Below are 555,106 nucleotides of genomic sequence, written 5' to 3' on the forward strand. Positions count from 1 at the left end.
GGCAACTGTTCAGAAAGATTGAATCTTTGTAAAATGCTTTGAGGTCTTTGGGGGTTAAAACACTTTAGAAGTGCACAGTAATATCATTAATAAGAAAAACTCCTGGTGGTCCTCTCAGTATCATGAACAGTTTGCAAATATACAAACACTGTTCCTACCCCTGCTCCTGTGAGTTACATCTCAGATCAAAGTGAAGGGCTGAGAGGCTGGGACAGCATGAACGCAGAAGATTAGAAAAAAGAAAAGGAGGACTTGCGGCACCTTAGAGACTAACAAATTTATTTGAGCATAAGCTTTCGTGAGCTACAGCATCCGATGAATGCATCCGATGAAGTGAGCTGTAGCTCACGAAAGCTTATGCTCAAATAAATTTGTTAGTCTAATCTTCTGCCAGGTTTCAGAGTAGCAGCCGTGTTAGTCTGTATTCGCAAAAAGGAAAGGAGGACTTGTGGCACCTTAGAGACTATTTCATTGACATAAATCCCCTCTCCCGTTAGAGGGCCTGCCCGAGAGAGTCCCAACTTCCTCCTGCTGGGGAGAGCAGGGCAAGCAGGGCTGCCCAAAAGAGTTTTATCCCCTAAGCAGGGCGAGACCCGGGGCAGTCTCCCTGAAGGAATCTCTTGCTGTAGCCAGGGTGAAACTCTGCGGGGAGCAGCTCGGTGCTAGGGGGCAGAGCAGCCTGAGGGAGTCTCTCCCCCAGTGACGGGCAGCGCTGCCTAAGGCAGCCTCGCTCGCTGGCCGCCCGGAGGGGGGCGGTGCTGCCGCTCCCTTTGCTGAAGTAGCTCCCAGGTGGCAGCGCCCCGCTCTCCCCAGCCCTTTCCCCTCCCTCCGCACCTGTAGCGCGCAGCGGAGCCACGGGGCGGGCCGGAGGCAGGTCCCTGCTGAGCCTCCGTAGTGCCGCGGCTCTGCCTGCCCGCTCCCTCCCTCCGCCTTTCTGCCGGGTTGGGGTATCGCGCCGCCGCTTCCTCCTCTGCAACCCTTCGGCCGCGGCCCTGACGTCGTTTCCTTCCAACATGGCGAGCGCAGGTTGTTGCCGCCGCTAATGGAGGCTGGTGCGGGCGGGCGACTCCGGGGCTGAGAGCGCCACGGTCGGAGCTACCTGCCGAGCGGGGCTGCAGCGCCCAGGCTGGGCCAGTCCCCGGGGGCCTCGCTCACGGCGCTGTGACCTGCCCCGCTCCCCCACCTTGCCCCCCCCCCTCCCGCGGCCGGGCGGCCACAGTCCCGGACCTGCAGCCGCCCGAGTTCCCCCTCCCCACCTTGCCCGGTCCCCGCTGCCTTTCCCCGGCGGGAGCGGCCGGTCCCCCCGGATCGCGCCCATGTATGAAGGCAAGAAGACGAAGAACATGTTCCTGACCCGGGCCCTGGAGAAGATCCTGGCCGACAAGGAGGTGAAGAAGGCGCATCACTCCCAGCTGCGCAAAGCCTGTGAGGTGGCCCTAGGTGAGAGCCGGGGGGGGGGGGGGGAGCCGGGGGCTGGGGCAGGCGGTGCCCCTGGGCTGACCCCCTTCCTCTCAGGTCCCCCTTTCCCGCAGCCAGCCGGGTGATGGGGGAGACAAGGCGGCGGTGGGGCCCGTTGGTTGATCTGGGGGTGCACAGGCGTTGGGGAGCGGAGGGGGGGCTGATGGAGGGATTGGAGGGGGGAGAAGGAGGGTTAGCTGGGGGCTGGTGATCGAAAGGCGGCGTTAGATAGGCCTTTGTGATCAAGCCGAAGATGTGGCTGTGCTGGTGTTTGGGTAGCTGGGAATGGGAAGAAGAGACCGGGGGGACCATAGTCTTTTGGTTATTACACTGCAAGCAACTACTGGTGTGTTTGGATCCCGGAGAGAGAGAGGTTGCCGAGCTGCTCCTTGTTGACAGCGAGGGGAAGGGATTCAGTTAGTTGCCTGGCGGGGTTTCACCGCCCCACACGCCCAGGATGAATAGGCAGAGAAGAAGGGGTGTGTGTGTGTGTGCTGAGCTGACCTGGAAGAGCAAGGCCGCCGGGGAGGGAGCAGGTGACAGGCAGCGATAAAGGGGGAGGGAAGAGAAAGAAAGGGGGATGATGGAAAACAAGAGACAATGACTCTCAGGCCACGTCTAAAATTGATGTCTGTTCTCTGAATTAAGAAGCTATCCTATAGGGAGGAAGAATGAGGGTGGAGGAGATTCAGTCCATAGATGTCTGAAAGGATCCTCTGTAGTGTGTGTGTATGGAGAGAAAAATAGCTGCTAGGAAAGGGGGTTTCTTTCGTGTATTGCAGAGTTAATGTATCGACAGTGAAGGGAGATACATTGTGGGGACGGTCATTTTGCTCTAGGTGAGCGAAGTATTAAGGTTGTGCAATAGCTGACTGTATAAGGTTTAGGTGAGGAGACACTGAGAAGAAAAAAGGGTTGGCTGTATGAAATGTGCATTTTGGCTTAAACATCATGGTGTAATGAGCACAGGCCAAGGTACTGATCTCTGGACTGAGAAATGACTGCACCTTCATGAAGATGATTGTATCATTTAATTGGAAGAAAATCTACCTTTGATTTGTTTGGATGTATTCTTTTTATCCTTAAATTGGCAACGCTGTTGGTGTTGTTGAAGTGATTTTATCTTATGAATTTTTGGTAATATGTTCATTTTAAGTAGATTTATTTAAAAGGACATAATTAACCTGACATTTACTTTAAAAAATCAATTATAAATAGTTTCATGTACTATACCAGCTCATGAGTCTTTCTGCTACTTTTGTCACTTTAAAATCATTTTTTCCTTTTTAAAAATAAAATAGTTGTCTCCTTTGTTTGTGATATACCCTGACCAACAGAGGAAATTGGATATAATGAAACTGAGACTATTCACAAAGTGCTGTCAAACACACAAAGTAAGCAAATTGAAGAAAGTATTTCATCTCTAATCTTCGTTATAGTTTTTTTTTTTAAAGACAGAAGTGGGATAATGTCCGTTTGATTTACAACATAGATTACGCATTTACCCTTTATTTACAACTTAAATAAAATCAATTAAATATAAAACATGCAGTTTTAAAAACTGAGTTTATATCCAGATAATTTTATGTGGAATTAATTAGACAGTAGGAAACCTCATGTGATTATACTTTATTTCAGGTTTCAGAGTAGCAGCCGTGTTAGTCTGTATTCGCAAAAAGAAAAGGAGTACCCGTGGCACCTTAGAGACTAACAAATTTATTAGAGCATAAGCTTTCGTGAGCTACAGCTCACTTCATCGGATGCATTTGAGCTGTAGCTCACGAAAGCTTATGCTCTAATAAATTTGTTAGTCTCTAAGGTGCCACGGGTACTCCTTTTCTTTTTACTTTATTTCAGAAATTCAATTATTTATTTGTATCCCTGGAGCATCCAGATTCTACTACTAGGATGTTGGTCCCATTGTGTTAGTTGCTATAAAAATATAAACAGCTCTTGCCGTTTAATATCCTGATCATGCAAACTGATCTTTGCTGGCAGACCCATATTCACAATGAGCCCCATTGATTACTGTGTCAGTGTTGAGTTTTACTGAAATCTTCAACTGTGGTTCTAATTCCAAGATTGGCATCTAAATAGGGACAAGACATGACACATGGGTGTGAATACGGCAGAGGACAGGAGAGTGAGATAGATAAGGGCAGTACAAGATTGTATATATTAGCTAATATATAAAACATGAAGACTTCATGGATCTTTTGAATAGGATAATTGAACAAATTATAGTGTTTTTATTGTAAAAATATTTAGATTGATGCAATAAAAACCTTAATGGGTGATTGTTTGGGGACTCAACATTTTCATAGCCCCATCTTCTACTTATAACAGTGATATTTAGCTCTTGAAGAACAGTTTCCATCCATTGATATCTAAATGCTTTACAAAGGAAGGGAAATATCATTTTCCCCATTTCACATATGGGGAAACTGAGCATGAAGTGAGATGTCTCACCCACACCACGTCGTGGCAGAGCTAGGAATGTGGATGATTCCTAGAAATGTTCTGGTTCCTAATCTATTCCCTATCAGCTCGGACTGCCTCTCCACATTATTATAGAAGTCTTTTAATTGTAGTTACGTAAATCTCAGTTTTCACTTCTTGCTTATAAAACCAAAGACATTACCATCTTGCATTTTTGGATGTTGAGTGCTAAAACCAATTGTTAATGAAACTTTAGTGAGGCCTTACATAATGATCTAAAGCTACTGCAGGTGATCTGCTGAGGAGTTAATTTTGTTCTTGTTTTTCTTAGTTAAATGGGATTTAGCTTTTACCTATTGTTAAAATGCATTGTATATATTTAAATCAGCTAAAATATTGTTGTCAGTCTGAATAGTTAATCCACAAAGATCTGGTTAAATTGTTTCATGAATTTTTTTAAAAAGCTTTTTCATTACTATTTTGGGATCTTCTCAAGCATAGCAGTGCCAATGATATAATAATAGGATAGTACCCACTGACAGTAGATTAGAAGAATACTGTAATTAAAATCAGTTGTGACTCTGATCCAAATATTAGTTCTGCCTGGGTCCTTGTTTTGCAGGATATGTTTTAGTTAATACAGATCTGCATATTAAACAGAAGCTAAAAAAATATTTTAGCCAAGGAGTTTTTGGACCCACCTTTTGGAGAGAGCCTTTAGTAATAATAACAACAAGAAATACATGTGTGCCATGGAACCAAAGGAAGGTGGACAGAGAATATGTTTTGGTCTCTTTATGCTTTCTATTTAATTGTGTTCATTGCTAAAAATCTCAAATGCTTAGATGCCTTAGAAATATGTAAGATATACAATACTGATATAATATGAAGGTCCCTACTCAACTGTTTATATTTACTGCTCAATCATAGTGAACAACTAAAGGCATGGGGGTGGGGTGCGATCCTGAATCTTAACAGTAAGATTATAATGGACTCTATCTGTAAAGAATTTGAAATGCACAAAATAGCCAGCTGCCGTTTACACTGTTTTCTTCATACAGATATATGTGGCCATCATTAGACAAGCCTCTCTGCTTTTTTTTTGTTTTTGTTTTCCTTTTTCAGAGTAGCAGCCGTGTTAGTTTGTATCCATAAAAAGCAAAGGAGTACTTGTGGCACCTTAGAGACTAACAAATTTATTAGAGCATAAGCCCATTATTCTTAGTGGGGAACAGGCAAATGATGCTACCGTTTTGTGGTTGTAATTTTAAGTTTTTCAACCATATTGCCAGATTATTACATTTTCAAGGTAAATTGAAATGTGTGCCTAATCTACTTGGGTATCCTTAAATTATTTTTCAGTTGGATGGTAACAGGATTTTAATTTATTAATTGAAATAAAATGTTTAATACTAAACATTTTTGTGTCAGTTGGTGTGTGAACCTGAATGGCTGGAGAGAGAATTCACAGAAAATAAGATTCACTTCTGGAATTTGTGGTTTATATACACAGTACTTGTATAACCACAAGTTAGAATTATCTCTGGCCATATTCCCTTCAATCATCTTAAATCTGTAAACTCCAAACACAATATAGAATTGTAAACAAAACAAGAATAATGGAACTACTCATCTGCTTGAAGTTCTATGCTCTGATGACACTGAAAACCCTGCCTGGAATTTAATCCACAAAAATCCATGCTGTTGTCTGGGTTGGCAAGGCCTACATTTATGACCCCACTGGGTGACGTGTGACATGGCTGTGGAACCTCCTGCAGGGAGATCTATTCAACCTTTGTACCGTGTCACATGCACACTCTGTGTGACCATTTAGTATAGATACCACGTCATGCAATTGTTGCAGTGATAAATATCAGCATAGAATTACAATTTGTCATTCTCTGAAAATGACAAAAAGCTAGAGTAAACCTACCTCTCAGTAGACTTGACTCACCTTACCCTTAATCTGTGAATGTAGAGATGAGCTGGGTGGGTCTTCTCTGCTCTCCTTTCTCTACTCTTCACTGTAGAACTCTTCCACATGGTCACCTTCTAGAGTGGGAGGGAGTGTTTGATAGGTGTAATGGTCAAAAAAACCAAAGGCCATGTCATGAATATGTAGAACGTTTAATAAGTCCCCTTAAAAGTTAGTGCAGTTAAATTAAATCACTAAATTTATATCATGCGCCTTTTCTGGAATAAATTCTCTTGCAAAGTTGTTAGTTATTTTTCTTGTGTACGCTGGCAGGCTTCTTATCTTAAATGACACCTTGTACCTTGTTACTAAACTTAGTGGTTAATTTTTCGATACTGAGGCCAAGTTTTTAGAGTGCCTATATGCTTGATCGAAAAGATACAATACTTGGAAGAATTACTATCTTTTCTCTTGTACTCTTGGGTTGCTATGAAAAGAATAATAAACCTTGCAGTTACATTGTCCCAATAGCTTCTTCTGATTCAAACAGAGTTCTTTTAAAAATCTATTAATGTTAGATTATTAAAATGGGTTAGACTCTTCTGTTTTTTATATTGTTTCTTATGTCTCAGATAGCTTGAAGCAACAAAATCTCATTGGTTAATATTGTCACTGTCTTCCCCCTCAACACTTATTGTTATAATATTTTTCCAGTTGAGATGTCAGGTAAGGAGCTGGCTGTATTTATGCCGACTGTGTAATTAAGACTTCTCTTCCCCTTTTGCTAAGATCGAAGACTCTCTCTTATCAGTAACGCTATCTTCCAGGTTTGCTAGCACATCTGAGAATTGACGTAGTGTTACCAGTTAGCCAGATTTACAGGAATGAGGAAAACACGTGTAGTTAGAAAACAAGGCTCCATAATCTTGAACGCTTTGTACAGTAATTTCTTGACTGTTTGGAATGATAACACTGACCAATGCTAATCCTTGGAAGGAAAAAAGAGATACTAATTCCTTTTGCTCTAGAGTTACTTAATAAGGACTGAAAGAATGAGGAGTACTTGTGGCATCTTAGAGACTAACCAGTTTATTTCGGCATAAGCTTTTGTGGGCTAAAGCCCACTTCATCAGATGCATGCAGTGGAAAATACAGTAGGAAGATTTTATACGTAGAGAGAGAGAGAACATGGAAAAAATGGGGGTTGCCATACCAACTTTTAATGAGTCTAATGGATTAAGGTGGGCTATTATCAGCAGGAGGAAAAAAAAACACTTTTGTAGTGATAATCAGGATGGCCCATTTCAAACAGTTGACAAAAAGGTGTGAGTAACAGTAGGGGGAAAATTAGCATGGGGAAATAGTTTTTAGTTAGTGTAGTGACTCATCCACTCCCAATCTTTATTCAAGCCTAATTTAATGGTATCCAGTTTTCAAATTAATTCCAGTTCTGCTGTTTCTTGTTGGAGTCTGTTTCTTAAATAAGGGCTGTGAATCTCTGATAGGCCAGTGTCATGTATTAGGTTTATTTTTTATAATAAGTTAGTGTGGAACAAATGTGGGTAGGGAAGAATTTAATAAATAAGACATGCCAAGCCTTTTGCTGTCCTGGTAAAATGAAAAGCCAATTGGTTTTTCAACTGGAACTCTGTATTTACAATAAAATACATCATATTTACAATCTCTGTCACCAACAGAAGTTGGTACAATAAAAAATATTGCCCCACCCACCTTGTTTAATATCCTGTGACTGACATGGCTATAACAACACACAGCATATAATAAAATATTTCCTCAATTTAAAATATAAAAATGTGTCTAAGCTTTCTTTACCTTGACTTTCAATACACTCTGAATCTAATTTTAAATTTTTGTCTTAAAACATCTTTGTAAAACAAAGTTCAACTTTTGAAGCTAGTGCTGTATAATAAACTGCAGTAGGGCTAATTGGAATGTTTAAACTTAAATGATAAAGTTGTCTTGTGACCACACTGCATCTGTTTCTACAATGAATCATCTTTGACTAGGAAAAAGAAAATGTGAAATCTTCTTTTCTGTGTTCTCTACCAGCACATTTTTCCTCATCTTACTACCTCATTCCCTTCTCTTCTGTCTTTGTCCCCCTTTTTGCTCCTATCTTTCCTCCTTTTGTTCTTCACTCTCACCATCTACTTCTTCGACCTACTCTGCTTTTTCGTTTTTTAGAATTATAGTGGCACTGATTCTGGGTATATTGTTGATGTATGGGGGTATTCCAAATTGCAATATTTTAAGAACTCTGCTCTCTGTAATGACTGGTGAAATCAGATGTATGATGAGTCAGGTTTTCCTGGAGTCCTTCAGAAAAAAAAATAGATCATGATTTTAAAAATGGCTGGCTTACGGCTCTGTGGCCAATGAAAATAAATAGACAAATAGGAGTGGTAAATCGTAATTTCAGATAGCATAGCTGCGGTATTTGTGTTTAGAGGTAGAAGATTCTTGTCTTTTTTTTATGTTGTTCATGAGGGCTGTATAGGTTGGCTGTAGGACCTTGAACAGGTCAGGGAGAGACTGGTCTGTTTATTTATGCATCAGTTTGGGCCATTTGGCTGGGACCCTTTGGTCTTTGATCAGCTTCAGCATTTGAAGTCTTTGAATAATTAATCGCTCCTTGTTAATGGGAGTGTGGAGATGAGCAGCAAGGTTCAGTATATACCAGTTGCCAGGCAAAATCCTGAAGAGGCAAATGGGGAATTTCAGAAGGAGTTTACAAGAGGGCATGTGAGAAGCTCTTTTTCTAGGTGGTGGTCTATATTTGATACCGTGGTGGCTAGCTGTGAATTGGTATCTGAGATCTGTAGTGGATGTTCCCTGTTTACTTTCCTGCCTGAAGGCAGAATGGACTTCCAGTATATGAAGTGAAAGTTGGTGACTTGGAAGAAAAGATTCTTGGATTGGAAGGATAAGTACAGATACTATGGAACCTCAGGGAGGCTGAGGAGTTCTTGGACAGCCAGATTCAGGAAACATCATTATCCCAGATTCAAGGACAAAAGTAACTGGCCACCAAGAAACCAGAAAAGAGGCATTTGGAGAAGCTTGACAGTTTGTAGCCACCAGAGGCAAGAGGATGAGGTGGCATTCTACACAGTTGGAGGCAGATGAGAGTTGGCAGCCTCTGACTACCCAAGAGGAGAGGACCAGGAGGAATTATACATGGCTAAAATTTTCCTTTTGTTACCATGTCTTCAACATGCAAACTACGGAATATATCTCTGAATATCTAGCTGCTCGAATGCAACAGAAAGATGTATAGGACACATTTGTGGAAGGCTGCCCAGCCCAAACCATAAGAAAATGAAGCATGCCCACAAAAAGATCCAGCCATCTGGGTAAGACATATGATTCTTGTTGGAGAATTTTATACTAATAATGGAAATAATATTCTGCAAAGGACAGGTGGACAACAGAATGGTGTGCTTTCTTCCTCGGGCCAAGCCGTGATACTTGATACTCTAAAGGATATGTCTTCATTACCCGCCAGATCAGCGGGCAGCAATCGATCCAGCGGGGATCGATTTATTGCGTCTAGTGTAGATGCGATAGATCGATCCCCGAGTGCTATCCCATCAACTCCTGTACTCCAGTGCCACAAGAGGCACAAGCGGAGTCGACGGGGGAACGGCAGCAGTCGACTCACCATGGTGGAGACACCATGATAAGTCAATCTAAGTACATTGACTTCAGCTACGTTATTCACGTAGCTGAAGTTGCATAACTTTGATTTTTTTTTCCCCCTCCACCCCCAGTGTAGACCAGGGTTAAGACTGGATGGCTTCTTAAATCAGTAGGCAAGGAGCCACTGGTGATGATGCATGTCAGTGGTAATAATGCTGCTTCATGGGATGTCTTGCAGATTATATATAGGTTGTGGAATCTCCGTCATTGGAGATTTTTAAGAGCAGGTTAGATAAATACATGTCAGGTACATTCAAGATAATATTTAGTCCTACCTTGAGTGCATGGGGCTGAACTAGAAGACTTCTCAAGGTCCCTTCCAGTCCTATGATTCTGTGACTTCAGAGAACTCAAAAGGGTGCTGTTGTAGAAAATCAGTTGGATATTCTTCTCTGAAATCCTGTTCTGTCCTGTGAGTGAAGAAGGAAGAAGATTCTAGAAGTGAACTGTGGTGTAATGTGGTGGGTTTTGTGAAATGTTGGTCCACCTTCTATGGGGAAGTGGATGGCCTCCATCTTGGTAGAAGAAGAATGGATCCCTTAGGGGGCAGGCTAGACTTCAACTAATAAGAAAAGGAGAGGGTGAAAAGAGGAAACAAGTGAGCACTTGTTTAGCCCATCTAAGATGTTGGAAAAAAAAAGTTAATCAAGACATCAAAGGACACAAAGAAAATAAATGATTGAATTGTCTATACACCAATGCCAGGAGCCTGACTAATAAAGATTAGGCTCATAAATGAGCCAGTTAAAGTCAAGCTAGTTGCTGGGGGAAAGATTCACATGATTGAAATGTTAAATAGGTTATAAGCATTGATTTTTAGGAAGGATCAAGTGGGCGAAAGGGAAGGGGTAGATGCTTACGTACTATAGTGAACAGCATGGTATAAGAACCAATATAGAATGGGAATGGAAGCTCTCTGTCAAAAATGGCATTACTAGTTTTAGTCACTGACTGCTTAGAACATCAATCCACAAGCATTTAAGATAATTTGTTTCCAACAGATAAAGCACGAGGTTGTGTACAAGGTGATGTCTGCTAGACACCAAATCGCATTAGAGAACAGGATGACCATCTCCTTAAGCACCTAGCTATAATGTGTAAGGGAAAAAAGCTGTGTTACCATGGGGACTTCAGTCTGAGTGATGTATACTGGAAGTCTCATGCTGTCAGTACTAAATTGTCATTGCAATTTCTAAAAATTATAGAAGATGATTTCTTAACTCAAAAAGTGTTGCATCCAATATGGGGTAATTCTATATTAGAAATCATCTAGATGGATGATGAGGAGTTGATCACGTACTAAAAATTAGTGATAGATTAGATACAAGTGATCATGACGTGGTTCTTTTTGAACATAATAAATTTTGATCAAGTTCAAAACAGTGATTTTTATCCATCTGCTTGAAAGGGGCAAGTTTTACAGTGCTGAAAACAATTATGAGCCAAATCAGTTGTGAGAGAATTAAACAGAAAAATGTGAATAACTGGGAATAATTGTTTAAGAGCATTTTACTAGATTATAAAACAAACAAAAAACATACTTAACAAATAGAAGGGAAGTTCATAGTAATGAATATAAATTGGAAGCTAGGAATTGTAGAAAATTGATGAAGGAAGCAAAAGGACATAAGGAGAAATCTATGGATAGCAGAGATAAGAATAAAGAGTTTTTAAATTATATTAGTAACAGAAGGAAACCTAACTGGTATTGGTCCATTACTAGAGGGAAATGGTAGCTATCAGTAATAATGCAGAAGAGACAAAGTGCTCAATAAGTGTTCTGTATTTGGGACAAAGCCAGATGATGTAGTCATAGCATGTGGTGATGGAATACTTTCCGTTCCAACAGTAACTAAGGAGGATGTTACATTACAGCTACTAAAGCTAGACATTTTAAAATCAGTGGGTCCAGGTGGCTTGTATCCAGTAATTTTTAAAAGTGCTGGCCAAGGAGTATTCTGCACTATTAATGTTAGGGGTTTTTTTATTTTTTTTTAAATAACTCTAGTAACGCTGGGGAAGTTCCAGAGGACTGGAAGAAAGCTAATGTTTTACCAGCATTTAAAAAGAGTAACGCGTAATTATAGGCCTGTCAGCCTCACTCATTCCTGAGCAAAATAATGGAATAACTGGAATGGAACTCACTAAAGGAAAGTAATATAATTGATGCCAGTCAGCATGGGTTTATGAAAAATAAATTTTGTCAAACTAACTTGATTTTTTTTTAAGATTATAAATTTGGTTGATAAAAATAAGTGGTGATGTAATAGACTTCTGGAGGTTTTTGACTCAGTACCACTAGACATTTTAATTAAGAAACTAGAACGATACAAAAACAACATGCCACTTAATAAGTGGATGAAAAACTGGCTAACTGATAGATCTCAAAATGTAGTTAGTGGGAAATCATCAAGTGGGTATGTTTCTAGTGGGGTCCTTCAGGCATCAGTGCTTGGCTCTGCACTATTTAATGTGTATATATGTGACGTGGAAGAAAACAAAAATATCTACTGATAAATTTAGTAGATGACATGCAAACAGAGCTGATGTGTTTTGCTGCCCATGGCTGAAAATATTTTTGGCACTCCCCAATCAGCTGAGCACAAAAAAAGAAGAAAAAAGGCCAAGCATAGTGGCTTCGGGACGCCAAGGGTGAGAAGGGGAAGAGAAGCCAAGCACCTGCCAGCCCACTCCAGATGTTGATTCTGAGGGCAACAGCCAAAAAACATCCAAATGTCTGCCCATTCCTTCCCCTGAAAGTTGATACCCAGGGTGACGTCCCAGGTTTCTGGCCCTGCACACAGATTGTGGGAGGGGTAAATAATGAAGAGGACACTCATTGATACAGTACGATCATTTGGTAACTTAGCGCATAGCTACGTTTGCAGATGTAGAGTGCTGTGAGTTAAACCCACCTTCGTACAGCGCAGTAGGGAAAGCGCTGCAGTTTGTCCACACTGACAGCTGCAAGCACACTGGCGTGGCCACATTTGCAGCACTTGCAGCAGCATTGGGAGCGGTGCATTGTGAGCAGCTATCCCACAGAGCACCTCTTCCCATTCTGGCGCTGTGGCTTGTGGGAAGGGGGCTGGGAGTGTGGGACATTCTGGGTCCTGTTCCAATGCCCCGTGATGCATCGGTTCGCATCCCAGCATTCCCGTTGCTTCCGTCCACATTTGGCGCCATCTTTCAACGGTTTTTGTACTGCGTGCTCTGTCTTCCCTTTCGATCTGCGGGAACTGCTGAGGAATATGCTGACATTTGGCAGTTGAGTTATTCCTTAAGATCCAAAGTGACAGTGGGGACTCCAACGATGATATTGATTCGAATAACGCAAATGACACGAGTTTGTTTGTGGCATTCAAGGACATGCTCACCACTGTGGAACGCCACTTTTGGGCTCGGGAAACGAGCACTGAGTGGTGGGATCACATCGTCATGCAAGTCTGGAATGACTAGCAGTGGCTGTATAACTTTCAGATGAGAAAAGCCATTTTCATGGGACTGTGGGAGGAGCTCGCCCCCACCCTGCGGCACAAGGACACGAGATTGAGAGGTGCCCTGATAGTAAAGAAGTGGATGGCTATTGCAATCTGGAAGCTGGCAACTCCAGACAGCTACCGATTGGTCGCTAACTGGTTTGGAATAGGGAAGTCGACTGTTGGCATCGTGTTGATGCAAGTTTGCAAGGTTAATCGCATCCTGCTCAGAAGAACTGTGACTCCGGGTAACGTGCATGACATTGTGGCTGGCTTTGGACAAATGAGTTTCCCTAACTGCAGAAGGGCGATAGATGGGACGCATATTCCAATTCTGGCACCAGCCCACCTAGCCTCAGAGTACATTAATTGGAAGGGTTATTAGTCTATGGTTCTCCAAGCGCTTGTGGATCACCATGGGGTTTCGTTGACATTAACGCATGCTGGCCTGGAAAGGTGCATGACGCACGCATCTTTCGTAACGCTGGCCTGTTCAGGAAGCTGCAAGCCGGGACTTTTTTCCCAGACCAGAAGATCACCATAGGGGAAATCAAAATGCCCATTATGAGCCTGGAGAACCCGCTTACCCTTTGATGCCATGTCTCATGAAACCCTACACAGGGAGCCTTGACAGCAGAAAGGAGCAGTTCAACAACAGGCTGAGCCAGTGCAGAATGACTGTGGGGTGTGTGTTTGGCCGTTTAAAGGGACGCTGACGCTCTTTATATGGGAAGCTGGACCTGGTCAATAACCGCATCCCTGCGGTTATATCTGCGTGCTGTACCCTCCATAACATTTGTGAAGGGAAGGGTGAAAGATTCACTCATGCATGGAACTTGAAGGTTCAACACCTGGAGGCTGAATTTGAACAGCCAGAGAGAAGGGCTATTAGAGGGGCCCAGTGCAGGGCTGTAAGGATTAGGGATGCCTTGATGGAGCAATTTGAGGCTGAAAGCCAACAGTAATGTCTGGTGTGGTGCCCTGCACGGGAGTGAAGTGCGGTAGGAATCTGTGTTTGCTACGTTTGATATACTGACTTGCAGTGTCTGTTGCTTTCGTGGGCTAAGGTTTCTTTACGTTATGCAATAATAAAGAATATTTTCAAAGCCAAAAAATCAATTTATTGAAAAGAAACGCAACACAACTGCTTGGGAAACGCAAAGGGCAAGGGGGTGGGGTGGGATGGGGAACAGTACAATCACAGATTTGCATCTGTCCTGTCTGGAGTACTGTGCAATGTGTGCTGCACTTCAGGATGGCTATACTGCATGGTGATGGGGGTTGAGTGCAGTGGGTAAGGTTCGTAGTTTTCAGGGCTGGGTGGTGAAGCTACAGTTGTTGGAGGCAGCTGGTGGCAGTAAGAACCCGGATGTTGGGGAAAGTGGTTTGGAGGTGACATGGTGGCATAAGGGAAAGAGTTTTGGGACAAGGGCTGCAGGGTGTGGGGGCAGGCGCTGTAGTGCTCCGCCTGCATAGCTACGAGCGCCTGGATCAAGTCTGCTTGGCACTCTATGGTGCTTTGGTGCTGGCAATCCGCATTGAGCAGCGGACCCTCCTTTCACTCTCTTACTACTCCTGCACTTTTTTATTTTCATTAGTTGAATGTTGTGTGACTTCATGCAGCTTGTCCTCTTGGCTTCTACGTGGCCTCTTCCTGATTCTTTGCAGCCTCTCGGCCATTAGTAACACGGACGGCTGAGATCTCAAGGTTGCATCTGTAAAGGCAAAATGCAACACTTAACAGAGTAAGCATTGTTCACACCAGACAAAGCAATGATTCCTCCGTACTCAAGGGCAAGCTAGTCCTATAGGAAAAGGGGAAGAGTCAATGGAGACTATGCCAAATATGAGCCCCAGGAGGATATGGATGGGTTGAAGAGGATTACAAGGGAGAATAGGAATGGAAAGAACTTGTAGCCAGAGGGAACAGGGGATAGACTGGAGAATACCATCGTCACCAGGAAAAGGCAGGTCTATGTGATTGGGGACTCTTTACTGAGAAGAACAGACAGGCCTGTAACCAGAGCTGATCCAGAGAATAGAAGGGTGTGCTGTCTGCTGGGTGCTAAGGTACACGATGTAGACCTGAGGTTGAAAATGATCCTAAAGGGAGCAGGAAAGAATCCCCCAATTATCCTTCAATGGGAGCAAATGATATAGCTAGATTCTCGCTGGAAAGTATTAAGGGAGACTGTGGTAGGCTGGGGAAGACACTTAAGGAAATCGAGGCTCAGGTAATCTTTAGTGGGATTCTGCTTGTTCCTAGAGAAGGGCAACAAAGGTGTGACGAGATTATGACTGTCAACAGATGGCTTAGGCAGTGGTGCTATAAGGAGGGCTTTGGGATTTATGGCCACTGGGAGGCATTCATGGACAGAGGACAGTTCTCTTGGGATGGACTTCATCTGAGTAGGGAAGGAAATAGACTTCCAGGATGGAGGCTGGCACAACTGATCAAGAGAGCTTTAAACTAGGAATCTGGGAGAGATGTCCAGGTAATCTCCATGCTGGATTTTAGCATTGAGACGGAAGAAAACGAAGTAAGAAAGGATACAGCTGTGGGTAGGAGAATGTATGTAAGGAGGAAGGGCAGTGTGGATACCAGTCTAATAGGTTATACTGGCTGTAGAATGACCGTGCCTAATATGGTACAGAATGTGAGCGAGGCCAAACAGCAAAAAATAAGATGTTTGTACATCTTATGCGAGAAGCCTAGGTAATAAAATGGAGGAACTAGAACTACTGATGCAGGAAACATGGTGGCATTGTAGTCATGACTGGACTACAGGTATTGAAGGATATGTGCTGTTTAGGAAAGCAGAAATAAAAGTAAAGGGGTGGAGTAGCATTGTATATCAATGATGAGGTAGAAAGTAAAAAAAATAAGAAGCAATGGAATGGATAAGACAGAGTCGGTCTGGGCAAAAATTACATTAGGGAAGAAAACTATTAGAGCCTCCCCTGGGATAGTGCTTAGGGTGTGCTATAGACTGCAGGGATCTAATTTGGATATGGATAGAGCCCTTTTTAATGTTTTTAATAAAGTAAATACTAATGGAAACAGCATGATCATGAGAAACTTTAACCTCCCAGATATAGACTGGAGGACGAGTGCTAGTAATAATAATAGGTCTCAGATTTTCCTAGATGCGATAGCTGTTGGATTCCTTCATCAAGTAGTTGCTGAACCGACTAGAGGGGATGCCATTTTAGATTTGGTTTTGGTGAGTAGCGAGGACCTCATAGAAGAAATGGTTGTAGGGGACAATCTTGGTTCAAGTGATCATGAGCTAATTCAGTTCAAACTGAACGGAAGGATTAACAAAAATAAATCTGCAATTAGGGTTTTTGATTTCAAAAGGGCTGACTTTCAAAAATTAAGGAAATTAGTTAGGGAAGTGGATTGGACTGAAGAGTTTGTGGATCTAAAGGCAGAGGAGGCCTGGGATTACTTTAAAGCAAAGCTGCAGAAGCTATCGGAAGCCTGCATCCCAAGAAAGGGGAAAAAATTCGTAGGCAAGAGTTGTAGACCAAGCTGGATGAGCAAGCACCTCAGAGAAATAATTAAGAAAAAGCAGAAAGCACACAAGGAGTGGAAGATGGGAGGGATCAGCAAGAAAAGCTACCTTATTGAGGTCAGAACATGTAGGGTTAAAGTGAGACAGGCTAAAAGTCGAGTAGAGTTGGACCTTGCAAAGGGAATTAAAACCAATAGTAAAAGGTTCTATAGCCATATAAATAAGAAGAAAACAAAGAAAGAAGAAGTGGGACCGCTTAACACTGAGGATGGAATGGAGGTAAAGGATAATCTAGGCATGGCGCAATATCTAAACAAATACTTTGCCTCAGTCTTTAATAAGGCTAAAGAGGATCTTGGGAGTAATGGTAACATGACAAATGGGAATGAGGATATGAAGGTAGATATTACCATATCTGAGGTAGAAGCGAAACTCAAGCAGCTTAATGGGACTAAATCAGGGGGCCCAGATAATATTCATCCAAGAATATTAAAAGAATTGGCACCCAAAATTACAAGCCCATTAGCAAGAATTTTTAATGAATCTGTAAACTCAGTGGTTATACCGTATGACTGGAGAATTGCTAACATAGTTCCTATTTTTAAGAAAGGGGAAAAAAAGTGATCCGGGTAACTACAGGCCTGTTAGTTTGACATCTGTAGTATGCAAGGTCTTGGAAAAAATTTTGAAGGAGAAAGTAGTTAAGGTCATAGAAGTTAATGATAAATGGGACAAAATACAACATGGTTTTACAAAAGGTAGATCATGCCAACCAACCTGATCTCCTTCTTCTTTGAGAAAGTAACAGATTTTTTAGACAAAGGAAAAGTAGTGGATCTAATTTTACCTAGATTTCAGTAAGGCGTTTGATATTGTGCTACATGGGGAATTATTAGTTAAATTGGAAAAGATGGGGATCAATATAAAAATTGAAAGGTGGATAAGGAATTGGTTAAAGGGGAGACTACAATGGGTCCTACTGAAAGACGAACTGTCAGGCTGGAGGGAGGTTACTAGTGGAGTTCCTCAAGGATCAGTTTTGGGACCTATCTTATTTAATCTTTTTATTACTGACTTTGGCACAAAAAGTGGGAGTGTGCTAATAAAGTTTGCAGATGACACAAAGCTGGGAGGTATTGCCAATTTAGAGAAGGACCGGGATATTATACAGGAGGATCTGGATGACCTTGTAAATTGGAGTAATAGTAATAGGATGAAATTTAATGGTGAGAAGTGTAAGATTATGCATTTAGGGATGAATAACAAGAATTTTAGTTATAAGCTGGGGACGCATCAATTAGAAGTAAGGGAAGAGGAGAAGTACCTTGGAGTATTTGGTTGATCATAGGATGACTATGAGCCGCCAATGTGTTATGGCCGTGAAAAAAGCTAATGTGGTCTTGGGATGCATCAGGCAAGGTATTTCCAGTAGAGATAAGGAGGTTTTAGTACCGTTATACAAGACACTAGTGGGACCTCACCTGGAATACCGTGTGCAGTTCTGGTCTCCCATGTTTAAGAAGGATGAATTCAAACTGGAACAGGTACAGAGAAGGGCTACTAGGATGATCCAAGGAATGGAAAACCTGTCGTATGAAAGGAGGCTTAAGAAGCTTGGCTTATTTAGCCTAACTAAAAGAAGGTTGAGGGGAGATATGATTGCTCTCTATAAATGTATCAGAGGGATAAATACAGGAGAGGGAGAGGAATTATTTAAGCTTAGTACCAATGTGGACACAAGAACTAATGGATATAAACTGGCCATCAGGAAGTTTAGACTTGAAATTAGACAAAGGTTTCTAACCATCAGAGGAGTGAAGTTTTGGAATAGCCTTCCAAGGGAAGCAGTGGGGGCAAAAGACCTATCTGGCTTTAAGATTAAACTCGATAAGTTTATGGAAGAGATGGTATGATGGGATAATATGTTTTTGGCAATTAATTGATCTTTAATTATTCATGGTAAATAGGCCCAATGGCCTGTTATGGGATGTTAGATGGGGTGGGATCTGAGTTATTACAGAGAATTCTTTCCTGGGTATCTGGCTGGTAAATCTTGCCCATATGCTCAGGGTTTAGCTGATCGCCATGTTTGGGATTGGAAAGGAATTTTCCTCCAGGGCAGATTGGAAGAGGCCCTGGAGGTTTTTTCGCCTTCTTCTGTAACATGGGGCATGGGTCACTTGCTGGAGGATTCTCTGCTCCTTGAAGTCTTTAAACCATGATTTGAGGACTTCAATAGCTCAGACATAGGTGGGAGATTTTTCGCAGGAGTGGGTGGGTGAGATTCTGTGGCCTGTGTTGTGTAGGAGGTCAGACTAGATGATCATAATTGTCCCTTCTGACCTTAGTATCTATGAATCTACACAATTGTGTAATTCGCCTGTTCCAAAGTGAGCGCACATAACCCATGGGAGCCCCAAAATGGTGAGTAAGCACAGGGTCAAGCATGACTGTTTCATGTTTGTACTGTCCTCTGGATTTCTATGCCTTGGGGAGAGCCAGCAGCATCAGGGGGCCTGCCCTGTACTGAACACTGTCCCCACATTTTCCACAGGCGTTTGTCCTGGAAGATATCTCGCTGCTGAGGGTGACCAGGGAAGCAAGGGAGGGTCTTCTACTGCAATGTGACTTCCTCCCTGGCCTGTGTGCAGCAATAGTCCCCCCGCCCCTCACGGCACAGTGGCGTGGAGAAGTTAACCTTACTGGGATGAGGACAACAGTGGCTCTCCCAAAAAACCTGCTCAAGTGCATTGCCCAAGTTCTGGCTGAGACCTTTGAAGAGATCACTGAGGCCAATTACCGTGATGTGAGAGAGCCCATCAACACCCTATTCCGCATCTAGGCATGCATGCAGCCCTAACCCTCCTCACCCCAAGAGCCTGCACCAAATAACTTCCTTCCCAAAATAAAAGTCGCTTACTAGGAACCTCCTCTGGTGTTTGTCCTTCCCCAGGCACCGGCCGCCGAGACTGGCTACCTTCCTCCTGGCTTGAGAACAGCTCCTTGCTGCATGCATCTAGGGATTCCGGGGTGTCTTCCTCCACTGGAGAGCCCTTGCTCCCGCTTTGCTGCTCCTCCTCCTCCTCCTGCCTTGATGCACTGGCCTCTGAGATGTCCACGATGGTACTCGGCATGGAGGTGGGATTACCCCCAAGAATTGCATCCAGCTCTTTGTAAAAATGGCAGGTCGCAGGGGCAGCACTGGAGCATCTGTTTGCCTCTTGGGCTTTGCGGTAGGCATTCCACAGCTCCTTCACTTTAACCCTGCACTGCAGTGCATCCCGGTCATGGCCCCTTTCCAGCATGGCCCTTGATATCTGCCCGAAGATACCGTAATTCCTGCGGCTGGAGCGCAGCTGGAACTGGACAGCTTCCTCACCATTGCTCCATATTGGGGCTCGTCTAGCGTGTGGAGGTATGGTCACCTGGAAAGATTTGCTGAGAGCACTCCATGCCCGGCTGACTCCAAACAGGAAGGGGATTTTCAAAATTCCCAGAGAATCTAAAGGGCGGGTCTGATGGTTGGTCACCTGAGGGCAAAGCAGTAGAGTTCAAAGTGATGATCAGAGTGGCTAGAACAGGCATTGTGGGATACTTCTGGAGGCCGATCACAGCGCAATAACAGACCAGGGCATCCATACTGGCACCGCGGTGCTCCAGCGGAGGCGCAGCAAACCTTATCCCACTCGCTGAGGTTGAGTACTAGCAGCGCTGTAGCCGCAGAGACAGAGTTCTCTACATGCCTTGCCAATGTGGACGAGGAGTGAGCTAGGGCGCCCAGGTCTCCTTTATTGCGCTGTAACTCGCAAATGTAGCCAAGCCCTTACGCTCAGATAATCAGTGTGTGTTTTAGTATGACTATATATAAAGTTATGCATCCATAACAAAGGCTATAATGTACATGATGGAGGATTCAATCCTGGGAAGCAGTGATTCTGAAAAGGAGTTGATCATGGTGTGTGTGTATATAATCAACTCGACATTTTGAAGATTCTGGCCAAAGGAGTTCAGGCAATCCTTTGATGCATAACTCGGGAAATACTGAGTAGGAAAAAAAAATGTTCTACGGTATATGTATTTGGTATTGGTGTGACCGATAATGGGATACTATGTCCACAGCTGAAGAAAAATGTTGATTAATTGGAGGGGGTTCAGAGAAGAGCCATGCAAATGATAAAAGGATTGGACAACATGTCCTATAGCGAAAGACCCAATGAACTTGATCTGTTTAGTTTATCAAAAAGAAGGTGAAGGGTTGATTTAATCACAGTGTATAAGTACAGTACTCTACATGGAAAATAGAAATTTAATAATAGAGAACTCTTCATTCTATTAGACAAAGGGATAACAGAATCCAAAGGCTGGAAGTTGAAGCTAGACAAATTCAAACTAGAACTATGCATAATTTTTTTAGTGAGGATAATTAGCCATTGAAACAATTTACTCAGAATTGTGGTGGTTTTTACATTGGTGTAAATTTTTAAATCAGGATTGGATGTTTTCTAAAAGACAAGCTCTAGTTAAAACAAGAATTAATTCAGGGAAGTGCTATGGCCTGTATTGTGCAAGAGGTCAGATTAGATAATCAGAATGGTCCCTTCTGCCTTTATAACCTATTAATCTGTGAAAAATATTCCCTGCTGTTGTGGGGAGAATATTTTTTTTTCCCTTGAGAGAGGAAACAATCTATCTTTATGGCAGCTTCAGTATGTGTAGTGGTGGGGGGAGTTCTGGGTTAGTTTTACTATATTAAAAATACAAATAAAGTTTTACTGTACTGCATAAAGCGTGTGGCTTCATTGCACAAGTGAATAGAATACTCCTAAAATACTCAAGGAGCTGACTGAGGAGATACCTGAGCCATTAGCAATTATCTTTGAAAAATTATGCAAGACGGGAGAGATTCCAGACGACTGGAAAAGGGCAAATATAGTGCCCATCTATAAAAAGGAAAATAAGGACAACCCAGGGAATTACAGATAGTCAGCTTAACTTCTGTACCCAGAAAGACAATGGATCAAATAATTAAGCAATCAATTTGCAAACATCTAGAAGATAAGGTGATAAGTAACAGTCAGTGTGGATATGTCAAAAACAAATTGTGTGAAACCACCCTGATAGCTTCCTTTGACAGTTTAACAAGCCTTGTGGATAGGGAGGAAGTGGTAGACGTGGTATATCTTGATGTTAGTAAAGCTTTTGATACTGTCTCGCATGACCTTCTCATAAACAAACTAGGGAAATGTAACTTAGATGGAGCTACTATAAGGTGGGTGCAAAACTGGTTGGGAAACTGTTCCCAGAGAGTAGTTATCAGTGGTTCACAGTCTGGTCACTGATGCTGCAGGGATCAGTTCTGCGTCCGGTTCTGTTCAATATCTTCATCAGTGATTTAGAGAATAGTATAGAAAATACACTTTGCAGATGATACCAAGCTGTGAGGGGTTACAAGTGTTCTGGAGGATAGGATTAAAATTCAAAATGATCTAGACAAACTGGAGAAATGGTCTGAAGTAAATAGGATGAAATTCAATAAGGACAAATGCAAAGTACTCCATTTAGGAAGGAACAATCAGTTGCACACACAAAAAATGGGAAATGACTGCCTAGGAAGGAGTAGTGCAGAAAGGGATCTGGGGGTCATAGTGGACCAGAAGCTAAATATGAGTCAACAATGTAACACTGTTGCAAAAAAAAAAAAAAAAAAAAAAAGCAAACATTATTCTGGTATTAGCAGGAGAGTTGTAAGTAAGACACGAGAAGTAATTCTTCTGCTCTACTCGGCGCTAATTAGCCTCAACTGGAGGAGTATTGTGTCCAGTTCTGGGTGCCACATTTTAGGAAGAATGTGAACAAATTGGAGAGAGTCCAGAGAAGAGTGACAAAAATGATTAAAGGTCTAGAAAACATGAATTATGAGGGAAGATTGGAAAAAATTGGGTTTGTTTAGTCTGGAAAAGAGAAGACAGAGAGGGCACACAACAGTTTTCAAGTATGTAAAAGGTTGTTACAAGGAGGAGGAAGAAAATTTTGTTCTTAACCTCTGAGGATAGGACAGGACAAGAAGCAGTGGGTTTAAATTGCAGCAAGGGAGGTTTAGGTTGGACATTAGGAAAAACTTCCTAACTGTCAGGGTGGTTAAGCACTGGAATAAATTTCCTAGGGAGGTTGTAGAGTCTCCATCATTGCAGATTTTTAAGAGCATGTTAGACAAACACCTGTCAGGAATGGTCTACAGAATACTTAGCCCTGCCATGAGTGCAGGGGACTGGACTAGATGACCTTTCTGCTCCCTTCCAGTTCTATGATTCTGTGAAGATGCCAGTGTTGTTTTAAGTGAAATAAAGAAATAATCAGAAGTAACTTTTTTTTTTTTTTAAATCACATGCAAGTTAGCTGCTTTTTCCTTGTAGGTCACTCTGGTATGAGGTAGATCTTCAGATCTGTCTCCACCCATCAGTCCCTTCCCCTCCAGGAATGAGAAATACAAAAATAAAATTGAAATTGATTAAAAAAATAACCTTTATGGAGTTATGGACTTTGAATAAAACCACTATTTATCAAATATTGATTTTTGAGGGGTGGGAGCATGGGAAGAATCCTCATACCACAGCAGTAGCACTGATCAAACTTCCATAATATTCTTCTTAACTCCCATTTCTTTTCATTCTTCTTTTCTCTGTTTACTTAGTTCCTTCTTATATTTTACTTTAGCTAGAACAACGCACACAGTTTTGCAATACCATCTCTTTTGTGTGGAGAAGTGGTATGGTTGCAAAATAGGGTCACGCTCTACCCATAGCAAGTTTCATGTAGCTAGCACTGAAATTACTTGCAGTGCAACAGCACATAGTTTTTTGCTGTATTCTTATTTTTTTATTATTGAATTTTGCTGCTAAATGGATATCATTGTTCTAACAGTATTGACTATAATGTCTATCTTACTTTTTGTAATATTTATAACTTTTTTTGGACCAAAAAAGTTTTTTCTATTTCAGCTTTTTAATTTGAGGGACTTGTGAAAACATTTTTGCAGTTTTGGGTCAAATGTAGTATTATTAAATACACTTCCAAAGCTTAACCCGTATTGTATTGTATTGTATACTTTTAAAACTTTATTACTGTTTACAACTGTCTTCAAATAAAAATGGTTTTCTTTTTTGGATTTCTTCTCCCAATTGTATAGCATGTACATACTGATATGATAAAAGGTTTCTTATGAGTACTCTGTTACTGGCATTCATGTACTTTAAATAATAATCATTTGAGTTGAAAAAGCTTAAGAGTCACTGGTTTAGATAACTTTTCATCTTGTGGCTTACTTAAAGATCCTTTCTGATCTCACTCTTTCCCTGTGTCAGCTATTGCACTTGGTTATAGGAAAAGATATTAAGATAATGTTACAGTGAGAGAATGAAAATAACCTTACAATACTGAGATGAATATGCTGCTTGGTCACATCCACCATCTTTTTATCTGTGCTTATTTCCTCTTGGTATAGAAATCTTCCATTTATTATTTGTTTATTATTATTCATAATAATAAATCATTGTTTCAGTCTTCACTGTTCTAATCTCTTTGCAGTTTGTTTCTGTAACATTTGTTACTTCTCCAGCTTTGGTATCATTCTCAGATTTGGTCATGTGTTTATCTAGAAACAGAAGAAGCATCTGACATGAAATAGTCATGCAGGATGCAGAAGGATTTTGCTACGGCTTGGAGCGTGCTGTTTGGTGCTGGGTTTTTTTTAGTTGATCTAAACAGCCTCTGGGAACTATGAGTGTTGGTTTTGCCTGCAACTAACAGAAGTACCGTTTTGAAGACTGACAGATGCTTCATCGCTGTGACAGAAGCAGCTCTGCAGAAAGTTTGAGAATCACTTATGTAAACAGTTTCATAGGCTTTCCAGACACATTTAAGAAAAGATAATTAGTTATTATTGAAATAATGGTTTTTGTTACTATAGCTGTTTAATATGGTCATGTAACACCTTGGCAGATAAAAAAAAAAACATGACAAAGTCAGTCAGTGGTGCTTGACGGTAGTATGGGAGAAAAGCCCAATGCGTGAGCGGCAGTCTTTCCCACAGTGGCTACAGGTCCACTTGCCAGATGGAGCTTGGAGCACACTCTGCTTCCTGGCTCACCTGTGGGCTTCAGCCTGGGTTCCCTGATAGCTCTCCCGATGACTGCACTAGCCTTAACTTAGCTTCTCCATTCTGAGCGATTGTGGGCACAGTTCTCCCAGTTGTCAGTGGGAGCGCTGAATTTCTTGAGACCTTGCTTGACCTTCCCGCTGTATCGAAATTTGACAGCTCCTCTATGTCACAGGCAGTTCTTGAAGTTGGTCATAGAGCACAGTCTTCATTAGACTATCTTGAGGCATATGCTTCAGCTGCCACAGCTAATGAAACCTGTGAGCCTTCAGCAGTCTGCATAGACTGTAGGTCAGTTCTCTCAAGGATCTCATTATTAATGATCTGCTGGTCCTAAGTGACTCCAAGGATTTCTTCCCAGCAGGTGCAGAGAAGTGAGTGGATATCACTTGCAAGCTTTCTCCCCCTGCTTTTTGGAGCTCCAGAGGTATCTGATTGTTGCCTGCTGCTTTCCCAGGTGCAATCTCTTTGATAGCTTTCTCTATGTCTTCAAGAGCTGGTGTTTGGTACAGCTTCTACATCGTTAGAAGCTGGGGGATGGCAGCTAAGGTAATATCACAGATAATGGCATCCTTTGAGTAGAGTTCTTTATAATGCTCGGTCCATTGGTCAAGTTGTTGTTCTTTGTCATGCAGGATGGCACCCTCTTTTGCTTTCAGGTTTGCTTTCTTTTTACAAATTGGACGAAGTGACTTTTTGATTCCATCGTAGGTACCATGAAGTTCCCCTCTTTTCAAAGCAGGTCTGAATCTTTTTGCACAGGTCTTGCCAATACCTTTGGGCACATTCTCTGGTGGTTTTCTGGACTGCAGTTTTAGCCTCTTTGAACTTAAGAGTTCTCTACTTAGTTGGTGGTTGAAGTAAAGTTAGGTGAGCTTGCTTTTTCTTTTCTATGAATGGGAGCAGCAGATTTTCAGACACCGCAAACCAGTCAGGTTGTTTTTGTTGTTGTTGTTGTTGTTGTTCCAAAGGCATCTTTGGCAGTATTATTCTTATTATGTCTTATTCTTGAAATTTTTCCACAAAGTGTCAGAATCAGGGGAAACAAGTTGATCATTTTCAGAAACACGCTCAAGCACAAATTGAAAATTTGCACGAGTGTAGGAGTCCTTCATGTTAGTAATGTGGAGGCAAGGTTTGCCATTTGGCTTTCCATGATGGATCTATTAAAGACAAAATTGGTGCTTGGCACTGAGAAGGGCATGGTCAGTGTCACAATCAGCGCTATGCATTGATCGAGCATGCAGTACATTGTGAATGTTTCTTTGATGGATCAGGATGAGATCAAGCTGATGCCAGTGTCCTGAGCGGACGTGCCTCCATGTGACCTTGCTGCTGCTGCCAGCAAAATAAATATTTGAAACTATAGCTCACAAGAGTGCAAAGCTCAAGGATGTTTTTTTGGCCATTTTTGTTGAGGCTACCTGTGCCATGTTTGCCAATAATGTGTTCCATTGCTCTTACCCATATGAGTACTGAGATCACTGACAACAGTGAGTCTCCTTCCTTTTGGGGACATTCTTTATGATTTGTTCCAGTTGAGAATAGAACTCAGCTTTTTGGAATAGTCAAGTGTTGGTCCGTAGATGGACAGAAGAGTCAGGGTTCCCGAGTTCGTATACACATCCAGCCGAATGAGCCTCTCATTGATAAATACCGGAGGAGTACATGCACTGAGGACAGACTTGGCAGCTAATCCAACACTGTGTATCCTTGGTTCATTTTCAGGTTTCTAATACCTGCAAAAGTGGTATTTACTGCATCTAATGATCCAGTGTCTGAAAGTCTTTTCTCACTGAGGGGTGCAATATCGATGCCCAGATGATCTAGTTCTCTGGAAAACAACCATAACTGACAAAGTTCATGGTCTTTTAGTTCAAGTCCAGTTAACTTAGTGTGAATATTCCAACAAGCAATGATTAGTTTAGAGCCAGGAAAGAAGTTGGAAGGGAGCTTTTATTAGCCCACCTTTTCTAGGGTCTTTGCTGAGTTGGGGCATGCAGGCCATCCCTAAATAGGGCTGCTTGAACTGAGCTGCTGCTGAAAGCATGGGTTCTACCCCACCAGGACAAGTGACCTTTGAGCGCAGACCTAAGCCGTGTCCGCCTAGGTAAAACAAGGAAGGGGTTGCCATAGGCCCTGCACCTTCTCTCTCGGCAATGACTATAGAACTCCAATGGCAAGACAAAGGTCAAGATGATTGGTATAGGCCTGCTGCAGCTTCTAGCTGGAAGCCCACTCTGAGTTGAGGGAAGCACTCCTTTATTGCATTGGCAGTTGTGCCTTTTCTAAATGGCTGTGGTCCCATTTACTATAACTGTTTAATAGGTTCTATAGTATAATGTCCTCGGCAAGTTGTGCAACTATTTTTAATACTAGTGTTTTTAAATTTAAGTTTGTACACTGAATTTAATCACAAGTAAAACATATAAATCAATGGGGCTGCCTGCATGAGCAAGGTGATAAAGTTTTGATCCTTATTTTGTATTTTTAGTTTAGAGAGGTAGATGGAAACCACTTCTACAGTTTGAGCATGACTATTCTATTTTTGCTAAGATGCAGTATTTACTGCATGTAATTAAAAGACACTGCAGATAGTGCATTTACAACAATGGTGACTTAATTCTTTGTTTTTATGCCTCTCAAAGATGTGGTAGTTCTGTTGCAAGGTTTGTAAAATTAATTCAATTATTACTGCACATTTTGTAGGACACTCCTGGGTATCAGAGTAGCAGCCGTGTTAGTCTGTATTTGCAAAAAGAAAAGGAGTACTTGTGGCACCTTAGAGACTAACAAATTTATTAGAGCATAAGCTTTCGTGAGCTACAGCTCACTTCATCGATGGCTCTGTACATTCAGATCACCATAGAAGGTGAAGTGGTAGAAATAAAATTACAACTTATTCACAAAAGCAAGAAAATTGTTATAATTTTTCTCAGCTTTCCTCATTTGGTTAATAAGTCAAGGTTTTGAAAGGAATGCTATATTGCATCCTGTGCACACTGGGAAAGTGGTGGATAGCAGTAAACTAAACTTTCTATGGCTGAACTGCAGACTGGTGAAAATGAAGCTTTATAACAGACAGTAGCAAGCACTTAAGGTTATGTCTTCACTGCAGAGTTAACCCAGACTAGGCTAGTCTTGGGGTGCATCCTCACTGCAGAGCCCTACCTGTGCCAGACTGACACGGCTGCATCCTCGATGGTGCAATAATAGCCTGTGTGCTGGGCTGGATTTCTAATAGGATATCTCATGATTCTTTCTAGTATACTAAACTGGATGATTCTATGAATATATTTGCAGTGTATTGTTGAACTTGTCCTTCTTGGGCTTCTGTGTGGAAATGCTCTTATAGATGTTACTGACATCACATCACAACTTTACTAGGAGGCTGGTGTCAGCTTCTGGCCAGCTGGAAGCACAGGAGAGGCATTTCTCTGTCCAGTTGCTGTGGAAGTACGGCAAAAATGGGGTTAAAACCAGGTCTGAAAGAAAGGAGAACTTATGCAAAAAGTATAGCCCAGGTGTTATTATGCAATAGGACTGGAGGACTAAGAGCACCCAGGCATGATTAGCATGTGTTCTTCTGCAAAGTAGTCAGGTTGCCAGCCTGGGCTGAAGGAAAATCTCAAGCTAGTATTTTCAGCTTCAGTTTTTCTGTGTGGGTGGAAGGAGAGTTAGGGGCAACACCAGGGCCACAGCCTGGGCTAACTGTGCAGTGGAGATGTACCCTCAGAGTAGAACACTGGAGAGGTATAAGTTTGAAAGATTGGCAGATTTTCATGTTAGGGCAGAGAGGACTTACCTGTAACTTTATAATATTAAGGATAATTTTAGTTGAACTTCTGAGACACTTGACTGTATTTAATTGTTTTCCTCTTTTCATTTAAGATGTGATACTTGAGTGTCCTTATAAGTAGATATCTAAAAACATATTTAGATGTATGCTAGTAAGATTATCCCAGCAATAGGAATTGAAAGCTTTTATTTTGTTGATATCAGGCTTTTTACCATAACAATGGGAAAATGGATTTAGAGACACATGAGCCCGTATAAAGAAAAGGAGTACTTGTGGCACCTTAGAGACTAACAAATTTATTAGAGCATAAGCTTTCGTGAGCTACAGCTCAAAAGCTTATGCTCTAATAAATTTGTTAGTCTCTAAGGTGCCACAAGTACTCCTTTTCTTTTTGCGAATACAGACTAACACACACGGCTGCTACTCTGAAATGAGCCCGTATAGAGAGTCAGCAATCAGATGGATCTGGGGAAGCTTTGTCTTCCAGTCTGTTGGATATATTAGAGCAGGAGGCACCAAGATTGTACTGGATCTCCTGAGTTTTATGTTGCTTTCTTACATTCAAATCAAGAATTCTGCATTCAGCTACTCAACTTCTCTGTTCCTCCTTTTATACTCAATCCTTTAACTTAAAGAAAAAGTGGCATCTGTGCCATTCTGTTTCCTATTCCTTTTGTTAAAGAGCAGAGGCTTTTTGACACTCTGCTTGTGTACCTCCGTACTCCCTTCCTGGAAAAAGTGTATTTCCTGCCTTTTCTGTCCCTTTCCAAGTGCCACTGTTCCTTTGACCACCCTGTAATCTTTCATTTTCAGTGGTTTTCCAGCCTGGTTCAACTCCCTTGTCTGGTTGAGAGGGTCTTTCAAGTCCTGATTGGAGAAATAATTGTCATATAAGAAATGTGGTAAGGTTGCCTTTGAAATGCAAAATCAGGGCCACTTTTGTGATTCACGACCAATTTCTTTAAACACTTGGAAATTTACACATTATAGCAACTTATGTATCAGAACTGATTTTGTACAGAAAGTTGGCCACTTGCTTTTTTGCTGCATAAACTGATCATTCTAGTAGTAACGCATGTGACAGGTTTTTGCTTCTCAGTAATCTGCAAATCTACTCTTACTAGTGCTGTCATTTTTTTTTTATTTTTAGTTCTGGAGCTAGAATTAGGCCAAAATGATCATACATAACCATGACTAAAGAAAAACTTGACTGCATAGATCTAGAGCATGATTTAAGGAATGTTTCTAGTTTGAATACCACTTCAAATTGTAGTGTTGTTCTGTTTCTCTTTCATATAGTTTAGCAGAAGTTGTTTGCTCTTTTTTTTTTTTAATTTCTGAGGCATAATATTCTGAACAGTTTCCAACAAGTTGGATAAAAATCGATTTTTTTTAAATCAGGTTTTTATTGTTTAAATTGGGTGTCGGCAACCTTTCAGAAGTGGTGTGCTGAGTCTTCATTTATTCACTCTAATTTAAGGTTTTGCGTACCAGTAATGCATTTTAACATTTTTAGAAGTCTCTTTCTATAAGTCTATAATATATAACTAAATTATTGTTGTATGTAAAGTAAATAAGGTTTTAAAATGTTTAAGAAGCTTCATTTAAAATTAAAATGCAGAGCCTCCCGGTCCGGTGGCCAGGACCTGGGCAGCGTGAGTGTCACTGAAAATCAGCTCACGTGCCACCTTTGGCACGTGTGTGCCGCAGGTTGCCTACCCCTGGTTTAAATTAACATTTTTTCTTTTTAAAAAATGCCTGTTTAAAATGAAATCTGAATTTAATACAAAATGTTTGTGTAAACTTATTATAATCTCTTAAAACACTTTAAATATGCTGAATCCAGGAGCCTCTATTAAAAAAAAAAATCTTTGAGTTAAAGGCTGCTTTTCTATTTTAAAAAAAGATTCTTCTCTTCCCCCCCCCCCCTATTCTTCTAACTTTTGAGGTCAGGCCTTATAAATATGGCACAATAGGTCAGTCTATGTTACTGAGAAGACCATCTCATTTTCAAGAGACTTAGACAAGACTAGGAGTTTAAATTCCAGTCACTTTCACTTAGATATTTGAAACTTTTCCCAGGCTGACTACAGTTTAATTCACTGACTACATTTAATCCTCTGTTTAATAAATCATTTAGTTGTTAATATCAAAAATGTTTTTTGTTAAAAGAGGTTTGTTTCCAAAACATTTAAGGCTGTTTTAGTTAATAATTATATGCTGTTTTCGATGTTTCAATTTCAATGTTTTAATTAAATTCCAGTTACCATCCTAATACAACTTGACATAAATCATGGGCTAACAATTAATTATCTAGTAAATAAGCAATATATCAGTCACCATTTTCTAACATACAAAAAAGTAAATTTAATAAGAATATGAAAATATTAAGCTATATAATTGCTTAAATAAGAGTGGGTGGTTTTAGTGTAACTTCTTAGGTAGCAAAAAGATTTACAAAATCTAGTGCAAAGATTCTACAGTCTGCAGGGTGATCCCCTTACCTTCTGGGCAGCCAGTGGCCTGCACTCCACAGGAAGGCAGCCCCAGTGTGTACACTCTGCCCCCATTGCTGGGCCTGCCCTGCAGAGGCATGGGGCTGACACAAGTAGCTGTGGGGAAGCTGCGGGGAGCCTTGTCCAGGGGCACCATTTAGGAAGAGCAGGGGGGGCACCTGCCCTGGATCCCCACGAGTTTCACACTGGAGGTCTGCTAGCTGGGCATACTCCAGCCCCAGGTAGAGCTCTTACCTGCAGCACTGCACAGGTAGACCCCCTCCGGCAGCAATTATTTCCTAACTTTTATATTTTTGCTTGGCAATGTTTGTGTGAATCTGTTCTTGAACACACAAACCGTGAAACTTTCTAAAGCTCTTCTGGTTATTTTCAGTGTGGTATTGTTGCAGAGCTGCAAGAGGTACTTTCACGTGTATGTATAAATTAAATTCATTTAAGTAATAAACTACAATGTGTGTTTGTTTTTCATGTTTATGTTCAGTGTATTGTGAAGTATGAGTGCCATGAATCACTTGAGAAGTATACCAGTGTTAGTTATCCTGCTGTAGGTTATTTCTGTTAGAGTATAGTTTAAATGGAAAAGGGAGTTTGGAGAACATTTGTCTTAGTGGAGAATAGTCTTTTGTCTTACTAGACCTGAAAAATAATTCCTGGAGAAATTAAATTGGAAATATTTGAGAAATCATTTGCAGTACATTAGGTGAGATCCAGGTATTAACGAAGTGGTTGGCTAGATTCAGGTGGACTGTTGTCTTCCTATTGCAAAATGATCCTGAGATGGCTCTGAGACATAGCATGGACTCGCTCTGCTACTGCAGACCTCTGTCCTTGCTGGAATTAATACAGGAGCATAGCAAAATTGTTTGCTTACTGATCTTTCATGTTTAATGTACTAGTTGTGGACTATCTGGAGCTGGTTTAGGGGTATGACTTTGGGGGTTAGACTAGATGAGACTAGAGTAGATGACTCTTGCAGTCCCTTTTAACCCTATGGTTTTATGGTTCTATGATTCTGTGACCACTATATGGCCAGTTAGAACATAGCTTTGGGTAACCCTGTGCCCACTTTTTGAAGTCTTTGAAGTTGCACATGAGCGTTAGGTTTTTGTGCATGGACTTTGTCATGTGGAATTCTGAAAATTTGGGCCTTGTGTCCAAAGTGATGTTCCGATACTTATTTTTATTTGCAGGTTTGACATCAACAGCTTAAATTTGTCTTTAAACTTAAATTTATCTAGGGGGAGAAAACAAAGCAACAGAAGCCAGTGCCATCAACTTGCAGAACATATTAAAAATTGCTTTTGAAGCTTGAAGATGTTAAAATGGACACTCATGCTGTAAAGAGGCAGTGGATGAGTGCAATGAGATTTTTTTTTTTAAATTAAAATTAGGGCTGTCAAGCAATTTAAAAAAAAAAAGTAATCCTGATTAAAAAAATTAATCGATTAAACGCAATTAATTAGACAATAATAGAATACCATTTAAATATTTTGGATGTTTTCTACATTTTGAAATATATTGATTTCAGTTACAGAATACAAAGTGTACAGTGCTCACTTTATATGTATTTTTGATTATAAGTATTTGCGCTGTAAAAAAAAAAATTGTATTTTTCAATTCACCTAATAAGGAGATTGCACTAAAGTACTTGTATCGTGAAAGTTGAACTTAAAAATGTAGAATTATGTAAAACAAAAAACCTGCACTCAAAAATCGCTCAGACAGACACGTTTGTTTACACTTGCAGGAGATGGTGCTGCCCACTTCTTGTTTACACTGTCACCTGAAAGTGAGAACGGGCGTTCTCATCATGCTGTTCTAGCCGGTGTCACAAGATATTTATGTGCCAAATGCGCTAAAGATTCATATGTCCCTTCATGTTTCAACCACCGTTCCAGGGGACATGCGTCCATGCTGATAACGGGTTCTACTCAATAACAATCAAGATGCTACTAGCAGAAGGCTGATTTTTGGTAGTTTGGGTTCTGTAGTTTCCACATTGGAATGTTGCTCTTTTAAGGCTTCTGAAAGCATGCTCCACACCGCATCCCGCTCAGATTTTGGAAGGCACTTCAGATTCTTAAACCTTGAGTCAAGTGCTGTAGCTATCTTTAGAAATTTCATATTGATACTTTCTTTGTGTTTTGTCAAATCTGCAGTGAAAGGGTCTTAAAATGAACAATATGTGCTTGATCATAATCCAAGACTGCTGTAACATGAAATATATGGCAGAATGTGGGTAAAACAGAGCAGGAGATATACAGTTCTCCCCCAAAGAGTTCAATCACAAATTTAATTAACGCAATTTTTTTAACAAGCGTTATCTGCATAGTAACGTCCTCTGGAATGGTGACCGAAGAATGAAGGGGCATACGAATGTTTAGCATATCTGCCATGTAAATACCTTGTAATGCCGGCTACAAAAGTGCCATGCAAATGCCTGGTCACTTTCAGGTGACATTGTAAATAAGAAGAGGGCAGCATTATCTCCTATAAATGTAAACAAGCTTGTTTGTCTTAGTGATTGGCTGAACAAGAAGAAGCAGGACAGAGTGGACTTGTAGCCTCTGAAGTTTTACATTCTTTTGTTTTTGAGTGCTGTTATGTAACAAAATAAATTTACATTTGTAAGTTGCACTTTCATGATAGAGATTGCACTACTGTACTTGTATGAGGTCAACTGAAAAATACTATTTCTTTTGCTTATCATTTTCAGTGCAAATATTTGTAATAAAAAAATAATATACACTTTGATTTCAGTTACAACACAGAATAAAATATATATGAAAATGTAGAAAAACATCCAAAATATTTAATAAAATTTCAATTGCTATTCTATTGTTTAACAGTGCGATTAAAACTGCGATTAATTACGATTAGGTTTTTTAATCGTGATTAATTTTTTGGAGTTAATCTCGTGAGTTAACCATCATTAATTGACATTCCTAATTAAAATGGAACTATTGTGGCTGGGGGGAGGAGTGTGGCAGTGGCGATTTTGGAAAAGTCAAAGGGTAAGTATAGCAGCAAGCATCTTGAGAGGTGTAACAAGCAAAGAGGAAAGCAAGAAGATCTAGATGTCTGGGAAGGGGAAAAAAATGCTCCAGTACAAAGATCTGTTCAGCCAAAAACACAGATATAGCTACAAAAGAGAGTAGCTCCTCCTTCCAGCAAACAAACTATAAAGGTGGGTGGACAAGCACCAGTTATTAGGGCTGATCTGAAAGATCTGCTGTGAGAAATTGAAAAGATGAATAAGAAAATGAGGAAAGAGTTCCAAGCTTAAATTAACAATATGAAAAATGAAATTCTTGAGATTAATGGGAAAGTATCAGATGTGGAAACAGGATTAAACTAGCAATTAGATTGGGTTACTAATCTAGATGAAATACAGTAGTCCAAATAATTGAAAAAAGAGAAAAAGAAATAGAATTTAAGCTGCAGGGCACAGAAAATAGAGAATGCAGGAATAATGTATCAATTAAAGGTATTCCAGAGGAGACTGAAGGGAGAAATCTGCTGGACACGTTGTCTGGTATTTTCCATGTCATATTAAAATCGGTCAGTAAAGCTCACATTCAGAAGGCTCACAAATTCCTTTTCACCAGAGCCTTGGCAGGCTTCAGAGCAAGAGATGGTGGTTGTCTGACTACACTGTTGTCAAGACAAGGATAAAATACTGATGGCAATAGGCAAGAGAGCTGAACCACTCAAGATTCTTTAACCAGCCCATACAAATTTTCCCAGATCTGGCAACCTTAATCCTTAAAAAGTGAAGAGAATTGTACCAGGTTACCACAATTTTTAAAAAGACTAATGTAAAATACAAATGGCTTTCCCATTTAGACATACCTCTATGTCTTCCATTTAAAGTACAGGATTATTAGTTAAATTGGAAAAGATGGAGATCAATATGAAAATTGAAAGGTGAAGAAGGAATTGGTTAAAGGGGAGACTACAGGGGGTCCTACTGAAAGGTGAACTGTCAGGCTGGAGGGAGGTTACCAGTAGAGTTCCTCAGGGATCGGTTTTGGGACCAATCTTATTTAATCTTTTTATTATTGCTCTCGGCACAAAAAGTGGGAGTCTGCTAATAAAGTTTGTGGATGACACAAAACTGGGAGGTATTGCCAATTCAGAGGAGGACTGGGATATCATACAGGAGGATCTGGATGACCTTGTAAACTGGAGTAATAGTAATAGGCTGAAATTTAATAGTGAGAAGTGTAAGGTCATGCATTTAGGGATTAATAACAAGAATTTTTGTTATAAGCTGAGGACACATCAATTAGAAGTAATGGAGGAGGAGAAGGACCTTGGAGTATTGGTTGATCATAGGATCACTGAGCCACCAATGTGATATGGCCGTGAAAAAAGCTAATGCGTTCTTGGGATGCATCAGGCGAGGTTATTTCCAGTAGAGATAAGGAGGTTTTAGTACCGTTATACAAGACACTGGTGACACCTCATCTGGAATACTGTGTGCAGTTCTGGTCTCCCATGTTTAAGAAGGATGAATTCAAACTGGAACAGGTACAGAGAAGGGCTACTAGGATGATTCAAGGAATGGAAAACCTGTCTTATGAAAGGAGACTCAAGGAGCTTGGCTTGTTTAACCTAACCAAAGGAAGATTATGGGGAGATATGATTGCTCTCTATAAATATATCAGAGGGATAAATGCCAGAGAAGGAGAGGAATTATTTAAGCTTAGTACCAATGTGGACACAAGAACTAATGGATATAAACTGGCCATCGGGAAGTTTAGACTTGAAATTAGACAAAGGTTTCTAACCATCAGAGGAGTGAAGTTTTGGAATAGCCTTCCAAGGGAAGCAGTGGCGGCAAAAGACCTATCTGGCTTTAAGATTAAACTCGATAAGTTTATGGAAGAGATGGTATGATGGGATAATATGATTTTGGCAATTAATTGATCTTTAACTATTCATGGTAAATAGGCCCAATGGCCTGTGATGGGATGTTAGATGGGGTGGGATCTGAGTTACTACAGAGAATTCTTTCCTGGGTATCTGACTGGTGAATCTTGCCCACATGCTCAGGGTTCAGCTGATCACCATATTTGGGGTTGGGAAGGAATTTTCCTCTAGGGCAGATTGGAAGAGGCCCTGGTGGTTTTTCACCTTCCTCTGCAGCATGGGGCACGGGTCACTTGCTGGAGGATTCTCTGTTCCTTGAAGTCTTTAAACCATGATTTGAGGACTTCAATAGCTCAGACATAGGTGAGAGGTTTATCACAGGAGCGGGTGGGTGAGATTCTGTGGCCTGCGTTGTGCAGGAGGTCAGACTAGATGATCATAATGGTCCCTTCTGACCTTAATATCTGTGAGTCTATCTCGGATCCAAAAGAAGGAAAACGGGTACTTAATGGACTTTGTTCTTGGGCTGATACACTTATTCCTATGTGAACGTGATCAAAGGCATCAGTCCCACCAAGAAATCAGTGGGAATCCATGAGATAAGAGAACCAGAATATCTCCAAAAGATCATTAAGACAACAGAACAGAAGAAACAGTCAAGAACAAGATTGGTATATAGCTACGACATTACAATACATTACGGCTATTATACCCATGTGGTTATAATGAAAAGGGATGTAGTTAAATGGAAGCTGGACTGTATAGCATCCAGGATATTTTACTCAGTGTGGATACAGTATATCTAATGTATAAAAATATAGTTAATGTTGTGATTTATGTTAATTCTAGAGTCAAACTTACTTCATTATAATCATAAACATTCCAGAATTTATATTAATTGGACAAGGGGCACATTTGGTAGAAAAATTTAAGAATAAGTGAACTCAGAGATGTTATAATAATATCACAATGTCTGACTTAACAAAAATGTTTGATAAGATGAGATAAAGCTTGGTTCTATATCTGTATCTCTGAATAATTTAAAAAAACAAAACAAAAAATAAACAAACAGTTCCTCCAGCAGGGAGCCAGTGTGTCCATGGAAGGAGTTAGGAGAGTGCTGGCTCTCACATCTAGAGGAGATCAGGTACCTACAGTGGAATGCATAGGGAAGTGGGAGAAAGGGAAGTGAAACAGATGTTGAGTATTTTTGTGTGTTGTTTAGAAAAAAAAGTAAGTAAAAATGTTAAGACTCATTTTAAAAATTACAGTAAATTAGAATCCAGATCAGGGTACAACAATATAGATGTTTAAAAAAGGAAAAGCAATATAGGTAGGAGTTTTAAAATTACTGTGTGTATGAGGGAAACTCTACCTAGCATGTCTTACTTAAAGAAGAGGTGCAAATGGAATGAGAGATCTGGCTTGAGAGGAGTGTCTCTGCTTTTAGAAAGGGGTAATATGCTGGGCAAGAGCAGACTTGGTACTCGTCTGTGAATTTATTAATCTCATGACTGTTAAAATTAAAGGACTTTGAACAATCCAACAAAAGGAAAAGGTTACTCTGCTCATGGGAAAAGGATGAAATACACTTTAAGAAACATGATAAATACCTGAATGCTACTTGGACAAAGCTACTACATGTCTCTGCAGGGCAATCTAGTAGAAGAGGGGTGGCAATACCATTGCTAAAGCTTCCCATCTATTGTTTCAGCACAACTCAGTTTCAGAGGGCAGAAATATTTTTAAGGGGTCCTTAAAAGGTAAACTTTTCACCTTAGCCAATGTATATTCTCCCAGTCAAGGGGAAACATCTTTTTTTTTTAATAGTGGTTTTTTTTTTCTTTTAGGGGATTTTAGGAAGTTTTAGGGAAGGGGTATTATTCTAGCTGGGGATTTTAATGAGCTAGTTAATCCAACTTTAGATCAATTGTACACAGGGCATTCGGGAGGAGCAAGTGCATATTTGTTGCATATATTAATAGAGTTTGGTTGTATGACCTGCTTGGAGTTCAAGAGGTGGAAGACAATTTCCAGAAATATATAGGAGAAAAAATGAGATAAGGGAGGGATCAATACAAGTGTTTCTCTCTGGAAAGGCAGTAATAAGGGGGATACTTTATAAATAAAGTATCATACTTCAAAAAGATGAGAGCTCTTGAAAAAAGTGTGGTTAAATAACTTTGTTTTGGGGAGTGACACAAATCTACAGGGTCTAAAGGAATATATAGGAAAATAAATGAGATAAGAGGGAATATTAACCTATTAGAAACAGGTAACAATAAACAAACACTTTTATTTAATATATTTAAGAGGGCAATAAAGGTGATAGGCTTTATTAAGTTAAAAAAGAAACAGGATACATCAGCCATCATTCTGATCAGAATTAAAAAGGCAGACTTAGTAACTGGCATCAAACAGATCTTTGAAACGTTTGCTAACTTTTTCCATACTCTCTATGCTTCACAACACCCAAATCGTGAAATTGCAAATAGATATTTGAGACGTATGAAACTACCTCAGTTCTCAGAAGATGATATGCCTGGTCTTGTGTCATCTTGCCCATCCCAAATTCAGGACAAACTGCTGAGAAATAGGGCAGACTCACCCCAAACTGATGGTTACTTTATCATTAGATTAGACCAAGCCAGTAACAAAAGGGAACTTTTGTCTTACCACACTTGTTAATAAGAAGCCAAAAAATACATACTCCTTAGGCATTCCAGCCTTTGGCACACCACCACACACTGGACTTTCTAATGAATGGTTACTGAAAATAAATTTAATCAAATGTAGGATCCTCCTAATCCCAAGAGATCAGCCACTTAGCCAGGTCAATATATAACTCGGATCTTACCCAATAATCACGCTGATGTCAATCCTTTAGTAACTAAAACTAAAAATTTAATAATAAAAGACAAGAGTTGTTAATGGTTAATAGATCATATACATACACATAATTGCAAAGTTTTTATGTCAGGTTTGTAGCAGTGATGGAATAGGCTGCTGGTTTGTAAAGTCTTTCTGCTAACTTCCAAAAGATTGGATGATCCTCAGTCCATAGTTCAAAATGCCCTGTTTAATTATAAGTCCATAATCCAAAGAATTAGGGCAGAAAAGAGGCAAAATGGAGATATCTCAGGGTCTTTTATATCCTTTGCCATGAATCTGGAAATTTGTTGCAATTGTATAACAGTGGCAATATCAATTTATATAAATGTTCATATTCAAACATATAGCATCACATCTTGATAGCCAAATTGCTGCAGAGGATGTTGAAGTTTTAATTAAGAATTTAAAATCCAGTAAAGCTTCAATGGGTTTTCTGGGAAGCATTACAGAGCTCTAAAGCAAGTATTGGTCCCTATTTTAACTGAGTCGTTTATTGTGTAGTGCAGGGAAACAAGATTCCTTCTTTAGGGATGATCACAATTTTGGCCTCTTTCCAGGAATCTGGAAAGAGCTTACCAATTGTGCATCATATAGATTTATTTATTTCTTTAATGTGAATACTAAAATTTATACCAACGCGTTTGCAGACAGATTGAGTGTCATCTTGCTCAAATCAGGTAGATTTTGATAGTTTAGTTTTGGAAATCAGTTTTATAGGGACATATTGTCCCTTTATATCATTCTCAAGTATCTGCTCTGGTTAATGATCATAAATCCCCTCCTTTTAGTATGTTGAGTGGTACAAAACAGGGTTGACCATTATTCCCCTCCCCCCCATTGTTTGCTTTGGAATGGAACCATTTGCAATAAATGTGAGAAACGCTCCCTTATATAGTGCATCATAAGCTCTTTTGGTTTTGAACACAAAATAGCTTTGTATGTTGGCAACATCTTGTTATATTTGCAGGATCCAGAAGCCTTGTTAAAAATTATAGAACAGTTGAGTTGAAGCAGTCTTCAAAATAAACTACAATAAATCTGAAATTTTAGGAATTTAATATTCCCAAAAGGGTCACAACAACTTGTTGTCAGATTCACAAATTGAAATGGGAAAAGGAATTTTTAAAAAATATAGGAATAAATATTGTAGAGAAACAAATATTTTAAGACAAATTATTCTCCAGTGTGGAATAAAATAATAAGATTTGAAGGAATGGAACAAATCATGAAATTTCTTGGCTAGCCTCAGTAAAGATGACTGTCTAGACCTGAAGAAGAGCTCTGTGTAAGCTCGAAAGCATAACACTCTCACCAATGGAAGTTGATCCAGTAAAAGAAATTACCTCACCCACCATGTCTCTAATGTCCTGGGACTAAGAAGACTACAACACCACTGCATACTCCCAAAATTGTTACTTTGGTTTCAGTGTATCCCAGTTGGTATCCCTGACATGACATTAAAAACATGGCAGGATGTGCTATTAAAATTCATATGGAAACATAAAAGACAAAGGGTTTTTTCAAAAGTACTTTGTAAACCTACAGAGTGGGGTGGAATACTTTTCCCTAATTTGGTTTACTATGCATCACAATTAAAAGATGTAATTAGTTAGGTTAACAATAGATAATCCCACAAAACTCAAAGAAGACTTTTAACCACTCTTTGAGGAATTGACCTAGGAGCAATCTGGAACAAAAGGTTTAATTTCTAAGATGTATACAATTTTGATTGAAAAAGATCTTGATTAAAAAGACGACCCCGATGAAAAGATGGGAGAGGTGTTTGGACAAAGACATTGATATATGGGAAAGGGGATATACAGCTTTAATTTGTGTAGCTCATAAAGAAAAAAAAATATAAATTACAGTATAAATGGTATTTGACTCCAGGTAAGAGCCATCGTATTTTTGCTGGTAGGGTGACATTCTGAGGAAGGGGTTGTGGGGAAAAGGGAACAAACTTGCATATGTGGTGGTGGTGTCCAGCAATTAGACGCGTTCAGGAGGAAATTATTAAAGAGATTAACTTTATGACAAAATGCTTGCTTTGTGGAGCTCCCCTGACCTACTTGCATATTGCTCCAGTAAAGGGGATTTACCGTATATACTCGTTCATAAGCTGAATATTTTTTTTTTTTTTTTAGTAAAAAAGGAAAGCATCAGAGAAGGGGGTCAGTTTATGAACGGGTATAGAGAGGGGAGAAGTGCGACACAACCCCTCCCCCCAACAGAGGGGGCAAGGAGAGGCAGCAGAGCCAGAAGGGACGAAGCGGGGCCAGAGTCTCTCCACTTCTTGGTACACTGATTTCCCCCAAACCCCTGAAGCAGCTGCATCTCCAGGGTTGGCAGGCTGCTGCCGCATCACCTGGCCCCGCCCACTGGAGCAGGCTGTGGCCATGTCACCTGGCCTGGCCCACCGGAGAGGCTGCGGCTCTGCCACCTCTCTGGCCAGGCCAGAGACATCCTCCACTGGCCCACCCCAGTTAAGGTGAGATGGGATGGGGAGAGTGTGGGGGTCCCAGGCTAGGGGTGGGGTCACTTGGGGGATGGTCACAGGGGTTACTCCCCTGACCCCCAGTTTCTCCCCCCACAAAATTTCCCCACCAGTCGCTGTCCTGGCCCATCAGGGTAAGCAGCTGGTGGGCTGGGACACGGTGTTTACTTAGGTTTACCTCCGTGCCTGCAGACGCTCGAAGTAAACAAACCGTCTCGGCCCACCAGTGGCTTATCTTGATGGCCTGGGAGACAGTTTGCCGACCCCTGAATTATAGGGTCATCTTATGAATGGGTCATAAACATTTTCCATTTTTTTTATCAATCTTGGGGTGGGGTCGTCTTATAAACGAACTGGCTTATGATAGAGTATATAGGGTACCTTTTAAACAGAACAGCAAATTAATTTCTTGTTGGTATCCACACTTTGTATTGCACATTGTTGGAAAATTTTGACTCCTCCTTCTATGGAATTGTTGTATAGAAAATATGGGGTGTCCTTGTAAAGGAAGGGCTTTCACAGCAAGTATGTACACAAGAGAAGTGCCAGAAAGAGGATGAATATTTAGACATTTGGTCACTCTTTTTAGTGTACTCAGGGGAGGAGGGTTCCCAAGCCAGGAAGGCAAAATCTGCAGCCAGATTCTTTGAAATATTAACCTGATCCTTAATAAGTAAGGTACAATGTAATATGTTAATATTTTATTTTAACTTTGCTTTAATACAATTTCTTATGTTAGCTTTTTAGTAAAAAGTATTTTTATATTGGCTTCAGGCTACTGCTTGCTGAAACCCCTTAACCCATTATTTTAACATCTCTGTAGCAATGAAAATGATGTTTTATGGGTGTTATGAATTTGAAATGTACTAATTTTGAATTCAAAATCCCTCGCATGTAAAGGTGTTGCTATGTGTGACGTATAAAGAACAGAAGTTATACACTACATGAGGAGAATTTGAATTCTTATCTGATGCAAAACAGATAATACAATTAAAATAGGTAATTCAATTTTATTTTTGATTATAAATAGGCATTAAAATATGTAGAAAGTAAATATTAAATGTAAATAGGTAAATAGTTGGTCATGACAAATACAGATATTTAAATGATACATACTTCAATAGTAATGTGTATTTACAGCATGTAGCTGGCCAAGAAACTGGTGCATTGGCTTAACTTTTTAATATGTTGTCTTTCTGTTGTCCGTCATCTGCTGTGGGATTTTGGCTCTTTGAGGGCATAAACTGATGTGATTCTTGTATGTGTCTGGGTATTGATTGTGCTGATTGTTTGGGTTACTCTGTACCAACAGTTTTTTCTATACAAAGAAGGAAAAAGTGGTAGATGTTCATGCATTGCTAGCCCTACAGGCATTGTTCATAGATGTTTAAGAAGAATAGCCCCGACAGATGATTTGTTCCATTCCATTCTTTATAGAAGGCAAGTAATTATTGGTTAGGCACTATACTGTAAGGGAGTCTTTACAGGATAACAAACAGGTAAGAATAAACACCAAGAAGTAAAAAGAACTAGTAGGGTCTCCCATATCATTGTGAGGGGCACGGTATAAGAACCTATCTGTCAGGAATCGGCCGGCAGCAGAGCTAGTCTCCAGAGAACCCATGAGCACAGCTGGCCTTCATCAGACTGCATATATTGGCTATGCCACCCGATTGGCTGGAGGGTCCAGCACACCAGCTCTTAAGGCAAGAGCAGCTCACTGGCTGCTCAGTACTGATGCCCACCATTGTGACTACTCCTGTGTTGCTTTGTTCTTGATTTCCCTGCCTTGCACCCAGCCTTGTCTCTGCCCTGTCCCTACCTGAGACCCCACCTTGCCTAGTACCTTGCTTGCTCAAAATGATTCCAGCTTGACCCTTGTCTTTGGCTTTCACCTCTGGCTCTGATTGTGCCCCTGGCTTCCAATACTTGATTCACAGCACCTGCTGTCATGACCTCTCCAAGACTGCCTATGTCCCAGTTGCAATCTAGAATTTTGCGAAAAGATAACTAGTATAATTTCTCATAATTTTTGTGCCACTGTTTGAACTGTACATCTTGTGCCTTCTCCAGACTGCTGCAGTTCTGAATTAGAAGTAACCTATCTGCACAAGAGCATTTGATTTGTGCCCCTCACTTGCCTCCCCTTTTTTCTGCTTCATGATGTATAAACAAAGGATGGTAAGGTTTGAAAGTAAATAAACTAAGAAATATGAGACATATGAAGTGTGGTCTATCCTGTTGTTGAAGGAAGCTTCTGTGGAGGATGTATTGAGAACTGGAGTTGTTGCTTTGTCAGCCCTGATTGAAGAGGCCAGGCTTGCTGAATCATTTAAAAAAAAAAAAAAATACAGTGGAACCTCAGAGTGGCGAACACCTCAGAAATGGAGGCTGTGTGTAACTCTGAACAAAAAGTTATGATTGTTCTTTCAAAAGTTTACAGCTGAACATTGACTTACTACAGCTCTGAAACTTCACTCTGCAGAAGGTTAAAGTAGCATTTTCACATTAATTTAAATGAAACAAGCACAGAAATAGTTTCCTTACCTTGTCAAATCTTTTTTTTTAAACTTTCCTTTTATTTGTTTAGTAGTTTACATTTAATTCAATACTGTACTGTGTCTGACTCTCTTTTTTTTTTTTTTTTTTTGGTTTCTGCTGCTGCCTGGTTATGTACTTCCGGTTTCAAAAGAGGTGTGTGGTTGACCGGTCTGTTCATAACTGTGATGTTCGTAACTCTGAGGTTCTGCTGTATTTCCTTCAGGTTTTTCAGACAAACAGGATTTTACATAGGTTGATGAAAAATCCCTTTCTACTCGGTCACTCAGGTTTCACTTTTTAAGTACCTCTGTTTGGTCTCCAGAAATCCATGCCCTTGTGTATCACAAAGAAACAAAACAAACACTGGCACAACTTCCTACTTCCCTTCTTTGTAGGGCAGGTTGAATAAGCCAAGACACAGTTGCCACCAGAAGTACAGTATGTAACTTTGTGTTGATTCAGCTGTGATTATAAGTTCAAATTGTAAATCTGTCATGTATTCTAAGATAAGAACCCTTTTGGTTCTCCCTGCATACCTGACACAAGGTTTATTGTAATATCTGATATGAAAAGACCTCTGTAAAGATGCACTTTTGCTGACCAAACCTTAAATTTTTTTGTACTTGACCAAGAACCTGTTTCTGCCCATTCAATAGTATTCCTAGTTGCAATTACATGTTCAAGGAGCGCATCATAACTAGGAGAGTTACCACGCCGAACAAAGCTACACATGTTGTACAAAATTATTTAAAATGTTGTTTGTTTATATCAGAAACTGATTCCTTTTTCTGGTGTTAGCAAGAAATAATCCAGTGTTCAAAAATCCATCACAAAAGAAAAAATGTCATCACTCACATGTGAGAAGATCTTTCAGTAAAAAATAATAAAAGTAAAAATTTAAGGCATTTTCTACAAACATTACTTTTGTAAACAATAGAGGACAAAAAGTATCCAACTGCTTTCTGACAGCTTAAAGGTATTGTTGATGCAAATCTTAAGAACGAGGTAAACGTGTTTCTGAGAAACTTAAAACTCCTGCTATGAGGACAGTTCCTGTTTGTAGCTTGAAAGGGACTCAAACTCAGGACTTCAGAAGCAGATGTCTGATCTTATGATGCATTTTAACATTCAATAGAAGCTAAAATTTAGTAGTGTTGGGGGAGAGATTCTCCAAAGGGTTGTCAGCATGTCATAAATTCTGGGTGGAGAGTAATTATTCAGATTCCTTTCTCTCTTGGTTTATTCCTTTCTTGTATATAATGGGAAGGAACAAAGCATACCCCACAACAATCAAATGAAATAGATGGGCACATGAGGTTTTCTATCAGTCCCATATTTTCTCTGATTTGTGTATCCATCCTTACAGAGCTAGCTTTACAATTTTTTTTAAATGCTTTTTATAATGAGTATTTGGGACAAAGCATTTTAGTGATGGAAAAGAGGTTATTTAATTCTAGTGGTTCAGGTTTATTCCCCACACTTTTTTTTTTCTAGTGTTGCATTCAGTTTTAAATTTTCCAAGTTACAGGACTTCTTTCATGTCCTTTGGGAAACTCTTTTTCATAGCCTTGTGGATATCACTGTTTCAGATTTTTCTAAAGGCTGGTCTATGCTGCAAAGTTAGGTCAACGCAAGTCAGTTTATGTCAACCTAGTAGTGTGTCTACACTTAAGTTTGTCTCCTACTGATGTAAGCATCCCGTTATCCTGACATACTAACATCAATTCTGCGAGTGGCATAGAGCCATGATCAATATACTGCGGGGTAAAAGCTGCATTAGCTTCTTTTACTGCCACATCCCTTTACAAATTCAAATCTAACTTGCTGTCTGATGTCACTCCTGTTACTTTGTCTCTCTGGCATGACTGTGTTCCAGAATTGAGTATCAGCTGCTTTGGATTGCTTATCCCATGTTTATTTTCATTTGCTTTCATTTTTCTCAAGTTCAGTTTCATTTTGTGTTCTACCCTTGTTTCCAGTCTAAGACCTCTTAATGGTTTTTCTTTGCCCTATCTAGTATTCACCTCCTTCATTATTATCTGTGAGTTTCATTAACTTGCTGTGTATTCCTTTTAGGTGTACTAATGAAATATTTAATAAGACTGGGACTAAGATCACTAATGTACCACATTAGATATTCTCTCCTCACCTCAAATTCAGTACTTTTCCATGCATCGTTCTTTGTTAATTGTCAAGCCATATGAGTGTTCTTGTTGCAAACTTTGTCAGGTTTTTTTCAATCCTTGTGATCGATAGAATAGATGGTATTTGTGACTATGATTCTATCTTAGTTCCTTATCGTTCCCTTTATCGTAGTACCTAAGAGCCTCACAATCTCAAATTTGTCCCATCAAAACTTCTGAGAGGTTGGGAGATGATATTCTTATTTTATAGATGGAGAGCTGACGTACAGAAAGACTAAATGACTTGTTCATGGCCCAGATAGGATGTCGATGGCAAAGAAAGGAATTGAACTTGCGTCTCCAGAGTGCCAGATTAGTACCGTAACAATGGGACGGCTTTTTATCTGTTGATTGGAAATGGTTCAGTGACTTATTTTTCTATTTTGAGTTGGCTAATTATGTAATGGTCATAGATTCATTATACTGATTTTTGAAGCACTCATTCATGTGGGAATGAGAACATTCCGCCTCCTACATTTCAAAGTCTAAGACTGAGAGTTCTTAATTGACCCCATGGAGAGGATGAAAGCTCAACAGCGTACCACTGTTGGTCATGCTGATAAAAGAATTTTAATAGGTACAGTTTTTATTATCTCTTTATCTATAGATAGTCTGCGCTTTACCGGATATCTGTATTCAAAAAGTAATTTTTGTCTTTTCGTTTTTGTTTTTTCCCAAAACGGGGATTGTCTAGATAATACTTAGTCCTGCCATGAGTGCAGAGGACTGGACTAGATGATCTCTCAAGGTCCTGTCCAGTCCTATGATTCTCGGATTAATCAGTCTTACGTTCCACTCCCTCTCACTCAGCAATAATGTTGTCATCAGTGCCCTATTTGTTTTCTTCTCCCACCATATCTCTGTCCATGCTGCCCTCTAGGCATGGAATGTCTTTACTAAATTGTACAAAATTCAACTACAAAGCCCAACCCTCTCCTAATTTAAATCCTTAGTGAAATCTTGTGCTTTTTCAGGGAGTTTCTTGAGCAAATGGAGTAGTTTTCTTTTAGTAACCCTCAGTGGGATCAGAGGGTAATGGCTTGTAGAAAGAGGTATTGGAGAGCTGCCTAGCAGCTTCTTGTTCATATTCCGACGTATTCATGATGACGACAAGACCTCCTTTGTCAGCCTTTTTGATTATGATGTCAGAGTTGTTTCTGAGGCTGTGGATGGCATTGTGTTCTGCACAGCTGAGGTTATGGGGCAAGTGATGCTGCTTTTCCACAATTTCAGCCCGTGCATGTTGGTGGAAGCACTCTATGTAGAAGTCCAAAAGAAACTACACCATTTGCTCAAGAAACTCCCTGAAAAAGCACAAGAACAAATCCGCACAGACACACCCCGGAACCCCGACCTGGGGTATTCAGTCTGCTACCCAAGATCCATAAACCTGGAAATCCTGGACACCCCAACATCTCGTGCATTGGCACCCTGACAGCAGGATGGTCTGGCTATGTAGACTCCCTCCTCAGGCCCTAGGCTACCAGCACTCCCAGCTATCTTCGAGACACCACTGACTTCCTGAGGAAGCTACAATCCATCAGTGATCTTCCTGAAAACACCATCCTAGCCACTATGGATGTAGAAGCCCTCTACACCAACATTCCCCACAAAGATGGACTACAGGCCGTCAGGAACAGTATCCCCAATTAATGTCACGGCAAACCTGGTGGCTGAACTTTGTGACTCTGTCCTCACCCACAACTATTTCACATTTGGGGACAATATACACCTTCAAATCAGCGGCACTGCTATGGGTACCCGCATGGCCCCAAAGTATGCCAACATTTTTATGGCTGACTTAGAACAACGCTTCCTCAGCTCTCGTCCCCTAATGCCCCTACTCTACTTGCGCTACATTGATGACATCTTCATCATCTGGACCCATGGAAAAGAAGCCCTTGAGGAATTCCACCACGATTTCAACAATTTCCATCCCACCATCAACCTCAGCCAGGACCAGTCCACACAAGAGAGCCACTTCCTGGACACTACGGTGCTAACAAGCGATGGTCACATAAACACCACCCTATACCGGAAACCTACTGACCGCTATTCCTACCTACATTCCTCCGGCTTTCATCCAGACCACACCACACAATCCTTTGTCTACAGCCAAGCTCTACGATACAACCACATTTGCTCCAACCCCTCAGACAGAGACAAACACCTACAAGATCTCTATCAAGCATTCTTACAACTACAATACCCACCTGCTAAAGTGAAGAAACAGATTGACAGAGCCAGAAGAGTACCCAGAAGTCACCTACTACAGGACAGGCCCAACAAAGAAAATAACAGAACGCCACTAGCCATCACCTTCAGCCCCCAACTAAAACCTCTCCAACGCATCATCAAGGATCTACAACCTATCCTGAAGGACGACCCATCATTCTCACAGATCTTGGGAGACAGGCCAGTCCTTGCTTACAGACCACCCCCCAACCTGAAGCAAATACTCACCAGCAACCACACAACAGAACCACTAACCCAAGAACCTATCCTTGCAACAAAGCCCATTGCCAACTGTGTCCAGATATCTATTCAGGGGACACTATCATAGGGCCTAATCACATCAGCCACACTATCAGAGGCTTGTTCACTGGCACATCTACCAATGTGATATATGCCATCATGTGCCAGCAATGCCCCTCTGCCATGTACATTGGTCAAACTGGACAGTCTCTACGTAAAAGAATAAATGAACACAAATCAGACGTCAAGAATTATAACATTCAAAAACTAGTTGGAGAACACTTCAGTCTCTCTGGTCACTCGATTACAGACCTAAAAGTTGCAATTCTTTAACAAAAAGTTCAAAAACAGACTCCAAGGAGAGACTGCTGAATTGGAATTAATTTGCAAACTGGATACAATTAACTTAGGCTTGAATAGAGACTGGGAGTGGATGTGTCATTACACAAAGTAAAACTCTTTCCCCATGTTTATTCCCCCCCTCCACCTCCCACTGTTCCTCAGATGTTCTTGTCAACTGCTGGAAATGGCCCACCTTGATTATCACTACAAAAAGTTTTTTTCTTTTTTCCCCTGCTCTCCTGCTGGTAATAGCTCACCTTAAGTGATTGCTCTCATTACATTTGTGGTAACACCCATTGTTTCATGTTCTCTATGTGTACAAATCTCCCCACTGTATTTTCCACTGCATGCATCTGATGAAGTGAGCTGTAGCTCACGAAAGTTTATGCTGAAATAAATTTCAGTCTCTAAGGTGCCACAAGTACTCCTTTTCTTTTTGTGAATACAGACTAACACAGCTGCTACTCTGAAATCTTCCTTGTGGCTTTTCTAAGCAGTGTCATTGATTCATTTGCCCTAAGATTATTTTAGTAAATTAATTTAAATGTATTATAATATATATCACCCTTGGTGTGTGTTCTTTGTTTTCATATGGTTGAAATTGCTCAGTGAAAGAAAACACGCACGCATAAAAATAAATGTTTGTACATATAACTGAATTATGATTAGACATGCATGTGCAGGTTATAGCTTATGGTAGCTAGAGGTTCTATTAAAAATTTCAAGATATAAGAATATCCTTATTTTTGTATTTCTTGTGCTTTTTGCATACTTGGATCATGAAAAACACCCAACCTCTTACAACGTTTTATGCTAACCTTTAACTTTTTTTATAGAGTTGTTCATATTTTTACGAAACAGTTTTTTCAACTATTGCACTGGTATACTGCTACTGGAGAAGCAAGTCTTTTAATTTTTATTGTCCTGTTTGACATCAAGACAAGTGTAGGGCTATAGCTAGATCTCTGTTGTTCAAAGACATTATAATTGTTTTTCGTTGCATATATTACCTCTTTATGCATATTACCTAGATGTTACAGTGATAGGCACTTAATATGTTTAAATTGAACAGACTATTTTTCTCTCCATTTGCACACTATTTTTAGTATTGATGTTTTCTTTAGAGTAATACATTTATGGATATGTATCTGTAAAACATTACAGATGTAGCTGACAGAGGCTCCTATAGTTAAGGTTGATTAACACTTTCAGCTCTAAGCCCCTGTTTTCAGTTGCTTATAAGTCTTTGTCAAACTTTTTCAAGTCTCAGTTTACATATTAGATCTTTGCCTGAGGCTGAATTTTTTTTAACGGTACAGCCATTTCTCAGAATGAATTTACTGGAGAAATTCATTGTTTTACCAATGTTAAATTCTTATAGGAATGTCTTTCTGAGAAGTGCTAGTGTCTCCAGGCTTTGGAGCAAGGGCTTGAAATTTAGTAGGCCTGTAGCTCTTGGCTCAGGGAAGTGTCTTTTGTTTTTCCTATGAAAATCCATCACTGTTTGGATGCGGGCTTGTCTACATTAAACATGTTGCTGCCTTAACTATACTGGTAAAATTGTAGTGGCAAAACATCCCTAGAGTGGTCATAGTCATACTGGAATACCTTATTCTGGTTTTGGAACTAAAATAAGCTGTACCAGCATAAGGTACCTTTATTTGGGTATAATACTGTCTACAATAATAGTGTCACTCCTTGCATCTGAAAAATATTTTTTTTTTTTACCCACGAAAGCTTATGCCCAAATAAATTTGGTAGCCTTTAAGGTACCACTAGACTCCTCATAGTTTTCATGTCTACACTAGAGTTTTTACCAGTATAAATGTGTTTGCAAAAAATCACATCCCTAACTGACAGAGTTATGGTCATAAAACTTTTAAATGTAAACCAAGCCTGGATGTTAAGCCTCTGATCACTATTTGCAGTGATTTTTTTAAAGGTGTTTTTTTTTTTTTTAGAGGTTGGGTTGGGTGCTGGAATTGCTAGACATTCCTTTTGCACCGAGCATTCTCTATCCTCATTGAGTTTGGTGGCAACTGCATTGAGCATGCTCTATTCTCACAGATCACACTGAGCATGATATAGCCTCACTGACTTTTATCTGTACTAAATATGGTCCAAATTGCACATGACTGTCTACATGGTAGGCACAGAGCTAGAGTTCCAGACTGGGGGTGAGGTGGGAATGGGCAACAGCAGTAGCAGCTGCCCTTCCCAGAGTTGCCAAATCACATGACTTTAAAACAAGTCTTGTAATACTTGGGAGATTTTAAGGCTTCTCATTACTTCCTGAAACTTGACTTCCAATTCATATTTTCCCTTTACTTGCCTCAGTGGGACTGAAGCCTCAAGCAAGATGGCTACCATTTTCCCTATGACATTTAGCAGGTGAAAGTGAGGCTGTCCCTAGTGAAGATGGGTACCACCTCACATTGTTTATAATGAGGCTGAAGCTAGCTGGTCTTTATGGAGGGTCTTAGCCCTATATTCACCTTGTGTGGGTTCAGGCAGACTACAAGAGGAATGTGGAGAAGCAGAAAATGAGACTGAAGTGGGGACCAGTGAAACAGAAGGTTGGATAAATGTGATTGGGCAGGCAGAAAAATAAAACCTTGTTTAAAATAAGTTTTTTAAATCTAGTTTTTGAAATGATGCTGCATTTACAGTTACATCTTGTTTTGCATTGTTTAGTTGCACCCATTGTCAGCAAAAGTAACTTTCATCTAGGTGGAGAAAAATTTTCACAAAAATAATAAATTGATATTTTGTGTTTTCTTAAATTATTTTTACTTGTTGCTAGTTCTTTACATCTTATTTTATAGTCTCTAAACTGCTAACATGGATGTTGTGTACTTTTTTCTTTAATTTCATAATTGTCAGTAGAATTTCAGATTACATACTTTTTTCTACTTACAAGTTTCATTTGTAAAATTCGTATCTGTGCTGAAAAAGGGATGTCCAGAAATCCATTAACTTCACTGTGAGAACATCAAGTCAAACAAAACTGATGAGCTAATAGCCTGTACCATATTACCATGTACCATGTAACAATCATCATCTGTCACATTGAACTTCCAGAAGTCAAAAAGTAGAAATATTTTGACCAAGCTATCCTCCCTCAGAGTTTGAACTCAATAGAACTTGTGCTTTGAAGTCACTTAAGTACACAGATGGGGATGTAAAAAAAAAATTGACCCAGCTACCTCATTCCTTGAACAATGTGTCCTCCTTGTGCATTGAATGAGGAGAGGATCCTTTGGAAAAATAGTATCTGATCATATAATTAAAGATTATATCATAATGCATACACACAAGAGGGATGATAGCATTCCCTATATTTTTGAGTGCTTGATTTTGCAACCTTAATCTTTTTTAAGATAGATGGGGGTTTCGTATGCAAATAGGTAATAAGTTCCATAACTGTACATATCTTGTTTCCTACTGTAATTCTCTCATCACTGATTTCCTTGGGGTCCACATCACACCGTTCTAGACCATATAAAACACAGTTGGTTAGTTCATCTTCCCTTGCCTTCGTTCTTACTATGTCATCCCATGCTCTCTCCCACTCTGAATTCTTCCACTGGCCTCTCTTGGTCCAGAGGGACCTTTAGATTGCCTTTAGGGACCTATATAACTCAAGGCCGGTGTAAAATAGGGAAAGAACAAGTTAAAATTACTTAGACAGGTTAGCTGTCTTCAAGTCACCAGGGCCTGATGAAATGCATCCTAGAATACTCAAGGAGCTGACTGAAGAAATACCTGAGGGAGGAAACAATCTAGCATTATGGCAGCTTAGATATGTGCAGTGGTGGTGGGAGATTGGAGGAGGTTTTATATATTAAAAATACAAATAAAGTTTTACTGTACTGCATCAAGCGTGTGGCTTCATTGCACAAGAGAATAGAATACTCCTAGAATACTCAAGGACCTGACTGAGGGGATATCTGAGCCATTAGCAATTATCTTTGAAAAGTCATGGAAGAAGACGGGAGAGATTCCAGAGGACTGGAAAAGGGCAAATGTGGTTCCAATCTATAAAAAGGGGAATAAAGACAACCTGGGATATTACAGACCAATCAGCTTAACTTCAGTCCCTGGAAAGATAATGGAGCAAATAATTAAACAGTCACTTTGCAGATATCTACAAGATAATAAGGTCAGTCAGCATGGATTTGACAAGAACAAATCATGTCAAAACAACCTAGTAGCTTTCTTTGACAGGGTAATGAGCCTGGGTAAGGGGGAAGTGGTAATTGTGGTATAACTTGACTTTAGTTTTCAGAGTAGCAGCCATGTTAGTCTGTATCCGCAAAAAGAACAGGAGTACTTGTGGCACCTTAGAGACTAACAAATTTATTAGAGCATAAGCTTTTATGAGCTACAGCCCACTTGATCGGATGCATAGAATGGAACATATAGCCGATGAAGTAGGCTGTAGCCCACGAAAGCTTATGCTCTAATAAATTTGTTAGTCTCGCAGGTGCCACAAGTACTCCTGTTCCTCTTGACTTTAGTAAGCCTTTTGATACTGTCTTGCATGACTTCCTCATAAAGAAACTAGGGAAATACAATCTAGATGTACTAGATTGTACTAGGGAAATACAATCTGTTACGTAGGTCCATAACTGGTTGGACAGCCATTCCCAGAAAGTAGTTATCAGTAGTTCACCAACAAGCAGGAAGGGCATATTCAGTAGGGTCAGGCAGGGATCAGTTCTGATTCCCATTCTGTTAAATATCTTCATCAATTGATTTAGATAATGGCATACACAGTACACTTATAAAGTTTGTGGATGATACCAAGATAGGAGGGGTTGCAAGAGCTTTGGAGGATAGGATTAAAATTCAAAATGATCTAGACAAACTAGAGAAATGATCTGAAGTAAACAGGATGAAATTCAATATGGACAAATGCAAAGTACTCCACTTAGAAAGGAACAATCAGTTGCACACATAAAAAATGGAAAATGACTGACTGCTTAGGAAGGATTATTGTAGAAAGGGATCCGGGGGTCATAGTGGATCACAAGCTAAATATGAGTCAACGGTCATAACACTATTGCAAAAAAAGCAAACATCATTCTGGGATATATTAGCAGGGATGTTGTAAGCATGACACGAGAAGTAATTCTACCGCTCTACTCCACGCTCATTAGGCCTCAACTGGAATATTGTGTCCAGTTCTGGGTGCCACATTTCAGGAAAGATGTAGACAAATTGGAGAAAGTCCAGAGAAGAACAACAAAAATGATTGATTTTAGGTTTCAGAGTAGCAGCCGGGTTAGTCTGCATTCGCAAAAAGAAAAGGAGTACTTGTGGCACCTTAGAGACTAACAAATTTATTTGAGCATAAGCTTTCGTGAGCTACAGCTCACTTCATCGGATGCTCATGAAAGCTTATGCTCAAATTAAAAATGATTAAAGATCTAGAAAACATGACCTATAAGGGAAGACTGGAAAAAAATTGATTTGTTTAGTCAGGAGAAGAGAAGACTGAGAGGAGACCTAACAGTTTTCAAGTACATAGAAAGTTCTTACGAGGAGGAGGGAGAAAAATTGTTCTCCTAACCTCTGAGGATAGGGCAAGAAGCAATGGGTTTAAATTGCAGCAAGTGTAGTTTAGGTTCGACATTAGGAAAAACTTCCTGTCAGGGTGGTTAAGCATTGGAATAAAGTGCCTAGGGAGATTGTGCAATCTCCATCATTGGAGATTTTTAACAACAGGTTAGACAAACACCTGTCAGGGATTGTCTAGATAATATTTAGTCCTGCCATGAATGGAGAGGATTGGATTAGATGATCTCTCAAGGTCCTGTCCAGTCCTATGATTCTCAGATTAATCAGTCTTATGTTCCACTCCCTCTCACTCAGCAATAATGTTATCATCAGTGCCCTATTTGTTTTCTTCTCCCACCATATCTCTGTCCATGCTGCCCTCTAGGCATGGAATGTCTTTACTAATTGGACAAAATTCAGCTACAAAGCCACAACCCTCTCCTAATTTAAATCCTTAGTGAAATCTCATTTCTTCAGCATTGCCTACAACAAATTTTGCTGTTAGACTTCCACTTCCTTTATTCATTTATCCTATTTTTTTTAAAAAAGTAGTCTTCATGAAGCTGTGCACTAACCCTAACTGAGTTAACAGTGTAATCTTATTGAGGTTGCTTCTCTCCTTCCTATCTACTGTCATGGTAATCCCCACTCTCCTGTACCCTCTCTTACTGCATTTTTCATTGTATTTTTCATTATTTTGTATACTATAAATATACTCTTCTCCTATCCAAGTTAAATAATCCCTGTTTTTGCAATCATTCTTCATACATAATAAATACTTGGAAATCTCTAACCAGTTCTCTTACCCTTGACTTTTTCCAGTCTGTTCTTGCTCGTGTGCGCTTGCGCGTTCTCTCTCTTTCTCGCTCGCTTGCTCTCAGGGGAATGGAGAGGTGAGGCAGTCAAACCCAAATAGTTCTCAAGATGAATGCCTATCATTTTGTACAATGTAACTAATTTTTAAAGTTTTTGTTTGAGCATTTTTGCTTGGGGTTATATTAAATAAAAAATCTTTGCTTAGATAATCTTATTAAATAAGTTCCATAACTATACAATCTTATTATCTAAAGTAGACAGTTAAGTGTAAATAAGTCATTTTGCTTAGATGCCACCAAAATTAACATGGAATTTGGGTAGGTGTAGGACCTGAAATAACTTTAAACCTTTAAAATTTTCTCTTCAGAGAATGGATGTGTATAATACAAACTGCTACCTGAAGACCTGATGAGTATATGATTACATGGAGAACTGGGAAATATCTGTATTTTGTATTTGTTAAACTGAGGGGGCATGCAATATTTATTATCTGGGTGATATAAACCTGCATAAATGCCAGGGGTTAAATCCAAGGAATCAGTAAAGGAGGAAACCCCACAGGAAATGAAAGAATGGCAAAGAGAAGGCTCCTGGGGGAAACAATGGCTGAGCCATCAATGGGGAAGAAACCACCTGGGGTCTGGTTCTATTCCAGCTGGAGTGCTTTGCTCTTCTCAAGACTAAATCCTGGGATCAGAGGGGATGCTAACCCTCCAAAACTGTAGAAAGGGGAGGGGATTTGTGTCAACTGGGAGAGGAGGCTATCCAGGGCGTGAGTGAAAAGCTGACAGCCTGGCAAACATGCGCAGAGGGAGAGAAGTAGAAATTGCAATTGGGGCTGTCAGTTTATGCCTGCCAGAGTTGGGGTTAGCTGGGCTGAGGGGAATTTACAAAATAATACCAATGTATGTAGGTCTTTTTGTTTTTACCTTTTGCTCTCTGCTTTGTACCTTTTGAGGAAAGAAACTCTTAGGGGTGCCCAAACCGAGTTAGATTATGTTAACGCTATTAGAAACCAGACGCCTGCAGCCAAGAGATCCAATCTAAGAGTAGTTGTATCATGTGTTTCCACCTAGAGTGAGGTTCAGAGAGCCAGGCCTATCACATGTAGGGTGCACTCAAGAGGGACTAACAGAGATGTAAGGGGCAATTTGCTCTGTAATCGTGACCGTAACATAGAACTGAATTATTTGCATCTACTTGATTATCATGTTTGCCGTTTAATATATAATGAAGCATTCATATTTCATTAGTACCCTGTACAAATCAACTATTCTATAGGAATTCGTCCTTTAAGAAATAGGAGTATACAGAAGGCAGAAGATATTTTGTTTAATTACTGGCTTTTCATATCCTATATGTAACACAGTAAAACTAAAATAAAATAGGACCATGTGTCTGTAAACCATCTCAAATGAAATGTGTTGGTTCTGTTCCATAATATTTTTAGAATAGTTTTGTAGTGTATCACTTCCTCCTTATTTGTGCTTTTTGTTGTAAAGATTATTCAGATTTTTTCATTTCTCTAGAAGATGCCTAAATCTTTTGTGGTTTATGGAACAATGGAGAGAGATTTATAAGAAATCTAGTATGGTTTTTGCATGATATGGTTAAAAAAACAGCTGTCAAGGTTATTTAAAATAAATGTTGGTGTTTCTAATTTTAAACTAAGATTATAAATTTGTAGTATTCTAGTATAGAATTCAGAAGCAAGTAAAATTATTTTTTTGAGAAAGACACATTTTCTGTGATGTGAGCACAACATTTATTACTAAAACAAAGTAAGTATTACCTGTTGTTGAAGGAATGATGTAACCCAAACAGGTGTTACACTCCTGTGCATAATTGTGAAATGTGTTGTTTCTTTGCATTTTAAGTGGGGTTACACAAGTGATGAAATATATTTTAATGGATTTGCTTCTTCCCTGTAACAAATCAGAAAATGAGGGAAAAAATAATCAGATGGGGTTCTCTTTTATCTTATATTTTCTTTTTTGCAGAGATTAGGATGCTCTATTCCCCTGTTTCTAGAATGGACTATGTGCTCCATCATTATCATCATTCTTTACTTATGTTGCCATCCTCAAAGGATCTTTGTTGCTTCCTCTAGCCAACAAATGCTGGATACAGCTCTCCTGCATCCTGTCGGTGCCACTTCCGTTAACTTGAATAAGTTATTTGAAACTGTTTGTAAGATGCCTCTGCTTCCTGCAGAAGTTGGATTTTAGATTTACGGTTTTGAAATATTTATGTATCTCTTCAAAGGTATGTTTTCAACTGCCTCACTTTTTTTTTTATTTTTTCTAAATATCAAGCCATGATTTAGAACTTAAATTGATTAGCATTTTTAAAGCAAAAGACCTATAGCAACTTGCTGTGCTCATTGGGGGGAATCAGGCCATGAAATGTAATTAATGTTCGTGCTGAACGCTTATCATTAAGAATCTCAGGTTTTGACATTTAATTGCAGAACAAATCTGGGCACCTATCTCGGTATGGTGTTCTCCATCTGTGTTCCCTTGGCATTTAGTCCTGTAATGCCTCCAAGCATGAAATTGACAAGGAGCAGCATATATCTAATGCTTCAGATTTGAAGCTTGAGTAGCATGCAGTAAATTTTTAAAAAAATTCTTTTAACTATGTTTTTAATTTTAAATATCTTGTATCCTAATATAAAATTAGGAATTTAAATCATTCGGAATATATATATGTAAATTTGTATGTGCATACAAAACTATACGTTGCTTATATTAATATTTCTTAAACTCATCACAATCGCTTGTTTGGTTTTTTGAATGCTGTGTAGTGGTCATGATCAGTGGTGTCTTTAGGTCTGTGCATTTGCATAGGACCTCACTTTGCTGTGTTTGCCATTCAACCAAAATACAATGACTGAAATGTGTCTTCCCGTCTTCCCCTTCTGTGATCCTGTTGGGCTTCAATGCTGGTGAGCCACAGTAGAGTGAATTCTCTGTTCCCAACCCTACCTTGAGTATGTGAACATTGAGTTAGAAAAATGAGCCCCCATTCAAGTAGTGTGGCCAACTGCAGACTTGGGAAATGAAAACACATGAGGGGGGACCATTTTACCTGAGCCTGAGGTAGGATGCAGGCTGACAGGATGTGTTCAAGAAGGGCATGTTAGTGCATATATTGTAATATTATAAACCACGGAGATGAAAGGCAACAGAAAGTAAAGAGTAGGGAGAAGAATTGTGGAAAGAAAATGGGGTGGGAATATAGATCAGAGAGCAGATTTAGAATTTTGTTTTCATTTGAATAGAAATTTTTTTTGCATGTGTGTGAATCATCTCTGAAAGTGTTGATAGAAGTGGGTGGCTGTTTAAGGAGGAATTGAAGAGAAGATTGGTGAATGGCTCAGAAAAAGTGAAAGGTTGTTCCAAGGATAATGGGCATGGAAGAAGGCACAATGAGGACTTAGCAGGGGAAGTCGACAGACAGGAGAGCAGATACAAAGTGAACTAGAGCTGTATGGAGGCTTTGGCAAAACTAGGGGATTTTGCAAAAGAATACTGTTGCTGACACTATAGGGAGGAGACCTAGGGTAGATAAGGCTAAAGTTTCAATACAACTCTAGTTAACTTATGCATTTGCTGCCATATCTGCCTTCTCCTGTGGCGGGATCTATTGTTACTCAGTTAAACCTGCTGAAAAGCAGAGCTAACAAACACTGCCAGTAACTACTGTCTGGGCTTCCTCCAATAGGATTTATTTTGGTAACATTTCCTCGTGTTGATATGGCTTTAATATGTTTAGGTAAGGGTTAGAAATGAATGAATCAGTTTCTGTGGATCTTGCAAGGTGAGAAGTTGTCATAAATGTAAAGTGAAGGGTAAACACCTTTAAATCCCTCTTGGCCAGAGGAAAAACCCTTTCACCTGTAAAGGGTTAAGAAGCTAGGATAACCTTGCTGGCACCTTACCAAAATGACCAATGAGGAGACAAGCTACTTTCAAAGCTGGAGGGGAGGAGAAACAAAGGTTCTCTCGGACTGTGTGTGGCTTTTGCCGGGACCAGAGCAGGAATGCAGGTCAGAACTCCTGTGAAGGGCTAATAAGCAAACTAGTTAGATATGCGTTAGATTCTGTTTTGTTTAAATGGCTGATAAAATAAGTTGTGCTGAATGGAATGTATATTCCTGTTTTTGTGTCTTTTTTGTAACTTAAGGTTTTGCCTTGAGGGATTCTCTTTTTTGAATGTAAGGTATTTACCATCCTGATTTTACAAAGGTGATTCTTTTACTTCAATTAAAATTCTTCTTTTAAGAACCTGATTGCTTTTTCATTGTTTTTAAGATCCAAGGGTTTGGGTCTGTGTTCACCTATGCAAATTGGTGAGGATTTTTATCAAGCCTTCCCCAGGAAAGGGGGTGTAGGGTTTGGGAGGATTTTGGGAGGAAAGACCTTTCCAAGTGGGCTCTTTCCCTGTTATATATTTGTTAGATGCTTGGTGGTGGCAGCAATAAAGTCGAGGGACAAAAGGTAAAATAGTAAGTACATTGTGGAAGTTTTAACCTAAGCTGGTAAAAATAATCTTAGGGGGTTTTTCATGCAGGTCCCCACATCTGTACCTTAGAGTTCAGAGTGTTTAAGTAAGGGTTAGAAATGAATGAATCACAGTTTCTGTGGAACTTGTAATGAGAAGTGTATTGTGGAAGAATGCTTTGTTTTTGTTTTTTACAGGAAGAGACCTTGCCCAGTTGCGTCTTGGAAGGTGCAAACATTCTAACTTTCACAAAAAATGGTCTCTCTTCCACAGACTACCTAAGGTGCTTGCTCAGGTCATTCCAGTGCTGTCTATCTTAGTAGTTCCTAATGACAGGATATGCATGTAATATTGCCAATTTAAAATAAAAACAAAAAATACCCTGGGAAATTCCATAAACACAATAAAAGAATTCTAAGGATTCACAGTTTAGAACTCGAGCCACAAAATGCCACATTAAGGTTCCATATGCAACCTGAACTCTTTTTGCATGTATGTATTTTGATAGTTTCTTAATTATACAAATACTGTTTTTCAAATGTAATACAATTGCGTCTTGTTTTTTCACAACTTTAGACTTGTCTGTCCTCTTGTAATGCCATGTTTTGCTCTCTGTATGATAGTCTGTGGAAGTCATTTACATATGAAGTGCACAATAAACTATATTTAATCAACATACTAGACATTAAGTATTCAACAGAGTAATAAGTTAATGGAACTTCTAGACCATCTAAATTATCAGTTGTTAGCTTTGTAATTAAATGTCTTATCCTGAATTTCCCAAAGGAAGTTACTGCTGCTTCGTAGAAGACTGCTGGTTTAGGTTTTTGAAGTTTGAGAAATCTAGTCTAGAAGCAGTAACAATTGCCATCTGTGTTTGAATAGTTTTGCATTGGTGAAATACAAGTTTTTTTTAATGTGTACTATCAAATTTTAGTAATAGTTACTTAGTAAAATCTAACATTGCCCCTTACATTTTTTTTTAAACTGCTGAGCTAGAAACTGTCTTACCATGATATAATCCTTGTCTGTACCAGTAAATCAACTGTAGCAGATTCCATAGGTTATGTTATGGGTTATATTTCATGGGTTATGACATCCTCACCGTAATCCTACATTGCCGGTTACACCAGTTGACTTGGAAAACTTCTAGGACAATAAGTAACTGAAATGGTTTATGATGAGTGTTTCATTTTTTCAATTGGTGTTTACACCTGCTAAATTTGATTTTAGAAATAAACACACTTTTCCATTTGTTGAAATCTGTTGCTGCAAAAGCTCTCCTATCTTGATTCAGTTAATATAGACTCATAGATTTTTTTTTTTTTTTTAAGGTCAAAAAGGACCATCGTGATTATCTAGTCCAACCTCGTACATATTGCAGGCTACAGAACATCACCCCCTCCCTCATGTGATAGACCCATAATCTCTCACTGAGTTACTGAAGTCCTCAAATCATGATTTAAAGTAGGGCTGTCAAGCAATTAAAAAAAATTAATGGTGATTAATCATGCCATTAAACAAATTAATAGCGCGATTAATTGCGCTGTTAAAAATAATAGAATACCATTTATTTTAAATATTTTTGGATGTTTACTACATTTTCAAATATATTAATTACAACACAGAATACTAAGTGTACTGTACTCGCTTTATATTTTTTATTACAAATATTTGCAGTGTAAACAAAATTGTATTTTTCAGTTCACCTCATACAAGTACTGTAGTGCAATCTCTCCATCATGAAAGTTGAACTTACAAATGTAGAATTATGTAAAAAAAAATTATTTTTGAATGCAATGTTAAACTTTAGAGCCTACAAGTCCATTCAGTCCTACTTCTTGGTTAGCCAATCACTCAGACAAACAAGGTTGGTTACAATTTGCAGGAGATAATGCTGCCTGCTTCTTGTTTACAGTGTCACCTGAAAGTGAGAACAGGCCTTCACATGGCACTGTTGTAGCTGGTGTTGCAAGCTATTTATGTGCCAGATGCACTAAAGATTCATTTCAGGTTTCAGAGTAGCAGCCGTGTTAGTCTGTATTCGCAAAAAGAAAAGGAGTACTTGTGGCACCTTAGAGACTAACAAATTTATTAGAGTATAAGCTTTCGTGAGCTACAGCTCAATGCATCCGATGAAGTGAGCTGTAGCTCACGAAAGCTTATGCTCTAATAAATTTGTTAGTCTCTAAGGTGCCACAAGTACTCCTTTTCTTTCTAAAGATTCATGTGTCCCTTCATGCTTCAACCACCATTCCAGAGGACTTGCTTCCATGCTGATGATGGGTTCTGTTTGGTAACAATCCAAAGCAGTGCGAACTGACGGATGTTCATTTTCATCATCTGAGTCAGGTGCCACCAGCAGAAGGTTGATTTTCTGTTTTGGTTATGTAGTTTCCGCATCAGTGTGTTACTCTTTTAAGACTTCTAAAAGCACGCTCCACACCTCAATCCGTTTCAGATTTTGGATGGCACTTCAGATTCTTAAAGCTTGGGTTGAGTGTTTTAGTTATTTTTAGAAATCTCACATCAGTACCTTTGCGTTTTGTCAAATCTGCTGTGAAAATGTTCTTAAAACAAAAATGTCCTGGGTCATTATCCTAGACTGCTATAACATAAAATATATGCAGAATGCGGGTACAACAGAGCAGGAGACGTACAAGTCTCCCTCCGAAGGAATACAGTCACAAATTTAATTGACGCATTATCATCAGCATGGAAGTATGTCCTCTGGAATGGTGGCCGAAGGATGAAGGGGCATATGAATGTTTAGCATATCTGGCATGTAAATACCTTGCAGCGTTGCTACAAAACTGCCATGCAAATGCCTATTCTCACTTACCAGTGACATTGTAAATAAGAAGCGGGCAGCAGTATCTCCTGTCAATTTAAACAAACTTGTTTGGCAGAATAAGAAGTAGGACTGAGTGGACTTGTAGGCTCTAAAATTTTACATCTTTTTGTTTTTTAGTGCAGTTATTTAGCCAAAAAATAAATAAATCTCCATTTGTAAGTTACACCTTCACGATAAAGAGATTGCACTACTGTACTTGTATGAGGTGAATTGAAAAATACCATCTCTTTTGTTTATCATTGTTACAATGCATATATTTGTAATCAAAAATAATAATCTAAAGTGAGCACTGTATTCTGTGTTGTAATTGAAATCAATATTGAAAATGTAGAAAAACATCCAAAATATTTAATAAATTTCAGTTGGTATTCTAAAAGTGCGATTAATCGCTATTAATTCTTTTGAGTTAATCACGTGAGTTAACTGCGATTAATTGACAACCTTAATTTAAAGACTTCACGTCCCAGAGAATCCACCATTTATTCCTCGAGCCTCCTCTTATAAGGTAGGTTTTCCATTTCTCGGATCATCCTAGTAGCCCTTCACCTTTCCATTTTGAATTAATCTTTTTTAAACATGGGAGACCAGAATTGTATGTACTATTCCAGATGAGATCTCACCAGTGCCTTGTATAATGGCAATAACATGTCCTTCTCTCTACTGGAAATACCTCTCCCGATGCATCATGGGATTGCATTCGCCTTTTTCGTGTCTGCATCACATTGGTCACTCATAGTCATCTTGTGATCAACCAATACACTTGGGTCTTTCTCCTCTGTTGCTTCCAACCAATACATCCCTAGTTTGTAGCGAAAATTCTTCGTTGTTAGTCCCTAAGTATTATTTTGCACTATTAAATGTAATCACATTTCTATTAGTCCAACTTTCAAGGTTGTCCAGATCTTCGTGTATGCTATTTCAGTCTTCCTCCATATTTCCAATACCTCCCAACTTTGCATCATCTGCAGATTTTATTAGCATGCTCCCATTTTTGTGCCAAGGTCATGAATGAAAACCTTAATCATTTTTGTGGCCTGTTTCTGTACCTTTTCCATTTCTAATATATTTCTTTTGAGATGGGTGAACAGAACTGCGTGCGGTATTCAAGGTGTGGGCATACCATTGATTTATATAGTGGTATTATGATATTTACAGTCTTTTTGTCTATCCTTTTCCTAATGGTTCCTAACATTCCGTTAGTATTTTTGACTGCTGCTGCACACTGAGCAAATATTTTCAGAGAACTATCCACAGTAACGCCAAGATCTTTTCTTGAGTAGTAACAGGTAATTTATACCCCATCATTTTGTATGTATAGTTGGGATTATGTTTTTCAATATGTTATCTTGCATTAATCAACATTGAATTTCATCTGCTACTTTGTTGCCCAGTTTTGTGAGATGCCTTTTTTTAACTCTTCACAGTCTGCTTTGAATTTAACTATCTTGAGTAATTTTGTATCCTCTACAAACTTTACCACTTCACTGTTCACCTCTTTTTCCAGATAATTTATGAATATGTTGAACTTTGTTCTTTCCCCTGTGATGCATGGAGGTGGAGTGCAATGGCTATGTCATAAATGTAAAGGGAAGAGTAACCACCTTTCTGTATACAGAACTATAAAATCCCTCCTGGCCAGAGGCAAAACCCCTTCACCTATAAAGGATTAAGAAGCTAAGATAACCTTGCTGGTACCTGACCAAAATGACCAATGAGGAGACAAGATACTTCCAAAGCTGGAGATGGGGGGAGGAACAAAGGGTCTGTCTGTCTGTGTGATGCTTTTGCCGGGACCAGGTTAGGAATGCTCTTCAGAACTTCTGTTAAGTTAGTAAATAATCTAGCTAGAACTACATTAGATTTCCTTTTGTTAAATGGCTGGTAAAATAGGTTGTGCTGAATGGAATGTATATTCCTGTTTTTGTGTCTTTGTAATTTTAAGGTTTTGCCTAGAGGAATTCTCTGTGTTTTGAATCTGATTACCCTGTAAGGTATTTACCATCCTGATTTTACAAAGGTGATTCTTTTACTTTTTCTTTAATTAAAATTCTTCTTTTAAGATCCTAATAGCTTTTTCATTGTTCTTAAGATCCAAGGGTTTGGGTCTGTGTTCACCTATGCAAATTGGTGAAGATTTTTATCAAGCCTTCCCCAGGAAAGGGGGTGTAGGGTTTGAGAGGATTTTGGGAGGAAAGACCTTTCCAAGTGGGCTCTTTCCCTGTTCTTTGTTTAACACGCTTGGTGGTGGTACCATAGGGTTCAAGGACAAGGCAAAGTTTGTACCTTGAGGAAGTTTTTAACCTAAGCTGGTAAGAATAAGCTTAGGGGGTCTTTCATGCAGGTCCCCACATCTGTACCCTAGAGTTCAGAGTGGGGAAGGAACTTTGACAGGGTACATCTGTCCATGTACATGACCATCCATGAACTGTATTGATTTGGTTAATTCCCCATCCTGTATGTTGGATGTGAGCCAATGGAGGAGAGGCCACTGGAGCAGGCTGGGCTGGGAGCAGTGCAGGGGCTCACGTTCTCTTGTGGCCATTGTGCCAGGTAGTCAGTGCATCAGCTCTAGCTGTTGCTCTTCCTACCTTGTGGCATGCTCATGGGCATTGTAGTCCCTTGCCATTTTCTCCTCCCTTTCCAGCATCCTCGCAGCTGCAGCCTGGCTCTTCTTGTCCCGCTGAAGGAGCAGTCTGACCTATTGGCAGAATATAGCAGCTCATATCTGGCCTCTTTTCTTTTTGCCCCTTAAGTTCTTGCTACTCTCACTGACAGTCAGTGGCATCATGTGTGAGCACCTTATCTGGACTAGAATTGATATCTTTGAAAAGTAATGAAGCTGCATATTATTTTTCTGTCCAGTGGCAAGAAAATATGGCCCAGGTGGAATTGTAGGAAGCGATTGGAGGACTATTGGCACCTGGGCTACAGTAGCCTGTGTTCTCGCTGTGAAGTAGGCAGGTTGCCAGTCTGGGCTGAGTCCTAGGTTTAAAGCACCTTCGCTCCTGGATGAGAGGTTTTTCTATGTGGAAAGCAGGTGGGTTCAGGCAACACCTAGGTTAGAGCATGGGCTATCTCTGCAGTGATGTATATGTCCTCTGTACCTTGGTTATCTTACAATGAGATACTTGCATAGAATATCAGGGTTGGAAGGGACCTCAGGAGATCATCTAGTCCAACCCCCTGGTCAAAGCAGGACCAGTCCCCCAATTTTTGCCACAGAACCCTAAATGGCCCCCTCAAGGATTGAACTCACAACCCTGGGTTTAGCAGACCAATGTTCAAACCACTGAGCTATCCCTCTTAAAGAACTGTACAATGGGAATGGTAAATCTTTTTGGATTACCGCACTTGCAGTTTAAATGCAGGCAATGCTTTCAGCTCAGATTTCCCTTGCTGCTTCTCTTTTGTTTGGTCTATTTAAATATGATTATTTTAGTTCTTCCAGGAAGTCTCTGAATTGCCTTCAAAGCATTAACATGTCTTCTGTTGCTGCTGGTTAGTCAGGGAGAGAGAAGCTTTTGATATTGGCATCCTTCTCTGCTAGTGCTAAGCTTTAGTACCAGCAAGGAGCGATGAGATAAAATGGGCAATTTTGGTATCTGTTTAGATTCCTTTTCACTTCCATTCTAAATAAACTAAAAATGTATTTAGCATAATCTGTTTAGTTTGTTAGTTGTGGAGGGCAGAGACTGTAACGTATTTGTACAGTGCCTAGCACAAAGGACTCAAGCAGGTTGGGCTCCATTAGAAACTACCACAGTAGAAATGTTTAATAATAGCATAATTTGTTTGTCTCTAAATACATAATGAAAATTTCAAGGTTTTTGAGTTGCTTAATGCTGATGACCTATGTGAATTTCAAAGGGTTCTTAAACAAGTGCAGCAGTAATAGCTGCAATACAGCGCTTAGCACCTAGTATTTAGACCTTTGAAATCAGAGGGATTTACAGAGACTAAGTCAAGAGAGCCCAAGTATACATAACCATGAAAAGAACAACATAGAAATTGCCCCCCATGTTGAAAATCCTATGGTGACTTTTGAAAGATTTCTCCTTCCCACAGTTGTTGCATACCAACTTGAGCAATATTGGCAGTGTCAGATATTGGAGAGACTAACCAGAGAAAATATAGACAAGCCAACTAAATCAAGCAAATGCTTTAAAATATACACTTCAGAATGTACACGATTTAATTACTAATATTGTATAAAATTCTTCTTCATTGCATGTTGCCTGGAAACCAGTTCACTTGCAGTGACTCAAAAGAACTGACTCAGAATTGCTTTGTCCTTTCAAACTCTCCTCTCTTATCCTGGATTGTAGCTCACTTGTTTGCTTATTAGATTTTCTAGGTGTCTTGCCCAGTTCTCCCTTCTGAATATTTAGGAAGGTTGCATTTTTAAAACTGTTACTTCTCACTTTCATTCCTTCCTTGCCTAGATATTGAGTTATCTGGGTAACATTACACAGAGACCTTGCACCTACATGCAACTTCTTGCCGGATCAAGGACTTAGCTCACACTTTCCTTTTAAACCAAGTAGGAGCTTTCTGTCCTAGAATACCATGGCTACAGTGAGACACCTCTATCAACTGCTGAAATGTAATGGGGAAGAAATGAAGCATGTGCATTTTTAGAAGGAAATGTTATAAATGAAATGTTTGCCAAAATTATCATTTTTCCAGTATCTATGATGATCTTATTAACCTGTTGTTTTCCATGTTATAGTATATAAATCATTCTGTATCTTTACCAGTAAAAATATATTTTCATATTGACTTGTTCAATCACTAAAATATATATAGTAGATAATATGTATACCCATTTTTGTTCTGTTTAGTATATGTGACTTTTCATTGTGATATTAACTGTAGTATTAGCTACCTTTTTGTTTTAATGAAGACAGGAAATCCAGCGCGAGCTGAAAGAGATGCCCCCAGCTCCAACTGTAGACATAGCCTTAGAGCTGTCTTTAGGGGAGAGGATTTATGTGTGGGTATTATGGGGCTCATGGGGAGTGGGATGTATGTTTCTGCCTCTCTGCCATCCTTCCCATCCCAGCAGAGTGTGTAGCTCAGTTAATACAAGCTGAGGATATATATTGGCTTTTCTGCAGAACACCTTTATGTAATATAACCCTCTGAGAGGTTTTTCCAAAATAATTCAGTAGTAATTCATTTGAACAGTGCTGGCAGGGAATCCTAGAGTTGATGCAGAAGCTCTGGGCCTCTACGCTGATACCACAGGCCTCCAGCACATCTGTGGCTTCTAGAAGCTGAATCCCTGCCCATTCCACCCCAGTTTTTTTCTCTTCTCCTTCCCTTCCACTCCCAAATCTATAATTATGTTGGGGGTAATTTAGCAGAATTTTCCAGTCCCTGGGCTCTGTGTGTGTGTGTGTGTGTGTGTGTGTGTGTGTGTGTGTGTGTGTGTGTTTGTTTTCCCTCATGAGAGGGGGTGATCAGCTTAACTGTGTTTTCCCTTACTGTGGAAATCTCACTCAGATTCATGGGGAAGGCTTTATTTCACTAGCTTGTATCTTGCCATGTCTGTCATGTATCTCTTGGTCACCATTGGGTTCATCTACCATCATGGTTTGAGAGTGGAATGACAGCCATGAAATAGTAACTTTTCTAGTTTCTCTGAAGATTTTAGGAAAGTGTCAATAAATGTCAGAAAACAAATAGCATATAGAAAGACCTACGGGCTGTATGGTCTCTCAATTTTACTGTAATTTTCCTTCTATCTACAAGATCTATTTTAGGTTAAATAGGGGAGAAAATGTTGTTACTGGTTATCTACAGCAGTACAAAAATACACAGTTCTAACAGCTCACTTCTTTACATTACGCTGTTCTCAGTGAAGAATAAAATGTTAGGCAACGCAGGGTGAGACCACTAGTATTTGATCTTTCTCTTCCTCACTATAATTCTTTTTGTTTCTTTCCCCATCTGCCTGTGTCCTTTTTATCTTTTTACATAGTGCTGTGCAGTTGGAGAAGTTTGCTAAAGAAGAATTTCTTCCCCAAAGGTCTCATAGTCTAACAAAACAGAGGCTACATAATGGAAAGAACAAACTGAATGGCTCTCAGAGTTGGAACATAAAGTGGAGATATTCATGTGTGGTTTTTTTAGGGAGGAATGGAAGAGAGACTGACTAACCATGATTAGAAAGCTGTTTCACGTACACAGACCAGCTTCCACAATCAACACTTTTGGTCATCTCCTCTTACATTGTCTATCTCCTGGGGTTTTTTTTGTTTGTTTTGTTTTTTGGGTCCCTCTGCATCCTCTTTCCTTTTGGTCTCTTCCTCCAGTTTTCTGTTCTGTTTTTTTGTTTTCTCCTACCCCTTTTTTCTCTGCCTTTGTACTTTTATTGTCAAGCTTCTCCCTATTTTTGTGTAATACAGATTATGTATTTTTGTGTCTACTAAAGCAGAAGCCCAGAATGAGCGCTTGACACATGAGCAGTCTTGGTAGGAAAAATAACAGGCTATGTCATTTTCTCTCTGCAGCCCTTCCATATGTAAAACTAGATGCAGAGGTGAAACTAACTGCACTCATCTGGATCAAGTTGTGCTGTGTATAAAGTGAGGGTTTAATAATTTGCTTTTTATGTGCTGCTTTAGACCGTTTTCAGCTATCCAAAGTATGTTTTGGTTGTGGGAGAATAACTGACTGGGAAGCGTGGTGGGTATTTACTCATACATAACCGACAAAGTGTGTTTGACCCACTGTGCCTAAATACTATAGAGTAAAGGCTGCTGAGTTTATGAAAGTTTCTGTTGAGTTCAGTTACACAATTTACTTTTTCTTCCCATTTTCTCAGGATACTGTGGCACAAGAAGTTAACAGTCTCCTGTTTTAATGGGAGGGGCCTAGAGGCATAGTGTATTCAGTGATAAGTTGTTTAGATTTTTGACACAATGCCTCTACCACCCACCTGTCCTCGTAGTCTGCTGGTTTGGGTCACTTCACTTTGGAGGACTTTTTGGTACCTTTGTTGAATTCTTTTGTTCAAAAAAAAAAAGTACTTGTGGCACCTTAGAGACTAACAAATTTATTTGAGCATAAGCTTTCATGAGCTACAGCTCAATTCATTGTATGCATTCAGTGGAAAATACAGTGGGGAGATTTATATACACACACAGAAAACATGAAACAGTGGGTTTTATCATACACACTGTAAGGAGAGTGATCACTTAAGATGAGCTATTACCAGCAGGAAGGAGAGGGGGGAAGGAGGAAAACCTTTTGTGGTGATAATCAAGGTGGGCCATTTCCAGCAGTTAACAAGAAAGTCTGAGGAACAGTAGGGGGTGAGGTGGGGGGGGAAATAGTTTTAGTTTATGTAATGATTCATCCACTCCCAGTCTCTATTCAAGCCTAAGTTAATTGTATCCAGTTTGCAAATTAATTCCAATTCCGCAGTCTCTGCTTGGAGTCTGTTTTTGAAGTTTTTTTTGTTGAAGGATAGCCACTCTCAGGTCTGTAATCGTGTGACCGGAGAGATTGAAGTGTTCTCCGACTGGTTTTTGAATGTTATAATTCTTGACATCTGATTTGTGTCCATTTATTCTTTTACGTAGAGACTGTCCAGTTTGACCAATGTACATGGCAGAGGGGCATTGCTAGCACATGATGGCATATATCACATTGGTAGATGCGTAGGTGAACGAGCCTCTGATAGTGTGGCTGATGTGATTAGACCTTATGATGGTGTCCCCTGAATAGATATGTGGACAGAGTTGGCAACGGGCTTTGTTGCAAAGATAGGTTCCTGGGTTAGTGGTTCTGTTGTGCGGTGTGTGGTTGCTGGTGAGTATTTGCTTCAGGTTGGGGGGCTGTCTGTAAGCAAGGACTGGCCTGTCTCCCAAGATCTGTGAGAGTGATGGGTCGTCCTTTGGGATAGGTTGTAGATCCTTGATGATGCGTTGGAGAGGTTCAATTTCCATCCCACCATCAACCTCAGCCTGGACCAGTCTACACAAGATGTACACTTCCTGGACACTATGGTGCTAATAAGCGATGGTCACATAAACACCACCCTATATCGGAAACCTACTGACCGCTATTCCTACCTACATGCCTCTAGCTTTCATCCAGATCATACCACTCGATCCATTGTCTACAGCCAAGCTCTACGATATAACCGCATTTGCTCCAACCCCTCAGACAGAGACAAACGCCTACAAGATCTCTATCATGCATTCTTACAACTACAATACCCACGTGCTGAAGTGAAGAAACAGATTGACAGATCCAGAAGAGTATCCAGAAGTCACCTACTACAGGACAGGCCCAACAAAGCAAATAACAGAACACCGCTAGCCATCACCTTCAGCCCCTAACTAAAACCTCTCCAATGCATCATCAAAGATCTACAACCTAAACTGGATACAATTAACTTAGGCTTGAATAGAGACTGGGAGTGATTACATAAAGTAAAACTATTTCCCCATGTTATTTCTCCCCCCACCCCCTACTGTTCCTCAGACGTTCTTGTTAACTGCTGGAAATGGCCCACCTTGATTATCACCACAAAAGGTTTTCCTCCTTCCCCCCTCTCCTTTCTGCTGGTAATAGCTCATCTTAAGTGATCACTCTTCTTACAGTGTGTATGATAAAACCCATTGTTTCATGTTCTCTGTGTGTGTATATAAATCTCCCCACTGTATTTTCTACCGAATAGTGCATCCGATGAAGTGAGCTGTAGCTGTAGCTCATGAAAGCTTATGCTCAAATAAATTTGTTAGTTTCTAAGGTGCCACAAGTACTCCTTTTTCTTTTTTGCGAATACAGACTAACACGGCTGCTACTCTGAAACCTGTTCTTTTGTTCTGTAGCAGGAAGGGAGGAGAGATGACAACTTACTGAGAGAGATCAGGGCTCATTCCATATCTTGATTCCCTGCAGTATAGAAAATGGTTCTTTCTCCTTGGATAGGTGTCCTTGTTTGGATATAAGCGTGTTTTAATGAAAATATCCGAGGAGTTAGATATCACTGGTTATGACAAACTGTTCATTATAGTTGATGTATTGTTATTGTATTGATGAATAATATGCTTTGATGGCTTTCTGAAATGAGCTTCTGGAGGATAAATAAAGCATTAAAATAAATTGCTGTTAGATTTTTTTAAAATTCAAAGTGGCAGAACTGCACAAATCATGTAGCTTGTTTTCTGTAAATAAATGGATTTTTGTAGAGCTGGACTAGGTCTGTTTTTAAGCCATTTGGTCCAAAACTGAAATGCCTCCTGCTGGCTATTAAAATGTAATTTATAAAATGGGTTTAAAAATTCTGGATTGCAATTCTGAAACCAATAACATGACAGTGTGATTAATTAGCATAATTTCACCAGTCAAAACTTCTTTTCATAACTTAGACATAATCTTAAAAACAAATATAAATTTAGAAACTGAACACATTCATTGTGAAGAGAGAGAACTTTTTAAAGGCCTTTATAAACTATTTTATCTTGTCTCTGCTTCCACCAAGTTGAACAGGATGCCACCTCTCTGTATCCTGTCATTTCACTGCACAGGATAAAAACCACACTTTCTCCCCCCCCCCCGCCCCCCCGGTGTTACTCAGATGCCCACCTAGACAAGGCTATTTGGCTTTTTTTGAGTTCCCCTGCCCTAATAGGTTAGTTACCCTAATTTTTAATACAAAGTGAATCTGACAAAATTGGCTGATTTCTCTGCTGCAGTTGGAAACTGAGCAGATGGAAGTGAAACTAACAGTTATATTAGTTTTCAGTTTCTTGGTGAAGTTATCAATAGCAGAAAGGAATGCTCTAGAATTATTTATTCATCGAGATAAGGACCCAGAAAAGGGGGTGGAAGTAAAGTAATGGAATGCTCCAAAGATGACTGAGGGAAAAAAGAGCTGTTTCTCCTTCCACCAACAAAAGAAAAATTTCAAATGATCGGATGTCTCGTAGGTTGAGACTGGTATGAAGATGGTGCTGACTTTACGCAAAGCACCTTGGTAGAAATCCCCTTTTTCCAATAATTAATGCATCTTCCTAGGTGTTACCCCTAATTCTGCTCCCATATCTTTTATGTTTTTGGCCTCTGGCTAGTAGGTTTAGACCTTTGCCAGTATGTATTTCATACATTTCTTTTCAAGTCCTGAGAATGGAAGAGTTAAATCAGTTTCTGGTGGGATTTTCACTAATGAAACTAGCCACCCGGTTGTGCTTTGTAACTGGGAAGAGAAGGAATGCGAGCCACTCCAGAAGTAGCACTATTAGATTTCAAACTGGTATTCACTGTTTATTGGAAGCATTACCTTAAGTTTTCCTCAACATTGGGCAGGCTTCCCTTTGTTCCCTAAACATATACAACTCAGTTTAATTTTATCCTAAAAATTAACAAAGAGTGGCTTAATGTTACTGTGATTGTATCTATTACAAAATGAAATGGAATCCTTGGGAAAACAAAATTTTATCTAGCTCGGGAAGGATTCTCTTGACTAAAAATAGTTTTTGTAAGTGAATTTAATATTTGTTTAAACTAGAGAGGGAACACTGAGATATGAAATAGCTTTGCTATAAGTGAGTTTAATGAGAAATATTAACTTCCTAATCAGTAAGAATCTGCAAATACCATTTCCCTGTTTGGCTCATCTGACATGGATATTTTTTTTCCTGGACTATTGAATTAGTCTCCTTTGGACTGTTAATTTAAAAGTGAAAAATGCCATGAAATCCATAGGCATAATGGAGATACCCAGTTATTGACTTCAATTTGTATTTCAGTGAATGCTAATATATATTGTCTTTTTAGGTGCTTATCAACCTCTAATTTACCTTGGTCAATAATTAAGCATTGGTCCATAAATCTTAATGTTCACTTTGACAGAAGTACATATCTTTCTATTATTGAAAAGGTCAAACCTATAGCTCTGTCTTGTGGCTAATCAGAATTTCCGTTTTGAAATTAAAAAGAAAAAAACTAGAAGGTCATACAATTTGTACATACTCAGAACTGTTCAACTATAAAGATAGCAACTTCGGTTTGTTGTATTTTGGGCAGTTTCAGCGCATTAAATTTTGTTTTGTAAAGAAGTGATCATTTGAAATTTTGCTTTGAACTGGATATATTTAGTGTGTGCACAATTGAGAAATGCAACTTCTGAATAATAAATCTCATTTATGGAGAAAGGGGGTGGCTGCTTAATTCAAATAATTCAGTGCATGTGAGGCTAAAGTACTCCATCATTTCTTGGTTAATCATGTTCAAAGGTAAATTGTAATGCAGTCTTATTTTTCTATCATTTCTAACTGAAGAAAAATGTCATGAGTGAATGAAGGGTGCCCCCCCAAATACTCTATGCATGTTTGATCGATGCTTATGATTAGAATGGGAAACTTTGCTCTCATGATACATCAGTATTGTTTTCTTTTTCTGTGATGAATATTAATAAGAATTCATGTAGTGATCCTATATAATTTTATTATTTAACTGTCCATGTCTTTCCCTCCTGTAACCAGAGCAAAATCTGTGGAAATCAGATTCCTTAATGCCCAGTAAACAACATCTTTCCTATGAAAGATGTTACAGTTTACTTTGTTGTGAATAGAGAGTCATCTGGTAGCTGAAGATTTTATATATATATTTATTTATTTATTTCTTAAAATTAGGTACAAAATTGTTTAATATTTTGTCACAATGTCTAGAGTCTAGACATTTAAAATACTGGGCAAAATTAAGCATTTTTTATATATCATTGACCTGATTATATGAAGGATGGGGAAAGGATTAAAGTCTCATATTATTTCTTCCATTATTTCTAAATTGCAATAATTTAAAAATGATTTATTTTAATATCATGTCTGAAGTGAAAATGCTACAGGAGTGTGTTTTTTGCCCCAGGTCATTGCTTCAATGCGAGCTGGTGTTTGCAGCCAGTTGTATATTCAGAAAGGAAAAATTGTCTGTATAACTGGTTTCTTAAGAGCACAAGTGAGAGAGTGTTTTTATAGGTAAAACTGATAGAAGTTATGAATGTAGTTTTCCTGTTCATTCATAAAACAGACTTGCAAAGTTTGCAAAGATAGGATACAATGCATAGATTGATAAAACAGCCTAATGTTAGAGTTGTTTGTCTTCAAAGGATTAAAAACCATTTTATGTATACTTGTTTTGACTGCAGTCTTCTCCACCACTCTTTTATATCTTTGTGTAAGCTGTTTGGGACAAAGGCTATGTATTGAAACAGTGCCTAACACAAGGTGGCCCTGATTTTGTTTTGGGCAACTGGGCACTATTTTAAATAATAAATCACTTGGAAAATAGAGATCTAGCTCATCTTGGTTTTGATACTGAATTAATAATATATTAGTTGCAAATTACATAAGAAACGAGTTATAGAAACACTTGAACTGCTCATGATGGTGCTTGCTGTTTTAAACTGAAATTTGGTTCAAAAACTTGGCTTTAGTCCAAATAAGTTTGACTTTCCACCTGTTAACAAATATAAAATTAGTATGACTGCATATTAATATTTCCATAACTGTTTTTATGATCAGAATTCTAATTCACTGTTTCCTTTTACAGAGGAAATAAAAGCTGAAACAGAAAAACAAAGGTATGTAATAGTTCTCTTCCTCTTATTGAGCAAAAATAATTTCTTGTGAAAATAGGAAGAGTATTCATATAGACACTTGTATAGTATTTATTATGAATTTAAGCATATAACATCCTGAAAGGTGCAGAACATCTCTTGTGCGATGCATAATACTCAGGAGCTTGCCTGCAACTGCCATTCTGTCTGTGACAGCTGTTGCATAACTTAGAGTGAGAGCAGAAAGATTTGAAGGGTTGTGGGGGGAGGATGGAATAGATTGGGGTAGGGACCATGTGGGAGATAGACTTGGATTGGCTGTTGTGGGCAGTTAACTGGGATGGGACCCTGGGGTGAGATATTGAGGTTAGATGGGTAACCAAGGAAGGGAGAGACTGGGATTGGCTGGGCAAGGAGCTCCAGGGAGACTGAGATGGGGAGCCCAAAGATGAAGATTAGTGCTGGCTGAGCAAGGAGACTGGGATGTAGAGACTGGGTAGGCTAAAGAAAGAGACTGGCACTGGGTTGAGGAGTCAGGGGTAGGGAGACAGATCTAGGACAGGCTGAATGGGACACATGCAGAATGTATAGAAGCAGAAAGATCTGTGACCATTAGAGAACACTCCCTCCAGAAGTTGGAATAGAATTCAAGCTTCTAGAGTATGTGTTGCTCTGCTGTCAGCAAATCTGTGAACACCCTGGCAAACTGGGCATGTTATGATAGTCTTTAATTACATGATACATAGGACTCCTGCCTCATTTAGTGCACAGGATGAGCTGTGTTCTAGGGATGAATCATAGCTGAGTAGTGAAGGAGGCTATTGTCTGTAGGCTTCCCACCTCATTTGCTGCAGAAACTGGATGGTATTTTGTGAATGAAGCAGGGGAAGAGTGATGATGCTCTCATGGTTAAAGCAGGGGATAAAGCAGCTACCCAGGGGATTTGGATCCTATCCCGGCCTCTGCCACAGAGTTCCCATGCGATGTTAGGCAAGTCACTTAAACCAAACTTTTCATAGGCCAGTCATTGTGCATTCCTCATTTTCTGAATGTCCATCTTGAGACCCCAGGGTCTGATTTGTAGCAATGTTGAATAGTCATAGCTGCAACTGAAGGCAAGGGGAACTGTGCTTTGGAAGATATGAATTATCGCATATTACTTTGTACTCTGAAAAATTAGACCCTATGCTCCTCAAACAGGGCATCTAAAATGTGTAGAAACAACGAGGAGCCCTTGTGGCACCTTAGAGACTAACCAATTTATTTGGGCATAAGCTTAGCCCACAAAAGCTTATGCCCAAATAAATTGGTTAGTCTCTAAGGTGCCACAAGGACTCCTTGTTGTTTTTGCTGATACAGACTAACACGGCTACCACTCTGTAAAATGTGTAGACACTTCTTACCTTAATCTCTTTGAGTCCCCTCTCGCACCTCACAGAAATGCTATAAAATAAATTAATGTTTTTGAAGTACTCAGAGAGCACCATAGAAAAGTCCATGAGGAAATTAATAATTCTCTTCTCATAGCATATTTGAATAGTGTGCAGTAAATAAGATATGCAACCACACACTGAACAATGAGGATAGAACAAAATATTAAATAGCTTTTTATATAGTGAGCATCATCCATCTTGTGCACTGAATGTGGCAGAAATCCTGTGGAAAAATAGTATGTGATCATGTAATTAAAGACTGTATCACAATGCATATGCACAAAGGGGCCTCATCCAGGTTGCATGTGCAACCTCAATTCTGACATTTTATAGTTTTTGAGTGTTAGGCTTTGCAGCCTTAATGTTTTTAATACAGTTGTTTTGTGAGTATATAGTTTTGTTTGTGCGTGTAGTGTACATATAATCCTTACCTATGATGAAATATTTTGTAAATAGATTTTTATTTTGTTTATATATTTTTTAGGCATGTCTAAAGATTCTAATAGTGGCTCTTCAGTTTCCTTTATTGCCTTGGAGGCATATAGACTTGTTAGCTATGGATGTAGGATGTACCCCTCCTACCAAAGAGTTATCAGTTGTCTTTGGCTGCAGAGGTAGAAGATCTCCTTTGCAGAGCATTAGGACAGAGGAACTTCCTATTTTTCTCCAAAATTCATTTTAAACTCCTTTTCTTATCTCACATTGGATATCTAGGTAGTTAATAATTAACTCCACAGTCTGATTAATCTTTTGAAAAAATTTCTTAGAGATGTTGTATGGCTCTGATCTGCTGTTGGGGCAGAACCCCAATCCATTCAGGGAAATCAGGGGCAAGAAATGCCTGTCATGCTTCTTATTTAAGATTGGTACTAGTCAGGGTGGATCGATTTAAAGCCACAATGTAAACTATGATTTAAATCACCAAGTGGAAAGCCTCAATTGAAGGTATCGATTTTAATCAACTTTTCCATTTGTATTTCAGTTTTCTAAAGAAAGGTGAATTCTCATTGATTGATGTAACCATTAAAACCATGTTGATTTACAGCTAAATAAAGACTTTATGGTAGATTTGGTATAGCTTTTTGCTTTCTAGGAGGGTATATTATAGCTATACATTTATTTAATCAATTAAAGAATCTGAAAATATTAATCTATTGTACATTTTAGTATATTAGAAAATTATGGTGAATTATATTGCTTGTTTACTAGATAATTAACTTTTTGCTCATGATTTGTGTCAAGCTGCTTTATGAGGAAATTAACTGGACTTTAATTAAACACCCAACTGTAAATAAAATTTGTAATGTTTGGATATATGAACTTCTCTTATCAAAGCATGTTCACTTTCATATGATTTATTAAAGGAACAGAAGGATTAATTGTAGAATTGTAGTCTGTGAATTAAACTTAATATTTCAGGTAAGTCTGGGAAAATTTTCAAATATGCCTAAGTGAAAGGGACTGGAGCTTAAGTTCCTAGTCATCTAAGTCTCTTGAAAATGAGACACAGTCTTCTAAGTTACTTAGGCTGTCCTTCAAACTTTTAAAAATAGTAGATATCCTCTTCCTCCTTGTTTTTATTCATAGACTGGAAGAGAGAGAGATGTTTTCCTACTTTTCACCTCCCAGTTGATTTCTCAACCTTGAATGAATCAGTCCAAATGAAGAAAATATTCTAAGAGGCTACTGCTGTAAAAAGCTGGTTTAATACTTCAACAAACTCTGGTTCCAGGTGCTTAGCTAGTGACTTCAGTGGTGTGACTCTCTTTAAAACATCATGGTCAAATGTACCGCTTGAATGGTTCACCTCCAGCCCTGAAATTTAGTATGGTTGGCAGGACTGATAGGTGATTATTAGATGCCCAAGTCATAGCAGAAGCATCTTTTTCATCCATTAAGCATGAACCCTCACACTTTGGGTTGATAATATTGGCAAGAAAATGCGGTGGAGTAAGCGCTTGATCCACCCACTTCTTTACTGCCTGCAATTTAACTTTGTAGTTGGGTATTTATTTCTTCAGTGTCTCTGGAAGTTCTTTATAAATTTCAGCAGCATCAGCAGTATTGCAGCAATTTTTCTGCAGTTTATTCAAGGTTATGGAAATAGGTTTCCTATATTCAGCATATTTTCTGTTTTTCTCTTTAGTCCGATGTTGACTACTTTATATAATTTGCTAGCATAGTAAGACATGCTCACGGATTTAGCATATTTATTTTTTATTTAAATATTTAAAGAGTTTGTAGTAAGTTTAATTGAAAATGTTCTAAGGCATACAATCAGATTTAATTTTAAACAGGTTTATTTAAAAAAAAATTAAATAGCAAAATAAAAGACAATGTTTTCAAAAACATTCATTGCTTTTATCCACCCTGCTAATGGAGGAAGAATACCAAATACTACCCAGTATCAGTGGTGCAAGCCAGGACAAGATGCATTGTGTGTAACAAAAGTTTCCTAGGCACCTTTTTAAACTGGCTGCCAGGTCTGTTTCAGCTCTTTTTGTGTGTAACCACAACCCTCAGGGTGGACTCCCAAGCAGGAGCAAGGCTTTCTTGTTGCTTCAGACAACTTCATCTGCTCATGAAGCTAACTGTGAACTCAGCAGAGGTCTCCTCCTTCGTTTGTGAAACCCTTCTGACTGCTGGGTCTGACTCGTATGTTCATCTGAGTAAACAACATCACCTTGCAGGGAATCTGCCTGCTCTTTCCAAGCATCAGCAGTAGTTGAGCCTACCTGAAGATTCTGACTTCAGAGACAAGTGGAGCATTATGGTTATGCAGCTTGTTTTCAAGGGGCTTCCTAAGCATCAAGCAACAGCAGTGACCTCTTTCATCAGGCTATGCTGGGGCAGAGCCTTAATGTTTCTTTGAGACACCATCCATGTGGCTTACATATTGAACTCCCACTGAACAGGATTTCCCTGTACTGTTTCTCCCTCTCTCTTCCCTCCCCCCCCCCCCCCCAGGCTACCCAATCTAATTTTTCAGAACCTGATCTTAAAGTGGCATGATAGTGAATCCTTGAGATCTCCTGGGCTAGATCCACAGAGTGTGCTAACACCCTACAGCAGGAATAGTGTGTACCTCCCTCAGAGCCCTACCAGAGGTGGATAAAGGAGATCTGACCTCTTCCTCTTAAGAGGAAATGGCCTGCATGGGAATTTCAACTGAGCTCAGAATGTGGAGGAATCTCTGAGGAGGTAGCCTCTAAGAAAACAATATCAGGAAAAACTGCATGTCATGCAGATTTTATAAAAATCCAAAAGTTGAATTGAAAAAGATTGAATCTTGCTTCCCCCTCCCCTCCTTTTTTTTGTTTTGAATGGTGGAGACTAAGAACTAAGGGAAACTTGGGGTGGTATGAACCATGCTTTGTTCAAGAAGGATATCCACTAATCCAGCTCACTTCTGAAACTGGTGAAGATTCAAATACGGTATTTTGTATTAAGGGCTGTGGAGGCTTCCCCAGGGAATTTTTTTCTTTTAAGTTTAGATGCATTTGTGTTTCCTTTAACTGCGTCAGTGCAGTGAGATATGACTCAGAGGTGCAGCTACAGAATATAGATAAATACAGATTGCAAGAATGTTTTCTACAAAATGTTTAATCTCCTCCAACAAGTGACTGGGTTACATCACAAAGCAGGCATCACTGCACATCTTAGAAAGCAGTTCTATTTGTCAAACAATATGGGGGAAAAAGAGTTTATCTCTAATTCAATGTATTGTACCATGTCTTTAATTATATGGAGTTTTACAGGCAACTCAAATTCCATGAAGCAGACCCTGATCTTGATTATATCTGTATAAATCCACAGTAAATGATTTTTCAGAAGTGCAGAGCATATATATGTCTCCATGAATGCAGTTGGAGTTGTGGGTGCTCAGCACGTCTAAAATAAATAAATCAAGCCCTAACTTTTGAAATCAATGGAGTTACTCTAGGATTGTACAGCTGTGGTTTAGAGAACATTGTGACCTGAAAGTATCTGTGGATACTTTCACAGTACTTTCACGGTGCACAGTAGACTATCTTTATTATCTTATCTACACATTATGTATAGCATATAGATAAGTCAAAATTCTTAACTGATGTTTTTTAATCCTTGTATCACACAAAACTTCGGAAGAGAAGTTTTGCCAATGACTTCAATAGGAGCAAGACAGGTGTCTTTATATTTTGTAATGAATTTGAAAGAAAGCTATTACAATTTTTCAGGTATAGAATTAGGTCTCCCATTAAAAGTAAGTACCGCAGATTAGCATATTGTATTGATCTTTCCTTACACCAATTAGTCCACGGACTTCAGAGGTAACCTGTATAACTGGAGCCCCTGGTGGGTTTTAAAATAAGATATCAAAGTATTGGCTCTGTTCTCTATCCTGGAAACATGAGGTAAAAAGAAAATATATTCTCACCTGAATATTAACGAATTCCTTAAAGCAGCTGCTTGAACAACTCCACAACAAATGTGTACTGCCCTGCTCTGGTACCTTAATTTAGTTTTGGAAGTGCTTCCTAAATATTAATTTGAACCATTTCAAGAAATGTATCTGTTTCCTTGTAGTTCTGCACTTTTCTCCAGGCAAAGATAGCTTTGAGGACAAATTCACCTTTCATCCGCAAAAATGAATAGTCTTTCACAGAACTTGAGATATTGTGATCACTTCCTTTTTGCCCCTCACCAGGTGACCTTAAGGAGAAGATGTAACCCAGATACATTCACACACCAAAAGGTTTAGAAAATCCTCCTTACTCTGTATGAAGAGAGATGGAGCAGAACTGGCTGGTCTTAATGTTACACTTTCACTAAATACTAGATAGATATAAAAATTAGTGGACATCTCTTTCAAAAGAAGGTGCTACATGAAATAATAGTTCAAAAATTGCAGTTTTTATAAGAAATTGTATATAATTATTGTAATCGGTTCAGAGGACCTTCAAGTGGATACTACTGTAAGAATCCCACTCGTATAGTCTGTTTCAGAGTAGTAGCCATGTTAGTCTGAATCCGCAAAAAAAAAAAAAAGGAGTACTTGTGGCACCTTAGAGACTATTTGCTTCGGTTGGGGGGCTCTCTGTAAGCAACGACTGGCCTGTCTCCCAAGATCTGTGAGAGTGATGGGTCATCCTTCAGGATAGGTTGTAGATCCTTGATGATGCGTTGGAGAGGTTTTAGTTGGGGGCTGAAGGTGATCGCTAATTGTGTTCTGTTATTTTCTTTGTTGGGCCTGTCCTGTAGTAGGTAACTTTTCTGGCTCTGTCAATTTGTTTCTTCACTTCAGCAGGTGGGTATTATAGTTGTAAGAACGCTTGATAGAGATCTTGTACAATACCCACCAGCAACCACACAACAAAACCACTAATCCAGGAACCTATCCTTGCAACAAAGCCCTTTGCCAACTCTGTCCACATATCTATTCAGGGGACACCATTGTAGGGCCTAATCACATCGGCCACGCTATCAGAGGCTCATTCACCTGCACATCTACCAATGTGATATGTGCCAGCAATGCCCCTCTGTCATGTACATTGGCCAAACTGGACAGTCTCTACGTAAAAGAATAAATGGACACAAATCAGACGTCAAGAATTATAACGTTCAAAAACCAGTCGGAGAACACTTCAATCTTTTTGGTCATTCGATTACAGACCTAAAAGTGGCTATCCTTCAACAAAAAAGCTTCAAAAACAGACTCCAACGAGAGACTGCTGAATTGGAATTAATTTGCAAACTGGATACAATTAACTTAGGCTTGAATAAAGACTGGGAGTGGATGTGTCATTACACAAAGTAAAACTATTTCCCCATGTTTATTCCACCCCCGTACCCCCCACTGTTCCTCAGATGTTCTTGTCAACTGCTGGAAATGGCCCATCTTGATTATCACTACAAAAGGTTTTTTCGCCCCCACTCTCCTGCTGGTAATAGCTCACCTTAAGTGATCATTCTCCTTACAGTGTGTATGGTAACACCCATTGTTTCATGTTCTCTGTGTCTGTAAATCTCCTCACTGTATTTTCTACTGAATGCATGCGAAGAAGTGAGCTGTAGTTCACGAAAGCTTATGCTCAAATAAATTTGTTAGTCTATAAGGTGCCACAAGTACTCCTACTCTTATAGTCTGTGGACCTGCCTGAGGAAGAGAATAGAATCATTTTTGTTCTCATCTGCATATTTTGTTAGGTCAGGGAAGTCCACAGATTTGGTTCACCTTTCAAATGCTTACATTGCCAAAAGGATATGAGGGATCTTATAGCATGATGATCTAGTCATTAGTCTCCATGCTTTACAATAAGCCGTGTTGTCCGAGTTACGATTTACTTTACAGTAGCAAAGTTGTGATCTAGATAATTCTATTTCACAGCTCTGAAAGTTCTGTTGTGCAGACTTTTTCAGTGGGAAGGGCTGTGCCTGTGTAACACCGACAGACCCCAGTGGTCTTTGGGCAGGATCGAACCTGGGACTTCTGGAGCTAAATGCGTGAGCCTCTACAGCATGAGCTAAAATCCATATGGCCCTTAGCTAAGGGTGTAGAGCAGACTCATTAATCTCTAAGTGGTCTCATTGCCACTAGAGGGGAGTGAACACCACACCCAGGAGGTGTGTGTGTTACACCTGTGTTCAAAGAAAACAAGTTTGCCTGCCTCCTAATCAGCAAGAGCAACTGAAGATCCACTGTTAGAATCAATGGGACCTGTCTGACCTAAGTAAAGGAATCTTTCAGGTAGAACCAAAGTTTATATTCATACTGAGAATCTGTTTTTACAGATTTTTGTCTTTACTTATTGCAAGTTACCATCCTCTTGCATTTTGTTCTGATAGTTTGAGTTAATAAAAATCAGTTTTCAATACATCATTTCCCTTCTTTAGGTTAAGAACAAGTGGAAAAAAATGAGGGGAAAAATCTAGTATTGTGGTGAAGGATTTCTTAAGTGTAGATACCTGTAATATTGTAATGATCAGACTATTCTGTTTAGTCCCCCTCATGGAGAAGCAAAGCCTGGTTCAAGCACACTTCCACCAGTGAAATCAAAGACAAGCTTTATTGAAGCCGACAAGTACTTCTTACCATTCGAATTGGCATGCCAGTCTAAGTGCCCCAGGATTGTTAGTACATCTCTAGATTGTTTACAGGTCTGTATACAATTGAGCTTTATTCACTGTCTGAAAGAAAATCTTATTTGCTTTGGAGGGAAGGGGATGGGTAAATGTAACTAAGGAAAAATGTCTGTTTTTTTTTTTTTTTTTTTCTCAGCTACTGTATGGGACATACTAAGCAAAATGTATGATTTTTTTCAGACAAATGTAGACTAGTTTTGAAGAACAAAGGAAGAAAATATATCTAGCAATATATATACTTTATTAACTACAACTAGTTAATTGTATAGTATGTTAATTGTAACTTGTCCCAAACCTCAATCTTTTGTATTAATGTGCATGTATAGAAAACAACTTTCTAAACATCTGCTACCAGAACAGGTATATTACTGTGAAACTTATTTTATATTCTTCATAACTGCAGTAAAATAGTCAAAGTTTGAGGTTCATAAACACTCTAGTTTGAGCCCATGATATGGGTTTCCCATGCAAAAAAGATTAATCTTTCCATCTTGGTCCTGTAATGTTGTTCTGAAAAAAAGCTTAAGACGTCTACCAAAAATTCTGTCCGTCTTCCCCTATGTGGCCTGAGAACAATGAACCCAGTGCATATATTTGTATTCATAGGCACATGCATACCTGGCATACAGTCTCACTATGCTGCCTGTCTACTCTCTCTATTGTGAGTAGGGAGGTTATTGAGACTTACAAGTATTCTCATGGCTGGAATGCTCAGAACAGAATTCTGTTATTTTAGAATACTCTTCCTTTTCACAAGATTTGAAGCAGGCATGCAAAGACCAGTGAATACTTGCGAACCAAAACACAACTAGTGGTTCCAATTTTATGTTTGCCAGCCTTGAAAGGCATCCTGTAAACTTGCTTTCTGTTAAGTGTATTACAACATTGTATAGTACAGATGTAATAGATAAAAAATGTAATGTGAATATCTGTAGAATTTTTGAGTCAGTCTCAGAATCCAGTTAAAATTGTTGACAGTTTTTATTTTGAGTAAATGTTTATAGACTCTAAATTGTAATGTTTTAGGTAAGCTAAATTGATAACCTTCATACTGAGTGGTGTAGCAGTGGCTGGATAAGAACATGAACGCTTTTGAAGGATTTTCTGCAAATGCTTGAAATTTACTGTGATTTGGGATACACTGCACTGTTGTAATTATCCTGATTTCATTTGTGTTATAAATGTGAATCTACATATTGAATTGCAAGGTTGGTTTTAAAATTCATTTATTTAGCATTTCCCTTTCTTTTTTCCTCCAGAAACTAATAGCATATGGGCACTTGACTGGAAATGCTCCAGACAGTACAGCTCCAGGCAAAAAATTAATCGATAGAATTATTGAGACAATATGTGGCTGTTTTCAAGGTCCTCAAACAGACGAAGGGGTTCAGCTACAAATAATAAAGGTAATTGCTGACCAAATGCGGTTTCAAATGGTTATAGTAATGACAGCAAGAAAATATGCATGTCGTTGAGAATTCAAAGCATAGCGTTTATTTGGAAACACAATTTCAGTTTTTATTTTAGTGCTTTCTTCATCTCCCACACCAGTCCTGTTTCATAAGGTGTTCTTTTCCATTCTTAGCATACTGATAGTACATGTCTGTTATCCTTTTTCTCTCTCACTGCCTATGGAGTCATGATTGACATGAAGCCTTGTCTACAGGCGACTGGATGGAATTTAATTCACAGCCCATCAACAGAGCTCTAGTTGGATGAAGGAATTGCTGTAGGTGGGACTTTAAGCAGCTGATGAGGTTGATCGGGGGCCACATGACAGAGGGGACATCAACTTCCTAAAAGTTGAAAACTAGCCATTTTAGAGAAGAAGAGACCAGAAGCCAAAAAGAAGGGTATGCAGGAGGAGAAGATTGGAGGGTCTTGGACACCCCAGAGAACTCTGACCTAAGCCCAAAGAACCGCTCCAGAGGGGTGAGGAAATTGAGACAGGGAAGGGCATATAGGTGTTTCATTGTTTTGTTCGGAACTGTATTTTTCATGTGCTGTCAAAAGCAGAGGTTCCCAAACTTTGGGATGTGTTCCCCAACAGGATTATCAGAGGGTCCAAAGACAGAGACACATTGAAGGGCTGGGGTCAGAAGGGGTCTGTGTGGGTTGTCCAGAGGTGAAAGTAAGCCGGTACAGCATACCGGCTTTCTCCGACTGCAATTTAAAGCCCTGGGGTAACAGCGGCGGGGCTGTGGCAGGGATTTAAAGGGCCCCGGAGCTCCAGCCACTGCTACCGCCCCGGCCCTTTAAATCCCCGCCACCGCTACCCTAGGGCTCGCGCAGCAGGGCTCAGATGAGGATTTAAAGGGCCCCGGAGCTCCAGCTGCTGCTACCCCCCCTCGGGGCTCTTTAAATCCCCGCTTACCCCCTGCTGCCTGAGCCCTGGGGCAGGAGTGGGGGTGCTCTGGCGGGGATTTAAAGGGCCCTGGAGCTCCAGCTGCCGCTACCGCCACCGCCCCGAGCCTTTAAATCCCCACCAGAGCCCTGCTGCTGAAGCCCTGGGGTAGTGGCGGCGGGGCTCCGGAGTGGGTTTAAAGGGCCAGGGAGGTAGTGGCGGCTGGAGCCCCTGGGCCCTTTAAATACCCGACAGAGCCTGGCCGCTGCTGCACCAGGGTTTTAAATTGCTACCCCAGGGCTTTAAAAGCCACCAACTGGCAGTTATCTTCCTCTAGCGGGAGGCTTGTGGGAATTCTGTGAGCAAGGAGTGTAAGGCTGTACCTCCGAATGCTCATCCCCCTGCTGGACAGAGCTCTCTCCTCAATATAGCCTTGGGGCTCAGAGCCCTGTCTGCTTCTGCTGCCGAACAGAGCCTGTGCAGGGGAAGCAGTTGGGGTTGTGCTGAAGGGACATGTCTGTGCAATTAATTAATTTTTCAGTAATTGGAACCTGTTGACCTTCCTTTTATGGTAGTGTGAAGGTCCTCTGCTCTGAATCTCTTTGCCTTCTGGCTCCCTCAGCATGTGTGCATCGGTTGCCTTGTCTTCAGCCTCGCTGTACTAGGGCTAAGGTTGCATTCATGGCTTGCCCTCTGTAATGTTTTCATCTTTGAAATCTGAAGTTCTATTCACACATGTAATTTTCCATATATAATATCTATAATCCATAACAACAAAAAAGTTGAACTGTATCAATTTCTGTGGAAGAAAATTGGAGGGGTAAGAAAGATGGCCCCATAAGCAGATGTCCTTGCTTTTTCTCTTTTTTCTTTTTTGGGTGGGTCTGATATTTGTGTGCTGAGTGCATTTGGCTCTTCCATAGCCACAAATTCCCATAGCCTTATCTGTTAGCGCATGGCTAGGAGAATTTACTTTTACTTTTCAAGAGCCCTTTCTGTTATCAGTGATTAAACTGAAAGGTTAAAATGAAACAACTTCCTAGTTTGAATGAATTAAGCATCTAAGCAATCTATTGGGTGATAAGACTGCTGCAAAGGAAATCTGCTACGTATGCAATGACTTCTGTGCAAGCCTGTGGTCTTCATGGTTGGTGTCTGTAGGAGGAGGAAGGCAGAAGCAAATATTTACTGTCAGTGTATGTTAAATTTTGAGACTATTCAAAGTAAAATACTCTTCATGATTTCATTCATAATAGAGTGAAAATAAAACAGAGTGGTTCATATTTGTTTTCAATTGAAAAGCAATTTTGAGAGCTAGAAAAAAGATGGAATGATTGGGGAAAACTGAAGGGACAGCAATAAAACTTTAGCACAACGCTTTCCACTGTCATTCTGTGACATTGTATTCAGTGCTAGGAGAGGGTGGAGTGCCACCTACTCAGTTGCTCATTTGCCACATCACTTAAGGACTTATCTGTATGAACATAGTTTGTGGCAAGTGGAGTGTAAATGTACCTCTCGCTAGTCTACTGCATACTACATGTCTGTGTGGACCCTGCTGCTGTACACTAAACGTTCCATAATGCACTTTGATCTACCCCATTTCAAAGAGGGATAGATCAAAGTGCTACATGGAAGTTTTAGTGCGTGGCAGCAGAATGCACAGATACATTTAATGTACAGCAGACTAGTGCAGGGTACTTTTCCACTCTAGCTTGCTGCAAGCTAAGTGTTTGTTTGGGTAGATAAGCCATTAATGGCCTGATTTTCAAAAATATTGAGCACCCAGCAGCTCCCGTTGACTTGAAAAGAAACTGCTGAGTACTCAGTACTTTTGAATATTACAGTACTTAATTGGATGTCTAAACATTGCCTCTGGAACTTAGCATTAGATGCTTTTCTGAAAACCTTGAATATGGTTTTCTTTGGAGGTTTTCCTTCCAAGTTAGTGACTGGCTGACACTGCTTAGTTTGTGATATCTGATGTCACAGTTTAGGGGGAGATGACTTTTCATAGTGGGTATAGTTTTGAGAGTTGGGGATGTGGAAGGCCCCCAGTTAAAACTAAGTTGATGTATTTTGTGTATGTTATATTGGGGGGCTTTAATACAATACATGTAATTTAATTTCACAACTGAAAATTAGATATCGGAATCAAACTAGGATTTTATACGGTTGTTAAATCCATTTTACAAGAGAAACTGGTACATACCAAGAGGCATGACAGCCAGTTATCTGAAAAGAACAATCCTTCACATCTATGAGGGGAGACTGAGGCTAGGAAATCTGATGAACTGGTTAGGTTCACTTGTGAAGACAATAGGACATCTTGCTGATTATTGAAAAGTTACTCAGATTAGAAAAAAAATAACATTCAGAATTGAATCAAGAAAGAAGTCTGCTCTGTAGATGACTAATTATGTTTCGTCCCGAATTCTGGTGACAGAACCCAGGATATGGTGTCCATGATTAAATCCTTTTTTCCTGAATAGAAAGAACACTGAGGATAAAAGCTTTGTTTCATTATTGCAGTGTGCTTTTACATTTAAATAAGTGTAGCTCTTAACTGAGTATCTAGCTTCAGTTAGCCTCCTTTTTATCATTTCTAGATTTTTCTGTTTTCTCATTTGCCCTAAGGATAACATGGCTTGGAAGACATGATTGTAAGCATAAAATGCAATAATAAAGTAAAATATTCCATCAATCTGATGATCAACTAAATGTTATCAATATACTTGTTTATGTATGGGTTAAATTTTTGTTCTTGTGACCTTACGTTTCTTCCAGAAATTGGTCTGTGGCTAGCTAATTGTCTTCTCGAAAGATAAATGTTCCAATTAGCTAACAGAATCTTGAGTAAATATTCTTTCTATGCTTTCTACGTTGTGCTGTAAACAGATAACCTCTTAGTTGTTCTCACAGTAAACCAGATTGTGCTCCCAAGACCAGTGTGCCAGAAATACGGATTGGGACTACTTATGTTGTATGTCTTGCCTTCCTGTGGCAGAAAATACCCAAGACAATTAAACAATGGAAATATAACACTTCTCATAGAGGAAAAGACCTCTTCTATTGGTCAAATGAAGACTACAAAATCTGGCATTAACCCACCAATGTTGGGGTGTTTTGTGCAGTCAGGCTTCACTGAGAAGAAAGTATGACTTGTCCTGTAAAGGTTCAGTCCAAGATTTTGAATCATCCTCAACTGTGGTTTCTTCTTCTTTTTTTTTTTTTTTTTTTTTTTTTAAGACCATTATGCCAAATCTGCTAAGCACAAACAGATCTTTTTATGCTTTTAAACTAAAGGTTGGAAATTGTCATTGTAAAACAGTACATACTTATGTAACACTTCTTGCATTTTTGTAACTTGTTTCTCCTGTCCCTGTTTGTTTCATTGTAACCTAAGCATTATGTCCTTTTGTGGATCATTCAGTTTAAAAAGAGAATGCAAGTTCTACAACGTGGAACAGAACATTTAGTTATAGAATGTTAATTTTTAATTTGGATTAAAACTGGTTCAGTGGTAAACATGCAATTTTCTTGCTAAATTTTAAATTGCTCCAAGTAAAGGAAAACTGTATGGAGTTCATAACTGAATATGAGAATCTGAAACGTAAGAATTGATACCTGAAGATTCCCCTACTTGTCTCCAACATATCTCAGAAAATCTGAAGAAGTTTCTGTAAGAGATGCTCTCCTGCTGATCCCAGCGGAGTTGAGTTGCTGTCAATCAATCAGACTGTTTTACTGCCTCTCCTCTGGCCTGTTACTCACATGATTTTCACATCTGAAGCTAAGGAGCAGAGTGGTCTATCCACCTAATGATTTGAAGCAAGGCAAAGAAGCTGTGTGTATCCTGAGGCGATGGCCCCGTTGAAGAAAATTTTGAAATTCCGGATGTGATCCTGGTTAAAACCTATATAGCTTACTGGGAGCTGTTTGATCATCCCTCTCACAGGCTGTTGTGTGTTCTGCATCTGAAACCAGAAGGTTATAAAGAAAAATTGCCGTATAGGTCTAACTTAAAAATCAGGCTTAAATAAGAAATTCAGTAGTTCACTTATCTGACTACAAACTAGAAATGGAAATTGACACACACAGGGACAGTTGTATGACCAGTGTTGTAGAGAATAGATCGAGACAGACACTGAACTTGAGTGCCCAAAATATAAGGGAGTGCAGGATAGAATTCCTCATTTGATCAAGAATAGTACAAGTCCTTCTCATCAAAAAGTAATGATGAAAAATGGCACCTCCAGGAATGGAGACAAAATCAAAACCAGATACATTGTGAAGCCTTACCTTGTACAGATTGTACCTCTCTTTGACAGATGTCCGAAGAGGGTTTTTTCCCACTTCGGTGGCACTTCTATATCTTTTCAGTCTAGAAAATTTTTCAATTTTTGAACCATTCATCTTAGCCTAAGTTGTTGATCTCTAATAACTGAGTTCATAACTGCTTCTCAGGCTTCACCTTTTAAAGACTAGATAAATACCTTCAGGGAGAGGACTGAAATTACCTTAAAACCAATTTGACCTCTAAGTGGGGGAGAAAACCTTCCTTAGCTAGGGGACAGGCCTTTATGGAACCATTTGAGCAGATCCTCAAATCAGGCACCCCTTCCCCAGGTTTTGTTTTTAGATGACTACTTGAATTCAGTCTCCTTCTAGTATCCTGATTCTAATGGGAAAGGAGAGAGAGTCAAGAGTGCAACTGTTTTTATCTAGTTTAAAGAAGTTTTAATTGATTCAAACAACATTAGGCCACTACATAGTTTTGTTTTATTGTTTATTTCTTTAGATATAAAACTAAACAGCAAAGAATGCCTATTCAAAGCTCTGAATTCCTTCGCATTTAAAGGCACCTTTAAAAAAAAAAAAAAAGTTGCACAATTATAAGGCTTAACCATTTGTGTGCATCATGTCTTACAGCATCCCAAATTACCTTTATTGAAAGCTTTTACACTTCTTTAGTATAATAAAAATGTACTGTAAGTTAATATAAGGTTTCTTTTATCATTGTATATTAAGAAATTAGCTTTACGATATCGTACACCTCTTACTGCTTTTGGACCTCAGTTACTTTTTATGGTCACCTTAAAAACACTTGCTGTCTGATGATCACTGTTGTATATTTTCCAAAGACACATTTTTGCTTTAATTTTTTTCTTCTCTTAAAAGATTGTCTTGGGCAAAAGAATCCTGATGGAATAAAAAGTTGGTTATTATAGTTTTAATGTGTATTGTTAGTTCTAGAATAACTTCCTCTTTAAAATCTTTTTTTTCTTTGAATATTTGAATTGTTCCTTTTTATGTAGGTTATATAGAAGAACATAAGAACGGCCATATGGGTCAGACCAAAGGTCCATCTAGCCTAGTATCCTGTCTTCCAACAGTGGCCAATGCCAGATGCCCCAGAGAACAGGACAAGTAATCATCAAGTGATCTACTCCTTGTTGTTCATTCCTAGCTTCTGGCAAACAGAGGCTAGGGACACCTTTCCCTGCCCATCCTGGCTAACAGGACCTATCCCCCATGAATGTATCTAGTTCTTTTTTGAACTCTGTTATAGTCTTGGCCTTCACAACGTTCTCTGGCAGATTTCCACAGGTTGACTGTGTGTTGTGTGAAGAAATACTTCCTTTTGTTTGTTTTAAACCTGTTGCCTATTAATTTCATTTGGTAACCCCTAATTCTTGTGTTATGAGAGAGTAAATAACACTTCCTTACTTACTTTCTCTATACCAGTTATGATTTTATAGACCTCTATCTTGTCGTCTTATCTATCCCTTTCTTAATGATTCCCAACATTCTATTAGCGTTTTTGACTGACACTGCACATTGAGTGGATGTGTTCAGAGAACTATCCACAATGACTCCAAGATCTCGCTCGAGTGGTAACAGCTAATTTAGCCCCCATCACTTTATATGTATAGTTGGGATTATGTTTTCCAATGTGCATTACTTTGCATTTATCAACATTGAATTTCATCTACCGTATTGTTACCCAGTTTTGTGAGATATTACCTATGAAGTTTTTTTATCAAATAAAGATTAAGTTGAGAGAGACGGTTTCCTGTTGTAATTTAATGAAAGGAACCCTGCTTTGAAAAAGGATCCCGTGCAAAACCCAAATAAAATAATTTATAACATCTAACATACAAACTTTATAAATTTAATATTTTTTATTTTATATCGTCTCAATTTGCTGGCTTCCCCATCAGTGGAATAATCCTTCAAAAGAATTCTACTTCTTGCTCACACTATGGTGGAGAAAGGCTATGCACATATAAAACACTATTCTTTAATATTTTCTCTTAAGTTGCCACTAAGTATATTTTTTTTTATTTTCACTGTTTTTCTATTGTAAGTCTTAATGTATTTTCTAGGTATTTGTAAATTGCAAAAATTTTAACTTGTATAATAACTGTATGTGATTTAGTATACTTAAGAAAAGATGCCATCAAATGTAAATTTGCCTGTCCTGAAGCTGAATGATAGAAAAGAATTTTATGTATGCAGAACTCTCCTTACAATTTCTACCTGAGACTCTTAGATAAGGGTACTATTGTACAAGCATCTGGGGAAAGTCTAGTGTAACTGCTTGGTGAGCATTGTCAATGGCGCAAAGAAGACAAGAGAATATTTGTAATATATTTAGAGATAATTATATTGTAATAAATTTGAGTTTTTGTGTGAAGGCCCCACCCTCAAGTTACTTTGCTTTTATTTGGTGGACATTATTTTGTAGATATACACTGTTAAACGCATAACATTAGAGCTGCCATGGATCAGACCATGATCCATCTTGCCCGGTATTCTGTTTCTGGCAGAGGCCCATAACAGAGCTTCAGGGGGAGTATACAAAACAGGGCAGTTAAGGAGGGATCCATCCTCTTTCTTCCACTCCCACCTTCTGCTAGTCAGAGGTGTAGGGTTGCCCCAAACTATGAGGTTGCATCCCTGACCTCTTGACTAATAGCCATTGATGAACGTATCCTCCTTGGACTTATCTACTTCTTTTTTGAACCCAGTTATACTTTTGGCCATCACAACATCCCATGGCAATGAATTCCACAGGTTAGTTGTGTGAAAAAGTTCTTCCTCCTGTTTGTATTAAACCTGCTGCCTATTAATTTCATTGAGTGATCTCTGGTTTTTGTATTGTGGGAAAGGGTAAATATTCACTTCTATTCACTTTAGCGCAACATTTATGATTTTATAGACATCTATCATATCCTTCCCCCCCTTAATCATCTCTTTCCTAGGTTGAACAGCCTAGATATTTTTAGTGTCTCCTCACATGGAAGCTGTTCCATACCCTTGTTTATCTTTGTTGCCCTTCTCTGAATCTTTTCTAGTTCTGATGTATCCTTTTTTGAGCTGGGTTGACCAGAACGGAACACAGTATTCAAGGTGTGGGCGCACCATGGTTTTATATAGTGGCATTATATTTTCTATACCTCTCCTAATGGTTATTAACATACTGTTAGCCTTTTTGACTGTTGTTGCACACTGAGTGAAAGTTTCCAGGGAACTATCCAGGGTGGCTCTAAGATCTTTTTCTTTGGTGGTAACAGCAAATTTAGAACCCATTATCATATATGTTTAGTTAAGACTATTTTTCTGATATGTGTTACTTTTGGCACTACTCTACATTTGTTGCCCAGTCACCCAGTTTTGTGAGATCCCTCTGTAACTTCTCACAGTTTGTTCTGGACTTACCTATTTTGAATAATTTTGTATTCTCTGCAAATTTTACCATTTCATTGTCCACCCCGTTTTCCAGATCATTAATGAATATGTTGAACAGCACAGGGCCCAGTAGAGATCCTGGAGGGGCCCTGTTGCTCACTTTCCTCCAGTGTGAAAACTGACCAGTTATATGTCCCCTTTGTTTCCTATCTTTCAACCAGTTACTGATCCATAAGAGGGCTATGGCTACTTAGTTTTCTTAAGAGGCTTTGTTGAGAAACCTTGTTGAATTCATCACCAAAGGCTCTTACCCTTGTTGAGTAAAGGTCTCATATGTTTTGCAGAGCTATAAGGTGGCTGTGGAGTGAAATGATAGTTGTAGTTTGGTGCAGTGGGCTTGGACTCTCAAACTAGGATTTTTATTCCCAGTTCTGCCACAGACTTTCTTTTTGACGTAGGGCAAATCTGTGTCCCTCAGTTTTTCATTTGTAGAATGGTTATAAGAATACTTCCTTATATCACGGGTATTTATGAAGATAATTTGATTAATGTGTGTGAGGTACTTGGATATGACTTGATGAGTACCACAGAAAAACTTATCAGTAAACCAGAAATGTAGTTGAAGCTGTGTACCGGTTGCGCTGTATATAGAAATGTGCATATGAAATATTTTAAACTAGTTCAATGCTTCATTTCAGAAGGAAAAGAGTTCTAATTTAATATGTTCTTTTTTTAGGCTTTACTCACTGCAGTAACATCTCAACACATAGAAATTCATGAAGGAACCGTGCTGCAGGCTGTAAGAACATGTTACAATATCTATCTCGCAAGCAAAAATCTCATAAATCAGACCACAGCCAAGGCCACTCTAACACAAATGCTGAATGTTATATTTGCACGAATGGAAAACCAAGCAGTGAGTATCTTAATATTCTGTATGTAGAAAATAGTTTCTAAAAGATCATTTTAGTTATAGACTTTAGTTATTCATACTACAAGATTGCATGGCATTTGTAACTTTTCATTCAATAAATAACTATTTAAATTTTTTTTATTGTATTGATCATTCAGACTGTTCTTTTGATATTTTGGTATATGAACTAGCTGATAAATTAAAAAAATGAAGCAGAAACTTCGCTCATCTCTTTGGTAAACTGGAAAAGGATTTTGGGCTTTGCAATGTAGTGACGCACAGGCCATGAAATACGTACCACAGCACATTGTCCTCCAAAAGTTGGAATGGAATCAAAGACTCCTTGAATCACAACATTCCTCTGGTGTCAGCAAATAGCTGTGAAACCCACTGGCAAAGTGGGTCACGTCCTCCTCTAACTGTCAGCCTACCCAGAGGATGACAACTTTCTACTGCTATCAGTTACTCCATTAGCTCAAGTGGCAGCGGTCTATGTGGATGAAAGGGTTCAACTCTGCTTATGAACCATGTGGGTGTCCATGTGATTCCACATGATAGGATTTGTGTGTTCAGTTTGTTTTTTTTAAAAGGCTAGGTAATTACACACACAGAAACCTATGTAAAAGAATGTTACTCTTGCAAAGTCCAGCTTTCAGAGATTATGAAATGACAGTCTAACCCTTCTCCTGCCTTGTGCACATGTCCTATGATGGTCCTTAATAACATGGTCACATAGCATTTTTTCCACAGAAAGCCTCCCTCATTCAGTGCACAAAATAGTGTGTGCTCTGAGTGTATGAATCAAGATTATGTAGTGAAGTAGACTATTGTAGGAACCCTAACTCTGTTGTATAATTTGGAAAATGTGTAGGAAATGAGGCAGGGGTTGCGGAAATAAAAGATGGCTGGTTTAGGTAGTCGAATGCCACCCTGAGGAATTGGATTCTGTCCTGCCTCTGCCACAGAATTCCTATGTGATGTTATGGAAGATGATTTGCCTAGGTTTTCACTAACTGTGACCTTTTGAATGCCTAATTTGAAATCCTGGGGTCTGATTTGAAAAAGTGCAGTGGACTCACATCTGCAGTTGAAGTCAGTGGGCGTTGTGCTTTGAACATATAAAATGCTGTATAATGCAAAGTACTCTGAACAATCAGCTCTAGCCTTCTCATGTTGAGCACCTACAAGTAGTGGACACATTTATCTTTATTTTTTCTGTGCTTTAGCTCCTCATCTGTAAAATGGGGGTAATAATACCAACTTACCTTATAGGGATGTTGTTAAAGCAAATTCATTAATATTTCAGAAGCTTTCATACTATAGTGAGGAGTGCTGTAGAAAAGCCCACAAAGAAACTAGTTTTGTCTTCTTAGCAGAGTTTGAGTAATGTGCAATAAATAAGGCATGGGGACCGTGCACTGAACATGCATTAAGGAGAAAACAAAATATTGAATAGCTGCTCTTTAATTGAGCACCATCCAACATGTGCACTGACTAGGCAGGAGTTTTGTGGGGAAAAAAAGGTGTGATCACATATTTAATAACTGTATCATAATGCATAAGTGCAAAGAGGCCAAATTAAGGTTGCACAAGCAACCATCAGATCCTAGAAGTGCTTGACTTTATTGCTCTTTCCTGAAGAGACCAGTATTTTTTCTGTTAGTTTGTGAATATTAGTAAGCAATTTCCTTTCAGATTGAACAGTGTTTGAGTCATTCAGTGATCTAAATTCATTAGTTTGCTCATTTAGTTTCTGAAAAGAAACTGCTTATCAATACGTGGTATGATTGCTGTCAGATATTGTTCAAAAAATAGCTGAGCTGTTGAGCACTTGCGTGAACGGGCTCTTAGATGTCAGTTGTGTAGTTATAGTTATAGGCAGAGAATGACGTTTCAGGCATGTGATACTCAGAGGCTAAAACTGAAGACTGAGGCCTCCTCATTGGGATTTAAGGGCAGTACCAGTACTGGGTTTAGAATTGTGAAGGTCTGGGTTTTGAATCGGGTTGGGAGAAATGCGGCCTTATTTCTTGCATCAACATTTGCCAGTAGATGAGCTTTGTTCCCTCTCTTTACCTTGCTGGGAGAGTGGGGAGGGGACATCACTCCTTTTCCAGGCTGACGATAGGGAGGAACTCTTCCTATTCTCATCTTCCATTTTTGCTAGTAGGTGAGGTGTTTGTATTGTCTTACTCCTGCGCTCTCATTTCAGAGAATGGAGGACCAATGCCTATACTTCCTTGCTTGTTAAATTCACTCGCCAGCGGTAATCTTCCAACTATGGCTGTCGCTTTATAGGGAAAATGTTCCTTCCCTGCTCTTTCGCATATATTAAGTTTCTCAAAAGGATGCTACATAGGCCAGGAAAGGATTACATTAACATCCCATAAATGAGGGGTCTCTCTAAATTCTCCAAACTATTCCTGTGTGCAGTTCTGGTCTCCCATGTTTAAGAAGGATGAATTCAAATTGGAACAGGTACAGAGAAGGGCTACTAGGATGATTCAAGGAATGGAAACCCTGTCTTATGAAAGGAGACTCAAGGAGCTTGGCTCGTTTATTCTAACCAAAGGAAGGTTATGGGGAGATATGATTGCTCTCTCTAAATATATCGGAGCGATAAATGCCAGAGAGGGAGAGGAATTATTTAAGCTTAGTACCAATGTGGACACAAGAACTAATGGATATAAACTGGTCATCGGGAAGTTTAGACTTGAAATTAGACAAAGGTTTCTAACCATCAGAGGAGTGAAGTTTTGGAATAGCCTTCCAAGGGAAGCAGTGGGGGCAAAAGACCTATCTGGCTTTAAGATTAAACTCGATAAGTTTATGGAAGAGATGGTATGATGGGATAATATGATTTTGGCAATTAATTGATCTTTAACTATTCATGGTAAATAGGCCCAATGGCCTGTGATGGGATGTTAGATGGGATGGGATCTGAGTTACTACAGAGAATTCTTTCCTGGGTATCTGACTGGTGAATCTTGCCCACATGCTCAGGGTTCAGCTGATCACCATATTTGGGGTCGGGAAGGAATTTTCCTCTAGGGCAGATTGGAAGAGGCCCTGGGGGTTTTTCGCCTTCCTCTGCAGCATGGGGAACGGGTCACTTGCTGGAGGATTCTCTGTTCCTTGAAGTCTTTAAACCATGATTTGAGGACTTCAATAGCTCAGACATAGGTGAGAGGTTTATCACAGGAGCGGGTGGGTGAGATTCTGTGGCCTGCGTTGTGCAGGAGGTCAGACTAGATGATCATAATGTCCCTTCTGACCTTCATATCTATGAATCTTCATTTGAATTAAACTGATCTTCCACTTCACATCTGACTCTTGAGACACATCTCAAACCCATTTTTAAAGTGATTGCTTATAAGGGTAGAGGCAATTATTTAATCAGTAAGTTAAAAAAGGGATATAATTACTTAACACACATTCTGCCATAGAGAGGGTCTAACAACTGAAGACTTTTTGCTTGTAACCAGAAGAGTCTGGGATAGAGATCACTTACTGAAGAATGTCATGCTCATGTGTATTATATGGTTGTTTGTAAACAGTATTTGTAAGTTAGTTAAAGATCTGTAGTATTAAAAATCTTGGTTAATGGTTATAATGTTAAGATTCAGAGGTTAGTACCAGTGCTAGAATTTCCTTGATGATTTCTGTCCCCATATCAACAATACAGCTATTTTAGTTGGGGACGCATCAATTAGAAGTAACAGAAGAGGAGAAGGACCTTGGAGTATTGGTTGATCATAGGATGACTATGAGCTGCCAATGTGATATGGCTATGAAAAAAGCTAATGCGGTTTTGGGATGCATCAGGAGAGGCATTTCCAGGAGGGATAAGGAGGTTTTAGTACCATTATACAAGGCACTGGTGAGACCTCACCTAGAATACTGTGTGCAGTTCTGGTCTCCCATGTTTAAAAAGGATGAATTCAAACTGGAGCAGGTACAGAGAAGGGCTACTAGGATGATCCGAGGAATGGAAAACTTGTTTTATGAAAGGAGAGGGAGAGGAATTATTTAAGCTCGGCACCAATGTGGACACAAGAACAAATGGGTATAAATTGGCCACCAGGAAGTTTAGACTTGAAATTAGACGAAGGTTTCTAACCATCAGAGGAGTGAAGTTTTGGAATAGCCTTCCAAGGGAAGCAATGGGGGCAAAAGATCTATGTGGTTTTAAGATTCTACTCGATAAATTTATGGAGGAGATGGTATGATGGGATAATGGGATTTTGGTAAGTAATTGATCTTTAAATATTCAGGGTAAAGAGGACTAATCCCCTGAGATGGGATATTAGATGGATGGGATCTGAGTTACCCAGGAAAGAATTTTCTGTAGTATCTGGCTGGTGAATCTTGCCCATATGCTCAGGGGTTAGCTGATCGCCATATTTGGGGTCGGGAAGGAATTTTCATCCAGGGCAGATTGGCGAGGCCCTGGAGGTTTTTCGCCTTCTTCTGTAGCATGGGGCATGGTTGACTTAGGGAGGCTTCTCTGCTCCTTGAAATCTTTAAACCATGATTTAAGGACTTGAATAGCTCAGACATAGGTGAGGTTTTTCGTAGGAGTGGGTGGGTGAGATTCTGTGGCCTGCGCTGTGCAGGAGGTCGGACTAGATGATCAGAATGGTCCCTTCTGACCTTAGTATCTATGAATCTATTAACAAATATTTTTAGTACTACACCTCTTCCTATATTTTCAGCCCTTCGGCTCTTTTGTAGAGTACTGACTCCCATGGCTGCTCTCCTTGGATGTCCCTCTTTGTTCGGTCCTACCCCACAGTTTTGCTCCAAGATTTCCCACAAGCTGTTCTTATCCCTCCAGCAGGCATGGTTTAGTCACCTGATCTACATGTCATATAGCTTCAGCATTCCTCTCCACCATCTGGGGAGGCAAGCTCAGTGTGGCACAGGTGGTGTAGCTTAACCTTAACCCTCTTAAAGGGCAAGCTCACCCTGTCACAGCAGGGATACAAATACAACATAAGCAAATGTACTATCAATAAAAGTAGATTCATTCACTAATGTAGCATGGCAGGATGTAAATAGATACAATAAGAAAATATTTGAACATTGTTGACTATTTTACTAAAGATAAAATTTTATTATCCAGCACAAATTAAGGTATACTGCTCATATTACATTTTTTTGTTTGTTTTTCAATTCATAAACAGCATCTTAATTTTAACAAAGTGTGTATTGGTGAATACTTAATCTATTTCTAGCTCCAGGAAGCCAAACAGATGGAAAAGGAAAGACACCGACAACAGCACCATCTACAGCAGTCACCCTTAAGCCATCATGAACCTGAATCACCTCAGCTGAGACATCTTCTGTCACAGACAGTCGATCAGCTCCCCCAAGAACATGAAGGAGAACTTGACCATAGCACAAATGATGTGAACAAGAGCCTTCAAGAAGATCCAGAAGCAGAAAATGGATCTGATATTTACAGTGCAGAAAATGAACAGACAGAAGCTGACCAGGCTGCAGCAGCAGAAAGTAATCACTGTGTGGTTGGTCTTAGTGAGGAGGAAGAGGGTGTAGAGTTTTATGGTACTTAAGGGCTGAGCAATTTAATGGAAGATTATTCTGTTTCCAGTTAGTAAAATACAGTTAAGAATAGTGTTCAAATATCAGTTGCCCTTGCTACCAGTGTTAACATTTTATCTTTACAACATATTTCAGACACAAATAAATTACATTTGTTCTAGTCACTGCAGTCTAGATGCATGCTTGCACCCAGGCAATCACAAATGTGCAGCCACATATTGCAAAATATAAAAATGTCAACCTTGTTTTTTTTACCCTAAGCCCATTGAAATGTTAACATATATTCTTTAAGTATTTTTCACAAATTTACACAATTACTACTTAAATTATCTCTAAGGATAACTAATGTACTCCCCTCTCCTTCCCTGACCAAAACATATTTGGATCTGCTTACGTGTGAAAAGAAAAGTACATTTGACCATTCAATACTGCTGTCTTGTTCTGGGTTTTTTAATATATAATATTGTGTTTAAAACTTCTTGATTGACTTTAGTGCTTGTCAATAATATCTTTCCTGCCTCTTTTGTTTTGGAAGCTCTGTCTAAAAGAGATGTGGGAACATATGATAGAGAAAACAATGAGTGTGAAGAAAAGGCACAAGATATTGTACAGAGTATTGTGCAGGAAATGGTGAACATAATAGTTGGAGGTATCATACTCACTTTTAAAATTTATATACTGCCAGCTTCATTCTGCAATCACTTTTGCCTAAGCACTCATTAAGGATTCCTTTAACCATTTGTGTATGTTTAAAATTTACCTTAACTGAGGGGGAATATTTTAGGTGTGATGATTTGCTTAATTTGTGATAATTTGCTTAATAATCAGTTTTTCAGATTTCTGACTGCATTTATATCTCCACTTCCATTTTGTTTCTACCCTTGTGAGTTCTTTACAATTCTTCTTCAAATCATTAATGAAATACTAAATATTCAAAATGTCCATTTATAGCTCAGTTAAAAATGTTTTGTTTCTGCTGAAACTGATTTTTTTTTTCTTGCAGAAACAAAAAAATTCTTTTGGGTCAGAATGAAACCATTTCAAATTTTGAGTGACATTTTCATAATGAAATGTTTATTTGACTTTTGACACTTCCAAATTTTGTTTTTTTTTGTTGTTTTTTTTGTTGTGTGAAGTTTTGTTTAATTCTATTCAGATTCATTGAATGGTTTTGATGCCCTGAAAAATGCAATTTTTGGTGAATTTGGTGAACTTTTACTATTTACCAAAAAGATTTCACAGTAATATAAATTCAGTACCTTGTAGGATTGGGCCCTATGCCGCTTTTAATCTTAGCGCACTGAACTTCTAATTGACTTAATAAAAGAAATTCTTTCTAATTTTAAATTTAAATATTGTATATTTTTGCATGATATTTTGCTTTTAACCTTTTTCCCCCCATTAGATGTAGAAGGGACTGCTGAAAGTGGAAGTGCTAATGGCACAATTGGAACGTTAGAAGATGGCAGTGACAGTGAAAATACTCAGGCAAATGGAATTCCAGGGACTCCAATCTCTGTTACATATACACCATCTTTACCTGATGACAGGTTATCTGTCTCTTCCAATGATACTCAGGTACTAAAGGAAATAAATGTTGAGGCATGCGAAGAAAATAATAATCTGTTTCTTTTTAATAATAATAATCTGTTTCTCTTACATTTGTGCAGACAACACGTCTTAATATAATTGTATAAAATAAATCGCTATTAAAGGAATCTCAGGCATTTTTTTTAAATTTACTGTATTCTTCTTTGACTGCTGTTTAAGACTTTTGCAAGCAAGTTACATGCAGAGCAGCAAACATTTTCACTGCAGAAGGAAGATGCTCAAATTATAACACAGAATCTAACTTTCTTTGGATTTATATAAATGCCTAAAAGGACACTTATCTTTATGTTCTAGGTGCTTCTTCCATAACATAAAAATAACTTCAGAAATGTTGGAGAGTTATCAGTACCAATGTATAAAACCCATTACCAGCTCTCCCTGTACAATTCTCCCTTGTTTTCAAATGTCCGTTTTTTAAAATATAACCAAAACAAAACAAAAAAAACCCTGCACCTTACAGTGTGCCCTAATGGTAGTGATTTGAGCTATGCCATACCTTATATCTATGATTGGGAAGATTTGATTTTGAATTTTCATTGAAAATAATTATTTTAATGCACACCTCATTTTTCAATTTTAAGCTTTTGTAATAGCAAGAAATAAAATAACTCTCCCTATCTTGCATTGAGATCTGGCAGCATGAATCCCTGCACATGTGTAGAATCCCGTTGGCTTAAAAAAACATGCTGCATAGGCACAGAGATCTGTACCAGCAGTTTATTACCAATGTGTACCAGTTTAAAATATATTATTTCCAACCTTAAGTATGCTTTAATGTTTAAAGAGATGCTGTTATCTTTTAGTTGCACAGCATATGTCTCTGATAAGACCTACCGTATCCTCTTGTGATAATGGCATTTATAACATCACCAGAAATTGGTAAAAGAAAAGTGAATATTTTATTCTAAAAGTTTTTGCTATCCACCATATATATATATATAAAGACTATAACAAGACATTATAAATTATGCCAAGGCTTTATGACTATGTAAATATTCTCATGTAACCCACTAGTATAATTATAGTTGATGTTATCATTTCTTTTCTTAAAGTTTTTTTATTTTCTAGGAGCCCTGAGTGAGGGTAGTATGGTCTCAGTTGTCTTCTATAAATTTGACCTGTCCACACTTTACTTTACATCTTCATGGATGACACTTAACTTTACTGGGTGGCAGTTTTATTAATGTTTTCTTCAGGTCTGTTTTAACTAAATTGTCAAACTATGTTTTTTTAAAACTTAGTCTGGATACCTTAAATTACATTTAACATTTTGTCATATTTGTACAATATCATAACTTCTTGTTGCTAGGCGGTGGGGATTTCCCTACATGCTGCTAATGCAAAATGGAATTCTGAAATATGTTAACTTCTTTAGGAATCTGGAAATTCTTCAGGACCTACGCCTGGTGCTAAGTTTTCCCACATTTTACAAAAGGATGCCTTCCTAGTATTCAGGTCACTGTGTAAACTCTCTATGAAGCCACTGTCAGATGGGCCACCAGATCCAAAGTAAGTCAGCATGATTTTCTTTTATGAAAATACTTTGATGCTAAATAAAAAAGAACACAAATGATAAGGGTCTTCTGCTGTTGAGAAACAAATAGTTAGCAATTTTGACAGAAAAGCCATGTTGTGCACAAACCCATTCTTGGGTTGGAGATTTTCATCAGCAGTGTCTGTAGGGCTGCACCTGTGCCCTAGACATCTTCATGCTGTGGTACAAAGGTGTGTAGGAAGGGGATGAATCCATTGTCATTCCATTTTTTTAACTCTGACCTTGGTCCAGGGCCTCAAGTACAGATTGTCCAAGACCCTGGGCATCACACCCTGCTAGACCAGCTATAGGTCTTCCCTTCACAGCGACAGTCATTCAAGTGGCCTTTGCTGCCTGGGGGAGACTTACGTCTCCTCTATTAATTCCTTCCCTGTGCTATCCCCAAAGGACCGTGATAATCTAACAGGAATAAAAAGAAAGGAAATCTCCTCACTAATATATATGCAGCTTACAGTTTATTAGATACCCTGCCCTAGCCAAAATCAAAAAGGAGAGAAGATTATTCTTTGAGTGGAACCAGATTGAATTCAATCATCTCTGCTTTGGCTGGTTAGAAATTTGTTTCCAATCAGGAGTCATTATACCAGGTGGTACTGGAGACAGCACCGAAGTGCGATTGGTGTGCTTTTCATATCTTGCTACAGAAGATGGTGTTGATGACTATTCCAGCTACCAAAGGCTACTTCAGACAAAACTAACCAATCCATAAGTTAATGTCTGGAGCATATACACAAGGATACCTGCGTTCAAGCCTTTACCTATCAAGTTTCTACAGGTCTAGTAGAGGGAACCCTCAATTTCAGAGAAATTTAGTTTTGTTAGAGCAGACTTCTTAACTATATTGGGAGATTAGGGTCTTCACCCATAGGAAAATGCAAAAAATGAGGGGGAAAATATATTAATCTGGACCACCCAATCTCTTTTATCTCTCATGCTTTCCAAAACCTGAAACCCATGCCTCGTGCTTGGGTAGTCATTAATATTCTCCTGGCTCCCATTTGACCCTACATCATCAATTGCCCTAAGATCATTTCAGTTTTATTTTGCAAATAGCTACAAAAGTTGTGGAGGGTACCATTCTGAGCTGCAGAGGAGATAAAACTGGAAGGGAGTGGACAGTGCACCTGGATGAGCCCAGAAACCCTCTTTCAAAATTTTAGGGATTTCTGTGTATCCAGACCTTGCTTTCTCATAGTTCTAACTATAATGGCCAACCCATAAATCTTTGAAAATGGGACACCATACTGAGTGCTTAGAAAAGTGTGTGACTACTCCACTATGTATACATGCAAGATTCTTTGAAAGTAATAGTTTCTAATATATTGAGAGAGAGGATTTTGAAGTTTTGAATAAAGATAAGACAACTACTGACTCCTTTAAATGTCTCTTTAAGTGTGAATAAGTATTGACCACCCAATTCAGTTTAAAGGGAAGTTGTACCAAAGAAATGGATTGCCTGTGATGATGAACTCTAAATGTAGCTCTTTAGGAAGAGAAAATGCCCTTGAACACAGTCAGGAAATGCTGCTACCACTGATGTCATAACTTTGGAATAGTCCAGGATATAAGTGATTTCATTTCAACAAGTAGAATAGTTCCTAGGATCAGAAAAAAACAGAAAAAAGGTTGTAATATTCTCATTCAAAGTTCTACAATAAGATTCTGATTATCCATTCCCCAGACTGCATGGTCACTATTTCTGCTGTAAAACTTGACACTGGATTATTAGCGCCCTAGGGATGTATTCAGTCTCCCGTCTAAACTAAAGGAAAGAATAATATCAGTTGAGAACAGTGTTTGGTTTTCGCTCTCCTTGGAAATTCGTCTGCATACATGCCAGAAAGAAAACTTAAATTCTGTTGTATGTTTTTTTGTTAAACTGTCTGTCTGAGATTAAGAAACGAAGGAATCAGTTTACCAAAGGCAGTAATGGGTTAACCTACTCCTGAAGGGCAGCAGTAGCTGCTGAGGCACTTGGAATCCATCCTTTTAATCCCTAGAGTCCTTGACATGCAAATTAGGACCAATTAAGCTTTCTGCATAGGGTAAATTGAAGGAAATGACATTTGGGACAAAAAGAAACAGCTGCCAAGACATTCAAAGATGTCCTACATTTGGAGTAATGCCTGGAATTGATCTCCAGTTCAAAGCGTTGAAGGCTTGTCAGCCATTTCAAACATGTTTTTAGTGGGGGGGAGTGGTGGATAAGATAATTGCAACATTTTAAAAATAAATGATTAGTAATTTACCTAAGATTGCTTTAGAGAATTCTAAAGTAAAAAAAAATGTTTTTGGAAAATCTGGTAGTGAAAAAGCAAGACTGAGAACAGACACACAAATATCTCAAGAGAAAATTCCAGTAATGTTTAAAACAAAGAGAAACAACAGAGGAAAAAAATAACTAAAATAAACAGAAAACATGTTTACTGAAAAATAAGTCTTCATGAATATCAACAGAGCTATTGGAGAGGAAGTCTTGTTGTTAAAAGCTCAAATACTGGGAGTCGAGAGCTGGATTCTATACCTAGCTCTGCCACAGATTTCCTGTATGACCTTAGACAAGTCATTTGACACTTCTAACTTATCCGTCTTTGTAGAATGAAATGGAGATACCTCCTTTTGTCATAGGGATGTTCTAAAGTTTTTAATTATTTGGCCTTGATCCTTAAGCTTGTTATACAGATCATTACATTATATATATCATTATATACGCAGATCATTACAACCTTTGGAGTCCCACTGAGGTCAACAAGCTGCAGGACTGGGGTTGTAGTTATAAAGTGACTTGATATCTTCTGATGAAAGATAATATAAAAATCAAAAGAGACTCTTTTGCAAGAGTTGCAAAAGACTCTCTTCTAATTAAACTCCTTTTACATGTAGGTCTACAGTACCTTGAAAATGAGCATGAAACTCCTAAAGACTAGAGTATCTTTCTCAATTCCCAGAAAAAACAAGAATGAATTTTTAATCATGAGCTCAGTGGCCTAAATTTGTTTATATATGTTTTTATATAATATGATCTTTCACTGTGATTTGCATCCAAGAATTGCTTTTTGGCTGTATATGTCTTCTATGAGTCCTCTGTAAAATCTACTGGATGCCCCATAGGAGTGGTTAAGTTTTCTGAAATGATAGTATTGTAAGATGATAAAATAGGAAGTCATGACTGTTATTCCTTTACTTTGAAGAAGGGTCAGTAGAAATTCAGAGAAAATCCCTGTAACAGTCAGCAAAAACTAAAATCAAACCTGTTGGTTTTTGATAGACAGAGAGATGGTACTGGTACTTCATCGTTTCTAGAGAGGCAGAATACTTATTGCAAAAAAGATTTACAAATTAGCTAACTAAACTCAAGAGGCTGAGTTGAAATTCGGTATTCAACACCTCATTAATATGATTGGAAAAGTACATAATGTGAACATATTATTTGATTCAGCAGACCATTCTGGAAGTAGTTTGTTTTCATAAAGACACTTGCTTCTTTCTCTGTGTTGTCAAACAAAATACATAATTGCAATTGGTCATATGCTCAAATTTAAACAAATAGCATGGTTACAAAAATGAATCTTGGAGAGAAAAAAGTTAGGTGAACATTGTTGTGTATTTTCACAGTAAGTTTAAATTTCTATTAAGAGCAGGGAAAGGATCTTTTTAGCTTTTCCTCAACTTTAAGAATAAAAAATAATTCATGCAGACTTGTTCAAAATATTTGTGTATTTCTGTGTACATGTGACATCTGGTACAGAATCTGCTTTTTTTATGATGCAGACAAATGAGGGGGTTTACTTTTAGCAAAGGTTGATGTGTGACTTTATAGAAAAGGTGGTGATCCACAGTGGTTTTGAAATTATCCTAGCTTATTTTATAACCATGCTGGTGGGGCAAACATGACAAAGGGGAAGGAGCTAGAGCTTCCAAGGAATGGAAAGGGTCAGACTCTATGTTGGGAGGGTGCTACTCTGTGCAGGGGGCTTTCCTGACACATTTGTCTCCAAGGGAGTTGAATTAGAAGCCCAGAGTGACCACGGCCAAGTGGAGCTGTGGAGGAGCATAGGTAAGCAACTGGGGAGTTGGGAAGTCTGACTGATTTTTGGAGACTAGCATGACTGGACAGCAGCAACCCATATCCCAAGGAAAAGATGTCAGACAAGGTATCGGAGCCTGGGAGTATGCCCTTGGGTGCCAGAGCTAGAAACAGCAACTAGACTTTACTCAGCTCCAGTTGGCTTGGAAGCACATGGGAACCAGTGATTGGATCCATTTGCAACAGACTGGTGACAGTAGAGTGGTACCAGGTCAGGTTGTAACATTCTCAAAGTGAGTATAACAAAATTGGCTATTTATTTACAGAATAAAACAGAATTAGAGATGTTATGGATCTCAGATGTTTGACTGATAGAAACCTGTACCATATCTTGTTACCTCCTAGATCAGTACTATCTGGGGATCTCTTTCCAGTATTCTTCATATCTGACAAATGGAAACTAGCAACAAATATTTCTTCAATATAAGCCATACTTTCACAAGTCCATGGTCTTGCTCTCCATAAAAGCCACGTGCTCATTTTTTCTCTCTGATATCCAGAAATAAGGATAAATCTGATAAACCTAAGGGAAAGGCATGCTACAATCCAGGACACTTCATGGATCCCATCACCCTTAAGGGTGCAAATATTCTCTCATTTCCCTCCCCCCCCCCAAAACACACACACACTCTTTCGTTAATCAAACTTTTCTGACATTCATACCTCTAGTTTTAAGACAGCATTCTTCCTCTGTGTATAGCATTAGTTACCAAGACAATTACCAGAATGTAATTATCACAGCAGTCAGGACTTTGAATGACCTATTGGAGGAAGTCGCATTTATTTGGCTAGCACAAAATCCAAATGGGAGTGGTTTTGACTTATTCACACTTGTTGCAATTTGTCCCTTAATTCCCTAAACTGCAGCTTCATCTCCATTTATTATATACTGTTGGTCAGGGCCCAAATTTTGTCTTTTTAGTAGTCAAATATGTTTACCTAAGAAGTGAGAATGAGCTGTTCTTCACTCCTAAGAAAATACTACTTTAAAAACAGGTAAATGTCATTGGGTATACTGGAATTAGAGGCTTCCCTGCAGTGATTCTTGCTAAGGTGCAGAGGTTTAAACTGACGGACAAACTTGTGATCATGGAAGTTTTTTTCTCAGATTATTATGGCAGTGATGGTATGTTATCTCTTTTCTCTTTAGCAGTGAACAAAGGTTGTTTTGTTAGCCCTATCTGAGGATATCATTCTCAAATTTTCCTGTGATGCATCATTGGTCCATGATGGACCCCATTACTTTCCATGCTCTCTGGATCCATGCTATGCACCTGATAGAAATGGTCCTAAGAAACTATGCCAGATAATGCACACAGTATTTCAACAACTACATTTGTTTTTCTCTTATTCCTCTAATCTCTACTTTCCAGAAGATTGTATATAATAACTTTTTCAATTTGCTTTGAAAGGGTGGATAACTTTCATGGAGAACTTATGGTTGCTGCTTGATTTTTCCATTGTTAGTTTTGGGGTTTTTTTGTTTGTTTTTTTGGAGGTGGGTCGGTGTTGTTTTACTTGGGTCTCCAAAATTGTTCTTCAGTTTTAGTCTGTAATGAAAGTATAATATTCACACACCCCACTTTGATCTCTGACTATACATGTATAAAGAAAAGTGAGGTGTCAAGTACTAAATGGTGAGAGAAAAAAGCTTAAATAGATCAAGCAGTATATTAGTTGCCCAGGGTCCCTTATTCAGTTTTCCATGCTGGAGAAGCATATGGAGAAAAGAAGAATTTGTGGAATTCTGTAACTGTCACTCTTTTTCCCTATGTCCCCATTTCTGGAAGAAAAAGCCTATCCGCCCAAGCCACTCAGAAGAGACATATTCTTTCTCTTTCTCTCATGATTAGGAAGTGGGGAGAACCATCTCATGTCCAGCCCCAAACAGCTGTTCAAGAGAAGAGGGGATTGTGTAGGTGGCAGAGGGAGGGATGGGTCTACAAAAGGCTACTGCGGGCTTAAACACACTTTTGCCTGCTTGAAATGTGCCAAATCGTTGTTGTTTGTAACTAAGGCCTCCTTTTTTGCCACTTTCTTTAACAAAGTGTTTTTAAACAGTAGCATGTTGTTTCAAGTACTTGAAACATAAAATAATTGTGTGGCTCATGAAAACTTTCCAGAAGCATGTTTTACACTGTGATTACAAACTTGTTCTTACCTGGTATGTATTATTTCATTCTAGGTCTCATGAGCTGCGATCAAAGGTTCTTTCATTGCAGTTGCTTCTGTCCATTCTGCAGAATGCAGGACCTGTCTTCAGGACAAATGAGATGTTTATAAATGCTATTAAGCAGTATCTTTGTGTTGCATTGTCCAAGAATGGAGTTTCATCTGTTCCAGAAGTTTTTGAGCTTTCACTTTCAATATTCCTTACACTTCTCTCAAACTTCAAGACCCACCTAAAAATGCAGATCGAGGTATGTTATACAATTTTCAGTGACTTAAGTCTTTGCTTTTTAACTGTACTGCTATCTACAGTCATGTAGCTCAATGTTTTTTCTACTTGTGGAAACACTGAATTTTTGTAAAGATATTGTTCACTAAGTTTCTCTGTCTATTGAGTCTCTGCTCCCTAATATGAGAAGGTCTGAACCTTCCCCCCCCTGCACTCTTCCCCCATCCTTCAAAAGGCCTTCTCCCCCAACGACAGAGAGCTGTCATTGATAGTGCCCTTGAAACATCATTCAGGTAGAGCAGGGCGGCCAACATTCTATATGGAAACTCTTCTGGAATATTTGTAAAATACAGGTTCAATTTGCAGTTCTAATGTATGCGTTTTAAATAATTTAATGTTCAAATCTTAGTACTATGACTAGTTAACTTACCAAATAGAAATTAAGAAATCCTTTTGGTAGTGGCATGATTAATTTGGAATCAAAAATGCATTTGTCACTGATAAGATTTGTTCTTCGGTGGCACTTAGAGACTATGAAGAAGTTGATTGGTGAAACAGCCATATAGTCATTATGAGTTTTACTAACATCACGATCAATTTAAGCAAAATCATAGATCTAGATAACAAAATTAAGAATAAAATCGGAATCCATGTCAAATATACTCATCAATCTATGGGGGTGTTGGTTCCCCTTAACAAGAGATTTAGTGTTACAGTTTGTCACCATCCTGCTATCCGGAGGTCCTACTGAGGGTCAAATTTGATTCCCTTTTTATGCACCTATTTCTTGTACCCACTTATTTTCAAGACCGTATTTGATTAAATCTTGGACTCTTGTCCATATTTGTCAAACCTGCTACACGTTTTGGGGGTTTGGACAATTATCATAAGCATTTGTGCACATGGAAGATTCTCAGTACAATGCAGTTAAGGATGGCTGGCTAAATAAAGCCTTTTCAGTCTAGCCAGTTTATCACAAGATATATATTGCTAATCTTCTGACTCAAGGCTGCGTACTAATGCTATCTCTTATTAGGCCTAACCTGGCTCTCTGCTAACTATTACTACCAATAGGCCTCAATCTAAGTACTAGGCTTCAGACTCACTTTATAAAATAACCTTTAAGTTTCTTTGCTTACTCTTACTTGCATTTTAGCTTCAGTTTCATTTGCACTAATTTAGTAATCATCTCAATTATTTCTAAGATACAAATGATTATTTTTCTGATCACCTGAGCTCAGGTTATTGGTCAAAGGTCAAATTTTGCTTAAAAAAACAACTCCATCATATTTGACTGTGAATGTATATTAATTATCTGGGAAGGCATACTTTGAGCTCTTTTATAATATTAACAGATTTTAATGAAAGATAGGAAATCCATACACCCACAGTATAATACACATGGTATTTTTTTGACCAAAGTGGATATTTACAGAATTGTAGAATCTTAGATTTCAAGACGAGGAAAGCCATTTATAATCTTGCAATTATGCATTATATATTAAATGTAAATAATGTATATGTTATACATTATACCAAATTGTATACAAAATGTATATAATCTGGGAATAATCTCTAAACTGGGAATTAAATCTTCTAATTGGCTGCATACAGTATTGATGGAAGATAATGAGATTCAGAAGTAGCAAAATCTGCAAATAAACTCTGCTGTCAAAAGTTCAGTGATGCAAACTGAAGTTTTAGTTCTAGAGTATATGGCATAAAACAAGAATATAATTTAAAAACTATGCATAATATAGTATAATTGTATTTTATGCAAGAAATTTTAGAATAAAAAATGTGGCTTAAATGGTACTTAGGTTTATATGATTGTATCTGAAAACATATTGGCTGTTTTCCTTTTCTAGAAAAAGCCAAAACATTTGACTGCTGTGGCTACTCTCCTCAAGCATCAAGGCACAAATCTGCTTGTATTTTGGTGATTGAATAAGATCCCATTTCATCCGTGTCCTCAGTTCTCAAAGGGTGTGCATGCTGTTTCACTCCCTGGGGCATAGATTCAGAAATCCATCTTCATCTCAGCAGCAAGGGTAGAATTTATCAAAGTCCATACAGACACCACAGCTATTAAAGCTTTCTTACCAAAGAGCAGATTCTAAAACAAACAGGAAGCAGTAATCTCTGTAAGGCCTTAGTCTCAGTGAAAGTATATGATGGTTCTGGTGACTTTTAGACTTTATGGCATTGGGTAACTATTCCATGCCATTCATAATACTGTCTGAAGCCTCTGCAGTGCTAGTTATGGAAGTGCTCTGTACATTTAACCACCATGGATATGCTGCTGTTTGTTCTCCAAGACATTCAGGATTCTCTGCTGTGGTGGACAAAGGAGGAACATCATGTTGGAGTCCCCTCCCTATCTCCCTTATCATCTGTACTGTTAATCAGATACTTCAGGAGTCAGTTCAGGTGCTAAATCCTTCAGGGCTACCTCTCAGGGTTGTTGTGAGTATAAAGATATTAACAACAATAATGGGGACCCCATAAGTGCAGATTATAGATAAATTCTTCCCTGTAATCAAATCTAAAACTGTTCAAATGTGAGGGACAATACCATGGTGTTGTGCCATAGCAGCTGTGAGGAAAGAGGCCAGTCTTGCCAGTTCCATTTCAGAAAGCTGTCATGCTCTGAGAGTGGTTAATCCATCATCAGATCACTTCAGTGGCTTTGTGTTTACCTGAAAAAGACATCATTATTTTAGAAGATTCCTCAAGCAAGTACAACCATGTATATCTCAAGGAGTCGAGCCTGTATTACCTTTTCCACAAATAAGGCAGATCGTTGCTGCATTCTTTTCACACCAAGAAAAATGAGAGATGTTTCTGATTCTGTTTCCTTGAAACAGGAGCCAGCATTTTTGACAGATGTATTTTTTTTTTCCTGGACTTCAGCTAGGATTTACTTTGTGTGTATTCTTGATTCTACAGGTTGTCCAAAAAGCATGGACAGATTGTAATTGTTAGCCCCAGACTGGGCGTGGCAGTTGTGGTGAGCTCCTGGAGCTAAGAAGACCCACAAGCTGTGCTTTCTATTACACCGAATCTCTTGTCTCAGGATCAGGGGCAGGATTCTCCACTTAGATATGAAATTCCTCAGACTCACTGCTTGATTTTGAGATTGAGCACTATATTCTGTTGGAAGGCTTGGAAAGCTGCTTGTTTAAGAGGAAGATCCTCTCCACTTGGGCTATTTAAAAAGAAGACCACTGATGGTCATCCATCCTTTATCATTTTGAACTATTTTATTGCACTTAAACAGCCAGAATGGCCTCTGGGGCTCAATTAGGCTCAGTCCATCTGGTTGCCATCTCTACTTTATTCCCAGCCACGTATGGGAGCTCTCTCTGTCTTCACTCATCTTACAGTAACAATCGTTCTAAAAGGGTCCATATATTCTATGTATTAGTCGTGCAGGAATCATCGTTGTAATGGTAATTTGATCATGGTAATTTTACCATGACTAAAAAAGGTCATTGCGGGCGGGAGAAGAACATCTGAATCTTTGTCAGTCTGTGCAAATAGCACGGTTATAATATCTTGACGACTTAGTGGGGGTTAGGCCCTGATGATTTATTACCTCTGTTCCCCTATCTGTGAATAACCATCAAGTTTTCCCTGTGATGAACAAAGATAAGTAATTAAACTTTCCTGTCATTAGGTCTTCTCAGCTATCCACCATATGAGAGGGTATTGTTGTTTTTTGTTTGTTTGTTTAAAACCAAGTAATAGACATCAAAATCAGCCTGAGGGTTGCTTAAAGAAACAAATAGTCACCACAATATTCAGAAAATTAATTTCTCTCCAGACATATTTGTCCAAAGACAGTCCAGAAGTCTGTTCTGTTCATGGATGCACAGAGATCTGGGCATTATAGATTTATTTCTTATTGACTGAATTTAGTGTGTATCTTTTCTTCTGAGAGTCGTCTGGAAGGCAGAAAAGGACAGCGTTCATGTTATCCTCATAGCTCAGGCCTGGGCCCATAATTCTGATACTTAGGACTCCTACATTTAGTACTGGAACCTTCATTGATTCTATCTCAGGAACTGGTCATTTATCTGTTTCCGGACTGCCTTTGTCTAGCAGCGTGGGTTACTCCAGCGGGCATTCTGCACCAAAAAAATAAAAATTCTGTGCACAACATTTTAAAATTCTGCAAATTTTATTTGTCAAATAAATGTGGAGACTCCAGCATGGCACTGGGAAGTGCAGGCCACTGGCTGCACAAAGGTTGGAGATCTCTGTGCAGCTCTCCCCCAGGGACATGGACTCACTGGTGAGGCTGCAACCAACCCTGACACAACACCAGGACTGGACCTGCCCCAGAAACACTCCAGGGCTCTGTCTTTCTGTGCCAGGTGCACCAGGTGTGGGCAGGAAGACTCAGCAAGGCAGGATCCAAGTGTGGAGGGGCTTAGTGTGAGGGATCCAGGTGTGGGTTGAGATGGTTCTGTGTGGAGCAATCTGGGTGCTGGTGGCTCAGTGCAGGATCCAGGTGCATAGGGGATCTAGATGCACAAAGGATTGTTGGGGGGGTTGTGGGTGCAATGGGAGTCTGCGGAGGGGGTCCAGGTGGAGGCTCAGTGGGGCTCAGCAGGAGCGGTGTCTGGGTATGGGGAAGACAGAGCTCGGCAGGGGAGTCTGGGTGTGGGTGGGGGCTCAGTGGTGGGGTCCAGGTGCTGGGGGAGTGGAGCTCAGTAGGGCGGGTATCGAAGTGCAGCTGGTTGGGGCTTGGTACAGTGGGGATCTGGGTGTGGGTAGCTCATCAGGGTGGTCCAGATGCAGGAGGAGTGAGGCTCATCACAGGGTTCTGGAGAGGAGGTGATACTCAGCAGGAGGGTCTGGATATGAGGGGGTTGGGATTGGGCAGATGGGGGAGCAGCTCCCTGTATAGTGATCCCTCTCCATGCAGCTGAGGAGCAATGGTTGCAGGAAGTGGGGTGGCAGGGGCGGGGAGGGAGAGAGTTTGAAGAGTTTCATACAGCCGAAAAAGACATTTGGGGGTGGGATGCCATGCAGGGGAAGAGGAAGTCTCGTCCTCCGCAGCCCAGCTTGGACTAGCAGCAGAGCCTGACGTAGGGTAGAAGTCATCAGCTGGGTCTTCCCTAGTCCTGCCCTCTGCTCCACAGTGATTTACTTCTCTGCCGGCTGCCCTGGACACCCGAAACATACTGCAGGCGAGGATTGCATGACTGCTCTTGTGGCTTCCTTTTGCTACCCCATGAGAGTCATTTTCTACAGGAAAGCAAAGAAATCTGCGGGGGACATAAATTCTGCATATGTGCAGTGGCACAGAATTCCCCCAGGGGTAATGGATATGTGCTAATACATAACAAATAAGGATAGCCTGAGAAAAATTTAATCTTGTACATTCTGCTCTGTTTAGATTCTGCAAAATATGGAAACACTGTGGGTACTGCATTTGAAAGATTCTATAAATGTTAAAACAGATTATCTTAGTAGGAAGGATTATGTTCAGTGTGGTAGTGATTATTTATTTTATTTTAAACTCTTGGTATTGTGGCCCTGAATAATGCTTTTATCAAATAAAATCAACTTCAAAAAGATGTAGTCCTTGATCTGCTTCTTACTGTTTGTTGATCTCTCCATACTTCCCAGTGGCCTTTCTTTACTGTGAGTAATAACTAGAGAGCTCTGCTGATCTGGGTTTTTTATATATATAATCTAAAGAGCTCTGTGCGGTGGTGAACTGTGCTACACATCTGGTCAAGTCTCATTTTTAAAAAATGCTTACTGTCAAAGTTATTTAGAGAACACTGTTGCTGTTTTTCCCAAAATAATTGGACAGTTCTACCCTAAAGCAAAAAATAGCCTGATCCTAATAGCTACCAGTGGATAGAGAGATGAAATTTCAGAAGTGGACAGTTGCAAGCTAGTTTGATGCAGTAATTTGTATTTTATGAAATGGCGCAAACTAACAGTTCTGTCCACACCCAAGTAACTTGAGCAGCTGCTTGTGCTCATATTCTGAGAGTCTTCGTACTGTTTCTTATTCTGTGGGCATACTTCACCATCAGTATGTCCTTCATACGGCAGCTCAGGGCTGTCCTCTCTCTCGTACTCTGCCCAATCTAGTTGGCAAGCATGCTCGGTGCCACAACCCCACTATTCTAGTTGATTACTCCATTATGGATCTCTGAGAAAGGAGCTCTGAAGACAAGGTCTCCCTCCTCAACAGTTTGGATGAAGGAAAGCTGAAAGTGTGGTTCTGAGGAAAAAGTAAGAGCCAGATTCATGCAATAGAGATGCGACAGTCCATTCCGTCATCCCCAGAAGTCAGAGGCAAAGAGTTCTCTCTGGCCAATGTCCAACATCTGTAATCTGGGATTGTAGAATACACCTCTCTCCCATATGCCTACAACCCCCTTCAACTGAAGATTGTCAGAGTTATGTTACTTTTAAACCATCATGTGGACTCATCCTTCTCCTATGCCTTGTGCCATCTCTCCCATAAGAATTGGGGACCTTTTTTATGAATTAATATCCCCACTTCCGCTCAAGCTCAAACAGATCTGCAGATCTATTATGGAAAATTGATATTTTTAAAAACATGAAGCTGTTATGCGGTGCAAGAGTATTGTCTCTTGGCTTAAGTTGTCCCACAATACAGCCAGTATCTGGCCTTCTGGAATTTGAATAGATGTTTTTATAAAAGATATGATCTAAGAATTTTTGGGGAAGTTATATGGTGTGTGCTTTATAGAAGGTCAGACTAGATGATCACAGTGGTCCCTTCTGGCATTAGACTTGATGAATCTATAACTACATCTGGAAAGAGCCCTACATTTATATGTGTAGTGATTTTTTTTTAAGGTCCTGCAGTCTGTAAAACCTACTAATCATGAATGAAAACATTTTCCACCCCAAGAGTCTGCCTCATATTATCTATATGCATTCAGTATTGCATGGATCAATCAGAATGTTAGCCTTCATAGTCAAAATGTATAATTGGAAAAAATATCTTTATAAGAACTATATGTGGTTGAAATTTAATAGATTTTTTTTTCTCTTCCTGAAATAATTCCTAGGTTTTCTTCAAAGAAATTTTCCTATATATCTTGGAAACATCTACTAGCTCATTTGATCATAAATGGATGGTTATACAAACACTGACAAGGATATGTGCAGGTACTAACAATCCCTTGGTTCTGATTTTTTTTCTGTGTGCGCTAGATTAGTTGCAGGTGCAAATATCTTTTAAATTTTTGATTTTTTTATTCCTATTTCTATTGCTACCTAAGTTTATCAACATTTAATTTCATTATTACAGATGCCCAGAGTGTAGTGGATATTTATGTAAACTATGACTGTGACTTAAATGCAGCAAACATATTTGAAAGACTGGTTAATGACCTATCAAAAATTGCTCAAGGAAGGGGTAGCCAAGAACTTGGCATGACTAATGTTCAGGTAGGTATTCTGGCAAGTTTTATTAAATTACAAGTTTGTAGGAATGATGCCTATAATATATTTTAAATCTTTTCATTATATTAAAATGTTCTCCAACTTTTGAAATCTCTTCCAGGAGTTAAGCTTAAGAAAAAAAGGATTGGAATGTTTAGTATCAATCTTGAAGTGCATGGTAGAATGGAGTAAGGATCAATATGTTAATCCCAATTCTCAGACAACCCTTGGTAAGATAATTTGGAATATTTATGCTTTAGCACTTACTGAGTGGAGATGTGCTGCTCAAGAGCAACGCCATAGTTGCTCAAGTAACTAGGTAACTTGATCCATCAGGTTATTTGAATGGTGCTGTTCAGGTGTTTGGCAGTCATACGTAATATTCACAAAAATGCACAAGCTCTTGAGTTTCTCATACAGGCTTTTTGAAAATGTTTCCAGTTGTATAAGCACTTAAGAAAGCTAAATGTAACACGTCCTATTTAGCCACAATGATCTAGTAAGCTTGCATCACTTAAACACTATTTGTTGTATTAATACAAGAAGCTGCACAAACAAGTGAGCAATATGTCCCATTTGCTAAATTCCTTATGGAACTTTCAGTGCAAAAATTTGTTTAACAAATTAGCTGATCTTGAGTTATTTCAATTTCTAGATTAGTAAAACATTGGAAGCTACTTAATTCTATTATATTACACACTTCTAATTAGAAAAACAGTTCTGTGTGGCTGTTTTATATAAAACTTACTCTGAGCTGAGACTTTCAATGTCTCCATATTTTTAAATACTGAACTTCATGTTATTTTGATTAATATTAAATTAGGATAATGACTGCTTTTTGTTTTCTAACGTAAAGCCCAGTACTAACTGCCAGAGCCACAGATGATGAAATAATAATAGCCATAAACAATGCTCATTATTTTTATTACTATTTCTTATTTCTATGTGATATATGGGATAACAGAGGCTCTGAGAGGTGAAGGCCAGAATATTCAAACTGAGTATCTAAAGACTGGCACCTAAAGTGATCTGATTATCAGAGATGCTGAGCATCCAGGGCTCTATTGAAGTCAGTGAGAATACCAGCTCCTTGGCACTTCTGAAAACCAGGCAGTCTAAGCACAAAGTTTTGAAAATTTTGCCCAGTGTGGCTTGTTCCAGCCCAAAAAGGGGAATCAAACCTGGAAATCAGAGGGGAAATATTTACGATTAGAGTTCAGGAGTTCTTGCAAAAAGACCATTATCCCACATCCATGTCACTGCTTTTGGCAAGATAACTGATTCAGTATTATATTAAGAAACACCACTTCTAATGTAAGACTTCATTTTCAAATACATTTTATACTGTGAGAAAGTCCTTTGATATACCCTAGGCACAGGTTTCTATTAAGTAACAGAAAAAGGGATAATTGAGGAAATGTATATCTGTAGTAACTTTATAAACCTTAATTTATTTTTCAGATTTTTTCTGAACTGTGATTTTGTAAACTTTTACAGTATGTTTAACTTTTGAAAACAAGGTTTGGTTTCCTTTGTTTTCACTTTATAGGGCAAGAAAAACCCACAGAGCAGGACAGCAATGAAACCAAACACCCAGAGACAATTAACAGATATGGAAGCTTAAATTCCCTGGACTCTACAGCCTCATCAGGAATTGGCAGTTACAGCACACAGATGTCTGGCACTGACAACCCAGAGCAGTTTGAGGTCCTAAAGCAACAGAAGGAAATAATAGAACAAGGAATAGATTTGTAAGTGTACTTTGTCACCCGTGGAATGATGGATTCTCAGGCTCTCTTGGAACTCTGAGGACTCCTTTCTTCCTCCCCCCCTTCTCTCAATTACTCCTTCCATCATCCAAAAACCTCTGGATGTAGCAGATGTTCCTCTGATGGTAGAGCTCTAGATGCTGCTCCATTTGGAGACTGCCAACAATGCTCTCTGTGTTAGCCTGTTTCCTCACAGCTAGAGAGAATGAGCATTCTGCCTCTGCCGCAATCCTGACATAAAAGAAGGGGATCCAGACTTGGATAAAAAAGTATATTAGATTCATACAATAAATAGACCAGTCAAAAGAATTGACTGACTTTTCATAATGCCTTATTTGACAAAAGTCTACATATTGGTTCCTTTAAAGGAAGTTCTCTGCATGTTATTTCATGTGTTCTAATCTGAACTGGAGAATAGTTAATTCATTAGAAATGGTTAGGAATTTTACGGTAGAATGGTTTTCTGACAGAAAAATTATTTTTGGTAAAGTTAAAATTTTCTACTGGAAAATATTTCAATTTTCACAAGAAATTTTTTCCAAGTTCTGAGGCTCTACCACCCCATGACAGCCTACCTGACAGGCAACTCAAGGAGCTTCAAGCATTTAGAAAAGATCAAAATGAAGTATTTTGATCTTTTTAACTAATTTTTGAAATTTCCATTCTGTGGGAAATTTCATTATTTCATTTCATTTCAGAAGTTTTCAGAAATCCAGCCAGTTCGAACCTCTGGACTTGTGTAGACAATATTGTACCACATTAATATTCCATTAGTTGAAGAGAAGGCAAAATATTTGTATTGCTCAGTGATTTGAGGACTTGCATATATTGAGACCATCTTTAGAGGGAGCTGCTCAGTTCAGTACCTTAGTACTGGCAATCATTAGCAAGAGAAAATTGTTGTGAAAAACTAAAAGGCATCCCATGATGAATGGTTCAAGGCAGATATTAAATCCTTACTGAAGCTTAACCCCTCCAATCTTTGCAGAAGAGACAAGGGAGTGGCCTCTCCCTACTTTGTGTACATTTTGGACAATTTAGCAGAGGAAGAAAACTAAAATAACTTTGATTAGCAAATTAAAAAAAAAGTATTTTGATGTTACCTATGATATCAGTAAGTTGACTGTGTTATTTATCTGGGTAAGACTGTGTGTGTGTGTGTGTGTGTGTGTGTGTGTGTGTGTGTGTGTGTGTGAGAGAGAGAGAAATGTTTCTTATAATTAATACCATATTGACATTGCTTATGCAGATTTAATAAGAAACCAAAGAGAGGAATACAGTACCTGCAAGAGCAAGGAATGCTTGGCACTACTCCAGAAGATATTGCCCAGTTCTTGCATCAAGAGGAAAGATTAGACTCGGTAAGGAAACTGCTCTGGTAACTTTAGTGTTTGATATTTGTGCTTATGTTGCTACCTGTTTACACCAATTATAAATCTCATAGGGCTAGAATGCTCTAGAGTGTACTATGCCTATACAAAGGAGTAAGGGGAAGAAGGAATCTTCACTTTATTTTGTGTGGCCTACTGGACCTTGGACCCAGGAATGTAGGGATAAGCGGGCATTGCATGCCCACTTACTACACCCTCCCCTAAAGAGACTGGGTGGGAAACAGAAAATGGTCAGTGCAGCTGTGACAAGGGCCTTTTTGATAAGCTACTGCTATCTTTTGCATGTATGCATGCATGCAACACATGGAGTGGAGCAAAAGGGTGAATAAACAGAAGGGAGAGGAGAAAAACGGTAAATAGAAGAGAGCACACCAAGGGGGCACTGTTCTGGTGTGTGTGGCTAAAATAAAAATATGCTATTTACAGAGCAGTAGAGAAACATCACAAATATTTTTTAAAGAACTGCTTTTGTTTGCATGTGAACAAAATATTTACTGTGAGGGAATGTAGTGCAGTGTGCCACTCTTTCCAGTTCTCATCTGCTGCTAGCCTACCTTTTCCTTCCCTGTCTTCGGAAGCTCAGCAGCATTAAATATGAAGGACTTTCATTAGATATCATCTAATTAGTATCTGTGCAGATCATTGTGCTGGGCTGACTTAGTCAATCAAGCTAGGAAAAATAGAAGTATTTTAAACATAGATATTACCTGTTAGGTGCAAGAAAAGATTCCTAATGCTATAAATAGATTTTAAATATGCTGTGGCAGTGTTTGCATACTGTACATAAATGCAGCATGTTGTTTTGGTATTCTACCTTCCTCTTCATTCTTATTTTAGACTCAGGTTGGAGAGTTCCTGGGAGACAATGATAAAATTAACAAAGAAGTCATGTATGCATATGTGGACCAACATGATTTTTCAGGAAAGGATTTTGTATCAGCTCTGCGCCTGTTTTTAGAGGGATTCCGTCTTCCAGGAGAGGCTCAGAAAATCGATCGGCTAATGGAGAAATTTGCTGCTAGATATTTAGAATGCAACCAAGGGTAAGCAATACTTTCTTATTTTAATGCTTTTGTGAAACTGAATAATGAGTAAGAATTAGTAATATGTGGCTTCATTGTTTTTTCAGGCAAACCCTTTTTGCTAGTGCAGACACTGCATATGTCTTAGCCTACTCAATTATCATGTTAACGACAGATCTTCATAGCCCACAGGTATGTTGCTATAAAGAACTTCCTCATATGTCAGGTTTCTTGTAAACAACATTTCTTGTACTTTAAATGACTAGGTGCATGTCACAGAATTTCTAACATGAGAATATTCAACTTTTACGGCAATGTATTTGTAATATTTTTGTGCTCTACTCTATACTAATGTACTACCTGAAGTCTAAGGAGTGCAGCTCCTTCTAAATAACACACACAATCTTTGTTTCTTTTGCTTTGAAGTTTTCAGTTCAAGTTAGTTAGGCTATTCTTGCAGTGTTGCAAGAGTTGTCACTTTCTTAGCTTTAATTGAATTGAATTATATCCGCTGGTTTTTATATTATTATACTACTGTCCTTAGTGACTGGCTTTACAATCAAAGGCAGAATTTTTGCAGATACTAACTACTCTTTTATCAAAAAGAAGAGGAGTACTTTTGGCACCTTAGAGACTAACAAATTTATTTGAGCATAAGCTTTTGTGAGCTACAGCTCACTTCATCGGATGCATTCAGTGGAAACCTGTCATTACGCAAGGCACTGAATTTAGCCGTATGGAGTGGAAATCTCTGAAACCTGTCATTATGCAAGGCATTGAATTTAGCCGTATGGAGTGGAAATCTCTGAAACTACTCTTTTATCATAAATCTGCCCTGGTTCCATCCAGTTTGAAAACCGAAAGAGATTCGTGTAGCTTCACCATTTGGGAAAATTATGCTTAAAGACCCCAGTCAGTGCAGCTCCTTTATAAATGCAATACTCACCACATTTGAAATTATTAGAGTATTTGGTACCACCTCTGATTTAACCTTGAAAAAATAATAAACTCTTAGATTAGATAGTTTAGCCTGTGTGCCAAAATAGTTGTGTTTTTATGCTTATTGACTAATTTGGATCTTGGCTTAATCCCTAGCGTATGTTCATCAGTATCATGTAGTGCCCACATAATTTCACTATTTCATATAACTGAGAGGGGAGTCTTGTTTATGCTGGGGAAATGTTTATTTAAAAAAAAAAAAGCCTTTTGGTTCAGCTGAAATAATGTTTAGCCCCTGTTGGAGTCGTAGTGTAGACTCCTGCTGCAGGACCCATTTGACCATGGTTTCAGTTATGCTTGCTTTAAACATGCTTACTAAATTGGTGTAAAACAGGGCCAGCTGTGGGGGTCTTATCTGCTGTAGGGCTCCTGGTAACACTGGTTCATCTGAACTGGTGGGATTCTTCTGTAAATTTTCTCTAGTTTCAACACATGCTGTATATCTAAGAGATGACTAAGAATAGAATTATTACCACCAGGATGTTTCAGAATAAAACAGGATTATGGTACATTAACAGAGCATGAATAGGAAATAGTCTGCACTTGCCTGTGTATCAGTTTTGAGAATTGCTTTTTTGAGAGGACAAACTTTTTTTCAATTCACCAACAAATGGGAAAAGTTATCAGTTTGTTGGAAAAATGGATATATTTCATTAGAGTTCATGAATCCTAGCATGATTTGTATGAACTTTAGGCCAGATTCTTAAACAGATTTAGGCTTCGCTCAGATGAGCAAAGCAATGGCTTGCCCGAGGGCAACCTACTATGTGATGGAATTTTCAGCTTTGAGTTAGGTGACTCCATGTTGAATAGGTTCCCTATAAACTGCCTGGGGATAGTTAAGTGCTTAAGAAAGGGATTTTCATAAGACAGCCAGCTGTGTGGGGAGCTGCCTAAGCTATCCAGGAATGAAATGCAGGGAAAGGGGTGGGGAAAAGAAAGGGTCCTAAGGTGCCTAAAGCAGTGATTTTCGGCCTGTGGCCCACAGACTCTTGGGATCTGTAGACTGTCTAAAATTTCCAAAGGGGTCCGCACCTCCATTTGTAATTTTTTAGGAGTCTGACAGTGAAAAAAAGTTTAAAACCACTGGCCTAAAGGATATATCTATCTATGCTGCAGTTGGACCCCGGCAGCTGATCCGGGCCAGCTGACTTGGGCTGTGGGACTGTTTAACTGAGTGTACACATTTGGGCTAAGGCTGGAGCCTGGGCTCTAAGACCCTGCAAGGTGGGATGGTTCCAGAGCCCAAGCTCCATCTTGAGCCCAGCATCTACACTTCAGTTAAACAGTTAAACAGTTAAACGCGTGAGACCTGCGAGTCAGGGTTAGCTGTGTGTTTTAATTGCAGCGTAGACATACCCTCATTGGCTAACCTGCTGTATCTGCCTGATGGCCCAGAGATAAGCACCTCCCTCTGCTTGGCATCCACCAGGGTGAACCCTCTTCTGGAATTAAGTGCTGTGACAAAGTTCCTCCTCTTCTACCTTGGTGGGTCCTGTGCTTTTTGGCATATTTGCTCACTTCAGAGGTTCACGGCAGCCCTCAGTTTGGCTGCTTCTGCTAGAGGCTCAAACCTGCCGTACACTCAGCTAACCTCATCACTGGCCAGCATGGGGGAAATGGAGAACAATCTCCACAGTCTGTTGTCACATGTAGTGGGTCGGGGACAGGCCAGATCCCTTTCCAAATTAGACTTTCCCTTCTGGTGTTGGTCACAGACTAGGTCAACTCCATCTGTGTCCAATCAGGAGTTGTGGGGGATGCAGGGAACCCGGGCCAACCCTCTACACCAGGTTCCAGCCCAGGGTCCTGTGGATAGCAGCTGTCTACGTCTCCTGTAACAGCTGTGTGACAGCTACAACTCCCTGGACTACTTCCCCATGTCTTCTCCCTAGCACCTTCTTTATCCTCACTGCAGGATCTTCCTCCTGAAGCCTGATCACGCTTGTACTCCTCAGTCCTCCAGCAGCACACCACCTCGCTCCTTGCATGCCCCCACTAACTGATGGGAGGTCCTTTTTAAACCAGATGTCCTGATTAGTCTGCCTGCCACAATTGATTCTAGTACGTTTTTAATTGGCTCCAGGTGTCTTAATTAGCTTGCCTGTCTTAATTGGTTCTAGCAGGTTCCTGATGGCTCTAGGGCAGCCCCTGCTCTGGTCACTCAGGGAACAGAAAACTATTCATCCAGTGGCCAGTATATTTGCCTTCTACAAGACTCCTGTACCCCACTGGTCTGGGTCTGTCACAGCACCTATTGCAAGTCAGCTGCTTAGGTAGTCCACCAGCAGCTGAAAGTCTCTCTCTCTCTCTCTCTCTATCCAGCTTATGCTCATCCTATGTTTTCCTGTCTTTTGTGCATGTGCTGTGTATCCTCTGCCTGCCGGTAGCCTGCATCTGGCTCTCTTGCTGTGGGGTCTGACGGGTATCACGTCTTAGACATGCTCAAATACACCTACAGGATCAAGCCTAGAGTGACCATAGTTCCCTATGCTGAATATGGGACACCTGGTAAAATTACTCGTATTCAAGCAAGTTCAATGGCAGTCAGAACTGTGCAGTACCAGTGTTCAAATTTCAGAGTAGCAGCCGTGTTAGTCTGTATTCGCAAAAAGAAAAGGAGTACTTGTGGCACCTTAGAGACTAACAAATTTATTAGAGCATAAGCTTTCGTGAGCTACAGCTCACTTCATCGGATGCATTTGGTGGAAAAAACAGAGGAGAGATTTATATACACACACACACAGAGAACATGAAACAATGGGTTTATCATACACACTGTAAGGAGAGTGATCACTTAAGATAAGCCATCACCAACAGCAGGGGGGGGAAAGGAGGAAAACCTTCCATGGTGACAAGCAGGTAGGCTAATTCCAGCAGTTAACAAGAATGTTTTCCTCCTTTCCCCCCCCTGCTGTTGGTGATGGCTTATCTTAAGTGATCACTCTCCTTACAGTGTGTATGATAAACCCATTGTTTCATGTTCTCTGTGTGTGTGTATATAAATCTCTCCTCTGTTTTTTCCACCAAATGCATCCGATGAAGTGAGCTGTAGCTCACGAAAGCTTATGCTCTAATAAATTTGTTAGTCTCTAAGGTGCCACAAGTACTTCTTTTCTTTTAGTGTTCAAATTAACATCAAATTGTGAGCCACGGTTAAAAAGAAGTACTGCATAGCTGGATTCTTCTTATTTTTTATTTACTTTCTTATCTTTAATGCTTTAGGGCTCACATGGGGAGAGGTGACACACACACCCCTGGCTGGGCCTCCAGGACAGACCTGCCTCTCCTGTATCTGGTGCCATGCGTTCCTGAGACTACTCAGGGTTGCATGTCCCTCCCTCCCTAGATTTCTGCAAGAGGTCAAACCAGAATATGGTCAGCAGCAGCCTTTCAGCACTGTGCCGGAGGGAAGGGACCAGACAGGAGCTGCTTCCAATCACAGAGGAGGAGGGGCAGGGGGGAGGGATGACCTGGCCAGTGTCTTTGCAGAGCTTATCTTTTCTGCACCCTCCCCCCCCCCCCCCACTTCCCTGTGACTGGAAGCAGCTTGTTTCTGCCCACACAGTGTTGAAAGGCAGCTAACTCCTCCAGGCTGGCCACCGACGTAACCCTGAGCAATCCAACCAGGGACTGGTTCTCCGCACAATACTGGGAGTGGGACACATCCTGACGGGGAGGATATGAAGGAGCAGTAGGGTGGGGTGTGTGAAGGGGCAAAGCAGGGAGAGGACAGTGAGAGGGGGAGCACATAGAGGGCTGATGGGTGGGCAACAGAGGAGACACGTAACTGGCTGCCACCTAGCGCCTGCCTGCACTCACCAGCCACCGCAGTGCACAGCCAGTGCTGGCCAGAAACGGGACGGGGGCGGGGCCATGCTGGCCGAGAGCCAGCACACAGCGAGGGCTGCACTGACGGACCAGTGCAGGGAGCTGCCGGCCCTGCCACCAGCCTTGCACACCCACTCCCATCATTGGCCTTTTTACCCCCCACTCACCACTAGTGGGCAAGTGGCTAGCAATCAGGGATCGGGCCAGCAGCAGGACTCACAAGTACTGATGGGGAGGAGAGACAGAAAATACAGTACAATTTGCCCGTTTTTAAAAAAGAAAGCTGGGACGCTTGCAGAAGAGCTTAAATATGGGACTGTCCCTTTAAAAACGAGACATCTGGTCACCCTAATCAGGCCCCGTTGGCAAGATGACCATTCCCTTACCTAGTTTAAAAATTCTGTTTTGGCGCCTCCAAGGCTTTGGCTTGAGCTAACTGTCCTAGCACCTCGTTACCCCCTGCAGAGTGGCAGCAGCATTTAGACCATTTTGAAAATGCTGACTGGTGGAAATTTAGCCACTTTGGGGGATTAGGTAACTCCTAAGATGTGGCTTTGAAAATGTCAGTGGTGATTATCTGGTGGGCTTAGGCACCTATCTGCCTGTTTAGGTGCCTAAATCCATTTTAAAATCTTCCCCTTTGCCTCTGTCATTCATACTATTTGCTTCTTTTTGATTTCCAGGTAAAGAACAAAATGACCAAGGAGCAGTATATTAAGATGAACAGAGGTATCAATGACAGTAAGGATCTTCCTGAGGAGTATTTGTCAGCTATCTATAATGAAATAGCAGGGAAGAAGATATCTATGAAGGAAACAAAAGAACTAGTAATACCCACAAAATCCAGTAAACAAAGTAAGTACCAGCAGTGTGTCAGTCCTCACAGAATAAATGTTGACTCTTTTATTTCATAATGTGGTCTCCTGGTGTTAGGAATGTGGTGTACTGAATGTGACGGGGCAAGGCCAGATGGCTATGGAAGAGTAGTGGGAGATAGATATATTAGCTCCAGGCTAAACAAATTCCTGGTACCAGGATAAGTGAAATGGCAGCTGCTCCAGGTCAATTAAGACACCTGGGGCCAATTAAGAATTTTCCAGAAGGCAGGCAGAAGGCTAGGTTGATTGGGACACCTGAAGCCAATCAGGGACTGGCTGAAACTAGTTAAAAGCCTCCCAGTTAGTCAGGTGGGTGTGCATGTCAGGAGCTGTGGGAAGTTGCGCGGTTGGAGAGGCTGAGTAGTACACATCGTATGAGGCATAAGGAAGGAGGCCCTAAGGTAAGGGTGAAGTGGAGCTTGAGGAAGTGACGGCTGCTGTGGGGGAAGTAGCCTAGGGAATTGTACATGTCATGTTTCTAAAAGGTCCGCTACCATAGCTGATACTATTAGGGTCCCTGGGCTGGAGCCCAGAGTAGAGGATGGCCCTGGGCTCCCCCCCCCTTTGCCCCCTGATTAATCACTGAGACTGGGAGACAACAGAGACTGTGCAAGGAAGGATAACTTCTCCTCACCTCCCTCGCTGGCTTATGATGAAAATGGCTCAGTAGACTGTGACCCTTGTCTCTAGAGAAAGAATGGTTACGTGGAGGGTCACAGTGAGCCTCTGAGGCTAGCGAAATCCGCCAGGAAACGCGGGACCCATGGAGGCAAGGACAGAGCTTTGTCACATGAACTAACAATCTCTTGTTTGTTGTTGCTATGAATAGCTATTTGTTTAGCACCAGTAGTAATCTCAGTGCCATGCTATACACAAGTTTCCTATCCTGAAGAACATACATATTAAGAGAAACATGCAGGAAAGGGTGCACTATGAAATCTGAAATGGGATTAAATTTGCGCTCTCTCTCTTTCTCTTTTTTTTCTTCTTTCCTATCTTATGAAAAGTGAACTATGATGATTAATTTTACAGCTTCTTACGTATAGTACTAAATCATTCTTTCTATGAACTTAATATTTAAGAACTCTGGGCCCCAAAATTCCTACCCTCTTTAAATTTAATCTTATTCTCACTTTCTTACTCTCTGCCCAAACCCATCAATTCCTTTCACGTTGTCGAGACAACGTGTGTGAGCTAATATCTTTTATTGGACCAATTTCTATTGGTGAGAGAGACAAGCTTTAGAACTACACAGAGCTCTTCTTCAGGTCATCTTCTTTTTGGCTTCAGTTATGTCATCTTCTTCAGTAATGACAAGTTTCAGGGTAGCAGCCGTGTTAGTCTGTATTTGCAAAAAAGAAAAGGAGTTGTGGCATCAATGCATCTGATGAAGTGAGCTGTAGCTCACGAAAGCTTATGCTCAAATAAATTTGTTAGTTAGTCTCTAAGGTGCCACAAGTACTCCTTTTCTTTTTGCAGTAATTGAGTGACTATATTTATTACTTTCCGTCAGTCCCTTTAATTTTGAAAGTCTGTTGTGCTCCCTTGAAGTCTTATCTATTAAATTAAACTGGGTTTATTCTGACTTTATCTTGCCTCAGAATTGATATTGTTTAGTCCAGGTGTCATCTTTGTTGCTGTACACAGTACTTTCTTGGCAGCATAGTTTTTGCTGTTGTACAGTGATGAATACTGTATACAGTTGTCCACGTGAGACCTATATAATAAAGTATCACTTTTTGTTTTGTATCCTGTCCATCACCTATTGCAATATCTTGTTTTAATGCAGTAATAGGGTTTTCCCCACAATAATGCCTCAAAATTTTATTTTCATTATGGTTTATGATTGCTCATTTAGCACACGTTCCCTAAATTGGTTCCTTCTTTAAATAATTTTAAAAAGCATTTAACTGTCGTTAGTCATCTGGACCATCATTTTAATGATCCAAATGTTCTCAAATCTGATGGTTCCTCATTGTGTGCACTCAGTTTTCATATTTTCTGCAAATGTGAAGATCCTGTTTTTATAATGTTGTTCAAATTTTTTCTGTAAATGGTTTAATGAATGGTTCTAAAACTAGCCCCCCAAGAACTCTGCTCATAACTCCTTTCCAGCATCACAAGTCTCCATCTGTAGCTACCTCTTTTTTTTTCCCTGCTCTTCAGCTTGTTTCTGTCTAGCAGCTTATTTTACCATTTTATAAAGCCATTAAACTCTGATGAATTAAATGTTCCCTGAAAATGTTTTTCTTTTTATTGTACTCTCTCTCTGGGTTGTCCCTCACTTTGAGATAGAGGCTTCAATACAGCATGAAAAGGTGTTAAGGCACTTTACCACATACGTTTGAGAGAGAGAAAAATATTTATCTTTCCGCTCTTAACCCTTCCTCATTGTGGTAGTTTCATATAAAATCTCTGTCCACTTTGTGAAATTAATCCAACCCATATACCTTGCTTGGTATTTCTTCTTAAAATAGATTGCTTCAATTCAGTCACAGTCTTTCTTTGATATAGATTATTTCCATATAGACTAAAATTAAGGTAAACTATCATTTAAAAAACAAACATTTCACTACTCACATACTTTCGTTATTAGTGTATTGATGTAATTTGACTTTATACTACAATGTAAACAAACAAGATAAATTTGCATCAACTTTTAGATTTCATTCGTTTCTAAATGCATCAGCATACAGCATTTAAATGATTAATGTAACAAAATTACTATTTTACTTTCTGTGAGAGAGCCTTGACTGAAACACAAATGTAAAAGGAAAAAATGTGTTCATAGATGTTGCTAGTGAAAAACAGAGAAGACTTCTATATAACTTGGAAATGGAACAGATGGCTAAAACAGCAAAAGCCCTCATGGAAGCAGTGAGCCATGTTCAGGCACCTTTTACTAGTGCAACCCATTTGGAGCACGTGAGACCAATGTTCAAGGTGAGATTCTCATGTTCTGTATTGAAATTCTAGATGGGTATATAATGTTAACTTGGAACACTGTGATTGCAAGACATTGTTAGAAATACTGTGGGATTCCATATTATTTCAGTGGTAATGTTTTGAAAGACTGAACTTCCAGAAGAGTAATCTAAAGCTTATTGGACATTGTTTCACCTTGTAAAAGAATTAATCAGAATTGTTTTAAAAAAAAAATTCACATTGCTTAATCTATCCTGTAAATGTAGAAGTGTTTTAAATAACTTGAGGGGGTGCTACCTACATGAGTTTATAACCTTATCTTGGGCTAAACACACAGTTTTAGAAATAGAGCCCAGGTTGAAATTACCAGACCAATAAGAAGCACGATTTATTTATTTTACTGAAAGACTCTGCCTGTCAACCTCGCTGCTTAGGAACAGTTAGTCTTCATTTGCATAAGTAACTTTTTAATATCTATTTTAAAAGCTTCCTACCTGTCCTCTCCTTTTCTCCTCCTTTCTCTCTGCTCCCCCTCCTTTTCCATTCTTGTGTGTTCTGTTATATTAATTTTGATGGAATAAATGGGCCCTGAGAATCAAAGATATTAACATGGCTCTGTTACTGTACAACAGTAATTTTAAACAAGGTTCAGGATTCTGAATACAGAGCCTTCAGTCTGCTTAGTACCATGGCGCACACTATTAAAAATCCTTTCAGCCTTTTCGTAAAGATATGAAAACTAAAGGAAAGGCAGTTAAAGGATTAGAAATGTAAAGTATTAAATAGGACTTTTGTTTTAACAGCATCCCTTGTCTCCTTTCCCTTTCACTGGATAAAGGCTTTAGGAGGGGAGAAAAAACAACTCTGTTTGACAGTCTCTTAGATGGTTTTAAATATGGTAATAATTGTCCTTTCTGGGAAAAAGAGAAGAAGTTAGTTGAGATGGACCAGAACTCTTGTTGCTGCTCTTAAAATTTGATTCCGTTTCCTAGAAGACAAATCAAGACACAGACACAACTAGGGAGAAAAGAATAGCAGAGATGGAAAATGCAGCTTCTGTCTTTGATGCTAATTTGTTTTTCAGCCTTGCTGCTAGAAAAACACAGGCATGGCACACAGTAGCCACTCTGAGAGCTGGTAAACTTATGCTAGCATTGCACTGTGTAGGGCATTGTTTTCAGCTGCCTTTTTGGTCTTATTGGAGTATCGCAAAATATACAGTCATGGCTGGCTAAGTTAGACCCAGAAGGCAAAAGGAGAGGTGTAGGAAAGAGAAGGAAAAGGGTACATGGGTGGAGAGGGGTGACAGCAGAAACAAAAATTTCATATCCCAGGTGGTGGTTGGGATTTAGCCAAAGCCAGGGGAGGTGGTAGTGTCAACTGGTCTTTGGCCTGGTTTAGTCAGAACATCTTTCAAGATCAGGACAACAAAGGCCCAGTGGTCTTGCATTGAATCCTGTGGTCCGAGGAGACTCCGGGGGTGGCAGCCATGACAATGAAGTGTACTTTCTCCAGTCCACCTGTTTCCCGGCCATCAAATGTCAGACAGCCTCTGCAGACAGTTTCCCCCTTAATGTTTCTTTTCTTTTAAGGACCCCCAAAAGGGAGTGATGGGTGAAATAATTCATCCTCTCATTATTTTGCCCACCAGTAAGGCCTATATTCAAAGGAGGAATTGAAGCCCTTTATCTACTCCAGCTAAAGCTGAAGAAAAGGGGTGTATTTTTAAAGTAAGTGTTTTTTAATTTAAAAAGGAATTGCTCAAAAAGGTGGCAGGGGGGACATCCTCAAACAAGGAACAAAAAAGATAGAAAAGGAATTGAGGAGAGTGTGCGGGGTAAAGGATAAAGAATGGATGAGAAACTGTAAATATTTGAGAGAATATGGAAGGCAATAGAGTGCAGGGATTTTCATAGGAGGGAAATGACAATGCAATAATAGGTCAGTAACTATTACAACCGAGCTCTCTGGTTAAGAATTCCTTTTCATTCTGAGGGAGATTTAATTTGTTGTATGTAGTATGTTGGCCAAAGGAAGTTCATTCTGACAAAACAGTCTGTTGCTTTTAGTGGAATTATGAATTTGTGGGCTCTTGAGTATAGTGAAGAGGTGTGCCATAATTTAAAATATTTCCTTGTTTTTTGGGTATGCAATGGGGGAATAGATTAGTGTTTTAAGATGCATCTTTGCTAATGTGTGTAGTTCTGAATTGCTTGTCCTTACCTTGGTGTAGATCTAAGTAATCGTCTCTTTGCCCCACTTAAAAACTGGTTTTAGATTAACAGCTCCCAGATTAAGAATATATATTCAAATGTTCAAATATTCAAATATCATGGTAACATTGTCAAATGCAGAGCAGACCCCCAGATTTATTTGGTAACTGAGAAGAGTACTCCCTGAGAAGGTGGCTTACTCCTGAACCAACCTGGGCTGGGATTATCAGTTCAAACTCCTGCTGAAGTAGGAAGCACTTAGAGTTAATACTATAGGTTTCATTACACCTGGAATAAATGCTAATTATTCAACCACTTCCATGCTATTAGTAATAAAGCCTTTGCCCTTGATGCAACACTATATACCTCTGTGATCGTTGCTTCTGCCTGCACTTCAACAAACAGTGTCGGAACAAGGAGAAAGGAAGAAAGAGTATGTGAAGTTACTCAGAGCAGGGAGGGGTTGTTTTCCTCATCCCCAAGCACTGGAGCAGCATTCAGAACAAGCTGTGTTGTCAGGGCTGCACTGTAGAATAGAAAGAGGAGAGAGCTGAGGCTCTTCGTAGGGCTGTGAGAGCAGGAAAAGCCCCAGCCCAAAGAGGAGAGAGACAAAAAGACAGGACAGAAAAATATGAACTCAATGAAGAGGAGACTGCAGAGGAACTGCACTGCAGGCCACGAGAGCTACAGCAAAAAGGCCCAGCTCCCATTGGAAGAGGAAGGAAGCCACAGGAACGGAGAGAGAAAAATAAGGTAGCTTAAGGGCACAGAAACAGCAGAAAAACAGGATTAAAACAAGGAATTTGCAAAGAAAAGTTCATTTTTGAGGGAAATGGAGTCAGTATTTCCACTAACCCCTCTAGAAAGTCTTAATTTTGCTGAGAAGACATGGCTAAAATGAACAGCTCATTTGGAGTAGTTTCATGTTGCATCAGGGTTGTCAGTAACAGTGATGAGTACCAAGTAAATGTCCTCATATGCCATGGAAGATGAGGCACACAACATACTGATCAGAAGACTGCATGTAAAAACACTGATAAAAGAGAGGATGTTTCACTGGAAAGGCTGCGCATCTCCCACAGAATATAAATGGGATCAGAGGAATGCTTGTGATAATGCAAAAATTTCAACCTAAAAAGCTCAAGAAGAAACACGAAATGAAAACCTGAGGAAACTCTGAGAGAAGACAGACAGGAAAAAGAAAACGGAAACATATGGAAAATGTGGTAGAACATCACAACATTCGTGCAAAGTGTGTCCAGCCTGAGAAGCAAAATACCATAAATTTTAGCAAAAGGGAAACTGTGAAGTATTAAGCAGGTCTTAAAAGCAGATGCTTAGTAGACAATACAAAAGAACCAACGTAAGAGGTCCACAACAGAAATTGTTATGGAGCTGCCATTGTCTGATTGTATGAATGCACAGAATGGTGAATGGGCTTGGTACTTCGGTGAAAATGAAGACTTAACACATTCTGCTAGCACAAATTCATATTTAAAACCATACACGGTAGCTGGCACAATGGATTAGTGTGTTTGGCTTTTCACATCTGGAGACATGGGTTCAAATGTCACTCTTGGTCACACCAACAAAAGAAACATTGGTGGTTTCATTCCAGCCTTCAGTAAGCAGTTATCCACATCTCTTCACCACCACACATAATCTGATGCTTTGATAGGGTGTGAAAATTATTAGTTTAGCTCAAAGAATTGTATTATTAGATTAAAACCTGAAACATCTGGGAACTGGCTACCTTCCTGTCAATTTTGTGTTGCTATTGGGTGGTGTATTGAAGAGGTTTCTAGCCACTAAAGACAGGGCAGGGTGAGATATTTGTGAGGAGAAAGTCCCTCTTCACTGCAATTCAGCCTGAATGCTTCATACATCCCAGCTCCCCCAGTGTCAGTTCCTGATCCCTCCACTGGGCCAGGTAACATCAGGAAGTCAAACCTGGGAAAGAAGAAAAAGATATGGAGCCATCAGTCATGTGCAGGCTCAGCAGTGCTATGACATGAGTCAGGACAGAGACAGTGAGACTTCAGAATGGGTAAGGAGTTGCACACTTTGGCTTCGTCTACACTACACCCCGCTGGTGGCAGTGTGTAATGTACATTTAGCTATGTGCTGCAGTGGAAAGCTCACTATGTCCACATTGTGGTGTGTAGCTACAAGTGTCAGTGAAAGGCTCCGGAAGCAGGGAGGCTGTGAGGAAAGAGTTCAGCATCTCCTCACTGCCAGGATCTTTTGTAGTGGTGAGGAAGGGCTCCAGGAGTGGGGAGCTTAACAAGTAAAGGTGCTTTCACAGGTCTCCAGGAATGAAGGACAGTTAGTGTCATTAAGCAAATTCACTCAGATTTTAATACATCCAGAGAGGTACCATCATCTGGACAGGCTTGCATAAATTGGTTCAAATTGGATTCTTTGAAGGTAACACATAAAGAAAGCTTTTTGATAAATACTCTGAATGAGGGCCTTTTTTGCACAAATGGGCTGAATCTTCTGTCCAGGTTGTGGGGAGCAATCCTTAAGGAAAGGTTGGAACACACCTGTCCTCAAAATAGACACCTGGAAGACCTTAGAGTTGAGGTGACCTCTGATAAGCTTTTCATGATGCATATAGGTTCTTTTGTTGTTTTTAATAGGTTGTCTCTGTAATGCTTTCATCTTGTGTATAAATAGGCTTGCTTAGAAAGATCTGTGTGGCAACTCACAACTGAGGGCAATTATACTGTTTATATTGTTTGCGGCAAAAGCGAAGCACAGACGCTTGTTTGTCTAGGGAGTCTGACTTACTGGGAATAACACAGTGTAGGCAGGGAACAGTGCAGCCTGGATAAATGCCTGGCAGGAGGGAGATGTGGGTCTCCGCCCAAGAGTGGTGTTGGCTGAGGAGCCTTGAGTTGGTGCCCTTGCTGGACCACAGAGTAGGAATACAGGTGCAGTAGCCTTGAACTGTGACAGACATTATTTATGGCTATGTGAAATTCGTAAGGATTTTTTAAAAACTTAACTTGATCCATCTAAGTTAAGGAATGTGAAGTCAGTCACATAGCGTATGTAAAATTACAAACTTCCCATTTTTATCTATTCATTTTTTTCAATTAAGATATCAACCCATTTTAATATAAAATTTCCTCTCTTTACTTTGCAGAGAGGAATATCTGCCAAACCCATCTCTTTTTAAAGGGAGAAAAACCCAAAGTTGTAATGTGAGCTTCCAGTGAATATATCTCTTCCTCTTTGAGTTTCAAGACATTCATCCTTTTATCATTCCCAGTCATTAACTAATCGTAAGAACCAGTAATACAGCTTAATGTTTAGAGCCAGCGATCGGGTTCTTAATTATCCTCTCAAAGTAGTGATTACAACATAGTAAAGAATAAATATTTGCTCACTCCATCCTGGCTTTCCTCATATCTAGGCTCTGTAAACATTCTCAAATCTGTATGCATATCTTTTCCTGTTAATGAAGTAGTGAAACTTATAACCTAGTGATGTTATATATCATGGTAAAAATAAGTACAGATGAAATTCACCTTGTGTGCCACCACAAGGCCTGTGCACCACTTAAATCCTCAAAATAGGACTTGTGCTTCATATGGGATGATTTTCATCCTAAATGAGCAAATGGTACATTTTAAAGAAATTATAGAAATTTACCATGATGTGGATCCAACTGTATATGTAACACACCAAATAGCAAAATTGTAGTATGCAAACAGTATCCCATTAAAAACACTCTTAACGACTTATAGTACTGCTGTCCACGTAAACATTATGGAAAATCCCCGTGTGAAAGGAAAAAGATGTGTGCTAAAGTAATAGAAATCTAATCTCCCCTTCTATCTGTTCAAAATTCAAACTGAAGTACTGAAAGTAATGTCACTGAAGGACTGTTGGGATCCCCTTCTCTGGAGAGGGGAAAAACTGTCTTTCCTTCTATCTCCACCACTTGCACCTTGGTAGGGATGATTGTTGTATAGTTAGATTTTTTTCATCATATGAAAAAGGCCAAATAGTAGTTAGCCATGCTGTTTAACTAATATAAAATCATTAATTTTATAATAATATGCTATGGATAGCTGAGTGGAGCAGCCTATCTTACTTCCCCTAACAAGTAAGGTACACACTAGGATAAATATTTTCATGAGTAGCTTTTCAAGAAATCTATAATTACCTTTTTTCAATCTGACTCTTATTATAGGAGCAACTCTCTGAAATTGTGTGTGTAAGGATGGCACCTTTCAGCAAATTTGAGTTGCTCCTTTCACTGTGCAATTAAGTTTTGGGGCTATTTTCAGAACTTGTATACAAATATATATATATATATATTTGTTTCTGATTATGTAAAGAATTTTATGTATGCATATGGAGAACTGTTATATAGATAATATAAAAACAATATCCACTATATATAGCTGACACACAGCTTCTCTCTTTTAGAACCCATAGCACATTTACAATTAAAAAAAAATGCTCTGGACAATACTGCATTGTCACTAGAAAGTGTGTCTGTATTACACTGCAGTTGGTCCAAAATAATCTTCTCCTTACCTTATAACTGTACTATTACTCCTTTTTCCCTATTTCCACTTCCCATTTCTTTTTAGTAGAAAGTCCACTCCAAAGTTGTTGCGGATTAAGCATTTTAGTTTTTCATTTTTCAGCGAGATGCAATGATGTTTATACCTCTTTTTCTGTTGGAAAAGTTTTCTCTTATTGAGATTGAATATTAAAAATTAATGTAATATGTGTGGTTTTACTGTGTTCCAGTTGGCATGGACACCATTCCTAGCTGCATTCAGTGTGGGTCTACAAGACTGTGATGATACAGAAGTTGCTTCTCTTTGCTTGGAAGGCATACGATGTGCAATCAGAATTGCATGCATTTTCAGCATTCAGGTAGTGTTAAATGTTAAAATTATATGAGAGTATTTTGCTTTAGGTGCTGTTAATGAAATCGTAGTACATTCACTAAATTCTTTACATTATTACCTGAAGATGTAAGTACTGCAATACTCAGTGACTTCCTTGTTCTGAAGTTGTTGTTGTACCTGGTTTTAATTGAGTGCATTGAGTTTATTTTAAATTCTAAATTGCTTCATCTGTTATTTGTGAAACTTTACATGTTTCCATATCTATATATAGGACTACAAAGAAGTGTTTTCAGATGAACAAACTTTTTATATTTTCATCTTAAGCCTTGCCACAAAAGGTTCTGTTTCTTAACATGAATCTTTTTCAGATATATCGTGTAGTTGAAAAGTAGTAGATCACTGAACCTTGGTGGAAACATTATGCTCAATTTTAGAGAGAGACCATAGATATTCTGAGACTTGTGCAATTGGATATCATTTTAACTCTATGGCACTGGGAATGTCTTTCCAAATATTATACACAAATGCATCTTGCATTAAATGGGATGTCAAGAATTCCAGACTCACTGGCTCTAGTGGCTAATGCTAATTAGACTTGGGCTAAGTTTCTTTTCTTTAAACTCACAGCTGTTGAACATAATATTCTGCCAGTATAGGGAAATGGCCAAGAAATGTACTGATCTGCCATAATCTGTGAATATATGTTGGTGGTTGGGATGAAGGCTGAATTCTTTTATGTTTGACACCACAATTTTAAATGAGTCCACTGAAAATAGAAAATAAACTTTTAATTATTAAAAAAGTGATCCCTAAGCTAAACACATTTACACTATCATGCTGAAAATAGTAATCTCTCCCTTATAACTTTTTTGCCACCTAGTAATTGCCTTCTCAAACCAGTAATAGGTGTGTAGGAGTCTCTCTTAGCAGAAACCGAAGTCTTTCACTTACAAAAGTATTATGGACAGCAGTGAACTATCTTGCCATCAGAGAATAACACAGTGCAGCTGCTTTATGGTGTGATATATTTTCTTTTGAGCAAGTGTATTGGCAACATGAAAGGCAACCTGGTTACCATAAATGTCCTTAAATTGTCAAAAGCAACAAATAGCCCATGAATAATTTACTGAAAGCAGCACCTCAGAATTTTCAGTATAGACTGAGGAACAGCTCCTTGGAATCGGCCACTGTCAAAAGATAGGGATTTGTCTTATTCACTTAGTAGGTTGCTCCTTGTCATTCAGGGCTTTTCTGCTTATTTTTCTGGATGATTGATCCTTAATCTCAAAGGAAAAATTTGTTGCTTTTTGCTGCTTTTCCCTCTTAAGTGAGGACCATGATATTACCTTCAGGTTCTTGAGAGTTCTGTATCTCGGTTGCCATTAAAATAATTATGGTCTCTAAGCCCTGGTCTACACTGGGCGGGGGGATCAATCTAAGTTAAGCAATTTCAGCTACGTGAATAATGTAGCTGAAGTCGACGTACTTAGATCGATTTACCATGGTGTCTTCACCATGGTGAGTTGACTGCTGCTGCTCCCCCGTCAACTCCGCCTGCACCTCTCACGGTGCTGAAATATAGGAGTCAACGGGAGAGCACTCGGGGGTTGATTTATCGCGTCTAGACTGGACGTGATAAATAGATCCCTGCTGGATCGATCGCTGCACGCCAATCCAATGGGTAGTGAAGACATACCCTAAGATACTGTGGTTATTTCTCTTGTTTAAACTAGGAAGTTCCTATTGTGCAAGATTCTGAATAGATCAAGTATTGTCCATTTTGGACACAAGACTATTTGGGGATGTAGGGATGATTGGTAAATATCCCTTATAAGAATTTTTGAGAACAAATATGTTGTCTGTTCCATGCTAAATTTTTCTCCCACCTTTCTGCTGTGCTCTCATGTTGTGTGTCAATCTTGTTGAAGAAATATAGATGAATAATTACCCAAGATCACTTTCTAAGAACAGTCAATATTTTATGCATCATGATAAAATCATAACATTGATAGCTGAAAGGGTCTCTCGGATTTTATGGATTTTTCCTGAACAGCACAGTACAGTTTTGTAAGCCATGCATCCTCATCTATGAGCATAATAAAATCTCATTTTTAAAATCTATTTTTTCATTATTATGGTTTTAAAGTGAATCTGATGCTGTAACACAAGTCTGTCTTGGGGCTTTCACTCCATATCTTATACCAGATCATAGAATCATAGAACATCAGGGTTGGAAGAGACCTCAGGAGGCCATCCAGTTCAACCCCCTGCTCAAAGCAGGACCATCCCCAACTAAATCATCCCAGCCAAAGCTTTGTCAAGGCAGGCCTTAAAACCTGTAAGGATGGAGATTCTACCATCTCCCTTGGTAACCCATTCCAGTGCTTCATCACCCTCCTAGTGAAATAGTTTTTCCTAATATCCAACCTAGACCTCCCACACTGCAACTTGAGACCATTGTTCCTTGTTCTGTCATCTGCCACTACTCCCTAGCTCCCTCCTCTTTGGAACCCCCCTTCAGGTAGTTGAAGGCTGCTATCAAATCCCTTCTCACTCTTCTTTTCTGCAGACTAAAAAACCCAGTTCCCTCAGCCTCTCCTCATGAATAATGTGCCCCAACCCCCTAATAATTTTCGTTGCCCTCCGCTGGACTCTCTCCAATTTGTCCATATTCTTTCTGTAGTGGGGGATGCAGTATTCAAAATGTGGCCTCACCAGTGTTGAATAGAAGGGAATAAGCACTTCTTTCAATCTGCTGGCAGTGCCCCTATTCATGCAGCCCAATATATCGTTAGCCTTCTTGGCAACAAGGGCACACTGCTGACTCATATTGAGCTTCTCGTCTATTGTAATCTCCCCGTCTTTTTCTGCAGAACTGCAGCTTAGCCAGTTGGTCTCCAGCCTGTAGCAGTGCATGGGGTTCTTCCGTCCTAAGTGCAGGACTCTGCATTTGTCCTTCTTGAACCTCATCAGATTTCTTTTAACCCAATCCTCCAATTTGTCTAGGTCACTCTGTACCCTATCCCTACCCTCCAGCGTAACTACCTCTCCCTCCATCTTAGTATCATCCGCGAACAATCCATCCCATCATCCAGATCATTAATGAAGATGGTGAACAAAACTGGCCCCAGGACCGACCCCTGGGGCACTCCTCCTGATACCGGCTGCCAAATAGATATCAAGCCATTGATTGCTACCCGTTGAGCCCGATGAGTTAGCCAGCTTTCTATCCACCTTATAGTCCATTCATCCAATCCATACTCTTTAAATTGCTGGCAAGAATACTGTAGGAGACCCTATCAAAAGCTTTGCTAAAGTAAAGGTATATCACATTCACCGCTTTCCCCATATCCACAGAGCCAGTTATCTCATCATAGAAGGCAATCAGGTTAGTCAGGAATGACTTGCCCTTGGTGAATCCATATTGACTATTCCTGATCACTTTGCTCTCCTCCAAGTGCTTCAAAATTAATTCCTTGAGGACCTGCTCCATGATTTTTCTGGACTGGGGTCCTCAAGGGCTGTGCTTAATTTGCATATTTCAGCTCACCTATCCTTTTTGGTTGATCTCATTTGTTGTTTTTCTCCCCTTCTACAGTAGTGGTGGTTAGGAAGAAGACGGCGTCACTCTTTTTCTCTCCCATTCCATGAGGGAAAAGAGAACATCTGCCATGAGAAGAGTGCCTTAATTTCCTCTGTTGTTGCTTTTCTCTTCAAGGGAGATCTGACTCTGACTGCTGAGTCTTTTTTTGTTCAGCAATCCCTCTTCACCGAATGGTATCATGGGAGAGTGTTCCTCTGATTGAACTGTGCTCACTATGCCTAAGCCCAGAGTAAAGTGGAATGCCAGTCAGTATTGAATATGGCCCATTGAATTATGTAATCCCACAGGTCTATTGGACATCTAGCTATAAAAGAGTCTAATACTGCTGCCAGTATTTTCTACTTGAAATAAATGAGCAGTAAGTCCTTAGACTTCATATACACTGGAATTTTTATAAACCTTGCAGACCACACAGAATTTCTGTTTGCTACCAGTTATCCATTGCTGACTTCTTATCTGAGGGTTTTCACCCTATAGAAAAGAGGTTAGATTATGCCCAACAAAATGGGTGTCTGTTCTGGTTGTATCTCATTTTATTCCAGCTCTTTAACTTTTATCTAAAAACCTGCCTTATAAATTCCCAAACAGCTCATTGCATTTTGTAATTAATATCTTAGGTCAACATGATAATTGGGGTTGTAATGAGCTTCCTTTTCCAAAAAATGTAGTTTCTGGCCTTTGGCCTCTACATGGATAAGCCATCCACACAAATCAGTTATACACATGTAGAAACCCCTTCTCTTGTACTTTGTAGCTCTACTCTGTTCACATGGAAGGTAGGTCAGTCACTCACCTACCCAGGAAGAGTTGGTCCTACACTCAGATGTTCTAGAGCTCAGGAATTGGGTTATAACAAATTCATTTTATAGTCGTTCTCTTCCTGAACACACAGATACATAAAGTAAGTCTCTGCCTTCAATTAATAAATCTCTTAGATCCTCTCTCTGAGGACTTGTTCTGGTAAAAGTCTGTCAGCAGATCATGGCAAGGCAGCACTTGGGCATGGGCAGTAATATCTCTCAGCTGGAGAGAGGCTGCTGGGGAGTTGTACAGGTTTTTTGTTTGTTTGTTTGTTTTTTGTTTTTTTTTAACAGAGTGCATGTCTCTCATCTGGTGGGGTGTCTTGAATATTTGTTTACATTTTGTATTTCAAGTTAAGATAGTGTCTGGTTTCAGAATAAATTACTAAAAATCACATGCTGTAGACTGCTACATGTGACACCTTACCTTCCCAGGTTTACAGTTCTACAAGGAGAGCCTTATGCCATAGCTCATTAGAGAAAGAGAGAGGGATGCTTTAAGTTAATATAATGCTTTTGAAATTCAACTGTATGAAACCTACCTTATTTTCTTCAGTACCATATTGGTCCTCATTGAAAACTCCACTGTCTTTCTGTCAGTATTACTTAGCTAAGAGATTTTGTAGATGAGTGTAGCAGCAATCAGTAAATTTCATGACTGTAATGTCTCCCTACTTTTCAGTATAGTTGCCATTGAGGTATTGCAACCAGATATTTGAGGTTGAAATCTGTCAATATAGGGTAAGCTAGGGATATGGGCTGTATAAACCAAATCATATTGCTGCATAGATGGGTGGTGCATACAGTTATTCAAAGAGTGGGCATACAGAACTATATTCCTAATACATCTTCCAAATGTATTACTATATTTGGTTCATTCCGATGTGGACATAGGGTTATTATAAGAGATATGGTTTCAAAATAAAAATTAATGTCTGAAAGCCTCCATAATACATAAAGGAACCAGAAGATATTTAGACATTGACAAGTTATGGAAACTAACAGAAACAACTCATTTTTTTGTTTCCCTATGTAGCTTGAAAGAGATGCTTATGTCCAAGCACTAGCAAGATTTACCTTGCTTACAGTGAGTTCTGGTATAACTGAAATGAAACAGAAGAACATTGACACAATAAAAACACTTATAACAGTGGCTCATACAGATGGAAACTATTTAGGAAATTCCTGGCATGAGGTACAAGAATAGTTCATTCTTAATTATAAGAAAGTATGTACATGAAAATACATTGAATTTGTATACAGTATTACTACTGGGGGAATTCTGCGCCACTGCACACATGCAGAATTCGTGTCCTCCACAGATTTCTTTGCTTCCCTGCAGAAAAATAACTTTCTGATGGGCTACAAAGGGAGCTGCAAGAGCAGCCACATGCCCCTCCCTAGCAGCAGCACACGTACTTTGTTTAGGTTGCCTGGAGCAGCTGGTGGAGAGGTAAATCACTGCGATATAGAAGTGGGAGGGGGCTTGGTCACACACCCCCATCTGCCCAACCTCTGTGCATCCATACCCAGACCCCCCCACCAAGCCTCCCTCCCCTACACCTGAAGTTCCACTGTGCCGAGCTTCACCTGCTGCATCTGCAACCCCCTACACATACCCACCCACCCCCAAGTCCCACCTCCCTGTACCCAGCAGCTGGTAATCCTGGCTGGGGTGGGGGAGGAGCACACTTCCCATATCCGAATCCCCATCACTGGACCCAGACCACCCCCTGCTGAGCCACCCACACTGGATCCCCCCTCCCAACGAGCCCCATCCTCTATGCACAGGGACCACCCCTAGAAGCCCCCCACACCTGGAGCCCCACCCCACAAAGCCCCACTTCCTCAGCACCCGGACCCCTTGCTGAGCCCCCAACACCCATCCCCCCCTGCCAAGCCCCATCCCCCAACACCCAGACCCGCTGAGCCCCCAACACCCATCCCCCTTGCCAAGCCCCATCCCCCAACACCCAGACCCGCTGAGCCCCCAAGCCCCATCCCCCAACACCCAGACCCGCTGAGCCCTAACCACCTTCACTTGGACCCCCTCTGAAGAGTCCCTTTGCCCCTGCAAGCAGTCCCCCTCTGCTCAACCCCCCCAGCCCCTGTGCATCCAGATTCCCCCCACCCCGGACCCACACGCTCCCTGACTGACCCACACAGAATCCTCTCACCCCACATCTGAATCCCACCACACTAAGCTCCTCCACACTTCGATCCTGCTGGGCTGAGTCTGTCTTCCCACACCTGGTGTACCAGGGCTCCAGGGTGTTTCTGGGGAAGGTCCAGCTCTTGTGCTGTGTCAGGGGTGGGTGCAGCCTCACCGCCGTGTCCATGTCTTGGGGAGATGCTGCACCGTGATCTCCCACATCCATGCAGCCAGTGGCCTGTGCTCCCCACTGCCATGTTCGAGCCTCCACATTTATTTATGGACAAATAAAATTCAAAGAATTTTGCAGAATTTTAAAATATTGTGTGACAGAATTTTTATTTTTTTGGCGCACAATTCCCTCAGAAGTACAGTGGGTTTTGAGTATGTATGTATGTATATAGAGTGGGTGTTTATATGTAAACATTCATTTTTGCTTATAATTTTATTTTGTATCTGTACAGACTTGCATATTTTGGACCCAGTTCTACAGCCCTTACATGAATAAAGTTGCAGGATTGGGTTCATAAAGCAAAGTGATAGTGACTGTATTTTTAAAAGATTACTGTTCATTTTTGCCATATTCTGTGTACACATATAGTCTGGGTGTGTAGTATGTATGTGTGTAAATGAGAATTTTATTTTTGAAAACACTGAGATCTGCCCGTTTATAAAAGTGAACAGGGATAGTAAATATTTTTAAAATCCACTTCTTGCTGTGTTTTGTGTTAATTTAGATTCTGAAATGTATTAGTCAACTTGAGCTGGCACAATTAATAGGAACTGGAGTAAAACCACGTTACATCTCTGGAACAGTGAGAGGCAAGGAAGGTTCTTTTACTGGAACAAAGGATCAGGCACCTGATGAATTTGTGGGCCTCGGATTAGGTGAGTAATGTGAATGCTCTAAGTATTTTAGTTATCCAGCTTCGTATGGACGTATAATATTTGAATAAAGTTTGTTCTCAGCTTGTGGTTGCCAGTGACTTTTTTATTGAAGTGAGGCATAATTATAAAAAAAAAAGTCATTTTAATACATTATTTATTAAAAACATTTCTGCTGTTGCTAATACAAATGCAGGACTGAGATTGAGATATTTACTCCCAAATTAAATATTTTTAAGACTACTTATGATTGATTTAATGTCACTTTTTGGGGGATACAGGGTGGGAAATGGCATAAAAATACTTGAATGCAATATCTATTAACAATATAGTAATTTCTAAGAGGAAATTGAAATGTAACTGATCACAAAAGAACTTCATACTAAAGGTATTGTGTTGCTAGATTGAGCAATATTGCTAATTCACTGTACCAAATATATGTCTGTTTTGCCAAACTTGCATACAAATAAAACTGGGGTGTAGATTTATGAATGTAGATTGATTGGTGCCCCTTGTGGACTTTTTGTGAGAAATATGTAGGGTGGATTGGTTTAAATTACAGTGATTTAAATTATCATTTAAATCAAGTTTTAAACTAATTTATCTTAATCTGTTACCGACTTAAGTGGTTACTTTGTTATAGGAAAGGTAAAGTTTCGAGAGCCAAGCTTCATTCCATCAGTGAGATTCTTTTTTTATATTATGATAAAAAAGTGGATGTTATATTTCTGATTAATTAGACAGAAACTTGTAATTGTTTAAAAGATGTGCAATCTTCAATGTTAGATAAATTATGCCATTAAAACCAACGTTAGAACATTTTTATATAATTGAAAATAAAACTTTCTTGAATTCGCTCCCATTCCATAACAAAAAAAAAAGCCAAACAAATTACCAAAAAAATCTAAATTAAAATTATGATTGCAGTTCAAGAAATCTGTTTGAGAGTAGGGAGTAATGCAACAGTAAATCCACAGAAACATATGAAGTTTGTAGATACAATTCAGGCACTCATTACAATGCCCAGTTCTCTTTCTCATGCACCCAGGCAGACCATTAAGCAGAAATGTTCAATTTATCTAAATCTGATTTTAATATGATGCCAGACTCTCTCTTGCTTCATGAGAACAGTTTTCCACAGTCTGGTGAACACTTGAGTCTTGGCTAAAGGTTTCTCTGTCTTGCAACACTTTTCCTGGAGCAGTTAGGATTCTGTTACTAGCTCCCTGGTATTGCTCCCCAGCCAGAGGTCTGAGGGCTGTCATCCCAGTCTATTCCATAGCCCAATATCAGCCCTGACTCCTGAGCCAATCCTTTTCCCTAGCTCCCTTTGTGACCTTCCTCCATCCATTCTCCCCACAATGCTAAGGGTTTTGCTATTGTTGAGGGTACACAGTATTCTAGTCCCTGTAAAAGAAAGTTTACAGCTTCACTGCCCAGGATAGTCCTCTCTTGAAGCATGCAAGTCTAAATCAATTTACCTTTGTTTTGGTTTTATTCTCTTACACTGCAGACTTGCATTTTAATTTGCTTCCCACAGTCACTCAAGGTCTCTTCTGGCATTACTGCTTTCCAGCAGTATTCTTCCTGTTAAATATACTAGTATGTATGCCCATCAATACAGACATAGTTGTTTTTCAAGGAAGAATACTCATGTCTAAGGCTACGATTTAATCATGGGTATTTTTAGTGAAAGTCATGAACAGGTCATTGGCAAGAAACAAACTTATGGCCGATGACCTGTCCATGACTTATACCATAAATCACTGATTGAATCTTACGGGTGGGAGAGAGCCAGGGGCTGACCTCCATCAGCCTCCCCAGTGGAGTAAGTGATAAAAGATTTAGGTTTAGGAAAAGAAGTTTAAAAGTAAACAGAAACCTAAAATACTCTGCCATATCCTTGGAGAAAAGTTGGGAGTTCTGAGTCTTCTTAATCCCATGCAGGAGAACTCAGAAATAAGATACTGTAGAGACTCTCTCAATCTTTATCTGTGGTTGAGTGCAGAATGAATTCCCAAGTTGGAGTAATGTGTTTCTCCTCTAAGAAAAGTTTCTCCCTTCTTGGTGAGAACTGTGATAACCCACAAAAAAGGCTAAAATTAAAAATTGCACCACGGTATCCTTGTATGGACATGTGTGGGGTTTTTTTATTAATAAATCCTAGAAGTTTAACAGTTCAGTTTCTCCTTCCCTCCCTCCCCCCTCCCCAACACTTCCTTTATGAAAGGAGAACATTCCCAAGGCAGGTGGTTCTGAAAAGAATCAACTAGAAGAATTTTTCTGTAGACTGACCTCTTCCCTCCAGCCCAACACATTTTGAGCTGAACCTCGTTCTTGCAAATACCAGAGGCAAACACCATTGGCAAATATCCCTTTTGTTCTTGTGACACAATCTCTGCATCTTGCTGTGCAAACAGAGTGGCAGTTAAGCGTTCCTGCCCTATCCATTAGTGTCCTGATTTGTAACAGCTTATTCTGGGGCAACAGTAGGCAAAACTTTTCTCTCTCTCTTTTCCCCCCTGTCCTCTGGGGGGCAGGGGGGCAAATTTTTGGTGCTTTGTTTGTCAAATGGGACCATCCACTGAGCTTTCTCTTCATGTTGTTCTTCTCCCATCATGGCCGTCCAGGTCAAATGGAGTAAACAGATTACCTCCTGGGTTTTCTGTCTGTGAAAAGGCCTCCTGGATAAGGAGAGTTCTTCTTTGACTGAATTTTCATTCTGCATGGACCTGTTCAGCCTCTTGAGGTCTAGAACAGCCCAGGCTCTTCCTGATCATTTCCTTACTATGAAAAATATACAGTAGAGCCATAATCACTTTTTTCTTCTGAGGGGTAGGTTTTCACTGTCCCAGTTCTGCAGGAATACAGACAGGTTCATTATAGGCCACAGAAGATCAGTTCAAAAGCTACAATTTTATATTAGATTTAAAGGGCCAACTTTTCATTAATCCTTTTCTTACTACAACTCCAAAGATCATGGTCTCTTGTATTGGGATCATACTCTGATCATAGTGGCACATGCAGTGATTCCATATGCAGACATGGAGAATTGTGTTTCCACAATCGGTACTATCATCTCTCCATTAGTGGAATCAAAGGGCAAAGGTTATGTATGATAGGGAATCCTCATCTGCATCCTACCAGTCAGTAAAGTGATCAATACAGGCATTATATTTGTGTCATTTAATGTGTTGCATGGATTTGAAAAGGACGAAGTGCCAGAACGAAGTGCTACCAGATTAGCCCAGGGGTAGCCTTTCCAAGAAAGCCTCCCTTAAATCCATGTCCAGATTATGTCAGACAGTGCAACAGTAACATACTATACATTAATAAACAGGAACGGGAAGTTTGTCCCTTCACAGGGAGGCAGTGCATATCCTTCACCTGGATCAAACATCCTCTGTCCTTTATAATTTGTATTCACAAAGATGTATACAATTGGAAGGTGACTGGCTCAGCAGGTAAGCAATAAATTAAGTGAAGTGGTTGTGCAAACAAAGTTCTATTACAGATAATGGGCACATTGAGACTCCCAGAAGGTAAACTCTTTTCATCAAGTTTTACTGCAAAGATGAGACTGTACTTCTGTTGTAAAAGAGACCTTATAACTTTTGGAATTGATGCTGTTCCTCATTCATGGAACTACATTCCATACTGTTTTCCGCCACCAATTTATGCCACAAGTTCCATATTAAAAAGGAGAAATCCAGCAACAAAGTGTCAGAGGAAGCCAGGGTTCAGTGACCTGACAGATGTCCCTGCTACCTCATCCAGAGCTTCTTAACAGGCTGTATCTACTCACTAAGAGACTTTTATAACACCCGAATCCAAGCTAATCAAAACTGACAGCCTGCATGTTGAAACAGAAAGTTCTGACCAAATCAAGTTCTCAAAGTGACTGAAACACTTGCAACATCCAGAGAACTGACTACCCTGAAAGGTTACTCTGTAATTTGGAGAAAATACTTCAGTTGGTTTAGGGATATGGCCACTGACCTGATTCAAAGATCTTTTTAGAATTCCAGTCCTGTAGTTCTTTTGTATCTCCAAGTATATGCTCTTTAGAGATTCACATCCTTAACATAGAAGGTTCCAAATTTATTATAGAGATTTTCCCTGGTATTCCTCCTCCACATTTTAAGACTCCTGGAGGCAGCAAAACAAGTCAAGCCACCGTCCAAAGCTTTCTCCACAATAGAATGTAAACTTGTTTCTTTTAAAGCCTTCTCTACTCCCTTTTGAATCACTGAGTTGGGTAGTCCCCATTGTCACTTTAATTAAGCTTTTCATCCAAAATTATTAGAAGCCAAAACTTCTAAATTCTGCATCTCTAACTGGATAAAATATTGCATTGTAGAAGCTTGTGTACTTGCTGTCAAACCATTGTTGAAAAGCATACTATATGTACAACTAGAGCCTCAGCTGAAGGAATTTTGTAAAGCATTCACCTGGTCTTGAATATCCACCTTGTCACAATTATTATAATCTTGGATTTCCATGCCACTGCTGACACATCCTTTCAGAGAAAAATAAACCTTAAAGAAATTAAGTGGTCTCAAAATAAACTCTGTTTTTTCCAAAGTGAAACTTGCAATCCTTACTTTCCGTATTATTTTCTCATGACTTTTTTGTTTTTCCCCATCACTTCTATTATTTTACTCCTTCCTCTGTGACAGATTGAGGGAGACAGTTTTGAAAAGAATAGAAAATATTGCCTGATCATTTTCTTTCTTTCATTATGGTATCTCTTAATCTGTACCTACATCCATTTCACTAATATAAGTAAATCACTTAGTTTCTGCAAGCTAGTGAGGGTGATGTACATATTTTTTTAAAAAATAGAAAATTAACAATTAATATTCACATAAGAAATTGCTACAGCTTCTTAAAAAGAAAAGTAGTACTTGTGGCACCTTAGAATCTAACAAATGTATTTGAGCATAAGCTTTTGTGAGCTACAGCTCACTTCATCGGATGCATTCGGTGGAAAAAGCTGTAGCTTACGAAAGCTTATGCTCAAATAAATTTGTTAGTCTCTAAAGTGCCACAAGTACTCCTTTTCTTTTTGCGAAGATAGACTAACATGGCTGCTACTCTGCAGCTTCTTGTTCAGTTTTGGAAGAGTGAGGAGCCAAATGGGTAAGAATTAAGTTATAATGGTTGAATTGCCTCTACTTTCTTGGCATAGAGGGGAAGCCCCCCAGTGACAATTTTTTGGGAGACTTGAGAAAAAAACGTATCTGGTAAACTTTCTGTTTGCTAAATTCTAAAACTGGAAAAATTTGGCTTTCATTGAATACGATACTGTGGGTACTGGTGCACGTCAGTCACTCCTGTTCTCCATGTGTGGCCCATAATAGTTTCGTCTGCTGTAGGCTGTAATATTTTGTCCAATTGCAGTTGTTGGGTTTAGTGTGTGGGGTGCTGGGTGGTCTGTGATATACTGGAGGTCAGACTATATATGATCTGGTGATCCCTTCTGTCCTTGGAACTCTGACTCTACTCTGCTCCATTTTTAGAGTATTTTAGAACAATTCAACACACTCTGTGTTTCAGTGCCTAAGAGTAGTGTCCTTAATAAGACCCCATGGCAGTATTAATTCAATGTTTCTAGTTTTTATTGATTTTGAACAGGATTTTCAGAAACTTTGCTAAATGTGGATTTAGGAACCTAATTTAGGGGCTGATTTTTTAAAAAATCTTGGCCACGGTTTCTAGTTCTCAAAATAAGTATTTTCATTTATTTGTAGCTATTTTTCTCTGTATTTTATAGTGGTAGATATGGTGTACTTGTTAGGGACATTGCCTTCAGGGATTAGTTTTTCATCATCATAGTTTTTCATCATTCATACACATGGAGTAGCCCTTCACCAATCCTGATAGCTCTGTTCACTTACTCCTGGTAGAATATGCAGATTCTCTCTCCAGACACCAGATGTTATTACTAATTATCCAGTTTCAGCACCAAAACTTCCAGAGAATACTTCCAAAGGTGCAAAAACCGGAAAGGTAACTTTAAAATCCCAACAGACTCTTCATGTGTTTTGCATCTTTGGAAGTATTTTCTGGGAGTTTTGGTTCCAACAGAAGTGAAATCTGGAGAGAGAATTTTCTTGAAGCAAGTTTGGGGGAGCAACCCAGCAAAGTTCTACTCAATGAGATGACCAATTTAACAGGTGAGGAAAAAAATTGGTGTACTTGCTCTTCATCGTAAATACAAATATATTCAATTCTTTTGAGACTGACATAAATACTTTCCTCTCTGTCCTCCTCTCACCTCCCTCTTCTTTTTTTTTAATTTTTCCTCACAGTTGGAGGAAATGTGGACTGGAAGCAGATAGCGAGTATTCAGGAATCCATTGGAGAAACTAGTTCCCAAAGTGTTGTTGTTGCTGTAGACAGGTACAGTATTTAACTCCCTTCCAGTTGGATACTTCATGAACTTTTTTCACAGTATGTGAATACAATAAATTCAATTAGTGATAGAAAAAATAAGTAGGTTATTTGGTTTCCCAGGCGTTACAAAAATGCTATATCCGCATCACCATATTTCAGTGTCACAAGGTGCTGCTTTTTGTGCTATTGCACAGCAGGAGTTGCTCATCATAGCAGAAGCTAGAAGGAAGGTAGGGAAAAGAGAAGCAGAAACAGTTTACAAATATTTAGTAATAACTAAATTATTAGGGGAAAAACTGAGGGTTGTAAAAGAAGCTGCTGTTGCTGTACAAAACGTGATCCATCTTGATTCTCTACATAAATTTAAGAATAAATGCTTCAGTTAAAATGTATAGATTTTTGTCTCATTTATGGAGAGAGAGAACTACTGACACTAAACACTTTTGCTTCTCTACCCAATTACTACATCCTTCCATTCCCCCGACTAGTACTCATCTATAAGAATGCTGTCTTTGATATTTACTAGCGTTCTAGTTTTTCCCTAAACGTAAAGTGGAAGTGATCATGCATTATGGATATTATAGGAGTATTCTGGTTTTTATTTTCAAAACTGGATCAGACAGGAACGTTTCATAAATCTTGCTGTTTTATATGGAGAAGTCTGAGGCCCCCAGTGTCTAAATGGTTGTCAAAATTGATAGCTGTATTTCAAAGTTGTATTCCTTTGAAGGAATGCAAGAGTCCCTAGGGTTTAGGCATAATACACAAGACTGATGTCAATTGTGGGTATTTGCTCTGACCAGATACTTTGGTCAACGTTATATCTTATGGTGTCATTTGTAAATGTTGAATATTGACCCAAATCTTTCTGGCATAATGAAAAGTACTTTCTGATTTATATATTTAAAATGCTGTTTTTCTTGGTATACTTTACCTTCTCATGAAACTCTTTGAGGGACAGCATTTCTAAAATCTTACTAAGTGTAGTAAATCATGATTCACTTTTTGGTAGTGTTCCAGATTTTGAGAATTTACCTGTCAAGTCTTAAATGCTGTATTTAAGGCAGTTAGATTTTGTCATGGCCAGAAATCTGCTTTGGACAATAACACAGTAGCAAAGTAGTTGTAGTATAAATTATTTTTTTGTAAAAGAAGCCACTTTTTTAAAAAAATAGTCTCATAAATTGTGAATTTTTCAGAATATTTACAGGATCTACAAGGCTGGATGGAAATGCTATTGGTAAGTTTTATCACTTTTTATCTTAATCTACAAAGTAGCTTTCAGATAAAGCTTGGAAATTATACTGAATGAATTCTGTGATTGTTTAACAGTGGATTTTGTCCGTTGGCTTTGTGCCGTATCTATGGATGAACTGCTGTCTGCTACCCATCCTCGAATGTTTAGTCTGCAGAAGATAGTAGAGATTTCTTACTACAACATGGGTCGGATAAGACTACAGTGGTCTAGAATCTGGGAAGTTATTGGAGATCATTTTAATAAGGTATGTTTGCTAATCATTACACCATTTGAATTGCTCCCACAATCAGAAAATTGATTCCTATCTATTTTTAAAATCCTTTCAAAACTAAATTTGAAAAATTTTACACCTAAATTCAGTTCTGACTGTCCTTTTAATGTTTATCCTTTAATGTAATCCTTTAGTATAAATAGAAATAAAGCACTAAAGAAGAAAAGGAAAAAATACAAAATCTACGATAGAAGGGCTAAAGCCATCTATATTGCTCTGTTGGACTGGCTGGTTATTCTCTGTTCACAAGGCTGATATATTCTGTACTAAATGCAAAGGCAGTGGTATAAATTGGCCAACTTGTTAATCATGGTTAGGGCCCTACCAAATTCACAGCCATGAAAAATGCGTCACAGACTGTGAAATCCGGTGTCCCCCTGTGAAATCCGGTCTTGTGTGTGCTTTTATCCTCTACTATATAGATTTCATGAGGGAGTCCAGCGTTTCTCAAATTGGAGGTCCTGACCCAAAAGGGAGTTACAGGGGGGCCATAGGCGGTTACAGGGTTATTTTTATGGGGGTATGATATTGCCACCCTTACTTCTGCGCTGCCTTCAGAGCTGGGCAGCTGGAGAGTGGCAGCTATTGGCCGGGCACCCAGCTCTGAAGGCAGCGCCCCGCCAGCAGCAGCACAGAAGTACGGGTGGTATATACCATACCAGCTCTGAAGACAGAGCCACCGTCTGCAGCAGTGCAGAAGGATGGCCTGGCATGGTATTGCCACCCTTACTTCTGAGCTGTTGCCTTCAGAGCTGAGCAGCCTGAGAGAGGTGGCTGCTGACTGAGAACCCAGCTCTGCATGCAGCAGTCTAGAAATAAGGGTGGCAATACCATACCATGCCATGCTTACTTTTGCACTGCTGCTGGCAGCGGCTCTGCCTTCAGAACTGGGCTCCTGGCCAGCAGCTGCTGCTCTCCAGCTGCCCACTCTGAAGGCAGCGCCACCGCCACCGCCAGCAGCAGCACAGAAGTAAGGGTAGGAGTATTGCAACCCCCCTACAATATCCTTGCGATCCCCCCACAAGTTCTTTTTGGGTCAGGACCCCTACAATTACAACACTGTGAAATTTCAGATTTAAATAGCTGAAATCATGAAATTTATGATTTTTAAAATCCTGTGACCGTGAAATTGACCGAAATGGACAGTGACTTTGGTAGGGCCCTAATCCATGTTATAGCTCTAAAAATGGCTGCAGTAAGGGGTAATATGCTGTCATTGGGTGTTGTAAAAAGTGTTTTGTGTTTCTTAACTCAGCTTTGGCTGTTTGCAATGTTGAGTTAATCTGTTGTTCTAAATTAAATGTCTTGTCTTTTTTTTTAATATTTTGACTGGTGAAGTAGCTCTAAAAGTTGGGATGTGTTCTTCAAAATACAAGTTGGATAGGTTAGGAAGTGGAGTACTTGTGGCACCTTAGAGACTAACATTTATTTAAGCATAAGCTTTCGTGAGCTACAGCTCACTTCATCGGATGCATTCGGTGGAAAATACAGGTTAGGAAGTGAGAAACTTATTTGGTAAAGTACTGAGCCATGCTGCTGGTAGGAATTAATTAAATAAATACTGTATTTTTAACTTTGTATCTTAAGTTTCACTTCTAAATTTGTGATTTCTACTCTTCTGTTTCCACCTTCAACTGTAAAGACAATTCAGACTCATTTCTTAAAATGCAGTTTTAATGCCAACATGTGTTTCTACTTCTACGGTATTAGGTTGGCTGCAATCTGAATGAAGATGTAGCTATTTTTGCAGTAGATTCCTTAAGGCAGTTATCAATGAAATTCTTAGAAAAAGGAGAACTTGCTAATTTCCGATTCCAGAAGGATTTCTTAAGGCCGTTTGAACACATAATGAAGAGAAACAGGTAATTATGCAGTTAACTGAATCACTTGGGAACATAACAACCAGTTTTTGGAATCAGATATGTTGTTTGAATTGCTTCTGTAAAATGAAATTGGTCCTTAGAAAAGTCCTGTTTTTTAATCAGTACAGTAGCTTCAGTTACTATTTATTAACATTTTGTTTATAATTTAGGTCTCCTACCATTCGAGACATGGTTGTACGGTGCATAGCACAGATGGTAAACTCTCAAGCTGCCAACATTCGCTCAGGTTGGAAGAATATATTTTCAGTGTTTCATTTGGCCGCATCAGATCAGGATGAAAGTATAGTGGAACTTGCATTTCAAACTACAGGGCACATTGTCAGTAAGTATTGATGCATAATTTACAGATATCACTATGGAGTACGTGGAAGCAAATGAACAGCTCATTGTTCTTTTCAGTTTGCTCTAATTTTATTATTTATTATTATTGATTTATTTATTATTTTATTAGCAGAACTTGCTTAATACATGTTAAATCAATGTTTCTCTGCTTTTACTGGGTTTTTTTAATATGCAGTTCACTGAGAATATACTTCAAAAAGTAATAAAGTAATGTTTGTCATTTGTCTTTGTACTCCACACATAAGTTTTTTATAATAGAGCTGTAAACATTTATTTCTGGACTGAAAAGTTAACTGTTGAGAGATGATGAATTTTTAAACAAGCTATACTTTTTCATTTTTGATTATGAATTTATAATTTGCGGATGTATTTCTTCTTTATCTATGTAGCATAATCACATTACCTGCACACCTTCCCTTTGTTCTCTGAGTTCTTGCTGAGAGCTCTGTTTTAAAAGAAGGAAGTGAGGCAGTTGGGACTGTATGATCTTTTATTGTCTTGGCTCCAAGCTTTCAGTGCCAAAAGGGATCACTTGTGCAGTTGCAACAGGCTGTGCTTTCAAGAAGGTTCTCAAAGCTCTGTGATTCACAACTCATGTGAATATGTAACACCAATACAATTGAACCACAAATATGGGGTCGGGGAAAGGCCTACAACTGATCTCTGATGCTGTAGCCTGTCCTGGGGGATGCTGTTCAACTCTTAGTAAAAATGTGTTTAAATATAGATAGTACTAAATATCAAGCCTCGTGCCATAGTCGTAATTTCTTAACTTATTTAATTGTGGGCTTTCATTGCTTTAGAAGACTACATCCATGAATGGGTGTGAAATTAAAATATATTATAAAAATACAGTGCCCTCTGTATGAATTCTTAATGGAATATTTTTGTTTTTTGTAATAATTACACGTTTAACAGAATCAAACAGTGACACACATCTGTTCAGCCATTTCTCTCACTTTTATACTATGCTAGATTCACATCTTGGCCTTTTAAAAATTATTTTAGGAACAATTGGCATTTTGTTTGAAAATGTTTGAAGGACCCATGTGTTAATTTTTATATATATTTTTTTTCCAGCAATTGTATTTGAAAAACACTTCCCAGCCACCATAGATTCTTTCCAGGATGCAGTAAAATGTTTGTCTGAATTTGCATGCAATGCAGCTTTTCCAGACACAAGCATGGAAGCAATCCGCCTCATTCGCCATTGCGCAAAATATGTATCAGACAGACCTCAGGTATAAATCATACTTGTTAAATCATAAGTGTTTAAATTAATAATACTTTCATAACATAAAAATGTGCAGTTGTACCAGCTTTACAAGTTTGGCTTTAAATTCTACGAGGGACTTTAAAGTTCAGGAGACGGCATGGGCTGTATGTGTTTTTTTTGTTTTGTTTTGTTTTGTTTTTTTGAACAAGTTGCACTTTGTTGGTTAACTTTCTTGGGATCTTCAATGAGAGCTGTTGGAGGTTGGAACCTTTCCGTATCTGTTCCTATGCAGGGAGCTAACATACAGCGCAGGGGTCAGCAATCTTCGGCACACAGCCCATCAGGGTAATCCGCTGGCAGGCTGTGAGAGATGTTGCTGACATTGACCGTCCGCAGGCATAGCCCCCCCACAGCTCTCAGTGGCCACGGTTTGCTGTTTCCAGCCAATGGGAGCTGCGGGAAGCAGTGGGCCACAGGGATGTGCTTGTCGCCATTTCTCGCAGCTCCCATCAGCTGGGAACAGTGAACTGCAGCTACTGGAAGCTGTGGGGGGCCGTGCCTGCAGATGGTCATAATAAACAAAATGTTTTGCAGCCCGCCAGCGGATTACCCTCATGGGCTGCGTGCCAAAGGTTGCCGACCCCTGCTATAGTGGCATAGGTATAGGTGTCAATTTAAAAAAAAAAAAAATTATGGTGTAGGTTCTTATCCTTAAGGGTGTCTTTATAGGACAGAATAGAAGACTGAGAGATTAAATTAAAAATTTAAAATGGTGGCTGAGTAGATCATCCAGTTTCTTGCAAAATCTGTTTTTCATGCTTTTATAAGGATAATTTTAAAAAAACATTTAGTTTACCTTGACCATAGTATAGCTCCTAAAGTAAATTTGATTACTATATTTTTGTGGTATCATTTATAAACCTTAACACCAGATTGTAAAATATTGAATATAATTTTTCTAATAGAATATCCATAATAGTACTTAAATTGTGGTTTATTGAATACATTTACTCTAATATTATCCTACTACTTATAAACTTACTATTTTGGTGGAAGGTAGAACTTGTAAATGATACGTTGTTTCTGCTACATTAATCCTGCGTTTGCTTCTCAAGGCTTTCAAGGAATATACAAGTGATGATATGAATGTAGCTCCTGAAGACAGGGTGTGGGTGAGAGGATGGTTCCCAATTCTCTTTGAGTTATCCTGTATCATCAATAGATGCAAATTAGATGTAAGAACCAGGTAACAATCAGTATTTGTAATTTAAATTTTCAAGTGGTTTGTTTTTCTTGTTCATGAGCCTTTAAATTTTATTTAAAGCAGATGGAGGTAATTTTCTGGTTGGCAAACATAACTGATCTGACTAAAATCAGTAACTTGCATATTTGATTTAATTGTTATCACTTTGGAAGGATAGGCAAGTGCTATAAATACATTTTAAACAGATGCTGAAACATTAATTAATTTTTTTTTCTCCGAAGAAACTTTTTACTTAAGTTAGCTTTGTTACTTAAGTTGATGAAGGTCCATTGAACGTGGATACATGCTTTTAGAATTATAGGTGAAATACAATAGGTAAAATACTTGACATCATGATATGGGCTTCTATTGTATGTCTATTTTTCTCTCAAAGTCTGTGATAGTCAAATCCAATGCTGTTTTTAGTGCCTGTTAGTAAAAGTAAAACTGTAACTTTACCTCCATATGTTAGGGGTTGTAAATTAGTCCGAATCATTCCATTTATTTTTGATACAGTAGGTCAACTGTGTAAACAATCAGTATGCCCTAAACTCTTGTTAGGTTAGTATGTCTTCCAAATATGTGTTTTCCCCTGGCAGTTCTACCCATTATTTTGTTGTTGATAACAAATGTGAACAAATAGTGTAATAACCAGATTTAATATTAATAGAAAATTATGACAAAATCCTACAGGAATCTTTTCTGGTTTCTGTTGAATACTTGAATTTGCACATTTTGTTTGAGTATCTGCAAACTGTTTTCAAGCCAGGGCAGATATTGTAATGGAGTCTGCAAATTGATAATTGATTGCTGAAAGAGATTGAAAGGGAGAAAAGTTGTACAGTACTTTCCCACACAAATCTAGTTGTTTTTCATTGAATGCTATTCTGCCCTTGTAATGTGTTTTTTATATTTATTGACATTTTTAATGATATATATAAAATGTTTGAATTTCCTTTTTCATAAAGGCAGTGTGTTTACAGTGTGTCAAATAATGAGAGAAAAGTAAACTATATTTTAAATTTTTGAGGTTAATTCTCCACTGTCACTAACAGGAAATCACTCTGATTCAAAAGTAACAAAAAGTATGTTTAGAAAATCCCAGTAAATGTAACAAATAACTTATAAAAATATATTTGACATTTATAATTCTATATACCTGTGATAAATACTGGGAAAGAAAACTGTAAAGCTAAATTCAGGCACAGCCCTAAAAATCAAGAAATGTTGAAAGAGATGCTTGTATGTTTACTTAAAGGGCTCATTATTGGGATGTACTTAATTTTAATGTTCAGAATGTAAATAGATGAAAGGAAGAGCATTTGTAAATGAGCTGCTGCTGCTTGTAGCTAAAAGATTACCTGAACAAGAAGATGGAACTTTATGCTCTGTATTGCTTCCTTCTAATGTATAAACACCTGGTATTAAAATAAAATGCACTTGTTTTTACACTTTAAAGTATCAGAAAAGTGAAGGCTTCTTTTCCTTATTTGTGCTGTATGACTTGTTGGAGGTCAAAGATTTTGACTGGAAATATTCCCAGCCTTTAATTAAAAGGCTGAGAGGTGGTGAATCTTTACTAGATACTTTCTTCTTAACTGTTTCTTGAATATTTTTACATTAAATGTGTTACTAGAAAAGTTTTTAAAAATCTTAATAAAAATAACTTCCTCTCTCAATTAGATTTCATATATGATTTCAATTAGATTTCATATGTTGTCTCGTGTCACAATATTCCCAGTTCTCTAGGCATCCTTAGTCTTCCGGGGGAGGGGGGGAAAGAGGCCTGAATTTCTCAATTAAAAAAAATAAGCAGAATCTTTTAAAAACTCTTGTCTGTTCTTCACAGAGAATCAAAAAGGGCACAACCCCATTTTTTTCCTTTTACAAATCACTTTGAATATTTCCTGGCTTCAGGTGGCATTTGGAAAAGCTCACTTTTTAAAACAAATTATACACTGATTTACCTTATGGGTACCTCCAGTCATCATATTTTACTGTAAATTCTGACAAGTTAAAGAAAATTATAAAGAGTTTATTTAGGTGAAATTTGTGCCCTCAGTTTTCTGTCCCTTGAAATTAAACTTAAAAATCCTGTTCAGTTTGAAGTGCTCACGAATGCTTGCTTTGTTTTCCACTTCAATTTCTAAAAATATATTTTTTAAACTAGTTGACTTTACCACTCATTTTTAGTATACTGTATGAGAACAATACAACTATAGCATGTTTTAAAATATAAACAATGTATAGAATGTGTTTCATGCAGGATTTAATATTATTATTAGTGTAGCAGTGTGACATCTGTGGCATATAGTGTTTCTTTTTATGGTTCCTCATATTTGTGTGGTTTTTTTTTAATTGCAGGGGCTTAACAGTAATGTTTGAAATAATGAAAACATATGGCCATACCTATGAAAAACACTGGTGGCAGGATTTGTTTAGGATTGTCTTCAGGATATTTGACAACATGAAACTGCCAGAACAGCAGACAGAGGTAAAAAAGAGGGGAGGGGCAGGGGTTGAGGGGGAGAGATTTTCATACGATTCACAGCTAGGAAAAAGAAATGTTCCTCATACATAAAGCCACACCCACATGTCTTGTGAATCAGAATGTTTCACTTGTTGCTAGAACTACCTTAATTAATTGTATTACTGTTCTGTTGAACATACTCAGGATCTCTCTTCTTATTTGTATTGTAAACCCTATCTGTATAGTGAGGGATGATACTTCCATGTACTAGGTTATAATAGTTCCTTATTTTGCATGTTGGAAGAATGGTTTAGGAATTGGTAATTGCAGGAAGAAAGATAAGAGACGGGATATGGTTGAACTAGGCTGCAAATTTATTAACTGATGTCATCTGGGAACTATCCGGCAGTAACTCTTTCAGTGCAAGTCATCTTTCCTTTCATAATCTGCTCACCTGATGGAGAGTACCTGTCACATGTTTCTAGCCCATTTCTGGGATCTCACTGCACGGCATGCATATGAAGGTTATAAGGGGCTGGGGAAAAAGAGGTTGACACCTCTCCATACTAGACTTCAGGCGCTCCTATCCCATTCCCAGTTTCATTAGGAGAAACCTTTCTCTAGCTCCCTATTCCTGTTATTAGGGAATCAGACTCCCTATCAAATGAGTATCTGCACTGGACACCTGCCAAATTGCAAATTCTAACCTACCCACTAGGTCCCCGAGCTGCTGTAAGGAAGGCAAAAAAAACACTTCCTATGCTGGCCACTCTGACAGTGAGAATAAAATTTCTTCCCCAGTTTAAAAAGGCAACTAGTGCAACATCCACAGCAATTTCAAAACATGTCCCCCTCAAACCCCAGGTGTGGGAACTACTGTGCTTGTATTGGGGTGCCCTCTCCTTTGGTACATGGGAACCAATGGGCTTCCACTGCAACCCTCAAAGCAGCCAGTCAGTTAGGATGCTGCCCCCAGCAGTAATCTCACCTTCCTAATCCATGAGAAAGTTGAGCTCCCATGAGCAGGATAAGATGGAAAAATCCTGAAAGAAACCACAGAGCCCACTTCTCCCTGAAGGCCCAGACAATACCCCTCCCCCACAACGCAGAGGTTGTGGCAGGTACCACTTGCTTTTAAAAGCATTAAAGAAAGATCATCTAGGTTCTGGTAATTTAGAGGTTGCTTATTTCATACATTTTAGCTGTGCCATATACCTTTTATCCTAAGGTGGCAGATATAATAGATTATAAATATGGTCCAGATAGCAACTATTTTTGGAAAATACATACAGTTGATTTGTGAAAGGCCAGATTTCCTTTTTTCTTTTGTCAAATATTAAGCTACAGAAAAGTGAGCTAATTGTGAGGTGAGACTAAATTTATATTAGCATTCATTAATGATTTACATAGTCTTTACATTGCTCTCAAATAGTAGTAAAAAGAAAGGGGTTACTGTATGCTATATTTCTTATATCAGGTACTCTTCACATTTCCATTACTTAATTTCTCCTTGGGATCAGATTTTCATGCTTTCTTCCTTTATGCTTTTTAATGATATCAATGGATTAGTGAAGTTGATGCGCTTAACCTCACAGTAAGCAGGGTAAAAGTGGAGAGACTGATTTTAGATCACCGTATCAGCCAAATCCATGCAGCACTACATGTCGTTGTGGATAGTAGTTGCAATTTAGTTTAGGGATAGGAGTAGGGATTAAAAATAGAAATTAGGAAAGAGGTGCAGATGGAACAAGTACCCAGTAGCACCCTCAGAAAATGAACAGGAATTGCCTACAAGTTAAAATAAGAATTTTGCACATTCTTAATAAGATACATTAGAAATTTTATAGTAGCACACACCTCGCTATTATTTTTTCTCCTAGAAAGCTGAATGGATGACAACTACTTGCAATCATGCACTTTATGCAATATGTGATGTATTCACCCAGTATTTAGAAGTACTTAGTGATGTCCTTTTGGATGATATATTTGCGCAGTTGTACTGGTGTGTGCAGCAAGGTAAGACTGTACCAAGTTGTATTAGACAATGCTAACATTTTACACTGTTGGGTACAAACAAACAAATGCACTATTTTCCATTCCAGACAATGAACAGCTAGCACGATCTGGTACCAACTGTTTGGAGAATGTGGTCATTCTAAATGGTGAAAAGTTTACCCTAGAAATCTGGGATAAAACATGCAACTGCATGCTGGATATCTTCAAAACCACAATCCCCCATGCGTAAGAAAATTCCTTTTTTTTATTGTAAAATTTGTATTAGCTATTCTTTTTAGAAGATAATTTGGATAAGGGCTCCATGATTTGAAATCAGTTTCATTTTACATGGCTGACCAGAAAGTTGTGATATTATATTGAATGGTTTTTTTGTTGGTTTATCAACAGAAGACTAAAAATAAATGGTCTTTTTAGAACAGCAAATTGATTCAGAATAACAAGGGTATTCAGTGTACTTTTTCTATATATTGTAAATTTTAAACAACTGTGGGGGTTTTTTTTTAAAAAAAAAAAAACAACAAAACCTTTGAAATATAACATAGGAGGTTTTTTAACAGGAATTACTGAGGTCTAATCAAATTTTTAAAATTACAGCTTCACTGAGGAAGAATTGTATCTCCTGGTTTTATTCGCTTCTTCTCTTACTCTTATTTATTGGACAGTAGGCCTTTCAATTTTTTAAATATGCATGAAATAATCTAACAGGACTTTTACCATAAAATATAAGTGAAGCGTATTAGAGTAAGCTTCTTAATTTGTCAGGGAAGCCATATAATTGGTTCATCATCTTCACACTTGCCCAATTTTAATCTGCTTACTTAAAAAGCAAAAAAAAAAAAAAAAAAAAAAAAAAAGGGCAGGGGGAGGGTTAAAAGGAATTTAACAAAATGTTTTTAGTGTGATACATTAATCTCTGGGTCATTAATCTCTTGGTCACTTTTGTGGCCTTTAAAAACCTTCATACATTTAATTATCTTTCCTGGCTGCCTGTAAGTACCTTGGGGAAGGGTCTTGCCACTTCAGCTTCAATACACCATGCATACTTATGGGGGTGTGAAAAAATAAAATATCACCAACACTAAAATCCTCCAACTCCCTCACAGAAGGTGCATCTGTACGGTAGGCTTTTTTCGGCAGTGTGTAGTGTCCATATCTGTGTAACCCCTCAGTGGAGGTATAAATAGCAGTGTAGATAGTGAGGCACTGTTTAGGCGAGTAAAGTAAAGAAATGCCTGAAGGGTGTGGGAGTGTACTTGAGTACATTCCCTGCACGACTCCCTACTTGCTCAAGCCATGCCTCCACCTTTTAGCAGTGTAGTATCCCACTGCTGGAGCCTTCCCTACCTTAGTGAAAGACACCAACAGTGGGGAAAGGCTCTGCCAGCTCCTCTCTGCTGGAGCCCTTCCTCACCACAACAAAACGTCTCGGCAATGAGGAGATGCTGAACCCTTTCCCCACAGCCTCCCTGCTTCCGGAGCCTTTCACTGACACTTGTAGCTACACACCACAATGTGGACGTACTGAGCTTTCCACTGCAGCACATAGCTAAACATACATTACACACCGCCACCATACGAAGCCAGAACACTCTACCCATTCTGAAGTCTCGCTGTCTCTGTCCTGACTCATGTCACAGCACTGCTGGGCCTGCTCATGACTGCTGGCTTCATAGCATTTTCTCCTTTTCCAGGTTTGACTTCCTGATGTTACCTGGCCCAGTGGAGGGATCAGGAACTGACAGTGGGGGAGCTGAGATGCATGAGGCATTCAGTCTGAATTGCAGTGAAGAGGGACTTTCTCCTCACAAATATCTCACCCTGCCCTGTCTTTAGTGGCTAGAAACCTCTTCAATACACCACCCAATAGCCAGTTCCCAGATGTTTCAGGTTTTAATTTAATAATACAACTCTTTGAGCTAAACTAATAATAATTTTCACACCCTATCAAAGCATCAGATTATGTGTGGTGGTGAAATGATGTGGATAACTGCTTACTGAAGGCTGGAATGAAACCACCAATGTTTCTTTTGTTGGTGTGACCAAGAGTGACATTTGAACCCACGTCTCCCATTGTGAAAAGCCAAACACACTAATACATTGCACCAGCTACCGTGTACAGTTTAAATATGAACTTGTGCTAGCAGAATGTGTTAAGTCTTCATTTTCACCAAAGTATTGAGCTCCTTCACTGTTCGGTGCATTCATACAATCAGACAATGGCAGCTCCATAACGATTTCTGTTGTAGACCTCTTAAGCTGGTTCTTTTGTATTGTCTATTAAGCATCTGCTTCTAAGACCTGCTTAATACTTCATAGTTTCCCTTTTGCTGACATTTATGGTATTTTGCTTCTCAGGCTGGACACATTTTGCACGAATGTTGTGATGTTCTACCACATTTTCCATATGTTTCCGTTTTCTTTTTCCTGTCTGTCTTCTCTGAGTTTCCTCAGGTTTTCATTTCGTGTTTCTTCTTGAGCTTTTTAGGTTGAAATTTTTGCATTAGCACAAGCATTCCTCTGATCCCATTTATATTCTGTGGGAGATGCGCAGCCTTTCCAGTGAAACATCCTCTGTTTTATCAGTGTTTTTACATGCAGTCTTCTGATCAGTATGTTGTGTGCCTCATCTTCCATGGCATATGAGGACATTTACTTGGTACTTATCACTGTTACTGACAACCCTGATGCAACATGAAACTACTCCAAATGAGCTGTTCATTTTAGCCATGTCTTCTCAGCAAAATTAAGACTTTCTAGAGGGGTTAGTGGAAATACTGACTCCATTTCCCTCAAAAATGAACTTTTCTTTGCAAATTCCTTGTTTTAATCCTGTTTTTCTCCTGTTTCTGTGCCCTTAAGCTACCTTATTTTTCTCCCTCCGTTCCTGTGGCTTCCTTCCTCTTCCAATGGGAGCTGGGTCTTTTTGCTGTAGCTCTCTTGTGGCCTGCAGTGCAATTCCTCTGCAGAGTCTCCTCTTCATTGAGTTCATATTTTTCTGTCCTGTCTTTTTGTCTCTCTCCTCTTTGGGCTGGGGCTTTTCCTGCTCTCACAGCCCTACGAAGAGCCTCAGCTCTCTCCTCTTTCTATTCTACAGTGCAGCCCTGACAACACAGCTTGTTCTGAATGCTGCTCCAGTGCTTGGGGATGAGGAAAACAACCCCTCCCTGCTCTGAGTAACTTCACATACTCTTTCTTCCTTTCTCCTTGTTCCGACACTGTTTGTTGAAGTGCAGGCAGAAGCAAAGATCACAGAGGTATATAGTGTTGCATCAAGGGCAAGGGCTTTATTACTAATAGCGTGGAAGTGGTTGAATAATTAGCATTTATTCCCGGTGTAATGACTTCAGTATTAACTCTAGGTGCCTTCCAGCATATGAACTGGCTGCATTTGACCCAATGGCTTAAAAATAAGGGTATGACTAAAATGCAAGTGGAGGTGTGATTGCAACTCAGGTAGGTATCTTTAATCTTGCTAGCTCAGCTAAAACTAGCAGTGAAGAAGCCCACCCAGGTCCTCTGGGTTCGTAGTCATTTTGCTAGTTGGCACTAAAGCTGTGCTGCTGTAACTTCACTACTCGTTTTAGCCACGTTAGCTGGATTAGAGCTAATGAAGGTATGCCTACCCAAGCTGCAGTTGTGCCTTGGATTCACTTGACGTGTACCCTAAGACACTGTATCCTGTTAGTAAGCTTTGAACCAGCCAGCACTTTACCTCACACTATTTTTAATATTGGCAACTCAGTAAACCTATTTTTATGTATTGTATTTTATATCCCTCTCAGTGTGAGAAACATTGTGATTGCCTCCGATGTTATTTAATAGGATAGTCTTCATACATTGTACTGGAATCTGCCAGTGCTTGACAGGCTCTCTTTGTCTATGTTTGTATTTGGACCTGGGCGTGATATTCCCAGGTAGGCTAGACATGCTCTCGCTAGCTCTCATCAAGCGACTATGCTAAAAATAGTAGTGTAGCCAATGTAACATGGGCAGTTGCAAGCAGTGGCACAGGCTAGCCAATCTGTGCACAAGCTCGCCCAGACTCTGTGGACATAGATGTTGCCACTTGCTGGTGCCAACGCTACTGTGACTACAATACATTACTCTTTTTAGTATGCTAACTCAATGAAAGCTAGTGAGAGACTGTCTACTCAAATGGGAATCCCACCCCAACTCCAAGTGTAGATGGAATCGTTGTTTTCAAAAGTGATTAAAACAATCCTGAAATACTACTTGCCTTTCTTTGAGAAACTCTTTGCTGAGATAACTAAAAGAATTACTTGTCACTTTTGTGAAGAATCATGTGGGTAGCCAGGTAAAATTGTTGTCCTGGCATGCTTGCAAAGTCATTGGGTTATTAATTCTTCAATATCTCAATTGCTTTTGCAGAAATCATTGCCTATCTTTGCTCCTGTATTTATGCAATATGGTAACAGTAGAAAAATCCTGCAATGAGCCCCACCATGCATGTGCACACACTTTTGAGTATGTCACAGGCATCTGATTCTAGAGCCCTGGATAGAAGTCCTCTTTGTTACAAATCAGAAGAAATAATACAATCTGTACAATTTATAATTTTATTTTAGCTGAAGCCATACCCTCAGGTGTGCCAGAGCAGAGTTTGGCATAGCTGAGATTGATAGAGGCAAAATTGACCCTTCCTCTTATCCTGGTACTGGCCAGGAGCTGGGAACTGGCTCCTGGCAAAAATTAGAACAGTCTGACTTCTGCAGGCATTTAATAGCTCCCTAAGGCCATTATGCCAGTGAAAATTATTAGAGTGCAGCATACTCTGGGCCCACTCTTTCCCATTTCCTCTCACAGGTAGTGGTGGTGACTGAGTAGCATAACACCAACTATATTGGCTATAGCCACCTCTATTTCTGAGGAGATCCAGGCTACCTCTCTGTGACAACTTTCTCCCTGCTTTGTGTTGCCTGACGCCTTTTGTGACTGGGACTTCTGAGATCTGGGTTCAATTCCAAGCTCTTCCGTAGACTTCTTGTCCGTTCTTATCTTGTCAAGTCATTTAATCTCTCAGGACCTCAGTTCCCATTCTATTAAATAAGAAATGTTAGTGTCCCCTTCTCCCACCCTTTATCTGTCTTGTCTATTTTGGTAGTAATGCTCTCTGAAGACCTTATAATGTGCATGTACAACACCTGGCACAATAGGGCCCTGATCTCAGTTAGGAAATCCAGGCACTGCTGTAATACAAATAACTCACAAGGAGGTTCAGGCTTTATTCTTTAGTGTTTGCTAAGTGATTTGACATCTTAAGGTGGAAGTTAAGGAAGTACAAAGTATTACTATTACTGTCGCTTCTGCTATGTGTAAGTTATAAAGTTTACAAATAACACCAGAGGTTTTTTTTAAAAAGCTAAGAACTAAAGTAGTTATAGCTGGAAAAGCGTGAAGTAAACATTTTTAATTTTATTTTTTGCTTATAACTGAAACAAATTGTATTTCAAAAACAGTATTTAAATTATAGATTTCTGGAAGTATCTATTTACAGAGTATATTTTTGCCTCCATTTTTCGTGCCTTTTATCAATTTTATTTCTAACAATGCTAGACACAGGACAGCCATTGCATATGAATGTGTATGTTGTATGTAAGTGTTTCAAACTGCTGAGTGTGTGCTCTTTGTGTTTTCAAGGCTGTTGACTTGGCGACCGACAGGTGGAGAGACTGGCCCTGTATCTCCATCTGCTGTGAGAGAGAAACAGCTGGTATGTTTTGCAAAATGAGTTTAATATTTTTTTTTAAAGCTGTCACAGGTTTTCCTTGAATATACATTGTTGTATGGAACAAAATAAAATGTGCTTAGTTTAGACCCAAATTTTGGTGTGGTTTGGTTGGAAATGCTTTTCTAGATAATTTACTTTAAAAAAAGGCATTCAGTTGCCAAGAAGTAGGGATTTTTCAGTCTGTTTATGCAGTGCTCATACATTGTGTTGTGCAGAAGTAGATAAGCTATATTCCTGTACATATGCACATTTCTGATAACCCCCATATATAGTGATGGTAGGGCTCCTTGGACGATAACATTGTTTAGATTTGATTTAATTAAGAGTACATTTATCTTTCTAGCTAGGCTAGCACAATAAAATCCATAGTGTATAATCACAGAAAATCATTGTACTTCAGTGATTTTTGGGGGGGAGGGGGGGTTCACACAAATTTTGTTTCCTAATAAGAATATAAACTTTTATTTAAAAATAAATAAAGTTTGTAGCCCATCTAGTCTCAAAGCCTTGATGGTGTAAACTGAATGCTGTTGTTTCTTTGGATTTGAATACTTAAGTGACTAAGGGCCTGAGTCCCATTGATTTCAATGGAACAGCTCATGCTTTTCAAATTAAGCCCTTGGGTAAATCTTCATAGACCATAGGGAGCCTAAGGCCTGGTCTACACTGGGGGGGGAGGGGGATTGATTTAAGATACGCAACTTCAGCTACGAGAATAGCATAGCTGAAGTCGACATATGTTAGATCAACTTAGAATCACTTACTTCGCGTCCTCGCAGCGCGGGATCGACGGCCGCCACTCCCCTGTCAACTCCGCTTCCGCCTCTCGCCCTGGTGGAGTTCCAGAGTCAACGGCAGAGCGATCGGGGATCAATTATCATGTCTACACTAGATGCGATAAATCGATCCCCGATAGATCAATCACTACCCACCGATCCAATGGGTAGTGTAGACATGGCCTTAGTCTCTGCCTGGGTGAAAAGGTCCATCTATCTGGATGCCATTGCAGGATCAAGGCCCAGAACAGTAACTCTAAGATGTGAACTTCCTCCATTTCTCTTCATGGGGTCTAATTATGGCAAAACATAAATGTGAACTGTTTCATTTCTGGTAGTATTAGACCTCTCACCAATACTCTCATTCAGTGTTATTAGGTATACTTGCCACATTCTGACTGGCTGATGTGCATGAAGTGCTTTCTATATAAAATGGTAATGATGGCATTATTTTTGAACTTCCAGTCATTTGAAGTTATTAGAAATAAAGCTGAAAGTTGTACAGTATGTAAATAATTGAATATTGCACTGGATACTCCTTGATCATTTGAATAAATTAAAAAGCTGCTGTTGTCTTTTTAAAATTAAAGTAGCCTCACAGTGATGTTTTATAAAAAGCCCAGAGTCTCGGGCTTTGTCTTCATTGCAAAAAAAAAAGTGTGTGTTTATGTCAAATTAGCTATCTCAATGTAAAAAATGTACCTTTTTCAGTGAGGAGATAGCCTTAGATCCTGTGGTATGGTTTGCTGGGGTTTGTGGATTTTCATGATCAATCAGCAGTTAAGTTTACTCAACTTTTTAAAATAAAGCTGTTGCACAGTTTTCCTGTGAGGTAGGTAGGAAGTCTTATACCCACGTTTTCAGATGCATAATCTGAGAGACAGTAGTTGTTACGTGCAGTGAGAGAGGCATCAGCAAAAACTGGAAATGAAATCCAGAAGTCCTGACTCCCATTCATCCATAACCAATAAAGGAACTTTGCCTCCCTTTATTTTGTATCTGAATGGCCCTCTTGTCTTAGATTGTTCCTTAAAAGTTTTTTGCATGCAACAGTGCTGGGTATTATACACAATAGTATAAAATCAAAAGTGCATTCATATAAAATGAGGAGAGGAGTTGTCCACTGTTTGATGAAAACCCAATCCTGGTTACTATTATTGGTATGATGTAAGTGCTTATAAGTGTCGTATGCTTAGTTTGAAATCATCAGATTCTCAAATTGCATTTACTGGACAATAGACACTGGAAATATTTGGTTATTGCTTAAAGGAAGAATAATCACACATCTATATAATCTACTTCAGCAGTTAATGATAGAATGTTCTTATTTCTGTATTAAATTACATAATTTAATACTTCTACCTCTTCCCATTAGTACTTAAAAATGAAAGGCAGGGAGTAGTCTTAGAATCATAGAATCATAGAATATCAGGGTTGGAAGGGACCCCAGAAGGTCATCTAGTCCAACCCCCTGCTCAAAGCAGGACCAAGTCCCAGTTAAATCATCCTAGCCAGGGCTTTGTCAAGCCTGACCTTAAAAACCTCTAAGGAAGGAGATTCTACCACCTCCCTAGGTAACGCATTCCAGTGTTTCACCACCCTCTTAGTGAAAAAGTTTTTCCTAATATCCAATCTAAACCTGCCCCATTGCAACTTGAGACCATTACTCCTCGTTCTGTCATCTGCTACCATTGAGAACAGTCTAGAGCCATCCTCTTTGAAACCCCCTTTCAGGTAGTTGAAAGCAGCTATCAAATCCCCCCTCATTCTTCTCTTCTGCAGACTAAACAATCCCAGCTCCCTCAGCCTCTCCTCGTAAGTCATGTGCTCTAGACCCCTAATCATTTTTGTTGCCCTTCGCTGTACTCTTTCCAATTTATCCACATCCTTCTTGTAGTGTGGGGCCCAAAACTGGACACAGTACTCCAGATGAGGCCTCACCAGTGTCGAATAGAGGGGAACGATCACGTCCCTCGATCTGCTCGCTATGCCCCTACTTATACATCCCAAAATGCCATTGGCCTTCTTGGCAACAAGGGCACACTGCTGACTCATATCCAGCTTCTCGTCCACTGTCACCCCTAGGTCCTTTTCCGCAGAACTGCTGCCGAGCCATTCGGTCCCTAGTCTGTAGCGGTGCATTGGATTCTTCCATCCTAAGTGCAGGACCCTGCACTTATCCTTATTGAACCTCATTAGATTTCTTTTGGCCCAATCTTCCAATTTGTCTAGGTCCTTCTGTATCCTATCCCTCCCCTCCAGCGTATCTACCACTCCTCCCAGTTTAGTATCATCCGCAAATTTGCTGAGAGTGCAATCCACACCATCCTCCAGATCATTTATGAAGATATTGAACAAAACGGGCCCCAGGACCGACCCCTGGGGCACTCCACTTGACACCGGCTGCCAACTAGACATGGAGCCATTGATCACTACCCGTTGAGCCCGACAATCTAGCCAGCTTTCTACCCACCTTATAGTGCATTCATCCAGCCCATACTTCCTTAACTTGCTGACAAGAATGCTGTGGGAGACCGTGTCAAAAGCTTTGCTAAAGTCAAGAAACAATACATCCACTGCTTTCCCTTCATCCACAGAACCAGTAATCTCATCATAAAAGGCGATTAGATTAGTCAGGCATGACCTTCCCTTGGTGAATCCATGCTGACTGTTCCTGATCACTTTCCTCTCCTCTAAGTGCTTCAGGATTGATTCTTTGAGGACCTGCTCCATGATTTTTCCAGGGACTGAGGTGAGGCTGACCGGCCTGTAGTTCCCAGGATCCTCCTTCTTCCCTTTTTTAAAGATGGGCACTACATTAGCCTTTTTCCAGTCATCCGGGACTTCCCCCGTTCGCCACGAGTTTTCAAAGATAATGGCCAAGGGCTCTGCAATCACAGCCGCCAATTCCCTCAGCACTCTCGGATGCAATTCGTCCGGCCCCATGGACTTGTGCACGTCCAGCTTTTCTAAATAGTCCCTAACCACCTCTATCTCTACAGAGGGCTGGCCATCTCTTCCCCGTTTTGTGATGCCCAGCACAGCAGTCTGGGAGCTGACCTTGTTAGTGAAAACAGAGGCAAAAAAAGCATTGAGTACATTAGCTTTTTCCACATCCTCTGTCACTAGCTTGCCTCCCTCATTCAGTAAGGGGCCCACACTTTCCTTGGCTTTCTTCTTGTTGCCAACATACCTGAAGAAACCCTTCTTGTTACTCTTGACATCTCTTGCTAGCTGCAGCTCCAGGTGCGATTTGGCCCTCCTGATATCTTTCCTACATGCCCGAGCAATATTTTTATACTCTTCCCTGGTCATATGTCCAACCTTCCACTTCTTGTAAGCTTCTTTTTTATGTTTAAGATCCGCTAAGATTTCACCATTAAGCCAAGCTGGTCGCCTGCCATATTTACTATTCTTTTGACTCATCGGGATGGTTTGTCCCTGTAACCTCAACAGGGATTCCTTGAAATACAGCCAGCTCTCCTGGACTCCCTTCCCTTTCATGTTAGTCCCCCAGGGGATCCTGGCCATCTGTTCCCTGAGGGAGTCAAAGTCTGCTTTCCTGAAGTCCAGGGTCCGTATCCTGCTGCTTACCTTTCTTCCCTGCGTCAGGATCCTGAACTCAACCAACTCATGGTCACTGCCTCCCAGATTCCCATCCACTTTTGCTTCCCCCACTAATTCTACCCGGTTTGTGAGCAGCAGGTCAAGAAAAGCGCTCCCCCTAGTTGGCTCCCCTAGCACTTGCACCAGGAAATTGTCCCCTACGCTTTCCAAAAACTTCCTGGATTGTCTATGCACCGCTGTATTGCTCTCCCAGCAGATATCAGGAAAATTAAAGTCACCCATGAGAATCAGGGCATGCGATCTAGTAGCTTCCGTGAGTTGCCGGAAGAAAGCCTCATCCACCTCATCCCCCTGGTCCGGTGGTCTATAGCAGACTCCCACCATGACATCACTCTTGTTGCACACACTTCTAAACTTAATGGTGATCAACAAATAGTGAAAAAATAAAATAAAATTGTTCAATTTAGTATGCAGAATACTCAACCCAGCAAGAATAAGGAAGCTATTCATATAATGCAGTTGCTTTTCTCTTTCAGGTCATCCCAAGTCATGGATCTTGTCTTGTCAGCTCTTGTATTGTGACTCCCCCGTTTTTTCATATTCCTGATATATATATCACAGAAATCTACTGAAGCAGCTAGCTATCAAATACCAATAATAATAATATTAAATAGGGCATTTACCTAATACTTCCATCCGCCAAGCCAACATCTTGCTGCAGTAGACTTCTGTGTTGGGTATAAATCATAGATCAAGAGGTGATCATTCATGACTTCAGGGGACTTGAAGCAAATAAAGATTAAAGTTCAGTTATACTGCCCACTTACTCTTGCTATTTGAAGCATTCCAAGATCTGCCACTTACATCCCTATGCCTTATTTTCACCCATTTATATATTGGAGAATGATACGTCGCAGGGTGGGTCTAAGAATTTGTAAATAAAGCACTTGGAAGGAAGGTATAGAGCAACGCCAGTTTCAGAATTATACTACAGTTAATGTATTTTAGTTAGTCCATTGAAACTTGAATTAAGTTTTTACTTGACATGCTAGTATATGGTCCACTAAGGTATTTGAAAATGGTAAAAAAAATTATTACAAGTGCAAAGTATTCTCTTGATTTAATGTATTACATATTTTATCTTAATTATTTGATTATATTACTTTACTCTACATGAACATATTCGAGAAGTTATCAATCCTTGTCTTGATGAACCTTATTATTTGAATTGGTCTTCTCCCAATTCTAATATTAAAAACTGCTATAGTGCATATTTTTTAAAATAATCACAATAATGAAATAGAAAACTCCTCAAAAATTGTCATCAGTAAATTACAGTTACATTTTATTGAAAGTTGACCCATTGGTGAGCTTCTGTTCAGTTTATTTGATGTACCAACTATTGGGTTTATTTTATTTTCAGGATACAATATCACAGAAATCTGTAGATATTCATGATACTGTCCAGCCAAGATCTTCAGATAAACACCAGATTCAGCCAATTGTGGGGTCCACAGCAAGTGAAGAGATCAGCAAAATTAGACCTACAGCAAGTAAGTCTTTCTTTAAATAAAGAGAGGAATGCTTGATAGAGGATTTTGTATCTGTTAAAGTAAAGTTTCTCAACCTCGGGGGCGGGGGGTGTCCTCAGGATGGGTTTAGGAGGGTCGCAAGTAAAGGTACGAAAAAACGTTTCTGTGCCAGATCAAAGTATATTTTTACACAGAAACAAACTATAAGTTCACTTTTATAAATTAAGAGTCCTTCAATGAGCCACTTGTTCTTGTTTTGTACCCGCTAACTTTTTTATGTTGGGTTAAATTGAAGAAACCATTGATGAGAATCCCAATGCACATAAGTATGTTGTTGCATATGGGATTAAAACTTTCTAAACTTCACTTACAAGTTCGGGATTCTCATGCTTCTAAGCCATTCAAAACATGCAAACATCTTCTGAAAGAAATGAACACTGAAGCTTTTTGTCAGATGAAAACTTGATCAGTTTATCTTGCAGACTTCCTGCAAGTTCAGCAGAGTCGACTTCTCTTTTGTTGAACAGATTAATTATCCACTTCTTGCCAAGTTCGTCGTTGTCAGGTGGGAAATAATCCTGGAGCTGCTTTTTAAGTTCAAGTATATGTTCGATTGTAATGTTTTAAATTGTTTCATGTCCACACTCTGGTCGTCGGCAATTGATTTAATGAATTTGCAACTCAGAGGAAATGACTCAAAGTTTCCACTCTGAAGCCGAGCAGGCTAGGCTCCAAGTTTCTTTCCAAAGGCTCTCGCTTTTGTCTCCAACACAATTATGTTTTTGTGCTGTTAAAAACTCATGTTTAACTCATTGAGATCATTGAAGATGTCTGATTAAGCCAATTGAAGAAGCCTTAAAGGATCCCTGAACGATTTAGCAAAAGGAGACCCTTGATCCTATGGTATCATAAGTACTTCAGCTAGCAATTCAGAAAGCCTGCTTACTGCTTTTCCCCCTGAGAGCCACCTCACTTCAGTGTGCAAGAGAAGACTTTTTTATGAAGTGCACCCATTTCATCACAAACAGGCAAGCTGATAGAAATCGGCTTTTTATGAAAAGCACCTCTTTTACAGACTCATCAAGCATCTAATGCAACTCAGAAGGCATTCCTTTTGCAGCAAGTGCTTGCCGATGTAAGAAGCAATGGGTCTAAATTGTATGCACCATAATTGTTTTTACTATTGCAACAAGCCCGCTGTTCTTGCTAGTCATTGTTTTGGTACCATAACTGCATATAACAATACATTTTTTTCCAATCGATTTAAAAATAATTTGGTAGCTTCAGCAAAAATGTTAAATAGACATTTACCAGTCATGTGAGTAGGCAGCACTTTACAGAAGAGCATGTTTTTCTCAACAGTATCATCTGAATTGTATCGAAGGAAAGCTAATAACTGTGCTGATCCTGGAACATCTGTTGATTCATGAAACTGAACAGCTAGGAATTCAGTCCATTTTAACTTTTCTTTCAACTGCTCATGAATGTCATCAGCCATTTCATTAATATACCTCAAAACTGTATCATTCCTTAAAGGAATAGCTTTGTTTATTTGCCTCTCCGTGGCTGAGCATGCTTGTAACCATGTCTAAAGCCACAGGAAGTATGAGATTCTCAGGTTTTGTATGTACCTTACATGTTTGGGCAATACAAATTAACATGAGAGATGAAGCTTCAGGAGCATTCTTACTGACCATTCCTTGTATTTGGCATCAGTGTTTGCTGGCTATTCAAACTGTTCCGTTTTCTCTTTAAAGAACTCAAGAGGCTTGTTCTTTAACTGTAGATGTTTACTCTCCAAATGCCGAATTAATTTCAAAGGTTTCCTGCTTTCAGCACTTAGCACTTCACTGCACATAACACAATGAAGTTTATTTTCGATTGCTGTAAAACTGTACATTAAATAGCTGCAATCGTATTTTCTTCACTTTACCTTCTTCACTCATTCAGTCTGCGAAGTACTTGCTTGAGCTCTCTTTAAACATTTATCCATTGCACAAGACCACCTCACTAAAAAGTGCACATACACGTGTGCTAGCTGCGAAAAACAACAACAGATTACTCTATATATTTTCATAGGTCTGAAATATTTATTAACGCTGGTGGACTGGTATTACCTTAAATATCATTAAGTAAATTAAGAATAAGGGGATCACAGTTTTTTTGAAGTTTTAGCGTGGGAGGGGGGTCACAGTTTCTTTTAAGTCCAAAGGGGGTTTCCAGCACAAAAAGATTGAGATATGCTGTGTTGAAGATATTATTTAATGGATATATGATTTTTAGTTCTCTGTGATGAGGGCAAGAATTAAACATTTTATAAGGAGAAAAACACCTTGAATGAAATGTTGGCCCCATGGAAGTCAATGGCAAAACTCCTATTGGCTTCCATGGGGCCAGGATTTCATCCTGTATTTAAAAATCTTGCTTTAGGTTGCTAGTAAATTTGTAACTTAAAGCAAGATTTCTTAAACACATTATTTGACACCTTATAAAATTATTATAAATTAGTAACTTAGTCTTTCTTTCCTTGAATTTAATTTTTTTTGTGGGGGAGGTAACATTATAACCTAACACTAGCTGAGAACAAAAAAATGTCTTTCCTACCCATAGGATTAGGAGAACTAACAAATATTACAAAGCATGCCTCTAGAACCTTATTTGCAAATTTATGTGTAGTTACTTGAAGTACTAGTGGATAATTGCCCCATTTAACTTGCAAGTATTTTCCAGTATAGAGAAGGCAAATATAAAAATGTACCCTTTCAAACAAGTGTGAAGATATAAGTGACAATCATTTTTCCTGTTGAGTTCTTGCTATTCTGCCATACTGCCAAGAAGAGTCCCAACTGAACTAAAACCCTTCAACAATTTTAGAGGTTTGAAAAGATGGGGGGGAAAAATCCCTTCCCCATTATAAAAATATATTGACAGACTATTTTTTGTGTGGTGATAATTCAGTGGATGAATTTTTACGTTTCAGGCTTGGTTTCTAAATGTCCATGCAATTACATTCTTTTAAATGTAGGTCTGTCCTGAAAGTCTTCACTAAAATAAATTACTTACAGATTTAAATTGTACTGTACTTTTTTTGCTTGAATAACTGTTAAAGTTGCTAGAATAAGTAATTTTGGTGATTTTTTTTTAAAGAATTTCCAGAACAGAAGTTGTTTGCTGCTCTGTTAATCAAATGTGTTGTACAACTGGAGCTTATTCAGACTATCGACAACATTGTGTTCTTCCCAGCAACCAGCAAAAAAGAAGATGCAGAGAATCTAGCAGCAGCACAAGTAAGTTTGAGTGGTTGGTGTTAGTCTTTTGGGAAGATTTTCATTGGTAGATTAAGTTCCATAAGCTCTTGTGACTTCGGTCAACTAACAGTTTCTTAGAATAGTTACATAATTTCCAACAAAGCAATCTAAGTGTCTGTCAAACCTTACATTAATTCAGCCTTCCCACACAGAGGCAGACTACTTTGTGGAGGCTTAAATTTAGATATTACTAGTGTGTGATGAAATTTCCTTACCTGGTATGTGTTGCTACTTGTTTGTTTTTTCTATCCAGATCTAAGTTAAAGTATGTATATGGCTAGAAATAAGGTAAGGGGCATATTCATAGAGTCTGTCTTTAAAAGAGAAATTATAGAATAATAAAATTTCAACCGCCTTTTACCCTTGAGTTAGCATAATCGGTTGTTAATGACTGATATCGCAAAGCTTGACTGCCATGACCAACAATCAATAGTCAGTATGGTTCTGAGTCTGACTGTTCTAAGTCTGTTTTTTAAAGAGAGATGCAGTAGACTTCGATGTTCATGTGGACACACAAGATCAAGGAATGTATCGTTTTCTAACATCGCAACAGCTTTTCAAACTGCTGGACTGTTTGCTGGAATCTCACAGATTTGCTAAAGCTTTTAATTCAAACAATGAACAAAGAACTGCTCTCTGGAAAGCAGGTGGGTCACCTCCATTTCGAAAAATAGTTGAGAAAACGTTACTGTGTCTTGAACTGAATCAGTTGGGTGTTTTGAGCCGATTGCCTTACTATATCACCGTAGGGAGCACCAGCATGGTCCATTAGCCTTAACTATAGGTATATTAGTCATAGAGCTCAATGGAGATTCTTTTCCGGTTGGTTACTTAAATACCTGGCATTTCTTTTCCTTTAAAAGAAATTTTCCTTTCAGAAAAGGAAAGAGATAAAATAAAAATGTGTGATAGTTTAGTTTTGGTTTATAACATTAAACCAAACTCGGTGAGGATGTACTTAGCTGTCCTAAAGTAAATGCATAGCTTAGTGGTAGGTTACACTTAAGACATATATCCTTTTTGGTAGGGAATTTAAGTACAGAGTTCAGTCCTTAGGTCGTACAGCTAAAATTAATTCATTAACTGAAAGTATTTGAGAGAGTTAGCAACATAGGCACTGACTCCATGGGTGTTCTGGGGTTGGAGCACCCATGGGGAAAAAATGGTGGGTGCTGAGCACCCACCGGCAGCCCCCCTATCAGCTCCCTCCTACTCCCCAGTGCCTCCCACCTGCCAGTGGGCCCTGCAAATCAACACCTCCCTCTCCCTCCCCATGCCTCCTGACTGCCGCAAACAGCTGTTTCGCGGCAGGCAGGAGGCTGGGAGGGAGTGGGGGAGGAGCGAGGATGTGGCATGCTCAGGGAAGGGGGCAGAACTGGGCAGGATCAGCCGGGGTGTCGAGCACCCCCTGGCACTTAGGAAACTTGGTGCCTGTGGTTAGCAATGTCTAGTGCAGTGGTGGGCAACCTACAGCCCATCAGGGTAATCTGATTGCGGGCTGCGAGACATTTTGCTGATTGTTGACCATCCGCAGGCATGGCCTCCCGCAGCTCCCCGTGGCCGCAGTTTGCTGTTCTCAGCCAATGGGAGCTCCGGGAAGCGGTGGGCCACAGGGATGTACTGGCTGCAACTTCCTGCAGCTCCATTGGCTGGAAACGTAAATCGCGGCCACTGGGAGCTGTTCGGGGCTGTGCCTGTGGATGGCCAACGTCAGCAAAATGTCTCACAGCCCGCAATCAGATTACCCTGATGGGCTGCATGCTGGCCGCAGGTTGCCCACCACTGGTCTAGTGTCTTAAACCTGAAACTTAAGAGTTAAAAGCTTCTGGGTTCTATGCCTGTTTTTTTTCAATAACTTCTTGCTTGGTCTTCATCAATTTAACTTTCTTGTGATTAAATTTCCTGTGCAATAAAAGGGGCTGATAATACCTTACAGTGATTTGAAGGATAGATTAATGTTTGTAAAACACTTTGAAGAGTCGGTGCTGGGTAGTTTGGTGGCTTCTGATATACAGGAGGTCAGACTAGGTGATCCAGTGGTCCTTTCTGGCCTTAAACTCTGATTCTAAATGTTAATTTTTTTGGTTTGGATTTTTAAAGGAGCCTAAAGGAGTTAGGCACCCAACTCCCATAGGCTTCTTTGAAAAATCCCAGCCTTTGTTTTTTTATATATATAATATATATATAAAAAAATACTTAAGTGCTTGAAATAAATGCCATTATCAAAGACTTAAGTGCTTGAAATAAATGCCATTATCGAAGACTTTGTTGATGGAAAGTAGAAATTTCCTGGAGTATTAAGTATTCATATATTCCTTGGGACCCAATCCAGGTATATTAATACTTTCAGCAATAGTGCACCCACCGTACTGTGAATGCATAATTAGTTATTTGGTATCTGTTACCAGCATGCACTCACGTAGCCATCTCAGTTGGATCCTGTGTATGGTGTGAATGTATAAGAATATGCATTTATATAGAATAGATCTTTAATAGCAGTTGAGTTGTATCGAACCTTATGAGAGCAGTTAATATGCACACATGGTAATACCTTGCCAAACCTTGGTGTTTTCGCAAATTATTTTTTATTTAAAATTTAGTATTTTAAACTATCACTGTGTGATTGAGACAGTGTAGTCCAGTGACTAGGGCACTAGATGGGAACATGAGTTCTATTCCTGGATCTACCATTAACCTCCTGTATGACCTTAGGCAAGTCATTCCACTTTTCTCTGCCTCTGTTTCCTATTTGTCTTTTCTGATTAGTGTTGGGGTTCCCATGAGACCTCTTATATTCAGCTCCCCAAAGGTTTGGTTTGATGCCAGTCTCATCACTCAGGTTCCTTTATTTGTTCCACAGCAAAGCAATGTTGAGTTGATCAGAGTTAAGTGTAGGAAGGGGCTTATTGCAGGGAGTTGGGGTGCAGGGTGCAGCAGGGGGCTCAGGGCAGGGGGTTGGGGTGCAGGAGGCGTGAGGGGTGCAGGCTCCAGCCCAGCACCGCTTACCTAGAGCGACTCGGGGTGGTAGCAGCATGCACTGGAGCCAGGGCAGGCTCCCTCCTTGCCTGTCCTGGCCCCAACCCTGTGCCATTCTGCTCTACTCTGGGAAGAAGCCAGAACTACGTCCCTGTTGCTGCTGGGGGAGGCGGAGCACAGGGCTCCGTGCACTGCTTTTGCCACTCCTCCAGGTAGCTCCCCCGAAGTTCCCATTGGCTGTGGTTCCCCGTTCCTGGCAGTGGGAGCTGCCGGGCGGGGGGGTGCTTGGAAGAAATGCACAGAGCCCTCTGTGCCCCTCCCCACCGAGCAGCTCGAGGCTCGTGGTGCTGGGGGGGCAATCTCAGCCCACAGGCTGTAGTTTGCCCACCCCGGCCTGGAGGTAGGCAAGGGGGGGTGGGGAGCTTGGCAGAGTGCAGGAAATAGCCCCGCGGGCCGTGGGTTTGAGATCCCTTGTCTAGGGCATATCACTCATCCAAAGTTGCACAGCAAAATTCTTCCTTAATATACATTTACACATGACATTGCATTTAGTATACTGTGCATCACACATTTTGGGATTGGCTTGATCACTTTGTAAGAACAAATCCCTGTACAGCGTGCACTGTCCATGCACAACTTATTCTTTACCTCATCTTACATTCCTGGCTTCTTTTATCCATTGTTATCTTGTCTGTTGTAAATGGTTCTCTGGGCATCCCCATGATGTTGCTAGTACAGACATTCTGTTTTCAGCCAGCTAATCCATTTACCTCCCTAATCTTGTCTCCCAAGAAACGAAGCCTCACCCATGTCCAATTACTCATGTCAAGCTAGGCCTACAGTTAGGATTCCCAACTAGTTAAAATCTCTTGGAAGGATTTTAGCCTCAGGTATCTTTAGCTGTGTGCCCTTAATATTTGGTAAAGGTAGGCTCTTATTTTCCAGTTCTGCTGGAGATGTTTTCCAGGATGTTTTTCTAGTTATACTTCTAAAAAGTCACTAGATTTCAGAGAGACAGACTTAGAGCATCTTCACCGGAAGCCCTACAGCGGTGCCACTGTAAGTGCTGTAGTATAGATGTAGCCTCAGTATCTTTCCCAGACTGGAAGAAAAGCTCTCTGTAAGCTTAAAGGCTTGTCTCTCTCACAAACAGAAGTTGGTCCATTAAAAGATATTACCTCACCCTTCTTGTCTCTCATATATATCCAGATATTTTCAGCCAAACATTGTTCCTTATTCCATATTATATTCAGTGCTTTTAATTATAAAAATGGAATCCGTAAAAAATTTCAGCCTTGTCATTTTTGTTCCCAGCATGCAGTGATGTCACTTTTTGTTGCCTGATAGACTTTGATCGTTGTTGTTGTTAATTATTAATTATTGTTGTAGTGCCTGGCAGCCTCTGTCATAGACCAGGATCTCAGTATGCTAGGCTCTATTCAAACACTGAACAAAAAGATAGTCCTTCTTCTCAGAGTTTACAGTCTGAGTATAAGGCAAGAGTCGGGATGTATACAGCCAGAGTGATGGGTGTACATGAAAACAATGAGATAGTACTGGTCAGCATGATACACACTGGTTCTTGGCACTCCAGCAGCCAAAGTGTTGTTTTTTTGTAGGGGTCACATCAAAGGAGTTTGAAGGAGGAGAATGAGTTAGTTTTGCAGTTTCTGGGGAGCTCTTCCCAACTGTGAGGGTCATCATGAGAGAAAGCGTGAAGATCTTTGTTTGAAAATTTAATGAATGGGCCATTGAGGCTGGCATCATGGGCTGATCAGAGAAGGATGATGACCTTTCAGGACTGAATAGGATATGATCGGTAGGGAGGGAATAGGTCATTACAGGCCTTGAAGGAGAAGACCAGGAGTTTGTTGCAATTGAGAAGGGGGAAGCCATTGGAGGGCTGCAAATTGAGGAGTAACATGGTCAAGACTGTTGGGTGAGAAAGGTACATACTTGGGTTTATTAACTCCGGTTTATTAATTTGGACCAAAAGCATTCCTTGGGATTACCATTACTGTTAAAATAAGAAACAATAGACATACAGAAAAAGGCTTGGACAGTTATCTTCTCCCAGGGCATAGGCAGTTCATGATGGATTTCTCCTACAATGCTGCAACTGCCCTTACAATCTTTCACATATTTATACACATCCAAATTAAATATTCATTATTTTGACTTTCTCCAATCACCAGTATCATGAATATTAAGTAACTTATACAATATGCATGCATGACCTTTATACTTTTGCTGTCTAAGCTAATTTCATGTTCTCTTTTGTTGTTGGTTTATTGCCACTGATTATGTATATTTGTGAAAGTTTGGCCAGGTCATTTTGATCTGTTTCTTTGCATAGGGTTTTGGGGTACTTTCCAGTCCTCTTCCTCCTTGCCTTTTCCATCAGTTGCTTTTGACAGCACATTTTATAGATATGTTAAGTACATTCTGTTTTAAAAACATCACCTGTATAGCAACTTATAAACACACCACCACTCAGGCCAAACAACGGCTAGGCCAAAAGTCAGCCTGCAGGCATATGTCCAAACTTATGCATTAGAAATGACCCATAAAATAATTTTCAATAAAGCGATGGGCTAGGAAAATGATCTTTGCAGCAGTATTCTGAATGGATAGGTACAGAGCAAGATTGCATTTGTCAGGGCCAGAAAAAAGGATGATGCTGTAATCAAGATGCAAGCTGATGAGAGACTGGACAAAAAGTGTTAGCTGAGTGAATGGATAAGAGAGGCTGTTTCTTAAGAGATGTTATGTAGAAAGTATTGGCAAGATTTAGACATAGCCAGGATGTGTGATGTGTTAGTCACTCATAACCAGCCTGAGTGACTGACTGGCAGGATAGTGGTGTTGTCTACAGTGATGAAGAAAGGAAGTAGCAGGGATGACTTGGATTGGAGGGGAGGAGATTAAGAACTCTGTTTTAGCCACGTTGAGCTTGTGTTGATGGTTAGACATTCACAAGATGTCAGAGAGAGAGGCTGAGATTTTAGTTTGGACAGGAGACCGGTTTGGAGTGGAGAGGTAGTACCAACATCCCTGTGAAGTACATTTTGCAGATGAGGAAACGGAGGCATAAAGACTGGGTCTGTCAAGGACCAATAGTCTGTATGAACGCTGAGGACGTTGGAGTTTGTGGCTCTGCGTCCTATGTTCAGACCTCCAGGCCCCACCTTTTTATCATAGTCACAGACTTCAAACACATCCAGGATCATGCAGGAAAATGATGCCAGGCAAATGATTATGGTAGTACACAGAAACCCCAAACAATAGTACTGCCCTATGTCTGCTGCAAGATCTAAATAAATGGGTAATTTGTAGTGGCCACTTACTGGCAAACGAGCATTTTAAAAAGATAAAAGTACAAAGGGAAACTTCAAGATGAAAGTAACAAATTTAATGTATTCCTTGCATTTCTCCAGGTTTTAAAGGCAAATCAAAGCCCAATCTTTTGAAACAGGAGACTAGTAGCCTGGCCTGTGGGTTGCGCATCCTTTTCCGCATGTACATGGATGAAAGCCGCACCAGTGCATGGGATGAAGTCCAGCAAAGACTACTCTAGTAAGATCATTGTAATAGCTGTAACATTAAAATACATATTTTTAAGCACAGAGCACATTAATGTGCTCTATCTGACTTGCTATATGTACAGTTGCTAACGTTTATACAGTGTTGAAAAGGAAATGAAACTTTACAATGAAAGTTACAGCTGAAATGCCTGATATGGTGTAGAAGAGTGCACTTCTTCTGATCTTCTCCGCTCTGTCCCTGCCCTATCCATAAAACCTTGCAAAAGTGGCAGAACGTAGGATGGTGTCAGCCTTAACCCTGGTTTGTGTTCCATGCGGGGGTGGGGATTTCCTTTGCTCCTAAAGTTTTTGCTGCTGCTGTTCGTTAAAGGGGAGCAGGAGGTCAATTTTCACATGAATCTGAGAATAGACACCATTTTTCTTTGAAAATTCACTACATACTCTCACTTGTAGGAAATGGCCCAGGTGCCACTGAGCTTCCGGAACCTACTGACACACACTGCCTCTTGGGGGCATTGGTTATTAATTATTCTGAACTCTCATATTTGTTGGAAGAAAATGTTTAGTCTACAAAACCCTTTGAAGTGATTGAACAATACTGGACTTAAATACAGTGGTGATAGCACTGAGATTTACAGACTATCCAGTGACTCTGAAAGACTAATAAATCTGTGTGAGGTCAGTTATCACATCCAGAAATTATATGAAATATAGAAGTACTTTAAGTATCTTTCTGCTTCCATCATTTTCTAACGCCTCTGAGAGCCTGCTACTACCGTTTTGTGTAGTATATTGGAAGAAAATATGATCGGCCTGAGCATGATAGCACTGGCTGGGGCAGGCACCACGCTTTGCCAGTCCAGCTCAATCCTGATAGGCAGCGACCCTGATATTAATCCTAGGACTGTTTAAAAGTACCAGTTGTGCAAAACTACAACAGGGATGGGGTTTGAGATTCTCTCCCCTTCTTACATTTCTAGGGCACTTCTCATTTATTTTGGCAATGAGGCTTACGCTCCCTTTCCCAAAATGGTTCTATTCTTCCCAAGGGCTCGTTCAGTATTTATTATGGTTACAATAGTATTTGCAAACACTTTACCGTCTGTAACTTTATGTTCTCTGTAGTGTCTGCAGTGAAGCTCTAAGTTACTTCCTTACTCTTGCATCAGAAAGTCATCGGGAAGCCTGGACTAATCTGCTACTCTTATTCTTGACTAAGGTCCTCAAGATAAGTGATGAAAGGGTAAGTATTTGCATAAAAGCTATTTTAAAATAGTACTGCAAATAAGAACTGGTTCCAAGTTTTATTATCTGAACACTGATGTGCTCAAAAAACTTTGAAAACATGAAGCCAAAAAAGTACTAAGATATTATATGGCTTTGTAGTTAGTTATAGACCTTTAAACGTTTGTGCTGTTTTACGGACAATTGAGAAAATGTCCTGCCCTAAGGAACTTGCTGTCTAATTTGAGACAGTACATGAGGGATGATGACAGACACTAGAGAGGAGGAGGAGCAGGGATGACAAGCATACTGTAATAAAAAAAACATGAAGACATGATACGTCTGCCTTGAGGGCTGTCTTTAAAAGTTGCTTCCCACACAAAGCTACTATGAGGGAAGGAGTAGTGGTTAATATGTTCTTTTCCTAATTCTTCCCATAACACCCAGTTCCTGTATACTCCTATGCTATGTGTAATAATGAATTTTGTAATGAATCTTGTGGACAAATTAGAATGTTTCAGCAATTGTACAGCAAGTAATTATTGTACTTTCATCTGAGACCTCCTCCGCGGCTCCCACACCCCACTAAACTTTCTTGGGCTTAGTAAAATTTGATGCCATGCTGCAAATGTAAGCTGACACGGTGCACAAGTCTTAAGTGGAAAAGGAAAAACCCCTTCTTTCTCAGAATGAGCAATAGTTTAAAAAAAATGTGTAGATACAGTATATAGCCACTGCAGGATGCCTATAAAATTGTTTGTCCGTGAGCTCCGTTAACATTTGTCATCATTTTGTGTCTGTGTCTGTCTCACCTTGATGCATAGTATTTGAAATCCTTCACTCTAAAGCACAGGCTTGTGGAGGTGTGGGGGAAGATTGATGTATAAAAGAATAATTTTGTTTTTTCCCCCCCTCAGTTCAAAGCTCATGCCTCATTCTACTACCCTCTCTTGTGTGAAATTATGCAGTTTGACCTAATTCCTGAACTTCGAGCTGTTCTGCGAAGGTTTTTCCTGCGGATTGGTGTAGTTTTTCAGATATCCCAACCACCAGAGCAGGAGCCTGGAACAAACAAGCAGTAGCAAGCTGAATATCGTTCTGTTACGAGATTACATCCCTCAGCTATTTAAAAGGACCAGGTAGCTGAGGCTTTCTGTCTGGATAGCCATAAAACGGTTTATTTGTATGGCAACGTGTATCTAAGGGTTAATGGTACAGATACTTACAACTGTAATTCAGGCTCACAACACTCCAGTCCCTTTCAGTTTTCTGATGGATTATCTCTATTGGTTCTCTTTACTGGCTCATGTTGAGCATAGAGCCAGTTTTTAGCACAGTCCTGTTGTCAGCATGGGCTACGATATCCTTTACTGTCCTAGACAGCAGTATAGCAACAGATGTTTATGGCGGGTGTGAAATTAAAATGTACCCAAAGCATTATATATGTAAAGGTTTGAACTTCTGCCAGAAGTACAACTCAGGAGAGCTGTATTTTGAAGGATAAAATGTTTATAGTGAAAAAAGAATGGAAAATTATTGTTCATGGTAAAAGGTATTTAGCAACTGTCTGATATTCTTACTCTTAAAATTTTTTGCACACTCAGGCAGTCTGAGATATTGGTAATCATCCTTCTGTGAAAAATGTACAGAGATGCAGGTCTGTAATATAAATTATTAAACACTATACAGTTCTTCCTGCATTGTTTTGTTTCTGTATTTTCTTATTGATTTGCTAAAAACCCATAACATTTTATGGTTTACCAGATGCACTAGAAGTTTGGGTTTATTTTTTGAGTTATGAGTTTTGTTTTGGTGTAGCTCAAAAGTTAATGTTGCTGAATTTTGTCAAGAACAGAGGAAGAAAATCTCACGACTGACATAACTACCTGTAATATACTTGTTTTAGGGCTTTTAAATATAAAGAGCCATTGAAATATGATGATCCTTCAAGGACTGGAACTTGAATCACTGCAAACAGTCTAGGTTGTGTCTGCTGTCATCTTTTCTTTTGTTTGTTTGATGTAGATTTCACTCTATGTACAGAATTTAATGTTGAATATATTAAAGTAACAAATCTGGCATGGTTTGGGGATGGTTAAATTTATTGGAAATGTATTCATACTGTGAATTGTGCCCTGATGGTTAAAGACAAGCATTCTGTATTACAGTGGATGTAGAAAATTTTTTCAGATGGACAAAATAAAATGTATATGGTACAGATATGTAAAGTTTTCTATGTAAAAATTCTGTACAACTTTCTGTACAATATTGGTTCTCATCTGGCATATTCGAATCAGGTTATAGGTCAATAAAGTTTTTGAATTCTTTCATTAGTGCAATCAAACCAGTGTAATCTGCACCTGCTTGTTTCACTGTTTCCTTGACCTTCCATGCTCTTCATTCTGTTTTTAACAAATGAAGCTAAATATACTGAACTAATATGCTCACTCGGAGTGGGAGCGGGGATGCAGCCAGGAGCATAGCTTCAGACTTTGGGGGGTTTTAATGGCTTGCTTCCCTCTGGCATAAGGCTGGGTTTTTTTTCCTGTGGGAATGAGTTAGAGTAAAAGGAGGCACTCAAAATGAACAAGGGCACGTGTTTGATGTGTATACATAATGTGTATTTCTCTTCATTCAACTATCTGTCTTGCCTCTGAGGATATATCCATAGTACAGTATGTACCTGTGTTCTGACTCGTGTGCAAGCAGACAAGTACTAGCTAAGCTCTCCTCCCAGCATCCATGACCCATACCTAATTGTACATGTATCCATACTGGTGAAACAGTTACACAGAGTAGGCTCTAGGTTTTGGGGTATATCCCAGATTATCTCATTAACTGAAGCTGCTCTAGGCCCTGGTTTATTATGGAAGTGGTTTTAGCCACTAACACATCTAACAAAGGAACTTTCTGCTCTACATGCTTCTCAGCTGTTCATCCTATCTGGAGCCAAGTCATGGATAAGCTGTTGCTGCTTGTGCAGCAGGATTGATGTTCTGCAAGATGGTGGATGACATTTCAGGGGCGGGACTCAGAGTCTCCTCAATTGCTGCAGCTTATGTGGATTCTCCCCATGGAGAGCAACACTTCTGGTGCAGGACAACTCGCTCATACACTGTGATGGAATGACCAGCAGTGAGGCCAGGAGCTCCACAGGAGGAAATAGACTTTCATGGAGCAGTGTGAGGAGCTTGCCCTGCCTGTGAAATGAAGGAGGCAGTGCTGTTCCAGAAGCTATTGCCATCTAAAAACTCCCCACACCAGCCTTACATGGCACTACTAGGGTGGGGTCCAAGAGAAAGGAGGGATGCCTCATGTGCCTGCATACTTGCTTCACAGGGTGAGGGGAATGAGGTGATGAATGTGTATATAGCAGTCCACATATTGATTTGGTTACCACTGCTATTGGTTTTATACGATTACAAGAATGTGACACTTTTAATCTTTGGGAATGAATGAAGAGTCAGACAGGTGCTAAGCACTTACCCACAAAGGTACTGTACAGTCAAATTAACATAACCACTGGAGCTATAGCAGGTGTCTGTCCATCAATAACTGCATAAAAGTGTGCAAAAGGTAAATAACTGAAGGCCAAGCTCCAGTCACACTGGTTGTTGTGGGGGGGAGGGGTGTAGTGCACAGGATACATCTATCCCTTCTAGTTCATGGACTTGGTCCCAGCCCACCTAGCACCTGAACTTTCCAGTAGCTACATGGGTGATGGTACTGAAGGCTGCAGCCTAGGGGTGATCTGGGCCTGAGGCAGAATCCTCTGATCAGTTTGAGGAAAACCACTATCATTATTGTCCTTCACTTTTGGCCACTCCAGGTCATCTATGACCCTCTTCCTTTTCCCATGCTGGTTGAGGATCCTGTGTGATTGTGCTGGTTAATTTTTTTGGCCAGGCACTTCCACAATTTTTCATTGGGTAAGGGGGTAAAAATGGAAAGATTTGTACAGCACCTAGCACAATAGGTTTCTGGTCTATGACTGTGGCTCCTAGACACTGATAACTCCCCTCCCCCTTTTGCATTCTGTAACCAGGCAGAGCCACAGTTTGATACTGTTTGCCATCTGTATACACTGCCTATTCACAAGCTCCTTCTTGCAACATAGCCTCACCAAAGATACCGTTATGGTAAGAATTTCAGATTTAATTAATTTTTAAAATTTTGCCCTACGCCCCAATCAGATCAGGGGCTTCATACTGGTGTCAACATTAATTCAGGCTGGAGAAGGCTGGGGGATATTACTGGTCTGGAAATCACAGGCTGCAAGTACTAAATTTTCAAGGCTACTGTTAGAATCCCATCTATGCAAAGGAGCTTTTCATCAAGTGAGAACTAAACACAGTCTTAAGGAATGAAGAGGACTCACAAGCTACCACTGAGGTAGTTGGAAGTCTGCCTTTCCTAGGAACTATCTGTCTTGAGTTTCTTCTGCATGAAAATTCTCAAGCAGCACCTGCTAGGAGTGGGGGAAGATTCAGGCAAACACTAACAGGATGCTGAACGATAATGCAGAAGGTTGCAAACAAGCACACCTGACTTCCTCCCCTTCCCTGTGTGCCAATCTGGACAGCATGCCACTGACAGTCTACAAGGGACTTTTCTACTTAATTCAGCCACTGGGTCTTAAATCTTGCAATCTGAGATATTTAATGCTAGTAAAGATCTACCTACCATTCCTCTGCTATGCTAGTTGCAAAGAGAGCAGTATATGTGTGGGTCCAGTCTGTAACCCTGCCTCTTTTTTAAAAAATGCCAAGATCGTAACAATCAGTTCCGTGTTTACATTTTTCTTCCCTGGCTAGCTTTCATTCAGGGTCACACAGGGAGGTACAGCAGTAGCACCAGGAAAATGTTGTAGCTTCCACCCTCAACTGAAGCAAAACCCATCACACTGCATGTAATCTCCATAACAAGTCATAAAGCAGAAATCCTTCGCCCCATCTGCTACAATTTCCCCTATGGTAATAAAGAAGATAGCAGCCACCACTTAGCCTAACCGTAGATGTAGTTCCTGCTGCTGCTCCCCTCTTTCTTGCTCCAGGTTGTTTTCTGAGCCCATCCCTGAACAAGTCCTAGGAAAACTGACCGATGCTCCACGCTAGCCCATTTGGCCACAGGGGCTGCTCCTGAGCTACCAGCAGTGTGGTCTGTTTCTCAGAATCCACATTCTCTTCTGGGGCGATCCCTCCCTCTGGTCTAATCATCACATCATCCACGTTCAGAAATATGTCATGCAGGCCTCTGGGCTCAGGGCAGGCATCAGCAACAGCTCAAATGCCTCGTAATAAGGCCAGATAGCAGGTGAGTTTCTGGAACTGCTGATGCCATCCCTTTAGCTTTGCAGTAGAGGGTCTTTAAGTGTTTGAGGTGCTCTCTGCACTGCACAGCACAGCAGTTCAGTTTATCCCCACCTGCACATTTTGGACATGTTTCCCAAAATCATGCTGCTTGCTGTACTTACATCACAAGTTAGCAAGAACCTTGGCATGCGCCTCCAACCAGCTAGCAGCACACCAAGTGCTGGACACCTTCTAATGGTGTTTTGCGAAGCTGTGTGGAACTGAAGTGTTAACACTAACCAAGTAGCTTCCAGTAGAGATGAGATGAGAAGGAAGTGAGTAGGCAGAAGGGCTGGAACAAAGAGGCACCAGGAATTGTTGGATGACTATCAAAACAAGCTCAGCAACACAAGCTTTAGCAGTCTCCATGCTGCAAAGTTGTGGGGTAGAACAATTCAAAATGAAACAGGCTGTTTCTCCATAGCACAGACCTACCTAGGGCTACTTCTGTGCTATGAGCTAGGGGTGATTCCCAGCTCACACACACACATACTCATGGTAGCTTGATGAGAGCTAGCACGAGTATAAATAGTAGTGTAGCCGCAGTGCCATGGCTTAGCCATGCTGAGTTCAAACCTGCCTGAAACCAGTGGGTACGTACTCAGCCTTGCTGCCGCTATCCATGTTTGCATGGCTACACTATTCTTTATACTCGCACTTGCTCTCATTCAGCTAATAGGTGTATGGGAGCTGGGGATTCACATTCTAGCTCATAGTGTAGACATAGCCTTAGACTGGAAGCTCTTCAGAGTAGAAATTTTGTAAATTACCTAAGACTGGTTGGGGACTTAAGGCACTCCTAGAACACCAATAATCACCACCACCACCATTGGGCTTGGAAATTGGTGTCAAGTATGTAGCTGGCTTTGAACTGGCAGCTAAGCCCTGTCCCCTCCCAGTGCTCTGACAGGGAGCATGGGGGTGCACAGCAAGAGAAGATGCGCTGTACACAGCTGAAACTGGTGCTAGCACTGAAGGAACTCCAGTGCCAGTGAAGAAGCAGCTGTTAGGGACTAGCAAAGGGAGATCATTGTGAGCAAAAGTAAAGTTTCCCCTCACAGCAAGACAGAAGAGATATGATGACAGAGGAAGCATATTCTGTATTCTTCCTTCATTTTGGAGAGCTTCCCCATCTTGAGTGAAGCAAGGAATGCCGAGAAGCCCAACACCCACAAGAAAAACCTCTGAATCTATTGTGCAACTGAAGTGCTTTCCGTGTGCTTCAGCACACAGGAAGGCTGGTGACGTGAAGATGCCAAGAGGCAGAAAACAAGTTTTGCAGAATCAGGAGTTAAACCTTCTTACTGTGCCACAGGCTTGACCCTGCTGAACAGAGAAACCCATTTTCAGAAAGCAAGCCTATACATGAAAAAGTTCATTAAGAGTCGTAATCACTGCCACAGAACTTAGGCTATTGAGATTTCCAAAATGATGTTTCTAAAAACATTTACATTTGATTAGTTATACTACATTGTTCACTTAATGCTTGCAAGGAGGAGCTGTGGCCATTGATCTGGTATCTGCTGCAGACAGGTACAGAGCCAACCCCTAGGCTTGGACTCCGCCCATTTTGCCATGTAAGTTTTGAGGAACTTGCCTATTTCCCACTGTTTAGCTGTACCTCCACTCCCAGCTTTGACTGCCCTGTGAGAGGGAATACATAAATAGGAATAAGACTTTCTCTAAGATGCAAACTCTCCCTTAACTCTTTTCCCCTCCACTGCTTCTACCCTTTCTCTACACATTCTTTTCTTACTCTTGCTCTTGCTGATTTCTTCAAAGGCAAAACTAACACCATCTGAAACATCCTACCTCAATCCATGCCACCTTACCTGACCATAGCTCTCTCTACCATTCTCTCCGATTGTGCTTAGCATGTGCCGGTTCGAGTGCTTGCTCATGTCCATGCCATGTCAGGTGTGCACACGCTGCATGCACAGTCACTGCAGATTTTTCGCTCTGTGGTATCCGTCAGGCCGACTCTAGCACCTCTGGTGCCACATACTCATGCGCCAGTAATATGGTGGCAGGCCAGCTTCACCTCCCTCTCAGTTCCTTCTTACCACCCACGACAGTCGTTGGAACAGCTCCCCTTGCTTCGGCCGGCAATTCTCAGTGGTTCTTGCTGTATCTTCAGTTTGTCTTCTTAGTAGTCAGTGTAAATAGTTAGTTGGACTCTCGCATCTGTCTAGTGGAGCATCCTCCACTCCTGGAGCTGGGTATGCCTCAGTCTCTAGGCGTCAAACCCTGTGCTGCCTGCAGCAAGCCCATGCCGGTGAGTGACCTGCACTCCAGCTACTGAAGTGTCAAGAGCATTGTCAAATCTTCCACCAGTTCAAGCCTCGTACAAAGGAAGAGGACAAGGAGGCTAGGTTAAAGTCCATCCTAATGGAAGCTGCACCTAGACCAGTGTTGGAGACAAGCTGGTTGGACGTGGCACCGAGTACCTCCGTGTCAATATGGAGTGCTCCTCCTGTGGCATGGGACTCCTGGCACACAAAGCAGCAGTCCATGAAGACATTCCCCGATTTGAGGAAAAAGCATGGGGAGCCCAGCAGGGGGCGACCTGCATTGGGCCATTCCCCATCCTTAAACTGCACAGTCAACTCCGCCCTGCTCACAGGCACCATTGAGTCTCTGGTGCAGGATCAGCCACTGGGGGGACATTGTGGTGCCAGCAGGATCACGATGCCATCCATCCTGGAGGTGTTCATTGTGGACAGGGACTTACTGGTGCTCTCGGTAGCACCATCTCCAGCAGAACAAGAGCTGGCACCGGTGGTGAAGACGAGCAGAAGGGAGCATGTTGCCACAAGTTCCTATTCAATACTGGGTCCTCCAGTACTGTCCAGAGGGAAAGCGACCTTACTGATGTTAGCTAAGACTTAACCACTCCAGCACTGTTCCCCAGACCCCCAGTACGGGCCAGTGCAATTGACGGGTACAGCTCTTCCATGGTCCCCGCAGGTTGACTCATCAGTCTGAGGTGGAGTCATGCACCCAGCCAGCCAGCCCTATGTTCCCATGGCTCCTGGTGCCCAAGGGCATTATATTCTTTTACTGGATCCTGTCCCTGTTTTGTTTTCAGACTTTTCTCCTACTTCAGCCCAGCGTGGTTCCTTATCATCTCGGACGGTTAGGTGATGACTATGGTGGAGGAAGGTTACACTCTACAGTTTATTTCCACCCTTCCCTCTCATTCCCCATTCCCATCAGGGGACCGTTCTCACAAGCAACTTTTAGCCTAGGAGGTACAAGCCGTCCTCCAGGCAGGGGTCATGGAGGAGGTACCTCAGAGTTTGAGAGGGAAAGGGTTTTACTCCCATTATTTCCTAATCCTGAAGGCCAAAAAGGATCTCAGACCCACCCTAGACCTGTGTTTCCTCAACAGTTATCTCAAGGAACTGAAGTTCCACGTGGTCTCCCTGGCCTCCATTATTCCCTCCCTGGATCCAGGGGACTGGGGCCACAGGTTTTTCAGGTTCATGGTGAACCAGACCCACTACCAGTCCACTGTCCTCCCCTTTGGCCTGTGAGCAGTCCCTCAGTTTTCATGAAATGCATGGCGGTAATGCCGGCCTTCCTCAGAAGGTGAGGGGTGCAAGTCTACCCTTACCTTGACCGACTGGTTGATCAAGGGCTGGTCCGAGGCCCAGGTGAGAGCCAGCATTCACCTGGTTCAAGCTACCTTCTGAGCACTGGGCCTGCTGATAAATGAGCAGAAGTCAACGCTCGTCCCCATTCAGATAGAGTTTATTGGTGCAGTGATCCGTTCTACCTGGGCCAGAGCCTTCCTCCCAGAGGCCCACTTCCAGACAATGTCATCCCTGATATTACAGGTCAAGGCCTGCCCCATCACACCAGCCCGTTTCTGCCTCAGACTATTGGCTCATAGGGCCAAGTGCACATAAGTGCTACAGCACACAGACTATGCCTCAACGGCCTTCAAGCATGACTGGCCTCAACATACCATCAATAGATCATCATTTGGACTCTGGGCTTACACTTCCCACCCAGGTTCTCACCTCTCTAGATTGGTAGAGGGACTCCCAGTTGGTAGGCTTTGGCATTCCCTTCTTCAGTCTCCAACCCTCAGTATCCCTAATCTGAGATGCATTGAAGCTAGGTTGTGGGGCTCACCTCGAGCACCTCAGGACTCAAGGTCTGTGGTCCCAAGAGGAACTCTCCTTACACACAAATTCAGAGAGCTCAGAGTGGTGTGCCCAGCATACAAGGTGTTTTTACCCCAGATTGCAGGCAAGGTTATGAGAGTCCTTACAACAACACGGGAGCCGTGTTTTACATCAACAGGCAGGAAGGGGCATACTCTTCCCACGCATCAAGAGGCCATTTGCTTGTGGGAATTCTGCATGAAGCACTTGATCCACCTTGAAACTTCTCACCTTCTGGGAGTCCAGAACAATCTCAGCAGATCACCTGAGCAGATCTTTCTCCTCTCACCACGAGTGGTTCCTTCACCCCGATATGGCCAAGGCCATCTTCCAGTGGTGAGGGACTCCCCTCGTAGACCTTGTTTGCAACCAAGGAAAATAGAAAGCATAAGCAGTTTTGCTCTCTATCCGGGCACATCTCAGGCTCGCTCACACATGCCGTCCTCCTCCCTAGGACAAAGCACCCATTCTATGCATTTTCCTCCATTCCTCTCATGCACAAAGTCTTACTCAAGTCAAACGGGACAGAGTAAAGGTTATTCTTATAGACCCAACATGGCCATGTCAGCGCTGGTTCGGCACATTATGGGGACCTGTCACAATGGCCCCAATGCCACTCCCAGACCTGATCTCACAAGATCACGGCCAACTGCTTCACCCAAACCTCAAGGCCCTCCACCTGACCACATGGAAGCTTCCTGGTTAAACCCAGCAGAGCTGGCCTATACGGAGCAAACCCACCAGGTATTACTAGGTAGTAGGAAACCATCTCTTAGAGTGACTATCTTGTAAAATGGAAGTGTTTCTCCATGTGGTCATCCCAACGAGGTCTCTCACCCACTAGGTCACCTCTCCAGTCTGTGCTGGAGTATCTGCTTCATCTGAAACATCAGGGCATACCCAATTTGTCTATTAAGGTACACCTAGCAGCCATCTCAGCCTTCCACCCTCCAGTGGATGGTAGGTAGTTTTTTTTCCTCACGCAATATCCATTCGCTTTCTCAGGGGCTTAGAGAGACTAAGATTTGTGAACCAATTCCCCAGTAAAATCTAAACCTGGTCCTTTCAAGACTCACAGGCCCTCCCTTTGAGCCGCTGGTGTTGTGCCCCTTGTCGTACTTATCCTGGAAGGTTGCTTTCCTGGTAGCGATTACCTCAGCCAGGAGGGTCTCAGAGATCAAGGCCCTTACATCAGAAATCCAGTATACCATGGTCTTTAAGGATAAGGTTCAACTTCGCCTCCAGCTCATGATCCTCCCGAAGGTGATTTTACAGTTTCATAGTAATCAGGCTATCTTCCTGCTAATATTCTTTCCAAAACAACACAAGAATACGGAGGAGCAGCTCCACATGTTGGCCGTTAGGAATGCGCTGGCCTATATAGAAAGGACCAAACTGTTCCGTAAATCCATGCAGCTCTTTGTGGCAATAGCAGACAGAATGAAAGGCCTGCCAGTTTCAGCCCAAAGGATTTCATCCTGAATCAATTCCTACGTTCGCATGTGCTATGAGCAGGCAGCTGCCCACCTTCCACCCTCGACAGCCCACTTGACAGCAGCTCTAACTTCCTCGGCAGCGTTTCTGGCCCAAGTCCCAATCCAGGATATTTGCAGAGCGGCGACCTGGTTGTCAGTGCATACTTTTTCATCCCACTACACCATCACTCTGTAGGCTAGAGATGATGAGGGGTTTGGCAGAGCAGTGTTGCAATCCGCACGTCCATGAACTGACTCCACCTCCTAAGGTACTGCTTGGGAGTCACCTAATGTGGAATGGACAAGCACTCAAAGAAAAAGCAGTTACTAATCTTTCTGTAACTGATGTTCTTCAAGATGTGCTGCTCATGTCCATTCCATGACCCATCCTTCTGCCCCTCTGTTGGAGTAAGCCAGCAAGAAGGAACTGAGAGGGTATGGAACTGGCTGGGCTCCTAACACTCATAAGTGCGTGTCACCAAAGGGTGCTAGAGCCAGCCCAATGGATATTGCTCAGATTTTTATCTGTGGCGAATGTGTATGCAGTACACACACACACTTAATGTGGAATGGACATGAGCAACACATCTTGAAGAACAACAATTACAGAAAGGCTGCTAACCTTTTTTCTAGTCGTTGGACCCCCTTTATGCCATAGGCAGAAACTAGTGTACCTATAGAAGCTAAGTCTCTTTCAGACTTCTCACCCACATTTCCACAAAAGGTGGAGAAAGCTTTAAATTTTGGTAATAAAATATAATTTATTTTCATCAATTGTTTTAAATCATGACCATAAATTAAATATTAACAATACTCACTCAACAGTATCTGCATTATCAACACAAACAGTAAGAAGCAGAAATGTATAACTAAAATTTTAGTACACAATTGATTGGGAAAAGAAAGCAAAATGGTAGTAAGTGGAACAGCAATGACCAATTGTTTACATAAATTTTTTATCCAGTAACTCTTGAATACTGGACAAATACAGGCTATAACAACCCCTTATCACTGTTTTTAAATAGCTACTGCTGCACTGAGGTAAAAATCACATGAAGTACTTGAGTAAAAGGAATATAAGATTTGTTGTTTATGCTATGATGATGGCAGAATCATTCTAGATTCTGAGTTTTTATGTTAAAAGTTCTCTTTTATCTAATACTACATTCACACAAGCTTCAAATCTAAAACTGGAAATATCAGTAACATACTGACCAGTGTAACTTATAGAAAGAGTGCAAAAAACCTCCACTTCCCTATCTTGGTATAATAAGCATCCTGTACACAGTCTGTTTTCCCTTTTAAAGAAATCAGTTACATTACAACTTCTGCTTTTTTAACATTTCATAAAAAAAACCTATATATATAGCTCACAATATTTACATATAAGACTATTCTTACAAGAGAACATAAAATGAACATGTTAAAAGTGCAGTAGTGATTAACATTCCTTCTATGATTAAAGGCACAGCTGGTTTCAATATAGATTTATTTAACCATGTGCAGTTGACAGTCCCTGCCAACCAAAGGGTAATGTGTTTTCAGAAGAAAGTTTAGCCTGGTTTGACTGCCCAGCCATAAATCTTTTCACAGTCTCTGATGTTCCAGGTCGCAGCCAGGGGTCTGTTGCTACTGTATCAACAGAGGTGGGCCTTCTGCCACCTTTAGATAGAAACTGCTTCAAAATGTCATCAGCATCTCCCAGGGAAGTATCATCACCTGTGGAGAAGTAGAAACAGGCTTATAGTTTCCTCTTTAGCATAATCCCATCACCACAATACCACCTTGTTTTTACATTTAATGTTTATTCCTTCTACATATTTAATGATATAAAGGATGAGAGACCTGTTATCACCCAAATACAGTATTTATCAATTACATGCCTCAAATGCAGCAAGTCTGTATAGGAACAGGCCACATCTGTATTAAATTAAAGATTCAGTAGATATGAAGATACTGAAAGTCCTTTTTTAGGTCATGATGCTCTCCAACGTCCCATGGATTTTTTGAGCAATTGCTGCCTCATAAAATGCTCACTCTCACTGGATGGAACTGGGTTGCAAATACACAAGCCCTTCTCCATACCGATGGTTGACCTTGAGGACTGTTCTTGTTCTCTGAGAGTGAGCCTGCTTTTGTGGACTGGGGTCAAACACCCCATTGAAAAGTCAGTCAATGAGTCTGATACAAAAAAGGAGCATTCCAAGGTTATAAAAAAACCAAACGTGTTGACAAACACTATCTTCTTTTGCCTATATACACATACCTCTCTTCAGCCTGAGGGTGAATAAAATACTTCAGGCCTGATGCAGAATGGGTTTAACTTCCCTGCATGCAGAAGATATGTCTATATATCACCTCCCTAACTGGCTACCCGAATGTTTTATATATTTTAAGCTGGCCTTGCAACACTTTATTAGTTTAAATCACATGCTCCCTTTTCCCACAGAGATTTGCTCTTACAATCTGGTACAAGGAGTTCATTGCTATTGGTACATGGAGGGAAAAAAAGCATACTTCATGTAAGTATAAGGAATTACAACAGGTGATATTAATGTGAAAAAGCTTTATTTTAAAATGTGTGTACACATACACCAAACTGAAAATCCAGAATGTTCTAAAACAATCTACAGAGATGCTTTCTATATGGTCAGTCTTAACAGTTTATTATAACTGCTAAGTTAATTTATGGAAAATCCAGGATTCTAAAGGACACTGGCTAAAAATAATTCAAATATTAAATAAGGTTAAAAACATGCATCTATTACAGAACTTTAATTGGAAAATGTCCATGCTAATTACACATTTATTACTGTACCTGTATTTAGTATAGATGCGTATAACATACAAGATCAAGGATAGCATTACAACACTTGGAATGCAACTAACACACTCCCATCTGCCTTGATAAAGGCTATATATAATAGCCAAGGTCAGAATCTGCTCTTTCACATTTCCTCACCACTCCTGATGAGCAGCATTTTCACTTTTTAAAAAAATTGCCACGTTTTTCTTCTTGAACTAATCCCGGGGCTTTTTCCAAAATGCAGATTTTGTTTCTGTTCTGACGCACCTCCCTTCAGACAGAATGCAATCAATGGAAGAATTAAACACTAGTTTACATGAATGTGTGTTTTATTCAGTATCATTAGAAAAGTAAGTAGCAGCAGCAGAACAGGTTATTTTGAGAATTTTAGATATTAAGGAGAATGTTCAAACTCAGATCTGGTTTCTGGTATCAAGGATTTAGAGGATGTGAAGTTTCTTACTCCTTTACTACAGAAAACTGGATACTAATTAAATTGAAGTTATTTAGAGAGTGTCTCAGTTTGGTGCTTCCTTTGATTAAATATATGGAATTGGACTGGGGAGGTACTTCTATTTTGTTTTTAAACAAAGCCTCTGGTTTGACAAACATGAAAGTTAAAATTTTATTTAAGTCAGGATTTAACATATTGGAAGATATTTAACATCAAGCACAGATTCTGAGACAAAGCTAGATCATTTTAAAGATCTGATTTCGAATTAATTTTTTTTTTTTTATTTTTTAACAGCAGGAATTCCCAGAGAGTGGAAATTCCAATTTCCAAACACCTTTTTTTTTTTTTTAAATGTATGGATTCTAACTTAAAAATAACAAAAGATTCTGAACTTCCAACTTCTGTGCCCTCAGACAAGGTGATAAAAGATTCTTATTTACCTAATTTTAAAAAAGTCATTCTGAAATAATATAACTTTCAAAAACAATTTATTGAAGCAAAACCCAAACACTGTCTTACTTTCACTCACTTTTTCTTCATCTTTCTATTCCCTATTTTAATTAGGTCTAGATATTATGAGTAGGAATAATGTGAATGGTTTATTCTCCAGGTCTTAATTTCAGTTTGTATATGGCTCTTTGAAGAAGTTTATTCAGACAAGAACCAACATGTTACAGACCCTGCAATCTACAAAAACCTTCTAAGTTTTGTTTTGTCTTTTTTTTTTTAGCCAACTGAGGAATTTTAAATGGAAAATCATTTATAGTTACTTTGAGATTTCTTAACATACTAGCATTTTATCTTTAGGTGTAACTTTCTTGTAAAAAACTGTAATTAAAGATCTATGGAAATATTTTTTTTAATTAACTGTTTACCAAATGGAAGAATGGCATCTATAATGAAATATTCAAGTTTTCTACACATATAGTAGATGTAAAAGGAGGTTACTTACCTGTAACTGGAGATTCTTCAAGATGTGTGGTCCCTATCTGTATTCCACTGAGGGTTATACACACGTGCCATAAATCCAGAGCTGGAGCTTCTGACAGCAGTAGTGTCCACTGGTCCGTGCATGCACCCTCATGGTTTTGTCTGAGGTGATAAAGGGTGGAGTGAACCAACTGCACCATCAGTTCCTGCTCCACCACAAACCAGAGATCTGCAGCAGAGGGGAAGGAGGGCAGATTTGGAATACAGATAGGGACCATACATCTCGAAGAACTTGCAGTTACAGGTAAGTAACTCCCCTGTTTCTTCGAGTGATGTCCCTACTGTATTCCACTGAGGGTGATTAACAAGCAGTACCTAGGTAGGAGCAGGGGGCAAGGAAGATGATGGAACCATGGAACAGAGAACAGCCACTCTGAACAAGGCATCCATAGCAGTCTTGCACCAAGGCGTAATGGGAAAAGAAGATATGTACTGAGCTCCATGTTACTCCCTTACATATGTCTGTAAGAGCACGTCGTGAAGCACAGCTGTTGTTGATGCTTGTGCTCTCGTGGAGCAGGCCCATATCCCACAGAGCAGAGCAGAAGGCACCCTGCCCACTTCGAAATCCTCTGAATGGAAATCACTTGCCCCTTAATGTGTCCAGCTATAGTGACAGTTGAGGGGACTTCCTGAAGGGTTTCATCCTCTGCAGGTAGAAGGCCAGGGCCCTGCGGATGTCAAGGGAGTAAAGGCACCTTTCCTCCACCGAGGTGTGAGGCTTTGGAAAGAAAGAAGTTAAGTGTATAGGCTGGTTGAGATGAAAACTAGAGATAACTTTAGGGAGGAACTTGGGGTGCAAATGTAGCGAAACTCTGTCTTTATGAAATGTAGTAAACAGGCGGAGTGTCCGCCATCATGGCCCCCAGTTCGCTAACCCATCAGGCGAATGTGACAGCAACCAGGAAGGCGACCTTCAAGGAGAGGACAGAGAGAAAGAGAGAGAGAACACAAGGCCACAGGTTCAAAGGGTGACTTCGTCAGTGTCTTGAGGACAAGGCTGAGGTCCTATTGGGGAGCGATGGGCTGAAGAGGAGGGAAGGTTCGCAGGAGGCCCTTCCAAAACCTGGAAGTCAATGGGTGAGTAAAGAAAGAATGCCCCTCCAGCAGAGGATGGAAGGCACTGAGAGCAGCCACGTGGACCTTGATGGAGTTGAGAGTGAGGCCAGACATCTTTAGGGAGAGGAGGTAGTCTAGAAGAGGAATGGTCACATCCTCAGGGACAAGACCCTTCTTTCTGCTGGACCCAAGAGATGAAATGCTTCCATTTAGTCTCACAAGATCACCTTGTAGACTCCTTTCTGCTACTTGAGAAGATGTTCTTCACTGCTAACAAAAACATTCCCACTCTAATGAAGATGCCCATCCAAAACCGAAGCCCGGAGGTGAAGAGTCTGGGGATCAGGATGCTCTGGGAGAGGTGGCAGTGGAAGTAGGGGGTGCACTGACATGCAGAGAAGAAGGGGAAATCAGAACTGGGGAGGCTAGAAAGGGGCTATCAGAAATGACCGTCACTCTCTCCCACTTGACCTTGTGCAGGACTCATAGCAGAAGCGTCAGAGGAGGAAAGGCATAACTGAACTGATCCAATCAGCGGAGAACTAGGGCATCACCCTGGAAAAGGGCACCAAGCCCTCCCCTGAAGCAGTACTGGGCGCATTTGTTATTGGTTTGGGAGGTGAAGAGGTCCCTGGTAGGAGTCCCCCAGCAGTTGAAAATGCTGGTGACCATAGCACCGGGAAGCTCCCACCCATGGTCAGTCATGAACTTCCTGCTGAGAGAGTCTGTAATCATGTTTTGAGTCCCAGGAAGGTATGCTGCCGACAACAGGATCTTGTGGGCAATGCACCAATCCCAATGGTGAATTGCTTCTGTGCAGAGTGCAGGAGACCTCATGCCTCCTTGCTTGTTGATGTAGCAGATGGTGGTGTTGTCTAATATGTTGAGGATGTGACAGGAATGGACAGGAGAAACGCTCTCTTTCTCTGCACAGCCGGAAGCTCCAGGATGTTGATGTGCATCCAGGACTCTCAAGCAGTCCATGTCTCTTGAGTCATATGCTCATCCATCTGGGCCACTCCGAACAAGGCATTCATAGCAGACAATGCATCTGTGATAATTGTGTTGGAGGGGAAAGACAAAAGGAATGGTATCCCAGTACAAACCTGACTCGGATCCATCTGCCACTGGAGGGAGGAGAGGAAAGAACCTCATGGGGAACAGTGAGTAGAAAGTCCATAGAGAGTTGCATGGAAGAGTAGACTCTCTGGAGCCACAGTTGTAGGCAGCAAAAGTGAAGGCAGTCATGTAAATGCAAGCAGCCACGTGGTCAAGAAGAGAAAGGCAGGTCCTGACTGAGACAGAAGAACTGGATAGCACTCTGGAAATTAGCTCCTGCAGGGTCTGGAACCTGTCGCCTGGAGGTGAGATCGCGTTGATGCATGCCCCAATGAATTCTAGGGATTTAGTAGGATCCAAAGTTGGTTTTTCAACATTTATGCTGACCCACAGGGAGGAGAGGAGTGTGAGCAGCACAGAGGTTGAGGCTCGAGCTTCCTTTCTTGATCAGGCCATTAGCAGCCAGTCGTCGATATAAGGGAATATAAGGACACCTTGATACTAGAGATGGGCTGCCACTACCGAGACAACTTTAGGGAAGGCTCATGGAGCGTGGTGATTCTGTACTAGAAGTGACGATGACCTGCCATGAATCTCAGGAAGTATCTGTGGGTAGGATGGATATCCACATGAAAGTAAGCATCCTGCATATCGAGAGCTGTAAATCACATGCCTCTTTCTAAGGAAGGAATGACAGCTGCCAGGGTGACCATACAAAAAACTTTGGCTTTCGTATAAAGCAGTTGAGACAGCAGAGGTCTAGGATCTATTGCCACCTACCCTTCTCCTTGGGGACTAGGAAGTAGGTGAAATAGAACCTGGTCCCTGACAGGTTGAGGGAAAAGTTTCTATCACCCCCCCTTTGCACCAAGGAATCCAATTCTAGGGCAAGGATACTGTCGTGAGAGCAATCCCCGAAATGGGATCGGGGCAGGGATGTGGATGAGGTAGTGTTTTGAACTCGATCATGTAGCCATTTTGAATAACATCCAGGACCCACTTGTCTGTTGTTATCGCTCTCCAAGCTGGTAAGAAGCATGCTAGGCTCCCTCCAAAGGGGGCTGGTCGAGTGCATGGTATAAAGCATGATGGTCGGCGGCTTTCAAAGTGTACTCAGAAATAATGATTCCGTGAGAATTGGTCATGAGATGCAGAAGGTTGTGACTATGATGAACCTGAGGGACGGGGTCATTGGGTCCTCTACCATTCGCAAGGAGGCTCACAGGACTGGTGTTGGAAGAACTGGAGAGTTCTGAATCGCCAAGTCGGCAGTAGAACTTGCACTTGGGCACCAGTGTGTCGATTCCCAGCGAGTGGCTCTAGAGTCTTTGAGGGAGTGAAGGGAGTCAACAGGCTTCTGACTGAAGAGATGAGACTCATCAAAAGGAAGACCCTCAATGGTGATCTGGAACTCCCTCAGGAAACCGGACGAATGTTTCCAGGACTCTCTTCACATGACAATCCCCATAGCCATCATGCACAAAGAAGTTTCTGCTGCATCCACTGTGGCCTACAGCAATGTCCTCGCAACCAGCTTCCCTTCATCTAGAGTAGTCTGGAATCAGGCTTGATCCTGCTGGGCCAGTTTGTCTGTGAAATCCATTAGCTTGCTGTAGGCAAGGAAGTCATATTTCACGAACAGAGCCAAGTATTTTGAAATACGAAACTGGAGACTGGCAGACGAAAAGACACTGCGGTCCAGAAGGTCCAGGCATTTGCCCTCTTGATCAGCTAGGATGGAACGCAGGTGCTGCTGATGGGCCTATTCTGTCCCTGCCTGAATGATGAGAGAGTTGGGTGGTGGGTAGAGAAATTCAGGCACCTTTGGAGGCATGTAGTACCTCTTCTCTGCCTCTTTGGGGGTGGGTGTGCAAGTATATGGCGTATGCTTGACAGTCCGGGCCAGTTGAAGAATAGTCTCACTGAGTGGTAGGGTGACCTCGACCAGTACCAAGGCATGCAAGGTATCTACTAGTTGGTGTTGCTTATCTTGCACTTCCTCCAGTGGGATGTTGAGGGCACTAGCCCCCCTACGGAGCAGATCCTGGAATTGTTGGTAGTCATTCAGGGTGAGGAGGGAGTCAAGGACACCGCAGTATCCAGGGAAGACGAAGGGAAGCACTCAGGTTCCGGCAGTGCCGTCGGAGTCAGACTAAAGCGGCGCATCTTCTAACGGCAGTTTGGAATGCCTGCTCGATGATGGCTGAAGGGGGAGATGGGAGACTCTTCAAAAGCAGAGCAGAAAGGTTCCAATGGTGGATACTGCGGCCACGATCCCCAGTACGGCCATCCCAGCAGTTCCGATGGATGCTGACAAGGACCCCACAAGCAGAGTACCAATGACCCTAGTGCTATGTAAAGAGAAGATATTGCCATTGAGCTGGCGGGGCCTTGGAGTAGTCACACCAGCAGTACAGAAAGGGTGGATCCTGAGCGCCGTCCAAGTTCACCGACCCTGAGAAATCAGAGGCTGGTTCAATTAGCAATGCTGTCGGAATGTTGGAACAACAGGAGCCTCTTGGGAGTGGGCGGGAACACACCCAAAGCAGGTAAGTCTAGGGGGGGAAATGCACCCACCAAGGAGATGACATCATACAAGGGCATGGAGACCTCCCCTTAGAAGAGGCTCCGACTTGGACAATGCTGTGATGAGAAGAAACAGATGGCGCGGTCAGTCCACCCCGCCCTTTATCACCTCGGATGTAACCATGAGGCAGATCAAGGGTGCACGCGTGGACCAATAGGCACTTCTACTTTCAAGAGCTCAAGCTCCAGACGTATGGCACACGCCTATAACTCTCAGTGGAATACAATAGGGACTATCACTCAAAGAAGAAGAGGCGGTTATAGGAAGAGAGTTTCAACTGATTACTAGCTCCTTATTCAAATTGTCTTCTCTTCTCTATTCCCACTCCAATTCTTCCATTTCTCCTTGTTCCTCCCAATTCACTTGTGAGGATACTACATCTAAGTTCTAGGAAGTTCTTACAACCCTTCAGGTGTTATAGAAATAACTAAATAGCTTTTCTTGTAAAGTGGGTAATGAATGACAAAAGGGAGAGGGAAAGAAGGTGGGTAAGGTAATATGTTTTAATGGACTGACTTCCATTGGTGAAAGACAAGCTTTCCAGCTTACACAGAGCTCTTTTTCAGGTCTTGGAAACTTAGTCAGAATGTCACACCTAAATACAAGATAGAACAGATTGTTTGGCATAACTAGTTAAGACTAAGGCTGCATGTCTGTCATGGAGGACCTCATAAAAGAGCTGGTTGTAAAGAGCTATCTTGGTTTGAGTGATCATGAGCTAATTCAATTTAAACTAAATCAAAGGATAAACAAAAACAGATCTGCAACAAGGATCCCTGATTTCAAAAGAGCTAACTTTAAAAAATTAAGAGAATTATTCAGGGAAGTGGACTGGACTGAAGAATTCAAGTATCAGCTTCTGCAACTTTGACTGAAAGTAATTTCAACCTTTTTCCACATTCTATCTGAAGCCTGCATCCCAAGCAAGGAGAAAAAAATCATAAGGAAGGGTTGCAGCCCAAGCTGGATAAGCAAGCATCTCAAACAGGTGATTAAGAGAAAGCCTACGAGTAATGGAAGATGGGAGGGATTAGCAAGGAAAACAAAGCAAAGTTTAGGGATAAAGTGAGAACTACCAAAAGCCAAGCAGAGTTGCACCTTGCAAAGGGAATTAAAACCAATATTAAAGGTTCTATAGCTATACAAGTAAGAAGAAAACAAGGAAAGAAGTGGGACCGGATGAGGATGGGGTGGAGATTAAAGTTTATCTAGGCATAGCCCAACACCTAAACACATACTTTGCCTTAGTTTTTAATGACGTTAATGAAGAGTTTAGGGGTAGTGGCAGGGTGGCTAATGGCAACAAGGATATGGAGGTAGAAATTTCCACATCTGAGGTGGAAGTCATACTCAAACAGCTTCTTGAGACTAATTTGGGGGGGGCCAGATAATCTCCATTCAAGAATATTAAAGGAACTGGCACATGAAATTGCAAGTCCAATAGCAAGAATATTTAATGAATCTGTAAACTCGGGGGTGGTACCCTATGACTGGAGAACAGCTAATACAGTTCCTATTTTTAAGAAAGGGGAAAAAAGTGAAACTACAGGCCTCTTACTTTGACCTTACTTATATGCAAGGTCTTGGAACAAATTTTGAAAGAGAAAGCAGATAAGGACATAGAGGTGAACCGTAATTGGGATAAAATACAATATGGTTTTAAAGAAGGTAGATTGTACCAGACTAACCTGATCTCCCTTTTTGATCAAATAACTGATTTTTTAAGACAAAAGAAATGCAGTTAATCTAATTTACCTGGATTTCAGTTAGACATTTGATACAGTTACACATGGGAAATAATTAGTTAAATTGGAGAAAATGGGGATTAATATGAGAACTGAAAGGTGGATAAGGAACTGGTTAAAGGGGAGATTACAACAGGTCATACTGAAAGGTGAATTGTCAGGCTGGAGGGAAGTTATTAGTGTAGTTCCTCAGGAATCAGTCTTGGGACCAATTTTATTTAACATATTTATTACTAATCTTGGCACAAAAAGTGGGAGCATCCTAATAATATTTGTGGATTACACACAATTGGGAGGTATTGCTAATACCGAGGGGGATTGGAATATCATACAAGAAGATCTGGATGATCTTGTAAACTGAAGTAACAGAAATGGGATGAAATTTAACAGTGCAAAGTCATGCATTTAGGGACTAACAAGTACTTTTGCTATAATCTGGGGATTTATCAGTTGGAAGTGACAGAGGAGAAAGAGACCTGGGTGTATTGGTTGATCACAGGATATGTATGAGCCATTAATATGATATGGCCATGAAAAAAAACTAATGCAGTCCTAGGATGCATCAGACAAAGTATTTCCAGTAGAGACAGGGAAACGTTATTATCACTAAACAAGGCACGTGAGACCAGAATTGAACATGGTGTTCCAAATGAAGTCTTCCATGTTTAAAAAAGATGAATCAAACTGGAACAGGTGCAGAGAAGGGCTACTAGGTGATCTGATGAATGGAAAACCTACCTTCTGAGAGGAGACTCAAAGATCTTGGCTTGTTTAGTCTAACCAAAAGAAGACACAGAAGGGAGACATGACTGCTCTCTATAAATACAGCAGAAGGATAAATACCAGGGAGAGAGAGCACTTATTTAAGTTAAGCGCCAATGTGGACACAAGACAAATGGATAAAACTGGCCATCAACAAGTTTAGGCTTGAAATTAGGCGAAGGTTTCTAACCATAAAAGGAATGAAGTTCTGGAACTCACACAGGAAAATAATAAAAGATGAAAAACACCACAAAGCGATCATTCTATATCTGGCTTATCAGTTCTCTTCTTCAAAGGAAACCGGCACAACACTTTCAAAAGACGAGCCTGGGAGCTTAAATTCATAACTTTGCTAGACAGTAAAAATCATGGACTGAATAGACACTGGATTTATGGCTTATTACAATAATCTGTAGCACACTAACAATCCCTCTTCCACCCCCCCATCCCCAGCTGCTCTTATTCCCTACCTCCCCTTCCCTTCCTGTCCTCCCTATGACTGGAGGGGCCACTTCACCTTCAATGGTCCCTGAAAAATGTCTTAACTACTAATGCCAAACAATCTGTTCCATCTTGTATTTAGCTTTAACACTCTGCATAAGTTTCCCAGACCTGAAAAAAATCTTTGTGAAGCTTGAAAGCTTGTCTCACTTACCAACAGAAGGTGGTCCAATAAAAGATATTACCTCACCTTGACTCTCTAATATCCTGGGACCAACATGGCTACAACAATACTGCATAAAACAAAGGGGCAAGGGAAGCAGGAAAAACACACCATACAATCTAACATTTATACAGCATTAGGGTTCATTGCTCACTAAAATCCCTGAGGCAATACAAGGTCTCAACCAAAGATTGTGTTCAATTCTTGTCATGTTTAACAAGAATCTATTAAGTCACTCACATCTTTTAGCCCCTATCCCTGCTTCAAGTTCACCCAGCAAGAGTAGGAAATAGGACCAGAATAAATACGGGACAGCTCCAAAGAATCATGTAGGGAAAAACAGATTTCCCCATGCCCCCAAATGACAGTGAACAGTGTTGGGGTTTCCCCAAGACCTTTTCCACTCGGTTCCCCAAGAACTCATTTTGACTCCAGTCTTATCACTCGGGTCCCTTTATTTGGTATAGAGCAAAGCTACACTGAGTTGATCAGACTCAAGTGTACAGGGTGGGTATAAAGCATACCACACTATAAAGTTACACAGAAGCACTTTTCCTTTTAACACATCTTTACCAAGACCAACAACATATACATCTTTAACTATACATTGAATCACATGCTTCTGGATTGGCTTAGTTACTTTGCAGGTACTAATCCCTGTGCAGCATTCTCTGGCCACACATTGCGCAGGCACACGTACTCTTTACCTCATCTTACATTCCAGGCATATCTTGTCCATTCTAAATGGTACCAGTGTTCCCCTATATCTTAGCCAGTAAAGACATCCTGTCTCTAGCCTACTGATCCATTTGTCTTCTCAGTCATGCCACTAAGAAATAAGGCAAGTTACTTATGGCAAGTTACTTATATCCAGGCCTACAAAAAGAGAGACAGGGGTTGTGTGCTGCAGGGCACCTCAGTAATCTGGCTACATTCAAGCCTTCCACCTTTGATCTTGAAACTCCCTCCTACTTCTGAAAGGAGGGGAGAGCACAGACCTCTGACTCTCCAGGCCTAGACTTCTCCTTTGCTTGAGGTTGGGACTTCTCAGAAAGGACCCTATTGATACATCTCACAGGCTCCAACCAATCCAAAGCCAGAGGAAGTGGTGATGGAATGGAGTGGGAGAGGCAGCACAGGTGTTGCACCTCTCTTTCGCACTGGCCATCTTGTACTGAGTATCTAAGAAAATCTCAGGAGGGGAAACAAAGTTTCTCATTTAAAAAAATCAGGGCCCCCTGGAGGCTCCAAAGATATCTGTTTCTATAGATAAATATATTTTGAAAAAAAGACCAAGTCTGGTCACTTACTCACTCTGACCATCACTTTATAAAAGTGATGGTCAAAATAATTGAGTCCAGAAACTGGTGATGAAAAAACTAACCTATTAAGAAAAAATACAGAAGTTTGGAAAAAGGATTTCAATATCTGATTACTCTATATTAAATTCCCAGGAAAAACACTCTGGCAGTAAAGCTTATACAGTTACTCATTTTTGTTAATTAATAACAAATAGCAATTGATAGCCCTTCTTTAGCAAATTTTCTTCTTGTTCTGTTATTTCTAACTATTACATGGAATCAAAAAGTTTTACTTTGAAGAAAACATTGTTACTACCTACTCTAGACTTAGCTGCATCTCCAGGGAAATGAAGCGATCCATTATATCTCCCTAACAAGGGAAGAACTGATGTGCTAACAGCAAAAGGAATGACAACTTACCTTACTGTAACCATGGTTACCTGTTTCCTTGGAAGTGGGTAGTAGGAGTCCTACTTAAACAATGACTGCAGGACATCTCTACCAAAGTGGGCATCCAAGCTGGAAGCCTCTACCAAAAAGTTGTATTTTGAAAAGGTGTGGACCAAGCTCCACACAGCTGCCCTACAGATTTCAGAAATAGAGACATTCTTCAAAACAGGTGGCAGAAGCTGTCTTAGCTCTAGTGGTATGAGCTCTAAAGTGGGCAGGTAGTTCTAACATAAATCACTCACATCCTGCTCTTACACAGTTGGAAATTCATTTTCATAATCTCTCTGAGGAAAATGCCTCACCCGTAATCCTTTCAGCAAAGGCAATAAACAGTTTCAGTGTGTTCCTGAACAATTTAATCCGGTTAAGATAGTATGTCAATGCCCTTATTACCTCAAGTATGAAGTTTTCCTTCCCCCAGGGTTGAGAGAGAATTGAGGAAGAAAACCAGGAGATGAATAAATTGATTAATTTGGAACTCAGAAAACTCTGGTCAGGAACTTGGGATGAGAGATGAGAGTAACCCTATCCTTATGAAACATTGTATAAAGGGTACCCATCGTGAATGTGCGAATATCTTCTACCTCCTCTGAGCTGATGTAACAGCTAATAAAACAGCAATCTTCATGGAAAGGTGATATAGGGAACAGGATACTAATGGCTCAAAATAGGGAGGAGGCCAATCGATGCTGTTAATATTATATTGAGGTCTCAAAAGGAAAGGGGCTCCTAAACAGAGGGAAAAATTTATTATGGACCATAGGGAACCCTGTCACTATAGGATTGGAAAATATGGAATGACCTTATATAGGAGGGTAATATGCATATATTGCTGCTAGATGAACCCTTATGGAGCTGACAGAAATTCCAGATTGCTTAAGGGCTAGTAGATGCTGAAATAGGTGATGTCAAAGGAGAGAGCTGATGCTGAGATGCCTAAACAAAAAACTTCTCCTTGGCTTTTTTTAAGTCTATTTGAGGCTTTCTTGCTTTGGAGTAGAATTTTGGCTGGACTGCTTTTGGTAGATGTCACCCACCTGGCATCCAGGCTGCCGGATGTAACAGATTGGGGTCCAGGTGCAGGATGTGACCATTGTTGACTGGGGAAGGCTGTCGGGCAGAGCAGGCAAAGCGTTTGGGGCTTACGTTGAGAGGCTCACCAGATCTGAATTCCAAACTGTCTGGCCAATGCTGCAGCTCTTTCAGTTTCCTCAGGACCCTCAGCAGCATGGGAATCAGGGGGAAGGCATGCATCAGTCCTGGTATCCAGGGGATGAGAAAGGCATCTGACAGGGAGCCAGGACTGGAGCCCCCTCTGGCGCAGAACACTTGACATTTCTTGTTCTGGTCTGTGGCAAATAGCTCTACTGATAGATAACCCCACCTGAGAAAAATATGCAGCAACACTGCATCCTTGATCAACTCCTCCTGGCTATCTGAACTGTCTACTGAAGCAAATGGCTACAGAGTTCTGAATGACTGGCAGATGAAGGGCCAGTGGTATGATCTGGAGATGAATATACCAATTCCGAAGTCAAACAGCTCGTGACAGAGCAGAGATGACCTGGCTCCTCTCTGTCTACTGATAAAATGCATAAAACTGTGCTGTGTCTGTCTGTCTGCACCTGGACTGTGGATCCTGGAGTAAAAGCAGAAATGTTTTATACCTCAGGTGGATGGCTCTCCACTCTAGGCATTTATGTATAGGTGAGATTCCTGAAGGAAACACATACCCTGAATTTAAAGATTGTCAGTGAGCTCTCCCAACCGGTTTGGAGACATCTGTCACCAGAGTTTTGGTAGGTCGAGATGCAGAAAAGGGTACTCTCTTGCACACTTGATGAGGGTCTTTCCATCAGTTTCACAAGGAGAGGCTGCTTTAAGGGACCATGACCACCATGTTCATTTGGTGCCTCGTGGGTAGATACGCTAATTTCAACCACCCTGGAATGGAAGATTGGTGAAGTCTGGCATGTGTCCCAGAAATCCGAGGCATGCTCTTACTGATATCTTTGGCTGAGCTTGAAGTTGGTTGAAACCACTCTGGGTATCCCAAATGCTCATGGTCAGGACTATCTTCTCATCACCACAGATGTGTGCCACTGTACTAGATGCATCTAGAGCTGAATGTAGGGAAATGCAGGCCATCAGCTGCTTTTGTTCATTATAGATTCTAACTCTTCCTCATATTCCAAAGGAAACCTCTTTGTAAATTGAGGCAGCTTGTCCCAGTGGAAGTAACTGTACTTTGTGAGAAGTACTTCATTATTAGCTACTCTCATTTGGAGGCTGGGAGATAAGTAGATTTTACAGCCAAATCAGACCAACCTTTCAGTATCCTTCTCACTAGTTGTTGGCTTGAGAGACCCTTGTTGTTTGGACTTCTCCTGGACAGCATCTACAACCAGAGATCCTGGCACTGGGTGAGGCAGAAATACTCAAATCCATTAGAAGGGACTTGGTACCTTCAGTCTGCATACTTGGATGAGGATGCTGGAGTCTGCCATAGATCTTTTGCAGGTTGTAACACTATCAGCCCCTCACTTATACTGTAAACTGGAGCAGACATCAAAGAGTTTATTGCTTAATTGAGAAAAGGTGAGGAAATTGCAGCCAGGATTAGTTTTTCTCCCTCCACTGCTTAATCTGTGTCACTCTCCATTCCTACCTCTCTAATATCTGAGATTGCAATACTTGACTGACTAGCAAAGTCTATACTGGGCTTTTGGGAGAAGGGGATGTAGCCCTGGAAGTGGGGGGGGCAGTAGCCGCAGGCTTATGTGAATGAGGTTGCACCCCAGGACCCCCAATAGGCCCAGGCTGATAGACATATGGGTAATGGAATGCTGGACACAGAGGAAGATACCAAGAGGCCTGTCTACTATGAAATCCATGTCTTTTCCGACTCAGAGAGCAATCCCTAGAGTCCTTCCCAGATTCCCATTGGGATCCCCATGGAGAGGAAGGAGGGTGAGTAGGAGAGAAGTCCCTATTGTGCACCAACAGGGAGGATTAGAGGTGAGGCAATCCCTTCAGGTGTATGAGCATGCTAATATCCCCTCTACTTGAGTAGGGGATGGCACTGGTAGGAGTTCCTAGCATATTAACTGATAAAAAGGCTTTCTTTTAAATGCCAATGGACAAAATAAAAGTAATTATTTATACCAGAGGTTCAAAAACATTTCTTATTGTGTATCCCCTTCCATATCTACCAGCTGCCCACACACCCCTGCCCTTCTCATTGCTGATAATTTGTGTGTTATTCTTAACACTACCTGTTATTAGCCATCTGTCTGTATTACACTGTCACATACAGATATAGTTGTAGTGCAACATATACAACCAAAAAAAACCCCTTAATTCTGAGCTCAGCTAGACTGGACAGTTGCTGGGCAACTGAACCCACGTTGTACAGTGATTGGAGGTGAGAGCTCTGTATGTTAGTCTCTAGGTATCTGTTCCCACTGGTACATCTTGAAGTAAATTAACTTCTGTATTTCATATAACTAATTCCCACAGAGTTTTAAAGCTTTGTTTGAATAGCCTATTATGAAAATGCAATCAAAATAATTAATAAATAAAAACGCCAATACACAATTTCTTCCCCATATTCCCCAGAGATGTCTCACATATCCCCAAGGGTATTCATATCACAGTTTGGGAATCCCTGATCTACATTATCAACTAACACCAGTTTATTCGTAACTAATAATTCAGTATAGGACAGTGTTTATTGCTAGGAAAAAGGCGGACCCTGCAAAGGTTCCATCTTGCTGCTTTAGGGGGAAAGAAGGAGCCAAGGGACGGCTAGACCTCCTCCACCCTTTATGACCTGGGTTGGGGAGGGGGTCACAAAGACAGTGCTGGCCAAAAGAATCCGATCTCGCATGCGTAAGTCTCATGGGCACCAAGAGTGGAATCCACGCAGACAATCATTAAAAGACGGACAGGCGGTGTTTAGATTACACTAAATGCTATTGTAAAATCCAACTTCTTAATCTAGTAAAATACTACTAGTTAACATAAATGGAGAATAAGAAAGAAGACCCTCATTCAGAGACCAGGGAGTCAAAGTAGCAAAGGAAGAAAAGGAGACTGTGGCTCAAAAAAGGAAGACCAACCAAGTTATATATAATTAATAGCAACTTCGTTCACACAATTCTAAGTGAAACCATGAGGTGTGTGATTGAACAAGAAAAGAAGTTGGGTAGATAGACAGGAGAGGACTGAATATGGTGAAGATGTATTTGAATTGTATGGAGTAATGAGGGTTTGGAAAGAGAGCGTTTAGCTGTAAAGAAGACAAATGAATAGAAGGCAGAGTAAAAGTACAATGGAAGTCAAGCATGCTGCGTTTTTCACCACTGTTGCACTATTGCATGAAAATTACTGTGAGCCAGTGATGACAAGAACAACTCTCGTTATAAGAGTACCATTTGCTACAAAATCAAGGGAAGATTTTTTAGTTTACAGTTTGTAAAGCATTTTCTGATGCCTTCTGAATAATGCCTTCAAATAAAAAAAATAATGCTGGTTTTAAAACTGCTTAGGCAGGATGTTGATTAGTTATACTCAAAGATGGGATTTAAGACTTATGCCAAAGAGTATTTTCAGCGCAACTGAGTAATGTGTCCCAACATACTGACTGGGGGACAAATCAGTACATGTAATTAAAACAAGACATTTTCAGAACAAAAAGGAAATGCTTCTCCATAAAGTCAGCCTGTAGAATTCTTTGTGACAGCAGCTCAGAGTTCAGTAAAACAATTTGAGAATTTTATCACCAACATAATCTGTAGTTACGTGTGCCAAGACTGGAGTAATGAAACATTATGCTTCACAGCATGTGCTGATCTCCACAGGGTGTAAAAAAGAATATAGCTTCCATATTCATGGCTCAATTGGCCAGCTGCATTATGGGTTTTATTGGAGGGTATTACTTCTTTTCACAGACACATCAGATATTAGGTTGTATTACATCTAGGATAATGGTATACAAGTCTTGAGTTGGTATATCATATCCTTTCGTTTTCCTTATTGTATCACTGACCTCTCAAAACTTGCAACAAACTTCAATTCAAACCTTTATCAACTGATTTTCCAGCAAACCAGTGATGTAGAGTATTAAATTATGTCAAAATAATCTAATTTGACTGTCTCAGCCAATTTCTTTTTGTTTAGTCTACAAGCAGTTTGTCTGTTAAAATCTGTTTATCTTTAACATAGAACAAAGTCATACCTAGGTTAACAGATTTCTTCTGCAACTCATTCAATCTTCGCAATCGTTCTTCATTCCTGGCTTTCAGCTGATCAACATTGAGACTGGAGCTTGAGTGCAAAGAGCAGCTGTCAGGCTGTGGCAGCGGAGACTTGCTAAAAGGGACATCATCCTGCAGATTTAGAAAACATGGGAAGATTTCAATAAATATAACACTCCTGCCGAAGGGCCACTACGGATATAACCCATTTATATTGTGTATATATATACACATCATCTACAGCCATTTACTGTGATTCCTATTGAAATGGGAATCACAGTAATTGTCATCTAGTCTACTGTATTCTCTCTGACTGTGGCCAATACCACATGTTTCAGAGGAAGAAGCTCCAAAATAGGAATTGGAAGGCTATTTGCCTAATAGTTAGAAATTAATTTGCCCTGCGAAATGAGGTTTAATATCTCTTCCAAAATTGATGCTAGCATTAGCTACTGTAACTGTAGATATAAAAGTCTACTTCCTTTTTGAATCTTGCTAAGTTTTTGGTCTCAATGACATCCTGTGAGTTGAGTTCCACAGTTTAACTACATATCATGTAAAAAAAAAAAGATTTCCATTCATCAGTTTTCAGTTTGTCACCTTTTGATTTCATTGATTGTTCCTTTGTTCTTGTGTTATAAAAGAGAGAACAGAAGCTCCCAATCTATCTTCTCTATACCAATCATTATTTTACATACTTCTATCATGTCCCCTCTTATTAGTCTCCTTTGTAAAGTAAACTACACAAATCTTCTCAGTCTCGTTATACAACAGTTTTTCCATACCCCTACTCATATTAGTCACTCTTCTCAGAAACCCCTGAGGTTTCTCCATCAAATGCAAAAGAGAGGTGTAGGAGTGGGGAGAGAAGCATTTCATACGTACAATAAATTCCATTGCTTTCTTCTTTATTCGTCTCCTCTCCCTTGCAGATGGCGGTGGCTGTGAAGATAAATTAACTTCTTCAAAAGCTGGAAAGGTTTCCCCATTAGTGCCTGGAAAAGGGAAAGTGAACAAATCTCTCAAGAAAATCAAATTACCACAGTGATGAGTCTGATTACATTTAGTTGTTAAACAAGCAGTGCTAATATAGCACACACAACTTGACACAGATACACTAAACAAATAAATACCTTTCATTGGGATATCCCATGGGGAACCACTAAGCTTAGTGATACTGCATAACAATGACTTGTATGTAAGGGGCATGTGTGATGCTTCTTGGAGTACCCAGTGAGGCTCCTCGCTACCAGCTGCCCTTGGCATAAGGAAGCCTTGTTGTACTTGTCAGAGGTCAGCTCCCCAACTCCGCTGACCACAGGCAACACAAGCACTCCCCCTCCAGACTTAAGCAGGCCCTCCTCTCTCTCTACAGGTCAGTGATAGGCACACTCCAACCCTTGAGCTCTCCAGGTATCCTCCTGGAGCAATGTGTTGCTTCCAAAGGAATAATACACACCAGCTTACCAGCTTCCCTTCAATTCACTGCTCCATTTAACCTACAACACTTACATTTACATTGAAATCAAGCAAACGTTTATTTAACAAAGACTAGACATTAAAATAATAGCAAGTGGAAATACTGGAAACAAATGGTTACACGTAAAATAAAACCATAACATGCCATCTAGGGCCTAGACTTAATTAACAACATGCTTGTGTAATGAAGTTTAGCTCACCTAAAGTCTTAGCAGTTTTTTCCAGCCAGGTTGGCTATGACCCTCCTTTTGCAAGACAGAACACACCGGCAGTTCCTTTCCTCAGTGAAGGATTCCGGGTATACCTGAATACCCACAAGTTATACCCCAAAAATCCATTGTCTTTAATCAAACATGAAGCCACCTGCTGTGTTTGTTTTTTCCTGCAGATCTTCTCTTATGTGAATTCACAATCTCTTCATTAGCATCAGGCTCAGTAATGTAAAAAGTCTTAAACTGTAAGCCAGGGGTCGGCAATCTTTCAGAAGTGGTGTGCCAAGTCTTCATTTATTCACTCTAATTTAAGGTTTCGCGTGCCAGTAATACATTTTAACATTTTTAAAAGGTCTCTTTCTATAAGTCTTTAATATATAACTACACTATTATTGTTTCTAAAGTAAATAAGGTTTTTACAACGATTAAGAAGCTTCATTTAAAATTGAATTTAAAAAACACAGAGCCCCCCCCCGACCGGTGGCCAGGACCCAGGCAGTGTGAGTGCCACTGAAAATCGGCACACGTGCCATAGGTTGCCTACAAAAATAAAATAAAATACACTTTGACTAGCCAGAAAGATAAGCATCTACTACCCCCTGCCTAAACTGAACCTGTTTAAATCACCTTCCAGTGATGTCTTCTCACATACCTGAAGAACTAGTTTTCAATATAGACAGATAACTACTTAAATATCATCTATCCATATATCTTGCAATAATTAGGATGACCAACGTGTTACTGGCTGTTGGTAGAGACTTCACATGACATCCTCGGGCTCACTATTATGCAGACATCAGACCCAGGGGATCCCTGAAAAACACTTGTATACCTTACACGCCCTCTGCCAGTTGGCGGCTTTTGGTATTTCTGCTTATAAGGGAGATCTATGGGTGACTGTGTTCCTTAACAACATTCTGTAATCAGGCTTCTTGATCATATCTGAGTTGTTAGCCTGATTACATAATAATATGTTATGTTCCACTTACGTTAATAAGCCCCCAAAAGTATTCTAACTGCATCAGGTTACAAATGTGTATCCTGTGACTACTGTAGATGTACTCTCTGGTGGTGTTTATGTCCTTTGTGTCTTTCTCATTATGATCCGGTCTTCCTTTAACAACAGTTTTCAAACCCTCCTTTGCTGTGAATCACACAAAATGTGACACTTGTCTCCACTGCCTATTTCAGCCTCCAGGTTTGCGCCTTTCATGCCCAACAACATACATTTGGGATCTGGTGTTGGCCTTGCTAGAGCGCTAAGCATGGCTAACAGTATGAATCAAAGGCAGTGAACTAAAACAGGCCTTGTCAGAATTGTAACATCTAGGTATCACCTAAACAACTAAGCACATTTCTGACCAGAAAGGATGGATTAACACACAGACCCCTCATAAAGATAAGGATGAGGATGTTTTGTTCAAACGATAGGGTACAAGGTGGTAACAACATCTGGAATGTAATACGTAACTGGTTTGTAACAATGTATAAAAGGAGAAGTCATAGGAGGGGCATCTTTGTCCTGGCCTAGGGGACAACACTATGTCAAGGGAGACACTACCTTGTCGCAGGTATACCTGTGTTAGCGTATCTGTAACTGTTGAGCCAGGGCACTAGTGCTGAGCCTGCTCAACAATAAACCTAGCCAAGTGGCTTCACCACCAAACCGAGCCTTCTTTTTTTATGAACAACATCAAGTCTGCTCAATCAGCACGCCACTCTCTGCTGATGCGGCTAGCACCAGAGCTCCACAAACTGCACAGGAGTACAGATAACATCAGCGGCACTAATGAGATCTGATGGATGCCCCTTCCACTGGCTTTGGGCAGACTGCAGGCTTAGTCCCTATTCTAGTGCAATTAGTATCTCAAACATGCTGAGGCTTTCCAGTAACACAAAAGAACTCTGCAGCTCCCCAAAAAGCTGATTTACTATTAAAAAGGCAAGATCCATTAATTATGAATCACACTTCATGAAGATCATTTTCACTGAGCGTATTCTGCTGTAGCACACTTGATTAAAAAAAATAAGAACATAAGAATGGCCATACGAGGTCAGACCAAAGGTCCATCCAGGCCAGTATGCTGTCTACCAACAGTGGCCAATGCCAGGTGCCCCAGAGGGAGTGAACCTAAAAGGTAATGATCTAGTCATCTCTCTCCTGCCATCCATCTCCACCCTCTGACAAACAGAGGCTAGGGACACCATTCCTTACCCATCCTGGCTAATAACCATTAATGGACTTAACCTCCATGAATGTATCCAGTTCTCTTTTAAACCCTGTTATAGTCCTAGCCTTCACAACCTCCTCAGGTAAGGAGTTCCACAGGTTGACTGTGCGCTGAGTGAACTACAATGAACTACAATCATAATTAATTCCATGTTTCTCTCTCGTGTGAGTTTATGTGGTTTTGCTGCCTTTCTTGGGGACATCCCAAGGTTTTAAAAACACAACAAAAGTTCTCACAACCTTTTTAGCATTTTGTAACATACTTTGAAACAACATGGAAAGAAGAATTGGAACAAATAAATTGTCAATGTTCTGCATTATTTTTTGATTTCATAATAGTTAGCCAACTAACTTAAGTCTTAAATAAAAGCTACAAGTTCTGTGTAAGCTTGATGTTTGTCTCTTTCACCAACAAAAGTTAATTTAAATAGAAGATATTATCTTATATACTTTATCATAGAATCATAGAATTCTCTCTATCTAAAAATATCATTTAAAAGACAACCTTAAAAATATCAGTATTCTTACTGACTATACATAACAATGCCATTGCTCTTAATTTCTCAAATATTTCTACAGGATATTGTGATAAAATCACATGCTTAACAGAAGAACCGAGAATAGAAGCATTTACTTTCACCTCTGCAATTTTCCATCATTATAAGCTACTTATCACAACCTGTTACTTTAAACATCTTTGGCTCTGAAAGAGGAGGTTACTAACCTACTGGAGGTTCTTTGAGATGTATGGTCCCTATCTGTATTCCACAGTGGGGTTAAGCATGCACACCATATACCTGGAGCCAGAGAAATGGAAAGTAGTGTCCATTGGTCCTGGCTAATCTTGTGCCTCCAAGCAAGGTGATAAAGGGTGGGACAGATCGACTGCCTCTCCAATTCCTTGTCCACCGTGAATCAGAGAAGATCCGAAGCAGAGGGGAAGGAGGGCAGGTAGTGGAATACAGATAGGGACCACACATCTCAAATAATCTTCAGTTACAGGTAAGCAACCTCCTTTTCTTCTTTGAGTGATGGTCCCTATTGTATTGCACTATGGGTGATCGACAAACAGTACCTAAGAAGGAGGAGGGTGCGAGGACATGGATGGTAGGGTTGAACAGAGAACCACTGTCCTGAAGGAGGCATCAGCAGCGGAGTCATGTCTCAGGGCATAATGACTTGCAAACATGTGAATAGAACTCCACATGGCCACTATGCAGATGTCCAGGAGGGGTACATCCTGAAGAGAAGCTTTTGGTTGGGGGAGGTTTGAGAGCTGATAGAAGAGTAGAATGTATCCAGATACCCATTTGGAGATTCTCTTGGTGGCGATGGCATACCTTCTGATGCTCTCTGCTATGGCGACAATCAGTTTCAGAGATTTCCTGATTGGTTTTGTTCTGTGCAGGTAAAAAGCCAAGGCTTGTTAAACACCAAGGGAATGGAGTCTTCATTTCAGGAAGAATACAGGTAAGTGAATATATTGGTTAAGATGAAATTCCAAAACTACTTTGGAGATAAATTTGAGGTATAATGCAAAGAAATTATCTTTACAGAATACAGTTTGTGGAGAATCTGCCATCATTGCTCCAAGTTCACCAACCCTTCTTGCTGACGTAATAAGTATGAGAAAGGTGACCTCATGGACAGGAGGGACATGGAGAAAGTAGCTAAAGGCTCAAAGTAGACAGGAAAGTCTTTCCAGAATTCATAGTTTAGTAGATATGTGAAAATTGAGTAGCCTCGAGTAGTTGAATGGTATGCACTAATCGCTGCTAAGTGGACTGATAGGGAACTGATGTAGACCCGAGGTCTTCGAAGACAGGATATAGTCTAAAATGAGAGGAATATCTGTAATCTCTGGTTAGACACCTCTTTGTTGTGTCCAAGATGAGAAGCATTTCCATTTAGGTAGGTAACATTTCCTAGCAGAGTCTTTTCTGCTATTAGAGATGTCTCGTGCAGATGAACATGAATGTTCTAGGGATCACGCCCATCCAAATATCACGCCCTGAGGTGGAGTGGTCATGGATTGGGGTGTTTGATCTTGCCATTGCATTGGATCAGGAACCCAGGGAATATTGGGAAGATAACTGATGGGCAAAATGACATATGCAGGAGTCTGGGGAACCAGAACTGTCTGGGACAGAAGGGGCCTTGCTATATCCTGTCAGATCTTGTGTAGAACTTGTGGCAGGAACAGCATCGGAGAAAGGGCACAGTTGAATTGGTCTAACCAGGTAAAAAGCAAAGCATCGCTCTGGCAGCGGTGACCTAGGGCTCCCCTGGAGCAACACGTGGTGCATTTTCTGTTTGTTTGAGTAGTGAATAAAATCTCTGGTTGGGGTGTGCAGCACCATGTTGTGAAATTTCCATTCATGGGTGAGTGCAAGTGTCTGCTGAAGTAGTCTGTGAGCATATTCTGCTTCCCCAGAAGGCAGGCTGCTGATAGGATGATGTGATTGCTGATACACCTCATCCTCAGGCTTACCACTTCTGAACACAGGGAGGCAGATCTTCCTCTCTCTTGCTTGTTGATGTAGAAGACAAGTGTTTGTTCTCCAACATTATAAAGACATGGTGAGAGCAGATGAATGGAAAAAAAGACTTGCATGCCCACCATACTAGTTCTTACCTTTGCTTGTTGTATGGTGGTTTTGGGATCTGCACAAATGAGGATTATAAAAAAAAAAAAAAAAAAAAAAAAAAAAAAAAACACAAAATTCACTCTCACTGGTCATCTGCCTTGATATCACATATTGATTAATATTTGAAACTACATTACCACAAGTAAAAATCTAGTGTACTGTTCCTGTTAAACACAATCCTTGCTCTTTAGCTGGACTTTTAGATTGATTGCAAGTTCTTCTTGAGAACATACTCTGTTTTTTGTCTCTAGATGGAGTATCTCCATATCAGCATTATTAGATTTTAAAAAGCTACCTAATGTGACCACCTCTGAGTTTCCCAGGACATCCTCATAGACTTTAAGGTCAGAAGGGACCATCATGATCATCTAGTCTGACCACCTTCGCACTGCAGGCCACAAAACATCATCCACCCAGTTTTGTAATAGATCCCTAACTGCTGGCTGTGTTATTGAAGTCCTCAAACATGGTTTTAAGACTTCAACTTATACAGAATTCACCAGTGACACCAGTTTAAACCTGCAAGTGATCCGTACCCCATGGTGCAGAGGAAGGCAAAAAAACCCCCATGGTCTCTGCCAATCTGACTCGGAGGGGAAATTCCTTCCTGACCCCAACTATGGTAATCAGTTAGACCATGAGCATGTGGGCAAGACCCACCAGCCAGACACTGGGGAAACAATTTTCTGTAGTAACTCAGAGCCCTCTCCATCAGGTGTCCCATCACTAGCTATTGGAGATATTTGCTGCTAGCAGTTGCAGATAGGTTACATGCTATCATACGCAATCTCATCATACCATCCCCTCCGTAAACTTACCAAGCTCAGTCTTGAGGCCAGCTAGGTGTTTTGCCACCATTTCTTCCCTTGGATGGCTGTTCCAGAATTTTCTGGGTTCTCTGTCTTTTATACAGGTACTCTCAATATTTACATTTGGTACAGCACTGAGCATGCTTTCATCACTTAATTAGTAAATAATAAATAACATCTCCTAGAGTGAGGATAGATTGGGTGCAGGCTACTCATAGAATCAAAGAGATGGAAAAGACTAATTAGATCCTGTGCATGCCCCTGCTCATGTCAAATTATATCATATTCTCCATTATTTATATATTAACACAATGAGTTTGAATGTTTCCTAATGTGAAATTCAGATTTGACAAAAAAAAACCTTGACACCTTTCTTCCCCCTTACCTGGAGCCAAAGGCAGTGATTACCTATAGGTTGGGTGTACAGGAAAATACAGAATAAACAGGGTTTCTTCGCTTCATAAAACAATCTACAGACATAAAACTTTTATATGTCCTCTATGTCATAAAGAATAAATATTGCAAGCTTTTTGACCTTTTGGTGACAGGAAAGGGTAATCTGTGGCACCCTTATGCCCAAGTAGCTGAAAAGTATTCCTGCTGACATCTATACTGGCCAGCACTCAAAGGCCCAAACAGGTCACGGGCTCTATTATAGTGGGTTCTGTACACAAATTCCAAGAAAACATGGCCCCTGTCCTAAGCATTTACAGTCTAATTTGAAACAAGATGTGATAAATTAACATGACAAATAGAGAGGGAAAATGTAATTTCACTTTTACACATAGATATCAAGGGTTTAAAGCAACACATACTCAATTGTAACCCTAATGTGCCTCACAAATATTCTTCTATATAGAATCCTCTAAGATATCAAGTGGAGGCATATCATTTTAAAGAACAATGCTGATAGTCATCTGCAGTAATAAGTGATGCATGAAGAGTAGAAACATGTTGTATCTAATCTAGGCAGCTTAAAATTGTGATTGCATGCACATCATTATTTAACCCTTTTGAGCCAGAAATCAAAAATCCCCAAGTTTCGCATTCATGCAAAATACATTAACACTGATGGAAGGAGCTCTTGACCTGCTGATTTCAAGACTGAGACTTTTTAGTACTACATCAGTTCAGAATGGATGACCTGTAGTTCTAAACTGAAGCTGCTGAATGAATTGTTCTGTTTCTTGCATAATGGGTGGAGACCTCTATCTATCTATGATTATAAAGCATTTGCTTAAGAATTGTCATCTTGCCCTCCCCTTGCCAAAGAACTGTGCTACAGAATCTAAGCCAGGGGATCTCAAACTCAATTTACCTTAGGACCAGTGCCAATAATGTCACTGAAGATGGTGTTCAGAAAAGAAAATGTTTATATTTTATTATTTATAAGAAATTCGAAATAAAAATACAACTGTCATACAACTTTATACAATTCTTCGCCTGCCAGAGAGTTTTTAGTGTTTGTCAGACACCTGGCAATGCTTCAGTTCTGTCAGTTTGTTGATGTTTGGCCTCAGTGACTGAGCAGTTGAAATCTTCAGGATTGCAGCAAGGTGTGCATCAGATAGTTGTGTTCATAATGAATACAAAGAAGTCAAAATACTGGAAAAAAGTTTCTCACAAATGTAAGTACTGCCAAAAAAGGACATGATTTTTCTGAAGGTTTTGCAAAGATTTGGGAAAGATGGCGGTAGCTGTCTGAAGAACTCTGACATCCTCAGTTTCTCTGAATTTAGTATTTAAAGATATGTTGCACTGTATATCCATGAGTTCCATTTGTAAATCACGTGGTGCTGTTTCCACATCAACAGAAAATGGATTAGCAAACATATCCAAGCTCCTTTGTGCTTTCTGAAATCTGCAAACTACTGATCAAATCCTTGCAAAAGCAGGTCAAGCTTAGTAGTGTATTCAGAACCACGGAACTGTATTTCAGAGTCGAGCTCTTCCACAAGTGACTTGCATGCTGGGAAATGAGTGACATTTCCCTGAGAAATCTGATTTTTCTACAAATTTAGTTTAGTTGTGAATACTCTCACATTATCATACACTGCTGTCACCAGCTTGCCTGGATCTCACAGCTTCAGGTTTAGGATATTCAGATCTCGTGTTATGTCAACAAGGAAAGCAAGATCTGTCATCCATTTACGATCTTCAAATTGTGATACAGGCATTTTAATTTCTTCCATGAATGTTTTCACCTCTGTTTTCAATTCAAAGAATCTCTTTAAAGTAGAACCCCTGTTTAGTCAGTGCACCTCAGTGAACTATGTACCAAAGACATAGGGAAGGGTAGGAGAAATGCCTTTGAGGCCAAATTTAGGCTGTTAGGAAAGAGACTGAAATCCAGGACCTCTATGGTGGCCTCTCAGAAATGCTTCCAGTTCAATGTAGGCAGGCAGAGCTTCAGAGTCTCAATGCGTGAATGAGACGATGGTGTAGAGAGGGGGGATTTAGATTTATTAGGAACTGGGGAAACTTTGGGGATGGAAGAGCCAAACAGGAAGGATGGGCTCCACCTAAACAAAAGTGGATCCAGACTGCTGGCACTTAACATTAAAAAGGTTGCAGAGTAGTTTTTAAACTAAGAGATGGGGGAAAGCCAATTGCTGCTGAGGTGCACGTGGATCTGACAGACTTCTCTTAGAGGAGAGTGTATTGATAGAGATTCTCTAGGTTTTATAGTCAGAAAGAGAGGATGGAAGAGGATAAAGTATGGGTCAGATCAGACAAGAAACATTCACATAAAGGATCTGACACATCAGATATTGATGCAATAGGCATCACAGAAACCTGGTGGAGTGAGGACAATCCATGGGACACAATCATTCTGGGGTATAAAATATATCAGAAGGACAGAACAGGTTGTGCCGGGCGGGGGCACTATATGTGAAAGAAAATGTAGAATCAAATGAAATAAAAATCTTAAATGAATTTATATGTTCCATATAATCTCTATGGATAGTAATTCCATGCTCTAATAAGAATATAACAGTAGGGATCTATTATCGACCACCTGACCAGGACAGTGCTTAGATGAAATGCTAAGGGAGCTTAGAGAGGCTATCAAAATAAAAAACTCAGTAATAGTGGGGGATTTTAATTATCCCAATATTGACTGGGCACATGTCACCTCAGGATGAAATGTAGAGACAAAATTTCTCGATACTTTAAATGACTGCTTCTTGGAGCAGATGGTACAGGAACCCACAAGGGGAGAGGCAACTCTCAATACTAGTCTTCAGTGGAGCACAGGATCTGGTTCAAGAGGTAACTATAACAGGACCGCTTGGAAATAGTGACCGTAATATAACAACATTTAACATTCCTGTCGTGGGAAGAACACCTCAACAGCCCAACACTGTGGCATTTAATTTCAGAAAGGGGAACTATGCAAAAATGAGGAGGCTAGTTAAACAGAAATGAAAAGATACAGTGATTAGAGTGAAATCCCCGCAAGCTGCATGGACACTTTTCAAAGACACCATAATAGAGGCTCAACTTAAATGTATACCCCAAATTAAAAAACACAGAAAAAGAACTAAAAAAGAGCCACCGTGGCTTAACAACCATGATAAAGAAGCAGGAGAGATAAAAAGGCATCTTTTAAAAAGTGGAAATCAAATCCTAGTAAGGTAAATAGAAAGGAGCATAAACACTGCCAAATTAAATGTAAAAATGTAATAAGAAAAGCCAAAAACGAGTTTGAAGAACAGCTAGCCAAAAACTCAAAAGGTAATAAAATCTTTTTTAAGTACATAAGAAGCAGGAAGCCTGCTAAACAACCAGTGGGGCCCCTGGACGATCAAGATACTAAAGGAGCACTTAAAGACGATAAAGTCATTGCAGAGAAACTAAATGAATTCTTTGCTTCAGCCTCATGGCTGAGGATGTTAGGGAGATTCCCAAACCTGAGCCAAATGTTGTAGGTGACAAATAGGAGGAATTGTCACAGACTGAAGTGTCACTAGAGGAGGTTTTGGAATTAATTGAGAAACTTACCAATAACAAGTCACCAGGACCAGATGGCATTCACCCAAGAGTTCTGAAAGAACTCAAATGTGAAACTGCAGGACTATTAACTATGGTTTGTAACCTGTCCTTTAAATCAGCTACTGTACCCAATGACTGGAAGATAGCTAATGTAATGTCAATATTTAAGAAGGACTCTAGAGGTGATCCTGGGAATTACAGACTGGTAAGTCTAACGTCAATACCGTGCAAATTAGTTGAAACAATAGTAAAGAATAAAATTGTCAGACACATAGAAGAATATACATTGTTGCACAAAAGTCAACGTGGTTTCTGTAAAGGGAGATCATGTCTTACTAATTTAGAGTTCTTTGAAGGGGTCAACAAACATGTGGACAAGAGGGATCCAGTGGACATAGTGTACTTAGATTTCCAAAAAGCCTTTGACAAGGTCCCTCACCAAAGGCGCTTAAGTAAATTAAGTTATCATAGGATAAGAGGGAAGATACTTTCATGGATTGAGAACTGGTTAAAAGACAGGGAACAAAGGGTAGGAATAAAAGGTAAATTTTCAGAATGGAGAGGGGTAACTAGTGGTGTTCCCCAAGGGTCAGTCCTAGGACCAATCCTATTCAACTTATTCATAAATGATCGGAAGAAAGGGGTAAACAGTGAGGTGGCAAAGTTTGCAGATGATACTAAATTGCTCAAGATAGTTAAGACCAAAGCAGACTGAGAAGAACTTCAAAAAGATCTCACAAAACTAAGTGATTGGGCAACAAAATGGCAAATGAAATTTAATGTGGATAAATGTAAAGTAATGTACATTGGAAAAAATAACCCCAACTATACATACAATATGATGGGAGCTAATTTAGCTACCATTAATCAAGAGAAAGATCTTGGAGTCATCGTGGATAGTTCTCTGAAGATGTCCACGCAGTGTGCAGCGACAGTCAAAAAAGCAAACGGGATGTTAGGAATCATTAAAAAAGGGATAGAGAATAAGACTGAGAATATCTTATTGCCCTTATATAAATCTATGGTACGCCACATCTCGAATACTGCGTACAGATGTGGTCTCCTCATCTCAAAAAAGATATACTAGCATTAGAAAAGGTTCAGAAAAGGACAACCAAAATTATTAGGGGGTTGGAACGGGTCCCATACGAGGAGAGATTAAAGAAGCTAGGACTTTTCAGCTTGGAAAAGAGGAGACTAAGGGGGGATATGATAGAGGTATATAAAATCATGAGTGGTGTGGAGAAAGAAAATAAGGAGAAGTTATTTACTTGTTCCTATAATACAAGAACCAGGGGCCACCAAATGAAATTAATGGGTAGCAGGTTTAAAACAAATAAAAGGAAGTTCTTCTTCACTCAGTGCACAGTCAACCTGTGGAACTCCTTGCCTGAGGAGGTTGTGAAGGCTAGGACTATAACAGGATTTAAAAGAGAACTGGATAAATTCATGGAGATTAAGTCCATTAATGTCTATTAGCCAGGATGGGTAAGGAATGGTGTCCCTAGCCTCTGTCTGTCAGACAGTGGAGATGGATGGCAGGAGAGAGATCACTAGATGATTACTTGTTAGTTTCACACCCTCTGGGGCACCTGGCATTGGTCACTGTTGGTAGACATGATACTGGGCTGGATGGACCCTTGGTCTGACCCAGTATGACCTTTCTTATATTCTTAAGTTACTGTATTTAGATTCAATTCCCTCCAAGAAAGCACGAAACTGTCTGTGCTGCAAGCCCCTTGAACGAATGTAATTCACACATTTCACAACAACTGACATGACAGCGTCAGATTTCAAAGATTTACTACACAGTGCTTGTTGGTGAATGATGCAGTAGAATGCTATTGGTTGCTCAGCGTTTTGCTCGGCCAACTTTCTTTGTACTAGTGCTACCAACCCGTTTTTCTGACCAATCATTGCTTGGGCCCTGTCAGTGGGTAAGCCTGCTAACATATGCCATGGTAGACTGCGTTGTTCCAGTGCTTCTGTGAGGCGGTGAAAAATTTCACTGGCTGTTGTTGACAAGCTGAGCAGTTCTTCAGTTACTGCAAAGTTTTCACCAACGCCTCTCACAAATATGGCAAGCTGCGTACTGTCAACCAAATCGGTACTCTCATCAATTGCAACTGAATATGCACGGAAAGCTGTGCTTTTCTTGATGAGCTGCCCATCAATATCTTTAGAGAGCTCAAGAATATGCTCTGCTACTGTATTTGGAGATAGGCTGTTATTGCTGAAAACATCTCTCTTATCAGGACATACGATGTCACTGACTTTAATAAAGCATTGTTTAATAAATTCACCATCAGTAAATGGCTTCTCACACTTGGCAATCATTTCACTCATGACATAACTTGCCAAAACTGCTGACTCTGACTCTTTTCTCGCTTTCTGAAAAAGCTGCTGCTTCGCTAATTCTTTTTTCAATTGTAAGACCATCTTCTCTCCCTCTCTCCTCCCTGATATTTATCATATTGCTGTGCATGTTTTGTTGTGCAATGTCGTTTGATATTGTAGTCTTTTAAAACAGCAACTTTGTCTTTGCAGCGCAAGCATGAGGCAGTCTGTTTGTAGTCAGTGACAAAATAATCAACAGTCCACTTATCTTGGAATTGGCGGTGTTCGTCATCAATTTAAATCTTCAGGATTCCAGCAAGGTGTGCATCAGATAGTTGTGTTCGGTATTTTGACTTGTTACATTGTAGAAAAAAGTGACGATGCCTCCATGGCTGACTCTGCCTGGCAACTAGTGATGGTATATCTGTCCTTCTCCCCCAGCCAATGGGAGCTGCAGGGGGCAGCATCTGCAGCAGACAGAGCCAGTAGCATGGCTGCATAGATCTTGGCTCTGCCAGCAACAGCAAGGCTTGAACCACATGCAGGGAGCGAGCTGCCTGAGGTGAATGTTCCCCAGGCCACAGACCTCGAAAGTTTTATCAATGACACGTTGCTGAGTGCAACCCCTGGGAGGGTCCGAACAGCAGCAGGATGGAGCAACGCTGTGGGGACGGGCAAGTGAATCTCTCCTGCCTGTTCCCCTCCCCACCTCGGCTGGCAGCCACGAGGGCCGGATGAAAGAACTTTCTAAAAAGTTTCCGTGAGCCGCAGTGGGGAGTTCTGTGGGCCACATAAACATACACATGTATACATATTTTAATCATCCTAGTTTTGAAGATCTATCTTACAAATATAAATCGAGCACAAGCCATCAGAGATGCATGAAAGAATAGCTCAGAACAACCTCATTCACCTCAAGAGGTTACAACGGTCTGGTCTACCAAAAAAATTAGGTCACTATAATTACATTGCTCAGGAGTGTGAAAAATCCACCCCACTAAGTGATGCAGTTAAACCAACCTAACCCTCAGTAGATGACGCTAACTTGACAGGGAGGCAGATTACTTTCAAGCGTCCCTCCTATCAGCATAGGTATCATCCTTAAGCACTACAGCGGTGCACAGCTGCAGTGGCTGATTTTTTTTTTACTACGAAATCTCACAAAAGAATATTTATCTATCAATATCATGTATTTCACCAGCACCATTCCTAGCTATTTTGGAGCCCTAGGGGCCCCAGGCCTCCATGGGGGAAGCAGGGGGGCTGTTCCCAGGCCTTACCGGGAGGGAACGGGGGGACTGGACCCAGGCCTCCATGTGCGGGAGCAGGGGGCGGGGAGGAATGGGCTGGCCCCAGGCCTTCGCAGGGGCGAGGAGGGGGCTGGCCACTTCCTGCGGGAAGTGGAATGACCCGGCCCCAGCCTGCTCCTCTCCCCTGGCTCCCAGCCGCGCCGCCGGCGAGTGCTGGGTGACGGTTTTCCCCTGCCCCCAAGCCTGGGAGCCAGGGGAGCGGAGCAAGCTGGGGCTGGGTCATTCCACTTCCCACAGGAAGTGGCCAGCCCTCCTCTTCCCCCGTCCCCCGTGGAGGCCTGGGGCCAGCCCCCCTCGCTCCCGCCTGCGAGACCTAGGGCCCCAGGCTGCTCCGCTCCCCTGGCTCCTAGGCTTGGGGAGAGGAGGGAACCACCCACCAGTACTAGCCAGCAGCGCGGCTGGGAGCCAGGAGGGCGGAGCAAGCTGGGGCCAGGTCACTCCACTTACCATGTGGTGAGTGCAGGGTCGGGCCTGGCTGCAATCTTAAGGGGAGTGGGGCTGGGGAAGGGGCAGGGGCCTGGGGAAGAGCCAGAGCAGCAGCTAGAGCAGCACGCAGCTTTGCAGGGCACCAGGAAATTTGGTGCCCCAAATTTCCTGGTGCCCTATGCAGCTGCGTGCTTTGCGTATGGGTAAGGACAGCCCTGTATTTCACTACTGATCATTTTAGAAGAAACATCCAGATAACGTGCTTATCCCACAATCTCCAATTGCATCCCATCCCTCCCCAGGTGCCAAAAGTCCCATTGTCCACTACCAACTTGCCAAAACATCCAAGTTCACCTGGACAATTTCAATACAAATATCTGATGTACTGAAAGTTTAAAATGTGGGAAGAGCATAAAATAAATGGAATTTGATAACAAAATTGGCAGTAATATTTAACTCATTTTAAAACTTCAATTCTTAATAAAAATAAAGCTTGTGGAGAATTGTCATTCAGTGGCATCACAATGCTGCAGAATCTAGAGACAATGTAATGCAATTTAGGTCCAGCTAGAGGTGTGGTTTGTATAAAAGACAATGCTAAACATTCAGTCAGGGGAATCATTTTAGACTGAATGCCTTGTTAATCTTAATTAGTACAGTAATACATATAACAGAGAATGGATTCAGGCTATTCTGCTTCCATTTCATTTCCATTTCCAACTTCAACAATCTAAGTATTGTTTGATTGAAGGACAAGTAAGAATTCTTACACTATGTCTAAAATAAAACTACAAGCTATTATGGCACATTAAGATCTGACAACGATTACAATAACAATAGCACTATGTAGTACAGCATTGATGAAAAGCAAACCACAGAAAGGAGGACAAAAAGGAGTAAGCGATTACATTAACATCCGCTTTTTAAGTTAGAGAGGACTTTCCCAACACACATAATTAGGCCTGACAATTACCAACTCCACCGGAAAAGTCTACTGGTTTGAGACTTTTAAAATAGCAGCATAATCACTTTGTCTGAGAACAATACCACCATATCAAATGTCATGTTGAACATAAACAAATACTGCTAAAAATAGAGGCATAAACTCACCAATGAAAGCACTCTCAGACTCCAATAGTGAATTTTTCAAGAATTCACTGGATTCATTTCTGAACTAAAAAAGTAAAACAGAAGACACTCAGTTCAGCTGTACTAGTGTCTGGATGGTATTTTTGGCGGGTTTTTTTTGTTTTGTTTTGTTTTGCGGTTTTTTTTTTGCTTTTTGCTTGCTGGTTTGTTTATTAGTATTCTAGTGGTTCTGAAAAGTGCCAGATTGACAGAAATTAGAGAAACAAGATGGGTGAAGTAATATCTTTTATTGGAGCAACTTTTGTTGGTAAGAGATACAAGCTTTTGAGCTACACAGAGCGGCTAACGGGAGTTTTGTGACAGACTTCTTCAGGTGAAGGGAGAAATTACGTGACCGACGGGGTAAGTTTGTTATCTGTTGTATGTGTGTTTGTCTGTTGTGGTGTGCTTGCTGCTGGACTGAAATATAAATTGTGGTCTGTTTGTTTGGGGACGGTGTGCTGACCATGTGGGTGCTGAGCCTAGCGGCCTGCTAGACAAGGCTGAGAGCATCTTAATGATGCTTTGATCTCTAAGCCCTTTAGCACCCATCAGCCCTTAACCAGGGGGGCGGGGCTACTCAGGAAGACCAGGACTTTAAAAAGCCTGCTCCTAAGCAACCAAAGGAGCTAGCAAACAGGAGCGGCTAACAGGTGAGTTTTGCAAAGGAGTTGAGAGCAGGAGTGGGAGGCTAGATACATGTAACATTCCTTAAACTTCTTTAAACGTAAGCCACACAAAAAAACTGATAAAAACAAAACCTCAACAAAGGAACTAACTTCAAGAGTAAAAAGATAATGTAGGCAGAAATCCAGCAACAGAATGGGGGCTACCCAGTTTATTACACCCAATGCAACATGTATGATTACCTACCCTATGGGCAGGTGGCATATGTGTGCATTTGGTACAAGGAGCTGCTGGTCCTCAAATACTGTGTATGGGCTTTGGAGGCCAGGGTGTCTGAGCTGAAGGAGCTAAGGGAGACAGAGACGTACATAGATGAGACTTTCGGAGACACAGTAGAACGGTCCCACCCTCTGACAGCCTCTGTGCTGTTGAGGAGGATGAAAGCCTCAGGGAAGGAGAACATCCAACTGGAGCAGAGGGAAACGATCCCATAATTGGGACCCTCCTTCCAGATGATGTTGTGATATCCTCTTGCACTGAGGATACCTCTCCGGGGGAGGGAACTCCGGTTATTAGGAAAAGAGAGGTATTGGTAAAGGGCAATTCAATCATTAGAAACATAGATAGCTGGGTTTGCGATGACCGGGAGAACTGCATGGTGACTTGGCTGCCTGGTGTGAAGATTGTGGATCTCTCAAGACAACTTGACAGACTTGTGTGTAGTGCTGGAGAGGAACCGGTGGTCATGGTACATGTAGGTACCAGTGACATACGGAGGGATAGGAGAGAGGTCCTGGAGGCCAAATTTAGGCTGCTAGGTAAGAGATTGAAGTCCAGGATCACCACGGTACCATTCTCTGAAATGCTTCCAGTTCCACGTGCAGGGCCAGTTAGACAGGCAGAACTGCAGAGTCTCAATGCGTGGATGAGACAATGGTGTAGGGAGGAGAGGTTTCCATTTATTGGGAACTGGGGAAAAATTTTGGGAAAGAGGGAGCCTATACAGGAAGGATGGGCTTCACCTAAAACAAAACGGAACCAGATTGCTGGTGCTTAAAATTAAAAAGGTTGTAGAGGAGTTTTTAAACTAAGGGCTGGGAGAAAGCCAACAGGTGAGGAGGAGCATGTGGTTCAGACAGAGACATCCCTTAGGAGAGGATCTACTAATGAAGATTGTCTATGTCCTAGTAAGGAGGAGAGGATGGAAGATGATAAAATACAGGTGGGATCTGATGAGAAACTGTCAAATGAAAAAAAGTCTCATTCAATGACATCATGTAATGGGAGACAGCTAAAAAGTGACATGCTTTTAAAGTGCTTCTATACCAATGCTAGAAGTCTAAATAATAAGATGGGTGAACTAGAGGGCCTCATATTAAATGAGGATATTGATATCATAGGCATCACAGAATCTTGGTGGAATAAGGATAATCAATGGGACACAGTAATATCAGGGTACAAAATATATGGGAAGGACAAAACAGGGCAGGTTGGTTGGGGAGTGGCACTATATGTGAAAAGAAAGCATAGAATCAAATGAAGTAAAAATCTTAAATGAACCAAACAGTACCACAGAATAGTAATTCCATGCTCGAATAATAATGTAGCAGTAGGGATATATTACCGATAATATATCCCTACTGCATATATCCCTACCTGCTACATTATTATTCGAGGATGACCAGGATGGTGATAGTGACTGTGAAATGCTCATAGAGATTAGACAGGCTACTAAAATAATAAACTCAATAATAATGGGGGATTTCAACTATCCCCATATTGACTGGATACATATCACCTCAGGACAGGATGGAGATATAATATGTTGACACCTTAAATAACTGCTTCTTGAAGCAGCTAGTCCTTGAACCCACAAGAGGAGAGGCAATTTTCGATTTAGTCCTAAGTGGAGCATAGGATCAGGTCCAAGTGGTGAATATAGCTGGACCGCTTGGTAATAGTGACCACAATATAATTAAATTTAACATCCCTGTGACGGGGAAAACACCACAGCAGCCCAACACTGTAGTATTTAATTTCAGAAAGAGGAACTACACAAAAATGAGGAGGTTAATTAAACAGAAATTAAAAGGTACAGCACCAAAAGTAAAATCCTTGAAAACTGCATGAAAACTTTTAAAAGACACCATAATAGAGGCTCAACTTAAATATATATCCCAAATTAAAAAACATAGTAAGAGAACGAAAAAAGAGTCACTGTGGCAAAACAACAAAGTAAAAGAAGTAGTGAGAGGCAAAAAGGCATCCTTTAAAAAGTAAAAGTTAAATCCTAATGAGGAAAATAGAAAGGAGCATAAACTCTGGCAAATGAAGTGTAAAAATATAATTAGGAAGTCCAAAAAAAGAATTTGAAGAACAGCTAGCCAAAGACTCAAAAAGTAATAGCAAAATTGTGTTTAAGTACAACAGAAGCAGAAAGCCTGCTAAACAATCAGAGGGACCACTGGACGATCAAGATGCTAAAGGAGCACTGAAGGAAGATAAGGCCATTGCAGAGAAACTAAAGGAATTCTTTGCATCAGTCTTCACGGTTGAGGATGTGAGGGAGATTCCGAAACCTGAGCCATTCTTTTTAGATGACAAATCTGAGGAACTGTACCAGATTGAAGTGTCATTAGAAGAGGTTCTGGAACAAATTGATAAACTAAACAGTAACAAGTCAACAAGACCAGATGGTATTCACCCAAGAGTTCTGAAGGAACTGATATGTGAAATTGCAGGACTACTAGCTGTCATCTGTAACCTATCATTTAAATCAGCTTCTGTACCAAATGACTGGAGGATAGCTAATGTAACGCCAATTTTTAAAAAGAGCTCCAGAGGTGATCCTGGCAATTACAGGCCAGTAAGCCTGATTTCAGTACCAGGCAAACTGGTTGAAATTATAGTAAAGAACAAAATTTTCAGACACATAGATGAACATAATTTGTTGGAGAATAGTCAACACGGTTTTTATAAAGGGAAATCATACCTCACCAATCTTCTAGAATTTTTTGAGGGGGTCAACAAGCATATGGACAAGGGGGATCCAGTGGATGTAGTGTACTTAGATTTTCAGAAAGCCTTCAACAAGGTCCCTCACCTAAGGTTCTTAAGCAAAATCAGCAGTCATGGGATAAGAGGGAAGATTCTCTCATGGATTAGTAACTGGTTAAAAGATAGGAAACGAAGGGTAGGAATAAATAGTCAGTTTTCAGAAGGGAGAGAGGTAAATAGTGGGGTCCCCCAGGGTTCTGTACTGGGACCAATACTGTTCAACATATTCATAAATGATCTGGAAAAAGAGGTAACAATGAGGTGGCAAAATTTGCAAATGATACAAAACTACTCAAGATAGTTAAGTCCCAGGCAGACTGGAAAGAGCTACAAAAGGATCTCTCAAAATGGGGTGACTGGGCAAAAAAATGGCAGATGAAATTCAATGTTGATAAATGCAAAGTAATGTACATTGGAAAACATAATCCCAACTATAGATATAAAATGATAGCGTCTAAATTAGCTGTTACCACTCAAGAAAGAGACCTTGGAATCATTGTGGATAGTTCTCTGAAAACTCAATGTTCCACTCAATTTGCAGCAGCAGTCAAAAAAGCGAACAGAATGTTGGGAATCATTAAAAAAAGAGATAGATAATAAGACAGAAAATATCATATTATCTCTATATAAATCCATTCTATGCCTACATCTTGAATACTGTGTGCAGACGTGGTCGCCCCATCTCAAAAAAGACTGGACTTGGAAAAGGTTCAGAAAAGGGCAACAAAAATTATTAGGGGTACGGAACAGCTGCCATATGAGGAGAGATTAATAAGACTGGGACTTTTCAGCTTGGAAAAAAGATGACTAAGTGGGGATATGATAGCGTTCTATAAAATCATGACTAGTGTGGAGAAAGTAAATAAGGAAGTATTATTTACTCCTTCTCATAACACAGGAACTAGGGGTCACCAAATGAAATTAATAGGCAGCAGGTTTAAAACAAACAAAAGGAAGTATTTTTTCATACAACATTCAGTCAACCTGTTGAACTCTTTGCCACAGGATGTTGTGAAGGCTAAGACTATAACAGGGTTCAAAAAAGAACTAGATAAATTCATGGAGGATAGGTCCATCAATGGCTATTCGCCAGGATTGGGAGGGATGGTGTCCCTAGCCCCTCTGTTTGCCAGAAGCTGGGAATGGGCAACAGGGGATGGATCACTTGATGATTACCTGTTCTGTTCATTCCCTCAGGGACACCTGGCATTGGCCACTGTTGGAAGACAGGATACTGGGCTAGATGGGCCTTTGGACTGCCCAGTATGGCTGTTCTTACAGTTCTTCTTCTGGTCTGGGAAAGGTACTGAGTGTCACAGCTAAATAGAAGATAGAACAAATAACTTGGTTCTCAAACTTTTATATTGGTGACCCCTTTCACAAAGCAAGCCTTTGAGTGTGACCCCCCCTTATAAATTAAAAACAAACACTATTATAAATGCTGGAGGCAAAGCGGGGCTTGAGGGTGGAGGCTGAGAGCTCACAACCCCAGTAATAACCTCGAGATCCCCGAGGGGTCATGACCCTCAGTTTGAGAATCCTTATATAGTTAACACATACTCTAAGAGAGCACTCAAGGTGAAGTGGCTCCTTAACATAACTTTAGTCGTGGGACAAAAAGGGGGAGTTTCATGAGTTACAGATTGTTGTAATAAGCAATAAATCCAGTGTTTTTATTAAGGGCAGGTCTACGCTTAAAACACTGCATCAGTGCAGCTGTGCCATTATAGCGCTTAAGTGAAGACGTTCCTACACCAATGGGACAGCTTCTCCTGTTGGCATAGTTAATGCACCTCCCTGAGAGACAGTAGCTATGTTGACAGCAGAAGCTATCTACAACAGGGTTTAGGTCGGTATAACTATATCACTCAGGGGTGTGGATTTATCACCCCCCTGAGCGAAGTAATTATACCAATATAAGCATGTAGTGTAGACCGGGTCTAAAACCAAGATTTGTAGCATCTAGCAAAGTTATGAAATTAAGCTCCCAGGCTCGTCTTTTGAAAGCATTGTCCAGGTTTGTTTTGAGGATGAGAACTCACTAGTCAGATATAAAGTGATCACTTTGTGAAATGTGTTCACCCACAGGTGTTTTTTGTCTTTTGTCATTTTCCTGTGCGAGTTCATTCAAGAGAGCAGTGATTTCTTGGTTTCACCTTGTAGTTCTTACTGCACTGGAAACCTGCACAACACTTTCAAAAGATGAGCCTGGGAGCTTAAATTCTTAACTTTGTTAGACAATACAAATCATTGTCTTAATAAAGACATTGGATTTACAGCTTATTACAACAATCTGTACCCTACTAACACCCCCTTTTGTCCTATGAGTACAGGATTGTTAATGGGCCACTTCACCTTGAATGGCCCCTTAGAATATATGCTAACTACTTATGCTAAACCATCTATTTGATCTTGTATTTAGCGGTGATACTCTCTCAGTACCTTTTCCAGATGTGAAGAAGAGCTCTGTGTAGCTTGAAAGCTTATCTCTCTCACCAACAAAAGTTGGTCCAATAAAAAATTACCTCACTCACCTTGTCTCTCTAATATCCTCGGACTGACACGGCTAGAACAACGCTGCACACTACTGGAAATTTACAGTCTTCTTTATACCTACAAAACAGTGCAGTGCCCCCAAATGTGCTTCAGTCCTGTTCTATTAACAAAAATACTAAGATTAAAGATATTTGAGACTTTCCCTAACAATTCATACTTGGGCCGCTTTCCACAACAAACCTCTCTACTGAAACTGTCTACATGGGTGTCAATTGTGACTGTGCTTTGTGTAACATCGACCCATGTCCATTAGGAACTAAACCCAGACTGACAATTTACTTCACATAAGAGACTGCATATCCTTGTGACTTTTGGACTGTATTCAAAGTAGTGATCTAAACAGGAAAGATTCAAACCTTTACTAATCCCCTGTGACATCAAGTGCTTGATATTACAGATTTCAAAAAGTGTACTTCTATGCAACTGAAACATAGCTTAGTATGTTATTATGCTATCCTTACTACATTATTACAAGTTCAACCTTTAAAGTAACAACATGGCCTCAACAATTTATTACAGAATTGGTTTTGTAAAAGGATTTCTCCGTGTTGAGAATCACTATAACGTCTGTCAATTTTGAGTTCATCAAAGAGGAAAGAGACAATGGGAAACTGAAAATTTAGTGCCAATCAACCCTCCAAAGGAGAATTTCAAGTAGCTATTTACAACCAAAGTTCACTAACATTATGCTGAACATATAACTGTTCTGTTAGCTGTGCATCATGAGGCAATGCAAGGATCTCAGAGTAATAGTTTAAGTGACATTCTAAGTGTCTGATTCTTCATTGCACCTGTTGTGGCCAGTGTGAATTAGTGGAGAATTATAATTTGATAGCACTTTATTCAGTTCTTTTCACTGAGCCAGGAAATAAGCTCTATAGCTCCTGTATATCTTGTTGGAAACAATGCTTGATTTTTTTACTGCCTTGCATCTTGTTTAATCATATATAATTGTGTAAAGTTCTACCAAATTAGCATTCTCCACTAACTCACACTAGGTATAGCATTCTACTCCTAACTTTGCACAGATGTACGTGACAATACAGGGTGCAAGGCAGTGAAGAATCCAGCAATGTCTATATCAAGATATATAGCCATGGAGCTTATTTCCTGCCTCAGCAAAGAGGCCTGAATAAAGTATCCCATTTGTTATTCCTCTAGCTTGCCAGTTAACCAGACAGATGGCAAGCTTAGTTAAATTTAGTTTTCTATTTCAATAGTACTCTAATGTACACTCAGTCCAAAATTAACGTAAGTACAAGCCACAACACTCTGCACATTTGAACAAAATAAAAACAGCATATTGGGGAGAGGAGAGAAGGGGAGCTCAGTTTCCTCTTACCAGTCCCATGTTTCGTGGGTTAAAGTCAGGACCAGAATCATCATAGTCTATAGTAGCCATCACAGCCCAGGGAGGAAAAAAAAGTAATGGACATAAACACTGATTATACAAGAACATATTTAAACATTTTAGCAGAATATTGTTACACAAATATGGACATCACAATGAATCACTCCTTATTAAAGTTTTATCTTTGCAGTCATATTCACTGTATTAATAACTAAACTGGGAATATTTTGATGCAAAATTTGCTTTAGCTGTCTTAATATTAATTTAAATGTAACTAGATGGATCTAATGTAAATACTCAAGCTGTTGTTGAAGGAAATCTAATAGTGTTACAAATACTCAACATTCCCCCAAGTTTGTATTCACAAGTCTCTCCAAATGAAGAACAAAATGTAATATATTTGCATATCAGAACTATATTTCTAAGTGGCAAAACAAATTAATACCAGCTTTGTTATTTCTTGGCTTTGTTCAAGACATCTATTGAATTTAAATACACTATATGGATTGTTATAGGAATGTCCAGACTAACCATTTTTTTTTTTTTTTTTTTTTTTTACTAACAAGATCTTTGAATGTATTCAAGGTTAATCTGATGATATTGACACTAAAAGTTATATTAAATCAACTTCTGGAAACACACCTACTTTCTGCTGCAGAAATCTTTATTTGGTAACTAAAGAGCAAATTTACACTGGGTTCCTCAAAGCAGATTCTGACAACCCTGGTAGTAACAATCAATGTGTCCTTCCTATTATAGAGCATCAAAATGGACAATGCGGAAAGTAACTAACCTTTGGGGAGGCAGCTTGGTTTAGAGGATAGAGAAACTGAACCAGAACCAAGAAACCTGCTCTCTGGTCTTAGGCAAGTCACTTCACCTCTCTATGTCTCTGTTATCTCTCCCAACCTTTGCCTGACTTGTCTATTTAAACAGTAAGTTCTTTAGAGTAGGGAATTTCTTTCACCACGTTTGTCCATCGCCTGACAGAGGGGCAGTGATCTTGGTTGGGACCTCTTGGTATTACTGTAATACATATAATAAACAACAACTAATCACGTAGCTGGTAAGAAGTATTGTTTCTTACTACAAAAACTGCATACTGTCTTCATTGAATGCAGTTACAGTAGTATTGAGAGAATACATCATTTAAAATAATTTTCATAAAATAATAAATTCACTTTTTACTTGGCCAGCTTGTTTTAGATAATATGGTATATTTTTGTTTATAAGCTCAAAAATTTGGAATTTTGTACAGGCCCATAGGTACAGAACCTGCTGCAGAACATTATTTAAAACTGTATTATTTGCTGTATGGGTGTCATGGAGTAACTCATCTCCATGGCAAAGTTCTTCTCTATAAAGTTATGTTTGGTGGCTTTAAATTTCATATGAAAACTTGTGACAATATCAGGTGTTCAAAAGTAATTCAATTAACTTATTAACTATTTTCAAATTACAATACATGGCACACCATCCCTGAACTTATCTGTAAAGCTGCTCATCTCTCCCGCCTACAAATCTCTTCTTAAAAATCACTTGTAGCCATGATGCCTACAATTATTCAGGAAACATGATGGCTAAGCTGAGGACAGTTGGACAAGTTGATATTTATAAAATTAAAAAACAAAAACCCAAAACATTCAAATAACAGGAAGTTACTTAACTGTAACTGAAGGCTCTTTCAGATGTGTGGTCCCTATCTGTATTCCACACATGGGAATGCATGCACACCAAGGTTGGAAATTCTTCAAAGCAGTGTCTGTTGGCCCACATATGTGCAGTAGTTCTTCTCGTGGTCCCAACTGAGGGTAAAAGAGGCAGTGTGGGTGGATGCCTCTCCAGTTCCCCTTCTTACTGCAAATCCATTAGGAGCCGAAGCAGAAAGGACAGAGAGTGAGTAATGGAATACAGATAGGGACCACACATCTTGAAGAATCTCCAGTTACCGTAAGTAACGTCCACTTCTTCTTCGAGTGCTGGCTGCTATGTGTATTCCTCACCTGGGTGATTGGAAAGCAGTGTTCTGACTTGAGGTGGATGTGAGGAACCCGGTAGCAAAGATGTCTGCAATACTGCTGATCCCACTGATACATCCGCAGCCAAGGCATGAATTTGAGTGTAGTATGTTGTGACCATGCAGACAGAACTCCAAGTGGCCACCCTGCAGATGACCTGCAGTGGGACATCAGTGATGCCATGAAGGCAGCTTGTGCTCTCATGGAGTGAACTCCAATACCCCCAGGGGGAGGAAGTTTTGCTATCTTGTAGCACTTTAAGACGCATCCGGAAACCCACTCAGAAATCCTCTGGGAGGATATGGCTTGCCCACAACCTCTCTCTGCTATGGCGATAAGAAGTCTTGGTGATTTCCTAATGGATTTGGTTCTTTGCAGGTAGAATGCCAGGGCATGCTGAACATTGATGGAGTGAATCTCTTGTCTTCAGAGCGAGAGTGGGGTTTCAGAAAAAATTCAGGTAAGTATTTTGTTTGATTGATATGGAACTCAGAAACAATCTCACTGCCTCTTACACTCTTGACTGGGAGCACGAGGAGAGCTACAGAACTACATGTGCAGGCCAAAAGACATCGCTTTGAAGAATTTCCAGACTCAGGAGTATGTTGCGCATGAGTACCCACGTGTGGAATACACATAGGAAATGGCACTCAAAGAAGAACAGTATATTTAGGTATACAGAAATTGTAAATATTTAGTATTCTTCCTCTACCCTGCTCTTGCTGTATTGTTCGTCTTCTCACAGACAAGTTTCTGGGACAGAAATCTTTTCTACCTCTGGGTCTGTATACCACCTAGCACAAAGAGGCTCTGATCTTGATCCGGGCTCCTCTGGGCACTACTATAATATACATAATAATAAGGATGATGTTTAAAGCCCTAAACCTAGCTCTTACACAAATCTTTTCATTAAAATCATTGTCTGCAGCATTCCCATTAACAAGTGCAAATAAAATATAAAAATTAAATTAAAATATGCTAATCATATATCTCAAGCAAGGAGTGCATCTCTAAGTTAATTCTACACCCTGAATCAGCATTCAAATAGAAAGTTAGCCTTCCAAGATGGCCAGAGGACTCAGATGAGTGTATCATTCTGTTATGATAAAGATGACTTCTACTTCTACATTAGTAGTACTTCTGTTTTCTTGCCCCATTCTTCATAAATGAAATAAATACGTTTTACTTATCTTAAATAAATTGGTGAATTAAAAAAAAGATGTAGGATCTTAAGGGATAGCCATATTCAATATTCTATTAGTCATTAAGATTAAACTTAAACTTCAGGACTTTAAATTCTATCTGATCTGAATAGCTATTATATAAAATAGCCAAATGGAATTTAGGAGTTACAAAGGAATTCATAGACAAAACACTTGGGTAACTTGGAGTTAATGTTCACAAAACACTGGTAAATGAATGGGAAAAAAAAAGTTGTACTATTAACATCTCAAATATTAGAAAGCCAGGAAATTGTAACTTGAAGTTAAACTTTAAAAAGAATGAGACTTTAAGAATAAAAAGTCACAAACAACCTTGTCGATTGCCCCCACTTCTCCCCCAAAATGAGCATCTTCTATTAAAAGTATTTACTATATTACATCTGGTTCATTATCTTAAAAAAAACAAAAAGTACCTTGAAGTTTGAAATAGGCCAACTATTTCAAATCAAACTAAAGCCATGAGAAACCTTGTATAAATCTATTAGTTAATTAAGACAAGGCAGTTTATCTGATAAAAGGGATAATTATTATGTATTTTTTCCCAAATGAATAGTACCTGTAAAAGGAGCACTGAAAAGTAATGTCCTCTATGCAGCCACATAACAGAATAGCACGGCATGTAACAATACTAACTTTCCCATACTGCATTACTAATGTCTCAACCTGGACTTCCACTGAAGATGCTGCCTAATCCTATTTTTGATTTAGAGACATGGCCATGTTATACTGGATGAATACCATCAACACATTTCACACAAGTCACCAAATAGCACTACTACGCTAGTCTAGGATAGCTTGAAGTGAAAAGTTCTGTATTCTGTTTTGCAATCCCCAAGATTTAGTCCCCATACATTTTTCTTTAAATAATTTTTTTCTTTTTGCAGAGTTTGTGCTTTCCAGATTTTAAACAAAAGCCTGCATAACAAAGACCTCTCCTCCTAGTGAGCCAGCTTGCTTCCTTAAATATACACTTGTAATGTGCTCTACACCTAACAAGCTGGACACAAAACTCAACTCCCAGTCCCATGCTCTAATCATTAGACAATAATGCCTTCATTCTGTATGTATTAATACAAGAGGGAAAATGTCTCTTTAGGGACACCTACTTTGATATCAATTTTAAAAAAAAATCTCTCTGAATAAATTCTATCTAGGGTTAAAAATATTGTGTAGACAAGGCCTATATTTAAAAGATCTTAGAGAAAATATTTTCTCTCTATTCTTCAACTTATTTATTTCTTACATTTCCAAGCACCTTGGGTATACTCCGTTTCACTGTTGCCCTAGAAAGTCTCTCTCTCCCACTAGAGCCAGACAATTTTTTTTAACAAATAGCTTTCCATCAAAAAATGCATTTTTCAGGCCCCAAAACTGTTAGCTAAATTCATGCTGAATTTGACAATTTAGTTTCAGGTTGCAAAAAAATATTCAGAAAGAGTTGAAACATTTCATCTGTTATGTTTCGGCTTTGATTGGAAACAGCATTTTGCTTTCAAATTTGGTCAATCTAAACACCCAAAACAGCCCAACTGAAAAAAAAAAATTCTTTCAAATTGACCAAAACGTGTGTGTGATTTTTTTCAATTTGTGCCTTGAAACTGAAAATCCACGATTCACTCAGCTCTCCTGTTTGTACAACTCTCTCACACAGCAAGAAGGGAAAGGAAAACAATTAAAAATAGGAAAGATTACAAAATGACAAAAAATTGGCAGGAGTCAGAGGCAAGTGTAGTATTTGAAACTACTTTTGTCATATGTTTAAAAACTTGTTAGTTTCTAAAGTTTTGATGCCGCTAACATTTAAAATGTTTCTCTTATTTAAAAACCTGGGGAAAATACAGTAATAAATGTATATGTAAAGAAGAGCTGCATCATAGTCCACACAATTTTTTTTTTCTGTTGCTCCCCCAACAACGTTAGCAGAATCTCTATAATTACTGTGCAAATAGGTTGGTCTTTGCCTCTAGAGCCAACAGCAGTGTAATTTTCATACTCTACAAAAAAAAAAAAAACAAAAAACATATCACTCATTTCTTTTTCCCTTGAATCAGACAACAAGAAAAGTGTCTGATCCATTTTCATTGGAGAAAAAGGTGTTAAATTTGACTCTGAGGAAAGTTAATTGGAAAATTAACAGAGAAAAGGCAAACAACGCATATTTCTCTTGCCCAGAACTACAGAGTAGGAAGTGACAGTAACAGACTATAAGTTTCAGAGTAGCAGCCGTGTTAGTCTGTATTTGCAAAAAGAAAAGGAGTACTTGTGGCACCTTAGAGACTAACAAATTTATTAGAGCATAAGCTTTCGTGAGCTACAGCTCACTTCATCGGATGCATTAACAGACTATAAGTAAGTGTAAAACAGGAGGATGGACAATGAAAGTCAAAAGACAAAGGAGGACAAAGAATTGGTGGGCTGGGGAGAGTGTCCTCTACAAGGACCATTATGCAGCTTAACAATAAAAAGATTTCCCACAATTGTGCTCAGGGTTCAGCTACTTGTCTGCCAATCTAAACTGCCCTGGAAAAAGGAACATCTGGCTTTGTTCAGATTAACGTTATCTAAAACTACATCATCCACTCAGAATTGGCAAGAGATGAAATTAGCAATATGTACTCAAATTAATGGAATGAGTCAAAATTGACTTTCATAGCAAGCAAAGCACACTCCTCCAGATAAATCAAACCCTTCTCAAAAGCATTGTGGCCTATCAATCAGAAACTTAATCTGATTGGGAAAATATTACCGTTCAAAAGGTCCCTGGCCCAAGAAGGTCACAATTTAAGACAATAAGTGTATTTTATATGTATTTGTTTTTTTATATACTGTATATAACAGTTATAGTATACATGAACCTTCTGTCACAGAAAGAACAAAGCCAAGAAATATTCTTCTTAATTTTCCTGCTTAATGCATAACATATTTTAGCTCATCATGCAATAAACACACAACTTTTGTCCTTTGGGATCAATTTTGTCACCCTTAGTCATATTGGGATGACTTGAAGAGTAAGATACTATCCAGTTCTCCCATGACAGTTGCAAAAGTACTATTTTTCCCCACAAAAGCTACAAGTGGCAGGAATACTAAAGCCTTTACTAGCATTTATTCCAAACTCTCAGCAACTGGAGCTCTAGTTCAGCAAGAAACTGCAAATTGCAATTTTTATGAGAAGGGCTTCTGCCCAGGAGCTGAGCTGGACAAGTCTGGGCAGATAGGCAAGCTGTTACTTATCTGTGATAGGTTTCAGAGTAGCAGTTGTGTTAGTCTGAATCCGCAAAAAGAAAAGGAGTACTTGTTGCACCTTAGAGACTAACAAATTTATTTGAGCATAAGTTTTCTTGAGCTACAGCTCACTTCATCGGATGCATTCAGTGGAAAATACAGTGGGGAGATTTATATACACAGAGAATATGAAACAATTGGTGTTACCATACACACTGTAACCAGAGTGATCAGGTAAGGTGAGCTATTACCAGCAGGAGATCGGGGCGGGGAGGTGCTGGGGGAGGGAACCTTTTGTAGTGATAATCAAGGTGGGCCATTTCCAGCAGTTGACAAGAACATCTGAGGAACAGTGGGGGGGGGGGGGGGGGAGAAGGGAGTGGAATAAACATAGGGAAATAGCTTTACTTTGTGTAATGACACATCCACTCCCAGTCTTTATTCAAGCCTAAGTTAATTGTATCCAGTTTTCAAATTAATTCCAATTCAGCAGTCTCTCATTGGAGTCTGTTTTTGAAGTTTTCTTGTTGAAGAATTGCCACTTTTAGGTCTGTAATCGAGTGACCAAAGAGATTGAAGTGTTCTCCGACTGGTTTTTGAATATTATTAATTCCTGACGTCTGATTTGTGTCCATTTATTCTTTTACATAGAGACTGTCCAGTTTGGCCAATGTACATGGCAGAAGATCATTGCTGGCACACATCACATTGATAGATGTGCAGGTGAACGAGCCTCTGATAGCATGGCTGATGTGATCAGGCCCTATGATGGTGTCCCCTGAATAGATATGTGAATAGAGTTGGCAACAGGCTTTGTTGCAAGGATAGGTTCCCTAACCTTTGCCAACTGTGTCCACATATCTATTCAGGGGACACCATCATAGGGCCTTATCACATCAGCCATGCTATCAGAGGCTCGTTCACCTGCACATCTGCCAATGTGATGTGTGCCAGCAATGACCTTCTGCCATGTACATTGGTCAAACTGGACAGTTTATTTATGCTCAAATAAATTTGTTAGTCTCTAAGGTGCCACAAGTACTCCTTTTCTTTTATCTGTGATAATGCATCTTGCACTCCAGAATCTGAGCATTCTTTACAATAAAAAGTCTCTAGCTTTTATGGTGGCAAAAATAACCTCCAAAATTGTGAAGCAAATGCCATTATGTCCACCTAAGTCTTCAGAGATCCTGAAACAGCAGCTCTGGCAGAGGTGAGAACTGCTCCATTCATCTGAATGGACATTTTCTCTTATCATTACTGATATTTAACATTATTGACATTCATTTCTAATTAAAATATGTAAGAGAGAGAGGACATTCAGATGATGTCACTGAATCCAAGTATGCAACAAAGAGTGATTATTATATTATGATGACTTGTATCCAATCTACTGCAGGCAGCATTCATTCTGGCATTTCAAGTGAGTGGAGATTTGGTGTAGATCCAGAATTGGTGAGATTACTACTTGTTTTCCAGGTAGGGTCTTCTTCCCTCTTTCATGAAGGCTGTAGCCTCAAAACTACCACCATGCAGGAAATAAAGCCTATACTAATTTAGTCTTTCTAGCTTTATGTATCTAGGAATCTTAGGGCATTCTATAGTGCCCTTCAGTGTAGTATTTAAGTGTTTCCCAAGTCAATTAGATCTATATAGTAAAGTTTCTAGTGACTTCATAGATCTTTTGCTCTTCTCCCTGCTCTGTTAGAGGAAGGTCTAATCAGGATCTCTTTTGTTTTTGTCTGTATCTCTCTTCTTTCTTTTTCCCAATTAACCAAGTTATGCTGAGAAGGATTTTGCAACATTGCCTGAAAGTATCAGACCCTGAAAGCTCATTCCACAGCTAAAATTTCTCAGAGTACAATTTGACTTCAGTTCTCATGTGCTGTGTCAAGTGTATTTTTACAGAGAAGGTCGTTTTAGGGCATCATGGAATAGAGAAGTGGTCACTTATGAAGCTGCATCCTAACCCACTGATGGCTTTGAAGATAAGACCCGAAGTAGTGAAATGGCAGAGGACTGGTTCAAAGACGTTTTTTATTATCGCATACTGAAAATGAAGATGAAAAAGTTAATTTTCCTAACAAGAAACGGAGACATCCTCCACTGAATTTCAATGGAGTTATGACAATTAACACTAGCTGAGGATCTGCCCCACTGTCCCCACTGTCCAAAAGGGGACCTGCAGTATAAGGCTATGTAAGTTGCTATATCAGACATGGGGCTTCTATGACAATGGCTGGTTTTGAGACTGAAAATAGCAGAACTTTGTCTTTACTAATCCTCAGCATATTTTTTGTTCAAAGTAAGAGACACATTAATAGCTATGCTAACTTCAGTCTAAATAATTCTTGGTTTCCAAAATTATCTGTGATGAGTGTGGAAGTACTGCTGCCTTGCAGAACTAATCTGCTAATGATTGAAGACCATCTTCAACCACTTCTGTCAGGCTCATCTTCCAGAAAGGGAAACTATTTACGACTCTTTAGATTTTTCTTTAAGAAACCGGACGTTCCCTAAACTTCTGTTATATTGTTTAAAATAAGCATGAAATCGCAATAAAATTACTCCCAAAGAATCAAGGGGAAGCATCTACTCTAACAAAGTGCAGACAGATATACTGGCTTCTTCTTTATTATGTAGTATTAAGATATATAGAACTTTGACAGGTTTCAGAGTAGCAGCCGTGTTAGTCTGTATTCGCAAAAAGAAAAGGAGTACTTGTGGCACCTTAGAGACTAACAAATTTATTAGAGCATAAGCTTTCGTGAGCTACAGCTCACTTCATCGGATGCATTTGGTGGAAAAAACAGAGGAGAGATTTATATACACACACACACACAGAGAACATGAAACAATGGGTTTATCATACACACTGTAAGGAGAGTGATCACTTAAGATAAGCCATCACCAGCAGCAGGGGGGGGAAAAGGAGGAAAACCTTTCATGGTGACAAGCAAGGTAGGCTATTTCCAGCAGTTAACAAGAATATCTGAGGAACAGTGGGGGGTGGGGTGGGGGGGAGAAATACCATGGGGAAATAGTTTTACTTTGTGTAATGACTCATCCATTCCCAGTCTCTATTCAAGCCTAAGTTAATTGTATCCAGAACTTTGACAGTAGCTTTACCTTTCTATTTTTCAAAAATTATTGTGAACCTGCATGTATTCTTCAGAGCAAGCCAATGAGTTAAAGGAAATTTTAAAATAAGTTTCATTCGCTCAAGTTAATCTTTTCGTACCTTCTGCATCCCTCCTCATTTTCATTCTGTTAAGTTTCTTCCTCTGCTCTCTTAGCAATGCCTGCTGTTGAATCTCTAATGTTTGATCATCTTCTGGAGGATCGGGGTACATATATCTCAAGTCTGCTCGTGTTTCTGAATCTGTTGTATAGATTGTGAATTTTAAATTTCATCACATAACACTATTTCAGAAACACTTACTTTAAAAATGTGAACTACATGCATTTAAAAGCATTAGGACCATCAATACTAATAATGGCAAAAAAGTGGACGGTTTGTAATAATATATTAAAATACCACTTCATTAAAAAAAATTCATACATGGCGGTAAAGTGTATCAAATGAAAAAAATAACTGTAAGCCACTTCAATTTGCCAGAAAACAAAAACCCAAAGACCGTAACAACGTATCAATACCTGGGATCATTAGTAGTGGCTGGATTAGGAGTTTCAATGATTCTATGGTAATGACAACAACTAAATTAAAGGGTTGAAACAGTGAATTTTGATTGTGGTGATACTTCTTTTAGTTAATAAGAAAGCATAGATATGTCAGGTGTAAACTGCTGTCAGACACTGAGCGTGGGATTTCAAAAGTGCCTAAATTATTTAAGAGCATAAATCCTGTAGACTTTCACTGGGACTTGTGCTCCAAAGCCGTATTGGGATTTTCAATAACACCTCTCAGCGCCTTTACGTGAATGAATCATTGCACACACAAGTGCATTAAAAAGCTGCTGATATATTCCTATGCTTTCCTATTTAATGGAAGTTAAGTATATCATCATTTTGGGGAACTGAAATATTTTGCACTACAAATTGACAGACATGCTCCAAAAAAAACAACACAAAATGTGTTACACAATGCCACTAAAAATATTCGAAGGGGCTGTTTTAGCAGCCAGCCATCAGCTGGATATAGTGGTTCCCTGGCTATACTACCTATGCCGTGGTGTAGCAAGCAGTGGAATCCTCAGGTCACTAGTTAAACCAGAATGCCAATAGAAAAGAAGATACAATGAGGGCCAGTGTTTGTGTTACGGGCAACTGTGAGAAGGATTACTGACTTTTCTTTTAAATGCTAGGAAATGATTAAAAGATGCAAAGAAACCCCCAAACAGAAAGAATAAAATCCACTTGCCTTTGTATTTAAGTTCATTGAACTCCCTGATATTCTGAACATTGACAGGGTCAGCTGCACCCTTTGATGAAGGTCGCCTGACTGGAGCTTGCATCCGAAGCCTGGCCATCTCAAATATATCCATTACATTTTTCTCTCTTTTCCTGCTTGAAAAGTTTGTAAACCAACCATTCAGTGTGACTAACAGTTCCTCATTCACAACTTATTTGAACATGTCACTCAGTATTACTCCAAGTGAAGACTATTACTTGGATATTATATCCTGCCACTCAAAGAATAAAATTATTTGAAATTTGAACACAGTTTTAAAAATAATTAAATTTCCTTGTGTGTTACAAATGGAGGCGACGTGGTATCTAAATCCAGTAATGACAGGTTTCAGAGTAGCAGCCATGTTAGTCTGTATTCGCAAAAAGAAAAGGAGTACTTGTGGCACCTTAGAAACTAACAAATTTATTAGAGCATAAGCTTTCCTGAGCTACAGCTCACTTCAGCCAATGCATCCGATGAAGTGAGCTGTAGCTCACGAAAGCTTATGCTCTAATAAATTTGTTAGTCTCTAAGGTGCCACAAGTACTCCTTTAAATCCAGTAAGTTCACATTGACGACATGGAGATGAGCTAGATGTTTCTATGATTACTATGTGATGATTTGCAAATAATCAAAACATAAAAGAAGGATAATGCAAAATTCATTTACTTACCAGTGCAGTTCTAATAATTTATGTTAGTATAGTTATATAGTACACTAGTAAATGTTCTGTGGTATATTTTTGTAAAAGTAATGAAGTATTCATAACAACATACCTCTCTATTTGAACATTTCCAGTGAAGGAGAATCCACAACCACTTTAGGTGAACTGTTCCAATGATTAATTACCCTTATGGTTAAAAATTTGCTCCTTATTTCTAATCTGAATTTGTCTTGTTTCACCTTCCAGCCATGGGATCTTATTATACTTTTGCCTACTAGACTGAAAAGCCCTTTATCATCAAACTTCCTTTTCCCCACATAAGTATTTAGAGAGACTGTGATCATGTCAATCCTTAATCTTCTCTTTGACAAGCTCAACTGATGATGATGATACATCTGAGGGAAGGGAACAGAAGGAGACTCTGCCGATTGGAAGGCATGAGATGCACTGTCCTAGGGATGGGGGTTCCACGACCACCGCTCCCAAGAGGAGGAGGCGGGTGGTGGTGGTCAGGGACTCTCTCCTCAGGGAGACTGAGTCATCTATCTGCCATCCCGACCGGGAAAATCGAGAAGTCTGCTGCTTGCCAGGAGCTAGGATTCACGATGTGACGGAGAGACTGCCGAGACTCATCAAGCCCTCGGATCTCTACCCCTTCCTGCTTCTCCACGTGGGGACCAATCATACTGCCAAGAATGACCTCGAGTGGATCACTGTGGACTATGTGGCTCTGGGAAGAAGGATAAAGGAGTTTGAGATGTAAGTGGTGTTTTTGTCCATCCTCCCCATAGAAGGAAAAGGCCTGGGAAGAGACCATCAAATCGTGGAAGTCAACGAATGGCTACGCAGGTTGTGTCGGAGAGAAGGCTTTGGATTTTTTGACCATGCAATGCTGTTCTAAGAAGGAGGAGTGCTAGGCAGAAATGGGCTCCACCTAACGAAGAGAGGGAACACCATCTTTGCAAGCAGGTTGGCTAACCTAGTGAGGAGGGCTTTAAACTAGGTTCAGCGGGGGAAGGAGACCAAAACCCTGAGGTAAGTGGGGACGAGGGATACCGGGAGGAAGCATGAGCAGGAGAACGTGAAAGGGGAGGGTTCCTGCCTCATACTAAGAAAGCAGGACAAACAGCAAGTTATCTCAAGTGCCTATATACAAATGCAAGAAGCCTGGGAAAAAAACAGGGAGAACTGGAAGTCCTGGCACAGTCAAGGAATTTTGATGTGATTGGAATAACAGAGACTTGGTGAGATAACTCACATGACTGGAGTACTGTCACGGATGGATATAAACTGTTCAGAAAGGACAGGCAGGGCAGAAAAGGTGGGGGAGTTGCATTGTATGTAAGAGAGCAGTATGACTGCTCAGAGCTCCGGTATGAAACTGCAGAAAAACCTGAGCGTCTCTGGATTAAGTTTAGAAGCGTGGGCAACAAGGGTGATGTCGCGATGGGAGTCTGCTATAGACCACCAGACCAGGGGGATGAAGTGGACGAGGCTTTCTTCCGGCAACTAACGGAAGTTACTAGATCGCAGGCCCTGGTTCTCATGGGAGACTTCAAATCACACTGATATCTGCTGGGAGAGCAATACAGCGGTGCACAGACAATCCAGGAAGTTTTTGGAAAGTGTAGGGGACAATTTCCTGGTGCAAGTGCTAGAGGAACCAACTAGGGGCAGAGCTCTTCTTGACCTGCTGCTCACAAACCAGGAAGAATTAGTAGGGGAAGCAAAAGTGGATGGGAACCTGGGAGGCAGTGACCATAAGATGGTCAAGTACAGGATCCTGACACAAGGAAGAATGGAGAGTAGCAGAATACGGACCCTGGACTTCAGAAAAGCAGACTTTGACAACCTCAGGGAACTGATGGGCAGGATCCCCTGGGAGAATAACATGAAGGGGAAAGGAATCCAGGAGAGCTGGCTGTATTTTAAAGAATCCTTATTGAGGTTACAGGGACAAACCATCCCAATGTGTAGAAAGAATAGTAAATACGGCAGGCGCCCAGCTTGGCTTAACAGTGAAATCCTTGCTGATCTTTAACACAAAAAAAGAAGCTTACAAGAAGTGCAAGATTGGACAAAATGACCAGGGAAGAGTATAAAAAATATTGCTCGGGCATGCAGGAGTGAAATCAGGAAGGCCAAGTCACACCTGGAAGTGCAGTTAGCAAGAGATGTTAAGAGTAACAAGAAGGGTTTCTTCAGGTATGTTAGCAACAAGAAGAAAGTCAAGGAAAGTGTGGGCCCCTTACTGAATGAGGGAGGCAACCTAGTGACAGAGGATATGGAAAAAGCTAATGTACTCAATGCTTTTTTTGTCTCTGTCTTCACGAACAAGGTCAGCTTCCACACTGCTGCACTGGGCAGCACAGCATGGGGAGGAGGTGACCAGCTCTCTGTGAAGAAAGAAGTGGTTCGGGACTATTTAGAAAAGCTGGACGAGCACAAATCCATGGGGCCGGATGCACTGCATCCAAGAGTGCTAAAGGAGTTGGTGGATGTGATTGCAGAGCCATTGGCCATTATCTTTGAAAACTCATGGCGATCGGGGGAGGTCCCGGACGACTCGAAAAAGGCTAACGTAGTGCCCATCTTTTAAAAAGGGAAGGAGGATGATTCTGGGAACTACAGGCCAGTCAGCCTCACTTCAGTCCCTGGAAAAATCAGGGAGCAGGTCCTCAAGGAATCCATTCTGAAGCACTTAGAGGAGAGGAAAGTGATCAGGAACAGTCAGCATGGATTCACCAAGGGCAAGTCATGCCTGACTAATCTAATTGCGTTCTATGACGAGATAACTGGCTCTGGGGATGAGGGGAAAGCAGTGGACGTGTTGTTCCTTGACTTTAGCAAAGCTTTTGACATGTCTCCCACAGTAGTCTTGCCAGTAAGTTAAAGAAGTATGGGCTGGATGAATGGAAGGTAAGATGGATAGAAAGCTGGCTAGATTGTCGGGCTCAACGGGTAGTGATCAATGGCTCCATGTCTACTTGGCAGCCGGTATCATGCGGAGTGCCCCAAGGGTCATACCTCGGGCCAGTTTTGTTCAATATCTTCATTAATGATCGGAGGATGGTGTGGATTGCACTCTCAGCAAGTTTGCAGATGACACTGAACTGGGAGGAGAGGTAGATATGCTGGAGGGTAGGGATGGGATACAAAGGGCCCTAGACAAATTAGAGGATTGGGCCAAAAGAAATCTGATGAGGTTCAACAAGGACAAGTGCAGAGTCCTGCACTTAGGATGGAAGAATCCCATGCACTGCTACAGACTAGGGACCGAATGGCTAGGCAGCAGTTCTGCAGAAAAGGACCTAGGGGTTACAGTGGATGAGAAGCTGGATATGAGTTAACAGTGTGCCGTTGTTGCCAAGAAGGCCAATGGCATTTTGGGATGTATAAGTAGGGGCATTGCCAGCAGATCGAGGGACGTGATCGTTCCCCTCTATTCGCCATTGATGAGGCCTCATCTGGAGTACTGTCCAGTTTTGGGCCCCACACTACAAGAAGGATGTGGAAAAATTGAAAAACGTTCAGCGGAGGGCAACAAAAATGATTAGGGGACTGGAACATATGATTTATGAGGAGAGGCTGAGGGAACTGGGATTGTTTAGTCTGCGGAAGAGAAGAATGAGGGGGGATTTGATAAATGCTTTCAACTACCTGAAAGGGGGTTCCAAAGAGGATGGATCTAGACTGTTCTCAGTGGTAGCAGATGACAGAACGAGGAGTAATGGTCTCAAGCTGCAGTGGGGGAGGTTTAGGTTGGATATTAGGAAAAAGTTTTTCACTAGGAGGGTGGTGAAACACTGGAATGTGTTACCTAGGGAGGTGGTAGAATCTCCTTCCTTAGAAGTTTTTAAGGTCAAGCTTGACAAAGCCCTGGCTGGGATGATTTAGTTTGGGATTGGTCCTGCTTTGAGCAGGGGATTGGACTAGATGACCTCCTGAGGTCCCTTCCAACCCTGATATTCTATGATTCTATGATTAAGCTCCTTGAGTCTTTCACTATAGCTCATGTTTTCCAACTGTTTAATTGTTGTGGCACTTCTCTGAACCTGCTGAAATTTACATCTTTCTTGAATTTTGGATACCAGAACTGGACACAGTATTCCCAAGTGGTCACACCAGTGCCAAATACAGGGGTAATAGAACCTCTTGTTATCCTACCAGATATTGCCATTTATACATCCAAGGATTGCATTAGCCTTTTTGGCCACATCACCACACTGGAAGCTCATGTTCAGCTGATTATTCATTCTCACCCACAAGCCTTTTATATATTCACTGCTTCCCAGGATAGAGTTCCCTATCCTGTAAGCATGGGCCACAGAACACAGAACTGCCTAAATTATGCATTTTGCAGGGTGCCATGCTCAACAACGTAATGCTGTATTATAAAAGAGTTTGAACATTTTGTATGCAAGTTTAATCCTGTAAGTGTTTTCATATTTTTGCTTTTGCTCAAGTGTGTTCTGCCAGGCTAATATAGCTTTAGGCATAGTGTGAGAACTGGCTTTAGAAGTGTGTATTTAAAAAAAAAATCTCACCTTGTAGTAGCTACATCATCATCACTGGCTACACTGAGCAATTGTTCCTGAAGTCGCCGTTCTTCACTTCGGAGCTGTTTCCTCATCTCTGACAGCTCATTTATCACATTTTTTCTTTCCTCTGGAATTTAACATTGATAATTTAAAAAAAGAAAAAAGTGATAGAGGAACACTGTTTGTTTTGGCCACTTCAGAAATCTGAAGTGTAAAAATATGTTGATGGTTGTTAAAACTAAGAAAATACATATAATACAAATGCAGAAATGCTACTTTGTATGTCACTCTGAAACCTAAAATGTCTGTAGAGTCAGTGCAAAGCTATGGGAATAGCTACAAGCATGGTCAAGAGCCCTTCTTGTTCAGAATACTACCAGGTTCAATCATTACTGGGTTTTGAAGTCTGTTACTGTCCAATTTTTAAGTACCCAGTCATTCTGACTGTATAAATTACACAATGCCACAGCAAGGCATCTATCTATGCCATCCCAAGAATCCTAGACCATTGTGATACCAGAAGTAATTCAACCAACCACCCTTATTCTATAGCTAATTTGCATGCAATTATTTCATTGGTTATATGATGGAGGCTGCACAGATGGTGGATTGCCTGGCCCTATTGTCACAGTTCTTCAAAACCGCCAACACAACACAACCAGCACACCCAATAATCCAAAAAAAGTCCCTCAAGCAGCAAACACCCCTTATTTGTCACGCACACAAGCCAACACAGAAGTCCCAGAGCAATCCCCTCGAAACATAAATCAACACAACCACCCTCACAACATAACCAGCACATACAATAACCCCAAACATCGCTCTGAAGACTAGAATGTCTGTTGAGCCCATGTGAAGAGATGGAAACAGCTACAAGCATTGTTGAGAGCTCTTTTTATTTAGAATATCACCAGATTCAATCATCACTGGGCTTCACAGTCTATCCAATTTTTAAGTTCTCAGACATTATTGGCTTTTTTACAAATATGACTTTATGATTACCCCCATGCAACAGCAGAGGCTTTCATCTACAGTACTAGTGATTATATCACCACGATCAAGATGCAGCCTTTGATACATTTTAAATTAGTATAGATCTTCTATTTAGAAATATCCCAAGGACCAGATTACAGAGTTGTAAGAGATATCCAAGGTTAACAATCAGAAATGTCCCATCTTGTATAAGCAAGGGGGTGGTGGATGGAGACAATGTGATCAGACCAGCAATAGCAAGCAATAGTTCCCCCGCAGCATCCTGATTGACTTTGGGGTTAGGAGAAAGGACAGCTACTATTTTCTTAACCATGACATGCCCTCCCTGCTCCATGTGGAGTCTGGTTAGTGAAAGGTAGGGCATGGAAGCTGTGCCAGGAAGGCTGGGACCATGTCTTCATCTTTTGGACTGCCACTGGACAGGTAACAGGCAAAATTAGCTTTTTTTGTTCATTCTGCCATCCCCTGAGGTTTATGAGACTCCTTCAAAGCTAAGATTACTGTCTTGGTCACCCAGTTTGTAGAATTCCTCTCCCCCCCCCCCAAAAAAAATCTGTGATTGCTCTGGTCTGCTGTGGATCTGGCCAAACTCTTTTTTTCTGGTCAGGAAGGAATTTTGCCATATGTAGAGGTGTTCAATTCATGGCATGCTAAGGCCCAACTCTTGGGACAGATCTGAGAATGGAGCCCAGAAGGCTGCAATACTAGACCATACACTGTTTGCAGCTAAGGTGCATTGTCATTAAGTCTCAAGCATTAGCATGAGGTCTCAAGCACAAGCATTAGTTCCTATGTATCCTCATTTCTCACATGAGGGCTGGGCTGAACCTTCTGGTCAGGGCTAGGATAAGGATAGCATTCGCTCTCATTTGGTGTTCCTCAACACTGGACCCAATCAAACCCGTTACTATGGTTAGCTACTAAAAGTTGCAAACCAGCACTTAAAGCCTTCCTCTTTATGTTGTGTCTTATTTGCCTACCTGATCTGATCTGATCAAAGTAAAAATTTCAGCAGGCTGTAAAAGACTATGGACCAAATTTTTAAAGGCATTCAGGCACCTAGAGATACAGAGAGGCACCAAGGCACCTAATCCCCATTTCACCTCCATGTGTCTGAAAATATCACTAAGCACCTATCTGCATCTCTAGGCACCTACATCTCTTTTAAAATTTTAAAATGCGGCCCTGTGCTCTTAATATTAAGTAAAAAAAAGTGTCCTTGCAGTGAGTGGCTTGTAACAGAATGTATATACATAACATGAGTAAAGACAGCTAATTGTAAAGGAGAACGGTGGAGTGACAAAACAAAGGGAGAGAGAACAGAGCTTTTCAGAGCTAGCTCTTGAATGAGGCCTGGTCTAGCTATATTGCTCAATGCTATGAAAAATTTCATTCCCTGTGTGATATAGTTATGTCGACCAAACTCCCACTACAGATGCAACAAGGTCAATAGTAGAATTCTTCTGTCAACCTAGCTACTGTCTCTCAAGGGGTTGGATTTACTACAGTAACAGAAAAAAACAAACATACATTCTGTCAATGTACTAAGTCTCTACACTACAGCAATGTAGCCGCAGCTGTGCCACTGTAGCACTTGCAGTGTAGACATTCCCCCAGTACATATGTACAAAGAATGATGTGGTTATAAAATGATTATTGGCTTGAGTTTGGCACAGCCACATTACTCAAGTGGTGAAACTACAGTGAGTTACACAGCTTATCTCAAACAAGAACCTTATCAGACCACCTTGTACTCTACATATGCCTCCGATTTTACAGAAAAACAGATTTTAGAGAGATTTTAGACATGTCTTTAAACTATTTTTAATCCTTCCACCTGCAAAGTTATGTGATCTTACATATAATGAGCCAAATTCTCTACTGGACTACACTTGCGTAAGTCATTTACACCATGGCAAATTAGTCGTAAAATGGTATCAAATGATATAGTATCAATTCATACCCACTTTTGCTGTTGTAAATGATTGCACAAGGCGCAGGGCAAGAGAATCTGTCCCAGGGACTCCAAATTCTATAGAACTCAGAAGAAGAGAAAATATAGAGTTTATAAATGGAGAAATGTATTGGTAACAAGAATGACAGAAATCATAAATGAAAAGCCCTACTCACTATTAGATATTCTAGTCTACTACTGCCAGTGGAGGACTGTTCCCTACAGTAATACAGGGTGCTTTGCTCACTGTAGTTGCAACTGTCCCAAATAAGGATTCTAGTACTTCTACTGGAAGACAATCCCACTGTTTAACCCAGTGGTTCTCAACCCGGGATACGTGTACCACTGGGGTACTCAAAGGTTTTCCAGGGGGTACTCAACTCATCAAGATCAGTGTTTCTCGACTTGGGGCTTGCAGCCCCGAGAGTGGTCATGGGATGGGTTTAGGGGGGTTGCAAATGCAGGGCCAACATCAGGAAGTGGCAAGCAGGGCAATTGCCCGGAGCCCCACGCCATAGGGGCTTCCCAACAAAGCTAAGTTACATGCTCCAGTCCCAGGTGGCAGGACTTGTGAGACAAGGCTCACAAGTAAAAACAGGCTCACACTGAAATGTAAGTACAATGTTCATATTCCAATTGATATATTTTATAATTATATGGTAAAAATGAGAAAATAAGCATTTTTTCAGTAATAGTGTGCTGACATACTTTTGTATTTTTATGTCTGATTTTGTAAGCAAGTTTTTAAGTGAGGTGAAACTGGGGGTACTCAAGACAAATCAGACTCCTGAAAGGGTCACAGTAGTCTGGAAAGGTTGAGAAAACACTGGTCTAACTGATCTCACTACCAAGAAAATTTCCTTATAACCAGCACAAATTTATTTTCTTTATTTCATAGCAGTAGCCCTAAAGCAGAAGCATGATTAATATTAATGTGCTAATGCCATGCAAACAAATGCATTTTCTTACTTGAGACTTCTGTTGAAAACAGAACACTCTTATTGATGCACAATTTAAACTTCTTTAAATTAAGGGTGATTTTCAAATATAATATCTGAAAACAAAAGATCAACAATTTTTCCACTAGGGTATGTGAAAAAAATGTTTGTTAGAAAAAAATTCAAATAAAAGTATTTGCTGACATCTTTGGCACCTAAAAGTGTCTGGAGTTTTTCTCTCCACAAGATAATTACAGTCAATATCAGAAAAGAAGACAAAGGAGGAAGAGGAGATTAACATATATAAAGGCGTGTATTAGTTATGCTATCATGGAATAAAGAGAATACCAACCATATGCACGCAACTGGTTTCTTCTAGCAGGGACTGGAGGAGACAGAGCCCTGGATTGTGGAATCTCCTAGCAAATATAACAAATATGTCATTTTTATACTTAACAGTAAGCAAGCACTTCAGACAGATGAGAAAATAAAATCTACTGAACCTAAAAATATCTGGTGCCTGATCATACTGAAACTCCTGGCAGAGTGAGGGAGAGAGAATGAGAATCTGACAGTCTCTAGTCATCTCTATTTCTTAAAAAATCTGTTGTTTAAACACATACTAAAATCATCAACATCATTTATTTGTATGTGGTAATATCTAGAAGTCCCAATCAAGGATCAGCACCCAACTGTTCTAGATGCTGCACAAACCTATAAATAAAAGACAGACCCTGTCCCAGAGAATTGTTAGAGAAGCTTCTGGATTGGGACTCAAGAGGCGCTGAGGCACTGGAACTGACCCACGTGGACTATGCTGTAACTTTCTATTCTCCATGTTAACTAAGGATTTTCTACGCTATGTTCCAGACATATAATAAAACCTCCTGCTTTTACAACACTGTCTGAGAGTCACTCTGGAGTAAAGTTGGGGGTGCATTGCTCCCATTGGGTGTGTAAGTCTCCCTCAGGTGTCCCACTCAGGTAGACTCACTGAAAGGAGCTCACAGCATGAAGTAGTGATGCTGAAGGCTCCGAGGTTTGGTGCCGGGAGGTGGTGAAGCCAAGAGGATTGCCCTAGTGAGAGTGTGTCTGTAACGGGGTTGACATATTGAAAGAGTCCTCCCAGCAACTGTTCCAGGTCTGTGCAAGAGCATCAGACCTATGGATCCGTGACAGATGTGAAGGAGGAAACTGATATTTTCTGTTAAGAAATAACTTATCTGTACAGGAAAATATGCATCCAAGCTCTTGATGAAAAATATATTCTATTGAACACTGAATTAGTTTAAGACTTTCAAATCTCTTTATACCTTGAGACACATGGGTACAAAAGCAACCATCGCTCCATGCATAAGTGTTACCTCAACCATGAAAATTAATGTCAAGTTCTTCTTTGAGTGAGCAGACAATATGGCTCCATCAGGAGCTCTTTAATGACCTGAAAATCAAAAAAGAATTCTACAAAAAGAGGACACATGGACTAATTGCTAAGGATGAGTACAAAAGAACAGCATGAGCAAACACAAACAAAATCAGAATGCCTAACCTAAAATGAAAAGGAGTGCTTGTGGCACCTTAGAGACTTACAAATTTATTTGAGCATAAGCTTTCTTGAGCTACAGCTCACTTCATCGGATGCATTCAGTCCACTGAATGCATCCGATGAAGTGAGCTGTAGCTCAAGAAAGCTTATGCTCAAATAAATTTGTTAGTCTCTAAGGTGCCACAAGTACTCCTTTTCTTTTTGCGAATACAGACTAACATGGCTGCTACTCTGAAACTTAACCTAAAATGAGTTATACCTAGCAATGATTATAAAAAGCAAAATGAAGAAGTTCTAGAAATAAAAGCAAGAGAAAGATGAAGAAAAGTGTAGGCCCTCGATTTAGCAGGAAAGGAGAGAAAACAACAGACAACATCAAGAAGGGTGAGGAGTTTCATGCCTATGATGCTTCAATATTGACTAAAAAGATAAATTAATATTGACAACAAGGGATAATGAACACAAGCCAAAATATGGAAATTATGGGTTGAAGAATATTTAGATAAAATAAATGTCTTGAAGTCAGCATAACCTGATGAAATTTCACTCTAAGGTACTTAAGGAACTAGCTGAAGCAATCTCAGAACAATTAGTGATTATCTTTGAGAACTCATGGAGGATGGGTGAGATCCCAGAAGACTGGAGAAGGGCGAACACAGAACTTATCTTTAAGAAGAGGAGCAAAGAGGACCCAAGGGATTATGCACCAGTTACCCTAACTTCGAAACCTGCAAAGATACTGGAACAAATTATTAAACAATTGATTTGTAAGCACCTAGAGGATTGTGGGATGACAAGAAATAATCAACATGGGTTTGTCAGGACAAAGCAACCTAAGTCAACCTAAACTTCCTTTTTTGACACAGTTATTGGTCTTGGATAGGGGAAGAGAAAACTGCAGATGTGATACATTTTTATTTTAGTAAGACTTTTTATACAGCTCCACATGACAGTCTCATAAGCACACTAGAGAAATGTCGTCTAGATGAAATTACTCTAAGGTTACTGCAAAACTGATTGAAAGACCATACTTAAAAAGAGTAGCTATCAATGGTTTGCTGTAAAACGGAGGGGCGGGGGGGGACACAGACGTATCAGGTGAGCTCTTGAAGTGATCTGTCCTGGGTCCAGTACTATTCAATATTTTCATTAATAATTTGGATAATGAAGTGGAGAGTATGCTTATAAAATCTGCAGATGACACCAATCTGGGAAGGATTGCTAGAATTTTGGAGGACAGGATTAGAATTCAAAAGGACTAAAACAAATTAGAGGATTGGTCTAAATTCAGCAAGATTAAATTCAATAAATACAAGTGCAAAGTACTACACTTAGGAAAGAAATGTACAACTACAAAAAGGGGAATAACTAGCTAGGAAGTAGTATAGCTGAAAAGTATAGGGGGTTAAAAGTGGATAAACTGATGCAATTGCAAAAAGAGCTAATCTCATTCTGGAATGTATTAAAAGGAATGTTGTATGTAAAACATGGGAGGTAACGGTCCTGTTCTACTCAACACTGGTGAGGCCTCATCTGGAGCATTGAGTGCAGTTCTGGGCACAGGCTTTAAGAAAGATGTGGACAAATTGGAGAGAGTCCAGAGGGAAGCAGCAAAAATGATAAAAGGTTAAAAAAATGGGCATATTTAGTCTTGAGAAAAGAAGACCGAGGGACAGAGGTTGTGAAATCCTCAGCACTGGAGGTTTTTAAGAACAGGTTAGACAAACACTTGTCATGGATGATCTAGGATTATTTGGCCCTGCCTCAGTGCAGGGACTAGATGACTTCTAAAGGTCCTTTCCAGCCCTATATTTCTGTGATTCTATAATGCAAGGGAGAACTTGAGAATTTACAAATATCAGTTCAGAAGTAAGCTGCACTATCTTAGCAATAAAGCCATTCCATCATCTCAGTTATTGCCTATATATCTTATATAAAATTGAAAGGGGGTATTGACCCCTTCAGAAAGAATATATCCAGAATACACTTACGAATTTAGACAGAGCAGATAATTTAAAAAAAAAAAAAAAAAACTTTGGAATTCAAAAAGTTTGCACACCAAATGTCACAGGTATAGGACTGGCTATGGCAAGTGCATCACAAATTATTTGCACTGTTCTGTCAAAACTGTAACTGATCACTGATATTTTCACACACTACCACTTGTACACTAATTATTAAGTTTGAAATTAAAGAATCATACTTGCGTGTAATAAGACATACGGCTTTCAACAGAAGGAGGCCTCTCTTCCTTCTCTAAGGACTTGTTCTGAAGAGCAGGAATGACAGGAGAAGGTTGCCTTGAAAACTAAAAATCAGGAAAATGTACAAGATTGTAACAAGTTTCCCATTAATTCTTAATAAATTATTATTTTAAAAGGAGGAGCTGGCTAAAATAAAAGTTTATTGAAGCTTTTAATTCTACATAAAATGCTTTAAATATATTCATCAACTGTATTTTAATATCCTTTCATTTGCTTTCTTTTATTTTATTTGTAGCATTTACATATTTTGCTTTCAACGTTTGACTATTTGTTTTAACAAAACTATTATACAGATTATATGTAAACTAAAAGTACAACTATCATGATAAAGATTTCAGCCTTTGTAATTAGTTCTTAGATGTATTTTGTGTTCTACTTATAGAAATTATCTTTATAAAATTTATGCAAGTTCTAATTATTTAGTCATCATTTTTAAACCTTATAATTAGCTAAGTCACATATTCTCTTTTTTCCTCTATTCAATTACCACATTTTTGTACAATATTTCTCCAATACACACATATACAGTGAAATTAATCTATGACAAAATGAGAATCTGTCTGTAATCTATGAATTCTGTGTGAGATCATGAACTCTCTATGTATCTTTATCAAGATGCAAACTCAATTTTGCCTCCTCTGTCTCCACGTTGAGATGAAATTTCAAAGGCTGGTGGCAAACAAACAACAAAAGAGGGTCACTGACTTAAAATGTTGAACAACCGAAATGTAATTGTTTTAGGCAATAAGATAGCTCCTACCCAGGAGACCTGATTTGTCACAGGAGAGGATGCCTTGGAGTCACCTGAGGAAGTTGGCAATACTGGCAAGGGAGTTACCTGACAAAGAAGACTGGAAGCTTTTAAAAAGGGAGGAGCTAATTTATTTGGGGTCTTTGGCCAATTTTTCCAGTTCAAGGTAAGGGAGAACCAACCCAGTACATAGTGCCTACATGATACCCTCCTGAACACAGATGGCTAGAAAGGGATATCAGGTTTAGGATGTTTGTCGTGTTATATATGATCTGTACTCTCTTGTTCTTTGTCTTTAATTAAAAGAGCAATAAGGTGCTAAATTTGGGGCAAAGCGTCTGTTGTGAAGCAGATCACATACACAATCACATGCTTCCAGAGAGAATTAAGCTATGAACCAGAATGCTCACACTTCGGAGAGGGATTCTGGGGTAGGGTGTGAGTCAAGGAAGTCTGAAAGGTCAGCAATATACACAAAAGGGGTTAGGCAACTAGACAGCAGGTTCTGCCTCTCAGGAGACAGTGCTAGATAGTAGGCTTGTGTCCTGAAAGCATGCCTATGGACTCTAAGACTGGGGAAGCAGCTGGATTTCCATTCAAACTCCAAAAGGCTTAAAGTCTCGGGATCCAGAAGCTTGGATTCTCATCACAGCATATGGTGGGAGGCTGGCAGGAGGCACCCGACTGGATCTGTGACATAAGCCAACAGTCTTTCACTTAGATAATGTCCATTACTATTAAATGTGGACGATTGCTTACATCATTCAGGGAAGAGGAAAGGAACTGGGTAGAATTTTAGACAATAATCAATCAAATCTCAAATTTAAAAGGATATTGTTCTTAGGCTCATAATTTATCCTACTTCGTTTTTACTTGCATCTGTATCTCAGCAAATGGGTAGATCAGGTACACCATGAAAGACTTTAGACCAATCAGGGAGCTAAGCCTACACAGTAGAATGGAGACATAAGACATCCAATCTACAACTGCCATGAGGTACCATGGAGGCATTTCCGAATCGAACTATTCTGGTTTTCAATTTTTTTGTTAAACAAAAATCAAAATTTTCCATAATGGAAGTCATTTTCTGATCAGCTATACTAATTGTATATTAGTCCGTTACCATGATGACTATATCAACAAGGCCAACTGACAACTCTCAGACTCAACCTTCTAAAAAGAACTCAAGGAAGAACCCATACCACAATTCATCCAGGAATTTAAGAATAGTATCAAATCCTTCCCCAAAAATCTCTAAGAGAGACTCTACAACTTCATCCCCCACAAACCCACCTGAGGGACCTTCTACATGCTTCCCAAGATACACAAACAAGGAAATCCAAGAAGACCCATCATCTGTGGCCATGGCACTCTTGCTGAAGGAATACTGGGACTCAGAGAAACCATCCTCTAACCACTCATCACACAAACCGCTGGTTTCTTCAAAGACACAATCAACTTCCTCCAGAAATTCCACAATAGCAATAGCCTCCCTCAGAACAGCATCCTTGTCACCATGGATGTCACTCCCCATATGTCAACATCTCTCACAATGATGGCATTGCTGCCTGCCTCGTATCTACAAGAGAATAGATAACACTCAGATATCCACCCCAAACATATCACCAAATTTATCCATTTCATCTTCACCCATAACAATTTTATATTCAACAAACATTTTGTCCAAACTACAGAAACAACAATAGGTATTTGGACAGCTCCCAAATATGCCAACCTCTTCAAGGGCCACATTGAGGAAAAAATTTTGGACATATGCACCACAAAACAAATGATATACCTGGGATAGATTGATGAACTTGAACATCCCTTGAACAAGAAACCTAAACTCACTCATAGATTTCCACCACTTCAGCAACCACCAACCATCCATCAAACACTCTCTAGTTTCCACACTAGCATCAAAATCCTGGAAACCATGATCAGCTTCAACAATGAAATCCTACAGACAACTATATACAAGAAACCCACAGATCACTACATCTACCTTCACAGATCCAGTAACAATCTCAAACACACCAAGAAATCTTATCTACAGCCACGGACTATGTTCTGAGGAGAAAGCCTGTGATATACACCTTAAAACCACCTTCACTAAACAAGGACACTCCACCAGAGACATAGATTGCATTATAGAATGGGCCACCAAAATTCCCTAAAAGAACCTACCTCCATATAAAAAAAAAAAAAAAAAAAAATCACCCCGCAACAACCCCACCAGCTTCTGACCGCACACCATTAGTTGTCACCTACCACTCCACCATGGAATCCATACAGGGTATAAACAAACAATTACAACCCGTACTCAATGGGGACCACATCCTGAAAGAAATGTTTCTCAAACCCCCCTCTTCTGCTCTTCAAACAATCCCACCCCAACATCTCCAAACTCATCCTCAGAAGCAAGCTCCCCACAGACCAGGATACACAAACTCAAAAGCAGTAGCAGTCCCTGCCAGAACAGCAGATGAAAAATCTACAGATGTATCTTCTCTGCCACGAAGATCAACAACCTCCACAACACACCTTTCAATATCGATGGGTCCTACACATGTGGTGTATCTCATCCAGTGCACTAAATGCCCCAACAACCACCATGTGGGTGAAACAAGACAATCACTGTGCTCTCAAATGAACTTATGCTGAAAAATGACAAAAGACAAAAACACCGTATTACCTGTGGGCAAACACTTTTCACAAAATGATCATTCTATATCTAACCTGTCAGCTCTCAAACTCAAAGGAAACCTGCACAATGCTTTCAAAAGATGAGCCTAAGAGCTTAAATTCATAACTTTGCTAGACACTAAAAATCATGGACTCAATAAAGACACTGGATTTATGGCTCATTACAATAATCTGTAACCCACTAACCCTCCTTTGTCCTATGACTGCAGAGGTGTTAACTACCCACTTTCACCTTGAATAGTCTCTTGTAACGTATGTTAATTTCTTATGCTAAGAAATGTTACATCTTGTATTTAGCTACGAGACTCTACGCACCTTTCCCAGATGTGAAGAACTCTGTGTAAGCTTGAAAGCTTGTCTCTTTCATCAAGAGAAGCTGATCTAATAAAAGACATTACCTCACCCATTGTGTGTCTCTGTGCACATACTAGGTTTTTTGTCAAAATTTCCCACCATTGCTAGTGTTGGTAGATATAATGGGAGCACTAGTGAAGACAGGGCCTTCAACAGCTGCTAAAAAACAGTTGCAGTTTATTATCATGATTCAATTTTTCTAGAAATTGTCTTACTAAAAATAAAATAGGACAATATGTTTAGACTTTACAAAGTCCTTAAAGTGTACCACCTTTTTTTCCTCTTCCATCTTTGCTATTTTTTCTCGCTCATAATATTGTCTAAGTTGTTCGTTCTGTTTTTCTTCCTCCTCTTTCCTCTTTTTTTCAGCCTCTTTTCGTCGGTCTTCAGTTAAGCGAATTAGCTCTTCATTTTTTAATCTTTGCTGTAAAGAGAATATTGTTGGTGAATAAAAACAAAAAATAATCAATATTTTTAGTTTTTTATTTTGCTTGAGAAATTAAAATTATATCTGAGAGGTAAATATGAATGGAAAAACAACATGCAGTTGATGTAATGAACATAGTTTTCAAATTAGAACTTTTGCCATACACCTCTTAAACATCTGAGGTGAAATCCTGGCTCCCATGAAGTCAATGGCAGAACTGACTTCAGAAAGGCCAGGATTTCACCTCTGATGCACTGGTCTCATTCAGAGTTAGACAAGGCTCAGAGGCTTTTAAGACTCCGCCCTGAGTAAACAATGGTACAAAGCTGTGTCACCCGCACAGAAGCCTCAAAAATAAATTGTTGCTCAGTCAAAATTCTTCCCCTGTTCCTGAAGGAAAGTTGCAACAATACTTTACAAGGTGCAGCTTATTTCCCTCATTATACCAGCCCACCTCTGTTAATCAGTCCCATACCCATCCCACCAAATTGTTCATAAATGGGAGCAAGGGAGCAGAATCTGGAATGCTGGGATTGTGGTCCATGCCACGCTCTAACTTATGATCTATGTAGGTTTTATACAGCCCTGCAGAGGATTAGAGGAGGTATTACTTCGCTGCATGCAACACAAGGGCACAAGCTATCTATCCCAAGTTAACTATGGGAAGAAATACAATCAAATTAATTCAGTTTTTTAAAAATACAGTTAAGCTTTTTATTTAGCATTACATTAAAATTGCACACCTTGATAACAATTTTCATTACCACTTGGTTCAGGGCAAACGTCAAGAAATTACTGCTTTTTTTCAAAAGTAAGTATTCCGGCCCTGTCCAAAGGAACACTGCCAACTTTTTTTTTAAAAATCATGCTTCCTCTGCAATATTTTCCTCCTACAACATTTACAAGTATTTACAAAGTCTTCTACAACTAAAAGATTAGAGAAAAAATACCTCCCTATTTTCCAGTTTGTTTACTTGGTCAATTTGACAGTACTCTGCATTCCCCTGTATGACCAATCTCCTCTGTGCTAACACAGCAGCAGGTGAAAAAATAATCTTTTCTTAAAATAAGAAAACATAACTGTAACACCGCAAACTGACATTAGGCCCAGAGATAGATTTAATACTTGACTATATTTCAACTATTTAAAAAAAAATCTGACTAGATTTCAAATTGATGGTGTTCTTCTAAGATTAAGGGAAGTGGAAGGATTTTGCAGACTAGCTGTAGGCCCCACCTACTTTCTAGTTTTCCAGTGAGGTTCCACAAGCCTTTTTCTGACACAGAGTTATTTTATGAGCTTCCTTAGAGTTTGTAAAATGCAAATGCTTCAGTGTGCTGGTTAGGGGTAAGGGGAAAAATAATCATTACAATTAGATAGCATACCTCCTCCTCTTTCCTTCTTTTCTTTTCCTGTTCCTCTTCATATTCTTTTTGCATTCTGCTTCTCTGTTCAGCTAGTCGCTTTTCTTCTTTTTCTTCTTCAATTCTAAGTTTTTCACGCTCTGCCTCTTCCCTGAGTCTCTTTTCCTCAATCTAGAGAACAAAGCTAACATTCATCTGTGGATAACAGCTTAGTGATCCAATGAACAACGTTTACATGTTTGGCACTCTGTAGATGCTTGAACCCTGCATTTGTAGCATTAAGGAGCATACAAGGCAACTGCAAGGGAATTCCAGGATCTTCCTGCGCTACAGCTCATTTAACTGTTAATTTGTTTAGACCAGCTGTTTGAATATTCTTTAAACCTTTTTGGTGTATATAAAACACCTGAAAGCTCGCGCTCTCTCTCTCTCTCTCTCTCTTTTTTTTCTTCCCCCAAATACAAAAAAATTAATCACTTCTCCCACAGAGAGCCATGCCAAACTGTGATACAATTTTAAAATTGATCAAACATTAATTTCATACACGATAATATACAACATACTTCCCCACATTTTTCCTCCTCAATTCTTTTTAACTATTGTGGCACTGGTTTGTTACGCTATAAAACATGGTACACAACAAAAAAAATAGTTAGCAGAACTACTGTGCACAAACATTACTAAAAATAACTAGGGTTCTTATTGTCACTTTTGTCCCTCCTCTTTCTCTACTTATTATGCTCACTTGTGTCATATTAAATTTAGACTGTTCGTTCTTAAGGGCAAGGCCTATGCCTTCACGTTTTTATGAGGCTCCTAGCACCCTTTGGGGACTCAAAAAAAAATGTTTAAAAGCCCAACAGAATTTAAGTCAATCACTAATGGCATCAATTTTCTGATTCCACATGGTTTATAGCACTTCAGGCACAATCCTACAAACACTTAAGCATGTGAGTACTCCCATGAAATTCAATGGGACAACTCATCTGCATTAAGTTACTTATATGCATGAGTCTGTACAGGACTGGGGCCTTCGAGAGCATGTATTGGATAAAATCCTTGATAAGTTGTATTTAAGCAATTGAGCTTTTTTACTTAACAGGGTAATACTGGTACAAGCATTCACCTGCAAACGAAGAAAATTCTTGTATGCCTCTTGCTGCATAAGTTGTTGTTCAGATGGTGGCTCACTAAATATGTTACCTCGAACATAGGGAGAGGTTTGTGCAAATGTAAAACCTAGAAGAAGATAGTTTTCCAAATATAATCAAAACTAGTTTTGAGACAGAAAACCAGATGAAAGAAACACAAACATTTATCTCCCATGGTAGTTTACAATACACATTATCCAAAGATATTATAGAAATAGTTTTCAAACATAGGTTTTATATTTTATGTGCAGAATTTAGTATGAGTTTCACTGTTCCATTAATATTAGTTAGTTATTTGGGTTTGTACAAAAATAGTCAAATAACTTAAGGATTTTAGGATATCAAGCAACAAATAAATTAGTATATTGGTCATGTTAGTATTCTGATGTTTATGATGAAAAACACAGTCCGTCACAACCAAATCTATACAGCTGCTTTCATATGTATGCCAGGGTTTACAGTTCTATTTTTTTTAAATTAGGCAAAAAAGTTTCTAAAGTTCAGCACTTCATTGCTTGTGATTACCATTCAGCAGATTTATCAGATATAACTCAATAGCTGTTCTTAAAGCATACTAAATTTTTAAAAACCAGAATATAATTTAAAAAACAACACAACGCACATCTTCATTAGACTAATGTTCAGATAACAGGATGACAGGCACTACAGAAAATCTATAATTAGAATCAAATATACAGATTTCAGTAGGTCAAATTCCTCTGCTGTAATGAGCATACTGTACTATGAATTTTTAACTTAACACCTTTTTCCAGCACAGCCACTCTGGTTAGTCTGTTGAAAACGATATCATTAAGGGTTAGACTGACAGTTTACTCTCAGTCCTAAATAAAGCTTAGCTCAGAGCTGTGGTGCTCCAGGAGCAGCTCTGGAAAGGAAGATTGACTCAGACATACCCCTCAGAGTTGCAGTTTCTCCAAAAGCAGGTGGAGAAGAAGAGAGGATTAGGAAGGCCAAAAAAGAATTTGAAGAACAGCTAGTCAAAGACTCAAAAAATAACAGCAAAAAAAAATTCAAAATACATCAGAAGCAGGAAACCTACTAAACAACCAGTGGGGGCCACTGGACGATCAAGATGCTAAAAAGAAAAGGAGTACTTGTGGCACCTTAGAGACTAGAGATGCATCCGATGAAGTGAGCTGTAGCTCACAAAAGCTTATGCTCAAATAGGCCTAATGGCCTGTGATGGGATGTTAGATGGGGTGGAATCTAAGTTACTACAGCGAATTCTTTCCTGAGTATCTGGCTGGTGAATCTTGCCCATATGCTCAGGGTTTAGCTGATCACCATATTTAGGATCGGAAAGGAATTTTCCTTCAGGGCAGATTGGAAGAAGCCCTGGAAGTTTTTCGCCTTCCTCTGTAGCATGGGGCACGGGTCACTTGCTGGAGGATTCTCTGCTCCTTGAAGTCCTTAAAACACGATTTGAGGACTTCAATAGTTCAGACATAGGTGAGAGGTTTTTCACACGAGTGGGTGGGTGAGATGCTGTGGCCTGTGTTGTGCAGGAGGTCAGACTAGATGATCATAATGGTCCCTTCTGACCTTAATATCTATGAATCTGTAAATAAATTTGTTAGTCTCTAAGGTGCCACAAGTACTCCTTTTCTCTTTGCGGATACAGACTAAATCGGCTGCTACTCTGAAACAAGATGCTAAAGGAGCCCTCAAGGAAGATAAGGCCATTGCGGAGAAACTACATGAATTCTTTGAATCTGATTTCACAGCTGAGGATATGAGAGAGTATTCCCAAACCCGAGCCATACTTTTTAGGTGACAAATCTGAGGAACTGTCCCAGATTGAGATGTCATTAGAGGAGGTTTTCGAACAAACTGATAAATTAAACAGAATACACCACCAGGACAAGATGGTATTCACTCAAGAGTTCTGAAAGAACTCAAATATGAAATCACACCATTAACTGTGGTATGTAACCTATCATTTAAATCAGCTTCTGTACCAGATGACTGGAGGATAGCTAATGTGACACCAATTTTAAACAAGGCTCCAGAGGTGATCCCAGCAATTACCAGCCAGTAAACCTAACTTCAGTACCGGACAAATTAGTTGAAATTATAGTAAAGAACAGAATTATTGGACACACATATGAACATGACTTGTTGGGGAAGAGTCAACATGGTTTTTGTAAAGGGAAATCATGCCTCACCAACCTACTAGAATTCTTTGAGAGGGTCAACAAGAATGTGGACAAGAGTGATCCAGTGGATATAGTGTACTTAGATATTCAGAAAGCCTTTGACAAGGTCCCTCACCATAGGCTCTTAAGCAAAAGTAAGATGTCATGGGATAAGAGAGAAGGCCCTCTCATAGATCAGTAACTGATTAAAAGATAGGAAACAAAGGATGGGAATAAATGGTCAGTTTTTAGAAGGGAGAGAGGTAAATAGTGGGGTCCCCCAGGGGTCTGTATTGGGAGCAGTACTGTTCAACTTATTCATAAATGATCTGAAAAACGACGTAACAATGAGGTGGAAAAATTTGCAAATGATACAAAACTACTCAGGATAGTTAAGTCCAAGCAGACTGCAAGGAGTTACAAAGGTATCTCAAAACTGGGCGACTGAGCAACAAAATGGCAAACGAAATTCAATGTTGATAAATGCAAAGTAATGCACATTGGAAAACATAATCCCAACTATACATATAAAACGATGGGGTCTAAATTCACTGTTCCACTCAAGAAAGAGATCTTGGAGTCATTGTGAATAGTTCTCTGAAAACATCCACTCAACATGCAGCAGCAGTCAAAAAATCTAACAATGTTGGAAATCCTTCAGAAAGGGATAGGCAAGACAGAAAATATCATATTGCCTTTATATAAATTCATGGTATGCCCACATCTTGAATACTGAGTGCAGATCTAGTCACCCCATCTCAAAAAAAGATATATTAGAATTGGGAGAGGTACAGAGAAGGGAAACAAAAATGATCAGGGTGTCTGGAACAGCTTCCATATGAGGAGAGATTAATAAAATTGGGAAAGAGATGACTAAGGGGAGATATGATAGAGGTCTATAATATCCATGACTTCTGTGGAGTAAGTAAATAAGGACGTGTTATTTACTTCTTTTCACAACACAAGAACTAGGGGTCACCAAATGAAATTAACAGGCAGCAGGTTTAAAACAAACAAAAGGAAATATTTCTTCACACCGTTCACAGTCAATCTGTAGAATTCTTTGCAAGAGGATTTTGTGAAGGCCAAGACTATAACAGGTTGAAAAAAACTAAATAAGTTCATGGAGGATAGGTCCATCAATGCCTATTAGCCAGGATGGGCAGGGATGGTGTCCGTAGCCTCTGTTTGCCAGAAGCTGGGAATGAGTGACAGGAGATGGATCACTTGATGATTACCTGTTCTGTTCATTCCCTCTGAAGCACTTGACATTAGCCACTGTTAGAAGACAGGATACTGGGCTAGATGAACTGACCCAGTATAGCCATTCTTTTGTAGGATATGATGCCTTAGCCCTTCATCAGATCCTGCATTCTCCTCTACTCAGATCCAGCCTGCTCAGTTGAATGGTGCACTGAAGGTATGTGGAACAGTCATGGCTCTATCTGTTCTCTCCACCCACTCATTCAGAGGGGTTGAGGGACATTTTAGGCACAAAGCCGCCACTTTAATTGTGTGCTCTCTCTGCACACACCCCTCCCACATCCAGATCCAAGATCTGGGTAGCTCCTGTGCAGTCAAGTCCCATGTGTTCCCTTTTGACTGCATATATAGGCTGCAGTTACAATCTAACCTTAAACTTGTATACAATCTATGCCTGTCTAATTTCTAACATCAAAAACATTATAATGTTAAATTCATATTTAGTTTTCCTCTTGTGGAATCATAAATACAGTGATGATGAAGAAACAGTGATGAGCACCATATAAGAACCTATATGCAATAGAAAACTTTTCACAATTTAACTGACTATACATGTTTCTCTATGACATTCAATGGGAAATTCACCTAAGCCTGAGAAGGAGCCAGAATTTACCAATGTACATTGCCAAAGAGCCACAGTAATACATCAGCAGCCCCCCATCAGCTCCTGCCTCCCCCCAGCTCCCAGTGCCTCCCACCCACTGGCTGCCCCACCAATCAGCACCTCCTCCTCCCTCCCCGCACCTCCTGATCAGCTGTTTCGTGGCATGCAGGAGGCTCTGGGGTGGGAGGGGGAGGAGTGAGGGCACGGAAGGCTCGGGAGGGGGCAGAAAGGGGTGGAGTGGGGGCAGGGCCTGTGGCAGAGCCAGGGGTTGAGCAGAGAGCACCCCCCCCAGCACATTGGAAGCGCCTATAGCTCCAGCCCCAAGGTCAGTGCCTATACAGGGAGCCGCACATTAACTTCTGAAGAGCCGCATGTGGCTCCGGAGCCACAGGTTGGCCACCCCTGATTTAAGTCCCACAAAAACGGTACATTAGCACTATTCAGGCTCTCTGCCAGGGCCGGCTCCAGGCACCACCACCACCTACTTTCCAAGCAGGTGCTTGGGGCAGCATTTAGAATGGGGCAGCAGTCCGTGTCCTGTGGCGGCAATTCGGTGGTGACTGCTTGGGGCGGCAAAATTGGTAGAGCCGCCCCTGCTCTCTGCACAGGGGGCAATTTCACTCTAGGGCTCTATTGCCTGGCTCGACGTTAAGTACCATCAGGAAGTGTTGTCACAAGTGAGAGTCTGCCATTATTATTTACCATTTTACATAATCATAAAAACATTGCCAAATTTTTACCCCAAAGTAAACAAACTAAATGCTCAGTTTTTCAAATCTCATACATAGCGAACAAAATTAGCTGAGTTAAAATGTTTTTAAGTTACTGGTTCCAGGAAAAAAGAGTTTTCTGAAGAATTTGCACAATAGGAGATTTTTTAAAAATAACCAATCTAATTTTTTTTCCCTCAAATAAATACCCATACCACATGCTTTTAAAAATTAACACGACAGTAATTTAACTGAAATTGACAGTGAAATTATTGGCCTGTAACTTTGTGTTTTCATCATCTCCTTTTCCCAATTCTGTGACATTATTCCTTAATCGGAACAGTTATGATTTATTCTACCAGAAAGTGGAAGGCAAAAAAATGGAAATCATCCCCATAATATAAGACTCTGCTTCATGGCTTTTCTATTGGTCTAGTGATTTCCCAAACAACTCTCGAAGAAACCAAACAAATATTAATACAAAAGGGAATACAAGAGAGCAGCAAATGGTGGGGTGAGGTGGGACAAACGACATGACTATGACAATTACTTTTAAATAAACTTCCCTTTGTCATAATGTCTCTCTTTACCCCATAACCTATGAAAATGGCTTCCGACTTGCCTTGATCATCAAAACTTCAGCCCCCATCTCTTTGACTAAAAAAACAACTACAGAGAAATCCCACCTAACAAGAAGCAACTGAATACAAAGGGCCAACATTGTGGTCTCAAACATCTAATTTGCTCAGTGTCTTTAAGGGTATGTCTACACAGCAACTAGACACCCCTGGCTGGTCCAGGCCAGCTGACTCAGGCTCACGGGGTTCCGGCTGCAGGGCTGTTTCATTGCTGTGTAGAATTCCGGGCTTGGGCTGGTGCCAGAGCTCTTGGACCCCTAACCTCACAGATTCTTAGAGCCTCCAGGAAAGGTTTTGTCTTAGAGCCCCCCTAGACAGTGTCTGGGCGCTCTAAGCCTGCCTGAGCCCCCCTTGACAGTGTCTGGGCGCTCTAAGCCTGCCTGAGCCCCCCTTGACAGTGTCTGGGCGCTCTAAGCCTGCCTGAGCCCCCCTTGACAGTGTTTAGGCACTCTAACCCTGCCTGAGCCCCTGAAGACTGTGTTGGGTGCTCTAACCCTGCCTGAGCTCCTAAAGACTGTGCTTGGCTGCACTACTCCAGCCTGAGCCCAGAGGACTTGTTGGCTGGGCCTCTGAACTGTTGGTTTGCTTGTCGGCCCTGAGCATAGGTCCGAGCCACCACCCTTCACTGCCCTGATTGTGGACTAGGGACCCTGACTGCCTATTGCTCTACCCGAACTGCTGACCAGAGCTACAAGCCAAGAGTGACTCAGCTGATTCCCCAACTGTGAGCAATGCTCTGTGACGTAGTGAGGCGGAGTGGCCACTGCTAACCCACTATAGCTTCCAACAACAATAAGGCAAGAGGACTGTTGGGAAAGAGTGGGAGTGTGCCTCACACAGTAGGCATGATTGACAGTTTTATGAGGTGACAGAAAAAGAAAGATGTACAAGAGCTTGAGAATTTTGACCAACAAAACCTAATAATGTTTATAACTGATAACATAATATTCTTAAAAACCTGCTATTTTATTTGTAGATGCTTCTGTGTTCTCAGGTCTTGGGGAGGCCAAACTTTGGTCAACCGATACAATAGCCCTTTTATCTTGATAGTGTCTTGCCTCTGGGTTATGATACGCATCTTCATTTTGCTTGTGCATCATGTTCAAGTCAGCTAAAGGAGAGGGGAAACAGCTATTTATAAATATTTTATTCCCACAAGTGGCATGTGTATTCTCAAAAACAAGAAATCTCACTGGGTCTACTTTCAGGGCACACCAACTATGGGAACAAAAGAGTAAATAAAAAAAAACAATGATGTGAGCTAGAAATGAGAAAAGTGGTCACCTGGAACTTATTGAACAAGGAAATAAAATTTCCAACAACTTTTTACTCAGAAAGCTTTTGTCAGCAATGACCCTTCACAGCAAAATGCAGAAAACACCACAAAAAGCAAGGGTAAAAAGCTTGAAGCATGACGCAGTTGACACAATGTGTCATGACTGTGTTTGTTTCCAAAATCCTCCTCTGTTAAAAAGGCTGTAAAATACTTTGATTTAATATTACTGAGTATCTATACGGCTTATTTCATTTCTCCTAAGAATGTTGAATGTTGTACATCATTACATGTGAATTGGTTCTTCTCACATTCTTTAATAATCCAGCTACTATTTTGTGATATGTAAACATACATTCACAGTATGTGGTATGCTCAAAGTTATACCAGGACTATTATTGTGATTACAGTGATTATTTTTACAGATTTTTCAACATAATTTGCAGGCACTATATTCATTACTACAAAGACAATGGATAATTTTTCATAAGTGACGATTATGGGGTGCCCAATATGACACTTTAAAGAGTCCTTATTTTCATAAAGTGCTATGCCGCTACCCTCTGAAAACTGGCCCCTGTAAGGTATCACAAAAACTAGGCACCCAAAAATATTCATCACTTTTACAAATCTGGACTACTGTTAATATTTTTGGCTCAAATCTTGCCAATATGAAGAATTAGTAGCAAAAGGTTCTACTAATCTTAGTATAGTAGCTCAACAACAGAGCTCAACAACTCAATCAGTTTGAGTCCCCTTGCTGCAAATCAGAGCAGAAAATCTCAAAGTGAGAGATTATCGTGCTATAGTTCAAAGAGCGAAGTTCTAGTAGAACTAGTTAATAACATTTGCCAGTTTTATCTAACAGTGCATTATTTAATTCAGGTTTTTCTTTGCCAGCTAACAGATTATTTCCATACCGAACCAGATTAAGATCAATTTTTTAGCAATTCTGTAAGGAATACGCTTAAAATTAATTTGAGATATTAAAAAGATAATATAATCTGTAGGTATAGAAGGATCCCGCAAAGCAGCCTACCAACCTATGAATTCATGATTCTCTCCAATAATGTTTTTAAAAATTAATAGGTTTTCAAAATATTTACAAGGCAAAAAGGAGAAATTGCCAAGATAATTGGAAACCTATCACGTGCTATGAGAATGCCACAAATGAGCAATTGTTATCATATCATATACCTGGAAAAGAGCAATAGCTAAACTAAAATCAATTTTACGGGCATCTGCATATGTTGTTACTGACCATTTTTAATCTGTCTGGATATTTAAGGCTGGATATTCCCAGAACTTTAAATGATATTCCTCTCTTAGAAGCAGCTACTTAGAAATTACAATAAACACAGTACACAAACCCAGTGAAGAGACATTTCACTGGGATGAAAAAGGAACACTATGCACAATAGAAAATAATTCATATATATGGGAGTAATAACTCATACTTCCATATAACATGGCATGTCATGTCACTTCACACAAAGCTGTGGATATGGCCAAAAATTTTGAAACTGGGAACCTAAAGCTTAGGTTACTAACTCTATATTTTTAGGCACACAGTGTTGAAAATGGTTTCAGAGTAGCAGCCGTGTTAGTCTGTATTCGCAAAAAAGAAAAGGAGTACTTGTGGCACCTTAGAGACTAACAAATTTATTTGAGTATAAGCTTTCGTGAGCTACAGATCAAATGCATCCGATGAAGCGAGCTATAGCTCATGAAAGCTTATGCTCAAATAAATTTGTTAGTCTCTAAGGTGCCACAAGTACTCCTTTTCTTTTTTAGTGTTGAAAATGTTGGCTAGCCATAATTTCAAAACAAACTGCTTTGGTCCTGAATTCAGCAGTATTCTATATTGATGTCATTAAGTACTCTAACTCAGTGGTTTTCAAACTATGGTCTGTGGATTCTTGGTGGTCTGCAGACTACGTCTAAAATTTCCAAAGGGGTCCACACCTCTGTTCAAAATTTGTTAGGGGTCTGCAAATGAAAACAGGCGCTCTAACTCAATGTTATGGTCCTGAATTTAGCAGTATTCTATATTGATGTCATCAAGTACTTTAACTCAATGTTATATTGAAGTTTTGATGTAATAATGAAATGCACATAGACTTCAGAAATTCTCCTATCTTTTTTTGTTGGGCATTCACTTCAAATGCAAGAAGAATTAGAGTCAAACAGAATATGATTCAACCTAAACCAAACAGCTAGGTCAATATCCTTTTGCACGGAGAAACAAGAATTGCAAGTTGAAATTTCGAGCACAATATAAGTACTAATTCAGATTAAGCATGATAACATGCTCTGAGCCGCGACTATAAATTTTTCCTTTACCATATTGTGCTTTGCATTGGGCATTTCTCAATACTATATATTGAATAGTCCCAAACCCTTGAAATAACAGAGGGAATTGACTTGTATATGAGTGTGAATAGGAGGTTTCCTTATATTAGAAGAACCCACTTTCCCTTCCTGAGGATAATCATTAGACAGTCACTTATTCTGAAGACTCATGAGTGGCATTCAGTGCATCAAGAAGAAAAAACTACAAAACTCCTACCTTTGAGTTTTTACACATTACCAGAACACTAGACATGATGCTAACAGTGCTACTGAGGTTCTTATCTTGGTTAAATGACCAAGCAGTGAAGAAGCATGAAAATACATTGTTGAAATTAGGCTTCTTTGAGGAAAAAGTGCTCGTTACAGTAAAATTTACCCAGAGAAGGCCCACATAAAGCCTTATGGATCACTTAAGTCTGTACAGACAAATGCATCCCTCTTCTCCATGACTGCAGAACCAGCTAGGTAAGAGATTCCTGCACAATAATGCACTGAGGGTAGGAAGGAATGGTGTGTAGGTAGGTCAATAAGAGGGGTGAAAACATCTTCTATGCAGATCTTCCAATCTCTCCTCACAGAGAGGACCATATAAGAGCCCACAAACGCTACTTCATCCATTGAGATAAAGCAACCTCCACGAAGGGGCTCCACAACTGCTCTGCAGTCTTGTGAGAGGAAGACAGGATATTTGGTGCAAATAGTATAGGAGACCTTCTGTATTGGAATGAATTTGACCTTACTGCATTTATTTTGAGGTGGACAGATCTGACTGAGCCTGCTGAAAGACAAACTGTTATTGTTTTTCCTAATGTTTTTTTGTTTTGTTCTGTTTTTTTTTTTGTTTTTTTTTTAATTCAGAAACTACTGTTCAAGAGCTCATGGTAGCTCATGATAGGGAGCCAGGAACTTGAAATTTAATCCCAGACCTACCACTGACTTGTTTTGTGGCCTTGGACAAATTATTTCCCTGTGTTGCAGTTTCCCCGTTTGTCTACCTCCATCTCTTTCTTACAAAGTTACTGTGATGATTAAATAATTGATGAGTACTCAGTACTTTGCAAAACACAAAGAATAAATAAATGCTGAGTATTAGTAGTATCTGACTGTCTTTATATGACAATTTACAAGGCTGTCATAGTGGGCAAGCTCAAATAATATTCCACTTCCCTTTATGGACTCATTCAGATTTGTTCTTAGTCTATTTGTCCTAAGTAGAGAGTCCATGATTAGAAGTTATACTGTTGTAATGTACTGCTCCTATGGAAACGTTTAAAATGAAAGTACATCACACCAATCACACATAAATACTGGGCCTAACATATTGGAAATCTTTTCATCTAGCAATCCTTTCCACTTTATTTTCTGTTGTCTTTTCTTGCCCCTGTAGCCTATACTTATAGGTATTTGCTAGGTAAGCCATGGGTATAAGTTAAGGCAGTAATATAATGAACTTACAAGACCTGTAAGACAATAGTTTAACTAAATAAGACATAAGGCCCAAAAACCTTAGATTAAGCAGCTAACAAGGATACAAGATATCACAAGACAGAACACTGTAATGATTAAACTGCCAACAGGTAATCAGAAGATGCTAGCTTATACCAGCTTGGGCTATTTGAAGTTAGGAACACCAGCAGATGTCTGACCACAAAGTTTATAAATAATGCTAATAAATGCTAATAAAATAATATAATGCCAATAAATGATAATATAAATGCTAATAAATTTGAGGTAAACAGATTACTAATCTGTGGGAGAAGGGCACCCCAACGTTAGTAGGGTGAGGAAATACAAATAAGGAAAAGGGGAGAAACCCCTATGGAATATGCATTAGGTATAGTGGTGTCAGCATAACACATTATAACAAGTCATATCCCAGCCTGTGTGCCTCGTGAAATGTAACTCTTGGGAGATGCCAGGATGGCGACCACTGGTGGTGGTGATTGTGGTGAGGATAACTAACTCTTTTAGTCCTTTTGCAAAGGATAGCGAGAGCATATAGATGCTCAGATGCACATTCTATAGTATCTCTACCTACCTTGCTGGGTTGGAACGTTTGTAACTTTGCTAATTCGGTTAATAAAACTATCGCAAATTCAAAAACTGTGCGTGTTGCAACAGTGCACATCAGGGTTCCCAACTAAACTTTAATTTTAACAACAGTGGGTCTGATCTTGGGACAAGAACTTAGCAAACCTCAGTATTAACGGGGAATTCTTAGGTAATCCGCGTAATTAATACACAAGCAATACCCGCCTTATCTGCTGTCATTTCTTGTTAATCCCAAACAGATGGATAACTTTAGTTCTGCTCTTCTTACTCGGGAAAATAGTTCCATTGAAGCCAATGAAACCATTCCCTTAAATAAAGCGAATGAGATTGGATTCCTAGGATCGCATGCTTCTAAGGGCACTGGCCAAGTGTTCTTCCTTGCCTGTAAAGTGCCATATACACCAATGATGTGATACAAAGAATAACAATGTTTGTCGAAATAAAGTTAATAACTTAAAGAGAACAAAACAACAGATGTCTTAAAGAGAAGACCCACATTTTCAAACATACTTATCAGATTTCCTTTTGTGTCTCTGAGAGGAGCACCACCACCACCTTTTCCCCAAGGATTGTAATTTCTCATTTCAGCTTCTAACTTGGCTTCATATTGTTCCTTTTCCTCCTTCTCTCGTCTGCGTCGTTCTTCTCTTTCTCTTATCTAAAGATAGGATAACACTCAGTCACACAAACTTCTAATACAATAAATATATTTGGAAGTAAAGAACTCATAGAGCAAGCTGAATGCTATTGTTTTCCTTTGTATTCTTGGGTATCCACATCAAATTAGTCATAAAACTTCATAGCCAACTTCTCCAAACCACATACTGGGTACAGCTTTACCAAATACCTTTGCCATAAGGTACACTCACACATATAGATGACAAATAGATCACAGGGACACACCCACTACAAAACTTCCAAATCTAGGACAGCCATTACTCCTGTCTCGTACCAATCACAGATTAAAGGCTCACTATTTTGTGATCCTAAAGGAATAGAAATGGAAACGATGCCATTGAAAATAAGAGATCCCCAATATTCCACTAGGACACAAGCACTTGCTTCTAACCCCTGGAAAGACTTAGTTTATCAGACCTTATAACAGATTCTTTTGGAAACCTAAAAATTATTTTAGATGTTTGAAAAGTTTTCTGGGTACCTCAGAACTTTGTATGAGTGGACTGATGACTATTTAGCAATCTGGTTTTACTAGTGGATAGAAATAAAAATCCCAGTAAAAAGTTACACAACTCTACCATTTGTAAAATAGTGCAGGCATGGGGTAATACGTTTGCTGATGCCTCACTTCTATATCATCTTTGCTTCAGTTCTCTTTCCCTCTACAGACGGCAAGATGAACTTATTAAAATAACCTCCACAAAATTTGTGTAATGTAGATTTTTGAAAGATCAAAAAGACAACTTAAAAACCACAGTTCTGTCCAAACATTTTTACCCATTATGTTTACATATTATATCTAATACTGCTGTAGTTGAAAAATTCAAGAAAAAATATTTTCTCTATTTTTAGTCTTCATTTGACAGTACCAGTCTCACTGTTTCTCCTTTAAATCAGATAAGGGGGTCAGTTTCATTTCTTTGCATGGGTCATTCATACAGCAATGAGGGAGAAAACATTTTTAAATAATATGATCATGTAATTGTGAAACAATAAATATTGCCAAAGAACCCAAGGACAAGTGCAGTATCTGAAACTACTTCAGACCCTTAAAAAACTGATTAGATTCCAGATTGACAGCATCCATTTAATAAGAAAAATCTATTAAGAACACATTTAACAAAGCCAAAATTCCTGCTCCCTTCTGAAAGCAGTTTAATAAAAGGACCTTGTCCCTGACAAGCACAAGCTAGGCATGAGAAGAGCCTTCATAGTCTCGGCTTCCTGACAATACCACAAATAGACTTTTCTGTAGTTCTCTGAACCTTTTTGTCTCTGTTACACTATACAACTCCTCTTTATTTTCCCCTCTTTACCCTTCTCTGCCTTCCACCCTCTCGCTCTCTCCTTCATCCTTTCACAACTCTGCTTCCTTCTCTGCTCCTTTCTTTTCTCCTTTGACCTTTATTTTGCTTATATATTCACATTCATTCCATGTCTCCCCTACTTCCTTCTTTCATGTGCCTCCCCTACCAATCAAGAAAATACTACTACTACTCTAGTTCTTTAAATCCATAACTACTGATGATAATTTTTTTTAACCACCAAGATATGTACAACAAACCCAAGTTACCACAGGCTCTCATTGCTGTAACTGTTATACTCTTTTCCCTCCCCTTGACAGTCATATTCTTACTTAGATTGCAAGCTCTTCAAGATAGTGACAGTATCTTTTTCATTTGTCTTTATCGTACCGGGTTCTTGCAGTAACTGAATAAGAATAATAATACTGTGCATCTTTTGGCCACAATCTGTCACCTCAGAGATGGCTGCATTTCAGTGCTGCAGTTGGTACACAATCTGTGAAAGACTTTGGGATTTGGGATGAAAGGACCTAAACAATTGTTGTGTCTGTTTGCTTCCATACCTTTTTCACACAGACCATCAAAAAGGGAGATTTTTCCTTCCTCCCCCATTTCCTCTTTAATTTCTTCGTTACTTAAAAGTGAAACTGTTGTATTTTTTTCAATTAGAAGAACTTATACTACAATCCCTCTCCACAAGTTTTTGACCGTTAGAAGTATGTCATAAACTAGAGATGGTAGAAGCAGCAAACTTCTTTAGTGAAAAGAAAAGGAGTACTTGTGGCACCTTAGAGACTAACAAATTTATTTGAGCATAAGCTTTCGTGAGTTACAGCTCACTTCAAGCTCACGAAAGCTTATGCTCAAATAAATTTGTTAGTCTCTAAGGTGCCACAAGTACTCCTTTTCTTTTTGCAAATACAGACTAACACGGCTGCTACTGTGAAATCTGTTCTTTGGTGAAGTCTGACTGATCTAGAATACCCATTAGACTTAGTGGAGAAAGAAAATAAGAACATAACTTTTTGTTGTAGTGTTGGTATGAAGACATATTTGACTACACTGCTGTTACACTGGCTTTTTAATAGTATACCAACAGTATAACCACCACATTTCTGGGCACATTTATATTTGGTCTCCTCTTTGCCATTGTACCTGAAAGTTTGCAATGAAGTATTTAAGCATGGTTATGGTCAGGAAAATTATTATATGGAAGTGGAAAAAGCTACCTGTTCCAGCTTGTATTCAGAGTCATATCTGTTCAATTTTACTAGCATAGTTTTACCAAGCCCACAGAACCCACATATCCAAGGAAGAGTAGGCTGAATTCTATTTCACAAAATACATTATCAACTGAACTATAAGCTAAGCTACAATTGCAAAACATTAATTATCAATGACAATGGATGAACAAGAATGAACACAGTTTTACTTTTAGATTTCAATTTGCATAGCTAGCAGGTAAGAAAACAAACTTTTTAATACCTGCTGTTGCAATTCTTCTTGATAAGATAAAATTGACTCTTTAAAGGGCTTTGGTTTTTCTTCAGGAAATATTCCCAGACCTCTGGGTCTACCTGTGTTTCTCTGTCCAATGTTACTTCTGAATTTAAAAAAAAAACAAAAACAAACAGATACAAAGAAAATTAATAATTTAATGCAAAAAAAAAGTTCCTGCTTGAAACACAAAAGCGAAACTTGAGAATTTTTTCTTTTTTCACAGTCTATCAATCTGTTATTTTCAGTATCCATTTATGAATTCATATACTAAATTACAGTTCAGAAACTCATGACCAGAAGTTTGAAGAATTTATTTTAATACTCTTGCTTCAAAGATGTATCCCTGTTAGCAAATACACCAAAAGGCTAAAACAATACTAAAAGAACACAGCTAATACTTACACAGCCTGATCTGCTGGTACTTTCCCTGGAAGATCCTCAATATTAGGTGCAGGATGCATTCCCATCATTCCTGCGCCATCTAAACAGTAAAAGACAGTCATTTCAATCTAGCATGGACATGGACACATTTCCGTTATCTAGATGAAAATTTAATTTACTGCCCAAAAACTAAATGCACAATTAAGGTTGAGCACCCTTTCCAGAAAGTCAAATCTTTAGAACCTAATACTTAAACTTCTGAAAACCATGAAATCCAGAGTTCCCATCCTGTCCTGACCTGTAATTTTAACTGTGTTCCCTAGAGCTGGCAAAAGTCACTGGGGATGTACTGTAAGTATGTTTCAGCCAGGTCAGCCCTATAAGCAGCAAATATGAGGAATAAGTAAATGTGCCATTTTATATTGTGTGTTGTCCCACAACACTGAATTCCCTCATTTGTCTGCACGCACTCCAACTGTCCCTCATGATGTTGGAGACAGCTGTGTTGACTGGTGCAACGATTACCTGCAGCAATTTGCCAGAGCCCATACTGCGATACAAGAGGTGCATCTGTACTGAAAGGGACCACGGACCCCTTGTTTCTGTGCTGTTACAGAGCTGGACAAGAAGAGGAGCATAATAGTCTATTTTGGGAGGGGATCTGTAGCAGCCTAGAAGCATATGCTTCAGGGAAGAGATAAGTCTAGGCAACATTCCAGAGGGAGTCCTCAGGACAAGGAAACTAGGGTGGTTTGTGCAAAGCAGAATTGGTCAAGTATAGGCCAGATATAGCCAATTGTTGTTCATTAAGCCTGCCCTAAATACAAGGTTTGCCTTAGTAAGGATATGGTCTGACAGTTTCTCCTACTATCCTCCAGTGCTGTCTCTCTTCAGCAGTTCATATCACCTGCAAGGATAGAGAACTGTGATGTCTGTAGGAGGAGGTTGAAAGAAGGTATAGGAAAGGCTGTGGTGTAGGGCTAATGTGCATCTTAACCCTTTGTTAAGAGATTTAAGCATACAGTATATGCATTCAGCATTCTAGAAGGGTACCAGGCACTGCACTAAAATTTATGGAAAGTGAATTTCCATTGTTTTTTTGAAGAAAAATGGTTACTCACCTTCTTGTAACTGTTGTTCTTCGAGATGTGCTGTTCATGTCCATTCCAATTAGGCGCACACACGCCGCGTGCAGGACAGCCAGAAGATTTTTCCACCAGCGGTATCCGTAGGGTCGGCCTGGGCGCACCCTGGAGTCACGCCCTCATGGCACTCAATATAGTGCCCTGCCGACCCAACCCACCTTCATTTCCTTCTTGACAGCTACTCTGACAGCAGGTCAGGAGGGCGAGTATTGGAATGGGCATGAACACCACACGTTGAAGAACAGTTGTAAGATGGTGAGTAACTGTTTTTTCTTCTTCGAGTGCTTGTTCATGTCAATTCCAATCAGGTGACTCAAAAGCCTAAGTTATGGAGGTGGGGTCAGAGCTGTCCACTGACTGGAGTACTACTCTACCAGAGGCCGCATCGTCTCTGGCGTGCTAGGTAATCGCATAATGCACAGTGAAAGTATGTATGGAGGACCACGTTGCCGCTCTGCATATTTCCTGGGTTGGAACCTGCACCAGGAACGCTGATGAAGAAGCCTGTGCCCTGGTGGAGTACGCAGCGAGCTGAGGGGCAGGCACCTCTGCCAGTTTGTAACACTCTCGGATGCAGGACATGATCCACGACAAAATTCGTTGAGAAGAGACTGGAAGACCCTTCATCCTGTCTGCCACAGCCATGAAAAGTTGCAGAGACTTTCGGAATGGCCTTGTTCTCTCAATGTAAGAGGCAACTGCTCTGCAGACATCCAACAAGTGAAGCCTCTGCTCCCTGCCCTTGAATGGGGCTTAGGATAGAACACTGGGAGGAAGATGTCCTGGTTCATGTGGAAACGGGAGACAAACTTTGGGAGGAAAGCCAGGTGGGGCCTGAGCTAAACCTTTTCCTTATGGAACACAATGTAAGGAGGCTCTGATGTTAGGGCCTTGAGCCCAGACACCCTCCTGGCTGAGGTTATCGCTACCAGAAACGTCACCTTGTACGAGAGCTAGAGCAGGGAGCATGTAGCTAGCGGTTCAAAAGCTGGTCCCACGAGTCTGGAAAGGACCAGGTTGAAGGACCGGCTGTCGAACTTGCGGCAATAGCCTGTCGAGACCTTTGCGGAAACAGCTGACCATAGGGTTGGCAAAGACCGACCGGCCCTCTGCACCTGGATGGAAGGCAGAGATGGCAGCCAAGTGAACCCTTATTGATGACACGGACAGTCCCTGCTGCTTGAGATGGAGAAGGTAGTCCAATATGAGTGGAACAGAAGCGAGCATCAGGGACAAATGATGCTGTGCCGACCAGATTGAGAATCTCTTCCACTTGGCAAGGTAGGTAGCCCTGGTGGAGGGTTTCCTACTGCCAAGAAGGACTTGTCTAACCTGGTCTGAGTAGGAACACTCCACTGCATACAGCCACAGAGCTTCCGTGCCAAGAGGTCCAAAGACTCGAGGTTCGGGTGCTGGAGACAGCTGTGATCCTGAGTTATCAAGTCTGGGAAGAACAGCAAAGTTACTGGGGCTTCCAAGGACATGTCCAGGAGCAATATGCACCAGTGTTGGTGGGACCAGGCTGGGGCTATCAATATTACCACCGCCCGATCCCCCTGTATCTTGAGGAGCACCTTGTGAACGAGAGGGGTAGGCAGGAACACGTATAGGAGACGGCCTCCCCAGGGAACGAGGAACGCATCTGTTATGGAGCCCAGGCTGTGATTCAGGAAGGAGCAGAACTGCTGACACTTCCTGTTGTGCCATGTGGCAAAGAGGTCTACCTGGGGAAAGCCCCGCTGCCGGAAAATGGAGTTCACAACGTCCAGGTGTAGGGACCACTTGTGGCCGTGGAGCGACCTGCTGAGATAGTCTGCTAACTCGTTCCGAACCCAGGGGAGGTACGATGCTTGCAGGTGTATTGACTGCTCCACACAAAAGTCCCACAGCACAAGGGCTTTCTGGCACAGGGGAGAGGAGCGTGCACTCCCGTTTGTTGATACAGAACATCGCCGTGATGTTGTCTGTCATCACTGATACACATCTCCCACTTAGGTGGGGTGGAAAAGTCTGACACGCCAGGCATACCGCTCTCAGCTCTCTGACATTGATGTGGAGAGCGAGCTCCGCCTGAGTCCAGATGCCTTGTGTCCTGAGGTCTCCAAGGTGCGCCCTCCCAGTCCAAGTCCGATGCATCCATAACCAACAAAAGAGTTGGTTGGGGGCTGAAGAAAGGGACCTCTGTTCACACTAGCTGTGGATCGAGCCACCACAGAAGGGAGTCGAGGACAGGGCAAAGCAAAGTCACAACCCTGTCCAAACTGTCCCTGACCAACCGACACTCTGAGGCAAGCCATGACTGGAGTGGCCGGAGTCTGAGCCTGGCATATTGCACCACATAGATACAAGTGGCCATGTGTCCCAGGAGCTTGAGGAAATTCCTTGCTGTGGTGGTGGGGAAATGCCTGAGACTCCGAATGATGTCATCTAGAGCCCAGAACCTCGATTCCGATAGGTATGCCCGGGCCTGCGTCAAGTCCAGCACTGCCCCTATGAACTCTATCCTCTGAACGGGGGACAGAGCTGACTTTCCCACGTTCAGAAGGCCCAGTTTGTCGACCATTGCTATGATGAATTTGACTTGCGCCTCCACTTGAGCCCTGGAGTGGCTAGTTGAGGTACGAGAACACCCATACCTGGCACCTGCGCAGAAACGCAGCCACAACTGCCATGCATTTGATAAATACTCAAGGCGCCACTGACAGGCCAAACGGAAGGACTGTGAACTGGAAGTGGTTGTTGTGCACCACAAACTGAGGTATCAGTGCCGAGATTGTCGACATCAGTGCAGCTGCCGGATGGGTCCCCTGCGGCAGTGCAGAGGACGTGTGTGGCGGCCCAAAGGATGCAGAGGCCACTGATGCTGGTCTGGGACCCTAGCTCTGGTGATAGGCCCAGGATGTCCAGAAGGGCCACTGAGGAGCCTGCCACTGTCCCGGCCACTGTACTGGGTAGGGCTGTCAGTCACGGTGGGAGCGAGATCTTCTGCTCCTACTGGAGTGCGATGACTCCGCTTCAGACTCCGAGGTCTCCGACTGTGAAGACCACAGAGGAGCGGAGCCACTCGGTACCAGCAAGTGATGCCAACTGGGCGATGGGAGCAGCTCCCCTACACAGACCACCAGTGCCGGGGATCGGCGCACAGGGGATGATACCCTCATCGCTGCCATCATCGCCAGCTTGCACACAGAGTGGATTGGGCCAGGAACCAGTGCAGCAACCTCTCCCGCCTTGGAGGGGAGGGTGGCGCTGTCAGTGCCAGAAGGTCCGATGCTGCCTCGAACGCTTCTGGTATTGAGGGAAGCTGTAGGTCCTTGTAGCAGCGGTCTGGCAAGCGTGCAGGTCCGGACTCAACTGGACCCCTCCTGAGGCAGGAGTGACGAAGGCCCCACCATTTGAACACTTGATGGGGGGGTTGCTGGCCACCTGGTCTTTAGACCTGGTTGGGGAGTGCCCTCTATCGGTCTCTCTTTTATGAGGCACCGGGGAGTGAGACTGATGCCTGGGACCTGTGCGTGGAGCTGTGGCGGCGTTGAGGGTCCTTAGAGGAGTCCGTTCTCGGCACTGGCTCACGAGTCAACAGTGCTGGAGCGCTGTGCACCAAGGAGGCGGTGCTTGGGGTCTGACTGAGGCTGAAGTGCTGCCTCCATAAGCAGAACTCAGAGGTGCTGTTCTCTGTCCTTGAGGGTCCGGGGGCGAAATCCCCTACACATTTTACAACAGTCCCTAAGGTGACCCTCCCCCAGACACTTCAAGCACGAAGTGTGCAAGTCACTTCTCGTCATAAACCTGCTGCAGTCGGAGCACGGCTTAAAGCCTGGGTCCGAGGCATACCCCAGAGCTGGGGAAATGTGGGATGAGGGGAATCCTCAAAGGAAACTTATGAGAGAAAACTATCTATACTAACTAAACTACTACTGAATCGAACTATATAAACACAATACTGCAAAGCATGCGCTTGCCAAGGCAAGAGCAACAGGGAGTTCCAGCTAGCCGTCACAGGCAATAAGAAGGAACTGAAGGGGATTTGGGTTGGCAGGGCACTATATTGAGCACCATGAGGGCATGACTCCAGGGGGTGCCCAAGCTTACCCTACAGATACAGCTAGGGGAAAAATCTTCCAGCTGTTATGGCGTGTGCACAGCTAATTGGAATGGACATGAACAAGCACTCGAAGAAGTGGTGGTATTAGTGAGCAGGAAGTGAATGGAGAACAGCTGGGGTTGTGGGAGTGCACAAGGTTTTCTTGAAAAACCCTCACCAACACTCAGGTATCAGCTCTGCCCTCCTTCTGGCCCCTCCATGCTCCTACTATGGCTGAAGGGCCCATGAAGAGGAAGGGATGTGAGAAGCACATCTACCATCTGGAGGCAACAAGGGGGAGTGGTGCCAAACCCCAGTTTCCATAGTCCACTTTGGGGGTTAGTGAAGGAGAAAAGGGCTCTGTACAAATCTCTGCAGCCTAGGAGAATTGCAGAGGTGTGAAGTGGGTTCATTCATCTCAATGGGGTGTTCTCAGGTGAATCAGTACTCCCCATGGATGAATACAAACTGACATAATAGGTCTGAGAGTTATGAATTGACACAATTCATCTCAATAAAGCGTTCTCCTCTCCTGTTTCCCAAAGTCTATACATATCCCTGTTGTGTTATACAAGTATTTGAGATAATTTCACTGTGGACTTTAGAGAATTTGAAAATTAAGAGTATATAATCTAGGGGATCTATATAGGGAACCCATTGATCAAATAACCCAAACTTTGCAACACAAATTGTACCCCAGCCCATATGATGGCATATCAGTTTTCAAGACCATCTCCCTATAGATTTTAAAGCATTCTGATTATGAAAATCAGTAATTTAGTGAGGCCGGATCTGTATTTGAGGAATCCTCTGACCAAATGACCCCAACTTGCACCATTAATTCTACCCTGGCCTTAATGTGGCCCAGCAATATTGTGGTGGGACAATAGCAACAGGATTTCCATTTTAATAGGAATGAAAAGGGTATACAGAAATTCTGCCTTTTGGATTAGTGGTCATTTTTAAATGTCTACTGTCATTTGGGAACTGCTTGATTTTACGATGGCAATTTATGGGGCAAAATATCATTTCACATTTGATATGACTATTGTTTATGTGACTAAGGTTTTCCAGTGTCTGATATTGCCTTTGAACCCCAATTTCACAGAAACTTCAGCACTCTGAGGTAGATTGGATTCATTATTATAGAAAATTTTTTTCTTTTTTTTTTCCATGATAGTTATGGTTTAGTAACTTATTTCATAAGTTACTGTTTTGATTCACAAAAATATCCTGGTGCCACATTAGTCAATGCTAACCTTATGACAGTCCTTAGAATAGGCTCTCTATTATTGCTGCCTGTCCTGATGCTTAAAAACCCCTTTGATCATGCTGATTCTGATGAGAATCCCAGCTATTTGCTTTTCTTTGTTCACATCTGTCCCATTGTTCAAGAAATGGGTGAGGAGGCATGCAGCATGATTACGTTACTCTAATGCTGCTGCTTACTAGATTCTTCCATCTTCCCTCTACTTAAGTAATGTTTACACTAGAGACTTTACAGCGGCACAACTGTACCAATACAACTGCGCTGCTATAAGTTGTCCCGTGTTGCTGCTCTATGCCAACTGGAGAGTGCTCTCCCATCGTCAAAATTAAACCACTCCCAACAAGTGGCAGTAGCTATGTCGGTGGCTGATGCTCTCCTGATGATCTAGCGCTGTCTACCCCAGTGCTTCTGTTGGTGTAACTTATGTTGGTTGGGGTGTATTTTTGCACACCCATGACCGACAAAAGTTTTACCGCTAAAAGTGCTAGTGTAGACATAGCTTAAATTAAAGCTATTATCCCTGGCAATAGTTCTAAAATAAAATCTGAGTATTTAGACTTTGAAATACTGGCTCTTAAACCAAAAGCTTTGCTCTCAAGAACATTTTCCAGAAGGAGCACTTGCAGAAAGTAGTCAGAGAGCAATTAATGTGCATAACACACATTTTCAGAAAGCTGCCACATTCAGGACTTGAACTCGCAGTACATGGGTACTGCTGAAGTTCTATGGGCACACAATGTCAGCTTGAGTCACCCACTTACTCTGACCTCAGGTTGCCTGCAAACGCTCTGGTATGCAACAAACCCCATCCTGCTGCATTTGCACCAATGACTTCCTTTGGCTTATTAACTTCACTCAAACTTCCTCAAAGGTGTCGGGCAATTTTGTACAATAGCTAAAATCAATCCCAAGCAGGTGATGATAGATTGAGAAGGATCAGAGCCAGAGTTTGTAACCCAGGTGTGTAACAGTTATAAGAACTATAAAATTATGAATTTTTTTTTAAGGGGGCAGTATCTTGGAAGCCTCTTGCTCACACAACTCAAATTTGGGCCACTAACACCACTTCCATCTCCATGAGGCACAGCTGTTTTTAAGCCAATCCAATTATCCATGTGAATTTTAGAGCACTTAGATAAATGGCTGTCAAACAGAAAGCTAGTCTTAAACTTAACTATAGCTATTGGCCCACTTTAATGTCAACATAATGTAAAGAAACTGTGCTTACAATTTTTTAAAATAAAAAGAATCTGTGGCCTCAAACATAACTGGATTTCTTGCGGAAAAGTTTTCATAAAGAAAATTCTACCATAAAGCAATGGCTCAGTATTTATCACTATCTTAAAAATACTTCAAAACCATGAGCAGTTATATTTCACAGTGAGAAGAGATTTTCAGCGAAAGTCAATGGACGTGTGCTCCTAAATCCCTCCAGCACTTCTGAAAGTCAACCCCCACAGTTGATACAAATTGATTTTTAAATCCACTAGTAAATATATTTGTGTTATAGGATATTTTCCTTCATTTTATCTATTTTATTTAGCTACCACGACAATTTGTTCTACTTCAAACTGGTATTTCTGCCTTTGTTTCTTCTTCCATTCAGGAAATAACTTTTTGCTTCTATTTTGGTTCATTGGTTAGATGTTTGCCAAGCAGTCAACTTACAGTATGCAAGATTAGGATCCAAAGGATTTCTAGCCCCATAGAAATAGTATGCATCATCATAGGGAGTTCTGTAGTTGTCTGTCAAAGTTGGGGGTGGAGGTGGAGGCAGAGGTGCAATCCTATATCAAAAGAAAGGAACAAGGCCTTTTTTTATATTTTATTCGGCTACTAAACCAGAAAGCAGGACAAAAACAAAATCAGATAAGTCCTGTATGGGAAAGTTCTAGAATTAACTCAGTTAAGACTTCTCACTGAAGACTTGGTTGTGCCTTGTAAGCACACCCTGAAGAGCACTAATCAAGCAGAACCTGCACAAGACACATCCACATGCACAAGGGCTGCAATCCTACTTGGCACTTACACAGGCCAGGTGTGGGTAGTCGGAAGGTTCTTTGTACCCTCCCTATATTGCTCAACCATTTAAGGTCCATGCATCATCTGGTCCTCAATTAGGACAGTTTATTCCACAATCTCCAAATGAAACATAAGACTGAGTCCTCGTTTCTTAAATTTGAGATTTAAATCCTTTATGTCTCGTGTTCTAACAGGGAAACAGTAATATATACTTTTCACATTTAAAACATAGAGCCTCAATTGTGAAACTGTACTGCCTTGATTTTTATATCACACACTCATCTCACTTAAATGCCCCACAACATGCAAATGCCTAGATAGATGTAATAAATCTACAATTCATGACTGAGTAACTCCATAAAAACATTCACTAAGAAAGTGTTATGATTTTCACCAATACAGCCTCCCAAAATTTCTCAATCAATAAGCATGTCCAAAAGAAAACAAAAATGTACACCTGAAAAAGATTAAGGCCATGTCTATACTACAAAATTATGTTGGCCTACCTTATGTCAGCTTACAACCAGAGATATTAAATTGCTTGTGCACACACACTTGGCTCCTTGTATCGGTGGAATGCATCCTTACCAGGAGTGCTTGTACTGATTGTATTGAAAGTGTGGGGCACAGTGGGACAGCTCCTGAAGGCCACTAAGCATCAACTAAGCAATGCAGTGTCTACACTGACACAGCATTGACCTAATTACATCGACAATGACTCTACGTCGTTCAGGGAGATGGCATTACTATATCGGTGTAGAGATGGACTTATGTCAGCAAGAGCCAAATTTAAGTGAAGAAACTTCCACAGCTAGGTTGACGGAAGGCAGCTTACGTCGATCTAATCGTGCAGTGCAGACGAGCCCTCAGTCAGAGAGACAGACATAGAAAGAGAGCGCGCGCACAAACAAGCACGTGTGTGTGTGTATATATATATATATATTAATAAAATGAGGTCTAGAGAAATAAACACATTCATTAAAAGTTTATTATTTTATCTAGATAATTTTTTTCACTAACTTAAAAAATAAAAATTTGAAAATATTTGCTTTCACTCTTAGCTAGTTATTAGAAGTGAAAGGAAAAGCACCACAATGGTCTGGTTTGCAGTCGTTCTGAAAGGTAATAATCCGTGTAACCGCAGAATTCCTATCTAACCAACTTATCAAACATATAGTCACAAAATAAACATTATAGACAAACACCTGGGAGCCACTATTTCACCAAGGGTGTTGGATAATCCTCTGTGAAAGTCTTCATTCACTGGTGAAATAGTAGGTGCAGGTACAGGAGTTTGGAAAGCTACTCTGGGCCTTTCAGGTGGTGCCTTCTCTTCAGAAGCTCTCTCTGTCAAACCAAACTGCTTCAGTCTGTTAGGCTAAAGATAAAAAATATGGTTAATTTATTATGTCCATAGCCATAGATATTTTGAACCTCAATTGTGTACAGTGCCAAACCCTCCTGTACCCCTCAACTGTCACATTTCTAATAGTTATAAGCAAATGTACATATCTTTTTAAATGATTTTTAAGTAAACGAATGAAAATTTTCAAGATAGATAAAAATACACGTAAATCTACATTTACACGCTTTCGTAGTGTCTCTAAAACCAAGCTTTTGTGGATTTTCTAGGAAATAAATGATTGCAATGTCCAGAATACAAATATTTTCAGTGGTCTATACTAGTATCTAAAACTGCCAGATTTCTACATTGACGGCATTTTCATTCCTGTTATGGTTAGGTAAATTCTTGAAAGAATGCTTCGAAGAAAAATATTAGCTCTGTAACAGTTCAATTTGCAAAAGAAATAAATATTGAGACTTAACAATAAACATTTCAGAACACTAGCAATTAAAGAGAAAGGAACAGGAGATATTCTTTGTTATATTTTTATTAGATTTTCAAATCAACAAAGTAGTTACAGCAATTTTTTTTTCAAAATATAGGGTGTCTGTTATATATCTAATTTAAAAAAAAATGTTTGATAATTGGTAGCCTCAGAAGAAAAATGAAGGTAACATGCAAATGCAAAAAGCATGCAAGCTAGTTTCAAAACTATCCTAATACACTCAAATGACATTTCCCTACCAGCTGCTATGCACTTTAGAAATATTTTCATATTTTTTTAAATGACCTAATTAGTAGAAAGTAAAGATTATTCAATATTTCAAAAGAAAAATTGAATTTATTTAACAATTTTGCTGGTCATTAACACCAAGGTGCTTCACTAAATGTGCATTTATGGATCAACCTGTTCCAGCAGCTGTTGAATACTACATAACCAACTGTATATTATATAACCAACTTGGTATACAAGTATTTGAGATAGCAGCCATAGATTAGATGTTTACCTCCTCATAACTTAGCTGCAAGACGGTATATACAATGACATTAGTATTCTCATCTATTTATGAACAGAACTGGAGAATTCAGATGTAAAAAAATGTATTAAATTTTTAAAACCTGTTAGAATTTAACATTTAAGCTCATCATATTTAACTTTAAAATTACAAGAGGTTTTTATCAAACAGATTATTTCATTTATATATCTTTTAGTTTTAAATTAATTACAAAGCATTCTACACTCTTTTCTTCAACAGTTTTTTTACCTTTTGGTATCCTCATCAGTGGCATATCTGAACAGCCATTCACACAAACATGTTTGTTGAGAGTTGTTCCCTATGTGTTCCCAGAGCCCCATACCAAAGTTATCAGGTCCAGATTTTAACACAGCAGCATCTTTTATTTTACTCAAGACATGTCTATGACACAGTATGTCTGTTAGCCATTCTATCCCTACAGACAATTTATAAATTTACTTTTTAAACCAACAGTGCATTGGGCCACGTCTACACTACAGATGCTACAGCAACACATAGTGTAGACACTTCCTATATCAACAGAAAAGGTTTTCCATCAACAAAGGTAAGCTGCCACCCTAGTAGTTAGGTCAGCTTAACTACAGTGCTCAGGAGTGTGAATTTTTCATGCCCTTGAGCAAGGTGGCAAGGTCAATCTAAATTCTAAGTGTAGGCCAGGGCCTGCTATTATAGGCATATTACACACACACACTCTACTTAACTAGCAAACATTGAACTTCTCTCTGAGAGCCAATTTAAACCTAGTAATATTCAATGGCATGGATTGCTACTTAATGAGATAATAATTCTACTTAATTGGAATGCCCTCAGTTGAATTAGTGATGTTCAGGTCACTGTGTGTGTCTCAGACTCATGCTGGTTGTGTCAGTTTGCTCTTACAACAAATGTTGTTCAGTCCCTCTTTAATTGTGAAACATGCAAAGAGTATGAAGTGCTTCACTACTGCAAGACTCCTGGCTGCGAGCTTCCTGTTTCCACACCAACTATATTCAAAGTCAAAAAACTACATTAGCATAGAGTTAAGGTTGCTTGATAGTATGTTGTCCCCTTGCAACACACTGAGCTGAGCAAAACTCAAACTTCTGAAAACCAGGAAATGCAGAGTTAAGTTTGCGCATGCAACCTTTGTCGTCTTTCATCAATGCCCCAATTAACATACATACATTTACTCTAAAAGAAAAGGAGTACTTGTGGCACCTTAGAGACTAACAAATTTATTAGAGCATAAGCTTTCGTGAGCTACAGCTCACTTCATCGGATGCATCCAATGAATGCATCCGATGAAGTGAGCTGTAGCTCACGAAAGCTTATGCTCTAATAAATTTGTTAGTCTCTAAGGTGCCACAAGTACTCCTTTTCTTTTTGCGAATACAGACTAACACGGCTGCTACTCTGAAACCTGTGATACATTTACTCTGCAATCCTACAGTTGCAGAAATGTACAAGCGCTTCACCTCCTTTTACAATCCATTCACTCTCACCCACAGGATTCCACCAAACACTGTTAAAGGACAAAAAGAAAAAAAAAAAAAAAAAAAAAAGAGTTGCCCATCCACCATCCCTCTGGTCCCCTGGAGCCAGCAGTAGCAAACGGGAATTATTTGCAAACACTCCAGTTGCAGTCAACAGTAAGTATAAGGGAATTGTAAAAGGCTGCAAACAGATTAAGTTGTCCACATGGTATTCTTTCTGGGGAGTAGGTTAAGTGTGAGAGTGTATGCCAGGATTTGGAACCTCCATGAATCTTATTAATGCCAAGGTCCAGTGTGAGTATCTGCTACGTGCATATCAAAGCATCGATCAGAGAGGGTACAGCCAAGAGCAACCTTCCTTCCCCCCCCTCTCTGCTGGCACAGAGGTGATTCTTTTACCTTTTCTTTAATTAAAATTCTTCTTCTAAGAACTTGATTCATTTGTCATTGTTCTTAAGATCCAAGGGTTTGGGTCTGTGTTCACCGATGCAAATTGCAGGACATCATGCAGATGGAATCCTGTGCGTGAGAGTGAATGGGTTGTCAAGAGAGGTGAAGAGCTTGTACTTTTCAGCAACTTTGGGGTTGGCAGCATAAACGTGTGTATTAACAGGGGGTACTGTGGCATTGCTGAGAGAGGACCAAGTTAAGGTTGCATGGACAACTTTAACTCTGCGTTTCCTGGTTTTCAGAAGTTTGAGTTTTGCCAACTAAGTGTTCTGCAAGGGGACAACATGCCACCAAGCAACCTTAATTTTACATTAACACATTTTTTTGCCATTGAATTTCTTAGTAGTTGTTTTTTTAAATAGGAAAAGGTATGTTGTTAGTAAGTTAGTCATCATTTAGGCAGTTGTATGCATGATGTCCTGCATTTGCATCCCAAGCCAAATCAGTGTGTGGTCAGCAACCCCCACATCATGCTGTACTCCTCTGTCAAGGTTCCTTCCCCACTCTGAACTCTAGGGTACAAATGTGGGGACCTGCATGAAAGACCCCCTAAGCTTATTCTTACCATCTTAGATTAAAAACTTCCCCAAGGTACAAACTTTGCCTTGTCCTTGAACCCTATGCTGCCACTATCAAGCGTGTTAAACAAAGAACAGAGAAAGAGCCCACTTGGAGACGTCTTCCCCCAAAATATTCCCTCAAGCCCTACACCCACTTTCCAGAGGAAGGCTTGATAAAAATCCTCACCAATTTGTACCGGTGAACACAGACCCCAAACCCTTGAATCTTAAGAACAACGACAAATGAATCAGGTTTTTAAAAGAAGAATTTTAATTAAAGAAAAGTTAAAAGAATCACCTCTGTAAAATCAGAATGGTAAATACCTTACAGGGTAATCAGATTCAAAAGAGAGAATTCCTCTAGGCAAAACTTTAAATTACAAAAAGACACAAAAACAGGAATATACATTCCATTCAGCACAGGTTATTTTACACACCATTAAACAAAAGGAAATCTAACGCATTTCTAGCTAGATTACTTACTAACTAACAGAAGTTCTGCGACTGCATTCCTGATCTGTTCCTGGCAAAAGCATCACACAGACAGACAGATCTTTTGTTTCCCCCACTCCAGCTTTGAAAGTATCTTGTCTCCTCATTGGTCATTTTGGTCAGGAGCCAGCGAGATTATCTTAGCTTCTTAACCTTTACAGGTGAAAGGGTTTTGCCTCTGGTCAGGAGGGATTTTATAGCACTGTATACAGAAAAGTGGTTACCCTTCCCTTTATTTTTGACATCATCGCTCTCCCGCAATCTTCTTCAATCTTGTGATTCAGGAAGCATCCAGAATGCCAGTGCTGACAACCCCATCAGTGCACATATTTCTTTTCCCTCAGTGGTCATAGTACGTGCACTGTCAGTTCCCAAGCTCCACACTTTATATCTTTGGAAAACACCACATTAATCTGCGTTAAGATCAAGTAGCCACCACTTGCTGCCCCGCTACTCCCACCCCCCAGAGTCTAGGAAGAGAAAGTTACTTACCTTATAGTAACCAGAGATTCTTTAAAGATGTGTGGTCCCCATCTGTCTTCCACTGTGGGTACGCTCACACTCCATGTGCTCAGAGCCAGAAAATTTTGAAAACTGTGTCAACTGGTCCATGCATACATCCTGGGCTCAACTTGTGCCTCCAACCAAGGAGATAAAGGATAGGGCCAATCGACCACCTCCCCAATTCCTTCTCTAGCATGAATTAGAGATGATCCAAAGTGGAGGGAAAGGAGGGTGGGTAATGGACTACAGACCGGTACCACATGTCTCAAAGAACCTCCCAGTTACTAAAAGATAGATAACTTTCACTACTTCTTTGAGTGCTGGTCCCTATGTGTATTTCACTATGAGTGACTGACAAGCAGTATTCAAATAGGAGAAAGGATGTGAGGTTGTAGATGGCAGAGCCAAACAAAGGACTGACATTCCAAAAGATACATCAGCAGAGGAGTCTTGCACCAAAGCACAGTGTCTCACAAACATGGATGGAACTTCATGTTGCTGCCTTGCAGATATCAAGTAGAGGCACCTCTTGAAGCAATGCCATAGATGTTGCATGACCTCCTGTAGAATGAGCTCTGACCCCAAAAGGAGGGGAAAGATTAGACAACTGATAGCAGAACAAAATACAGCCAGAGATCCATTTTGAGATTCTTTATCAGGATATAGCCTGACCCCCGACCCATTCTGCTATGATGACAAATAGTCTAGGAGACTTCCTGATAGGTTTTATTCTCTGCAGGTTCTCTGTAAAGGTTCAGGCTAATGTGAAATTCTGAGACTACTTTGGGGTTGAATTTAGGGTGTAAACATAATTAAACTTTGTCCTTATGGAATATAGTGTAAGGAGGATCCATCATCAGTGCTCCAAGCTCACCAACCCTCCTGGCTGAGGTGATGGCTACCAGGAATGTGACCTTCCTGGATAGGAGAGACATGGAGCAAGAAGCTAATGGTTCAAAAGGAAGACTTAGTGAGTACTGAAAGAATCAGGTTCAGATCCCATTGAGGAGTAGGCTTCTTTATAGGTGGAAAGGTTCTTATTAAGCCTTTCCAAAATCTGCAACTCAGTGGGTGTGCAAACATCAAGTATCCCTGTGAAGGTGGATGGTATGCATGGTCTGCTTCCAAGTGGACCCGTAAGGAGCTGACGGACAAACCTGATGTCTTTAAGGAAAGACTACAGTCCAGAATGAGAGGAATATCTCAGCTTCTGGGATTATACATCTTTAATACCTACAAACAGAAAAATGCTTCCACTTGGCTAGGTAACATGTTCGAATGGAATCCTTTCTACTATTAGAAAGGATGTTCTGTGCAGCTTCAGAACATGATCTCTCTAGAATCTATGAGCATCATCTAGAGTCTAGATGATGCTCATACACAATACAGGCTCTGAGATGAAGTGGCCATGGGTTAGGATGCTTGATTTTGCCATTCTCCTGGATCATGAGATTGAGAAATGTTGGAATAATGATTGGTGTCAGAGATGACATGTGTAAGAATTCTGGGAACCAAAACTGTTTGGACCAGTTGGGGGCAATGAGAATGACTTGTGCCCTGACCTGCTGAATCAGGCACAAAATTTGAGGCCGGAAAGGTAGTGGAGGGAAAGCACAGTTCAGATGATCTGACCATGGAAGGAGCAGAGCATCGCCCTTTGAGTGGCAACCTAGGACTCCTTTGGAACAGTATGGATTACATTTCCTGTTTGTTTGGGAGGCAAACAAGTCCCTGGCAAGAGTCCCCAATCTACCATAAATATTGTTCACCACAGAGCTGTTCATCACATGTAGCTCCCACTCACGATCAACACCAAAGTTTCTCCTGAGAGAGTCTGCTAGCACATTCTTGTTTCCTGGGAGGTAGACTGCCAGTAGGGTAATCTGATTGTTGATGCACCAATTCCACAACTGTCCGCTTCTGTGCAGAAGGGGAAGAATCTCCCTCCCTCCGGTTTGTTGATGTAAAAGACAGTCTTGAATTAGTTTGACATTCAGATGACATGGTGACCTTGGATGAGTGGGAGAAAGGGTTCGCAAAATCTTCAAACTGCTCACAGCTCCAGAACATAGATGTGTATCCTGGATGGACTCTCAAGATGTTCCAACGGGATACATGGTAATGACTGTCCTGTCTGGTGCGGAGGCAAGAAAGGGAACACTGATGCATACCTAACATGGATTCTTCCACAACAACAGGGACAATATCACTTTGGTGGGAACAGTCACTATGGTGCTCATGGACAATCAGTTTGGAGCCACACTTGTAGCTAACAAAAGATGGAATCATGCAAATGGCATGACATAAGTTCATGAGGCCACATGGCCTAGGAGAGAGAGGTGTCAGTCATGATAGGCACTTGGGGGTTACTTATGACCTCATTTATGATATCATTCATAGCCTGAAACCTGTCCATCAGCAGGCAGGCCCTTGCCATGACTGCATTTAAGGAAAGCCCAATGAAACTGAAGATCTCTGTAGAGGTGAGGATGGATTTTTCAGTATTTTCACTGACCCCCAAAGAGGAGAGGAGTTGTTGCATTGTCAAAATCAATGCATGGGCCTCTTGGTGTCAAGGACCATGGTTCTTGAACCTTGGTCCACAGGGCTCTTAGGAGCTAGGCAGTCCTGACCTGCTACCTAGTAATCTGCTATCAGCTGCCAGAATAGTAGCTGAACTTTGACAGAGAACTCCCGTCCCGGGATCTGATTGATGAAACACGGAGGACCCTGGTCGATCCCCAGCTTCTATTTAAACCAAGCACAGGAACAGGAAGTTGTGCATGGAACTGGGTTCTCCCTGCTTAGGACTACTTCCCCTGCAATATTTGGTCCTACTGCCACCTACTGATCTCCTGGTAACCTGACACTGCCTGCCTCCTGACACATGACTCTTGGTTTTGCCTTCTGGCTTGCCTTGGCTTCTGACCTCTTGGTATCTGGCCCAGCCTGAGTCCCTACTCCTGCTTCAACCCCTAGGTCAGACCACCCATGCCCTGGCTGTGACACTCGGCATGACTTCGTGACAAGGAGCCAGTCACTGAAGTAAGGGAAAACGGTGAAACCACAGCATCTGATGCAGGCTGCTACTAGGGAGAACACTTTGGTAAAGACCCTGGAGGTGGTACCAATGCCAAAAGAGAGTAGTCTGTATTGAAAGTGGTCTGACCCTGTGTCAAAGGGTCCCTCCACTGCTACCCAGTTTACTTCACTGCCTAGCCATTTCGGATGGTCTCATGGTCACAAAAGGTTGCCCTTTCACCAAGGTGTGAATTTATTCTTTTCTTACAAATTATCACAGTGTAATATAGGCTTACAGCAAAGGAAGTCTTCCCCACAGTCTTCATCCTCAGCCCAGGCTCATCCTCTGAACTTCCTTCTGACCTCTCCTTGCTTTCTGTTCCTTCCACTTATATCCTCCCAATTACACTGTTAGCCCAGTGATAACCACGCAGGTGCTAACAATCCCCCAACAGAATGTGTTTAATTGCTATCTTCATGCTGCAGCAACATCAGATACCCAGATGTTAACAACAGTGTCCTGTCACAGCCTACCATAAATCTGAGGAAGTGTCTGTGAGCAGGGTGGATGTCTGCATTAAAGCAGGTGTCCTTCATGTAGAGAGTTGTAAACCACATGTCCTTTTCCAAGAATGGAATTTAAATTCCCATGGGACCATGCAAAACTTGTGATTGTGAATAAAGTGTTTGAGATGATGGAGGTCACCAACCATCCTTTTTGGGTACTAGCAAGTATGCTGAATAAAAACTACTCTCTTGGTACTGAAGAGGAATGCGCTCTATCACTCCTCACTGTAAAAGATATTCCACTTCTTGTTTAAGAATGTTCTTGTGAAAGTGAACTCCAAAAGGGATGGGGTAGGGATTTTAAAGGGGAAGAGACAAACTATCATAAAGCCAGAATTCATAACCTTCAGCACTCATATTCCACTCCAGGTGTTGAAAAAGAGTGCTAGCTGATCCCCAAAGGGTGCATGGGAGTCGGGAGGTGTTGTACTTAGTGGTTTGCAGCTCTCAAGCTCCTTCAAAAATAACATTTAGCCAAAAATTGAGATGATGAATCTGTTGTGAAAGGTGTGGCAAAGCAGATCTTTTGAACCCTCTACTCTTCTAGGGTGGCTCACAAGATCTCTGGTGTAAGAACTGCTGACCCATCAGTGTAAGCTTGTATGATTACCCTGGACATTTTTTCTTTGGGGGCAGGTGTATATATGCTCAGGAAGTGGAGGGTGGCCCTGGAAAAGTGTGTAAGGACTCCTCTGTCTTCTAATTAAATAAATGAGTCTTTTCGAAAGTTAGGTCCTTCCTGGGAAACCTCAAAGCCTGGAGCCACGTCTCCCTGTGCATTATGGTGGCAGTAGCCATTGTCTTGGAAGATGTATCTGCTGCATCTACTGCTGACTGGAGAGTGGTTCTGGCAACCATTTTGCTTTCCTCTATTAGAGCCTGGATAAAAGCTCTGTCCTCCTGTAAGAAACTGTCAGTAAACTCTGCAAATTTTGAATAATTCAGGAATTCATACTTAGCCATTACCAAACCATCTGCTTGGTAGTTGGCTATCCTGAACTAGAGGCTAGAATAAGAAAAGACGTACCTTCCCAATAAGTCGAGATGCTTCCCCTCCTTATTAGTCAGGGTAGATCGGGAGTGTTATTGCTCAAATCTCTCCACAGTGGCCTGGATCAGTAAAGAGCTAGGAGCAAGGTGAGGAAACAGAAATTCTGCCCCTTTGACTGGGACATAGTACAATTTCTCTGCCTTCTTGGCAGTAGAGGCATGGGTAGCTAGGGTATGCCAGCCCACTCTAGCAGGCTCTTGGATGGATGGCTACATTACCAGGGAATGGTATTTGACTGGAGCCGGAGGACTGAAGGAATATCCAGGAGCCTGTATTGAGGATTCTGAACTCCTCCCACAAGGAATGGCAAATTTCAAGAAAAATCCATGAAAGCATGTGGATTTTAGAGCATTTAGAATATCATCAGGAAAGACAGACTGATGGCGGGAAAGGGCCCTCTACACAACAATCTGCAGCACAATAAGTTCTGAAGTAGCCCATTTACTTCTGTGTGAGGTTCTCAGCTGAATTAGGAGGAGTCCGGTGGCACCTTAAAAACTTAAGATTATTTGAGCATAAGATTTTGTGGGTAAAACCCCCTCTTCTTCAGATGCATGGAGTGAAAATTACAGATGCAGACATAAATATACTGACACATGAAGAGAATGGAATTACCTCACAATTCGAGAGCCAGTTCTGACAGGGCCAATTCGATCAGGATGGATGTAGTCCACTCCCAATAGATGAGGAGGTGTCAATTCCAGGAGAGATGAAGCTCCTTTTGGAATGAGCCAGCCACTCCCAGTCCCTATTCAAGCCCAAATTAATGGTGTTAAATTTGCAAATGAATTTTAGTTCTCCTGTTTCTCTTTGAAGTCTGTTTCTCAAGTATTTTTGTTCAAATATAGCTACTTTCAAATCTGTTATAGAATGTCCAGGAAGACTGAAGTGTTCTCCTACTGGCTTTTGTATGTTACCATTCCTGATGTCCGATTTGTGTCCATTTATTCTTTTACGTAGGGACTGTCCAGTTTGGCCAATGTACATGGCAGAGGGGCACTGCTGGCACATGATGGCATATATAACATTAGTAGACATGCAGGTGAATGAGCCTCTGATGGTGTGGCTGATATGGTTGGGTCCTCTGATGGGGTCACTAGAGTAGATATGGGGACAGAGTAGGCAACAAGGTTTGCTACAGGGATTCGTTCCTGGGGTACTGTTTCTGTGGTATGGTGTGTAGTTGCTGGTTACCACCCTTCTCTTCATGTGTCTGTATATTTATGTCTGCATCTGTAATTTTCACTCCATGCATCTGAAGAAGTGGGGTTTTTACCCCCGAAAGCTTATGCTCAAATAAATCTCTTAGTCTTTAAGGTGCAACCGGACTCCTTGTTGTTTTTGTGGATACAGACTAACACAGCTACCCCCGATACTTGTCAGCTGAATTAGAACACCCCATGGAGATGAAAAGAACCTAATACAATAGCTCCAAGACCAGTGAACTGTTCCATTCATCTCAGTGGGCATGTTCCCATCCCCTCCTGAGTGCTTTAGAGCCTGAGATATGCATGAAATATACCCATTCTCAGCTCCCCACCAAAAAAGGCAGGGTTTCCCCACATTCTGGCTCACATGGGAGGCCTCAGACCCCCAAAAGGGTAAGCCCCTCCACCCAAAACTCAGCTCACATGAAGAGAGTAGGGAGGGGATGGTCCAAATTCTATTAGATGGGCATGGCCCCCCCAGATCCTGTTACATATATGGGAGGCAGCAAGAGGGGTTGAGACCTCCCCATAGAGGGGCAAGAGCCCCATAGATCTGGGCACACACACAAGAGGAGAGAATGTGGAGATAACAGATGCCCTTGTCCCATTCTCCCCCAGTCCCTCTGCCCCTCCCACTTCCCACTGTCCCACCCCTCCACTCCCCCAAGCCTCACACCTGAGCCCCCAACTCTCTCCCCTCCCATCCATCCCCATTTATCCCCCTCCCCTCACTGCAACCCCAAACCTCTCCTTCCCATTCCACTACTCTCTAATTACCCCACCAACCCCTCCCAAGAAACATTTACGTCTATATTCCCCCCATTATGACTTTGGGGGATGCAGGAAGGTTGGGGAACACTGGCACAGCTATGGAGTGCAGGGGGTTGGTGAGCACTGACAGAGCTGGGGGTACAGGGTCCTTGGCTGCACTGAAGAAAATAAGCAAGTGTTAAATAAGTTTAAATAAGGAAGTGTTATTTACTCCTTCTCATAACACAAGAACTAGGGGTCACCAAATGAAATTAATAGGCAGCAGGTTTAAAACAAACAAAAGGAAGTATTTCTTCACACAACGCACAATCAACGTGTGGAACTCTTTGCCAGAGGATGTTTTGAAGGCCAAAGACTATAACGGTGTTCAAAAAAAGAACTAGATAAATTCATGGAGGATAGGTCCAACAATGGCTATTAGCCAGGATGGACAAGGATGGTGTCCCTAGCCTCTGTTTGCCAGAAGCTGGGAATGGGCAACAGGGGATGGATCACTTGATGATTACCTGTTCTGTTCATTCCCTCTGGGGCACCTGGCATTGGCCACTGTCGGAAAACAGGATACTGGGCTAGATGGACCTTTGGTCTGAAACAGTATGGCCGTTTTTATGTTCTTATGGTAGAGCTGGGAGTGCATGGGGGTTGGAAGGCACTGGCAAAGCAGGGGGCGCCATGCCTCCGTCACCTGTGCCCTTAAACTCTCTCGCCTCCCCCATCATCCATCTCCATTTATCCTCTTCCTCATAAACCCCTTCTCCTTGCAGCAGCTCCGAACCCCTGCCCTTAATGCCCCCAACACCTCCACCTCTAGTATTCATCCCCTCTCGGAAACATTTACATATCTACTCTTTCCCCAAACACTTTGTTACGGTTCCCTCCCCAAAAAAGATTTAGTAGTGCCATGCACTACCTTGGGTAAAACTCAGACAGACAGACTATTTTGACCTACTATCAATACTTTGATCTCTAGCTTTGTGCAAAAAAACCAAAAACAAATAAAAAACAAACCTAGAAAGTTTTTTTTTAAGTGCTATTTTGAAGGGGCTTGTAACTCAGGAACCCTTGGCTCAAATTATTCCAAATGTGGTTTCCTTCTGAGGGTAGCCAGCACCCTCCCAAGGCACACCAAATTTCAAAGAAATCCAACTATGCATGTCGTATAAGAGGACTTAGAAAAGTCAACCTTTACACAGATCTCACAATATGCTGCACTACAACACATGTTATCTTATGGGCTATCCCTTCCTCTAATTTTGAGCGAGTAACAGACTCTGTCCCACTGCAGATAGCTCTTCCTCCTCCATCTATTGAGCTTTCCAGTAATGGGATGGGTTGGTGCAGTTCTGCAGCTGCGCAGAAAACAGCACTATCATTATTGAAAAAGTGTCTTGTGTTAATCACATTTACTTAACCAGAAAAAAAAAGAGCCATCCATCATGACATCCCCAGTAAAAGGATTCTACTACACTCAGTAAACATTTTCTTTGAGTGGTAGCAAAGATATCTTAGCAAAGCACAATAACTTTTGTAATAATCAAGCTCATTGTATCTTGCTTATGAAGCAGAAAATAATGGAGATGGCACTAATTCCATATTACCCAGGTCAAAGTTAAAGCAAAATCATCAATATTTTATGTAGAGCTATATAAAAATTTTCATACGTTGTCATAATATGAAAAATGTTAAATTTACTAGTAAAAATATTTACAACTGCAACTTGAAATAATGAATTGGCACTACAAAGCTGACTTAGCTGAATAACAGATGGATTTTTTCCATTAAAAAGTGAAGTAGGTGAGTGGCAAATATTGTCAGCAGCATTCCTCACACTCCCACAAGACAGACGCTTGTCTATACAAGCTACCATCAGGCATTAAACATGTCTCTTCCATGACATACACTGCCTGCAGCATGTTATTCCATGTAGTTAATTGCACCACAATGCAAATGTCTTAAAATTCCAATTCCAACTTTTCCCTTTAAGCAGAGTACTTGTTTACCAAATTTAACAGCTCTCTTATGTAGCTTTGACTTAGGTTTATTTTTATTGTCACTAATGCCCAATTAGGAAAGAGACATCATTTTTCTTCTTATCATAGTCTTAGAGACTAAGGCCAGAAGAGACCACTAGATCATCTACTCTGACCTAGTGTATACATCAGGCCACCAACACTATCTAGCACCAGCACACTAAAGCCATCAACCAAACTGAGACCAAAGTATTACAACCCACAGGAGATGAGGTTATTCTGTGTCACAGACAGAGAACAGGAGGGTACACTAGTATTCAAGGCCCCCCCACAACGGCAGGGAAATGATTAAGTGAGATACTCCCAAATAATCCTAGCAAGTGACCTTGACCCATACATTACAGAGGAAGGTGAAAAAAAAAAAACGCGAAGTCATTGCTAATCCAAGGTAGGGGGAAATTCCTTCCCGACCCCACAAATGACTACAGTATCAGTTAGACCCTGAGCATGTGAGCAAGAACCAGCCAGCCAATGTCCCATCTCCAGGCGTGGCTGTTGTTGATCCCTCAGAGAAAGGGGATTAAAAAAAAAAAAACCCCTTCCAGAATACACTGGGGAGGGGGGAAATCCTTTTCTGGTCCTTCTTTTGCACACAATAAAATCCTGCTTTCAGCATAATGATTCACTGTTCACGCATATTATTTAATAAAAGGTCTGTTTGAATGAAAAGCGGAACAGTAAAATTTCTTACCTCCTTCCCTGGGTCCAGAGCTCCAGAAGCAGCAACTGAGAGCTCAAGTTCCTTTTCACTATTAAAAAAAATTAACAGGATGAAGTCAGAAAATGAGCTGTTAAATCACTAAACTTGTTCTTTTAAAAATAAACTTAGAAATCAGACCATTTATCTCACTTAACTATAAAACTGGAGTTTCTTATTGTGGATAAGGTAACATGAGAGAACACCTCATCTGACTCAAAAACAAAATGACTAAGTCCAACAGAATTTAGAAGAATATACTGGTGTTTTATTACTTTTAGACAATGCCATAATCATAACAGTATCCCAGGGTAAATGAACAATTAAATATTTTGTTTCATTGTTTTTTCACTATAATCTTTCCCAATGCTTTTTGTGAGCAAACATTTTTTCCATAGTACAGTTAGAAGTTTGATATGAAAGATAATTATAAACATATTCAAATCCAAACAGGCATTCAAAAGAATGTCAACCACTGCTCTGTGGACTCAGATCCCAGGCTTAGTTTGCCTCTTCAATTTTTAATTTGATAAGGAGTGTCCTCGTAGTTCCGATAACAGCAACTTTTTTCCCCACCCTTTCACCACGATTTTTGTTTCCTTTTGACACATCCATACTGTCAGTCAGCAAAGCAAGAACAAGTAAACAAGACAGTATGTTTAATTGTGCTACATATGCAAGAAATTCACAAAGTTTTTGAAGTCAAAGACTTCTTTTCCAATTTGGGGAACAGGAAAGAATATCACAGATCCCTTATCAAATGTGTACCATATGTGAGGCCAAAAAAAAAAAAAAAAAAAAAAAAAAAAAGACTTTTTGTGGTCTTTCCACTCAGCTACAACCCCATTTACTTGGATTTTTGTCCTGAGAAACAAAGGAAAAACAAATAGCAGTGAAGCCAACAGAGAAATAAGTGTTATCATTAAGCCTCTAGAAGTACACCAGACCTTCGCTAGAACGCGGGATTTGGGATCCATGCACGGTACCACTTTAACGCGGGGACTGTGTTATAGAGGGGACTGCATTAAAATGAAATGCAATTTAAGTAATTAAATTTGGTATACATGGCCGTGACCGCGTTATATGCGAATTCGCACTATATAGACACGCGTTCTAGTGAGGGTCCAGTGTACACTACAATGAAAAGGGAATCAAAGCTATAAAAAGTATTTAAAATGGTCCCTCTGAGGTTTATAGGTTATATACACTGTATGATAGTCATAAAAATAGGACAGTGAGAGAAGTCTAGTATTAGTACCAACAACCTCAAGGTTCAAAATGGGGAAAAGAGAAAATTTCCAAACAGTAAAAACCTTTTTTAAAATATATAAATCTCTGAAGGGTAAAGAAGCTTCCAACTAATTTAGTTTTAAATGAAAAATGTTCACTTTATTAAGTCTTTGTCCAAATTACAATGGCTTTCCATTACCGTCTCTTATTTCTCTGTTGCTCAGCAATCTGTTCCATTAGCTCTTGTCTGTATTTCTCTTTTTTCTTCTGAATAAGTTCTCGGTCTTGACCGCCTAATTGAAAAGGAAGGAAGCATGAACAGTCCATGAAACACATACATATCTCTGTCTTCTAACACCTTCTAATTTCAAATGAATAAAAACCAAGAATAAAGGCAAAGTACAGAGACAAATACAATTTGTGCATGTCACAGGATGACATTGGCCATTTAAGAGGGAGCAGGACCAACGTACCTCACCTGCATCCTAACTGGGTTTAAGGGAAGCCACCTGAACCACATAAATGGAACAAGCGGAGGGGGTCAGTCAGGAAAAGACAGACAATATAGGTACGGTAATATCTTTTATTGGACCACCTTCTGTTGGTAAAAGAGAAAAGCTTTCTAGCTACACAGAGCTCTTCTTCAGGTCTGGGACTAACATGGGTACACTACCTCTGCAAAATTAAAAAAAGTCAGGGAAAGAGCAGTTGAAAACTGCCTGGGAGTCATGAGACTAAAGGAGGTCTCTGGTGAAAGCTGCAGAGGAGTTCTCCGCAGGCCCTCCCTGGAAAGAGGGGAGAATTGTCAAGAAGCCAGTCGAGAGCCAAGTCCAGAGAAGGCTGAGAGCAGCAGAGGGAGATGCCTGCTAGCACTCTAAGCCAGAGAGCTGAAGCCAGAGGCCTGAAGGCTGGGAGTGAGGCATGGTGAGAGATGCCACAGCTGTACTAGAGAGCCTGAGTGTGATCAGAGATGCCAGGGCTATACTTTGTGTCTTGCATGTACTGTTTGAATTATGGTGGGGAATTCAGGACTATAGCCATGATTTATGGGCACAGGATTTTTGTAAGAAACTAACCCACAAGGATTATATATACTTGGAAATCCTTTAGGGGCTATTTCTGGGGATTCTACAAGGGGAAACTGAGGCTTAAGTAGGCTTAAGTGTCAAGCCACAGTGTGCTACAGGATTGTACTTCAGACAGGCCCACCTTATGACAGGGAACATATTAAGAACTTCATAAGAACTGACAAAAATCTGGATACTACGCTTAACATTAGCTTTATTTGAGATACAATCTTCTGACCTAACATAATTGGTCACTGTTAGCTTGTCTGTTCTTAAATAATCATTGAGCTGAGACAAAGCTAGGAGCTTCAAAACAAGGTGACAATGATACTACAGCACAAAAAGAGACAGTATTTGAGTTATTTAAATTAATTCTGCACTTAATGCAGCATTTGGAAAAAATAAGTAAAAATGGTGTGAAAATGAAAGTAAAGTATACTTTAACACATCCAAGAGCACCCAGAGGTGCTCTTACATGCAATTCCACTCTGAATAAACATTTAATTTGAAAGTGAATGCAAGAGTCAAACTGTAGGAATACAGTTTTGCAGTTTTCCCATTTATGAGTTAGTTGTAATGGAAATTAAGGATTAAAAATGTACTGACAGATGATGCATGCACATTGAGTGCACCTATCAATATCTCACAGGGTTTAAAAAAAAAAAAAAAAAAAAAAAAAAAAAAAAAACCTTAAAACTTAGGCAGTGCCCAATCAACCTTGTGCTGGAAGTTGAGTCCCAGAAGTGAGTATCCAGTTCACAAGATATCTTAAAAAAGTGGAGTTTCTAAGTGAATGTTTCTGTACACTACGATGATTAGACACATTAGCCCATAAACACCCTTCCCTCACCATCCATAAGTCACCACAGTTCTCCTATGAAGTAAAATCAACTGAAAGAGGGGAGGAGGCTGGAACACCGAAAAACCATATAGAAGACAACTGTGGCATAAAAAAAAAAAATCATACAATATTATGCTGCAACCACAACACACACCACCCCAGGGAAGACGGTCTTGTGGTTAAGGCACTGGACCAGGATTCTGACCTGAATTCAGCTCTCAACTCGAACAAACACTTTCTATGTGGTCTTGGGCAATTTACTTACTTTCTCTGTCCCTCAGGTCCCCACCTGTAAAGTGAGGCTACCAAAATTCCCATATGTCAAAGGGGTGTTGTGAAGACAAATTTATTGTTATTCATGAGGTGCTCAGATACTATTGCAATTGGGTCATAGATTAGTCAGTCTGTGTACAGAGGTAGCAGCTGCAGAACAATTACATTAGCATTGTTGATCAGGAAATGTAAGCAAATGAATGACAGCCACAGGGATCAATTTAAGCAGCAGGCCACAACTTTATTAATTTAATGCTGAGGAGGAGCTCTATCAACCTATTCCCTACTCTCACGCAGTAGGTATTTAACTGGGTCCAGTGCAGGGTTACAGAGTAGACCCCTTCTCAGCCTACTCCTAGGACTCCCTCCTCAGTGTGGGGAAGTGGAGATTACCAAGGAGGGGACCTCATTCAGTGAAGACTTCAGGTCTCCCCACTATACACATGGTCCACCAGTGAAATCTAGGGTCTAATATACCTCTGGGAGCTGGCCCATTTAGACTTTATGTGCACTAGATACCAGCCAGAAGCTGCAACAAGCTAAAAAGTCATACCTTTGCTGATATTAAACTGTCAACTCCAATTGCTAAAACCCAAATGTGTCTGCATAACATTGCATGGGGGGGGGGAGGACTGGATCTCTGCCAATTTGGCCCAGTGGAAAAAATTCCTTTCTGATTTTATCCTCAAACAGGTCAGTCATAGCAACTTGAAAAACATAGCTCCTATGCTACAACTAAGGCGGGAGGGCAGAGAAGCTAACAAGGAGCTTTAGACAGTTTAAATAGGCAGTAGAGCAAAGGATGCACAAGAATCAGCCAGCCCAGTCCTCCCAACCCAAGCCAATGAGGAGGCAGAGGACCTGAGGAGGGGGATGGCCCAGCTGAAACTTGACAAGCATGTGTTCTCACATTATTACCCCTCGTCTTTTTTCCAGGCACTGTGGCATCCCTTCCCCACTCCCCATTGATTGGGCAGAAAGCATTATAATACCGTACATAAGCATTTCATCAGAGCGTGTACCTGTAAAATGAAATGGAGTAAGAACATGCAATTCCTTAGCAGTTTCACTCTAATCTGTGCCTCATAAAATGCACTTTTGCACTAACACAAAAAAACCTCAACCCCCACCCCCGACATTAGCCAAGGTTCAGGACTTACATATCAAGTCCCAAAAGACTTCTACTCTTTCTGATGGGCCAGTAATAGCTTTAATTGGTGACCTGCTTGTTTCAGCTCTCCAGCAGTATACACCCATCTTCCACTTTTTCACCACTCAATCCTATTTAACTTTAACTCTCTAAAATTTCTAACAGATTTACAAAACTTAGAAATAAACATATCTCCATTGTGGTTCACTGACCTAGAGAAATCTGAGAATCCGTTTGATCCCCCTTCTACTACCTGCAACACAAGCAGTTACTGTTTGCATGTTCAAGAGGAGGTGCTACAAAGGTCCAGTGAAGTAAAGTTGTTGTTTTTTTCATTTAACTTAATGCTTTTTTTTTTTAAACCAGGACCAGGGGTATATTGCAAGAATAAATTAACTTAATCATTTCAAAGAAAAAAAAATATGATATATTAATGTTTTAAATATAGTTATATAAAATATCACAATATACCCATCATTAGTTGGGCTTTTATACATACCAAGAATGAGGCCTATTGCATATGGAACATCATCTTTACTAGTGGTGGACTTTGCCTGTTCATTAGTTGGAAAATTGTTTTGTGCCCGATTTCTGTAAAAGAAAAAATGTTCAAAACTTAAAAGATTGGCCAAAAGTCAGTGTGAAGCATAAAACATACACTTAAATTACTATAAAAGAAAAGGAGTACTTGTGGCACCTTAGAGACTAACAAATTTATTTGAGCATAAGCATGCATCCAATGAAGTGAGCTGTAGCTCACGAAAGCTTATGCTCAAATAAATTTGTTAGTCTCCAAGGTGCCACAAGTACTCCTTTCCTTTTTGCGAATACAGACCAACACGGTTGCTACTCTGAAACCTTAAATTACTATGTGAACCATTTATGAGAGAAAGCTCTTGTGAAATTGTAGATAACATCACAGGTGGTAGATACTACAAAAAGGAAGGGCACAACTATCAAAAGTGGATTTCTTCTATTCTTCTGTTCCTGAAACATCTGTAGATATCAGAGGCACTAACTGAAAGCACACAAGCAATCCCACTGAAGTTGCACTAGTCACATACTTATGTATGGGCTTAAATGTTTAGCTGGATCAGGGCTTTAGCTGCATACACCTACATCTGGTCTGAATGTCATCTAGAGCTCAGAAAAAATGGGAAAAAATATTCTTTAAAAAAATCATATCAAAAAGGATTTCCTTCTCCTGCCCCTCATGACAAAATTAAACCTCAACCCAGCTGAACAGCAGATGATCTCTCTATGCCAAAGTGGAGAAAGAAAGCTACTGCAACCACCTCTACAAAAGAATGACATTTTTTCTGGTTTTATCATCTTCTGGCAAGAGGACAGAACATCGAATTTCTGAAGTAGCATATTAGGGCTGTTGGAAGAGTTTTTAAAATCATTCATTTTCAGTTCTGTGATTTTTGTGGTTTAGTTATTTGGAAACAAATGTGCTGAGTAATACACATAGTATTTCCTCCAGTTGTTGAGATTTGTTGTATGTTGGATCTCTCACATACTTCATCTTTGTAAAACATAGATGCGTCTCTTACTCTATCTTGGTAAGGCCTTAAAGAAATAGAAAAAAAATTACCCCTGCTTAGCTGAAAATGTCTTCTATCCTAGTACAGGGGTGGCCAACCTGCGCCTGAGAAGGAGCCAGAATTTACCAATGTGCATTGCCAAAATGGCCACAGTAATACATCAGCAGCCCTCATCAGCTCTCCCCCGTGCCTGCCAGCAGCCCCACTGATCAGCACCTCCCCCTCCCTCCCAGAGTGTGCAGGAGGCTCTGAGTGGGAGTGGGGGGAGCAAGGGCGTGGCAGGCTCAGGGGAGGGGGCAGGAAGGGACAGGGCCTTGGAAGAAGGGGTGAAGTGGGGGCAGGGCCTGTGGCAGAACCAGTGGTTGAGCAGTGAGCTGGAAATTTGGTGCCTATAGCTCCAGCGTTGGAGTCAGTGCCTATACAAGGAACCACATATTAACCTCTGAAGAGCTACATACGGCTCTGGAGCCACAGGTTCGCCACCCCTGTCCTAGTAAAAAGGTCCTTTACAGTGAGTCTTTAGCCTATTTGTAACTCAGAAGACAGAACCAAATCTGTCAGTTACATGCAAACAAAAAGTGGCCCACTCACTGAAGATGGTACCCAGAACAAAGTTATTTAAATCTCCCTATACAGTTGTCATATAATATAGCACATAATAGTTACTGGAAGAGGTCCCCTCCCCAGCAATGTCAAGCTGATTCTCTGCCTGGGATTTGGGGGTGGAATCTCAGATGCCGTGTCTGCCATGGGGCCTGCTCTGGGTATCGCTAGCCGAAGAAATCTTGGCCATCCAGAATAATCTTCTCCTGGTCAGTGTTCACTGGGGTAACTTCAGTGATTTCCAGAACACGCCAGGGTTTGGTGGCAGTCCCTTCATAGCAAAATCCAGTTCAGTTTCTCACGGTAGACATAGGTCTTGCAATTTCAGCCAGAAGTCTTTATTAATCCTGTTGTGTTTTTATTACTCTGTCACAGCCCCTTTCTTTCAGTGAGGCACTGGACTGGATCCCGGAAGTGCCCCTTCTCCTTCATTTGGTTTGATACTCTCTCATATATCTTGGCATTCCAGTGACTGCTGTTAAAATGAGACTGGATACAATCTTCTCCCCACAAGCCAATGAAGTCCAGGATGGACCTTAGCACAGAAACACACAGCAGCAGAAGGCATGGCTGCTATAATCTGAATGTGACTCCAGGTGTGTGAACTTGTCACAAGCTGGAATTACAATGGGACACACCTGGCTCTGATCCAGTTTTTCAATTGGGAGATAACTCTAGAGCAGTAAAGTGCATAGAGGTCAAAAGTGGGGTTGATGCAGGTGTGCAGGAACACTGAGTGGGAAAGCAGAGGGAAGACTGTCAGAAGCAGAATAGTTAATTTGAAATGGAGATACAGCCGCACCTACCTTATTGTGGAATAATTCATTCCAAATTGAAGTTAATCTGCTTCCCAAGTGGATTAATTAAAAAGGAATGAGACACCAACCAGTGTGTGGAACTACAACAATTTATCTGAGAAAAACCCTCAAATTTAATCCAAAATAACTTGCAAGCATAGACAAACCCTGAAACTACTGACCAGTGAGCACTTCAGATCTTCTTAATACAGTAAGAGTATCTATTTTACTCTACCAGAAAAGACATTTACCAAGATATATCCCCAATGTTGCATATTTTCTGAGCTGGGCAGATCTGTGGATACTCCTACTAGAGGAAACAAAATTTTCAGATAAAATGTCTTATTTTTCCATGCAAAAGGGTCAGCAAATTCTTTACCATGGGATTTAAATTGAAGCATACAGCCAGGGAAGACTAACAGAAAAATAATTATGTATCTTAAATGTAACTCTGGGAAATTCAGCAGTCCTTTCACATAGCCCTTGCGGACTATGTCCTGTACTCATTTGTATATTGTGATCAAGATCCAATTTTTTTTGCAAACCACCACAATCTGCTACCTATGAGGCAGTCCATTTTATGGGAATGGGTTCCCTCAATAGTCTCCTCTACCGTGACTTCCTCTCAATCTCATCCATTTTCCTCTGTCAGCTTGGCTCTCTCTCCTACTGTATCTTGAGGGATAGGATAAGAAGTTTAGGCTTATGTACTGTTAATGCTCTATTCTATGGGCTCTAGCAATGACCAAAGCCTTCATTTCTCTGAGGACTCTGCAACAATCTTACCCACCAGCAAAATGTTTTTCTCCTGAATAATTTACTTGGGAGTCAGATGGCAGGATACCTCATTATATCCCATTAATATGGCTGAAAAGCAGAAAGCCTTTCAGATTAATGCTGCTACAGGGAAATAGCTTTAGTTGAAGCTCTCAGGCCATATGATCTTGAGGGAAATGAACCCTACCAAGGATTTTTTTCCAGACCTTAATAGTCCTGGAGAAGCAAATTATGCTAAGGTAAGTAAGGCCACTGAAATAGCCTCCGAGTTTCTTCCCGTTGAAGAGTTCGCCTTCCTGTCTCTTGGATTCTTGAGCAAGAAAAAAAACCTTTTTCAGGGACGATGGTGTTCTTAGATAGCAACAAGGCTCCATTGACCTTACAGAGGCTTACTAAACTGGACTCTGACACATTATAAATGTTTTTAGTCTGCTTTCCTGGTGATTAGTTTTGTCCAGGTTTTCCTAGGCTGCTCCAATGACTTACTGTAGGATTGCACAGAAGGGAGAAGTAAATCTTGAGACAAGGCCCCTTACCACCTGTTTGCTTCTCTCTTAAGGGCTGCTCTCCCTCTTACCCCTTCATGGACAGATGTTGGGGTGAAGTGAAGGAGACAGGCAATGGAGGTTGACAACTGTCAGCAACAGGTGAAGATATTAGTTGCAAGCTTTTTTGTGCCCTTATTACCAGCGGGAGGGGTTTCTCTTTACAGGGTTTTTTGTGCCCATGGCCATCTATCTAGTGCTTTTATCAGAGTCCTGTCCAGACACGCTGGATTTTGGCTTGGTCAAAGGTAGCAAGTCTTCTTCTGTGCCAGTGTGACCCAGGGATCTCTTGGTGCCAACTGGCAGAGGAAACAGGAGGTACATAGGGTTTTACAGGGAACCCGTGTTGGATATATGATATTTCACTGAAAGGTGGCACGTGAGGGCTCTACCAAGAGCTAGCAGCTTGCTGTTCATCATAATCTTTGCAGAGTATATGACGCATAATATTTAATGAGTTATGTATCTGTACTAACAGTTATGTTCTTAAGGTCTTGGAGTTAAAGCAGGTCACCAGCGAGTCACTTATCTCTGAAATGTTCCTTTCTAACAGGATGTAGCAGACACCTGTCTAGTCTAGTCATTTGTGTATTGTATACTTTACACCTCACAATGTAGATCTGTCTGTTTACCTAGCTACAGCAAAAGAAGAGTGTGTGAAAGCTACAAAAAAAAAAAAAGAAAAGAAAATTCACACAACAAATAGCAGGGGGGTTCCTATTTATGAATCAAGAAAAGGATGAGACTGGTCTATCTTGAAGGAGAGGGTGGGGGCAGAGGGAAGAAACAAACTGAATCCTTCACCTAGAAGGCAAACTGACACCGTGCATGTCTCATGAAAGGAAGGTCACAGCCAACCTAGCTATACAATGCTACATGGATTTTGGGTGAGCAATATTCTACAAGACATGAGAGTATTCTGTTAATTCATCCAGGCTCTAGAATGCATGTTATGGTTTTATTTTATACATAACTACTTGTTTCCAATACTTCTATTTGCTATTATTTGAATCTCTATGCTTTGTTAAATAAATTTGCATCTGATTTCACTATAATCATATCTAAGTACTGTGTGTTAAGATGAGCAGTGATCTGAAGGGAAATTAGTAAGCTAGAGAGTGTACTATTTCTTTGAAAGAAGCAAATCTGTGAATTCTGTAAGTGTCCAGTGAACCAGGGCTTGGATGCTCTAGAGAGATGCTTGAGGGTTGGAGCGTGCCTATTGCTAACCTGTAAAGAGACAGTGAGGCCAGAGAGGCCTAGAGGACAGTGCTTGTATTGCCCATGGCCAGTGGAGTCGGGGAGCTGACCCCAGCAGGCACACACAAGGCTTCCTTATGCTAAGGGAAGCTGATAGCGAGGTGCTTCACAACCCTGGGTGCCCCCAGGAAGCATCAAATCCAGCTATTATTTTGAAAGACTAGACTGGCTGCTTGGGACAGAACACAGAACAAATAGCAATCCCCATCTAAACACTCCACAATAGGCGCTGAACAAGAGAGGCAGGTCTTGCATTTTGTTTTCTGCTACTGCAGCGTCTATGTGATCAGAATTGCTACAATCATTGTGCCTCTCTTGTAGACGAAGATTTTCCAGAAATGTTTCTGCAGAGCACACAGACACACCAAGAGCAACACAACCAATAAAAGATTAGATTCCAATAAGACAACTATTTGAATAAAAATATCCCCTTTTCCCCCCCCTCTCTCTCTCTATTTCCGGCTTTGCTCTGCAGCCAGATGGTCTGGAAAAGTCTGCCTGCAGTTGAGGAAAGAGAATGCAAAATGAACAGTCTGAAGACTCACTGTATAGGATCTGTGGACGTTGTTCTTCAGAAGAAAATAATACTGGATAACAGGGTACATTTCATAAAGGCAAAATCTAAGGAGATTTACACAAGATTTACTCAATGCAAAAGTGAGTCATGGCCAAATAGTTAACATTTAAATTTATATATGAATGAGGCTCGTGGCAATATTATGGAATTATTCCTATTAATTAATTCCAGATTCAGGCTGCACAAAATCTTTAAAAAGTACATGTTTGGAGTAGCCATTAGACCAACCAAGTTAAATGATCTCACATAACTAGAACCAGAGCACTGATATCTCAAAATATGCATACCATAGTGTACAATATCTTCTACGGTAGAACCTCAGAGTTTCAAACACCTTGGAAATGAAGGCTGTTTGTAACTATGAACAAAACATTATGGTTGTTCTTTCAAAAGTTTACATGGAGTTAATACAGCTTTGAAACTTCAGTATGCAGAAGAAAAATGCTGCTTTCCCTTTATTTTTTTTAGTAGTTTACACTATACAGGAGTCCTCAGACTTTCGACACAATTCGTTCCCCAGAATTGCGTTGTAAGTCAAAACGTTGCAAGTCAAAACTGCTTTTTCCCCATAGGAATCAATGTTATGAAGGGAGGATTGGTTCCTGAACCAAGGCTTGATATGCTATTTTCACCACAATAACCCAGATTTTTGTACTAAATTAAATTAATTATAGATGACTAATGTTGCAAATCAATGTATTTACTGTACACTGTATTTTGTAAACAGCATTCAAACATATAAACTCACATATGCTGCTCAGAATGCTGTCAACACAAGCTCAAAAAGCCAGAGAGAAAGGCACACGTGCTGAGCCTCAGCCAATCACTGTTCAAGCTTTCTGACTGGCTGAGCCCGGGGCTGGTAGCCAATCAAAAACAAACAGCAACCCTACCCGGCAACAAGATACCTTGCTGCCTCAAAGCCAATCAGAAGCAATCCCTTTCAGCTCCATACCAAAACAACACAACCAGGAAGTGATTTCTAGCGAACTTTATGCAAATCAAGCATTGTAAAGGTGAAACAGGCAGTCAATTGAAAAGTGTTGTAGGTGGCGTCTGACATAAGTCGGATGCCGTAAGTCCAAGGACTCCCTGTATTTGCTTTTTTTTTTGTGGTCTCTGCTGCTGCCTGATTGCATACCTCCCTTTCCAAATAAGGTGCGTGGTTGACTGGTCAATTCATAACTCTGGTGTTTGTAACTCTGAGGTTCTACCATAAATAAACAGTTCTCATGATCCACAGTATTGTGATATCCAATATGTACTAAAAAGAAAAAGGAGTACTTGTGGCACCATAGAGACTAAAATTTGAGCATAAGCTTATTTGAGTTGTAGCTCATGAAAGCTTATGCTCAAATAAATTTGTTAGTCTCTAAGGTGCCACAAGTACTCCTTTTCTTTTTTGCGAATACAGACTAACACAGCTTCTACTCTGAAACCAGTATGTGCTGCTGCACTTTCTCCCAGAAAACTTGTAGGTGAAGACAGTCTTAGAGGTTTCAGTCTCAGCCTTTCCAGAACAACAATGGATTGTCTACAGATACAGTGCAGATGTCCTCAAGAACACAGGTATCTTTAGTATGAACTGGATTTCTGCTTCTACAGATATACCAGGATAAAAATATTTATGCATATATTTCTGCCTCCTCAATGTCATGTTGTCTGTTAATGCTGTCCCTGATACTAATATTCTGAATCTGAACCTTTATTTGTGTAACTCAGTATAGCCTCAATATTCACCATTTGGACAGACTGCCTGAAAATCATACCCTAAACCTCCACGGACTACAAAAATGCATTTCCTAGCTTGGTATTGAGCACATAGTATCAGACCTGTAGACACTTGAAGAAAGGGGAAGTATTCCCCCTATTAGCAGCTTGGATTCCTATTCTTATTCAAATGTTTAATCAAGCCTCTAGCTCAGTTTTCTTTCTGGAGTTCTGAAAATTCAAGACAATACCCTCCTCAGAAACCCTGGCCTTCTTCCAATTTCCTGATCCTCCAATCTTCCCAGTCTTTCCAATTTGTATTACAGTACTGGCTAAAGGGCACTTTTTGAGCTTTTCATTCTCTTTTCTGAAACTTATCCACCAAAAGTGTGACATTCTGGTTCGCCTGGTCTGTTCCACTCCTACTTACATTTGGTGAGCTTCTTCAGAAACAAAGTACCAATAGGACAGCACTCAAAGTATATCCAATACTACAATTTGAAACTGGGAAATAAATCCCTTATACTATTCTAGTCAGTATTTTCCTAAAGACTCTTGACATTTCCTTGTCCCGTACATAGTCTTTCAATTTATTAGAACTTATTTAAAATTAGAGACTGATAAGGAGTATCCAAAGCTGTCTTCCACAGAAGTATTGCAGATATTATGCACTGTTACTGTCTGGAGTTTGAAAGAGCTACGGCTTCATACCTTTTAGTCATTTATTTCTAGTGAAGGAGCTTTTTCAATCTGCTTTCCGCCTTCCCGCAATTATTATTTTGCGATACTCTACTTCACAGCAAACTACCTACACAAGCATATGATATGACCCAAACAGAAAGGGTATTTAGAACTACCACTAGCAAATTAATAATAGACAGTGAAATCTGAACATGCTATTACAATTGCCGAGATGAGATATCTAGACCTTGTTTTGTGTTTTCCAGGGAGATTAAGTAATATTTTCCCTCACTGCAAGAGCTGCAAAGGAACCTTTTCATCGTGAAATTAGTCCAGGCATATCTTTATCTAGAAGCACTATTAAAAAAAAAAAAGGGAGATTTCTCTGTTTCTCTGGAAATTAAGAGAACAGACTCTCCCCAAGGCAGGAGCACATTTAAGAGACTGTTTCCAGGAAGCTTTGCTTTCTTAATTTTCTTGAAATTTGGTTGTGGGATGCTATAAACTCCAAGTTTTTGTTTGTTTAACAACAAATTTGTCTTGCTTGCAGCAGCTGGCTACATGGCCCAACCAATTCCTTTAAGTGAATGACTGAAGGATAACCAAAACTTTCCAAACCCTATCAAGACTTGAGATTACAACAGGTTCCTGCAAGCGGATTGATCTAAAGAAACAAAACTTATATTTTTTCCCAATTTTTGCCTCCCAACCAGCCTACTCCGAAGACTCACTAACAAGGTCAGCTCCCAGACTGCTGTGCTGGGCATCACAAAATGGGGAAGAGATGGCCAGCCCTCTGTAGAGATAGAGGTGGTTAGGGACTATTTAGAAAAGCTGGACGTGCACAAGTCCATGGGGCCGGACGAATTGCATCCGAGAGTGCTGAGGGAATTGGCGGCTGTGATTGCAGAGCCCTTGGCCATTATCTTTGAAAACTCGTGGCGAACGGGGGAAGTCCCGGATGACTGGAAAAAGGCTAATGTAGTGCCCATCTTTAAAAAAGGGAAGAAGGAGGATCCTGGGAACTACAGGCCGGTCAGCCTCACCTCAGTCCCTGGAAAAATCATGGAGCAGGTCCTCAAAGAATCAATCCTGAAGCACTTAGAGGAGAGGAAAGTGATCAGGAACAGTCAGCATGGATTCACCAAGGGAAGGTCATGCCTGACTAATCTAATCGCCTTTTATGATGAGATTACTGGTTCTGTGGATGAAGGGAAAGCAGTGGATGTATTGTTTCTTGACTTTAGCAAAGCTTTTGACACGGTCTCCCACAGCATTCTTGTCAGCAAGTTAAGGAAGTATGGGCTGGATGAATGCACTATAAGGTGGGTAGAAAGCTGGCTAGATTGTCGGGCTCAACGGGTAGTGATCAATGGCTCCATGTCTAGTTGGCAGCCGGTGTCAAGTGGAGTGCCCCAGGGGTCGGTCCTGGGGCCCGTTTTGTTCAATATCTTCATAAATGATCTGGAGGATGGTGTGGATTGCACTCTCAGCAAATTTGCAGATGATACTAAACTGGGAGGAGTGGTAGATACGCTGGAGGGGAGGGATAGGATACAGAAGGACCTAGACAAATTGGAAGATTGGGCCAAAAGAAATCTAATGAGGTTCAATAAGGATAAGTGCAGGGTCCTGCACTTAGGATGGAAGAATCCAATGCACCGCTACAGACTAGGGACCGAATGGCTCGGCAGCAGTTCTGCGGAAAAGGACCTAGGGGTGACAGTGGACGAGAAGCTGGATATGAGTCAGCAGTGTGCCCTTGTTGCCAAGAAGGCCAATGGCATTTTGGGATGTATAAGTAGGGGCATAGCGAGCAGATCGAGGGACGTGATCGTTCCCCTCTATTCGACACTGGTGAGGCCTCATCTGGAGTACTGTGTCCAGTTTTGGGCCCCACACTACAAGAAGGATGTGGATAAATTGGAAAGAGTACAGCGAAGGGCAACAAAAATGATTAGGGGTCTAGAGCACATGACTTACGAGGAGAGGCTGAGGGAGCTGGGATTGTTTAGTCTGCAGAAGAGAAGAATGAGGGGGGATTTGATAGCTGCTTTCAACTACCTGAAAGGGGGTTTCAAAGAGGATGGCTCTAGACTGTTCTCAATGGTAGCAGATGACAGAACGAGGAGTAATGGTCTCAAGTTGCAATGGGGGAGGTTTAGATTGGATATTAGGAAAAACTTTTTCACTAAGAGGGTGGTGAAACACTGGAATGCGTTACCTAGGGAGGTGGTAGAATCTCCTTCCTTAGAGGTTTTTAAGGTCAGGCTTGACAAAGCCCTGGCTAGGATGATTTAACTGGGACTTGGTCCTGCTTTGAGCAGGGGGTTGGACTAGATGACCTTCTGGGGTCCCTTCCAACCCTGATATTCTATGATTCTATGACTCTGGGAAAAAAAAAATATTCTGGTCAAGGGATCAAATGAACAGTCCAATTTCCAACTAAAATTAAGGACATAAGAACGGCCATACTGGATCAGACCAAAGGTCCATCTAACCCAGTATCCCATCGTCCGACAGTGGCCCATGCCAGGTGCCCCAGAGGAAATGAACAGAACAGGTAATCATCAAATAATCCATCCCATCACCCATTCCCAGCTTTTGGCAAACAGAGACTAGGGACACCATCCCTCCAAATCCTGGCTCATAGCCATTGAAGGACCTATCCTCCATGAATTTATCTAGTTCTTTTTTGAACCTTGTTATAGTCTTGGCCTTCACAACATCCTCTGGTAAGGATTTCCACAGGTTGACTGTGCGTTGTGTGAAAAAATACTTCCTTCTGTTTGTTTTAAACCTGCTACCTATTAATTTCATTTGGTGACCCCTAGTTCCTGTGTTATGAGAAGGAGTAAATAACACTTCCTTATTTACTTTCTCCACACCAGTCATTTTATAGACCTCTATTATATGCCCTTTAGTCATCTCTTTTCCAAGCTGAAAAGTCCCAGTCGTATTAATCTCTCCTCACATGGCAGCCGTTCCATACCCCTAATCATTTCTGTTGCCATTTTCTGAACCTTTTCCAAGTCCAATATATCTTTTTTTGAGATGGGGAGACCACATCTGCACACTGCATTCAAGATGTAGACGTACCATGGATTTATATAGAGGCAATATGATATTTTCTGTCTTATTATCTATCCCTTTCTTAATGATTCCCAGCATTCTGTTTGCTTTTTTGACTGCCGCTGCACATTGAGTGGATGTTTTCAGAGAACTATCTACAATGACTCTAAGATCTCTTTTTTGAGTGGTAACAGCTAATTTAGACCCCATCATTTTATATGTATAGTTGGGATTGTGTTTTCCAATGTGCATTACTTTTCATTTATCAACACTGAATTTCATCTGACATTAGGGTGACCAGACAGCAAACGTGAAAAATCGGGATGGCAGGGTAATAGGAACCTATATAAGAAAAAGACCCAAAAATCGAGACTCTCCCTATAAAATCAGGACATCTGGTTACCTTATCTGCCATTTTGTTGCCCAGTCACCCAGTTTTGAGAGATCCTTTTGTAGCTCTTCGCAGTCTTCCTGGGACTTAACTATCTTGAGTAGTTTTGTATCATCTGCAAATTTTGCCATCTCACTGTTTACCCCTTTTTCCAAATCATCTATGAATATGTGAAATAGGACTGGGCCCAGTACAGACCCCTGGGGGATACCACTATTTACCTCTCTCTATTCTGAAAACTGACCATTTATTCCTATACTTTGTTTCCTATCTTTTAACCAGTTACCAATCCATGAGAGAACCTTCCCTCTTATCCTAAGACTGCTTAGTTTGCTTAATAGTCTTTGGTGAGGGACCTTGCCAAAGGCTTTCTGAAAATCTAAATGCACTATATCCACTGGATCCCCCTCGTCCACATGCTTGTTGACCCCCTCAAAGAATTCTAGTAGATTGGTGAGGCATAATTTCCCTTTACAAAAAAAAAAAAAAAAAAAATGTTGACTGTTCCTCAACAAATTATGTTCATCTACGTGTCTGAAAATTTTGTTCTTTACTACAGTTTCAACCAATTTGCCAAGTACTGAAGTCACGCTTACTGGCCTGTAATTGCCCGGGTCTCCTCTGGAGCCTTTTTTAAAAATTAGCATCAAATTTTCTATCCTCCAGTAATTTGGTACAGAAGCTGATTTGAATGATAGGTTACAGATGACAGCTAGCAGTCCTGCAATTTCACATTTCAGTTCCTTCAGAACTCTTGGGTGAATACCATCTGGTCCTGGTGACTTATTACTGTTTAGTTTATTAATTTGTTCCAAAACCTCCTCTAATGACACCTCAATCTGGGACAATTCCTCAGATCTGTCACCTAAAAATAATGGTTCAGGTTTCGGAATCTCTCTCGCATCCTCAACCGTGAAGATCGACGCAAAGAATTCCTTTAGTTTCTCTGCAATGGCCTTATCCTCCTTGAGTGCTCCTTTATCATCTCGATTGTCCAATGGCCCCAGTGGTTGTTTAGCATGCTTCCTGCTTCTGATGTACTTCAAAAAAAAAAAAAATTTGCTATTACTTTTTGAGTCTTTGGCTAGCTGTTCTTCAAATTCTTTTTTGGCCTTCCTAATTATATTTTTACATTTCATTTGCCAGAATTTATGCTCCTTTCTGTTTTCCTCATTAGGATTTAACTTCCACTTTTTCAAGGATGCCTTTTTGCCTGTCACTGCATCTTTCACTTTGTTGTTTAGCCACGGTGGCTCTTTTTTGGTTCTCTTACTATGTTTTTTTAATTTGGGGTATACATTAAGTACATGGTGTCTTTAAAAGGTTTCCATGCAGCTTGCAGGGATTTTACTTTTTGTGCTGTATCTTTTAATTTCTGTTTAACTAATCTCCTCATTTTTGTGTAGTTCCCCTTTCTGAAATTAAATGCTATAGTGTTGGGCCGCTGTGGTGTTTTCCCCGCCAGAGGGATGTCAAATTTAATTATATTATGGTCACTATTATCAAGCAGTCCAGCTATATTCACCTCTTGACCTGACCCTGTGCTCTACTTAGGACTAAATCAAGAATTGCCTCTCCTCTTGTGGGTTCCAGAACCAGCTGCTCCGAACAGCAGTCATTTAAGATGTCAAACTTTATTTCTGCATCCCTTCCTGAGGTGATATGTACCCAATATGGGGATAATTGAAATCCCCCATTATTATTGATTTTTTTTATTTTAATAGCCTCTCTAATCTCCCTGAGAATTTCATAGTCACTATCACCATTCTGGTCAGGTGGTCCGTAATATATCCCTACTGCTATATTCTTATTATTCAAGCATGGAATTACTATCCATAGAGATTCTGTGGTACTGTTTGGTTCATTTAAGATTTTTACTTCATTGGATTCTATGCTTTCTTTCACATACAGTACCATTCCCCATCCAGCACGACTTGTTCTGTCCTTCCCATATATTTTGTACCCTGGTATTACTGTGTCCCATTGATTATCCCCATTCCACCAAGTTTCTGTGATGCCTATTATATCAATATCCTCATTTAATATTCTAGTTACCCAACTTACTATTTAGACTTCTAGTATTAGTTTAAGCACTTTAAAAACTTGTCACTTTTTAGCTGCCTGCCATTACATGATGTAATTAAATGGGACTTTTTTTCATTTGACTGTTTCTCATCAGATCCTACCTGTATTTTATCATCTTTCATCCTCTTCTCTTTCTTAGGACATAGGGAATCTCCATTAATAGATCCTCCCCTAAGAGATGTCCGAACCACATGCTCCTCTGTACCTATCAGCTTTCCCCCAGCCCTTAGTTTAAAATCTGCTCTACAACCTTTTTAATTTTAAGCACCAGCAATCTGGTTCCATTTTGGTTTAGATGGAGCCCATCCTTCCTGTATAGGCTCCCCCTTTCCCAAAAGTTTCTCCAGTTCCTAATAAAACTAAACCCCTCCTCCCTACACCATCGTCTCATCCATGCATTGAGTCCCTGCAGTTCTGCCTGTATAACTGGCCCTGCGCATGGAACTGGAAGCATTTCAGAGAATGCTACCATGGAGGTCCTGGACTTCAATAATTTACCTAGCAGCCTAAATTTGGACTACAGGACCTCTCTCCTAACCTTCCCTATGTCATTGATACATACAGGTATCACGACCACTGGCTCCTCCCCAGCACTACACATAAGCCTATCTAGATGTCTCAAGAGATCCGCAACCTTCGCACCAGGCGGGCAAGTCACTAAGCGGTTCTCCCGGTCATCGCAAACCCAGCTATGTTTCTAATAATCAAAACGCCCATTACTAATACCTGTCTCTTCCTAATAACTGGAGTTCCCTCCACAAGGAAGGTATCCTCAGTGCAAGAGGATACAACATCATCATCTAGAAGGAGGGTCCCAACTATGGGATCGTTTCCCTCTGCTCCAGTTGGATATTCTCCTTCCCTGAGGCTTTCATTCTCCTGATAGAGGCTGTCAGACCATGGGTGGGACCATTCTACTGTGTCCTGGAAAGTCTCATCTATGTATCTCTCTGTCTCTCTTAGCTCCTCCAGCTCAGACACCCTGGCCTCCAAAGCCCATACAGGGTCTCTGAGGGCCAGGAGCTCCTTGCACCCAATGCATGCTTACGCCACCTGTCCATAAGCAGGTAATCATACATGCTGCATTGGGTGCAATAAACTGAGTAGCCCTCACTCCATTGCTGGACTTCTGACTTCATTCTCTTTTGACTCCTGCAGCTGGTTCCTTCGTTGTTTTCACAGAGTAAATCAGTGGAAATGGATTGTAACAAAAACTATTGAAAGCAAACTTCCACTGAGTAAGAACTACAGAATCTGGCACATCATTTACACATTTTGAAACTAGGTCAATTAGCAAGGCCTATCACTAAAATAAGGATATTTTAGTACTTTAACTTCCCCAAAAGTTCATAGCAAACAAATTAAGCTCAGAGCAATGATATTATACATTCTTATTATATCATCTGAATGGGTAAAGGATTAGCTGCACTAGATACAACTAGATATACATGGTCTCTTACTAATACTGGTCCTTAGACACACTGGTACCTCAAAATAATAATATTTTGATGAGCATATTTATAATCTAAATTATAACAGTTGTGAATGCTTGTTTCCTGGGGTAATTTCTGTTGTCTCTCTTTTGGAACTGTATAAAACATTACGTATATCCAATATATATTATGTAATTTTTATATTTATAGTTTTCTAAAAATTAACTTTATACATTTTTTTAAATCAAAAATAAAACTGTTTCCATGTGTGGATCTTGTATAACATGCACATGAAAGCAAACCTTCAGAGGTAACATACTCTTGAAAAAAAGAGTTTATAATGATTATGCTAAGAAAAAATTAACTTTCCCCACATAGTTAGTCCATACAGCATTCTAGTATTCTAATTCAAAGCATACTGAGCTAAATTCATCTGTGGTATAACTTCACTGGCATCAAAAATGAATCTAGCCCATAGACTAGGCCACCACCACTATCCTGCCAGGTTACCAATTAAGTTTGATCAAGAGAATTGCAAATCCCAACCCAAATCAAACATCTGTGCAGGAGACTGAGCTTTTTGGAGGGCTAGTCTGAGACAACAGAACAAACTCCCACAGGAGCTAAGGATGAAACCGCACCACCTTACACTCCAATTGCAAAGTGCACCTCTTCAATCTTACTTTTTCTAAACACACACATAGAAGTTTGTATATTTAAAAAAACAAAATCCTACCAAAACAGAACATTACACTGCACACACAATTCCCCCCAGGTGAGAGGATGAGAGAAAGCATCAATCACACATGACAGTTGTTAGTCATTTTACTTAATGGGCTTCTGGAAGGTGCTCAGATACTATTGTGATGATGCCAGTATAAGAACCTATATAGAATAAAACAGAAAGCAAATTCAAGAACAACAAAGCACAGCTAAGTGAATATTATTCACGAATAAATTCAATTAGTACTTAACATTTTTATGCACATATTAGTGATGGTTGCAATTATTGCCTAAATTAGTTATATGACTAAAATATAAGATTTCATTTAAATGCCCTCTTTTTCATTGGAGTATTTTAGTTCCTCATTAATTCTGAAAGTTTAATCTGAAGAATTTTCATATCTATTTTTCACTGAACAGTACATAATCCTTTTTAATTATACAAATGTTGCCCCCCGAAAGTGACACCTGAATACAATTATCACCTCATAAGATGTCAAGGGCATGCATTCAGTGTACCAATTATTAATTGTGGTATTCTATGCTTATAAAGCATGCTTTATGCTGAAAGATTTCAAAGCAATTTATAAACTACGTACATACAGCATGATTGAAATGCATACTCCTGGGTCAGATCCTCAGCTGATGTAAGTTGTCATAGTACATTCTGGCCTATGACAATTTACACCAGTTTAGGATCTGTCCCCTAGTGCAGAAGCAGCAATCAGGCAGACAGTCACTACAGAACACACAACACAATAGTAGGGAAATGGAAATTTTTGGTCAAGTTTGCCTTAATCTTAGGGAAAAAAAACCCTGGGGTCTAACATCCACCCCCCCCAAAAAAGGGGGGTAGGGGTGACGTGACGTCTGTTTTTCAGTCTTACCTGAAAGCACACATACACCGCACAGAATTCAAAGCATCAGACTCAGAAGGAGCCACAACAGAATCAAACCTCCTAGAGTTTGAACCTGTGATTTAAGGGAGTCTAAATATTTCAAATCTGATACTCAGTACCACTAAACCATAACCCCCTATGGCTTGAATAACTTATTGTTTTTAGTGCCACAACCCCATCACTAATAGCATTAAGGAAGTAAAGAAAAGAAGTGGAAAACTGAGATAAAAATACCTTTCAGCATGGAACACCCTCAGAGGCTTTTTGTCATAGTCACTTTCATATCTAAATCTAGGGTCCATTTCCTCATTTATTTCAGGATCATAGTCTAATTTGTAATGTCCTCTATCAAAATGACAATCCTCATCAAATCTGTGATGTCTTCTAGGAGAAATATCAGGTTTGCTATCAAACCTGTTATGCTTTCTATTGGAAATGTTCAGTTCTTCATCAAGTTTTTTGTGCAATATTCTATCTCTTAGTTCAGCCTCATCATCTAGTCTGCGATATGGATCCTCCTCCAGTCGTCTCCTATTTAGTAGCTCTTCATAAGCTTCCGTGGAAGTAAAAGCATCTTTCTTGGGAGGTTCTGAATCTGCACAAGAGGACTGTATTTGTGAACGTAGTCCTGGTTGGACTCTAGTAATAGCAGTAGTTTTTTTACTTCTTTCTGTCTCATGCTGTTTAATAGAAAAAAATATATTAAAAGATACAACTACAAAGAAAATAATAACCTTCATTCATCATCTCAATACAATTCACATTTTCCATCAGTGCTTCAGCAATAGTTTGATTCTGTATTTATGATAGTCTTCTAATTTTAAACTCTTCCCAAATGAAGATTTAAAAAAAGTTCTCTTAAATGGGGACTTAAATGCTGGGGAAAATTTTCCTGAAAAAGCAATAATCTTTATTTTACCGGATCACTTATTTTCACTGTCAGTGGGATGGCCAGCAATCCTCAATAACAGGCTTCCCATGAACTCAGTTTAGATAATGAAAGGACCTTTAGATTTGAAGGCACAGGGACTCCATAGTGTTGTTTAACCCTTATATCTGGTCACATGCACAGATGTCCTGATTGCACTGAGGTTCAGGAAGTCTGTGATACTCCTTCATCTAACCAGAACATGTTTTTTGGGTTCAAAAACCATTTTTATTTTTTCCCTGCAAAAACTGTGACTAAATAAAAGGATGGTATTAGAGAGCTAACCTGTGACTCATTAGCTCAATTCCTTGCTCCACCACTGACCTTGGGCAAGTCACTAAGGCTATGTTTACACTACAGATTACTTTGATGCAATTTAGGATGTTCAGGGGTTTGTGGAGTTCAGCTCTGTTGCTGTAAATGATATAGTGTAGACATAGCCTTAGTTTCTCTGTACCTCAGTTCCCCATCCATGAAATGCAGATAATAGTACTTCTCTACCTTAGAGGAGTGTTGTGATGATAAACACATTAAAGATTATGAGCTGCTAATGGGGTCCATAAAAATACAACAGATAAATAAATAAATAAATAAATCTCTCACAGAGTTTCAGTCACTTTGAGAAAAAAGAGCTAACCTGATCTCCAAGCTCTGCTGCGGTACATGAGGCCTTCCCTTACCAGCAGCAAACAAAATGGTGGACAAGCCTCAAAAGTAAATACAAGACTACCTGCAGCCGATCAAAGCTCCTAACCTGCAAGAGATGCTACTGAGGACAGAGCTGGCAAGGATTGCAGCAGCAATACTCAATTGGTCCATATATCAGACAAACTCAGTCCTTGATCTCCCACAGCACAGTACAGTATACCATTCTGTTGAAGCAGTACAAGATGCACTGTCAAAGCCTGTCCCCACCAAGAGACTCCAAAACTCCAGGAAGTGCCTGCCCATTGGGGCTGTCAAATCAGTGCAAGCTTTCCTCTTCTCCAGTATTGGCTTTGGAGGGATTATGGAGGGCTCCATCAGTTCTGAAGCAGATGCCCTTAATTGGGTCAAAGAAGCAGCAATTTATCAAGGACTATTCACAGCTTTCTCCCACCTCCTTTTAACCTCAGGGGTGCAAGATGCCCCTTCAAACTATTTCTCTGAAGCCTTTCTTCATGTCCCCATGTATGTGCTTACACTTCAGAGACCCAAGAAAATACACCTCCCAGAAGAAAAACGGTAAGAAGTACCTTGAAGAAATTTTCTCCCCACCCCAAAAATTTTCTTAGAGATCGCTTTGATTCTTTCTAGATCTTCCAAGTCTACTGAACAGGGTGGAATGTTTTTCCAGCATTTCCTTCCCTTTTCCCAGATAAATAAAAAGAACTACAGGAATAGCAAATAAGAAAAAAAAAAAACTTAAAAGCAAATTAAAGAGAATCATATTCCTCTAATTCTTCTGGCTCAGACATGGAGGAATCAGACCTAGAAACCCTGTCTAGTTATTTCTGCCTGATTCTTTGTGCCAACTATAAAAAGATTTCCAGTGTGGAAACAAAGCAGCGTTCTCAAGACCCAAGAGAAAGTTCACAAAAAAATCCTCAGATCCCCTCAATAGATTTGATTGAAATTATCAGTCTGGAAAGATGGGAACACCTTAACAGGAGATAGCCTCTTAACAGACTGTACACAAGGTTCTACAATAGCCTAAAAGACAAAATGCCTTCTTTTTAGATACCCAAAGTATACAACAAAGCAGTGTCATCACTGGATGAGGCTGCTGTAAATTCTGTTGCAGGGTCTTTCAAAGGATCCAGGAGACAGGCAGCTAGAGAACCATGGGTTGGAATTCTGAAGCCTAAGCAGCATCAATGCAAGTTTCAGTTCTGTCCACTATCCTATAGCATGTATAATTCTCAGAATCCAGCAAGGACTAGATAATGAATTCTGACATAAAAAAAGATGTCCGGTTGCTGCCTTTGTGGCCATATCTCTTTAGATGAAGTAAAATTCTTAACTAAACTCTCATCCTAGAATCTCATCCAATGCACTGGCAGATAAGTACATAAATATGGCCATGGTGAAAAGATACCCACACAGAGACCCTCCAAAAAGCTCTCAGAAGGAAATCTCTTAAGAAGAGAAAAATCTTTCTTTCAGAATCCACATATACCTGGGAACTTCAACACCAAACAAGTTCCTTTCAAAACACTGCATTACAGCTATCATGGCACATACCACAAAACTTAAGTTGCACAGGAAAGGACACACCTAGCACCAGAAGCACTATCCAAACAAGAACTGCGGATAACTGCCAACAACCAGTATTTCTCACATCAAACATAAGGTACAGGGGATAACCTGTCAATTTCTTCTTAACGGCAACAGACGAAGACTCTTTGATGGATACTGGAAATGGTCTCCCAGAGTTATCCATTGATATGACTTGTGCTGACTTTTATCCCATTACTAAAGCAAGACATTATAAAAAGAGACAATACACCCAAGCTATTCAACACTTGCTAGTTAAAGGTGCCATACTGCCCATTTCAGATTATCTGCTTTTTTCCAAATCTACTAGAAAAAGCTCACACATCATTAGTGCTTGGAGAACAAACTAGCCTTTTACTCTCAAACTGACTAAAACTATCAGAAAAAAATCCTGCCCGGTTAGTTACAAAGTGTTTGTGTGTGGAAGGGTGGGCAATATTTTTACTTATTGCCGAGAAAAAAGAAAAGGAGGGAAAACTCAAAAAGATGTTCCTGCTCAGCAAGGAAATCTTACAGACCGCCTGCACCTTATTGGAGGAAGGACTTTTGTAGTGTGAGAATGGGCTGAATTCCCCAGGCACCAGGCTTCAACTTTATAGGCTTTTCCCTATATTTACCAAGTTCATGGCATCACCCTGTATGTATATACATTAGTTCACTTACACACACACACACACACACACACACACACACACACACACATTCTCTCTCTCTAATCAGTGTAAGGTACCCAAGGGCCACTAAATGATTCCAATGCAGAAGGCTCTTCTCCCAGGAGGGAGGTCGTTCAAAATTTTACCCTTTGAAGACTTAAGCATCCCACAAAAACATAAAACTTGTTCTTGGAAATCTTATTTAGCCAAAATGCCTATCAACTTCAGTGAGAGCACTGAAGTTAAACCATCCCCAATGAGTGGTGGTAGCTATGTCAGCTGGAGAGCATCTCCCACTGACATAGCGCTGTCCACACCAGTGCTTCTGTCGGTGTAACTCATATCGCTCAGTGAGGTGTTTTTTTCTCACCCCTTAGCGACATAAGTTTTACCAACAAAAGTGCTAGTGTAGACATAACCTGAGTAAGGACAGTAAGACTACGTTTTAGAGCCAAACTTATAGGCTGCTTTACAGGGCAACATACAGATTATCTATGACCAAGTACTTAGTTGGAAGGGATGGTTAAGAGTGTGGGTATATCTTATAAAAAACATACAGCTTTATATTTATTTTTGCATTCATTTAACTAGTTAAACTGACTACACAAATATTTAACTGTGTCCTTAACACTGGAAGCACGCTAGTTAAGAAGTCATACTTTATGCCACATTTTCCATTTCCACCAGTAATAAGGCAAACTTGAAAGAAAAAAAATCAAAATTGGGGTCAATCTACCCAGCGTGGCTATGTTATGTTAAAAACATTAAATTGTTTACACTTGCTTAAAATATATTTTATTATTGTGCTGTGCTACACAGTAAATTGTCTACAATAACTACAGATATAAAAAAAGAGAGCCTAAAAATATTAAGAAATACCCTTCCTCATCTCTCTATTATTGTTTTATAGTGACAGGTGCTACGCAAAAAATACTTGAAAGAGATACCTGAGATTACAGTCTAAACAAGGGATACCACATGCATCAAGGGGAAGGGTGAGGAAAGACCGTTAATATACACATACCTTGATGCAGTTTGTTTTAAAATAAGTTCCCCTCTTCTCCCAATTAAAAAAAAAGAAACTACTAAGAAGGGTACTAGGGGGACAGAGACTAATCAGAGAAGCAAAAATGGTTCCAGAGTAGTGATAACTGCTAAAATTATCTTCTTATGAAAAAAAGGGGCGAGTGCTAAGAAGGAATATCATCAACAAACGCATTTTCTTTATCACTCTTCTTCTGAAGAGACTTAGAGTGTATCACACGTAAAATCTCCAGAACAATTACACAACTGACATGGAGAAAAATTCTTAACAACCTCTTTAAGTTCTCTCGGAGTGAACTGATTTCAGCAAAATCTGTATTACCTCTGTAGTTTTCTTTCCTATTTTCCTTAACCTTTCATTCCACTCTTCCTTGTCCCTGAGATACTGATTGTATTCCCTGTTTCTTTCAAGACGAAGTTTCTCCTGAAACAAACATTAAAGCACAAAGTTATGAAGCACTTTCTAGAGAGAGAGGGCTTTTAACTCTGCAGGAGATTTTAAAAGAATAATGTATTACTTTTTTGCTTCTTTTTGATGTACAAATAGGGCCTAAAGGTATTTAGTTTTTATTGGTTTGTCATTAGGTCATGCTTGTACCTCTTTAACTATGCTGCTATAGTTAAAGAGGTACAATAATTTGTATAAAGAAAAGGAGTACTTGTGGCACCTTAGAGACTAACAAATTTATTAGAGCATAAGCTTTCGTGAGCTACAGCTCACTTCATCGGAGCTGTAGCTCACGAAAGCTTATGCTCAAATAAATTTGTTAGTCTAAGGTGCCACAAGTACTCCTTTTCTTTTTGCGAATACAGACTAACACGGCTGCTACTCTGAAACCAATAATTTGTATGTAGTCAGGACCTCAGTCAGTTACAGCGTAGGCCATAACTCAACAAGCTACATTTGAATTAAACATATTAAAAATTATCTACATTAGAGTCACATGGAGAGTTCAGTTGTGTTAACCCAGCTCAATTTAGCTAACTTGATTAAAAAGAGCCTCAGTAGTCACATGGTTATTGAAACTATCCTGGTAATAGTACAACATACAGCTACCTGTAAACTCCCTGAACAAACATCAAATTACAGGGAGAACAATGTCATACATCATATGAATAGTTTGCTAAAAACTTCTGAATCATAAAAAATTCAATATTGTATGTTCCCTCAGGTTAAGGCAGTTTATTTACTCTTTAAAAAATAATAAATATGCAAGATATTGTAGTAAAATATTAAAGGTTATCTGAAAAGGAAAAAAAATGGACTTGAACCCAGACCCTTCTTTGCGATGTACATAGGAGGCCTGGAAAAGTGGTCTTTTCCCACTCCAAGGAAAGGGGAATTTATTTTGTTTTTTACTTTGAAATTTAGATTTTGTCTAACCTGAAAGACTCTGGTCACTACAGAACATTGCAAGAGTTGAGAGACTGAAAGCTGAGCCACAGAGTGAGAAAGATTTTTAGTTAGCCTACCTAAAACCATTCATCTTAACACATATTAAATGCCAATATCTAGTAAACATTTTGGAGAAAAAAATGCCTTATGAGTTAAAAGGTATGAGAGCTCATACTGTGCATGTTCTGAGAAAACACGAGATATTCTAGCAAACCAGGGAAGAGTAAAATTGGCATTCCTGATATTTTTAAAGTAAAAAAGGCAGGGAAAAGGAACTTTGTTTATAAAAATATTCCAGGCCTTCTTTGTACACAATAAAGAAGCACAAACCTATATTGTGTATAATCCTTTACTGGTCACTTTGAAGGTCTGCTGGTGACCCAAGATTAGTTAAATGTTAATGGACGTCTAATCATGAGCCCCACTGGTGGACGTAGTTCATCTGGTGCACGTGTCCAGGGCCCCAGAGTATTACTTTTTGTATATCTGTTCTCAGTTCCTACAGGCATGCATTTAGTAACTGTTTAAGGAATACATTTTATATACTCTATATTACACACACAAACTACGTTAAAAGATTATTAAGGTTGCAAAGTCATGCATTCAAGCGTTAGGAAATGCCAGAATTAAGGTTGTCTGCAAAGATCAGTATAGCTTACCCTACAATAACTGTGATTCTTTGCAATGTGCCTTCCACACCGATCCCACTCTAGGTATACATGCACCTCATTCATGCATGCGAGATCAGATTCTTTAAGGCTAGAATTGTCCACTCAGGCCACTCTTACACCAATGTGCCCTTGTGCCACGCCATATAAAGACAAAGGTCAGAGTAGGTACAACTGCCCCTCATTTTTTTTTTCTAATACTGAACACCATATAAGTAGTTGCAGGGAAATAGGGTGGATCATGGAATCTGTGTGGACAACATCTCTCAAAGAACCACAGCTCCTGTGGAGTAAGTAACCCCATGATAACCTTATCCTAGAAGTCTGAAACGCAATCTCACTGGTGTTCTTGAGAGGGGCTAAAGTTGATTAATGAGGTTTGTTACTGTTTAAAATCTCTGCTGTGGAAAGTAAGCCAATGCTGAACTAGAGTAACACTGCTCCTATAAATTCTGCGCTTCGAGTCAGAGTGAGCATGGATTTCTCTCTGTTGCCTTTGAAACTTGGTGGGGCAAAGAACTTCAGGATTGCTTGAAAGGAGCTGATCACCAGTTGTGGTGATCTTCCTTCAATTAGCTAGTTGGTTAGGTAAGAATACTCTTGGCTCCCTTGTCATCTTAGGTGAGCTGCAACTACCATCAGACATTTGGTGACAACACTTGAGTATGGAAGAGAGGCTGGTGGGCAGGACTCTGCATTGGTAGTGAGATGTTCCTAGTAGGAACCTCAGGTATCTACTGTGAGCCACTTTTTTTTTCCATAGTATCATAGGACTGGAAGGGACCTCGAGAATTCTTCTAGTCCAGTCCCCTGCACTCAAGACAGGACTAAGTATTCTCTACCATCCCTGACAGGTGTTTGTCATTGGAGATTTTTAAGAGCAGGTTAGACAGAGATTCCACGAACTCCCTAGGCAAGTTTTTCCTAACGTCCAACCTAAACTGCCCTTGCTGCAATTTAAGCCCAATGCTTCTTGTTCTATCCTCAAAGGTTAAAGAAAATAATTCTCCTTTCTCCTTGTAACCTTTTTTTATGTACTTGAAAACTGTTATTATGTCCTCCTTCAGTCTTTTCTTCTCCAAACTAAACAAACCCATTTTTTTCCAATCTTCCCTCATAGGTCATGTTTTCTAGACCTTTAATCATGTTTGTTGCTCTTCTCTGGACTTTCTCCAACTTGGCCACATCTTTCCTGAAATATGGCACCCAGAACAATACTCCAGTTGAGGCCTACTCAGCGCACATTAGAGTGGAAGAATGACTTCTCGTGTCTTGCTTACAATACATCTGCAAATACATCCCAGAATGATGTTTGCTTTTTTTCGAACAGTGTTACATTATTGATTCCTATTTAGCTTGTGATCCACTATGACCCCCAGATCCCTTTCTGCAATACTCCTTCCTAGGCAGTCATTTCCCATTTTATAAGTGTTCAATTGATTGTTCCTTCCTAAGTAGAGTACTTTGCATTTGTCCTTATTGAATTTCATCCTATTTACTTCAGACCATTTCTCCAGTTTGTCCAGATCATTCTGAATTTTAATCCTATCCTCCAAAGCACTTGCAACCCCTCCAGCTTGGTATCATCTGCAAACTTTGTAAGTGTACTCTCTATACCATTATCTAAATCACTGATGAAGATACTGAACAGAACCAGACCCAGAACTGATCCTTACGGGACCCCACTTGATATGCCCTTCCAGCTTGACTGTGAAGAAATGAGACATGACAGGGGGCATCTTGCAGATCAAGAACTGCAAATCAGGCCTGAGGATCAAATAAAGGGATTACAGAAGTTAGGGTCATCATTCAGAATCTGGAGAATTAGATGCAGATTTTGAGACAAACATCAAGGATTGGCTTTCAATCCCCATTTTTTTTTTTTAGATTCAAAAGTAGTGTGAATAAAAGCCCTGCCTTTTAACCAGAGGACCCTTTTTGTTTTAAACCATTCCCCCTCCTTTGGGAACCATGATCTTCATACCTTGTGTGTCCACCATGGAGACTTCAAATAGGCAGGCTTACTACCTTTGTCAAGGACCTGACTATCTGAAGTCCCAGACAGCAGGGCAGCTAAGAAGGCAGCAAAAAGTCACCTCCTGTAGAATCTCTGCTTCTTCCTCGGTGGCTCCGAAGATCCCAGTGGCTAATCATAGAATTGTATCAAAGAACGCTGTCTGAAATATGATTGTCTCAACTGTTTCCTCTTAAGACTCAGAAACCTCAAGCACTAAGAAGACCGGAGTGGCCCATGAATCTCTTGAAGTACAGAGGGCTTTGTCAGTGCCACAGCTAAAGTGTTCATTACTTACCACTGGGAGGTCCTCAATTGTTGCCTGGACCTCTCTAGGGGATGACTGAAGCCATGATGACCCTATTGCTGTAGCCATTGTACACGTTGCTGAGGCATCCAGCAAAGCCTGCAGAGTTCTGTGTGTAGTCGGCTGACCTTCAGCCATTAGGGACTTTAGATATTAGGGACTTCCTGGTGTTTCTTGGGCAATTTATCAGTGCAATTAGACAGTTTACTCCCCATCTAAAAAGTCATATTTAGAGAACAGCCCTTGATAATTTGTTACTATCATTTGAAGGTTTGCAGACTAGTATACATTCTGACCAAAAAGAACCAGTTTGGGGGGAATTTTTTTCCCCCTGCAGGGACCATTAAATTGGATCCATTTTAGTGGTCCCTGCCATGTCCTTCTTTCTTGTACTGCTTGCACAAGAAAGATGGCTATAGGTTGAGTAAGATATTCAGATCCCTTCTTGAACACTCAATATCTCCTATCTGCTTTTTTGCATGTGACAGAAACAGAATCCAGAGTACACCGGATGGATTTAGCAGGTTCCAGCAGACTATCATTTACTGGCATGGCTAACCTCCCTGGAGTTGACAAGTGCAGTATGTCCAAGAGATTGTGTTTTTACTCATGAACAGCTTTCAGAAGAATATTTAAGACTTCTACCATCCGCTTTATTAAGTGCTGGAAAACCTTAAATTTGCTCACAGATGCCAATGTACATGAGCTCTCTGGCTTGTGAGAAGATGAGGATATTGCAGCCAGAACTAGAAGTTCTTTCCCTAGAAATTGTTATTCCTCTTGCCTCTCAAGTAGCTGAAGATTCAAGCAGCTGAGATGACTGAGGAGGCTTAATCTGCCTCTTAGGTGAGGGAGACCTAGACCTATACACAATAGGTGAGCTGGCTGGAGTAGGGCTGAACACCCCCAGGCGTCCAGCATGGCCACAGCTATTACTGGTAAGAACAGTGTGCTGGAGCACATCTCAGGGGATACAAAATATGGTGGGGTCCCTATAAGGCTCCAACTTCTTTCTACCAACTCTCAATCTTCCCTGGAATCATTCCTTGGCTCCCACTGAGCTGCCCATGGGGGTAGATTGAGAACGTACAGGGAATAATTCTCTGATGCACTCAGCAGAAGAGGAAAAAGAGTATACTTCTTCTAAAGGAAGGGCAATACTGTCCAGAGTACCTTGTCTGTGAAAAGGGGAAGCTGGTATAGGAGACAGGTTTCCTGGCAGGCTCTGTGACTCTATGGCTGGGAGCATTGCAACAACCTCCCTGAGCCTTTCCAGCACCGATTACTTCAGTTCCAGACCCATTGACAAGTCGCTCAGTACAATATACTGTTTTGGTGCAGAGATAGCAACAAGTATCAGAGTTAGTCTGTACAGAGGTGGAGGGTACCCTCCACATATGCAGTCAGTGTGGGAGAAGCACTGAGTGCAGAGTAGCACTCTGTGCTAGGGTTGATACCAGGGCAGCATGGTTCTTGGGATTAGATGGTATCACCCATGTCCCCTTAGATTTTGGTATCAAGATACTAGAAGGAGAGATTTGTCAATTTACAGTAATTGTGGGTTCTTTGGGATATGTCATCCATATATGCTTCATTACTGGTGCACATAAACCCAATAGCTTGAGTTCAGATTCTTTTGGCCAGCAGTATCCATTGGAAGCCGTGTCTGCACCCTCAGTGTCCTTATGCCTCTAAATGAAGGTATTAACCACCCCACAATTCCTTCTCCAGTATCCTTCACCAGAATCCAGGTGTTATCAGACTCCACAGTAACATCGAATAAATAGAGACAACACATTTTGAAGAACCAGTTACTGTAAGAGAAGTAATAGTTTATTCTTTGAGTGCTTGTCAATGTATTATTTTTATATATTACACACACGCGCACGCACACACACACACACTCTACTAATGGTGACTCACAAGCAGTGACCTAGATTATAGGAGGTGGGTACTAGAATTCTACCTAAACAATGACTGTAGGACAGCCCACCAAAATTAACATTGACATTACCATTATGGTGTAATGCTGGATGAACATTTGCACTGAACACAGATAGGTGCCCTACATATTTTTAGTATTAGAACATTTCTCAAAGAAGTAACAGAAGCTGCTTGCACTCTCACAGAGTAGGCTATCACTCCCACTGGTGTGTCTATGATAGCTAATTCATAGCACAGACCCATACAAGTAAAAATCCAGTTAAAAAGTCTTTATGTTGAAATGGTGTGATCTCTCACCCTAAGTCTCCATAAGCTATGAACAGTCTGGAGCAGTGGTTCTGAACCTTTCCAGATGATTGTACCTCCTTTCAGGAGTCTGATTTGTCTTGAGTACCCCCAGTTTCACCTCACTTCAAAATTACTTGCTTACAAAATCAGACATAAAAATACAAAAGTATCACAGCACACTATTACTGAAAAATGCTTGCTTTCTCATGTTTACCATATAATTATAAAATAAATCCATTGGAATATAACTATTGTACTTACATTTCAGTGCGATACTGAGCCTTTTACACTTGTCAGCCTTGTCTGAAGCCAAAGCCCTGCCACCTGGGGCTCAAGCACGAAACTTAGCTTCCCTGGGGGGCCCCATGGCATGATGCAACCAGGCAATTGCCCTGCTTGTCACCTCCCAATGCCAACCCTGCATTTGTGACCCCCTAAACCCATTCCATGACCATCCTTGGGGCTGCAAGCCCCATGACAAGAAACATTGATTTAGAGGAGTACCCCCTGGAAGACCTCTGAGTACCCTCAAGGGTACATGTACTCCTAGTTGAGATCCACTGGTCTGGAGTATACCCTAAATGTCTTAGTTCTATCAATGTAGAAAGATAGTGCCCTAAGAATGTCCAGGGTGTGACACTTAGCCCCACTTTTGTTTTAATGTGGTTTTGGGAAAGATACAGGTAAGCATATAATCTGGTTATGATGGAAGTTAGGAATGTAAATACCATGTAAAAATAGTAACCGTGTAACCTATTCAAATTCTATCAGTTAAATGTTTAAATCGGGGAACTAGATGTGTGGGGAGTGACAGAGGTGTTGCAGCACCCCCACATTTTATATGGGGCTCCACTGCCACCACCATGCCCAGGGATCCCCGCTGCTGTCGGCACCACCGCACCCAGGGATCCCCACTGCTGCTGCCACCGCCGCGCCTGGGGATCCCCGCTGCTGCTGCCACCACCACGCCTGGGGATCCTGGCACACCCAGCAGCCAGGCAGCAGTGGGGGTCCACGAATGCAGGCAGCGGCACCCAGGATGCCCAACGGCAGTAGCAGAGTTTAATCATTAACTGAAACTGATTAAAAACCGATAAGCATCAAACTTATTGGTTAACCAATTAAACTTTTACATCCCTAATGGAAGTCAGAGTCTATCTTCTGTATAAATTCTGGTGAGGTCTCAATGACACACCGTCTTTATGAAAAGCTGTATCTGGGTGCTCTGCATTAGTGCTTGTATCTCACCTACCCTTCTGGTCAATGTTATTGCTACCAAAAAGGCTGTTTTGATGGAAAGATTAAACAGGGAACGTGTCGACAGTGGATCAAAGGGTGGACACAAAACACACATCAGTGCAATATTTAGATCCCAAGGAGAGGGAAGTTCTCTGACTGGGGGAGTATACCCTCAGGCGGCCTTTTAGGAACCAAACCACTATAGGGTATAAAAATGTGGAATACCCCTAAATTGGAGGGTGGGAGGCTGAGATGGCTCCCGGATGAATCCTCAGAGAGCTCACTGAAAATCTGGAGTTCTTTAATAATAGAAGGTACCCCCGTATGTCTAGTATCTAAGTGAGAAATGGAGGTAACTGGAAAAGATTCATTGTCTGGGCACAACATCGCCAATTGCCAGATTAAACGTGCCCTTGAGAGTCCTTTCTACTGTGGATACTTTGCATTTCAGTTAAGATACTCTCTATTGATGTTACCCAGCCAGTGTCCATGCCATGAGGCACAGAGTGTGGATGCATATGGAGGATATGACTGACTCTTTGAGATATTATGTATTGCTGGAGAGGCAGTTGTACTGGAGGTTGGATGGAGAGATTCTTTAACACTAATAACTACCTAACTACTTACATATCAAAGAATAGCCACGCAGAGAGCAAACAAGTTTGGACACTCCAAGTTCCAACTCGTAGTCATGGGTGGTGAGAAGGAACTCAGACGTGACTGGGATCGCCTTATCCTGTATACTCTCAGTCAGAAACACAAGAACATTTGGGATGCAGGCATAGTCCCTAGAAGACAATGCTGGCCAAAACAAATTGAACTCAAGTACACTGGGTGCATGAACATAAACAATGGGATATGTATGGACAAGCACTCAAAGAAAACTAAGTCTTTACAACCTTACGACCTTTCAAGGAAAGAGCCCAGGGCAAGTTATGGTGAGTCTTTTAATCTCTTACTAAATGCTAGGTAAAGTGACCTGCAGTTTTTGTCCCCTCTACATTCAAATTAGACAGCTTCCTCCTCCATGCTACCTGGACCCATCAGGGGAGTCAATGAGAGCATAGGAGAAATAGGCTCAGTCCCAATCCAGAGCATGCCCAGTGTGGGCAGAATCTTCCTGTGTATTTAACTGCTAAAAAAAAATCTAAGAAGTTTCTACTGAATTGTTCTTCAGAGGGAGACAGATTCTGCAGTCATCGTCCCCACCACACCCACCCACACAAAAGGAAGGATTGTCCAGTGGTTAGAGTGCAAGCAAAGGATGTGGGAAAGCTGGATTCAGGTCCCTGCTGCTCCACAGACTTCCTCTGTGACCTTGTGTGACACTTAGCAGGAAAGGATTAAGCAACTAACAGCCTACATGACCCAAATTCAACCTTTAGAGACATATTAGAGAAGTACTGTTTGTATATGGTAATTAAGGCTATTTCTTATAAATAGCTAACAAAACCATGTTAGATAGACTAGAGCTTTGAATGCAAACCTGTATTGTCAGAGAATTATAGGTACATACTAATTGGATTTGTTTTCTTATATCTTGTTAGATGTTAACCATGTAGATGGTTCTTGTCTGTTACTATATTCTATTGATTCAGAGATCAAAAGGGAATTGTAACATTTAGATGGAACTTGGGAGTAACAATATCATTGTCTATATTTCTCTTTGAAGTCTGTAGTAAACTGTCTATGAACTGCTTACTGGATAATTACCTTATGCTGATGAATGCAAGTAATTACCTGTGTATGCATAGGAAATAAGAAGTTTTACTTCGAAGCCATAATACTTCACCCAAGAATACCTGCTGTCAATAGGTTATCAATAACCTGTCAGAGTTCTATAAAAGAACTCTGATCCTGTATCTCAGGTGTCCTTAAGCTTCGTCAAGGGAAATTTAAGTCACAAGACTGAGATCTCCAGCTCGTCTGGATCACCCTGATATTGAAAATTAGACTATAACCTATGGAACTAATTCTGAAAGAAACTTTTGCAATACAGCTCAACAGGGACCGCAACACACAGAGAATATTAAAACCCAGCAGGTTTTACACTTGGCAGAGGTTACAGAAATTCAAGTGTTGATGTAAAATCATTAGCTATGGCACATTCATAATATTTCAGTGCTACAAAGCCTGCCATATTTTAGCAGTCTTTAGATTCTTCACCATTAAAAAAACGATATAAAGATGTGCTAATACACAAAACCTTAAGTATTATGTCCTTATATATTTATAATAACTGAACCGCTACATCTGTATGTCTTGCTTTTCATACATAAACATGTATATGGAAAAAAGTGTGCAACTGGCAGAGTACTTGAAAAATGACTGACTAAGCTCTTTTGGGCAGGGGCTATCTTTTTGTTCTGTTTGTACAGTGCCTAGCACAATGTGGTCTGAACCATTACTAAGGCTCTTAGGCACTATGATAATACAAATAATATCACCCCCACACACATGCTGGTACAACCCAGAATTACACATCTTAAAAGTAGGACTGTCAAGCAATCGCTCAATTAAAAAAATTAATTGCAATTAATCATGCTGCTAAACAATAATGGAATACCATTTATTTAAATATTTGTGGATGTTTTCTACATTTTCAAATGTATTGATTTCAATTACAACACAAAATACAAAGTGTACAGTGCTCACTTTACAGTGGAAATATATGTAATCAAAAATATAAAAAACAAAAGAAATAGTATTTTTCAATTCACCCAATACAGGTACTGTAGGTCAATCTCTATCATGAAAGTTGTAGAATTATGTACAAAGAAATAACCGCATTCAAAAATAAAACAATGTAAAACTTTAGAGCCCATAAGTCCACTCAGTCCTACTTCAGCCAATCGCTCAGACAAACAAGTTTGGTTACAATTTGCAGGCAATAATGTTGCCTGCTTTTTGTTTAAAATGTCACCTGAAAGTGAGAACAGGCGTTCCCATGGCACTGTTGTAGCCAGCATCGCAAGCTATTTCCGTGCCAGATGCGCTAAAAATTCATATGTCCCTTCATGCTTCAAACACCATTCCAGAGGACATGCATCCATGCTGATGATGGGTTCTGCTCAATAAATGACCCAAAGCAGAGTGGACCAACATGTTCATTTTCATCATCTGCGTCAGATGCCACCAGCAGAAAGGTGATTTTCCTTTTTGGTGGTTCAGGTTCTGTAGTTTCCACATCTGAGTATTGCTCTTTTAAGACTTCTCAAAGCATGCTCCAAATCTCATCCCTCTCAGATTTGGATGGCACTTCAGATTCTTAAACCTAGGGTCGAATGCTGTAGCTGTTTTTAGAAACTCAGACTGGTGCCTTCTTTGTGTTTTGTCAAATCTGCTGTGAAAGTTTTCTTAAAATGAATATGTGCTGGGTCATCATCCAAGACTGCTATAACATGAAATACATGGCAGAATGCCAGTAAAACAGAACAGGAGACATACAATTCTCCCCCAACGAGTTCAGTCACAAATGTAATTTACGTATTTTTTTTTTTAAATGAGCATCATCAGCATGGAAGCATGTCCTCTGGAATGATGGCTGAAGCTTGAAGGCACATACAAATGTTTAGCATATCTGGCACGTAAATACCTGGTAACACTGGCTACAAAAGTGCCATGCACACGCCTGTTCTCACTTACAGGTGACATTGTAAATTAGAAGCAGGCAGCAGTATCTCCCACAAATGTAAACAAACTTGTTTGATTTATGACTAGCTGAACAAGAAGTAGGACTGAGTTCACTTGTAGGTGCTCAAGTTTTACATTATTTTGTTTTTGAGTACAGTTATGTAACAAAAAAATCTATATTTGTAAGTTACACTTTCACAATAAAGAGATTGCACTACAGTACTTGTATGAGGTGAACTGAAAAATACTATTTATTTTGTTTATCATGTTTACAGTGCAAGTATTTGTAATAAAAATATAAAGTGAGCTGTGTACACTTTGTACTCTGGGTTATAATAAGAAAAGGAGTACTTGTGGCACCTTAGAGTAACAAATTTATTTGAGCATAAAGCTTTCGTGAGCTACAGCTCACTTCATCGGATACATTCAGTGGAAAATATAGTGGGGAGATTTATATACACAGAGAACATGAAACTATGGGTGTTACCATACACACTGCAACAAGAGTGATCAGGTAAGGTGACCTATTACCAGCAGGAGAGCGGGGAGGTGAGGATGGGGGGGGGGAAACCTTTTGCAGTTGGCCCACCTTGATCATCACTACAAAAGGTCCCGTCCCCCCCGCTGGTAATAGCTCACCTTACCTGATCCCTCTTGTTGCAGTGTGTATGGTAATACCCATTGCTTCATGTACTTTGTGTATATAAATCTCCCGACTATATTTTCCACTGAATGTATCCGATGAAGTGAGCTGTAGCTCACGAAAGCTTATGCTCAAATAAATTTGTTAGTCTCTAAGGGGCCACAAGTACCCCTTTTCTTTTTGCGTATACAGACTAACACGGCTGCTACTCTGAAACCTGTGTTATAATAGAAATCAGTATATTTGAAATGTAGAAAAACATCCAAAAATTTAATAACTTTCAGTTGGTGTTCTATTGTTTAATAGTGTGATTAACCATGATTAGTTTTTTTAATTGCAATTAATTTTTGAGTTAATCATGTGAGTTAACTGCGATTAATCAACATCCCTTCTTAAAAGGAAAATTTGCCTATTTCATTACCTACAAATCAATGTACTGGGATTACCCAGGGGAAAAGAATCTTGATAATTAAAATCAATCAAAAAACGTCTATTATAGAATTAGAAGGCTTCACCTTATTTAAAATTGACCTAATGATAAAGGAATATGTTCATTTATGAAGTGAATAAAAAGTTTGGCAGGTTTTTTGTTGTCAACTGGAAAGTCTATTTTTGCACAACACTGAAAACTTTAGAGTTTTTTTAATTAATTAGTTATATAAAGTATTTACTGAATTTACACCTGCACACCTACCTTGGCTGACCTCCTCTCGCCTATAGGAAGAGATAGTCCCTGAGTATATGGATCTACTTCATTCGTTGTCAGATAATTTTTCTGTATAAAACAAAATAAATAATTCAATAAGTTTTGAACTGTCTAATTGTACTTGCTAAATACAGTACAGGATTTAGGAATTACACCTTCTGGAATATGACAAGGCAATTTGCTCCACTTTAATAAAAGAGAAATGAAAGGATATCTTCACTTTTTAGAAATGCAGGATATTTTTGGAATACAAACCAACAAAAGCCAAGAAAACTGCAGGTAAAAGGCTCTGTTATCTCTATATTATATATTAATGATGGCCTGTTAGCCTTAATTTGAATGATCCAATTTGAATGTTTGCTATAGCTTTTCTGTATGCTTTTGTTTTATAGTTATTTAGGGTTGCTATATGCCTCTCTCATTTAAAAATAGATTTTGATTACATACAACCATTATTAAATCCTTCTATTAAAATACAAGTGGATGAAAGAATTCTTCAAGAAGTTACCTTGGTGATGAGTGAAAAGGTGAAAAGAATTTCACTATCAACAACTAAAGAAAATATGCCCGCTTCCTATTCCAGCAACGAGTATCTGCTTTATTCCAAATATCGGCGTATAGTTACTAATCTGTATATCAATATTACTAATATTGATACTCTCCAGCAAAGGTGGGCAAATTACGGCCCATGGGACTGTCCTGCCCGGCCCTGGAGCTCCTGGCCAGGGAGGCTAGCCCCCAGCCCCTCCCTTGCTGTCCCCCCTCCCCTGCAGTCATGCTGCCACACAGGTAGAGCGGCTGGCTCCAGCCAGGCTGCAAGCTCCTGCTGCTCTGAGCGGGATGGTAAGGGGGAAGGGAGTGGGAGGTTGGATAAGGGGCAGTGGGTCCCACGGGGCAGTCAGAGGACAGGATGGGGTTGGATGGAGCAGAGGTTCTGGGGAGGGCGGGGGGCTGTCAGGGGATGGGGAAGAGGGACGGTTGGATAGATGTGGGAGTCCTGGGGGGCCTGTCAGGAGGCAGGGGTGTGGATGGGGGCGGATTCTGGGAGGGGGCAGTCGGGACAGGGGAGGTTGGATGGATCAGGGGTTTTGAGGGGGGCAGGGATGGGGCAGGAAGTGGGAGGGGGCAGAGGCCAGGCTGTTTGGGGGGGCACAGCCTTCCCTACCTGGCCCTCCGTACAGTTTTGCACCCCGATGTGGCCCTCAGGCCAACAGGTTTGCCCACCCCACTCTACAGCATACCAAAATGTCAGTGTCAGCCCTTCCAATTTAACGACTCTATAGCAAACATACATCTTCAAAAGTAAAGGAATACTTGTGGCACCTTAGTTGTGGCCTCCCTAAGTTGTATGCAAAATAACTGTAGTCGTGTCAGTCCCAGGATATTAGAGAGACATGGTGGATGAGGCAATATCTGTAATTGGATCAACTTCTGCTGGTGAGAGAGACAAGCTTTCGAGCAACATAGAGCTCTTCAGAAGAAGTTGGATCAATAAAAGATATTATCTCACCCACCTTATCTGGCCTCCTTTAGCACAGTTACAACAAATTCTCCTAAAATCATCTCCAGTGTATCCTCAACCATTTGTTTGACAGTAATTGTTTTACAAAAAACTCACTTAAATTAAGGATTAAAAAGCCAATCATTACAGTTGCTACTGCTATACGATAATTCTATTGTGTGCCAGTGTTGTTATTAATACTGAACATATTAAACGGTAAGAGTTAGTATTTCACACAAAAATATTCTGTAATTTGAAGCCCAACACAGAACATATTGCATTAGTCTTTTAATGTTGCTCTTTCTACCATGCCACCCATCACTCCTTTATTTAAGAAGGTTTAATTTAAAATTGGTTAAAAGGGACACCACTACTTTTTAAAAAAAAAAAAATCAATCACAATTCTTTCCGCACCTACTATAGTTATAAGTAATGCTTAAATTCTTTTAGTTATGTGTAATCTTGTCAAAAAACTATTTTCCTCTCCCCCCCCCCACCCCACTTTGGTTTGTTTAATTTGCGCATTGGCACCAATGTTTGATGCATAGTCAGTTCCACTGTTCCCCTATGTAGTCTGTCAGTTTCACCTCACTGAAGAGACATCTATAGTAGCAAAGGAGCAGGAAGCCCCTGAAAAGTAGTTTTTATTTTTTCCTTCATACACTGTACTAGTTGAGGGCTCTTTCAAAAACTTGACTAATTTCAGAAAGTTCATTAAAAAAGTTCTTTATGTACAATGCCTGCCTAATGTAATTGATGAAGACTGGGGGGCACACTTTCTAGCAAGTCTTCTACCATAAGAAACAAATGGTTGAAGAGTCAGCATGAAATAGCAATGATAGCAAATGCAAAGAAGATATCAACGAATGTTGTATAATTATATTAACAGGAAATAAGCATAGTATATCTTGCAATAAGAAAGCATACAGGTACTGTTAATCACAACAGCAGCAGCACACACACAAAAATCATGATTTTTTAATCCATTTCATTTGCACAAACCTAATTATAACAAAGCAAAAAGTTAATTTGGGTAGGGCAGAACATACATATTGCCAACACCCTACCTTTCTTTTTGCCTGTGAAATACCCTAAAAGTCAGGGAAAACAGACTATTCATAAAGTGTCTTCCATTAATACCATTTGATTGTACCAATAATAAAACAACAATTTAAAAAAAAAAAAAGATTTATTCATCATCTATTTTAAACCAACAGGCAGGCAATGACATTAGGCACACACAGCAAAAATTACATTAAACTTAATTTTCTTCATTTAACATTTAAAATCTGATAAATTAAAATCGGATTTAAACTATTCCCTCCCCCGCACCCTCACAAAGATGAAAATTGTGTCAAGCTTCTTCCATACAAGTTTAAGTTTTAAATCATCACAGTGGCATCTCATACACCGTACTAAGTGGAACAGCAGCCTTCTTTATAATCAAACAGACAGAATTGTAAAAATGTGCAGAAGAACTGAAGCACCATATTGGCTAAATGAATATTCTTACCTGAGTTATAAGATCATAATATGGGTAATAACTTATTAAGCAAATACCTGTTTGGCATGTTAAATACCCAAGAAGAGTAAAAAAGATGAGAGCAAACAAAAAAAAATTAAAAATATTTTTAATCAAGTTGTATTATAGTAATTTGAAATGTCAAAACAGTAGGATCTGTGAATGTCTAGAACATATAGCCCCTCAGGGTGTTAGCATTTTAAACCACCTTTATTCTGGAAACAGGTCTTTGAAATTGTCACAGCTCAGAATGAATTCTGTCTTCTCAAAAGACTTTTCATGGTGGTTTTGTTTTTTGTTAAAAATCAGCGACTAATTTCAAAGAGGTTTTACCTGAGAAAGATATCGTCTATAATCTTGTCGAAGTTCCTCCTTTAGCTTATGTTTCTTCCTTTCATATTCATCTCCAAGAGGCAAACTCAAGCCATATTCATCTGTAAAGTTTAATACAATGCTTATTCACCTTCTATTAATACAAAACAGTACAAATAAGAGTTGTGTTACTTGATGGAAAAGATATTTTGGGCTTTTTACCAGGTAACACAAAGGAAAAAAAATCAATTATTCAAACAGTAATCATGTTAAATTATGAAAGATAAACTGCAAATTATCTTATCTTTAAAAACAATCACGCAGAAAGCATTATGAAAACGTAGTGCCTGTTTTTTTCTAATTATAAAAAGAGTTTTCCCCCTTTTGGTCCTTATATTTCATTGCCTTAGAAGCAAATTTACCACAATCTGAACTCAAAAGTATAGGTTTACAAACATTTCTAAACAGCAATATTTTAGATTACTGCATGCAATCTCTATAATCAATATTTAATCTTGAAGCAAATCACTTCTCTTTAGGACAAATGTTAGGTGTAGAAACAAATGAATTTATTACCTGATATTTCACACTGTGCTTGTTAAGCAATATCAAATGCTTCAGAGAATGTATTTTATAACATTCTACTTGTTTAGTATGAAACTCGTATACATGATATATACCTGCACCAATACAATTTTGAAGAGACTCATGGCCACAAGAAACAATGCTGTTTCTTCATTCAACCTTTCTACTCTAAAGTTCCGAATTCTCTCTCACATCATTTAGACTATCAAATATGCTGTGACTGAGATTCATATTTAGCCCTGCTTCAAGACTGTTTTAGGATTTTGAAATTGTTACACTCTAAAAATATATTTGCTACACAGATTACTGTCCTCTGAAATCAAAACTGATTTTGAGAAATTAGAAAGAAATATCTTTTTGCCTCAAAAGACTAATAATTATTTCATTTGGCATCTGAAAAAAATGGAGAGACTAGCACAAAGTTAAAGCAACAGGACAAGAAACACACCAAAACCTAGAGCCAAATTTTGAAGGCTTAACATTTTTATCCTCTCAGTCCATATATTTATTTACTGAGCTGAATATAATCATTCTCCTGTAAACAAAGCTTTTTATTTTCTTCCCCAGCACTGTATCATTTATCATCCTTTAGTTACAATGGGAGGGGATGGAAGATTGTTGTAAAGTATTGTTGCCTTTGATAACATTGAAAGTATTTCGAGTTCAGCATGGTCTAATTGGAGTGAGCCAGCGGACTAGAAGCAAGAAATTTTAAAATTTTATTCCCAGGTCTGTTCCTGATTTACTGTGTGGGTTTAGGCAAATCTGTTTGCCCGATTTCCATCACTTCAGTTACACATAGTGAGGATTAGTTAACGTCTGTATAGTGTGTTGATACATGAAGCACTATGTAAATGTTAAGAATCGCTAATCCTGGAGTACTTTACATGGCTGATAACTCATTTTTTCATTACTGTCTTTATAAAGAAAGAGCAAAAAAAAAAATGGTATAATGAAAGGATGCACATGATTGGCTTATGACACTTCCAGCTGAGCCAGGTTAGGGCATAACCAATCCAGTCATAACAGATGGCAGATTGGCTCACAAATTAAGTATGGACTCAGAAAGAGAAGAATATCAGAACACATTTTTGTGTTTGTTATTTTCTTACTGGCATTTATAGATTTCAGTTGATGGCTGACAGAGAAGAGCTGCATACGTGAGCTTCCACCCATAGCTGCTGGCTATTAGGAGCCATTCTGGTTCAGTTTTTATAAAAAGGTGGGACAGATTGGAGAGAATAAGGTAAGAGTAAGTGTTTTTTATTTAAGAAATTTTACCTCTACTCTTTTTTTTTTTTTTTTTTTTTTTTTTGAAGATACACTCTTTTTAAAGCTATTCTAACCATAGTTTCCATAGAAACAACAGCCAACCAGAGAGGAATTTCAGCTGCCTGCTGTTGATTTTAGATCTCTAGGGAATTTAACGTTGGATGAGTTTCTTAAAAAAAAAAAAAAAACACCACAGAAATGCCACAAGTAACTATAAAACCGAGACCTGGAAATGCCAATTTAAGAAAAAAAAGTCTATGGAATCTGGGCCTAATTCTGTTTTCACTTACAACAGTAAATTCTCTGAAGCCAATGAAATGTCATTAGTATAAAACCAGTGAGAAATCATAATCTGGTCTTTTGTCACTACATCTAAGGTACTGGGGCAGGAAGGTATTTAAAGTTTCATTTTATTTGTTAAAATGATCTTTTGGATTATCCATCCAGAAAGACTCTGAAGATAACAATCACAACTGGATAGTTGTTAGTTGATAGTTATTAACAGTTGTAGTGAGGGCCTATGAAGGGCAGGGTGGACAGATACTCTGAAAAGAATGGTTTTGGATAGGTTTAGAACTCTTTCTTTTTACAGCAACTTGGCTCTGAGAGGGGCTAGGGGAACAAAAATACTAAAACTAGGTTTCTACTAATTTTGTGGATAGTCCTACTTTAAGTCATAGCCTTGCTCTTTCATTTTTGTTGGTATTATGTATACAGTTACTCAATATATTGTTAAAAGTCTTCTTTGTATGCAGTGGACAAACTTTGAACTAATAAAGGCAGTAATTTAAAAAAAAAAGTTTAAAATGTCACATCTTCAAGTGTATTTATTTAAATAAACTTTTACAAATATATTTTACTACTTTATATGTTATTTTTGAAATTATTAAAGCATGATTGTACTGAATAACTTCACTTTCCAAGTGACTGACAACACACTGCTAAATGCTCAAAAAAGCAAAAAAAGGAAACCCCCGCATCTGACCTCTATTGCAATTTAAAGAAGCCTCAGGGTTGTTCTAAATCACATCAACTTATAATGGCCCCGCAGGCCATGTATCACCCTCACGGACGGGGATGCATAGCATAGAGCTGATTATGTCAGCTATATGCTAGCCGGCATTTAAGGCAGCTTTCAGGCCACTAATCTATATTATTTAATTTTGTTTAAACAAAGTCAATACATTTTGTTACCAATCTGAGGGACTGTTTACAGAAATAAGGCACTTCAGGTCATGTAGTGTTACAGAGCTCACTACTTCTGTGCCTCATAATCTGCATGAAGCATGACAATAGCAATGACACACACACTGTTATAACTTATTCCTTTATGACATCATCATGGAAATATTTCTGATAAGAAGTTACATATGAGGTGGTCAATTCCTCTAAGTTCTGGCATTATTTCACTTTCATTCTTTGGACCGGAAGCATTTCTGGTCCCCACAAAGGCTCCCCACTTCTTTTTAGTCTCCTTGCTTTTATGATCACCCCTAGAATTATAACCTCCACAGAGAGTGTCCTCATGCTAGGTCTTCCCTCTATTCCATCACAGACCACATACAGAGACCCAGAGTCCCTGTCATGGCAGAGAAGATTCTCATCACCTCTTTGGATTACTTCTGCTAAAGGATGGACTTTGCCTTAACAATGAATCAGGAGGCTGAGTTTCCTTTTAATTGAATTAATGTATGTAACCGTCCACTTTAACAAGAGTATGATTATACTATCCATTTCAGTATCTAGAATGTGAGTATTTTTTAAAATATTTTATTAAAATTTAGTTAATTTTTAATTATCTGTTGGGAGGAGGGGACAAAACGTCACCAAGCCACAAAAATTAGTTCCCAATATCACAGTATATGGCCCAGCTGTTGAACACAAAAAGATAAATTTTGATCTACACTTAAGTCCAGATCAACTTTATTGTTCTCCATTTTTTAAAACCAGAAGTATGCATGATTCTCAGTGGAGTTGTTCCAAATTTACTTGGGTAAAAGAAAGATCAGACTCTGGCCCAAACAATCCGTTATGCCACATACAGAGGCGACAATAATATCATATGCAGAGCTTATTTTTAGTCCACTGTCTTTGTGGGCATTTTTCTCTAACATATCATGCATAAATATAACTTCTGATCATGCTGAAACATGTAATTATTAAACAAACAATTACTGAGTTGTACCTTTTTACCCCACTATTTACTTGGACTGCATTCTTTTTCAGACATAAGAAATAGTTAGTGTGTCACTGGTTACAGTAACAATATGAAAATAATGCCAATCTATAGACATTTAGGAATTTCACTGTTATCACTATACTGTACATCATTGTCATTAGCAGCTTCATGGCAACAGAGGAAACATACTTCAGATGCACCTTTACCAAACACTCAAGACCCTAATACTTAAACTAAATAAAATCTTTACTAGCTCTTATCAGTACAATGCCCTCTGACAGTTGAACAGTTCTTAATCTATCCAGTGGATGGAACGGATACATGTATTAGTCAGTTCATTACAGCACATTAACAACTGATATATCTAGTGAAACTGAAGGGGCCTTGTCACAGGCATTGGAGGGAGAGGAGAAGAGTAAAATAATGAGTCCACCAATACTCTATATTTTATATTTCTACAGTTAAATCAATAAAACATTAATGACTATTGTAAACTAACTTATTGATCAACAACAAAAGTGGCAAAAAAATCTGAGGCACATACTTATTCATGTGTTGTCTTCTACCCAAGTTTACCCTTGATGACTTCTGGTAGCAAGCAACACTTAATTGTCATTTTAGGTCATTCCTAGTGATGTCATTTCATATAAGGTAACATTAATGACAATAATATATAGTCCTCTGTTTTAAAATGTAGGCAAGATATTATATTTTTGGTTTTTTAACCTCTCTTTTAACACTATAATTAATGCAAAGTCAACACATGATTAAACAGACCATACTTTTATGTACAACTCCTCCTGCATGAAATTCTGGCCCTACTGAAATCAAAGGGAGTTTTGCCATTGACTTCAATGGGGCCAGGATTCCACATTTTATTTTTCGAAATCATCATTCAATCAAGCACACTTCTGGAATCACCACAATTTGCTTGATAGTTATTTTTTTCAGCGCTGAAATTGTCACAGTACCTATAAGTAATTAAATTTAAATATTTTATTCACTAGTTAACGTTACAATCAAGAGCTGAGGAGACACTTGTACACTGAACACAGTCCTTCCTTGTCTCTATTTTTTCTGTATGTGTTATCTCACACTTGTCTGTCACGTCTATTATTTAGATTATAAAATCCTCAGAGCAAGGGCCTGTCTTAAATGTTTTCTTTTAAGCTTCTAGTACACCTGTGGGCATTACAAAAGCACTTATACTCTGAACACAGGAGTGAAATGAGAGTAATGTTCTTGCATCTACAATACACTTTAAAAACATCAATCCTCACAACACCTTTGAGATGAAGGTAAGTATCACTAACCTCATTTTATAGATTAGAAAACTGAGGGAGAGAGAGGTTAAGTGATTTCCAAAGCCACAAGGAAATACCATGTATTATATAAATGTGTATTTGAAATATACACCATTACTTTTCAATACTAAATATAGGTTTCATTTAGGAAACTTAACCTACCTTTAGAAATTAACAAGACCAGTTTATCTGGCTACATCTGGCACCACCTCCTTTAGCATCATCTTGACAGATACCTATGCCCTGATGCCTCCACTACGGTGACCCTAAAGGGTAGAACTCATTCCACATGGATCTCCTCCCAAGTTCATAACCCCACACTTCTAAAAATCCCTTTATCTAGGTGGTTTTGGTACTATATGCCATAAAGTTTTAATTGTTTACGAATTTAAATCATTGCCATTATTAATTATTTCTGCAACACCATGACAAGGGGCACTTTAGAAATATTATTTATTTCATCTTGAAACTAAAAATATCCTTGTGGCTTTTTGATCTTATCAAGTCCTTACATTCTTTAAAAAACACACACCGACAAAATTTCCACTGACAGCAGTGCCATCTGCTGTTTCAGCTGACATTATTAACATGCATCACTGAATAAGAACTTTTCTCTCTCTATGTTAAAGAAGCAATTTTACATCTGATTTTACTCAAACACAAAAATTAGAAAATGCTAATGGCAGCATTATTGTTTCCATGAAAGGAGGTGAAGAAAGGACATCTCCATATTCTTGACAAGGGTTTAAGGGTGTCCTCCAACTTTCCATGCTTATTCACAGTCTAAATCTCTCAGCCCATCTGATGTTGTATTTACAGGAGAGTGCACAGCACAAACCATCAGTGCCACTCGTCCCAGTTCACAATTCAGTTACAACCATGTTTTTGTAACCAATCTGTAACACTTCCTTGACCACAATTTACAACAAACATGGTTTGAGTTTTGGCCATTCTTCAGCTTTTTTCTTTCAAAGCAGTGGGTGAACAATTATAATTGTAATTGTAATGTAGTACCCAACATACTGCCTAACCTTGTTTGTTACATTCTGGGGTAACCAGAGCAGCTGCTGTGTAGCACTTCAGCAAGGCTATGACTGTCCAAAAGAAAAACAAAAAGAGCATCAGCAGCAGCAGCACAGGTGACAATGTATTTTGAGATATCTTACCACAGGCAAGGTTAGGGGGTCCATATACAATGCAAAAAGAAAGTGTTCCAAATCAGTCTCAGAAATACAATCACATGCAAAATAAGGCGTCTGGCAACTGTTAGCTGCAATGTTTAGTAACTTAGTGTTAATCAGATGGTGTGCACACACAAACCATAGCCAAAATTTTCACTCAACTGCCCAAATGTAAGCTTTTACACAAATAGCCTGATTTTCAAAGATGATGAGCATCCTCAGCTGTCATTATCTTCAATTAAAGTTGTAGGCACCTGACACCTTTTAGAATCAAGCCATTTATTCAAGAGCCTACATATTGATTTAAGAGCAGTTATGCCCCCATATTTGAAAGTCTTGTCCCATTTTTAAAAAGTTAACCATGTTACTAACTGGTTACAAAGTTAAAATTGTAATGTGGAAAGGGCATAATTGATTGTGGTAGGCTAGGGGGCAGTTATTTAAACAACATGAGGTATTGCTTGCTCCCAGAAATTCAACGTTTCCTTTGTTAGCAGCCCTTGCCAAAGAGTGAGACACTGTAGTTCCAAGTCTGACATACGTCTAGATGACCTTTGCCTTGTTAGGCTTCTCAGGAGATTTAGTCTATTTGTTTGAGTTCCTATCAGCCATGCCATGGTGACAGTGCAGGACCTTATTCCAAGAGGCTGACAGAAAAAGCATCTTGTTTCTCTAGCTCCAAGCACAGATGCAGAACTTCTGGCAGGAAGCTGAAGGGGCGATGCACCTGAAATGCTATCCCAAATATACAGTTTTCTTTCAGCAACCCAGAAAACAATAAAGACAAACACAAACCCTCTCTCAAAGGCTGGCAAATGGACATTAGCTCAAGACACAAAAAGAGCTCTGTGTAAGCTCAAAAGTTTGTCACTCTCACCAACAGAAGTTGGCCCAATAAAAGATATTACCTCACTCACCTTGTTTCTATAAAAAAAACTGAGTTAACCTTAACTTTGAGGACAAATGCAACCTCAAAAAACTCAAGATGTTTAAAAGGATATAAACGCTAAGTCCCTGAATTATTGTGATGCTCCTATAATTAAGAATCCAAAGAATTCATTTTTTCTAAGTTGTGTAAAGATTTCTAAGATAGCACTTCACTATCTACACCTGAAAAATTATATGTATTAAAGACATATCATACCTAGAAGATAGTTCTGTTGACTGTTTGGTGGTATATTTTCTTTAGCCATAGACATTAACACTTTGCTGGTCTCAGAAAGCTTCTCTGCACCTTTGCTCTGAAAAGAAAAAAAATGTATATCTTTGCAAGAATAGATAAGCGAAATAGCCATAACATACTTGAAACAACATTATTTAACTTTTGACTGCAAAACAGAGGGTTTTGGTTATTTTTTAATACACGTAATAGATAGTGTATTTCACGGATATTAAAAAGTAGCTCCTGTATTAATGCAATAATTACTCTGCTACATTTGATCTCCAACAGCACTTCAAATTGATTATGTACTCACAGGGATTTCATAGCCTATCCATGCTCTGTATTTTTCCCCAAGAGATCTGATCCACCTTACTTGGCACCACGACTAGTCATCTGCTAAATTAGTGGTTTTCAACTGCTTTTCCTTTTCAGACCCCTAAAAAAAATGTGAATGGAGGTGTGGACTCCTTTGGAAATCTTAGTCTGTGGACCCCCAGAGGTCCACAGACCACGGATTGAAAACTACTGTGCTAAATGAATATCTGGGCATGGTGGGTCAAGTCCAGACTAGTGTCTCTATTGTACGCCCACACCCACCCAAACAGTTCAACAGGAATGACTCGTTCATCTCACCCCACTCCTTGGAGCTGCTCTGAACAGCGGTTAGGCAGTAAGTTTAGGGGAGGCAAGGATGAAAGCCTGCCTCCTCTCAGCACCCTGAAAATGAAGCTATTATAGAGAATCATGGGTACACAATCACGCAAGAAAACACAAGGACCATGCAAGAGACACCAGGAAGAGGGAATAAGATTATAATGGGTGAAACAAGAAATAGGAAACACAGCAAAAGACAAATAGAGTAGCACAGGACAGCAGGCAGAGGAAGGGGAAGAATAAATGCAGGATTGGTGAACTGCAAAAAAAACATATTCTAAAAGCAGGAACTCTGACTAACCTTCCCCCACCATCCCAGAAAGAGAATCCCAGGATAGGCGAACAGGAATCTAAAAATCAACTGAGGCAGGATAATGGGACGCATGAGATGGAAAGGAAAGTTTAATTAGAAGTAATCTACTTAACTTCAAAGTAGGGCTTGTGTTTGAGGTTCATTGACTACCAATTCAATAAGCACCAAAATTAGACTCGGTAAATGAAAGACAGTCAACAGCCCCACCCCAAACTAATTTTTGCATCCCCCTTCGAAAGTGAAAAGCAATGCATTCCCTCCATTTGAAATATTGCTCGAGAGAAGTGAGAGACAATCCCCTCCCACAAAGATTAAATTAAATCCTTGTCTCAGAACATGATTTGAGACGCATATAGCCAATATTGGTTCAAGACTGCAGTCAATTAGTATTGAAATTTATCATGCTGATGTGTGGATTATTTCTGAGTGTTCTGCAGACAGTAGCTGTAACCTGTCTATTTGTAATTAAATACTACTAGTTAACAAAATGGAAGACTCTCTCTGATCACACGTGTCATTTTGAACTTATAAACATTTTATTTCAATTTCAACATTGCAATACTGCAATACTTGGGTTGGCAACATCCATAATGGAATGTTTATTTGTGAACAAAAACAATCTACAAACACACCCAAGCCACAACTCACCCCCAAACATCTGACCAGATATGTTTTGCAGTGTGCCCTAGATGTCAATATGCAGACTAGGTAGGATAGCAAGTTCCAAAGTCTCAACCTGACTCAGAGAAAGTCTTACCAGCAACTCTCTCTCTTACATACCGAAGAAAGTAGGCAAGTCCCCAAGCCAGTTAGGGCTTTATAGATCAGAACCAACAGGTGCACACATACAATGCTGACTAACCAAAACCTTCTCTTCATCAAGGGCATGATTCAGGATAGCTAGGACAGAGTCATAGAAATCATAGGAAAGCATAAAACTTTCTCCATGTAAGTACTCCCATTAATGAGCAAATTAAAGTGATCTGCAAGATTATCAGATCTTTATAGCTTTAGAATTAGGTGCATAGCACTCAAACAGGGCCAGGGGTATGCTAGCCCAAGTTTTTAAAGAGAACCTTCTTCCATATGTAGCCCCAGTCTCAAATCACATTATAAGCACCAATGAAAAGCTAGCAAGGTTGTCAACAGTGGTGAGGCAGGTCTTTAGTTTTCTGACCCTTCTCAAAATATTAACATCATAAGAACGGCCATACAAAGGTACATCAAACCCAGCATCCCGGTTTTTTCAGCATTGACAGTAGCCAATGGCAGGTGCCCTGAGGGAATGAACCGACAGGTTATCATCAAGTCATCCATGCCCTGTCACGCAATCTCAGCTTCTGGCAAACAGAGGCTAGGGACACCATTCCTGCTCATCCTGGCTAATAGCCATTGATGGACCGATCTTCCATGAATCTATCTAGTTCCCTTTTGAACCCAGCTATAGTATTGACCTTCACAACACCCTCTGGCAAGAAGTTCCAAAGGTTGACAGTGCCTTGCGTGAAAAAATACTTTCTTGTGTTTGTTTTAAACCTGCTACCTATTAATTTCATTTGGTGGCCCCTTGTTCTTGTATTATGAGAAGAAGTAAACAACATATCCTTATTTACTTTCTCTATACCAGTCATGATTTTAATAGACCTCTATCATATCCCCCCTTAGTCGCCTCTTTTCTAAGCTGAAAAGTCCCAGTCTTATTAATCTCTCCTCATACGGAAGCCGTTCTATACCCCTGATCATTTTTGTAGCCCTTTTCTGAACCTTTTCCAATTCATGGGGCAACCACATCTGCACACAGTATTCAAGATGTGGCGATACCATAGATTCATATAGAAGCAATATGATATTTTCTGTTTTATTATCTATCCCTTTCTTGATGATTCCCAAATCTCTTTCTTGATGAGTGTGTGTGTTTGGAAACTTTTGAGCAATATTGGTGGAAAAACATATTTATTGGACATCCTCCCATAGGTACCTGCATGTTCCAGCTCATATCATCATTCAGATACAATTTCTAACAATGAATTCAGCCCTACTCTTGCAAACATATGCATGTGCATAATTTTACTCATGTGAGAAGGCCCACTGATGTCAATGAGACTACTCCTGTCAGAAAAGTTATGCACATGTTTAAATATATGCGAGACTGGGGACTTTATTAGTACTTTTTACAGGAAAAAACACTTTTGATACCTCATGGAGTCTCGATGCTGCAATGCAACTTCTTGACAACACAAGGGGGGGTTTCTCTATTTTGAAATAATTCTGAAGTATTGTTTAAGTGAAAAGTTTTTGAATAAATAGTGACAATCCCTGATTATGATAATCTGTACAAAAATAAAACCGCAAATAAATTTCACATGGCAAAAACACTAACAAAATTTACCTATGACTATATTTTTCAAATAAAGCAAAAAAAATTTGACATTGTTTAGTGTGCTCCTAAATAAACAGCAAATACCTGAGACACAAAATACTCAAAAATATATCATAGTAATAAATGAAGTTAAACATTTAATATTTTTAGCGTTATTACCTGTGGTCTGAATAGTACCTTACTGAACTGACCATTAAAAAAAAAAATTAATTATTTACTTATTTGTTAATTCTATTTGTACTGTTTATTTTTTAAGCTTGGATAATGAAAGCAGACTAATTCATTTCAAGGCGATTTTATTTTGAGGTTCTGATGTACGAGAGCAATATTTGGGTTGGTTTCCATTCAAATTTAGAAAACTTTTATACTGGTCTTCACATTTGTGAATGTTTATTTAAAAGTTAAATGTGGTGGCAAATTTGATTTGACAGTGTCCCTATAAGCACAGATGTAAAATAATTTCTAATGGGTCTTTCTCCAACAGGTAACTCAGTAATAGAATACCTTTATAAAGTAGAAACTCTTATCAGTACAATAGAAGCAGACTTAAACCAAGATTCCAACAATAAAACTGTTTGAAATAGGTAAACAATGTAGTAGTCTTACCCTTATCTCCATATAAGGAGGATCATTTTCAAGTTCTGCTTTGTCTTGTGCCAACTTGGCCTTTTGATCTTCAATAAACTGGTCTAAATCATTTGCCATCATTTCTTCAGTTCTAGGAAAGATACATATCATTGTACTAATATGATTCCTCTTCAGTATCAGCAGAAATTTACGATCAGTTAAACTATTAATAGCCTTAATCAATCAACTCAAGTTTAGTCATCAAAATTACTGCATCCATCTGCCTAAGAAGTGCAAACGTTAAACAATTGTAAAAGACAACCTCCGCCCTAGAGATATCTGATCTAAAATGTTGCAGTCTTTGAAATTTCTCTTCAGAGAGAAATTAAGATTCCAAAAGACAGTCTCAATAATTTTTCAAATATAGATTATTCTATTCTCTTTTAAAAGATTTTTCTTTAACAAAATAATTTAATCCAGTAACAGAACAATACTGAGCAGCTCCTAAATATGACAGATTTTCAACTGCTAAAATCGCTGAAAAGAATATTTAGCACTGATTAGTTTAGCAGTTTAAATTGGGAATGAGATCAGAAGAATGCCATGTCCTCCCACATTTTCCACCTATAGGAGGAGGGGAGAAAAACCATCAAGATTACTAGTCAACATGATGCAAAGGAGTAAGGAAAGAGACCCATTATATAGCCTATAGTTGATATGATGCATTATAATTGTATTGTGTTCCAATAACTGATTTTATGAGTAATGAAACTCCAGTTAACTGTTGTTGCTTTAAACCTCAATCCTGCAATCACTTACACACACTTAACTTCAAGCACATGCATAAACGTTTTGAAGTCTGGGACCTTAATATGTTCAATAAGCAAAGTTCCCAACTTTTTAAAATGTTGTTACTAGTTTTGCAGAAATAGCTTCATAACTTAAATACCCTATAAACCCTGATTCCCAACAAAGTCAGTGGAACTACTTGCATGAGTAAAGGTTAGCAGGAATTTCACCTCAAGTGTAGTTTATTAATTGGCTCACTTTTCATACTTTGCTTTTATTTAGATATCATAAATTATAAGTTTTGTAGATCAAGAGAAGGTTGCCAATTATTCCCCCCCCCCACACACACACACACACACAGTGTCTGTCTTGTCAATTTAGTTGTAAACACCTCAGAGCAGGGACCTTCTTTGACTTCATGTTAGTACAATGTCTATTTAGTACATAGCAGCCCTGATCTTAGTTGGGGCCTCTAAGCAGGGGTGCTGGAACATGTTTTATAGTGGGTGTGCTGAGAGCCATTGAACCAAACTGTAAACCCTGTATATAATGGAAATCATTTCAAGCCAGCGGGTGTGGCAGCACCCCCCACTTCTAGTTCCAGCATCTATGCCTCTAAGTAGTATCATAATACAAATTCAAATAGGTCAAATTCATGGACAATGAAGTTACAGGTGAGATGAATTTGGTCCAATAGTTAGAGGTTAGTAAATTCTTCAATATGATGTTTAAATGACATTCTAACTAAACATATGCCATCTAAATAAAAGCAGAGTATGAAAAGAATGACAATGAACTGCATACAAGGCCAAATCCTGCTAATCTTTACTCATGCAAGTACTTCCACTGATTGTGTTGGGAGTAAGGGTTTATAAGGTTAAGTCTATAAAGAGTACACATAAATGTAATATGTAAAATGTAATAAATATCAAACTAAGGTGATAATTACAATCCCAAATCCTTCAAACATTATTCATGTGTTTAATTTTAATCACTTTAGTAGCCCCTTTGAAGTCATAGGAGCTACTTAAGTGAGTAAAATTAAGCACATGGGTAAGTGTTTGCAGTATCTGGGCCTAAGCATAAATTGCACAGAATTCACTTTGTAAGCTTCCTGTTGAAACTATACTAGTAGAGACATAAAATGAACATACCCCCTTTCCCACAGTCAACAGGGGGATGAAATTCAGTGCTCTGAAGGAAGGATGGGGGATGTGAGAGCGCATGCGCTCCAAGAAAGCGATTGCCCCCTCAGGTCCGCCATCCACCATCTTCCCACTGGCTGGGGATAGGAGACCAGGGTAGCTGCTTTGCTCTCTCAGCCTATCCGTCCCCGTCCCTAGAATAAAAAGTCAGCTGAAACCTAGGGGTGGGCTTAAGAAGGTCCACCCCAAAGTACTTGTGACAAAGTGGGAGCTCTTTAACCCCACACTGCAGCCAATTAAATGCCTGGATGTCAGAACGGGTAGAGGAGATACAGCACCCCTTCCCAGTGTTAAATTAATAAAGTTGTGACCTTCCACTTAAATCCATCCCACGTGCAGAGCACTACAAATCTGCAGATATCTGCTTTATATCCATGGATACAGATGCAGATATCCGCAGACCATGTTTGCGGATTGTGAATCAGATGCAGATACAAATTTTGTATCTGAGCAGGGCTCTACGATGTGTCTATCATTTATTTGCCTGCACATCCTGATCAAAGGGCCAACAGAGTTTAAAAAATGGGCAAAGCCTAAAGGGGTGAGATGCAATGTGGTTAAACAAAAAACACATTTGGAGAGAAAAATATGAAATGAGAAGAGATAGCTGGAAAGTGACAATGCAGAAAGAAATCATTGCAATAAAAATGAAGTGTATATGCAGTGTAATGTGATAGCAAATAAATATTGACTCCTGAGTTACAGTAAAATCTTAGGATAAAGCAATTGCATTAAATATATAATGTTATTCTTTAATTAGCATTGTAAAAATATTAGGTGGTTCTCATAAATGAGGCAGTCCTGGGACAGCCCAGTTGTCTTTCTAGTGATATAGGTCAATCAATTCTGAAAATAAATTCCCCATCTGACTGTCCTAAATCCTTAATCTCATTAGTTTTGCATACTGATAAAGTCAAAGGATAAAAGTAACACGAAGAGAACATGTTCCCAGCTACATACTTATATTATACTCAGCCTTGCAACACTACAGAAGATCACTGAATCACAAAAGTTATTTTGAATGGAAAAAGTAGCCTTTCATAGTAAGCTCCCTAGTTTTCTATGTTTGCTCACGCCAACTATCCATTGCAGCATACTCGCCTGCAAGAATACCAATGCAGTGCCGTCATGCACTGAAAAAAGTCTCATTCGACTGTGGCAATTGAATTTCTGACCTTCACTTAGACTAGCATATATAAACACTGGGATTGTTTCCTAAGAGTTCTGTTTCAAGTAACAGCACAATAGTATGATGATGCCAAACCTGGTTCAAGAGATTTTAAAAATTGGTAAGTGGATGTTGGTAAGCTCTAAAACAGATAATATGAACACCCTAATTTTTTTTAACTTTTTAGCAAAGATTGCTGAAAATCGTCATGAAGAATAACAAAAAGACAAGGTATCTATCCAGATATTTTTTAACTGCACAAGTACTCAACCGAATGCGAAGAAAGCTCAAACTCCACCCTGAGTAAAACAAATTAATCAAACATACTAGCATTGTTGATTCAGGATGCCATCTTTCACTTGGCTAAAAGGCAAGGAAGGCTGGGAAAATAATTAAATGTTTTAGCTCACTCCTTTTTCCTTGGTAGACCTTTTTAAAAGTGTGCATGAATTCATAAGCCCTGTGAAAGAAGCCTGAGAGCCAACTGCCAAACAAATTATTAGAAAGGATTTGTTATACAGAAAAAAAAAAAAAAAAAGTGGGAGGAGAGAGAAAAGGGGAAAAGGAGGAGAAAACATGAAGTTTACTTGTACTTCAAAAGCACACTATTAACATTTTGAGGGTTGTTGTATACACTGGTTCAGAAAATATTTTTGCTTAATAAAAATGTGAATGATTTATTTCTATTCAATTTTGTGATCTATAGTAGCAGTTTAAGAGATCATCTCATTTTTAATAGTTTCTGGTTTTAGTTCAAAAGCACAGAAAAAGCACGCAATTTCATTTTTTCAGCATTCAATTTTTTTTCCCCAAGAAAAATTTAGAAACTAGCCAAAAGATATCAAAGGAAATTACTTTCTGAACAGGGATGCTGTGAGGATTAAAGGGACATTCTCAACATGCAAATCATACTTTCATCTGAAAATGTTTCTTCTAGAATTATAAGTAACCCCTTAGGCCCCAATCCTGTAAAGAATTTTGTGGGTGCTAAACCCCTAAAATCACACGAAGCTCCATTAACCTCAGTGGGGCTCCATGTGGTTTACAGAGATCCCCAAGTAGAGCTTGTTCTGGTATTAGGACCACAAATTACTGTAATTCACATATACTAGAGAAAATTTTTTTTTTCCATTTCAGTTGGGCATTTGACAGCACTTTGCGTATCACCATTTTCACTGTTTTGTTGACCATACACACATTTTTCTAGACCCTTCAGGAAGGTTATTACTAGTAAAAGCAACAGAGCCAAAAATGAAGCAGCAGCAATCACCAGGCAGCTGTGTGCAGAGCGAAAGGCAGAGTCAGGTGATTGGGATCTGAGCATACTTGGTGGTGTTGCTCTCAGGCCCAACCAAAAACCCTTCTAAACATAAAACAGGGAAGGAGAAAGACCTGTAACAATTTTTAAAACTATCTTCTGAAATATATTTAAAGAATACTCTTATAAAAATTTTCAGATAGCGTACATCTATGCATCATATAGATCAGCTAGAGTGTTTCCCTTCTTGATTATTTTCTTGTTCTCTACTCTGTCATGCTTTTTATATCTCTAAATTGCACTCCACTAGTTGACTCTTTAATAATCATTAGGTATCACTTATGCAAATTTCCTTTTTTAGATGGGCACACATCTATGCAGGACTGGTGCCTAAACAAGATTCACTATACTAACGGCTTGGCTACACTTTCGAGTTATAGAGCAATAAAGGAGCCCTGGGCACCCTAGCTCACTACGCATCCATGGCAAGGCACGTAGAGCACTCTGGCTCTGCGGCTACAGTGCTGCTGGTACTCCACCTCAGTGAATGGAATAACGTCTGCTGCACCACCGCTGGAGCACCGCAGCACCAGTGTGGATGCCCTGGTCTGTTATTGAGCTGTGACTGGCCTCCAGAAGTATCCCACAATGCCTGTTGTAGCCACTCTAGTCATCACTTTGACCTCTACTGCCCTGCCCTCAGGTGACCAACTGTCAGACCCACCCTTTAAATTCTCTGGGAATTTTGAAAATCCCTTTCCTGTTTGATCAGCCAGGCATGGAGTGCTCTCAGCAAATCTTTCCAGGTGACCATGCCTCCACACACCAGGCGAGCCCCAGTATGGAGCAATGGCGAGGTGCTTGACCTCATCAGTGTTTGGGGGGAGGAAGCTGTCCAGTCCCAGCTGCGGCTCCAGCTGCAGGAATTACAATATCTTGGGGCAGATCTCAAGGGCCATGCTGGAAAGGGGCCATGACCAGGACGCACTGCAGTGCAGGGTTAAAGTGAAGGAGCTGCAGAATGCTTACCACAAAGCCAGAGAAGCAAACAGCCACTCCGGTGATGCCCCCGCGACCTTACAAAGAGCTGGACGCAATACCTGAGGGCGACCCCACCTCCACGCCAAGTACCACCATGGACACCTCAGAGGCCAGTACAACAAGGCAAGAGGAGGAGGAGCAGCAGCAAAGCGGGAGCGAGGGTGCTCTTGTGGAGGAAGATACCCCAGAATCCCGAGACGCATGCAGCCAGGAGCTGTTTTCAAGCCAGAAGGAAGGTAGCCAGTCATGGTGGCCGGCGCTTGAGGAAGACAAAGACCAGAGAAGGTTCCCGGTAGCGGCTTTTATTTTGGGAAGGAAATTATTCCGTGTGGGCTCTTGGGGCGAGGAGGGTTAGGGCTGCATGCATGCCTAGATGTGGCATAGGGCATTGATAAGCTCTCTCACATCACGGTAATTGGCCTCGGTGATCTCTTCAAAGGTCTCAGCCAGAACTTGGGCAATGCGCTTACGCAGGTTTTTTGGGAGAGCCACTGTTGTCCTCATCCCAGTAAGGCTAACTTCTCCATGCCATTGTACCGTGAGGAGTGGGGGGGACCATTGCTCCACACAGGCAAGCTGCATATGGGCCAGGGCGGAAGCCGCATTGCAGTAGAAAACCCTCCCTTGTTTCCCTGGTCACCCTCAGCAGCGAAAATGTGGAAAATGTGGGGACAGTGTTCAGTACAAGGGCCCCCTGCCAAAGTTGGCTCTCTGCAAGGCACAGAAATCCAGAGGACAGTACAGCCATGAAACAATCAGTCACACTTGACCCTGTGTTTACTCACCATTTTGGGGCTCTCGTGGGTTATGCATGCACGCTTTGGGACAGGCAAATTATGCTATTGTGCTTGCTCTTAAATACGGGGAAATCATTGCTCTGTCTGGTGTGAACAATGCTGCCTCTGTTAAGTGTTGTATTTTGCCTTTACAGATGCAACCTTGAGATCTCAGCCATCCGTGTTATCAACGGCCAAGAGGCTGCATGGAATCAAGAAGAGGCCACGTAAAAGCAAAGAGGACATGCTGCATGAAGTCATGCAGCATTCAACTAGTGAAAATAAAAAAAGTGCAGGAGTAACGGGAGAGTGAAAGAAGGGTCCGCCAGCTCAATGCGGATTGCTGTCACCAAAGCAGAGTGGCTGATAAGCATTATGGAGCGCCAAGCAGACTCGATCCAGGCACTCGTAGCCATGCAGGCAGAGAACTACTGTGCCTGCCCCCACCCCCCACCGCAGCCTTTGTCCCAAAACTCCTTCCCTTGTGCCGCCATGTCACCTCCAAACCACTTTCCCCAACAACATCTGGGCTCTTACCACCACTAGCTGCCTCCAACACCTGTAGCTTCACCACCCACCCCTGAAAACAACGAACCTTACCCCCTGCAGTCAACCTCCATCACCATGCAGTATAGCCATCCTGAAGTGCAGCATGCATTGCACAGCACTCCAGACAGGACATACGCAAAACTGTGATTGTAGCATTCCATTCCCCACCCCATCCTACCTCCTTGCCCTTTGTGTTTCCCAAGCAGTTGTGTTGTGTTTCTTTTCAATAAATTGATTTTTTGGCTTTGAAAACGTTCTTTATTATTGCATAACATAAAAGAAACCTTAGCCCACGAAAGCAAGCACTGCAAATCAGCGTATCATACGTAGCAAACACAGATTCTTCCGGCACTTCACTCCCATGCAGGGAACCACACCAGATATTACTGTTGGCTTTCAGCCTCAAATTGCTCCCTCAAAGCATCCCTAATCCTTGCAGCCCCATGCTGGGCCCCTCTAATAGCCCTGCTCTCTGGCTGTTCAAATTCAACCTCCAGGTGTTGAACCTCAGATTCACTCATGCATGGAATTTGTTCACCCTTCCCTTCACAAATGTTATGGAGGGTACAGCACGCTGATATAACCATGGAGATGCGGTCATTGGCCAGGTCCAGCTTCCCACACAGAGAGCTCCAGCGACCCTTTAAATGGCCAAAAGCACACTCCACAGTCATTCTGCACTGGCTCAGCCTGTTGTTGAGCTGCTCCTTGCTGCTGTCAAGTCTCCCTATGTAGGGTTTCATGAGCCACGGCATCAAAGGGTAAGCAGCGTCTCCAAGGATCATAATGGGCATTTCGACTTCCCCTACGGTGATCTTCTGGTCTGAAAAAAAAAGTTCTGGCTTGCAGCTTCCTGAACAGGCCAGTGTTATGAAAGATGCGTGCATCATGCACCTTTCCGGGCCAGCCTGCGTTAATGTCAATGAAATCCCCACAGTGATCCACAAGCGCCTGGAGAACCACAGAGAAATAGCCCTTTCGATTAACGTACTCAGAAGCTAGGTGGGCTGGTGCCAGAATTGGAATGTGCTCCCCATCTATCGCCCCTCTGCAGTTAGGAAAACCCATTTGTGCAAAGCCAGCCACAATGTCATGCACGTTACCCGGAGTCACGGTTCTTCTGAGCAGGATGAGATTAATGGCCCTGCAAACTTGCATCAACACAATTCCAACAGTCGACTTCCCCACTCCAAACTGGTTAGCGACCAATCGGTAGCTGCCTGGAGTTGCCAGCTTCCAAATTGCAATAGCCACCCACTTCTCCAGCATCAGGGCACCTCTCAATCTCGTGTCCTCGTGCCGCATGGTGGGGGCGAGCTCCTCACACAGTCCCATGAAAGTGGCTTTTCTCATCTGAAAGTTCTGCAGCCACTGCTCGTCATCCCAGACTTGCACGACGATGTGATCCCACCACTCAGTGCTTGTTTCCCAAGCCCAAAAGTGGCATTCCACGGTGGTGAGCATGTCGGAATGCCACAAGCAAACTTGTGTCGTTTGCATTACTTGAGTCAATATCGTCGTTAGAGTCCTCACTGTCACTTTGGATCTTAAGGAATAACTCGACTGCCAAACATGAGGTGCTGGTGAGACTAGTCAGCATATTCCTCAGCAGTTTGGGCTCCATTCCCACAGACCGAAAAGGAAGAGAGTGCGCAGTACAAAAGCTGTTGAAAGATGGGACCAAATGCGGACAGAAGCAAAGGGAATGCTGGGATGCGAACCGACGCATCACGGGGCTTTGAGACAGGACTCAGAATGCCTCGCATTCCCCTCCTCCTTCCCACAAGCCACAGAACCAGAATGGGAAGAGGCGCTCTGTGGGATAGCTGCCCACAATGCACCGCTCCTAATGCCGCTGTAAATGCCACAAATGTGGCCACGCCAATGCGCTTGCAGCTGTCAGTGTGACAGACTGCAGCGCTTTCCCTACTGCGCTGTACGAAGGCAGCGTTAACTCACAGCGCTCTACATCTGCAAGTGTAGCCATTCCTAAGATGTTGTGAAGGTACCTACATGTACACTGTTTCTATTTTATTTTTTATGTGAAGAAGAGTCTCTCCAACATGTTCCCTCTCTTTCTCCCCCCACATCACCCTTTTCCAATTCTATGACAGACTTAAAAGAAAACTGATCAGCAAAATCCAAGCTGATCTCCTGCATTTCTATTTATGTATATAATTCTGCCATTAGTACAGTACTGCAAGAAGAGTGCTACTATAAGAAAAGAACAGACAGAATCACAATTCCCATCAACTCTATGCAAATCCCCAAGAGGATGGGGGGGGGGGGGTAGAACAGATACATTTTAAAAAAAGACCACCATGTTTACCACAATTTGATGCCACGTTTAGTCACTGCACTTACAGATTATACCACCACAGAGCTATTATATTATAAAGTTATGTTTCAGCAATACTTCCTGTTTTTTTCCAAAACGATAAGCACTTGCCTCCCCACTATCCCTTTGAACAGTAATAAGAATAGCCTCTTCTTTCTGCAGCTCTTCCCATCAGTAAGGTGCTTCCTCCTGGACCTTTTCCCTCCAATTCTCCACTTCTTTTCAAATCTCATCGGAAAAAATCACCGTTTCCTCCTTTGTCCATACCTTTTAATTTCCCTCTCGCACTGCTACTATATAACTATGTAAAGCAGTTCAAGATGGGTTTGTATGAAAGATGCTACCAAAATAAATGTGTATTATACAGCTTTAGATTGGGTTCGTTTGCAATACGACAATCAACGCTAAATAAATACTTTTAAACAGATGCATGACAAAATGTCCTGCGGGAGATACGAAAAATCAAAATGCCTGGTTATTAAACCACAGAGATACAAATTGCGAAAAACCGACACAATGCATCAGAGCGATAAGGGGAGAAGGCGCAGGCGGGCACCGGAGCGAGGCCTGAGGGCAGATAAAGCTCAGCCCCGCGCAGAGCGGCCCCGAGCCAGGACACGCTCCTCGGCCGCAGAGCGGCGGCGCCGGCGGCCTCGGCCTCGGCCTCTTTACGACGCTACTCAGCGTTGTCAGGCAACCAGGTTACAACAAAAACTGCTGCGGCTTCAGCCTGGGCCTAGCGAGGCCTCTCTCACACACACCCCAGCACCGTCCCCCCGCCGGAGGGGCACAGACACCACCCCAAGCCCCGCCGGAGGGGCGCAGACTGCCCCGTGCCGCCCGCCCCACAGCGGGGCGCAGACCCCCCGTGGAGCTCGCTTCTCCCGTCCAGTTCACGGCGGGGGGCCGGAGCCCCCGCCCCAGACACCGGCCGCCCCAGGAGGCAGGTGACGGGCCAGAATTGCAGTCCTGGGAGCCGGGGGTCCCTGCGCCCCGCCCTTCGCCTCAGGAGCCGCCGTCGGGGCCCCAGGACCGGGACCGCTGTCACGCCTGCAGCCAGCCCGCGGCGTCACTCACCGGCTCGCTCCCGGACCCGCTGCGTTTGCAAACGGCCGCTCACCAACTCCCGCCCCGCCTCTCTCACTTTACCGCCTCCCGCGGTGCCCTGCCGCGGCCAGGCCGCGCCTGCGCCACTACGAACAGCGCCCCCTGCTGCGTGGGAGTCGGGGCCAGACTCCCTGAGCGGCTGTGCGGAGCAGCGTCTCTTTGCTCCGAGCCAGAGAGCCAGTCCCTACTCCTCGGGAGAGCCCCCTACACAGGATCCTCCCTCCCCTCCCCGACGCCGAGGACCCCTTCCCTCTCGACCCACATAAATCCCACAGCGAGCCAGACAAGGCTACTGCACACAAATACTCCATATAGCGGACCCCTTTCTCCCTCTCCCACCCAGTGACCCTGTACCCAGACATCCCATACAGAGGACCCCTTCCTCCTCCCCCCACTTAAATCCCACTCACAGGCATCCCCTACACAGAGGGCCCCCTCCCCACATACTCTACCGACATCCTATACACAGAGGAGCCCCTCCTGCCAACATACACAAGGATCCCACACCCATATATTTCATACATACTCCTGGCCTCTTCCCACCATATGCATACAGTGATTCCTCCCACAGACACCCCATACAGAGGACCCCCCCTCCCCCCCATCATCCCACACACACAACCCTCCTTTCCCTCACAAATGTACAGGGCCACACACACAAGTCCATACCTACTTGGATTCCCCATAGGCACAGAATCTCCCCTCCTCACACAGACTTCATAGGACAGGACTCTTAACCATCAGTAAAATTACTTTAATTTAAAATGAAAGGTATCCCCACAGTGTAAGAGTTGGGAGGAAAATGGTCAGGGGGAAAAAAAACAAAACAAAAACCATAGCCAGATAGTTTGATGGAATATTTAATAATCTCTGTTCTAGAACGATCACAGGTATGTGACTGCAGAAGGAGAGGCATAGTAATCACAGACCTCTCTGACAATGAACAGAAAAATTATGCCAATCACAAAACATTTGTAAAACAACTCTCATTGCAGTGTCTTCACAAGTGTGATTTATGGGGGAGGGAATTTGTGGGTGCAGTTTATCATAAAAAAAGAAAGTGGGAGTAAAAAAAAATCAAGAGTGAGAACTTCATCAACATTTTTTTTTTTGGTCCGATTGGCCTCTCTGCTTCCACTCTTTACACTGAAAGAACTTCCCCTGCAAATACTGTTTCCATATGACATGGAGACTCTCCCATCCCTTTCCTTCATATATTTCATCTCAAGGGCCCAAAAAATTCATAAAATGAGAGACAGAAATAAGTAACATGAATCATAACATGAAATAAATTTAATTTTGTTGGCAAACATTATTTTACAGCCTTAAACCCCAATCCAGTAACTGAATTAATACAGAATGACCCTATAGAAATCAGTGGCGCTCTGCCTGGGCACAGGAGTCCTCCCACGTAGATGCAGAAGCAGGACTAGAGCCTTATACGGATGCACTGTAGGACCCCGATTCTGTAATCAAATGCTCACAACCAGACATTTGCATTTTCATCATGTCCCATTTTACTAACTCAGGCTTTCAATGAGTGGGAAGTCTCATGTGCAGAGATCCCACTGCATGATTAAGATCTAGCTGGGCATGACATTTTACAAATAGACATAATCCTTACCCACAGGATTTTGTCCAGCATGGAATATGCTGTCACATGCCTTCTTCTCCCACTTCCAAGGGCTCCAATACAAGAGGCAGCTCTTATTTGCACCCAAAGGGTGGCCCCAAAGCCCTCTCTGAGCTGACATTCTTTTACCAGAACCTCCTCAGGATCTGGAAGCTGGTCTCAGAAATCAGGTCTGTAGCAGACGCTGAGAGGGAAAAGACCTTCTAACAGAACCCTTACTTCACAATCCATAGTTTCGTGTGCAGGTGGTGGAGTCCCCTTTGGTGCACTGGCTGGCAGACAGACCTGACTTGTGTCACCAGACTCCAAGACCTTTTGGAATAGTCAGCTAGTGCACAAAGTTGCTCATCCTGCATATTCCCCACCATGTGCTCCAAGTAAGGTGACTGCTCAGGTGTTCCAAGAATACCAGTCGTTCCAGTACTTCTGTAATGACATAGGCCCACCATGCCAGTGAGCACCACACAGGGGTGCCCTCTTTAAGAGTGCACCACCCCACCCTTGCCCACATGACCTTGTACACATGGTGCTTGTTATGTTCCATCCGGTTTTGTCCCAATACTGGATAGGGACAAACTTCTCAGAAAGATAATAGTCTGGTTTAATACCAGACTGTAACAGGGTTGGCACCCACCTCTCACAAATACCCCCTTCTGGTTGGGCATGTCTGTATTCTTTAGTTCCAATGACCCCTTTTGGTGATTTTCAGGTGGATTTTCAGTGACTCAGTGCTCTGGCCGAGTCAGACGCTGTCTGCATGTTAACCAGCACAAACCTCTTCTGGGATATACAGTCCACTGGGGCCTCTCTCTAACCCTCTCTGGGCTTTAGGTAGTCCAGCCCTGGTATGGGTCTGTATCCCCAGGGCTTCCTACCTGGAGACACTATCTTCTTGCAGCCCTCCCCAGGCTCAGTCCCTACTCAAGCCTAGCAGCCAGCCTGGAGCATCTCACTCCCCTGATCCCTGCCAGCAGACTGTCTTTGGCTCAGTTCTAGCAACCGGCCAGGAGTTCCCTCAATGCTTCCCCCAGTCCCTGGACTTACTGCTCTTCCATGCAGCTAAGCCTATGCTCTTTTCTTCTCCAGCTCTAAGCAGCAACTTACTATTGGGCTGCTCTGCAGCTCATTTTACATGGCCCTCCTGGGCCCTGATTGGCTGCTTCCCCTGCAGCCACTCCAGCCTGCTTGGAGGACCTCTCCACTGCTCTTTCCTGGGATGGGTGTGGCAGAACCCGGAGGCCTCTAGGGGGCCTTTGGGCCTAGTCTACCCCATCCCACAGATGAATGGCCTCCCTAGCTCCAGGAGGTGAGGGCAGTTTTGATTTCCACTTCTCTCATTTCTCTCAAGCAGATTCTGCAGAAGGGTGCTCCCCACCCACCCCTCACCCCAGGCTCTCTGGAGCTTCCCATTGGACCCATGCCCTGCAAGCCACCCAGCACCTAGACACATAACACAAAAAGGCTGATAATCTGCCTCCGACCTATGCCCAGAGAACATCTGCACACTTTTGCTTCATACCATCTGTTTTCTTGCCCTGGTATCCCACCCTGACACCAAGTGGCAGGACCTGCTGCCACCTGCAGGGGGGGAAGCCCTGGTGGGCCAGTGGGTACTCCACTCTGGTTCCACAGTCCACCAGGGATATTAACTGATGGTTCTGCCATGGAGCTGTGAACACAGGAGTATTTGGCATGGTTCATGGAATGCCCTGATAACCATCCCTTCTGCGGTGAGAGGGAAACCCTGGCACATATCTATGTAGAGTATATCAGGCTACAACCCCTCTTCTGGCTCCTCCAGAACCTCTTGCTGAGATTCTGGCTGTACTTCTTCCTTCACCTTTTTATCTCTGCACACCCTATCTATGGCCCCACAAGTTGCAAGACCTTCTTATCAACCTCCTCCTGGAGTTGGCCAATATGGTTATCCCAGGGGGAGGATGCTCAACCAGAGGGTGCTCTGTGATTGTGGGAACTAATTCCAGTCCCTTGTCAAATCCTTTGAGAGATATCCACTGACTCTGTCAGGGATTCTCTGTTTAATGTACCCTTCTGAATCTCTGATTTTTAACCTTTGACCTTTACCACTGTTCCTGTTTTCTCATTTGTTGTCCCAAGTAATCAATTGTGGCCTGGGCTCAGTGGTTCCTCCCCCACAGTTGAGGGGGCAGGCCTTTAGTTTTGTGTGGGCCTGGGCCAATCATTTCTTGACAACCACAATAGGATTTGTCAGGAAACCCAGAGGATTTTAATTTGAAAGGATACAATATAATCCTGAAGGTTTGCTGCATGACAGCAGAGTAATAGGAGATCAACAATGGAAGTCTCCTATTAAAAATGTAGTTTAAGGAGAGATTTAAATGAGTAAGTAAAAGCGATTGTTAGGAAATAGTTAACATTGAAAATGTGTCCGTGGAGTCTACCTACCATACGGAGCCCATGATCCTACAATTGGGTTCACGTTGGTATCCCCTTGTGCTTGTGGAGAGTTCCGTTAAAGTCAGCAAAGCTCTTCAGGCATATAGGAGCCTGGCCACAATGCTCAGAATGCAGGAGTGGGGCCACAAAATGATTTATAATTTCCATAAAATAACTCTTCTACCTAAAAAGAAAAAAAATGCCTCAGAAATATGAAAGTCTGTAAATAAACAGTTTAGGGATGGAGCTACTTCATTCATGGTATATATTCCTCCTTCAAAAAGAAAAGGAGGACTTGTAGCACCTTAGAGACTAACAAATTTATTTGAGCATAAGCTTTCGTGAACTACAGCTCACTTCATCGGATGCATTCAGTAGAAAATACAGTGGAGAGATTTATGTACACAGAGAACATGAAACAATGGGTGTTAGCATACACACTGGAACGAGAGTGATCGGGTAAGGTGAGCTATTACCAGCAGGAGAGCGGGTAATAACCCATCCCGCTCTCCTGCTGGTAATAGCTCACCTTACCTGATCACTCTTGTTACAGTCTGTATGGTTACCTCCATTGTTTCATATTCTCTGTGTATATAAAATCTCCCCACTGTATTTTCCACTGAATGTATCCGATGAATTGAGCTGTAGCTCACGAAAGCTTATGCTCAAATAAATTTGTTAGTCTCTAAGGTGCTACAAGTCCTCCTTTTCTTTTTGTGGATACAGACTAACACGGCTGCTACTCTGATTCCTCCTTCAGTTACTTTCACCCCATGCAAGCAACTTAAATTCATGGGATAAGTGAAGTAGCTGCATCCCTCAATACTGCCAACTGCACAAGCATTCAAAACTCATGACTTGCTCCCTACAAATCATGAGACTGGCTTAAAAATCATATTTCAAAAAAATTGCGAGGGATTCTCTTACCTTCTGGATTTTGATCCTTTAGGATCTACGTGGGTCATCTTTTCAACCTTTTCTTCACAACCAGGAGGGCAAGAACGTACTTTTTAAAAACGAAAGCTGAACTTCTCACACAATCCCATTTCAGAAGCTTTCATTACCTAAAGGCATGTCTACACTACTAGCCAGATCAATGGGCAGCAATCAATCCACCGGGGGTCAATTTATCGTGTCTAGTATAGACGTGATAAATCGACTGCCGATCACTCTAGTGTCGACTCTGGTACTCCACCTCAACAAGAAGCACAAGGGGACTTGAGGGGAGAGCGTCCCCCCTCGACACGCCACAGCGAAGACACTGGGGTAAGTAGATCTAAGTACGTCGACATGAGCTACGTTATTCCTGTAGCAGAAGTTGTGTAATTTAGCTGGCTCTCCTCTCCCCTCCCCGCGTAGTGTAGACCAGCCCCTAAGACACCAAGTACCAAGAGACTCACAATAAAATTGTGAGATTTAGCAACTCTTGACCCGGGGCCCTGTCTCTTACTTTCCAGACTTCAACATCCCTGTGTTGCACACGCGTGCGCGAACACCAGTATGGGTGTGAATACGCGAGCGCACCTGCGTGTCCCTGTGGTGCATCCGATGAAGTGAGCTGTAGCTCACGAAAGCTTATGCTCTAATAAATTTGTTAGTCTCTAAGGTGCCACAAGTCCTCCTGTTCTTTTTGTGTTGCCTTGGTGACGCATCACCTCGCTGGCCGCCGTGCCTGGTTCTCTGAGCAGGGCTCGGACGTGGCTTCCAAGGCTGGTCGCTAGAGGGCGCGCTAACCAGGCTGTCTCAGGCCCTGCGGAATGTACCATTCCCGATCCTCCCCCCAGCGGCTCTGGGACATTCCAGGGTTGGGCTCCCCCCCCCTCCCCGCGTGGCAGTTGGTTTGCGCGGCGGCCCGGTCGGGCGGTGGGGGGATGGCGGCGGCGGCGGCGGCCGGCGCCTCTGGGAGCGGGATGGCGCAGAAGAGCTGGGAACTGGCCAACAACATGCAGGAGGCGCAGAGCATCGACGAGATTTACAAATACGACCGCAAGCAGCAGCAGGAGATCCTGGCGGCCAAGCCCTGGACCAAGGAGTGAGAGCCGGGCCCAGGGGGCGGGGGCCGGGGCCGGGGCCGGGGCCGGGATACCCGGGCAAGGAGCGGGGCGGGCCTGGGGCGCGAGGCCGGGGGAGGGAGTTCAGGGTAATGGGAGCGAGGTGGCGGTGGCCCGGAGAGGCAACGGGGCCCAGGGGAGGTGGGGAGGCGGCAGGGCTGCAAGGGGGGATATGGGTGGGGAGGCAGCGGGGGCCCGGGAGGGGTGTTTTGGGTCCTGAACCAAGGCGCGATTCTGGGGTGGGAGGAGGTTGAGATGGAGGGGCCTTGTTATAATAATCCCCAGCTACTTCCCCCTTTCTCTTCCCTCTCCTGTATTTTGCATGTGTTTCCTCTGTTTGTTTTCCTTGTCCGATTAGATACTTGGCCTCTTGCTAGCATCTCTCCTTTTTTGCAGCAACCACTACTTCAGATACTGCAAGATCTCCGCCCTGGCCCTGCTGAAGATGGTCATGCATGCCCGGTCTGGGGGCAATCTGGAAGTGATGGGGCTGATGCTTGGGAAAGTGGATGGGGAAACTATGATTATCATGGACAGCTTTGCTTTACCGGTAGAAGGCACTGAAACTCGAGTCAATGCTCAGGCTGCTGCATATGAATATATGGCTGCGTACATAGAAAATGCAAAACAGGTAAATAAAGAGAACTATGTGTTTTATTGCTGCTATAATAAAAAAATCCTGTTGTAATTTACACTGGGTTTTGAGATAGTCTGTCTAGGTTTTCTTATAAAGTTCCATCACCAGGATATCCTTGCACAAGATCTGAATCAATAAAAAATTGATAGTTTTCTTTTTTTCTCAAATATTTTAATATTTTTGTTTATCATATTTAAATATTGCAGTGTTCTTTCACCTTTGTATATCTGAGTTCAAATTCAGGGTTGGGTCACCAATTAATTGAGTGTAATTTCCTTTACATTTATGCTCATCACCTAGGAAATGTTTTTATGGGTGCAGTCGGTTGCTCAAGAATGGAATAGCAAAAGAGCTTATTTCTTCACAAATTTAACACAATTATTTGTGGCATAAACTAAAGTTAGTGTCAAGCATTAAATCTTTGTATTTCACAACTATCTTATTTGGTTGCTATATAACATACATAATAGGTATAGTGTGGTTTTAGCTACTTATTCTTTTTGGATAATCTATTTTATTTTCCATCAAAAGAACCTCTAAAATTCATTTGGGAATACAAAATTAAAGGAGTATATAGTTGTCAATGCTATTTACTAGTAATTGCACTTTATAAGTTATGAATGTTTGAGTCAAGAAGGAACGATTAACTACTGTGAAATAGTTCTTTCCTCCCCCCATACAAAGTTTTCCATGTTACATTCACGTTTAGGCCCTCATCTTCCAGTAGGTTCACCGCAGACAGAATTGGAGCTTTAATCTCTGGTAGGTCTGAAGAGCTTATCCCAGGTTGGAGCTGTTTTTATATTCATCTACCACATTATATACTTATTTTATATTAATCTCCCACTGAAAGCTTGATAGTCCTGTGATGCAGAATGAGCATTGGATCCCATCCAGTTTTCCCAGTTCAATTAGTTTTAGTACGGTCCTGTCTATACTTAAAAAGTTTTACTGTGATAATTGTATCTGATGTGATTGGGTAGATCATTTCATTTGTGCAGAGTTCTACTAAAGTTAGTGATGTAGCTCAGATTGCAGGATTGGGGAATTCTTATGGAATTCCTGCTATGTTTACACTTCATTTACTTATAGATTTCAATATAAATTGCAAATTGGGTTAGATTATAATATGAGAAAAGAGCATGCACAAGAGGTCTTTTTTTGTTTATTAAAAATATAATTTAGGCTGTAAAAAAAGTTGTAATTTTTTAATTTGCTGTTTTGGTATGGCCAGTTCAAGTACCATTTAAAAAAAAAATAGAAACAGTTGTTGAGTTGGCAGTAGGGTCCTTTGCCCTCCAACACGGGCTGGATACCCCCCCCCCCCTTCAATTTCTCCTATCCCTGGGTAGTGAGCTTTCTTCTGGACACTAGAACTAATGCCAGCTCAGAGACCCCTGGAGGCCATTTGGAGGCTGGCACCACCAGGCTCCCCTCTCCCAGGGCACAGGGCCCTGTGGGAAGTACAAGTCCCAGCCCCACTCACTGAGAAGCCATGGGAAGTGAATTCTTCCAGGTCACACGGGAGCTGCTGCTGGTGATGGTTAGGCCTAGCCCATGCCACCTGTTGGAGCTGGAATTGCACCTGGGTGGTGAGGCGGGTGAGCTCCCCAGGGGATCTCTGCTCCAATCCATATGTGCCCAGCCCTGCCTTTCTCATCCACCTCCTATCGGGTCATGACAGAGGGGCATCTGGGTTTAATTTGAGTGAGTGGGTTGCAATGTCACTCAAATTTGCAGAAACTATAAAAGGTTGCGGTGTGTTTTAAAAGCTGTGGTTTCTCAACTAAATTGCAGAATGCTATTTTCTTACTGTCTTAAATATAACCTTACGCTTATTCAGACTGTTTTAGGTACCTCACTATCCCATTTTAAGCAGGTGATTTTGAAATTTATTTTAATCTAGCTTGTTTTGTCAATAATATATATATGATATCTGAAAAATATTAGTATTCTGTATATTTATTGTTACAGTGATATAGCTAATGTGAACATTACATTTTCATCTAAAAAATTAGTGCCAATTCATTTATAATAATCTTACAGGTTACTTGTAACAGAGTGGGAAAGACATTTTTTTTTCTGCAGTTTGTTTACTTTGTGCTGTTGAGCACTTTGATATATAATCAGCTTCTCAATTTTGTGGATGGTTACTTTTGCTATTAGTTTCATGCACTACTGTGATGACTTCATTTTCATTCACTGCTCAATGAGGAGCTCATGTGCATGCTCTTTCATAGGCCCTGGTTGCGGGATGTTTGCAGTACAGGTTGAACGTCTCTAATCCGACACTCCTTGGTCCAGCAACATCTGTGGTCTGGCATAGGTGCCGACTCCGTGGCTGCTCCGGGGCTGGAGCACTCACAAGGAAAAATTGGTGCAGAGCATCCATGGTGCCAAGCTCCCCTTCCCCCCGGGCCTCTTGTGCGCCGGCAGCCCTGTGCTTACCTCCTCTTTTTCTCAGAGCTTCTGGAATGCCATGAAAAGCTGACCCACAGCGTTCAAGCTCCAGGAGGGAGGGGGAAGATCTGGGGCCAATGGCCAGGACCCCGGGCAAGGGACCACGCAGGGTGCAAAACCTGGGGGTGCTGCAGCCCCCCTACGTCCCACACCTATGGAGACCCATTGGCACTCTGTATTGACCTCCCATGGTTCGGCAAATTCTCTGGTTTGGCACCAGTCAGGTGCCGAGGGTGCCAGACTAGAGGGGTTCAACCTGTAATATCTGAAACTAGTTTAAATTTTTTTAAATTAACTGATAGTAAGTTGACAGTGTTCCCTTATATCAGCTGAAGACATTGACTTCTGTCTTCATTTAATCAGATCTCACCTGTAGGGTTGATAAGACCAAAAAGTATTACTCTTCCTTGGAAGAATGTAGTGATGTATAAATGATCTGTTCTTCTATCTGTATCTATTAAGCATGTAAACTGTAAAGCAAGTAAAAAGATGCTCTTTAAGCGAGATCCTGCTTCTGTTTAAAGTTGGTGGCTAAACATCCATTGATTACAATGGATGCAAATCAGACATTGTGTTTTGTCTTGTAGTATTATTTATTTTAATGATTTGAGTTTCTTGTTACATACTCTGTTAGAACTGGTTGGCCCCTATAAATTCAAAAGCATGCACCTCTATTGCATGTTGGAAAAAACAATTGTTGGATGCCAGGAATTGAGTTGTTAGTATCAGTATAGTTATAACTTTGTGCCATAGGACTTCTAAAAACATTTTAACCAGAGAAGGCTTAGGTTATTTAAAAAACATATGGGTTTGAAACTTGGCATAGTAGTGCATGTAGATACTTGCATTTTTTCTTCCCCATAATGTATCTGCAGTATGTTAAAAGCCCAAAAGAGGGCATCTGTCTCTTTCATTATACAAAGAGACTTTTAATGATATGTATTTCTTTCCCCTTCACTTCATTAGGTTGGTCGTCTAGAAAATGCAATTGGCTGGTACCACAGCCACCCTGGCTATGGCTGCTGGCTTTCAGGGATTGATGTCAGTACTCAGATGCTTAATCAGCAATTTCAGGAACCATTTGTGGCTGTGGTTGTAAGTATTAGAAGTTTATTAGTTAAGCATTCCACAGACTGACAAATTGTACAATACTTAATTTCTTTGTGTTGAGGTGAAAATATTTACTTGCAGTTTTTATCTATATAGCTCTTTCTAATTTTGTTAAATAATCCTCTGATAGTGTTTGTTTTTTAAGGGAGGGAGGGGTAGAATCCAGGCTTCAGATCAGTATATCTCCCTTACCACGCTTTCTGGGCTAAAGAGAAAGTCAAGACAATGGTATATAAACAAATTTGTTCACTGGGACTGGAGAGCTTTCATTCACTGCATCATTCCAGGTGTAGTCTGTTAAAATCTTTTCTCTAATCTTAGATTAGAAACCTGCTTGTTACGACAGCAAATAATTCAATAACCCACACTGAGCGTTCTGCCTTAGATCTTAAAAACTTTAGTTCTGTGATTCTCCTAACCTTCTGTAGTAAGGGATGCTGAGTAAAATTGTCCACAGAACCGCAGTATTTCTCATATAGCATGCATTATCAGTAAAGTCACTGACATCGCATCAGAAAGTTGTACAAAATTATCTTTTTAATATATTCTGAGAAAATTCACTGGGCCCTCCAACCCCTCAGGACTGCAGGTCACAACAAATGAAATAGAAATTTAGCCTTTGATTTAAACAACAACTTTATATAACCACTTGCTCTAGTAAAGAGTGTAAACACCAACAAAAAAATGGAATTATTTGAGGAATAGTTGGCAGTCTAATTAGGATTGTGGGATTAAATTAGAAAAGTATAAACCAAATATTAGAAAAAAGTTCTGGACACTAAAATCTGTTTTGTTGTGGCATAGTCTCCTAAGGAAATGTTGGAAGCCCCTTCAGTGTCACTTCTCAAATGAAACTGGCCAATGCACTAGTAAATGTATTGTAGAGAGAAAAGGAGTACTTACGGCACCTTGGAGACTAACAAATATATTTGAGCATAAGCTTTCGTGAGCTACAGCTCACTTCATCGGATGCATTCTCCACTGAATACAGACTAACACGGTTGCTACTCTGAAACCTGTATTGTAGAGGATAATCCTGCATTATCCTCCTGCCCTATTTTTCAAAATAAATTAGATGATCTAATGGGTCTTTTCCATCCCTAATTTCTGGGGGGGGGGGGGGGTTAAAATTAAAAGCAATAAGTATCACCGATGTATTGACTGACAGATTGCAAGATTTTTATCACACACTATAGTACAGGATTAGTTGAGGCTGATACTAACCATTCTGTTAATGTAGAGAAGTGGGATTAATGGGCAGCTGTTGATGTTCCACTTTCTTTTCATGAGTGCTCCATATAAACTGATGTCAATTACAAAAGTACTGTGCTTTATTACAGAACATAATGCAACTTTTTCAAGTTATAGTGATTCAGTGTAAGTAGATCAATAAGTATGCCACCTGCATATATCTAAAATCACCTATATTTTTACAGATTGATCCAACAAGAACAATATCTGCAGGAAAAGTAAATCTTGGAGCTTTTAGAACATATCCCAAGGTAAAAGTTAAGGTTAAAAAAAGTATATGTGTATTATCAAGGTTATTAAACTGTATATAACTAAATACATGGGTCCCATTTTTAAGGGTCATTGTTAAGCATGAAAAGCACATTATCTGACCTGTCTTTCCTTTTTTTAATATTCTATATCTTCCTTTTTCAGGAAAAGATGTAATTTTTTCCTAACCTAAAATAAATATTAAAATATCATCATATTGTGCATGCCTCTTAGAAGAAAAATAACATTGGTAAATAATCTGATTTCAGTTTCAGGGTTCCATTGAATTACTAACAGACATAAATAATAAATCTGGGTATGGTCGTACTTAAATAGTCTTCTTTACGTGGTGTTTGTGTTTAGAGAGGTTGAATTCTAGTCTTCTTTCCACAGAGTTTTATTTCCTGTTGTATTGAATGTATTTTTAGATATTGGAGCTGCAACATAATTGCAGCAGTTAAATATAGTTATGCTATTTCTAAAGTTTCTGCGGCATAGATGTATAAGAATTTGGATTGTTAGAGGGAAGAAGGAATAGTAAATCTATGACTTATTAGTTCAAAATTCTGCTTTTGGCTTATTTTTTTTTAAAAAAAAATTAAATCTGGGGATCTGTATTGAGATTGCTTTGAGAAAAGCAAGAGTCAAAATCTCATACTTTTATTTTTGACAGTCTTTTCAAAGAAATGTTAGATTCACAGGATAAAACAAAAAATAAAATACCACATTTTGAAATAAAATTTTAAGATGAAAATAACATACATATCAAGCTTAAGATATTTAATTTAACTGGAAATTTATTTAAAGTTGAAATCTAAATTTTTCTAAGTCTAGTTTTATTTTTTTATCAGTGATAGAGAAATAAAAGTATAATTTAGTTGATATATCCTCAAATATAATTACACCTTCCTAAATTCCAGTTAAGGCCCTAATCCTGCAAAGACTAACACACATTCTTATGCACTGTGAATAGTTTTATTGGCTTCAGTAGGATCGCTCACAGTGCATGAAATTTAAGCATGACTTTGCAGAATTGGGGCCTACTTCTGCAATGTGATTTGTTAGCATGGACCTTGACACTCATGCAGAGTACAGGTGAAGTCAAAAGGACTCTGTTGGGACATGAAGGTCTGGGCTAGTGGATCCTATTGTAAGAAAGTAGAAATATTATTGTCTTGTGGAAGACTCCAATCTGGCATCATGTTATAATTGTAAAAATATGTGTGAAAAGTTCCCCATTGCATTCATGCAGTGCTTTTTTGTTACGAATGAACAGCAGATCTGCATAGACTTTTTTTTCTAAACAAAAGGAAAAGAGTATTTGTTGTTGTCAGAACTTATGTATGAACCAAAAAAAATCTCATGTAAATACTTTCAGGGCACTAAACAGGAAGAAGAAATGTAACTTAAACTTAAAAACCAAATCACAGTTAGACATTCATTTTAGCAGAATGTTTTAAGAGGAGTAATGGAAATGATTCAGGTAGGTGGTATTTGCCAATTCAGTAGTTGTGAAGGTTGCTATTGACTAAACTGGAGACTGAAGTTCTGGGACAGGTACAAGGTGGGCAATAGTAGTGCAGGGTTCATTTCATTTCTGTGCTAATGTTTGTCAATCCTGTTCTGGCGCAATCACTTCCAGGGACATAGAGAGTAGTCTGGTCTCCATGCCCCTTCCATCATTTCCCTAAGAGAAAACGATATGGCCGTTTATGGTAGAGATATCTGCCCAATGAGAACTGGCTGAGACCAGCAATTTACTACTTACACATTTCTGCACATCCATCAAATAGTAATGACTATTAACCCAGGCTGGATGAACCAGTGATCAAGAGAGAAGATTCCAAAATCCATAAGTCTGCTGGGCCATCCATTTTTCCTTATGGAACTTGTTGTCTTTATTGGGAACTTGAACAGCATTTGCAAGCAGCCTTAAAATGACTTCTTTCTTTTCAATGAAGAAATGTATTTATTACTTTTTCCACTTACTGTGGTGGTTTCTGTTTGTTTAACTTTTCAGGGCTTTAAGCCTCCAGATGAAGGGCCTTCAGAATACCAGACTATTCCACTTAATAAAATAGAAGACTTTGGTGTGCACTGTAAACAGTAAGTAACTCATGAATTATTATCTGAATCATAAGTAGAAGTTCTCAGTCTTTCTCCACCTTCTACCATGGCCCTAAGTGCCATGGTTTCTTGCAGTGACCCAAATACTACAAGCCTTTGTTTTCTTTGTGCTGCTGGCTTTATGGAAAAGTGTTGCGAGCAGTCATTCAGCAGGGAGATGGTTTGGGGAACGCTGCTTCAGTGAGCCCAATGAACGCTTTGAGCAGCTGGGTCAACACAGCTAGCATTTTGCCATCTTCAAGCATTGCTTCTCTGGAGCAGTGTAGTGGGGGTGGAAAGAGGAGCTGCTGCAATGAGAATGGGCTGATAGCATCAGAGGAGGCAGGAAAAAGAGCTGCTGTTAATTTGCTTTCCTTTAGTCCTAGAGGTCATTTGGTTTTAGCAATTTTTGCTCCATACCCGTCCTCATGACCCAGTTGAAGTTTGCAACCCCAGTTTGAGAACTCTTGAACTCAGAATCAGTGTTTAAAATAATTTTCAAATTCGTATCAATGTCAGTTTATGATATAAAATATTACTTAACACCATTCACTTGGGAGGGCAAATTATCCTTTTGGTACATTTGGTACTTATGCATACAACTCTCACTATAATTAATGAGTTACATGTTGAATGGGTCATATGTTGATGAAGGGCTAGACTCCAAAGGGATGGGTAGTTAAAACTCTGGAGAGTTGTGGGAAATTGCATTATTGGCAATATATGTAGTCTTTGAAGGCATTCCTGTCGTCATATTAACAAGAAAAAAAACACTTTTCCCTTTTCCAAACTAACAACTTGAAGACCATGCACTTAAAAAAAAATAAAGCTTTATAAAAAATCTCAGCTCGTAACTATTATTAATTATTTGCATTACCATACCAGGAGCAAAGTAGAAATCCCTGGCAAACACTTAACTGCATGTTCTCTGTGTGTGTGTATATAAATCTCTCCTCTGTTTTTTCCACCAAATGCATCCAATGAAGTGAGCTGTAGCTCACGAAAGCTTATGCTCTAATAAATTTGTTAGTCTCTAAGGTGCCACAAGTACTCCTTTTCTTTTTACTTAACTGCTAGTCATTCTGATTATTCATTATAAAGCAAACATTCTAGATCAGGGATGGGCAAACTACGGCCCAGGGGCCACAACCAGCCCTTCAGATATTTTAATCCGGCCCTTGAGCTCTTGCCAGGGAGCGGGGTCCGGGGCTTGCCCTGCTCCGTGCATTCTGTGGCTCTGCGCATATCCTGGAAGCAGCAATATGTCCCACCTCTGGCTCCTACACTTGGGGGCAGCCAGGGGTCTTCACATGCTGCCCCCGCCCCAAGCACCACCCACACAGCTCCCACTGGCCAGGGTTCCTGGCCAATTTGAACTGCACAGGTGGCACGTGCAGACAGGGCAGTGTGCGGAGCCGCCTGGCCATGCCTCCGTGCAGGAGCTGGAGGAGGGACATGTCGCTGCTTCCGGGAGCTGCTTGAGGTAAGCACTTCCTGGAGCCTGCATCTCTGACCCCCTCCTGTGCTCCTGGCCTAGCCCTGATTCCCCTTCTGCTGTCTGAGCCCCTCGGTCCCAACCCAGAGCACCCTTCTGCACCCCCAACCTTTCATCCCCAGCCCAACGGAGAGCTCGCGCCCCCAGCTGGAGCCCTCACCTACCCCAACTTCCTGTCCCAGTCCAGAGCCTCCTCCCACACCCTGAACTCCTCGTTTCTGACCCCACCCCAGAGCCCTCACTCCCTCCTGCACTCCAACCCCCAATTTTTTGAGCATTCGTGGCCTGCCATACAATTTCCATACTCAGATGTAGCCGTTGGGCCAAAAAGTTTGCCCACCCCTGTTCTAGATGAAGTTAGGTTGTTTGTGCATTTCTATGGCAACATGAGGAAGGGGAGCGATTAGATTTTTTTCTTTAAATTTACCATTACCTTTTTTAATCTGTTTTCAGATAAAAGGAATTTTTCAATTTTATGAAAATTTTAATAATTACCATAACAGTCTCTCTCTCAGATAGCTAGTTAGTATCTGTTCTAAGTCATTTCTTTCTTGAAGCTGCATGAAAAGATTTACGGAAGAGGACTTCCAATCTTCCCCAGTGGAAGATAGCCATAAAAAAAGAGGAGGGGTTGAAATTGCAGACACTAATTATGCTTTAGTCTATTGGGTGAGGAGTTGCTAACACCGTGGTATCTGTGATGTTCGTTCTCTTGCAATATGAATGAATTATTTGTACTACAGAAGATTAGAATAGTCGTTTCCACCCACTAGTATGTTTACCAGGACTTGTAAATCTGGTTTTAGTGACAGTTTCTTTTGGCTTCTCTTTCCTACCTTAATGATGAGCTTCTGTGTTTGGGTCCTGGTGTGGTGGCAATGCCAGTGGGCAATGGGTAGAAAAGCTGAGCTACTGCTTTATAATCGTATACACATGTCCAGCCACTGCCCTGAGGAGAGACTGCATTCAGACACTTCTCAGCCATGAATCAGCCCCAGTGGGTGCACTTTTACCTCATCTTTGACTGCTATTCTATTACAGTACTTAGTTGAGAGGTCCTCTTTGAGGAAGAGCATGCTAAATAGGTTTTGTGTATTATACCAAATGCCATCTCCCTTAATTACAGTGTCAATTCCTAATGATAAGCACCTCAATTAATGTTGAAAAAGCATTTAACTTATACATTTACAAATGTTTCAGAGTAGCAGCCGTGTTAGTCTGTATTCGCAAAAAGAAAAGGAGTACCGGTGGCACCTTAGAGACTAACAAATTTATTAGAGCATAAGCTTTCGTGAGCTACAGCTCACTTCATCGGATGCAAATGAAGTGAGCTGTAGCTCACGAAAGCTTATGCTCTAATAAATTTGTTAGTCTCTAAGGTGCCACCGGTAATCCTTTTCTATTTACAAATGTGAAACTTTTGCAAATGTCTCTGCTTTTGCCATTTAATTTTTAAAAAGGAATTATATTTGTCATGTTACTTCACATTTTAAATTTTTCTTCAGGTGTATATTTGTAGATATATGACCTAACACACACACACACACACACGCTCTTCCGTGATATTTTAAATTGGTCATCATTTTCCTTTATTTTTACTAGTTTATTCACCAATTTATTTGTCAGATGATTAAAGCACAGGCCTGGGAATTGGGAGATCAGGGATCTAATTTTGATTCTGCCACAGATTTTCTTGGGCAATTCACCTTTGTGCCTAATTTTTTTCTAAAGTGAGGATCTTTCTCTTCATCACAACAGTATGAAGTTTAATTTATCCATTTTTGTAAAAGACTGATCATCTCAGATGGAAGATGTTATGGAAATGCAAAGTAAAATAACTGATTTTTATTACAGGAAAAGGACAAAGCCAATACAAGGTGTTTAATTGTAAAAGCACATTTTAACAGCAAAAATGGACCATTTAATATATCTCATATCTCTTGTGCTGACTCTCCCCTTCTCGCTTATTGTTTTGGCTTTCTAGCTCATTATATGGTTGAATTGGTCAGCATTAGAAGATTTCACTTAAGTGCATTTTTCCTAATATGGTTGAGTTTTACCTAACAGGTCTCCTAAGAGCAGGGTTAATATATCATTGCTAATGGATTAGTGGATCTGTACCATTTAAATTATTCAAAAATAACTTGTGTGCAGTGACAGAGGAAAAACTGGCAATAATTTTTTTTAAAAGAATGATTTAGTGATTTTAATTGGATAACGTACAAGTGGCAGTTATATCTGCATCAAAATAAAACCATGTAAGTGCTGTAATAGCCCCACAAGAACAGGAAGCCCAGCAATCATTTAACTTAACGTCAGTTCTCTGATACCCAGGAAGTGTACCTCATGTTCCAACTCCCAGTATGATGCCTTTAGTACATCGATAGAAATGTTCTTGCATAGCTTAAAGTGAAGATTACCTTTTGGGCATGTCAGGTTCTCCTTTTATTAAATCCTACATGAAATTTCTGTTTTTAGGAGCATTACATCATCCACCCTCCAACAGCCTTCTGAGAATTACTTTTAACAGATGTTTGAAAAATTGTAACAAAACTTAGAAACAAATGAACAGATCTCTTTTCTCCCCGGTCCTATTGCAGCCTTTCTGTTCCTTGACAAATCTGATTTCTCTTTCTGCAGGCCTCAATCCATTTTGCAAGCACTTCAGAATGAGTACATCAAAAGAGACAATCTGTAGAAGGCATGAGCTGGGGTGGCGGGGGGTTCCTTTTGGTTCACACATTTAGGATGAATTCCCACTAATAGGAAAGGGCAAGTTGGCAAGGCTTTCTATTTACACCTGTATGTATAAAACAGCTTAATGGAAGAAAAGTATTTTTTTAAAATACCAAACCTTCTATTTTTTACTTTCAGTATAATGCACATCTGAGCAGCAGAGAAGGTTGCAACATGTATTGCTGTCTTGTAAGATGCAATATGAATCGTATTTAAAACAAAACAGGATAGCTTATCTTCCTTATTCCTTTGTTGTGAATTCTGTAATATCAGGAAAATCTGTCTTATTAACACCTAAGATGCATAACAACGGATAAATAGGCTCTTTGTTAAACTTACCACTATCCAACATTGCCACTTATCACATTCCACTAGATCAGTAGTATTTCAATTTACTTTTATATATAAATTATAATAATATTATGATAGCACCCAAAGGTCCCAAGCAGGATCAGGGACTCTTTGTAATATGTACTATACAAACACTATTAAAAGGACAGTAGCTGATCCCAAAGATCTTGTGTTACAACAGAACCTAATGACAGGTTTCAGAGTAGCAGCCGTGTTAGTCTGTATCTGCAAAAAGAAAAGGAGTACTTGTGGCACCTTAGAGACTAACAAATTTATCTGAGCATAAGCTTTCGTGAGCTACAGCTCACTTCATCGGAGGCATTCAGTGGAAAATGTATTCCATTGTATCCGGTGAAGTGAGCTGTAGCTCACGAAAGCTTATGCTCAAATAAATTTGTTAGTCTCTAAGGTGCCACAAATCCTCCTCTTTTTTTTAACCGAACCTAAGTGGATGAAGAAAACAGCATTTGGCTAGTTATAACTGTATTAAAACTGCATACATCAGACACAGGAGGGAAATCCCTCCTCAGAGAAATATTCATGGTGTAGATCTTAACGTGTGTTATTGTTGGACCCTAAAACATTGTGTCATTGTCACACTGGTGGTTCTGTTAGTCTTTGCATTTTTGAGAAATGCATTTACTTTCTATTTATTCCTTTCAGATGCCTGTGACCATGAGGATTTGATTGTAAAATACCCTACATCTTTGACTGGTAGCTAACTAAAAAATTTGCTTTGTTTTTTAAAAATAGGTATTATGCTTTAGAGGTCTCCTACTTCAAATCATCTTTGGATCGTAAATTACTTGAACTATTGTGGAACAAATATTGGGTGAACACACTCAGTTCTTCTAGTTTGCTTACTGTAAGTAGAATAATATATCCTATAAGAGTTTAGGTACCTCTGACTCCTTGGTGCTAGAAGCAGGGATCTCTGCTGCAAATTGCTTAATGGGAGACTGCTGAGTAATTTTGACTCCAGATTTAGATTCTGTGCATCAAGTTTTACAAAACCAAATAATAAAGAGGAAGGTTTTCATGAACATAAATAAAACCTTTCTGTAAACATTGTTTTCTGTTTTTACTGTTCGATAACCAGAAAGTGAAGCTAACTGGTTTGTTCTCATTGTTTAAGATGAGTTTCAGTTAAATCTATTTTTTAGTATAACATTTAGTATCCCCTTACTGCACAGTAGTAATTAGTATCCATTAAAGATTACCAAGTATATAGGCTATATATTGATGGTATTACTAATTTTATTATAACAACTCCTTTTAAGCCATACTTAGTATCTTCAGAAAGGGACTGCTTTTTGTTGTAACCATGTGCTTCGAGTAGAAGTTGTGACTTGACCACTAGATAACTACCATCCATTGCATTCACTATACTTCTGTTATGAACATACTTTTTACTTTGGATTCAAATCTCATTTACTTACTTCAATAAAAATCCAATGCACAGTGATCACTTTAGTCACGGGGGTAGAATGCACACATTCTTTAATATGTGTTTTTATTCTATAAAGCAACTCTGTAAAATGATATTGTGAGACTCCCTATTCTCTCAATTATTCCAAATCAAATTTGCTGCATTTGCAAATAAAAAAATTGTTCTTTCCTAACTTCCAATCCTGGAAACTTGAATAGGGATTTGAAAGTCAAACTTCGCTTTTTCCAGCTTCATGCCTAGTAAAAGATTCTGCCCACAGTAATACCTGTGCAATACCAGTGGGCCTAACTGACACTATTTCATACTCTGTACAAGTCTGTTGTATTCAGTTGGATTGCACGGTAAATTAAAATTGCATTGTAAATTAGAGCAGAATAATAACCTTTATTCTCAGTGAGGTTGCATAAATTGAACAGAAGGCAAAACTTGGTCCTCCATTTCTCTAGCAATGTTAATATCGCTTGGTTGAATACTTTAAGCTGTGAAAACTGAATACTTCCTGCTGTTCATAGGAACCTAGTCTGTAGACATGTAGTTCTATGTTCCTGTGAGCTGTAGGAAGAAATACCAGGTAAGGAGCAGATTTAGGAGGGATAAGTAGGAGAGCTTCCACCATTTTGTTGGGTGCTACATGTTGAACAGGAGACTTCAGTGCTTCCACGCACCTTAGTGATGAAGTCAAGACTTTGCTGTGTCTGTGTTGGGCTCCATCTTCTGCTGTCACCATCGACTCTAAATTCAGTTGTGCAGCTTGCTGTGAATTCGGAGACACTCCATATCCCACCATCTGTGCTCCAAAATTTAGATCAGTGTATAATCTGACACCCAGGGAGCTGGAAGATCAGCCACTGACATTAGGGGGAAAGAAGGTTCTGAGCCAGGCTACCTGTTCAACATGGGGAAAGCGGAGGATGAAGGTGAGGAGCCAGGCCTGGACAGCATAGCAATAAAGAAAAACAAAAACCTCCTTTTAAAATGACTGTCAAATCATCAGGTTTAATATCAGACTGAGTATTTTCAACTGAGAGTCATGGGGGGATAAGGAGGGGAAATGGGAATGAGGGGTTATTTCATGGTGATAGAATAATTTTAATATTACCACAGTGTTTCAAAGCTAGAAGTTTTGACTGTCTAGACCATTTTTCCCCCTCATCAATATCAGTCAAATTATCCCATCGACAAAGTTCATTCGTTTTTTTCAGTTTTACACAATGCAAAATTCCACACTGGAATGTTTTGCGTGTTTTTCATTGGTAATTTTAAAAAAATTACCTTCAGCCTAAGATGTCCTGTGGTGTATCACACTGGGAGTAATTTTTTTTTTTTTATGGCCAATTGATGAAACCATTAAAATGAGCTTATAATAGAAATACTGATAGGTCCTTCCCTGCTACCACATCTCTGAAATGAGACAGTAAAAGTGCTTAGCATTATCTATCAATGTGCAGCTCTCTTTTTTTTAAGATTCCTCAATCCCCCAAAGATTTCCCTCTGCAAAGGCCAACCACTGTGCTGATTGTCCTGGCCATGGATGACTAGATGTCACTTATTCTGGCTCCGCTGTTCCTGCGTCACTAGGGGGGTGGCTCCAGAACAGCAAAGAGCTCTCACTCTCTGGGTCTAAATATTCTGCATACTTCATGCCCTCAGCTCTTGCTAGCAAGCAGTCAAAGGACTGAACTGGTCTTAAATGCACATCATTCATGTAGGTTACCTGTTGAGCTCCGACTGGTCTGCCAAGCTAAGCCCAGCACTACTTAGACTTAAAGGTATTTTGTGAGGTAGGTTGCTTGTGTATTTTGTGCATAAATACCAACATGATTTACAGCTCTATCTGTAATACATTTAATGGTATCTTGTTCCAACAGAATGCTGACTACACAACTGGCCAAGTCTTTGATTTGTCTGAAAAATTAGAACAGTCAGAAGCCCAGCTGGGCCGAGGGAGTTTCATGTTGGGTTTAGAGACGCATGACAGAAAATCAGAAGACAAACTTGCTAAAGCAACAAGGGACAGGTGAGATAATACATGTCTGGATTTTGTAAGAAATGCTGTTCTGTTTTAAACCCTAAGTTCACTTACTTTAAACTATGATTTGTACGGAATTATTCTCCAGTTCCTTGGCATTTTGGAGGAATACACTGCTGTAATTTAGAAATTAAAATATAGAAATACCTCATTTACATCACAAAGGTCATTACAATTTTTATATTTACTACAGTGCATAAACTGTTTATTAACTGAAGCCATGAAGAAATTCTTTGGATTTATTATGTATTGCAAAGCTTTTGTCTTCTGAAGCATCCAGACAAGATGCTAGGGACCTTTGACCTGCTTCAGCATGGCATTTCTTTGGTGGGCCTCATAAAAATGACATTTCAAACTTCTGTGTTGGCTCCACTAAAGTTGTTAACCAATTCTGTATTTCTAGTTGATCGGTTTTTAATCAAAAATATCCCTGTTAAAGTTCATCAAAATATAGGCAATTTCTCAAATGCAATAGATTGAGCATTGCATTTCTTATTCTTGCAAGTGTGTTCCGACAACAGTAAAGAAGAGAGAAAAGAGTAATCAATATATACATTAAAGTAAGGACTTTTGCCATCTCTCTGAACAGCATTTTACAGTTCTGTCTAAACCATGTGGTTAGTCTTATGAAAAACTGAGGACTTGCCTTTCCCATCTTTTGCATAAAACGTTTCCTTCCACAAATGACCACACTGCACCTGAAGTGGGGGTGGACATTGTCATGGCTTGCTGGAAGAGGGGTAGCAGTGCTTTATGGATAGGGGGAGGAAGGAGGTCAGAAGCTGCTGCAAAAAAGGTAGGTGGGGGGTCAGTGTGGGCAATGCTGATTAATCTGGGAACGTAAGTGCGGAAGGCTTTAAAAAAGGCAGGTTAGGACATTAGAAGACCTTTCTCCACACATCAAGCAAGGCAGCACCCACTCTCCTTCCCCTCGAGATGGCAAATATCATATTGGTTAGGACCTGCTATGGGTATTGCGCTAGTCTCTCCTTTTTAGGGGGGCTGGGAAGGAATTTTTCCTTCACCACCATATTGGCTTATTATGGTGAGGAGGAAAGGGGGTTAGGCTATATATCACAACTCATTTTGTAAGCGTGGGGCAGATGTCCAGTGCAGATGCTCCATGGGGAAGACATCCAATGGCCAGATAAATGGCCTGGTAAAGGACTTAAAAAGGAGGTGCTGGCTAAAGGAACGGAATGGGGAAGGGCTTCTATGATTGGTACAGTAGGCAGCCAACCCCACTTTCTAATAGCTCACTTTAACCCTCCTAAGAGTGGGGGTGAATGGCAAGGTCCCAGCCATGGGTTGACTGGGGGACCTGGGTGGAAAATGAAGGGGTGGGGGGGCTGGTGGAAGCCCAGTTATTTAAATGAACATGGACTTGCCTGCACTGTATACTTTTATCTGCATTTACAAGTTACGGCTTGATTAAATCCACATGAAGTGTATCCTGTCCTCCTTTTGGTATAGCTGGACAATGAGGAAACCTTTTAGGAAGACCTTTATGAAAATTGTATGCTTCAGATTCGTTAGCTATCCTGATCACAAATATAATTTTCTATTATCAATTAATAAACATACTGTACCTGGATGCATATTATTTAAAATGCACTCCTGATGTTTTCTTCAAAACTATTTCCTTTTTTTTGTTGTTGTTGCTTTAAAGAATTACCCGACCTCCTTTTTGGGCTCTGGAGCTCTTAGGTGATCACCTGTTGCTTTTTCATTAGCTTTCATGAGTCGCCAAAGCAGTTTTTTTACAACTTGATTTAATCTCCAATATGGTTACATATAAAGTATATCTGTGGCACTATTTAACTGTTGAACAGTGATGCTTTACAAACTATGAAATGTCATCCTGTGTTGTGTAGTCAGAAAGAAGCATTTCAAGTAATTTACTTCAGATAAGTGTCCCTAGAACTCATCATTGTCCAGCTATGCTGGAAGAAGAACAGGAGGCACTGGATATGGTTTAATTATAACACAACTTTATTCTTAACAGTCTGGGAGTACCCGGCAGATAAAAGTGTACAGTTCAGGTAATTCCATGATGATTTTCATATCTACCCGGGGGCTTCCATCAGCCCTTCCCCTTTTCCATCCTGGTCCCCAGCCAACCTAGCTGGGACATCACATCCTCCTCCCATCCCCCACAAACACACATCGCAAATGAGTGTTGGGGGGCTATAAAGGCAGGGGGGTTGGCTCCCAGCCGTGCCAGTCATAGGAGCCCCCCATGTCTGCTCATTTAATACCTCTTTTAAATCTTTCACAAATCCATTTTATCTGACAGCTATATCCATTCCCTATGGAATACCTGCACTGGATATTCACCCCATATTTACATAATGAGTTGTGATATCTTAGCCTAACTCCTATTCCATGTTTGCCCCAACTAAGCCCCTCTCCGCATGCGCCAACCTGCTGTGGGGAAGGCAGAAAAAAACCACTTTGCATTGGCTAATCTGGTCAATGGACCTATATAGTATCCCCTCTTTTCCGGTCACCTGGGGGAAAGGATGAGTCAGCATCCCCATGCTAACCTGCTCTACAGTTGCTGTAAAAAATCACACCATGCCTCTCAAATCCCTTCCTCTAGCAAGCGTGATGACTGTCCCACCACTTACTATGCGGTGTGGTCATTATATTGTCCTTTCATATTTTCAAAGCTTTTTAAGCTTGTTAATCAAAATGCTATTAGAATCTAGCGTGAAGAAGTTCTTGTGGGTCACAAAAAAGAACACTTAACTTTTTCAATCCACTGTGCCATTTCAGTGGCATGGCTCTAGTGAAGCACTGGGGTTTCTTTCCTTTCTAATTGTTACAGGATTTGAACTGATCAGCTATAGACGATAACTCTTTCAGAGGTGAATGAGGGTGGTGTTTTTGTTTTGTTATGCTAAAACCATTAGCAGAACATATTTAATTTCACATATACACTTGCTAAAAAGGCAAAGTATTGGAACTGATTTTCTATTACATGAGTTCAAAGTTTTATATTTCCTTTACTATAGTTAAATTAAAACCTAAAATAATGGATGAAACTCAGTTTCCTGTATTTTAGGTTAATGTCCTAAACTGTTGGACAAAAAGTATAGTCTGAAATTGGTTCTTGATATGTAAAGAACTTGTCAGTTTACCTTTTCAGATAACTAATAGCTTTTGGCAACAACTAAATTGATGTGTGACTTTTCATATCTGGACAGTTGTGAAGATTCATGGGGTTATGGGCACCCCGAACTCCTGAGACAGTCGAATAACTTATAATACAGTGACAGTTCAGTGTTTAGCCAATGTTGAATTTATACTTGTTTTTCAGTTGCAAGACCACCATAGAAGCTATACATGGATTGATGTCTCAGGTTATTAAGGATAAACTGTTTAATCAAATTAATATTGCTTGAAGTGCATCACCAGCTGATACGCATCTCCGAGGCTGAAAAAGTCATGGTTATTTCTTTCTTTTGGACATGTTCACTTTTGGAATTAAAGTAAGAATGGATAATTATTCAGTTAATTTGTAGTACTTTCATCTTTTCCACCTTTTTGCCCAGTTTTAAAGAACAGATTGTTCTGAAATTTATTGTAAACTCTGTTCTCTATCATAAAACACAACCATTTTGGATAATTGTTTCAGAAGAAAAGTAAATGTGACTGTTATTAGATGCTTCTCTTTAGTATTTATATCTGTTATCAATCTGCAATAAGAAAAATAAAAATGAGCAAGTGATTTTTTTTGTAAACACTTATTTCTAGCATTTCATTATTTTCTGCCGTTTCCCCGGAACAATTCTTCTAATTCATCTAGTTTAGAGAGATAATAAAGCTAATTTTAAGAAATTCTGTTTTTGTTAAGAACATAATTTTAATATGCTTTCCCAACTCTTCTTTTAATTTTAAAACCTTGAATCCCTTTAGGTTAGTTTTTTAAGCAAAATTCTAATTGAAACATTAATTGCTTATTTTTGCAGATTGACTCAATGGGGGTCTATTTTCATTCATTTATTGTAAGAATATCTTGCAGCCATGCAGTGGAATTTATTTGCTAATACCCTATTGTGTTTCATAGAAAAAGAGTGGCAAATGAATGGAAGCCAGGGGAGTGATAGAATTATTAGTACACAATGCCCTAATGTCATCCAAATACGATTAGAGAATAGAAAATAAAATAAATGTGGTTATTCTTTACATACAACTCAGCAGTTATGAAAGAACAATAATTCACTGTTTGAAATACCTGATGTAACTCTATTACAGTATATGTGTATAATACATTAACCTCCTTATGAACAAGAAGATTGTGGCAAACAAAATGTGTATGCTAAAACTAAAATAAACATCCAGAGAAAGATGTGCAGTTGAAATATTAGTCTTCTGTGAAGTTTTTCTTTTTTTATTCAAAGGTTTTAAGTCTTAATAAATTATCATACTTGAGATGATCTCCATGCAGTTTTTCTCTGGAAGACTCTTGTGCTGTATGTACTTAGTGCACTGTGTATTAAAGTATGTAACTAAAAGTAAGTGGATTTGATTAAAAAAACAAGGAAAAGCGGAAGCTTCTTGCAAATGCACAAAATCTCCGTTTTTACTGAGTGCGTAATTTGCATTTAAAGTGAGGGAGCACCATTAGGAAACAAAGTTTTTTGCAAGAGGGCTGAATGTGTGTCCCTCTTTACGTTTTAATGTGTTGCCTTTTAAAATTTAGTTTCTTGACTTTTTAAGAATTCCAAACAGTAATTGAAAATGTAAGATATAGGTGAGTAGTCAAATAACAAATTTGCATTTAAGCCATCTAGTTATCATATGATTACATAAACCTATGTATATTACCATTATCCTTTTCCAACCCTCCCTCTGTTGCTTGTCACATACACTTGTTTCATGAGGGGGAAAAAGATGAAAAATGAATGTCTTGAAAAATCAATTTAATCTAAATCTAGGACTATAAACACTAAAATGCATGAATCATAATTGTATGCTTATAATTTGGTGTCACTGCAGGGTTAAGTTTGTTTGGGTGCCTTTATGCTGTATTTCCATATTTTAAGCTGTTTAGGTTTTTTTTAAGTTTATCCTTAATTCTGAATTTCCTGTGTTTACAGTGTTTATTTTGGGGATAATTTACAATATGCTTCTTGTAATATGCTGTAAAGCTTTATACCTTACATAATTGATATGTATTCTCAACCTTAACTACGCCCTGGTGTCAGTCTTTTGTCTAGGAATTTTTAATAGCTATTATTTGTATAATGCTTTTCATTCAAATGGATTCCTGTGTACTTTAAGCAGATATGCAAGTTATAAAATGGAATTATGTCACTCATGAGGAAAATGCAGGCACCTCTAAAGTAAAAATGTAGCAAATATTTAAGAGCAATATTATGTAACATTTTAGAAAAGGAAATTAGTTAGAACTTTAGGGGCAGCTTAGGCAGAATGTAAAATTACCTGACTTAAAATTTAGTAAATTCAGCGTAAATTCTTCTCCATAGGAAAAAATGCCATGGGATCTTTAATGATCACAAGATGGTCAGTCATCAGTGTCTTCATGGCTTTACCCTGTGACCTAATATGGCAACTGTAGGTTGTGCAGGAGCAGAGATACTGCTCAGAGCTGCACTGTATGAAGTCCCTTTAGAAAACTTAAAAAAACATACAGCAACTGTATTGGGATACTGGGGAAAGTGTTTCCCACACAAGAGCTCACAAAACTACAGTCTAGCATGCAACCCTTATCACATAGAATGAATATGATATATGACAAAAAGCAAGAATACTAAGCACGGAACATTAGAAAATGGGTTTTTCTTTAGCTGTATCTTAAATATCTCTTTGGAAACACAACTAAAGTCATCAGTGTGAATTTGCTCGTAAGTGCTGATCTCAAGTTCTGTGACAGTACAAATATCTATGTAAAATGTTAGTATAATACAGCCTTTTCAGAAATCCTCTGTATTTTAGCATTTGTACATGATATAGTCGTTACTTTTTAAAACCCTGGTTTCAGGAATTTAAACTCTGCTTGTTTAAAACGGCATTGAACTGAAACTTCACTTACATATTATCAGGCCAAATAGTTATTTTTATTGCATATAATAAAGACTTTAGACTTTCAGGTGCTATTTTATAATGTTTTAGCTAAATCATAGCAATTTTTTTACTCATCTAAATTTGACAAAAATATACAGATCTAAGCTACTATTCATTTATATAATTTGTTTCATAATTTACTGAACACACACTATGCCTGTGCCCCGTGCCAGGCTCTTGGTACCATTCAGGAAATAAAATAGTAACTTGCTAGTATTTGGTGAGGCATTCATACCCCTATTGCTATTCCTGACTTGGCTTTTACTGAGGCTACAGTGTGGTTTCTTTCTCTCCAAGCTGCCCAACAGCAACAAAAATTGCTAGCTGTCTTACATAAAAAAGCACATTTATGGGCATATTCCAGAACATAGAGAATCACAAAATGTATGGTAAACAGAATATAAACACAACTGGCCAACTGCTACAAAAAAACTTAGGGAGCTAGTCTCTAACCTAAATTCTGTAGAATAGTGGTTGAAATGTGAGAACCTTGTGTGTTTGGACTTGACAGCTGCACGTTGTCTTTCTTTGGTATAGAAATGTGTGATCTTCTGTTTGACTTATCACTTATTTACAAATTAATAGATTACACAATTCAGTCCCTGGTATCATGCATGCAGTGTAATTTGACAGCACACTGCAGTATTTCAGGACATGTATTTCTGTTGCACAACCACATTTAATTTGATTTCATTTGATTAACTTTTATTTTTAGAAAACAAATTTCATGTTTGAAATAAAAACAATTCAAACAAGCACAGTAGTTTCCTCAATTAGTGTTACAAAGGGAAGTGTTAGATGAACTTACAGACTTTTATGTTGAGAATTGCATTTGAAATCCCCATTCTTTCAGAAGTCGTCAAAATTTCTCCTGTATCTCAATATATGCTCAGATATTTCCAACCTGTGAGTACTATATTTTACTGAATTGTATTAATTTTAGTCTGTAGAAGCTCCATAGCACAGGAGAAACATGTATTTCTGTCTAAAAGATTAGAGACTAGGCCAGAATTATAGATAGGATGCTAACCTCCTTTACTTTACATGCCCTTATTAAAGAAAGATCTTCTTAAACTACCTTTCAGTCTTGTTCTTTGATTATTGAACTATTCAAGGATGCACTGGTGACCCACCAGAACTGCTATTGCTGCTTTGCAGTTCTCTGTTTAAATGCACACTAAATTCTGGCAATGGAGGAACTACCCCTACATCAGTGGTTCTGAATCTGTGGCCTGCGGGCCAGTTTCAGCCCAGTCAGCCCAGAGCTGCAACCCTTGTGACATCCTCAGGGCCATACAGATAGTATTGGATGCAGCCCACAATGGTAAATAGGTTGAGAACCACTGCCCTAAATGAATCTTTTTGTCTGGAAAATGGAAATGTGCTTCTGTGAATAGCACATTGAATTGGGATGAAGGTGCATTTTGGTTATATTTTCTGATTTAGATAGTGCCAAAGTGGTAGAATTGTTTGTAACCTTGAACAAAATGTTATGGTTGTTCTTTCAAAAGTTTACAACTGAACATTCACTTAATACAGCTTTGAAACTTTTCTATGCAGTAGAAAAATGCTGCTTTTTTAACCATCTAAATTTAAATGAAACAAGCATAGAAAGTTTTTTTAACGTTCCTCTTATATTTTTTTTTTTTTTTTTTTAGTAGTTTACTGTGCTGTATTTGCTTTTTTGTTTTGTTTTTTTGGCTCTGCTGCTGCCTGATTGCATACTTCCGGTTCCAAATGAGGTGTGATTTACCAGTCAGTCAGGTTTCAGAGTAGCAGCCGTGTTAGTCTGTATTCGCAAAAAGAAAAGGAGTACTTGTGGCACCTTAGAGACTAACAAATTTATTAGAGCATAAGTTTTCGTGAGCTACAGCTCACTTAATCGGATGCATTTGGTGGAAAAAAATTTTTCCACCAAATGCATCTGATGAAGTGAGCTGTAGCTCACGAAAGCTTATGCTCTAATAAATTTGTTAGTCTCTAAGGTGCCACAAGTACTCCTTTTCTTTTTACCAGTCAGTCAGTAACTCTATTGTTTGCAACTCTGAGTTTCTACTATATTATCTCTTCTATGTGAAATTCACTTATTTTTTCCAAAGCAAAAACATACAGCAAGCTTTAATGCAGTGGTTCTCATCTGATTATTCATTGTGGGCCACAGGGGCCAGTTGGCAGGGCAGTGGCCCTGGAGCTTGCGGGGCCAGGTGGCTGCCCCCAACCCCGCCATGTGGGGTGGGCCGGCTGCTCATCCTGGACCCCCTCTGCATAGCTGTCCCAGACCCTGCCATGCGGGATGAGACGGCTGCCCTGCATCCTGCCACATGGGGCTGAAGTTTACAGGGCCGTGTGGCTGCCCTGACTCCGGAACCCCACCAGGCGGCTGACCTGGGCCCCAGAGCTCATGGGCCCTGCTGGTTGCCCTGAATACCACGGGGCCAGAGCTTGCAGGGCCGGGCGGCTGCCCCAGACTCCAGAGCTTGTGGGTCTGCCAGAAGCCCCAGGCCCCAACCGCATGGGGCTGGCCAGGAGCCCAATCCCACGGGGTCCACCAGCAGCCCCAACCCCTCCCCTGCTGCACTGGGCAGCGGGGCAGCCCAGCTGGACCCCTCCACATGTGGTGGCTGGAAACCCACTGGACCCTGGCCATGTGGTCTGGCCTTTAGCACACAGCTGAGCTGGGCTGCAGCTGTGTGCTAATTGGGCTGCGTGCAGCCCACGGTTGAGAACCGCTGTTTTAACTGTTCACTAACTTTTCTGAGGTTTTATATTTGAATTACTAATTTTTAAGACTACTTTTTATCCAACTACATTAAGACTATATTTTATAATACATTGTTACATGTATTACATACATAGTAATACAAAATATTGTGTAGTCCATTATGAAATTCTAGCTAAGAGATTGTTGTTTTAGAAATAGCGCCCTACCAAATTCACAGTCCATTTTGGTCAATTTCAGTCGTAGGATATTAAAAATTGTAAATTTCATGATTTCAGCTCTTTAAAAATGAAATTTCATGGTGGTGTAATTGTAGGGGTCTTGACCCAAAAAGGACTTGAGTGGGTCACAAGGTTATTCTAGGGGAGGTTGCGATACTGCTACTCTTCTGTGCTCCTGGCATCAGTGCTGCCTTCAGAGCTGGGTAGCTGGAGAGCGGCGGCTGCTGGCTAGGAGCCTAGCTCTGAAGGCAGAGCCGTGGCCAGCAGCAGCAGCACAGAAGTAAGGATGGCGTGGGTTTGCCATCCTTACTTCTGCACTACTGCTGATAGGGTGCTGACTTCAGAGCTAGGCGCCCGGCCAACAGCAGCCACTCTCCGGCCACCCAGCTCTGAAGGCAGCACAGAAGCGACGGTGGAAATACCACAACCCCCCTAAAATAACCTTGTGACCCCCTGCAACCTCCTTTGGCGTCAGGACCCGCAATTTGAGCAATGCTGGTTTCCCCCATATAATCTGTATAATACAGGGTAAAAGCGCACACAAGACCAGATTTCACTGTTTGTAACGTGTTTTTCATGGCCGTGAATTTGGTAGGGCCCTATTTATAAAACAATGTCTAAGCAGTATTTCATATTTTGAACAGCCACAATATTGCACAATAGGATAATAAACTCAATTACAGTGCAGCCTCTTGCAAGTAAACAACAGAGGTAGAACACAAAACTTGCAGTGATTCTGGGTAAGAATGTGGTATTTGAAGTCTGCAAAAGTAAGAGTTTCAGAAACTTGTATGTTGATGAGGTACAGATGTAGGAATCATGTATGTATAGGAATGAATTTATGTTGCTGACGCCTGCACTATATCTAAATATATAAATTGAATCGAAAATGGACTGTTCGGCTTTCAAATTTTCTTTCTATATTCCTGGATTATTTTAGAGTTAAACTGCAAAGGCAACATTTGCAAGCAATACATATATGGTATCTCTGGGGTAATTAGTTACATAAAGCAGCAGTACCATGATTATTAATTCTCAGATTTCATATTCATAGCAAAATACTTAAGGTTATGGACTTCAGCTCTGAAATTCCACAATAATGGTTGTATTGACTACTCAGTATATTTACCCACATAATTTCTGAAGTGATTTAGACTGGCAATATTTTGTCAGTCAGTGATTGCAAACAGCATTTAGCAAAACTGAAAACATGCTTGCTTAGATATTCAGGATACAAAGGCCAGATTTTCAAAAGAACTCTTCACCCAGCATCTTCCTTTTACACAACTAACTAAAGTAGCCAGATTTTCAAAATCCACAGCTCCCTTTGACAGCAAGGAAAGCTGCTGCATTCAAAGCATTTCTGAAAACCCTGGTCACTTAATTTGAGTGTCTATTAGGAGCAGAGTTCTTTTGAAAATCTAGCCCCAGCTGGGCGTGCCGAGCATTCTGGAAAATTGATCCTTATATATTTGCAATGTAAAAGTTACAAGAAATGTTATGCTCCACAAAACTGTCTGCACCGTTAGCTTCTGATATGATTGGTTTATTTTGTTTGCCTAAATTAAATCCTAGTCCTGCAACACTTGCTCATGCAAATAATTATTTATGCAAGCAATTTCGTTAAATATTGATGTCAGTGGGTATTTTGTATGAGTAAGTAGTCCAGAATAAGGAGGGAAATTCTATTTAAAAGTTTTATTATCTCCATCTATTCTTTATTTTTTATTTTATTTATTATTACAAAACCTCTTTTTGGTTATCAAAAGTTACCAAAGATACTTCCAAAGTAAAAAGAATGCATTTCTGTTAAGGAGATGTAAATGAATTATGTTGACATGTTAATCAGTGTTTAATCTACATGGTTCAAAAAGCTCTAGTGAACATAATAAATTAACAATGGTTAATATTTGTTCCTCTTCCTCCACTTTGGCAAAGCTCATGTGACTTGTTCATTTTAGATTATCCTCTTACTTAAAGTGAGGGTACATTTCTTTGTAGTTAAGTACATTATTTATTTGTAGGGCAATAGCACGCAAGCCCCAGTCAGAATTCGGGTCATACTGTGCTAAGGTATATAGAAACTCAAAAATTGATTTGTTGTTTATCTGAGATATAAATATACTACAAAAACAACTTGAAGCTACATCCATTTTGAGGGTACAAGTGCTTTAAAGAAGGAAATGGCTAAAATATGGTGTGATAAGTGATTGCATTTAGGATTTTTTTGTGCCAAGACTTACGGAACAACTGACATCAGGGAGTCTCCAATTAGCTAGGCAATGTGCATATTTATTTTGGAGTTAACAGCAATTATACTAAACTATTTAATGACTTAACAAAATGATATTTTTCTTTAAGGGCTCATTTTTTATTAACTACAGTGGTACTTTTCACAGCCTCGGAGTCATATCCAGGAGGAAATGTATGCCATGAGAGTTAAGTTTTGACCCTCTTGTGAAACGTTAAGGGTGTGAAATATTTGCTGTGACATTTGGTTTGTTTTTTGTTATAAAAAATTGCTTAGTGGAAGCCTTTCTGAAAACTGTAGACATCTGGCAAGCTGTATGGTCCAGCAGTTAGGTTGTGGGACTAGGCCTTAAGAGCCCTGGGTTCTAGTCCCATCTTGTCCTATGAATCAACTGGGTGACCTTGTGAAAGACATTTTTGCACCTGTTTTCTTGTCTGTAAAATAGAGATATGATCCTTATTTGCTGAGAACTATAGATGAAAAGCGCTATATAAGTGCTAAGTATTATCATTATTATTAGTGGATGTCATCTCAAATTTGTCAGACACTGCCATACTATCCAACAAGTATTGGTAATACTAATAACAAAGAACATTTACTTTTATTTTTTGCCTCAGTTTGTCTGTTTAGATCATCATGGATAGGAAATGCTTAAGCCCTTTGAGAGGATTATATATATTATTTTAGGAACTTGAATTTTTTACTGAAACTTGCCTTCAATTCCTATGTAATTCATCTATCATTTCCTCTGTGAATTTCTCTGTTTATTTTAGACCCAGTTACCTTAGGGCTTGTGTATAACTGCAATGGCATGAATTTTATTAAAAAGGAAATTAATTTGTATGCCTGCATCTGAGGATGCACAATCTTTAGTAATTACAAACATCTGAATTTTTTTCCCACTGTTGAAGACAATCTGCCTTCATTTGAGATAACATTTGTGTCTGGAATAAAGCACATATTGTTTTGTTTTCTAAAGGAGATAGTTTGTTGTATGGTAGATGCTTGAAATTCGTGAGAAAGCTGGGAGTATTGAAATGGCAGATATGTTTCAAAAGTGCAATGAATGTGTTAATTGTGTTGGTATTTTGAACCTCATGATGCACATTCCAAATTAGCAGTTCTTTATACCATACTACCATGGGACATCTTAATTTTCAACTCTTAAAAATATTGTTATTGCAAGCAGCTAAGGCTGCACAATTGCAGCACTTAAAGTACTAGAATTATCTATGTAAAATATCTACTAGGTGCACTTTTTGCACCTTAATTGATAAATGCATTTGAAAAAGTCTGATTTACGTTTATAGAAAAATCTATTCTAAAAAAATCATTATTCGTGTAAGTGTATATAACTTCCCTCTCTGAGGGAAGCATTTTAACAATTTTCTCAGATATGTACGCACGCGCACACACACATAGTGTTGGCAAAATAATCTTGCAGTACTTTTACATGTTGTTATGGTTGCTGAATGACAGCTGTGTGTAATATGTTAACATTTTTCTTTTCTTGTTTTACATATGTCAAACTGTTAAAATGTCTTAGTGGAAAATAAAAGAAGGATTAGAAAAGTTAGAAATACCTGCATTGTTTCTCTCGCACTCTATATTTCTCAAGTCATATAACACTGGTGAAAATTTAAATTTACTTTTTATGATAAAGCTCTTTCTTTACCCAATTTTAACCTAAGATTGGTTATTATAGAAACTTCTGATCATGTTCACTATAGTGAAGGTTGCAAAATAGCTTCCATTCTAATCTTCTGTTTTCTCTTTCTTACAAGTTTCTAAAATATTTATTTTCTGACGTAAAATTTTCCAGGATTGATCTTTTCTTGGAGGTGAACTTTTATCCTTTGTTTTGAATGTTTCACAGCACAGATAGCCTTTCTTTTTTCCCCCTTACCTCTCTTGCTTGTGCGTGCGCACACACACACACACAATGGAAATTCACTAAATTTGCATCCCCACCACCCAGAGGGGACAGTACTGGTCCTTAAATCCTAATCCTGCAGTCGATAAAGTGTTGGTGGACTGCTGCTCCTATCTAGAGTCAAAGGGGCTCTGTGTGGAAGGAGTAGTCTACTAGCATGCAGTTAATTGCAGGACCAGAGGCAGCTGGTAAAAATGTACTGAAATGTATGTACCTAGATAGGGATGAGTGTGGAATGTAAAATACTTGTATGCCAGCTAAGGGCTGTGTATAAAGAATAGCTATTCTGCTTTAAATTCACACCGTGCCTCATTCCAGAATAAATGTAATGTGTAGACAAGCCTTTAGTAATTTGGGAGAAGATCTGTCGAATAAAAATGCTATATTTGACTAATTCTAGTTCTGTTTTTAAAATATACAAGTATAGTAAAATGAGGTATATCTCTCTACATAGGTTTAATTAATATGGTATGTCATCTGGTCTATATTTAGGGAACATTCCACTGCCCTCCAAATATATACTGTGACAAAGTTCCTCCTCTACTTTGGCGGGTCTTGCGCTTATTGGCGGATTTGCTCGCCTTGGAGCTTCACGGTAGCCCTCAGCTTGGCCGTTTTTCTGAACCCACAATCCAGGTGGACTCCTCCTGTGTCTGACCAGGAGTTGGGAGGTTTGGGGGGAACCCGGGCCCACCCTCTACTCTGGGTTCCAGCCCAGGGCTCTGTGGAATGCAGCTGTCTAGAGTGCCTCCTGGAACAGCTGTGTTACAGCTACAACTCCCTCGGCTACTTCCCCATGGTCTCCTCCCAACACCTTCTTTATCCTCACCATAGGACCTTCCTCTTAGTGTCTGATAATGCTTGTACTCCTCAGTCCTCCAACAGTATGCGTTCTTGCTCCGAGCTCCTTACACGCACACCACAAACTGAAGTGAGCTCCTTTTTAAACCCAGGTGCCCTGATTAGCCTGCCTTAATTGATTCTAGCAGCTTCTTGAGTGGCTGCAGGTGTTCTAATCAGCCTGTCTGTCTTAATTGTCTCCAGAAGGTTCCTAATTGTTCTGGAACCTTCCCTGTTACCTTACCCAGAGAAAAGGAACCTACTTAACCTGGGGCTAATATATCTGCCTTCTATCACTTTCCTGTAGCCATCCGGCCTGACCCTCTCACAAGATAAATAAAATTTAAATCTACAATTCATTTTCAGTGATAAAAATTAAATCAATTTGTCGTATGTGTTTTTAAACTGGATTAAATGAAGTAACTACAATGCTGGTCCTATTTTACATAGATGTCTCATTCTCCAGGAGAAAAAGGAAAGCATGTGTATTGTTTAATGATCGGGAAAGATTTTTAAATGTTACAGAATAAAAGGTTTGAAAACTGATCTTTAAAAAGTTTAAACACATTTTCCTTCTAACTTTTTAAAATATTTAAGTTTCACTTCATAATGTCCTTCTTTGTGGGAAGTGTTTTAACAATTTTCTCAAAAAAAAAAATCTAGATTCTTATCAGTTACGTAACAATTATAGTTGGGATGTTTTTAAAATACATCAGTTCAGAAAAGAAATCATGCAAAATGTATCCTCGTGTTATAAAAGAGAGATTCTAAAGGTGTTTAATGTACTTAGAAAATGACTTTCAGTTAAGATACAGGGTAGAACTGTAAGAAATCCAGCCCTTGATGTTTTTAAACTATATTTCCAAATGATTTCTTGAAGACAAGGACATCATATACTCTGCCAAATTTCTGCTACACTGGAGAGTACGCAGATGACTGTTTAATGCTCTATGCCACCAGACAAGAATCTTATTTCAAATCTTAATGAACAAATATTTTCTCTTAAACCTCTCAGCTATTTTTAAAAATTAGATTAGTAACAGACAGCTTTAGACACCTGCAAAACCTGTAGCCAAAGGGGGGCAAGCTAAATACACCACTAACTTTCATAATATTTTTTGAAAAAGAAAATTTTCCCAGAACAGGCACCTCCAGGGCACACTCAGTTTGGATTCCACACTAAATTGCAGGAATAAGGTCATCTTGTGGTATAGTCTTGGTCATTTGCAAGGCGGATACAGGAAATTCCAGGTTTGAAGGATGGGAAGGTTTTAGACTTTGCTTCCACGTCCAACAAATGTTAAAAGGCAAGGCCTACACATTCAGTAAATATAGGTGCAGTTATACACTTAAAAGAAAAACTAGGTCCTAAGCCTGCTCCCATTGAAAATGAATTTTGCCACTGACTTCAATGGAAAGAAGTTTGGGCCCTTGGAGGAAAAAAAAAAAACACTTTTCTGTTAAAATCTTCCAGGATACTGAGAGAAAGTTACAATGAAGACAATTCCTACAGCTGGAAGAGACCCTGCTCCCAAAATGACATGCTTTTAGTCCCCAATCTAGCAAAACAGCTAAGCATCTAGGCAGGGGTGGCAGGGTTGTAGAACTGTTGGTGATGCCTAGAATCCATCCACCCCCCCAAACTCCGCCCCCCACCTGCCTGAGGCTTTGGGAGGAAGTTTGGGCTGGGGGTGGGGGTGCAGGAGGCGATGATGGGTGCAGGCTCTGGGAGTTTGCGTGTAGGCTTAGGGCTTGGGGAGGGGGAGCAGAAGGAGGTGAGGGGTGCAGGCTCTGGGAGGGAATTTAGGGATAGGAGGGGTGCAGGGCTGAGGGCTGTGGGGCTGAGGATGAGAGATTTGGGGTGTGGGAAGGGGCATTTAGGTACAAGCTCAGATGGGGGTGTAGAAGGAGGGCGGGATGCAAGCTCTGGGAGGGAATTTAGGGATAGGAGGGGTGCAGGGGTGAGGGCTGTGGGGCTGAGGATGAGAGATTTCGGGTGTGGGAAGGGGCTCAGGGCTGGGGGAGAGGATTAGGGGGCGGGGGGGGGATGAGAGCCCTGGCTGAGGACCGAGCTCCAGATGCCAGTCTCACACGAATGCAGTACAATGTGGCAGTGGCCAGAGCAGGAGCTCTAAAGAAGAAAGTGGAACCAAAAGCTCCCTCCTTCAAGCCAGAGTCGAACCAGCAACCTAAGGATTCCCAGGAGTGTTAAACCTACAGTTCTCCGCTCTACCAGCTGAGCTATCGAAGGAAGCCAGGTGCAAAGGGCCCCGAGTGACTCAAGGTGTCAGAAGTGCCACTGGCGCTAACTGATAATTATAGGCTTGCCTCTGCCCAGCCCTTGAATAAGTTACACACCCCTATCCCTTCATCCTCCTGACTGCCGGGTCGCCACCTAGTCTGCCCTCAATTCACCCAACAGGCTCCCTAACAGGCATGGCACGAAGACAATGCCGCAAGGTAAGAACGGAACGCCAGGGGGCACCAGGCTACCATCCTACCTACAGGGGACCCGGAATTGTCTCAAGCACGCGCAGCACAATGTTGGGACCCCAGCCCTGATTCCCACCCAGAACAGGGACAGTGCTGCAATGGAAAACATGTTTGCAGCTTTCTGCCTGGCTTGAAAGGGGCTTTTTAAACCACAACGTTTTCTCAGTCCGTTCCCCTTCCCCTCCGTCAATAATTGACACATTTCCACTCTTCTCCTTTCACACCCGACTCCGCCTTCCGCGCCTACCTCAGGAAAAACAAAGACAAAGAGACTGGCAAAAGGAAAGAACTCAGACACACACTCTCCTGAAAGAGAGGTTGCCCTTTTGCTGCCTCAAGACAAAAGGCTTACCGCAACGCTCCTTTCTGGCAGACAGAAATCGTGTGAGGTGAGTGCAAGCGGGTGGGGATGGAAAAAAGAGAAAGATGGGAGAGGAAGAGCAGCAGCAGTCACCGCCTCCTGGAGAATGCGGACATTGATCCCGCTACCTCTCGCATGCTAAGCGAGCGCTCTACCATTTGAGCTAATTCCCCATACTCTCACAAGGAGAACCCGCCCCCTCAGCGCACACCCCATCCAGGGATTTCTTCACCGCAAAACAGACTACCTTTACGTTTGCACACCACCCTGGAAAGGACCTCCACCCAACAAGGACACGTGACATAGCAAAGAACGCTGCTCCCCTTTCTTGCCTTTCAACAAAACACACCTTTCCAGAGACCATCAAAGAAACTTACACACGCCCAGGCCTTGCCCTCCCACACATACCTAACGCCTCTGTTCATGACAAGAAGAATAGGAAAAACTGCAAAGGAAAGGCGACGAGTTGCCTCCCTGCCCGCCTAGTCTCTGAACAGGCCAAGGACAGCAAAGCTTTAGATTATCTACGGACAGCCCGGCAGCTCCTTGCCAGAAATTCCGCCAGATTGGGCTTCTCGCACTTCTCTGCCAGAAACCTTTGCAATCGCCGTTGCCCAAAGACAACCCATCTCGACAAATGTCATGGACAAAAGCCCAAAACGGAAAGAAATGGAATCGCTCCCTCACACTACTCCATAAACTGAGCTCTATGACGCCGAGGAAAGATGGACAGAGAGCAAACCACTGAAAGGCATACATTGCTACAACGTTGAGCATAATAGCCCGCTGTCAGCAACGCACACAACAGGTTGAGCCTGAAGGACAAGGGACTCTCAGTGACGAAAGGGCCTTTCCTTTTCCCCCTACGTTCCCGTCCTCCCCGCCACCAGAAACTATGTCCCCGCAGCACCTCTGCCCCAGGCAAAACACCTCGAAGACAGCTTGGGGACATAGCTACGGCCGCTCTATTGTATGACAAAGGCGCCGCGGTACCAGGGTGATAAATGGCACTTCTGAAGCCTGAGATCCATAGCTAGATGTCTACGCTGTGAGTGCGGGAGAGCGAAGAAAAAGGAACTCGGCCTATAAAGGCATAAACTGTGGCCTAGGTACTTGGAAGCAGGTGTGGTAGATGAAAGTAGTGGCAAGTGGTGCTTTAAATGCAGCCGACCTCCAGAGGCCAGTCTTGCACGAATGCAGTACAACGTGGCAGTGGCCAGAGCGGGAGCTCTAAAGAAGAAGGTGGAACCAAAAGCTCACTCCTTCGAGCCGGAGTCGAACCAGCAACCTAAGGATTCCCAGGGGTGTTAAACCTACAGTCCTCCGCTCTACCAGCTGAGCTATCGAAGGAAGCCAAGTGCAAAGGGCCCCGAGTGACTCAAGGTGTCAGGTAGAAGTGCCACTGGCACTAACTATAATTATAGGCTTGCCTCTGCCCAGCCTTTGAAAGGAATAAGCGACGCACACCTATCCCTTCATCCTCCTGGCTGCCGGGTCGCCGCCTAGTCTGCCCGCAATTCACCCAACAGGCTCCTTAACAGGCATGGCACGAAGACAATGCCGCAAGGTAAGAACGGAATGCCAGGGGGCACCAGGCTACCATCCTACCTACAGGGGACCCGGAATTGTCTCAAGCACGCGCAGCACAATGTTGGGGCCCCAGCCCTGATTCCCACCCAGAACAGGGATAGTGGTGCAATGGAAAACATGTTTGCAGCCTCCTGCCTGGCTTGAAAGGGGCTTTTTAAACCACAACGTTTTCTCAGTCCGTTCCCCTTCCCCTTCGTCAATAATTGACACATTTCCGCTCTTCTCCTTTCACACCCGACTCCGCCTTCCGCGCCTACCTCAGGAAAAACAAAGACAAAGAGACTGGCAAAAGGAAAGAACTCAGACACACACTCTCCTGAAAGAGAGGTTGCCCTTTTGCTGCCTCAAGACAAAAGGCTTACCGCAACGCTCCTTTCTGGCAGACAGAAATCGTGTGAGGTGAGTGCAAGCGGGTGGGGATGGAAAAAAGAGAAAGATGAGAGAGGAAGAGCAGCAGCAGTCACCGCCGCCTGGAGAATGCGGGCATTGATCCCGCTACCTCTCGCATGCTAAGCGAGCGCTCTACCATTTGAGCTAATTCCCCATACTCTCACAAGGAGACCCCGCCCCCTCAGCGCACACCCCATCCAGGGATTTCTTCACCGCAAAACAGACTACCTTTACGTTTGCACACCACCCTGGAAAGGACCTCCACCCAACAAGGACACGTGACATAGCAAAGAACGCTGCTCCCCTTTCTTGCCTTTCAACAAAACACAGCTTTCCAGAGACCATCAGAGAAACTCACACACGCCCAGGCCTTGCCCTCCCACACATACTGAACGCCTCTGTTCATGACAAGAAGAAGAGGAAAAACTGCAAAGGAAAGGCGACGAGTTGCCTCCCTGCCCGCCTAGTCTCTGAACAGGCCAAGGACAGCAAAGCTTTAGATTATCTACGGACAGCCCGGCAGCTCCTTGCCAGAAATTCCGCCAGATTGGGCTTCTCGCACTTCTCTGCCAGAAACCTTTGCAATCGCCGTTGCCCAAAGACAACCCATCTCGACAAATGTCATGGACAAAAGCCCAAAACGGAAAGAAATGGAATCGCTCCCTCACACTACTCCATAAACTGAGCTCTATGACGCCGAGGAAAGATGGACAGAGAGCAAACCACTGAAAGGCATACATTGCTACAACGTTGAGCATAATAGCCCGCTGTCAGCAACGCACACAACAGGTTGAGCCTGAAGGACAAGGGACTCTCAGTGACGAAAGGGCCTTTCCTTTTCCCCCTACGTTCCCGTCCTCCCCGCCACCAGAAACTATGTCCCCGCAGCACCTCTGCCCCAGGCAAAACACCTCGAAGACAGCTTGGGGACATAGCTACGGCCGCTCTATTGTATGACAAAGGCGCCGCGGTACCAGGGTGATAAATGGCACTTCTGAAGCCTGAGATCCATAGCTAGATGTCTACGCTGTGAGTGCGGGAGAGCGAAGAAAAAGGAACTCGGCCTATAAAGGCATAAACTGTGGCCTAGGTACTTGGAAGCAGGTGTGGTAGATGAAAGTAGTGGCAAGTGGTGCTTTAAATGCAGCCGACCTCCAGAGGCCAGTCTTGCACGAATGCAGTACAACGTGGCAGTGGCCAGAGCGGGAGCTCTAAAGAAGAAGGTGGAACCAAAAGCTCACTCCTTCGAGCCGGAGTCGAACCAGCGACCTAAGGATTCCCAGGGGTGTTAAACCTACAGTCCTCCGCTCTACCAGCTGAGCTATCGAAGGAAGCCAAGTGCAAAGGGCCCCGAGTGACTCAAGGTGTCAGGTAGAAGTGCCACTGGCACTAACTATAATTATAGGCTTGCCTCTGCCCAGCCTTTGAAAGGAATAAGCGACGCACACCTATCCCTTCATCCTCCTGGCTGCCGGGTCGCCGCCTAGTCTGCCCGCAATTCACCCAACAGGCTCCTTAACAGGCATGGCACGAAGACAATGCCGCAAGGTAAGAACGGAATGCCAGGGGGCACCAGGCTACCATCCTACCTACAGGGGACCCGGAATTGTCTCAAGCACGCGCAGCACAATGTTGGGGCCCCAGCCCTGATTCCCACCCAGAACAGGGATAGTGGTGCAATGGAAAACATGTTTGCAGCCTCCTGCCTGGCTTGAAAGGGGCTTTTTAAACCACAACGTTTTCTCAGTCCGTTCCCCTTCCCCTTCGTCAATAATTGACACATTTCCGCTCTTCTCCTTTCACACCCGACTCCGCCTTCCGCGCCTACCTCAGGAAAAACAAAGACAAAGAGACTGGCAAAAGGAAAGAACTCAGACACACACTCTCCTGAAAGAGAGGTTGCCCTTTTGCTGCCTCAAGACAAAAGGCTTACCGCAACGCTCCTTTCTGGCAGACAGAAATCGTGTGAGGTGAGTGCAAGCGGGTGGGGATGGAAAAAAGAGAAAGATGAGAGAGGAAGAGCAGCAGCAGTCACCGCCGCCTGGAGAATGCGGGCATTGATCCCGCTACCTCTCGCATGCTAAGCGAGCGCTCTACCATTTGAGCTAATTCCCCATACTCTCACAAGGAGACCCCGCCCCCTCAGCGCACACCCCATCCAGGGATTTCTTCACCGCAAAACAGACTACCTTTACGTTTGCACACCACCCTGGAAAGGACCTCCACCCAACAAGGACACGTGACATAGCAAAGAACGCTGCTCCCCTTTCTTGCCTTTCAACAAAACACAGCTTTCCAGAGACCATCAGAGAAACTCACACACGCCCAGGCCTTGCCCTCCCATACATACTGAACGCCTCTGTTCATGACAAGAAGAAGAGGAAAAACTGCAAAGGAAAGGCGACGAGTTGCCTCCCTGCCCGCCTAGTCGCTGCACAGGCCAAGGACAGCAAAGCTTTAGATTATCTACGGAGAGCCCGGCAGCTCCTTGCCAGAAATTCCGCCAGATTGGGCTTCTCGCACTTCTCCGCCAGAAGCCTTTGCAATCGCCGTTGCCCAAAGACAACCCATCTCGACAAATGTCATGGACAAAAGCCCAAAACTGAAAGAAATGGAACCGCTCCCTCACACTATTCCATAAACTGAGCTCTATGACGCCGAGGAAAGATGGACAGAGAGCAAACCACTGAAAGGCACACATTGCTACAACGTTGAGCATAATAGCCCGCTGTCAGCAGCGCACACAACAGGTTGAGCCTGAAGGACAAGGGACTCTCAGTGACGAAAGGGCCTTTCCTTTTCCCCCTACGTTCCCGTCCTCCCCGCCACCAGAAACTATGTCCCCGCAGCACCTCTGCCCCAGGCAAAACACCTCGAAGACAGCTTGGGGACATAGCTACGGCCGCTCTATTGTATGACAAAGGCGCCGCGGTACCAGGGTGATAAATGGCACTTCTGAAGCCTGAGATCCATAGCTAGATGTCTACGCTGTGAGTGCGGGAGAGCGAAGAAAAAGGAACTCGGCCTATAAAGGCATAAACTGTGGCCTAGGTACTTGGAAGCCGGTGTGGTAGATGAAAGTAGTGGCAAGTGGTGCTTTAAATGCAGCCGACCTCCAGAGGCCAGTCTTGCACGAATGCAGTACAACGTGGCAGTGGCCAGAGCGGGAGCTCTAAAGAAGAAGGTGGAACCAAAAGCTCACTCCTTCGAGCCGGAGTCGAACCAGCGACCTAAGGATTCCCAGGGATGTTAAACCTACAGTCCTCCGCTCTACCAGCTGAGCTATCAAAGGAAGCCAAGTGCAAAGGGCCCCGAGTGACTCAAGGTGTCAGGTAGAAGTGCCACTGGCACTAACTATAATTATAGGCTTGCCTCTGCCCAGCCTTTGAAAGGAATAAGCGACGCACACCTATCCCTTCATTCTCCTGGCTGCCGGGTCGCCGCCTAGTCTGCCCTCAATTCACCCAACAGGCTCCTTAACAGGCATGGCACGAAGACAATGCCGCAAGGTAAGAACGGAATGCCAGGGGGCACCAGGCTACCATCCTACCTACAGGGGACCCGGAATTGTCTCAAGCACACGCAGCACAATGTTGGGGCCCCAGCCCTGATTCCCACCCAGAACAGGGATAGTGGTGCAATGGAAAACATGTTTGCAGCCTCCTGCCTGGCTTGAAAGGGGCTTTTTAAACCACAACGTTTTCTCAGTCCGTTCCCCTTCCCCTTCGTCAATAATTGACACATTTCCGCTCTTCTCCTTTCACACCCGACTCCGCCTTCCGCGCCTACCTCAGGAAAAACAAAGACAAAGAGACTGGCAAAAGGAAAGAACTCAGACACACACTCTCCTGAAAGAGAGGTTGCCCTTTTGCTGCCTCAAGACAAAAGGCTTACCGCAACGCTCCTTTCTGGCAGACAGAAATCGTGTGAGGTGAGTGCAAGCGGGTGGGGATGGAAAAAAGAGAAAGATGAGAGAGGAAGAGCAGCAGCAGTCACCGCCGCCTGGAGAATGCGGGCATTGATCCCGCTACCTCTCGCATGCTAAGCGAGCGCTCTACCATTTGAGCTAATTCCCCATACTCTCACAAGGAGACCCCGCCCCCTCAGCGCACACCCCATCCAGGGATTTCTTCACCGCAAAACAGACTACCTTTACGTTTGCACACCACCCTGGAAAGGACCTCCACCCAACAAGGACACGTGACATAGCAAAGAACGCTGCTCCCCTTTCTTGCCTTTCAACAAAACACAGCTTTCCAGAGACCATCAGAGAAACTCACACACGCCCAGGCCTTGCCCTCCCACACATACCGAACGCCTCTGTTCATGACAAGAAGAAGAGGAAAAACTGCAAAGGAAAGGCGACGAGTTGCCTCCCTGCCCGCCTAGTCGCTGCACAGGCCAAGGACAGCAAAGCTTTAGATTATCTACGGACAGCCCGGCAGCTCCTTGCCAGAAATTCCGCCAGATTGGGCTTCTCGCACTTCTCCGCCAGAAGCCTTTACAATCGCCGTTGCCCAAAGACAACCCATCTCGACAAATGTCATGGACAAAAGCCCAAAACTGAAAGAAATGGAACCGCTCCCTCACACTATTCCATAAACTGAGCTCTATGACGCCGAGGAAAGATGGACAGAGAGCAAACCACTGAAAGGCATACATTGCTACAACGTTGAGCATAATAGCCCGCTGTCAGCAACGCACACAACAGGTTGAGCCTGAAGGACAAGGGACTCTCAGTGACGAAAGGGCCTTTCCTTTTCCCCCTACGTTCCCGTCCTCCCCGCCACCAGAAACTATGTCCCCGCAGCACCTCTGCCCCAGGCAAAACACCTCGAAGACAGCTTGGGGACATAGCTACGGCCGCTCTATTGTATGACAAAGGCGCCGCGGTACCAGGGTGATAAATGGCACTTCTGAAGCCTGAGATCCATAGCTAGATGTCTACGCTGTGAGTGCGGGAGAGCGAAGAAAAAGGAACTCGGCCTATAAAGGCATAAACTGTGGCCTAGGTACTTGGAAGCAGGTGTGGTAGATGAAAGTAGTGGCAAGTGGTGCTTTAAATGCAGCCGACCTCCAGAGGCCAGTCTTGCACGAATGCAGTACAACGTGGCAGTGGCCAGAGCGGGAGCTCTAAAGAAGAAGGTGGAACCAAAAGCTCACTCCTTCGAGCCGGAGTCGAACCAGCGACCTAAGGATTCCCAGGGGTGTTAAACCTACAGTCCTCCGCTCTACCAGCTGAGCTATCGAAGGAAGCCAAGTGCAAAGGGCCCCGAGTGACTCAAGGTGTCAGGTAGAAGTGCCACTGGCACTAACTATAATTATAGGCTTGCCTCTGCCCAGCCTTTGAAAGGAATAAGCGACGCACACCTATCCCTTCATCCTCCTGGCTGCCGGGTCGCCGCCTAGTCTGCCCGCAATTCACCCAACAGGCTCCTTAACAGGCATGGCACGAAGACAATGCCACAAGGTAAGAACGGAACGCCAGGGGGCACAACGCTACCATCCTACCTACAGGGGACCCGGAATTGTCTCAAGCACGCGCAGCACAATGTTGGGACCCCAGCCCTGATTCCCACCCAGAACAGGGATAGTGGTGCAATGGAAAACATGTTTGCAGCCTCCTGCCTGGCTTGAAAGGGGCTTTTTAAACCACAACGTTTTCTCAGTCCGTTCCCCTTCCCCTTCGTCAATAATTGACACATTTCCGCTCTTCTCCTTTCACACCCGACTCCGCCTTCCGCGCCTACCTCAGGAAAAACAAAGACAAAGAGACTGGCAAAAGGAAAGAACTCAGACACACACTCTCCTGAAAGAGAGGTTGCCCTTTTGCTGCCTCAAGACAAAAGGCTTACCGCAACGCTCCTTTCTGGCAGACAGAAATCGTGTGAGGTGAGTGCAAGCGGGTGGGGATGGAAAAAAGAGAAAGATGAGAGAGGAAGAGCAGCAGCAGTCACCGCCGCCTGGAGAATGCGGGCATTGATCCCGCTACCTCTCGCATGCTAAGCGAGCGCTCTACCATTTGAGCTAATTCCCCATACTCTCACAAGGAGACCCCGCCCCCTCAGCGCACACCCCATCCAGGGATTTCTTCACCGCAAAACAGACTACCTTTACGTTTGCACACCACCCTGGAAAGGACCTCCACCCAACAAGGACACGTGACATAGCAAAGAACGCTGCTCCCCTTTCTTGCCTTTCAACAAAACACAGCTTTCCAGAGACCATCAGAGAAACTCACACACGCCCAGGCCTTGCCCTCCCACACATACCGAACGCCTCTGTTCATGACAAGAAGAAGAGGAAAAACTGCAAAGGAAAGGCGACGAGTTGCCTCCCTGCCCGCCTAGTCGCTGCACAGGCCAAGGACAGCAAAGCTTTAGATTATCTACGGACAGCCCGGCAGCTCCTTGCCAGAAATTCCGCCAGATTGGGCTTCTCGCACTTCTCCGCCAGAAGCCTTTGCAATCGCCGTTGCCCAAAGACAACCCATCTCGACAAATGTCATGGACAAAAGCCCAAAACTGAAAGAAATGGAACTGCTCCCTCACACTATTCCATAAACTGAGCTCTATGACGCCGAGGAAAGATGGACAGAGAGCAAACCACTGAAAGGCACACATTGCTACAACGTTGAGCATAATAGCCCGCTGTCAGCAGCGCACACAACAGGTTGAGCCTGAAGGACAAGGGACTCTCAGTGACGAAAGGGCCTTTCCTTTTCCCCCTACGTTCCCGTCCTCCCCGCCACCAGAAACTATTTCCCCGCAGCACCTCTGCCCCAGGCAAAACACCTCGAAGACAGCTTGGGGACATAGCTACGGCCGCTCTATTGTATGACAAAGGCGCCGCGGTACCAGGGTGATAAATGGCACTTCTGAAGCCTGAGATCCATAGCTAGATGTCTACGCTGTGAGTGCGGGAGAGCGAAGAAAAAGGAACTCGGCCTATAAAGGCATAAACTGTGGCCTAGGTACTTGGAAGCCGGTGTGGTAGATGAAAGTAGTGGCAAGTGGTGCTTTAAATGCAGCCGACCTCCAGAGGCCAGTCTTGCACGAATGCAGTACAACGTGGCAGTGGCCAGAGCGGGAGCTCTAAAGAAGAAGGTGGAACCAAAAGCTCACTCCTTCGAGCCGGAGTCGAACCAGCGACCTAAGGATTCCCAGGGGTGTTAAACCTACAGTCCTCCGCTCTACCAGCTGAGCTATCGAAGGAAGCCAAGTGCAAAGGGCCCCGAGTGACTCAAGGTGTCAGGTAGAAGTGCCACTGGCACTAACTATAATTATAGGCTTGCCTCTGCCCAGCCTTTGAAAGGAATAAGCGACGCACACCTATCCCTTCATCCTCCTGGCTGCCGGGTCGCTGCCTAGTCTGCCCTCAATTCACCCAACAGGCTCCTTAACAGGCATGGCACGAAGACAATGCCACAAGGTAAGAACGGAACGCCAGGGGGCACAACGCTACCATCCTACCTACAGGGGACCTGGAATTGTCTCAAGCACGCGCAGCACAATGTTGGGACCCCAGCCCTGATTCCCACCCAGAACAGGGACAGTGGTGCAATGGAAAACATGTTTGCAGCCTCCTGCCTGGCTTGAAAGGGGCTTCTTAAACCACAACGTTTTCTCAGTCCGTTCCCTTCCCCTTTGTCAATAATTGACACATTTCCGCTCTTCTCCTTTCACACCCGACTCCGCCTTCCGCGCCTACCTCAGGAAAAACAAAGACAAAGAGACTGGCAAAAGGAAAGAACTCAGACACACACTCTCCTGAAAGAGAGGTTGCCCTTTTGCTGCCTCAAGACAAAAGGCTTACCGCAACGCTCCTTTCTGGCAGACAGAAATCGTGTGAGGTGAGTGCAAGCGGGTGGGGATGGAAAAAAGAGAAAGATGAGAGAGGAAGAGCAGCAGCAGTCACCGCCGCCTGGAGAATGCGGGCATTGATCCCGCTACCTCTCGCATGCTAAGCGAGCGCTCTACCATTTGAGCTAATTCCCCATACTCTCACAAGGAGACCCCGCCCCCTCAGCGCACACCCCATCCAGGGATTTCTTCACCGCAAAACAGACTACCTTTACGTTTGCACACCACCCTGGAAAGGACCTCCACCCAACAAGGACACGTGACATAGCAAAGAACGCTGCTCCCCTTTCTTGCCTTTCAACAAAACACAGCTTTCCAGAGACCATCAGAGAAACTCACACACGCCCAGGCCTTGCCCTCCCACACATACCGAACGCCTCTGTTCATGACAAGAAGAAGAGGAAAAACTGCAAAGGAAAGGCGACGAGTTGCCTCCCTGCCCGCCTAGTCGCTGCACAGGCCAAGGACAGCAAAGCTTTAGATTATCTACGGACAGCCCGGCAGCTCCTTGCCAGAAATTCCGCCAGATTGGGCTTCTCGCACTTCTCCGCCAGAAGCCTTTACAATCGCCGTTGCCCAAAGACAACCCATCTCGACAAATGTCATGGACAAAAGCCCAAAACTGAAAGAAATGGAACCGCTCCCTCACACTATTCCATAAACTGAGCTCTATGACGCCGAGGAAAGATGGACAGAGAGCAAACCACTGAAAGGCACACATTGCTACAACGTTGAGCATAATAGCCCGCTGTCAGCAGCGCACACAACAGGTTGAGCCTGAAGGACAAGGGACTCTCAGTGACGAAAGGGCCTTTCCTTTTCCCCCTACGTTCCCGTCCTCCCCGCCACCAGAAACTATGTCCCCGCAGCACCTCTGCCCCAGGCAAAACACCTCGAAGACAGCTTGGGGACATAGCTACGGCCGCTCTATTGTATGACAAAGGCGCCGCGGTACCAGGGTGATAAATGGCACTTCTGAAGCCTGAGATCCATAGCTAGATGTCTACGCTGTGAGTGCGGGAGAGCGAAGAAAAAGGAACTCGGCCTATAAAGGCATAAACTGTGGCCTAGGTACTTGGAAGCCGGTGTGGTAGATGAAAGTAGTGGCAAGTGGTGCTTTAAATGCAGCCGACCTCCAGAGGCCAGTCTTGCACGAATGCAGTACAACGTGGCAGTGGCCAGAGCGGGAGCTCTAAAGAAGAAGGTGGAACCAAAAGCTCACTCCTTCGAGCCGGAGTCGAACCAGCGACCTAAGGATTCCCAGGGGTGTTAAACCTACAGTCCTCCGCTCTACCAGCTGAGCTATCGAAGGAAGCCAAGTGCAAAGGGCCCCGAGTGACTCAAGGTGTCAGGTAGAAGTGCCACTGGCACTAACTATAATTATAGGCTTGCCTCTGCCCAGCCTTTGAAAGGAATAAGCGACGCACACCTATCCCTTCATCCTCCTGGCTGCCGGGTCGCCGCCTAGTCTGCCCGCAATTCACCCAACAGGCTCCTTAACAGGCATGGCACGAAGACAATGCCACAAGGTAAGAACGGAACGCCAGGGGGCACAACGCTACCATCCTACCTACAGGGGACCCGGAATTGTCTCAAGCACGCGCAGCACAATGTTGGGACCCCAGCCCTGATTCCCACCCAGAACAGGGATAGTGGTGCAATGGAAAACATGTTTGCAGCCTCCTGCCTGGCTTGAAAGGGGCTTTTTAAACCACAACGTTTTCTCAGTCCGTTCCCCTTCCCCTTCGTCAATAATTGACACATTTCCGCTCTTCTCCTTTCACACCCGACTCCGCCTTCCGCGCCTACCTCAGGAAAAACAAAGACAAAGAGACTGGCAAAAGGAAAGAACTCAGACACACACTCTCCTGAAAGAGAGGTTGCCCTTTTGCTGCCTCAAGACAAAAGGCTTACCGCAACGCTCCTTTCTGGCAGACAGAAATCGTGTGAGGTGAGTGCAAGCGGGTGGGGATGGAAAAAAGAGAAAGATGAGAGAGGAAGAGCAGCAGCAGTCACCGCCGCCTGGAGAATGCGGGCATTGATCCCGCTACCTCTCGCAAGCTAAGCGAGCGCTCTACCATTTGAGCTAATTCCCCATACTCTCACAAGGAGACCCCGCCCCCTCAGCGCACACCCCATCCAGGGATTTCTTCACCGCAAAACAGACTACCTTTACGTTTGCACACCACCCTGGAAAGGACCTCCACCCAACAAGGACACGTGACATAGCAAAGAACGCTGCTCCCCTTTCTTGCCTTTCAACAAAACACAGCTTTCCAGAGACCATCAGAGAAACTCACACACGCCCAGGCCTTGCCCTCCCACACATACCGAACGCCTCTGTTCATGACAAGAAGAAGAGGAAAAACTGCAAAGGAAAGGCGACGAGTTGCCTCCCTGCCCGCCTAGTCGCTGCACAGGCCAAGGACAGCAAAGCTTTAGATTATCTACGGACAGCCCGGCAGCTCCTTGCCAGAAATTCCGCCAGATTGGGCTTCTCGCACTTCTCCGCCAGAAGCCTTTGCAATCGCCGTTGCCCAAAGACAACCCATCTCGACAAATGTCATGGACAAAAGCCCAAAACTGAAAGAAATGGAACCGCTCCCTCACACTATTCCATAAACTGAGCTCTATGACGCCGAGGAAAGATGGACAGAGAGCAAACCACTGAAAGGCACACATTGCTACAACGTTGAGCATAATAGCCCGCTGTCAGCAGCGCACACAACAGGTTGAGCCTGAAGGACAAGGGACTCTCAGTGACGAAAGGGCCTTTCCTTTTCCCCCTACGTTCCCGTCCTCCCCGCCACCAGAAACTATTTCCCCGCAGCACCTCTGCCCCAGGCAAAACACCTCGAAGACAGCTTGGGGACATAGCTACGGCCGCTCTATTGTATGACAAAGGCGCCGCGGTACCAGGGTGATAAATGGCACTTCTGAAGCCTGAGATCCATAGCTAGATGTCTACGCTGTGAGTGCGGGAGAGCGAAGAAAAAGGAACTCGGCCTATAAAGGCATAAACTGTGGCCTAGGTACTTGGAAGCCGGTGTGGTAGATGAAAGTAGTGGCAAGTGGTGCTTTAAATGCAGCCGACCTCCAGAGGCCAGTCTTGCACGAATGCAGTACAACGTGGCAGTGGCCAGAGCGGGAGCTCTAAAGAAGAAGGTGGAACCAAAAGCTCACTCCTTCGAGCCGGAGTCGAACCAGCGACCTAAGGATTCCCAGGGGTGTTAAACCTACAGTCCTCCGCTCTACCAGCTGAGCTATCGAAGGAAGCCAAGTGCAAAGGGCCCCGAGTGACTCAAGGTGTCAGGTAGAAGTGCCACTGGCACTAACTATAATTATAGGCTTGCCTCTGCCCAGCCTTTGAAAGGAATAAGCGACGCACACCTATCCCTTCATCCTCCTGGCTGCCGGGTCGCTGCCTAGTCTGCCCTCAATTCACCCAACAGGCTCCTTAACAGGCATGGCACGAAGACAATGCCACAAGGTAAGAACGGAACGCCAGGGGGCACAACGCTACCATCCTACCTACAGGGGACCTGGAATTGTCTCAAGCACGCGCAGCACAATGTTGGGACCCCAGCCCTGATTCCCACCCAGAACAGGGACAGTGGTGCAATGGAAAACATGTTTGCAGCCTCCTGCCTGGCTTGAAAGGGGCTTCTTAAACCACAACGTTTTCTCAGTCCGTTCCCTTCCCCTTTGTCAATAATTGACACATTTCCGCTCTTCTCCTTTCACACCCGACTCCGCCTTCCGCGCCTACCTCAGGAAAAACAAAGACAAAGAGACTGGCAAAAGGAAAGAACTCAGACACACACTCTCCTGAAAGAGAGGTTGCCCTTTTGCTGCCTCAAGACAAAAGGCTTACCGCAACGCTCCTTTCTGGCAGACAGAAATCGTGTGAGGTGAGTGCAAGCGGGTGGGGATGGAAAAAAGAGAAAGATGAGAGAGGAAGAGCAGCAGCAGTCACCGCCGCCTGGAGAATGCGGGCATTGATCCCGCTACCTCTCGCATGCTAAGCGAGCGCTCTACCATTTGAGCTAATTCCCCATACTCTCACAAGGAGACCCCGCCCCCTCAGCGCACACCCCATCCAGGGATTTCTTCACCGCAAAACAGACTACCTTTACGTTTGCACACCACCCTGGAAAGGACCTCCACCCAACAAGGACACGTGACATAGCAAAGAACGCTGCTCCCCTTTCTTGCCTTTCAACAAAACACAGCTTTCCAGAGACCATCAGAGAAACTCACACACGCCCAGGCCTTGCCCTCCCACACATACCGAACGCCTCTGTTCATGACAAGAAGAAGAGGAAAAACTGCAAAGGAAAGGCGACGAGTTGCCTCCCTGCCCGCCTAGTCGCTGCACAGGCCAAGGACAGCAAAGCTTTAGATTATCTACGGAGAGCCCGGCAGCTCCTTGCCAGAAATTCCGCCAGATTGGGCTTCTCGCACTTCTCCGCCAGAAGCCTTTGCAATCGCCGTTGCCCAAAGACAACCCATCTCGACAAATGTCATGGACAAAAGCCCAAAACTGAAAGAAATGGAACGGCTCCCTCACACTATTCCATAAACTGAGCTCTATGACGCCGAGGAAAGATGGACAGAGAGCAAACCACTGAAAGGCACACATTGCTACAACGTTGAGCATAATAGCCCGCTGTCAGCAGCGCACACAACAGGTTGAGCCTGAAGGACAAGGGACTCTCAGTGACGAAAGGGCCTTTCCTTTTCCCCCTACGTTCCCGTCCTCCCCGCCACCAGAAACTATTTCCCCGCAGCACCTCTGCCCCAGGCAAAACACCTCGAAGACAGCTTGGGGACATAGCTACGGCCGCTCTATTGTATGACAAAGGCGCCGCGGTACCAGGGTGATAAATGGCACTTCTGAAGCCTGAGATCCATAGCTAGATGTCTACGCTGTGAGTGCGGGAGAGCGAAGAAAAAGGAACTCGGCCTATAAAGGCATAAACTGTGGCCTAGGTACTTGGAAGCCGGTGTGGTAGATGAAAGTAGTGGCAAGTGGTGCTTTAAATGCAGCCGACCTCCAGAGGCCAGTCTTGCACGAATGCAGTACAACGTGGCAGTGGCCAGAGCGGGAGCTCTAAAGAAGAAGGTGGAACCAAAAGCTCACTCCTTCGAGCCGGAGTCGAACCAGCGACCGAAGGATTCCCAGGGGTGTTAAACCTACAGTCCTCCGCTCTACCAGCTGAGCTATCGAAGGAAGCCAAGTGCAAAGGGCCCCGAGTGACTCAAGGTGTCAGGTAGAAGTGCCACTGGCACTAACTATAATTATAGGCTTGCCTCTGCCCAGCCTTTGAAAGGAATAAGCGACGCACACCTATCCCTTCATCCTCCTGGCTGCCGGGTCGCTGCCTAGTCTGCCCTCAATTCACCCAACAGGCTCCTTAACAGGCATGGCACGAAGACAATGCCACAAGGTAAGAACGGAACGCCAGGGGGCACAACGCTACCATCCTACCTACAGGGGACCCGGAATTGTCTCAAGCACGCGCAGCACAATGTTGGGACCCCAGCCCTGATTCCCACCCAGAACAGGGACAGTGGTGCAATGGAAAACATGTTTACAGCCTCCTGCCTGGCTTGAAAGGGGCTTCTTAAACCACAACGTTTTCTCAGTCCGTTCCCTTCCCCTTTGTCAATAATTGACACATTTCCGCTCTTCTCCTTTCACACCCGACTCCGCCTTCCGCGCCTACCTCAGGAAAAACAAAGACAAAGAGACTGGCAAAAGGAAAGAACTCAGACACACACTCTCCTGAAAGAGAGGTTGCCCTTTTGCTGCCTCAAGACAAAAGGCTTACCGCAACGCTCCTTTCTGGCAGACAGAAATCGTGTGAGGTGAGTGCAAGCGGGTGGGGATGGAAAAAAGAGAAAGATGAGAGAGGAAGAGCAGCAGCAGTCACCGCCGCCTGGAGAATGCGGGCATTGATCCCGCTACCTCTCGCATGCTAAGCGAGCGCTCTACCATTTGAGCTAATTCCCCATACTCTCACAAGGAGACCCCGCCCCCTCAGCGCACACCCCATCCAGGGATTTCTTCACCGCAAAACAGACTACCTTTACGTTTGCACACCACCCTGGAAAGGACCTCCACCCAACAAGGACACGTGACATAGCAAAGAACGCTGCTCCCCTTTCTTGCCTTTCAACAAAACACAGCTTTCCAGAAACCATCAGAGAAACTCACACACGCCCAGGCCTTGCCCTCCCACATATACCGAACGCCTCTGTTCATGACAAGAAGAAGAGGAAAAACTGCAAAGGAAAGGCGACGAGTTGCCTCCCTGCCCGCCTAGTCTCTGAACAGGCCAAGGACAGCAAAGCTTTAGATTATTTATGGGCAGCCCGGAAGCTCCTTCCCAGAAATTCCGCCAGATTGGGCTTCTTGCACTTCTCCGCCAGAAGCCTTTGCAATCGCCGTTGCCCAAAGACAACCCATCTCGACAAATGTCATGGACAAAAGCCCAAAACGGAAAGAAATGGAATCGCTCCCTCACACTACTCCATAAACTGAGCTCTATGACGCCGAGGAAAGATGGACAGAGAGCAAACCACTGAAAGGCATACATTGCTCCAACGTTGAGCATAATAGCCCGCTGTCAGCAACGCACACAACAGGTTGAGCCTGAAGGAAAAGGGACTCTCAGTGACGAAAGGGCCTTTCCTTTTCCCCCTACGTTCCCGTCCTCCCCGCCACCAGAAACTATGTCCCCGCAGCACCTCTGCCCCAGGCAAAACACCTCGAAGACAGCTTGGGGACATAGCTACGGCCGCTCTATTGTATGACAAAGGCGCCGCGGTACCAGGGTGATAAATGGCACTTCTGAAGCCTGAGATCCATAGCTAGATGTCTACGCTGTGAGTGCGGGAGAGCGAAGAAAAAGGAACTCGGCCTATAAAGGCATAAACTGTGGCCTAGGTACTTGGAAGCAGGTGTGGTAGATGAAAGTAGTGGCAAGTGGTGCTTTAACTGCAGCCGACCTCCAGAGGCCAGTCTTGCACGAATGCAGTACAACGTGGCAGTGGCCAGAGCGGGACCTCTAAAGAAGAAGGTGGAACCAAAAGCTCACTCCTTCGAGCCGGAGTCGAACCAGCGACCTAAGGATTCCCAGGGGTGTTAAACCTACAGTCCTCCGCTCTACCAGCTGAGCTATCGAAGGAAGCCAAGTGCAAAGGGCCCCGAGTGACTCAAGGTGTCAGGTAGAAGTGCCACTGGCACTAACTATAATTATAGGCTTGCCTCTGCCCAGCCTTTGAAAGGAATAAGCGACGCACACCTATCCCTTCATCCTCCTGGCTGCCGGGTCGCCGCCTAGTCTGCCCTCAATTCACCCAACAGGCTCCTTAACAGGCATGGCACGAAGACAATGCCGCAAGGTAAGAACGGAATGCCAGGGGGCACCAGGCTACCATCCTACCTACAGGGGACCCGGAATTGTCTCAAGCACGCGCAGCACAATGTTGGGACCCCAGCCCTGATTCCCACCCAGAACAGGGACAGTGGTGCAATGGAAAACATGTTTGCAGCCTCCTGCCTGGCTTGAAAGGGGCTTTTTAAACCACAACATTTTCTCAGTCCGTTCCCTTCCCCTTCGTCAATAGTTGACACATTTCCGCTCTTCTCCTTTCACACCCGACTCCGCCTTCCGCGCCTACCTCAGGAAAAACAAAGACAAAGAGACTGACAAAAGGAAAGAACTCAGACACACACTCTCCTGAAAGAGAGGTTGCCCTTTTGCTGCCTCAAGACAAAAGGCTTACCGCAACGCTCCTTTCTGGCAGACAGAAATCGTGTGAGGTGAGTGCAAGCGGGTGGGGATGGAAAAAAGAGAAAGATGAGAGAGGAAGAGCAGCAGCAGTCACCGCCGCCTGGAGAATGCGGGCATTGATCCCGCTACCTCTCGCATGCTAAGCGAGCGCTCTACCATTTGAGCTAATTCCCCATACTCTCACAAGGAGACCCCGCCCCCTCAGCGCACACCCCATCCAGGGATTTCTTCACCGCAAAACAGACAACCTTTACGTTTGCACACCACCCTGGAAAGGACCTCCACCCAACAAGGACACGTGACATAGCAAAGAACGCTGCTCCCCTTTCTTGCCTTTCAACAAAACACAGCTTTCCAGAGACCATCAGAGAAACTCACACACGCCCAGGCCTTGCCCTCCCACACATACCGAACGCCTCTGTTCATGACAAGAAGAAAAGGAAAAACTGCAAAGGAAAGGCGAGGAGTTGCTTCCCTGCCCGCCTAGTCGCTGCACAGGCCAAGGACAGCAAAGCTTTAGATTATCTACGGACAGCCCGGCAGCTTCTCGCCAGAAATTCCGCCAGATTGGGCTTCTCGCACTTCTACGCCAGAAGCCTTTGCAATCGCCGTTGCCCAAAGACAACCCATCTCGACAAATGTCATGGACAAAAGCCCAAAACGGAAAGAAATGGAACCGCTCCCTCACACTATTTCATAAACTGAGCTCTATGACGCCGAGGAAAGATGGACAGAGAGCAAACCACTGAAAGGCACACATTGCTACAACGTTGAGCATAGTAGCCCGCTGTCAGCAGCGCACACAACAGGTTGAGCCTGAAGGACAAGGGACTCTCAGTGACGAAAGAGCCTTTCCTTTTCCCCCTACGTTCCCGTCCTCCCCGCCACCAGAAACTATGTCCCCGCAGCACCTCTGCCCCAGGCAAAACACCTCGAAGACAGCTTGGGGACATAGCTACGGCCGCTCTATTGTATGACAAAGGCGCCGCGGTACCAGGGTGATAAATGGCACTTCTGAAGCCTGAGATCCATAGCTAGATGTCTACGCTGTGAGTGCGGGAGAGCGAAGAAAAAGGAACTCGGCCTATAAAGGCATAAACTGTGGCCTAGGTACTTGGAAGCAGGTGTGGTAGATGAAAGTAGTGGCAAGTGGTGCTTTAAATGCAGCCGACCTCCAGAGGCCAGTCTTGCACGAATGCAGTACAACGTGGCAGTGGCCAGAGCGGGACCTCTAAAGAAGAAGGTGGAACCAAAAGCTCACTCCTTCGAGCCGGAGTCGAACCAGCGACCTAAGGATTCCCAGGGATGTTAAACCTACAGTCCTCCGCTCTACCAGCTGAGCTATCGAAGGAAGCCAAGTGCAAAGGGCCCCGAGTGACTCAAGGTGTCAGGTAGAAGTGCCACTGGCACTAACTATAATTATAGGCTTGCCTCTGCCCAGCCTTTGAAAGGAATAAGCGATGTACACCTATCCCTTCATCCTCCTGGCTGCCGGGTCGCCGCCTAGTCTGCCCTCAATTCACCCAACAGGCTCCTTAACAGGCATGGCACGAAGACAATGCCGCAAGGTAAGAACGGAATGCCAGGGGGCACCAGGCTACCATCCTACCTACAGGGGACCCGGAATTGTCTCAAGCACGCGCAGCACAATGTTGGGGCCCCAGCCCTGATTCCCACCCAGAACAGGGATAGTGGTGCAATGGAAAACATGTTTGCAGCCTCCTGCCTGGCTTGAAAGGGGCTTTTTAAACCACAACGTTTTCTCAGTCCGTTCCCCTTCCCCTTCGTCAATAATTGACACATTTCCGCTCTTCTCCTTTCACACCCGACTCCGCCTTCCGCGCCTACCTCAGGAAAAACAAAGACAAAGAGACTGGCAAAAGGAAAGAACTCAGACACACACTCTCCTGAAAGAGAGGTTGCCCTTTTGCTGCCTCAAGACAAAGGCTTACCGCAACGCTCCTTTCTGGCAGACAGAAATCGTGTGAGGTGAGTGCAAGCGGGTGGGGATGGAAAAAAGAGAAAGATGAGAGAGGAAGAGCAGCAGCAGTCACCGCCGCCTGGAGAATGCGGGCATTGATCCCGCTACCTCTCGCATGCTAAGCGAGCGCTCTACCATTTGAGCTAATTCCCCATACTCTCACAAGGAGACCCCGCCCCCTCAGCGCACACCCCATCCAGGGATTTCTTCACCGCAAAACAGACTACCTTTACGTTTGCACACCACCCTGGAAAGGACCTCCACCCAACAAGGACACGTGACATAGTAAAGAACGCTGCTCCCCTTTCTTGCCTTTCAACAAAACACAGCTTTCCAGAGACCATCAGAGAAACTCACACACGCCCAGGCCTTGCCCTCCCACACATACCGAACGCCTCTGTTCATGACAAGAAGAAAAGGAAAAACTGCAAAGGAAAGGCGACGAGTTGCCTCCCTGCCCGCCTAGTCGCTGCACAGGCCAAGGACAGCAAAGCTTTAGATTATCTACGGACAGCCCGGCAGCTCCTTGCCAGAAATTCCGCCAGATTGGGCTTCTCGCACTTCTCCGCCAGAAGCCTTTGCAATCGCCGTTGCCCAAAGACAACCCATCTCGACAAATGTCATGGACAAAAGCCCAAAACGGAAAGAAATGGAACCGCTCCCTCACACTATTTCATAAACTGAGCTCTATGACGCCGAGGAAAGATGGACAGAGAGCAAACCACTGAAAGGCACACATTGCTACAACGTTGAGCATAATAGCCCGCTGTCAGCAGCGCACACAACAGGTTGAGCCTGAAGGACAAGGGACTCTCAGTGACGAAAGAGCCTTTCCTTTTCCCCCTATGTTCCCGTCCTCCCCGCCACCAGAAACTATGTCCCCGCAGCACCTCTGCCCCAGGCAAAACACCTCGAAGACAGCTTGGGGACATAGCTACGGCCGCTCTATTGTATGACAAAGGCGCCGCGGTACCAGGGTGATAAATGGCACTTCTGAAGCCTGAGATCCATAGCTAGATGTCTACGCTGTGAGTGCGGGAGAGCGAAGAAAAAGGAACTCGGCCTATAAAGGCATAAACTGTGGCCTAGGTACTTGGAAGCAGGTGTGGTAGATGAAAGTAGTGGCAAGTGGTGCTTTAAATGCAGCCGACCTCCAGAGGCCAGTCTTGCACGAATGCAGTACAACGTGGCAGTGGCCAGAGCGGGAGCTCTAAAGAAGAAGGTGGAACCAAAAGCTCACTCCTTCGAGCCGGAGTCGAACCAGCGACCTAAGGATTCCCAGGGATGTTAAACCTACAGTCCTCCGCTCTACCAGCTGAGCTATCGAAGGAAGCCAAGTGCAAAGGGCCCCGAGTGACTCAAGGTGTCAGGTAGAAGTGCCACTGGCACTAACTATAATTATAGGCTTGCCTCTGCCCAGCCTTTGAAAGGAATAAGCGACGCACACCTATCCCTTCATCCTCCTGGCTGCCGGGTCGCCGCCTAGTCTGCCCTCAATTCACCCAACAGGCTCCTTAACAGGCATGGCACGAAGACAATGCCGCAAGGTAAGAACGGAATGCCAGGGGGCACCAGGCTACCATCCTACCTACAGGGGACCCGGAATTGTCTCAAGCACACGCAGCACAATGTTGGGGCCCCAGCCCTGATTCCCACCCAGAACAGGGATAGTGGTGCAATGGAAAACATGTTTGCAGCCTCCTGCCTGGCTTGAAAGGGGCTTTTTAAACCACAACGTTTTCTCAGTCCGTTCCCCTTCCCCTTCGTCAATAATTGACACATTTCCGCTCTTCTCCTTTCACACCCGACTCCGCCTTCCGCGCCTACCTCAGGAAAAACAAAGACAAAGAGACTGGCAAAAGGAAAGAACTCAGACACACACTCTCCTGAAAGAGAGGTTGCCCTTTTGCTGCCTCAAGACAAAAGGCTTACCGCAACGCTCCTTTCTGGCAGACAGAAATCGTGTGAGGTGAGTGCAAGCGGGTGGGGATGGAAAAAAGAGAAAGATGAGAGAGGAAGAGCAGCAGCAGTCACCGCCGCCTGGAGAATGCGGGCATTGATCCCGCTACCTCTCGCATGCTAAGCGAGCGCTCTACCATTTGAGCTAATTCCCCATACTCTCACAAGGAGACCCCGCCCCCTCAGCGCACACCCCATCCAGGGATTTCTTCACCGCAAAACAGACTACCTTTACGTTTGCACACCACCCTGGAAAGGACCTCCACCCAACAAGGACACGTGACATAGTAAAGAACGCTGCTCCCCTTTCTTGCCTTTCAACAAAACACAGCTTTCCAGAGACCATCAGAGAAACTCACACACGCCCAGGCCTTGCCCTCCCACACATACCGAACGCCTCTGTTCATGACAAGAAGAAAAGGAAAAAACTGCAAAGGAAAGGCGACGAGTTGCCTCCCTGCCCGCCTAGTCGCTGCACAGGCCAAGGACAGCAAAGCTTTAGATTATCTACGGACAGCCCGGCAGCTCCTTGCCAGAAATTCCGCCAGATTGGGCTTCTCGCACTTCTCCGCCAGAAGCCTTTGCAATCGCCGTTGCCCAAAGACAACCCATCTCGACAAATGTCATGGACAAAAGCCCAAAACGGAAAGAAATGGAACCGCTCCCTCACACTATTTCATAAACTGAGCTCTATGACGCCGAGGAAAGATGGACAGAGAGCAAACCACTGAAAGGCACACATTGCTACAACGTTGAGCATAATAGCCCGCTGTCAGCAGCGCACACAACAGGTTGAGCCTGAAGGACAAGGGACTCTCAGTGACGAAAGAGCCTTTCCTTTTCCCCCTATGTTCCCGTCCTCCCCGCCACCAGAAACTATGTCCCCGCAGCACCTCTGCCCCAGGCAAAACACCTCGAAGACAGCTTGGGGACATAGCTACGGCCGCTCTATTGTATGACAAAGGCGCCGCGGTACCAGGGTGATAAATGGCACTTCTGAAGCCTGAGATCCATAGCTAGATGTCTACGCTGTGAGTGCGGGAGAGCGAAGAAAAAGGAACTCGGCCTATAAAGGCATAAACTGTGGCCTAGGTACTTGGAAGCAGGTGTGGTAGATGAAAGTAGTGGCAAGTGGTGCTTTAAATGCAGCCGACCTCCAGAGGCCAGTCTTGCACGAATGCAGTACAACGTGGCAGTGGCCAGAGCGGGACCTCTAAAGAAGAAGGTGGAACCAAAAGCTCACTCCTTCGAGCCGGAGTCGAACCAGCGACCTAAGGATTCCCAGGGATGTTAAACCTACAGTCCTCCGCTCTACCAGCTGAGCTATCGAAGGAAGCCAAGTGCAAAGGGCCCCGAGTGACTCAAGGTGTCAGGTAGAAGTGCCACTGGCACTAACTATAATTATAGGCTTGCCTCTGCCCAGCCTTTGAAAGGAATAAGCGACGCACACCTATCCCTTCATCCTCCTGGCTGCCGGGTCGCCGCCTAGTCTGCCCTCAATTCACCCAACAGGCTCCTTAACAGGCATGGCACGAAGACAATGCCGCAAGGTAAGAACGGAATGCCAGGGGGCACCAGGCTACCATCCTACCTACAGGGGACCCGGAATTGTCTCAAGCACACGCAGCACAATGTTGGGGCCCCAGCCCTGATTCCCACCCAGAACAGGGATAGTGGTGCAATGGAAAACATGTTTGCAGCCTCCTGCCTGGCTTGAAAGGGGCTTTTTAAACCACAACGTTTTCTCAGTCCGTTCCCCTTCCCCTTCGTCAATAATTGACACATTTCCGCTCTTCTCCTTTCACACCCGACTCCGCCTTCCGCGCCTACCTCAGGAAAAACAAAGACAAAGAGACTGGCAAAAGGAAAGAACTCAGACACACACTCTCCTGAAAGAGAGGTTGCCCTTTTGCTGCCTCAAGACAAAAGGCTTACCGCAACGCTCCTTTCTGGCAGACAGAAATCGTGTGAGGTGAGTGCAAGCGGGTGGGGATGGAAAAAAGAGAAAGATGAGAGAGGAAGAGCAGCAGCAGTCACCGCCGCCTGGAGAATGCGGGCATTGATCCCGCTACCTCTCGCATGCTAAGCGAGCGCTCTACCATTTGAGCTAATTCCCCATACTCTCACAAGGAGACCCCGCCCCCTCAGCGCACACCCCATCCAGGGATTTCTTCACCGCAAAACAGACTACCTTTACGTTTGCACACCACCCTGGAAAGGACCTCCACCCAACAAGGACACGTGACATAGTAAAGAACGCTGCTCCCCTTTCTTGCCTTTCAACAAAACACAGCTTTCCAGAGACCATCAGAGAAACTCACACACGCCCAGGCCTTGCCCTCCCACACATACCGAACGCCTCTGTTCATGACAAGAAGAAGAGGAAAAACTGCAAAGGAAAGGCGACGAGTTGCCTCCCTGCCCGCCTAGTCGCTGCACAGGCCAAGGACAGCAAAGCTTTAGATTATCTACGGACAGCCCGGCAGCTCCTTGCCAGAAATTCCGCCAGATTGGGCTTCTCGCACTTCTCCGCCAGAAGCCTTTGCAATCGCCGTTGCCCAAAGACAACCCATCTCGACAAATGTCATGGACAAAAGCCCAAAACTGAAAGAAATGGAACCGCTCCCTCACACTATTCCATAAACTGAGCTCTATGACGCCGAGGAAAGATGGACAGAGAGCAAACCACTGAAAGGCACACATTGCTACAACGTTGAGCATAGTAGCCCGCTGTCAGCAGCGCACACAACAGGTTGAGCCTGAAGGACAAGGGACTCTCAGTGACGAAAGAGCCTTTCTTTTTCCCCCTATGTTCCCGTCCTCCCCGCCACCAGAAACTATGTCCCCGCAGCACCTCTGCCCCAGGCAAAACACCTCGAAGACAGCTTGGGGACATAGCTACGGCCGCTCTATTGTATGACAAAGGCGCCGCGGTACCAGGGTGATAAATGGCACTTCTGAAGCCTGAGATCCATAGCTAGATGTCTACGCTGTGAGTGCGGGAGAGCGAAGAAAAAGGAACTCGGCCTATAAAGGCATAAACTGTGGCCTAGGTACTTGGAAGCCGGTGTGGTAGATGAAAGTAGTGGCAAGTGGTGCTTTAAATGCAGCCGACCTCCAGAGGCCAGTCTTGCACGAATGCAGTACAACGTGGCAGTGGCCAGAGCGGGAGCTCTAAAGAAGAAGGTGGAACCAAAAGTTTACTCCTTCGAGCCGGAGTTGAACCAGCGACCTAAGGATTCCCAGGGGTGTTAAACCTACAGTCCTCTGCTCTACCAGCTGAGCTATCGAAGGAAGCCAAGTGCAAAGGGCCCCGAGTGACTCAAGGTGTCAGGTAGAAGTGCCACTGGCACTAACTATAATTATAGGCTTGCCTCTGCCCAGCCTTTGAAAGGAATAAGCGACGCACACCTATCCCTTCATCCTCCTGGCTGCCGGGTCGCTGCCTAGTCTGCCCTCAATTCACCCAACAGGCTCCTTAACAGGCATGGCACGAAGACAATGCCACAAGGTAAGAACGGAACGCCAGGGGGCACAACGGTACCATCCTACCTACAGGGGACCCAGAATTGTCTCAAGCACGCGCAGCACAATGTTGGGACCCCAGCCCTGATTCCCACCCAGAACAGGGACAGTGGTGCAATGGAAAACATGTTTGCAGCCTCCTGCCTGGCTTGAAAGGGGCTTTTTAAACCACAACGTTTTCTCAGTCCGTTCCCTTCCCCTTCGTCAATAATTGACACATTTCCGCTCTTCTCCTTTCCGACTCCGCCTTCCGTGCCTACCTCAGGAAAAACAAAGACAAAGAGACTGGCAAAAGGAAAGAACTCAGACACACACTCTCCTGAAAGAGAGGTTGCCCTTTTGCTGCCTCAAGACAAAAGGCTTACCGCAACGCTCCTTTCTGGCAGACAGAAATCGTGTGAGGTGAGTGCAAGCGGGTGGGGATGGAAAAAAGAGAAAGATGAGAGAGGAAGAGCAGCAGCAGTCACCGCCGCCTGGAGAATGCGGGCATTGATCCCGCTACCTCTCGCATGCTAAGCGAGCGCTCTACCATTTGAGCTAATTCCCCATATTCTCACAAGGAGACCCCGCCCCCTCAGCGCACACCCCATCCAGGGATTTCTTCACCGCAAAACAAACTACCTTTACGTTTGCACACCACCCTGGAAAGGACCTCCACCCAACAAGGACACGTGACATAGCAAAGAACGCTGCTCCCCTTTCTTGCCTTTCAACAAAACACAGCTTTCCAGAGACCATCAGAGAAACTCACACACGCCCAGGCCTTGCCCTCCCACACATACCGAACGCCTCTGTTCATGACAAGAAGAAGAGGAAAAACTGCAAAGGAAAGGCGACGAGTTGCCTCCCTGCCCGCCTAGTCGCTGCACAGGCCAAGGACAGCAAAGCTTTAGATTATCTACGGACAGCCCGGCAGCTCCTTGCCAGAAATTCCGCCAGATTGGGCTTCTCGCACTTCTCCGCCAGAAGCCTTTGCAATCGCCGTTGCCCAAAGACAACCCATCTCGACAAATGTCATGGACAAAAGCCCAAAACTGAAAGAAATGGAACCGCTCCCTCACACTATTCCATAAACTGAGCTCTATGACGCCGAGGAAAGATGGACAGAGAGCAAACCACTGAAAGGCACACATTGCTTCAACGTTGAGCATAATAGCCCGCTGTCAGCAGCGCACACAACAGGTTGAGCCTGAAGGACAAGGGACTCTCAGTGACGAAAGGGCCTTTCCTTTTCCCCCTACGTTCCCGTCCTCCCCGCCACCAGAAACTATGTCCCCGCAGCACCTCTGCCCCAGGCAAAACACCTCGAAGACAGCTTGGGGACATAGCTACGGCCGCTCTATTGTATGACAAAGGCGCCGCGGTACCAGGGTGATAAATGGCACTTCTGAAGCCTGAGATCCATAGCTAGATGTCTACGCTGTGAGTGCGGGAGAGCGAAGAAAAAGGAACTCGGCCTATAAAGGCATAAACTGTGGCCTAGGTACTTGGAAGCAGGTGTGGTAGATGAAAGTAGTGGCAAGTGGTGCTTTAAATGCAGCCGACCTCCAGAGGCCAGTCTTGCACGAATGCAGTACAACGTGGCAGTGGCCAGAGCGGGAGCTCTAAAGAAGAAGGTGGAACCAAAAGCTCACTCCTTCGAGCCGGAGTCGAACCAGCGACCTAAGGATTCCCAGGGATGTTAAACCTACAGTCCTCCGCTCTACCAGCTGAGCTATCGAAGGAAGCCAAGTGCAAAGGGCCCCGAGTGACTCAAGGTGTCAGGTAGAAGTGCCACTGGCACTAACTATAATTATAGGCTTGCCTCTGCCCAGCCTTTGAAAGGAATAAGCGATGCACACCTATCCCTTCATCCTCCTGGCTGCCGGGTCGCCGCCTAGTCTGCCCTCAATTCACCCAACAGGCTCCTTAACAGGCATGGCACGAAGACAATGCCGCAAGGTAAGAACGGAATGCCAGGGGGCACCAGGCTACCATCCTACCTACAGGGGACCCGGAATTGTCTCAAGCACGCGCAGCACAATGTTGGGGCCCCCGCCCTGATTCCCACCCAGAACAGGGATAGTGGTGCAATGGAAAACATGTTTGCAGCCTCCTGCCTGGCTTGAAAGGGGCTTTTTAAACCACAACGTTTTCTCAGTCCGTTCCCCTTCCCCTTCGTCAATAATTGACACATTTCCGCTCTTCTCCTTTCACACCCGACTCCGCCTTCCGCGCCTACCTCAGGAAAAACAAAGACAAAGAGACTGGCAAAAGGAAAGAACTCAGACACACACTCTCCTGAAAGAGAGGTTGCCCTTTTGCTGCCTCAAGACAAAAGGCTTACCGCAACGCTCCTTTCTGGCAGACAGAAATCGTGTGAGGTGAGTGCAAGCGGGTGGGGATGGAAAAAAGAGAAAGATGAGAGAGGAAGAGCAGCAGCAGTCACCGCCGCCTGGAGAATGCGGGCATTGATCCCGCTACCTCTCGCATGCTAAGCGAGCGCTCTACCATTTGAGCTAATTCCCCATATTCTCACAAGGAGACCCCGCCCCCTCAGCGCACACCCCATCCAGGGATTTCTTCACCGCAAAACAAACTACCTTTACGTTTGCACACCACCCTGGAAAGGACCTCCACCCAACAAGGACACGTGACATAGCAAAGAACGCTGCTCCCCTTTCTTGCCTTTCAACAAAACACAGCTTTCCAGAGACCATCAGAGAAACTCACACACGCCCAGGCCTTGCCCTCCCACACATACCGAATGCCTCTGTTCATGACAAGAAGAAGAGGAAAAACTGCAAAGGAAAGGCGACGAGTTGCCTCCCTGCCCGCCTAGTCGCTGCACAGGCCAAGGACAGCAAAGCTTTAGATTATCTACGGAGAGCCCGGCAGCTCCTTGCCAGAAATTCCGCCAGATTGGGCTTCTCGCACTTCTCCGCCAGAAGCCTTTGCAATCGCCGTTGCCCAAAGACAACCCATCTCGACAAATGTCATGGACAAAAGCCCAAAACTGAAAGAAATGGAACCGCTCCCTCACACTATTCCATAAACTGAGCTCTATGACGCCGAGGAAAGATGGACAGAGAGCAAACCACTGAAAGGCACACATTGCTTCAACGTTGAGCATAATAGCCCGCTGTCAGCAGCGCACACAACAGGTTGAGCCTGAAGGACAAGGGACTCTCAGTGACGAAAGGGCCTTTCCTTTTCCCCCTACGTTCCCGTCCTCCCCGCCACCAGAAACTATGTCCCCGCAGCACCTCTGCCCCAGGCAAAACACCTCGAAGACAGCTTGGGGACATAGCTACGGCCGCTCTATTGTATGACAAAGGCGCCGCGGTACCAGGGTGATAAATGGCACTTCTGAAGCCTGAGATCCATAGCTAGATGTCTACGCTGTGAGTGCGGGAGAGCGAAGAAAAAGGAACTCGGCCTATAAAGGCATAAACTGTGGCCTAGGTACTTGGAAGCAGGTGTGGTAGATGAAAGTAGTGGCAAGTGGTGCTTTAAATGCAGCCGACCTCCAGAGGCCAGTCTTGCACGAATGCAGTACAACGTGGCAGTGGCCAGAGCGGGAGCTCTAAAGAAGAAGGTGGAACCAAAAGCTCACTCCTTCGAGCCGGAGTCGAACCAGCGACCTAAGGATTCCCAGGGATGTTAAACCTACAGTCCTCCGCTCTACCAGCTGAGCTATCGAAGGAAGCCAAGTGCAAAGGGCCCCGAGTGACTCAAGGTGTCAGGTAGAAGTGCCACTGGCACTAACTATAATTATAGGCTTGCCTCTGCCCAGCCTTTGAAAGGAATAAGCGATGCACACCTATCCCTTCATCCTCCTGGCTGCCGGGTCGCCGCCTAGTCTGCCCTCAATTCACCCAACAGGCTCCTTAACAGGCATGGCACGAAGACAATGCCGCAAGGTAAGAACGGAATGCCAGGGGGCACCAGGCTACCATCCTACCTACAGGGGACCCGGAATTGTCTCAAGCACGCGCAGCACAATGTTGGGGCCCCAGCCCTGATTCCCACCCAGAACAGGGATAGTGGTGCAATGGAAAACATGTTTGCAGCCTCCTGCCTGGCTTGAAAGGGGCTTTTTAAACCACAACGTTTTCTCAGTCCGTTCCCCTTCCCCTTCGTCAATAATTGACACATTTCCGCTCTTCTCCTTTCACACCCGACTCCGCCTTCCGCGCCTACCTCAGGAAAAACAAAGACAAAGAGACTGGCAAAAGGAAAGAACTCAGACACACACTCTCCTGAAAGAGAGGTTGCCCTTTTGCTGCCTCAAGACAAAAGGCTTACCGCAACGCTCCTTTCTGGCAGACAGAAATCGTGTGAGGTGAGTGCAAGCGGGTGGGGATGGAAAAAAGAGAAAGATGAGAGAGGAAGAGCAGCAGCAGTCACCGCCGCCTGGAGAATGCGGGCATTGATCCCGCTACCTCTCGCATGCTAAGCGAGCGCTCTACCATTTGAGCTAATTCCCCATACTCTCACAAGGAGACCCCGCCCCCTCAGCGCACACCCCATCCAGGGATTTCTTCACCGCAAAACAAACTACCTTTACGTTTGCACACCACCCTGGAAAGGACCTCCACCCAACAAGGACACGTGACATAGCAAAGAACGCTGCTCCCCTTTCTTGCCTTTCAACAAAACACAGCTTTCCAGAGACCATCAGAGAAACTCACACACGCCCAGGCGTTGCCCTCCCACACATACCGAACGCCTCTGTTCATGACAAGAAGAAGAGGAAAAACTGCAAAGGAAAGGCGACGAGTTGCTTCCCTGCCCGCCTAGTCACTGCACAGGCCAAGGACAGCAAAGCTTTAGATTATCTACGGACAGTCCGGCAGCTCCTCGCCAGAAATTCCGCCAGATTGGGCTTCTCGCACTTCTACGCCAGAAGCCTTTGCAATCGCCGTTGCCCAAAGACAACCCATCTCGACAAATGTCATGGACAAAAGCCCAAAACGGAAAGAAATGGAACCGCTCCCTCACACTATTCCATAAACTGAGCTCTATGACGCCGAGGAAAGATGGACAGAGAGCAAACCACTGAAAGGCACACATTGCTACAACGTTGAGCATAATAGCCCGCTGTCAGCAGCGCACACAACAGGTTGAGCCTGAAGGACAAGGGACTCTCAGTGACGAAAGAGCCTTTCCTTTTCCCCCTATGTTCCCGTCCTCCCCTCCACCAGAAACTATGTCCCCGCAGCACCTCTGCCCCAGGCAAAACACCTCGAAGACAGCTTGGGGACATAGCTACGGCCGCTCTATTGTATGACAAAGGCGCCGCGGTACCAGGGTGATAAATGGCACTTCTGAAGCCTGAGATCCATAGCTAGATGTCTACGCTGTGAGTGCGGGAGAGCGAAGAAAAAGGAACTCGGCCTATAAAAGCATAAACTGTGGCCTAGGTACTTGGAAGCAGGTGTGGTAGATGAAAGTAGTGGCAAGTGGTGCTTTAAATGCAGCCGACCTCCAGAGGCCAGTCTTGCACGAATGCAGTACAACGTGGCAGTGGCCAGAGCAGGAGCTCTAAAGAAGAAGGTGGAACCAAAAGTTCACTCCTTCGAGCCGGAGTCGAACCAGCGACCTAAGGATTCCCAGGGGTGTTAAACCTACAGTCCTCCGCTCTACCAGCTGAGCTATCGAAGGAAGCCAAGTGCAAAGGGCCCCGAGTGACTCAAGGTGTCAGGTAGAAATGCCACTGGCACTAACTATAATTATAGGCTTGCCTCTGCCCAGCCTTTGAAAGGAATAAGCGACGCACACCTATCCCTTCATCCTCCTGACTGCCGGGTCGCCGCCTAGTCTGCCCTCAATTCACCCAACAGGCTCCTTAACAGGCATGGCACGAAGACAATGCCGCAAGGTAAGAACGGAACGCCAGGGGGCACCAGGCTCCCATCCTACCTACAGGGGACCCGGAATTGTCTCAAGCACGCGCAGCACAATGTTGGGACCCCAGCCCTGATTCCCACCCAGAACAGGGACAGTGGTGCAATGGAAAACATGTTTGCAGCCTCCTGCCTGGCTTGAAAGGGGCTTTTTAAACCACAACGTTTTCTCAGTCCGTTCCCCTTCCCCTTCGTCAATAATTGACACATTTCCGCTCTTCTCCTTTCACACCCGACTCCGCCTTCCGCGCCTACCTCAGGAAAAACAAAGACAAAGAGGCTGGCAAAAGGAAAGAACTCAGACACGCACTCTCTTGAAAGAGACGTTGCCCCTTTTGCTGCCTCAAGACAAAAGGCTTACCGCAACGCTCCTTTCTGGCAGAGAGAAACCGTGTGAGGTGAGTGCAAGCGGGTGGGGATGGAAAAAAGAGAAAATGGGAGAAGAAGAGCAGTAGCAGTCTCTGTTTTCTGGAGAATGCGGGCATTGATCCCGCTACCTCTCGCATGCGAAGCGAGCGCTCTACCGTTTGAGCTAATTCCCCATACTTCACAAGGAGACCCCATCCCCTCCGCCACGCACTGTCAACTCAACGCACACCCCATCCAGGGATTTCTTCACCAGAAAACAAACTACCTTTATGCTTGCACACCACCATGGAAAGGACCTCCATCAAACAAGGACATGTGACATAGCAAAGAACGCTGCTTCCCTTTCTTGCCTTTCAACAAAATAGAAAATAGATGGACAAAGTGAGAGAAAACCATTGAAACGCATGCATCTCTACAACGTTCAGTGTAATCGCCAATCGTCAGCAGTGCACAGAATAGGTTGAACCGAGCATGTCCTACATCAGGTGCACATGTGCCCCTCAAGCCCTTGATCGCAGATTTTCAGTTTGTGTTTGTTTGACACCTGAAAATGCCCTATGCCTCCGCGTGTTGGATACCGAGGCTACATAGGGGTGCACAGGTGAACCACACCATTCCTTTTCCACCTCCTCAGCCAGAGACAGAGCCGTAGAATATCCATCTTCAGCTTTTCTTCTATTTCTGTAGCGATTAATACATTTTTTATAGTTAGTTGTTAGTAGAATTATGGTTAGTTAGATAAGTAGTTAAAGGATCATTTAACTTCTTCTTTGTTGGATCATATTAAAGAAGTTCTGTATTAAAATCACAAATGAATTTGATTCCCCATAGTTTAAATTCCAGGGTATTACTAATTAAGAGGTCTCTTGGTTTTCGGTACTGTTTCTCTCCCTCTCTGTGTGAAACTTGCAAGCTGCTAATTGTGTTAGTACATTCTAAGACAGAGTCTGTTCTCAAAGCAATTCTTTGTAACAACAACTACTCACAAAGCGAGAGACTCAAAGCAGTACTCTGCAACTACAGAAACAACACCCAGAGACTCCCCGCCCTTTTGTTGTATTCATCTCGCTTTGTTAATAATTGTCATCAAAATAGAGATAGAGGATGTATGTGGATGGATGCTTGGTGTGGATAATAATTGAATGATCAGGGAGGCGCCAGCCTAAGAATACAGTGTTCTTTGGCTGAAGAAGGCGTCAAGTGTAAATAACCAGAGGACCCCCGGAGGGCAGACTGGAATCCACCCAAGAGCCTCAAGAATGGGAGAACCAAAGAACAAGATAACATCTGGCAGCACGGAGCCATCAGGAATGTGCAATCTGCTGATTGATTCAGCAACAGCATGATGAAGCAATTCCCACAGACTGGCATAGGAAGAAATTCCTATAAAAATGGACTCTAGAAAGTGAGAACTTTGGGGTCTGATTCTGCAAACCAACTTCCAGGAGCATCAGATGAGCATCTCACAAGGCCCTGCTCCCTCCTCATGTCCAGGCCACCTGGCCAGTGGCTTGGCATGAGCAACTCTATGGCTGGTAACTCTGATAACAACCTTGCAGAACCTGTGTGTGTGTGTATGAATGAATGTGTGAATAAACATTAAATTGAATGGAATGTTATAGCTATAGCTAACTGCTTACTATGATACTTTCTGCATTCACAATAAATGTGGCATTTTGCCTTTTCCCCTTTAATAAGATCCTGCTGGTTTTCATTTTATTGGTATAACATCTTTACCAGTGGGGAGAGTTATGTTTTTTCTCGTCAGGGCATGCCCGTCTTGCCAGGTTTCAAATGTTGCCTCTGCTGCCAAGAGGCTTTACCTGTAAGCGATGGCATTCTAAGTGTGTCCGTTGCTTGGAGGAATTCTCGTTTTCCAGATGTGCAACTTCTGCCTGGCTTTCTGATAGTGTAAGAGTTCTTTCCCTCCATTTTGTGCCCCTGTCTTGTCTCTCTGGAACAGGCATGAGTCATTTTACCAGACAAAAGCTGTTCGACATTTACCATTGAATGTTGTAAGACACATGACCAGAGCTGAGAGTAAAATGAAGATCTGGCCATGAAGTATCTCTGGGCTGAGCATGCCCAATGGTAAAAATTACATAAAATGAGGTGTTGTCACGAAGTAAATGTCCTGGAGCATGAGTAGTAAGGTCAGATGAGGTAATCTTGGCTGTAAAGCAAAAACAGTTTAAGCAAGCATGTGCAGAATGAGATAATGTATGACAATGAGCATGTGCAGTACAAAAAGTAAAAGTGTGACAGAAAAGTTCAAAGAGCCTCAGCCTCAACTGGCTTTGGCCAGCTCAGGGCTGTTTCCATTGCTTATCAAAAATGAGGTAATATTTGGTAGTGAGTATTGTCAATATGAAAAGTGAAAGGTTAGCTAAGTAGATGAATCAAGCTTGCTCAATAGAGGTCTGATGGCCAGTTGAACAGAATATAAGTTGGTAAGTTATACTCCTGGGGGAATTTTCCACCACTGTGCACACTCCTAATTTATGTGCAGCGCATATTTTTATTTTTTTCACAGAAAATAACTTATGCTGGAAAGTGCTGAAGTTCTGCCTTTTACCCACTGTGGAGGATGCTATGGTGCTAGAACAGAGCAGCTGCTCCCAGCCAGCCCCAGCTACCATACGGAAGAGAAAGAGCTTGCATCACTGCCTTCACAGTGCCTGTTGGGCCAGGTCATGAAACAGACAGTATGAGTCACATGCGGCTGCTGGGGATCACAGACAGGGATTCATAAGCGCTAGTGGGGGAGGACAAACTGGGGCAAGGGTTGAACTGGAGTGGATGTGCAGGGCCACAAGGGGGAAGAGTTTGAGTGGGGGGCACAGAGACACATGGGGACAGGGGGAGGGAGTGTCTGAATTGGGGTGGAGGGACACGTGGACCGGGGGGTGCAAGGACACAAGAGGACCAGGGCAGATATGCCTCACTGAATTGGAGAGGCTAGGGATCAGCCACAGTCTGCATGCGGAAGCTCCCTAATAGCAGTGCCAGATTAACACATAAACTAACTAAACTACGGTTTAGGGCAGGGGAGGGCAAACTATGGCCCAACCCTCTTTCAATCTGGCCCTTGGGATTGCCAGCCCTGTGGTGCAGCGGGGCTAAGGCAGGCTCCCTGGCTACCCTGGCCCCACACTGCTCCCTGGAAGCGGCTGGCACCACATCCCTGCGGCCCATGAGGTGGGGGCAGAGGGCTCCGTGCACTGCCCTTGCCTGCAGGCACCGTCCCCACCAGCTCCCATTGGCCCGGAACGGGGAACCACAGGCAATGGGAGCTTTGCGGGTGGTACACAGAGGCCTGCCCCACCCCAGTCCCAGGAGCCACTGCCGGACATGCTGGCCACTATTGGGAGTGGCGCGGGGCCAGGGAGCCTGCCTTAGACCTGCTGCATGCCACTACCACCCTGGAGCCACTCACGGTATGCGGCACTAGGCTACAGCCTGCACTCTGAACCCTTCCTGCACCCAGCACCCCAACCCCCTGCCCTGAGCCCCCTAACCCCCTGCCTTGAACCCCTGCCACACCCCAACCCTCTGCCTAGCCTCCTCCTGCACCCCAACCTCTTGCCCTGAGCCCACTGCTCTGAGCCCCCTCCCACACTCCCCACCCCTTCTGCACCCCAACCCCATGCCCTGAGCTCCCTTCCACACCCTGCACCCCTTCTGCACCCCAACCCCTTGCCCTGAGCCCCTTCCTATACACCGCACCCCGTCCCACACCCCGCACTCCCTCCTGCACCCCAACCCCCTGCCCCAGCCCTACATTCATGGCCCTGCATACAATTTCCTCACCCAGATGTGGCCTAAGGCCAAAAAGTTTGCCCACCCTGGCTTAGGGCCTCACAATATGAAAAAAAAAACTGACTCCATTTCAGATTTTATCAAAATCAGTTGATAAAGGAGATATGGGAAAAAGAATATTCTCTCTAAATTACAGACATTTTTGTTCAAAGATGACAAAAATATACACATCTGGCTACACAAATACCCTTACCCTTCACTAATTGTTCATTATTGACAGGTGGGAGCCCAGGGCTGAGAAAAAAACGATAATTGCACTTGTAAAAATAGTATTTCTATGAGTAAATCTGCTATCAGTTTCCTAAGGCAGTGTTTTGTTGGCCAGTTGCTACTGGTAAAATTCTGACCATGCCTTCATAACTTATTTAAATAAATAAATAATCTCACAGCTGATAAAATTGGGAAAAATGTGAGGTTGGAGATGGCAGTGTCGTTAAGCAATCCTGCCAAGCTCATACTCCCGTGGGACTTGTCCTGGGAATGACGTCATGTGTCGTTTTCTTAGATGTCAGTGTGTTCTTTCTTCTTTTGAGCTGTACATATGTACATTTATGTATTTTAGTGGGCACGCCACTTTCTGCTTCATGCGCTATCCATGCTTCACATGACTGAGTTTGCAGGTGATCGTTTTAAGGACTTGCGTCAAGTGGATGTTGAGGAGGATAAATTTGTGTTGGCTTCCCTCCCTGAGTTTCGGGAACCTTCACAATAAATATCAGAGAGTGCTGACAAAAGGATAAATAGAGGGTTTTGAGAGAAGTGAAGGAAGATATACATATATATCAAAATATTCTGAGTACTTTTTGAGCAAGTTATTTCAAACTATGTGCATATATGATTTATAGGCTATTAAATATTCATTATATTTGCTTAATGTAGGTTAGTTTTTCCTCACTTTCTCAATGGCTGTCTAGAGATTACCAGTCTTTTTTCTGGTAAATTTCTTCTTTCTCTGTTGTGCATATAGCTTGTTGTCACTCTGTGTGTCCGAGGTCTTTACTCGAGATTAATTAGTGGTCCTGGGGGAGGACAGAGGATAGAGAAGCAAACGCAAAGAGAGATGTCTGCCTCGAAAAAAGAATGGGATTTGCTGCTCGGCAGGTTTGGAGTACGCAAGATAGTATTTTTTTATAGGTAGTATCATATGTAAAAATTCTTATATAGACTTATAAATCACATATCATATACATAATACATTGTATTTTTATAGTATGGCAAAAGAAAAATCTGAACAATTCATTGTTTCATAGTGAAAATTAAATCAGAATAAACATTTGTAAATATATTTTATATATAATCTGGATAAACTTTGTTTTTCCTAACAAAATTAATCAAACGTTTTTTCATTTATTCATATGAAAAGAAAGATAATTTTCCTAATTCATGGTGTAAAAAAAATGATATATCCTCTCTTGTTTTCCTGTGAGAACATAGACAAAATAGCACTAACTTTCACAGAAATATCCTCGTAAAATAACACAGGTTTTAGGCATACATATATTAATAACATATTATTTGTTGTTTGTATACATATATAAAATCTCAATATTTATAATATAATATTTTTTAAAGTTTTTTTAAAGTGATTTTGCGGCTTTTTTTTAATCTAATGGTAACAAACTGCTCAGGAGAAAGGTCGTTTTCACAACTGAAATATATCAAGAATGAACTGCAGACAACAATGCTGCAAGAAAAGCTATTTGCCCTAAACATTCTGTGCGTTGAAAGTGACAAACTCCATAGCTTATCATTTGAAGACATCATCAATGACTTTGCTCTCCAAAAATCACAAAAGTAAATGTTTTAAATTTCAGTGTTAAAATTAATGTGATGTGCCAACAGACATACTGCAGGTTGTACTGCTTCCATGAAGTAAGCTGATCTGTTTAACTGCTTTTGTGTTGCTGTAAATATAAAGTTTTCATATCTACTAATTAAGAAATCAGAGATGAAAATATGTTAATTTGAAACTATTTTACAATGCAAACAGGCATATTGCAAGACGTGTTTTAGTTAGATTATTATTCTATTTTTACAACTTTGCTTTGTATATATGCAAATATAAAGCTTTCGTGTTTATATATTCAATATCCTTTCTGTGAAAATAATTAATTCATTTTTTTTTATGGTATGGGGCCTCTTACACTTGACATAGTTTAGGGTCTCAGAATGTCATAATCTGGTCCTGGACTCCCTAACAATCCCTGCCCCCACAAAAAAACCTGTTCTATACTTTTCCCACCCAGACCCAACAACCGTCCAAGTTCACACCCAGGCTCCTTCCCAGCAATTACCTTCCTCTCCCTCAGCTCCTCCATTACCCCTGACTCCCCCAAGTCTTTGCACTGTTTCTGAAGGGTGCAGGAAATATGGTTCTGTATTGTAGTTTAAAGGAATTATTACTCAGAGTTCTGTATTAATATGCATAGTAAGGAATCTATTTGTCAAAAAACATTTTCTGAATCTTTTTTATTTTCTGTATTGTTACAGACATACTTGCTGACAGGTATTTTGAAATAAATTACCAAAATAATTGAAGCTAGTGTAATTATATTGTGTTATTTTGACAAATAAAATATGCAGAATTTTCCAGAATTTTTAATTTTTTTGGTGCAGAATTCCCCCAGGAGTTCAATAAGGCAATTGAATGAGACAGTTGCGAGAGATATCGTAAAGCTGCCCAAGAGGACAGAAGACTTGCTGGACGGAATAACTCCCAAACATCGTTTGTCGCTCTGGAAGAGAAAACACCAGTTTAGAATTCTGAAAAGAATACTGCTGAGGAGAAAGAGGGAGTCGGGAGCAGCAACAGCTGCAAGCACGAGCAACTTTCACAACATCTACAAATAATCAGCAGAGGAAGTAAGTTATTTTATAACAGACAGTGTAGCATAGTTTTAGTATAGTATTAGGCCCTGTATATGCTTGAAGTGTGTGTGGATGTCTTCATTGTAATTTATCTATGTTAAATTTAAAAGTTTCAGAGTAGCAGCCGTGTTAGTCTGTATTCGCAAAAAGAAAAGGAGTACTTGTGGCACCTTAGAGACTAACAAATTTATTAGAGCATAAGCTTTCGTGTAAGCTAAGAACTGCTGTCAGCACAGACCAGCTACAGCACAGACTGTAGCAAAGCACACTGCTTAGAATCATTTAAACGGTACGCTATTGCAGTTTAGATGCTCTTTAACTCACAATTAGGGATTTGTGTCTGATTTTTTCTTTTAGATTATACTGTAATAGGGATTATTAGTTACATTAATAAAAAGATACTTTATTAAGGAAAATAATACTGCCTGTGTCAATAATTTTATTGGAAGGTTATATCTGTGTCCTTTTAGTGTTTCCTTAACAATCTCAGAAACCTCAGAAGGACAGACTGAGAGGAGTGATAGGTAGGTTATCTGAAGCAAGCCCCAAAATTTGTTTTTCGGAATAACACCTCAAATCCAGGGAAAAGAATAGCAGTCTGAGTTTAATCTCTCTGTTTATGATGGAATGCTCCCTTCGGCCAGCTTCTGAGTCTGGCGAGGAGACACCCTGCACCTCTGTCACTGGACAGATCCAGCGTCTCAGTACAGGCTTCCCTTAGAAACGTAAGACTTTGGAGGCTTCAGTGAAGGTTTCCTAAAAGAGTGGCATAGATTCTCACCTTAAGGTGCCAGTTTTAAAAAAGTCTAGGTCCCTGGTGAGGTCTATGGTCTCCGAAGCCTCAACCTCTCAATTCGGTACTGTTGACTTGAAGGACTCCTGCAGTACCAGCGAGGTCATAAAATCCCAGAGCACAAAGAAGAAACATGGGTCTGATAGGGCCTCAGTACTTTCTACCAGCAAGAAAGGCAAGCAAAGACACTCAAGACTGGCATCATTGAGTTCAGCCCAGCTGTTGGTACACAGGCATGCAGCACTCTTGGTACCAAGCAAGCAATGGTGCCGGACACCATCAGCCTCACCATCTCCTTCAGTATGCCCCCGCTCCATAGGCATTGGTCTTTGCTTCTGCATCAGTACCAATCCCCTATTTGGTATAACAGGAGTTCAGATATACTAAGCAACTCTTGATAACAGATGAACCAGAATCCTCATTCCTCTCAGGTTCTGAGCACCTCTTGGTACCAAGACCCCAATCTCCGGACTACCCTTACCTGCTTCATCTATGTGTCCAATCATCATCCAAGCTCCTGACCATTATCTCTTGTCAAAGACACAAGTCATGCATTTTCATCCAAACCTAGCAGTACTCTGCCTCACGGCATGCAGAAATGGAAGAAATTCTTCCATTGGTGGTGTCATCACTGCCTCCTGCTTTCAGACATCCTGGATTATCTGTTGGATCTAAAGAAATTGGGGTCATCAATCAGTTTAGTTAAGGTCCATTTGGCCACAATATCAGTCTTTCATCATCCTGTAGAAAGATTCTCCATATTTGCTCATCTCTTATATTCTAGGTTTATTAAGGGTTTGGGGAATCTCTGTCTGCAGATTACAAACCCCACCCTGACCTGGGACCTCAACCTTGTATTCAATTACTTTATGAGACCTCCATTTGAACCAATGGCAATCTGTTCTCTTTTGCATTTATCTATGAAGATGGCCTTTTTAGCAGTTATCACATTGGTCCAGAGCGTCAGGGAGATTAGAGCTTTGATGGCCGATTCCCCCCATTTACAGTGTTCTTTAGGGACAAGGTTTCTTTAGGTCCACTCCTTAAATTCTTACCTAAAGTTCTATTAGAGTTCTACCTTAATCAATCCAATCATCTAAAAGTGTTTTTCCCAAAGTCACATAGTTCTCTACAGGAATCCTGTTTACATACCTTGGATGTTAGAAGGGCACTGGCGTTGTATTTAGATAGGACCAAGCAATTTAGGAAGTCACTTAGCCTCTTTGTTTCCTTTGTGGATAGATCCACAGGATACTGGATCTCTACTCAGAGACTATTGAGATGGATATCTAGATGTATTATCACTTGCTATGATGTTGCGGGCATTCATCCCCTCCCCCTGACCCTTAAAGGAAGACAGCACATTCATCCAGATTGCAGGCAACATCTACCGCACTACTGAAGAATGTACCAGTATCTGAAATACGTAGGGCTGCTACATGGGCTTCAATACATATGTTTGTGAAACATTAGGCCCTGATCCATGGTGTCAGATCCAATGCAGCACTTTGGTTCTGCAATACTGTCTTTACTTCTGGACTCTATTCTGAAGCTTCCTCTTGCATCTGGGGATACTGCTCAGAAGTCACCTGAAGTGGAGAATGCATAGGGAAGATGAGGTTACTCACTTTATGCATTGACTACAGTTCTTTGAGATGTGCATACCTATTTGGTGCCCCACTACCTCGCCATCTTCCCCTCTGCTTTGGACTGTTCCTTAGGGAATGTTTGGTTGGAGAAGGAACTGGGGGTGGGAGTTGCCCGCACACCCCTATATAGTCTCAGTGTCTGGCACAAGGAGGCATAGGGCACATGAGCAGGCCAAACAGACACTGCTAACTGACAATCTCTGATCAAGGGCTTGACAGGCACATGGGCACCTGAAGTGGAGCACCCATAGAGACAAACATCTTGAAGGACTGCAGTTACAGACACTCCCAGCGTTATACAAGATCCGACTTATGCAAATCTGCATTTATGGAAAAAGTTCTGTAAGCTAGAAATAGGAGGGCTTTTTTTTTTGTTTTTTTTTTGCGTAATGGTAGGGTTTATGTTTCCGACTTACGCAAAATTCGAGTTAAGCAAGGCATTCCGGAATGGAACGATTGCGTAAATCGGGGAGCGTCTGTACCGCACAAAATGAGTAATCTCTTATTGAAGGGACACTTCCCCTGCCCAAAGGAGAAGGTACTCAATTTACATCTGTTCAAGGCATTTCCTAAAAAGCATAACAACATTGTTTATAATTTAAAGTTACATAGTGTCTTCTCCTTGAGAATCCCAAAGTGCTTTTGTGACTGGGGTCCTAATGGGGTCTGTGGTCACTCAATTAGGGTGAACTGCAAAGAATGGGGCAGACAATCCCAAAAAAGATGGTCGATATTCCAATACTTTGATTAACCAAGCCACCATGAAAGAGCTTCTTTATTACCTTACTGGTTACTCAGAAATCCAAACAACACAGTTCTCTTAAAGTGATCCAGCCTCAGGCCTCCATCCAGGTATCCACGTCAAATATGATGAAAATTTCTGTAAATCTTATTTCATCATATAAAAGAAAAGGTTCTACCAATCCCAAAGGATCGGGCCATTTGCTTGTTCCTCCACCATTCACAGTACATTTCAAGAGATGAATACCGAGATATCCCATGTTTACAATTCATTTAAATGCTAGGACAGGAGTTCTCAAACTGGGGGTTGTGACCCCTCAGAGGGTCACAACCCACTCAAAGGGTCGCGAGGTTATTATGCGTGAGGTTACAAGTTGTCATCCTCTACCCCAAACTGCTCCTCTCCTCCAGCATTTATAATAGTGTTAAATATTTTAAAATGTGTTTTTAATTTCTCACGGGGGGATCGCACTCAGAGGCTTGCTGTGTGAAAGGGGTCATCAATACAAAAGTTTGAGAACCACTGTGCTAGGATGTTCTTTTGATCTCTGAACTATCAGAGTACAGCATAGACAGGTTTCAGAGTAGCAGCCGTGTTAGTCTGTATCTGCAAAAAGAAAAGGAGGACTTGTGGCACTTTAGAGACTAACAAATTTATCTGGGCATAAGCTTTCGTGAGCTACAGCTCACTTCATCGGAGGCATTCCGTGGAAAATGTATTCCATTGCATCCGATGAAGTGAGCTGTAGCTCACGAAAGCTTATGCCCAGATAAATTTGTTAGTCTCTAAGGTGCCACAAGTCCTCCTTTTCTTTTTGCAGATACAGACTAACACGGCTGCTACTCTGAAACCTGCCCTAGGATCCGGAACGTCTACCACCGTGTGCCTGCCAGAACGGGCTCCTGGTTTGTTTTTTCTCAATTTTATTTTGTAACTGTGTCACCTTTCCCAGCCTGCCCCCCGCGATGCGCTCTACATGCACATGGCATAAGCCTGTGGCCTTAGGCCTGGGCCGGCTCAGGGGCCGCCACAGTCACCGTCAGGGCCGGGGGAGCAGCGGCCCGCAGGCCGCTGGTGGAAGCTCGCGCAGGCGCTGACGTTCGGCGCCTTTTCCTGCCTGGGGCTGGGAGCCAGCGGCTCAACCAGCAGCCCTGGGAGGACGGGAAATGGGCCCAGCGTCTCTGCCCCCAGGAGGGTTTGCAGGGTAAGGCCCCAGTTTCGCGCGGAACCTTCCAAAATCTGACACGGAGGCGCAACCCCAGGCGCTCTCGCCTCCAGTGCGCATGCGCGCGAGTCCTCTTTTTGTCCCTCCCTTCCGCCCCCTTACCCTCTGCGACGGTTGAGCCGGCGGGAGGCTCGAGGCAGGATTGCAGCCCCGCCCACTCCTGCGGGCGGAGGAACCGCCCCCCCGGCGGCCGGCGTTCCGTCACTCTAGCAACCGGCCCTGAACGAGGCGGCTCGAGGAACCGCGCCTGGTTCCCTCACACCCCGCACCACGGCTGGCGCTGGCCGGCCGGCGGGGGCGGTGCGTGTGGTAGGCGCGGGGCGACCGGCCACGAGCACAGGAGAGGATGGGTGGGAGGGAAGGTGCTGCCGTCGCTGGGGGGATTAGGGGGATGGGCGGGGCGGCGCTGGGCCGTAGTGGGGGAGATCGGGCGGGGGTGGAGAGGGAGGCGCTGTCCTCGGATGGCCGGGGAGGCGCAGCCGTCGATGGAACAGATGGGTGGAGGTGGGCCGGGAAGTGCTGCTACCACACTGGGTTAGATGGGCCGGGAAGGGATGGGTGGGGGAAGGCAGAAGGGGGGTGGGGAAGGGAGCTGTGGGGAAGGCTGCACCGTGGCTCCATAGGGCCAGGAACTAGGGGTATGGGGTGCAGCAGCAGCACCCCCTGGCTTGAAGTGGTTTTCATTATATACAGGGTTTACTGTTTGATTCAATGGCCCTTAGCATCCCCACTATACAAATTGTTCCAGCACCCCTGGGTGGCTCCAGGGCATATTAGGGCCTGATACGTACAGAGCAGTGATTCTCAAACATTTGTACCGGTGACCCTTTTCACACAGCAAGCTGCTGAGTGCGACCTCCCCTTAAACACTTTTTTTTTGTATATTTAACACCATTATAAGTGCTGGAGGCAAAGCGGGGCTTGGGGTGGAGGCTGACAGCTCGTGACCCCCTCCCCACATAATAACCTCACGGCCCCCTGAGGGTCCCGACCCCCAGTTTGAGAACCCCTGGTATAGAGTGTGGGTAGAAGCCTGTATCGGCAGGAAGCACTGAAGTCACATCAGATGCTCTCCTTGCATTTCACCTGCTGCTTAGTTTCTCAGACTTCATTTCTTCTGTGACACTTTTAGTATTGCTGACCTGAGCCGATCATGATATTGGCTTAAAAATAACAAGATTTTTAAAACAATAAATCTGGAGTTGGTACTATGTGCCTTTGGGTGTGGCACCAAAAATTTTCAAGCTTTGATCCACAACCCTGCAAGCTAGAATATATATATTTTTTTTTAAAGAAAGCTTAAATTCTCATGTAGTCACATGAATCCGGGCCCTGGGATTTAAGAAGAACCACAAATTTCCTGGGAGTTGATAACACTGTGCTCTCCATAATTTGTCTCAGGCCACTGGTGAAATTCTGGGGGAAAGTTTAAGGAGAATCTGTTCAGCCCATTTTGAATTAAGTGAACAGGACAAAAGTATACTTTCTCCATTAAATAAAACTAAATAAAGTTGTTTTGTACATGTACAACTGAAAGCTGCTGAACTTTAGACTTTGCATGTGGTCAATCCTCCCTAAGAATTTAGGCTGCAGTAGTCTTTTAATATTTTATTTTCATACTTACCAGTGTTGTAAAATGATAAAACTAAGGTTGGCACATTTTCAATATTAATTTTTTAATCACTTTAAAGTTGTGTGCTCACAAACAGCACTACAGAGTTCTGTTAACTATTGTGCAACTCCAAATTGGTGCATCTACAGCAGCGGTTCTCAAACTGTGGTCAGGACCCCAGAATGGGGTCACCAGGGCCAGCATTAGACTTGCTGGGACCCAGGGCTGAAGCTAAAGCCCAAGCTCAACCCCCACTCAGGGCAGAGAAGCTCAGGCTCTAGCTCCCTCTCCCACCACCCAGGGTGGCAGAGCTTGGGCTCCGCCCACTCCCCTCCATGGTCATGTAATAATTTTGTTGTCAGAAGGGGATCGCGATGCAATGAAGTTTGAGAACCCCTGATCATTAGGATAAGCCCTGCCACCAATCCTAGTAATAGACAAATGTTAATTTAGAGTTACATTTTTGAACCCTTAAGGATATCGGATATAATTAAAGCTTCTTAGGTTTGGTGTAAATTGATTAACTGCTGATAAAAGTGTTTTTGAAGTTAAAGTTAGGAACTGTCAGTAATTAGTTGTTTACCTAAAAGTGGCCAGGAATTATTTCTACTGCTCCAGATAGTAGTGCTGTTTCAGTATGAAATTGACTAGAAGTGGGTGTTGCAAGCTTCCTAAACACACTGAAACAACAAACAAAATATTGTGATATAATCATTTATTTTTTGGAAAAATTCTAAAAACAAGAAAATGAAAACCAGGAGGGAAGCAGTTGATTATAAAAGAGAAGACTTCTGTTTATACATACATGCCTAGTAGTAGTAAATGTGAGAGAAATTGCATGGGGAACATTACATTAAACTTCAATGAGATTTTTGGTAAAATATGTTTCTTTAACTTTGCCAGAATTTCTGTATAAAAACACTGTAATCTTATTTGTTCATTTTATTTTTAAGGCACTTTAGAAAAGCCACTTACAAGAATATATGGAATTCTTAGGGATATCAAAACAGTTTCTGTGAAAATTTGGCTAATTACAGAATTATGGTTCGACTAACCGTGGATCTAATTGCTAAAAGCATCAATCGCAAAAACCGCAAACAAGAGTCCCTGGCACAGTACCTGAGAAAGATAACTCACCTGAACTTATCAGATAAAAATATTGATACAATTGTAAGAACTTTTTAATAAATCATGAAAATACTACTTTTATTTTTTTAACTCAGTTTATAGCTTGGGTTTTAGGATGTTTTAGTGCTGTTTTTAATTATTTGTTAATTGTTGGGAGGACAGTGCTGATCCCTATATTATATTTTTAAACTTTGTAATTGACCAGATTTTTTAAAAGATCTATTTGGAAACACGCATGTTAGCCATGTAAGCAATATGGTAGTGTGTCTCCGTTTCCCTTTTCATACAGCACATCAGGTCTGGAGTGTCTTTTCACTTTTCGTGAAAAGTTCCAATACTGTTTCCAGGCATTAACTGTGAAACGTCAGTATAACAAGGCCTTTTAACATAAAGTGTGTACTCCATGTATTCCTTTTAACATGTTCAAGGGTTTTTTCAAAAGACTAGGCACATTGTACATTTTTACAGTTCTTGGTAATAGCAACATATTAGTTATAAAAATTACTATTAGCAATAACAAATTCATTGCAAGTGTCCATTTACAATCATTTTTGTCATGCCACACCTTTGGCTCAATACTATTGGAATTTGGGCCTTTTAGGGTTAGCCTGTGGCTTCCCTTTGCAAAATTAAGGTCTCTCTTTCCTTTTTTTTCTTTTTTAGTTTTTTTTAATTTTAATTTTTTTTTTTAATTTTAATTTTTCTTTTCTTTTAGCATGCATTGCTGAATTTTTAAAAATAGATACTCCAGGAGAGCCTGCATGTACTTGGCAGCACATAAGATTAATTTGGAATGTACAGATATTTGGAATATAAACACTTTAAAGCTGTGATAGTACCAGTAGTTCTTTCATATATTCACACACTTCTGTGTTTTATAATTCCCACTGACCAACAAAATTGTTCTTCACCATTGGCGTTATTCTGTTTTCTTAAGGCAGGCAAAACTGTCATTGAAGTCCGTTGGGATTTTTACCTGCATGAAAGGGGGGGAATATAACCTATGTAACCAGCACACAGGAAGGATGCATTGGGCACATCAGCTATGTTATCTAATTTTTTTTTATTAAAAGAAAGTAGTATATAAAAGCAATTGTGCTTTGAAGAAGAGAGATGCAGTCAATAGCTTTCTGCCTTTCAAATGTTAAATAATGTTTTGTAGTTTAAAAAGGTTTAAAGTTTAAAATCTCTTTTGTAACATTCCATAGAAGAGACAAATATGTAGATATTCTTTTAAAAATGAAATTAGTTTGCTATCTTTTAATTGAACTTGAGACATTTGCCACCTCATTAAGTTCATGAAAAATGTGAGCTGTAAAGTTTTACCCAGTGCACTGATGCTAATTAGGGACCTTTGGGCATTGCTGCAATGCAAATCATACCTAATAAAAATAATTAATTAATGACCAAGAGAGGAAGGGGGAAACAGAAACTCTGCAGCTCAAATTTTTCATTATTTTAAAGAGGTAGTAATAGTCTCAAATGCTGCTAAAATACAGCACTAGTTTCATTTTTAAACAACTATTTTTTCTTCTCTTGGGAATCTTACGGAAGAGTTGTTCACTTGTGGCAAATTCTTTGCGCTTGCCTATGATTCATTTTCTGCAATTTGGAGGAAGGTTGGGAAGGGGAAGGAGAGAAACAGGTTGGGATATAGGTCAAGTGAGGCTAATGAGTCTAACAAATTTGGACCAGTATGACAGTTGTCCAAAATTGCACAAGTTATACCTTTCATTAGTGAATTAATTTGCTCTCTTTGGCCTAACCATTTTAAAAATAATGGTATTTAACTTTAAAAGAGTAAACCTGCAAACTGTGAGTTCTATCCTTTTCAACTTGATGATGGGAATTTTTCCATAGATTTCAGTGGGGCCTGGATTAGTTCTGATTTACCTCAAGATACTGACTGTATTTTGAAATTACTAGACCCTGCGCAACTAAGCTCAAACCAGGGATAGATTTCTTAAAAACAAAACACCAAACCCTGTTTTCAACAGTAAAGGTTTTAGGCCCTGATCATGTAACTGGATCCATGTAGGCAAACCCCTGCACCCATATGGAGCCCCACTAAAGTTAAAAGAGCTAAGCCCGGGATCAAGGGTCTGCCATGAAGATCCAGTTGCAGGAACAGGTCTTTAGATACCAAGGTGACAGATGCCTAAGGAATACTTTGATATAAATATGTTAGCAGAATTGTATGTATTTTTCAGGTTATTTTTAAGAATGTCTTTCAAGGAAGTGTCAGATTCTGGTGAAATCTTAAGAGGAAATATAGTAAAATACATTCAACCTTTTTATACTTTCTTCACCAAGAAACTGTTTTCCATTACACCAATGACCTATTAAGGTAGATTTTAGTTCGTTTGAGGCAGCAATCCACTGAACAGATGTTTTCCTGAAATTTAATTGAAGAAAGCAGGGAAGACAATGAGATCATAAACTAAGTCATGTTCACAGCCTGGTGAGAGCCAGGATTCTCAGTTTCAATACAGCAAAGCATTAAAGAGAAAAATCAGTCTTTGCCCCAGGAGACAGTTGCTTAATTATGTTGACTACAAATGGTGAATTAAAGTTAGTGTTTGTCAGTGGTGAAAATCTACAGCTAGATCATACAGCAGAACTGAATCTAAGGCAAAAAATAATAAGCTCCAGAAGTTGATTGTAAGGGAGCCGAATATAATCATTTTATTCTTTCTTGCAGGATGACCTCTCTTTGTGCAGAAATCTTAATGTCCTGTATTTGTATGATAACCAAATTAAACAAATCCATAACTTGGGCTTTGCTTCAAATCTAACACACCTGTACCTGCAAAATAATTGCATTTCATGTATAGAGAACCTCACATCACTGAAAAAACTTGAGAAACTGTAAGTGAAAATTCTTTTATTTTGAAAAAATCAAAAATATAATTGTATACTATGTATTAATAAGAAATTTAAGAACAAGTTAAGTATTGAAGTCCTTACCCTATAAGTAAGCTAAATGTTGTCTTTCAAATCTGTGTCAAAGTCAGACCTGACAGCTATAAGAAAGTGTGTTTTGTTGTTGTTGTTTTTCAGTGGTTGCAGGGAAAGGCATGATAAAAGCCAGGGTGTGGGGTAGAGTGTTTGATGAGAATCAGATCTAGGGGGTAAAACCAACCAAGGCCTATGTGCTTAAAGTTGTAGCGCCACCTGGAAGTATTAAGTAGAGCATTTAACCTCTCTGGAAGCTGAATTGGGTCACTCAGACCAGCTAAAAGCTGAAGCTTGTGATCTATTTGTTAATATCAACGGATAGTTATTTAGTACCACAAAGAACGTGGTGGAAGGCAGGTATATCAATCCTAGAATGGTGAAGGCTTTTTTCCCTATGTACTGAAACAAGGTTACCTCAGGTTAATTAGAGACACCTGAGTCCAATTAAGTGATGCTGGTGACCTTAAAAAAAAAAAAAACAAAACAAAACAAAACCCCTCTTCTGGTGTGAGAGAGCGAGAGAGAGGGATGCTAAACAAGCTACAGCAGGGTTAGGGGTATCAGCAAGAAAAAGCTTCTTCTAGGTAGAAGGCTGCCCTTCTCCCTATAGGGCAGGAGTAGTCACTTATTTTTTTGTCAAGGTCCAAATTTCTTGTTCAAGGTATAGTCAAGATCCGTACTCCAGTGAAAATAACAACAATAATGATGAGTAAATAAAAATATTTTGGGGTCCGTTCAAAAGCATCTGGAGGTCCAGATTTGGCCCATGGTCCGCCTACTGACTACCCCTGCTATAGGGGAAACAAACAAGTTTACTTCTGTTTGGGGAAGGGCTGGCAGCCAGATGCCAGCATAATAAGTCAACACCTTGGAGAAGGACAAGGAAATATATTTCTTTTATGTCCTGAGGGGTTTTTTTTGTGCTTAAGAGAACTTCTTGTGCCTACCTTGAGACTCGCCTTATAATCATTGGGGGAAAAAGTCCAAATCATTCAAAACCTCCAGAGTAGGACTGATTTACTTTAGGCCCCTACTGCCAAAGGCAGAAACTTGGACTGATGAGGCAAAGGAGGAGCCTTGCCAGAAAGTATAAATACCCTTCATTGGCTATATAATATTTCCATTCAAATGTTCTGTGACCACATAGACTGTGTAGTGATGGATATTATTTGAAATTTATCATTAAAATCACTCTGTTTGAAATATTGTCTTCTTTTTCAGAAGATTTAACAATAGTATTATTATCTATAGACTAATAGAATTGATAGACTAGACTTGCATCAATCTATAAATAGTATAGTTGGATACAAGTATATTTACATAGGAGTTCCTCACTCAGTTGCAATTCCTTAACACATTAATTGCTACAGTTTAATAATGCCCATAAGGGATTCATTTCTATTTTGAGACTTGAGTGTGGATCTGCTTGGTTTGTTTTTCTTTTACCTTCAAACTGTGTTAAATCCCATTTACATTGTTTTTTGCAGGTATCTGGGAGGCAATTACATCACTGTAGTAGAGGGCTTGGAAACATTCGAAGATCTGAGAGAGCTACATGTTGAAAGCCAGCAGCTTCCTCTTGGAGAAAAGCTCTTGTTTGATCCAAGAACTCTTCATTCCCTGGCAGTAAGCATATATATGAATTTTCTGACAAGCAGTGATAATAGACCAGGGGTTGGCAACATTCAGCATGCGGCCCATCAGGGTAATCTGCTGGCGGGCCATGAGACATTTTGTTTACGTTGCCCATCTGCAGACATGGCCCCCCGCAGCTCCCAGTGGCCACAGTTCACCGTTCCCAGTCAATGGGAGCTGCAGGAAGCAGCATGGGCGGATTACCCTCATGGCCACGTGCCAAAGGTTGCCGACTCTTGCAATAGACCTATGAAAGGAAGGTAGTATGGATGATTCAGTATTTTGTATATTGCCCCCTTTTCCTTAGTTATAATGGCTCCATTTTAGTGGGATCTGTAAAGGGTTAGGGTTTTTTTCTCTCCATATAACTTAGAAAATAGCTAGGAAAAAACTGGAGTGCCACATTCCAGCAGAGTCTAGTAACCCGTTTGCTTGTTTATTTGTGGAATGTATTTATTTATTTGCCTGAAGCTGAAGGATATACTTTCTGTATATAGAAGAAATAAACAGTGAATAAGTTGAAAAGAGAGAAGGGATTTATCATAGAGAAGTCAATTACTCAATTCTTGAATCCAAAGCTTGCAAACTTTTTCAGAGGTGGCACTTACAGTAATAACCCAGCAGCCAATGAATTTGGCAGCATTCTGGGGGAAATCCTTATGAAAGGAAGAACAGTTTTTTCCAAAACCATAATCAGGTTTTTCTTCAACCATCTTTAGAGTGATGTCTTTTGTCCTTTTTGTACAAAGTTAATCACAGTGTCTATTTTTGCTCTTCACATTCGTTTCCTCTCCCATCTGTTCTCGTTTCTCATGGCTGGAAACAAGGAAAGGGCCAGAAACATGAGACCAGTCATCTCTCCATGGATTACCAGCTATTGTTTTGACGACCAGCAGTGGTCCATGGACCAGTGTTTGGGAAGTTTGGGGTTAATTGTGTGCACAGGAAACATACAGTAGAGCTAAAACTTCAGCCCTTTTCTGAAATACAGAGCTCACTCTTCAGATCAGGTTCTAGAGAGATTTAGGTTTCTAGATTTACACTTCTGAAAGAAACAGCACTGCTGAAAGAATCACTGGTCAACCAATAATTAGTCCCTTTTCTAGCCTAGATTTAAACATGCTAGTTCAATATGCCTTTTTCCAGTTCCTAAACACAAAAGCGCCTTTTTTTTTCTTTGACATAAAAGTATACGATATTTTGCTAATTTGGATAAATGTTACCTAAACTACATTTATTTTCGGGATAGAACAGCGGGATCACCATAGGTACTCCAAAAGAGTGTTCCATGATGGATTACCTTGTGTTGTTTTCCAAAAAGTTGCACATTACTAAAAGGCCCAGGTCATGTTAATTCATTGTTGGACTCATCAAGTCATCAAGAGGATAAGTTCCAAAAGAAAGGCTAAGTCAATAAGACTGTGCATAGGAGAAAGGAGTACGCATATGAACAAGGTTTGTGCGATCAGGTCTGAAAGGAAGGCAGCATAATCTAGTGGTTAGAGCAAGGAATGTAGGAGTCAGGAGATATGGATTTTAATACCAGCTCTTCTGTAGACTTAGTGTGTGACCATGGGCAAGTCAATTAACTTCTTTGTCTCAGCTCTGCATCTGGAAATTACGGCTATTAATACTTATTGCGATGCTTTCATGGTCCTCTGGTTTATGAGGCATCTCTCTACCACCAGCCCTTAGCACAAGGAAGCCCAAAGGCAACACAAGCACTCTCCTCTAGGCCTTGCAGGCCACACTGTCACTCAGGTACAAATTGAGAAGTTGCGAAATCTACAAGAGAGGAAAGCAACAGGAAGAAACAAATAGCAGGTGGTGCCCTATTTATGAATAAAGTTGAAGAATTGGTCTGGTATATCTTGGAGTGCAAAGAGACACATGGAATCCTTCAGCTAGGAGGTAAACTGACAGCTTGCATGTGTCATGAAAAAAGTGTCACAGCCTGCTTAGCTGTAAAGCATTGCAAGAATTTGGGGTGAGCAATACTTTATTACACGTGAGTATCTTGTTAATTAAGTTTAGGGTCTAGAATGCATTATAATTTTATATGTAACCATTTGTTTCCAATACTTCTACTTGAATCTCTATGCTTTGTTAAATAAATGTATGCTTGATTCACTATAAATAAACCTAAGTGCTTTGAATTAAACTGAGTGGTGATCTAAAGTGAAACTAGTAAGCTGTTTCTTTGGAAGTAGTGAATTGATGAATACTGTGAGTGTCCAGGGGGCCCAGGGTTGGACGCTCCAGGGAGAGGCTCAGTGGGCTTGAGGGTTGGAGTGTCCCTATCACTAGCCTGCAAAGTAACAGCAGGGCCTGCAAGGCCTGGAATGGAGTGCTGGTGTTGCTCATGGCTGGTGGAGTTGGAGAACTGACCCCCATCAGGCACAGATGAGGCTTTCTCACGCTAAGGGCAGATGGCAGCAAGTCACCTTACAATCCTGGGTACCACCAGGAAGCATCACAGCATACAATACACAAATGACAAGACAGGGAAATAAGTGCCAGTTACCTTCTGCCTGAAAGGAACATCTCCAAGGTATATCACCCCCTGGTGACCTGCCTTAACTCCAAGACCTCAAGAACATGATTTTCAGTATAGATACAAAGCTCCTTAATACTATCCACACATACATTTTGCAATGATTATAATGTCCAGGGGGCAACTGGCTTACAGTAGAGACCTCACATGCCACCCTTCAGTGAACTGTTATGCAGTATCTGACTCAGTATCTGATCCCTGTAAAGCCCTCTGCACCCCCTGTGCCCTCTGCCAGTTGGCACCAAGAGTTCTTTGGATCATACTTACCCACCTTTATAAAGCACTGTGAAACATTCAAATTAAAAAGGCTATATAAACGCTAAGCATTATATTATGAAAACAGTAGAGATACAACATTGTTGCAGGTTGACTTCATGACCAAAAATACATACCTTGTAGGGACCCTCAAGCCCCTATACAGAGGACATGCACATCCAGCATCAAAGATTATGTGAAATATTAGATGATCCTGTGTAATCTCATTTACGCATTTTAGCCAGACCTTACAAAATTCACAATGTGGCCCTGCTGACAGACTTTTCTCAAAGGAATTACTATTAGACTTTTGCAATGTGAGAAAACAATGTTGTTTTTTCTTTTTTCTTCCAGAAATCTTTGTCAGTTTTGAATATCAGCAATAACAATATAGATGAACTGGGAGAATTAGCACTTCTGGAAAATATTTCCCATCTTATAGCAGTTGACAACCAACTTCACCATGTGAAGGTATTAAAAAGAATGGTTTTTTTTAATATTTATTGTGAATGAAATCAAAATAATCAGACTGATCATTATTATTAAGGTATTTTAATAGCCAGTTGAACATTTGTTTCATTCTAATAATTTATTGTGCCCCCAGTTATGGAGCCTGATCCAAATCAGATTGAAGTAAATGGGAATCTTTCCACAGACCTCAGTGGACTTTGAATCAGGCCCGCAAAGGCCATGTGGCATCAGAATGTTGGATTTAGCTTGTTTTTAATTAACTTGCAAGTCAATTTTACCACATTAAGATTTTTAGTTCTCTGTCTTGGGATAACTGCCATAAATCCCAAAACGTTAGTCAGCATTTTTAGTGTAAATGTGTTAAGGCAGTTCTTAGATATTTGATCGGCTGGCCAGTGTCTCAGCCCTTCTTCTCATCTTCAGATTACACCAGATGTTTTATTTCTGCCAGAATATCATAAGAAACAGTGGTCATGAAAGTGGATGCTGAATTTCTTTCATTTGGGAGACATGAAATCTGTAGAACCCATTCCCTTTTTGGAGAGGGACCTTAGTGCCTTCTAAGCAAGAGCCCTTATCTTGCATAGTAGCAGTTATAAAGAAATTTACATAATGAGACAGAAAGTAAGGTCTTGAGTGTATTTACAGTCTTTTTTTTGCAGCAGTGAATGTGGTTTAAATAAAATGCATTAAACAAGTTTTCTGGATCTGTATTTTCAACAATACAGTTTATCTTCTCAGAAGGGATTTGCCTTGTCAGCTGTCATATACTTCTGTGAGATGCGATATATTCTCTCCCCAACATTTAAAAAACAAAACAAAAGAAATTTAAACAGTATCTTGCCTCATATAGATATCACTAATGTATAACATTAACACACAAGTCTGAAATTGAAAGATGTGATGATAGTTTTGTGATGTCCAAACCAGCACAGGCTGGAGGGATCACAGGAGGGTACATTTTAGATAAATGACTATAGAAGCACATTGCATGAATAGGTTTAATATATTTTACTTAGTTCATAGACATTTACAGCAAAGGCTAGTTTTCTTCTGAAATTGAGGGTTGTTTTTTTTAAACTGAACTAAATACTAAAGGCAACAATTCCAATTCTCTTAAAGGAATACATTCCCATCTAAATAAATCTACTTTTAGCGTTCTTTCTGATTCAGTATCTGAGAAAAGAGGAACTGCAAGCCAAATCTATAATATTCAATCCTGTACATATTGTGTAATATTATTATTCATACAAAACAATTAAAACATACCTGGGAAGGAGAAGAAAATAAAAATAAGGCGGGGGAGTGGTACATGTGCACACATAGTCATCAGCAGTAACAATTACATACTAATTGCAGTTTGTCTGTGAAGGTTATACAAAACATTTAAGAAACAGGAAGGAAGGGCTAATAATCGTGAAATTATTAACCCATTACATGCAAGGTTCCATGTTACATATTCACAGCTGGAGGGAGACTGTATGGTTAGGACCTGATCCAGCTACCATTAATTTTGATGTATTGTAGATCTGAGTGGTTCCCACCTATGATCCAAACAAACAAGTCTCCAAACTCTAAATTTAGATGCTGTTTAAATTTGTCATCGTGAGTTCACATTCTTGCACATACAGAAAACAATTTATTCATTTCTCAAGTGCTGAACATACAGTTTAATAAGAATAGATCTCCAGCATGAAATTATATCTAGACTTCCATAGTTTCAGGGGAGATTACATCAAAGTGCATTGTAGCACTTAACACTACTCTTTCTTTTTAAAATATAAAAAGCAAACTTTTTGTTGAAAGAGCAGTAGGCCTGAGACCTCTCTCAGTCAGAAAAACTGAGTTAGCTTCAAAGAAAATCTCAGAAGCTTTTGGCTCTGTTTTAAAGGCATCAGTTTAAAATCCATATACAGCAAGAGCACTTATGCTTATAACAATTGCAGAGACTTAATTAGTCAATCAGAAAGTGAACTTTGGAATATATCTTTACTTGTTTTCTACAGCAGTGAATTTCATGGCTGATGTGGCTCATGTTATTCTGGAAACTATAGTTAAAAAGATGGCACCTGATGTAATAGTAAAATGAATAGTAGAAGGTTGCACATTTTATTCCTTCTGTAGGTTGAGTTCTTTCCCCAGGCTAGTGACGCCTTGAATCCGTCCATTCCTGTAAGCGCCGTATGTGCCACCCTCCCATTCCCCTCTTTTTCAGGGACTCCCTGCAACCTCCAACTCCATCTCTCATGCCAGGGGTTTCCCACATTTACCCCCACCATTATTATTCCTTTCCTTTCTGCCTGGGAGAACAATTTAAACTTTATTGGGAGGAAGGGCAGAGATGAGATGAGGGGTGTTATTGGCTGCCATCAAGCAGATAATTACAGACTTGGTGAAGCTGATTGGTCTGCTAACTAGATGCCATGGGCTCTGTGTCCAACCCCCTCTCCTGCCACTTTCTCTCCCACCCCTATTTTTCCATGTCCAGTTTCCAATTTTCACCAGACTCAATAAGGTTCTGCTCATTGATGCCTAAACCATTTTTTGAAATTTTGGAATTGAGTGGATGCAGCATTCAAAATTTTTGCATTACAGACAAAGAGAAATGCCATGAAGTTGAATGTGGGGCCTCGCTTTGCCTGGCCGGTTATGGTTGAGACACTGATCACCAGATTGTGATATTCAAAAATTGAATCACAGATTTTCCTTTCCAAGGCAAATTGATGTTTTCAAAATTATTTTAATCTATTCTAAAACAACTGTCAGATATAAAATCAGCTTTCTTATCCAAAGAGAAACAGAGCGTGTATGTAACATCAGGGTGTTCACTATGTCACTAGAGATTTTCAGCAGATTAGAGTCCATAGATTTCCTGCTTATAAAATCATTAAGGAACTCTCCAGTTATACAGAACTGCTCCGTTCATGGTCAGCATCATAGAATCATAGAATATTAGGGTTGGAAGGGAACTCAGGAGGTCATCTAGTCCAACCCCCTGCTCTAAGCAGGACCAATCCCCAACTAAATCATCCCAGCCAGAGCTTTATCAAGCCTGACCTTAAAAACCTCTAAGGAAGGAGATTCCACCACCTCCCTAGGTAACCCATTCCAGTGCTTCACCACCCTCCTAGTGAAAAAGTTTTTCCTAATGTCCAACCTAAACCTCCCCCACTGCAACTTGAGACCATTACTCCTTGTTCTATCATCTGCTACCACGGAGAACAGTCTAGATCTATTCTCTTTGGAACCCCCTTTCAGGTAGTTGAAAGCAGCTATCAAATCCCCCTTCATTCTTCTCTTCTGCAGACTAAATAATCCCAGTTCCCTCGGCCTCTTCTCATAAGTCGTGTGCTTCAGCCCCCTAATAATTTTTGTTGCCCTCCGTTGGACTCTTTCCAATTTTTCCACATCCTTCTTGTAGTATGGGGCCCAAAACTGGACACGATACTCCAGATGAGGCCTCACTAATGCCAAATAGAGGGGAATGATCACGTCCCTCGATCTGCTGGCAACGCTCCTACTTATACAGCCCAAAATGCTGTTAGCCTGCTTGGCAACATGGGCACACTGTTGACTCATATCTAGCTTCTTGTCCACTGTAACCCCTAAATCCTTTTCTGCAGAACTGCTGCTTAGCCACTCGGTCCCGAGTCTGTAGCAGGGTGTGGGAGTCTTCCATCCTAAGTGCAGGACTCTGCACTTGTTCTTGTTGAACCTCATCAGATTTCTTTTGGCCCAATCCTCTAGTTTATCTAGGTCTCTCTGTATCCTGTCGCTACTTTCCAGCATATCTACCTCTCCTCCCAGTTTAGTGTCATCTGCAAACTTGCTGAGGGTGCAATCCACGCTATCCTCCAGATCATTAATGAAGATATTGAACGAAACCGACCCCAGGACCGACCTTTGGGGCACTCGGCTTGATACCAGCTGCCATCTAGACATGGAGCCATTGATCACTACCCATTGAGCCCGACAATCTAGCCAGCTTTCTATCCACCTTATAGTCCATTCATCCAGCCCATACTTCTTTAACTTGGTGGTAAGAATACTGTAGGAGACCGTATCAAAAGCTTTGCTAAAGTCAAGGAATAACAAGTCCACTGCTTTCTCCTCATCCACAGAGCCAGTTATCTCATCATAGAACGCAATTAGATTAGTCAGGCATGACTTGTCCTTGGTGAATCCATGCTAACTGTTCTTGATCACTTTCTTCTCCTCAAAGTGCTTCAAAATGGATTCCTTGAGGACCTGCTCCATGATTTTTCCAGGGACTGAGGTTAGGCTGTAGTTCCCTGGATCCTCCTCCTTCCCTTTTTAAAAGATGGGCACTAAATTAGCCTTTTTCGAGTCGTCCGGGACCTCCCCCGATCGCCATGAGTTTCCAAAGATAATGGCCAAAGTCTCTGCAATCACATCCGCCAACTCCTTTAGCACCCTCGGATGCAGTGCATCCGGCCCCATAGACTTGTCCTCATCCAGCTTTTCTAAATAGTCCTCAACCACTTCTTTCTCCACAGAGGGCTGGTCACCTCCTCCCTCATACTGTGCTGCCCAGTCTGGGAGCTGACCTTGTTCATAGACTTTAAGGTCAGAATTATGATTATTATGATCATCTAATCTGACCTCCGGCACAATGCAGGCCACAGAATCTCACCCACCCTCTCCTGCAGTAAACCTCTCATCTATGTCTGAGCTATTGAAGTCCTCAAATCATGGTTTAAAGACTTCAAGGTGCAGAGAATCCTCCAGCAAGTGACCCGTGCCCCATGCTGCAGAGGAAGGCGAAAAACCACCAGGGCCTCTTCCAGTCTTCCCTGGAGGAAAATTCCTTCCTGATCCCAAATATGGCGATCAATTGAACCCTGAGTATGTGGGCAAGATTCACCAGCCAGATACCCAGGAAACAATTCTCTGTAGTAACTCAGATCCCATCCCATCTAACATCCCATCACAGGCCATTGGGCCTATTTACCATGAATAGTCAACGATCAACTAATTGCCAAAATCATGTTATCCTATCATACCATCTCCTCCATAAACTTATCAAGCTTAATCTTGAAGCTAGATAGGTATTTTTGTTCATGAAGACAGAGGCAAAAAAAGCATTGAGTACATTAGCTTTTTCCACATCCTCTATCACTAAGTTGCCTCCCCCATTCTCTTAATTTATTGTGCCCCCAGTTATGGAGCCTGATCCAAATCAGATTGAAGTAAATGGGAATCTTTCCACAGACCTCAGTGGACTTCGAATCAGGCCCGCAAAGGCCATGTGGCATCAGAATGTTGGATTTAGCTTGTTTTTAATTAACTTGCAAGTCAATTTTACCACATTAAGATTTTTAGTTCTCTGTCTTGGGATAACTGCCATAAATCCCAAAACGTTAGTCAGCATTTTTAGTGTAAATGTGTTAAGGCAGTTCTTAGATATTTGATCGGCTGGCCAGTGTCTCAGCGCTTCTTCTCATCTTCAGATTACACCAGATGTTTTATTGCCCCCCCCCATTCTTCCCTCTCTTTGTTAGGTAGAGCCCATCTCTGCCTAGCAATCCTTCATCTTGGAACACCATCCCACGGTCAAAGAATCCAAAGCCTTGTCTCCGACACCACCTGCATAGCCATTCGTTGACTTCCACAATTCGACGCTCTCTACCTGGGCCGTTTCCTTCCACAGGGAGGATGGATGAGAACACCACTTGCACCTCAAACTCCTTTATCCTTCTTGCCAGAGCCATGTAGTCTGCAGTGATCCGCTCAAGGTCATGCTTGGCAGTATCATAGGTGCCCTCATGGAGAAGCAGGAAAGGGTAGCAATCATAATGAAAGAGCCAAATAATCAGACACCTAAGCTTGTACAGTAGCTATTTTAAGTTCAGATCCTTGATGGCTTACATTTTTTAAAAACATACCATCATCATTATGGACAAATTACTTCTGAAAGGCTTCAATTTAAAATATATATAAAGGTGTCAAGCTTGACATTTTTTTTCTATACTGTAACAGGAAATGGCCTCTCAGCCACACCAGAGCCTTTATATGGGAAGACACATAGTTTGGGACAGTTCTTTTACATTTATGCTATCACCCTTATTTTTCTCTCTCTGACTTCACAGGAAAAGATTTTTGTGCAGCCTGGCTGGATGTGTTAAATTAGTTAGAGAGATACAGACTTTGGAGCTATGACTCTCTGGGTTAGAAAAGGTTGAAGATAGGAAACAGTAGAAATATCATGTTTGTGATCCAGAACTGGAGTGAAAACAATCAGCTGCTAGGTTCTAATACTGCCTTTGAAATGACTCCCTATGTGGCCTTTAGCAAGTCGCTTAACTTCTCTGCCTCAATTACCTCTGTATAATGAGGCTAATAATAATTACTAAGTATTAGCAGTATTCCTGCTAAATCAACATATTATTTAGTTTTCGTTATGGAAAGTCTCAGTAGTGACACTTCTCTTTTCACTGGTGTCTTTTCACTGTTTCTTCAACATAAAATAAATGAAAAGGAAAGTAGATTTCAAGTCTTTACTGTATATTTATAATTTAAATCAAGTAACAACAAGGTGCAAAGGTTTGGATGACAAATTAAAGTTGTACATTTCCGCTGTGCAGGAGAGGGGAACAGCAAGAAGAGCAGGTAAGGAAATCCAATATTGTTAGATGTTGTGGACAAGAGTTGGAAACAACAGTAAGTGTGGGCAGAGGAGAAAGGGCAGAAGGCCTCAGAGTCTGTGCAGTGATGAGAAATGACAGGTAGAGAAGAGGAGCGGTGGGTAGAAAGCCATCAGGGATTTTGCAGAGTTTAATAGCAACAATGAGAACATTAAGTAGTCTGTGCAGAAGAGGGAAATGGCAGTGGGAATGGAATAGTAGTCTGTGCAGGAGAAGAAAGTGTGAAAGGCATAACAGAACTAGGTGAGATGAACCATCTCCTGTACATCCTTTTCGCTGTTGTATGAGCTTTGTCCAGGATAACTATATCAATTAACTTTTTCTTTGAACATAAAACTTTAGTTCAGTTTTGTTATGGCAGCATAATAAACCCACTCCCGTACCTGTGCTATGCATGAGCTCAGCATAATTGAGGATTAAGACTAATAAATTCATATACTTGAAGTTTTGGACAATGAAGGGAATTTTCAGTTTCATTAATTGAAATGAGGGAACAAGACCCTCTTTCAGATAAGTGAGGTTTGGATAATCAAATATGATCTGAACTGCACTGACGGCAATTTAACAGAAAGACTTTAGATAATTTTCTTTAATTCTTATCAACCAACCAACTTTATTGTTGTAAGACCATAAATTGCTGTACACTGATTCCAGGAAGCTGAAAATAAAAACAACAGACAAGCTAAAACATAATGAACAACTTTGATTTAAAAATCACATTTCTGCCTGAACATTTTCCACCGTTATAAAAGTAATACCTAATATTCAAATAACTGAAGGTATTTAAAGAAAAATGTATTCTCTACATTTGTGTATTTGGATTATTTGACAGTCTTTCCCTTTCCTAAGTGTAGTTAGCTAATTAGTCAGTTTTCATTTTTGTTTTTGTGAGTTTTCTCATACAGCAACAGAGAAAAGAAGATTATTTTTAAGAATTAGAAAATGTTTTTATAAAACCACAAAAACTAGCAGGCGGGAGCCAGGTTCATGTACAGTACATGAAAGTACTTAGTGTTTTTTTTTTTAACTTGGCTCACTTATAAGTTGATGTATGCTTAACATGCCTTTTACTAACATTAGCAGCACTGTCAAGAGAAATTTAGATAACCACAATTTTATAAAAGCTCTTTTTATCAATAATACCTGGGATTCTTCCAAATGAAATATTTTTGAAAAAATCTAATTTACTTTTTCCTGTTTCTGCTTGTTTGCTTTTTCATTTCTCTATTTCTGGACAATGAAAATAAACAATTTCACTTTTCTTTCTAGTCAGGTTTACGCACACTACCAGGATGCTGTTTTGTTATGTTTGGGTGCAAATACTGAACAGGATGTTTGTTTGCTTTTTAAAAAAAAAAAAAACAAAAAAAGCTGTTTCAATTAGAACTTTACAAAGTGCTGGAAATATTCTGTTGTTTTTGTAAAAACTTAAATCTACTAACCTTTATTTTGAGAAGAATATGACCTAACGTCTGTGTAAATGTTATGTTTGATATAGAAAATACAGCTGAAAAAACCTATATAAAACCATCTATATGTTCAAAGTCTTTAATTTATTCAACCTCTGGCCAGTATTGATTATGACAAGAAGATATCAAAAAAGATGAATTCATTCACTTCACAATTCAGTCAGGAACAAGAGAAAAATTATAGATTTTTTTCTCAAATATATTATGACAGATAGTCAGAATGGTGACAAATTGCTGTCTGTAGATGTAGTTAGGGCAGCTGAGCTAGACATTTCCAATAAAAATTGGAGCACACTGGTCAAATACTAGTTCTTAACTGGCCATCATTAATTGTGAAGAAGGTTATTGCCAGTACTACAACAGCCTACTGAGGCACTCACACCTCCTATATGTGGAATATAATTTGCTCTTCAATATTTTGTAGCAGACCTCAAAGTGATAGCATGACATGATCATTTATCAAACAGAGACTGCCCAGAAAAGTGTCTGGTCCCTTTAGTACAGTTTATTGAAAGCTGGAAAGTGAAAGCACTTTATTAGAGACAGGAAGGCAATGAACAACTAGAGCATATCAAAAGGCTAATCATATTTCAGCACAGGATTAGTGTGTTCTTAGATAAACATACACTAGAGTGAGTATGTTCTGGGTCATTTATCAAGTGAGTAACTGCTCATGAAAATCTACAGGACTCTGTACATTCATCAAAGTTTAGCTGTTTACATGTTACGGTTTTAAGCAATATGCAGTTTTGTGTTCTAAAAACCTATATTAATTGAATTAATTCTTTTAAAGTGAAATCTAATACTACTTAAACATTTTTCAAGACAATGGCTGATTGCCCAGATAAGAACAAAATAATAAACAATGCTGGCTAAATATTTTCTTTCTAAATAAGCCCAGGCAAAAATGTCTTTTTCTTAAAGTTACTTAACACTTTTTTGAAGGAGAGGAGAGTATACACTGAATCTACTAAACAGTGAATGTTATCACAGTATTATGCAGACAGATACTGGTAGAGTCTTCCTTTGTAATTAATGTTATGGAGCTAACAACGGTTCCCTAGGTAGACTGTTCCCACATGGGAAGTTCCACAAGAAGAAGGTTCTGTGTCTCTATACTGCAGCTATCCCCTTTCGGGCTTCCTTCAGCACTTACTCTATCAGCATTGCTTCTCTGGGAACTGTTCTCCACTGGGCTTCCCACCAGCTGCTACACCAGATCTACCCTTAAACAGTTCCAAAGTATGGAGTGGAGAAGTGAGTATAAGCATTAACGTAAATGTAAAAGTCCCATGGGTTTTTGTTAGGAAGGAGGAAGTTCGTGCTGCCTTTTCCTTTGTCCCCTTGTTCTCTACTTTCACCAGATTGGGAGGAGAGTGGAATGATGCAGTAGAGTATCATCTTCTGCATCCCCCCTGGATTTAAATCCCCTCTACTCCCAGAGACAGAGTAGATGATGGGGCACATTGTTATTAATTTTGCAGTCTGAATTTGAAGGAGGAACTATGAACTGGTCAGCAGATATTTGACTTTTGCTATCAAGCCATGAAAACTGTCTAAACTTTCTAGTTTATGAAATGCTGATCCTCATTCAGCAGATGTTTCTACAACTATGGGCATGTCTACACTATGAAATTAGGTCAATTTTACAGAAGTCGATCTTTAGTAAGCGATTTTATACAGTTGATCATGCGTGTCCCCACTAAGCGCATTAAGTTGGCAGAGTGCATCCTCAATACCATGGCTAACATTGACTCACAGAGTCGTGCTCTGGGGGTAGCTATCCCACAGTCCCTGCTGCCCATTGGAATTCTGGGTTAAGCTCCCAATGCCTGATGGGGCAAAAACATTGTTGCAGGTGATTTTGGATACATGTCCTCAGTCTCCCCTCCCTCCTTGAAAGCAATGGCAAGCAATCATTTTGCGCCTTTTTTGCTGAGTTATCCGTGCAAACACCATAGCACGCCAAGCATGGAGCCCACTCAGCTGCACACTGCTTTTGTGAGCATTGTAAACACCTCGCGCATTATCCTGCAGTATGTGCACAGCCTAGCTAGGAGCCGCCAGCACGAGAAAGATTGTGAGGAGGACATGGACACAGGCGTTTCTGAAAGCACGGGATTGGCATTTGGGATATCATGGCAGCATTGGGGCATATTGATACAGTGGAACGCTGATTCTGGACCCGGCAAACAAGCACAGACTGGTAGGACCGCATAGTGTTGCAAGGTATGGGATAATTTCCAGTGGCTACGAAACTTTCGCATGCGTAAGGTCACTTTCATGGAACTTTGTGAGTTGCTTTCTCCCGCCATGAAGCACAGGAATACCAAAATGAGACCTGCCCTAACAGTTGAGAAGCGAGTGGCAATAGCCCTGTGGAAGCTTGCAATACCTGACTGCGACTGGTCAGTCGGGAATCAATTCGGAGTGAGCAAATGTACCTTGAGGGGTGCTGTCATCCAAGTAGCCAGGGCAATCAGTAACCTTCTGCCAGCTCTTGGAAATGTGCAGATCATAGTGGATGGCTTTGCTACAATGGAGTTCTCTAACTGTGGTGGGGCGATAGACGCAATAGGTATCCCTATCTTGGCACCACCTTGCCAAACAGTACATAAACCGCAAAGGGTGTTGCAAGCACTGGTGGATCACAAGGGAGGTTTCGCTGACATTAAGATGGGATGGTTGGGAAAAGTGTATGCGCTTGCAACTTTCGGAACTCCGGACTGTTCAAAAAGCTGCAAGAAGGGACTTTCTTCCCAGACCAGAAAATTACTGTTGGGGATCAAATGTTCAATAGTTATCCATGGGGACCCAGCCTACCCCTTGCTCCCATGGCTCATGAAGCTGTATACAGGCAGCCTGGACAGTAGTAAGGAGCAGTTCAACTATAGGCTGAACAAGTACAAAATGGTGGTAAAATGTGCCTTTGGATTTTTAAAAGGGTTCTGGCGCTGTTTGCTGAGTAGGTTAGACCTCAGCACAACCAACATTGTTATTGCTGCTTGCTATGTGCTCCATAATATCCGTGAGAGCAAGGGAGAGATGTTTATGGTGGATGGGAGGTTGAGGCAAATCGCCTGGCGGCCAATTTTGAACAGCCAGACACCAGGGCAATTAGAAGAGCACACAGAGGCGCGCTGTGCATCAGAGACGCTTTGAAAACCAGTTTCATGACTGACCAGGCTACAGTTGTGTGTTTGTCCTTGATGCAAAGCTTCCCCCTTTGGTGAATGTACTTCCCTGTAAGCCAATCCCTCTCCCCCTCTTTGACCACAGCTGGCACAGGAAATAAAGTCCCTATTGTTCTGAATCCATTCATTCTTTATTTATTAAAGAAAACTTGAGATGACTGACAACGCTAACTAGTAAAAGGTAGCCCAAGTGGAATGGGGGAGGAGGGAAGGACAAGGCTACATTGCGTATTGTAGCTACACTACAAATCAAAGCTGTTTGAATGACAGCCTTCTGTTGCTTGGGCCATCCCCTAGAGTTGAGTGGCTGGGTGCCTGGAGCCTCCCCCCCCCCCCCCGCGTTCTTGGGCGTCTGGGTGAGGAGGATATGGAACTTGGTGAGGAGGGCAAGCGGTTACACAATCAGTGCAGCGGGGGTCTGTGCTCTAGTTGCCTTTCCTGCAGCTCCACCAGATGCCTCATCATGTCTGTTTGCTCCCCCATTAGCGTCAGCATCTCCTTCTGCGTGTTCTGGTCACACTCACTGTATGCTTTCCTGGCCTCTGCCACTGAATGCCTCCATACATTCAGCTGTGCCTTATCAGTGCGGGAGGACTGCATGAGCTCTGAAAATATATAATCGCGAGTGCGGTTTTTTCGCCTTCTTATCTGCGATAACCTCAGGGTCGGAGTTGATACGAGGAACATAGAAACATTTACAGCTTTGAGGTGGGAGGGGAAGGGTGAGTAGAATTTAAGAAGATACATTTCTGAGGACAAAAGGGAGACTGTTTCACAGTGAATCAAGCAATTCACAGCAGACAGCACATGTGTTTTAGGTACAAGGTCACATTTTGCCTTTTATATTGAGCACCTGCTGGTGTGGTGATACATCACAGGCGGCTGGTCAACAGAATTCGGTTTCCAGGCAGCCATGATATGCCAAAGGGTACACGGGGTTGGCTTCTTCCGCATTCATAACATGTGGGAATGTTTTCAAACTGTAGCACCCTCCTTTCCCATAGCAACTAATACTGGTTGGGTTTGCCGTTTAAAAGGAGGGGCTGAGGTTGTCGTTTAAAAGGAGAGGCTGCGGTTTTGGATGGATATGCAGCAGCCCCCAGCACCACATGGCTGTTCTCCAGGATGATCCTTTTTAGCCAGCCGCAAACAGCCTAGCATGACCGGGGTCTAATGTGCAGGGATCAACAAACAGAGGGGATTACTGTTCCTTTACAAAAATTCCCCTATTTCAACCAGGTGACTATGAATGATACCACTCTCCTGAGGCTGACACAGAAAGATAAAGACTGAATGTTGCATGAATGCGACCAAAACCCAGGACCATTTGCTGCTATGTTTTGTGCTGCAATGATTCCAGACTACTTTGCTATTGGCTTGTCATGGTAAATTGTCGAACCATGGAGGATGAAATAAGGCAGCCCTCTCCAGAAACCTTCTGCAAAGGCTTTCAGAGTACCTCCAGGAGAGCTTCGTGGAGATGTCCCTGGAGGATTCCTGCTCCATCGCCAGGCACGTTAACAGACTTTTCCAGTAGCTGTACTGGCCACAAATGCATCCCAATTGTTCAGGGCAAATCAAACATTAAACACAATTGCTTTTAATCCCTGTAGTGTAGTTAGAAATGTGCACTCACCTGAGGTGCCTTCTCTGCCTTCAGGGTCCAGGAACAATACGCCCTGGGAGGGTATTGTCTCCAGGGTGATGAAAAGGTCCTGGCTGCCGGGGAGAACGGATTCTCCGCTTGCCTGCTGTGCATTCTCCTCCTCCTCCTCCTCTTCCTCATCTACAAAATCCTCCTCTGTGTTGCGTGAGGCTGCCACCTTGCAGGTGTCCACGGACAGTGTAGTAGTGATAGGGTCTCCCTCTAAAATGGCATGCAGCTGATCATAGAAGCAGCATGTCTGGGGCTCTGACCTGGAACGACTGTTTGCCTCCTTTATCTTTTGGTAGGCTTGCCTGAGCTCCTTAATTTTCACGTGGCATTGCTGGGTGTCCCTGGTGTAGCCTCTATCCACCATGCCCTGTGCAATTTTGGCCTATATATTAGCATTTCTTCTTTTTGATCGGAGTTCGGCCTGCACAGATTCTTCTCCCCATATAGCAATCTGATTTAGTATCTCCCTTTCAGTCCATTTTCAGTCGATTTTAGCGCTACTCCCCTCGTCGGGGAGGAGTATTGCAGTCGATTTTAAGAGCCCTTTAGGTCAGCGGAACAGGGTTGGTTGTGTAAAACGCATAAAATCGTGTGTAAAATCGACTTAACCTAAATTCGGCTAAATTCAACCTAATCTCGTAGTGTAGACCAGGTCTAAGATGCATCAGTTCTAGTATTATCCACCCCTTCTCTCTCTCATACATAGCCTTTAGGCTCTATATAGCTCAAATGCTCTATACAGCCACATACTATGTGGATTCATATTCAGAGTAACATTGGAAGGAAATTTTGGACCATGTGTATTTCAGAAGGTAGGCTCTCTGAATAGAATGGAGCAACTTACTAAGCATTTATGAATAGCCTTCAAATCTTGTTAACTTTAATATATTGAAGTTAAAAGACAGAAAAAGTTTGATCTAGGTCATATTGCCCTTGATTTACCAGACAAAAACCCAGACTACAGAAAGGTACATTTTAAATGTTTCACTATTTGGGCCAAGAATGTAACTGGCCACCCACAGATATGTAGGGGAGTTACTATGTCTTGTGTAAATTATATTTTTCCAGCATGATTTGCCAGATTTTAGTTTTATATTTTTAATCAATTTTTGCATGAAATGTCCACTGTCCTATGAATTTCTGAAGCCTGGACAGGTGGTATTATATTTTTAAGAGCCCTTTATGATGCAAAAGGCGGTATATCTTCTCCTCCTATGTGTGATATAAAAACATATGCATATGTTACTCACATTACTGTCGTCTTGGTTGGCTTTTCTCCAGTGTCTGGCATTTAAAAGTATGATGAGAAAGACAATTATCTGCAAGTAGCATTATTATATCCTAAAAACAGAGGATCTTTCTTGTGTTCAGCTACAGTTTTGTTGCCTGGTATCAGGACCCTATTCTGTGGTCTTCCCAACTAACCCAACAGCAGTTTCCATGCTCTTCCACATTAGAAACATGATGAAGATAGACCAGATTTTATGCATGTCCATAAAATACTGGTTTTTAGGCTAGAATTCTCAGCTAGAGAAGTTGTTGGACCTGAGCTTTCCTGTAATTACTGATCTCTCGTGCTCTGATTTAGAAAATCTTTAACACCTCCAAAAATGCTTCTTCAGCAATCAATTTTTCCTGCATGAAAATAGGGTAAGTACTAGGCAGAGGTCAATAGACTTATTCAGATAAAGTCTCTGCTCTATTTGGCTTTCCAGAGACACTGCAAAATCAACCAAAAGAAACTTCTGCCGCCAGCCAGAGCTTTTGCAAAAATAGGCTCAAAGTGTATGGAAATCTGATTAGACAACATCAGAGCCTGGACTGAGCATTTACCATTTAAAATGACAGACAACATATTACAGTTCTAGGATAATGAATGTTGTTGTTAGCACCAAGTCCAGTACAAGCAAAGCAAAACCATGGGACTGGTAACCTAATACCTTTATGGAAAGACTGGACCTACAGCTTGTTGCATTCCTCACTCTCTTCTTGACCCGGTGTCCCCTTCTGTTACAGTATGTCTCAACCAGTCCTACTTAGTACTGTTGCTTTCTGGCTTCTTTCCATAACCATATTCCTCCCATTTGGAAGTGCCCCAGCTAGTTGAGGATTTTTATCATAGGAACTAGTGCTAGACAATTGTCTTGGGATGTGAAAACCAGACTCTGGAGGGGAGTGTCAGAAATAAAGAATCAAAACCAACGGATGATGATAGGCATGTCAGCTTGCCATCACTCACTTTGTATTTGATTGTAAATGTTTCTGTCATTGCCTTCCTATTTCTATTATGTAAAATACTGTGCGGCATTCAAAAAGTGTCATACAAAGCCCCAGTCCTACAAACACACACATACTTAATTTTACACCCATAAGTTCAAAAGAAGACTATTTTCAGTGGACAACCAGCATGATTACTGCACTCTATCATCTACAGTTTAAAGATAAACAACAGAGTCTTTTCTTTTCTTCTGTTAATTGCAGGATTTGGAGTTTGTCTTGAACAAATGGACCAAACTGTGCAGAATGGATCTTAAAGGGAATCCTGTTTGCCGCAAACCAAAATACAGGGACAGGCTTATTATACAGTCAAAAACTCTAGGTAAAAAAGTATGGTTAGAACTCTTTCCACTTAAAAAAAATAGTTGGCACGTTATCTATTTTTGAATTACAGTGAAACTCTTATGAAACCAAGTAATGTTCTCCACATTAATGTCAGGTGGTAAATACAATATTTAAAAGCTCTTGTACAAGTTATATAGTTTAAATTGATTAATAAGCTAGAAAAACCCTGTTGCTTATTATGACTCAACTTATTATTACCAAAAGTACAGTTTACTAAAAAGGAGTGATACCATGGCATATCCATAAAATTATAATTAAGGCTTTTCTGTGTTTGTGGTCCCAATTTAGGTGATACTAATTTTTAAAGATATCTTTCATTTTTTTTCCCCTTGTAGCATTACTGCAGGGTAGTTTGGGTGTCTTAACTATGCATTTTATGTTGATGCTTCTTACATTCATGGAAGAGGTTTTTCTGTCAGTGTAGTTAATTCATCTTTCCAAGAATGGTAGTTACGTCAATGGAAGAATAAAATAGACACTTTCCCATGCATTTGAAAACTGCCATGTTGCACATACAGTTCATTTCTTTATGAATAATTTTCAAGATGTAATCTATCACTTGATCTGTTTTCTGACAAAGTTAACTAAAATGTAAGCAATTTTTGGCAAAAGCAAACATATCAGTGTACATAAGATATTAATGATTCAACCTTTTTGTTGACTAACTTTATTATGAAAAGTGTGTGTGTGTGTGTGTTTTCCTTTTTCCTCAGAATCCCTTGATGGGAAAGAAATAAAAGATATAGAAAGACAATTCCTAATGAATTGGAAAGCATCCAAAGCCTCCAGGAAAAAAAACAAGGAAGAGAGCATGACAAATGAGTATGCAGCTTATCCACATTTCTGTAAGCAAATTAATCAATTATTCCATTTACAGCATGATCATTTACAACATTATAACAACGCTAAAATCTTATCTCACAACAAAGATGTTGGAAACAAACTTCAGGCTGAAGATTGGGCCAAGATGGAAGGTTCAGATCTAATTAATAGATTCATAGATTTGAAGGCCAGAAGGGACCATTGTGATCCTCCAGTCTGACCTCCTGTATAACACAGGCCATAGAACTTCCCCAAAATAATTAATACAGCATATTTTTTTAAAAAACATACAATCATGATTTAAACAGTATCGATGATGGAGAATCTTTCATGACCACTGACAAGTTGTTAAAATAGTTAATTACTCTTCCTGTTTAAAATCTATGCCCTATTTCCAGTCCGAGTTTGTCTAGCTTCAACATCCAGCCATTGGATTGTGTTGTATCTTTCTGTGCTAGACTGAAGAGCACACTACTAAATATTTATGGACTGCAATCAAGTCACACCTTAACATTCTCATTGTTAAAGTAACTAGATTGAGCTCCTTAAGTATATAGCTGTGAGGCATGTTTTTTAATCCTTTAATAATTCTTGTGGCATTTCTCTGAACCCTCTCCAATTTATCAACTTCCTTTTGAACTGTGGATACCAGAACTGGACACAATATTCCAGCAGCGGTCACACCAGTGCCAAGTATAGAGGTCAAATTTCCTCACTCTTCCTACTTGAGATTCCCCTGTTTGTTTATCCAAGGATTGCATTAGACCTTTTTGCCACAGTGTCATACTCCAAGCTCATATTCAACTGATTGCCTGCCATGACCCAAGAATATTTTTTAGAGTCTTTGCTTCCCAGGATAGAACGCCCCATTATGTGAGTATGGCCTACATTCTTTGTTCCTAGATATAGGCATGTATGTTTAGCTATATTAAAAGACGCATTTTTAAAAAGGCAGAGTTTACCAAGCAATCCAGATGGTTCTGTATCAGTGACCTGTCCTCTTCATTAGTTACCACTTTGGTAAGTAATTGATCTTTAAATATTCAGGGTAAATAGGCCAAATTCCCTGAGATGGGATATTAGATGGATGGGATCTGAATTACCCAGGAAAGAATTTTCTGTAGTATCTGGCTGGTGAATCTTGCCCATATGCTCAGGGTTTAGCTGATTGCCATATTTGGGGTCGGGAAGGAATTTTCCTCCAGGGCAGATTGGAGAGGCCCTGGAGGTTTTTCGCCTTCCTCTGTAGCATGGGACATGGTTGACTTGAGGGAGGCTTCTCTGCTCCTTGAAGTCTTTAAACCATGATTTAAGGACTTCAATAGCTCAGACATGGGTGAGGTTTTTCATAGGAGTGGGTGGGTGAGATTCTGTGGCCTGCGCTGTGCAGGAGGTCAGACTAGATGATCAGAATGGTCCCTTCTGACCTTAGTATCTATGAATCTATGAATCTACTGCTAATACCTGCCAGTACTAAAACATCCTTGGAATGTCTAAATATAGATGACAATTTCCTAATTCAAAAAGTGTTGCAGCCAACAGGAATTCTAGATTAGACTTTATCTTGATAGATAAACAAAAAAAGGGTCACGGAACTAAAAATTAATGGTAACTTGATCATGACTATAATGTGCAAACAGAGTTAAATCCAGACCAATGATATATCCTTGGTGCTTTAAAAGGGCCAATTTCATGAAACTAAAAACAATTAGGAGCCAAATCAGCTGGGAGGAAGAATTTAATCAGAAAAATGTGAATGATAATTGGTAATTGCTTTAAAAACACTTTACTACATGCCCAAAAAGCCAAAATCCCACAATTGAAGAAGAAGGCCATATTAAAAATACCAATCTGGTTCTGAGGGGGAGTAAAGCCAGCTATAAAGATAATATATAAAAATGGCAGACAGAGGAAGTGGATAGTAATTAATATATATCAGGAGCTAGGAATTGTAGAAAACTGATAAGGAAGCAAAGGCACATAAGGAGAAATCTATGGCCAGCAGAGTTAAGGACTATAAGAAAGAGTTTTTTAAGTATATTAGCAACAAAAAGAATCCTGACCCTGCTATTGGTCCATTACTAGATGGAAATGATATGGATATAATACAGAAAAGGCAAAAGTGTTCAGTAAACATATCTGTTCTGTAGTTGGGGAAAAAACAGATGATGTAATAACACTCTTTCCATTCCACTAGTATTTCAAGGGGATGTTAAAGAGCAGTTACTAAAGCTGAACATTTTGCAGTCAGCAAGTCTGGATAACTTGCATCCAAGAGTTTTAAAATAGCTGGCTTAGAGGCTCACTGGACTATTAATGTTGATTTTCAATAAGACTTGAAACACCAGGGAAGTTCCAGAAGACTGGAAGAAAGCTAATGCTGTGTCAATATTTAAAGAGAGTAAATGAGATGCCACAGGAAACTATAGGCCTGTCAGTCTGACATCGATCCTGGCAAGATAATGGATCAGCTAATACAGGACTCGATTAATAAAGAATTAAAGGAGAGTAATATAATTATGATTCTATGGAATTAATGACAATCAACATGGGTTATGGAAAACAGTTGCTGTCAAACTAATTTGATATCTTTTCTTGATGAGAATATCGCTTGGACATTCTTCAGCACACTTCCAAGTTCCCTACGATATCTGCGAGACATCCCGTGACTGAGTGTCATTAGTGTCTTACGAACCATCACCAATGGATCCCTTCCTGTCAACTTCAAAGTCTATCCAATTTTAGAGCAACATCTAGTGTTATGGTTCTGGGAAGGCAATTCATTGTCCTTTTGTCTGCCTGACCCTTGCAGAAAATTCTATCAATTCTTCGGAGTATTGAATCCCTAACAAGAATTGTCCAGTTTTCACTGGACAATTGGGGAACCTTGATTTTCTTATAGGTTGGGCTAAACTGCCATCCACAGATGAGTCTTGTACATGTCTCCATTTCCTTAGACCAGCTGGATCTTGAAAGGTATTTTCCACAGTTTCCAAGTTGAGGGCCTGGCATCTATTGGAAACTTCCAGCTACGTGGAATTCTTCCCAGTCCTCTTCTCTCTGGTGGCCACAGCCTGCCAATCCGTGTCTATCTTCAACCATGTATACTGTCTCCATGACCTCTTGCCTCTGGTAGTTACAAACTGCCAGTCTTCCTCTCTGACCTCCTCTGTCTCCAATTCCTTGGTGGGCAGCTCCTTTTTACCTGAGGTAATGATGTTTCTGAACATGGCTGTCAAGGAGCTCCTCAGCTTCTCTGGTCTTCCCAACATTGCAGGAAGGTCTAGATTTTCAGTTTTTGTTCTGGCTCACCTCTATTTTAAACTTGTCAGCATCACGGTAAGGATAGGCAAATAAATTTTGAGCCTGTGTTGGTGAATGTTCATGATAATTTTGTAAGGCTGATTTTCACATATAGAAAAATGCTTGTCCAACACTTCGGGATAAATACACACACAATCAGTGCAGTGACATGGTGACCTTAGATTTGCAGTGCAGTTCTTAAGGGTAGAATTTAGCCCTTACAGTGTAACTCAGTGGTGGGCAACTTGCAGCCCACAGGCCGAACATGGTGGGCTGTGAGACAGTGTTTACATTGACTGTCGGCAGGCACTGCTGCCTGCAGCTCCCAGTGGCTGCAGTTCGCCATTCCCGGCCAATGGGAGCTGCAGGAAGCATCAGCCAGCACGTCCCTCTGGCCGACGTCGCTTCCCACAGCTCCCATTGGCCAGAAACGGTGAACCACGGCTGCTGGGAGCTGCAGGTGGCCATGCCTGCAGACAATCAGTGTAAATACTGTCTCTCAGCCCACCAGCAGTTTACCCTGACAGACCGCTTGCGGGCCGCAGGTTGCCCACCACTAATGTAACTAGCTATGAGAGTTGGCAAATTAGTTCATATTTAGTATTATCACTTGGTTTATATTTATTATAATAATTTGTCTTTGATACTGTAAAGACACACAAGAGGATTCTGTCCCTCCCCCAGGAAGTTTACAATCTAAATAGACAAATAAAATAAGAACACACCTCCCCCAAAAAAATTTAGGTATAAAATTCAAAAAATCCTGAATTAAACTTTTTTTGAGGTTAAAAAAATGAATTTTTTCAATTTTCATTTTTGTGTGCTTCTGCTTTTCTCAATTTCAAGTAGGACTGGAAGCATAAATAAATAATAAAAATTATAAAGGCTATTTTCACAGCATTTTCAACCCAACTGGATGCAGGAAAAGACAGTTACCTTTTCCGTAACTGGTGTTCTTCGAGATGTGTTGCTCATGTCTATTCCAGAATAGGTGTACATGCTAGCCACGTGCACTGGTGCCAGAAGTTTTTCTCCTAGCAGTACCCGTAGGGGACCACCTCTAGTGACTCCTGGAGTGGCACCTCTATGTGCTGCGCGCTCCCCCCACCCTCAGTTCCTTCTTGCTAGACAACTCCAACAGAGGGGAAGGAGGGCGGGATGTGAAATAGACATGAGCAACACAGCTCGAAGAACACCAGTTACGGAAAAGGTAACTGTCTTTTCTTCTTTGAGTGATTGCTCATGTGTATTCCACAATAGGTGATTCCAAGCTATATCTATTAGAGATGGGTAGGAGTTCACAAACTCTCAGGACGGAGCACAGCCCTGCCGAACCCGGTGTCTTTCCTGGTCTGGCAGACGATCACATAATGTGAAGTGAACATTTGAACTGAAGACCATGTGGCAGTCCTGCAAATGTCCTGAATGGGGACATGGGCTAAAAAGGCAGCCGACGAGGCTTGCGCCCTAGTTGAGTGTGCCCTCACAATTGACGGTGGAGGCACTCCCGCCAGGTCGTAACACGTACGGATGCACAAGGTGATCCAGTTGGAGAGCCTCTGAGTGGAAATTGGCCGACCCCTCATGCACTTGGCCAAGGCGATGAACAGCTGTGGAGACTTCCTGAATGGCTTAGTCCGCTCCAGATAAAAGGCCAGAGCCCATCTCATATCCAGCGTGTGGAGGTGGCGCTCCTCACTGGATGCATGGGGCTTGGGACAGAGAGCCGGCAAGAAGATGTCCTGATCCATGTGGTAGGCAGAAACCATCTTGGGGAGGAAAGAAGTATGCGGTTGGAGATGGACCTTATCCTTATGGAACACCGTGTACGGGGGCTCGGAGGTCAAGGCCCTATGTTCCAAAACCCGTCTAGCTGATGTGATCGCCACCAGGATGGCTACCTTCCACAAGAGGTGTGACCCGGAGCATGTAGCTAGCGGCTCAAAGGGGGGAGCCGTCAACGGGATCAGCACCAAGTTCAGGTCCCACCGTGGGACTGAGGACCTAACGTACGGGAAGAGATGATCCAATCCCTTAAGGAATCAGCCAGTCATAGCATGGGAGAATACTATGTGCCCCTGCACCAGTGGGTGGAAGGCCAATATGGCTGCCAAGTGCACCTTGATGGACGAGGGCGCCAGGCCTTGGGCTCTAAGGTGGAGGAGGTAGTCTAAAATGAGCTGGATTGGGGCAGCCATGGGGGAAACACCCTGCTCAGCTACCCACCGGGAAAACCGAGACCACTTTGCCAAGTAGGCTCAACACGTGGAGGGCCGCCTGCTTTCCAACAGGACACGCTGAACCCCTTCTGAGCACATCCTTTCCTCCTGGCCTAACCATGAGGTGGAATGCCACTAGGTTGGGGTGGAGGAGGCAGCCCTGGTCCTGGGAGAGCAGGTCTGGGTGGGACAGCAGTGGCCACGTCGGGGCAGCTACCAGGCTCATGATGGTCCTGTACCAATGTTGCCTGGGCCACATTGGGGCAATTAGGCGGACCTGGGCCCTGTCCATCTTTATCTTTTCCAGAACCTTGCCGATCAGCGAATTGGGGGGGAAGGCATAGAGAAGCCGGCCTGACCAGGATAGAAGGAAGGCATCAGAGATAGCACCCACTCCCAGCCTCCACCTGGAGCAGAACTGGGGACACCGGCGGTTCTGCCAAGTTGCGAACAGGTCCACCTGTGGAGTTCCCCACTCTTGGAAAAGTCTGAGCACCCCCTCTGGGTGTAGAGACCACTTGTGCTGAGAGGAGAAGTCTTGGCTCAGGCATCCGCCTGCGAGTTCCGGGCACCCGGTAGGTGGTAGGCCTGTAGGCAAAAGTCGTGGGCTATACAGAAGTTCCACAGCCTGAGGGCTTCCTTGCAGAGGAGCGGGCCCCGCCTGGCCTGTTGATGTAAAACATCGAGGACATGTTGTCCATGAGAACCCTGACCACTCTGCCCTCCAGGTGCGAGTGGAAGGCCACACATGCCAGCCAGACTACCTTAAGTTCCTTGACATTTATATGCAGGGCAAGGTTCTGCGCAGACCAAAGACGTTGCGTTTGAACGTTTCCCACATGGGCTCCCCACCCCAGGTCCAACGCATTGGACACCAGCTCCTCATCATGGGGAACCTTATGACTGTGTCGATGAACGCTTTCAGGGTCTCGAACCTGTCCAGTGGGAGGGAGGCCCTGGTCAGTGTTGCATCCAGGACTACCCCGATAAACTCTATGCACTTTCCCGGAACTAACGTGGACTTGGCATTGTTCACCAACAGGCCCAGAGTGGCACACATGGACAGGAGGAGCGCCACGTGATCCTGCACCTGCAACTTGGAGCTGCCCTTGACCAGCCAGTTGTCCAGATAGACGAAGATCTGGATGCCGCGACGTCTGAGGTAGGCCACCACCACAGACATGCACTTTGTGAATACCCTCGGCGCAATGGACAGGCCAAATGGGAGGACCATAAATTGGTAGTGCTCCTGCCCAACTGTGAAATGGAGGAAGCGCCTGTGCCCCTCAAATATATGAATGTGGAAGTACGCATCCTCCAGATCGAGGGTGACGTACCAGTCCCCGGGATCCAGGGAGGGGAGGATGGAGGCCAGAGAGACAATGCAAAACTTGGGTTTTACCATGTACTGGTTCAGACCTCGCAGGTCCAGGGTGGACCTGAGCCCACCTTTGCCCTTCGGGATAAGAAAATAGCAGGAGTAGTAACCCTTGCGTTTGAACTCCACTGGCACCACTTCCACCACTCCTAGACCAAGGAGCCGCCCCAACTCCTGCTTGAGCAGGGCCTCATGAGAGGGGTCCCCCAGGAGGGACGGGGCGGAGGGTGGTTGGGCGGGGCAGAGGTAAACTGGAGGGTGTAGCCCCAGGAGACAGTGTTGAGGACCCAACGATCCGAAGTCAGCCACAACCAGTCTGGGAGAAAAGCACACAACCGGTTGGAGAAGGGAAGTTTTATTGGGGGTGGATCCCTGGTGTGAACTGGTAGGTCTCCTCAGAGCATCCCGTCAAAACTGACGTTTCCCCACCTTTTTACCCTTGAAGGACCCAGGCTGGGGGGTCAGACCGGGCCAGCCTCTGCGGAGGTTTCTTATAGTTCCGTGACTTTTTATAAGGCTCATATTTAGAGTGGCCTGGGTGGGAACCTGCTGAGGCTTAAACTTGGTCCTGGCCAGAGCTGGGACATAGAGAATCAGAGAATCACAGAATAGAATAGGAGTACTTGTGGCACCTTAGAGACTAACAAATTTATTAGAGCATAAGCTTTCGTGAGCTACAGCTCACTTCATCGGATGCATTTGCTGGAAAAAACAGAGGAGAGATTTATATACACACACACAGAGAACATGAAACAATGGGTTTATCATACACACTGTAAGGAGAGTGATCACTTAAGATAAGCCATCACCAACAGCGGGGGGGGAAGGAGGAAAACCTTTCATGGTGACAAGCAGGTAGGCTAATTCCAGCAATTAACAAGAATATCAGAGGAACAGTGGGGGGTGGGGTGGGAGGGAGAAATATCATGGGGAAATAGTTTTACTTTGTGTAATGACTCATCCATTCCCAGTCTCTATTCAAGCCTAAGTTAATTGTATCCAGTTTGCAAATTAATTCCAATTCAGCAGTCTCTCGTTGGAGTCTGTTTCTGAAGCTTTTTTGTTGAAGTATAGCCACTCTTAGGTCTGTGATCGAGTGACCAGAGAGATTGAAGTGTTCTCCAACTGGTTTTTGAATGTTATAATTCTTGACGTCTGATTTGTGTCCATTCATTCTTTTACGTAGAGACTGTCCAGTTTGGCCAATGTACATGGCAGAGGGGCATTGCTGGCACATGATGGCATATATCACATTGGTAGATGCGCAGGTGAACGAGCCTCTGATAGTGTGGCTGATGTGATTAGGCCCTATGATGGTATCCCCTGAATAGATATGTGGACAGAGTTGGCAACGGGCTTTGTTGCAAGGATAGGTTCCTGGGTTAGTGGTTCTGTTGTGTGGTGTGTGGTTGCTGGTGAGTATTTGCTTCAGATTGGGGGGCTGTCTGTAAGCAAGGACTGGTCTGTCTCCCAAGATCTGTGAGAGCGATGGGTCGTCCTTCAGGATAGGTTGTAGATCCTTGATGATGCGTTGGAGAGGTTTTAGTTGGGGGCTGAAGGTGATGGCTAATGGCGTTCTGTTGTTTTCTTTGTTGGGCCTGTCCTATAGTAGGTGACTTCTGGGTACTCTTCTGGCTCTGTCAATCTGTTTCTTCACTTCAGCAGGTGGGTATTGTAGTTGTAGGAATGCATGATAGAGATCTTGTAGGTGTTTGTCTCTGTCTGAGGGGTTGGAGCAAATGCGGTTATATCGTAGCGCTTGGCTGTAGACAATGGATCGAGTGGTATGATCTGGATGAAAGCTAGAGGCATGTAGGTAGGAATAGCAGTCAGTAGGTTTCCGATATAGGGTGGTGTTTATGTGACCATCGCTTATTAGCACCGTAGTGTCCAGGAAGTGGATCTCTTGTGTGGACTGGTCCAGGCTGAGGTTGATGGTGGGATGGAAATTGTTGAAATCATGGTGGAATTCCTCAAGAGCTTCTTTTCCATGGGTCCAGATGATGAAGATGTCATCAATGTAGCGCAAGTAGAGTAGGGGCATTAGGGGACGAGAGCTGAGGAAGCGTTGTTCTAAGTCAGCCATAAAAATGTTGGCATACTGTGGGGCCATGCGGGACCCATCGCAGTGCCGCTGATTTGAAGGTATACATTGTCACCAAATGTGAAATAGTTATGGGTCAGGACAAAGTCACAAAGTTCTGCCACCAGGTTAGCCGTGACAGTATCGGGGATACTGTTCCTGACGGCTTGTAGTCCATCTTTGTGTGGAATGTTGGTGTAGAGGGCTTCTACATCCATAGTGGCTAGGATGGTGTTTTTAGGAAGATCACCAATGGACTGTAGTTTCCTCAGGAAATCGGTGGTGTCTCGAAGATAGCTGGGAGTGCTGGTAACGAAGGGCCTGAGGAGGGAGTCTACATAGCCAGACAATCCTGCTGTCAGGGTGCCAATGCCTGAGATGATGGGGCGTCCAGGATTTCCAGGTTTATGGATCTTGGGTAGCAGATAGAATACCCCAGGTCGGGGCTCCAGGGGTGTGTCTGTGCGGATTTGTTCTTGTGCTTTTTCAGGGAGTTTCTTGAGCAAATGCTGTAGTTTCTTTTGGTAACTCTCAGTGGGATCAGAGGGTAATGGCTTGTAGAAAGTGGTGTTGGAGAGCTGCCTAGTAGCCTCTTGTTCATACTCCGACCTATTCATGATGACGACAGCACCTCCTTTGTCAGCCTTTTTGATTATGATGTCAGAATTGTTTCTGAGGCTGTGGATGGCACTGTGTTCTGCATGGCTGAGGTTATGGGGTAAGCGATGCTGCTTTTCCACAATTTCAGCTCGTGCACATCGGCGGAAGCAGTCTATGTAGAAATCCAGGCTGCTGTTTCGACCTTCAGGAGGAGTCCACCCAGAATCCTTCTTTTGTAGTGTTGGCAGGAAGGTCTCTGTGGGTTAATATGTTAGTCAGAGGTGTGTTGGAAATATTCCTTGAGTCTGAGACGTCGAAAATAGGATTCTAGGTCACCACAGAACTGTATCATGTTCGTGAGGGTGGAGGGCAAAAGGAGAGGCCCCGAGATAGGACAGATTCTTCCGCTGGGCTAAGAGTATAGTTGGATAGATTAACAATATTGCTGGGTGGGTTACGGGAACCATTGTTGTGGCCCCTTGTGGCATATAATTAGCCTACCTGCTTGTCACCATGAAAGGTTTTCCTCCTTCCCCCCCCTGCTGTTGGTGATGGCTTATCTTAAGTGATCACTCTCCTTACAGTGTGTATGATAAACCCATTGTTTCATGTTCTCTGTGTGTGTGTATATAAATCTCTCCTCTGTTTTTTCCACCAAATGCATCCGATGAAGTGAGCTGTAGCTCACGAAAGCTTATGCTCTAATAAATTTGTTAGTCTCTAAGGTGCCACAAGTACTCCTTTTCTTTTTGCGAATACAGACTAACAGGGCTGCTACTCTGAAACCTGTGATAGAATAGAATATCAGGGTTGGAAGGGACCAGGAGATCATCTAGTCCAACCCCCTGCTCAAAGCAGGACCAATCCCCAACTAAATCATCCCAGTCAGGGCTTTGTCAAGCCTGACCTTAAAAACCACAAAGGAAGGAGATTCAGCCACTTCCCTAGGTAACGCATTCCAGTGCTTCACCACACTCCTAGTGAAAAAGTGTCTTAAGAGCAGTGGGGGAATCTTTCAGGCTGTGCAATTTCATGTCCATCTGTTCCACAAACAGGGCCTTGCCATCAAACAGGAGGCCCTGCAAGGAGTTCTGCACCTCACTGGACAGCCCAGACAGCAGGAGCCACGACGCCCTCCTCATGGACACCATGGAGGCCATAGACCTTGCAGCCGTATTTGCAGCATCCGACGCTGCCTGCAGGGTTGCCCTGGCAGCCGCTGTACCCTCCTCCACCAGAGCTTTAAACTACTTCTTGTCACGCTCCTGGAGGGAGTCCTCGAATTTGGGTAGAGTGTCCCACAAATTGAACTCATACTGACCCAGGAGAGCCTAATGATTCACCACCCTTAACTGGAAATTTGAGGACAAATAAACCTGCCTCCCAAATAAGTCCAACCTCTTTGAGTCTTTATTTTTCGGATTAGGGGCTGGTTGGCTCTGCCTTTCCCTGTGGTTGACCGACTTGACCACCAGGGAGTTGGGGGCAGGGTGGGTGTACAGGTATTCATGCCCCTGGGTAGGCACAAAGTACTTCCATTCTGCCCTCTTAGAGATGAGGGGCAAGGAATCCAGGGTTTGCCACAAGGCATTTGAAAGTTTTGCCACCCCTTCTTGGAGTGGGAGGGCCACCCTGCCCGGTACTGAGGCCGACAGGACATTGAAGAGGGAGTCCGAGGGTTCCTCCACCTTCTCATCCTGAAGGTTGAGGCTTGATGCCACCCTTTTCAATAGTTCCTGGTGGGCTTTAGAGTCCTCCTACGGAACAGAGGGAGGAGGGGCTGTAATCATCTCATCAGGGGAGGATGAGGATAAAGATGCGGGCGCAGGACTCTGTGTACCCACCAGTACTGGAGGTCCCACCACTTGGTCGCCCTCCGGGCGCAGAACTGAAGATGCATGCCCCACCAACTCCTTTCTGGGAGGTTGGGAAACGGAGGCCGACGGTCTTTCTGAGGCACCAGCCACCGAGCAAGCCCACACCGGGGGCTGCGTCGGGGGCCACGGGGCCCATTGGTACCATCGTGAAGGCCAAGGAGCATGGTGCCACTGCATCTGCTGTGGCTCTGGCGGAGCAGGCTGTTCAGCCTGACTAGCCTGTCCCGTCGACTGACGACTACGAAGGGAGGCCAGAGTGGTATACAATTTGCCGCTGTCCCTGGACCGGGAGGAGCAGTGGTGTTGGGAACGGTGCCAACCACAAGACCATGATCCCAACGTGGAGGAACGGTACCACCAGTAGCTGCTGCTCTGCAATCGGCTCCGGCGGATGGATCTGCGATGGTGATGTGCCGACGATCGACGCCCAGGACTGCAGGAGCGGTGCCGTGGCAGGGTCCTGGAACAAGATGACAAGCAGGAACGGCATCGACACCCGTATCATGACGAGCTACAATAGCCTCCCGGAGATGAGGACCTCCGGTGCCCTCTGTCTTGGTCTCAACGGGGCCTGCTTCCCTCGTGAGGTCTACGGTCCCTCGAGGCGGAGCGGTGCCTGGAACCCCTCTCAGTCAGAACCCAGCCAGAAAACCTGGTGGGTCTTGACGGTGACTGGTCTGGACTACGCACGGGACAATCGCTGACCGGCAAACGGCGTTGGGAACATTCCACGAATGGTACTGACCAGGAGGCGACTGCAGAGATCCAAACAGTGGCTTGCCTCTGGAGCGGGGAACCAACGTTGGCAGTGGCCCTACTACTGGCAGAGACATAATGTCCTGGGCCGCTTGCAGGGCTTCCAGAGTGGAGGGCACCCGGACATCCGGGGAAGCCTGCGCCAAATGGGCCAGGCTACTCTGTTCAACCTGAGTCAGAGGCCTGGAGGCTGACGGGGATTGAGAACTGCCCAACATGGGTCTAGTCTCTCCCCCAGTCTTGCTCCGGTGCTTTGGCGGAGAAGACCTCTTCTTAGCCTTCTTTGCTTGCCCCGAGGACAGGGAGTGGTGCTGACTGGTAGAAGGTATCAAAGGGTTACCGCGCACCAACACCGCGGTATCCGGTGCTGACTCGGAGCGACATGCCGGGGTCGGGGTCAGCGCTGACTCCATCAGAATGGCTTGGAGCCGAATATCCCTTTCTTTTTTGGTCCAAGGCTTGAAAGATCTGTAAATCTTGCAGCAATCACTGAGATGGGTTTTCCCTAGACAGTGTAAATAGTCCGCATGTGGGTCCACTTACTGTCATCGGCTGCCTGCAAGTGTCACACGACTTAAAGCCCGGGGTATGCCCCAACCCGGGCACACTAAACTAAACTAACACTAATCTAAACTACTAACTATGAACGAACAAGAGTTCAAGAGGAAAGCTGCAGACAAGCTGGAGCAGAGCAGTTCTGATGCACTTTCACTGAAGTGAAAGTCAAGTCAAGAAGGAACTGAGGGCGGGGGGAGCATGCAGCGCCGCTTATACTGTGCTGTAGAGGCACCACTCCAGGGGTCGCTAGGGGCGCTCCCCTACAGGTACTGCTAGGGGAAAAACTTCCGGCACCGGTGCACATGGTGAGCACACACACGTATTGTGGAATACACAAGAGCAATCACTCGAAGAAGTACTGATATATGAGAAATCTTGTTAAAGAGACTGTTCTTACAAGATTTTAAGCCTAGTCATTAAAACTCAGTTGGTTCAAATAGCTTGTAAATAAGCATTTATACATAAATGAACTAATGGAAGTTCTCCAATTGCTTCTTGATAAGCTCTGATATGTAATTTTAGCAACAGGACTTATTGTGATCTACAATCATGCCATATCAAATTGCTATCTCAGAAGATCTCACAAAATAAGGGTCTGATCGTAGGACGTGCTGAATACTGTCACCTCCCACAAAGACCATATCTGTACTACCATGTATGTTGGCAAAACGTATGTAGCTCGGGTGTGAAAAAACACACCCTGAGCAACATAAGTTTCCCTGGCATAAGTGGTAGCGTGCAGAGTGCTCTGTCGGTGGGAGAGCTTCTCCCACTGACATAGATAGCACCACTCGTTGAGGTGGTTTTATTATATCAACAGGAGAGCTCTCTCCCATTGGCACAGAGCGGCTACATGAGTGATCTTATAGCAGCGCAGCTGCATTGGTACAACTATGCCGCTGTAAGGTTGCTAGTGTAGATATGGCCTTCATTCAATATGAGATGGAGAGCATTTAGCTCTTGAGCATCAGGCTTAATCTTGCCAGAGTCTGATCCATACTTTGATACATAACCTCCAAGAAGTGATGCTGGTGATTGACTGGGCCAGTCCTCTTTCTTCTGAAAGAATTTTGATGCTGTGAGGCACTGTTCAATTGGACGTGTTGTTTCTTGGATGAGGCACTGAAAGTCTAAGTGCTAGCGACGTTGTGGTAGTCAAAAATCCCATAGTGCTTTTCCCAAAACTAAAGATATTTACCCTGGCATCCTGGAAATTTCCAATTTGGGTAATTATATTCTGCATATCTTCATTCTCTCTGCAGTCTGAATTTGATAAAATTATTCTGCTTCATGTCATGTCCTAAACTGCTGTCCAAAGTTGCAATATGCTGTTAATAACAGCTGTTATGCTGTTTTCCATCTTAGTGGTGGCTGCATTTCAGTGGAGGGCAAAGTAACTGTTTTGACAGGCAAGCAAAATATTATTAGTGTTTTTCATTGTCATTAATGTTAAATACAGAAGATTAGATTTTGTGCTTGCACTGACAATTTTGCAAACTTCAATATTTACAGTGCTAATAAATATTATTAGCCCAGGCTAAAACACCTTGCCTAAAGAGGTAGTCTCCTGACTTTTCCAAAAAATATTGCTTTAATGTTGCTCTTAATTATTTTGTTACATAACCTGAATGTGTCTAGTGTTTGTGGTATTTTCCATAGACAATGCTTTCCATAAGCTGTTTTCCATTTTTGGTAGTTATAAAGTTTGTGGCACCTTATCTTCAAAGCTTTAGTTTATTATTTGTACATAACAAAAAAAATTAAAACTTGCAAGCCATATAATAACTAGCAAAATGAAGTCATACTTTGACTTGAAATATTAAATTAATACTTAATTCTTTGTATCCTCCAGATGACTTTGAAACAGGCCATCCCATTGTTCCTGTTTATTACAATCCTTCTGGAAAAGGAAAACCAAAATTTGTTATTTTATCTGAGCTACATAGGTCTCCGCATAACAGAGAAGAACCTCTGCAGAGACCCCAGGAAGGAAGTAATGTTAATGATTGCAAAAAAATCAGGTATGTTCCCCTAAAAGATCCTGGGTCCAATTCTGCTATGTACACTTGTATGGCTGTCACTGAAGTCATTGGAACTAAGTGTATCTCAGGACAGAATTTAGCCTAGCTCAGTTTGAATCCTTTTATATCAGGTCACATTCATATGGTCTCTCTCTTTCCCAAAAAAAAAAAAAAAAAGATGATGGATTTTGACTACTGGCTGTAAACCCCAGTAAAAATTCAAAGCAGAAATGAGTAATGGTGAGTGAAATGTCAGACATATTTAACTGTAGGATGTTACCTCCACAAAGGTATTACAGTACAGAGTTGAACTCTTTGGAACATGTGTGCTGCTAACTATACAGATAAATATTGATATAGTGCTGCACAATTATCTGGAGAGGGAGAAACAATCATTTTGCTTCATCACTGTAGGTTATTTCTTTTAACTAACATATTTCAGTATGTTATGCTACCATATATGTTCATGTTGCAAAATACCAAACCCTTGGAGTAATTAAAAAAAGAAGATCTTACCTATCTGTTTCTCATAGATTTTTTTTTTTAATGGTGAAATAAGTTTGACTTTATTTCATAGGGCCTAGTCCTACAACCTTTACTCACACGTCCATTCCTTATTCATGTGAGCAGTCCTGCTGATTTCAGTGGAATTGCTTGCAGGAATAATGCTTTCTCACATGAATAAGCTTTTTCAGGTTGGGGGTCATAGTTTTGTATTTCAGAACAGACTATTTTTACTTTTTTAAATTATACAAAAATGTATTTTGTATCCAATATCATGATGTCTAGGTACTCTATAAACATTTAAAAATAAAAGTGTAAATATTTAATCCACAATAATTTCTGAAATAAGACATTCTACCAGTAGTCACCCCCATCTGGCAAAAAGCAGTTCCCCATTTATGCAATATTGTAGTTGAAAATTACAAGCAACAAAGATAGTATTGGTAACACATTCACTAAATATAGTGCTTCAATTCCAGATTTAAAACCAATAAAGATTTAACTAACACCACTTTGGAAATTTGATTTCACAACATTTAATATTTTCCCATTCGTTATCATCTGCAACTTCCCATTCCATCAATCATTTTTCTATTGATTGGATATTCCCACTAAAAATAGGCTTTCATATTTAAATGTGTTGAGGTTAAGTAGTGATTAAAGGGATATTACATATCACATAATTTTAATATTTGCTCTTCATGGGACAATAGGTATGTTCTGGTTTGGCGGGAAAATGAAATTGACACACAACTGTTAAATGATTTTTTTTTCCCCCATGAAAACACAACAGTGCAGAAGTTTAAAAACAAGAAACCCATGAACAGCACACTTACACCCTCACAAAACAAATTTATATAAAGATGATTCTCCAAAGGGTAGCTTTGAGTTGCCATATTTAGAGATGCACCTCCTAGTATCACTGCTACCGGCTACTTACGTACATAGATGCTTGTTCTTTCAAATTGTACCATAAAATGTGCTTATCCACACACTCTGAATTCCATTGTCCATGGGTTTCTCTTTATTAGCAACACCTCCGTGAGAGACAGACCTTGGATGAAACATAAATAGAATCTTTCATTTATTTATCTGTCCTCTTATTAGTCACATAAAAGGGTGGAACAAGCAGACCTTCTGGGGAAGAAAGAATCCCAGTTGTACTTATTCAGTGGTAACAGCTTTCTCTGCTTACCTTTAACCAATGCCTGCACCAGCTCTTCTCCAGAGAGATCCCTGCTGCAAGTAAACAGGAGTCTAGAAAGTTATTCGGGCTTGTTTACAATATAAAAGGACTGCTGTTTACTTTAATAGCTTTTTATCAGCAACAGGGATAGCGGATATTTTTGCAACATCACAGCCAGTTTCTTATTAAACCCAGGTAAAGGGGGGACATATCAATTTCATAAGAAACAGAAATTCTATATAAAACAGAATTATTTTTCATGGGCCTCTGCATTCCCACTCTTGGGTTTTAGTGCCTCTGACGTCGAGCTGCGGAATTGGCCCATCCGTGAGCAGTGCAAAGGCACTCTCTCGCTAGGATGGTGTAATCGGCTCTATCTATAAGGGAGTTCAGCTGCCACCACCAAGAACTAATGGAATTACCTATTGTGTCTGTGAGCTAGTTATAGCCTGCTTGTTTTCTAGTTTCTTGTTATAGTAAGCTCTCTGGAGCAGCGTCCATCTTATTGTTCTGTATTTGCTCAGCACCTAGCACAATCAGATCTTGGTCCATGACTAGGGATCCTAGGTGCTATGGTAATACAAATAATAATAATAATTAATAGTACTAGTTTAGTATAGTGTTACACCTTTTGGTCTGAGCATTAAGCCAATATTTGGGGTCTTGGAGTTTGTTTCTGTTAGGTGGAGAAATTGATGATAGAGTCAGGAATTTTTTTGTTGCAATCTTGATAAGTTACAAAGAATTTACATAAAGTCCTATTTCCCAGAACACATTTGGAATCAAACAGGAGGCAATTTCTTTGCTCACATTTCCAAGCCTCTTTCTAGCCAGTACTCTTCCCCAAAAAACTCCCTCTTTGGTTTCTTTCTAAGCCATATTTCAAATGCATTTCTTGCTGTCTGCTTCAATTTTTTGGCTGCTTCTCTTTGCCTGTTCTCTGGCTATTACTGAGTGCTTCTGCTGCCAGACACACAGATATCTCCGTCCAAATAACTCCGTTTCTTGAATGGTCTTGATTGTGGCCTGTTTTGAGTGGTGGCTCGTATTGTTTCGACTATCTTACTCCAAAAAAGAACTCAACTGCTTCTTACATTTCTATTTGTATAGTGCTTTTTTTGTCAGGACATTTTCATGCCAACAACCCACGCTGATTTTACTCCCATCCAAACCTCCTTAGAGTTTTTCTTCAGTGCCTGATTTCGTTCAAGCATATGTGAGCAGCCTCTTTCAGTGGAGCTCTCCCAAACAAAACTATTGTTTCTATGAAATCTGCAGTCTGCAGTAGACTCTGCCTATTTCATTCTATTGGGGAACTCATTACTGTCTCAACTCTCCCAGCCTCAGCTTCCCCACTACAGTCTCAGTTTCCGGGAGATGGAGCAGGAGCCATGGTGAAAACTTGTCCCACTGATATCTTCTCAGATGGTCCTTCTGAATAACTAGGTTTTAGTCCTGGGACTCAACTGCACTCTATACACTATTTCATTTATTCAGGTCTACATAGCCTCCCTCCCCAAGTTTATGCACATTAGGGCTCCTGTCCTTCTTTCTTCTAGGATTGTGGAACCAGAGTAGGTCCCCTCTTTTAAAAGTTTCCCTATATGACCTTACATCATACAGTCTTTTCATTTTATCAGAGGTATCCTCAAATTTTCCGTAGAAAAATTGTGAACTTTTTCAGTTTTGGTTTGTAGAGTTTCTACATAGTCAAAATGATCCAAATTCCTTTGTTTCTCTTCAGAAACTCTATACAAAAGGTTTGCTGGGGTCCTTAGCCCATGTCCAAAGATGAAGAGTGCTGGGGGTACACTTTGTACTCTCTCATTGACTGCTGTTTTGTAAACCATCAAAAGGAATGGGATGTGATGCTCCCAGTCCCTTCGGTTCTGTTCTGCAGAGGTAGCCAGCTGAACCCCTAGAGCCTGATTGAGTCTTTCCACTACCCCATCAGACTGTGGATATGTCGGAGTTGCATGAGTTTTGTGGAGCCATAAAATCTCAGAAACCCTATTGAAACACTTTGAATTCAAAATTTCTCCCTTGAGCAGTGTATAACTCATCCAGGACCCAAAATCTGGTGAAGAATTCATTCACGAGAACCTCTGCTACTGTCACAGCATCTTGGTTCTTTATTGGGTAAACTTCAGACCATTTTGTGAAGTAGTACATAGTTATATTGATTGCCAGACTCTGTTTCAGGCAGGGGCCCAAGCAAATTGACAGCAGTGTGGTTTTTTGGTGCCCCCACAAGATACTGAGCTGATCCATGACAAAATCTCTGGCCAGAAATGGAAAGAATGTGCTTGCAACAAAATGGAATGGTGTGGCGTCGATTTGCATTCAGTGGATGAGGACAAGCCAGACAAAGGTGACAAGAGCTGCACGGGGGCTCTACCTGTCATAAGGGGACTCTTCTCTGCAACACAAACGTCACATTTCTTGTATCGGTTTTCTACATCCTATCTGCATTTCATCCAATGGAAATTTTCTCTTAGCTTGACTGTGGTTTCTGCAACCTCAAAATGTCCAGCAGTTTTAAAATTGTGACATATGAGAACCTTCTTTTTCAATGAATCTGGTACAATCAGCTAATACCTGTACCCATTGCCCATTGTTTTTTCCCATCTCCTGTACAATATTCCATCTTCAAACTCCAAGTTTTCCTACTGTGACCAGAAAGCTTTTACTGTGGTCTGTGGAGATACTACATTCCAATGTGGCTACCTTTGCCAAATGATTTTCCAATCACACACTATCCTGATGTCAGTATCCTCTCTTTGGGAATCATTTAACTGCTCAGAAGTCCATTTTTGCAATTCTGCATCCACTGTTCCAATGGATGAACCAGGAACATTTGTACTTCTGCAAACTATAAGAGGAGAGGAGACAGCCATCTCTTCATGAGCACACTCGTTCCCTTGAGCAACAAATTCCTTGGTCTCCTGCTTAGAGCAGAGTTTGCAATTAGTCTCTCAACAAGGCCACCCGGACAACGGTGAGTATTACCATCCTTGTGCCCAGGCTTGTGTGTAATTCTGAGATCATAACTGACATTTTTCCAACCACATGGCAAGTTGTCCCTTAGGATTCCTGAACCTAAAGAGTAATTACAGGGATACATTGTGTGTCTTGATCACAGATTTTCTCCTATACAAATAGTGATGAAAATGTTCTTTAGATTTAAGCACCATCAGTATTTCCTTTTGGGTGGTGCTATACTTTCTCTCCAGAGAAGTTAAACTTATGCTCTCAAATCCTTTATGTTCTTGTGTCATTACTGTCCCTCAAACCATAAGCACTAGCATCTCTACCCAATATGAATGGGGGGATTGAAACATGGATAGGCTAATACAGGTACAGTCCACTCTGAAAATTTGAAATCGCACTCTGCTACCCACTGAAATTGTTTTCCTTTTTCACCCAACTTATGCAATGGTTTTGAAAGATTGGCAAATCCACAAATAAACCTTTTGTAATAGGAGCCCTACAAAACATTGTGCATGTATGAGTATCTGGACATTTGACCAGCGTTGTAGAGTCTTAATTTTCTTTTTGTCAGTGGAAATTCCCTCCTCACAGATTGTGTTCCCAAGGAAAATTACCATTTTTAAAAACAATTCCTTTATTTGGATTCACACTGACAGCCTTAAGTTTATCACAGACTATTTGTAAATGTATCAATTCCTGTTTAAAGATTTTAGTATGCACCAGAGAGGGGCATGCCATACAGTATGCTTTCCATTACCTTCTTAAAAGTGGCTGATGCATTACACAGGCCAAAAAACATCACTTTGAATTGCCAGAGACTTTTTTCCTTCTGTGAAAGCACTCTTTTCCCTGTTGTTTGGATCCATTTCCACTTGCCAATACCCATTTTTAAGATCCAGTATGGAAAACCAGATTGAACCTGCTGCAGCATCCAAACTATCATCTATTTATAGTAAAGTGATTTAATTTAGTTTTCTATAATCCACCTAGAATCTGGTGCTGCCATCTTTTTTCTTAACTGGAATTGTGAGTGAGGCCCTAGGACTAGTTGAAAGCTCAGTCAGTTCTTCCTGATAGATTTCCTTAATAGCCAGTAAAGCCTCTTCCCTCTTTGTGACTTGTAAATGGTCTGGTGGCTGTTTAATCCCATAAATATGAATGCAGAGAGGCAACTCTTTAAGAAGAATGGAAAGGCAACCCTCTTCTTGTAGACCTAAATTGATTTTAAGCCACAGCTGACCACAGTTACATAGCAACCTGTATAGACCTCAACTCCACTGGTGCAAGAGGCACAGGCATCCCAAAGTGACCCAGCATTTCTGAGACTATCTAGGATTTTTTCCTGTGGCTAAATTGGTTTCTGAATTGAGTAATTCATTCCTTTTAGCCTCGTTATTTAATACTAGAGGACTCTTAAAAATGAGGAAACTTTACATTAGGTGAGTTGAATATTAACAGAATGATGACATTTTAAATTGTAAAACAGCACTTTGTTTGAACCAAATAGTTTATCAGATACTTTTCCAAATGAATATTTCAAGTTTTGCACAGTTTGGCTTATAAATTATTTTATGATGCTAGGCAGCTTAGAAGATTTCCAAACATAACATAATTAAAAAAACAATATCAAGTAATTCAGAATATTGTCTCTTTGAATTTTTTCAGCAAGTGACCTGTCTTTTGAAGCCTTAGACAGTTTAGGGTCTGAGGCTAAGAAGAGGAGAACCAAGTGACAATTTTGCTAATTTACAATCTGAAAACACTTGTTCCTTATAAAAACTATTCTTTATATGTTGAGATGGTGGAACACGCTTTTTAAAAAGATGAATGAGACTCCTTTATAGCTTCTTAGCAGCAGCTAGCAATTGAAAATTTTCCATCAGATGCATAATCAAGCTTCTGTCTAAACAGCAGGTTCTTTCCTTAATAAATTAACTTCTAAAATATAAAGTCTTGATGATGTTTACTGACAGTGTGAGGAGATTGCTCTGTCTCTGTTAGAATGGCTGATGGTAAAAAAAACTGCTGCAGTGGGAATTCTGCAGCTGCAGGCTCCTGCCTCTTGGCTCTCTGCTCTCACAGTTCACTTAATGGCATTGTTTTTACATCTGTCAATGAACCAGCACATATATTCACTTGAGTATAAAGCTCAATGAAAGGGCAATACATAGTTTAAAAACAAAGATTAGTGTTGCCCTAAAACAAGGTAGTAAAGTTAATCAGCCAGGGGTTTTATATATTTTCCAACAGCATAATTTGCTTGTGTTCAACTTTTGCATTATACATCAAGCATGATGCTGATAGTTCAGCCTCTAACATGAGACATGAATGACGCAAGAGACAAAAAATGCTATTTTAACTCATTCCAAATTTGTAGCCCTAAAATATTTTATAGAATGCAGGACCTAATGACTTTTCTTGTTCACAGAATAGATGTTTATTCTTGAGTTTCTTTAGTCAGTTGATGTTGCAAAGAAAACAATTCTAAGTTAGGCTGGTCCACCACACTTTCATGGCTCCAGTTACATAGTGACATGGGTATGATACTTAAGGCTGCGAATCTGTCACGAAAGTCATAAATTCCTTGACTTTTCGGGACCTCCATGACTTCTGCAGCAGCAGGTACGTCTGGCCTGGGGGCTTCCCGAGCAGCTCAGGCAGCCCCTGGGCCAGCCAAACTGGCCACTGCTAGGGCAGTCTTGGGCCACCGCGGCCCCCCACACCCCTTAGCAGCAGCAGCGGTCTCTGGCCGCTGCCCCCCACAGCAGCAGGGGGCCCAGAGCAGCCACGGTGCCCCCAGGCCACTCCTGCCCCAGAGCACCCAAAATTTAGTCCGGGGTATATAATACAAGTCATGGACACATCAGGAGCTGTGAATTTTTGTTTACTGCCCATGACTTTTACTAAAACTACCTGTGACTAAAACATAGCCTTAATGATACTATCATCATTTATTCTGAATTCTTGCTATATCACAGACATGTTTAGTATATATACACCTATCTTTGTACCAACACCATTAGCTGACTTTGTAAATTTTGCAGCTATAAGTGCCTGTTTATCTGAGAACAAGATTAAACCTCGGACTGGATTAGGCTTGTTTTCTGTTGTGTTAATACTAGGGCTGATCAGGAAATTTGTGACTCAGCTCTTTTTGTAGGAAAATATTGATTCAACAACTCCAAACTTTTTGCAGGAAAGATTCAGTTTTATTGAAACCTTTGTCAGGAAAGTGCACCTTTGTAGGTGCAGGATGGAATTTCAAAATGAGAGAAATTTGTCCACCCCAGAATATCCAACAGGCCAGAGTTTAGGGTACTCAACCAGGATGTAGTAGACCTAGTTCAAGTCCCTGCTCTCTGATTCTGAAATCTCTCAATCTCTCTGGTTGGAGCTGTTCCACTATGTATAAATAATTAAATATTAATTGAGTGAGCAAGAGAGACTGACTCTATAGTCCAGTAGATAAAGGCATTCATCTGCGATACTCAGGTTCAAGTCCCTGCTCTGACTCAGGCAGAGTCAGTGCCCTAACCTCTGGTCTACTGCCCGTTGCAGGGAAATGGTGTGTCTTTCTCTCATTTTTCATGAAAACTTTCAAAAGATCTCAATTTTGTTCCAGTGTAGAACAAAAACAGATTTCAAAACTTTGCAAATGTTTTCTGGCCAGCCTGGGTTAATACCAACCAAAGTCAAACTGGTGATTGCATAACACAGTAATCTTTTCAAACAAAAAAAATGGAATTAAACAGTTCAGCATTCTCATTTAAACACTAGTAATTAAACACTAGTAATGTTTAGGATTATTTTTTTTCTTGTTTATAGATTACTTGGACAAGTTTCAGTCAAATGCTTAGAAAACACACCTTTAAACAGTGTGATCTTAAAATAATTAAGTTCCACTTAAGTACCAGTACTTGCCTTAACCAGTAAAGGCGCTCGTGAACTGGCTTCATAATTTTGTATTATTATTTGCCAGTAACTACCAAATCACTAAAAAGTGCAGAAAACAGTCTTTTTTTTTTTCAGTTGATACAGCAGTCTGCCATGCTCTGCTGAGCTAATTAAAACCAAGTGACACATGGGAAAACTTCAGAAATTTTCCTTCTTACTAGGTTATGTTTATTTTTTTAATCATGTGAAATGAAGAATGGAAACAAATATAAATTAATACATTTATTTTTTGCTCTTGTGCATAAAACTACATATGGCTACAAAATGCCTCATAGTTTTTTTTCATTGGGGATAAAAGGGTTTAATTATGCAAATTGTAGTCTAAATTTCTTAAACAAAATTGCTTATTTTCCAAAATACCACTAGCTTTCATCATGAAATACAATTCTGTTTTAGAGAACAGATTGCTCTTGAGTTGCAGAAGAAGAAAATGGCATCTTCAAATACCTTCACACTATTTTATGGGGATATGGTAGAAGTCAGATTCTGCTCTCATTTATATAAATGCAAACCCATTGATTTTGCAAGGTTTGTACTAGTGTAGCTAAAGGCAGAATATGGCTAAAGATTAAACTCTTTATGGAAAAAAATTATTTTAAAACAATGTGCAGATGAATTATTAATTAGAAGCAAAAGTTTCTCTTGGAAATGCTGACCACCTCACCTGTAGTGAGCACTGTTGTAACTGCAGTAGTGAAGTAAATATAAAGTTCAACAATAAATGCTTAGCAATAGTGTTTAAAGACGAGATTAGACTTGCAGCTATGTTGTCTAGTCCTCTTGTATGTATTATTTAAAGGCTGTATTGCTGAGACAGATGTGGTAAGGCATATCTACTCAGGTGTACTTTTGAAAGAATTTCATATGAGCTCATTGCATTTTTTTTAGACTATGGCATAGTAAGTTTATTTTATGTTTCCATTAGCATTTAGACACACAAAATTAATTGAACCCTCTATAGTAAGTATATTGTATTAGTAGGGAAAAAATCCTGCATATCAGTAATCCCACCCCCCCATCCCCAGGACAGTGAAGTTCAAAACTATGATTTTATGACTCTTTTACACTTAACATTTCATCAGTACTTTTAAGTAGAAATTATGTTGGTTATTATAAGAACATATGTTAAAAATGAAAACCAGATGTCAAGGGGAAATACTCCTTGAATGTAAGGGTTGATAGTGAAATTGTATTTAGTTACACTGGTTTGCTAAAGATAATAAATAGGCATCTTATATGTTAGAATGTGCAACTGTGAAACAACTTCAGTTTATGAAAATTCCCAATAATTTAGCAAATCACAGTGAAATCCTGGCCCTATTGAAGTCAATATGAAGACTCCTATAGACATCAGTGGGAGCAGAATTTCACCTTCAGTACTCTACTGGAATAAAATATCAGTATTTGCTTTATTGGTAAATGGAAATTAATACCATTTATTTCAGTGATGTCTTAGGAACAGTCTATGGGTCTTTGTGATTCATATAAAAAGGGCTGTAATGAACTGCGGTCAGACCATCTATAGCTGATATTTTCAAAAACTAGTACTGTAAACAGGTCTTTTATTAATCCAAGTGATGGTGGAGCTCTGGCAGACATGCTCAAAAAAGATGGCATCCCTCACTGCCTTACTATATGCACTGCTATTATAATAATTTGATCTTACATAGTTCCTTCCAAATGAGGATCTCAGAGCACTTTACAAAAATTATTGAAGTAAGACTTCTCTCTGAAAGCTTCCCTCTCTGCATATCCTCAGTGTGGCGTCATTGTCTATTTGTAGCTGTAAGAAACAGAATCAAAGCTGATTGGATTGCTGATTAGGGACTAGCCCCCACCTTTTGGATACCTCCTCAGTTTTGTTCTGGCCTTTTGTTGCTACTGGCTGAGTGGGAGAATCCAGTGCAAGAGAGAGAATTCAAAAATAAATAAGAAAAGAAAAACCTGAAGAGTGGTTTGTCTCCTGCCTGGAATTACCATCGCAACACCACCCACCCCACCACTCAGGTAACAGGCTAAGAGGATGGTGGAGAAAGGTTCAAAAATAGAAGACCAAGGTTGTATTCATCCTGCTCTATCTCCCTGCCACAGTGTGCAGAAGGAGAGGTTTATGTTTCGTTCACTGCAGCTGCCTCATTCATCAGGTCAGAATGGTTTTGCTTTGGTTGCCTTACTCCAACCCAGGAGCCTGGTTCCTACCAGCAAGGAGTCTCAGGGCTGGATTTAGGGGCAACCAACCCAGGCAACTGCCTGGGATGCTGGGCTGTTATTTCTTTTGCCATGCTTAACACGTAATGTGTGATAACTTTCTAAGACTGCGGAACATAAACTTTGGTCTCTTTAATACTGTCTGCTTTCCCCCATAGAAAATAAAAGATGCCCCTGAAGATGCCTTCAGAAGCTTAGTATAGGAAGCGAAAGGCTCAGTTGCAATCTAGGTTGCAGCAAGGGGCAAATTTGATGGGAAAATGTCTCAAACAGAACAACATAGCGCAGGCTTAAGCAGTAGCAATTGTCCCACTGCAGAAGAAAATGAGGAGTGAAGTGTAAATGATGGTAGTCCTATTACTAAGGAATTAGTAGATTTACCTAAAGATAAGGAATGGAAATGTGAAGAAAGTGATGGAGAATCATCCAGATTTCCTGGCTACATAAAGAAGAGTGATGATAAAGAAGTATGTGGTTCACACGAAAAGGAGAGTAATGATAAAGAAAAATCAGGTTTATATGAAAAAAAGAGAAATAATAAAGAAGGATCAGCCTTGCACGATGGCAGAAACAGCAGTGAGAAAAATTGCACACCACAAATAAATACATCAGATCTTGCTTTTTATGGCCAGTGATCCTAAACTGTGCCGATATTGATCGTACAATTTTGAACAAGCCAGGCAAAAGCAAGGATATGATGTTTCCAGTAAATGAGCAGAAGTGACACTTCTCAAAGTCACTTTGCAAAAGAGTGCTCGAGAATGGTGAGAAACTGTTTCGGTATTGGCTAGTTTACTCAAAATCAACTTACAAAGTGTTCTGTTTTTGTTGCAAAATATTTAACAAGCATGCCAAATGGTTGCGTTCGCTTTCCGAGTACAATTAATGGCATAAGTTAGTTGAAGTTCTGAAGCAATGTGAAAAGTCACCCGGCCATTTTACGGCCTACTCCAAATGGATGGAGGTCGAGTCCAGGCTTAAGCTGAATAAATACAGAAAATCAGCACATTATTAATGTAGAAACCCTGCATTGGAGGAATGTGCTTGATCGTCTGATCTCAAGTACCCTCTTCCTTGCAAAGAATAATTTGGCTTTCTAGGGCTAAGTTGTTCACTGAACATAACTTTGTTAGAGCTCTTTGGGAAATACCATGATGTCATGTGTGCATATCTACATGGAGTAGTTTGTAAGAAGCTGTGGACCATTACTGCAGCAAAACAATTCAAAATGAATTGATTGATCTTATGACAAGGAAGGTGCTTGATAACATATTGACACAGCTCAACAAAGCAAAGTATTATACCATAATAATGGACTGCATCCTGACATTAGGCACAGTAAAAAGATGTAATTTACAGTAAGATTTGTTGATGACGAGGATGGATGTATCCATGTAAAGGAACACCTTATCTGCTTCCAGTACGTGGATGACTCTATTGGAAAGTGCCTAACAAAGCTGTTTATGAATGTTTTGAATGAGAATAAAATAAAGCTTTGGGTCTGCCATGGCCAAGGTTAAAACAACAGCACAAACATGAAGGGAAGAAACAGTGGCATCCAGGCAAGGATCCTTGTGCTGAATTCAAGAGCTTTCTTTGTGCCTTGTGGTTTCCATTCCCTCAAACTGGTTGTGTCAGATGCAACGTCATCTTTAGATTCAGTACTCTCTTTGGAGTACTGCAAAGGGATGTGCTGGCCGCCCTTCCTGCAGCCCCCATTGGCCTGGAGCGGCGAACCGCGGCCAGTGGGAGCCGCGATCGGCCGAACCTGCAGACGCGGCATGTAAACAAACCGGTCCAACCCGCCAGGGGCTTTCCCTGAACAAGCGGCGGACCGGCTTTGAAAACCACTGTTCTAAGGCAGTCACATGCTGTAATAGTATTTAATACTGATCCATCCAATGTTGATAAACAGTTCAGTTTCTTAATGTTAATACATTTCAGTTATTCTTAAAATTAAAAAGTTTCTATAAGCTTAGAGGAAATAAATTTTTAATTTGCTTATGTATGGCATGAATAAATACAGATTTACTGATCCTAGCATGCAAATGTATTGTCTTATATGACAAGGACAAATCATGCATACAAATCATTCATCAAAGTCATGAAATTGACTACAAATGAATTAAAAAATGAGATATTCAAAGGTCTAATAAATGGAGGGAGAGAGGCGCAGAAGATGGTCCTTGCCTGAAGTGCCCTTTGGTCTAGGGCCAGCCCTGTGGAGTCTGACAGCTGGGCTGCAAATGTCTTGAAGGATGACAGAAAAATGAAGGTTTCAGAGTAGCAGCCGTGTTAGTCTGTATTCACAAAAAGAAAAGGAGTACTTGTAGCACCTTAGAGACTAACAAATTTATTAGAGCATAAGCTTTCGTGAGCTACAGCTCACTTCATCGGATGCATTTGGTGGAAAAAACAGAGGAGAGATTTATAAAGCTTATGCTCTAATAAATTTGTTAGTCTCTAAGGTGCCACAAGTACTCCTTTTCTTTTTGAGAAAAATGAAGATAACCTTTTGGCTGCCACAGGTGGTTACATCAAAGGGCAACAGCCCAGCATGGGAAAACCATAAGCGGGACCGGCTGAATCTGCCACAGAGCAAGGAGCGGCTAGTGAGACCATTTTGGGCATTCGTCCTCCCACAGTGCAGGTTTCATCACCCCTCTGCCTACCTTCCTTCACTGGGCAATTTTGTCTCTTTTCCATAGCCCCATGGGATGCCCAGAATTTTGCACACAGGGGAAAAGAAGGGAATCCTGCTCTCAGGAAGAAATTCCTTCTTGCGCTACGGAGCAACTCTTGGATTTGGCATGAAAAGTGCCTTTACTTCAGATCCTGTCATCTTGTAAGACCCAGGCTGCAGCTGCAGTGTCCCCTTACAGGCACTCTGTCCATTCTCAAAGGCACAAAGATAAAAAGATGCTATTAGCAGAAGATATTTTCAGAATTCTTTATTTGATTCAGATTCCCAGTCTCCACTCCCCTAAGGAGTAAAAATTTTAAAAAGGGGGAAAGGGTTCAAGAAATTACCTCAGAGACTTAAAAAACTGGCCTGTTCCTCTGGGGATAGCAGCTTCCCAGGCTCATTACCAGAGAGTGCCAAAGCTCAAGGCTCTGCTCACAAGGTTTTCATACATGGAAAGAACAAGCACAATAAAAGGAATAGAATTGTTTATGTGTCTGGCTCTTCTTCATCATCGTTTAGTTCATTTTTATCCTTTTCTTTATGGACATCACCAAAAAAAAAAAAGCAGGTTAAAAAATCTGTTCAATCTAAGCCCAAGAGAGGGGAAAAAAGGAGTCAAGAGGAAAGTCGGGATCATCTTCACAGGAAGCAGGTGAATTCTCAATCTCAGAGTGTGAATCAGAGAATGAAGAGAAACAAAGAGAATCTTTTTCCAACTGAATCATTTTAGAAGATATTATGAAAGGTCATTAGATACTTGGGTTTCCATCAGATGAGCCGATTAGAAAAGATTCTAAATAGGAAGGAGAGGGGATTGGTACAGAATTTACAAACAAGAATTTTCCATCCAGTTCAAAATCTGAATCATGTATTTCCCTTCACATCTTTTTCGAAAAAGTAATTAAGGCCAAATGGGAAACACCAGCAAAATGTGTGAGGTTGTGCAGGCATGTTAAAAAATTTTACAAAGTGCACTGTAGAAAAGCAGATTTTGTGACTCCGCCTATAGTGGATGGGGCAGTTTCAGTTCTAGTCAAAGACACCACTGCCCCAGTGGAAGGGAACTTATTCCCAAAAGAACTCAACGACCACAGAATGGAAATATCACTGTGCTATATGTTCAAGGGTGCATGTTCCTCTCTGAGGGCTTTTTATCTCTGAGGGCTTTTTCTGTGGCCACACATTTTAGAAGAGCAATACTGTCCTGGACTGATAATTTGACAGTCAGATTCCCAAAAAACGTCTAAGAAATCATTGTGATTAGGTTCAGAGTTAAAGAAAAGCTCAGTGGCTTCAGCACTTGTAGCTGATGCAGCCAGGGATGCTTTGATGTTTTCAGCAAATGCCATGGCCTCCAGTGTGATGACCAGATGGCATATTTGATTATGAGCCTGAAAGGGCAATATACAGGCCAAAATCATGTTAGCCATTTTGAAATATTCAGGATGTCAATTATTTGGGGGGCTGTTAGACAAAGTGGTGGTGGAATCCTCAGATAAATCAAAAAGACGTTAAAGAAACTCTCCTAACTTCAAATCCAGGAAAAGGGATAGCCAGCCTCTAAATATCCTTTTTGTGTCTACTCCTCACAGTTTGGACTGCATGACTACAGCAAAAGCAACTGGAAAAAGTCTAAGCCTGGAAAGGGGAGAGACCAGTCTTCCCACAATGCAAATTCCAATAATAGAAACAGTGCCTGACTATGGGCAGTAAACTTCTGACCTAGTGGGAGACTATTAAAATTCAAGAACCAATGTCCTCTCTCCATATTAGACAGACTGGTCTTGGATATGCATCATAGAATTTTCAAAGATACCAAATCATAATTTTTGCCCTTCTTTAATACCCTCAAATCCCCCCAAAATTTAAAATATGCTAAAGGCCATAGATCAGATTTTTCAAATTGGCATGATAGAGAGAGATCCTGAAGTGGAGATGTTCTGTGGCTACTGCTCAGTCTTGTTTCTGGTACCCAAGAGTTCCAAGAAGGACAGAGTGGTGTTGGACTTATAACACCTAAACAAATTCATAAGGGTGGGCAAATTCATAACGGAGATCTTGAAGTCCATGATGGCAACAATCTGCCTGGTGGATTACCTTACGTCAATCAATTTGAAGGAGACCAGTCTTCACGTGCTAGTTCACAAGGTGCTCAGGAAATTTCTGCGATTCACTCATGGGACCAGTCATTTTCAGTACAAAGTGCTGCCTTTTGGACTGTCATCCACACCTCGAGTATTTACAAAAGTCCTTGTTGTTCTGATGGATTTTCTCAGACAGAAAGGGTTACAAGTCTGTTCTTTCTTGGTTGACTTTCTAGTGAGAGCCTTATCAAAGGAGTGGTCCACTCAAGCAACTAAATATTGCAACAGCAGGGATTTATAGTAAATTTTGGAAAGCATCATCTTCAACCACCTCAGAACCTATTTCATCTTGGAGTGTTGATAGTCACGTAGGCCTACAGAATATATCTGTCAGCCAAAATATGCGATAAGATGAGATCAGCAATTACTCTCCTGAGGAGGTGCCCAATGATGTAGATAGACACCCCAGTGGGTGTTCTAGGGATGATTGTGTCCTGCATAGGGAGAGTGCCTTGGGCAAGAAAACCATAGGAGGACTCTCCAGAGTTTCCTTCTCTTCCTTCCCTGCCATTTTCTGATATTTCCATCTTGAAAAGTGAACATTCCATCATTTGTGTTGAAATTCCTGGATTGGTGGATGAGTCCAGAGAGATTCCCTGAAGGGATGGCCATGGTGGAGCCAGGGAGGTCTGTCATAACAACAGACACCAGTCTGGAAGGATAGGAAGCATTTTCCAAGAAGTTGTGGGTCCAGAGACATGGTCTTCAGAACGAAAGAAAAGCATAAATTTTCTGTGCTCTTAAACAACTGACCTCAGAATTGCAGAATGGTCATATTCTGGTAATTATGGGCAGTACATTTATGATGACATATGTAAGCTATCAGGGAGTATGAGTTCAGGGATCTACAAAAAGAAGCATCATCACTGATGCAGTGGGTGGAGGCCTATCTACGGTCTATCAGGGTCTTGTGTATCAATGAAACCAGCAGTGTGAAGGCTGACTGGCCGAGCAGAAAAAAAATTGATCAGGTGAAATGGACTCTTCAAAACGAATACTTCCAGTTGATCATCAAAAATTTTGAAGTTCCGATCCTAGATCGTTTTGAATTCAAGGCAAACCAGAAGGGTCACCAATACTTTGCAAGCAAAAGGCAGCCAGGAGCCTTAGGCATAGATGCTCTGTCACTCAAGTGGCCAAATTGGCTTACTTTATGCTTTTCCCCCAGTACCCATCTAAGACGTTCCCCTGGTGTTATCTGGACTGGTGATCTGCTAAGTCATTCGAATCCTCGACTCTGAGAGCCATAATTATATACATGAAATTACAAACTATAATATTACTATAACACAATGCTCAGTGAATCATGAGCCTTCCAAAGACACCTCTCATGACAAACTTTGCATTGGATACCACACAATCATATTATAAGGATGAACATGGGGGTGCAGGGAGTTCCCCCGAGGTACAGAGCATCACACCTCCCCCCCTTAGTTTACTGCAAGATGATTAGTCACTGACTAGCTCGAAGGCAGTTTGTGTTATAGTTCTCTTGGCACCCAGCTATCAAGGCCATGAGGCAGGGTGTCTCAGTTTCTCCATTCACACACAGCAAACCAGGTTTGTTATGGCTTCTCTGCAGTCATCAGCTTTAAATCTGTTTACAGGTATTAACTGAGAACTAGCGTTACCAAAAGGTTTAATATCAGTAACAAAATTCTTATCCCAAAACTTAACATTAATACCAAAAATTTTTATCACAGATGGGTGTTTATATGTATCTTTATACCACACCCTCTGTTCAGATAGTGTAGTTTGAGGTTAGTTTGTTCATTACCAATGGTGTCCTTTATCTCTCCCATGTAACCAGTCACTGGTTTTTCTTTCCCTCCAGTGTTCCCCTCTGTGTGGGCTCTTAATTTAATCGTGTTTCTGGAATTTTGGTATCTAAGGGTCTGGCAAGATAAGAGTCCAGGGACATCCTGCACATTGGCTGGCCCTTTGGGGAGCAGTCTCCCAACCCCAGGACTGTACATATTCAGAAAATCCAGCTCCCCTTTTGGGATTATCCTGTGTTTCCCCCTCCCAACACTGAGTCCTTCCCTGCCCCATAGAGGGCTGTGATTTGTGCTCTCTGGGCTAGGTTTGCTTACCCTTTGATCAGACGCTTTTCCCAGTAGCTTTTCCATAACTACTCCCTGTCTCTCACCAGCCTGGGAGAAAACACCCCCCTTTCTGTCAGTTGGGTCATCTGTATTCTGGCAAACTATCACCTGGCAATTTCCTGGTCCCAACTTCTCTGTTATCACAGGCATTGGAGCTGCATCTTGATTTAAAGAGACACAGTTACGTTCAAAAATTTATCAGAAATTGCATCCTGACAAACTGGGACCTGCATTGGGGTACCCTCCGCTATCCCTTTCTCTGTCCCGGAGAAGTCAGCAGTGTGACTGCTCCTCTCCAGGAGGTCAGTTACACAGTTCCTTCTCAAAACCTGTGTCACAGGCTGAGTGCCTGAGTGCACCAGTGCTGACTCAGCCATTCTGTCCTGGGCATCCTCTCCCAAGTGACTAGTGAGGAGACATTCCTGTACCCCCACTATTCCTTCCCCAGTTTCCTCCTCTGGGCCCCCTCCTAAGACACTTTTCTCTGTGCCTAGGAAGGGTTCTATCCCTTGTTCATCTGCAAAACTCTGCCAGCTAACAACTGGGACAGTTTCCTTAATCACTGACAACGCCTCTCCTGCCCCTGCCCCTGCCCCTGAGCCAAACTACAGAGCATCATACCATAATCATCAGGGTAATATAGAAAATCAGAAAGGAAGAAGCAGAAATTATCTTTGTGACCTCCCATTGGCCCTGGCGGCTCTACTACAGTGGTGTAGCAGAGCCAGAATGCACCGGAAGGACAATCCAGCTCCACTATACCACTGTGACCTGCTCTCTGCTGCATGGGGGTAGGGTTAGAAGGTGAGACTAACAGGGAGATGCTGCAGTTTCAGACTACACCACTGCTTGTGAACATGTCAGTGGAGCCACCATTGTTCTTCAACCCAAGGCCAGATTTATTATCTAGCGGTCCAGTTCTAGATTTAACTTGCTTAAATCCTTGTGAAACTTGATATTTGAAAGGAAGTTTCTAGAGTGAAAGGGTTACTCTGCTGGTCTCATTGAAATGCTGTTAGCATCTAGGAGAGAATCAACAACAAGGCTTACTCAGGGATCTGGTCTAAATTCAAAGTTTGGCATACAGAGAGACATATTTAGCATTAAGTAGCCAAAGTGTTCCATGTTCTGTAGTTTTTACAAGATGGTTTTGATATCAGGTTGCAGGCTAATACCTTAAAAGTATGTGTTTTTGCACTGTCTGCAATTTTGAATATATCCAGAAAATCTTCCATTTTCCATGAAAGGGACATACAAAATGACTATCAAAATGACTTTTTTGATCACTATCACTTTGGCAAGAAAAGTGTCAGAACGGGGAACTTTGTCAGTTGATCCATCCTGCTGCATCTTTCACGGAGATAAAGCGGTTTGAAGAATGGGTCCCATCTTTATTCCAGTGGGGCACCAGATTTCACTCACTATGAGTGATGGTGGTCTCATGGACTGAGAAAGCAATGAAATCTGTAAACCTGCAATTTGGTCATAGATACACTTACCAAGTTTTACAAGATAGATACTCAGCCTTCAGCCAGTGCAGCCTTTGGCAGGCAGGTCCTGCATGCTGTAGTGATTCCTTAGAGTAAGGGAATCCTTTTTCTCTGTGACATTATTTTGCACCCTCCCTCACAGGCACCAACTTTTCAAACTGCTGGGGGATGCTCGACCCCTGGCTCTGCCCCAGGCCCTGCCCCCAACTCCACCCCTACCCTCAAGGCCTGCCCCGCCGCTTCCAAACCCTGCTCCATTCCTACCCCACTTCTTCCTGCCCGGTTCCGTCCCCTCCCCTGAGCGTGCCACGTTCCCACTCCTTCCTCTCCCTTCCAGCCTCCCTGAATGCCACAAAACAACTGTTTGTGGTAGACGGGAGGTGTGGGGAGGGAGGAGGAAGTGCTGATCTGCGGGGCCTGCCAGTTGGCAGGAGACACTGGGGGTGGGTTGGCGGGAGCTGATGGGGGGCTGCCGATGGGTGCTCCGCACCTACCATTTTTTCCCTGTGGGTGCTTCAGCCCCGGAGCACCCACGGAGTCAGCGCCTATGCCCTCCCTTGGAATTTTGTCACTGCTGAGAAAATCCCACACTGAGAATTTGTGGACCTAGGCCTGAGAGAGAATGGCAGAATTTGTGGTTGCTTACCTGAATATGTTCCTTTCTTCAAAGGGATAGGTCCACAGATATAGCCTCCCTGAAAAAGTGAGATCCGTTTAACTTATGATTAAAATTCTCTGCAGTAGTTAAATTTTTCTTGTTCATGATCTTCTGATATTGAGTATTATTTTTGCAAGGTGCTGATGCAAGACAAGAGATTCGTTTTTTGTCTCAGCAGCCCAGAAGGGCTAGTTTTGGAAGCATCTCAAAACTGAGAGGGTTTCCGGAATTTGGGAGCTCGTCCCTCATCAGCCATCTAATCAGCCTTGATTCTGCCCCCTACAGCTACAGACAGGTGACAGCCCCACACTGAGGATCTGTGGGCATATCCCTTTGAAGAAGGGAAAATTTCCAAGTAAGCAACCACAGATTTTTCTGTTGCAACACTTAACTCATATATCTGCCCTCTCGCTCTTTTAAGAAAACTGCAGTATCTCATCTGAACAATAGTTTTGTGCCAAGATTGCTGCTAGCCTGCAAATACATAGACCTTTCCATTTTGGTTGCTATGCACAGGCAGACTGCATTTAATACTTAATCACTGACTTTGAGCCAAATCCTGATCACCTTACTCACATTCCATTGAAGCTAGTGAGTCGTGAATAAGATGAGGAGGATTTGTCCACATTTTAAAATAAAATGTTTAATAAAATAATAAAAACAAGAAAAAGATAAACCAGAAGAATGTACCTTCTCAGAGCTTTGCTGAAGTATGACGTAATCATAAGTTCCCATATATTCCATTACTAGACCCAAGGGCTTGGGTCATGGGCAAGTCATCCCCATGCAGAAAGTGAGCATACTTAACAAATATATGTATTATTTAATTGAAATTAAGTATCAAATCAAACTAAATCAGTGAACATTTATGCTACTTTATGTGTTTGTCACTGTAAATTATTCTGACAGATGTTTCCTCTCTTTTCATACATTCTAGGTCATGTTTGACCCTTGGTATCTTAAAAATAGATATTAAATATCTTTTTAAAACTACATATAAGATCCACTGAGGACTGTGCATAGCTTAAACAATGAAAAAGCTAATTATTGCTTGATTACTTAAATATGTCACTGAAATGAACATTACATGGATAATCTATCTTTTTTTGCTAATGTAAAAATAATAGAAATGTTGTATTGGTTAAAATGTTAGTTTTAAATATGCATAAAGAAATTTGAGTATTGGGGGATGTAATTCAAAGAAAATAAATCATTTAAGTATTTTAAAGATACCTAATACCTCCCAATGGGATACAGCACTATTAATTTTTCCTGAATAGAGAAGTTGTTGAAATGTTGATGTTGTAAATTTAAACTGTAATTATCAGTTTCTGCCCACATTTTCTTGCTAGTAGAATCAATATTTTATAGGTTTGTTATTCAGAAGGTGTTGAGAAAGTCCTGTGTTGCCTACTTAATATGTGTTTATATAACTGGGAATAATAGCAATATCTTTAAATGATGTAACTATCAGGAAATGAGTGATGAAAACCCTAGTATCTGCCCTTGCAACTATGCAAAATCAGCTCTCCTAGCAGCCAGACATTTCCTGGTGCCTAGTTCAAGAGTTGGAAGTATTTGGGGTGATCAGTTTTACTTCCAGATCCCCTCAGCTATTAGTCACATGCTCCTTGTCAAACTCAATTGCATACCTACAAATGCCTTTGAATTGTGTTGTTCTGTGTATTGTGGTTCTTTGTAAATTACATAATCCCCAGTATGAAATAAACTAAACATATGATCACATAAAATTATACAACATGTTTAACATGTATAAACATGTTTTCAGTTTATTATCTTCAGCTGGCTCAGATAGTACAATACACACAATGCATATCTTAGAACATTTTTTGTGGATAATTGATAATGAGGTTATATTGATTATGCATCCAAAGCATGACCTTTGCAGTCACACTTTCATTTAATGTTATCAAATAGAATTAACTGAAAGAAAACTTTGGTTAATGTAGACTTCAGATTGCCTGGTGGTATCTCATACCTTTCCAGAATGTTGAGTTCAGCAAGACTCAAACCTCTGAAACCAGGAAATACACAGTTGAAGTACACATCAAAGCAAACTTAACTCAGGCCCCCTGGAGCTGGCAATACCCACTGGGAATTATCTACATGCACTCCAGCTGGATTCATTGTGTTAGGTGCAGTTGTATTGAATGGTGGAAGAAATAGTTGGAGTGGCTTGGCAAAGTTGTGATTGTGATATAAGGAACTATGAGCAGTCCTGCCCTGCTCAGGAGGGGTGGGTCTGAGCCCTTCTCTCTGTCCCATGTCTTCCCACCGCCATCGGAGTGTGTGATCAGAGGAGAGAGGTGTATGTGTACCGTGACACATACAATATGCCTCATTTCAATCATGAGTTCTTAGGATCTGTCTGTAGCAGTCCACAGGGCATAGGGATTGTCAGCAGCTGGGTGGGATGTAAGAGTGATCTGCAGGTTTAATGATGGCTAAGTGAAAGTAAACTGTTAAGTGGAATCCTGAGTGAAAGGTGAAGGGGTTGCTAAAAGGGTTGTAAAATTTAGTACAATTTAGTGTAAAATTTAGGGGGTGTTTCTGTCGGCTGAGTGTTTGAGTGTAGAGCAGGTATGAGTGGCTCCTGTTCTGTACTGTTTACCTAAGCACAAGTTTTGCCTTAGGAAAGAGAAGGTGCTAAGATGCCGTCCTATTTGCTATTCCCTGAATGTTCTCCACTATCTGCAAAGGCAGAGGATGAGTGTTATGGCCATATTGGGGCATCACTCAGAGGATAGAGCTAAGGTTGCACTGGCATGTAGCTCACCTTTTTATCTCCTGGTTTTCAGAGGTTTGAGGTTTGCTGAACTTGATGTTCTGGAAGGGCACAAGATATCACCAGGTAACCTTAATTCTTCATTAAATAAGGGTATTTTTGTCTGTGAGTTTCCTACATTTCTCTTTTTTTTATTTTTTTTTAACAGAATGAGAAATATTTTTGGTAGGAGTAGAGTTCATTTAAGCAGTTGTAGTTATCATTTAGGTTTGCAGTTGAGGTGTTACTATGGCTAGCTAAAGGTAAAGAATGTTATGTGATTCCTGAGTGGTCTGTCCCTCTGCTGCACACTTTGTCAGATTGGAATGGTGATAGTGGTCATGCTTTGAAATGTTTGAAGGGTGAAGTTGCTGATAGGGCAGGTCTGTGGTCCAAAATCTTGACAGCTTTATTCCATGTTGGTTACAGTAACTTTAATCAATTGAGAGAAGACTGGTGTATATCTCTCCTCCTTTCCCACACCATTCCCTGCAACATATATCCCCGTACCAACATTTCCAGCTAATCTCTCCCCTTCCCATCCAATTAAATCAGTAGCACTTTAAAAGCCATTAGCATGTAAAACGTTGTTCCTTGCTATCTGGTGGCCTCTGCTGCTGTATAACATACCACAGGCAGAAACTTACTGGAGGGTTGCACATTCCCTTGGTTACTTAGCCCAAGCTGTATGCCCAGCCAGGTCCTGTGGCTCCACTAGGCCCCTCATTCATGCTTTGGTGAGGCCTCTATAGTCATGCCCCTGGTCCACTCAGTTCCCCCACCACACACACACACATTTCATTTCCCCCACCCCACATGGGGTGGCATGTACCTTAGCTTTGTATTTCATGGTTTTCAAATGGGAGAGCAGGCAGAGGGGGTCAGATTCTCCAGATCCCAGCCCCCTTGAGAAAAAGTAGAGGGGCTCAGATGGGATAGGTCCCCCAACTCACATGGGGAGCAGGGAGAGGGACTCAGAGTACTCTAGCAGGGCAGGGGACCCATTTTCTAGAACACACACAGAGGGAGACGCTAAGACCTCCTCAGAGCAGCAGGGTCCCAAGATTCCAGCACACACACAGAAGGGTAAAATGTAATGCTGATAGGCTGCCTAATTCTCTGTACTGCTCTTACCAATCAGCCTCAGCTAAACTAGTAAATGGACGATAAAAACTAATATTGTACTTAAGTGTTTATTGAGAGAACTGCGTTGTTCATGACTATGAACAGTCACCTATGCAGCTTTACTTTACAAAAAAGTTTGAGATTCTAGACTTTACATGTGAAATCAAGAAAATACTTTTATTTTAGACATTGAGCCCTTTCTGGAAGAATATATGCAACAAAGTACAGACACTGCTTAGTTATATACCTATACCCCTTTTGACCTGAGCAGCTAGTGAAAGTTTGTATCCCTGTGGATGTTCCCCTTGGGAGTAGAAATTGACGATGGAGTCTGGTATTTTCTTTGATGCAGTCTTATTTATTTGCAAGTGTGGCAGGGTGGACTAGGTCCGGAGGCCCCCTGCTGGAGGCCTCATGGCCTTGTATCACCCTGCCCCAAAATATAGCAGAGAGAAGTCCTCCAGACAGCCTAGAGTGGCTACAGAGGAGCGGCCCATCAGAGGGGCTGATGGAGCAGCCAATCTGGGGCCAGAAGGGCCCTATATAAGACAAGCAGCAGAGCAGAGAAATTCAGTTGCTGTGTGGAGCTTGATGAGGGAAGACTGGGTGCCTAGATGAACACCAGCAGGACCATGGACAGCTCACTGCAGAGAGCTCACCAGACAGAACAGAGCTCAGGGAAGGCTGCCAAAGACCTGGTGCCTGGCTGGCTGGATAGAATAGTAGCAGGTCCATGAAAAGGTCAGTACGGGCAGGCTGACCCCGGGGAACTGAGCACAGAACCTAGCCAGACCTGAGGAGGGTACTGAGATGGGTCCTACTCGTCTAGTTGCAGACTGAGCCCAGGGAGGGCTGCTGATGAGGACACCAGCTGAGAGTATTGAGATGGGCCCTGACGGGGTGGTTGAAGAAGGCAGTGCCTCTGGGAAGAAGCCTAAGATCTATGGCCCCATACCAGGGCTGAGATAAGAACTTGGACTGTATACCCTGGAAGTGGGGACAGTGTATGTGGCTCCGTCAGAGGACTGAGTCGCTGAAGACCCGCGAAGAGAACCATCAGCTGGGGAGGGGAGGTGCTCATGAGAGGTGGGTACCACCCTGATATAAGAACTAAAACCAAAAGCAAGCTCGCACCCAACCAACCAAAGTGGGCTGCCTGTGAGAGGTGGGTGCTACCCTGAAAAAAGACCGTGATTGCAGGTATATTGGCCAGAGAAAAGGGGACGCTTGTGAGAGGTGGTTGTTGACCCTGTTAGCGCAAGGAATATAAAAAACCCTGTTTTGCTGAACACAGGAGTAACTGAAACCAAAAGGTAATAGTTTCTTTGCTTACAGACCGAAGCCTCTTTAGCCAGCATAAGACCAGAAGCCCTCTCTCTAGCTTCTTCAAAGCCAGGGGCACAATTGTGGGGGGTGAAGGCCCCCTTGGCCCCTCACCAGAGCTGGAAATTTGGTCCAGCTGCCCCTCCAAATTTGAATGGTGTTGCAACTCAATGTGCCTGGTTTCCCCCCAATCTTTGCAGTCCTTTTGGCACCCAGGACACTGGGCACTCACAGACCACATGGAGAAGCAGAGTAGGGGGCACCAGGAACCCTCAGTCCCCGGGAAGATGTGAGGATTGGATCTGGGCTTTTGGTGGTTCCTGGGGAAGCAGAGATGTGGAAGGATGTTGGGATCTGTTGCTCCCAAAACTGCCTAGGCCCTGGTGGGGATGGTGCTTTTCAGCTTGATCACCTCTCTGGATAAGAACTTGGGGCTGGATGTGGGGTGGGGAGACCTAGGGGCTGAGTGTGGATGGGGACAAGCTTGGAATAGTGTGTGGGGAAGAGTGCGGGGCTGGGTTTGGGGCAGCAGGAGGGGAATACACATAGAGCTAGGTGCAGGAGGTAGAGGCTGAGCACATGGCTGGAGAGACAGCAAGAGAGCTCAGGACTGAGTATGGGGAAGTAGCTAAGGGAGAGCTCAGGGCTAGGTACAGGGGCAGAGAAAAACATGATGGGTTGAGTGTTTGGGGCTCAGTACTGTGGGGACAGTGTGAAGGAGAGAGCTTATGGCTGAGTGCATAACAGGGGAGGGAGAGTTTTGGGTCCCTCCTTAGGAAAATTTGGGTTGCACCCCATAGCTGGTATCATACACCATGTTTGTCAGGTTGTCTCTCTGTCTTCCTTCACTTTTTCTTGTGTGTTCTCTCTGGTGCGCATTCTCTCTCTCTCTCACTCACACACACACACACACACACCTGGTCAAACAATACCCCATTGAACCCTCTTCCCCCATGGTGCTAATTTTTGGGCGTACTACATTCTGCCTTGTTTTAGGTGGATCTCCTTAATGTCTCTTACAGCTATCTTGAATGGTGTGTTCACGCCAGTTAGTCTGAACAAGAATCCAACCAATTCAGTCTCTCCACAGCATCTAAATTCTTCACAAAATTCTTAGCTGTGGGGGCTACATATTTAAGGAGGCAAGGCTTTCACATCTATCCATATCTAGACAATTGGCTGATCTAAGTCATGTCCCATCTGGATGTTGCTGCATCAATGAACTTTGTCCTCTACTTGTTCAAAGAGTTGGGCCTAATGATAAACTACAGAAGATCAACACTCAACCCACTAGAGACGAGAGCTCAGAGGAACTGTAATCAATTCCAAATCAGCAAAGCCAGACCTTCCAGAAGAGATTTCAGTCTATCCAATCATCTCCAATATCAAGAGAAATCCATTAATGCAACAGAGATCCTGTTTCAAACTGTTAGGCCACATGTCAGCTTGCACTTACATGATACCACCATCCAGACTTCCCCTGTATCCATTTCACGGCTGGCTGAAATTGGTGTATCAATCTATAAAACATCCAATGAACATGTTTGTCTTAATCACACATCATGTCCTGTAGTCGTTAAATTGGTGGACAGATGTTCAGAATATTCAAAAAGGGAACCCTTCTCTGCTCCTTCACCTAGTCACAGACACATCAAGAACAAGTTGGGGTGCTCACTTCAACCACCTCCAAATGCATGGAATATCGTCCCAGGAGATGAGTCTCCACATAAATGTCCAAGAACTCCAGCCAATCAGATTAGTCTGCAAGGCATTCCTCATAGCTTTAAAAATTCCACCATACATATCTTCACAGACACATCTTTGATATATTATGTAAACAAGCAAGGAAGCACCTGTTCATCACCTCTGTGTCAAGAAGTGATCAGACTATGGACATGGTGTCAACTTCATCTGATAACTCCAGGTGCTCTTCATCTTCCACGAGTGAACAACAGCTGAACGGACATTCTCAGCAGATAATCTGTCACCAGTCATGAATGATCTCTGAAGAATTCCATCCTCACATCGATATTTCAACAATGGGGAAATCCCACAATAGACTTATTTTCCACCAAAGAAAAAACAAAGTGCTTGGCCTTTTGCTTCAGGGAGGCCTGAGCCCAGGATCCATGCAAGATGCCTTTTTCATACCATGGAATCAAGGTCTTATGCATACATTTCCTCCAATTCCTTTAATATCCTGAGTCAGACAGGATGCAGCTATATTGATCCTGATAGCTCTTTATGGCCAAAGCAATTCTGGCTCATGGATTTCTTCCAAATATCAACTCAGTGTTCAGTAGCACTGCCAGACTGTCCAGACATAATATAACTGAACAAAGATCAAACTCTTGATCCAGACCTGAAATTATTGCACCTGACCGCCTGGATGCTGGCTGGTTAAGTGCCACTGATAGATACTGTTCATTACAGAAGCAAGAAATCCTATTGCAAAGCAGGAAGCCCTCCACAAGAAAAACTTACTCAAAGTGGGAAAGATTTTCAATGTGAGCATCCCTGTGCAACCATGATCTGTTGCATGTTCCTATTCCCATGATCCTTGATTACCTTCTGCACTTAAAGCTCGCTGGGCTCTCAATTAGTCTGCCTTGCAGCGATTTTTGGCATGCCATCCTCCTGTCCAGTCATGCTCATTTTTTTTTCCCCCAACCTATTATCCAGATTTTTACATGGGTTGCTTCACCCTGATCTATGATTAGGAAGCCCCCTCCTGAATGCTTTGTATACCACCTTACTGAAGAGGGGCTTTTTGGTCAGCCAGAATGGTCAGCAAACTACAAGCTGTCATGGCCAACCCTCCTTTTACAACATTCTACAGAGATAAGATAGTATTGAGACCTCATCCTAAATTTATTCCCAGAGTTGTTTCAGACTTTCATTTTAATCAATCTTTTAATCTCCCCAATTTCCAAACCCACACTTCTCCCCTGGGGAAAAGAATCTTCATACTTTAGATATTTCCAGGGTCTTGCTATTGTACCTGAATAGGACAAAGCCCTTTAGACAATCCCTCCATCTTTTTGTTTCCAAAAGTAGCACTTCTAAAACACAAGCCATTTCTTCTTGGAGAATATCTAAATAGTTTACCCAGTGTATTTCGGTTATCATAGGCTGATATATCTCTTCTCAATATCAAAGTTCATTTGACTAGCACTCAGACTGCCTCATTTTCATGCTTCAGAAATATCCCCATATCTGAGTTCTGCAAGGCGGCCACTTTGAGTATTCCCCTCACTTTTATTAAATATTATGCCCTTGACCTGACCTCAAGATCAGTGCCAAATTTGAGAGAGCAATGCTAAAACACTATTTAGTTAGTGTCAGCTAGGACTCTTCAATCCCATCTTCCAGATGGGGCCCTGCTTGTCAGTCACTTAGAGTGGGAGCCACATGTACAAATACTCAAAGAAGAAAAAAAATCATACTTGGCTTGCAGTAACAATTCCTTCTGCTAAATGTTTTTTCAGTGTGGATCCCACACACTGCCTTCCATCCCTGCTTTTTTTGAGTTTTCCTTAAACTGAGATTCTGAATTAGTTAGGGAACTGAGCTCTCGCTGTGGGTGCTCTACTCTTTATGCCATTGGTTGTGGAGAGGTGAGGATGTGCAGGATGCTGGCGTGTCTCTACAGATACTGCTATTCCGAGTTTCTGATCTTGTGCATGGATATCTAAAATAGGATCCACATGGACAAAACATCTTGAAGAACCCATAATTACTGTATGGTAAGTAACAGCTTTTCTCTAAAATGTTTCTAGTGTATGTGATTGGACATGTCCATTACCAAATATTTGCAAGTGAACATGTGATGTGTGTTTGTGTGTGTGTGTGTGTATATGTATGTGTGTGTGTGTATATATATATATATATATATATATAATATATATATATATAGTGGAATTTGATCAACTGAGTGCATATTTCAATGAACTCTACGGCTTGTTTCTAGAATGTAATATAAATTTATTTTAACAGTGAGTAAGAATTGTATAGCTGTAAAGTGCTCTGAGTTCAGATGCATTATAAATGTTTTTTTATAAAAGTAAGTTAAAATACTGTCAGCTTCTGAGCACACCATGTGTTGTCCTTCAAGCTCTGATCTTTGGTAACATTGCTGCTTCAACTTTCTGATGCAGCAGGCTGCATTAGCAAGGGAGCTAAGTGTCTGTGCTGAGATGGCACTTCAGTGCTGATGCCCTGGTTCACCCAGGAGTTGAGGTACCAGCGCCATAGGTAGCTGAGTGGCTCTGTGCCAAGGTATTGTTCTTGAAGGGCGACCAGGCAACAGCACCAGGCAAGTTACTGTCTGCACTGGAGAGGGAAAAAAAAAGAGGAGTACTTGTGGCACCTTAGAGACTAACAAATTTATTTGGGCATAAGCTTTCGTGGGCTAAAACCCACTTCATCGGATGCATACAGTGGAAAATACAGTAGGAAGATATAGATACACACACACACACAGAACATGAAAAAATGGGTGTTGCCATATCAACTGTAACGAGACCAATTAATTAAAGTGGGCTGTTATCAGCAGGAGAAAAAAAACCTTTTGTAGTGATAATCAGGATAGCCCATTTCAAACAGTTGACAAGAAGGTGTGAGTAACAGTAAGGGGGGGAAAAATTAACATGGGGAAGTAGTTTTTACTTTGTGTAATGACCCATCCACTCCCAATCTTTATTCAAGCCTAATTTAATGGTGTCCAGTTTGCAAATTAATTCCAATTCTGCAGTTTCTCGTTGGAGTCTATTTTTTAAGTTTTTTTTGTTGGAGAATTGTGACTTTTAGGTCTGAAGTTGAGCTATCAGGGCGGTTGAAGTGTTCTCCGACTGGTTTTTGAATGTTATAATTCTTGATGTCTGATTTGTGTCCATTTATTCTTTTATGTAGAGACTGTCCAGTTTGGCCAATGTACATGGCAGAGGGGCATTGCTGGCACATGATGGCATATATCACATTGGTAGATGTGCAGGTAAACGAGCCTCTTAGGATGTGGCTGATGTGATTAGGTCCTATGATGGTGTTTCTTGAATAGATACGTGGACAGAGTTGGCAACGGGCTTTGTTGCAAGGATAGCTTCCTTGGTTAGTGTTTTTGTTGTGTGGTTGCTGGAGAGTATTTGCTTCAGGTTGGGGGGCTGTCTAAACGAGGACTGGCCTGTCTCCCAAGATCTGTGAGAGTGAGGGATTGTCCTTCAGGATAGGTTGTAGATCCTTGATGATGCGCTGGAGAGGTTTAAGTTGGGGGCTGAAGGTGATGGCTAGTTGTGTTCTGTTAGTTTCTTTGTTGGGTCTGTCCTGTAGTAGGTGACTTCTGGGTATTCTTCTGGCTCAGTCAGTCTGTTTCTTCACTTCAGCAGGTGGGTATTGTAGTTTTAAGAATGCTTGATAGAGATCTTGTGGGCGTTTGCCTCTGTCTGAGGGATTGGAGCAAATGCAGTTGTATTTTAGAGCTTGGCTGTAGACAATGGATCATGTGATGTGGTCTGCATTAAAGCTTGAGGCATGTAGGTAAGTACAGTGGTCAGTAGGTTTCCAGTATAGGGTGGTGTTTATGTGGCCATCGCTTATTAGCACTGTAGTGTCCAGGAAATGGATCTCTTGTGTGGACTGTTCCAGGCTGAGGTTGATGATGGGATGGAAATTGTTGAAATCATGGTGGAATTCCTCAAGGGCTTCTTTTCCATGGGTCCAGATGATGATGTCATCAATGTAGCGCAAGTAGAGTAGGGACCTTCAGGGACGACAGCTAAGGAAGCCATAAAAATGTTGGCATACTGTGGGGCCATGCGAGTACCCATAGCAATGCGGCTGACTTGAAGGTATACATTGTCCCCAAATGTGAAATAGTTGTGGGTGAGGACAAAGTCACAAAGTTCAGCCACCAGGTTTGCCGTGACGTTATCGAGGATACTGTTCCTGATGGCTTGTAGTCCATCTTTGTGTGGAATTTTGGTGTAGAGGGCTTCTACATCCATAGTGGCCAGGATGGTGTTTTCTGGAAGATCACCAATGGATTGTAGTTTCCTCAGGAAGTCAGTGGTGTCCCGAAGATAGCTGGGCGTGCTGGGAGTGTAGGGCCTGAGGAGAGAGTCTACATAGCCAGACAATCCTGCTGTCAGGGTGCCAATGCCTGAGATGATGGGGCATCCAGGATTTCCAGGTTTATGGATCTTGGGTAGCAGACAGAATACTCCTGGTCGTGGTTCTAGGGGGTGTCTGTGCAGATTTGTTCCTGTGCTTTTCCGGGGAGTTTCTTGAGCAAATGCTGTAGTTTCTTTTGGTAACCCTCAGTGGGATCAGAGGGTAATGGCCTGTAGAGTGTGATTTTAGAGAGCTGCCTAGCAGCCTCTCGTTCATATTCCGAACTATTCATGATGACAACAGCACCTCCTTTGTCAGCCCTTTTGATTATGATGTCAGAGTTGTTCCTGAGGCTGTGGATGACATTTTGTTCTGCACGGCTGAGGTTATGGGGCAAGTGATGCTGCTTTTCCATAATTTCATCCCGTGCATGTCGGCAGAAGCACTTTATGTAGAAGTCCAGTCTGTTGTTTTGACCTTCCGGAGGAGAAGTCCATGCAGAATCCTTCTTTTTGTAGTGTTGGTAGGAATGTTTCTGTGGATTAGTGTGCTATTCAGAGTTATGTTGGAAATATTCCTTGAGTCAGAGACATCAAAAGTAGGTTTTCAGGTCATTGCAGAATTGTATCATGTTCGTGGGGGTGGAGGGGCAGAAGGACAGGCTCCGAGATAAGACAGACTCTTCTGCCGGGCTAAGAGTATATCTGGATAGATTAACAATATTGTTGGGTGAGTTAAGGGAACCACAGTTGTGGCCCCTTGTGGCATGTAATAGCTTAGATAGTTTAGTGTCCTTTTTCCTTTTTAGAGAAGCAAAGTATGTGTTGTACATGGCTTGTCTACTTTTTGTAAAGTCCAGCCACAAGGAAGTTTGTGTGGAAGGTTGGCTTTTTATGAGAGTATCCAGTTTTGAGAGCTCATTCTTAATCTTTCCCTGTTTGCTGTATAGGATGTTGATCAGGTGGTTCCGCAGTTTCTTTGAGTGTGTGTGGCACAAATCTCTCAGCATAGTCTGTGTGGTATGTAGATTGTAATGGATTTTTTTTACCTTCAGTCTGTTTTAACCATCCATGCAATACACCAGCAAGAATGTGCATGAACAAAATTCAGTTATGCAATCTCTGCATAAAAATTAATACCAACTTTAGATGAATCACTAACAAAATTCATTGACATGAGTTTTCCTAAACATTACTGAAAAACAGATTTTGCAGCTATTTTTAATCTGATACTATATCTCACTTAGATACATGGATACAAAACCATGCACAGAACTTTGTATAATACAATTATGAAAGCTACACCAATCTTGTAACACATGATAAAATAACCAATAAATGTGGTCAGAGTTCAGGGTTTCTTATTGGTTGTTCAGGATGATGGCACATATATGTGAGCTATCAGTGTTAGAAGGGAGATAGTCTGTGGTTCAAAATCTTTTCTGCAACTCATTTTATCAGTTCCCCTTTTGAAGGACATAACTCTTTATTTCCTTGATTTTTTTTTTATGTTTTGCCTTGGTGAGCTCTGCAGTCTAGCAAGCTTAACTCAGAGTTAAAGAACTTTTTTGTGGGGGATTGATATATAAGGGGACATCAGCACATGCTGTGTCGGGGGGGCATACGTTCAGGGACAATGAATGGTAAATGTTAAACGTGATTTTGACCAACACATTTGACTTTATTAGAAAAAATGTGATTGTGCTTAACAGTATGGTTTTTATTTTGGTAACAGTCACCTGACCTTGAAAGACTCTCAAAGTTCACTGCCAATAAAAGATCTGTTGGAACATCATCTCCTCAGTCAGATACCCCTGTAACCAGAGACTGCAGCAACAACTACATCTTCTGTTCACTTAATTCTCAACAGAATTTATTGCAACATCATAATTTGAGTATATCAGAGCCAGTGATGAAATGATCCAAGCAAGAGCCTTATATTTTAATTCAGAAAACACTAAAGAATATTTTGTACAAGAAGATTTTCCTTTTTTGCTCACATAGGAGAGTGTCACCACTATTTTCATAATATGTGTGGATGCATTAATTTATGCTTATTTTATGGTAATATCTTCTGAAATAAAAGGCTTTCAGTTTGGTGATAGTTTCATTTATATGAGAGAAATGCTATAACTACCAATTGTACAGATTTTGCTTCCATTAAAATCTGAAAATTATTAAGAGGTATTCAAATACAAATTTACATGGATAATCTTGACAATTATCAGTCTGTTTTGAACTTATTTTGGGGGGAAATATTTGTTAAGATGTTTGTGTTGAGGCAACTCAATTATGTCAATTTCAGTCAATCTGTTTTCAAGCCTGGGCACGGTACAGAAACTGCAGTAGTTGCATCAATCGACCTCCGGGCAGTAAATGAAGACCAAGTGTCCATGCTGATTTTTCTTAGATCTATCAGCAGTCTCTGATAACACTGATCCTAAAATTTTGTGTAAATGATTGTGGTCCTGAACAACCTAGTTAAGTCTGCTCTGAGGCGCTCCCTCTTCTAACAACAACAACAAAAGTCAGAGCTGGGCAATTACTCACCTCGCTTTAGTGCTCTCTCTCAGTGAAGTACCACAGGATTCCATCTTATCACCCCTGTTGCTCAATGTGAGGCCATTAAGGATATGTCTACACTGCAGTTAAAAACTCAAGGCTCTGTGTCAGCTGACTCAGGCTTATGAGGCAGGGGTTAAGGGACTATTTAATGGCAGTGTAGACATTTGGGCTCAGGCTGGATAGGCACCCCAGAGCTTCGGCTCCCGCCCAAGCCCAAAAGTTTACACTGCCATTAAACAGCATCTTAGCTCGAGCCCCATGAGCCCAAGTTGGCTGACACGGGCCAGCTATGGTTGTCCAATTGCAGTGTAGACTTATCCTACAAGTGTGAGTGAAGAGCTATGGTGACTTTGATATGCCATTGACATTTAGGTCTAAATTTCATTTGGTCTGACCTGACTCATGCAGTTGAGTTATTTACTCACTAGGGAAGCAATCAGAAGAAATGGCAGAGATTATATCATCCCTCTGATTGAGCAAGTTTGTTACTCCGGTTTGCAGTATGAGGATTCTGTTAAATATTAGCAGCTCCAGGATGCCCAAGTTACAGCTGAGGTCAAGACTGATTTTTTTCATCCATGCTCACAAAGGAGAGCATTACCTTCTCTTTTGAATGCTGACCTCACTGCTGGTATTAGTGCCTTTGTCATCTCAAGCTTAGACAGCTACAGTATGCTCTAATTAATACATTTTAAGTAAGGCTGTTGATTAATTGCAGTTAACTCACATGATTAACTCGAAAAAATTAATTGTGATTTAAAAAATTAATCGTGATTAATTGCAGTTTTAATCACACGGTTAAACAACAGAATACCAATAGAAATGTATTAAATATTTTTGGATGTTTATCTACATTTTCAAATATATCTATTTCAATTACAACACCGAATACAAAGTGTACAGTGCTCACTTTATATTATTATTTTATTACAAATATTTGCACTGTAAAAATTATAAAATAAATCGTTAAGTAAGTAGCAGTTACCCTTAATGATTTTTAAAATAAAAATACAATACAATTTTTCAACTATTATAGTATGACACGACAATGATATGAGATATATTCTGTACTACTACATCATTTAATAAAGTAAAAAAAAAAATAAAGAACATTTTGGAACAAAACAAATGGAAAATCCGGGTTTTGACCAGCTCTGATCTTCACATTACTGTGCTTACCTGTTCCCTGTGGGCCCTGTCCTGACTTTGACTTGTTAGAGAAATTTAATTACCATCAGTAGGAGTTTTGTGCATGGATCAAAGCCAGTATATGGCTTTAAGTCCCCTTTGAGACATGTCTGCTTATTTTAATAAAATAAATTAGCTTTTGCTGTGGAGGGGGGGTAGTAGAACTAGTATTGCTACTGTATTGCCTCAAATGGACAAACTTGCTAGCTAAATCCTGTTCCCAGAATTGGCTGTTGGTGATGATAAATAAAGCAGAAAGCACGCAGTTTGTGTTTCATAGCCCGCATGGTACTTGCAAAACCAGAAGATTATCCTTTAATTTAAACTGAGCAGATTTTTTTTACGTGGTAGCCACTGCTGTAAGAACTGTTTCTATTAGTCCTTTTTCTTACCAAAACACACTGTAGCTGAGGCTCCCCCTTTAAACCGCATGTTGTCATTTAAAATAGGTCCTGGGGAATTGGGGGAAGAGGAGGCGTGATTTACCAGCCCTTCCGAAAGAAGGTTGCAGTTACCTTAAATCTAAACCCTGAGCTGACAGGAGGAATATGCATTGAGCCAGGTCTGTCCTTACAAATTAGGATTCTCATGCCGGATGAAAACCTAAGCAGGATAAGGATCCGCTGTATTCTGCCCCTGATAGAGAAACAAGCCAGTGCTGGTTTCCCGAGTAACCCCTGCAGCGGCCAGGGTGGGCTGTCCAGCCAGGGGTCGATGCGCCCCCACTACCACCCCACTGGCGTGTGATCCATTCTGCAGTGAGCGCTAGGGCCACGTGGGCTTGCTGTGACTGACACCGTTTCTTCCCCAGCTGTTGTGGCAGGTTTCCTCTCCAGCCGCTGATTGCCAGGCGGCAATCGGGGAGTAGCAGTTTAGCCCAGGAACAGGGAGGCAGGAGTAGATTTAAAACCTGCACCCAGCCACAAACCAGCCAGAGGCCCCACAGGGACAAGAGTGGGAGGCGAGGGGCAACGCATCGGGTTGGTTCCATTCGGGTCCTCTCTGGGCAGCACCGGCAGCTGACGGGACCCCTGTAATCACCTCTTCTAGGTGTCAGAGTAGCAGCCGTGTTAGTCTGTATTCGCAAAAAGAAAAGGAGGACTTGTGGCACCTTAGAGACTAACAAATTTATTAGAGCATAAGCTTTCGTGAGCTTATGCATCCGATGAAGTGAGCTGTAGCTCACGAAAGCTTATGCTCTAATAAATTTGTTAGTCTCTAAGGTGCCACAAGTCCTCCTTTTCTTTTTTCTCTTCTAGGTGATCAACCAGTTGACCCACCGCGTGGGCAAAGGCCCCCTGTGCCTGCGGAGACATGGCAGCCTCTGCGAAATTTGCAACGTTTTATACAAATCAAATATTGGCGAATAACCTTGTTTTCCTGCCATCTCGGTTCACAAGAAGGGAGCAGGCAGGGAGCGCATGCATGTGGCATGATGAGCATCCCTGCCCTCAAGTCCAGCACGCTGGGCACTTCAGTGTAGGCTTGGAGACTGGCTGGGGTTTCGGATGGCCGCAGGCTGCAGCCTCTTACCGAAGGGATGAGTTTCTCACTTACAGGAGGAGTTTTGGGGGGGGTTGAGTTGGGTTGTTTTAATGTCTTTTTTTAGGGGATGGTGTCGGTCAAGAGTGGGGTCTGTAACTTTCAGTTATGTTACTGTAGACGGATATAAGACAATCTTCGACTGAATAAACTCCTTCTGCAAGAACAAAAATACTACCATAGAGATTCACGTACATACAAAATATGAATATTAATAATAAATAATTAATAACGGTTTTGTTGTGTTCTTCGTATTCCAAAACAGTCTCGTTTTTCTTACAACAGCCTGGAAAAGGTTACTATTTAATATTATTTCAGACTTGCACTAAGAGGGACTAGTGATGATCACTGATGAGCCAGGAGAACCTGCAGAGAAGTATTATATTTACCCGTGGTTGAAAAGAGTATATAAAATCTAAGACCAGATCATCACTTCATATAAATCGCCACAGCTCTGAAATAAATGGCTTTTTGACTATAGGCCACCTGAGGCTCTAGTCCAGCATACATAAGGAAATTATCACAAATGCTTTAACGATGCCTTCGTCTCTCTTCCTAGTAAATCACTTCAAATATGAAGATTTTATTTGCTTAATTTAAAAAGAATCATAAGGAAGTAATTACTACTAACCTCTCAATATTAGGAGTTCCCTTCACATGGTCCTTCACTAGGCATGGCTCTCAGTTTAGAGCATCTAGGACAAAAGGGAATGTAAAAATTTATCTTTTAGAGTCAAATATATTTGTCTTAAATTATTAGGACTATTTTTGAACGTTCTGTCTTAAATAACTTAATTAAAATGGACACGTCAGTTATATTAAAATAGACCACCCATTTTAACTAATGGACATCGGTGAAGGAGAAAAACAATTAACTGTACTTTGAAACATCTCAAACCCAGTTCTTGTTTTGATCAGTCTGAGTTTTCTCTTCATAACTTTGACCAGTAAATACTATTGTCCGGTAATTAATTTGCTGGCTCAAATTACATTGTGTAACAAGCACAAAATGTCATCTGTTTTATTCCTTTTACATGGTAGTAATATAATCTTGCTACCCAGCAAAATAGGTCTGTTCTAAACGTCTTGAAAGAGTCTCTTTGGATAATCAGTAATAAGAAAGCTTTAAATAAAATTAAATAAAGTGGTTCTGTTAGACAATGATTCCAGTGGAGAGAACATGATGGGAGTAAAATATTAGTTAATATCTTAGTAGTAGGAATACAACTATTTTCAGATCACTGTAAACCAATCCAGTTGTAGAGCGGATGGCAGCATCATTTTCAAACCGACAGCTGTCTTCCTATTTCTGGCCTTTGTTCTTGAAAGGTAGATCTGGAATACAGGTTGCTAGAATTCCTTGCGTTGTGCACCTTACACATCTCCGTCCCTCATCCTGTTCATGTAATGTCTAGCTTATTCTAAAGGAGTTGTATGACTATATCTTTTCATTTCTAATTAAAGAGCACCTCGCCAACATTATATATATAGCTTAAAACGGCTATCTCCATCTATTTTATTGGTTTGAGATTTGGGTTCTCATAAATACTGCAGGAGCCAAAGCCCCCGATGGAAATATTTGGCTTAGCCATTTTCCCAATACACCCCGTGAACCCTGTCCTCTAAATCATCCCTTTCTTCCCACTCCCTTCCTAATATTTCACATTATAGCCAAAGATTACGCTCTTAAATTTCTTGGCTTCAAAAGCTGTAACAAATCGTTCAGACTTTATTTTTCTAATAGGTCCAAGATTTGATTTATTGTGTCTATGTTATCACACAATCAAATTTCATTCAAAATGTTGTTCTGGGATTATTCTATATACTGCATATTTTTTTTGAATGTCTCTTCTTATTAATGTTACTAATATTTAATTACTAGCCATTAATTTTGAAATCAAATATTCGGTCTCACTGTCCCGTCACATTCTTTCTTTCTTTCTTTCTTTCTTTCTTTCAACTGTGGACAATTTTAATTCGATGATTTTTTTTCCCCCTCCTATACTGGGTATTTTGGAAGAGTCATGACCCTGTTTCCTTTGGGTTTATAATAGTAATATGAAAGGGGAAATAAAGCTTATTAAGAAAGATAGAGAGCTGTGACTTTTGCACTCCTTGGAAATGCAAGGGTCACATCTACCAAATTATAAAAAGAAACAGCAAGGGAGTGAAAAGAAAGAACTTGCTTATTAAAAGATTGTTTAACCTCCAAGCCCAACGTTTAAATTACTCCCCTCCAGCAAAACTGTTACTCTATCCTAACAAAAACAATATTTATAAAGAACAATTTCAGCATTTGCACCTAGAGACTATAGTCATTCCTTTCATTCGCACAGAGACTCCCAAGGCCAGACTTTCAATAGAAAGATGATTAATTCATTGGTCTCTGAACTATTTCCTTTTTCTTGCATGAGATTAAGTTTTTGTTAATGTTTTCTTGAGCGCCTCCATTCGCACTGTGCTCCGTATCTCCTGCTCAGACTTAGCCATCACTAGTTTTGAACCGTATGTATCAGCCCCGTTTCATTCCACGGAAAGCTCGCAACAAACTTTTAGTTCAAGAAGGACAATCTGGCAGAGGCATCATATTCTCGGTCCTGGTTAATAACTGCCAGGTTTGGAGAAAGAAGCCGTAATGACAATAGAATAGAAATTAAATACGCACCGGAAATGATCCGTCAGGGTGCGCTAATGACAAGCTGTGAAATCATACAGCTAAAACCGAAATAACCTAATGTTTTTAGTAGGATGTATCGGTACTAAGACCTGAACAAATCGCAGCTCTAATAAGGGAGTCTGTTTCCCTCTTCCCCCAAACCAGAATTTCATTAAGCTGCATTTCGAAATTATTGGAATGAAGCCCCTCAGAGCCCTGTTCTGTAATATTTCCTGTCAATTTCATTCCTTTAAAGCTGGATTTTGATTGATAGGCTCCCGGTAAAGAGCTTGTGCCGAGAGGTCTTAAACTTTGCTCTCTAATACAGGGCATGCGATGCAGTAAAGCAGAGGAGACGATTATTATTCATTGTTTCGCTTGTATTATTAACATTTGTTAACAGGAGGGGGTTGGGAGCCACGATCTCCGTGTTCATTTATGCTAATTGACAGGCCTGTTTCTTTTGTCAGCGGCGGCGGGAGCCCGGTGCTGGACGGTGCCACGGGAGTCCGAATCCCAGTGTAGTCACGGGAGAGAAGCTGCCCGGCGATCGGGGCTGTGGCTGGCTGCTCTCAGTGCCCCAGCTCAGAGCCGCGGTCTCCGCGGAGGAAGCGGAAAGGACCCCGTTTGCTTGCAGCAGCCGGTCTTAGCAGCTGCGCGGGGGCTCCAGGGTCCCCCCGCCACTGCAGCCCTGGAAGGAGTAAAGCAGCGCCAGACTTCCTGGGCCCAGATTTCCCCGGCTGGGAGCCAAACGGCCACGCGTTTCAGGTCCCGCTGACGTTCGTGGGTAGCTGTCCCCTGGCCTCTCTCTTTGCCCCGGGCGGGGAGCCGCCTGGGGTGTCGCCCGGGAGGAGGGTGTGACCCCGCCCCACTCCCTTGCCGCTGGACGGCAGCTTGATTAATGACTCTCCCGCCGTGGCGAAGTGGGCGGCCGCTCCCGTAAGCAGCCGGCTGCGGAGCGAAGGGGACTGGCGTTCAGGTGAGCTCGGGGTTCCCCACTGCAGACAGCCCGCCCCGTGCCTTATAAAAGGCTCTGCCGGCATCTGCCAGCGCGAGTGTGGGAGACGAGGGACAATGTGACCGCGGAAGCAGGGAGGCTGCAAGCTCCGCGCAGACTAGACAGAGCTCGGCTCCCAGTCCGGACTGGATCGGCGCCCGCCAGCCCTGCCTCCCTGCTCTGACCAGCTGCGCTCCGGGCAGCGCCAAGAGGAAAAAGTAAGTCACCCTTCAGCAGCGTGCTGAGATCTCCCTAGCACTGGCTCTGGAATCAAGCTCCACGAGGGGTGTTGGTTTAGGAATCCCAACTGTAATATTTTATACAACACAGAACATCCTGTTTCAATTACTAATACAGAAGAGTTAGACCTGACTTACCAGTAAGTCCCATTCAGACTTAATGTCTTGAGGCTTCCATCCTTGGGCTCGCCTCTGTTCCTGAGAGTCTGAAATAAAGAGAGGAAAACATTTTGTTTAAAGACAGGTTTCAGAGTAGCAGCCGTGTTAATGCATCCGATGAAGTGAGCTGTAGCTCACGAAAGCTTATGCTCTAATAAATTTGTTAGTCTCTAAGGTGCCACAAGTACTGCTTTTCTTTTTGTTTAAAGTTTCACTGCTGAGAATCCTGTATAGTAGAACCAGTGTAAGTTACAAAAGTAGCACAATTGCTATCAACTCTTTCTGTTTAGAGCAAGGGGGCAGAGACATGATCACGTGGGTCCAACAGAGGAAAAAAGGACATTTATAAAAGTTTTTGCTGGTCTCTTTTCCTTGACCGAACTAAAAATAAAAGCCAAGCTTTTCAAAAGAGAAAGTGGCATTCAGGGAAGCTGATCTATAAGTCCAATAAAAATATCACTCTCCATTTTGTTTTTATATAACACTTGATATTAAATTAAATAGACTTTGCGGCAGAGCCTTTCAATTGCTGGCTTCACGATTTAAAATCAAAATATTCCTTTAGAAAAAATCTTCCTAATTCATACACTGTATTGAAGTTTAACTTTAATCATTGTAAGTTCCATAGTATTTATTGTAGTAGAACAAATAAAATTCTACTAAATTGCACAATTTTTAGTAAAATCACACAATTTTTAGTCAATTTAAATATCCCCTCTTTAATATATACCTGATCCTTTGTTGACTAACAGACATGCCCTAGAAGGGGCAAGGCTGTTAGGCAAAAGTTTGTGGAGAGGTAGATAATGCAGATAAAGATCCCAAGTATTTAACATTTAATAGAATTACTCCTCAGTTCTTTACCATTTTTCAATTTTAAAAATCTCCTAAAGATTCAAATCAATGTCCAAAGCTAGAATAAAAAGGCCACAGCTATCCATCTAAGAGCTTGTTGCATGTACCACTTTTGAATGTTTATATGTAATTTTGTTTGTTGATGTACCAGAAACAAATGAAATCATTAGCATCTGAAAAAATCCCACAGGAAGGGAAGTTGTCAAAAGTAACCTTGTCTAAAATGTGGATTTAAACAGAAAATATTTGGTATGCAAAACTGGGACAAATCTATTTGCAAAGAGAGAAACATATTTTGAAAGGAAAGACTTGAGGTATAATGGTAACCCATTAGCCACAATTGGAATTCTTTTTGAAGACCTGTGATAAAGAAAAATATTTAAAAGGTAATATTTAGCCTCTTTCTGAAAGCATATATAATAAAGGCCATTGCTGTATATTCTACATAGATTTCTATTTAATTGTGTGTATTACTTTGTGCACACTTACATAATGTGCAAGACGTATGTGTATATATATATTTAAATTGACTAATATTAATATGCACATATATACACACGTCTTGCACAGTGTGTGTGTGTGTATATTAGTCAATTTAAATGTCATAATTTAACATCTCATTCAGACATACAAGTACTTAATGTTTCATTGTGTAAGATCAAAATATTTCCATTTAAATGGTCACAGACACATAAAATGGACATCATCAATTTAAAAAAATAACCTTCTGAAATTTTTGTACCTATTATTGTTGCAAATAACACCTGAAGATTGCTATAAATCAATTCCCAACATTTTATCTCCATATTTTTCCAGTAGGTTGACTCTGTACACTCATTTTTGCTGTTTTTCTTGTCAGTTAACTAGATAATCAGATTCCCTTGTTGTCTGAATATTTCTCTCACACAGGAACAAGGGAAAGAAAAATATTTTACAAACAAGAAAATATAGTTGTAAGACCACAAAAAATGGGCAGAGGGGCTTAGGGATGATGTAGTACCTGAAACTACTTTTAACTATTTTTTTTTTTTTGTAAATTGACTAGATTTCAAATTGATTATGTCCATGTAACATCATACGTTTAAAGCATATACAAGTAACACCTTAGACAATTAAAATAGAAAGATGTTTTTCTAATTTACTTTCACTATTTCATTTTCAGATTAGTCTGTACATGATGCTGTAATATTTGGGTGTGCAAATACCTGTATGGCAAGGGAATGTTTTATTTGTTTAAAACAAAAACAAAAAAGCTGTTTCCAGTGGTATTTTAAAAACAAATTAAATGGGAATTTTTTTCTAGCCATTGGCTTTATACATTTTTGTTTTCAAATAGACTATATTTTGTAACATGTCTCTTTAAGAGGCCCATTAAGGAAGTCCATATAGAAAATGTCGGGTGTGTAGAAAATGCAGGATTATCCCAAGTATGAAATTTGAGCACACACATTTGAACCACTTTGGAAACAATGAATCTATTGAGCAACACTTCATAACAAATACAGTCTAGCTCTGGGTTCAGAAAGCAGCTAACTCATTGATTATGGATGCTACCATAAACAAATACTTTTTATTTTTTGTATATTCCCATTTACACTTTTTTGGGTCTCAGGGTACCATGTTACATACTTGACCTAAAACCTAGAATCAGTGCACAGGTAAAATCTTGGCCCCATTGAAGTCAATGGGAGTTCTGCCATTGGTGCCAGTGGAGTCAGGATTTCATCCAACTTACTTTGTGGCGTGCTTCCCAACCGGGGGGTGGGGGAGAAGATTTTTATATATATATATATATATATATATATATATATATATATATATAAGGAAACTAGGTTTTTGGATATAAGTTACCAGGGTATAACTAAGCGCCGTTGTACTAGTATAACTCTGTCTGTGCTATGGGGTTGTACCGCTATGTCTGTTTCTAAACAGATATAGTTAAAGCATTATAAAAACTGTGTAGACCATCCTTTATTCATGTGCGTAGTCCAACTCAGGTTAAAGGGATTGTTTACATGTCTCAGTATTATTCATGTAAATAGGGTCTTCCAGTTATTGGGTCCTAAACACACACTATCCAATACACACTGAAGTAAATTGAAAGACTCCTATTATTTTAAAGGGGATCTGGATTGGATCCTAAATTAGAAATTCTATTGATAATGCATGAACCAGAAAAAAAATCCCTCTCCCTCTCCACCCTTAGAGTTTAATGACTCTGCAGTACCAACAGAGGTGAAAATAGCACAAACTGATTTTTATCACTAAAGTCAGCCAATCTGATTCTGAATACACAGCGGACAGATGGTTGAGAATGTCAGAAAAGTGACACAAAAATGACACAATTACTGAATTTTCAATTAAAAGAAAACAGAAAGAGTTAATTTAGGTATCAATCCTCAAGTCTTTACTTACAAAAAGTTCACAGGGACTACAGTGAGAGTTCTTACTTACATAATTAATATTTTATTTTCACAATGAAAGATCAACACATATAGGGAGATTTTCCTCTGAATTACAAGCACTCACAACACAAGGGAAAGTAGTTTGTAAATAATAATATCACACTCTAAACAAAAATGTAAGTGAACAAGTGTATTCAAACATATTATCTGATATATTCTTCTGAGCCAAACAAATTCCAAATCAATCACAGTAAAATAAACAAAATAACATTCATGTGTGCATCCATACACACCATCATCAAATTAGAGAGGACAATGTAAAAGAGCTGAACCATTTCCACTTCTTTCTTTTCTTCTCTCTGTCTCTTCCTCCCCATAGCCCTTTAGTCTTTGTTCACTATTCTCATCGCCATCCTATAATATGATGACTTCAATGGGACTTAAGAATATGCTTAAATGCAGGGGTGGCCAACCTGTGGCTCTGGAGCCACATGTGGCTCTTCAGAAGTTAATATGCGGCTCCTCGTATAGGCACCGACTCCGGGGCTGAAGCTACAGGTGCCAACTTTCCAATGTGCCAGGGGGTGCTCACTGCTCAACCCCTGGCTCCGCCACAGGCCCTGCCCCCATTCCACCCCTTCTTGCCCCCTCCCCTGAGCCTGCCATGCCCTCACTCCTCTTTCTCCAACATGGTGTCTCCTGCATGCCACGAAACAGCTGAGCAGGAGGTGGGGGGAGAGAGGGGAGGCGCTGATAGGCCGGGCTGGTGATGTATTACTGTGGCTCTTTGGCAATGTACATTGGTAATTTTTGGCTCCTTCTCAGGCTCAGGTTGGCCACCCCTGCTTAAATGCTTTGCAGAATCAGGGCATAAATAATATTCCGTATCCTATGAGTCTATTAGAAACCATCATTCATCTTGTACATTATATTTATTTTGTTTCCAGAACCTGATTACAATGTCTTTGGATTTAATTAATAGGTTTATTAACTTTTTGTTTGTGTGTTTGTTTTTGTTTACACAGGAGAGCACTAATGACAGCAGATCTCCAACTTGGGAGAAACCAGGCTCTGTCATATATGAAATATCTGGCATACATTCAGTAGTTTTGCCTGAGCAAAGGCTGCAGAATCAGGTCCTTCAGGAGGTATTATTTCACAGAGAGTGGTGAATTGGTGAAATGGACTGCCGGCTGAGATGGTGGAGTCAAGTATAGTAGTAATGTAGTGAAGCAAAACTTGGGTTACTATATGGGACTGAATAAATTAAAGGAATATTAGTCAGTTTTGTGATTGGGATTATCTGACAGTCCTTTCTGAAAGTCAGGAAGGAATTTTTCACTGATTGTTCTGAGCTTCTCTCCAAATGATTTTTGTTGTTGTTTTATGGCCTCTGGCACAAAGTAAAAAAAACCCCAAACTGAAATAAAATTTACATTTAAAAAAAATTAAATGTAGAGGGCAGAGCTATCATAATGATCCTTAAACCATTTCAGACATGAAAGGATTCATGGCCTGCTTCTGGTCTTACACAATAATGGGTCAAATTCTGCCCTCATATTAATTTGTTGCTTTCTGTCAGCTCTCCATCACTTCACTGAAGATAGAGTCTGACCCTAGGAGATTAGAAACTAGATTAGAAATGGGATCTTTCATGAGACATGTTTTTTAAATATCAAATAACAAAACAGAAATTATAAACAAAAACTAGTATGCAGTGTTGTTGTAGCCATGTCAGCATATTAAAGAGGCAAGATGGGTGAGGTAATATCTTTTATGGACCAACTTGTCTTGCTCACCAACAGAAGTTCGTCCAATAAAAGATATTACTTCACTCTCCTTGTCTCTCTAATATCCTGGGACGAACATGGCTACAATAACACTGCATACTAGAGCAGTGAGCCACAGTTCTGCAAGTAGGAATCCTGCTGTTTGCTCTAGCTGACAACTTTTGGGGTTTTTATTCTATTCCTTATACAACAACCAAGTGAACACCTTCCAATAGTGCAAGTGTCTTCTTTTTGTCTTCCCTTTCTCAGGGAGAAAATTGTGTGAGAATTTATATAATATATGATGTGTTAATATTAGCAAAGACAAGGTTGAAAAAGTGAACCTTCCAGTTGAATGGAAGGTGTTGAGGTTTTTGGTAGTTCTTAGATCCTGTGGAAGTTGTTTCCACAGTTTTGGACTGATTCCTAAGAAAGTTCTCTTGTACACATTCTTGCTGTAGACAGTTCCATTGTGCCAGAGGAATGAAGTTGTCATCATCCACAGTTCTTGTCCCAGCATATTAGATGGCTTACATTACACTTGAGTACATGCATGTGGATTTGGGACAGAAAGACCTTCTTCACTTGCAGTGCAAAGCCTATTTGCTCTCTTGCTGAGGTTTTTGAGCTTCACCATGGGTTTGCAGCACTGCTACTGTTGCAGGGGTTGGATGGTTTCAGAGCTGTTCTTCTTGATTACAGGTCCCTGTCCACCTGGGAAGTCACCAATGGACTGTAGAAATGTATCTGAGAACAGCAAGGAGATCTCCAGCTCTTGTTTGGAGCCTGATTCACTGCTGGCCCCAGCATCTGGCAGTGATTCTTGCTCCTCCTCCTCAGCCGGACGAGTTGGGGCAACTGCTGGGAGACCAGCAGCTGCAAATGCTGCCCGGGAGCGTAGCCGAGTGCAGACCCTTCGCCATGCCTTCCTGGAGCTGCAGAGGACCCTCCCTGCTGTGCCACCTGACACCAAGCTCTCCAAGTTGGATGTGCTGCTCCTAGCCACCACCTATATTGCACACCTCACCCGTAGCCTACAGGATGAGGAAGAGTTGCCTGGGGAGGGTTTGGGCACCCTGAGAGGGGATGGCTACCTGCACCCCGTCAAGGTAAGGCAGCTGAGGGACAGCTAGAATCTTCGTATTTATCCTGCTAAATCAAAAATAGTGTCTAATATGAGTAGTTCCAGTATTTCCCATCACCACAATCTTTAGGCACCAAGGACCAAATCTTTGACAGTATTTAGGTGCCAAACTCCCACTAATTTCAATGATCCTGATCCAAAACACATTGGAGTTAATGAGAGTCCTTGCACTAACTTCAATGGGCTTTGGCTCAGGCTTTAAAATACAAAAGCACAAGCTCTCTAACATAGTTAAAGCTGGCACAATTGAATGAAATGGGCAGCAGTAGAACACTGGGGCCTAGTGCAAAGGCTCACTGTTAAGGTAGTAATGGAAGCCCACAGTATGGATCACAAAATCCTTTAGTACCAGGTCTAATGACTATACCTGGGGATGAGATGATCCACTGTTCTACAACAATTATTCCAAACAGTACAGTGCTTGGCGCTATAAGTAGGGTTGTTTTCTTTCTCTCACTGATCCAGTCGCAGTTTTAGGTCAAGATGTTAGGTGGGGCACTAAATTCTTCTTGGCTGCATATGCATTCATTATATAAGGGCACTTTACAGTCTCTTTGTTAAGCATTCACTCTAGTTTTTACCATACTGTTAGTTCTCCTTCAGAAAAACTTGTGAGGATGCAGAGTGGAGAAAAGCATGATCACGAAGGAGTAGTTTGGGATAAAAATGTTCTCAAATGCACTAGACAGATGAATTTATGTATCTTCAGTTATTTTCCTTCAACTCTAATTTCATGCCTTTTGGGGTTTTTTTAAAGAATACTTTGGGTTTTTTTACATGTAAGATTCTGGTGAGTTCAGGATGATTCAATTAGGACTAATCTTGAAATGTTCTCTGATTTCCCACAAGTTCCTTGAATATTAGTTCCCAAGACAATGAAGGAGAGTTCATTGTTAATAATACTGAAACTGTAATTGTTCATACTTTAAAAGTAAATGTACATTTTCAGAGATGTAGGTTACTGGTTCAAATGGCATTATAAGCACAAGAGATTCACTTAAATCAGCTAGAAAAAGTAGAGACTTCTAAAGAAAAACAAAACATCTAATATTTCATCTATTAAATCAAGTTTTAACTTGAAGTTATATTTCATGGAATAGTTAATATTTGTTATGTATTTTACGACAGATTCTGCCCCTTACTGATATAACTCACCCCACTAACTTCAATGGAACTAGCTGACTGAGCGCAGTGAGCAGGATTGGCCCTTGTAATATTTGGAAACCATTAAAAAAAGACAGAAGCCAGGGAAGTATTAAATTAATATGGGCAGTCAAAGTATGCAGATGCACAATTCTCTGGCTACTATAATAAACTGAATAGTTGGCTCATTTTGCAATTATCTTTAGGTATGATAAAGCACAGGTTGAATTTAAAATACTAGCAGGCAAGTTAATATTTCTAATTCTCTCAATAGTAATTTTGTTTTTAAATTGATGTTGGTAATACAAAAAAGTATGTTGTGGTCAAATCACAGTATTCACTTTTAATAAAGTTATAGATGTGAACATTTGAGATTATGAAATCTACAGTTACAATACACAAGCCTAACAATTATGAAAGTTAAAATAAAAATGCAAATACAATTTATATATACTGAACAAGAAACATGATTACATTTAAATATACTAACATAGATAATTTTCAGATACCTTAATAGATAGCGATCCATTTCACATCTCATAATATCAGATTTGTTGTAATAAAAATGTTGAGGCAGATATTTTATTGCCTTTCAAAGTGAGCCAAATATCCTTGTTTTTATTTTATAATTTTAAAATTAATAGACAATTGCAGGCCTGGCTTAACATAAGTAATTAAACTAGAATTCTTTGCGGGGGTCAACAAGCATGTGTACCAAGGGGATCCAGTGGATATAGCGTACTTAGATTTTCAGAAAGCCTTTGACAAGGTCCCTCGCCAAAGGCTCTTACGCAAAGTAAGCTGCCACGGGATAAGAGGGAATGTGCTCTCATGGATTGGTAACTGTTTAAAAGATAGGAAACAAAGGGTAGGTATAAATGGTCAGTTTTCCGAATGGAGAGAGGTAAATAGTGGTGTCCCCCAGGGGTCCGTTCTGGGACCAGTCCTATTCAACATATTCATAAATGATCTGGAAAAAGGGGTAAACAGTGAGGTGGCAAAATTTGCAGATAACTATTTTTAGTAATTTTGTATTAAGACCGAGGCAGACTGCGAAGAGCTACAAAGCATCTCTCAAAACTGGGTGACTGGGCAACAAAATGGCAGATGAAATTTAATGCTGATAAATGCAAAGTAATGCATATTGGAAACCATAATCCCAACTATACATATAAAATGATAGGGTCTAAATTAGCTGTTACCACTCAAGAAAGAGATTTTGGAGTCATTGTGGATAGTTCTCTGAAAACCTCCACTCAATGTGCAGTGGCAGTCAAAAAAGTGAACAGAATGCAGGGAATAATTAAGAAAGGGATATATGATGGGACAGAAAATATCCATATAAATTGGATGCCTCCATATAAATCCATGGTACGCCTACATATTGAATACTGTGTGCAGATATGGTCACTCCATCTCAAAAAAGATATATTGGGAATTGGAAAAGGTTCAGAAAAGGGCAACAAAAATGATTAGGTATGGAACTGCTTCTGTATGAGGAGAGATTAATAAGACTGGGACTTTTCAGCTTGGAAAAGAGATGGTTAAGGGGAGTTATGATTGAGGTCTATAAAATCATGACTGGTATAGAAAAAGTATATAAGGAAGTGTTGTTTACTACTTCTCATAACATGAGAACTAGGGCTCACCACTGAAATTAATAGGTAGCAGGTTTAAAATAAATAAAAGGAAGTATTTCTTCACACAACGCACAGTCAACCTGTGGAACTCCTTGCCAGGGGATGTTGTGAAGGCCAAGACCAAAACAGGGTTTAAAACTAGAACTAGATAGATTCATGGAGGATAGGTCCACTAATGGCTATTAGCCAGGATAGGCAGGAATGGTGTTCCTAGACTCTGTTTGCCAGAAGCTGGGAATGAGTGACAGGGGATGGATCACTTGATGATTACCTGTTCTGTTCATTCCCTCTGGGGCACCTGGTACTGGCCACTGTCTGAAGATAGGCCATTAGGCTAGATGGACCTTTGGTCTGACCCAGTAGAGCCATTCTTATGGGTAAATCCTCATCTCTTGGAAGTCAGGATTAGGAAGGGAAATAAATTAGCAGGTTAAAACCAAAATGTCTGTGGTAACTAAAATAGGGAAATGAGTCCATAAGCTAAAAACCAAAATGTCTGAACTAACTACAATAAGGGGAAACACCCTAAAAATTTTACAATAAACAAAATAAGCCTAAAACATAAAATAAGTTAAAGAGTAAGTCACATATGAACACTGTGTGAACAAAGCATGCTGTAAAAAAATTGGTTCCTATGAAATAACTAAGCCAATCCCAAAACATGTAATGCAATGTATAGTAAATGCAATGTAGTGTGTGTGTGTGTGTGTATATATATATGTTTTCTGTATAACTTTGAATGTGTGGTACACCCTAATCAACTCAGCAAAGTTTTGCTGTATGCCAAATAAAAAATACCTAAGTAACAAAATCTAAAGTCAAAGTATGTTCTTAAAAAGTCAAGCAAAAAACGGTCTTAAAAAAATCCTAACATAGGGGTTCCATGACTAAGATTCCAAATTCCATTCATTTCGAGCAGGTAACTTAGTTTATTATACATTTAGCTTCACTCTCAAGGATTGCAACCCAGCAGTTTAGCAATGGCATTGAAAGGATTTCAATTTGAGGTTTCCAGGGCACTGGATGAGTGGGTTAGATTTAAATGGACTTCACAGGAAAGTTACAGGGGGAGACTGGAACTGGGTGGAAAATGAGCTCCAGAAAACAGTATTAGACAAATGCAAGAAAAAATCCATGTTACTAAAATATAGTATAAAATTCTCTCCTAAAAAAATTCAGTAACATAAAAAAATTAAAATATACTTTTAATATCTATGGAAAAAAATGCTTGGTAGAGCACAGCAAAGGTCTGTTAAATGCCACTAACATTTAAAAAATAAAACCCAGGGGCAATCATAAAAAAATAATTGCAGCTAAAAATATGTGCAAAAAAGTACAAAAATAAGCTCAAAGCTACCAAAAACACTGGATAAAAATGTCACTTAATTTTTTTTTTAAAAAGTAAAACATTAAAGCATTTATGCAAAAGTTAAAAACTTTACAAAGTGCTAAAAATATCAAGCAAGTTAGTATAATGAAGTATTAAACATTAATAGTAAATTTAAAAATTGCTTAATTTAATAATAAAACATGGTTGCCACAGTACAACTCAGTGCATTCTTGCCTGGTTAAACCGTCATAGTCAAACAAAGTATGCAAGGAAAGGTTAGATGGTAATAACTACCACCACTATGCTTTTGTCTCCAAAAACCTTTACAGACATTTAAAAAAAAAAAAAGTTTTCCTCCGAAAATGGTCTGTAAATAATCAATTGTAAATAACTGCTGTAAAAAAAAAAAAAACACACCACTACTTCAAATGATATAATTATAAACAATTTAGTCAAAATCACTAAGAAAAAAGTGATTCCATTTAAACTTAACTGCCTCTAAATGTACAACTGAAAAATATAATCTGGCTATAGTTATCTAAAAAATAATTTAAGCAACACCAGAGGTATTAAGCAAAATATTTAAAGTAAATGTAAAATACATTTTTGTAATTATGCAAGGATTTAAAAACCTAAACACTCCTGGATTGTAAAACACCATGTGGTATGTTTATAATTAATTAGCTTTTAAAAAATTCCACCAAAAATCCATTTAAATCTTTCATTCAAAGTTGCAAAAACTAAGCAAAACACTTTTTAAGCAGTTGCCTATGTTTCCTGGCAATCTTTGCTGAATTCCCCCTCCCCTCCCCAGCCAAACACAAATAGCTAGTTTTATCTGGCTTTATTACCTCAATGTTTTTATAAAATTCAACATCTTTTTACATAAAAACTAAAAAACATAATATATATCAAAAACCAAATATAGAAAAAAAAACCCTCAATTCTTTTATAATAAAACAGCAACTACAAAAGCCGCAGAAAAATAAATTTTAAAAAACAATGCACCTCTACAATAACAGCGGGGAGCAGGGGAAGGGGGCTGCCACAAAAGTAGCAATATTAAAAACATTAAGCCATAAGGTGGCTATAAATAAATAAATAAACAACAATTGTATCTAATTCCCCTGAACTGCTTTGAAATCTCAACCACTAACTTTTATTAAAAAATATGAAATAGAAAAATAGGTTCCATTTATGTGACAATGGTAACTCAATTTTGAAGATGAAAATACACAAATTTTTAAATTGGAAGATAATAGTTAATTGCTCTGCACTACTTTGAAATTTCAATCAGTATGTCTGATATTACAAAAACAGGACATAGTCGTATCATATATGTGACAATAAAAATTCAGTGTTGGATTTAAGCCGAGAGTGCTACTCTTATACTAGAACTCCTCAATGAAATTGTGCCTATATATATCCATGTTTGTTTACTTGTCACTCTTATTTTAGTGATATTATGGAGTTGCTAGTAGCAACTCTATAGTTAAACCTGAGTTTTCTTGATGGGTTCTGATGCCATTATAAACCATGGGTGATATCCTGGCCTACTGAAGTCAACCTCATGAGATTGGCGCTGAAGGTACATATCTACTCTGAAAAATGTCACTCTACAAATAGCATTGTGGGGTGCCGTATTTATTGTGTCTCAGCTATTTCTATATAAAATGTATAGAAAAGGTTGGCTTTTCTAATTCCCAGCCCTACAGAATCAACCCAGAATCTGAAAGTCAAGCTGAGTTCTTTCCTTCTCATGCATCCTAAATACTACCCTCATTTGTATCTATGTAATTCTGATACCTGAAGTTGTGCCCTCAATGCCAACTGTACAACCACAGTGCTGTCAGTAGATTTGTACAGTGTAAATTATTTGCCTTGTAATTGGAAATAAGTAAACTGTTCTGATAATGAAGAAGGAATATATTCTGGCTTCCTCTCCTAGATCTGTGTTGGATCTGAAAGAGACATCAGAAATAAAAAATCATAAGTGATCAGATATGATTCTGATAGAGAGCAGATATATTGAGTTAAGTGCCATTGTTATGTAGTCAGTTTTCAGGCTCTGATACAGCAATTGATAGCACGTGGAAAAACTGAAATCAATTGGGTTCTTCATAGATGCAGCAATCCACCCAAACACTAGGATGACGGCCTAAGTGATTTGTCACCACAAACTCAAAATAGAATTCCTGTTGCCATACACAGGAACGTTCTGTTTTTACCTAATATGCAGCTACAACATCTATTTATATTCTGCATGTGAATACAATTTACCATGTTTTTTCTGTTCGTTCATGGGGATTTTCAGTAACTCTACTTTATACAATATTTCATTAAACAGTTTTCAATAATTTGATTCATTATTATTTGAGCATTGACACAAAAATCAAACATTTTTTGAGATAACCATAGATTTTTGCATCTTATTTTATTGTGACTTCATTACTATTTGAAGTTTTGCATTCATTTATATTTCAGAAATCATATCACATGTTTTAGAGAGACTCAGTTTTTGGACACCTTGTTTGTATCCTGTCTTTCAGAAATGGCCAATGCGATCCAGGTTATATATTGGAGCTACAGGACAGTTTTTGAATCACTCTGTGCAAGCAGAAAATGCAAACCAAGGAGAAACATCAACAAATTCACAAAGCTAATCTACACCTTGTCCTTTTTGAAAATTATTATATTTATTACACCAGATATATTTAAGTTAAAACACATTTTCAAACAAACTATAATTTGATATATTGTTAATGGATGAGAGAGAACTGATTCTTAAATGTATGTAAAACCACATCAAGTAAATGTGAAATTTAATTTGTCCCTAGCAGTGGTGGAAATTGGTGATGTCCAAAATGGGTGGACAAAACTGAGACAACTGCACTCAGAGCTAACTTAAAGCAGCAGGCAGTGCAGTGATACAGTACTCTTGATGAATCAATACAGAGTAGGTACTGTACAATACCCAGAACGAAGGATTCACAGAATATGTTATATAGGAACAAATGCAATATAAACCATGTACAGTGCAATGCAAGTTTCAACTAAAAAGCAAACAAGGCTGTCTAAAGAAATACAAACAAGACCAAAGAGATGTACACTTTCTACACTGTGGATGAAATCCTGGTTCCACTGAAGTCAATGGCAGAACTCCCAATGACTTCCATACGGTCAGGATTTCACCCTAATAATCTAAGATGACCTTAAATTTCTGAATTTTCTCTGAAAATGTGAATGTAAGTTCATTGTCAAGTGAAAGGTGTCCTGTAATCCCCCGTCTCCCCAACAGAAACAAATGCAAACTGCTTTGTAGATTAAATGTAGCAGTAATATATGTTTACAATATAAATTAAATATTGCTTGTATTGGTCTATATTATAGTGTTACATGGTTTGAAATGTACAAAATGTGTTTGGGGATTAATTCAAAGGTATAACTTGTTTGCTTATATAGCAGGAATTATTTACATTGTCTTTAAGGAATGTGATGTATTCAAGAAAACTGAGACTTTATGTTAGGCTGATTCACTACACCCGGTTCAGTTAAAACATTTGCTGTAAATAGGCAACAGTATCTGAAATTAAATACATAGTGAGATATCATTCAATAGTTTCCATTATGTAAAACTTTGTATATGATTTACACAGTTTACTGTTGATGCTAAAACTAACATTTTATTAAATACTCTTAATTAGAAACTTCTACATAAATTCAGCTGGGCTGCAAATTAATTTTTTAAAATCTGCATCAGCTTAATTTCCGATTGCACAAGAAACAATAAACTTTTATAATAATAATAATACTTTGCACCTTTATAGTAACTTCCATCTGAGGCTGTCTTAATGATTTAGGCCTCACAATTCCATTTCACAGATTAAAATTAAGCATTGAAGGATCAAGTTTTGTAAAAGTGCCCACTAATTTTGGTGCTTCAATTTTTGTGTGTCCCATTTAGGACACTTATGGTCTCACTTTCAGAGGTGATAAGTATTTCAGTGGGAGCTAAGAATGCTCAGCCCCTCAGAAATTTAGGTCCTAGGTGTCATCCAGAATCAGAGTGGACATCCAAAATCAGTAGATAAATCTGTAATAGTGGCCTAAGGGAGTTGCCCAATGTCATATAGGAAGCATGCAGCAAACCAGGAACAGAACACAGGTCTCTTGATTCCCAGTCCTGTGCTTTAACTACAAGATCCCTGTTTTCCTTTAAAATATTTTGTTACAAAAATATTTTTCAAATGTGTATAATTTAAAGATGGTGTATTAAGAAATTAATAACTACTGAACTTGACTGACAATATAACAAAGGTGAGAATTTCTCTGACAGACAGAACGTTCTTCCAATAAAACTCCTGAAAAATGGCATTTCTCTCAGATTCAAGATCTCTCTGAGACCTGTAATTCTTCTTGCACTGATAAGAAAAAATAGTGAAACTTCTCCCCAAGATGCATAACAATACTAATGATAGCACCCTTTACAAGCATTAACCCTCACAAAACTCCCATCAGATAGGAAAGTATTATTCTTATTTATTTGTATTACCAGTGCCTAGGAACCCTAGACATGGACCAAGACCCCAGTATGCTAGGCTCTCAACAAACAGAAAAGATAATAAAAAGAAAAGGAGTACTTGTGGCACCTTAGAGACTAACAAATTTATTAGAGCATAAGCTTTCGTGAGCTACAACTCACTTCATTGGATGCATTTGGTGGAAAAAACAGAGGAGAGATTTATATACACACACACAGAGAACATGAAACAATGGGTTTATCATACACACTGTAAGGAGAGTGATCACTTAAGATAAGCCATCACCAGCAGCAGGGGGGGGAAAGGAGGAAAACCTTTCATGGTGACAAGCAAGGTAGGCTAATTCCAGCAGTTAACAAGAATATCAGAGGAACGGGGGGGGGGGGGGGTGGGGGGGGAGGGAGAAATACCATGGGGAAATAGTTTTACTTTGTGTAATGACTCATCCATTCCCAGTCTCTATTCAAGCCTAAGTTAATTGTATCCAGTTTGCAAATTAATTCCAATTCAGCAGTCTCTCGTTGGAGTCTGTTTTTGAAGCTTTTTTGTTGAAGTATAGCCACTCTTAGGTCTGTGATCGAGTGACCAGAGAGATTGAAGTGTTCTCCAACTGGTTTTTGAATGTTATAATTCTTGACGTCTGATTTGTGTCCATTCGTGACAATGTATACCTTCAAATCAGCGGTACTGCAATGGGTACCCGCATGGCCCCACAGTATGCCAACATTTTTATGGCTGACTTAGAACAACGCTTCCTCAGCTCTCGTCCCCTAATGCCCCTACTCTACTTGCGCTACATTGATGACATCTTCATCATCTGGACCCATGGAAAAGAAGCTCTTGAGGAATTCCACCATGATTTCAACAATTTCCATCCCACCATCAACCTCAGCCTGGATCAGTCCACACAAGAGATCCACTTCCTGGACACTACGGTGCTAATAAGCGATGGTCACATAAACACCACCCTATATCGGAAACCTACTGACCGCTATTCCTACCTACATGCCTCTAGCTTTCATCCAGATCATACCACTCGATCCATTGTCTACAGCCAAGCACTACGATATAACCGCATTTGCTCCAACCCCTCAGACAGAGACAAACACCTACAAGATCTCTATCATGCATTCCTACAACTACAATACCCACCTGCTGAAGAGAAGAAACAGATTGACAGAGCCAGAAGAGTACCCAGAAGTCACCTACTACAGGACAGGCCCAACAAAGAAAACAACAGAACGCCATTAGCCATCACCTTCAGCCCCCAACTAAAACCTCTCCAACGCATCATCAAGGATCTACAACCTATCCTGAAGGACGACCCATCGCTCTCACAGATCTTGGGAGACAGACCAGTCCTTGCTTACAGACAGCCCCCCAATCTGAAGCAAATACTCACCAGCAACCACACACCACACAACAGAACCACTAACCCAGGAACCTATCCTTGCAACAAAGCCCGTTGCCAACTCTGTCCACATATCTATTCAGGGGATACCATCATAGGGCCTAATCACATCAGCCACACTATCAGAGGCTCGTTCACCTGCGCATCTACCAATGTGATATATGCCATCATGTGCCAGCAATGCCCCTCTGCCATGTACATTGGCCAAACTGGACAGTCTCTACGTAAAAGAATGAATGGAAACAAATCAGACGTCAAGAATTATAACATTCAAAAACCAGTTGGAGAACACTTCAATCTCTCTGGTCACTCGATCACAGACCTAAGAGTGGCTATACAAGTGGGCAATGGAGGCAGGCATCATGGGCCAATCAGAGGCAGAAGTCGACCTTTTGATAATGAATGAGAGATGAGAGGCAGGGTAGGACTAGGTCATGAAGGGTTTTGAAGGTGAGGGAAGTAGTTTACGTTTGATGCAGTAGAGACGAGGGAGCCAGCGGAACGATGCAAGAGAGGAGTGATGTGGTAAAAGCAAAGGGCTAGGAAAATGATCTTTGCAGCAGCATTCTGAATGGAAATGAGTGGGGCATGTTTGAATTTGTCAAGGCTAAAGAAAAAGATGCTGCAGTAATTGAAACATGAGACAATGAGAGTTTTAGCTGTGATGGATAGGAAACAGTGTATATTAAAGTTGTTATGCAGAAAGAATCAGCAAGATTTAGATACACCCTGGATGTGAACAGACACAAAAAGAATGAAGCGACTTGCCCAGGGCCACAAAACAAATAAGTGACAGAGTTGAGAAGTGGAGGAGCTCTTGGCTCCTAGTCCTATATTTACTCCTCTATAGTAAATTGCCCTTCCAGAGTATGTTACTGTTTTTATAGAAAGTTTATTTCCAACATGCTTTGTGATAAAATACGTGTATATATTCATACAGTAGAAGTTTATTTTATCAATTTTCATCATGCAAAAGGTTAAAAAAGTGAAGTGCCACAGATTCTGTACCAGGAGTGGTGGTTTTTAATATATTAATGATCTGGAAGAGGGATTGAGAATTAAAATGATAAAATTTGCAGATGACACAAAATTAGTTAGGTTGGTTAAGTCTGTAGAACAGTGTTTTTCAAAGTCCGGATCGCGACCCAGTACTGAATCGCGGCATGTAAGGCACTTGTAAGCCTGTAAGACCTTGCTCAGCAACCCAGCAGTTCTGGTCAGCACTGCCAACCGGACATTAAAAGTCCCATTTGCAGTGCTGCTAAGGTAGGCTAGCGCTTACCTTCTTCAAACACCACACTGCACCCTGGAAGTGGCCAGCAGCAGGTCCGGCTTCTAGGAAGGGGGGCTACCAGGCCACCCGCCCCAAGCACCAGCTTCACACTCCTGGCCAATGGGAGCTGGTGGGGGGCGGTGCCTGTAGGCAAGAGCCACGCGAAGCCGCTTGCATGCCTCTGCCTAGGAGCCAGACCTGCTGCTGGCCACTTTTGGGGCACAGTGCGGTCTATGGTGCCAGGATAGGCAGGAAGCCTGCCTCTGCACCCTGGCTGCGCTGCTGATTGGGAGCTGCTGCAGATAAATCTGCACCCCCATCCCCTGCCCCAGCCCTGAGCTGCCCCCAAACCCCTCATCCCCAGCCCCACCCCAGAGCCTGCACCCCAATCCCCTCCCCCAGCCCAGAGCCCCCTCCCAGACCCTGAACCCCTTATTCCTGGCCTCACCCTACAGCCCTCACCCCCACCCTCTGCCCCAGCCCTGAGCTCCTCCCACACCCCAAACCGCTCTGCCCCAGCTCCATTGGGTTGTGGGCATCAACAATTTTCTTCAACTGAGTCCCCAGAAAAGAAGTTTGAAAACCACTGCTGTATTTTTGTGAGGAACTTGTGAGGAACTTCAAAAGTACCTAACCAAACCAGTCAAATGGGTAACAAAATGACATGAAATTCTATATTCAAAAAATGCAAAGGAGTATCCACTGAAGGAAATGATTTGAAATTCTCACACACCTTATGGGGGTTTAAATTAATGCCATCAGTTAAGGGAAAAAAAGACCTATGGTGAAATCTTGGCTCCACCGAAATCAATGGCAAAATTCCCCTTGACTTCAGTGGAGCCAGGATTTCATCCCTGGGCATCGTTGTGAAGAGTTCAAGGAGAATCTCTGCTCAATGTGCAGCAGAGGTTAAAAAAAGGAAACAAAACATGAGGATCTATAAGGGGTGGGCTGGGGAATAATATGTAGGCCACTCCCCCCGAGGCTTTTGGGGGCGGAGGGAACTCAGGATAGCAGCCATGTCCCTTTAACAAATGATAGTTTCTTCTCTAGACTGTCGATAAACAGAGCTAGCATGAAGACAGAATTAGTAGTACATCAGTGCAGAAGTGATTCCTTCCGTAATCCCGCCAAAGCTATGGCACCACGCCCTGGGATAACGGAGAGGCCTACAGCTGCGAGACTGCAGCACCGCCCCAGTAATCTGAAGGAGGCGGCCGTGGCTGCGGTGCACGTGTCAGGGTGACTTTTTAAATCCCCGCTCACTTTATTTGTGCCCTGACTTGCCTACAGCTTCCCCAAGGGCCTGGTCCTCTCCGCAGCCGCTGTGCGCGCGCTCCTGGTGGCTCCGTTGCAAACAAACGGGTGACAGGATTCCCGGCAAACT

General features: G+C 41.2%; 5 protein-coding genes, 2 long non-coding RNA genes and 32 other non-coding genes across 66 annotated transcripts; 5 read left to right on the plus strand and 34 right to left on the minus strand.

Moving 5' to 3' along the window:
• Positions 1–593: 593 nt before the first annotated feature.
• On the plus strand, positions 594–186,747 carry ARFGEF1 (ADP ribosylation factor guanine nucleotide exchange factor 1). 2 transcript variants are annotated; one of them, XM_038389506.2, is made up of 39 exons: positions 594–1,440; positions 75,107–75,137; positions 83,527–83,683; positions 84,928–85,074; positions 94,444–94,623; positions 99,858–100,134; positions 100,721–100,834; positions 101,591–101,763; positions 103,172–103,305; positions 109,624–109,858; positions 116,907–117,006; positions 117,149–117,288; positions 117,404–117,512; positions 118,832–119,033; positions 120,301–120,412; positions 121,280–121,485; positions 121,572–121,656; positions 126,978–127,149; positions 129,964–130,115; positions 137,084–137,212; positions 142,628–142,786; positions 144,481–144,631; positions 150,943–151,033; positions 152,227–152,267; positions 152,360–152,529; positions 154,267–154,418; positions 154,589–154,761; positions 155,862–156,022; positions 157,113–157,243; positions 159,605–159,734; positions 161,591–161,726; positions 161,813–161,951; positions 167,385–167,457; positions 173,242–173,371; positions 176,498–176,637; positions 177,137–177,305; positions 183,072–183,210; positions 184,305–184,422; positions 185,321–186,747. In XM_038389506.2, the coding sequence occupies exons 1-39, from the start codon at positions 1,317–1,319 to the stop codon at positions 185,483–185,485; spliced, it is 5,547 nt and encodes a 1,848-aa protein (XP_038245434.1). In that variant the 5' UTR covers positions 594–1,316; the 3' UTR covers positions 185,486–186,747. The 2 variants fall into 2 exon arrangements, with proteins under 2 accessions (XP_038245434.1, XP_043363685.1); XM_043507750.1 differs by lacking the exon at positions 594–1,440 and adding an exon at positions 69,111–69,129.
• Positions 186,748–196,142: 9,395 nt separating this feature from the next.
• CSPP1 (centrosome and spindle pole associated protein 1) lies at positions 196,143–375,111 on the minus strand. Of its 18 annotated transcripts, none has more exons than XM_043507753.1 (32): positions 372,384–372,485; positions 365,278–365,440; positions 362,222–362,333; positions 358,251–358,347; positions 350,607–350,707; positions 349,819–349,842; positions 347,239–347,319; positions 334,735–334,836; positions 329,766–330,211; positions 312,931–313,022; positions 309,300–309,393; positions 307,865–307,922; positions 293,871–294,043; positions 292,312–292,430; positions 284,166–284,244; positions 283,749–283,866; positions 280,792–280,939; positions 275,563–275,715; positions 269,209–269,321; positions 268,104–268,253; positions 266,562–266,714; positions 262,419–262,523; positions 259,022–259,088; positions 254,791–254,911; positions 249,550–249,695; positions 248,410–248,550; positions 238,694–238,740; positions 231,094–231,157; positions 215,422–215,531; positions 214,518–214,668; positions 199,614–199,820; positions 196,143–197,120 (listed from the first exon to the last, which is right to left on the minus strand). In XM_043507753.1, the coding sequence occupies exons 2-32, from the start codon at positions 365,304–365,306 to the stop codon at positions 196,894–196,896; spliced, it is 3,828 nt and encodes a 1,275-aa protein (XP_043363688.1). In that variant the 5' UTR covers positions 365,307–365,440; positions 372,384–372,485; the 3' UTR covers positions 196,143–196,893. The 18 variants fall into 18 exon arrangements, with proteins under 18 accessions (XP_043363688.1, XP_043363689.1, XP_043363686.1 ...); XM_043507754.1 differs by having other exon boundaries at positions 249,550–249,692; positions 266,559–266,714; XM_043507751.1 differs by having other exon boundaries at positions 266,559–266,714.
• Positions 375,112–378,111: 3,000 nt separating this feature from the next.
• On the plus strand, positions 378,112–398,784 carry COPS5 (COP9 signalosome subunit 5). The gene is made up of 8 exons (XM_038390382.2): positions 378,112–378,496; positions 378,912–379,146; positions 382,579–382,707; positions 384,159–384,224; positions 386,243–386,328; positions 391,664–391,775; positions 394,229–394,377; positions 397,712–398,784. The coding sequence occupies exons 1-8, from the start codon at positions 378,222–378,224 to the stop codon at positions 397,794–397,796; spliced, it is 1,137 nt and encodes a 378-aa protein (XP_038246310.2). The 5' UTR covers positions 378,112–378,221; the 3' UTR covers positions 397,797–398,784.
• Positions 398,785–402,186: 3,402 nt separating this feature from the next.
• Positions 402,187–407,249, plus strand: LOC122458664. The gene is made up of 2 exons (XR_006278777.1): positions 402,187–402,246; positions 402,507–407,249. It is a non-coding gene; the product is annotated as an uncharacterized LOC122458664 (long non-coding RNA).
• A 3,358-nt stretch (positions 407,250–410,607) lies between these two features.
• TRNAY-GUA lies at positions 410,608–410,697 on the minus strand. The gene is given in 2 exon segments: positions 410,608–410,643; positions 410,661–410,697. It is a non-coding gene; the product is annotated as a tRNA-Tyr (tRNA).
• Positions 410,698–412,560: 1,863 nt separating this feature from the next.
• On the minus strand, positions 412,561–412,650 carry TRNAY-GUA. The gene is given in 2 exon segments: positions 412,561–412,596; positions 412,614–412,650. It is a non-coding gene; the product is annotated as a tRNA-Tyr (tRNA).
• Positions 412,651–413,361: 711 nt separating this feature from the next.
• TRNAA-AGC lies at positions 413,362–413,434 on the minus strand. The gene has a single exon. It is a non-coding gene; the product is annotated as a tRNA-Ala (tRNA).
• Positions 413,435–414,521: 1,087 nt separating this feature from the next.
• TRNAY-GUA lies at positions 414,522–414,611 on the minus strand. The gene is given in 2 exon segments: positions 414,522–414,557; positions 414,575–414,611. It is a non-coding gene; the product is annotated as a tRNA-Tyr (tRNA).
• Positions 414,612–415,322: 711 nt separating this feature from the next.
• Positions 415,323–415,395, minus strand: TRNAA-AGC. The gene has a single exon. It is a non-coding gene; the product is annotated as a tRNA-Ala (tRNA).
• Positions 415,396–416,482: 1,087 nt separating this feature from the next.
• On the minus strand, positions 416,483–416,572 carry TRNAY-GUA. Its single transcript is given in 2 exon segments — positions 416,483–416,518; positions 416,536–416,572. It is a non-coding gene; the product is annotated as a tRNA-Tyr (tRNA).
• Positions 416,573–417,283: 711 nt separating this feature from the next.
• TRNAA-AGC lies at positions 417,284–417,356 on the minus strand. Its single transcript has one exon. It is a non-coding gene; the product is annotated as a tRNA-Ala (tRNA).
• Positions 417,357–418,443: 1,087 nt separating this feature from the next.
• On the minus strand, positions 418,444–418,533 carry TRNAY-GUA. Its single transcript is given in 2 exon segments — positions 418,444–418,479; positions 418,497–418,533. It is a non-coding gene; the product is annotated as a tRNA-Tyr (tRNA).
• A 711-nt stretch (positions 418,534–419,244) lies between these two features.
• Positions 419,245–419,317, minus strand: TRNAA-AGC. The gene has a single exon. It is a non-coding gene; the product is annotated as a tRNA-Ala (tRNA).
• Positions 419,318–420,404: 1,087 nt separating this feature from the next.
• Positions 420,405–420,494, minus strand: TRNAY-GUA. Its single transcript is given in 2 exon segments — positions 420,405–420,440; positions 420,458–420,494. It is a non-coding gene; the product is annotated as a tRNA-Tyr (tRNA).
• Positions 420,495–421,204: 710 nt separating this feature from the next.
• On the minus strand, positions 421,205–421,277 carry TRNAA-AGC. The gene has a single exon. It is a non-coding gene; the product is annotated as a tRNA-Ala (tRNA).
• A 1,087-nt stretch (positions 421,278–422,364) lies between these two features.
• Positions 422,365–422,454, minus strand: TRNAY-GUA. Its single transcript is given in 2 exon segments — positions 422,365–422,400; positions 422,418–422,454. It is a non-coding gene; the product is annotated as a tRNA-Tyr (tRNA).
• A 1,871-nt stretch (positions 422,455–424,325) lies between these two features.
• Positions 424,326–424,415, minus strand: TRNAY-GUA. Its single transcript is given in 2 exon segments — positions 424,326–424,361; positions 424,379–424,415. It is a non-coding gene; the product is annotated as a tRNA-Tyr (tRNA).
• Positions 424,416–425,125: 710 nt separating this feature from the next.
• TRNAA-AGC lies at positions 425,126–425,198 on the minus strand. Its single transcript has one exon. It is a non-coding gene; the product is annotated as a tRNA-Ala (tRNA).
• Positions 425,199–426,285: 1,087 nt separating this feature from the next.
• Positions 426,286–426,375, minus strand: TRNAY-GUA. The gene is given in 2 exon segments: positions 426,286–426,321; positions 426,339–426,375. It is a non-coding gene; the product is annotated as a tRNA-Tyr (tRNA).
• A 710-nt stretch (positions 426,376–427,085) lies between these two features.
• Positions 427,086–427,158, minus strand: TRNAA-AGC. Its single transcript has one exon. It is a non-coding gene; the product is annotated as a tRNA-Ala (tRNA).
• Positions 427,159–428,245: 1,087 nt separating this feature from the next.
• On the minus strand, positions 428,246–428,335 carry TRNAY-GUA. The gene is given in 2 exon segments: positions 428,246–428,281; positions 428,299–428,335. It is a non-coding gene; the product is annotated as a tRNA-Tyr (tRNA).
• A 710-nt stretch (positions 428,336–429,045) lies between these two features.
• Positions 429,046–429,118, minus strand: TRNAA-AGC. The gene has a single exon. It is a non-coding gene; the product is annotated as a tRNA-Ala (tRNA).
• Positions 429,119–430,205: 1,087 nt separating this feature from the next.
• TRNAY-GUA lies at positions 430,206–430,295 on the minus strand. Its single transcript is given in 2 exon segments — positions 430,206–430,241; positions 430,259–430,295. It is a non-coding gene; the product is annotated as a tRNA-Tyr (tRNA).
• Positions 430,296–431,005: 710 nt separating this feature from the next.
• On the minus strand, positions 431,006–431,078 carry TRNAA-AGC. Its single transcript has one exon. It is a non-coding gene; the product is annotated as a tRNA-Ala (tRNA).
• Positions 431,079–432,165: 1,087 nt separating this feature from the next.
• Positions 432,166–432,255, minus strand: TRNAY-GUA. The gene is given in 2 exon segments: positions 432,166–432,201; positions 432,219–432,255. It is a non-coding gene; the product is annotated as a tRNA-Tyr (tRNA).
• A 711-nt stretch (positions 432,256–432,966) lies between these two features.
• Positions 432,967–433,039, minus strand: TRNAA-AGC. Its single transcript has one exon. It is a non-coding gene; the product is annotated as a tRNA-Ala (tRNA).
• Positions 433,040–434,127: 1,088 nt separating this feature from the next.
• Positions 434,128–434,217, minus strand: TRNAY-GUA. The gene is given in 2 exon segments: positions 434,128–434,163; positions 434,181–434,217. It is a non-coding gene; the product is annotated as a tRNA-Tyr (tRNA).
• Positions 434,218–434,928: 711 nt separating this feature from the next.
• TRNAA-AGC lies at positions 434,929–435,001 on the minus strand. The gene has a single exon. It is a non-coding gene; the product is annotated as a tRNA-Ala (tRNA).
• A 1,087-nt stretch (positions 435,002–436,088) lies between these two features.
• On the minus strand, positions 436,089–436,178 carry TRNAY-GUA. The gene is given in 2 exon segments: positions 436,089–436,124; positions 436,142–436,178. It is a non-coding gene; the product is annotated as a tRNA-Tyr (tRNA).
• Positions 436,179–436,883: 705 nt separating this feature from the next.
• TRNAA-AGC lies at positions 436,884–436,956 on the minus strand. The gene has a single exon. It is a non-coding gene; the product is annotated as a tRNA-Ala (tRNA).
• A 1,087-nt stretch (positions 436,957–438,043) lies between these two features.
• On the minus strand, positions 438,044–438,133 carry TRNAY-GUA. The gene is given in 2 exon segments: positions 438,044–438,079; positions 438,097–438,133. It is a non-coding gene; the product is annotated as a tRNA-Tyr (tRNA).
• Positions 438,134–438,844: 711 nt separating this feature from the next.
• On the minus strand, positions 438,845–438,917 carry TRNAA-AGC. Its single transcript has one exon. It is a non-coding gene; the product is annotated as a tRNA-Ala (tRNA).
• A 1,087-nt stretch (positions 438,918–440,004) lies between these two features.
• On the minus strand, positions 440,005–440,094 carry TRNAY-GUA. The gene is given in 2 exon segments: positions 440,005–440,040; positions 440,058–440,094. It is a non-coding gene; the product is annotated as a tRNA-Tyr (tRNA).
• Positions 440,095–440,805: 711 nt separating this feature from the next.
• Positions 440,806–440,878, minus strand: TRNAA-AGC. The gene has a single exon. It is a non-coding gene; the product is annotated as a tRNA-Ala (tRNA).
• A 1,087-nt stretch (positions 440,879–441,965) lies between these two features.
• TRNAY-GUA lies at positions 441,966–442,055 on the minus strand. Its single transcript is given in 2 exon segments — positions 441,966–442,001; positions 442,019–442,055. It is a non-coding gene; the product is annotated as a tRNA-Tyr (tRNA).
• A 711-nt stretch (positions 442,056–442,766) lies between these two features.
• Positions 442,767–442,839, minus strand: TRNAA-CGC. Its single transcript has one exon. It is a non-coding gene; the product is annotated as a tRNA-Ala (tRNA).
• Positions 442,840–449,090: 6,251 nt separating this feature from the next.
• LOC119851712 lies at positions 449,091–452,638 on the minus strand. The gene is made up of 4 exons (XR_005291345.2): positions 452,578–452,638; positions 451,299–451,735; positions 450,628–450,817; positions 449,091–449,220 (listed from the first exon to the last, which is right to left on the minus strand). It is a non-coding gene; the product is annotated as an uncharacterized LOC119851712 (long non-coding RNA).
• A 1,182-nt stretch (positions 452,639–453,820) lies between these two features.
• Positions 453,821–528,960, plus strand: PPP1R42 (protein phosphatase 1 regulatory subunit 42). 9 transcript variants are annotated; one of them, XR_005291344.2, is made up of 9 exons: positions 453,876–454,071; positions 456,328–456,544; positions 459,204–459,370; positions 460,948–461,086; positions 464,259–464,375; positions 479,842–479,959; positions 480,696–480,827; positions 486,634–486,901; positions 487,369–487,488. XR_005291344.2 is itself a non-coding variant. In XM_038391953.2 (9 exons), the coding sequence occupies exons 2-9, from the start codon at positions 456,416–456,418 to the stop codon at positions 528,680–528,682; spliced, it is 1,056 nt and encodes a 351-aa protein (XP_038247881.1). In that variant the 5' UTR covers positions 453,876–454,071; positions 456,328–456,415; the 3' UTR covers positions 528,683–528,960. The 9 variants fall into 9 exon arrangements, 8 of the variants coding, with proteins under 8 accessions (XP_043363705.1, XP_038247881.1, XP_038247882.1 ...); XM_038391953.2 differs by lacking the exons at positions 486,634–486,901; positions 487,369–487,488 and adding exons at positions 495,431–495,599; positions 528,598–528,960; XM_038391954.2 differs by lacking the exons at positions 486,634–486,901; positions 487,369–487,488 and adding exons at positions 495,431–495,599; positions 528,598–528,960 and having other exon boundaries at positions 453,876–454,062.
• Positions 528,961–535,619: 6,659 nt separating this feature from the next.
• TCF24 (transcription factor 24) lies at positions 535,620–551,104 on the plus strand. 2 transcript variants are annotated; one of them, XM_043507772.1, is made up of 4 exons: positions 535,620–536,028; positions 540,494–540,616; positions 541,940–542,346; positions 549,044–551,104. In XM_043507772.1, the coding sequence occupies exons 3-4, from the start codon at positions 541,966–541,968 to the stop codon at positions 549,155–549,157; spliced, it is 495 nt and encodes a 164-aa protein (XP_043363707.1). In that variant the 5' UTR covers positions 535,620–536,028; positions 540,494–540,616; positions 541,940–541,965; the 3' UTR covers positions 549,158–551,104. The 2 variants fall into 2 exon arrangements, with proteins under 2 accessions (XP_043363707.1, XP_038247889.1); XM_038391961.2 differs by lacking the exons at positions 535,620–536,028; positions 540,494–540,616 and having other exon boundaries at positions 541,872–542,346.
• Positions 551,105–555,106: the final 4,002 nt, after the last annotated feature.

Source organism: Dermochelys coriacea, chromosome 2 (assembly GCF_009764565.3).
Source record: "Dermochelys coriacea isolate rDerCor1 chromosome 2, rDerCor1.pri.v4, whole genome shotgun sequence".
NCBI classification, from domain to species: domain Eukaryota; kingdom Metazoa; phylum Chordata; order Testudines; family Dermochelyidae; genus Dermochelys; species Dermochelys coriacea.

What these genes read in the sequence shown, in the direction of transcription:
- ARFGEF1 (XM_038389506.2), top strand. Translation starts at nt 1,317, where the DNA reads ATGTATGAAGGCAAGAAGACGAAGAACATGTTCCTGACCCGGGCCCTG. An exon ending in CAGATCTTCATAGCCCACAG is followed by an intron (nt 121,657 to 126,977) that starts GTATGTTGCTAT and finishes TTTGATTTCCAG; the next exon opens with GTAAAGAACAAAATGACCAA. An exon ending in TCAAGATAAGTGATGAAAGG is followed by an intron (nt 184,423 to 185,320) that starts GTAAGTATTTGC and finishes TCCCCCCCTCAG; the next exon opens with TTCAAAGCTCATGCCTCATT.
- CSPP1 (XM_043507751.1), bottom strand. Translation starts at nt 365,306, where the DNA reads ATGACGGCACTGCATTGGTATTCTTGCAG. An exon ending in TCAACAGAACTATCTTCTAG is followed by an intron (nt 350,708 to 358,250) that starts GTATGATATGTC and finishes TAAACTTTACAG; the next exon opens with ATGAATATGGCTTGAGTTTG. An exon ending in ATCTACAAATAAAATAGCAG is followed by an intron (nt 269,322 to 275,562) that starts GTTTTTAAGAAT and finishes ATCTTCTTCTAG; the next exon opens with GTTTTACATTTGCACAAACC.
- COPS5 (XM_038390382.2), top strand. Translation starts at nt 378,222, where the DNA reads ATGTACCATTCCCGATCCTCCCCCCAGCGGCTCTGGGACATTCCAGGG. An exon ending in ACATAGAAAATGCAAAACAG is followed by an intron (nt 379,147 to 382,578) that starts GTAAATAAAGAG and finishes TCACTTCATTAG; the next exon opens with GTTGGTCGTCTAGAAAATGC. An exon ending in AACCATTTGTGGCTGTGGTT is followed by an intron (nt 382,708 to 384,158) that starts GTAAGTATTAGA and finishes ATATTTTTACAG; the next exon opens with ATTGATCCAACAAGAACAAT.
- PPP1R42 (XM_043507770.1), top strand. Translation starts at nt 456,416, where the DNA reads ATGGTTCGACTAACCGTGGATCTAATTGCTAAAAGCATCAATCGCAAA. An exon ending in CTGAAAAAACTTGAGAAACT is followed by an intron (nt 459,371 to 460,947) that starts GTAAGTGAAAAT and finishes TGTTTTTTGCAG; the next exon opens with GTATCTGGGAGGCAATTACA. An exon ending in ACCAACTTCACCATGTGAAG is followed by an intron (nt 464,376 to 479,841) that starts GTATTAAAAAGA and finishes TGTTAATTGCAG; the next exon opens with GATTTGGAGTTTGTCTTGAA.
- TCF24 (XM_038391961.2), top strand. Translation starts at nt 541,873, where the DNA reads ATGGGTTTGCAGCACTGCTACTGTTGCAGGGGTTGGATGGTTTCAGAG. An exon ending in GCTACCTGCACCCCGTCAAG is followed by an intron (nt 542,347 to 549,043) that starts GTAAGGCAGCTG and finishes CCTGTCTTTCAG; the next exon opens with AAATGGCCAATGCGATCCAG.